The sequence below is a fragment of the Cnephaeus nilssonii genome (assembly GCF_951640355.1).
Source record: "Cnephaeus nilssonii genome assembly, chromosome: 3".
Taxonomy (NCBI): domain Eukaryota; kingdom Metazoa; phylum Chordata; class Mammalia; order Chiroptera; family Vespertilionidae; genus Cnephaeus; species Cnephaeus nilssonii.
In genome coordinates this window covers 31201422-31717128 of record NC_137074.1, presented here as the reverse complement: position 1 = coordinate 31717128, position 515707 = coordinate 31201422, and the positions used below count along the sequence as shown (strand labels likewise).

The following is a 515707-nucleotide window of genomic DNA, read 5'->3' as shown; positions in this document are numbered from 1 at the left end:
GGCATATGAGTTTGTGTTCAGAATGAGAATTATGAATGTAAGACACTCAGTTTTCCTGAATTTTTCTTCTGTGAAGCATTGGAAATGATACATATATCTATTCTCTGCTTCACAATTTACGCTTTCTACACCTGGTCCCTTAACTGCTTTTTTTTAAAAAAAGTAAATATACATTGATGAATTAAAAGTGTGAAATCAGCAGCGACCCTCTATTTGCAAACAAGATTCCTCATTCTGCACATGGGTTTTTAGAGCCTGCGAGCTCTATGTCTGAGCTAGAGACAGAAATGTGTGCCTACGGGGCCCTTCCCTGCATACTGCAAAGGCTGATTTCAAAGTCACAGCGAGCCACCCCTGCTCCCAGTCCTCTCTCTCTATGAGGTGCAAGATGCAGCTGATTTCTTTTAAAAGACCAGTATAGCGTTCAATGGCACAGAATGAGTAAGGTCCAGTGTGAGTGTGGGGGTGCATCACTGAACCAGTCAGACCAGTACCCCACCTTCATGGTGCTCACATTTTAATAAATGGAGAGTGCAAAGTAATTTCCATTCTCAAGATAGGAAAGTGCCTGAATTAAGAGGCATTTGAGGGACTACTACTCAGCCATAAGAAAAGAGGATATATATATATATATATATAATATGCAGAGTGTCCCCTTGGGAGTTAGACCAACTGGGAGTTCGATCACTCACTATGACGTGCACTGACTGCCAGGGGGTGGTGCAGAACGAAGGAAGGCCCTGGCTGGAAGCTGCTAGGGACCCTACCTGTGCACGAATTTTGTGCTCTGGGCCTCTAGTTTGAAATAACATGGGTGAATCTTGATAATATCATGCTAAGTAAAATAAGCCAGAAGGAAAAAGTCAAGAACCATATGACTTCACTCAAATGTGGGATATAAAACTGAGAGCAACAAATGAACAAACAAGACAAAACTCAAAGACATAGTCAGCAGTATAGTGGTTACCAGAGGGAAAGTGGGGAGGGAGGTGGTAGTAAAGGGTTAAGGGGATCAGTAACCTATTATCTCCATAATGCTACCTTACAGCTTCAAAATTCAGTGGCTTTCCCAGCTGGCGTAGCTCAGTGATTGAGCTTTGACATATGAACCAGGAGGTCATGGTTCGATTCCTGGTCAGGCACATGCCCAGGTTGCAGGCTCAATCCCCAGTGTGGGGTGTGCAGGAGGCAGCAAGTCAACAATTCTCTCTCATCATTGATGTTTCTCTCTCTCTCTCCCCCTCTCCCTTCCTCTCTGAAATCAATAAAAATGTATTTTTAAAAAATGCAGTGGCTTTGCACAGCAGTCACTTACTCTTGCTTATACGTCTGCTGGAAGCCAGCTGACCGAGGCTAAACATGGTCCAGACCTGCTTCCTGTGTCTATCCTGCTCCTCCTTGGGCAGCAACATTTTCTTCTCAAGACAATGGCAAAAGTACAAGAAAGCAACTGAAAACGCAAATGCCCCTTAAAGACTAAACTGTAACTGGGTACCTTGTCACACTGCCCACTTTCCATTGGCCACAGTAAGGCCCATGTTCAAACCCAACATCCATGCATCTAGTAGGAAGAATTGCCAAAGTCACATGGCAAAGGGTGCAGCTACAAGGCTACAAATTTGGAGCCAATAAGTCAATGTACCAAAACATCTAATAGGATTGAACTTACATCTCACCACATCAGTTCTGTGTGGTTTTCCCCTAAGTATACCTGTAGCACTCTAAAACATCTGTATTTCCTTTTGCCTCACTGAGCTGCGTTCTTCTGGTGACAAACAAGCGTATCTAATGACTTTTCCTCCTCAGATCCTGGCTTTCTCCAACAGAAATGTTAGGATTGTAGCTGTGTAGCCCTCCCCTTTGGATATCCCATCCCACATCCCTGTTCCCTAAATAAATTCAATTTTTCTTAAATCACCATCTGAGATGGCGACTTAGCCTACCTGAGCACACCATGCTAACCTACCATGTTCACCTTTCAAGACAAGTGTCTGGGACTCAAGGTCACGTCAGCCTCTTAAATTTACCACTTGGGTAAATATAAAGGCCTGAGAAACTCATGGAGTACTCATGTGCCTACCCCAAATTAAAGAATAGCCTTGAAATTTTATTGAGGAAAAGTCCCCTGATTTATATATATTTTAATATGTTGCTGTGTCATTTTAAAGATGATGGTTTTGTTGAGTGTTTGACATATTTTCCAGCGGCAAAATTTGTATTTCATTTCCTGTTCTCACAGAGACTTCATATGATCCGGGCCCTGTTTTCTTAACCACAGATCAGGTGCACGGCTGATAAGGAGAGAGACAGCAGGAAGGACTACTTAAAACTGGCAATTACTGCATCTGACATATTGCCTATTATTGAGTATTTGTATTCTTCATAATTCTCCTCACGGGGCATTAAGTTTTTATTAAACCCAAGGACCTCTGACTGTCTCCCATAGGGAAAACTCTGTAGAATCTTAGACAATGGTTTTAATATGCAAAATGAGTTGCAAACTCATCATGCTGGTGTTTATCCCCCCTAGGTCCAAATCAGTCCCTTCAGATTTGCACTAAATCTTCCTACCAGCCTATGGCAGTCTGCGTGATAACATTTTTCCTTATGAGGTTCCACTTCCACAAGCATTGTATCACCTCTAAAGGAAACTTATGTGCTTCTTCCACCAGACTTTGGGCCAGAAACATCCAATGAAAAACTGTAAAAGGTTCTCAGCAATAAACAGAGTCAATGTCACTGTTTCTGGGTATCTGGAGCACAATCCAATCCTAAAAAAATAGCATAAAACTCACGGTGCACCGTGGCCAGTGTGGCTCAGTTGGTTGGAGTGACGTCCCACGCACTGAAAGGTTGTGGGCTCATTTCCTGGTCAGGGCACATACCCGGGTTGTGGGTTCAAACCCTGGATGGGGCACATAGGAGAGGCAGCCGAGTGATGTTTCTCTCTCTCTCCCTTCTTCTCTCTAGAATCAATGACCATATCCTCCAGTGAGGAATAAAAAAAAAGAAAACCTCAGTGTGTGCTAGGCCCTAGGCTAAGTGCTCTGCATACACCATCTTCGTGAGTCCTCCCAACAGCCCATAAGGTAGGTGCCATTGCCTGCCAAGGTACCAATGAGAACAGTGACTGGCCAAGGCCCTGAACATATTGGCAGAAGCTGGATTTGGACTCAGATGCATCTGGCCCCACAGTTTATTTTAACTTTCAAAGGGCTCCTTAACCATCCTCTTGAGGACAAGGAGGAGTTATAAATGAACTCCCAACCTCAGGCACATTACTGAAGTCTGCAGCTGCTACATATTGTATTGATTCAACAAGGGGAAATTCCTTAAGAATTGCCTTTGAATTCTGCAAGTCCATCAAAGCAGATCCTGAATTATTTCCTCACACTTCCGTATTTCTGCACAAGCGTGGTTCCAAGAGCTCCCTGTTTCCTAAGCGTAAATACTGAACCCAGGAACCAGATGCCTTCTCTCTGGGCATCTCCAGATTGTCCTAATTTTTCTCCCTAATATAGACAATTCACATAATCACTCTTCTTCTACACATTTTATTCACTGCCTTTTTAGTAATGACATTTTCTTCCTTTAAAAGATGACTTGCATGCCAATATTCATAGCAGCATTATTCATAATAGCAAAAACAAACAAACAAAAAAAAAGGGAACAACCCAAATGTCTGACAGTGATAAATGGACCAATAAAATGTGGTCTACCAATATAATGGAGTATGACTCAACAGTAAAGAGGAATAAGATATTGGTTAATGCTGCGCCATGGATAAACCTCAGAAACATTATGCTACATGTAAGAAGCCAGCGGAAAAAGAGCACCTGTTGTATGATTCCATTCATTGGAGTACTCAGAAAAAGCAAACCTGTGGAGACAAAAAGCAGATTGGTGACTGCCTGGGGCTGGTGGTTGGAAGAGGGATTAAGAGGCAGCAGGGATCTCTCTGGGGTGATGAAAATGTTCTAAAACTGCATTATGATGATGGCTGCACAACTCAGTAAATTTACTAAAATTTATTAAGTTGTACATTTAAAATTAGTGAATTTTACAGCATAGAAATTATATCTGAATAAAGCCATTTAAAGAAGAATCAATTCATGGATAACATTTTCGGTCACATGAAAAATTGGTCAAATGTTTTGCACAGTAAGCCACGGAGGGATAAATTTCTTCATCAGCAGAGTGAATAGAAACTCTCACCTTAAAGACAATTACCTGAATATCAAATGAGTTATAAAAATAAAGGTGGTGCTTTAAAATTGAAAAATGGTTAGTAGAAATGAAAGATGCCTTTGACTCAGGGGTAGACATGAATTATTTTATTCTCTCCTCTAGGTGGTGCTAGAATCTAAAAATGAGCAGACCCCTGGTAAATGCATCAGCTTTGTAGCAAATTACCTTTCCCTATCAGGTTACATCCCTAAAGGGAGTTTTTAGTCTAATTGTCCTTGAGTACAGAGTCTTCTCCTGAATTAGTCTTAGGATAGCAGACATCCTAACAACCTCACTGCCGAACTTCTCACCACTCACAAATTGTCAATTTCACAATCAATGTGGTATATGGTTGCATGGAACACCATTCATCTTCCATTTCTTTCCAGTAGTTTCCATGAAAATATACTCAGTGCTTTAGTATTTCATTGGGAATGAGGGCTCCATTAGTCAAACCACTTGTAAAAGATCTCAAAAATAAACCCAAGGCTAGCAAAAAGTACCCCACCCATGAAGACACATAGCTGTAGGCCCTCTGCCTGCTTCCACCATAGATGATAGAAAGAACCATGGATGTGCTGTTACTGTGCTGTGTCACTCTATATATTAGCAAGTTCATGCTTCCAAAGCCGAAAGAGGAGCTTCTGTATCATGTTTATGTCTTCTATCTGAGCCAGCCTCTCTCTCTCTCTCTCTCTCTCTCTCTCTCCCTTCCTCCTTCCCTCAAAAAAAGAAGAAAAGGAAAAAAAAACAAAACGCAGATGGGTTTATAGACTACCTTTTTGCTCTTCATTTGATGGTTTCTAAGAGAATGTCATTCAAGTAGTAGAGCCAAGAGCCCAGACCCCAAGGCTCGTGAGCCCCACTGTGTGGCAAGGCACACAGAGCCTTTATCTGAGTCCCCAGGCTCCCACAGGACCCACCGCTGCACTCAGTTCCAGTGGGCGGCAGGGCTGGTCCTCTAAGGGAGTATGAAAGCCGAAGCTGATGCCTCGTGATGTCTTGCAAAAGGAAGAATACAGAAGCAACACAGAACATGCGCGCAGGAGTTGTGCAAACAGACAGCTCATTACCAAGAATTCCTCACCAGTGAAAATACCTTCCCGCAGGGGAAGGATTTGAAAAAGAGCTCTTGCCTCCTGGAGCCCTCTGTTCAGTGGAAACAAATGAGCTCTAACAATACAATTCCATAAAAGCTTTTAAAAAATGGTAGTTAAGCAGCATGGAAATAACCTATGATAAATTAATGCAGAATCAATTCGGGCACACAATTTACATCTGCTGCGTTACCCAAAATGGCTCTCTTCTCTAACTGGAACTCTAGGAGCTTAATTCTGGGAAGATTGGAAGGAGTGTTGTGTTTTCTGGAATGTGGCTGTGCAGTCAGCCACCAGGAGGTTAAATCCGTAACCCTTTACAGCCACCCGAAGCTGGTACCTTCAGAAAATGCACATTTCAAATTAATGCCCAACAAAATAAGTGTTCACGGGTCTAGGCCTTTAAGCCCAGCTCTCTCCCCAAACCTGCGTTCTTTCCACATCCAGCAGGCTTTGTCTTTCCTAAATAAAGTTTAGAGCAAACAACGAGCTGCTTCTGCTATGAAGGTTGACAGTGAATTCCTGGAAGAGACACAGTCAAGTTCATGGCTGTGAGAGAGCTGGGAACTAGACTTCTCACTGAATCGCTGCACTAACTCAAGGCCGGTGTGGGCCTCTCAGTTTTCTCATCCCCCGCACCCCCAGGTGGGTATAATGTTGATTTAGTTCATCAGGACCATCATGAATGCACCCCTATGTTCATAGCAGCACAATTCACCATAGCTAAGATTTGGAAACAGCCTAAGTGCCCATCAGAAGATGAGTGGATAAAAAAACTGTGGTACATTTACACAAAGGAACACTACACGGCAATAAAAAAAAAGAAAGAACTCTTACCATTTGCAACAGAGAGAATTATACTAAGCAAAATAAGCGTCAGAGAAATATAAGTATCACATGATCTCACTTGCATGTGGAATCCAATGAACCAAATAAACAGATGAACAAAAACAGACCCAGAGATATAGAAGCATGAACAAACTGTTGAACCTCAGAGGGAAGGCAGAGGAGGGTCGGTGGGAAGAGATCAACCAATGAACTTGTATGCATTATATACATAATCTATGGACACAGACAATGGGGTGGTGAGGGTTATGCATATATTCATACAAGTTCATTAGACACAGACAATGGGAGTGGGCTGGAAGAGGTTAATGGGGGGGGGGAAAAAGAGACCCATGTAATACTTTCAACAAGAAAGATTTTTTAAAAAGAGAAAGCTGGGGGGAAAAAAAACATACCCCACAAACCATTGTGAGCTAATTATGCACAAAGCACAGTTAAAGATCCACACCTTGAAATTAATTATAACAAAAGATGCTGAGAAGGAGCTTCGGAGGAGTGAGGGGTGGAAAGGGTGGATCACTAGAGTTTCAAGGGGAGGGAGTTTGAAGGAAGAGGAAGTTGGTAAGAGTGTCAAGTGCCACAGAGAAGACGCGTAAGGTAAGGACTGCATGCCCACGAGGCCTGGCCTTTAGGAGGGCAACGTTGGCCCTGGGGAACCTTTCATGGAGGAGGAGGGGAAGCCTGGATGAGTGGGTAAAGACGAACAAACAAGAAGTGTCGACTCTGGTGCCTTCCCTGGTGAAGGGAAAGGAAAGGAGAGGGGGCTTGCCAGGTGGAGGTGTTTAATAGGAGAGGTTTTTCATATCGCAAAGACTTTCTTATGACATCGCATGCCTCTATCCAGTGCTGAAACCACACACAAGGAATTCTCATCTTGCCGGAGACGCCAACCTTCTTTGAATGGCTTGTGGTAGGATTTCAGTAAATATTTGTGGAAAGAAGCAAGGCTGGTCTCAGAACTGCCTCAATACAGCTTGCCTGAAAGCAGAAATCCTTTTTAATCAGATTGAAATATTTCACTCCTTGGTCTTTTAAAGTTTTGAATTTTTTAGTCGGGTAGGTGACCTCAGACAAGTCCAGTCTCTGGACCTCATTTCCTCATATAAAAGTATAAAAGTGCATGGCTCATGTATAAAGTGCATGGCTCAGACTAAGCAGGTTATTCCATTTATTACTATTATTATCGTTATTATAACTATTTGTCATCCTGGGAGCGAGGGGAGGCATGCGACATCTGGGCTACACATCCAAATAACTCAGGATGTTCCACACAAGGGAAAAGGTTTGAAAAACTGCTCTTGTCTCCTGCAGCCCTCCCTTCAGTGGAAACAAAATGGCTTTTAAAATGAAATCTCAGAGAAGCTCTTTTTAAAAACACCAAATATAATTCCAAAAAAAAAAGTTCTTAAAAATTTAGAAAGTCAACAGCAAGAGTCAACCCTAATGTAAACCTATGGACCCTGTGTAATTATGATGTGTCAATGTCGGTTCGTCAAGTGGAACAAACGTACCCCTCCTTTAGGAGATGTTGGTAACGGGGGAGCTTAGGCATGTGTGGGGCAGGGCGTCTATGGGAAATCTCTGTACCTTCCGCTCACTTTTGCTGTGAATCTAAAATTGCTCTAAACAGAAGTCTTCCAAGGAAGTCTGATTGCGTTTGTGAAAGAAAGGAACCAAAGCATCATGCCAGGATCAGGACAGTCCAGCTGTGTCAGGGCAGCTGTGCTCTGGGGGCTGGGGCAGGGCAGGCAGGTCCTGATTTGTGATAAGCAGCCAGAGGAAGGGACTGAGATGGGTGCAAGCCCAGGCCCTGGACATCAACAGCACCTTGTAAGACATATTCTGTGGCTTTTCCTGCACGGCTGGGATGGAGGTGAACCTCAGGGGATCTCCCAGGATCTTGCCTCTGTCACAGGCAGTGCCCAGTTCTCCTGCATGTGTCCATGATGAGGTGAACTGTGGGGTTTCTTAGCAAACACCCTGCAATGAAACAGCAGCAGTCTTAGAAGTAGGTTGTCCATGGCCTTGAGGCAGGGATGCCAAGAGATAAATGGCCTTGAGAATCAGACAGGCCTGCTTTGAAATCTTGGCCTCCTCACTTAGCTGTATGACCTTGGACAAGCTACTTAGTTTCTGATCTTCAGCTCCCCATCTGTCCAATGGGCGTAATAACAGGGCTTGGGGTGATAGTGTGCATGAAAAACTTTAGTGTTTGGTGCACAAGGTCCATTAAAAAAAAAAAAAATCAGTACCACCCTCTGCTTTTGTCCTTCAAAAAAACATTTCTAAATGTCTCTTCCAAACCCTGATGTTTCATCAGCTTCTAGGAAGAGCAGAGATTTCCTTCCTGTTCTCACAAAGATTACAGGGGGAGGGCCTAGTGATAAATTTGTTTTTCTTCTTTCTAAAGGTCAGAGCCTAAACTCATGTTTCTCTCTGACTCATCCTAGTGCCTAAAGCAAATTCGGTGTTTCCGGTCTCATTTTCTTTATCTGACAAATGGGCTTTATTTAATCATTTCCCTCCCTGTCTTTCACCACAGACTTACACTGTTTTGGGACACTCTATAAATTGAGTTTGAACATTTTGCTTCCAATTTCCTCTTTCAGGAGATGTTTTAGATTTTTTTCCAGCAGTAAGGAATTGGGGGAGGGGAGGCGGGGAAATTATTTCTCCAGGGGAATCACTGGAGAACAATACCACAAGACAGTGGCTCTCAATTGGGGGTGATTTTGCCTCCCGGGAGATATTTGGCGATTGGGATTGTTTTTGGTTGTCACAGCTGGGAGGGAGGGGGTGCGACTGGCCTCTAGTGGGTAGAGGCCAAAGATGCTGATACACATCCTACAGTGCACAAGACAGCCACCCACAACAAAGAATTAACTGGCCCCAGATGCCCACTGTGTCAAGATTGAGACTCCCTGCCATAAAGGGTCTCATTGTTACCGGAAAGGGGACCTGACCCTGAGCAGGTCTGCCTAGGGCCAGCTGGTAGTGTGTGGGTTCTTGACTTTGTGCAGGGAAAATGTCACAGCAGGAGTCCAGGTGAATTTTAGAGGAAAGGCTGGGGAACTGAACCTAGGCTGGTCCACCTTGGCTCACTAAGAAGTCAGAGAAAAGGGGGCCCTGGGGACAGATTCAGGGGGTTTGTCCGGGACAAACTGCCACTGCCCATTGCTGCCTGGTTGCAGCCTCGTGGGGTCCGTTAGATTTAGGAGATGCATGCCTGTGAGGGAAGAGGAGGGTGGGAGAGACATGGTGTGCTCCAGGGAAGAAAAGCGAGACCTTTGTTTTGAGGGGTTTTCAAGGCTGGGGGGTTAGGGGAGGTCTTCAGGGGAGGATCAATAGAATATTCATCGGCTTTCTAGCTGTGCTCCTTCAGGATCATGGTCTTCACTGGTTGGCCTGTGTGGGGCAGGGGTTCATTAGTCATTGCAGCTGGTCTTGGTGTTACCCACCTGGTTTTGCTACTTTTCTGGGTCTGGAGCTAAAATGCAACTGAGGCTTAGATGTTATCTCTAGGGAGGGGAACTTCTGTATCTGCTGTAAATTGCTGTCAGTTTGTTCAGCTGTCTGTCTCAGTTTCCCTATTCCACTTGTCCTGGCTATTGGGCTGTCTCGTCAATATTTTAACTTTCCTCATTTTCTTTTTCCTTGTTTGCTTCACATTCTTGTCCTTGGTCTCAATTCTCTCCTTCCCCCGCCCCCCCCGCCCCCAACCAAACCTCCCTCCCCTCTCCTATCCATCTATCTGCTCCTTCCCCCTCTTACACTAAGTCTTTTTTCATTTTCTCTATCTTCTGTGCTATCATGGTTTACTGTTTATGATCCTCCAAAGTTCCAGGTCCTTGGCAAATACGAACAGAGTTGCTATGCCAGCTCCGTCACTAATTAACCCTGTGTTCTTCTGTCAGTCAGTTCACCTCTCTGGACCTCAGCTTCCTTCCTGTAAATGGACACAGGACTAAGTGAGCTCTAAGACTCGAATCTATGCTTGACAATTGTCTTGGCAATTCAAATGCCTAACAAGCTTATAAGAGTGAGAGAGGGACCCTATTTAAAAAAACATTATTTTTGGTATATAGTCAGAGAGAAAAAGATGTTTATGCCATTGTGTAAATGTTGAAATACTGAAATTCAATCTTGCCAAGGCAATCAGGGGTAAGATAAAATCTGTAGGTGGCTAATTTTCAAAGAAAGCTATCAGAAAATCAACGAGCTAAAAAGATATTACTTGTAGCATCATTTTCAATAATAAAAAGTTGGAAACAATATAAACAGCCAACAGTTTGGAAATGAGACAAGAATTATGATATATTTATATAATGAAATACCATGTAGCTGTTAAAAATATAATTATGATATTTTTAACAACATGGAAAATATTTAAATGCAGGAGACAAAATTGTATATAGTTTATACTCATATTTAGTAAAAGACTAACATTTTAAAAAATTATTAAATCATTCTTAAAATTAAATAATATTTTAAATTAAATAATTTTGCCTTTTCTTAATTTCAAGATAATGCATGCTTATCTGTAAATAATTTCAAAAACTGAGATAAGAAAAAGAAAGAAAAAAAGAGTTCCATAATTGAGCTCCAGAGTTAACGCCTGAGATATCTTTCCAGTCTTTCTATTTTTTAAATAACATACTCTTTCTGTGACCTGCATTTTCTTTCTTTGCCATTAAATAGCTTTCTGCAAGGGCATTTTTTTAGTCACATAATGTTCCTTGGTATCTGTACTAAACCTAATAACGGGGGGGGGGGGGGGGGTGGTGGTGGTGAAGGGGGGGATAGGGGGGAGGGGGAGAGGGAGAAAATAAACTTGTAAAAAAATGGAGAATGCCAGTTCACAGCCAGGGACCTGGTAGACCTGAATTATTGATGCTTCCTTGGGCAATGTAGGGCCTGTTAGGTCTCACCATGGAATCATGACATGGCAAGTTGGGTGAGGACCATGGAAGTCATACAATGCAACCCCTTCTCCTCCCTGGCCCCACCTCCCCACTCGATGCAACCCCTCCCTGCTAACCTGAGCTGGTGCCTTTGGTTTCATCAGCCTGGAGCAGGAGGACCACTTGTGTGAGGCCCATCTCCTGCAGCCTCCCTCCCCCACCCCACTTCATCCAGTTGAAATGATGCAGCTGCCTGTTCACCGGGGTGGGAGTGGGGTGGGGGGGACTTGGGGCTTTGTTTGTCATCAAGTTCTCATGACACAGGCTCCATCTGAGACACTCTTCCTTCTGTGATTCACTGCCAAGTCTGCATTCTGCTTTCCTGTCTGGGGCTGTTATGACATTCGGTTTTTCTGGTTAAAGAAAAAAATGCTTACCCGCTCATTTCTTTAACCCAAGCACTCTGAGAATCCCCTAAGGTTCACATGGACCTCACTACCACCATCAATCCTCAGGAGGCCCAAAATGGCACTGCTCTGGCCAAGGCCCTCCTGCCGGAACCAATTTGGAAAGGACACAAAACTTTCCTTTGTTCCCGTGACTCCTCTCTCTGGGTCCACGTCCCATGTCAGATCCCCCATCCCAGTCCTCTCCCAGCAGGCAAAGCCAAATGAATTTTCCCATATTCTCTAGGGATTCAACACGCTGGCATTTGCAAGGAGCGTGAGGTGATGCTTAATCCATAGACATGACTCATTAACTACGGGGCCTCAGGTGTCTCTGGAGGGCTGCCTGACCCAGAGGCGTTTGGGAGGCTTTCACCACAGGCTGCATCCACTTCGCTCACAACTGAAAGGCTGGAGTGGGGAGGAAACCAAAACCTGTGGAGCCCCACAGTGTGCCAGGCATGGTGCCAAGAGCTCTCTAGGAGTTTCCACAGTTATTCCTTACAACACCATACACTGGGCATTGTTATCCCAATTTTAATATAGAATAATGGAGATTTCAAGAAATTAAGTCATTGGCAGAGTCAGGATTTGAACTCAGGGCTGTTGATTCTAACATTGCATCATAGCACTGCCTCCCCATAACAGTAGAACCTATGTATTTTCAGAGAAAAACTAAATGCCTGAGCCCTAAATTAGTGTCTTCCTGTGCTCCTGCTTATCCTAATATATAAAGAGCCAAGGTCTGTAATGTCCAAAACAACCGAACAGACGACTGAACGCCAGGGCAGGGAATGGAAAGCGGGCTGAACTCCTGACCTCTTGGTCCCTCCTGGGTCGCGGGAGCCATGGTGACCCAGCACTGACTGCCGCCGCCAAGGCAGGTGCAATGAGATTGGTTGGGGGGCCCACCATCGCCCCAAAGAGGGAGGCCCAGGCTACCCAGCTGGTAGCGGTGGGCGAGGCCTCCCTCTGCGGGCGATCAATCACGGGGCTCCCAGACTGCAAGAGGGCGCAGGCTAGGCTGAAGGACCCCTACCCCCAAGTGCACGAATTTCATGCACCGGGCCTCTAGTATTTATTATAAATGTCTTTGTACACAGTAAACATCTATATCTGAGCCCTTTTGCTCCAGACATCTGGGACACTGTAAGTTCAAAGGACAAGAACAGTCTCCTCTAGTTCACTTGTACTGACTCTAATTATTGCCTCTGCTGCCTCCCTTGTGCCTTTGCTTCCCAGAGTTGCAGAGGTGAGCCACAGAGCACTGGAGCAGTGGTTCTCAAAGTGTGGTCCCTGGACCAGCAGCCTCAGCATCTCCTGGGAACTTAATAGAAATGCAATTATGGGGCCCCACTCTAGACCTGCATTAGAAAATTCTGAGGGTGGGGTCCACAATCTGTATTTTAATAAGCCCTACAGGTGATTCTGATTCACCGACCCAGAGTGTCATTGACATAAATCCTTGGCTCCATCCCCCCATCCAATTAATTGCTAAGCTCTGAATTCCACCCCAGCCTTCCAGTTTGTCTCTTTGTCCTGGTTGAGGCCGTGTTAATTTCCACCTGCACTGCTGCAGTAGCCTCCAGTAATCTCCTCTCCTCTCACCCCTCACTTTCTTTCAGCCTTTGTCAACCTCTGATACCACATAATCTTTCTGCTCTGATGATGTCATGCAGCTATTGGAATAAAATCCCAACTCCTTAGCTTGATATTCAAGATCCTCCAAAGTATGGCTCTAGCTTTCTTTCTTTCTTTTTTTAATCCTCACTCGCAGATTTTTTTTTTATTGATTTTTATAAAGTGAGGAAGGGAGAGTGGAAGAGAGAGAGAGAGAGAAAGAGAGAGAGAGAGAGAGAGAGAGAGAGAGAGAGAGATTGAGAGAGAGAGAGAGAAACCTCAATGTGAGAGAGAAACATTGATCAGTTGCCTTCTGTACACACCCCCACCAGGGATTGAACCCACAACCTAGGTATCTGCCCTGACCAGAATAGAACCAATCACCTTTTGGTGTAGGGAGGATGCTCTAACTGAGCTATCCAACCATGGATAGCTTTCATTTTTTAAATCTTATTTCCTCTTTGTCCCTCCCTTTATGCACTTTATCCCCAAGTCATACAAAACGTTTCATTGCTTGCTCCAGATTCATCCTTTCTCATCTCTGTGCCTTTGCTTATGCTGTTCCCTCTGCCTAGAATTACCTCTTACTCATCCCCACATATCTGCTAAGGTCCAGCTCAAATGTCATCTCCTCTATGAAGCCTTTTTCATTTTTCTAACTACTTCTGTCCCTTTTTTGAACGCACATAGAGTTTATCTTTACTTCTCTTATATTTAGTATAAATGTCTGTACACAGCAACATCTCTGTCTGAGCCCTTTTGCTCCAGACATTTGGGACACTCTAAGTTCAAAGGACAAGAACAGTCTCCTCTAGTTTATTGATTAAATTACACTATGTGCTTACTTATGAACATTTTTTATCTTCTTATTAGGTAGTAAGGGGGTAGAGCTGTGCCTTTTTTCATCTTTGCTTCCCCTAAAACACACAGCACTGTGGCAAAGCTTAATGTATGGTTATTGAATAAAGGAATAAATGAATGAATAAATGTTGGATTCACATAAATAAAATGGAAAGATTTTTCCAAAAATTATTCCTTATTTTTCAAAAAATGTCTATCAAAATCAATGATATTATTATGTTGTTTTTTGAACTAAGTAGTATCCATTTTAACTCCTCTCAAAACCAGGCCAATTAGAAAGCATAGATTATTTCACAGTTATCAGCGAAGCTAGTGCTGGTAGAACCGATCATTCCCACAGTATCTGGTTTGAGCAACAATATGGCAGAAGAAAATTACAAATTTTGTTGCTAACATTCACCTTGAACAACCTAATGGACAACTGAGCCCTAGCAATTTCTCTTGCTAAGCAAAGTGAGAACAAAGCAGAAATGACTCTCAAAGAAACAGTTGCCAGACCTTGGAAGTCCCCAGTTACAATTGCTGGCCTGGCTTGATTCCAAAGTTGGGAAAGAGAACTTCTGCTCAAACAGAATTAGTTATGCAGGCATTGCAATACCCAGCTCCACTGATGTCCCCACTCATAGAAGACCTTCTTCTACATGGGATGAAAAAGGATGACTAAGGGGAATTGTCATGCCCTCAGCCATGGAGCACCAGCTGAGCTTAACAGTGAGTTAAGCACTGAACAGAAACCAGAACAGAAAAGATAACCCTGATTCCTGGGTTTACCTTTCAGTGGAAGGTGGGTCGATGTGAAGAAGCAGAAGTGTCTGGTGTGCTTCAAGAGCTCATGATTTTGAAAGGTTTTTAATGTCCCTGAACATTCAAGCTTTGAGATAGATGCAATCTCTTCTGTGACAGGCTTTGGGCTGCTAACTCTATCTGCCCTGGACTTGCCACTTCTCTCTGACTCAACAATGATCTTTTCTTGGTAAAGACCGTAATCTTTCTAAGTCTCACTTCAAGAGCAAAGTGGACCCTTTCTCCTAGACCTCCACTTGGGTGGAAGGAAGAGTTAGGGAAATGGCCCAGCATCACAGAGTGGTGCCAGGCTAGCATGACTCCATCTGCAGGAAAGTGGCCGTTTCTTCTTCATCCTCACTGATCAGGTGACTCTTCGGCAATGAGCACCTCTTCAGCTGTAGCTCAGCCCTGGCACTGTCCTATCACGTGCAATGGCTTCGAGTGATGAGCCTCGGGGTGGTCTTCTGTCCTTGCCTCGTTTTCTGCTGCATTTCAGGTGCCAGGTTCTCCTAAGAAGCAGGCACATTTCTTAGGTCCCTATTCCTTTTGCATCTATCTGTAAAAGTCCTGTTTGAAATGTTTTGAGGTGCATGGACACCCCTTCTTAGCAGAACGCTCAATAGTCTTCCCTGTATCTCAAGATGAGTTTGTAGATGGGTGGTGTATTTCGTAGCTGATATCACTGTGAGGCAGCCTTCTGGAATGAATATTTGATGACATGGAAAGATGATCTTCACGTACTAAGTATAAATTACAAGTTACCAATAGTATATATGTATGTGTATATATATATAATATATAGACCCTCACACAAATATGTGTAAACAGGATAGATATTAAATATTAATATCTAAGTGGATAGAGCGCTGGCCTGCAGACTGAAGGGTCCCCGGTTTGATTCCAGTCAAGGGTACATGCTGGGTTGCGGGCTCGATCCTAGTGAGGGGCGTTCAGGAGGCAGCCAATCAATGATTCTGTCTCATCATTGATGTTTCTATCTTTCTCTCCCTCTTCCTTGTTCTCTGAAATCAATAAAGAGATATATTTTTTAAAAAGAATACTTCCTACATTAGAAAATCTTTTTTAAAAAATAGTAGTTATCTCTAGTAAGTGGATGAGTTTTTCTCTTTTCCTTTTTTCCCCTGGTATATATCGTTATTATCCAAAAAATTGTTTTTACAATGAACAGATTTTGTTTGGGTGATAAGAAAAGACAAGTAAAAATGTTTTCAATTTTCTTAATAAGTAAAGTTTTGGGGGGAAAGAAGTTGCCAAGAGAACCTCTGGATTAGTGCATCTAGGGGCTCAGGGATATAGCATGATGCTCTGTTCTTAGCAATATGGGCAGGTGAGCAGTGGCCACTGGGACTTTGCATAAGCCCCATTCCTGGTTCCATCTAATCCAGCCACGGTTGACTCCCAAGGAGCCCGTCAGGCAGCAGGCAGTCCTTGGGAGTCAGGGTGGGATGCTTCCTGCCTCAATCAGATTTGGCAACTAAAACTACAGGCAGGAGCAGCAGTGGCCCCGACTCTGAGGAAGGGGAGGTCCATTCAAGGAGCAGACAAGAGGTCCCCTACCTTCCCTTGGTTCTCTCCGAATTTCAGCAAAGCTCTTAAGCATTAATGCCCCAGAGCACTATGTCGCTCTAGTAAATGCCCAGTTTCAGACAAATCACTTGTTTTCCAATGCTTGAATGAATTAGGTGCGAGAATTTCGAAAAATGTCATTTACTGGGCTGTCTGGGAAGTTTTCATAATTGTGCTTAATGCTGCTTTCCTGATAGAACAGCTTTGCATTACATTTTCTCTGCCTCCTGATTTCACTCTAAACGGTGGAGGGGTCAGCCATGAGCGTCTCTGTATCTGCTCCATGGAAACGGAGTCGTCAGTGTGGTTCTAGTGCATATTTTAATCAAGGACCAAGAGCCCAGAATACCTTACACCCTTGAGAACTACCTTGTGTGGCAGTACCTGGGGTCTTTACACCCATAATCTGGGATTGGCCATGTTGGGGCAGCAATAGACCCATCGCTCCTGGTATTGCTGGTCTTCTGTCCTTGTAGAATTCCTCAACTACTACTGCTCAGCTTGTGAAGATGGAGCTAACAAGGGAAATGTGTTCACAGGGTACTGGCTCTCTTGCTGAAAACCATGGTGCTTTGCAATCTGTTTAAAGCTATGGCTGAACATATGGTTATTTAGCATAAATTTCATTTTCATTGATTTTTTTAACACTAAAAATACTTATTAACTTTTCCTTCTCCTATGTGTATCCTTTCCTCCTCTCCATAATACCACTTGTATATGGTCCCAGGATAAAATCCTTGGGATATGGGAGTACACTGGGACTTCGCCCAGGGTTGCTTTAAAATTGAGTGGTTTTAAGTAAAATCTCAGAGGTTTTTAGAAGATAATACTAGGAATAGAAAAGTTGAGGTATTTTCCCAAGCATTTTTATTAATGGTGAGTCTGAGCAGATGGCTAGAAATCATATCAAAGATGTATATGGGCAAGAATTTGAGATTTTGGCTCCGCAGTTTAAGTCCAGTAAAACTCTAACCCTTGGCATTTTTTTAGGAAGGATTGAATCTCCTCTCTCAATGGCCAAAACCCTATGGACAAATGTTCCCATCTCTCCTAAACCACTGGAAATCATATTACAAATAAATTAAATGACATAAGCCTTCTATCTTCCCTAAGAGAAATTTCATCATGTCCTGAAAAGGAAAGCGTGACATTAAGAGATGAGGCCAGTATGATCTCAACTACATTTAAAGAGATATTCCTATGCCCAGGAAAAAGTGTTCAGAAAATGTGCTAACATGGAAACTTGGGGTGGTGAGGTTAGAGGTGATGGCTGTTTATTCGCTGTTTATTCCCTTTGTTTTCCAATGACTCTGATTGACTTCTATTAGGAGGAAGACAATTACCACTTAAGAAAGGAAAGTTGACTGCTAAACCACAATCATTCGGTGGCTCATGGATTCAGCTTCTCGATTTGAGTCTGTGTTTGTGTCCTTTTCCATGCTTGTCTCCCTGATCTGTTTGGCCAACAGACCCCGAGGACACACAACTGCCTGAGTCATGTTTAAGAGAAATATGTGTTTTTTTTCAGCCACAAAAGAAAATTCCAGGTTGTCGGGGAGGGCAGGGAGGACAAGCTTATAAAAAGAAAGCTTTTGAGAAAGAAGTCATTTCCCCCACCCTTTGTGCATCCCACCCCATGACCAAGCCCGTGTTAATGACAGAACTCCTGTGTGCAGACATGTGTGGGGGAAGTTTGTACCACACAAGGCTGCATTGTACGGAGTGCCTGTGTCCCAGGGACCCGCAGCAGCTGTGGGCCCTCAGGTCAACAGGAACAAATTCCCCTGCAGACAGCAAGCCCTGCCAGGGAGCTTAGGGAAACCTACTCTATTTCAAAAGCAGTTGGGAAGGGCTAGAGCTGCTGAAAGAGTCAAAAGTTTGGGAATCTACAAAAAGAGAATGCTACAAATAACTAGCCTGCCTCTATGGGTCCTTTGTCACTTAAATTTTGGGGGAAACTCTCCAATAGTGTCTACCTTTTCCCCCCACCCCTTTCCTCTATCATTGCTTCCAGCCCTGGTCCCAGACAAGATCCTTTGCTTTGTGGGTTATTTCTCTTAGGGGGCCTCCAAGAGTCAACGGGAAAGGCTTAGAAAATAAATCAGGGATCTAAGCCACACAACATCACTTGCTGTGAACAAGAGATAGAAAAGGCTAGTTCTGTGACTGCAATGGAGAGCTTGGCTATCCAGATCTATAGGAAGAGGCCTAAGAGATTACATTATCAGCGCACAGATGGAAGAATCTGGAAAGTCTTAAACACACACACACACACACACACACACACACACACACACACACACAATCTAAAGCTTCCTAGTCCTGCAATTATTCTCTTACCTGATTGCTGAGGCTTAGGACCTAGACTCTCTGGGTATCAGAGTTGGAAGCAGCATCAGAGATCAGCTCAGGCAGGCTTTGCAACCTCACTGTCTACAGGGCCCAGGAAAGTGACAGAAATTAGTGAGGAAGACTGGGTCTAAGGTAATAAGGAATGGTGGGGACTGAAGCAAACCAGAAGTACATGGATTTTAAAAAACACTGTGCAGGCCAAAGAAAACAGGGCTATTAGCCAATGTTGTCATGCAGGCTGCCCATTTGTGACATGTGGCTCCAAATTAATCCAAACTAATTTGTGGATGAAGAAATAAAGGCTCAGAATTGTGACATGACTCACTCTAGATCACAAGCCAAGCAGAGGTGGAACCAGTACTGACAGTGCAGTCCCTGGACTTTTGTGCCAAGATTCTCCCACTGTCTTCCCCTGTACCTTGGGTGGAGTTGGGTCGCTGGAGAGAGCACCTCTCTCCCATTATAAAAGCTGATATTGAGCATTTTAGTGAACTTCTCCTATAAATCCACATGGGTTCCAGTTTACCCAACAGGTCATGCCAGAGGCAAATGCCACCACCATTTAGGGCCTTTCCCACACCCTGAATGTCTTCCTTTGACGGCATATGAAGAATTCACCTCTGTTGGGTTCCCCTCTGGGTATAGCTTGGAAACTGGTTGCTCCTCATTCCAAAGCTTCAGGCAACAAAACTAAAGTGTGGGTCTGAGTATGGGAAAAGTTTAGAAGAGTATAGGATTCTGAGCATCAGTGCTGGCTTTGCTAAAAGTTACCTTTAAATGTGTCCCTAGGATGTTGAAGGAGGATTAATGACTAGTTATAAAGTACTTTGAAAATGAGGGATGAAAGGATCCATGGACCCACAAAATATTATTGTAATTAATGAAAACCTACCAATCAATACACTATGATTAAGAATAATGGGCATTCATCAGAGTTATTATGCTGAGGCATCTTTCAACATGAGTGCTTTCAGCATTATCTATTTTGCCAGAAATGTTCCCTTTCTAATTTGTTCATGGGAGTTTTGTCCAATACAAAGAAAAGGTACATTTTGTACTTTTAAGAAAGTATCATTAATGTTTTGTACACTGTGAGCTAGAAACAATGGATGCTACACTTAATTTTTCTTAACAATTTTTTACTCTTGACAAACATTTTCAAATTTTCTCAAGCTTGGTTTCAAGGAGAATCTTGTCAGATAATATGTATTTTTAAGTTTCCTCCCATGGCTGACTGGTCCTCTATCCAAGAACTCTTCTGGTTTTCCAACTAGGAGAAACTCTTTTGATGTATAAACATCAAATACCACGCAGAGCTCAGGCTCTACACATAGAAAATGCTGAATTCACTTTGATGAGTGGGTGAGTGGCAGCCCACAGTTGCCCGAGTCCTTTTTTGGAGCACGAATGATGTTAGCCTAAGGCCTGCACCACCTGGGTTGCCTCGCCTTCTCGGATCTAGTTGGGTTTGGCCAATGGGAGATGAATGGGGAGTGTATGGGTTGGGGTATTTACTTTCTTCCTCCCCTGTGGTGAACTCTGTGGGTGCTATGCCCAGATGACTGTGTTCATTTCCCAGTTTCTGTGTCCTTTGCTTTTGTTGGCTGATAGCTGTAACTCTCTCCAGAAAACCACCATTGAGCTACCTGAGCTACTTGACCCAGTACAGGTAGAGAGCTGGGAGTGCCTGGGAGCTTGTGTCCCCGAGAAGTTAGCCAATGACTAGTACAAGAGGATGAAAGTCCAGCTCCTTTGATTTGAGGTGGGACAAACTCTGGAGTGTGACAGCCCTGGGGTATGATTTCATGCCAGAAAAGGCTGCAGGGTGGTGCTAAGGCTAGATGTTGCTTGAATCTGCACTCTTGCAAGACTTTCTCCCCTTCCCTCTCTTGGTTCCCCTATTCTCTTATGTGTGTCTCCAGAGAGCACTTCCTCAATCATCCACTTACATATGAGGCCTCACCTCAGGCTCTCCTTCTGAGAACCTCAACTAAGAGCTCCCTTGGCCCCATCTCAGTGGCCCCTCTTGCAAGACTCCAGGTGTCATGGAGGCTCTGGTTTCACCATTTCTTCTTCTTGTCCCTTCAGATCTACGGATGCTAAAATTACCCCCCATTACTGCTGGTCCTTGAGTTCTTGTTGGTCCTCATAACGGTGCCCACAAATATGTCAACAGTGTCTATCTTTACTCCTCTTCAATTATACCCTTGGAATGTATCATCTGTTTCTGATTGGGACCCCCAACTCTCCTACTCATTAGCTAAAGTTAAGAAACAAGTTCACCCACATAACAAGATATCACTTGCTACCCCAATTCTCTGTAAAGAATCTTTTCATATGAACTCAGGATCTCTCTCTCACACACACATACACACACACACCTCACATGACCTCATATAGTTATTTAACAGTTATGCTGAGGACACTAAAAAGTCACTTGAAGAAAAGCAGTAGAAGATGCCTTAAACATGTTAAGCAGATTTTTTGTTCTGCCCATGAAGTATTAACTGCAACAGGAATTGCCCCCTTGATATACACAACTAGAAAACAAATAAAACAAAAAGTGAAAACACTGTTTGCAGACTTTGGACAGAAGGCAAAGCAGAACTCTAGGAGAGAAGGAAAGCCCAGGAGGTGAGCGCTCCCTGCGATTACCCCAGTTACCACCTGGAGGCAGTTTCCAGACCGCAGTGCAGGAAAGGGGAGGCCGGACAGGGTGCAGCAGCCCCACTGCGGTGAGGACACGCAGATCACAGAGCAGATCGGATTGCAGGGAGGCCAAGGCAACCAGAATGGGCGGGCCGAGTACCAGAAATAAGGGAAATGCACAAAGAGAGAGCCCGGGAGAGCCAGACCGGCCCTTCTGAATCTTTCGTTGAATACTGACCAGTGAGTGTATGGAGTGAAAACCACAAGGCCGGAAAAAGGAAAGCAAGGAAAAAGCTGAGCCATTCTTGGAGTTCACACAGGGCTGAGAAATGATCACATTCCTATTAGTCAGAGCAGAATGGCCACATAATACACAGGGCATAAGATAGAGCCCTCTGAGGGTAACACTTCCTTAGTTGGGCCAGATTAGCCCTAAAACAAAGGCTTCTTTTTGGACCAGCCTAACAAAGCTTTTAAAAGGGCTTGAAAGAATCAAACTGTTTCCACATAACTTAACTGCATGTCAGAACAAAGTGCACAATTATTTAAAAGAATGCAACAAAATCCAGCACCCATAAATAAACAAAACAAAAAAAAATTTCACAGTGTCTGTGGTTCACAATGTTCAATGTGCTACAGAGTATAAAGGAAAACATGAATGTAATGATAAAAGGACTAGAAGATATAAAAAGAAGGCCCAAATAGAACTTCTGTACAATATTGTAACAAGCACACTGGGTCAAATTAATAGTAGATTAGTTACTACAAAATTTAAAAAAATTAGTGAATATGAATCCCTACGAATAGAAATTATTAAAAATGGAACACAGGGAGAAAACATTTTTACCACAATCAGACCTTTGAGAAAATATCAAGTGGTCTAGCATATGGTAAATGGAGTTCTAAGAGGAGAGGAGAGAGGGGAAACATAATATATTTGAAAAAATAATGGTTGAAAATCTCCAAAGGTAATTTACATGGAAAACCTATAGATCCAAGAATCTTAGACTTCAGACAGAAGAAACAGAAAGGAAACTACATAAGGCGCATTATCGTTAACTTGCTGAAACACAGTGATGAACAGCAGCCCAAGGAAAGAAACAAGATAGAATAAGAGCACGCCTTGTGAGAAGCTATGCAGCCAGGGGACAATGGAGTGACATCTTTAAAGCACTGGAAGAAAACACAACTTTTTCACACAAACAAAAGCCAGAGACCTTCACTGCAAAAAAATGTCAAAGAAGCTCTTCAGGCAGAAAGAACGTGATGCCAGGTGGGAATTTGGCATAACAAAGGACACTGGACATGGACTATATGTGGATAATATAAAACTTTTTTTTTCTCATTCTTTAATTCTCGTGTTTCTACCATATGTAAAATTACAATGAATGACATCAGCGACTAATGGGGAAATAGATGGAAGGTTCTATACTGTATATAAAGTCAAAGGTAGGCTATGCTAAGCTAAACTTGTATAATACATATCCTAGAGCACTCAGAGAAAATCAACAATAACAACAACAAAAAACTAAAGAAGTATAGCTAATAAACCAATAGTGAAGCTCAAATGAGACCATAAAACATAAAAATTTAAAAAGGAGAAAAAAAGAGGAAGAAGGAAACAAAGAACAGATGGGACAAGTGGAAAACAAACAGCAATATGCTCGACTTAAACCTAGTGATGGCCATTATTTCATCAAATATAAACAGTCTGAACATTCCAATTAGAAGAGAAATTGTCATCTTGGATAAAAAAACAAGACCAACTATATATCCTATATAATAAGAGAGGAATATGCTAATTATCCATTACACCGTGAGGTGTAACGACCGACAGCATAAAGATCGGATCACAGATCTGCAGGAGGGTGGGGCAGCGAACTACAAGCAAGTGGCAGAGAGCTACAGGAGGGGGCAGGGCAGCAAGCTATGAGGGGGGAGCGGGTAAGGGGGAAGGGGGGAGCTACAGGAGGGCGGCAGAGAGCTATTGGCACACGGATTTGTGCACAGGGCTACTAGTTGTCTATAAGAAACTTACTTTGAATAAAATAACCCAGATAGACTGAAGAAAAAATATGAGGAAAACCTAACTATGCAAACACTAATAAAAAGGAAACTAGAATGATGCTATTAATATCAAACAAAGTAGACTTCATAACAAGGGATGTTACTGGAGATGGAAAGAAATATCATGTATTTATAAATAGGTCAATTCATTAAGATGTCATAACAACCCTTAACATGTGTATATTCAATAATAGAGCTTCAAATACTTAAACACTGAAAGAACGAAAAAATAAATAGACATATTCACAATTATATGTTGAAATTTTAATACTCCTCCCTTAGGAATTGACTTCAGAACAAGTTGGCAAAAATCAGTAAGCACATAGAAGACTTGGCCAGCACTGTCGACCAACTTGACATAATTGAGTGGTTCTCAGAATCCTATTCTAATGATGGGATGCTGGGATTGGTTTCACTCACCAGCCAGATGACAATGAGGACCTCACTACCAGTGGCTGGTATTGTTCCTGGTATGCTGTAACTCACTTGTAGAGAATGGTGATGAAATACAGGGGAAGCGGGTGTACTCGCTTGTACAATGTCTCTGGCCTTTGAAAGTTACGAAGGAAATAACTTTTAGGGATTGGGGAATTAGGTGGCCATTTAAAGCGAACTCTAAGTGCTAAAGAGACTCCTGGACAGCATTTAAAGAGACCCTCGTGTCTTTCTCCCAGAGGGCTGAGTGAGCTGAATGCCAGACACAATAATTAATTTTAAGAGAGGGGGAATTTAAAAGAAGATAAATTCTCAGGTAGGCAAGTCCTACACCAAAGTCAGAATCTCTCTGTTTGCAAATTGTATCAATGCCCGCTTCAGCATCTTATATAAAATTCTTCCCAAATTAAATTGCTTTCAAGAATTGGCCCATAAAACAAATCCTGAGCCAGCCTCTGCCAAGGCCAGAGTGGACAGAGAAGTCTACCATTCCCCTTGAGACCACAGCTCTAATCACCTCACTCTGACCAGCAGCCAAGGGTTTGCCTTACAGTCAGGGAGTAACAAATGCTTGAAGCATCTCTTCCCAGTTTGTCTCACATCCCTACTCCTTCCATTAAAGAGAATAGCAGGTCTTCTGAACGCATTTAATTCTTTTTGGAGGATGCTTCTAGGCATAACAGGGTAGCTGCAGGCAATTTCTTCTATGCACTTATGGCTGACCTTCAGAAAGGAGAGGAGCAGTATTATTTCCCAAGAGGAAAACTCAAACATACTAGAGGGGGAAAATGGGACTTTCCAGGTATATGGATTTAGAAACATTTTGCTAATCTTGGTCAGTTCAGTAGAAAATTCTTTGTGATATAAGAGTGTGTGTGTGTGTGTGTGTGTGTGTGTGTGTGGCGGGGGGGGGGGGTGGAGGGGGTGGCGCCAGCGGGGAAGGAGTGTGATAGAGTGGGGAAATTCTCAGACCTAAAATGATTAGCTGTTAGGAAGGCCTTTTAAAATATTTGAGTTCCCACTTTATCGGAGCACATTTCAAACCATATTCAAGTTACCTAAGTTTCCTGTATTTTCTCCCAAACTTCAAATACAGCAAAACAGTTGGTCTGGTCTCACCTCTTGGAAGGAAGGGGAAATGGCTGGCAGGCAGGCAAGCAGGCAGACATATAGACAGGTAAAGACGGACCAACCACCGTCTACATTGATTACAAACCTCTACTCACATACAGTTGTTTGGAGCTAGTTATACCTAATAGGTGCTTTCAAACCACTTTTGTTGGTTTGCCTCATCTATTTCAAATGCTCTAGTCTTGTGAGATCCTCTCCCACTTGGAGGTATTTTGTAATGAGAATAACTTTATTAGTGGTGGTAGCAAAGCATGGTGACTCATTTCTTGAGTTGCTACATGTCGAGAGGGCCAAACACTATCACCGGAGGTGAGTGGCTGAGTCCCCAGCAAACAGATCAAGCCCAGTGGTAGGGGTGGGATGGGGTAAGGGTAGGGGTAGGGGTAGAATTGGAAGGGGGTCATGAGCAGAACCACACTGGGTCCTGATTGATCTTCTAGCCACAAGTCTGCATCCTGAAGTAGCTCTTCCGGCTGCAAACTCATGTCTGTTAGTTTTGTATTTAGAAATTTGTATGATTTTTATTTATTCTGCTTAACTACAATAACCCCATGATTTAACACCCTTGCTCTCTACCTTGTCTTTCTCCCCTGGAACTCATTCTGCACATTGATAGCAGAACCTTCCCAAACTCATACCACTGAGGTCCAAAAACTCACTAGGTCTCCTCACTAGACAACACTTCCAGGACATCATTTCCTTCAGGAGCCTTCAAGGCCCTCTACCATCACAACTAACTCCCCCCTCACCTCCCACCTAATCTCACACCTATTACATGTGTTGCAATACTACAATGAGATGTTAGAGTGACTATTTTTCAAACCCCAAATCAGCATACTTGCTTTGACAAATAAAAGAATAATTGTGAGGATATTAAGAGGGAATATTTTCAATCTATACAGTATTGGAAAAATCTAGGTCTTATTTTTAAATATATATTTTTTATTGATTTCAGAGAGGAAGGGAGAAGGAGAGAGAGATAGAAACATCAATGAAGTGAGAGTCATTGATTGGCTGCCTCCTGCATGCCCCCCACTGGGAATCAAGCCCGCAACCTGGGCATATGCCCTGACTAGGAATCTGAACCATGACCTCCTGGCTCATAGGTTGACACTCAACCACTGAGCCACACTGATTGGGCAAAATCTAGGTCTTATGGTATAATTCCTCTCTCCCCGTTCTTTTTCTGCCTCTGAGTCACTGTTTATTTCTGCCTAAAGCGTTATTCACTTTCTCAATCTCCTCTCTCTCATTCTCCAGCCTGTTGATATTCTATGTGTCTGCCCAGTCCCAGATCAAATGCACACCTTTTATTTCACAATTTAGATTAATTATCTTCTCTTTGTACCCAAGCCACTTAAAAAATCCTTTATATATTTTCCCGGCACTAAAGGAGTGTGTGTTTTATTGACCGTTATGTTCCCCTGGGCATCTCTTAGGTAGTAAGCACTTTTATCACCTTGTTTGATTCTCACAAACAAATTTCTCACGTGTTATTACCATTTTTACAACTAAGGAAACTGCATCTCGTAACAATCAAGTAACTTGTCCAGATTCACGCAGTTGGTGAGCAGTCGGCCTGGAATTCAAACCCGGTTATCTGTGGCATCAGAGTTCTGCAGGCTCAGGAAGTGCTCAAAAAACACTTTTTTTTTTTCTTCAAAAATTGAGTCGTCAGGTGCACCAAGAGATAAGGAATCACTCCGCAAAAGAAGTTAGCACTGAAGAGATTAGCAGTCCTGAAATTTCGTTTTCTTCATAACAAGGAAGGTATCAAATAATTGATTAAAGTTCGAAGATCTTTGTGGATGAAGTCTGAGATAAATAAATGTGAGCAGAAAGTTTGTTTTTTAGAAAAGGCTGCGTACATTAAAAAAGCTTTGTTCAAATGCATTTTCTCCCTCCTTCATCAGAGGTGGACCTTTTCCCTTTTGCTGGGCAGCTGCTCAAATACCCTGCCTTACCCGGGATCAGCAAAAAGAGCACCATCCTACTTTATCAATAGATGTCGCAGGCCACCCCCATACCATTCTCATACCCACCTCCTCCTCATCTACTCATCTCCAGTGACAAGTGTCACCTTGGACATCATGACTTTCAACCTCTGGGGTCCCCAGGAATGACCAGCCAGCAGAACTAACCTTGCTCCGTTTGAAGTACACAGAAGAGAAGACCAACTGGGAAAACACAGCAAGTCTAACGTGTCCTTGAAAAATGTTCTGTCTCCTCTTGGCACAGGAAAGGGGCCTAGCTTTGTCTCCCGGGGGGGGGGGGGGGCTGCGATGGGAGGTGGTCGCATAAGTATCGCTGCCGCTGATCGTAATGCTTGGATCCACCTCGATCAACCCATCTCGATGACCTCATCATGGGTTCATTGCAGGTCTGACTAGTAGTCTAAGGCGTCCAGAATGAAGTTGCTTCATCAAATTTGGACTTTTTAATGAGATGCCCCTGGCTTCATCGTGTGATCAGCTCTCATGGAGTTGAAAGCAGGCTGCTATTCCATTTTAATTTCTTTTTCTTTTCTCCTTTCACCCTTAGGGATTTTGGATAAAAGAGTTTATTAACTGAGTTCCCAGGCTGGTGTCCCCAAAGCCTAGAACTATGCTGCAAACTGAGCCCAGGCCCTTCCTTTGAGGGCATGCCAGCTACGGAAGACGGGCAAGCAGGTGCAAACTGTTTGTTCCAGTCAGCCTTCCCACAGCAAGCTGGAGAACAAGCCTGCTAGGCCAGCGAGGGGCGTTCCGACAGCAGAAAGCACCGAGAAATGATCGTTTTCATAGTCTAATTACAATTCCATAACATTTTTTTTCACCATCCCAAAGTCCAAAAAGCTCTGAAAAACAGAAAAGTGTTTTGTTTACAAATCTATAGCAAGCTCCTTTATGGTAAGATCGGACATGAACTGGCATGAAGCTATTTGTGATCTTTATCCCATTTAGGATGAATCTGTACACATGGTGCTGCAAAATATTAATAGGTTTAATTATAAGGTATTCCCTGTGTATGTGTGTGTGTGTGTGTGTGTGTGTGTGTGTGTGTGATTGTGTGTGTGTGTGTGTATATATATCTGAAGTCTAAATATCAAAGCACACATAATCTCAGAAATTGTAGATAAGGTATTGAAGAGCCATAGTGTGAAAACACTATAAAAGTTCCTGCTCAGCCCTAACCGGTTTGGTTCAGTGGATAGAGTGTCGGCCTGCTGACTGAAGGGTCCCAGGTTCGATTCTGGTCAAAGACATGTACCTTGGTTGTGGGCACATCCCCAGTAGGGGGTGTGCAGGAGGCAGCTGATCGATGTTTCTCTCTCATCAATGTTTCTAACTCTCTATCCCTCTCCCTTCCTCTCTGTAAAATATCAATAAAATATATATATTTTAAAAAGTTCCTACTCAATAACTTTATGAAAAGTTTTACCTCATCTCTATATTCACAGATTTCTCTTTCTTTTGCTGAATTGAAACTTGCTTGCTTGGCTAAGAAAATTTATTTTATTGTCATGGAACCAGTCTTGAACTGAGTTGGGAGGCCTGAAAAAATTGTTTAACCTCTCTGAGTCTCCATTTTCTCATCTGTGAAATGGGGATGAAAATTCTAGTCCTCATTTCTTCCAGGGTGATTTTGAGACTCACAAAGGAACACCCTTTGAAATGAGTGGAATCTAAGGAACAGAATAAGTGAACAAACAAAACTGAAACAGTCTCATAGACCACAGAGAGTGGACTGGTGGTGAGTGGGGTTGAAGGTGAAAGAGGTAAAGGAATTAAGAAGTACAAATTAGTAGTTACAAAATAGTCACAGGGATGTAGGTAAAGTATAGGGAATAATACTGTGATAACTATGTATAATGCCAGCTGGGTACTAAAAATATCAAGGGGAACACTAGAATGTGATTGTCTCACCACTAAGCTGTACATCTGAAACCATACAAAATAAAATTGAAAATAGACTGTAAAAAATATGTATTACCTCATGCAACCTTCTGTCAACATAAGAACATCCAAACCTGTAGAGACATTTTATAAGAAATTTATTTGAGCCAAACTGATGAAAATCACTTGAAAGCAAGAACTCAAATCCTTCAGATCAAAAGAATGGGAAAGAGAGGAGTTAAGAAAATTTGGAAAGAAGGAAAAAAATCATCCTAGGCTGAAAGTTGTTTTCTTGGGGTGGACGTGGTGCTGGGGATGACACAGGATGCCAGAGTGTGGTGTGGAAGACTTAGGGAAGGGTAATAAGAATAAATATGAAATGTGGCTGGGATAAAGTAGGTCCTCTTTGCTATTTTTCAGAAAAATTAAAGAAAATTAAAATCCCTTTTTAAAAAAGAGACTGGACCTCATGATCCAGGTTCATAAAGGTCCTGCAATATTGGACAGTGATGATGGTCAGCTCTCAGACTGTCAATCTGTTATTTCTTCACTCCTCTAAGTCCCTTTGAGTCTCTTATCTCCTAACCAAAATTTTCATAGGCAATACAGAAATTTTATCTGAATAAGAATGGTGCACATGTGCTATATAGAAATAAATTATTACCCTTTTCAGGTGCAGTCTTTATTGTAATGGCAGTCTTTATTCATTCCTCAATTCATTTATTTGCTCACTCATTAAGAAAAAAACACTTACTGAGTATCTCAAAAGTGAAAATATTTTACCTAAGGGCTGGCTAGCTAGCTAGATATACAGATAAAATTAATGTCTAGGCTTTGAATTAACAAATATTTGACCCTAGACATGTAGACAAAGGAAATTACAATAGTGCACAATAGCAATATTGCAAGGCACAGAGGTCAGGAGTGATCAACTCTATCTTCGGAAGGTGGGGCAGTGGGAGAGCTTAATGAAAACTTCCTGGAAGAGGTGACAACTGAGCCTAAGAAAGTAAATGGCAGCTTAACAGGCAGATGGACGAGGGTGGAGAGAACATTCCTGGAAGAGTGAACTATTTACAGTTAGACTATATAAGGTTCGAGTCTGGGAATGGTGCAAGATTAGGCTAGAGTGCAAGGGTCAGAGCATAAAGGTGGATTTGGGACTTAGTTATGGGGCTGACAGAAAGCCAATGAAAATATTTACTCAGAGAGGCATATTATGATTTGCATTCAAAAAGGTCTTGAGAAGGTTGTGGAGGAAGTAGATTCAAGGGCAGGCTAGACAGAGAGAGAACACACAGGTCTTGTAGCAGAGTCCAGGTGAGAGAACCAGGGGCGTGCTGTGATACAGGTAAGGTCCACTCAGGCTGGGAAAGGGAGAAATGAATTCTCACTGGGAAGGTCTGGGAAGACATCTGGGAGATGGGAATTTGACCGTCTTGAAACTTCAAAGACACAAACAGAAGGACATGGGAACTCCTTGGAGATAGTCTGTGTTCGCTCTAAATCCCCAGTGCCTCGCACAGATCAAGTCACATAGAAGACTTTCAGTGTATGTTTGTCATGTGAATGGAGAAGAAATTCCCAGGGTGTATTAGTTATCTCTTGCTATATATTAACCCATCCTCAAACTCAGTGACTTAAAACTCCGACCGTTTATTTTTGCTTGCCTGTCTACAGGTGAGATGACTCTCTCCTAGGCCGGGCTGGGTCAGGCGTGCTTGCTTTCAGTGTCAGCAATCACCACTCACTCAAGTATTTCCAGTCCTCTCCTGGGATCACGAGCGGCTGGATGGCTGTCAGGTTGAAACAGGCTGCCTGATCCTCATGTGTCTTCGCATTTAGGAGGCTAGCCTGGGTTTCTTTCCATGGTGACAGAAGGGTTCCACGGTGAGTGAACAAAGGCATGCAAAGCTTCTTACGGCTTAGACTCACTCAGAACATGCATTACATCACTCTGTTTCATCCTTCGGGTCCAAGCAAGTCACAAGTCCAGCTCAGATTCAAAAGGTGGAGAAAAACTTCAACTTTCCTTTTTAAAAATATATATATTTTTATACATTTCAGAGAGGAAGAGAAAGATGGAAACATCAATGATGAAAAAGAGTCATCAATAGGCTGCCTCCTGCACGCTGCCCACTGGGGATCCAGCCCAAAACCTGGACATGTGCCCAGACTGGGAATCAAACCATGACCTCCTGGTTCATAGGTTGATGCTCAACCACTTTCAACAACACCGGCCAGGCAAAAACATCACCTCTTCATGAAAGCAAATGAAAAGTCACATTTCAAAGGGCTGAGGAAACTAATTGCTTTCATTCTTACAGTTTATCACAGAAGCACAAGGAAAAGGCTGAGCAGGGTTGAAAGGTTGGACTGCCCTGAGCATAATCAGGGCAGATGGACTAACAGTGGTGACTCACAGGCAGGCTGGGTGGGAGGTGGGGCATGCAGAAGAAGACTGAGATGGATAAGAATGTAGAAGCTGGACCATGGAGGGCTTTTAAGATCAGGCTGAGGATGTTTGGACTGGATTCTCCACTCCCTGGGCAGCTCTCAAATGTTTCTGAGATACGATCACATGAAACCTCAACCTATATTAGGGTTGTCCTTCAGGAGTAGTCTGGGCACTCCAGCTATGAGGAAAAGACAGTGAGCAGGAGGCTCTCCTTCTGCATCTTCCCCACCATTTCTCCTCGCCCATTGCTCTCTAGAGTGGCAACTGGACCCATTCCAAACACTTTTAGCCAAGCCAGGAGCCAGCCCAGGTTTACTGAGACCAATAAATATTACAGCATTCTCAATGACGTACAACATGTTTGCCAGCCCAGGCTAATTTTTTGCTATATTTTTCTCTCCTTTGTAAGTATCTTGGTAGTAAATGAATGCAGTTAACAAACTCTTGTATTTGTGGGACATAAATACTAAACCTTGTGGTAGAGCCAAGTGGTTATTTTCATAACCCCATCACATTGTCTTTTATATATATATATATATATATATATATATATATATATATATATATATATTGTTCAGATTATTACAGGTGTTCCTCTCCCCCCCCCCCCCCATAGCTCTCCTCCACCTGATTCCCCACCCCATCCCATACCCTTACCCCCCCGCCACTGTCTTCATCCATAGGTGTAAGATTTTTGTCCAATCTCTTCCTGCACCCCTCAGACCCCCTTCCCCCTGAGAATTGTCTGTCGCCTCCCTTTCTATGTCCCTGATTCTATTATATTCACCAGTCCATTCTGTTCTTCAAATTTTTTTATTCACTTGATTTTTAGATTCACTTGTTGGTAGGTATGTATTTGATGTCTTTTTGTTGTTCATAATTTTTACTTTTACCTTTTTTTTCTTCTTCCTCTTCTTAAAGAATACCCTTCAGCATTTCATGTAATCCTGGTTTGGTGGTGATGAACTCCTTTAGCTTTTTCTTGTCTGTGAAGCTCTTCGTCTGACCTTCAATCCTGAATGATAGCTTTGCTGGGTAGAGTAATCTTGGTTGTAGGTTCTTGCTGTTCATCACTTTGAATATTTCTTGCCACTCCCGTCTCGCCTGCATAGTTTCTGTTGAGAAATCAGCTGACAGTCATATGGGTACTCCCTTGTAGGTAACTAACTGTTTTTCTCTTGCTGCTTTCAAGATTCTCTCTTTGTCTTTTGCCCTTGGCATTTTAATTATGATGTGTCTTGGTTTGGTCCTCTTTGGATTCCTCTTGTTTGGGGTTCTGTGCGCTTCCTGGACTTGTAAGTCTATTTCTTTCACCAGGTGGGGGAAGTTTTCTGTCATTATTTCTTCAAATAGGTTTTCAGTATCTTGCTCTCTCTCTTCTTCTGGCACCCCAAAAATTCGGATGTTGGTACGCTTAAAACCATCCCAGAGGCTCCTTACGCTATCCTCACACTTTTGGATTCTTCTTACTTTCCGCCTCTCTGGTTGGGTGTTTTTTGCTTCCTCATGTTCCAGATCTTTGGTTTGACTCTTGGGGTATGGTGATCTACAGTTGAGTTTCTGTATATTCTTTATTTCAGACAGTGTATGCATAATTTCTGACTGGTTCTTTTCCATTTTTTTGGTATTCTCATTAAGGTCCTTGAAGGTCTCTTCAAGTTTATCAGCAGTTTTTAGAAGATTCTTGAGTAACCTTATAAATGTGGTTCTGAACACTGTGTTGTCCATTAGTTTACTTTCCTCCATCTCTTCTATTCGTGACCTGCTTTGGTGTCTCCACATTTTGGCTGCCTCCCTGTGTTGATGGAGTGGCTTTGTGTGGTCAGTGACCTATAGGGGCCGGTAGCTCAGCTTCCCCAATCTCCCTAGTTGGTCGCTCTTGGTACCCCCCTTTGTGGGCTGAGTGCAAAGTCTTGGTGTTGTTAAGCCTTGATTGCTGTTGGTACACTGGGAGAATTTGACCTCCAGGCCAATTGGCTGTGAGGATCAGCTGTGTCTACACCAGGAGACAGCCTTATTCAACTAGACTTGCAAAATTGTAAAAGCCTCTGTGCTCAGCTTGGATGGGGTGGAGTTTCAGGGTGGAGCCTACAGCCTTGGCTTCCCGTCAGCCCCGCCCTATGAGGATCCTGGGTCTCAGTGTCCCTCAGTGTCCCTCTGTACTCCCTGCAAGCACCTCTGAGAGAAAAGCGCCCTGGAGTTTCGCCCGCTGCCAAACAGTCTAGTCTCTCCCCCAATGAATCTGGATTCCCAGATTCTCGCCCGGAACTGGGTTTCAATGCAGTCAGAACTAGGGCTCAGCGCAGTCCGGAGCTTTTGTCTCCTTCCCGCTAAGGCAATTCAATGGCAGAGTCAACAGTCCGTCCTCTGTGCACATTCACGTGCGTGCCTCCGGTGCTCTGCCTTTCACCGCTCCCCTGAGTTTCCGCCTTACAGCCCAGATTCCCCCAGAATGAGCCTGGGTCCCCAGGGTCTCGCCCGGAACTGGGTTTTAGTGCAGTTGGAACTGGGGCTCAGCGCGGTCCAGAGCTTTTGTCTCTTTCCCGCTAGGGCAATTCAGCGGCACAGTCAACAGTCTATCCTCTGCACGCATTCATGTGCGCACCTCCAGAGCTCAGCCTTTCACCGCTCCTCTGTGTTTCCACCTTACAGTCCAGATTCCCCCAGTATGAGCCTGGCTTCCCAGGGTCTCGCCCGGAACTAGGGTTCACTGCAGTCAGAGCTGGGGTTCAGCGCAATCTGGAGCTTTTATCTCCTTCTCACTAGAGAACGCCAGCCAGGCACTCAGCCGCCCCATCCTCTCCGGCTCCGTCCTCCCCGCACGCGCGCGCACCCGTGTCTCCGCCCGTGTCTCCATACCTCAGGCTTTTACGGCTCCTCTGATTTTCCTTGTGGTTTTCTCTTTCCTTCTAGTTGTGGGCGTTTCAGTCAGCCAGTTTTCCTGTGGTTCTGGATGATGTCCGTTTTGACTTTTAGTTGTATTTTTGAAATTGTTGTGCGAGGCTGCAGATTAAGTGTTTACCTATGCCGCCATCTTGGTTTCTCGAAAATCCACATTGTCTTTTAAGTGCACTTTCCTGCACCGCCATTGAACTAACAAGGGGTTTTGCTCTCTCCGATTTGTAGTCTTGGGAACTTAGCCAAAGAAAGCTAAGCAATAGAGTGGTAGATGCTGGGTCACTGGGATGTGAGCAGGCCTGAATCCTATAATCTTAACCTTTTGCACTCGGATGTCGAGTGTGACTCGACACGGTTAGCATTAGAATAAAGGAATTGAGAAAAAAGCAAGCGAGTGCAAAGGGTTAAATGATCAAGTCCTTGCCTTCTAAGGATAAACTCCTTCCATTGATCTCTAACGGGTCCAAAATGACAAAATAGGCCACACCACTCATGCTAAAAATGATAGCAGCCCTTCAGACAGGTTAGCTCTGCTGGGAGGAGTAAGGGTGGGATACTCCTCTCCCAAGTTCATGTGATCCATTCCTATGCATCCTCCAGAGTTCTGCCTCTACAGTGGAACCTGGGGCCACGGCCACCGGGCTCTCTGCTTTACCACTAGGCCTAACTCTTAGTGGCACTTAATGATTATCAGTCAAATGCATACATGAGTGAATGTTCAGACCAACGTGAATGAGTGGATTAGAGATGGACAACATTGAGTTGAGCTCTCAGCTATGCTGCTTGCCAGTTCATGGGCAAGTTACTTGCCTGACCTTCCTAAGCTTAAGGTGACCAGATTTTAACATTGGTAAAGTGGGACACCATTGACCGGGGTGGGGGGGAGGGAGGGGAAGGAAGGGGGTTCTTGATTAAAAATTTGGTCTATATTTTAATAGCTTTTGGTTTTTTTAGTAAAAGGAAATTCACTTCTTACTTAGATCATCGTTGAATTTGCATCCTTTTTTCTTACTCATTATATTAAAAATATAAAAAAATAATTTAAAATTATATTATAAATTATTATATACATATTGCTTAAAAACACAGTAAGTAGGTACATAATTACATGAACATATTTTATTGTTAGTTTATAAATTAAATTAATTTATAAACTATAAAGTAACTATATCTTAAAAGTTATTTTAATCCTATATTTCTTTCTAAATAATAACAATACTAACTTGTATTATTTTTCCTCTGAATTTGCCGTAACGTAAGTCGTAAGTGTCATTTTCAAGGCCGGCGCTAGACTTTTTGCCGCCACTATAAAATATAAATAATACGAGTACTGTCTGCTAAATTCAAGAAAATTTATGTATTTATGAAATAAATAAATAAATTACTTACCTAAATTATCTGAATAGCTAATTTGTAATGACATCACTTGTTTAACTAGCTTACTAGCAAGCAGTACGATGTGTATCGTCTGAGAGACAGTTACAAAATGTTTTCGTCGTTGCCAATCCCAAAAAATGCCATTGTTCATTAAGTCCAAACAATGGTGGTCGAATTCTAACAACTGATCAGCAATGTGAACTTTGATAAGCAGTTCTCGATAATCAGTTCTCAACAATTATTTGTTATTATTAAAGTTTAACATTATAAAATTAACAAAAATAATATAAAACTCATATCCTGGCTAAATAGCCACATGGCCGCTGAAAACCGTATATTCCCTTCCCATTCTCCCACCGTTCCCTAGCGTGTCGTGCATTTTTTCCAAAAACTGGGACTTTTTTAAAACGCCGCGGGACGCGTGACAAATTGTTAAAAATCGGGACTGTCCCGCCAAAAGCGGGACGTCTGGTCACCTTACCTAAGCTGCACATTCACTATATTTAAAGTGACAATAAGAGGCTCCACTTCAGAGCCTGGCTAAGTTCCCAATGAAATTGTACTCATACAGGGTCTGCTACATAGTGGGTGCTCAATAAATAAAGATGAGAATGGTCAAGTTGCAGAAGGAGACCACCCCAAATTCTGGCAAGGTGGGGTTCTATCTCTAATGTGCAGCTGAGGACATATGCCACAAGCCTATTCTTTTTATCTGCAGCTGACAGCAAGGTGTCCTGCGGCCAGTCTCATTCTTGGGGCTCCTGCCATCTCACCAAATCCATCCCCTTCCTCGTTTGGAGGTGGGCTTTTAAAATGCAGTCCATGTGTCAGACGGCAGCATAACGTGGACCACCTATGACCTTGCATTGCTAAATAAAGCTAATGCATAATGCATGGGGCTCAGTGTGTACCCCAAAAAATATATGTCCAAATCCTAACCCCTGACACCTGAGAATGTGACCGTACTTGGAAACAGCGTCATTGTAGATGTAATCAAGTTAGGACAAGATCATACGGCATCGGGGTGGGCCCTCAATCCAGTGACCGGAGTGTTGTAGGAGAAAGGAGAGGGGAATTGGGACACAGAGGCACACACAGGGAAAGAAGGACTTGTGATGCAGAAACAGAGATTGGACCAAGGCAGCTACAAGCCAAAGAATAACAAGGATTGCTGGCACCCAAGCAAGGATTCTCCCTTAGAGCTTTCGGAGGGAACAAGGCCCTGCCAAAACCTTGCTTGCAGACTCTGGCCTCCAGAACTTTGAGAGACTACATTTCTGTTGTTTGAAGCCGCCCAATTTGTGGCAATTTGTTATGGCAGCCCTGGGAAACAAATCCACAAACAAACAGTTTTGTGTGTTTTTTTCTAGTCTCCAGGATCGATTCCCAGCCTTTTGTGGAAAAAGTTTCATAACTAGAATGAAATACATTTAGGCGACAGCACATTTTAAATGTGAAAATTAGTAGTCATAGGAGTAAACAAGGGTAAACAAGGGGTAAGCAAGCGGAGGCCGCAAAGGAGATAAGGGCACAAGGAAAACCATTAAGGCGAATGTGGGCATCAGCAGGGTAACAGCGGGCAGTGCCAGGCAGAGCTGCCTTCCAGCTGAGTGGAGCCAGGTGCGGCAGGCTGGGACAGTTGCTGCCGAGGACAGGTGTTGTGAAGTCAGCCTGCCCAGGACAATGGCAAAGGTCGCACAAGGTCAGGCCAGAAGCCAGGACTAGAAATGCCCGTGTCAGGTTCTCACCAGCCATTCGATCATTTCCTTCCATCCTGCATCACGGGGGCTCTGGGTTTGCTTGCGCTTGCAAAGGGCTAGCTAGTTTGGCAGTCACATGGGCTTTCTACCTAAATTATTCCTGGAAAGCTGTATTTCCTGTGAGTTTGCAGTGTCAATCTGCAGCGGACCTTTAATCAGCCACTAATGTATCGCCCTATTTGTCTATTACCTGTGGGTTCAGTCCCTCCACCCCACTTTCTACATAACCTTAGGCTTAAGGTTGGAGTCAAACCCCCACCAGGCCCAGACCCAGGTAAAGGGAGCGGCAGTGTGGGAATGCCACTGACACTCACAGAGCCGCACAGTGGACTGTGCTGACCTGTTCTTGCAAATGACTGTGGTTCCTTCCCCATTGCCTCAGGTGAGGGAGAGAAAACTAGGGACCATGTGTAGTGTGAACTGAAATGTCAACTGATATGGCTATCCTTTTAAAAGACACCGGGCCAATGGCTGATTGCAAATGTTATTTAGAAATTATTCTTGAGGGCCCCCTCTGTGCACAACTTCGGACTAAGTCAGAGATCATGACCACATAATCGGATGTGGAAGGAGCTAAGTGAACACTCAGATATGAAGCCATATGCAGGGGCAAGCAAAGGCTGGGGGGAAAGCAGGTAAAGAGAGGGTCAATCAAATGGACTCACGTGGTTTTGAGAGCCTACTCTGTGCCAGGGGGTGGAGAGGCAAAAGAAATAAGCAAGGGCCTTGCCTTGGGGAAGACCACTGTCAAAACATGTTCCTGGCAACTTCTCTCCCCTGCCCCCATGCTCCACTACTTCCTTGTCCTTGGCATTCTGGCCTATTTTTTTTCCCACTGGCTTCATCACTTTCTGGAATGATCTTGCTTGTTCATTTGGTTGCTTGTTGATTGTCTTTCTCCCCCAGTGGTAGGTGAGCTCCAGGGAAGCTTATACTATCCTTAACTCCTAGAATGGTGCCTGGCAATTAATAGTTGCTCGATCGATAACTGTTTGTTGACCGAACAAAAGACAGCCCAACAGAAGTAAGAGAGGCTGATAATAAAAGGGATGAAGAGGATCTGTTTTGAATCCAGGCTACTGGGGTAAAAGCTCAGCTCCCCCATTTACTCACTGTTTGACCTTGACCTAATGACTTGACCTTTACATGCCTCAGTTTCCTCAACTACAATAGGATACTAATATAACCTACTTCATAGGATTGTTAGGAGGTTAAATGAGTTAGTATGTACAAAAAGCACTTAAAGCAGGAGTTAGCAAACACTTTCTTATAGAGCCACATAGAAATTATTCTAGGCTTTGCAGGCCATATGGTCTCTGCTGCAATGACCCAACTCTGCCCTTGTAGCACAAAAACGGCTGTAGACAATACATCAATGAATTGAGTGTGCCCGTATTCTAATTAGAACATTAAGAACTATAGCACAACATATAGCATATAAGAATCATAATACAATAATAATGTATTGGCAGGGAAATTAGAAGTCTTTCTTTTGCAACAAATTCACTGTGTGGTTTCATACCCTCGGAGTAGCACTTTAGTCATCTGTAAATAGACATAATAACTTCTCTTTCCTACCTCATGGTGTTATTTGGTGATCACATAAGATAAAAGATAAAATGAAAAGTACAAATGTACCGTGTACAAACAATGCAATACAAATATGATTCTAAGTACTGTTTGAATCCTAGGTTGCTACGCAGTAGGTAGGTCAGACACTAGAATACTCACTTTATGAAAAATGAGGAAACCAGAAATATTAAATGACTCATCTGAGGTCACACAGCTAATACACAGAAGACCTAAATTTAAATGTTTACTCTACAACACATCTCCCTATGCACTGAAGATAACCTACACACAGAGAACTTCCCTTACCTTTCTTACACAGAAGTATCCCATTCCCCTAGGCTCATCCCAGGCCAAGGGGTTCCATAAATACTGCAACAGTTGCTTCCTGTCCTTGTAGTTATCAAGAGATAATTATAGACTCAGCCCACACTTTGTCTTGTCAAATCAAAAAAGAAAGAAAAAGAAATTCAGTGACATGATGGTTCCTTAATTAACTTGAATGCAAAAGAGAAATTTTCACATCATTCCATCTCCATTGCCCCACTCCCCAAATACACATTTTCAAGAAGCACAAATACCTATTCCAGTCCGTGTGTGTGTGTGTGGGGGGGGGGGTGTTGAGTTGCATATGTGGTGTTACTGTAGGAACTTCCGCAGCCTAAGTCTTAGTGAGAAGGCGATGAGGCTTCTGGTAGCTGATGAAACTTGCTTACCTCTGATTAGAGTGCTGAAGCCCTGTGATCATGGAAACTCAAGACTCCAGTGTTCAGCTCAGCTGGTGTGGCTCAGTGGTTGAGTGTCCACCTATGAACCAGGAGGTCACGGTTCGATTCCCAGTCAGGGCACATGCCCTGGTTGTAGGCTCAATCCCCAGTGTGTGGTGTGCAGGAGGCAACCAATCAATGATTCTCTCTCATCATTGATGTTTCTATCTCTCTCTCCCTCTCCCTTCCTCTCTGAAATCAATAAAAACATATTTTAAAAATAGACTCCAGTTTTCAGCTACTGTGTGCATGGAGCTTATAACCATGCTAAATGTGAATCAGATGCCTGTGAGTGAACTGTCCAGTGCTATGAATTTTTAACCCACTAGAATAGCTAAGATTAAAAAGACTGACTCTTCCAATATTTACAAGAATGTGAAGAAACTAGAATCCTCTCACAATACTGATGGGAATGCAAAATGGTACAACCACATGGGGAAACAGGTTGGCAGTTTCTTAAAAAGTTCAACTTACACTACCCATATGACCCAGACATTCCACTCCTAAGAAACTAAAAGTATGTGCCCACATAAAGATTTTTATGCAAATGTTTATAGCAGCAATATTCATAATAGCTAAAATCTGGAAACAACTCAAATGTCCATCAACTGATGAAAAATGGGTATTTCCATACTGAAGAATGCTACTTGATAATAAAAAGGAATAAATTACTGATACACGTAACCATATGAATGGATCTCAAAACCATCAGGCTAAGTAAAAGACTGACAGACATAAAAAACTACATATTATATAGTTCCATTCATATGACACATTTAACAAAAGCAAAACTATACAGCAGCAGAAAGCCCGTTGGAGGGCTGAAGGTGGGGGTGGGGGAGAGCAGGGACATGAGAGAACTTTCTAGGGCATTGGAAGTTTTCTACCTTTTGAATGTGGCCATAGTTGCATGACTGTACATATTTGCTGAAACCCATATAACTGTACCATTTATACGGGTGAATGTTAAAGTATATAAATTACAATTCAACCAAAAACAGATGTGTTATATATATTTTTAAGTTCCATTATATTTTTCTTTAAAAATGTACATGTTTATTTTAGAAAATGTGCAAGCTATAAATATAAAAAACAAAAACCTTCATCACACCAGCCTAAGATAACTCTTATTAATACTTTTAATGAATTAATATTGAAAATAATATCATACTTTGTTTTTACTTAACATTACCACTTTAGCATTTGCCATGCCATTATAAAGTCTTCAAAAAATATAATTTTTGTTGGCTGCATAATAGTTCATTGTGTGTGCTACAGTGGACTTACTGACTGCCCTGTGTTAGATATTTAGGTGTTTCTAATTTTCACTCTTATAAAGTTAGATTCTGAAAGTGGTCTTGATAGATATTTAAAAATTGCTTTTCAGAAAAATTGCATAGTCATTGTAATAAAGTGACCATACCACTGCTACTTTGTAGCACTGAATATATTTATTTATTTATTCAAGTAAGACTACTTTGATTTCTAATGAGGTTGATTCTTTCTTAAATGCGGCAGTCACTGGAGCTGCTCACACATATTTCCATTTTTCTCTCACAGAGAACATAATAGGTTTGGACACACACACACACGCCTTTTTAAAAAATATGTTGTAATTGATTTCAGAGAGAGGAAGGGAGAGGGAGAGAGACATAGAAACATCAGTGATTAAAGAGAATCATTGATCAGGTGCCTCCTGCAGGCCCCCTACTGGGGATCGAGCCCACAATCCCTGGCCAGGCAACTAACCGTGACCTCCTGATTCATGGGTCAACGCTCAACCACTGAGCCACACCAGCCAAGCTGGACATCTCCGCTTTTAATTATGGTCTTGGCCATACTTGATTCCCAAAGTTTCTGAATAGTTTTTGAGGTTATGATAGATATTTTAAAATTGCTTGTCAGTGAAGTATGAGTGTAGTAATATGCCACTTCTGACGGGAGACTTTAAGAGCTTTCGGTACACAATCTGCCACATTTCCTCTTCCCTGCCCGAATGATCATGAATGTCTGAGTCAAGGTGAAGCCTCTGCCAGTCTGGGTCCTCAAGTGACCCTGAAGCCCAGAGGTCACCAGCTGACCCACAGTGGAAGGTAGCATGAGTGAGAAATAAACCTTACTCAATCACTAAAAACTGGGGCTATTTGTTACAGCAACATAATTGAGATTATCCTGACTCATATAATTCTATGTATTCTTTTATGAAAAGGTGGAAAATGTATCAATGCCCTTTGACTTTCAGAAAAAGCATACATTGGCACTAGGATTGTGTGATTCTGAAACAAGGGAAAACATATGTCTTCTTGGCCAGTGATTTTCCAATTTTGAAAAGAAGTTCCTAATGCATTTCTATAAATAGAGTAGCGAAGAAAGGAAGCTATTTGATTCACAGGAATAAAGTAAACCATGGATTTCTATGAAAGTGGCACCAATAATTCAATAAGAAAGGGAAAAGTCAATTCTGAGACTCTGAATGGATCCACATCTAATGTGTTTTGTGTCCTCCTGCTGTTGTTACCCAGCCAGCGCTGCTTGCTCTGTGATCTAACAGGAGCGCCACTGCGTGCTTTGATGAAAAGAGGTGCACAGAGGGGTTACACAGGACATGTTGTGACAATCAAGTTGCTGCCAATGGACGGAGCATTTTGTGTTTGGCTCCCAAACAGGAAGCTATTTTTCTTGTAAAAGGAAAGAGAATAAATTATTTTCCCCACAGCTACACAAGCAGAAACACACACAGGATGCAGGAGGTCAGGGAGAGCTACAGCGCCAGGGAAACAGGCTCACATGTACAGCAAAAAGATAACATGTCACAAATCGTGTCGGGGGACAGACCAGAAATGTCCTTGCCATAGCTATTAAGGGCCCCAAAGAAGTAGCCTCTCAATACAAATAGGCCCGAGAGTTGGGGCCAGAATCCACAGAGCTCACAAAATGCAAGAAGAAAAGAAATACCAAATGCCACTGCCTTAGTATTTTCACCCTCCAAAATGATAACAGAACTCTCCATAATTTTTTTTTTGTTATACATAAAATGTTGTGTGTGTATGCACACGAATATATTTGTATTCATAGTCTTAGTACTATCGTTCTCAAAAATTATTTTGCTATCTTTAAAAAACTCCTGTGTTTCAGAACTCTTATGGGCATTGTTATATAGAGATATCTGGGCTGGTGGGTTCTTTACATGACAGTCAAGATTCTGGTGACCAGATTAGGATAAACAATATATATGCCACCTCTACATTCCCATGTCTCTGCCCAACAATGCATTGCTTTGTGTGTTTTGGTGAAGGAGAAGAGCTATGATTAAAGCATGAGTGATTTTTTTTTTTTAATTATTGAAATGTTTATAGTGACCTTGCTATGACTCATATAGGGAAAAATATCAAATAACAAAGAAGTAGTAAGAGAGTTACAGTTAGAAATAAAGACATGAATTTTATGTTTGGAAAAATCACAGCAGGAACCTGGATGTTCAAATTTCTTATTTTGGTTTCAATGCCATTTTTAATGAGACTATGGGAGAATTTTTTACTTTTCCAAAATCAAAATATTAAACCACATCTTCTCTGGATTTTAATAATCACAGAACATCTATTATGCAGCACAATTGAGTGCAAATGAAAAAGGACTGTAGCTCTACTTCTGCCAGAGAATATACTGAAGAGACAAAGCAGGTTAATTGTCTTCCCCTGTACATTTATAAGTAAAATAGGAAATATGGGTCCATGGGATTAATTTGGAGGCCACTATATCTATCTTGTGTGGACCCTTAATTCGCCCACTTCTGATGGGACCCTGACTGCCGCCCCAAATGACGACCCCTTTGCCAGCAGGAAGCACCCAGGCAGACCCAGCGTCCCCTGTCCCCAACAGCAGTTGGGGTTTCCTAATTGCAGGGGGAGACTGAAATGAATTTTTAGGGGTGAAATAGGCAGGTTTAGGAAATTTTAGGAATTAAGGGGTCCATGGAAAAAACACAGGGCTACAGAATTACAAAAGGGTACATTTCCATAAGACAAGGGAGCTGGGAGCAGCAGAAGTTACATTTCCATATGATAAGGGAGCTGGAAGTAGCAAAAGTTGCACATTTACAGAATAAAGGGAGAAAGAAAGCCCAGAGGGAATATGAGAACAATAAGGGAGAAGAAGGAGGGAACCTCATGTACTTCAAGTAAGACTTGAGCTCAGGAGTTGCTATAGTGACCAAGTCAAAGGGGAATAGTGACCAATCAGAGGGGATATTGAGGCACAAAAAACTGCAGCCTTTATAAACCATAGGAAAAAGGGAATCAGTGGGACTCTTTCCCCCTACCCATGTGGGAGTCTGTGCTGTGAGATTCTTTTCCCCACCCCACATGGGAGTCTGTACTTGTTCTTCAATAAATATCCACCCTTACTATAAAAAAAAATAGGAAAGTTATATCCTGATAATAATATCTAATATTTTTCAAGTATCTTGCACAATAAAGACAATTTATTTAATCTTCACAAAAACCCAGTCAAGTCAACTGTGGTAGACTCTTACATGGTGGTCCCTGATTAGCCACATCTCCCAGTATGTACACACCTTTATGTATTTACTAGAGGCCTGGTGCACAAAATTAATGCTGGGGTGGGGGGAGAGGGTGTCACTCAGCCTAGCATGCACCCTCTCCAATCTGGGACCCCTTAAGGGAAGTCAGATATCCCTCTCACAATCCAGGACTGCTGGCTCCCAACTGCTCACTTGCCTGCCAGCCTGATCACCGCCTAACCACTCCCCTGCCAGCCTGATCAATGCCTAACTGCTTCCCTGCTGGCCTGCTCGCCCCTAACTGCTCTCCCCTGTGGCCTGATCGCCCACAACTGCCCTCCCCTGCTGGCCATCTTGTGGTGGCCATCTTGTGTCCACATGGGGGCGGCCATCTTGTGTGTTGGAATAATGGTCAATTTGCATATTACCTCTTTATTATATAGGAACAGAGGCCTGGTGCACGAAATTCGTGCATGGGCGTGGTGTCACTCAGCCCAGCCTGCACCCTCTCCAATTTGGGATCCCTCAAGGGAAGTCAGATAGCCCTCTCACAATCCAGGACTGCTGGCTCCCAACCGCTTGCCTGCATGTCTGCCTGATTGCCCCTAACTGCTTCTTCCTGCCAGCCTGATCACCCCCTAACCACTCTCCTGCCAACTTGATCGATGCCTAACTGCTCCCCTGCTGGCCTGATTGCCCCTAACTGCACTCCCCTGTAGACCTGGTCCCTCCCAACTGCCCTCCCCTGCTGGCCATCTTTGACCATATGGAGGAGGCCATCTTGTGTGTTGGAGTGACGGTCAATTTGCATATTACCTCTTTATTATATAGGATTCCTTTCCCATGCTGAAGCTGGTCTTGGCCATGTGACTTGCTTTGACTAATGGGACATTAGCAAGCATGATACAAGCAGAGGTTAGATAATTGCTTACATTTTGGATTTGTCCTCCTGAGATTTGGTTGCCAGTGAAAAGCTCAGGATAAATTACTAAGTGATGAGACACCACATGGAAAGAGGCTGTGGACGATGCTAGGCCATCTTATAGTATTCCAGCCCCAGCGGAGCTTCCTGCTAAATGCAGCTGCCTGAGATATCCAAGCAAAACCAGCAGAACCAGCCAGCTGAGCTTCACCCAACAAAATCATTTAACAGTAATAAATAATCATTGTTTTAAGCCCCTCTATTTGGGGGTGCTTTGTTACAAAGCAACAGCAATGGAAATATGGGTATTATAATACACAATTCACAAATACGGAAATTGGGACTCAGAGAGGTTCAATAATATTGTCAAAGTCTTACTGGATGATAGTAACTCCAAGTGTACCACATAAAATCCCATGTTCTTTATACTATACTCTCCCCTAAATTTCAAATTGCATATCCAAATTGCTTACTTGACCTCTCTCCTTAGCTCAGTGCCCCTTGCTTATCTTCAGGGAAATGAGGCCAGAATCTAGCAGGAAGAGGGATCTGGCATCTCTCTTTCCCTGCTGCCATGGAGGCTTGAGCTCATTCCTAGAAAAGCATGGGAGCTGGGTGTTTGTGCATCACACTCCCTGCAATAGGAATAAGGTTCTACATCTGACTTCAGGGAGATCACACCCGGAGGCGTGATCCCTTCCTCTCCTCACTAACATGCTGCTTTGGATTTTGATGGCTTATTCCTCAAGAGAGAACATCTAAACAGGGGAAGGTTAATTGACTAAGCAAGGCCAGGACTTCCAATAGAGAATGTTCTTTGAAAAAAAAAAAAAGAGAGAGAGAGAGAGAGTACCCAGATATGTGAGCCCAATAAATAATTCATCGGACTGCCTATTCACAGACCAACAGAAAAATATTGCAGAATGCCTGCAGGTCAATCAGTCTACAGTTAGTTAAGTAAACACGCCCTGCAGATGTCACTTATAAAACCCAGACTTATCCATTAACTGTATGTTTTACCCAGGCAAAAACATAATATCTAGTAACTTCACTGCTAAGTCTATTAAAATATCATGCCCTTGAAAAGGTTACCTGACATCTTGTAGGCCAGATTCGGGGCTGAATAGACATGTCCCTTGCCACCGAGTGTACAATAGCCAACACTCAAATGACACTTTATTACACTTGCTGCCCTTATAGAGAGACACTGCGGGCTGTGCTCCTGCTGGGCCTGCTGGAATTCTCCAGGCTTCAGGGGGCACAGCTGCAGCAGCAAATGCGAAGGCGGAATGTGTCTGCAGATGCCCCAAATCCAGCCCCATCGGCAGCTCCCATTTCTATCTAAACAATTTCCTAATTGTCAGATATGCTTTTAAAAGAAAAAGGATGATGATGCAATAAAAAGAATTTATATTCTTTGTATAATTTTAATATTTAAACATGAGATTTAAATAGTTATATATAAACTAGCATACTATTTTAAATATGAAATTTTGATATTTATATGATTATTGTTATAGTTAAGTCCTATTATGTCGCAGGAATTGAGTTAAGTGCTTTCTATGCCTTTATTTTCCATTTAATATTCACAGCAACCCTCTGAGGCAGGTACTATTATTAGCCTATTTTTCAGATGAAATGTCTAGAATTTGAAAAGAACACAGAGAGTAATCAAAGTTAGCTCATGGGTAATGCAACAATAAGCTGACACCATGTAGCTACGTACTGATAAGATTCACTCAAAAGGAAATAAAATCCCTTCAATGATATTCTTGCTGAAAGTGCATAGTCTGATTCAATCAAGATCAGACAAACCCAAATTGAGGGACATTCTAAAAAATTCCTGAGCAGTGCTCTTTAAATTCATCAATGTCCTAAGAGACAAAATCAGATTTAGAATTTGTTCCATATTAAGACAGACTAACAAAATAACTACAACATTACACATGAACCTGGATTAGATTCTAGATCAGAAAAAAACATTAGTAGGACAATTGGTGAATTTGAGGACTGTAGATCAGGTAACAGTATTTTGTTGATGTTTATGTTTGGATTTTGATCATTTTACTGTGGCATGAAAAACATTTGGGGAAACTAGGTAATGGGTACTCGGGAAATTTTTGTGCTACTTTTCTAACTTTTTTGCAAGTCAAAAATTATGTCAAAATTGCAAGTTGAAAAATGGGGGAACAAAGTGCAGCAGGGAATCTAGGGAGACAGAGGAGACCAAATGCAGAATGAAAAATGAAAATGTTTCTCTTCCCACAGCTCTGGATACCATTTAGAGTTTGTCCTTAGAGTGGTTTATCCAGAAGATTTTTTTTTTAATTTTATTTTAGTACAAAGTTCTTGTGAATGACAGGCTATTAGACTTGGAAGAGAAGGTAGAGTTATTCTTAGGGGCCTCATTTTGCAGGATAGACATCTGACGCTCAGTAAGGCCTGGGGGTGATGGGCCCAAGGTCACACAACAGGAGAACCAACTTAGCGCCCAGCTCCTCTGGGTCATGAGAGACTGTTTCTGCTACACCACTCATTTCTGAAAGGGGACACCCCTGTGCCAGGTGGAACTCAAGCTCAGAATCCATAGTGTAGGGACCTGATCTATTAGCTGTGTGGTTCTTCTACCCACCTGCTAGAGATTTGCTTCTGTAGCCAGATAGTCACTCATTTATTCACTCATTCAATAAGTATTTATGGTGTGTCTTCCAAGTGCTTGAAGGGCTTACGATACAGTGCTATCAAAAACAAAGTCCTGGAATGCTAGTGGACCAGCCTGAGTACTGTTCCAGGCTCCACAATTAATGACCGATATGACCTTGGGCACATTCCTTTACTTCTCTAAGCCTCGGGCTGATCATCTGTAACATAGAGAAGATAGAATTACTCAAAGGTTGCTCTAAGTATTAAATAAGATATGGCATCTAAGCTCTTTGCAGAATTGTCCGGTATTTAAGCACTCAATAAATATTAAGTATTACTATTATTCTTTTTCTCTCCAACCTGAAACTGTCAATTATATTACCTGATGGGGATATCTGGGAGTACTCGGAAATTCTATAGACTATTTCTAAATGCATTGAAAACTCACATTTAGGAAGGTGAGTTTTTCCAACAGAGTAATTTTCTATTTCTTTGTTACTTTCAACAGTGGGTAAATAATAAAAAGAAAGGGCAAGAAAGGCCAGCTGAGAAAATTGGTACTGAGCGAGGAATGCAAATGGGAGTTATAATATTCAGAATGTCTGATAGGTTTTATCGAGATTCAAATGAAACTGTTCTGCTAGTTGCGTCTAGCCTTCTTCATGGTCATAATTTAAATGCCATTTTAGCCAGTCCTTGATTATTTCCACAAATGGAAAGACTAATAGATTACATGGAACAAGATAAACAGAACCCTCCAGGGCTGCTTGGAGCAAGCTACTGGTGCCCCTCTATTTCTGTAACCTGAGAATGTGACCCTTGGTTCCCTGCCACATTCCTGTTGCCTGCTCCCCAGGACCAGGCCCATCTGCATCCCCACTTACTTCCTCTCTCCCCCAACTTCTCTTATAGTACCCATCAGAGGGCTTCAAATATAGGAGTGTGTTCAATAAACGTATGCTCAGTAAATAAATCTATTTGGGGAAGTGAAACCTAATAAAGCAATCAGAAACTAAAGTCTAATTATAGTGAAAGGTCCTTCAATTCATTCAAAATTCTGCCTGCCCACACACAGATGGTTGGAACGTAAGTGAACAGAAATGCCTCAGTTTCCCATGCTTCCTATGTAACATTTTTCAGTGAGAGGTGGGACATTTAAGGGTTTGGTCTCATATTCTCTAGTCACAAAGTCTTAGGAGAAATGACACTAAATAAATCCAATGAGGCCCTGACCGGTTTGGCTCAGTGGATAGAGCGTCGGCCTTCGGACTCAGGGGTCCCAGGTTCGATTCCAGTCAAGGGCATGTACCTTGGTTGCGGACACATCCCCAGTGGGGGGTGTGCAGGAGGCAGCTGATCGATGTTTCCCTCTCATCGATGTTTCTGACTCTCTATCCCTCTCCCTTCCTCTCTGTAAAAAATCAATAAAATATATTAAAAAAATAAATCCAATGAGTAGAACAATTTGACTATATATTCTATATATCTGGAAGCAGAATTCATGGGTCACATAGCGTATGTAAAGAACACTATAAACAAAGCCACTTTAAAATGTAGCTGGAGCTGCCAAGCCAAAGACACTTCCTTGCATGTCTTATGCTTCAACTCTTTGTAATGTTAAGAATAGGGCAAATGTGGATTCCTGCAACAGAGAGGAATTGACAGGAGTGCTCCAGCCATGAAGACAGAAGAGAAACAGTCCAGAGATGGAAGACGCTGACCATGCCTTGCCATACTAGCAGTCAGCAGATGTGCATCACTGCAGATTGCCCAGGACCAAACCAGAGAGGGTCGGACCTGCATTACCACCATTTGTCCACCATCCAGAACTGAAATATCATTGCTGTTATGTACACATAAACAACTGTTGGACATAGAAAATCGGGACTCAAAAGAACTGTTGGCCCAGAAAGAAACTCACTATAGACTGATTCATTTGCCTCTCAGCATAACCATTATTGCTTGTCTCATTTTCGGTTCCTATAAGTGTATTCCTAGTATCACATGAGCTCACTCATCTAGGGGAAATGATGAACAACATAGACTGAAGAACAAGAACAGCATTGATCAGACTGTCAGACCTCAGAGGGGAGGTAGGGGAGGGTGGGGACAAGGGAGATAGATCAACCAAAGGACTGTGTGCTTGCATATGAGCCTAACCAGTGATCACGGACAACAGGAGGATGGGGGCATGAGTGTGGGGGGTTTGGGATGGGAATGGGGGGGCGGTTGATGACAAATATGTGATACCTTAATCAATAAAGTAATTTTTAAAAAAAAGAATAGGGCACAATAGCCTTTAGACTGCACCTAGGGAAACATTGTGTCCCAATGAACTGTTTGCAAAGATAACGTGAAAGCACTTATTGTTACTACTGGACTGATGATTGCTGGACTGAAAATTGAAAACATTTTTTAGGATGAACCCTATTTTATGTTATCTGCACCAATGGAAATGCCTTCCTTCTATTGATGTCATTGTTGCCCTTCCCTTTCTAATAAATACCCATTGCTTCTGTCTCCTAATCCAAACACTATATGGGTTTCTGCCTGAATCAGGGCGTCCCCAAGAGCTATTCTTATTAATCTCCATAAAGGCTTGTTGCTTCTCACTTTGAAAGGCCTTTTGTTTTTGTAGCAAACACAAAGGAGAATAAAGGACACGATTCTCAGCATTCATAAGATAAAACATACCTCTCACCAGTAGAAGGGCAGGTTTTCCCAAACTGAGTGCTAGGAAGAATTTTGTTTGTGTGGTTTAGTGAGCCATATTCTCAATAATCTTTCTGCAGGAAATAAGGCAAATTATGACATCCTGGCATCACTCCCTGGAGGCCGATAGCCCAAGGCCAAGGCTGAAGGGCAAGGCACTTGTAGAGGCAGAGTGGTCAGTGTAGAGTGCTCGAGGATGGCTCACAGCTGGTGGAACAGGGAGTAACTTTAGTCAAGACTCTACTTACAATTTCCCCTCCAACCTCCGCCCTCACCCTAACCACAAACTCTCTGATATCAAAGTTGGGTTGTTTACTTAACAAGAACCTAGCAGGTAACTAGTCAGAAACCACATTAGGGCTGGTCCCCTTAAAAGAGCTCTAAGGAAGTTGTTTGAGGTTTTCTATGTCACTGACATTAGTCGGGTCATAGACCAGCGTTTGTGAGATGGCAACAAAAACGAAAAGGAAATAAAGCTCGATGACCAGGACTGCCATTTTGGGTTCACTTTTCAGGTAAACCCACCTCATCATTTATCCTCTCCATGAACCTGTTTCTGAAACAGACTGCATTCTGAGTTCCATTTTTTCTACTTTAAGTAGATTTTCTATCTCTATGAGTTGAGTAGGGTCCCTATATTAAAAAACAGAACACTGTGTATGGGGGAACTGGATAAAGGAAGGGGAAGAAATTAGCTAAAGAACATACATGCACATACAAGGACAGAGACAATAGTGTGGGTAGGGCCACGGGAAAGGAGGTGGGCAGGGGCTGGGGTGGAGGTGGGCAAAGGGGGAGAATGGGGAACATCTGCAATAGTGTCAACAATAAAAATTTTAAATTTTAAAATATTGAAAAAAATTGTGGCGGAGAATGTCTGTTCTGTGGGCAAATGACATGGGCGGTGGGGGGGGGGGGTGGTGTTCAGCCATGGGCCATGTGGAGATCATTTAGACAGCTCTCTGTGCCTGGGGTCCACCCAGACAGACTCCTAATCCAGTGCTCTTCCTTCCGCTTCAGAAGTCTACTGAATCCACTGAGAAGGGCTGGACCCATCACAGGGCGCAGAGGAGGAGGCGTGGCCTTAGAAGGGGCATGGGTCTTAGAGTCAGACAGGCCTGGGTTCTAATCCTGCTCTCTTCCTTTACTCAACCTCTCTCAGCCTCAGTGTTCCCGCCTCTGAAATGGGATATGAATGCTTCCTTTTGAGGTTAGAGATAATGTAACCATGAGGAGGAATAGAAATGATACAGAACAAATTAGGAGCAGGTAAGTAAATAGGTGCTCTATAAATGAAGGCAGTTAATCAATCCATCCATCTATCAATCTACTTAATATTTTTATTTCTCTTTCCTGCTTTTTGTTAGTTCTGAGTATCAGCTCCATAGTTAAGCTAAGAAGAAGGAATGGAGCAGCCATGAGAGATGTCCCAATAAATAATCAGCTTCCTTCCGAAAGCATCATTTCCAGAGGAGTATCCCAGGCCGCAGGGAAGTGAACTCAGGGGTTCATAGATGAGTATTTCCCAATCATTTAGATGTGAAGAGCAGTGGGAAGCAGGAAGTCAGCCTTTCCCCCTGTGAAAGAGGGGCTCTCACTGCTTCCTTCACCCTGGATGCTTGTCTCGTGGCCCAGGCATTGGCTCTTAGTATCTGTTTGTCCATCTGCCTGGCCATCCAGCAGCATGGCTGTGGTCAAATACTCCACTTGTCTCTGTGCTTCTGAAATATGCCTGCCTGGCCTTCCTAGGATGCTTTAAGTCCTTTGTTTATAACATTAATTTCCTTCTGATTATTAAAGTAATATTTATCTACTATAAGCATCTGAAAAATTAAAAAAGAAAACTAAAAGAGGAAAAGAGCAAGTGCTGCTAACTGCCCCACCTAGCATGTCAGGTCTGCAACATTTTCCCAGCCTTCTGTACCCAGCATGCATGCATTCTCCCTTTCCCCAATAATAGAATCACATGATTTATATTATGGTATGTGCTTTCTTTACACAGCAGTATGTTGTAAACATTTCCCCAGTACCGTTAAATAGTTTGCCTTATTCTTGTGTGAGTCTCTTTTATTTCTCAGAACCACAGTGAGAGCACCAATCAGGAAGTCAGGAAACCAGGGTCCACTTAGCTGGGGGACTCTGGGTAAATTATTCAGTCCTCACCTGAATGACATACACACTCCGTCTCAGCATCAAAGGTTTGTGATTCTAAGCGGAATAGTAATCTTTTCTTTAAAAACATATGGTTTTGGGTTTAAAAAACACATATCCTCTCTTACATCCAGGTTTTCATAAGCTCATATATGTATAACCTTTGTGAGGGGAAAATTGGTCACCACCAAGGGTCTTCCATGGGTGGCAGATGTCATTTGAGAAAGGAGGAAGAAATGCTTAAAATGCTCCAGTGAAATAAGTACCCCTCCCCCTTTTGCAGGCCTCGTCACCAGTATAAGTCGCTCCAGTTGCTGCTTGCTGAATTTGAACTCTGATCTCTACCCAATCTTGAGTTTATTGAGCAGATTATCATGACTATGGCTGGTCGAAGCCTCTCTTTTTACTTCAGTGTAGCATTCTGACTGCCCTCACAGAAAGCCTAAGTGGTTGTTTGTGGAAAATATTTCAAGAAGCTCCAGAACTTCATTTTCTAATTAAAAAGAAAAATCATGATAGATTCTGTGACCAACTAAATATTCTTTTTGCCAGGCAGAATTTTCACCATTAAACCTACATTTTTTTATCCATTCCATTTCATTTCATCAAATCACAAAATTCCTACTGTTTTATAACCCTAATATTTCAAAGATTATGTTCACAAAAAAATATCTTCTAATTTCTAAGACTAGATTATAGGTGGTTAAATGGAAACAAATAAAAACAAATATATATATTTTTAAAAAGAAGATGAAATAAACAAGTAGTGTTGCCAAGAGAAAATGAGGAAATAAAAACATATAAGATGTCAAATATTTGGTGATGGAAGAAGATTTGACTTTGGGTGGTGGGCATACAGTGCAATATTATAGATGATGAATCATAGAATTGTATACTTGAGACCTACATAATCTTATTAACCAATGTCACCCCAATAAATTTAATAAAAACATTCAATAAATATGTTTTAAAAGCACACGTATAAATATACTACCGAGGTGATCACCATGTTTGTTAAAAACGATTGGCACATGACACATTTATTTCACATCAATGTTTAGGTGGAGTTCAAGGCAAAAGATTTGGAATCCAAAGACCTGCTGGATGTGTCATCCTGAGCTAGTCATTGAACCATTTGTAAAACGGGACAGTGATACAGCCCATGAGAATTAATGAGAAAACGAAAGTAAAAGCAAAGCTAAACTGTACAGTGATATACAGATGTGAAGATTAAAAAAAGAAAGGTTTCTCATAATAGAAAAACTCAAAGGATGCCAATTCCCTAAAATATTTTACTTTCCTTCATGGAGGTTCCCAAGGATGAAGCTGCTGCACTCTCCTTTTGGGTGACTGAGCCAGCCTCAGGGCCTAGCTTCCCCTGTGAGAGACAGCCCTGAGCCTGTGCTTAGACCGGAAGTCTGGTGCAGTGAATGGAACAGCTCATTTATGAGCCTGACCATTTGACCTCAGCTTTACCTATTGCCCTGGGTCAACCGGTTAGATACTTAACTTCCCTGTGAGTCATTCTCTAAGGTTTCAAACTGAGACAATCAGTCTCCTCAACTACCTCACCCAGTGGATTGTGGTCCAGAGGAAGTCGGATGACTACTAGGAGAGGAGGGATTTTAGGACCCTGGGAAATGCTTACTCTGGACTGGAGTGGGAGGGAGGGACTGGGTGCATCGGACTGGCTGGAGTCAGGCTGGAAGCTTTGGCTGGTACCATCTCTGCCTTCCACACCTTAGTTCTGTTACCTGGAAAATGACAGCTCTAAATGAGTTTCTTTTCTTTTTTATAATTTTATTGAGGTATAATTGACAAATACAAACGAGTTGATTTAACAATTATTTCTGATATTGACACGGTGATCTAAATATGCATAATGCTGTCTGGCTTAATTCTCAAAAGAATGCTGAGAGATAGTTTGATGATTTGATAGTTGTTAGTGTCCTCTACTACAGATAAAGAACTATGGGGCTATGACGGTTAATTTTATGTGGAAACCTGACTAGGCTAAGGAACGCTCTTAGCTGGTAGAACATTATTTCTGGGTGTACCTATGAGTTGGTCTCCAGAAGAGATTAGCATTTGAATCAATGGATCGAGTAAAGAAGTTGGCCCTTCTCAGTGCAGGGGGGCATCCTCTAATCTGATGAGGGCCTGAATAGAGCAAAAAGGCAGAGGAAGGGCAAACTTGCTCTCTGCTTTAGCTGAGACATCCATCTACTTCTGCCCCTAGACATTGGTGTTGTTCTCAGGTGTTCAGATGCAATCGGGACATACGTCATGTCCCTGCCATCCCAGTTCTCAGGCCTTCAGACCTGCACAGAATTACCCTACCTGCTTGCCTGGTTCTCCAACTTACTGAGAGCAGATTGGGGCACACGGTCTCCGCCTTAATTGTCTGAGCCAATCCCCATAATAAATCTCCTCTTAGGTATCTATATATGTGTATCCTATTGGTTCTGTTTCTCTGCAGAGCCCTGACTAATACACGGACTAAGACAGATTATACATTAAAATGCTCTCGTGGTTAAAACACTTCAGTAGCTCCCTGTTCACTCCATAATTCAGTCCTAACTCCTTAGCTTGGTCACTGTTTTAAGCCCTGATCATATATTCAGCTCCAAGTATACTCAAAAGACCTGCAGGTTCTCTAAGGCAGTGGTTCTCCAAGTCTGGTTTCTGGACCAGCAGCAGCAGCATCAATCAAGCACTTGTTAGACACGCCAGTTCTTGAGCCACACCCAGATCCACTGAATCCAGTACTATAAGGATGGGGCCTGGCTATGTGTGGTTTAGCAAACCCTTCTGAAGCATGCTCAAGTTAGAGAACCTCTCTAAGGTCTCTCTCTCTCTCTCTCTCTCTCTCTCTCTCTCTCTCTCTCTCTCGTTGGTTGCCCAATTATGTGCCCTCAGAGAAACCTGTCCATTCCCCTAAGAAGGATCATTTTACATTGCTCAGTATGACATTTTCTGTTTCCCTCAACAGGCTGTAGGCTCCCTGAGGTCGTAGTGTCTAATAAAGGTTCCTTGAATGGAGAAATGAGTGAGTAAATGAATGAATCTAACTAGTTATTGTGTGATACAACTAAGACAAATCTTAGCTGATTCCAAGCCAGATGGGATTATGTACAAAAAGTGTCCAGTATGAACTACAAAGGTTCCACTTCTCTTCTCTCTTTTAAAATAACATTTTTCACAAAAACTCAAATACTGAATAAAGGCAATGTTCTACTTTGATTGATTGACTGAAGGAACATGAAGAATGTTTTTCAGCTGTCTACCTTATCTTCAATCACACGCAACAATACTCTACAGCTAACCACCAGCAAAAATGATTTATTGTTGACAACTGGGAAAAGGTTGATTTTCTTCTTCTCTTCTTATATTTTAGTTTTTATTTCAAATGTGCTTTAATAAAAATTTAAAAATATTTTGGACAGTTGAGAGACTAGCACTAGCATTGTGATCATCTGTACATCTACTACCTGGAACAGGATTTCTCAACCTTGGTGCTAGGGCACAGATGGTTTTTTATTGTGGTAGGGGCTGTCCCTGTGCATTGTAGGGTGTTTAATAGCATTTCCGGCTTCTACCCACTAGATGCCAATAATACTATCATCCTTAACCCCTGATGGCCAGAAATGTCTCCAAACATTGCCAAATATCTCCTAAGAAGTGAAATCATCCCCCCTTCATCATGGAGAACCATTTAGATCTAACAGTTAACATTTGTTGCATTTGCTTATCAATTTTTTTCCCGAAACCATTTTATTTATTAATTTATTATCTATATATTTATTGATTTCAGAGAGGAAGGGAGAGGAGAGAGAGCTAGAAACATCAATGATGAGAGAGAATCATTGATTGGCTGCCTCCCACATGCCCCCTACTGGGGATCAAGCCAGCAACCCGGGCATGTGCCCTTGACTGGAATTGAACCTGGGACCTTTCAGTGCACAGGCCGATGCTCTATCCACTGAGCCAAACCAGCTAGGGCTCCAAAACCATTTTAAAGCAAGTTGCAGATATACTGGCAATCCATCTCCATATTCTTTACTCTCCTAAAAATAAGATTATTGACCTATATAACTATAATACCATTATACATATGATAATATTTATAAAATTTCTGATATTATCTAAGTCCACAGACTTTACATGTGCAAAGTAATATTGGCCTTTAGTCTGGGAAAGGAAGATATATTTTACTGGCTAATTCTGGTCCTATGTCTCAAAGACAAGTGAATGATTATACAGCCATCTTTGCTGTTAGGTTGGGGCAAGGAATTTAATTTCAAATGGCTTCTCTTAGTTTCAGTGTTCTAGTCAAGTTTTCATGATCAAAATACAGCATAGTTGCATAGGACACTTGGTAATTTAAAAAAAATAACAAAAATGAAAATGAGAGTCATTTTAGAAAATGAACCACTGAACACGTAGACTGTCTGGTTGTACACTTTGGTGCTTTCAATCCCTAAATATTTTCATTTTCTTTTTCTATCATTTCCTTCCTGACTTCACATTTTTTTCTATAGAGCTTTGACTGGTACATCATGATAAGGTTAGTTCTTATTTGACTCATCTTTTGCTCCAATGTCCTTTACTTAATTCCTAGAAAATCTGTAGCCCTCAAAAATTGAACAATTGCCTTCTTCTCAATTGTACCATTTGCTGCAGAAAAAAAAAAAATCATCTAGATTGATGTCCCCATAAATGTCTGCTCTCCATATTTAGCTGGGCTTTCACAGCCTAGAAATCCTGTGAGGTCACTCTGATCATATCCCCTAATGTCCACAGTGACCATATCACTGACCTCTGACCATTCTCATTATAGATGACCTCACCTCTTACTCAAGAGTCCATAGAAGTCATTAGATAAGGAAGCCTTCAACTTGCAGGCAAGCAACCGACAAACTAACCTGCATTCTCTTCTAGTCTTTCTCCTTGTTTCTTGTTTTTAAAAAGCTGTCCCTACTTCTGTCTAACACCCATGCCTTTTGCAATGTTATGGAGCCTGTTTCTTTGTCCCTTCTCATGGATTGGTCTTCTGATTATTCCTTCTCTCTCCTGTTTGTTTACTTACTCCTCATTACTTGTTTACTTGAATATACTAGTCTCTTCCATCTGAAAAAACAAAATCAAAACTACCACCTCTTCCTTGATCCCATGACAACCCTCAACTAAGTCCTGATTTATTTTATCCCATTAACAGCCAAATGTTTTAAAGATATTTCTGGAGAAAAGGTTCATAGCATTCATCAATTCTAATTCCTTCACCCCCAAGAAAAACTTAAAAACCTCTTCTCTGCATCCTTTTCCTGGGAAGTCTTATCTATTCTTATGGCTTCACTTACCCTCCATGTGCTGCTGATTTCTGACTCCCCCTCTGAGTTTTCCAGTTCCCAGATTTCCAACTGCCCAGGTACCTCAAACTCAACAGACCCTAGGCCTACTCCCACCCTCAAACAAGCTTGTACTTGCTTCCTCTCTCGGCTGCCCAAGGCATCCTAGGTAGTCCTCACTCTTATTTTTCATATCCAATCAATATCAAGTGTTACAATAGTCCTGCTTTCTAAACACGTGTCAAGTCCACCCACTTTATATCCACTATGACCATCTCATCCAGATGACATGGGTGACTACAACAGACTCATCCCTAGATTCAATATTATAAGTTTGAAATGTGGGGTGACATATTTAAAAACTCCTGCCCTCATTTTCTTTGACTGTGCAATGGAAATAACAATGCCAATCACTAGGGAGATTAAATTGAGCAATGGTATTATTATTGCTATTATTATGGATAAAGAACACAAGGTGAAGACGAACACAGATACGTGATACCAAGGCTAAAATACATTAGAGACTGGGCACAGAGCCTTTGAGCACAGACTGTGTTAATTCATAATTTGGTTATTATAAGGCAGCAAGGATGGCTTTAATTGAATTCTAACTATCAATGTAGTAAGGATCCAAAATCAAAGGAGAAATCTACCCATTATTGCTGACCCACCTTATGGGAAGAAATAACCCCTTCCATAATTAAGATATACCTTTTACAGGTGGAAGTATGGAGAAAAGTAAGGAGACAAATTGAAATTAGCGTGGAGGATTGTAGGGAGCATAAAGATAATTTCCAAACAGTTTGAAAAGGGTCTCTGGACTTTGTGGGTGGGACTCAGCCTTAGAATTAAGAATTATATCAACAAGTGAGTTTTATTGAGCGTGCCCCTGGACCAGCACTCTTACTGACATTGTCTCATTTCGTCCACAAGATAACACTAGAGGTTAAGTGTTATCATCTCTTGTATTTCTAAATTAAAATAAAACAACAATACTTAGAAGGCTTAAGTAACTTTCCCAAGGTCATCACAGAGCTAGAAAGTGGCAGTGTCACCGCCCAAACCCAGCCTACCTAAATCCAAGGTGTGTAATTTACAAAGAAAGGAGGGTCCCAGGCGGGGGAGGAAATGGGGATCCTGAGGCGGACTGTAGGTAAGCTGCGGGCCTCCCCTGTGGATGGCTTCCTGCAGACACAGCTTTGCTTGTCTCCAGGCCTCACTCGCATTGTGTTCACTGTGCACAACCCCAGGGGCCTGAGTCTATGTACATAGAATAGCTGTGAGTGGTGGGCAGCGGGCTGCCTGCCTCCATCAGGTCAGTGTAGGAGGCAGCTAAGTCGCTGACAAAAAGATTGCCAGGTGAGTGTGCGTGGTGGGGGCTGGGAGGCAGGAAAACAGTGGGAAAAGATGCTGGGAATGTGATAAGGAGTGAACTACAGATAAATGAAAAGCAGGATTGCAGCGCCCATTTGAGGCCAGGAGCAGGGAACGATGGGGGTCGGTTTGTTAGAAAGGGAAGGCAAAGGTCATCTTGGTTCTAGATACTTTCAGGGCGAGTAGCCCTGGGGAACAAAGTATCCCATAAGTCCCTGGGCTCCGAGGAGTAGGGAGGGAGCCCAGAGTCCCATGAGGTGGGAGACCAAAGGGAGAGGAAGGGGGAAGGAAGCCACGGAAAACCTTGCCTACTGTGCAGTTTCACCGAGACTAGCTCTGAGTTGTTGTTTTTTTGCTGCAGATGGTGGGGTGGGTGGAACAGAAAAATAGGTTATGATTGGTCTTTTCACTTAAAAAATACTCAGGAAGTTTTGATGACTCAGTAATGAAAGTGATATTGTTTTGAAGTGTGAAGCATACGAGGGAAATTTTCTTTCTGTAATTGTTTCTTTCACTGTGTGATTTTTCAAAAAAATATATTTTAAAATGGCAACATTTTTCCACCTATGAAAGATATATCTTAATTAGGGAAGATGTTATTTCTACCCCTAAGTCGGCTCAGCAACAATAGGGTAGATTTCTCCTTTGATTTTGGATCCTTCTCTCTGAATACTTCAACAGATTTCTGCAGGCCATTCTCCTGTCACATCCATTATAGACACGCAGTCTGACACGGTTCCACCAAGTCACCCAGTAAATGACTGGTCGATAGGGCCAATCTTGAAATCCCAGATATTAAAGTTTAGTCCCCAACTAAAATTATAATAATACTTTAAAATTATGATAAACCCTAAAACATATCTGGAATTTCTCAGAACCTCTAAGTTAGTGTTTAAAAAGATTTTTAAATGGAAGGTGGATCAATTCCGTTACATGTGAGAAGATGTAGTCATAGTAGCTTAAAATCCAATGATGCATTTAATAGTGTATTAATAACTAAACTTTCAAAAATATATAGAGATTCCACCCTTTACAAATAGCTTCCAGTGCCCCCAAACCATCTGAAAGCCAACATGCTTTCACAGGTGCATGAAACATGCCACCAAGGTTGTGGGTTGATTTTAGTAAAGAGTTTTACAGAGGGAAATTCTCGATTTCATTGCCATCTAGTAATTACATGAATATTTCCCATCTGAATAATGCCTAGAAGTTTACACAGCTGTTTCACATGTGCCCAACACAATAAATTAGTTATTAGCATTATACCTCTTTTACAGATGTGGAGACGGAACAGCAAGTGAAATGCAGTGGTTTCCAAACATTTTTACAGCCTAGCAAATTCTAATTAAGAAGGCATATCTATAAAACCCATGGGCCAAAGGTACCTCTCACCTACCACACATTGCTGGGGCAACCACTCCCAGGAGGTTCTCTGATGCCCAGTTTGAGGACCATCAGAGCAATTTGAAAAACAAAACAAAACGTGAGTTTTAAATTTAGACAAGCCTAATGTTCAAACCTGACTATGGATATGCTGATGCATTATTTAATACCCCCCTCCCCCAATTCTCAGTTTACAATTTGTAAAATGGAAATGATACTATTGTAGTGTGCCTTGCACTATACTAGTAAATCACCAACCCTAACCTTGACCCTTTCTTTGTCTCCTTAAGTGATTATCTCAAAGTGTTGAAAAAGTAACCCTAAGAATCTAGGTTTTCTACCACCAGATCTTTGGCTTTTTCTCTTCTATTGTGTGACTACAGATTATATTCTCAAGCAAGTCCAGATGCCTTGCCAGTGGCACAATGTCTTCTCCTAAAGAAACAAAGTAATGTGCATGTTCTGTTGATAGTGGCCTCTTTGTGTAGGGAGAGCAACAGAGTGACAAATCGGGAAGAAACATTTAAAGCATGTCTTCTTAACCCAGGTCTGAGACTCCTTGGTAGAGCTCCAGAGGTCCATAAATTAATTTAATTATGGGTAAAATATTTCAGTGTGTTCAGATACACAATTTTTTTTTCCTTGGGAGCTGCTCCATAGCTTCAAAATTATCACAAGCGTCTATAAAGTAAGAAAAGTTCAGAACCCATGGACTAAAGTGTCCATGCTTTGACCATGGACTCTGATGTTCCTTTTACAAAGAAAGCCAGAGGTTGTTATCAGCTCTTCCAATCTGCCCAACAAAGGCTTGGGTTTTCCCAACATTAGTGAGCATAAGAATCATCTGAATGTAACAGCCAAATACAAATATGACAAGGTATTAGATTATATTAATATTAGGGAATGATCATTATTTTTGTTAGATGCAATTAAATAAAACTTTTCAGTTAATGTAATTCTGAACATGTGTGAACATTTCGTTACCATAACATGTTGCTATCATTTAAGAAAAAAGGTCTTAGCAAGTCCATTGAAAGATTCACTCTTATTTTATAGAAAGAGACTGGTAAGATGTTCAGTATAGAACATTAAAGAGAAGACTAAAGTTCACAGGACCCTTGATTGGCAGCCAGCGAGGTGGGTCAGTACTAGTTTCCAGAACAAGCCTGAACCTCATTAAAATTTATCAGAAAAGTGCTTAAGAATTTTATCATGAATGAAAATATCTTTGCAGAAGGTGGTTATGAAGTACATTATGCAAAAATGTTCTGTTTCCGACCTAATTTGGGACAAGTTTTCTTTTTAATATGATAGTGGCATTATCCTTCTGCCTCTCCCTCCTTACTTATTGGAAACAACAGATGTTTGTTCCCAACAGTTTATTCTAAATTGAAAACAAGAAAGAAAAAATAAGAGTTTAAAATGACATCTTCTATTTATTTATTTTGATTATTAATTTCTATTTTATATATTTTTCCAGTTTTATTGATATATAATTGATATATAACATTAAAGTATACAATGTAATGATTTGATACATATATATATTGTGTCATGACTAGCACAATAGTTGAGTTAAAACCCCCATTACGTCACATAATTACTATTTTTGTGTGTATAGTGAGAACATTTAAGATTTATTCTCTTAACAACTTTTAAGTATATAATACAATATTGTTAACTAGAGTCACCAAGTTGTACATTAGATCCCCAGAATTTATTCATCTTGTAACTGTTAAGTTTGTACCCTTTGACAAACATCACCCATTCCCCCCACCCCCAACCCCCAACCCCTTACAACCACCATTCTACTCTGTTTCTGAGTTCAGCTTTTTTTGTTCAGTACACAACTGATATTATACAGCATTTTTCTTTCTCTGTCTGACATTTCACTTAGCATAATGCTCTCAAGATCCATCCATGTTGTCACAAATGGCAGGACTTTCTTTCCTTCCTTCCTTCCTTCCTTCCTTCCTTCCTTCCTTCCTTCCTTCCTTCCTTCCTTCCTTCCTTCCTCCCTCCCTCCCTCCCTCCCTCCCTCCCTCCCTCCCTCCCTCCCTCTCTCTCTCTCTCTCTCTCTCTCTCTCTTTCTTTCTTTCTTTCTTTCTTTCTTTCTTTCTTTCTTTCTTTCTTTCTTTCTTTCTTTCTTTCATCTATCCATCCATCCTCCACATTTTCTTTATCCATTCATCCATAGATGGATACTTATGTTTTATCCACATTTTGGCTATTGTGAATAATGCTGCAATAAACACAGGAGTACAGATACCTCTTGAAGACCCTGATTTAATTTTCTTTAATCAGATATTTTATTTGCTTGTTTGGTTTTTGCTATTGAGTTGTATGAGTTCCTTATACATTTTGGAGATTAATCCGTTAACAGATAGTTTGCAAATATTCTCCCATTCTGTAGGTTGCCTTTTCATTGTGTTGATCATTTATTTGGCTGTCCAGAATCTTTTTAGTTTGATGTAGTTCTGTTTGTTTATTTTTTGCTTTTGTGCTTGTGCTTTTGATATCATATCAAAATATCATTGCCAAGAGCAATGTCAGGGGGATATTCCCTATGTTTTTTTTAATAGGAGCTTTACAGTTTCAGGTCTGTAGTAAGTCTTTAATCAGTTTTGAGTTAATTTTTGTGAATAGTATAAGATAGGATTCCAATTTCATTCCTTTGCATGTGATCATCCAGTTTCCCCAACACCATTTATTGAAAACACTATCCATTCCCATTGAGTATTCTTGACTCTCTTGCCAAATACTAGTTGATCAAGTATGCAAGGGTTTTATTTCTGGGCTATCAATTCTGTTTTATAGGTCTATGTGCCTATTTTATGACCACAGTGTACTATTTTGATTACTATAGCTTTGTAATATAGTTTGAAATCAGGAAGTGTGAAGACCCTGACTTTGTTCTTCTTTCTTAAGATTGCTGTGGCTATTCTATGAAAAATGTCATTGAAATTTTGATAGGGATTGGGTAGTATGGATGTTCTAACAATATTAATTATTCTGATCCATGAACATAGAATACCTTTGCATTTATGTGTCTTCTTCAATTCCTTTAATAAAAATCTTAATAGCTCTCATTGTACAGATCTTACACCTCCTTGGTTACATTTGTTCCTAATTATTTTATTGTTTTTGATACTGTTATATACTAGAGGCCTAGTGCACAAAATTCATGCACTTGTAAGGTTCCTAATGGCTCTGACTGCCGGCTGAGTACTCCTTCCCTTCCCCCGGCCAGCCCCGCCCCCTGGTCAAACTCCTGGATGAACTCCCAGTCGAGGGGACAATTTGCATACTATACTTTTATTATATAAGATGGGATTGTTTTCATTATTTCTTTTTCAGATATTTTGTTCTTTGTAGATATCTGTTAGAAACATGACTGATTTCTGTATGTTAGTTTTGTATCCTGCCGTTTTGCTGAACTTGTTGATTAGTTCTAACAGATCTTATGGTGAATTCTTTAGGATTTTCTATACATAAGATCATAGCAACTGCAGAGACAATTTTACTTCTTCCTTTCCTATTTGGATGTCTTTAATTCCTCTTCTTGTCTAATTGCTCTGTATTATGTGGAAAGTAGTGGTAAGAGTGAGCATACTTGTCTTGTTCCAGATCTTAGAGGAAACACTTTCAACTATTCACTGCTGAATATGATGTTAGCTGTGGGCCTGTCATATTTGCCCTGTGTTACGTTGAGTTATACTCAATTTGTAGAGAGTTTTTATCATGAAAGGATTTTGTTTTTGGTCAAATGCTTTTTCTGTATCAATTGAGATGATCATATGATTAAAAAATATATATTATTATTGACTAGAAGCCCGGTGCACGAAATTCGTGCACGGCGGGGGGTTGTCCCTCAACCCAGCCTGTACCCTCTCCAATCTGGGACTCCTGGAGGGATATCCGACTGCCCGTTTAGGCCCGATCCTGGTGGGATCGGGCCTAAACGGGCAGTCGGACATCCCTCTAACAATCCAGGACTGCTGGCTCCCAACTGCTTGCCTGCCTGCCTTCCTGATTGCCCCTAACCGCTTCTTCCTGCCAGCCTGATCACCCCCTAACCACTCCGCTGCCAGCCTGGTTGATGCTTAATTGCTCCCCTGCCAGCCTGTTTGCCCCCAACTTCCCTCCTCTGCCAGCCTGGTCACCGCTAACTACCCTCTCCTGTAGGGTTGATCACCTCCAATTGCCCTCCCTTGCAAGCCTGGTCCCTCTCAACTGCCCTCCCTTGCAGGCCGGGTGCCTCCCAACTGCCCTCCCCTGCTGGCCATCTTGTAGTGGCCATCTTGTGTCCACATGGGGGCAGGATCTTTGACCACATGGGGGCAGCTATATTGTGTGTTGCAGTGATGATCAATCTGTATATTACTCTTTTATTAGATAAGATAGAGGCCTGGTGCACGGGTGGGGGCCAGCTGGTTTGCCCTGAAGGGTGTCCCTGATCAGGGTGGGGTTCCCTTGGGGTGTCGGGCGGCCTGAGCGAGGGGCCTGTGGTGGTTTGCAGGCGGGCCACGCCCCCTGGCAACCTAAGTGGAGGCCCTGGTATCTGGGATTTATTTTCCTTCTACAATTGAAACTTTGTAGCCTGGAGCAGAGCCAAGCCTGCTGTTCCCTCCGGGGCGGCAGCCATCTCTGTGGCAGTTAATTCACCTTCTACAGTTGAAACTTTGTAGCCTTAAGCGGGTGAGCCCCGCCAGGGTGTGCGGAAAGCTTTGCTTCCCCTGTTGCCGCCGGCAACCCTGGCCTGCTCTCTCAAGCTCCATTCTGTTGCCATTTGTTTAAATTTGTTTACCTTCTACAATTGAAACTTTGTAGCTTGAGTGGAGGCTTAGGCCTGCAACGGCTATGGAAAGCTTGGCTTCCTCTGTTACCTAGGAAACCTTGCTCTCTGTGGCTGTAGCCATCTTGGTTTGGGTTAATTTGCATACTCGCCCTGATTGGCTGGTGGGCGTGGCTTGGCTGGTGGGTGTGGCTTATGTAGTGGAGTGATGGTTAATTTGCATATTACCATTTTATTAGAGAAGATTTCAGAGAGGAAGGGAGGGGGGAGAGAGATAAAACATCAATGATGAGAATCATTGATCGGCTACCTCCTGCACACCCCACACTGGGGATCGAGCCCGCAACCCAGGCCTGTGCCTTGACTAGGAATTGAACCTCCTGGTTCATACGTTGATGCTCAACCACTGAGCCATGCTGGCTGGGCTGATCCTATGATTTTAACCCTTCATTTTATTAATTTTTTGTTTATTTTTTGTTTTGTATATCACATTTTTTTATTTGGGTATGTTGAACCATCTTTGCATCCCTTGGTCATGGTGTATGATTCTTTTAGTGTGCTGTGGAAATTTTTTTTGCATTTATATGTATCAAGGATAGTGGTCTGATCTCCTTACTCATTATTGGTCTATTCAGATTTTCTTCATGATTCAATCTTGGTAGGTTATATGTTTCTAGGAATTTATCCTTGTGTCTACATTACCCAATTTGTTATACTCCTCCCTTTTAAAGTTAATAAACTTTAAAAAAATTGGAGCAGTTTTAGATTTGCCAAAAAGTTATAAAGGTAATATAGAGTTTTTATATACCCTATACCCAGTTTCCCCCACTGTGAACATCTTTCATTAATCTGGTACATTTGTCACAAATAAGGAACTGATATTGGCACATTACTACTAACTAAACTACACACTTTATTAGAATTTTGCTAGTACCTTTTTAATTATATTATATCATGGATAACTTTTATCAACATAAATTTTTACTGATGTTAGCCTTGACTACTTGGCAAGGTAATGTTTACTGTTTGCTAGACTTCTCCACTGTAGAGTTACTTTTGCCCCCTTTCATACCCTAAGCTTTGGAAGCACAGCCTACACTCAAATCCCTCACACTCACCCTTTTTTGAGATACACACTGAGGTGGCATGACATCAAAGATTTATTTGAAAATATTTTAGCAAAGAAAAAGAAAGCATGGGGAGGTGAGATAGATAAAAATAACTATGATGATATGCTGATGACTATAGAAGCTGGCGATCCTATCTAATAAAGATGGAATATGCAAATTGACTATCACTCTGTGACAAAAGATGGCGGAGCCCACAGCCAATAAGGAGGGTATATGCAAATTGACGTGACAGAGATGGCGGTGGATGGGCCGGGATGCAGGCGTTCCACCCCGCCCTGGCTGCTCCAGGCCTCTGGGCAGCATGCATGCACAGGAGCGGAGTGGTGGGGGCAGGGCAGAACGTCTTCTTGGGCCGGGGGGGGGGGGGGGGAGGAGGAAGGGAAGGAGCTACAGGAGGGCAGCAGGGCCGGAGCAAAGGCGGAAGGTGGTTCTGGCTGGAGCAAAGGCGGAATGCGGCGGCCAGAGCGAAGGCCTGGATCCCGGGTGCCGGAGGGAAGCGGGTGCCAGCAGCCGGGGAAGGAAGGCCTATTCTTGCACGAATCTTCGTGCATTGGGCCACTAGTATAATAACAGAAGACAAAGAATTTTAAGCAATTTTTTGGAGTCTCTATCACTGAGAGATCACCAACATTTATAAATGTCTAAACTGCTGTCTGACCAGCTCTAGGATCCTTTTTTATTTTTCTTAACAACTCTGTCCCTTAATTCCTTCCACTTCTACCAACTCTTCTGACTTGTGTGCATTTCAGCTGTTTGATTACATTTATATGATTAGATTTTGTCTCTTGTTGATATGGACTGAATGTGTTATCATCCTGTCCCCAACCCACCCTACCCCCCAATTTATATATTGAAGCCCTAACCCATAAGTTGATGATATTTGAAGGTGGGGACTTGGGGAGGTGATTAAGTCATTAGGGCAGAGACATTATGATTGAGATTAGTGGAGACCTCAGAGAGCTAGCTTGCCCTTTCTGCCATTTGAGGATACAGTGAGAAAGTAGCTATCTATGAGGAAGCAGGACTCAGTAGACAATGAATGTGCCAGTACCTTGATCTTGGACTTCTCTGCCTCTAGAACTGTGAGAAATAAGTTTCTGTTGCTTATAAACCTTTCAGTCTATTCTATTTTGTTATAGCAGCCCAAACAGACTAAGTTCATTGCAGAGCTATAATGAACTCACATTATTCCTTGTATTCAGTACATTTTTTGATGAATGGATATATTAATAAGTGAATTTATACTTTTTGTGAATGGATGAGAAATGTGGTTTTTATTAGCAGCTTTTGACAGTCGTAGCTATGGAACTATTCATCAGTTCTCAGAAGCAACTAATCATGAAAAATCATAACAAATATTAAAATGTAGACACTTAGAGGGTGCAAAAGACTTGTCCAGTATTTTCTGGCTGCAAAGTGGTTAGTTCTATCCACCTTTACCAGCTTCTTCACTGCACTGATTAGTTGATTAATTTTATAAGCACCATTTTATTGCGGGCATTGAGAAATAGAGCTGAACAGGGAAAGTTTCTTGTGTCCCATGGTAGAAAAGAAAACCAACAATACAGTATCTTAAGTGCTATACCAGAGATAATGCATTTTCCAGTGCAGGCCTCACCAGTCATCCATGTCATTAACATGTAGAGAATGTGTTAAATCTCTAGAGAGGTTTGGCCTCTGCCTTCTTGGGTCAACCAATAAAAACAACTCCCCATTTCTTGTTTGGTTGCCTGGGTTCTTTGGCTTAAAGAACCCACTCAGACAAGCTTCTTGGCTCCACTTTTTGCACTTCCTCTTACAGGAGAGCTGGTATCAGGCATGGCAAACCCACTCATTTAGCTTGGAGCTCTCAGACAGCCCACACATTAAGGGAAATACGATCAGTTGTGTACTTAAGATAAAAAGCACAAATGGATGATATCTGAGGTGCAATATTGTGTAGTAGAAGGAACAGTGGATCAGGAATCTGAGAGGAAGCATTAACAGTAAATACAACCTTGCTTTTTTTTTTTTTTTTTAAGTACAAAATCTTCAGTTCCCAAAGCTCTTTCCTGTGCTAACTCTGTGACATTGAATCAGTCACAGAAGTATCTCTGAACCTTGGTTTTCTTATGTGTAAAATGAAAGGGTTGAACTTGGTTATCTCTAAGGCTCCTGCCAGCTTTAAAAGTCTGGTAAAAAATTTCATCTATCCTCAGACTTTATGTAAAGATCCACATGGGCTACTTCTCCCTTCTCCCATGTCTGGGCTATTACTTCCCTCTCCCAGTTCTGAAATAAAACACTGAGAACTATTTTATGTATGGTGTGGTAGGGGCAGCTTAGAATGGGAAATAAACAGGATACAGTTCTATAGGAAAGTTACGTAGGAAAAGTAAAACTAATTGAGACAGCCAGCAGGGAGCAAAGCACCACAGGCTTTTGACATGGTCTAGACAGACATTAGTGGTCAGAATAGACGCCCTTTTACCATTTCTATTACAGTATGTTTTGTCATTGACCAGACATGTATGGAATGCTTACTGTTGCAAACACTAGGTTGGATTCTAAAAATATTGAGAGAAAAGCAAGCTGAAAACTCTATTATTCATCTAGAATATAATTAAGCTTAAAAGTGCATTAGGATTTAAGGAGATCAAGCAACTTCCAAAAGTAATTATAAATAATTAAACTTTTACAATCAACATTGAAGGATTATGGTTGCATATTAAAATTTCTGTACATATTTATTGTTAGGGATTTCTCAAAGAATGACAACAGAAAATGTTGTTTTGAAAGGGTGTGCCAAAATTTTTGGTTAAAATAGTTTTCTGTATTTGGGGAAAGTATAATACTGGCATTTACAATAAAGCGTTGTGCTTGTTTTGGGGCTTAAAAGGTGCTAGATAATTAGGAAAACTGCTCTGAACTCATTTTATACAAAAGATGTAGTCACCTGGCATTATTCTTCCAAGGGTAACTAAGTTAAACAAATCTATCTATCTATCTATCTATCTATCTATCTATCTATCTATCTATCTATCTAAAACAAGATATGAGAACTATAAAACAAGTGTTATTTTTCTTTTTCTATTTTGGGATTTGATCTCAGGCAGTTCAACTCCAGGGATCACACTCTTCAACTCAGATCATACTGCATGGAATACAATATATTACATTTCAGGCTCCTAACCACTTTGAGATCCAGCATGGAAAGGGAAGGAAGGAAGAGTAAGAGGGAAAATAAATTGGAAAAGAATTACGAATACTACCAATGGACAGAAATGGGGTCTCTGTGAGTCTGAAACCAGTGGTAATGTTAGCAAAGGCTACAAGGAAGTTAGAAGGCTAGGGAGTGTAATTGGACAATGGGAAATTGGAGTTTTACTTTCTAAGGCAGAGATGTTTAAGATGATAATAAATTTCTGGTTGGGTTCCTGGGAGTACATTTAAGTGCAGTAAGAGACCAAGGCCATACTAGTGAAGAAGTTCCAAGAATTGTGAATTACATATTTAAATAAATCTGTGACATGAATATTGAGCTCTCCTAGTAATGTGAATTGAGAATGTGGTATCTATGAGTGCTACCTTTTGGAAATTATCAAACTTTACCTTGTGGCCATTTCAAATTTGTCAGTTTCCAATGGCAGATTTGAAAAACACGTGTATTCCTAGTTTACTGGGGTTGTCCTGCTTTGCTTTTACACACTGAGAGTGTATGTCTTTTAAGCAGGGAACATATTCACAGGTTCTGGGGATTAGAACATGGGACATCTTTGAGGCAGGGGGAAGGCCTTAGTCTACCAATCACAGTCTACAAAAACGGAATGGATGAAAACATGTCTTTTATACTACACATTCTAGTTATTATTTTGTTCTCCGTTTTATTGAACTCAAGTTATTCTTGTTCTGTTTTTCTACTCAAGTATTTGTAATTGTAAACATCCAATTTATATTAACCTATATGGTGATCCTTAAGTATTTATCATGCATAATTGACTTCCATTGTTTTGTATGTGTTTAGAGATAGTATCTATATACATCTCCAAATAAGGCAAGACATTTTCTCCCCTTCCTTTCCCTTTAAGATCATTTAAATTTTAGGTTGTCTTTATATCTTTTTACTTTATGGATCAGCAATGGTAAAGACTTCATTAAAATTTTTAATTTTATTTTTTGGAACAGGAAGTATTTAGCAGCAGCAAATATCATAATATCCAAACAAAGGTGGCTTAAACAGAATGAGAAAAACTTATGTCACATAAAAAGAAGTTCAGGTCATTCTTAGATTAATTTAGTGCTCAATGACATCATTAAGAATCTAAATGCTTTTCATGTTCTGCTTTCTTTCTCAAGCTCATCCTGACCTGGTAGGAGGATGGCTCTTTAGCTCCAGCTATTATATGTGCACACAACCTTGTCTGAACACAGTGTATTAGATATCTATTGCTGCATAATACATCAAGTGGCTTGTAATAATAAAATTTATTAACTATCCTGGTTTCGGTGAGTCAGGGATCTGGAAGTAGCTTGGTTGGGTGGTTCTAGCTCAGGATCTCTCAGAAGGTTATAGTTAGAGCCAGGGAAAGCTTGACTGGCCTTGAGGATCCACTTCAAGACAACTCAATCATCTGGCTGGCACGATGTATGAATGTTCTTAGGACCTGGTGACTAGGCTCTCAACTGGGGGTGATTTTGCTCTCCCCAAATCAGATTTGGCAATGAAGATATTTTTTTGATTGTCACAACTGGGCATCTAGTGGGAAGGGGCCAGGGATGCTGCTAAACATCCTACACTGAACAGGACAATGCCCTACAACATGAATTCTTAGGCCCCAAATGCCTATAATGCTGAGGCTGGGACCCCTGCTTAGAGCAAGTGAACCAAGAGAACAAGGTTAACCCTATTTTGAAAGTCCTCTGTGTTGGAGGATCTACATGAGGATGTATAAATACCAGGAGGTGAGGCTCATTGGGAGCCATGTTGGCTACCACAGGCAAGAAGCTTTTCCTGGCCCTCTTCTCTTCTATTTACTTCCTTCTTTTCTTTTTTTCAGTTTTCAAGGCAGAAAACCATTCTTATAACGCCCATCAGCCTTCTCTTCACTTCTCTTTAGTCAGTGTTGCATGATATGCTTATGTCTAAACCAGTCATTAGGAGAGAGACCAGCATTACTCTGATGAGTTTAGACCAGTTGCTATTCACTCTCCCTCTGGGGTTTGGGAGAGCTCATGTTCTTTAAACACCTGGAGGATAAGTTCTCAAAATCAGAATTTGGTCAGTAAGGAAGAAAGAGAATGACTTTGAGTGAGAAACAGAGTGTGCTGCCTTTGCTTACTATTATCTCTTATATTACAAGTTTTCTTTTTTTATTCCGTTTTTTCTTTGGTGGAATACCTTTTCCAATAATAATTTAAGAAATGATCAACCATTTAAATCCTTATGTGTGTGAAAATATGTCATTATTTTGTACTTGCTCTTAAAAGTTAGTTTAGTTGGGTAGAGAATCCTAAGTTAAAGCAATTCCCTTAGAAAACTCTGCTCCATTGTCTACTAGCATCCATTGTTGCTCATGAGAAGTAGGTGACCTAGTAAGAATTTCTTTTTTTTCCTTGATGCCTTGATGCTCTGAAATTCCATCAGGATGTGTTCAAATGTGGTATTTTTTTTTACTTATGCACTGAATAGGAGCTTTTAGCCTAAGGAGACTAGAACATTTTCTGTAATTTCTTTGAGTATTTCCTTCCATCCATTCTCTAGATTTCCAATTAGATAAACATTAGAACTTCTGGATTTATTCTTCATATTACTTACATTTTTTGCTCATTGCTTTAATTCTTTTTTCTACAATCCAGGAGAAAACTGAGCCCAATAGTCTAGCTTACTAAGCCATCCTTCAATTCATCTTGAGTCAGTGGTGTAGCATGGTGATTAAGAGCCTGAGTTCAAAGCCTGGTTTAGCCATTTATTAATGTTTCTTTGAGTAAGTTAATGAACCTTTCAATTCTTCAGTTTACTCATCTGTACAATGAATATACTAATAATATTGCCTATTCTGGTATAAAGGTTAAATATTTCAGTAAATGAATGCATAGGATGCATAGGAGAGTGCAGCATACTAATACCTGTTATTGTTCAATCTATTCATTTCAAAATGTAATAAATATATTCTTATATAATCCTCTTATGAGTTTGTTGTCATAATAACCTAATTGTTTTATGAATACAAGATCCCATATTATCCCTCTGATGATAGAAATCCTATCTAATGAAAGGGTAATATGCAAATTAACCATCACTCCATCATAAAGATGGTGGTGCCCATAGCCACAAGATGGTGGCATCCAGTCCTCTCAGCCCCGCCGGAGTCCCCCAGTCCTGGGGCGGCGGCCGCTGAGAGCGGGCAGCGTAAGTGGCTGGGTGGAATGCTTGCTTCGTCACCACAGCGAGGAGGACGGATGGGCCTCTGGCCAGGCCAGGGCGCGAAATGCTTGTGTTGTCGTTGCTCCAGTGTTGAGGCAAGCATTCCTCGCCCAGCCGCGGATGGGCTCCTGTCAGCACTCACTCAATTTACCTGAGTGAATGCTGACAGGAGCATGCATTCCTGTGACTTACTCATTTTAATTGGAGGGAAAGAGGTGTGCAAGCTAGCAGTGCTGGAGGCCCAAGGAGATGCGCAGAACTCCACTTGGGGAAATCCGAAAGACACGGCTGATGGAGGCACAGCCACTCTGGGCACTTCACAAATGAATGGGGTGTTTTCTTCCCGTTCCTGCTACACCGAGCATGCAAATGCCAGAACCAAGACTGTATAACACAGACAAAACAGATGGGCCTCTGGGCCGCAGAGAGCCTCTGGGCAGCGGGCGCGGAGTGGCCAGGCCCCGCAGAGAGCTGCTGGCGCATGGATTCGTGCGCAGGGCTACTAGTAATATATATAGCTTAAAGCTCCTTCTTGCTCTGCTAAAAATAACAGTTATTTCATGATTGAACTTAGTGCCTCTCTTTCATAGTAATAGATTCCCACAAATGATTGGTGATTCTTGGTTGCCTGCTCATTTAGTGTTTGGAAGTCTCATTTGCCTATCTGCTGTGCCGAGTATTCTAATTCTGAGGCTTGTTTTGCTGATTGTGGTGGGAAGGGGAGAGACAGCACATGGTGCAGGGAAGGGGATGCAAGTAGTGTATCTTCTGCAAGTTTGAGTTTCGCCCCATCTCCTGGCAATTGGTGAGCAGCTCCCTGGGGTTATACTGTCTCCTTGGACCAAGCACCCATACTCGCAGAGAGTGGGTATGGCTGGAGGTGAACACAACCACCTGCTGATTCTCATTATCCTGCTTAATTTCCTGCATATCACCATCTAGAACAAGCTTATTTATTGATTATTTACAAGGTTATTATTTGCCTTGGTGAAGGCAAACCTTCAGGGCCTTGAATTGTGTCTTGCACAGAGTAAGTGTGAATATTAGTTGAATGAATGAATGAATGCCATTCTTTAGTTACTCACCATGTTGAAAGTGCTTGCTCCTTATAGCCATGGCTTTTGAACTTGAATTTGCCCTCTCACTCTGGTCCCACCTTACATAGTGTTGTGGTTCTACTGGTGATCCAATCCTGCCTGCTTTATATAATCTAGGAAGTCTCTGAATTGATGGACCACTGATGCTCTCTTTTTGTCTTCTAGAATGCTAATGAATTTTAAAAAATACATTTTGTGTTATATTTAGGGTTTTGTGGTGACAGAAGATGTACAGAATGTGCTTTTAGAAGCTCCATGAGCAGTGTTACTGATTTCCACAGTGTTTATTTTAGTTGGAGCATGGATTTGACATTAAATAACATTGAACTTAACATAGAGAACATAACCTATTTGGAATTCTCTTTCTTTTTTTTTTTTTTTTTAAAAAAAAACACATGCTTTTATTGATTTCAGAGAGGAAGGGAGAGGGAGAGATAGAAACATCAATGATGAGAGAGAATCATTGATTGGCTGCCTCCTGCATGTCCTCTACTGGGGATTGAGCCCGTCACCCAGGCATGTGCCTTGACTGGGAATGGAACAGAAACCTCCTGGTTCATAGATCAACTCTCACCGACTGAGCCACACTGGCCAGGCTCTCTTTTTTTATAAATATTTGTAAAATATAAAAAAAATTCAAATATACAAAAAGATACAGAAAACAATATAATGCAGAGCCATTAGGGTAAAGATTTAGCAATACCAAATATTTAGTAATATTTAGCTGAGGTCTTTAAAAAAAATAAATTAGACATCTTTGCTGGAGCCTCCTTTGTGCCTTCCCATTCAATTTTTCTTCTTCCTTTCTCAGTATCCTGAAGTTGATCTGTATCCTTCCTGCCTGTGTCCATGCTTTTTATAGTTAACTACATATTTAGACAGATATAAACAGAGTATAGTATTGTTCTGTAGGCCTTCAAACTGCACATAAATGATATCAATTGTTTCAATCCTTCAGAATACATCAAGAAGAAAAATCTCACTTTGGTCAAGTTCTGAAACTAAGAGCAGGCCTCAGGATAGAAGCCTGAGGCAGGCAGTGATAGCTAGCTAGAATTTAATGATGTTGCTTTATTTCCTCATTATATTTACCGTATTTTAATGGCTTCCTTCTATTTTTTTAGCAAGCATTGCTAGCTTTCCATCTTCAGTAGTCATTTATGTTCCCTTTTAAATTAAATGTAAAAAAAAAGAAGTGTTGATTTAAGGGAAATATTAAGTAAATGTTAACAGTACAGGAGGTACAAAGACATGGCCAAAAAAAACCCCATAAAACTTAGGAGTTTTTACTGAAATAGCTGAAATTTGATACACACTTGACCTAAAGAATTAAGTTCAAGTGCCTTAAGGGGGCATTCGAAGCTCTACCTGATCTGAACTCTGCTTTCTTCCCCAGTCCAGTCACCACTTCACCTCAGCACAAACTGCTTAGCATTTCTTCCTTCCCTTATCAATTGGAGGTGCATTGGCTGTGGTAACCTCTCCTTTTATGGTATTTCCTGCAGCCAGCACCCCTGCCTTCAACAGACTCTCTCACCCTCCTACCAGGAAGCCCTCCCCCTTGTAGTACCCTTCAGGTACTGGACTTACAGTTTCTAAGGTAATTCTAAATCCACGGGGAGAATTTAGTGCCAGGATCACGGCATCCTCCTGGCCTGAAACAGCTCCCTGTTTATATAACACCTGAAGGGAAGATCCATTTGTGATGTTTCAAATAAAGCCTGAGGTCTAAAATGCAGGTTCTCCAGGGGGGGAAAAATGTTTATCTAGTTTTAAATATTTGGAGTTTTAGAAATAATTCTGTTCATAGGTCTCAACGCTGGGTCTTAAATGAGCAATTTTCTTTCAACACGGAGCCAATACATTAACTTGTCATCTAGTTTAAAGGTAAAAAAGGGACAAAAAGAGGAAAAAATAAGGACACTGACAGGAAACGCTAGGTTTTTACGCCATTTCGACATTACGTGGTGGCTTACTGCACATCACTTATTACCCTGAGCTAGGTGATTTTATTAAAAAATGAGAAATCAAGTGGAGCGTTTTGCATATAACACGTTTAAACGTTTGATGTTTGAATGGCAAAAGCTCCTCAACTCTTGCGGCCATTGAGATGTTGGGAAATTTTTCAAGTATCATGCTCCACAGTGCATATAAATAAACACAATAATATTAACAAAAACAGCACAGCGCTTACGGAACGCTGTTGAAAAGTCTTCTAATGTCTGCAGGCGTGATGAACTAACTGCACTGGCATTCATTCATTCATTCATTCATTCATTCGCAAGCCTTATTCTGAAGCTAATATTCACTCCGCACGATTGAAAAACCCTCAGTGCTTTTGGCCAGGGGTACATTCTCTCAACAGAGGTGCAGGCAATGCTTCCAAAGCGGCTGCTGTGTTTGGGGGAAAGTTCAATCGTACCCTTTTCTTCCTTTGTATTTCCAGCGGCCGCGGCTGGAGAGGAAGAGCTGTGCGGGGCGACCGGGGGAAGTGACTTCACCCTCGTGATCACAGAATGTCATCTCTGCCACTGTAAACATCCAGCCTTTAAATGAAAAAAAAAAAAAAAAAAAAAAGCGGGCGGAGTGAAATCGCTCTCTGGCCGTACATCCCGCTTGCTCCATCTTACCCGCCAGCCAAACTTTCTCCATCCATCCGGGCAGGTCGGCCGCGGGAACGCCGCCTGAAAGGGAAATGTAGGGTCCTGAGGCGGCGTGTCCTGCCTTCCCCAGGGTTGCCTTTGGAGTTACCAGGAGCATTCGCGCTATTGCACTCAAGAGAACAAGCTTCTCGTTTCCATTCGGTCGTTTCCGTAGGGAATTGCGGCACCGGCAGGTCCTGGGTGTGGCGATGCCAAGAGGAAGCTCAGATTCCTAGCTTTCCTGCTTCTGGCAAACCTTCCCAGCCCCAAAGCGGCGAGTGACCCGCCGCCCGGGATCCCGGGGACCGCTGGCGGACCAAGACCGGGCGGCCGGGGCAGATTGCCCAGACGCGAGGCTGGGCGAACGGTGCGAGTGCGCTTCTCCCCCCTCCGTGCGCGGCTGGAGGCGGATCCCCTGCCCCGCACACAAGTCCTTATATGCACCGGTGGCAGCCGCCTGCGTGACTCCGGCCCCACCAATAATGAATGGGGGGGGGGGGGGGGAAGGGCGTCGCTTTTTGCCCCCTTGCATATTTTTTTTTTTTTTCTCTCAGTGCTGGAGCATTTGAACCCTTCCGAGAAACCGCCCAGATGCGATTGAATGGCCATATTTCTGTAGCGCACGACTTGGACACACAAAAATGTGTGTATCCAAATAGCCCCGCTTCCCCCACGATAAGCACGGGAGGGCTCAGAAACAGCCCTTCAGATACGGCCGGGTTAGCCCGCAAACGCCGGCGGAAGGGTGCCTGCCTTCCCCTCCCCCATCCACGCTGGTGCGGAGGGACCGGGTCAGGAAGCGTGGCCTCTCCCGAGTCGGAGACCACGCCTCCTCCGCCTTTCCACCGCCGCCCCCCCCTCCCCACCCCGCCAGCCCTTACTCCTCCCAGGAAGCGTTGATAGACAGCTCTGTGTGGTTCTCCACCCCCACCCCCAGCTGAGTGGAGGAGTTGATGTGTCTCATTATAACAGCCAATGCAGCCGCCATCCACGCACAAGCAAAGAAGCATGGCCCATTTAAATACACCCACGCAGCCCCAGCGCCCTTAGCTGATCGGGGCGCACAGCCCACACGCATCGCGGCTCCCGACTTGGAGATCCACGCAGGCTGGGCTCCCGGACCCGGCGGAAAGGCGCGCGGAGGATCGGGACCCGGCGCTGTGGATCCCGCGTGGGCGGGTGGGGGGCTGGGCCCTGGGGCCTTTGGCGCGACACCCGCATGAAGACGCGAGTGAACTAGACCAAGGTGGCATTTTCCAAGGGGGAACCTTCGGGGTGGTTTTGGTCCATTTCTCCGGCGAAGAAGTAGACATGGCGAGCGACTCCCCGGCTCGCAGCCTGGATGAAATCGATCTCTCGGCTCTGAGGGTGAGCAGAACAGGTTTTCTGATTTTTTCCCCGTGATTTGGGTCAGGGTGAATGGGCTCGGTGCGCGAACTGGGACTGGGGTTGGTGGGGGTAGAGGCGGGCAAATACGAGACGGAGGGGACCTCGCGTCTCGTTTGGGAGCAGCCGCGGTGCTCTCGGCTGAACCCCCATGGCAGGGGCTGTGCGGGGCGCGCACTCCTTTGGTTGTGGTCGAGAACCCCCTGGGAGCGCGGGGAGCTGATGCCCCTTTCGTCTCAGAGCGGTGTGAGCGCGTTAAAATGAAAGGCTCGCGTGTGTGTCTGTGTGTGTGTGTGTGTGTGTGTGTGTGTGTGTGTGTGTGCATACACAAGCCCTGGGCAGCCGTCTCGTGCCAAGGCGCGGAGACCTGCCTGTCTCTTTCTGCAAAAAGAGTAACAGCGGAGTGAATAAAGGCGCTGCCCCCCTTCCCCCCGCCCCCCCCCCCCCACGTTTTCCAGCTACCTGCAAGATGACATTGGGAGCCCGGCGGTCCCCACGGAGCGAACCTGCCTCTCCAAGGGGGCAGCTATTGCTAGGCTGGTCTTGTGGGTGGCAACTGCCTCCCCTTCCCCCTTTCTGCCTTCCGAGCCCGGACTCCTTCTCAGCGCTGTCGTCCAGACCAGCCTGCCGCTCACCTTTATTTACGGTTCCAACTCAGCCCTGCCTGTGCTTTCTGACTTCGTGGCTGTGACATTTCAGTTTTTATGCCTGAACTTAAGCAGGTGGAAGGGATGTGTTCTCTGCTTTCCCCCAGTCAGACCGGAACTCCCGGGGGAGTGTGTGTGTGTGTGTGTGTGTGTGTGTGTCTGTGTGTGTGGTTTCCCTGTGTCTGTGGCCAGTCCTTTGTGGAGCGCTTCCCAGCCCCCAGCCCCACTGAAGCTCTGCGTTTACCTTCACGTGAATAGCCTCAGACACCGTTTCATTGTATTGACTAAGACATCACCCATATAGAATCCATTTTGCTGTTGTTTTGAGACCAGAATACCGGGAATGGGAATCGGAGGGCAGCCTCGACGCCTCCCCACCCCCCATTCCCCAATCCCAATCCACTCCTTCGGGGAAGGGGGCAGAGCTTTCTTGCCATTTTAATTAGATGTTGCCTCCTGGGAAGGGGGTGAGGGGTGGGGGATGGCGACAGCAGCCGGGGGTCTGAGGAGGATTGGACGCCAATTGAAAGGCGGCTTCTTCCTCTCCTGAACCAAAAATAAAATAAATTAAAAAAACACACACACCTGCATTGTACATGACGCATGGAGGGTCGGTGAGACCAAATTGATGGTGGCTGTCAACACAGGAACAGGCAGGAGGATGGGTGAAGCTTGCAAGTTCTCACGCCCTCCGGAGGGAATACATTGTTAGATTGATGCTAAATCTTGGGGTTATATTCCTGAATCCTCAGTACTTCTCCCGACATTGCCTACTTCTCGACGGTTAGAGAGCTGCCTTTATGGTCAAAGTGTCACTTTTCCTGTAGTCTCATTAATCCTCTCTCCCTACCTCCCCCCCTCTTCTTAACTCCTCCTCCCCCTCTCCTTAATCCTGGCATCCAAGAGGTGAGGTTTCTGCAAGGCAGTTAAGGGGTTGAGAAGGAACAGAGATGCCATTTGTAACTGGCTTTTTTTGATAGTTGGGTAGCAAAAGCTCATTCATGCGTTATTACAGTAAGCTGTCTATTTCCCTGGCGCCGAAATGCCACATGCAGAGCGGGGTGGGGGTTGGTAACAGGGTGGGTGCTTTGGCTGAATCTGTGGCTTCCTGCTTTGCAGAGTGTGCATTTGCCCTACTTTCTGCGCTGGGAGTTGCTGCCAGCTGGTTAATCAGGTGAATGGATGGTCCAGACTTCAGGGAGGGGAAGGTGGCAAAGGCCAGGGAAGGCGCCTGAACAATGGGCCAGGCTTGTGATTCCCCTGAGCCGGAATCTCGGCGTAGCTCCTCTAATGGAAAGCGCCCTGATGTGATTTTAAGTCCTGCTTGGCGGGAGGTGTCTCTCCTGGTTTTTCCTGGGGAAGGTTTTCCTGAGATACGAAGCCCAGAGCCTGCAGGGCTTATGAGCAACCATGAGGGCTCACCGGCTGGCCTGGAGGGCGATTCACACACATGGGAAACCTGCACTCCAGAGAGCTGTATTTTGAAAATATATCTTTGCAGGATGCACTGAAATTGCTCTTTGTGGCTTGGGCTTAGTGCTCTGCCACTGTATTTCTGCTTTCGGGAGGTGTGGAAAGAGGGAGGGCCCTGGCTAGCCCAGGAGATTGGGGAACTTCTGGCTGGAGGATTTAAATGCAGATGTGGAGACAGTTTCGGGGCTGGGGTCTGCGACCAGTTTTGTTGTGAGTGAGGTGTGCGTGCCAGGAGTGGGCCCAAATAGGAAATCTCTACAAATCAGAGGGCAGATCATCTGTCTCTGTCTTCCCCAATTAGGAGAAGTGGGCTCACCTAGATGAGAGGTCTCATTTGTTCCTAAACTCTCAGTAGAGCCTGCCTGCTGAGAACCTCCTGGGAATGCCTGACCCCTGAAATGCAGCCAAGGTCAGTGGCTTCTAAGAGAATTTGCTGCAGCCTCACCAGTCCCTTGCTGTTTCGGTGGCTCTTTAATGTACACAATCAATGCTCTTTTTGTAAACCCTGTGCTCAGTGTATTAAAAGCGGATCCTGTCTGAAGCGGCCTTTTTCCTTCTCATTTTGGGGGCTCATTGTTCTCAGTCAGTGATCCCAGACTGGATCCCGTCTAAATTTTCCCCAAATAGCAACAATGCATAACTTAAACCAGAGCGACCAGTGACAGCACTGATCATTTAAATTATGCAAGATGTGGATGGTTTTTAAAAGTCCGATAAAACAGGATCTTTGGTTAGGACAGAGATGATTTTAATACAGTATTATTAGCCCTGATTTTTAGAGCTCTGGAGATAAACTAAGTTTTGGGGGGAAGGATGGTGAATTCAAAGATTTAGAGCTGGAAGAAAATTGTAGAACACTTAGCCACTCCTGTCATCTAATACTTGGTAAGCTGAAGCCCAGGGACGTGAAGTCTATCGCCCAAGGTCACACAGCCCACGCCCTCTTCCCTCTTAGGTGGCTTGGGGAGAGTATCTAGGTTTCCTGACTCCTCGTTCAATGCTCTTTTCTCTAAGTCGCATTGTCTGTGGTTGAATCAGAAATCAATTATACATTTTCTGTCTGATCACACACAAAAAATGGCAGAGGAATAATTTCACTATGGGTCATGGAATTTTATATCCAAGAATAAAGTGCTTTATGCAGGTAACCTCGTAATACATAAGCTTTGGAGCTTTAAGGTACCTTTGGAATTCATCTTGTCCAACCCTCCCTCAATTCCTCCTCTGCAGGGAAATGACTGTCTAAATTGTCTAGGACAGATGGTTGTCCTGTGTGGTACCCTCTCTCCGTAACCCATTTCCATCTGAACATGTCTCAGGGGTCATCTAGACATACACATTATTCATATGTCTCTGCATATGACATTTATAGCTTCTAGGTATGTTTTGTGTAATCTGTGTGGATACTTACATAAAATATTATGGATATAAACTATCCAGTGGGTGTGTGAAATGTGTGTATACATATAGGCTACAGAAAACATTCTACTCACTCTAACCCAGGGCTTGAGTCACTCTTCCTTCAAGACATCACTGTATTAAAACAAATGAAATTTGCCACCAGTATGCTTTATTTCATATGAGGTGAGATCAGCCCAGAAAGCTTTTTGGAGATTAGCATATATCTGAATCTGAGCACTTTGGCTGTCCTTAGCTTGGCCCAAAGAGTAAGGCATTCAAGGCCAAGCTTGGTCATTGCTGACTTCATACTCTTAAGTTTCTGCCAGGACTCGCACTCACTTTTCTATTTGAATAGAATTAAATGACCTCTGCTTGTCTTTTCCCCAACCCCTCACTCCCTTCTGGGCCTAGCTATTTCTTTCTCCATCAAAACCTAGAATTTAAGGGGTGGCGGGGAGGGGAGGTTGAAGAGAGTAAAGGGGGGTGGGTGGAATAAATGGTGATGGTAAGAGACTTGAATTGGGTTGGTGAACACAATACAATATACTAATTATGTATTGTAGAATTGTACACCTGAAACATTTATAATTTTATTAACCAATATTTTATTAACCCTAATAAATTAAATAAAAATCCCTAGATTTAAGAATTGACTTCTGGGAGACTTGCATACATCTTTCCCACTATACTTTTCATTGCTTGTGTTATAAATGGTGTGCAGTTTTCTTTTTGCCTGATTACTAGGCCCGAAGTTTGGTCTTGCTCATCTTTGAGTCCATAGTCCCAGTTAGTTGAATAAATGCATGAATGAGTGAGTGACTGAATGGAGTGAACTGAGCACTGAGTTCTACGTTCATGTCTTATTAGCTGTGGAATCATCACAATTGCTTGTCTTCCTCATACACTCGTTTCAGAAATCAACTTATTTACAGCAATGCTTTGAAAGCTATAATGCACTATACCAATATGCCAGTCCATGATTAAATAGAATTTTATGAGAAAGTTGATTCTATCAACATTTGATCCCCATGATTACACCTAATTGAAAGTGATCCAGAGGAAAAGATTCTACAGCTTTTTAATAGTATCTTTTCCTTTTTGTTTCAATATGACCCTATATGTTTCTTTGATGGGCTGGGTTAACCTTTGACCTAGTATCAGCATTTATTACATATGAGGTGAGCTCAGGCCAGAAGCTTTTGGGAGATTAGCACATTTCTAAGCCAGTATCAATATCAGCATTATTCATTAAATAAAACATTCTAACTTTTATTTTCTTTTTCTTAAACTTTTTATCCTCTTAATGGATTAACTATTATTCAACTAGAAACAGCTTTATTATGCCTGTACTTTTTCAAAGTTTGTGTTTAGAGAGGTTGAGATAGGGGGTGTGGTACACTATTAGTCCAGTGTTTAAAAGTTTAAAATATTCTGGTCATCGGTCTCAGGGGGCTTAAAGAAATCTTGAATCATTATTAATTTATTACCTACGATCACTTAAATTTGGTGTTAAATGAGAGTTTAGTAAAGATGCAGGAATCGATAACAGTATCTTAAAATTAAGTCATAATAACAGTTTTAAATTAGAAATATTTGTTGTATTTTAGCTTTATTAAACAGGTGTTTTCTTTGCCTTGGCATTGCCTCCTAATAAAATAGGGTGTAGTGGTAGTTATCAGAACATTAGAGAAATCTGCATAATCATTTTCAGTATTTATTATTAACTGGAGTAATCTTAGTACAAAAGCTAATATAAGTCATGGTGTGCTGTTTGCATAATTATCTACTTAGGAGGTCATGGACTATTTTGTTGATGAAAGAATATGCAGGGCTTTTCCTTCATGGAAATATCACATTTTCCCCGTTATCTTTAAGGCTCTTTGAAATCTTGTCATTTCGAGTCTTGCTGGTTGTCTCTTTCTTCTTTCTGTGTGTCTACCCTGCAGTTAACCTTCCATGCCCTTCTTGTTCCATGCCATTCCTTCTCTCAGTGATAGTGGTTCTAAAGTCCACACAGCTTTGAGCTACTGGGATTGAATCATGGCTGCCATGCCCAGCTGGGCATAGCTCATCTCTGAGTCTGTGTTTCTGATAGAATTTGGGATAATTTGTGCCCGAAAGATGCTTTGATGTCAAATGGGGTCTTCTGTTTCTGCGGGGGAAGTTGCTCTCTGAGAACAGGGCCTGAACTAGCAGTGTGCTGAGAATTTCAGAAAAATTTGGTGATACTTTTTTGAATGAAATGTTATTCTGCACATATGAATATAAGGTTCCTCGTGGAGAGAGAGGGAGGACTTAAATAGAAAATGTTGGATGAATTTCGTTTGCGACTTCTTTCATTCTGGTTGGAAGCTTACTTCCGTCTAGAGAAAGATGATTCTCTATACACTTTCCATTTGCCCAGGCTGTCTCTGGTTGTCTCAAGGGGGTGCCTTGAAATTCTCAAAATAACATTTTATTCCACACCAATCTTAAAAATCCTTTTTTAATAGCTATTGTCTCCATTCCTCCCCACCATCACTGCAGTCACTGTCATGACAAGACTTGGTTCCTAGGTTTGTATCACCAGCCTTCTCCTGACTGGTGTCCCTACACTTCAGTCTTCCTAAACCCTCTTCAGCAAAACCCCAAGACCAGCGCTCATGCATCTGGCTGGGCCTCCCACCACACGCTGCAGTTCTAGTGACCATCCCTTCACTCCTGCCACCAGGAACAACTTCTTTCTTCCCCTGGATGCTCTTTAGTGGGGAGCCTTACCTTATTCTCCTTTTCTGAATGTACCACCCTAACACTAAACACTCATATGCCACCTTTTCCACAGAATTGTCCCTGGTTTCTCTCAGCTACAAGTTATCCCTTCCACTTATAAACCCTCTCAGAACTGACCTCACAACTCCTTTAGGACATTCGGAACTTTCTATATTGGATTATCTTTCCTGCTAGAAAGTAAGCTTCATGAAAACAATGCATGTATTTGATCTTCTTAGGAAGACCCCTGGGGCTCCAGGGCCCAGAAGATATAGATTGTGAATGGGAGCACAAAGACTGATGAATTATTGCCTGACCAGTGTGGCTCAGTGGTTGCGTGTTGACCCTTGAACCAGGAGGTCAAGGTTTGATTCCCAGTCAGGGCACAGGTCCGGGTTTGTTTCTATCTTTCTCTTCCTCTCTGAAATAAATTAAAAAAAGATTATGTCTAAAAAAAAAAGACTGATGAATGGTTAAAAATTTGTTTAGAATTTTTTTAAAGCTTTTTCTAGTTCTCAGTATAAAAGCAACATAATATGGTCATTGCAGAAAATGTGGAAAATGGAGAAAAAGCAAAAAGAATTAATGATTCTCAATAACAAAGTATACGTTTTGTATATGGCTTAGTGATTTTTTTCTATGCATAGCTAAGTAGATAACTTTAAAAATTAAGATTATGTCACATATTTATCTGCTACCTGTTTTTTAAATGTAATAATCAGATTATTTGCATAAAATATTAATGTTTTTTATGGCACAATTTAAAAAACCGTATCATGGAGAATTTTAAACTTATGGAAAAGTAGAAAGAATATTAGAATGCTCATACATTGCTGCTGGGAATATACAGTTGTACAGCCACTTTGGGAGACAGGGTGTCATTTCCTCAAAATGTTAATCATAGAGTTACCATGTGACCCAACAAGTCCACTCCTAGGTATACACTTGGGAGAATTGAAAACACATACCACAAAAACTGGTACACAAATGCTTATGATAGCATTATTCATAATAGCCAAAAAAATGGCAACAGTCCAAATATCCATCAATTGCTAAATGAATAAATGAAATTGGAGTACATCCATACATTGGATATTATTGGCAATAAAAGGAAGTGCTGATACATACTATAACATGGATGAACCTTATGCTTAGTGAAAGAAGCCAGACACAAAAGACCACATATTATATGATCCCATTTATTTATTTTTCTTTTTTATTGAATTTATTGGGGTTATATGATTCCATTTATATGAAATGTCTAAAATAGACAAATCCATTGAGACAGAAAGTAAATTAGTAGTTGCTGGAGCTGGAGGAGAGAGGAGGAGTGGGAAGTGACTGCTAATGTCCTAAAATTAGTGGTGATGGTTGTCCAACTCTGTGAATATACTCAAAATTACTTACATACTTCAAAAGGGTGAATTTTATGGAGTGTGAGTTAAATCTAAATAAAACTGTTACTTAAAAAAGGACAGGAAGAGATTAACCAAAGAACATATATACATATATGAATAGTTGATGGACACAGACAATAGTGTGGTGAAGGCCTGGGATGGGATAGGGGGAAAAAGTGAGGTACAGATATAATACTGTCAACAATAAAAAATAAATTACTAAAAATGTAGAGACAGAATAGTATAATGAAACCCCGATTTAACAATTACCTACTTGTGCCCAATCTTGTTTCTACACCTCCACCTATTACCTCCCCTCATATTATTTTGAAGCCTCATATTATTTGTTTTGTATTTATTTTAGTACACATCTCTAAAATATAAACTCTTTTTTTAAAGTTCTTTTTTGTTTAAAGTATTACATATGTCTCCTTTTTCCCCCATTGACCTCTCCCCAGCCACTCCCACCCCCCAGCACATGCCCCCTAGTGTCTGTGTCGATTGGTTAGGCTTATATGCTTGCATACAAGTCCTTTGGTTGATCTCTTACCACCACTCCCGCGCGCCCCCCCCCCCCCCCCCGCCCCGCAACCTTCCCTGCCTTCCCTCTGAAGTTTGATGATCTGTTCAATGTTTCTCTGTCTCTGGATCTATTTTTGTTCATCATTTTATGTTGTTCATTATATTCCACAAATGAGTGAGATCATATGACATTTATCTTTCTTCAACTGGCTTATTTTGCTTAGCATAATGCTCTCCAGGTCCATCCATGCTATTGCAAATTGTAAGAGTTCTTTCTTTTTTACAGCAGAATAGTATTCCATTGTATAGATGTATCACAGTTTTTAAATCTACTCATCTGCTGATGGGCACTTAGGCTGTTTCCAAATCTTAGCTATTGTAAATTGTGCTGCTATGAACATAGGGGTGCATATATCCTTTCTGATTGGTGTTTCTGATTTCTTGGGATATAATCCTAGGAGTGGGATTATTGGGTCAAATGGGAGTTCCATATTTAATTTTTTGAGGAAACTCCATACTGTTTTCCACAGTGGCTGCACCAGTTTGCATTCCCACCAGCAGTGTATGAGGGTTCCTTTTTCTCCACATAAAAGATAAACTCTTAAAAATATATAACCACAATACTATTGTCATGCCCAAAAGCTTAGTATGTAATTTAAAATGTTTTTATGTATTCTGTCAGTGTTCAAATTTCTAATCATGTTTTTAATGATTAGCATTTTATTGAGGGCATATATTTAACCAATTTCTATCAATGAAGCTTTTGGGTATTTCCAGTTTTTCAATTGTCATAAATAGTGCTTCGATAAACATCCTTAAGTACAAGTCTTTGGATATATTCCTGTTTCCTTAGAATAACTTCTTAGAAGTGCTATTCACAATGAAAGTGTACAAATGATCTCTTGGGCTCTTGACATGGTCAAATTCCCTCCCAATTTCCTGTGAGATAGGTGTATATCATTTTCACATGAGGCTTAGAAAAATCAGTTAATTTACTAAAGGTCATAGGGTAACTAACTAAATGGCCAAGCTTACAACTGACCTGCCCCAAAGCCAGTGTCCATAGTAACTCAACACAACCCTTATTTGACTTACGGATCTTGTCAAAACATCAGACTTTCCCTGGGGTTCACAGATTTTTCAGAAACTTTGTGTTTGGGGCACAAGATTTCCTTGATGAGCATAGTGAGTGATGTTTTAAGAGTTATTTCTAAGGCATTTTTTCCTCGTGTTCTTGTTTTTTTTAATACCAAGGTCAGCTTAGAACATGTTAATTGTTCTTTTTATTGCCTAAAAACCTAAAAACATAAAATACAAACCATTGGGATTAACAGTGATTTTCTTGTACATTGTGTATAAGGGATGTTTACATTTAATCTGTTATTCTCTTTGAAAAAACACCCAACAACTGTGTATGGAAGACATGTGGAATCAGACTCAAAGGTTTCCATTTTTTAAGAATTAGACAACACTGAGTTTGTGATTACACAGAAGACAGCAAAAGCAAGGGCCATTCTCAAGCCGTTATCTATCTTGAGTTACTTTTTTGTTGTTAGATGGATATAGACATTTTAAAATTACAGTGGAGAAAATGGAAGATGGAGCTGGCAGACAAAAGAGTAAAGCACCCTGTGTTTTGAACCACCATCTACTTTCCTCCTAGTTTATAAGTAAGAAACTATTAAAACCAACACAACTTTGTGGTTGTCAGTTTGGCGGAGGTCAATTGCCTTGATTTACCAGATTTTATAATCTACATTTAAAATGCCTATAAATTATTTATTCCTAGGGTAAAAATCCGGACCTTCCCATAGACATGGCTTCATCATTTCTACTTCTAGGTGTTGTGTGTGTGTGTGTGTGTGTGTGTGTGTGTGTGTGTGTGTGTTAGCTGCCTGTAATAAAATTATAGCAGTTTGGTGGGTGGAATAGGTTGTAAGCAGTAATTGCAAACTGTATTTAAATAATAATAATAATATTTAGCATTTATAGAGCACTTTATATCTTCAAAGTACTTGCAAACATTATCTAATTAAATATTTTCTCTGATTATAAACTGGATATAAATGCACTTAAATACAGAACAGGGTCATGAGAAAGGTATGCATTGGAAAGTTAATGCCAGCTATGCCTTAGAAACCTATGCAATGATGGGAGAGTTAGAGTCTGGGATTCTGTTGGGTTGTTTTTGTACACCCTTTTGTTCAATCTTTTGGTGGATTTATATATATACAGGGTGTCCCAAAAAATGTATACACACTTTGAATAATTATTAATTTCATTGTTTCTTTCTTTTCAGATTTAACCCATTGGAATTAATAATTATTCCAAGTGTGTGTACAGTTTTTGGGACACCCTGTGTATTCACCTTATTAATACCTCTGCTTGATTTCTGATTATTAAGGACTGAGTGTTGATCATTGCCCTGGTCCTTACAAGCAGTGAACTATAGACAACATAGATAAACTTAATATGTGCTCTCTCACTACATTTTGTGTCCTGCCCTCAGATGAAACTCCCATTAGTAAGTGAAATGAAGTGGGGGTAGTACAAGGAAGAATGGCTATGCTTTGTGGTTTAGTAATTTCTGCGAAAAATAGATTAAACTGTACAGTAGGATACATCATAAAGAAATGCATTGGAGAAATGAAATGTCTTTAGTTTAACTGTACTAATGCCTTCTCGCTGTTTCAGGCATGTGTCTCTATGTGTTGTCCCTTTGCACAATAGTCCTGTGTTGGCAATTTCAATAGTGCTTGGAGCAAGGACCTGTGTGGCTTACCCAGTAGGTAATAGAGGATTCTGCAGCTGACAGGTTCTCAGTAAATGTTATCCTGTGCATTGGGATTTCCTAAGAGCTGGTTGACAGGCTAAACTGCTTAAAAGTGAGATCCTCGGGTCAGCAGCTTCCTGATCGTCTCTTAGGCCCTGCCTCTCGCTCTGACGCACTGAATCAGAAACTCACAGGTTGCTGGATGGGGCCCAGCAACCTGTGCTTGAAGAAGCCCCTCCAGGTAATTCTGATGTTAATTTTGAGTTTCAGAATCACTGGCCTCATGGTTTAAAAGACAGTTTTCTTTCTTCTTGTTTTTTCATGCCGGTTCATTTGTTCATGCAACATATATTTGTTGAGCATCTGTTGTGTGCCTCGTATTGTGAAAGATGCTAAGGATATGGTAATGAGACACGCTGTCCTCATGGATCTTAGTGTCTGGTGAATGAGAGAAATGCATGGTAAAGAAATACTCATAAAAATGGTTCACTAAATACGAGTTGCTTTGGAAAAACACAGAACATATCCAAAGAAGTTTGAGAATGCTTGAAAATGTTGCAGAGTAGGAAATAGTAATTCATATAAGGTCACTGCTTTTTTTCATAAGGGGTATGGCTTCAAATTGTGGAAGGCACATACTTTTAGGAATATGGAATTTAACAGTTTACATTAATATTATAGGGATTGGAATTGTTTGTAAGAAAGGGGGATACCTGAAATGGAAAAGTCTACAACTTTCGATGAATAATCCCGAACTGTTCTTTGCGTTGCCAATTTAAGACATTTTTTTTTTATTAGCAAGGTTATTCAGGGGGCAGAAAATGATGAAGTTGCATGGGTCTGGTGTTAATTTTCTGCTTTTCCCTATGGACCTGGAGGGATTTCAATGTAAAACCCCAGGAGGTGCTGACATTTGCCTAGAAGCTCTCAGCCCTACTTTTGTTTGAAGCCTGAAATCTTTGGGTTGTTTATTTTTTTGAGACTTGGAAAATGGAAGGGATATTTGCACTTTAGATAGCCGGTTAAAGGATTTTCTTACTGAGAAATCTCACAGAATTTCCTTGTAACAATAATCCATAAACATCTCTTACCCAGCCACAAAGGTCCCATGTCTATATTTATTTTTACTTTTATTTTTTAAAATATATATTTTTTATTGATTTCAGAGAGGAAGGGAGAGGGAGAGAGAGATAGAAACATCAATGATGAGAGAGAATCATTGTTTGACTGCCTCCTACACGTTTCCCACTGGGGATCGAGCCCTCAACCCGGACATGTGCCCTAACTGGAAATCAAACCATGACCTTTTGGTTCATAGGTTGACACTCAACTACTGAGACACACCAGCTGGGCTCATGTCGAAATTTAATCTATAGTTCTTAGGTGAATACTGCTTACACAAGTATTTTTATATGGGGGAAGGTCGATAATGATTATGATTGTTAAGGCAACTATGAACACAACTTGGTAATCCTATATAATGAAACCCTAATATGCTAAGTGTCCTGTTGATTGGTCGGCCGTTCAACCAATCAAAGCATAATATGCTAATGATATGCTAATGATATGCTAAGGCTGCTCAACCACTCGCTATGACGTGCACTGACCACCAGGGGGCAATTCTCCAACTGGTAGGTTAGCTTGCTGCTGGGGTCTGGCCTATTGGGACTGAGCGAGAGGGGCCGGACATACTCTGGAGCCCTCCTGTGGTCCCTCCTCAACTGGCCAACCTCCCGTGTCCCTCACCGGCCCCAATCGTGCACCGGTAGGGGTCCCCTGGCCTGGCCTGTGCCCTCTTGCAATCCGGGACCCCCTCAGGGGATGTTGGAGAGCCGGTTTTGGCCCAAGCCTGTAGGCCAGGCCGAGGGACCCCACTGGTGCACGAATTCATGTACCGGGCCTCTAGTGAGCATATATAAAAATTTATTTCATATTCACTGTCAGGGAAGATGCTTTTGAAAAATTAAATTCAAAGACCCATCTTGGAAGACCTATTTTAAAGGGAAAAGAGATTGTTAAATAATCATCATTAGACTGGATACAAAAATGTCTGGTTAAAGATGATTAAGTTTTTTGCAATATTGACAATTGGGGGACAGACTGAACTTTCTCAGAAGAGGTCTGAATATTATTAAAGTATCAGAGAATTGTGCAAGCATTGTAATCAGAATTGTTAATTACTCTCTAGATGGGGCAGTGAATTAATTACATTATTCAAAAAGTTCTCTCTGGGACAGTTTTCTTTCTAGTCAGTGGTGGTATCTTAGGCTCCAAGGCAAGAACCCGGAGCAGCCATTTATGTAGTTGAAAGGATTTTTTTTTTTCTTGAGTTTGGGAGTCCTGGGGTTTTCCAGTTGAAGTCCTTAGAGGCCAGAGACTGGGTAGCAATGGAGCCTGCATGGTTCTGGCTCTGGTGACCTACTCTGGAATGGTTCATAGGTCAAAGCCAAGTGTTTGTTGTTCCTAAAAGGCCACCCTGTCTTCTGTTTTTCCTTAAACTGGTGCCGCTAGCGCCAGTCAGAAATAACTCTGTTTTCTTGCCATGCAAACAAACAAAAGCAGGACCGCGCTCTCCTGGAGCTTCACGCCCAGATGCTACTTTGGGAAGGAACATTGCACACACTTTTTGGTCTGAACAATATGTATGTTCTCTCAGTGAGTATTTTAAAGTCATCACTTGCGCTGGTATTGTAGTCCTTGTTTCTTGAATATAAACCGTCTTTATTTTTGGAGAAGAACAGATGTAAAAGTGTGAAATACAGAAGTCTACACATTTTTGTGGGGGTCGGGGTGGGGAAGGGGAGGAGGAACAGTATTTCTTTAAAATCCTGGTAACACTATCTTAGTTACTCCTTTGTTTTCCTTGAGTGACTGGAAATTAGCAAAGGTAATCTCCTGGAACCTGCCCAGCTGGGTACCTAAACCTCCACTTCACTGATGGTCGCACCAGAAAAAGTGCTAGCGGATAATTAGCACAGGTCCTCATTGCTAGGAACAAAAAAAAAAAAACACGGTTCCTGCCAAGGAGGGAGCCTCCCAGTGAAGAGAGGAGGTTGTAAACATTCGGTGTCCCAGGTAGGACACTTAACGTAAAACGTGAGCGGCATTTTACCTAGCCACAAAGGTGTCCCATGTTGATATTTAATCTACAGTTCTTAGGTGAACACTGCTTATGCATGTCTTTTTACTTGGGGGAAGGTTGATGATGATTAAATTGTCAAGGCAACTTTGTACACAGCTTAGTAATTGTGCAAGGTCCGGATAGGGGTTTGTTTTCCAGATTGGAAGAATGTGAGCCAGGGGGAGGGGGTGGAAAGCGTGGTGTGCCTCTGGGTCAGTTCTCCCCGGGCCCACCCCTCCTTTATTGTGTGTGTATGTTTGTAAAAGGTACCTGGGGTCGTCAGAGCAGCCAGGGCATTACTGTGACTATTCTCTGCCCCCTTGAGACAAGGTCTGTTTCTTTTCTGAACGTGGGGTCTCTGCTTTGTCGCTCATCGCCTGACACAATGCAAGTTGCATCAGATTCAGAGAAATAGCTCCCCAACTTTCTTTCCTGGCTCCTGGCTGTGGTTGCTGCCTTCTGTGAATCGCTGCTGGTTTGCACGATTCACAATTAGGATTTTGTCCCCGTGGAGACTCTGTTTAGTGTTCTAGGCACAGTCTCATTTGTCACGCTCGGTTCCCTGATAACTCTCCTTTGAGAAATGTTTCAGTCCAATTTTCTATGACCATTCGGTCTACATGGTTGGTTGGCATTGCATTTTGATGCTGAATGATTTCAAATGAACATCTCCGATGATTTCTTTTCTAAATTTCAGTGAATTTTAAAATGTGAATAAATTCTGAGGGCATGTGGAACTCCATAGTTCACACAACTGACAGTTAAAACTTTGTTTAGGCTATGCTTCACGCCATAATAAATGTAAAACTGGATTTAAAACCATACCTGAGAATGTGGATAAACTGGAACTCCCATACATTGCTGGTGGGAATGTAAAATGGTTATGCCACTTTAGAGAACAGTTTGGCTTACTTCTGAAAAAGTTAAACATAAATTCACTGTAATAACCTAGTAATTCCACTTCTGAATATGACCCAAGAGAAATAAAAACATACATCCAGGCAAAATCTTGTATGTAGCAGCATTACTCACAGTAGCCAAAAAGTAGAATCCACCCAAATGTCTGTCAACTAATGAGAGGAACACAGAATGTGGTGGGATCCATTGGAATACTATTTGGCAATAAGAAGGAACGAAGTACTTGAGATAACATGGCTGTTATACTAAGTGAAAGAGACAGCACAGAAGATTTCATTTATGAATCCATTTATATAAAATGCCCAGAAAAGGCAAATCTGTAGAGATAGAAAGTGGATTAGTGGTTGGCTAGGGCTGGAGATGAAAGCAGGGAGTGCTTACCAATGGGCACGTGGGTCTTTTGAGGGTGATAGAATATGCTCTAAAATTGGGTAGTGGTAGCATGAGTGAATTTTATGGTATGTAAATTATACCTCAATAAAGCTGTTAAAATATAATATGCCTGAGACGTTGCTTCATAGTTGGACCAGGTCCAGACACTCTGAGGCAAGTTCCCCAGGCAGGTTACTCTGGTATTCCTGGGAAGGCCACCTCTTCAACATCTTGAGGGGTGGCCACTCTGGTCCTGTCTTCTGCTTTCTACTTACCTTCTTGTCACCCCTTACTCTGAAGGGCCTCTCATGTTTTAGAAATGTAATCATAATAATTTCCTTCAAGGGAAAGTGGCCCATATATAACTTATCTCCCCTTGCAGAGAAAGGAGGACTTTGAAGCCGGGACTAGAAGACCTATTCCTGTCTAATACCATTCCTTTCTGAACTACTTCCAGGTCTGTGTGTTTCACACTGTTACTCACCTGTGCTGTTAGGCCTGCTGTTCTCTGTGCCTAGAAGACTCCTCCAGTTCCTGTTGTTACCAGATGATTGATTTGTCTCCCCACCTCTTCCCCCAGAGGAGACTGCAGTTTCACAAAGGCAGAACTTAACGTTTTGTTTTTATGCTCATATCTAATCATTAATGAAGTGGATGGTTTCTCATGACTTAAAGCATAAGGCTAATAAACTCCTTAATTTCGCAAGGCCTTCTAGGATCTAACCAGTCCCTACTTCTTTACAATAGCAGCAACCACCATTCCACTCCCTCGCCATACACTAACCTAGTGCTTTTCAAACTCTAATGAGTTGTGGAGTGATTTAATGGGTCGCAATCAGCTTTTGGAAAAAATGGACTGGAATAGAATAGAAAAATGTTACTGTGCACGTATTGTATATGTGCGTGTATTAGGCCACAGTGGAGAATGTACTTCTTACAGGGTATGGAGACCAAAAGCTCAAAGTTCACTGCTCCAGCTCAGTCCATAGGACTCATAGGACTTAACTAGAGGGATTTTAATTTGCAAATTCTAGTTCAGTGAGTAAAGCCTGGGGCCCAATAATCTGAACCTCTGTGGCTTCGCATAATTTGGATGCATGTGGTCTGCATTTTAAGAAACTAGAACAAACCACAGTTCTGACATCTACCTGTCTGATTTGGGCCTCTTGTTCATTTATTAAACACCCCCTAAGTGCTGAGAAGCACGGGGCCCTGGACGCAGCGGTGAGCCCAAGAGATAGTCCAGCTACAAGACAGATAGTGCATGTGGCTGCTGCTTCTGCTTGGGACTCCCCACCCCCCATCTTTGCTCCACTAACTCTGAGAAACAGCTACTCACCTTTCAAGTTTAACTTGGAAGAATTAGACCTGTCTTCTGCTGCTTTTTATGAAGGTCAGTGACATTTAGGATCTGCGTAGACATTTAAGAAAGATGAGATGCTAAAAGGAGCTGTGGCCACTTGAGAGAGGGAGTCTCCAACTTTGTGGGGGCAAAGCAGCTGAGCTCTAGGGGTGACAGTGCAGGACTGAAAGGGTCAGTGGCCAAGGAGGAATGAGTTGCTGGAAATTGCAGGAATCACCATGGCCACAGAACACCCTCTGGGAAATGAGGGGAAGAGAAGAGACTGGAGAACATTCCAGAAGTAGCACAACTGGGTGGGGTCGCAGAGCCAACGACCAGTGTGGCCATCCCCCAGGCTCACATGGTCTTGGATGTCATAAGAGCAGAGACAGAGAAAAACCATGCATGCTGTCATACTACGCACAGAAAACTCTAAGGAGCAGCCTGAAGGCTTCTTCTGTCCTGTGTGCCCCTGTGAGGCTGGGGAGGCCCTTCCTTCCCAGCAGGTGGGAGACAGAGTAGAATGTTCATGAAACCAGTGGAGACTGAGCAGTGTTTAGCTTTTGGGGCTGCTTGTGCCAGATGCTGAGTGAGGGTCTGGCAGGCAGGTGGGGCACTCTAGTGGCCGGCCCGGGTTAGGTCAGAGCTTTGGTCCTCGGCTTCGCAGTTCCCAGAACTTGATGTGGTCAAGGTATAAAGTCTTAGGTCTTGCCAACATGTAGATGCACCCAACACTGATCTGAAGCATAAATTATCTATAGTAATAAAAGGGTAATATGCTAATTAGACCGGGTCGACCGGCCATCTTCTGGACGTCCGACTTCCTTCTGGACAAAGCCATGGTGATGGGGGCCAAGGCAGAGAGGGCAGTTGGGGGCGAGATCAGGCCAGCAGGGGAGGGCAGTTAGGGGCAATCAGGCAGGCAGAGGCAGTTAGGGGCGATCAGGCCTGCAGGGGAGAGCACTTAGGGGTGAGATCACACTGGCAGGGGAGGGCCGTTGAGGGCAAGATCAGGCCTGCAGAGGAGGGCCGTTGGGGGTGAGATCAGGCCTGCAGGGGAGGGCAGATGGGGGAGAGATCAGGCCAGCAGGGGAGGGCAGTTAGGGGTGATCAGGCAGGCAGAGGCAGTTGGGGGTGAAATCAGGCTGGCAGGGGAAGGCAGTTAGGGGCAATCAGACAGGCAGGCAGAGGCAGTTAGGGGCAATCAGGCAGGCAGGCAGGTGAGCGGTTAGGAGCCAGCGGTCCCAGATTGTGAGAGGGATGTCCAACTGCCAGTTTAGGCCCAATCCCTGTCAGACATCCCTCAACGGGTTGCCATTGAGAGGGTGCAGGCTGGGCTGAGGAAACCCTCCCCCCTGTGCATGAATTTTGTGCACCAGGCCACTAGTATAATTAATAATAATACCAATATTAATAGCTAATATTCTTTGTCACCACTTGTCACAAAAAATACTTTGAAAAGGTATTGGGCCAATTATTTTAAAAGTCTGGTCTTATTAATGCACTCATTTTATGATATATACAATTATTCTTCTAATTTTATGGATGTGGAAAATGAGAACTAGGTGAAGTGACTTGTTGCAAATGATGGAGCTGGTTTTGAACCCAGGTTGGTCTAGTTTTGAAAGGTGAAATGTAAGCATTGTGCTATTGCTCTTCCCATTCTCTAAATGTATGGTGGAACTACTATCTGCTCTCCAGGGCAGTGTATTCCTGACTTTGGAGAGACTTGTGAATTTGAATTTTTGATTGGAAATTTACTTGCTGGGCATGGAATGAGGCTGGAATTGAACCTGGAGCTCCAGCCCTGTACCCTTTCCAGGTTAGGATACTGAATTCACCATGAGTGCTTTTTGGACAGATGTGGATAAATCCACCCACTCTCCCTTTTATGGTCCTGAGCAATCCATAAAAACCCTGTTACCGCCCAGCTGGTGTAGCTCAGTGGTTGAGTGTTGACCTATGAACCAGGAGGTCACGTTTGATTCCTAGTCAGGGCACATACCCAGGTTGCGGGCTCAATCCCCAGTAGGGGGTGTGGAGGAGGCAGCTGATCAATGATTCTCTCTCGTCATTGATGTTTCTATCTCTCTCTCCCTCTCCCTTCCTCACTGAAATCAATAAAAATATATTAAAAAAAAAATCAAAAAAATCCCTGTCACTAAGATGTTTTCTTATGAAAAGCCTATCAGTCATAGTTAGTTCATCATCTAGGACCCCCCATGCCTACCCCTCATTAATATTAATCTCTGTTTTGTTCTTCTTGTTTGGTTCACATTATTTATATCACCTGCAGCTGTGTTGTTTTAGAATTATCTACCCATATAGCCATTAGTGTCTGTAAATTATAAGTTTATTAAAGACAGGAATAGTGGCTGGTTTACCTCTGTGTCCCGTTGTATGCCTAACACATAATTCAGTGTAAGGTACATTCTTAGAGTGACCCTGTTTGGATCCTGCAGCCCCAATTGCTCACTGAATGGATGGGGGACTGGTTTTAAATTTTGTGTTTTCAGATGGTTAGAGGGAGGCTTGTGATACTGGGAACTTACACCTGAAGAAAGTGCAATGACTCCTGAGAAATAAAAAAAAAACCCGTGCCCCAGGCAGCCATGGGACTTAATGTCAGCGTTATTCGAAACCTGCTAGGGTCCTATGAAGTTCAACGGGAAGAAGCAGAGAGGGGCTCTGAAATGGTGAAATGGCCTTTAATTATTGCTTTTCTATCTCCCCTCAGACTTTAACGTGGTTCATTAACACAACAGACCATAAACATCTTTATAATTATGCATGGGTTCGGTAAGTGAGACACAGGTGAATTTTTATTGGCAATAAGTCAGTGTGAATGTACAGCAGTTATATTCCCACTTCTGTTCCATGGACTCTAAAAGGCAATGTGTGTGGAGCAGCTTCACCAGTGACTGGTGGGAAGGCAGGACAAAGGGCGTTGTGTGACATCATGGTGTGGATAGCTAACTAATTAGCTAGTTATCAATCCCTTGGATTTCCTCAGTAACTATCATTCAGGGCACATTGTAGGCACCCAGATATCTGTTGAATGAAGTCATCTGGAACCTTCTAAGTTTACTTTTGAGAAGTATATGAAAGAGAAAGACTCTCTCTCCCTAACCCAGGGGCATCAGATGAAGTTCAAGGATCACCTCTTGGTGTGGCAGCAGATGACACATGGATTTCAGTTACCTAATAGGGGTTGGGAATGATGGGACCAATCTTGGCAGTAGACTCACTCTCGCGTCCCTGACTGCCATGGGTGAGAGTTATGTAAGTGGCCGGGCTGGTCTGGGACCGAAGGAAGGACTGAACTGTTCCTCAGAGGTGAAGGTGCTGGAGTATTTCATGCAGCTCTAAATCCCAGACTATCTCAGGAAAGGTCACAGGTATTAGCCTAGAACTAGGTCTTGGGGGCACAAGGAAAAAAATCCTTTTCCTCTGCCTTTGTGGACCTTAGTCTATTTTTTGTTTTATTTTTAGCTTCTAAATATTGATTAGCATTAGCAAGTGCTCACTAGCTCTCGTGGTCCTTTTCTTATAGCTGTAGGGGAATAAGGCCCATGGTGGGTCAGTGGCATTCTGGGAACTGAGCAAGGCAGATGGGGAACTTCTTTCATCAGGTCTGCAAAGTACAATTCAGCAACAAAGGCTGTCATCGCATCTCCATGTGCTCTGCTGAGTCCCGCCTGCTAAGTGTGGGCACTATTTTCTTTCACAAATGCAGACTGTTGCACTTTAAGTAATCAGCTGATATGATGGTAATGGACTCTGGCTTCATTGGGTAGAATCTTTGAAATCAAGTGTCTTAGATTGATTCTTCCTTTCTCAGGTAATAATAAGTAGAAACTTCTGCTATAAACATAGAATTAATAGATTTGAAGCTTTTACTGGTATAGGCTTTGGGGCAGTAATAAAGGAAGAGGGGAACTTGCATGGATACAGCTGCACTTGGTTTCCTTCTTTTTGAGGCGATTTGAGATTTGACATCCTGGCCAACTGACCCCGAGGGGACAGATCTGTGGGAGGAAGGGAAAGGATGCTCTGTGGGAGGATGGGAAAGGATGCTCTGTGGGAGGAAGGGAAAGGATGCCGAGATGAAGCAGATTTGTGCTGAAATGTTCAAATCTTCAGCCTGTTCTCAGCCTTTCTAAAATCAGACAGTGTAAATGAATGATGATCGCCTCTGGTGTCTGGTTAGGACTCTCCAGATGCCACCTTGGCAGTGAAAGCAGCCAGAACATTTTTGGCAATCCCTTGGAGAATAACCTGTATGAGAGGTGACCGTGACATAATTTGGGCTCATTTGTAAGCTTGTGGCTTATCTCATTTGTTTTCAGAGTCACAGGAAGCAGAATGGCTTAGAGGTTGCATCAGGAGTCAGACTGTGCATTTGAGTCCTGATGCTACAGCTTAAAGGCTGTGCAACTTGGGGCAAATTATATAAATTCTCTAGGCTTTTCCCACGCCTGTAAAAAGGAGATAATAATAATAGTAACACAGGTATATTGCAGGAATTAAGCACATTTTATATAAAATGTTCAGGACAGTGCCTGCCATAGTGCAAACACATGCTTCAATATTCAGCATTTTCAACACCAAACATTTGGAGAGCCCACAGTAAATCTGGGACAGTGCAAGTGACTAGGTATCTATATATTTACCAAGTATAGGTTCTGTTTTCAAGAAGCCCCAAGTGTAGTGGTAGAGACAGATGGAAAAATAGATATACACAGGTGTACCGATTTTTTTCAATAGATGGAGTTACACATATGTTGACATATATGCGATTTTATATGTATGCTATTTTGTTGTATTGACAACAAGCTTCAAAACTTCATATGTCAAATTTGTTGAAGGTGTTAACATCATGGATATTTTTACACTTAAAAATGTCGAATTTCGTGCCCCAAAAAAAGCATTTGTGGGAAGTTACAATTCATTACTTTATTTTGAAGAAAAGTGCTGCTGAATACTTCAGGAAGCTTATGTTGAACATGCTCCATCTCAAAATACTTGTGAACACTGGTCTAAACACTTTAAAAGTGATGATTTCGATATGAAAGACAAAGAACATCCAGGTCAACCGAAAAAGTTTGAAGACCAACAATTACAAACATTATTGGATGAAGATGCATGTCAAACTCAAAAACAACTTGCAGAAAGCTCAGCAAACAATTTCCGATAGTTTACAAGCAAAGGGAAAGATTTTAAAGGAAGGAAAATGGGTGCCACATCAACTGAACGAAAGACAAATGGAAAACCGAAAAGTTATCAGTAAAATGTTGCTTCAACAGCATGAAAGAAAGTCTTTTTGGCATCGAATTGTGACTGGTGATGAAAAGTGGATTTATTTTGAGAATCCCAAATGCACAAAATCATGGGTTGATCCAGGTCAACCATCAACATCGACTGCAAAGGCCAAATCGCTTCGGAAAGAAGACAATGCTCTGCGTTTGGTGGGATCAGGAAGGTGTGGTGTATTATGAGCTTCTAAAACCAGGTGAAACCATTAATACTGATTACTACTGACAGCAAATAATCAATTTGAACCACGCTTGGATTGTCAAATGACCAGAATGTGCCAGAAGACACGGCAAAGTAATTTTGCTTCATGATGACACACCATCACACACTTCAAAACCAGTTAAAGACATGTTAAGAGATCTAGCCTGGGAAGTATTAACTCACCCACCGTATTCACCAGACCTTGCTCCTTCACATTACCACTTGTTCCGATCGATGGCACACGTACTTTCTGAGCAGCACTTCAAAACATACGAAGAAGTGGAAAATTGGGTCTCTGAATGGTTTGCCTCAAAACAAGAAAAGTTCTATTGGGACGGTATCCACAAATTACCTGAAAGATGGGGAAATGTGTAGCTAGCGGTGGACATTACTTTGAATAAAGCACTTTTGATGTTTCTCTTGAAATTATTGTGTTTTCTTTGATTACAAAATCCGCCATTATTAACAGGTACACCTAGTATCCAGTAGGAGCACCAGAATGAATGGCTAGTTATAAAGGGGCCAGGGAGGTGGGGGAGGTGGACCAAGATGGGGAGTGGGATGTTTCAGGGAGCCGACATGCTTTAAAGCATTCTCAACCATTCTTTGGTTGAGTGCCATTGAAGCAAAAATGTTGATGTGGTTGAATCTGAGTTACTTCTTAAAAGTAGACTTTGTATCTCTCCCCTGCTCTCCTGCCCTGCTCTCCCTACCCCCGAACAAGTGTGTCACTTCATGTCTGGGTTGTTGTACTGTCTCTCCTGCCTGCCATCCTCTGATGCCAGTCTGTTCCTCTTCAATCTTTTTGATGTAGCATCTGGAAAAAGAAATATATTTATATAATTTAATAGGTACATAGTGTTGTTTATTAATACGCAGCAGTGTGTGTGTTCTGTTTTGTATGAGGAAGCCTAGAGGTTACTAATTAGTATGGAACTGAAAACACAGAAACCGCCTTTTAAGCACCTTTGTTTCTGTCTTAGCAAATCTGTTAACACATTGTCACACATTAGTAGACTAAAGGATATTAATTCTGGAATCATTTCAATAGATGTCAAAAGGCTTTGATAAAACTTAGCAGTCATTATTCATTAAAACCCCCAAATCAGTGATTCTTATTAAATTAGTAATAAGGGGATTCTTTCTTAACTTGATAGAAAATGTGTCTAAAACCAACAGCTCACCTCATTCCTACTCTAAAACCAACAGCTCACCTCATTCCTACTCTTTAAATGATACCTGGGGCGACACTGTTGATTACCTACCTATTAGCTATTGCATTCTCAGGAAAAGTGAACACCTCTCCCCATCTCCAGCATGGAGGAGATGGAATAGATTAAGCAAGTCATTTAGAGTTCAATTCCTTTTTTTTTTTTTTTTACAATTAGTTTAGGTAAGTCATGTGACACAACCCTGGCCAATGACATGTCCTCAGATGCCTTACTGGGGCATTCCTGGGAAAATTTTCCTCACCTTCACAAATGGGTTTTTAAAAAGGAGACCTTCCCTATCCTGGACTTGGATATATGCTTAGATTTCCTGCACCCATCTGGCAACCATGAGAGGAAATCCTGGAGAATCACAGAAAAGCCAACTCAGGTCCCTACATTGTTGAGCCGCCGAATTAATCAACCATGGAAGTGACCTGACTCCAGACTTCATATTCCATTAGTGAACAATTTCTTCATTGTTTAGGCCAGTTTAGTTGTGTATTCTTTTATGTGTATTTGCAACTATCCTAATTGACATATGCTCCTTTTAAAATCATGGACCATAAAAGGGTGTCATATATGTAATGTTCTGGAAATTTTAGCCATTGAAATAAGGCAAGACCTAGAAGAAACAAGAATTGTTAATATTAGATGACAAGGACAATGGTGTCATTATTTACAGATGATACATTGAAAACCTAGTCCTAGGAGAATCAACTGAAAAAATGATTAAATTATCTGGCAATGTGGCTGGATACAAAATAAGTATACCCAAATCAATAGCATTCTTATTAGCCAACCAAAATAATCAGTTAGAAAATATATTTGAAAAATGATACCTTCACAATAATATCAAAAAATGTAAAATAAATGTAACAAAAGCTCTGCAGGACCTGTATGAAGACAAATTTAAATCTAAACAAAGGATATATTGAAGATTTAATTAAATGCAAAGCTATTCCTTATTCTTGAATAGGAAAGCTTAGTAAGGTAAACATATCTATTATCTCCATGTTAATATGGGATACCAATGAAAATGTTAAGCAGGAATTTGTTTTAGGATTTGACGAAATGATTCTAAATTTCATCTGGGAGAATTATCAAACACAAATAGCTTCCTAGACTCCTGGTATAAGTTGTGTTTCTGTTATTTGTGTTTGCATGTGTGTGTATTTATTTGCTTTATAAAGTTTTAGCTGTTATAACTTCATCATTGATTATGATTTTTTATTACTATTAGAGCAGTCTGTTCCAGGTAATGGCTTTTCTTAGGAATTAATTTTTGGTTTCTTAAGACTATTTCTTTGTGTTTTCTTGATATATTTGATTTTCCTTTTACTTACAGGCTTTATCTTGGTTTATTTTGCTGTGTCTTTTGAAAGCAGCATATATAAGTATGATTTTTATTTCTTGTTTTTTTTGTTTTTATTAAATTATAATTGACATAACATTGTATTAGTTTTTGATGTACAACATAATTCTTTGATAAAAGTATATATTTCATATCAGGTTTTTTTTTGAACCTCATCTGAGATTTTTCTTTTAAAGGGAGAGTTTAAACCATTTCGCTTTATTGCCATAAATGATATGTTTGATCTTCTGTCATTTTTTATTTCACTTTCCTGAGTGTCTCCTTTGTTTTTCTATATAGATAGTTTTAAAAATTCAATTTAAATATAGACTTAAACTTGAAGTTCTCTAAAAAAAATATGAAATAATAATAAAATGGGACCCTTGAATGTCTCTGCTGCATAATAAAGAGTTGAGTGAAGCCTTATTTCTCCCTCCCTCATTCTATGCTTATCCTGAGCTAATAATACAGACTGAATATGTTATCTGATCTCAATTTAATATTATATACTTCTTATTTTTTAAAACATTAAATTTTAAATTAAAAATTGAATATATTAAAAATAATACATTGTTTTTTAAAGGTGCTTTTTGTGTTTTGCATGAAGTTGGTTATTAGGTGATTTTTTTTTGCTCTATTATAATTTTTGTGTTCTTTATTGTGATTTATCTTTTGATTAGTGGGAATGTTTGTTTTAATTTTTCTAGTAAAATTATGTATGTGTCACATATTTTTGTGTTCTTGCAAAGACTAATTTTTTTCTTTTGCCCTTTTTAGTGTATAGTAGTATGGAAATACAATTATTTTATCACACCCTTTCTCACTTAACTTTGTAGATGGTTCGTTGGCTTTTGGTGTTTAATATTGTGAAAGAGAGGTTGGATTAGTTTAATATTACTTTGTAGTTAACTGTTTCTACCTTGTTCTTTGGGTTTTAAAAAAACATTTGAAATTACTATTTTGGGCATAGGTGGGCTCTGGTCCCAGTTATTTGGCTTGTACTCAGTTTACTTTTGGTTCTGGAAACTGGTTTTGGTCCCCATATGAATATTTACCTTTTTATTGTTATTAATTCTGTTTCTTGCTATTGAATTTATACTTGCTTAGTTTGGATCTCTGTCTTCTATGATTCCTATATATCAACTTTCCTATCTTCATTTTTGGGTCTTTTAAAACTGCATCTAGTAAAGGGTTTCATGTTTGTGTCTCACAGCATGGATATTATTTTTCAAGTGTCAGTTCTATTCTTTACTGCCTCCACTTTTCCATTTGCATTTTAGGCATCTTTGTGCTCATTTTTCATTTCTGTCCTCATCTCTGTCTTTTCTAACCTGTTGGCTGTATGCTCCAGCTTTAGGGAGGCCATCTCTTCTTGCGGTTCTCCTTTTTGATGACACCATGAAGGTGTGTTCTAGCATTATTTTATATTATACTAGGGGCCCAGTGCACGAATTCGTGTACCTTGAAAGGAACTGTGGGCTGCGAGGCTGAAGTGGGTACAGGGGTGGGTCTCGGCCCATCCTCTGAACCCCTGCCCAGCCCCTCCTGCTGCGACCCTCAGTCCCCTCTCTACCAGCAGCCCTGCTCCCGCTGCCACCGTCCCCTCGCGCTGACGGCGCCAGCCCCACTCGCACCGCTGACAGCATGGAGTGAATGGGGCCGGCGCTGTCAGTGGGTACAAGCAGCAGCTGCTGCCCTGATTGCCCCTCTGGAGCAGGGGGAGGTGGAGAAGCCCTCAGGGGTGATCGGGGCCGGCAGCCACCGCTCACATCTGCTGACAGCGCCGAGTGATTGGGACTGGCACAGGGTGCCAGCAGTGGATGCATGCGGCGGCTCCAGCGCCTGCTGCAGGTGCGAGCAGGGCTGGCGCCGGCAGTGGGTGTGAGTGGTGGCTCTGGTGCCAGCAGCGGGTGTGAGCAGTGCCGGTGCTGGCAGCAGGTGCGAGCGCTGGGCGGGACCATGGCGCGGGGGAGCAAATAATTTTCAGTAACCACCAGAGGCTGGCCCCGATGACAGCGACCAGCTCCCCGCCTTGGTCTGGTGCCCCCCCTCACCTGTTCCACCATCCTGCCGTGGCCAACGCCCGCCATGCTCTGTGCACACCCCCTAGTGGTCAGCACATGTCATAGCGACCAGTTGTCCTGTTGTTCGGTTGTTCTGGTTGTTCTGCCGTTTGGTTTATTTGCATATTAGCCTTTTATTATATAGGATGTTTCTTGTTTTCTTAGAACATAATGCAGAATAAGAGAAATGGAATAATGTCCAAGTGGCACAGGTCTCTTGTTTTTGCTGTTGTGTTTCTATTTATAGATTCTCAAAAAGAGGTAATAAACAGTCTTGGGATTTGCCAGAAAGCAAGGTGGAAGTTGCCAGACTGGATGGCAACTTACAAATGCCAATTTGATTGTGTTTGAGTCCTGAATACAATGTACATAATTTCTCTGTGACTCAGTTTTCTTATCCATAAATTGGGAGTAATGATCTGCCTATCTCATAGGGCTATTGGGAAGCTTAAATGAGATGTTACGCATAAAACAAAACAAAACAAAACAACCTCCCCAAATTCTCCTAAATGTAGAAACAAGTTATTGTACTATTGAGTATTTTGCTTACATAAAACAAAAATAGTTTTTTAAAGTTTTTTTTTTTAATTTTTGAAAGTTGATATATGCTCATTGATTAAAAAATTGGGTATTACAAAAACAATAAAAGAGTAAAATAATTATGTGGTATCATTCTTACTATTTTGGAGTATTCTTTTTCAGTCTTACTGTTCATTAAACATAGGTAGGTCTAAAAAAATGTACAGGTATGGAACCCTGAACACTTTGGCAATAAAACTCCTAAGAACCTAGTATACAAAAATATGCTAAGACCTAGCATAGCTGTTACTGTTGTGTTCTCTTCACGTAGACATGGAAAAAAAGTTCATTGATTACCTTTTTAATCAATGGGACATATAATATTATTCCAAAAGTTTTAGTGTTAATCATTATTTTAATTTTCATACAGGAGACAAAAATTTTTATTTTTGATCCTATTAATTTTTTAAAATGATGGTTGTCTCAAGGCTAAAACAGATAGGGTGGACATATGAAATAAGTGTAACTCATTATTACTGAATTTTCTGAAAGCATAATATTAAACCTGGTTCTCCTGGGCGTGGTTCTTTTCATCTTCTGTAACACACAAATTGTTTAAAATTAACTTCTAATCTTGTTACAGGTATTTTTATTTAGCTATCTTCTTCATTATTCACCATTAAGGTACAATGTCACAAGATGGGAATTATATTTCTAAAGCTGAAATATAAAGGAAATATAAAAGAAGATTCTCTGTTTATTTACTTAATATTAAATTATTTAGTTTTGATAAAAAGAACTTACTTTTATGTTATTCATCTAATATTAAATTAAAAGGGTTAAGACAAACTCTTGATTAAAAAATATTAATTTATTTTCTTGGTTCATGTTAAAAACCAAAGTACTTGTGTTGTTTGGTGTAACTTTCTCCTCCAATATTAGAAGTTAGGGGCAAAATCCACTTGATGTTTCATGTGGTGCTACTGCTGAAAACAGTGTTGTAAAACTCAGGTTTCTTGATTGACAGCTATAAACTAGACTGCTCTTGTCATTTGCATATTGTTTAGTTGGCAAGATAAAACAATATAAGGCTGTATTTTATAAGTCAGTGGCTCTCAAATTTTAACATGCATTGGCCTTACCTGGAGAGCTTGGTCAATCATGGATTGCTGGATTCTGCCTCTGGAGGTGATGCTGACACTAATGGTCCCAGGACCACACTTTGAGAACCAGTGTTACAGGTGATATAGGAGTGGTAAGGACAGGAAGTTCTAGGGGAGAAATGCTACAAACCACGCTTGGTTGGGATGTGTGTGTACAGCTTCTGGGGCAGGGTAGGATTTGAGCAGGATCTCGATGGCCAGGGAGAACAGGGCACAGATGAGAAGGTGGAAGAGAGAACAGCCGGAGAGCGGACTGTTGAACAGTGGTGTGGAGCGGAGGATGTATGAAGCTTCTTTGAGGGCTGGAGAGACCATCTAAAAGGAGAAGATGGTTTTAGCCGGACATTTATAGGCATAAGATTGGAAATGTTGGTAGAGACTGGATTTTTGAGGCTCCTTAGTAACTATCAAAAGGGTTGTTATACTTTGGCCAGTGAAAGGGCTAGCTGGGCTACACCAGAATTTTTCAAAGGGAAAAATGTAACTAGTAGAAAGTCCATCTAAAAGCAAAATTAACCAATATTGGACCTTGCTAATATTTTTTGTTGTTGCTCTCTTCCCTCCATTTTTCTCTCCCCTCAACTTCTGAAGCCAGTGTGGATATTATGAGTGTTGTGATAAAAATCGTGTTTTAGAAAATTAAGCTGATGGCACTGTAAAATGAAGAGGGCAGAAGGGAGGCTCCTTTATTGAGGCTCCTTATAGGCGTGAGGAAATAAAAGTATTTGCATTGGATCGTTCTATCCTTAAAATAAATATGGAAGTTAGAATAAAGCAGCTTGCTCTATGCAGGGGTAGTTAAGATCGAGTGTTTGGTTTAAACTCAGGGCAGCATGACATTGTTGTGGATATAGAGCTGGAGCCTGGGGGGACAGGTGAAAACTAAATACTGTATAGGGATATGAGGACTGATGGATTCGTTCATTCATTCATTTGTTCAATCAGCAATGTTCCAGGCACTGAACTGGGTGCTAGGGACCCGATGAAGGAAACCGTTAGAATGGCTGTAAGTGTGAAGTCCTGCTAGCATAGCTTCAAGAGGCACGGAGGATTCAGAGTGTGGTATTTGAGAGAAGAAAAAAGTAGGAGATAGTAAGAGAGAAAGAGGAGACTGTAGAAGGAATGATCACAGCCATTACAGTAAATCAGGATACTAGATCTTCCTGCCAAGGAGAGGCTGAGGGAGGAGGTAGTTAGGCAGTGCCAAATGCTACAGCGGAGCAAGAAGAGTACAGCAGAGAATTCCAGTTGCTGCACTGGCTGCCTGAGATGTCCCGGGTGGCCCGCAGGAGTGTTGTTTGGAAGGGAAGAAGTGGAGGTGTCTTTTGTAAAGGGAGTGAGGGGAGAGTCCTTGAGGAAATGCAGGCAGTGGCTACAGTGCAATTGTGCAGGAAATTTAGTGTCAAACATTAGGGGAGATTAGGACACCAGAAAACCAGCCTGCTTTCTTTTCTTAACGTGAGGAAGACCTTTGGGCAGTTGACAATAGGGGGCAGGAAGCAATGGTGGAGAGAGATAAAGGCATTACCCTGCAGTCTTGCCCATCTCAGTAAAGGCCACTTCGTTCTTTTTTAGGACTCATCATTGGCTTCTCTCTTATTTTTCACTGCACATTGGACCCTTTAGAAAATCCTTTTGGTGTATAGTTCTTTCAAATATATATCCGGGCTCCAACTACTTCCTACCTCTACTAATGTCAACCAGCCACTATCATTTTTCTCCTGAATTATTGAAATGGTCTCTCAGCTGATCTCCCTCCTCCTTTGACCTTGAGTCTATCCTCAACACAGTGTCTGGCATGACCTCAATAATGGTTAAGTTGTGTTAGGCCACTGTACAAATTCCACCAGGGGCTCCTTTTCCTCTCTCAGAGGAAATGCTGAGTTCCTTACAAGGGCCTACATATTGGTCTGTCGTGTCTGATCTGTCACATCCCTTGTCGTCTGCCTTTACTTCCTATTCTTTCTTTAGTTCACCGACTTCAGCCACACTGGTCTCTTTGCTGTTCCTTCAACCATCCAGAATGTTCCTGCCTCAACTCTCTCAGCAGTGCTCTTCTCTAATTATCTGCTCGACCTGTTGTCCCATTTAGGTCTTTGCTCACACACATCCATCTTTTACATGAGGCCTCAGGACATATATTCATAAATTGTAACTCCATAGATCTTAGCATCTGCTAACACTTTATAATTCTATGTTTTATTTTTTCACTGTCTCTTTCTGCCTTATAGACTGTAAACTCTATGAAGGCAAGGATTTCCCCCTTAGTTTTGTCCATTCCTATATTCCCAGTGGATAGAATGCCTTTTAGAAAGTTGGCTTTCAATGGCTTTTTAATCAGTGTGAGAGAAAGTGTTTATGGTAATTAAAAGAGACAGGTCTTCAAGGGTAATAATGATAGCTACTGTCCGTTAAGCACCCTACTCTGTGGCAGGTGTTCTAAAACGTTATTGAATTTAAATCTTACAACTGCCTTGAACAGTGGACATGATACCATTTTAGAGCTAAGGAAGCTGAGTATTGGGTTGGTTAACAAACTTTTACAAGGTTAATGGACTTGTACAAGCTATTAGATTATGGAAACATTATAATATATCTGACCAAGAAATGGGGATCAAAGGCAGGGGGTTTAATCTTAGAAGTCAGGCAGCAGTTTTCTCAAATAGGAAGAAAGAAAGAGAAGACAGGTGAAGAAATGTAAGAGCTAAGTTTGAAAGGAGAAGGTATGAGGCATCTCTTTTCTAATGACCTTGGTTTTTCTTAGTAAAGAAAAAAGCCAGTAGCTATGTGACTGAGGATTTTAGGAGGGCCGGGAAGGTATGACATTAGATCTCTCCCGGCAGTCTGCTGAAGAATTTATAGGAGATGGACAGTAGGATTCTTAAGATGTCTTTAGGGTCCAGTTAGAGTAACCAGTCCACCAAGAAAAGGATGCTAGTATTGGATGTCATCGTTGAGATAATTTTATTTAGCTCCCAAATTTTACACTTTGTCACTCTATCTCTTTTACCTGCTATCTGTCAACATCATGGTCATTTCCACTCATCTTTGAAGATGTATCTGTTTTTCATTTGTTTGTTTGTTGTCTTTATCACTTTTGAGTGAATAATTTGTCTAGGTAGATGACCATTCGACACCTGGATCTCCCTCTTCATTGTCATCCTCAACTCCAATGACCCTAAACCCTCCCCTCCTCAATCATCTGGACTTGAGGAGTCTGTTGCCCTATAAGGAAGAGTGGGATGAGAAGGGGTTAAGGGACAGGTATCAAGGAGGGGACAGAGACTTGGAGTTTCTAAAATGGATGGAGCTCCAGTCAGAGTGGGAGAGATTTGAGACAAGGTAGACCTGAATAAAACTCATTCCCGTTTAAAATAGTTTTTTATATATTCCAAGATCATTTTGATGTTTTAAAAAATATGCAATTTTACATTTATAATGCTGTCCTTTCTTCCTTATTTTGATTAAGTAGAAACCATATTGCTCACATTAAAACTTTTTTAAAGATGGAAAATATTACCAATTGGATGCTTTTTGCATAGAATAGGGTAAATACTATGTAGGTATGGGTAATATAGCATGAATAATATATATAACTTCTTAAAATTAGATAATCAAATTATGCATACTTGTCTTTATATTTAGGCAAAGAGGTGCTAAAATGTTGGCATTTGTATTGGCATGAATTCGTGTTACTATTTATAACATTACTAACAGTTATCTGAGAATTGTTAGCTTGTATGCCCCTCTTTTGCTATTTGCGAGGTTGCTTAAATTGTGGTTTTTGAAATTAGCACATGCATATTAAAAACAAGTATTAACTTCATTGCTTTCTTCTAAGCACACAATCATACATAAATTGAATGGGAGTGTACATAAATACAATATACCAGTTTCTATGAGTTCAGATTATTTTTTAGTGTAAAGAGTTTGGTTTTAGTGATTAGGGTGATTATCACTATGCAGTAAGTGTCTGTTTACATATTGACACAGAATCACACAGTCACCCATTTGCTTCATTTAATTCTCACACCAACTATGATTTCAGTGCTCTTTCCATTGCATAGATTATGGGATGGGGGCTTAAGAGAATGGTCCAAGATCACACAGCTATTGAGTGGGAACATTGGGATTTGAACACAGGGCTTCCTTTAGAAGGTCTTTGTTCTCTCATCCTTAGGCAATAATCTGGGGCCTTGAGATACAATTCACATACCATGCATTTCACCCACTTGAAGTATGTAATTCAGTGGATTTTTGTATATTTACAGTTCTGCAACCATCCTCACTATTAATTTTGAACATTTTTATCATCTTGAAAAGAAACCTCATAACTCATTAGCAGTCACTTACCATTTCCCTCCTAATCCCTTTCCACCTCAGCTCCAGGTAACCATTCATCTACTTTCTGTATTTAGGGCTTTGCCTATTGACATTTCATACAAATACAATTATGCAATGCATGGTCTTTTGTGACTGGCTTCTTTCACTTAGTATAATAGTTTCAAGATTCATTCATGTTGTAGCATGTATCAATATTTCATTCCTTTTTATAAATGGTATATTTATAATATACCATGTATGGACATACCACATGTTGTTTATCCATTCATCGGTTGATGGACGTTTGTATTGCTTTCACTGTTTGGCTAGTGTGAATAATGCTGCTAGGAACATGCACACCAAGTTTGTGTGGACATACGCTTTCATTTCTCTTGGATATAGACCTAAAAGTGGAATTTCTGGGTCATATGGTGTGGGCCATGTTTTAGTCTCTGAAGTTTTGTAGTTTCTTTTGGAAGTTGCCAGAGTACCCCAAGTACATTGAGGTGGCAAAATACAGAAGAGCACACCAAATATTTATGTTGTAGTTTTGAAATTTGTTAATCATGTTCTGTCCTCTGTCCCAATAGGAACTCTCAGTGGGATTATAGAATTAGAAAGCAAGTGAGAAGTGACTCCTTATCTACCTGCTTTTTTTTTTTTTTTTTAAGATGAGAAAACTGAAGCTCAGAGACTCACTTCCTAGGATTGTGCATCTGGGTAGTGGCTGGATCTGGACCAGGTTCAAGACCAAGCATATGGTTTCCTTTTCTCCCAGGGGGTGATTTCCATTGGGCTAGTCTCTCAAAGAGGGAGTGGTTCCTAGAAATGAGGTTCAGTTGCTGAAGTAGAGATGCTTTGTATATTGTTTGCTGCAGGCTGAAATCTATTTGGAGTGACATTCCAGAACTAGGTCATGGTAGTTCTTTGGGATATGCTGTATGGCCTTAGAGAAAGCTTGCCTTTCAAAGCATTTTGATTATAGGTAGGGTGTATGAGACCCCAGTGGAGGTACTGGTCTTGGAGATTGTCACAAAAGGTTGTTATTAAGTGTAAAATAAACGTAATTGCTGAAGTTCAGTGAGCAGTCTGATTTCAGTAAAGTAGAAAGTAAGTGTCTCAGAGCCTGGTGATACGGGACATTTACAAATGTCAAAATTCACAAATGGAAATGGAAATTAAAAAAAGCAAGGCATGCGACGAAAAGCCAAAAGTTAAATTATTTTTAATTGTTATAACACCTCTCGCAATACCAAAATCAATTCAGTAAGTACTGAAGAAGTCAGTAACTGTAAAATTTCTCATTGAAGAGGTTGAGTGAAGATGCAATTGACATGGCTAGGAAAGCTGAATAAGTCAGGAGCAGAGGTGATTTGGTGAAACAAGCCTTGTTAGTTGAAATAAGAGTATTCCAAAGATCTCACTAACCGCTCTGATTGTCATCTCACTTTAAAATAGGTATGATACAGACTTATTGAATCAGTTATTTAATTTTATACATGGAAAGAATGTCTGCATTTTCCAATATCATAAAAAATTGTTTTTGAGCTGCAAAAAGATTATTGTTAAAATATTTCATGAAATGGAAAAGAGACTTTGGCAATTGAATGAAATTACAAAATCAGAAAGGTGAATTAATTATTTAGTACATTCTATAGCACAGAGAGGTTCAGAGTCATTTAAAAGTTTAAGTAAATAGCTAGTCATTACATGGTCTAAATTAAAGTACAGTAATTTGCAAAATTCAACATCTACTTATGAGCTATGTGCTCTGTGAGGAATTGTATTAGTCTCAAGGAATGCAAAGATTAACCAGGTACCATTTTTACTCTCAAGGAATTTACAATTTAGTGACTGAAATAGTATTTAATAAGAACGTTACTAAATGTTAATGCCCCCGTCCCCAAAATGGGGAGAGAAACACACACACACACACACACACACACACACACACACACACACACACAGAATAATAGAAGTATGAAAAGCAGGGTTAGGAAACACAGTTTTCATAATCATTTATGAATAAGGATTTGCAAACTGTCTCCTTCAGTTAGTATTAAAGATGTCCCGTGGAGGCTAAGCCTTATTGAACTCAGGATATAGGTCTTGTCACCAGATGTAACTGGAGAAGGACGTGATATATGTGGACAATGCATGATGATTACTTGTAGAGGTGACTAGTGATAAATTGAATCTAAAGTACAGTAAATGGGAGTAACTAGTGGAGATTTTGTAAACTATACATTCCCTATTCAACTTTCCTCTCTGTTTTTCCCAATTCAGGATCCAAACAAGCCTTTTTTTTTTTTTTAAATCTAGGAGTCTTCCCATCTTTTTTGTTCTTCCTGACATGAACTCCAGTTGTAGAATGTTTCACATTCTGGATATGTAATGATTTTCTCATAATTATATTTAGGTAAAATATTTTTAGCAAGAATACTTCATGGCTGATGTTGAGTAGTTCTTGTTGCATCAGATGGAAACACATAATGTCACATTGCTCTACTCTCACTTGATGATTGCCAATTTACTGTCATACATGCAAAATCCAAGAGATAATTTGGACCTCTCTTCAAAAGGATAGCCTCAGGAAGGAATTGCCTTAGGCAATGAGAGCCTGGTTGGTTGGGGGTGGGAGAGGAGTGTTGGTCATTAATCTGTTTTTATCAACTGACTGGCATTAACCCCTGTGATGTAACCTATTATAACAGTTGAAATCATAGTTGCTCTGGTCTCAGAGATGCTGCCCACTTAGTTTCATGTATTATAGAACTGCATTAGATACCATATGACTGTTTTTCTTTGCATTTATTTCTTCAAGTGATAATACAAGTACTCTAGTGAAAATATATATTATCCGTGGTTCCCACTCTTTCCAGCAGGGTATCTCTTTGTAAAGATGTGCAAATAGTTTTAAATCCTGTGGTGCTGTAAAAAGAGCCCCAAACTTGGAGTAGAAAGATTTGAACCACCCAACTGGCATGGGGAAAGCTCTTGAATATTCCTGAGCTTTCCCATTTATCACACTGAGATAAGTCCTCTGGTTATCTGATGGGGCTGCTGGGAGGACGAAATGAGATGATGGATATGAATGTGTTCTGTAAACTGTGATGCATGCTGCAAGTCTAAGGTATTATTATCATTTAGACCTTTATTATAGCTTCGCTAAACAGAGGCAGTCTATTATCTACCTCTCATTTGAAAGGGGAATGACAAATAGTTACTTCAAGGTAAAATGCTTCTCAAAGAGCAGAATCTGATCAATGCACTTTAAAGGACATAATGAATTATTCAACTGTTCTTCAAACCAGCATATCTGAACTAAGGAAATGATCGCTTTTCACTCCCCTCTTAGCCTTCTGGAAATCAGCATGCTTTGTATGAGACCCTATCTGGAGAATCTTGGCTTGAGTTTCAATGCTGGATTAATAAGCTAGAAACAGCTTTCTGAAGAAATGGAAATTTGAGAAGGATTGGTGCATCTAAATTAGGCAGTTGGCAAAGATTCACTGAATGTCTAACATGGATAGACGGATGGATGAATGATAGGTAGGTAGATTGATTAGAGAGTTGGCACTACGGGTGATAGAAAACTGTGTGAGAAATGAATATTGACAATAATTATAGCTGACATTATTAAGCACATATATATATGTATGTATGTGTGTGTGTGTGTATATATATATATATATTCTCCCCCAAACAGTAGGAAGTAACTAATATTGTCTCATTTTACAGAGGAGGAAAATACTACCTAGAGAGGTCAAGTAGCTTGCTCAGGGTCATACAGCTAAAAAATTGCAGAGCTGGCACTTGCTTCAGATTTGCCTGACTATAAAACCATACCCTTAACCATATATGCTCTCTCAAGTTACATATGGTGTCACTGGAGAGAGAAGGATTTTCTCTGAAGGAAGTTACATAGCAATACTGAACCATGTATATATACAGCGGAGAGGAGGAGGCCATTCATGTAGGAATTTAGAGGAAGAAGAGGGTAGATTATGGGGAACTGAGCTGGTCATGGGAGAGGTTTTAGTCTATTTGAGCTGCTAGAACCAAGTACCACTGGCTAGGTAGCTTATAAAAAACAAAATTTATTATTCACTGTTCTGAGGCTGGATGTCTGAGTTCAGGGTGCCAGCATGGATGGGTGGGGGCTCTCTCCAGGTCTTACAGATTTCTCCTTATATCTCCACATGGCAGAAAGGACAAGGGAGCTTTCTGGGCCCTCTTTTACAAAGGCACTAATCCCAATCCTGAGGGCTCCATTCTCAAGACCTAGTTACCTCCCAAAGGCCCACTTCCTAATACCATCACTTTGGGCTTAGGATTTCAACATATGAATTTTGGGGGGATTCAAACATTCAGACCATATCAAGATGTGTTTTGGAAGAGGGGGCCCTGTAGCAGGGCCTTAAAGGATTGAGAGAACTTGACCAGGAGAGAATGAACAGGAGCTGGTGCTCAGGGGGCCTGGCTAGTGCAGAGATACAGAGTTTGGAAAGAGCAAGGTATACACACCCAGGGTCAAGTGGGCTGAGAGGCCTTGTTCTTCCTAGGAGAGTTCCAGAAACATGTGGGATGATAGGGTTAGAATAGAAGCCTGAGTCTCTGCTGAAAGGTAGAGGAGGCCAGATCACAGAGACTGGATTTTATTCCATAGGCATTGAAGATCTGCAGATGGCTCTGCAGCCAGCTAGAGGTTTAATCAGAGCTGTCTTAATTGGGAATAAGATGTTAAGGACCCGCTGGAGTTGGAATAGATTGGCTATGAGTAAAAACATGTATTCTTGCATTGATACCATTGTAATTAGCTACTTATTAAACACAGGAAAGGAGCAAAGGGAAGGTCAGACATTATAGGCATGTCATTTGGCAGCTTCACCAGGAAGCTGCAATGTTGCACTTATGTGGTAGTTAAGAGTATGGATTTATTGTTGGTCAGTCTTGTTCCCTCACTTGTTAATTGCTCTTGGGCTGGTTATTAAATGTATTTGTGCCTCATTTTCTTCATTTGTAAAATGGGGATAGTCACAACAGTATCCACCTAGCATATAAGCTCAATTGTTATTTTATGATTAATTTTTTATTATTATTTTCTAACACCAAATCCTTCTGTTAGCTGTAACTGTCTGGTGCTCAAAAATAAAAATAAAAAAAGGCTTACATTCTAGCAGAAAGAAAAGAGGAACAGTTTTGAAAATTTATTCCAGCTTGTTCACATTAATTTGAAAACTGTAATTCGCTCTCCACTTTTCCCCTGGGATTTTTCTTAACCCAGTTTCCAAGTCTATGCTGTTCACCTTCCTCTCTGTACTCACCAGTGACCATAGCTGCTGCTCCCTGTTGGACTCTGGATACCTAATGTTGGTGAAGCAAGAGCTTGATGTTGCCTCACTGTCATTCTTGCCTTATACTCAACGGAGAAGACCTGCCTCCCCACAAAGTGAAAGAGAGCTGTTATAGCAGCCCTACCTTATTTTGACCTTGTGGGCAAGGACAAACCCAAGTGATGGATGGTTTGAGATTTCTGAAGGAAAATCACTCAGCAAATTTGAAATAGGCTATTATAAAACCAGACAATCAAGGCAAAAAAAAAAAAAGTCACTTACTTGGGTTGCAGTTATCAGGAAGGGGGAACACAAAGGATTCAGAGAGAACCAATTCCCGCAGGGCTTAATAGTCATCTAAAACTGAGAACTCCTGGCTTTTTCCATTGTGTGTTCTACTAAAGCCTAGCACGCCAGAGATATTCATTAAGAAGTCACTGGTAGGGATAATCTTTGGTGTAATTGCTAAGTTGGCCTTTCCAGGAGTTACTTCTTTCTCCTCGGCTTTAATGAGCAGTTTTACAGACAGCTATATTCTCCAGTATTAGGAGTATTGACTTCTGGGTCTAATTTAAAATAACCCAAAGTTTTCCCGTTCATCTGAATGACTATTCACAACAGGAATTTTTTAAAAAGTTTGCATTGCTAATGTTCTGAAAATCTGTTTGTCCAGTAACTGACTAATTATTCATTCATTCATTTCTATTTGGAAGACCAACACAAATGTGCAGTGGAGTTATTCAATGACTAAAACTTGAAATTAAACCTATTGTGCCTCCATGAAAATACTAACGGTATTTTTTTTTTACCCAGAATACATTAAAACACATGCAAAAAAGTTGATGATTATCAGTGATCAAAGCCAATTATTTGACTTCTTTTTCTTCCTAATAACTGCCCCAACCTCAGAGATTGACAGTAAAATGAAATCACTATGAAAAACAATCTAGCACAGTTGACCAGTGCCATTTTCTATCTCCCAACATTAAAATTATGATGTCCCAGGGGAGTGGTAGTCTACATGGGCACAAGCCTGATCCATTGCCATTAGCCTTTGGTGATGGAGAACAAACAAGGCTGAGTGTAGTGTGTTAACGCTGGCTTCAAATTCAAGTCTCCCATTGAGTGGTGGGGTCTATACCTCTTTTCCTTTGAACCAGGAAGGTTTGATGACTGCTTTGCTGTATAAAATAAGGCAGAAGAGACTCTTCTACTTCTTATGAATTGGGACACTTGCTCTCGGAGAAGCCAGCCATGCTCTGAGGAGGCTCAGGATGTTTGGAGAGGTTGCATGGACAGAGAGAAGCCAATCAACCATGTCATCAAGGTGACAGACATGTGAATGAAAAGCCTTCAGATGATTACAGCTTCAGGTGGGAAGCAAATGCTTCTAAAATCAATAAAATGTTATTTTGAACCACTAAAGTTTGGGATGGTTAGTTACCTAGCATTAGGTAACCAGAACAGGGGAGATATTTTATTCTTCTTTGTCAGAGGAGGGAAGATGCTTTTGACTCTCTATAATTGTCTGTTTCTGTTTTTATAGTCAGGTGCTAAGACCTAGACTAACATCAACAGGGTTCTTTTAAGATTTTGAGAGGACCCAAAAACCTTGTATAAATTGTGGCTCTTTATCTGGATTCGAATTTCTCTTTATTTCACTTGTTTGTACAAAATTGTGATGAATATACATTTTCATTTCCCTGGCATGATATCCATGCAAAGCTCATGCTGCACTGGCAAAAAGAAACACTGGGACAGGTATAAAGAACCTGGAAGTTGGCAGAAAGGAGAGAGTAAAAATGATTAGAAACAAAGAAAAAATGGTGCTTGCAGTAAAAATGGAGAGTGAGAGAGAAAACTCCAGAATTTTTGGTCTTAATTATTTAACATTTGGCATCCTGAATGAGAAGATAATTCGAAGTGCACTGGTGTTCTCTGAAACTCCATATTGGATGTTGTGTCGAGGACACATAGGATAAGGTCCCATCCCAGGCTTAGTCTGTTCATCAAGTTCATCTTCTCAACTACACAGGTAATGGGGATTATGGAGCCCTTTATCGGGTCTGTTTATTTTAAACAGCTTGGAGTTGAAGATGATATACATTTGTAATCTACATGTGGCCCTTCTATGAATCAATTAGTCAGTGGAAATAAATATCAGCAGAATAATGTTAGTGCCTTTCCTATTTAGTTTTTAGATTTTTCTTTTCATTAATGGATGATGGTAGATTGAAATTGTGTTATTTTTTCAGACAACACTTTGCAGGGTGTTGAGGATTCTAAGGCAAGTTTCAACCCCAAAGAACTCACAGTTCTTTTTGCCTTTGATGCTTGTTTATTTTGTTTTAATCCTACCTCCTGTTTTTCAGTTTTTCAGCTCCTTTTGGATCGTGGGTGCAAGGATAAGCACACAGCAAGTTGCTTGCTGCTAATTTTTGTCTTTCCCATTTCAAATACTGGTTTTCTCAAATTTTACCCCAGAGTATGAGCACAGAAATAAGAGCATTAATTAAATGCACAAAATGAAAATGAAAATAGCTGTAAAGCACAGTTTAGTCTTCCTCAGGGGATACTATTATACAAGAATGTCAACAAAGTTGAGAGAAACTGCCTGGAAGATGCTTCCTGTTCTTGTTCCATTGTGCGGGAGGAGTGCTGATGGTGAGGGAAGAGTAGTGATTGGTGCTAATCACAATATTTCCTAACATTTGTATGTTGATGTAAAGCTTTCACATACATCTGCCTTTGTCAGTTCGAAGTAGAGGAAAGTGAAGTTTACAGAGGTTTAGCTTGCCATTCTGTTGGCCTGGGATTTGGCCAGAGGTAAGGAGAGCTGGAAGATGGCTGATATGTGTTGTATGTCTGGTATGTGTGTATCAGAGTCTTTAACATGTTACTTCATCTAATCATCACAACAACTCACTGAGGTAAGGAACTGTTATTATCATTCTTAAAAGACCGTTGAAGGAACTGGGGCTCAGGGTGATTAGGTAATACAACTGAGGCAGCTCATGAGTGCCAAGCCAGGGTTTGATGCAAATCTGCCTGCTTTTTGGTGTGTTCTGTCCCAAAGAGCAGAGAATCTTGGTCTTCTGATGCTACACAAAGGTCCTTTGTGGCAGCCTGAGTCCAGATAGTTCTTTCCCCAAGCCACCTTATTCTAGGGCCCTCACCCTTGTCGATGCTTTCCTTCATGGCTAAATGAGCTTCTAAGGTTTTTTCCCTTCATCGGGCTAAAGCTTTCCTTATTAAATAAGATGAGAAAGTTAGTGCTTCCATAAATAAATGCTCTACTTTAGAAATATTTTCCAAATTTACTAGGTAAAAAAAAAACCCTAATGTCGGATTTTAGTTCTCTACGTAGACTCCCCCCCCCCCCCCCCGCTTCTATTCAGTGAAGAAATGGAATTTTAACATTATGTGAGAGATGTTATGTTTACTTTGTCCCTTTTTTTGAAGAAGCTGCCACCAAAATGAATCTTGTTATGATTTTTTTCTTTTATCTTTAGCTGTTTATGGACATATTGTTATATCAGAATGTGAGCTTCAGAATAGGTGTGTCATTCACTGCAGATTTGAAGGCTGACTCAGGCTGTACACACGGAAGGGACTGGAGACAGGAAGCAGCCATGAGGCACCTGAAGGCCTTTCTCTCCGGATGGTTGATGATACTGCAGATGCTCAGTTGAGCCTGATGAGATAGGTGGGCGCAGCTCTCAGCTCTGATTCTCGTGCGTGTTCCATTGTGGGACAGGCTGGTGTTTCTGTGTGGACCCAGGGAAGGCTAGAACCTTAAAGCATTTGTTAGATTAAGTTAAAAAACATTAAACCCTTAGATGCTCTGTTAACCTGGGAAATGGAGATAGAAGTTCTGCTATCCTGCTAAAGGGCATTAACCAAGTGCTGACTTGCAGAGTATAGGTGCCCATGTAGAACAGGGAGGGGGAGCATTTACCTCCCAGACTGTTGGAGGTGCTATGGACCCAGTGACAATAATGCTGTTTTAATAATGGTGGCCAACTGTCCTTCCAACCCCACTCCATGTAGAATTAGAGAAAATGGACCAAAGCAACGAGGCAATTTTCATTTAACAAAAGTTTCTAAATTTGGAACAGATAACTCTGGAAAATTAATAGAATCTTAGCATCCTTGAAGGTCATCTAGATGAATGCTTACATCCTTTTAATGATATTTCTTCCAAGATTGTCATCATACCTGAGCCCACCTTCTTCCCGTTCCACCACTGGCCGCTATAGAGAGCTGCCCTAGTTCTCTTTATCTTCTTTCTCACACTTTCTCCAAGGAGCTCAGCACCCCCTTCTACTTTCCTTCTCCCACTTTCACCCTAAATACCAGTGGAGACCGCCCCCCCCCCGACACACACAATTTGCCAGTAGCCAGTCCTCTTCAAACTCTTCCTGACCTTCCCTCCCCTGACCACCTCTGTCGGGGCCTCTTTCTGTTCTCTTCTACCTTTCTCACTTCCATTCCTCCATCAAGCATGACTGGAAGGGTCTTCTCTACTCCTATTCTGCCTCTCTTTCCCCCTTTCCTCTATCTAGGTAGAGTCTTGTGGGATCTACTGTGATTCTTGTCAGCAAATCCCTGTGCTTGCTGTTTTAGGTGTTCAATATCTACCCAGTGAATTGAGGAATATCATTATTCTGGATGCCTCTATTTGCCATCTGTAAAATGGGGACATGATCTCTTACTCGTCCCCGTCCCCCCGCCCCCAGCTCTTCTTTAGTCATTGACCACTGACCACCCAATTATTAACTGGATTGTGTGTTTTTGGTCCTGATATTATGAATCCAAATATACATGTCAATCTATATTGTAACATCAAACATAACTTATCACCAAGTTTAGGCCATGCAGAGTTTTACTAACTGCATTTTCTCCAGCCCTTTCCATTCTTACCTCTGTAAGCTGTAGTTCTTAGCAGTTAGATGAATGATTTCTTTGGCTATAACTCAGGCTCTCCCTTAAATTTTTACTTGCCTTCAAGGCCATTCTTACTGGCCTTGTTTTTCAGGCATAAGCGTGACCCTTTTGGTGTTCTATGAAAGTGGTGCTATTTGACAGCTGTAAAGGATATCATACTCTTACTGCTGGAGATTAAATTTGGACTAAAAAAATGGAATTTTGGGATGCCCTGTAGAAATTGTAGCGAAGAAAATGAATCAATCTTCTGCATTGGTTGTTGGTCACGGCCATCATGACCTGCTACATGGAGTAGAATAGAGTCAGCTTCTCCATTTTGATATTGAAGTTGTTTGAATTAAACGGATCTGTGTTTTCCAGACAGTTGTTTACTCAGTCAGAGTGTTGCGAAGTTTTTTTGTACATTTACTTCTTTTTTTTTATTATGATGAAAAACATATAACATACAGTTTTCCATCTTTTTTTTCCATTATAGTTCACATTCGATGTTATTCTGCACAACATAGTGGTTAGACAATCATATACTTTACAGAGTGGTCCCCCTAGTATTTCAGGTACCACCCCCCTGCCCATACATTTACTTCTTTAGTCTTTTCAATATATAAATTGGTCAACAAAGGGTAGAAAAATTGTAAGTCCTTGTCCTCCAAATAAGATGTCCAAGAATCTTATTTGATTATTTCCATAGACGTATTATTGGAATGGAAAATTGATGACATATTAAATGTTCACTACTTGAGTAAATAAAATACTGGCTAGTTTTACAAAGGACTACATACGTGATTGTTTCTGTATTGTGAGATCATTTTTACAAATCAACAGAAAGGTTATATGAGGTATGCTGCATTAAATATTATTTACAAAACTAAATATATTTCATTGTTTGTCTAAAGCACTATGCCTAGCAACTTTTCTTGTGATTTACATTTTAATTTAATCACTTCTAAGTTTTCCCCACCAAGTTAGACTACCTGCATTTAAATTCCCACTCTTACTAATTGTGACCTTTAGCACATTGCTTACCCCCTTACCATTTTCCCATCTGTAAGATGAAATAATGATTGTACCTACCTCTACCAACCTGTGTGGGCTTATAAAGCTGGCTTTATTGCTTTTCTAATGGTACCATTTGAGGACCATTTTATCTGACCTCATGATTAAAAAAAAAAAGATGCTCAGTTTCAAATTTATAATGATCGTGTTAAAACGGTTTGAATTGAGCTGATGTGTTGTAGGTCTGGCATAGAGGAAATCCTGTCTAGAGTGAGTATTTCAGCTGAGTGGAGAAACTGCCAGCCTGGCAACCCAAAGTTCTGGTTTCTACCCCAAATTCTGTCAATTATGAGCTTGGAAAAAATCACTTAATTGCTCCAGGCTTTAGACTCCCTGTCTGTGAAGATGGGAAAAATAATATTTTCTTTGCCAAGCTTACAGGACTCTTAAGAGAATCAATTAGCATAATTAATGCGAGAACATAGATGAATTTTTTTTAAAAAATAAATCTGCACACTGCAGTGGCGAAGCAGGTTTGACTGAAGGCTGGCAGGAATTCTAGATTACGCAGATTTTCTTGAGCTCAGTTTTTCTTTTCTTTCTTTTTTTTTTAAACTCAAGGCACCAACTATCTTGAGTAACAGCCAAACATTTGTGAGATCAGATTGCTCATGATTTCTTAACAACTGTGTTATGAAAATGCATTAAATTAATGAGCTGATGGAAATTAGTTACAGTGACAGGGAAAAAAGTTGGCAAGTTTTAATTTTTATTCTTTTTACTTATTTCTCACAGTGGTTCTCAGTCAGGGTTAGAGGCTTTTGTAAATGTGGGGTGGAGTATGTTTTTGGTTGTCACAATGGCAGGGGGGGGCGGTTAATAACAACATTTGGTGGACAGAGGCCAGGCATGCTAACTAACCTCCCTTTGTTGAGCAAATAATTGCCCTGCTCAGAATCCTAACAGTGCCCCCATGACAAACCACTTGTTCTCTGATTTCTTTTAAAAAATATATATATTTTATTGATATTTTACAAAGAGGAAGGGAGAGGAATAGAGAGTTAGAAACATCGATGAGAGAGAAACATCGATCAGCTGCCTCCTGCACACCTCCCACTGGGGATGTGCCTGCAACCAAGGTACATGCCCTTGACTGGAATCGAACCTGGGACCTTTCACCCTGCAGGCCAACGCTCTATCCACTGAGCCAAACCAGTTAGGGCTTGTTCTCTGATTTCTATACACCTTCATAGGTCAGGTACAGAGCTAGTACTACTTGTGCAGAAAACAAGTGGCATACTTCATATTTTGATAAATTGAAGATACTTCTCCCACTTTTCTCATCTTCATTGATTTCATTTTCAAGGCTGTAGACATGTCCCATGACCTTTTTGCCTCTGATTGTCTGTGTACAATATGAAAGTCAGGTGTAGTTCTACAGTTATTGCTGTGAAAATAAGAGCAAAAAAAGCCACTGGCCTATCAATGCCTGTTAATGGGAAATAATATACTTTAAAAATTTTTGCCTTCTTCTTATTTATTTTTGAATAGGTAATACATTCACATGGTTCAAAAATTAAAACAGCGGAAAAGGAATACTTTAAATAAAGTTTTCTCTGCGCTTGTCCTAATCTATTCATTGCCCTTGTCTTCCTCCTATAAGTAATCATTTTTTATTAGCTTCTTAGTATGTTCCCATTGTTTCTTTATGCAAGCAATGGGTAGTATATAGCATCCATCCCCTTTGTAACACAAAGCTCTTGTTTGTTTGTTTAGTTTCTTATGTACTCATCACTGGTGTACTTCTACAGTCTTGCCAGGGGAAGAACCGCCCTCTCACAATATATTTAACTACAGCAGGTACTCAGGTCTTTCATTGGCTTGGAGTCATTTCTTCTGGAGCCTCAGATGACCCGGTCTGGACCGCCTGTGCCCTAAGCCTGCCTTGCTGGGCTTGTTTTCACCATCATCCTTTGCCCTCCTTATGCTGGATCTCCTTTCCTGGATCCCGTGTCTACTCTTACTTAGTTTACTTCCTTACTTTCAAGGAGCACATCTTTCAATAGCTTTCAGAGAAAGGTTGGAAAATGTATAGACCCTACATGTCTGAGCTTGTCTATCATTTCCTCGTGATTTTGAATGGTTTTGCTTGATAAAGAATTCTAGGTTGGAAATTATATTTTACTTGTAGACCAGTATCATAGAGGTCATGTAGTAGAAGTATGGATATATTTCCTCAAAAGATGGGAACATTAATTGATTTGAACTAGATATGTTTCAAAGGAATTTTGCCTACTCTGGAACAAAAAGTACTAATAAACAATGTAGAAAAATTCTGAATTTTGGAGAGCCACCCTTAGATTCAAGGAGGCTATTGTAGATATTGTTCACTGTATTACTGCCAATTGATTAAGGAAAAAATTGTTCACGCTTCAGTAACAGCAATACTAGCATTTCCCCTTGGTTTTGGAAATCATCGGAGTTTGCTACTGATCCAGTTTCTTTCTTTGCATTTCCTGCCAGGAGACCCACTGCTAGCATCAATAAAAGGGACCAGTTTGCGTGTGCACTCATTTCCATTGGGCACCAAATACATTTTTTCCTATCCTTAAATTTTCTTTGGACTAATTGCTTCACTTTCTTTTCTTAATTTTGTTCTGCCTGTGTCTTTGCCAACCTCCACAAATCCTTTTTAAATGAGGTGGGGGCAGCAATAATGGAAAACACAGGCTCAGAATGTCTTACCCTAAAAAACATCCCATGGGTTTTCTAAAGACAGCATTATTTTCAATTAAACTTTTTAGTCTTTTGTACTGCTATATTTATGGTAAAAAATGGTACCAGCTATCTTTAGTCATTATCACAAGAATGCTCAACCATTAACTACACAATAGTATAAATGGAAACCTATAGAAATATGTGGTTATTAGCATCTCTTGTTTGAGGGGTTTAACACTGCACGTGCTTGGGAATTTTCCTGTTAACTGATGAGTAACTGCTGACTTATGTTACAAGTCCTTATGAGACAGGAATCACTTTGTTTGGTTTGGCAGCAATGACAATAACAGCTACCATTTATTGAGTTCTCATCCTGTGTGAGATGCTGGGTTATACTTAAATGTCTTATTCGATTCTTCCAACAACCCTCTGAGGTTGATATTAAATTGCTTCCTTGCTCTTTCATGCCAATCCCCCCTGAAATTCCCACATTTAGATTCATCTGATCATCTGCTTCTCACTTGGTCTCTGCATTGCTGAGGGGGAAAATGTTTTCATGGCGTCCACTGGTGCTCGTGGGCATCCCATAAAATGGATGCCACCACCTCCTGCCCGCAGATGCCTTGCTCTGAGCAATACCCAGAGACTATGCTCGGACTCCCCTGTTCCTTAGGCCCTCTGCTCCTGCCTTCTCTCTCAGTATGACCTTATCTCTTAGCTAAGATAACTCCAGTTTCCTGCCCTCACACCTATGAATGCATTTCCCTCTGTACTCATTCTCTCCTCCCAGCTAAACAGTGATTCTTAATCAACACTATGCATTGAATCACCTGGGAACTTAAAAACAAAAGCTCAGCTTGAAATTTTTGAAAATGATGGCTCAGCACGTTTGAAATTGCCTTAGGAGATTCTGATGTGCTCCCTGGGTGATATCAATCAATGGGTCGGGCTCCAGGAAATGGAGTGCCTCATGTTGAAGAGTAACCCCTCACCTGGGCTCTGCTTCCTAGCCCCTCCTTTTCTTTCTTCCAGGACTACACCTGCTCCATTATTGCTCCCTCTTGTCCTGAATTTTCATCGATGCCCCTTTCCTGGATCCTACCCTATGGCTTCAAACACAGATTGCGTTTCTTGACCACTGGCTTATGTTTCTCCTGCCATTCTCAGACAAGCTCCTTAAAGAATAGTTTATCATGTGTACCCTGTATTTAGTTCTTAGCCAAATCACTCTGGTCAAGATCATCAGTACTCGCTAGAAGCCAAATCCACAGGACGCTTTTGGGATCTGCCTCATCACGGCTTCCTTGCGGCACACGATGCTCAGGAGGCTCTTCCCTTGCCTTTGGGACACCATTCTCGTCTACTAGTCCTGCTCAGTCTCGTCCTCATTTTAAATGTTTCTTAAAAATATTTTTTTTCTGCAACAGTAAGAATAAAATAGAATTTTTATTTATAAAATGGGAGAATGGGAGAGTATCATTGGGGAGGAGACATCTTTCTGGCAGGAGTTTGGATCTAGCGTTTTCTATGAGATAAATGAGATCATCAGGGGATGCGTTTGGTGTGATTTAAAAAAAAAAAGCTCTGTAAGTCAAATTTAGAAAACTTACAGTTTTAGGTCTTTGGCTTAGTCCAAGGATGGCAAGAGAATTCAGTGTCTGGAGTGTGGTTTATGCCAATTTAAGAAAAAAACTGTCCATCCCTAGATTTGTTTTTGAGTCTGGTAAATTTACTAAGGCTAGGTCAGATCTAGGGCACCCTGTGTATACAGTTGACTTTTGACCAATACAGGATTGAACTGCACGGCTTCATTGACAATGCAGATTTTTTTTTCCAATAAATACTGTAAATGTGTTTTTCTTCCTATGATTTTCTTAACATTTTTTCCTCTAGCTTACTTTATTGTATGAATACAGTATATAACACACAAATATATTAATCGACTGTTTATGTTAACGGTAAGGCTTCCAGGCAACAGTAGCCTATTAGTAGTTAAGTTTTTGGGAAGTCAAAAGTTATACATGGATTTTCAAATGTATGTGGGCGTTGGTTCCCCTTTGTGTTGCCAAAAGGTCAATTGTATATTCCTGAGAGCACCTTAATATTTGGTGACCTGGGACATTGACAATGGACTTGATTTTCAGAACCTGGCTGGGCAATTTTGTGCAGTCCAGAGCCGGATAGCCCATCAGTTAGCATTCTTCACTTCCTTCTGCTTTGATATTTTTCATCGCATCCCCTCCCTCCCCTCTACACAAAAGTAAAGTAAGCTTAGTGTAGAAAACTTGGAAAATACTGAAAAAGAATGGAGAATAAAATAAAGTTTATTATTGCCCATAATTCCATTACTCAGATATAGACACCACAAGCGTTAGTATATTTCCTTCCAGTTTTCTTATTAATGCAAATACTCTATAAGTTAAATTTGCATCAAACTGTATATAATATAGTTTATTCTTTTTGTGTAACAATCTCTATTCTGTCATGAAAAATTCTTATCAGCATGATTTTTTTTAATGGCTACCTAGTGTTCTAGTATTGAGATGTTCATGATTTATTTAACTAATCCCCTGTTTGTTGAACATTTAGGCATTTTCCAATTTGTGCTCTTATAAATAATACTACATTTAATAACCTTGAACATAATGGCTTGTGCATTGCTGATTATTTCTTTAGGAAATATTTCTAGATGCTGAATGTTGCCGGGTCTCAGGGTGAGACCAGTACTCTTGTGATTGATTGGCTTCTAGCTAAACCAGCCTCCAAGAGGGAGGGAGGCTCTGGGGCCAAGGGAATTTGCCTGCTGCTAGTCACATCTGCTTGAGATCTTCTAGACTGCATGCTGGGGTTCAGAAGGAGGCGTTAAGGAATTTCTTTAGGAGTCCATAAATGAGAAGCCTCGCCACAGGTGAAATTGAACACATACACATCAGAATAAATCCCTATTTGCTGCAGATGGGGTTTGAGTCTTTTCTGTTCTCTGCATGCCTTGGATGAGTTCTAAATTATTTCAAAGATCAGCAGTGGAACACCTACTGTTTGTCAGGCATTGTGCTTACCTCTGGGGGTACAAAAATAAAGAAGCCCTCACGGGGCTTACTTGCAGTGTGGGAGACTGACAGGGAAAAGGCTAGTGTGGGAGAGAATCGCAGCGGGGGCAGAGAACTGGAGAAGAGAATCTCCAGTTCTTCGGGTAAAGGTCTGAGCTGGATCTTGAAAAACAAGAAGTATTTATTTTTGCAGAGAGAGGAAGTGGTTCCCAGGGGAGGAATGGCATGTGCAAAACCATGGCATTGTGATGATGATGTGACAAGTCCAGGGAACCATGAATACATTCCCATGGGTGACATCTAGGCAGAACTTCTCAACTTCTGTGCCACACACGGTGACAAGTCTGCATAGGCAATCACCCTATCAGTCCTAGGGCCCTGAGCCTCTAGGCCCTGGGAAGGTTCCTCCATTTACTGACGTGTGTCATGTGGACAAATATAGGTAACCCTGACTTGTGCATGGTGGAAAGATAATGGGTGATGAGCTGGAGAATCGGGTTGGGTCCAGATTGGGCTGGGCTGTGGGGGCCATGCAAGGAGGAGTTTGGCTTTGGATTCCCTTGTCAGCTGTTTAGGGACAGTCCATCAGGACAGCCACTGTGGCGGCCAAAGATAGGAGTCCTCAAACACATGCAGCCGGTGTCCGTGTTTGCTCTTACCAATGCCACAGTCTGCATTCTCCCCTCCTAAATAACAATTCCAGGCTGTGAGCTCTGCACACTGACCTGTTGTTTCACGCCTCTTGGGGGAAAATATTGCAGTGTCAGAATTAAACAGTAGAAACTTGCAGTTGTGAAGTATGTTTTGAGCTGGCAAAAGGTGACAGTCTAAGGAGGAGTGATTTGAAAAGTGTTAATAGTAAAACGTCAGTTATTTTTGGTATCTTTAAAAGTTCTGTGCTATTTACGGTGGCTGGTGTGAAAAGAATCAGTAAATGGGAAAATGGTGTTTTGGCCAACATAAATTAAATATCCACATGTCACCACTGTATTTTCCTTTTCCCAGCGTTTCCTCTTCATTACGTATCACTTCATATCCAAGGTCTAAGAATTCTTTAGCAGTGAAGTTAAGAAAAAGATAAAAATGATAAGATTTGAAAACTGATATTAGATAGCACTTTGCTTTGCTTTTTTGTTTTGTGTTGTAAATGTTGTTAATCTAGACCATAGAACTAAGCGGAAAAGAAAAACAAAAGGTGTTTAGATTGTATTAGAGACATAGTTTTGTTGATAAGCTCTGCTTATTAAGGCCTGGTGTATATGGATTGTCTAAATGTATTTGGATTTTAGAAAATTATGCAAGCCTTTGTCTGCATGTGTATTTTTTGAGATATAAATACCTAGTACATGACAGTTGTTTCAAACGTAAATACAATTTTCTTGTTAAGTTTGCATTTTGCAAGTCCTGTTGTCATTGTAAGGAGGGTTATATTTTTTCTTTCTGTTCTTAAATAATTGCACTTCAAGATTAGGAGGATATGGAGTTCAAATGTATGGCTGGACAGTCAGCATAGTTTCATGCCAGTCTGCATGGGGTATTTGGAATCCTTGCTTTCCAGGGCCTACCCTACATCTTTCTGAGCACTCGTGTAACATGGGTCAAAGACACTCAGAAATACCATATTAAAATTCAGAAGCATTTCTGTATTGGCCAACTTCGTAACCTCCTCAACATAGCTAACGTAACGGTAAGTGACGTACTCGGAGGTCTGTCACCTCTCTCTGTCTGTCAGTCGGCCGTGACTAACCGAAGAGGAGTGCAGCAGACCATGGAACAAGGCAGGCATTCACCAGGAAAACCAGAGACAGATGCCCTCCCCTCTTGTATGGAAGGCTTTGGAGACTGATACCTCAGGCCCGCAATGATTTGTGAGGGTGTGAATGGATTTCCCAGACACCGCATCTCCAAGGCTCTCAGAGGAAGCTTCTATTCCTTAATCTCTCTCCTGCCACCTCTGCCCACTTTCTGATCATCATATGACGGTATCATAATGATGTCAGCATATTCCGGGCAATTCACACTGTTGGTGGGAAGTAGATTTATCTTAATTTTTATAAACATAATGGCTGGAAAGTAAGTCTGAAAAAACAGACTGTGCCTAATTGGTTGATATTTCTGTAGGTCTGCGAAATTGGTCCACTTTTACAGTCCACCTTGAGTATTCTCGTCATTCAAATCACTAGCCACAGAAATAGTGGGACAGGGTCTAAAAGCAAAATGTTTTTAAAATGCTATTTTGAGAGTCAAAGGAATCAACCAAGAATGCCCAGGAAATGGGGATACTTTCTATTAAGTCCACTTCTATTCAATGCTACTGACAGTCTTTAACAGCTAGAAAACATCAGTTCTTATAGGATGGTATCTGTACAGTATGAATAACTGATGTGTAACTATTTATAAGGTTGATGAAGAGTTGCCACAGGCATTGAGGGTGTACCTTTGGCGGAATAGGCTGATTTAACACCATAAGTCATTAATGTACTTTTTTCTTTTTATCTTTTGGGAATCAGTGTAAAAGCTGGTGTGTCCAGTTCCTCAGAAAGTTCAACCATTTCCATATGACTGAGCAATTCCACTCCTCGGTATCATATGACAAAGAGAAATGAAAACATATGTCCACACCAAAAGTTGCTTGTAAATGATCATAGCAGCATTATTCATAACAGCCAAAAGGTGGAAACAACCCAAATGTCCATTGGTTGATGAATGAATAAACAAAATTTGGTATCCCCATACAGTGGAATCTTATTTGGCCATAAAAAGGAATGAACTACTGATACACGCTACAAAAGGGATGAACTTTGAAAACGTTATGGTAGGGGAAAGAAGCCAGTCATAAAAGGTCACAAATTGGATGATTTTATTTGTATGCAATGTCCAGAACAGGAAAATCTATGGATGTAGAAAGTCAGTTAGGAGTTGTTTAGGGCTGAGGATGGGGAAGGTAGCCAAAGGGTACGAAGTTTCTTTTTGAGGTGATGAAACTGTTCTAAAATTGACGATGGTGATGGTTGTGCATATCTGTGAGTAGACTAAAAAAATCCCACTGAATTATACATTTCAAATGGATAATTGTGTGGTTTATGAATTATATCTCATGAAAAATGTTTTTAACAAAATAAGGAATGATGCATGAGAAACAAAGTCGAGTAGCAGTTACCGTGGGAAGTGGGAGGTGGTTGCCTCAGGAGAGGGCATCCAGACGTTTTCAGTGAGACTAGTCATGCACTGTTTTCCTAAGCTGGGTGGCGAGTACGTGCATATTCACTGTGCTCAATTTATTATAATTTTTATTTAAACTGCATACATATGTCATAAGCACTTTTGGTATGTATGATATATTTTATAAATAAAATCTCCAGTCCTCCTCCTCCCTAAGCTGGTAAGTCATGGAAAAGATCTCTTTTAATACATAATTTTAAAAAATCAAATGTCATTCCATGGTACTCATTGTTTTGTTGTCACTGCCATCATTGTTATCATTATCACCACCATTTTCCAATATTTCTGGACTGCCTGTGTACATCTCCAGGGTCCTTTGCAATGTATTGGAGCATCTAATATGGTCTCTGTGTTTGACTTGGAGAAGTGGTAATAATTGCCACTATTAATAGGGGCCTGTTCAGTGCCAACCAGTGTTAGAGGAGCTTTATTTGTAAATTTTAACTTAATTCCTATAATGACTCTATGAGATATGTATGATATTCCCTATTTTACTGGTGACAAAACTAAGGTTTGCAGAGATTAAGTCAAGTGTTCGGAGTCACAGAGCTCATTAGTAAGGGATAGATTTGGAATTCCAACCCAGAGTAACATCAGAGTCTATACTCTTAATGACTATGCCATGTTGGCTTTCACTGTACCAGTGTTTCATGACCTTCTAAAACCCATGCCCCACTTTGATGAAGCCCATAAAAATATCATGCCCTCTCTTCAATTGAGAATAATTCTTTTTTTTTTTCCATATACCAAGATCATTTGGGCTTTATATTCTTTCGTTTGTAAAGAAGAGAGTATTTGTTTTCCAGATATAACATTATACTGAATATGCATTTTCAAATGACATGGTTCACCTGCAGTTTTAGACATGCTCTCCCATACCCCCCCCCCCCCCAAACACACACACACAATCTTGAGTATCTTGAACTCTAGGCTGTTTGTCATTCTGTGAATCCATGATCAAAAAGATACCTCACAGTGGAAAACAGCATTTATAAATGCTAGATAAGTAGAATAGCAGATAGTTTTTATTGGAGAATGAATAGCAGAATTGTAGAATGGAAGGGAAATAGAGACCATCAGTCTAGAATGGTCACATTTTAGACAAGGGGAACCTGAATCTTAATAGTAACCAAGAAGACTTGAAATCCTATCTGATTACTGGTGAACTTGGAAAGTCACGGACTTTGTGGACTTGTGCATCACCGTGTGAATGGAGGGAGAGAATGCCATGAAGTTTGTTCTTCCATCTTTTCAGTAATTATGATTTGATCTCCAGCTCCATGCTGGGCAGTGTCCCAAGGGCTTTACATCAGAAATGAGCAAGATGCCTTGCAGAAATCATAGGCCCACATTAGAGTGTGTTCTAATGTTATAATAAAACATAGGAGGCTTTGGTACCTCAGAAGATGAACATTTATTTAAACCTTGGAAAAGGGGAGGTGTCTGAGAAAGATTCCAAGTAATCCATGCTAGAAAGTTAGGTGGAGTTGAGAGAAATTTGGTATATGGAGGAAAATGCTCCTAATTTGATAGGAGGCGATGATGCTGAGAAAGTCATCCCGGGATATGTCACGAAGGGCCTCTTGCTCCATGTTTACTCCACAGGTAAAGGGAATTCATTGGCTCGTTCAAAACAGGGGGAAAGGTAATATGGCCAGATTTGCTCCAGAGAGATTACTCTGGTAACAGTGTCCAAGGAGCATTGGAGAGGGAAGGGCAAATACCAGGGGAAAGAAGACTGTTTTCCTCAGTTCAGGAGGATTAAGCAGTTCCTGTGTGGCACATATCATTGATTGTAAGATGCTACATTATTTTATGTATTAAAAGAAGAAAACCAGTAACCTAATTTTCAGATGCATTTCAATTTCAGAGACGTTAAATTGTGGGGAAAAAAATGTGTATTTTAGAATTGATAAAATGCAGTCCTAAGTACGTAATACACATCTGTCTAAAGAAAGAAAGAACAAATCTTGTCTGTCAGCGTCCAGTATAGACTTGGCATAGAAAAAATACCGGAGCTATGAGCATTGCATTTGATTTCAAAGTTGTATAGCTTCCCTTAGTTGACGTTAGAATGATGAAGGGAACAACTGATCGTTTTCCTTGAACATTGTTCTTTTGTGGGTGTAACAAACACTCTTGATAGAGTATTTGGGAAGAAAGATTTCAGAAGTGGCTGAAGGAGGAAGTTGCTCTGTGGGAGGTGACATGATACCATTTAGATTTCAGGTCAAGTTGGAGAAGCTGTTTTTCTGGACTTAAGGGATCATGGGTATGGTTCAGGAGGCGGGTTTTAAAAATCAGCCATCAGGCCATCACATGATTGAAAAGAAATACCCAGGAATGTGATTTACAGGTCTGCCCCTGGGGGCACTCCTGGAGGGAAATTGCTGTGTGTATGCTTAGCTTATGTTTTTGATGACTGCTCTCTTTTGCTGCAGCTGGGTATTTCCTGATCCCCTGGTCTGTCCTGTCTGTTCTTCCCCCACATTTGCTCAGTGGGATTCCAGCCAGGAATGTCTAAGAGACAAGGGCAGCTGGTCCTGCACTGACCTCCAGATTGCATTTTGCTTCTGCGGCTGTTTTGCTTCAGTTCGCACCATTTGGGGGCACTTGGACAGGCAGAGTGCAGCAAGCTCTGCCAAACTTGGATACATTCTTTGCATTCTCCATGTGTTTGTACTTGTGCAACCTGAGAAAGCGCACTGAGCTAGGAGAGAAGGGTCGAGGAAGGTGGCTGAAAGTGCTGACCGCCTTTAGATAGACTGATAAAGTGGCCCTTAGACAGGGTCCATAGAAACGTGACTTATAGGGGCATGCCACATTAATGTCCAAAGGACAAAGCCAGTTTTTATTAAAAAGGAAGACAGAAAGGTTGTGGAACCTTTTTCTTTGGGACAGAGTAGGATGGGTATTCCTGTGCCCAGTGAAATGGTTGGAAATGGTTGAAAATGGAGTCTCTTAGGAGACAAAAGGATGCATTTAAAAGATCCTTGTGTATGATAACTGTATTGTCTTAAGAAGCTAGATTCAGGTCTGATGGTCTTTGGATAGAGCAAGGATGTGCTGTTTCACATGCTGAAAATGCTGCGCGTTAATTTAATTGTGTCGATGTGCCTTTCCTTTAGAACAGGCGTCCTCAAACTACGGCCCGCGGGCCACATGCGGGTGTTTTTGCCGTTTTGTTTTTTTTACTTCAAAATAAGATATGTACAGTGTGCATAGGAATTTGTTCATAGTTTTTTTTTAAACTATAGTCCGGCCCTCCAACGGTCTGAGAGACAGTGAACTGGCCCCCTGTTTAAAACGTTTGAGGACCCCTGCTTTAGAAGGACCCTGGTTACCTTTTTTTGTAGGGATTTCTGTCATTACTGTTTGCCTGGTCTTGTAAGTCCAACCCTCTCCTTCCCTTTCTCACAGGCGCCAGTTTGGAGAATCTGATTAGAACTTGTTTGAAACACACGGTTCTCCACCACTTCCCTACATGTGTCCTTTGCCCTGCCCTGAACTTTCCCGCCCCAATTTTTGTCCTTTGGCTGGGTGACATCTACCATATGCACTTGTACAAATTCTGCCTTTCAACATCTGGGCTCAAACTCAAGCCGCTAAACAAAATATTCCTTACTTCTTGCTTATCGGAAATGATTTCAGCCTCCTCTGGACTGCCAAGGGTTCATTTGTACTTTTTGGGGGGCGCTCCTTGACAGTTTTCTATTTGTGTCATAGAAAACCAGAGGTTCTGCTTGAAAAACAACCTGGGACAGACCCCATTTTTTTTTTTTTTTTAATGAGAAAAATGACAGTATGTTACATGACAACTCCGAAGCCCCAACCAATTTCAGTGAAAATACCTGTAAGTAAACTCTTTTGTTAGCATATAATATGCTAGGACCTTAGCTTCCTGATCACTAAAGACTGTTCTGTGCTGCCAGCTGCATCCCAGGCCACATCCTCTTTGTTGACTGAATTTGGCACTTTCCAAAATCACCTACACATCATTCTGATGTCCCACCAACTGACTTTGAAGTGTAACTCGAAACTTTTCTCTCACATTATTTTCCTATATACACAGTGGCCAGATACTGTTTTATTAAGAGATGGGTACAGTTCCTGAGGCTTTGGATCTGAAGATGAGGAGGTGCCTGCGAAGCCGTTAAGGAGGGAGGTGGTCTGTGGATGTGTCTCTTGCTTATTGGCCTTCTTTTCCTCTGTGGTCCCTCAGCGCATGGAGGGCAGGAACCACATCCCATTGACCTTTGTGGTCTCTGTAAGACCCCTGGTAGTTGCTTAACATGTTTTGAAGTGAATTAGTTGATTTTGTGGTGTTTAAAAGGAGGTTTTGAGCTGTTACTTTGTGAGGACTTTAGTCGGTTAATCGGCAGCAGTTGTGGAGTATTGGGAACTTTTGGATCTTGACGCTCCTTCCGCTCAGTCATCTGGCAGGTTTTTCTTGGTATTTGCAATAGTTTTTTCAAAGCCTTGTACCCCCACTCTTAAGGCCTTATATTCAGTCACTAACATTTTTTTGGTCCCACAAGTGTCTTGAGACAAAACAGAAACAGATATTTCTTTTGGGGGAGAGTTAGTGGTGTCATCAAACCCTAGCATAGTCTTTAATTTTTTTTTTAAATTGCAGTTGAAATTCAATATTATATTAGTTTCAGATGTACAGCATAGTGGTTAGATATTTATATAACTTACGAGGTGACCTCCCTGATAAATCTAGTTCTCATGTGACATCATACATAGTTATTACAACATTATTCACTATATTCCTTATGTTTTACTTTACATCTCCTTGACTGTTTTGTAACTACCTTTTTATACGTAATCCCTTCACCTTTTTTACCCTTCCATCCCCTCTCCCATCTGGCAACTATTAGTTTGTTCTCTGTATCCATGAATTTGTTTCTGTTTTATTTGTTCGTTTACTTTGTTTAGATTCCACCTATACGTGAAATTAGATAGTATTTGTCTTTCTCTGACTGACTTATTTCACTTAGCATAATACCCTCTGGGTCCATCCATGCTGTTGCAAATGGTAAAGATTTCATTCTTTTTTATGGCCAAATAATATTCCATTGTATATAGGTACCACATCTTTTTTATCCACTTGTCTATCGATGGACACTTGGGTTGCCGCCATATCTTGGCTACTGTAAATAATGCTGCAATGAACATAGGGATGCATATATTTTTTCAAATTAGTGTTTGGGATTTGTTTGAGTAAATACCCAGACGTGAGATTGCTGGGTCATATGGTAGTTCTATTTTTTAATTTTTTGAGGAACCTCCATATTGCTTTCCACAGTGGCTGCATCAATCTGCACTCCTACCAATAGTGTACTGGTGTTTCCTTTTCTCCACATTCTTGCCAATCCTTGCTGTTTGGGGATTTATTGATGATAGTCATTCTGACAGGTGTGAGGCCATATCTCCTTGTGATTTTAATTTGCGTTTCTCTGATGATTAGTGACGATGAATATCTTTACATATGGCTATTGACCATCTGTATGTCCTCTTTGGAGAAATGTTTATTCAGGTCTTTTGCCCATTTTTAAAATTGATTTTTGGTGTTGTTTGAAAGATGAGACAGAGGGCCGGAGACCAGGGCACAGGCTTTATTAGAGGAGAAGGACCCTGCCGGGCTGCCTTGCAAAGGAAGAGAGCGCACGTGCAGGGGTGGAGACGCCTTTTGATGGGAGGAACGGGAAGGGATGGGGCTTAGGGTACTCAGCACGCGCTGATTGGTGGTTTCATATAAGGCACATGATTAGGCACTTAGGGACTTAGGAATCGGGGGCTTAGGGTATTTGGCAGGTGCTGATTGGTGGTTCGATGTACAGTCCATATAAGGTGCCTGGTTAGGTGCTCAGGAATGTCCGTGCTGCAGGTGCAGTTTATGTCATACTCGGACCATCAATTGGGGGGAGGAAGGATCTATCATTGTTAAGTTGTATGAGTTCTTCATAAATTTTGGGTATTAACCCCCTATTAGATGTATTGATGGTGAATATGTTCTCCCATTCAGTAGGGTGTATTTTCATTTTGTTGATGGTTTCCTTTGTTGTGCAAAAAGTTTTTAGTTTGTTGTAGTCTCATTTGTTTATTTTTGTTTGTTTGTTTCCCTTGGAGACATATACAAAAAATATTACTAAGAGCAATGTCAAAGTGTTTACTGCCTTTATTTTTTTTCTTGGAGTTTTATGGTTTCGAGTTTTATAGAAATAGATATATCTGAACGCCAAAGGTGCTTTCTCTTAATTGACTGATCATGGTTATTGTTATATACTAGTACTAACACCCCAACCCCTGTAAGAGAGAGAGACTTGAAACAGATGAGACAGGAAATACAAAAATAGTTTCTGTCCTTAGGACTTAGAGTCTAGATAAGAGATAAGTCATCTCAGCCAAGGAATCTGCATGGATAAGGAGAGACAGTGGATGCATCCCGTGGAAATCTGTGGATTAGGATCCTGAGGGTTCCCTGACTTATCCTTATGTGACTCAGGTGCCTAACAGCTCAGAATTGATTCTTCTCTTATGAAATGGGGGTGAGTGTTGAAGCGTGTGTTGACAGATTATTGAAGGGTCAACCGAGTTTCTGGATTAGAGTCCTTTCAGATGGTCAAAGATATGGCTTCTCTTCTCTAAAAAATGCAAATGTATAAAACCTGGAATCTACTTTCAGGAGGTTCCCAGTCCTTGATGGGTACAGGCTAAAAACTATTTGATAGAATTTAGTGTAGGAGAGGAAAACCCTTTTTTTTTTTAAAAAAAACACACCTATCTTACATTCATTTATTGAGACCCTGCTGATTAGACTGACAAAAGACAAATTTAAAAAGAAAAGGAGAGTTTGGGGGTTTTGTGTTTTTTTTAACACGTACATCATTTATACGTACAGGAGAACTCAGTGAGGAGTAACTCAAATTGGTGGTTAGCCTTGGACTTACATAGCATGTTAACAAAAAAGCAATAAATCTGTAGAGAAGTGAGAAGACAAAGGAAAAGGGCTTTATGCTTCCGGGACTGGCAGACTGGGAAGGTCAGGATATGAGGGAAACGAATGGAAGACAAGGGCCAGTTAGCAAGGTTTGTTATGCAAACTCATTCTCTGGTGCCTTCTCTGGGCCATAAGAGTCTAGAGTTGTTTCGAGGATTCATAAAAATCATCCTGCCCTTCCTGGGGGAGGAGGGAGAGAGAGAGAGAGAGAGAGAGTTTTCATTTGTCTTCTGCTCAAAATAATCCTTATGTCAAAGTGGCATATTTTGGGGTGACATATTCTGAACCCTTTCAATAGTTACAAGCCATAACACCCATATCATGAAGGGCAGGTGTTAGATTAACACACATCTACTCAGCCAGTCAGGGAAGCAGGTTGATATTCTCAGACTTTTACCTAAATGAGGTGGGATCCCCAACATCACCCAGCGTGAAGTTACTCCTTAGAGACCAATGCCAAGTGCAGTGTGGCAGCTTCTGTGAACGAAGGCCTTTAGTTCCATCAGCTGAGTGGCTGTGTGGGAGACACTGTGATACAGGGTCTGGCAGAGGGGTTTGTAAACAATACCTAGTTGCTCAGTCCACCTGGGAATGATGGTGAGCACTAAAGACCTAGAAAGAAGATCAGAGGTGGTTACTGTGATAAATGGCATAAAATGAGTCTGTGATCTTGCACCATTATTATTTATTACTCAGTTCCAGTCCCAGTTCTGTGTTTGTTTTTTTTTACTTTCAAAGATAGTGTGGCCATTATTAAGACGGGGTGGAAATCTGACAGGAGTATATTCAGTTGGGTGGCATTTTAATAGCTAAATTAAAGTGCCAAGAGTAATTACGGAGGGTCTGCTACATGTGGCTGATTGTGTTTCTGAGCTTTTGGGCAGAAAGAGGCACGTCGGTTATTAGGTTTCGTTTTACTGTGGTCAGTCAGGGCCAGAAAGGTGCAGCAGACTCCTCATATGATGCCTGAACGTTGGATTTGCTGATCATGGCTTGGCCACTGAAGGTGAGCGGGAACCTTAATCCCTTTGGTAGTCAGGACCACTCGTGTTGCACATCATTCCCAGTGTATTCCTATCTTGTGCTGTTCTCTAGGGTGCCATTCACATAGGCTGCTATGCAAATGATGCCTGTTGGGTTTATGAGCAGAGGCCACCACGATGCCAGTTTCAAATGGACATAACGGGTTGGTGAAAACAAGGCACTCCTCCAGGGAGCAGTTGGCAGGGCAATGATGAATGGCGTTCATGTCTCGATGCTCACGGCTTGGCTAGGTGGCAGCCATATTACCATTTCAGTGGAAATCCTGATCAGTTCCCTAAGGACTCACTTCATCACCCCAGGTGGTACGAGTCCACATATGGACTGCTCTTCAATTGTAACGCGGACATTATCTTCCTAAAAGAATCTTCTGTGGCCACATCAGTTGCACAGAGCAGTCTGCTCTGTGTTCCATTAAGTGATTCATAGATTCTCTAATGGCAGACTTAATAGGCATGCAACATCTGCCCATTAAGAATATGTGCTCTGAGGCACTCAGAAGTTCCCTTAGCAGGCGCTCCACAAATGCCCGTACCTCCCAGTGCCTGCTCCTGGAAGACTGGGATTGTGACATTTCATCCGTGGATTCCCAGGGCAAAGTGTAGAGCTGGCATGGAGCAGGCATTCAGAAGATATTTTGGGAATGATTAATGTTAGACTGAAAAAATCTGTGCACGAGTGCTGTTGCAGAGTTCGGTGAAATGAACTTTTGTTTTAAATTTCTGAAGTTACAGTGTTAACACCAGTGAGCTTAGTTTCTAGACACTTACATTACAAAAGTCACCCCCCATTATTGTTAGAGCAGAAGGAAGAAAGATGCCATTTTATGAGGCCCAGAAAGTGCCAAGTGTGCTAGATTCTTTGTAGGCAGATTGTAGGTTGGTATAGTTCTTCAATCACTTATAAGCAGTGTTTGTACCTCCGTTTTCTCATCTGCAAAATTTCAATGCTCATATCCATCTCATAGATTTTTTTTCCAGGATTATAGATCATGTATACAAATGCTTAGTACATAGTAAATAAAGAACACTATTATCTTCCCTCCCTCCCTCCCTCCCTCTCTCCCTCCTTCCCTCTCTCTCCTCTCCCCCTCCTCTCTTTCTCCTCCTCCTCCTCCTCCTCCTTCTTCTCTTTCTTTCTCTCTCTCTCTTCTTTCCTTTCACACTTATTGAGGACCCCCTGTGAATGTCAACACTGTTAGAAACTAGAGATACTACCAATAAGACTCAGAATTACTTCAAGTAGCTCACTCACAGTCTAGAGGGGGAGTCACACACTTAAACACATAATTACAATGCATGGCAGGTGCTATAGTCATTTTCTAGAACAAATACTGTGAGAACACAGAGGAGGAGCAACTAGCTCTGCTGGGATGAAGGAAGTGGGTTTTAGGAAGGGCTTGGAGGACATGATGCTTACTTTGATTTGAAGGTTGTAACCAACTTGAAAGGAAGTGGCTTGTGAACAGACTAATTGAAAGTAGTTAAAGTAGAACAGGTGTGTTTATGTATCTATATGTGTGTGCAGTGGTGGTTGAGTAAAATGTACCCTTTGTAGGAGATGCACTTCATTCACAAGAAATTCAGGGAATTCAACAAAGTAAAATAGCGTGCTCATTGCCACAGAGCTAGTCAGTAGCAGGGTTTGAAATCTGAACTGAAATTATTTCTACAATGCAAGTGTTCATTCTACCTTATGATACCTGATTTTTAAAATATGTAAATTACACTCTTTAGTGTGCTTCATATTACTTCTTAGAGCCCAAGCCTTTTAGGAGGGAGAGTATTTATAGTCAATAATGTATGCCATTGGCAAGTTTTATGTTATAAAATTAAAGTTGTAAGCCAGGCTTTTCAGTAGCGGTTGTTTTGGGTGAAGTGAGATCTACTGGCCTTGTCCAGCAAGCCAACAGGCAACTTGGTGAGAGGAAATCAGACCTGGCCTTCTGGTCGGGAGCAGAGAGATGATACTAAGAGGCAGAGGCTGAGGGCAGGCATGCCAGCTTCAACCCTGGCCAGTGACTCTATTGACTGTGTTAAGGTATATGGAAATCACCAAAACACATATAGGCTGTTTAACTGTGTGTTATTATTCCTGGAGAGGGTTACAGTAAATTAAACATATTCAATAGTCAAGTAGCTCACAGCCAGGAATCTGCCCCAGCATCGCCTCCTCAGCCAGTAATGTTATTGTATAGTCTTTGCTTTGGTTCTGCTGGAGTCCAGGTTCTGAATCACTAAGCCATTTTAACTGTACATTTCTCCTGTGGAGAACTCAGAATTACTCCACCTTGACCTCTAAAATGCTGCAGAGGCAAGAACTAGTCTCCTTATCAGTGCTGGATAGAGGTGCAGGCCTCGCTCTTAGGGCTTAGACTCTCATAGTGGCTGTGGTACACAACAAGTGGTTCCACTCAAGAGAGAAAGTTCCTTCTCATTACATGTAGATTTTTCAATTGCTGTCATTTTTAATCCATTATTTGACTTAATAATCAGCTATACAAAATCTCACTTCTTTCTAACAATATCTCTAGTCGTATATTCCTCAATTTTCTTGTCTTAAAAAAGCATTAGAATCTAATGGGCACCTAAGAGGATATTGGCAAGAACTATCCCCAGAGAGATTTGGAACAGTGTGGAAGATGTAGTAAGCTGATATCAGGTTTGGGGATGTGGCCACACGCTCTTTTTAGTTCCACATTCACTGTAAAATAGTGTATCAACGAAGTAGGTACTTTATCTACACATATTCTATACTTAGCATTGAGCTAAATGGTATGGTTAACTGTGGGATGGGATTCAATAATCAGGGTGAGATTTTCTGCATGGTAACCAAAGACGCTTACCTACTGGGTCTAAGTAAGCCTTAGTTACTAAGCTCTGAAGCACTCCCAGGACAGGAAACTGATATTTTAATTGTTGTGTGGCTGCTTATATCTAGTTCCTCATTCTTCTTACTTGAAGCAACTTTCTTCATGATTAAATTATTTTTCATCTTTTTTAATTGTGAAATATGTAATCGCACACAACAAAAATGTTCAATTCATTTCATTGCCACCAGTGTGACCGTCACTCTATTTGAGAACTACGATTCTATTTGCCCCACAGACAAACCTCACTAATCTGAAGACTTGGGGGAGGACCAGGGGGTGGTGAAAAGTTAGACTTAATAGTTATTTGTAAATACTCTTATTCCCCTTAAGGCTTAGACAACATCCAAGAGGTACTAGAGAGGCAGTGTTTGAAACAGAGGCCCTAGAGCACCGATGTTAGTAGAGATGTCTGTAATTAGCCAGTGATTGGATGTGAATGCCCCTGGACTGCTTGAAAAGTTAAAAAAAAAAAGTATTGTTTTTGTTATATCTTTACATTATTACTTTCCTTAAAACCTACTCTGTATGGACAACAGAAGAGTAAACTGCTATCCAGCTCCCTAAATAATAGCAAATTATGAATGAACTAGAGGCCCAGTGCACAAAATTCATGCACAGTGTGTGTGTGTGTGTGTGTGTGTGTGTGTGTGTGTGTGTGTGTCCCTCAGCCCAGCCTGCACCCTCTCCAATCTGGGACCCCTCGAGGGCAGTTGGACATCCCTCTCACAATCCAGAACTGCTGGCTCCCAATTGCTCGCCTGCCTGCCTGCCTGCCTGCCTGATTGCCCCTAACTGCTTCTGCCTGCCAGCCTGATCACCCCCTAACCACTCCCCTGCCAGCCTGATTGATGCCTAACTGCTCCCCTGCCGGCCTGGTCACCCCTAACTGCCCTCCTCTGCAGGCCTGGTTGCCCCCAACTGCCCTCCCTGCTGGCCCAGTCACCCCTAACTGCCCTCCATTGCCAGCCTGGTCCCCCCCAACAGCTCTGCCCTAAAGGCCTGGTCCCCCCCAACTGCCCTCCCCTGTAGGCCTGGTCCCCCCAATTGCCCTACCCTGCAGGCCTGGTCACTCCCAACTGCTCTCCTCTGCTAACCTGGTCACCCCTAACTGCCCCCCCCCCTTGCAGGCCTGATCACCCCCAACTGCCCTCCCTTGCAGGCCTGGTCCCTCCCAACTGCCCTCCCCTGCCAGCCATCTTGTGGTGGCCATCTTTGACCACATGGGGTGGCCATCTTGTGTGTTGGAGTGATGGTCAATTTGCATATCACCTCTTTATTATATAGGATAGGGGTGACATAAAGAGGATTTACTGTATTTGAAAATTAGGGATATAAGTGATATAGGTGAACAATATACTTCTGCATGTTTTTATGAAAATATCCATATTGGTGGAGAGTAAATTTGAACCCTTAGAGATAATGGTGAGCTGACTGGTGATTCCACTGGGAAACTTATCTATATTTAATTTAACATATTAAAACAAACAAATGCTTACATTCTTGTGGAAAATAGGCTTTCCAAGATGATGCACACCATATCTAAATGTGGCTTCATAGAGACTCTTGTACCCAGCTGTGTATTCCCAAGGTATGCACATTCTTATCTTCATGATGTATAAAGTCTTCCTTACTCATCTCTTTATTTCACCGAAGAAAAAGTAAATAACTAATCTATGTTATCTTATTGGTCTTGGTAAAAATTATTTGCTTACCAAACCCTCTGTGTCATGCTACTGTGCGAGTTGCTAAGGATATTAATGTGAAGCTAGCCCAGCCCCTGCCTTGTGTGGGGAGGGAGGTGAATGTTAACAAATTATTAAAGCTATGTAATTTGTATATTTGTTCCTTTGTTGCCTGGAACAAACATAACACTTGTAAAAATAATACTAATAATGGCTTTATAATTCTTTATCGCATGTGTGTCTCCTACTTTGTCATAGCCATGTGTGTTCAGTACTTGAAATCTATCTGCCTTTTGAAATGCTAATGGAACCATGAAGCTTCCTGAATGAAGGTGCTGGCCTATAAGTGACATGTTTCCATCATTTGTCATTTCTGACAGAAGTGAGTCGTGATTAACATGTATCTTTTTTAAACAATACCATTTTTAAAAAGCATTGTTTCCCCTCTCCTGTTCTCTCTCTTATACCAGTCCTGCGTGTATTCCACAGTCCAGCTGCCCACCTTTCCTTTCAGCCTCCCTTGGTTCTTCAGTCCATATTGATTTCCCATTCATCTGAGCTCTCTTCACAGTTACATTGTGTTCTGCCTGTCCGTCTGGTTAGAGCAGGGTTCTTGAATTCTATCTCTTCTCCTTTCCGAGCAGGGTTCTTGAGAAATGGATTACAGCATATTCTCCAGCAAGTGCTCCCTCCTTACACATCCGAGTGGCTGCCCCTCACCTCCATCCAGTTTCAGGCACTTGCCCTCCTAGTTCTGCCTGGAAACCTGGAATCCTCAGAACTCCCTTCATGGCTCTCTCCTGTGCTCTGCAGCAGAGAAGGTCCCAGATCTGCTGGGAGTTACTTGTCTCCTGGGACCCACCCTGGTGTCCCTCCCACTCCATTCCCCAGCATTTTCAAATCAGTGGATACTACCAAACCTTTATTTTTTAAAAAAGATTTTTATTGATTTCAGAGAGGAAGGGAGAGGGAGAGAGAGATAGAAACATCAATGATTAGAGAAAATCATCAATTGGCTGCCCCCTGCATGCCACACACTGGGGACCGAGCCCTCAACCCAGGCATGTGCCCTGATCAGGAAAAGAACCATGACCTCCTGGTTCATAGGTCAATAACGCTCAACCTTGTCAGTTGTGGAGAAGGCAGATCCAGCTGCCCTCCTCAGCTCTCTCTTTATTCCTTTCATTTCTCTATTCTCATCTGCTTTTCTAAACCACAGTCTTTCATTTCTCTTCATTTATATTTCACTTATTTTTCTCTATTACTAACTAGAGGCCTGGTGCATGAAATTCGTTCACTTGGGGAGGGGGGTCCTTCAGTCCAGCCTGTGCCCTCTCACAGTCAGGGAGCCCTCGGGGGATGTGGGCCTAAGTCATCAGTCAGACATCCTTAGTGCTGCCGTGGAGGCAGGAGAGGCTCTTGCCACTGCCACTGCGCTCGCCAGCCATGAGCCCGGCTTCTGGATGAGCGGTGCTCCCCCTGTGGGAGCACACTGACCACCAGGGGGCAGCTCCTGCATTGAGCATCTGTCTCCTGGTGGTCAGTGAGCATCATAGCAACATGTTGTTCTGCCATTCAGTCAATTTGCATATTAGCCTTTTATTATATAGGATTAAATATGCTCTTTCAGGGTAAGCTCATGCCATAATATCTGAATCCTCCATAACACCAAACAGTTAAACTTTCCATACATTTTTTTTAAAATATATATTTTATTGACTTTTTACAGAGAGGAAGAGAGAGGGATAGAGAGTTAGAAACATCGATGAGAGAGAAACATCGATCAGCTGCCTCTTGCACACCCCCTACTGGGGATGTGCCCGCAACCAAGGTACATGCCCTTGACCAGAATCGAACCTGGGACCCTTGAGTCCGCAGGCCGACGCTCTATCCCCTGAGCTAAACCGGTTTCGGCTAAACTTTCCATACATTTATTGGAACTAAATAGTAATAGTTTCCTCATTTAGTAAAGGTCTGTTATGTACTACCTCCTTGCTGGGTATTTTCCGTAAACGTTCCCTCATTCTTTTTTTTTTTTTTTCGTTCCCTCATTCTTTTTTTTTTTTTTTTTCGTTCCCTCATTCTTATACCTCTGCTAGGTAGGTTTTATTCGTACTTTTGGAACAGTAATATTTATTTGCATCATCTTGGGATCTTGTTAATTCTGATTCGGTAGGTCTGGGCAGGGTCCAAGATTCTGCTTTTCTAACAGGCTCCTGGGTGCTGGTCATGGACTGCATTTTCAGTAGCATCCTGTTGATAGGTAAAGAAAGTGGTTCAACGAGATTAAGTAATTTTTTCAGAGATTACACAACTGGAAGTAGAAAGCCCCAGTGACACTTGATAGTTCATACACAAATTGCTACTCATCTTCCCACGCCACGCTGCTGATGTGGAAGGCACTTCTGTTGAACATCTCAGAGGATTCAGAGAGAATGAAGATGCACACTTTGCTCTCTGGAGAGCTGCCTTCCAGGACAGTAAGACAGATGCATCCAAGGCAGTCTCTGGGATGCCCTTTAATGAGGAGTTTAATGGATGTAAGGGGATCATCCTTAGGTATGAAATATGATTTGAGTCGGGCCTCGAAAGACTGGTAAGACTTTGATAGAGGTGTGAGAACAAAGCACTTTCTGGGTAGCAAGCACAAGGACACAGCATATATAAGAGCATATAGGACATCTTCTGGGCATGGTGAGCAGTCTGCTGATACATGGAGAGGGCTATACTGTGGCTTTAAATATGTTGGCTGGGGGTGGATGGTGGAGTGGAGTAGGCAAGGGGAGCCACTGGAGGATTTGGAGGAGAGACTCACAATAGCACACGGTAGGTGCCCAGGAGATGACCACTGGTCAATGTAACGTGATCCAGTTGTTAGCCATCCATTGCCCATGCCATGCTGTTGACATCTCCATAGATTTCGTGGCCTGGTTATATGTCACCTGTGATGTCCTTTACTGTTGTTTGTAGAGAGCCTGTCTTAATAAAATCTCTTAGAGGATATCTTATTCCCCTCCCCCTTTCCAAATTTTTCTAGGCTAAGAAAATGTCGTTTTCCCATAGACCAGTAATAAACATTCTTCTTAAAAGAAGTATCCTTTTTTCAGTAGCAACTTGCAATCGGAAAAGTGGAATAGAGGCAAAACACAATCCTGGCCTGAATGGAGACCGGTTTTTCTTTGTGTGAATAACCAGCATTCCAGTCAGGTTGCCACGGTGATGCTGAGATTATAACTGTTCAAGCCAGCAGTCAGGGAATGCTGCCCAATTAGTTATTCTCGGCTGCTAGGTTACCTTGACAGTGGTTCAGAGAGCAGGTCTAAATTCAAAGGCCCTTAGATGAGCAGTCAGAGGACCTATGGGTCTGCTGTCCTCAGTGGGGTGCAGGGACTACAAGCCCCAGCATGCCCTGGTTGGGGCCATATAGGATGTGGTCAGCCATGTGAAAGGAAACTCCATTTTTAATTACTTTTTATTCTTTCCCTTTCCCCCTCCCCCCCCCCACCTTTGTAAGAAAGGGTTCCCAGAATTCCTGTGTCACTAGCCAGCTTCATAAGGGTTTTCATTGTTTTCAGGGCTACCTTCAGATGTTGCAGTTTGGAGACAGTGGGGAGAATGTGTGTTTGGCACTGGCTACTTTCTTAGCCTCAGTTTTCTCTTTTGTGAACAATCTGCCTCTCAGGATCAAAGCTGAGAATAAATAAAATAATGTTTTCAAAATGCCCTGTACAGTGTCTGAGGCACAGTAGGTACCCGGTAAAAAGTGGTTCTACTCAAATATTGTTGCAGAAATCATAGAGCATTAAACAGTGTGATGATCATTGTCACCATCTTTTGGTAGTTTCTATCCTGAGTCAGAATAGGCTAGCATATGCTGTGATGACTATCTTAGAGATAAAAGACAGCTGAAGTTTATTTTGTAACCGTGCCACATGTCCAGAACGAGTCAGGAGAGGGCTCTAGGCATCAGCTTCCCACGGACAGACTGATGGAGGCTTCATGCCCACATATGCTTCCACAGTCATCACAATCTCTCACATAGCAATTAAATATTCCACCTGAAAAGCACATTGCTTCCACTCACATTGCATTGGTCAAAGCAAATCATGTGGCTAAACTCAACTTAAAAGTGGGGTGTGGACGTGCCATCCTATAACATACCAGCAGGGAGAGAACAGGAATGTTTCTTTTTTAAAAAATATATTTTTTTGTTGATTTTTTACAGAGAGGAAGGGAGAGGGATAGAGAGTTAGAAACATCGATGAGAGAGAAACATCGATCAGCTGCCTCTTGCACACCCTCTACTGGGGATGTGCCCGGAACCAAGGTACATGCCCTTGACCGGAATTGAATCTGGGACCCTTCAGTCTGCAGGCCAACGCTCTATCCACTGAGCCAAACCGGTTAGGGCAGGAATGTTTCTTGAACAACTCTAGTGATAACCCCCCTCGAACCAAGGATCAAAAGGCTAATGGAGAAGAGTACTTTAAAGAAGGACTGTTCATTAAAAATAAATAAATAATAATTTCTAAACCGTAAACTTGAAAGCAAATCAGTTAGAACTCAATTGCATCAAACAGAAAGCCTCAAATGTTAGTGGGTTAAAAGATAGAAGTTTATTTCTCGCTCATGATAATTGACATAGGCAGTCCAGTGGTGGTATAGTAGTTCCATAGTCATCAGAGGCTTAGGATCATTTTATTGTTCTGTAGTTACAACTAGCATGAGGGCTTCCATTCTTAAATTCACTTCAGGGTCAGAAATGGCTGCAGTGTCCCAGCCATCACATCTGCATTCCAGGCAGCTGAGAGGATAAGGGTGGAGGACACAAGAGAACTTCTCTCAGCTAACTCAGCGTCATGTGAACAACTCTTCTGAATGTTCCACGTGATAATTCTGCTTACATGTTATTGGCCAGAAATTACTCACATATTCATCTCTAGCTTCAATGGGGCCAGAGCATGTTTTTTTTTGACCTGGGTGCATTGCCTTCCAAATAAAATTGAGATTTTCGTTGCTAAGGAACAGTGGAAGAATGTTTACTGGGTAGTATTGAGCAGTCCTTGCTACAGTAACCTAAGATTCAAGGTTTGGTTAATAAGGAATAAGAAAGGAAAGAATGCTCTATACACTATCATTTTCTAACCTATGCTGCACAGAACACCAGGGCTTAGAGAGATACAAAGATCCCTTAAAAAAAGTATTCTTCAGCCAGGTTTGGATATGAGATATGTGAAAAGCTTTTGCCCTCTCTTAGAGATTCACAGGGTACATTAATACATCAAAGGCTCTGAGAGGCCTGGCAGCAAAGAAAGAGCTACATTGCTAATCTTTTTAATCCAGTGTCCCCAACGTTGTTTGACAATGGAAATCCAACACCCTTGGAAACCTAGAGAATCACAGAGAAATTTCGCTTTAGCTGCTTGAATCTGCCAAAAAAATTTTTTAGGTCCTTGAACAGATGGTATAAAGTCCCCATTCCAAAAATTATCTGCCTTGTACGACAAACAAATAAATGAAAAAACGTATACATCCATGCTAGCCTCGCCATAGGGACAAAAGCCTTGAAGAAAAGAGATGAATCAGATGCCAAAGAATTCCTGTTATAAACAGTCTGTATGAGTTGGTATTAACCAGCCATCTGTACCATTAGTGGTGACACCAAGTGATGGGCTGGGCTGGGCTCCTACCACCATCTGCCAGATGACAAGCCTCTGCCCCAGGTAGCTGTTAGTGGACTCTTGACCATCCTGCCCCTCTCTGGAACTGAAAGAGGAATAGGGGACCTAACCAGCCAATATTAACCTCCTCACCCCATAGAAAGGCCCTTTTGTCAACTACATGGTTGCTTATAGGTGTGGGGAGAAATGCTGAAAAGCTTTCAAGCAAATATAATGTTGTTGCTCTGTTGTAAGCAGGTGGTAAATGAGTTCCTCTGGGGGAAGGGTTAAGGCTGTTCTTTCTAAAATAAAACCTTGGATGGTTTCCTAATCTTTCTTATTTAATTATTTAAGTAATCAGTTCTTGTCTTTAAAGTCCATCTGCTACAATTGCTATCTTTTTTCTTCATCTAAGCATCTTTGAAAAGGCAAAATGCCAACATCTTTGCTAGTCTGGTTCCCATCATTTCGACCTTGTGTTGCTGGAAATACTGGTAAGTTACCCTGTCCTGACAGGTCTAGAGAGATCCCCTGTTTGTATATCTCTGTAAACTGTTACATTTCCCCAAACAGCTGTATGATCTCTGCAACATCCTGATGGTGGGAGGGAAGGTACCAGGGTGGGGGACCTTTATGTACATATTGACCTTCAGAGCACCTTGCCATGTTTGAGCTTGAACAGACTGTGGGAGAGTTGAGGAAAGTTATGGAAGGTGGAGATCCCAATCCTTGTCCAAAATCTGCCTTGTGTCTTAGTATCCTGGAGAATATTCTCATTCTGCTTTATGGAGTGAAGAGTGCTTTTTCTCAGCTGGGGGTGTAGTGGAAAATAATCTCTGAACAGAGCAGTGGGCTTTGTGCATCCACATGTCCACAGGCAGGTTGTGGGCATGGCTCGGGGACGCCAGGTCAGAAAGCATGAGAAGGGCTGGCCCTTGAATCCCAACAGTTGACAAAGGATTAATGTACCTGTGTACCAAAATCAGAAAAAATATTCCAGTTAATGTTATAACTCCTTCTTGGATTATAATTTTAATTGGATGTTCCTAATTATATATGCCCCAGGTATGCCAGTGAACAACAGTCAATTTATATCGACTTCTTGGTTTTCTCCTATAAGGAAATAGTTTGGAGTGAGATAAATAGGAATATGAATATGCCAAGTCTTTGAACTGAGAAAAATATAGTTTGAAAAATTCCATTTATCTCCTGTGCAGATAGGTACATGTTGACTATCTCATTGACATCAACTATCCAGTAGACTGTCACATTGACATCAAATTGGAGATACGTTATAAATCTTATAACATCAGTTCTGGGCGTGAATTAATTCACTTCTTAACCCAAATACCTGGAAGTCAGGACTCAACACAAGTGCTTACCTTTTCTCTCCACCCTCCCCACTCTCCCTATTTCCTTCCCTTCCAGGCCGACTGTTCTTAAAGATAGTGAGTGATTCCTTTGGTTTATCAAATGATTTTACTGAACAGAGGGGAAAATTAAAAGTCAAAGGGTTTGGGGTCTTGACCTAACTCTGGCACTAACTAGGTGAGAACTTGGCCAAGTCTCCTAAACACTCTTGTTGGAAAAATTTGTGATTTTTATAGCACCTACCTGGGCCTTGCTTTGCTCTTGTGTAACATGAGGAGAGGAGTTTTAATGATAAGATCTTAGATATCCCTGCCTCCTCCATATCTCAGAGACCTTGCTACATTTTGGCTGTCAGCGGTAGAACTGGTGATATGGGGCCTTGATTCATCCAGAAAGTATTTACTACGTGCCTATAGTGTCCCAGTCAGTCACAGGAGTATTAGGGATACTGCAGCAAACAAAGTCATTCCTTCTTGGAGTTTGTATTCTAGAATAAAGGGTCATTAGCAGATATTTTTGCGCACTTAACAATATGCCAGGCATTGCTTCGAATGTTTTCTATGTATTAATTATTTTGTCAAATAATCTTATGTAGTAGGTACTACCATTACCCTATTTTATAGTTGAGGAAATGGAGACAGAATGGTAAAGGTCACATAGCTAGTAAACGGTGAAGCTGGGATGAGAGTCAGGCTTTTTGGCTGTAAGAGTCTGTGCTCTGAACTGCTATGGTGTACTTCTCTCCCTGTCAATTAAATGGTTAACTTAAGTAATCACTGTTCATCCGAGCTGATGGCACAGGAGGCATAAAAAGAAACTATAGCTTTGGATAGAAATTTAAAGCCCCACTTGGCTGGACTCCAGGCTCTGATGGGCAGGCACTGAGTATCCATGGCTCATTTGACTTCTGTGTTCCCGTGCACTTGGCTGGTTGTGTCTGCCTGGTTGGAGGCCACTGGTTCTTCTCTGTCTCCATTGTTAAACCACAAGGCCTTCCCCAGGCCCATAACTCCAAGTTAATTTTAGCTTTGGCCATTTATAGAGCAGTGAGTAATGACGGACTTGAAATAAAACAATCTGGATTGAAATCCTGGCTGTACTGTTGACCAATGTTGTCACCTTGGGGAACTTTTATTAATACCAGCAGCAGTAGCAGTAATAGCAGTAGTGTTATTTGTTAAGCACTGCCATACACTGGTGCTGAGTGCTTTATATATGCTGTTTTGGATCCTTGACACAATCCTTGAGCAAGGTATTTTTATCCTTATTTTATAATCTGGTCTTGGCTGCTGTTTCTATTCCATACTGTTTAACCTTGGGCAAGTTATTTAATTCCTTGAAGCTTTTGTTTCATCATGTGAAAATGGGGGGTTAGTAATATCTACTTCTCATGATTGCTCTGAGGATTAAATATGAAAATGTATATGAAGCATTTGGCTATTGTCTACCCCAGACATAGTGATCAGTGTAGTTTAAGGTCTGTAGTGGCTCATCTGAGGAGCCAGGTTTCAGATCTGCTGCTAAAGACTGTTTTTTGAGGACAGGCTAGAGCCGCAGAGTCCCGAGTGAGTAGGTGAGCAGCGGCAGGGGGCGTGGGAAGCTCTTTCACTACTGATGGCTGTTCAGTAGCAGATGGAACTTTAAACGGAACAGGAGGTGGGGAGGCTGCAGGCTTCCTGGCCCTAGGGCTGGAAGAAGCTACCAGCATCGAGGCTGGTGCTCCTTGAGGCTTGGCTGGGATCACGTCCTGATGTAGCTAAGAGTTAGGGTTGGTAAAAGGATGCCAGCACCATCTACCCGGGCTCAGCTGTACGAGGCAGATGGCATCCTGCACTCAAGACCACCTTCCTCAAGGGACAATGCTGGACACATGGAGCTGAGGGGTTGGGGGGAGGTGCCCAGCACATTCACATGCAGGATGCAACCTTGTGAAAAAGGCAGGCCAAGCAGATGATCTCACTTTGCAGATGGGACAACCAAAATAGGATAGTTTAAATGGCACGAGCCAGGAGTAGAGTCTGGACAGGAACCCTAATTTTTTTTGTTTTGTTAATCCTCACCTGAGGATATTTTTCCATTGATTTTTAGGAAGAGTGGAAGTGAGAGGGAAAGACAGAGAGCAACATTGATGTGAGAGAAACACATCAATTGGTTGCCTCCTGCAAGTGCCCCAACTAGGGGGCTGGGGAGGAGCCTGCAACCAAGGATGTGCCCTTGACTAGAATCGAACCCAGGACCCTAACTTTTTTTGTGCTGTACAGATGATTAAGTGAGAAAACGCAGCGTGCGCACACACACACACTTTTTTTTAACTTAAATTATTTGTTCCATTTGCTGTGCATAGGTTGGACAGTATGTTAACAAAGATCCATCTAGGCCGTATTCTAAATATCCCAGGTAGATATTCTTGGAGCACCTTATACTTTCCCTGCACGTTGCTTGTCATTGTAATTTAATGAGTTGCATACGTGCAGTTATTTGCTCACATACTGGTGTCTTTTCTTCACCAGGCTGGAAGTACCTTCTGCTTCTACCTCAGACAGTAGGTGGGTGGGAGATGTGGGTAGAGCTCAGGGCCTGAATAAACCCCATTGTGGAAGGCAAGAAAGACCGTTGGCTCCTCAGGCCCCCACTACATTAGGAGGAGGGAAGGTGGGTATGAAATGAGCTTTGAGGGACTGTGTTTGGCTGTGAGTGCAGCATGGATGGGAAAGGGGGTTGTTGCGTCAGCACAATTGTCCTAGCGCTGCTCTTACTTGGGAAGAACGTGGTGTTGAAAAGCCTGAAGGCTCAAGATAAATGTGGAGAGTTCTCCTGTTCCTGTTTTCTTTATTCTGTTTCGCTTTTGTAAGCATATACTTGTCAGTTAGGCTGAAACTGAACAAAACAGCTGCTAAATATGGTTCTAAGAGAAATAACATTTTGGTCTTTTTAAGGCCCCTGAGTTTAGAGTAAGCACAGTCACTTGGCAGATGTCAGTAGGGAATCCGGGGGTAGGCAGTCATTCTGGGAGCCCGATCAGCCATCCGTGTTCAGCTGGGGTCTGTTTCACCCTGCTTGAGGACGGTGAATCAAAGGAAAGGTCTGCCACAGAATGGCTATGTCTTTAAGAGGAATTTGGGGAAAACGGGGTCTAGAGTCTGTTTAAGCCATTGTTCATGATCCCTCCCAATGTCTCTCTCTTAATTTCATTTTCATTTGGGAGGAATATATGACATCTTTTATGAGGCTAAGGAATAGTCATCCTAGTTTGGGATTTAGTCTAGAGATGTTATTTAGGGTCATGATAAATCCAGTATCATTCGGGGGACCTGGAAGAATTAAAGCATAACTCAGTGACTATGCATATTAACCTCTAGAACTTAAATCTCTCCACCCAGCTGTGAAGTCAGGCTTAAGCTTGCCACTGTTGTCTGAATTCTTGAATTTCAACTGACAGAAGAGAAAATTTATTGTAACATCCCAGGAGCCCCAAAAGTTAACGTGTCTTCCCAAGAGTCTCACTTATTTCTAAAGAGACATCTGTATGCACATAAATATCTGACCCAGTTTACTAAGTAAGTATTGATGTTGATTAAAAAACAATAGGTTTTCTTTTCCTGGTTTTATTCGTTGAAAATATATGAAATACAGACTGAATTTTCTGGTGTCTTTTTTGTTTGTTTGTTTGTTTGTTTATATATTAAATGAACTCTTTTTTCAAAGAAAAAAAGGAAAGAAGGGGGTTAATATTTATGGACATCCTATTGTGTATCAGGCCCTGAGCTAGTCTACACACTTCCACACTCCTCAAAGTAGCCGTGTGAGGAAGGTAATTTTGTCCCCATTTTAGAGATGAAGAAACTATGACTCAGAGCAGATACGAAACTTGCCCAAGGCTGGAGAGCCAGCAAATGACAAGTCAAGGGTTGGGAATGTGGATTCCATGAAGCTGATGGAGCACTCAGTGGTTAAGTGCCAGGGTTTGGTACATGTTCTGGCTCATCTACTCATTGATGGTGTGACTTGGACCAAATGCTTAATCTCTCTGTGCCTCAGTTTCCTCATCTGTAAAGCAAAGACAACAGTAGTATCCACTTGATAGAGCAGTGGTAATGAAATGACCTAATTATGGAAAATGCTTAGAATAGTGCCTGGTACATAAATGCTCATGAGATGTTAGCTATCATTATAAATTTTATGATGATAACTAACTAAATTTGCCTTTATCAGTACTTGTTAGAAAGTTACATTTCTTTCATGGAATAGCTCGCCTTTTGAAATGTTGTAGTTACATTTCATTATGAAATAATGTAAACTACTCTACCTTGGAATTAAATTTTCTTTTCAGCCTCCCAGCAAAGGTTATGATCTGAATAAAGGCATGTGTAGCCAATAGGGATTCCCGACTTTGGTAAATGTCAACGGTTTGCTCTTTTCTCCTTGGTGTATGTAATCTTCTTTCCTGCTGCCCACCCTGGCTTTAGGAGCAGCTAAGCAAATACGGGAGGGAGAATTAAGCTGATTCTTGTCTCTTAGGTTTCCTGTCTTTGTAACATGATCATTAGGAACAGCATCTTCCCCGTGTTGCATTGCACCGGGCCGCATCCTGACAGCCCATCTTCGCAATGCACATGAGGCCCAGCTTGCACCAATGGGCTTTATGAATTTTCTTCAGAGCTGGGAATACCGTAGGAGCTTTGCATGGGACCATTTTGTGCAATGGAGAGCGGGGTAAAGGGGATCGAGGGGACAGTGGCTGGGACAGCTTGCCTAGATTGAAAAAGGAAGGACCTAGGTTTGCTAGACCTTTGGCTCCACGTTCTGATCCCATTTTTGGTGACTTTCTTTCTTTTTTTTAAAAAATATATTTTATTGATTTTTTACAGAGAGGAAGGAAGAGGGATAGAGTGTTAGAAACATCGATGAGAGAGAAACATCAATCAGCTGCCTCCTGCACACCTCTCACTGGGGATGTGCCCGAAACCCAGGTTACATGCCCTTGACCGGAATCAAACCTGGGACATTTCAGTCCACAGGCCGACGCTCTATCCACTGAGCCAAACCGGTTAGGGCTGGTATAGAGAATTGGGAATGAGACATCATATGTTGTAGAGAATTGGGAGTGAGACATCAACCTTATTCAGTAAATAGCTATTGCTAGCAGTTATGTGCGGGACACTGTGCTAAGTGCTGGGAAATACTAAGATAAATATGTTACAGTCCCCCACGCTCAGGGCATTTGTAATTCATCAGAGGAGAGAAATGGAAGAGGGTATAGTACTATGCAAAAGCGGTTATCATAGAGCTTACGCACAACATGCTTTAAGTGCAGAGAGGCGGTGGTACTAACCTGAGAAAGGCTTCCCAGAGGAGGTGGCAAACTGGGTTTTCCAGGATGGGCTTGCCTGTTAGAGAATGGCATAATCTTGGCAGACAGATGGTATGAACCAAGACACCGAGACATGACCGAGTGTGGTGTGTGAGGGAAATGGCAGGTGGTCTGAGGTGGTTGATTATAGGACAAAATAATGGAACACAAGGCTGAGAACGAAAGGTGGGCCCAAGAATGAAAGGATCTTGGTTTCAATTTGGACCACATCATGTAGAATTTTAAAGCATGGCGTGTTGTGTTTAGAAATGTTTATTTTAGAAAGATCGGCTTGAAGGATAGAGTGAAAGGAGGGAAGAACTGAGTGAAAGTAAATAGTCCCAGCAAGAGATGGTGAGTCCTGCTCATGTGAATGGAGTGGAGTAGATGGATACGGTGGGTATCTTATATAACAAAAGCCCAGGGACCTAGTGGGGGAACAACCAGAATGACCAGTTGACCAGTCGCTATGATGTGTACTGACCACCAGGGAGCAGACGCTCAACGCAGGAGCTTCCCCCTGAGGGTCAGTACGCTACCACAGTGGGAGCGCTGCTTGGCTGACCATGATGAGCAGCTGCTCCCGCTACAAACCCCTGGCCAACAGGCCGGAACCCGGGCTGCGTTCTTTGCCTCCTCGCCCCAGGCTCCTCCTCCTTGCTCCCTGCTGCCTCCTCCGGATGCCCACAGGCCATGCAGCACCACCACCAGGCTCACAGAGCTGACCCCGGAGGCTGGGAGGTGGATTCTTGGCCATCGCAGGATTGAGGCCTACTCCACTGCCTCTCAGTGCTATTGTCCCTGGGCTTGGCCCCTACTGGGTCCCCTGGAGAGGCGAGTGCTCCAGCTCCACGGAAGATGCTCCAGGGAGCAGCCACTCAGAGGGTGGGTCCACAGCTACTTGGCAGACTGGGATGAGCTGCGCTCCCACAGTGGGCCGATACCCACAGGCCATGTCCCCCACCAGTGCACGAATCCCGTGCACCGGGCCTCTAGTTTGGAGATAAAGTCATTAGCACATGAACAACCTACCTTTAAGGTATGGGCAGAAGAAACAGAATCTCTGAGAGAGACTGAGTGGTGTGTTGGAAGACAAAGGAGGGGATATGTTTTCAACAACCGTGTGGTACTCAGCAGTATAAATGCCTCAAAAGGGACAACTAGGACAGGACTGATTAAAAAACAACAACACACACACACTAAAAATAGGAGATTGAAGTCATTGGTGACCATTGGGAGAAATTATAGATGAGTCTTGAACAGCACGAGGCTTTGGGACACTGATTCTCCCATGCGGGTGAAAATCCATGTATATCTTTTGACTCCCCAAAAACTTAACTACTAGTAGCCTACCTTTGACTGGAAGCCTTACTGATAACATACACAAATGATTAACATGTATTCTGTATGTTATATGTACAGTATACCATATTCTTACAGTAAAGTAAGCTAGAGAATATAAAATGTTAAGAAAATCATAAGGAAGAAAAAATACATTTATAATATTTATTTAAAAAAATATGCATGTAAGTGGACTCATACAGTTCCAGCCTTTTTGTTCGAGGGTCAACTGTACATTTAGAGTCCTATAAGAGTGTAAAAAACAGCTGAATGCTTACCATGTTCAAGTTCTATCACTATTCCTCAAGAACATAACTAAAAATTACATGCATTTGTGTAAGGGAATATTCACAAACATCTAGCTCTCCTGGCACTTAGATTGGGGGTAGAGGAGAAGAAAGCTCATGGTCAGTGCTAAGTTCAAGTGTCCCTGAACAATACCTCTGCCTTCTGCTTTCTAGGGTCTCCAAGAGCCTCTTCCTTGCAAATACCATGACTCTATCATGCCATTTTGCCTTATTACTGCCAGCATGCTGTAAACATAGATGCTTATAGATTCTCTTCTAGTTCCAAACTGTTACTCATTTCTAGCTATGATGCTTGTAGTGGATGCTGCTGTATGTCACCCAGATGCCCTCTCCACAACTAAGGCCCTCATTGTCCACCTGCTGGGAACATAGGCAGGTAGGGATGGTTCTCACCTGGGAATTGTCCTCAGCTGAAGCATGTTGCTTCCCCCAATATTATAACCTCTGGGAGTGGGTTGGAGGACAGCCTACAATGATGAGTCAATGGAGGTAGGGTAAAGTCTCCCCTGCCTCAAGGTAGGATAGTTTTGAAGAGTCATCCCAGACTCATAGCTCCTGTGCATCCCAGTTGAACCCTTCCGTCTGCTCAGTCAAGTCCTTCTCCCTTCACTCCCCCACTGCGCACACACCAACAGACTCCCTCTGGGTAAATCTCAGAGATTTTCAGAGTCTATCTCCTGGGGAACCAACCTAAGTAGATGATTGTTTTCAGTTTGGTTGCTTACCCAAGAGGGGACGCCAATCAAAGTCTGCAGTCCCTCTGACCTTTGCTTCTGATCCCCGTGGACATGTCCAGTGGAGGAAGCCTCTCTCCCAGTAGCTGGAACGAAAGTCAGCATTGAGCCTCCTTGGCTCCGATTGGTTGGGCCATATGCTCAGTATGGACTATTCAAGGAAGGAAAGAGCCGAGAAGTCAGCTGCTCAGCTCCTCCAGAGACCTAACCATTAAACCCAGCCCTGAGGAGGGATCCATGAGGTGGGATGACCCCTGGGTGTAGAAGCTGGTCCCAGCTCTGCACCCTGTTTCTCTCCCCCCGCCCCTATGCTCTACACCTCTATTACTCTTCCCACACTCCTTAAGGCAGCTAGTAGTCATCGTCCTGCATCGCCTTTCTCTCGTTCATTTTTTTTTTTTTTTTTTTTTTTTTTAGTGAGAAAAATGAATGTTGAAAACACAATTGAGATATTTCAAGCAAATGTAGAACCTCCCTTGAAATTTGTTGCAGAAACAGCACTGAGCAAACAAACTACTGGGAAGCACAGCTTAGAAACAAACAGCAGCTGCCACCATTTGTGGGCTTCTTTTTTCCTTTTCCTCATTTGTTTCTAATTCGTTTTCAATAAAACCTGCTGCCTAGTAGTTGAACAATTTTTCTTTCCTATCCTGAGGCCTCACAGGTGGCCTTGATCATGTCTTTTAGTGATGGGGTCTCGGTAGACAGAGCTTTCGGCCCTTACGGTGTTCTCCTGTTCCCTGGTTCCATCTGGAAAGGTGTCCACACCTCCCTGACCAGATGGGGTTTAGCTGAAACTTCTGGACGGTTTGATCTGTCGGGACACGAGTCTGCAGTGTGGTTTCTTGCCCTTCTGGCTTTATAATAATGGATAACGCTAATTCCTATTTTCTCAGTGACTAAGTGCTTCAACTGTTGGGGTTTTTTGTTTTGCATTTATTTTCTATGTGGACTCTTTGAAGGCACATTGCAAAGGGCTTTTCTTGGGCCTGATTTACTTAAAAACTGTAACTTTAAAGAAGAATTGTAATGTGTCACATTCAACTCATTTGTTTCCTTCCTCACGAGTAGCAGCCCGAAGCAGCCCTTCTTCATTTCTGTGCTGCTAATGGTGTGAAATTCCTCATCTTAAATGTTATTATTGGATATTAATTGATGGCTGACTATGTTCAAGGCGTGGCGCTGGACCCTCACTGTTCTTCACCAGAGCTCTGCTAGGTAGATGCCATCCCGTTTTATCTGCTCACAGACTAAATTGCTCTCCGGGGTGTCCCAGGGTCCCAGCCAGTTGTGGCAAAGCTGGTGTTCAACCCAGATCTGTCTGAAGCCCCAGCTTAGGCTTCCCCGTTCCATCTCAGAGACCGTAATAATATGTGGCAGCATTCTCATAACAAAAGTGTTGACTAGCTATAGTCATGCTTTTAGGCCAGAGGTGGTAGTCTTTTATTTGTCTTTCAGAGTTTTTTTGGTGTTTTTTGTTTTTTTTTAAGTGAGTTGTTGCCTAACATTTAAAAATTAGGTGAAGGTCTGGGGTAGGGTGGGAACTGGTGGAGTGGAGCAATGGGGGGACATATGTAATACACTGAACAATAAAGATCAATTAAAAAAAGAGGCAATCTCAGATTAAACAAATTGTTCCGTTTTTCTTTAAAAAAAATCTTTAGACCTGGCAATACTGTGTTCATAGGTTTACAGTATAATTGTTCCAGCGACATAAAATTTACCCCCCAACCCCACCCAAAGGAGACCTGACTTCTTCAGTTTGCCACAGGCCTCAGCAACCCTACTTCCTGCTTAGGCCATTTTCTGGCCCCTGTGGATGTGTAAGTCTGTCATTCTTGAGTTAGGCTTTTCCAGAAACAATTTCTATCCAGTTAGCAATCGGTAGAGGTCAATGTCAATTTCTGTCTCTGAGTTGAATGTTACAGCCTTTGATTTTTCTTTTCAACATTTTGGGATAGTGATTCAGTAAGAAGAGCCTCAGTTGTTCAACATTTGGTGAGCATTCTAACATTTAGCTGACACTGAGGATAGGCAGACACATTTGGTGGTAAGAACCTGCATAATTTCCCCATTTAGTTTGCATTCTAATGCCTGCAGGTATTCCTCAGGTACTGCAGGAGCTGGAAGCCACCTGCAAAAGGGTATTTTGCAGAGGTGGCATCCTAGCGAGGGGAGATGAATCCAATACCACTTAAGGGGGGGCAGGGGTGTTACTTCCACAGTGACCACCTAGGTAAGGAGAGTACCACTTTCTTGACTGCCAGTGTTCAACACAATAAGCAGTGCAGAATTTTCAAAGAGGAAGATCTCAAAAATTAGAACCCCAAGATGATCAGTCTTTCATTTTATCTATTTTCTTTCAATTAAATCTTTATTACTGAAAGTATTTCATATCCCCCCCCCCCATTAACCCCTTCTAGCCTGACCCCATTGCCCATCCAAGGCCTTTATCACCCTCTTGTCTGTGTCCATGGGTTATGCATATATGCATGCAAGTTCTTTGATCTTTTCCCACCCACCTACTTTCCCCCACCTTCCCTCTGAGGTTCCACAGTCTGTTCTATGCTTCTATGTCTCTGGATCTATTTTGCTCATCAGTTTATCATGTTCATTAGATTACACATATGAGTGAGATGATGTGATACTTGTCTTTCTCTGACTAGCTTATTTTGCTTAGCATAATACTCTCCAGGTCCCTCCATGCTGTCTCTAAGGGTAAGAGATCCTTCTTTTTTATTGCTGCATGGTATAAATGTACAACAGCTTTTTTATCCACTCATCTACTGATGGGCACTTGGGCTGTTTCTAAATCTTACCTATTGCAAATTGTGTCTTGATGTACCTGCAAGTGTATTTCTATTTGGCAGTGAGAAATGTAAGTTGTTGTTGTTTAATTGTTTTAGTGGAAGTCATGTCTCTTTTTATCTGATTTTAGCACATCTCATAGAAATGTAAAATAGAAACAAAATATGGATTTTGACTAATTTCATAGCTGCAACTGAATTAAAGTTTAATAGTATTCAATATTAACACATCAGAGCCCCAAAGCTAAAGTTGTTATTTATTTGTGTATGTTAAATAACTATTTGCTTTTAATTAAGACAATGCCTGGAATATTGTTTGAATTTTTATGGTTTGTTTATTTTCTTTCAGGATCCTGCAGGGATCTTTGAATTGGTGGAACTTGTTGGAAATGGAACATATGGACAAGTGTATAAGGTAAGTTCAGTTGAGTTTGAACATGGCTTATGTGTTGTTTGGGTTCATGAATGCTGAGTTGCAGTGCTGTCTGTTCTTGCTCATATATGCCTCATAACAGATTGAAAATGAAATAATATACTGTACTTGTTAGTTGACTCTCCACCATTTTAAATATATGTGTAGTCCCATTGCCTAAACTGGATTCTGGGATTCAGGCCTTTCCAGTCATTATGTATTACAGTGTTTATATCTGACACATGTCTGCATATTTGAAGTTCTTCAGGTGGTTAGTTTCCTTTACTTTAATCATTGCCAGACTGGTTTTCAAAGGAGCAAAGGATGCCATTTACTTTAGAAATTTAAGCTATTAAAGTATCACAGCTGGAAAAGTAGATTTGTTATTGGCCTAGGGCATGAGTTAAATGAGTTTGGTGAACAGTGTTAGGAGAAAACTGGCTACCTCACAAAGGCAAAGGCCTAATGCAGCAATGACGTTTTACAAGATACGAAATAATTAAAAGTTAAGGTTGAGTTAAGATTGAGCTGAGGAATAAGAAGTCCTTCTTGCCCTTTTACTAATTTCTGCTTAAACATTCTCCCCCAAAATGCTTTTAAAAGCATTTTACTGTTCCCCCGTAAGCGATCTAAAAAATGGTTGTTTAAAATGTGGGTTGATTCCCTTTCTGATTATCAAAAGGAAATGGAAATGAACTGTTTTTAGACTAAAACTCAGGGGGTTTTAGTGAATAAGCTATTGAAATAACTGCCTTCAAAATAAACCAACTGTTTCCTTATGATTGTTTCTAGGGAAATATCCCATCATTTTCCTGAGTGGTAGTGATATCGGATGGCATTTCCATTACTAATTATCTCTTGTTTTATTTTTAAAAATACTTCTCTGAGGCCTAAACTTCAGTTAGCTGATTCAAATAATTGTAGAAGTCATCCGGATAATAAGATTTCTAATCATATAGAATGTCAAGTATATACATACAAATATGTAAACATATTTTGTATATGTATGTATGTACTTAATATAGTAATTTTGAGAATCTGGTTTTTAAAACACAATTATAAACAGAATCATATTTCAACCTTTATTTACTGGGAGGTAGTACCCTTTGGTGTTCACTCCAAGGGAAAATTTTCTCTTGTAAGAAACCATTATTTCTTAAAATGTCAACCCTCTGCAGTGAGACAGAATGTAGTCTACCCAAGATGTTCGATTGACGTTGATTCTGTCTGACACAAGAAAGAAATGTGTCTCAGCAAATGCTTTTAAATACTTTCAATGATGATAATTAGGTTGGAAGATTGTATTATTGCATTTTGGGAAATTGGATTGAACTTGTGAATTAAAGTGAACTAAGGAATTAAGCTCTGATTTAGGCAGAAAATTACTTCTGATTTGCTATCAGGATGGAGGAGCAACTCTGTAGCATGCTGTTGGTTTCATGGTGCCATTTCTTAGAGCGATTCCATTGTATTGTGCTTCCCACCTATAGAGTACACATTTGTGGGATGATCCACAGCTTTGTCCACGAATCCAAGGGGTAGACTGTACACTCTTGCAAGAGAAGATAACAAAGAGGTTCAATTTGGGGTGAGAAGGTTTGGAAAATCCAGAATTATCCCTAATACCTTGTACCTGAAAACAAAGAGAAAACAAATGGCAAGAGGTCTCAGATCTTTTTAGAGAAGCAAGGCTTTTCCCAATCATATTGTTAACATTATTATTCTAAAGGGTGCCATTCTCTTAGTGGTTGATACAAAACTCGGGCACCTCTCAAGCTGAGACTGCAAAGAATGGTCATGGTGAACCAATTGGACATTGTGACAGGAGACTTGGTCTCCTTCTCTAACCCTAGGTATTGTTTTGTAGCATCACAGCTTTTCTGTGCATTAGTCAAGTGAGAATGTAGTTAGAAATAACTCCCTACCCAGTTAAGGATTCAGTTTTTAGACAATCCAGATGATACTAGGTGGCACTCGCTCATGAACAGAGACACCTGGGTTTCCTGAGCCACTAATCCAGTTCTGCTGTTACCTTGAATTCTAAAGGATTAAAACTTAATAAAGTAGCAGAATTTGAACTCACGTGTGTGAACCTAAAGAAAAATAACTTAAGAAGTGATTGTTTACATTACTAGTTACATTTAACTTTTATGGACTAGGTATATTTCTAAAATACTGCTGGCATAAATAGCAATTGTATAGCTCTACGAAGAGATTCCTATACAAAAATACCTCTATGATAAATACTTCCTTTATATTAGGTATTAGACCTTTGATTTTAATTTTTTTGTAAATTGGCTTTCGGTGTCCCTGGATTTCACATAGTAAGGTATAATTTTATGAACAATTATATGGACGTAGTCTTTATTTTATAGAAAAAATCATTATAAGCTGTTCTAAGAGGGTAATAATTTAAGTCAATTTACAAGTAGTTTTTAAGAAACAAAACGTATATGTAGGTATTAAGAGACTATTTCCTAAGGTATATCTGTATGTAAGCCACATACATCAGGATGTGGAAATATAAGTATTTTATGTAAAGGTCATTTAGTAATGATTAGCTTTTCAAAGTAGCTTCTCCTCTTACTTCTAAGTCTAGCTTGGTCTGTCTGTTTGTGGAAGGCTAGATTTGTTTATCTTTAGCATTTTGGTCCCAGGTGGTCAAGTGGCAATTCAGTATCTGTTTTTTACTTTATTTATAGGATAGAATACAAAATTATAAAGAGTAGTGATTCTTCCTCAGGAGTTTTAATGAGGAAACCATCTTCCTGGGCTCGTGGCTCCCATTAAAAAACCAGCCAATGAAAGGACACCTATCTGTTTGTTCAATATTTTGGCTGTTTATTGGGATGCTACCTATTGGGAACTAATGAAATCCCAACATGTTTTTGTTAAAACAGTAATTATTTTAATAATTTGAAATAATGGTAAAGTGTTTGTTATTAAAACACCATTAAATCGTAGCTACAGATTTTAAAAATGAATGTTATCTATCCCATATCTTAATTTGCCCTTTAGTCCTGGGTGTCAGTATGAATCAGGAAGTTGGTATACTCCAGTATAGCTCAGGTTTCTCTTGAAATTTCCTTAAGGTTGTAAAAGAGGCCATCTTGATGGTTATAGTGTGTGTGAGAGAGAGCACTGTGTGTGTGTGTGTGTGTGTGTGTGTGTGTGTGTGTGTGTGTGTGTGTTTTCAAAGGATTGCAAAGGTCCTCTTAGATTACCTAGTCCCATGGTCGGCAAACTCATTAGTCAACAGAGCCAAATATCAACAGTACAACGATTGAAATTTCTTTCGAGAGCCAAATTTTTTCAACTTAAACTTCTTCTAACACCACTTCTTCAAAATAGACTCGCCCAGGCCATGGTATTTTGTGGAAGAGCCACACTCAAGGGGCCAAAGAACCGCATGTGGCTCGCGAGCTGCAGTTTGCCGATCACTGACCTAGTCCAATCATTATGATGTCAGCTGTTTATTCAACCCATCCTTGATCACCTCCAGTCATGTGGAGCTCACTATCTCACAGTCGGTCCATTTTCCTGCAACTCGTTTTGAATGTTCATTATCATACTGAATCAAGATTTAGGCTTCCAAAAATCTTTACCATACCCTCAGAGCTATCTAAAAAAATAAATCCTCTTCGCCAAGAACAGACTCCTTTGGGTATTTGAAGACTTCTCCCTACTTCCTCCAAACACATACTTGTGTCTCTTGCTTCCTAGACAATGTAACCTCAATTGCCTAATTAATTCCTCATATGCCACAGACCTGAGGCCCTTCATTATCTTGGCTTCTGTCTTGAAACTATTCTAATATATTAGTAAAAATAATGCTTTATACTTTTACATAGTTTTCTACTTCATAAAACATTTTATACCTATTATCTGACTTTTTATTTAATTCCTATAATAATTTGAAGAGAACCTTGTTCTCCCCTTAGACTCTTTATAGTTAGAGTTCCCTCTGCCTAGAACACTTTCCCCCAACCCTCTTATGACTGGGTATTTCTCCTTCAGGTCTCAGCTTGAAAGTTACCTTGTCAAGGAAACCACTTTTCATCCTTATATCTAATACAGCCAACCACCCCCTCTGCCTCCCTCCCTCACAGACTTTATCACATCAACCTGTTTTATTGCCACTCTCTGAAATTACTTTACTTCTTTGTTTATGTACATACATATATAAATAATTTCAATACATAAATAAAATAAAAATAAGGGTAGGGACCTAGACTGTCTAGCCATCACTGTATCCACAGTCTGGAATATAATAGATGTTAACCATTGTAGGTCCCAGAATTGATCTTTATTTTCCTTAATAATTATTTTGATACGAATTCCCAGTTTTTTCAGTATTTCCCATAAAACATCAGTCTGCTTACTTCAGAAAATGCATATTTGCACAAAAGTAATCAACAAAATGCTCTACTTGTTTTCTTATAGTGGGAGGTGGATATTGAGTTTATATTAAATGGATTGTCAAATAGTCTGTATAATCAAGATCCATGCTGGAATTTTACAAAATGTGGCAAATCCGTTTTCTGGGATTCAGTCTCCTGGCAGAGATTCTCAAATTTGAGTGTATAAAATGAATATTTGGGAACTTATTTAAAATGTGGATTTCCAGGCCCAACCTCTGAAATTTTGATTCAGTAGGTCTGGGATACGGTCCAGGAATCTGCACATTAATTAAATATTGTATGGGTTCATTCTGATGTTCAGGGCCCTGGGGCCACAACTCAAGAAACTCTGTAAAAATGATTGTAGATTATTCCGTTGTAGGGCTGCTTGAATGAATGCTCATTTTAACACGTTTTGTAATCATTTACTTTAGGATATCCACGATGCTTCCAACTGACATAAGCTGAGAAAAGTATAAAAGCATAAAGTCTTGACCTGAGATGTGATGTCCACCAGTTCTGACGTACTCATTCAGAGATTTGACTCCTGGTGGTTTTATTTGACGTGCTGTGATTACAGTTTAAGGTTGTTCCTGAATAATTGAACTCAAGATCTGAGAATTGATATGGTCAAAGCTGACCTGGTATATAGAGAAGAATCTGAAACTGTTGTATTAGATTTTCTCAAATCTGAATATTGTGATCTCGTAGTTAACTTTCTGTTAATGTAGGACAAAGCTTTTTAATTGTAAACTTATTAATAGTCCTGAAATGGAGGCGATTCTATGACATACTTGGAATGCAATGTAGCTTTTCATAGTCTGTTCTAATGAATCATGAATTATACCATTCACTTATTTGTTAAGGAATGAATATGGGAGAATGTTGTGTTTCTTAGATAATAGTGGCATTTGTTTTTTAATCAAGAATTTCCAATATAGAGAATACAGTATTTCACATTTGTTTAGAGCCAATGAAAAAGACTCTATGCTTTGTGTGGAAATAATGCAGAGCCAATTGAGATGGTTCCTACTCTACAGAAGTGTGCAGTCAGATTATCTAATTAGTACTCTGAGTGCCTACTGTGTGCTAAATGTTTCCATATGTATTGTCTTAGTTATTCCTTGAGATTTTTTAGGGGAGGAAATGAAAGGATTTATAAAACCATATTATTATTGCAAGGCAGAGTTTCTCAACCTTAGCACACTTGACATTTGGGTCAGGTAGCTCTTTGTGGTGGGAGCTGTCCTGTGCTTTGTAGAATGTTTAGCAGCATCCCTGGCCTCTACCTATGAGATGCCAGTTAACACCTCAAAGTCCAGACATTGCCAAATAGCTCCTGTGGGGCAAAATTGCCCCCAGTTGAGAACTGCTTCTCTAAGGATAAGACACACTAGCAAAACTCTTAAAATTAATGTGCAAACAGAGGCGGTGGGAGTGTAGAATATGGAGCAATTAATGTTGCCCAGACAGAGTGGGGACCTGAATGGATTGTGGGAGGGGGATTTGGAAAAAGCTTCGAGGCCTTGGCATTTGTACATCTTGGATTGTAATTTAGCATTTGCATAAGCGGAGAGGAGTGTAATAAAAAGGAGTCTGGAGCAGGGCTGAGCTGGATTGCCCATCTGGTTCTGCTTCATTCTAGTTGTGTGAAGACAGCCAATTTACTCTGAATCTGGACCTTTTCCTGTTAGTAAGAGTATAGTGGAGGGTTATGAAAACTGAAGTGTACTGTATGTGGAAACTCTCAGCCAGTGCCTGACACATAGTAGGCACTCAGTCAGCTTTTCTCCTTCCTAACACATGTGCCAGTGGGAACCTGGTTTACCAGTTCTTTCCAGGGTCTTGTTTTTGTAGAAGTTTATAGGATCTGAAAGAAGCATTCAGAGAAGATGAAGTCAGAACACACTTACCTTTGTGCTTCACCTTCCACCTTTGCATTCTTGGTATTTACGTAAGCTCAGAATTGCTTTATTTATATTAAATCCAATGCTCAATACTGCTAATATGGCATTTGATGATTTACTTGCCATTTAGGTATTATAGTTGGTCTTTAGTGTTAAAAAAGGCCAATTTCTCAAGAATTTGTAAAGAGAAAGTAGATTATTTGAGGAAATAAGAAGAAGAATTGATTGTAGCACATTAGAACTTAGCAGAGTGAGTGATTTTAAAATAATTATACATTTTACAAATTTGGCGGAGGGGGTGGGGAGAATCAACACTATTTCATTTTAAGGTAGTACAGGTTCCAAATAGAAAGCCTGTACTATGACATCTGGAAGGAGTGTGGCCTTATTTAGGGGGCTAAGACCTGTCTTTATGGCTTTGGCTCTACATCTAATTTCTGTAGCCTTGAGCTGGCCATATAGCCACTTAGAGCTTCAGTTTTTCTTATCTGTAGAATGAGAATAAAAATACTTTTTTTGATATATCCTGAGGTTGAAATGAATTAAGGACTATGGAAGTATTTTGTTAAATTTAAACTGCTTTGTACACTTAAGGTTTGATTATTGCTATTATCACTCATTACAGGGTAGGTGGCAGAGTCCTGTACAACAGGGTCTAATGAAGTCTATTCCTGTGCTGTTCTTTCTTGTCTTCGTCCTTATGCTCATGCTGTGTGTTACCCAATGAATGATATTTCCCTCTGCGTAGCCTGACTCCAGCTACAGATTCCTTCTTACACTCCTTCTGTTTCTGCTTTTTTATTTTCAGGCAAATGAGAGTCAGTGGACTGAGTGGAGATGCTTCTGGGTTTGCTTTTGCCTGACCTTGGCCTCACTGACATTTGTTAGCTGGTTAGTCACCTTTCCCAAAGTGTGTTTAGTGGAACCCCAAGGCCAGCTCTGTGAAAAAACAACAGTGACTTAAAGAAGTTTTATACCGTTACTAACCATCCCTTCCATTGGAACGTAGCATTTGTATTACTTTGTTTTACCCAGTATTTTCCCAATTTTACTGAACTGTGGACTCTTCCCTCTCCTCTTCCTACCCAAATAACACCGATTACTGCCTCTTGGAACTGTTTCACAGAACATAGAAAATCAGGGTGGCTTATGTCCCTATGCTGAAGCTGAGTGTGCATCCCCACGGCTGCAGCCTCCACCTCGTGCTGTTCCTTTGGATGAGGGATGTGGAACATGGGAGACGTGGATAAGGGATGTGGAATATGGAAGACATGGCTACAGGGCTGCCTTTCCTGTTCACATGTGAACCAGGCTCTTGGGCCAGGTATCATGTGTTGGTGGCCTTTAAAAAGAATTTTTTGTACTGTTTATAGTAACACATTTAATCTATTAAAATAAAGTAATGATATGGTCAAGGGTACTTGTTAGTTTCATTCAATTAAAAAAAAACAACATTTTTTTTTTTTTTTGTTAACTGACAAAATGCCCGAGCACTGTTCTTTTAGGAGTGCAGAAACTGTGATTTTCAACATCAAACAGACATTTTAAAAAATGTCTCTGAGGTGGGATAGCACATGTAAAGCATTGTTCTTAGTCATAGTTTCATTTGACTGTAGCTGAGACTTTAAGATTATTTAGTGACTAGAGGCCCAGTGCACGAAATTTGTGCACTGGGCGGGGGGGTGTTCCCTAAGCCCAGCCTGCGCCCTCTCGCACTCCAGGACCACCTGACATGGGCTCCGTCATAGGGACGCCCTGCCTACCCTGCCGGGGCTCTGGGATCAATCGCAGAGCAGAGGGAGGCCCTTCCCACCTGGGCTGGGCTCCGCCATTGATCCCCGCCCACAGGGAGGCCCTGCCCACCCTGCCGAGGCTCTGTGATAGAGGCCCTGCCCACCTGGCATGGCCTCTACCATTGATCCCTGCCCATAGGGAGGCCCTGCTCACCCTGCCCACCCTGCCAGGGCTCTGTGATCAATGCTGTGCAGAGGGAGGCCCTGCCCACCCGGCTGGGGCTCTGCGATGGGCCCTCCCAGCCATTGCAGCTTGCCTTGGCCCTCGAAGCCACAGCTTTGTCTGGAAGGACATCCGGAAGACGTCTGGTCTATCCCATCTAATTAGCATATTACCCTTTTATTAGTATAGATTAATATTTAGTCTCAGAGTATACTTCAATTGCAATTGACCAGAATGATATGTAACAGTTCTACTCTTGCTCCTCAATAAGTAGGAGATCCTTTACTCTTTTGTTATATATTTATTTTGTTCCTAATTAGATCAGTGGTATAACATTAAAAGAAATTTAAAGACTAGAGTAAAATGTGTAGGCATGCTGAGCTTTTCATGCTCAGAGCTCTCTGTGTCCTTTACATATAATTTGGCCCGAGACCATGCCACCTCATGCTATGATCTGTCGGGCGTCATGAATTCGGTGGTTGACATGTGAGCCCCAGGGGAACACCTTCATGAGCTTTGTGCCATGTGCCATTATGGAGGGGCCGCTTTCTCTGCTTGGTGGTGAGACCTCCAGAGTCGCTACCAACACTTGCCCCAGGGAACTGTGTATGACTTCTTTCTGCTACTGGTGGTTCTCAGCCCTCTAGGTATAGAAGTCATGTGGATAGCTTTGAAAAGCTGTACATATCTGGACCCTTCTATAGAACTTTGGTTTTAGTTGGTCTGGTGGAAGGCTGGTAAACTTGATTCCAGAACTTCCCAGGTGCTTCGAATGTATAGCCAGACTTGAGAGCCACTGGGCTCAGTTATTGCCTCTCAAGTTGTGTAATAGCTCTTTTGGTATCTTTGCCTTCAGGGAGCAATTTCTACCCCTCTTCTCTCTATCCTGGGGTTTTGTTTACCTCATTTACTCATTTATTTATATTAAGCCTTTATAATTAGCATCTATTATTGGCTTGGCACATGGGTGCCCACCTTTCATTTGAAGTGTTTAGATTGCTTCAGTTCAAAATACTTTCATTCCATTTCAAGCCAGTGAATTGCCAAATAACGTGATGCACAACACCCCGGTGACTGGTAGTTTTTAGCCCTCATAGCCCCCTTAATGACCTGGTGATTGTAAGCCAGTCTCCAGTAATTGAACCATCGATAGCTACTATGAGATTGCCATTATTTGGGGGCTCTTTGTAACCTGTAGAATGAAATCTGTGAAGATTATAGGCACAGACTTCAGACCTATCCACAGTTTTAACTGTTTTGTAATGGGGAACAGTTGAGACTCTTTAAAAAGCATAATCCATGAAACTGGGCCCTGAGAAATTTCTTATCTCTGTGGCTTAACCTTAAATGTAATTTTATGAAATCCACTGGATATCTTGCATGTGCCAAAATAAATATCTGCTGTTTGGCAAGGAAATGCATACTCCACCAAGTAGGAGCCTTGCTTGGTGGTGAAGGTCTAGCAGTATCGCCAGGGCCTCTAAATAGGGCTGAGTACAACCTCTTCTGCAGAGTGCGTGGCCTTGGGCACTCCCTCTTGCTCACTTTCCAAGGCACTGCATACCAGTAGAACTTCTGTGTCCCTTTTGTTCCCGCCTACAACAAAGGAAGCAAAGGATAGCAGCTGGCTCACTGAGAACTCTTAATAAATACAAAATAGCTGTCATCATAATAATGATAACAACAACACTATCATCTTTGTAGACTGCAGGAAAGAGTTATGAACTACACTAGATGAGGAACTCAGTCTCTTTAAGGGGGAAGGTGCTCTGTTTTAGAAAACATGCCCGTGGTTTTATAATAGAGCCTGTTGGGATGGACGCACCTCGGCGGGCCACTAGCATGTTCTAGGTCAGTGGTCGGCAAACTCATTAGTCAACAGAGCCAAATATCAACAGTACAACGATTGAAATTCCTTTTGAGAGCCAAATTTTTTAAACTTAAACTTCTTCTAACGCCACTTCTTCAAAATAGACGCGCCCAGGCTGGGTTATTTTGTGGAAGAGCCACGCTCAAGGGGCCAAACAGCCGCATGTGGCTCGTGAGCCGCGGTTTGCCGACCACTGTTCTAGGTGATGCTTTTCTCTAAAGTATTTATTGAGAAGTTCAGTTTTGGTCTGTGCATCCAATTCAGGAAGCAGTTTGAGGCTCATAGCAGACTGTACTAGCAATCTTACTGCTTTTTAGTCCTTGTGCGCGCTCTCTCTCTCTCTCTCTCTCTCTCTCTCTATCTCTCCCTCTCTCTAATTGTGGGGAAATTACATTCCATAAAATACTGTTCAGAGGCATTAAGTGCATTCACCTTGTTGTGCAGCCATCACCATCATCCACCTCTAGAATATATTTATTTTCCCAAACTGAAACTCTGTAACCATTAAACAATAATTCCTCATTCCTTCCTCCCCCTCCTCCCACCAGTCCCTGGTCTTGCTTAAAAAAAAAAAAAATTCCCAGTAAGCTTAATTGTGGAGGTTATGGTTTTCTGGATCATCTCTTGCAACACTGGCTCCCAGCAAGTCTGGAATGGTCCTGCCCATCTGTCTGTCAGTCCATGGGCTGGCATTCCTCAGCATGACTCACCGCAGCCCACTTTATCCTCCAGGTGACTGACCGCCAGCACCTGCCCGGCTGCATCTTGTTCTAAGAAGCTGAAAGTAGCTGAAGCTCTTGATTTTTCTGCCCCGTTTATACCTAAATAAAATTCTTCTCAGGTAGAGGTAGAGTCAATAAAAAATGTACAAGCATTTTTCATGAGTTCTAAAAGTGTTGTTAATGGGTTCTTTATTAAAATGTTTTGGACTGTGGGTATTTTTATTACAGTTTTATAAATGAAGTTCTCGTTTGCCTTTAAATGTATTAACTATTTTCTTTTGTAGCAGGAATTGTTTTTCCCATAGGAAGTGCCAATATTCCCTACAATAGCAGAATGTTCTTAGATGGAGAATAGTTGGGGTCTCCCTCGTGCAGCTATATCACTCCCCTGCCGGCATAGATCCCCAGGATATCCCTAGTCCCTGGTTCCTCATGAGGAGACCTCTGCCTGCCCCCACCCCCACCCTCCATCCCCCACCTCGTCTTTGTCCCATCCTGCTGGCCTTGGCTTCAGTGGCACCGCATTGCTCAGCATTCATGCACACAGCACACAGTTTCGGTTTATTCATGGCGCCCTCCCCAGACCCTTAGCACTCGGCTCAGCAGCAGCCCCTCCTCCTGCCCTGGGACACGTGCTGACCTCTTCTTGTTGCACTGGCCTCACTGGGTTGTAATGTTCGTTGGGCTGTTTTCACTCTAAACTCTGTGCTCCTTGCAGCCCAGAACATTACCTTGCAGTCTCACTAATGCCAATACAGAGTAAATGGTTAAAAATCAACTTAAAATAATAAGAGTACACCACTCCTATGTTTTGCTGAGTTTGGAATACTCTTAATGGAATATATGTAGCTTTTTGCTTAGTCTTAACTGTGTAAGCATATTAATCAAGGAGACTGATACTAAATGTAATATTTAATAGGCAACAGCAGTTAAATACTGATAATTTAAATAAAAACCTAACATCCAACATAGCAAAAAATAGGATAAAGAAAAGTGTTTTCCCTTCTTTCTAAAATTGTTTTCATGGACATGATTCTACAACTGTCCCTGTAGCTAAACAGCAGGGTCACGGCTCATTTGAACGTATAGAGACCCTGCTCACACTTTTAGGAACAGATGGGGGCTTTTTTTAGGTTTCTCTGCTTCCATGTCTTCAGGACTGTGTAGTTAAACATTGATATTTGTGATTATAACAATTTTCATAAAACCCTCATATTCATTATGTTATTTGACCTTCACAAGAACACCAGAATTAGAAGATGTATGATTATCTCTGTTTTAATGGTGAAGAACTTGCCCCGGCTGGCATTGTTCAGTGGTTAGAGCATCAGCCTGCTCACTGGAGGGTCTCGGGTTTGAATCCTGGTCAAGGGCACGTTACCCGGATTGCAGGTTCGATCCCTGATCTGGGTGCAGGTCCGGGTGCAGGCAGGAGGGAACCAATCGATGTGTCTCTCTCACAGTGATGGATGTTTCTCTCTCTCTCTCCCTCTCTCTCTAGAAATCAATGGAAAAAAATATTCTCACTCCTTGGGTGAGGATATAAATACATAAACAAACAAATAAATAAATAAATAAATAAATAAGAAGAACTTGAGGTCTCAGAGTTTATAAATGACTTTCCCGAGGTCACCAAGTAGGTGACAGAGCTTGACTCGGTGGTCAAGCAGCCTAAGTTCTCTTAGTTCCACTCAGAAGTTTCCCAGGAGGAAATCTGGGGGCAGGGGAAGGAGTGGGAAGGAAATCTCCTTAAATAGTTGGTAGGAATTGGTTTTGCCCTGCCCTTGTATTGCATGTTTAGAGTTCATTTTAAGTAGATCCCTCATGAGGCTGAATTTATAATATAAAGCAGTGATGCCATAACTTGTTTGAATATATAGTTCTCCTAATCTTTAAATATAAAATACTGACGGGTGATTGGTGGCTAGGCAATTAATCACTGATTTCCTATTATGTAGAGGTACTGTATTTTTTATACAACAAACAAAATTGCTATTTTCCCAGAAAGATAAGAAGGGAATTCGTTTTCATCTATAAAAAGGATCTGGCATGCCTTGGGCTAGTTACATTTTACAATATGAAATGCTGCTATACTGGTCAATTAGGGAGTTGGTTGCGTCTTATGATTTGCTTTTGATGGGAGAGGGGAGGGAGCAGGGTATCTCTAGACAGCTTCAAAAATCAGCTCTTCTAGTGGGGTGCATGGTCTCCCCTCCCCCAAAGACTCCACAGTCAGACTGGAGCTTGATAGATGTTTGTGGACTTGAATTGATTTATTTTCTCAGCTGCAGTGTGTACTTTTGTGAGCAAATGGATGAATCTTACTGCTCTGGAGACCATGCAAATATTTGCCGGGTGCTTAAGACGTACTTTATTCTGAGCAGAGGGAAGGCCAGTTACTTGTAACGTGGTGTGGCATTGTGGCAAATTGCTTACTCTTTGCTCTTATATTCCCCCCTCTAAAGGGGGCTAGGTTTGTATGTTTGGGGAGGAGGGCAGGGAGGGACAGTGAAACAGAGGATGAAAGAGAAGAATTTCTGGATAATGAAGTTGAGAATGACCTGGCTATAGTATCATAACATAAACTATTTACTGGGTAATTTATCATGCACGCAAGTAGGAATACCTGTGTAAAGACTCTCCATTTCTGTTTCAATTAAGGGCCACAGCATTCACTTTTTTTTCTATAGATTTTAGATATCTAGCACCCATAACCTAAGAACGTGCTAATACCTCTAAAGCAGCGATTTTCAACCCTTGTACCAAAAGAACTTTTAAAACATACAATACTTGACTATTGAGGGGCACTGACCTCTTTTCCCTTAGATTGTCAAATAAAAAAAAAGACAACAGCCAACATAACTAAAGCCATCCAGTGTGAATGAATCAATATTATACCTATTTTTTTTTTAGATTGGCAAAAAATATATTTTTTGGTGTGCCGCAGAATTTTAGTAATTAGCTTATGTGTGCCATGAGATGACAAAGGTTGAACATCGCTGCTCTGAAGGCTATTATGAGCTGCTTCACTGACATGTTTTACCTGCATTTATCTCAGTCTTTCTCTGTATGTGTCAGAGCAGTGAAAACACAGGACATTGTGTCCCCTTCTTTGGATGGAGGCAGAGTGGACTGTATATTCTTTTAAAAGGAATTTCAAATTAAATAGATTCTAATTTCTCAGCTAACCCTTCCTGTGATTTCAGCAGAAGAGGAATGTTCTACTACCTAAATGTTTAGTACATTTTGTTCTGTGGTTTTGTACCTACTTGTGCACTTTGAGAGATACTTCAGAACTTTCAAAATTTTCATTCCCTGAACAAACCTATCACTGAAGCTAATCACCAAAACCTCCCTCCTCCCCTGATGAGTAGCCCCCTCTGTGGGTGCTTGAATAAGGAGGTGCCCAGCGCCCAGCCCTCCAGTAATCCTGGCTTTTATGGTCTGCAGCAGGAGGGGGAGATGGAGTGGCATGAAGGGATGATTAATGAGGAACCACGCTGCCCTCTTTCTTGGGCCTCCAGCTTATCTGTTGCTCAGGACAAGACTTGCTTGAACAAGACTGATGCCTACAGTTTATCATCTGAGTAAATATGTTATACATTTAGGTGTGGCCAAACAAGCACACCTTATGCTGATATGGGGATGTGGGAAAATACAGAATAGAAGGAAAAAAAAAAAAAAAGCCTGCCAACAAAAACCCAAACAACATAGCAACCTCCAAAACAAAAAGCTCTTTATTTGAATATTGTTGTTCAGATGAACAACATAAGAGATTCATGAATACCTGGTTAAGTTGAGTAATACCTGGTCGATGTGTTCTTTGAAATTTGGCCTACCTACTATGCATCACGATGTTTGTTCTCATTCAAATTCATATATTTGAGAATCCCTAAAAGTCAGAGAGGTACCCATAGTGTTTCCCATCACAGCCCCCTCACCACGTACTAGTACATCACCCCCAGCGTTCTGTTGCCTGCCTTATCAGTGCTGGGAGGACTCCTTATCCCTCCACACATCAGTCCCCAGGGAGCACCTTGGCTTTCCCAAGTCTGTGGACATTAGGTTTCAACTCTAACAGTGGGATCTGGAGATTGGTTGGGATTATGATACACATTTGCTGACTGAGCACATGAACATCCAGAGGGTTCAATGTCTTACTCAGGATCCTGCTTCTCTGGAGGGTGTGACACACAGAACTCCTAGGCCTTTAGTGTTGTGCCCACGAAGCTCTGCTCAGAGCTTTCAGGTGTCCAGGGTCCTGGTGAAAGCTGAGAGGTTTTCTTTCCAAATTGCCTCAATGAACCCAGCTCAGGGAGCTGTACGGCCCAGATGCTGTGAGTTTGTGGGCATGTGAGGTCAACTGAATTCTCTGTGGCTGTCATCTAATTTCAAAATAAATATAAAGGGAAAATAATCCCGTTTTCACAGTCAGTGTTTTGGGTTAGAGAAGAAGCAATTAAGTACCTAATGCTGAGTATTAGTGTTTTTGGGTTTTTTTAAAGAGGAGGTATCTGAGGGTATCCATATTCACTTAGCATTGGTGCTGAGTTCTATGCTTTATTGGAGTTAGATTCCTCTCTAAGAAGAAGGAGCAGTTGAGGATAATTCTTGTCCTGGTGATGCATTGTCACTCTGATATAGAAATGTGGCCTGCAAAGCTGTTCATGTTAGAATAATGGCACTGTATACTAACGTACACTTTTTTGAGGATGGAGGATTATTTACAAAAAAAAAAATTATTCATAATAAAAGTATTGAAAAATAACTAATATCAGCTTTGCTCAAATGAAGGACTGGGTATCCCAATGAAATGCCCAAAGTCTATGAACTGATTTAGAGGCAAAACGTGGCCCAGGAGGTCTTGTGCCATGGAGGTCACCTTGAAAAAGAATGTTACTATCTTTCTGGACTTAAACCTTAGAGGTTGAGATGCATTCAGACTCTTGGTAGTTTGTTAAAGAGCAATATCTTTATATTGTCTGTCCTGGGTCCTCTCTTGTGGCCATGAGTTTCATAGATCTAGTGTGTGCTTTGAGTGGCTATTCTTGACTTTTCTTGTGGTTCATGAGTCTCCTTAAAGCTCAAGGACAGACCTTGTCCTGCTAGCAATAGAAGCAGTGCTGGCATGTAAACATATATGTATAGGGTATACATCTAGTACTTATGCCAATTACATGTAAGGCTGTTCCCCACAATGTGTTGAAGTAGTTACTTACCACTTATTATCCCTGCTCTACAGATGAAGAGTCTGAACGTTAGAAAATAGGACTTGCCCTAGGTCACCCTGACAGTAAGTGGTGCAACCTGGAGTTGAACCCACCTACAACCATTTGACACCAAAGACTTAAATAGATATAATTCATTGGAAGAATGAAAACACGGTGAGGCTGACTGCTCAACTCAAGTGTTCTATTTTAAAATTTCTAGATTAACTCAGAACTACCGTCTCTAGTTCTCAGGATCTCTTTTAAAGTGGTATTAGCAGGCTATTTTGTCTTCAGCAGTGTTTACATGCTTTGGCTCTCCTCTCTGGCCATTTAAAAAAAGGAAAAGAGTAATCCTGCTGCTCACAAGTGTCCTAGAAATTCTGCCAATACAGTATGTTGAAATAAATGTTCTTTAAAATTTCCCATAAATGACTTAAAGGTGGAAACCCAGCCAAAATATGTTGCTCTTCTAGAAAGTTCTTTGGCTTGGGTCAGTCAAGTAACTTTGATACAACTTCTCAATTTCTTAGTGCATTATAACCATATTAATTTTCAGAGGAGACCTGGGGTGAACTTGACCTTTGAAAGTGTGTTAGAAGAAAGAATTTATCAAGTGCTGTAAGAGTATAAATAGAGGTTTAAGAAGTTTGTGGAAAAACTTCTGTTTTTAATTAAGTACCCTCAGGTTTCTTAAAACGACTGTTTATTTATTCCCGTTGATATGATAATCGAAAGGTAATCTTCAATATTAATTCTTTCCTCCAAAGAGTTTGTATTGCATGTACTTGGTTCATTAAACTATACAGTAAAATAGTTCTTTGTTTACATAGTGGTACCAATTCTTTCATCCAAAGCAGTGTGAGTTAGAGAAGCTTACTGAGTGAATATTAAACACATTTATGTCAAGGATATACCATTTTGGAGAATTTGAAATCATTAGTTACTTATTCTTTGGATAAACAGACACAGAAGAACACATGGCTAAGTGACAGAGGGATGCTTTTAACTTTATGTTTGGAATAACATGAAGTGAAATAACCTTGCAGATTCCAAAGGCTTAACAAGTAAGTAGATATTTCTAAGGACTGACTAGAGTTTTAAATGCCACAGGAGGACAATGGTAAATTTTATAGATCAGTCTGGATTTAAACTCAGATGAACCTTTCAAAAAATTCAAACACCTAGTTTTAAAAAATATTTGTCTGTTAGCTAGATCCTTGCTGTTCCAGGTGCAGTCTGCTGCCCAGTAGCATGCTCTTCACCACCTGGGAGGCTGATAGAAATGCAGAATCTCGGGCCCTCCCGGACCTACTGAATCAGAATTTGCTTTTCAACAAGATTCCCCATGTGATTTATATATACATTTGAATTTGGGAAGCATGAAATTAAGGCATCTCATTGGCAAAACGCCTTTCCTAGATGAAGAGGAGGCATACATTCATATTTAGGATGGGCTGGGTGCCTGAATGGGCTAATTAACCTCTGTGTTGAACTGTACCTCTGGGATGTGAGAGGTCGAAGGCCAGACCTTGATGCCCAGTGCTGGTTGGCTTCATACCCCACGGGGATAAACCACACAGTTGGATAAGGGAAGAGGGGAAGTCAGATCTTTGCCCTGGCAGTAGCCAGGAAAGTACATACAGATTTGATACATTTGACTGCTATTATGCACAGGAAATTTTCCTCTGAACTTTTATAAATTTAGTGATAATCCTAAAGCTTTGTCCTTTGAGATATTGTAGAACCTTCTCTGATTCTGTTATATTTTATATTAAAATGAAGAAAAGAACATGAGAATAAATAAAATTTCTTCTCAAAATGAAGATTCAATCAGAATGCCAAATGGAAATATGAGAAGGCTGATACATAATGCAGTTTTTGTGTGAGTACTTCATATGATTAATCAGAGTATCTAAGTTGGCCTTTTCTCAAGGGTTGAAAGATTTGTCAAATGTTTTATAGCAATCAGATAGAAGATTAGAATTATTAACACATATATACACATGCCTACTTCTATATCTGCATGCATTCATATACACACATGTACATATAAATACTCTTTTATGGTTGTTGCGAATAGCAAATGAGATAATGTGCATAAAGGATATATGGTACATTATAAAAGTGTCCAGTAAATGGTAGTTATTATTATTGGAAGCAGAAGTGGTTAAGAGCATAGGATTTGGCATTAGATCCCTTGGTTCTGGAATCTTGGCCCTGGCACTAATTAGCTGTTTGACCTAAGGTTAATTACCTAACCTTTCTGTACCTTGGTTCTTCTACTGAAAAAAAAAAAAAAAAAAAAGGATTAATACGTATCTACCTCATAAGGATTAAATGGGATAATATATGAAATGCATTTAGACGAGTTTCAAGAATAAAATGAGAGCTCAAAAAATGTTAGCTAGTTTTTATATATGTAGTACACTCATATCTGGAATCTAGTTAAAGGATTGCGTTTCTTTATTTCACTTCATCTTGCTTTTAAAATTGAAATCGTTAATTTTTTCTCATCATAATTGAATTCTAAGGAGTAAAATTAATCTACAAGAATATTTGAATATGGCCTTATCAGATGCAGTCCTCTAATCTCTTCAGATGTTCTAAAAAACTTTTTCATTCTGTGAGTTAAGATTATCTATAAAGTAGCTTCAGAAGATGCCTCAGAATCCTGGGTCAAACAGTCCAGTTATTCATCTAGATTCTGATGAAAAAATATGTATTGACCACCAGCTTTGTTCCAGGCGCTTTTCCAATACTGGGGTTAAGAGCATGAGTTTGGATCTCAGAATACCTGACTTCAAATCCTGATTCTGCTTATCACGAGCTGCAATATTTTATGCAAATACTAGGTAAAGGGTGATGGTATAGCTGATATTGGCAGAGGTGAATGAGAATCTTATTAACCCTCCTCAAAAAATGTTTGCTGTAATGTTGTATTCTTTGTGTTACTTGTAGTTCTCCTAAATGTTCATGAGAAATACAGAGTATTTTTCCTTGGGCAACGCTTCTTCGGCTCCCTGGAAAAAATGTCATTGGCTGTTAAAGACAACATAAAGCCATCTTACTTTCTGAGTAGATAAGTCTCTTATTTTTGCGTTAACAACACTAAGAAATACAAATCGGGAAAAAGAAGCTCTAGAAGATTACATTTAGAAGGGCTTGGATGCCACCAGCTGCTTCTGATTCAACAACGAACCTGTGCTCTGGAGAACTAAAGCATGCAAGAATGTGTTGATTTCAAGTGTCAGTGGGAAAATCCCTTCTTTATATCCAAAACATGAACGCAATGGAGCGGATTATTGAAATGTTAGACATACTGGGTCCGAATATTTTTCTGACTTTCCATTATTGTGTTTTGACAGGACCCCTCTGACTTTCCATTATTGTGTTTTGAACAAGGGTGAACAATCTAATTGTGCGATGCTGCCTCTTGGGAACCAGGACCTGGCTTCCTCCAATCCCTGGAGTGATTAATTTATGCCCTGGGGTCATCTTACCCTTGTGAAATTATCCCAGCTGTAGGACTGGACTTGCTGATCTCATTTTTATATGAATGTCTTATTCTTGTGGGCGGTCTTTATCAATGATCTGCCTCCGCCCGTACCATGTGAGAGTTATATAGGATCATTTCATGTGTTAGTCAAGGGGATGCTTTGTCCCAACCAACAAAGGTTTCTTGCTCTCTTAACCGTGTGACCCCCTAATTCTGAAAAACATTATGATATATGATTTAAAATGGAATTAATCCATCAGACCAGTATCTTACCTTCTGATTAGATTGTTGGTGCAAAATCTGGTAATATTTTACTATTTTTCTTGAGAGATGAAGGTACCTGAAAATCTATATGGAAACCTTTTGGGATGGCCTTGCTGAACCTAGTATTTCCCAAGGTTCAGTCATTTGTGTACCAATCTCATGATTTTTTTTTTTTTTGCCTAATTTTTCTTGCACATCAAAGTATTTTTACTTAATGTTTTTCATTGAATCACTTTATTTACTTAATGAAAATTTTCAAAAAGGAAACTTTATTGGTACTGTAACTGGGAAACCCGTTATTTTCAATGTCACTTTAGAATATAGTACATATTTTTCAAATTAAAAAATGTTTGCTCTTGTTCCACCAAAGCACAGCGATATGTGGACTGCCACCCTTTAAGAACTATCATTGTCACCTGTGTTCTGAGGCTTACCTGCATGACATGGATGAGAGACAAACTACTCAAGGCACAGTATGACTCCTGTGGGCCCTTGGCACTTTTTTATTCGTGGCCCCCATACTCTATAAAAAACATTTAAAATTAGATGACACAACTGCTTTGATATAAAGACAAATAAATATGTTAATATTATATTTTAAGACATTTTTTTGACCTGAGAGTGAATTGTTTCCTTTTTATTTTAAAATTAAAGGACATTTTTGCCAGCTGTGAAAAGCATTTTGGGCCCTAAGTGCTGTGCCCACCATGCCAAATAACGGGAGTATGTAACTGCCCATCCCCATCAAGTGGTCTGGGGGCTTGCCTGGCCAGCGTGGCTGTGAACCTGAAGTTCAAGATTTGATTACTGGTCAAGGGCGCATGCCCGGGTTGTGGGCTTGGTCCCCAGTTGGGGCGTGTAGGAGGCAGCCGATCAATGATTCTCTCTCATCATTGATATTTCTATCTCCCTGTCCCTCCCTCTCTGAAATCAATAAAAATATATTTTAAAATATAAATAATTCTGTGGCTTCCTGCCTTTACTTAGCATAGGGCAGTATGTCCGTCCCTCCCCTCCCCCTCCCCCCAACCTGGTTTGGAAATACAGACAAGCAGACAAGGCATTTAAAGTTTAGGAAGGCTTCCCCACCCCCCTTTCTTTTTTTAACCTATGGTCAAGGAAAAAAGTTATGTTTACGTTAGATTTATGTAAAAAACAAATAAACTGCAGATAATATCCTCAACTTTTGTGACCATGAACAGTGACCATGATCTGAAGGTGAATAAAGTCCATTAGGATTCTTAGAAGAGCCTAGAACCGTGGTAGGCAAACTGCGGCTCTCGAGCCACATGCGGATCTTTGGCCCCTTGAGTGTGGAGCCCCACTATACCACGGCCTGGGCGAGTCTATTTTGAAGAAGTGGCGTTAGAAGAAGTTTAAGTTGAAAAAATTTGGCTCTCGAAAGAAATTTCAATCGTTGTACTGTTTATATTTGGCTCTGTTGACTAATGAGTTTGCCGACCACTGGCCTAGAAGAATCTATGCAGCACTATCTGGTTTCAAGCTCATTTATAAGCCCCTCCTTTCTTAGGGCCTCATGAGTGATTTAGACTCAGCTATTTCTAGCAAAGAGGAAGAGCAGTCACTCTTGATGACACTAAAATTCCTCTTTTCACCTGCTCCTCTTTAAGAAGTCACTTCCCCGAGTTTTCTTGGTAGGAAGAGGAGGACGGCTGTTCTGTTTGTCCTCTCATTACTGTTTCATCCAGGACAGGCTGTTATAAGAGCTTTTTGTTTGTGAGAACAGTTCTTTAGTTTCTAAATTCCTCTCTCAAACCCAAATGCCATACTTGAAGTTCTCCCAGGCTGCTGCTGCTCAGATGACTCCTTGGTATTGTATGCTAAATGCGAGGATCTTTATTTAGGTGCTTTGCTCTCTTGAAAAGAAAATCCTAATGATTCATCCAATTTGCCGATTTCTTAGTAGGTGTGACCTGTTAAATGCCACAACAGTGGAGTTGAAACAGAGTCTTGTGGAGCAGGAGCTCATTTATCTCGAGTCTAACATAGCCTGCTGGCTTCTCTTTAACATGTTTTGGGAGGATAGACCCATCTCAGTGGAGGACTAGCTCTGTGGGGCACTAAGAACTTGAACCCCAGGAATCCAGAGAAGACTTAGAACCAGCCTGGCTGCCAGAGACGAGAGAGAGACTGTGCTCTGTGTGCTTGGTGCCTGAGCTAGAATGTCTTTTCATTTTTTCCAGAAAATCGACGAATGAGTGAAAGGCATCATTATGACTCTAAAATCCAAGTAGGAGTCACCTAGGACAGTGGTCGGCAAACTCATTAGTCAACAGAGCCAAATATCAACAGTACAACGATTGAAATTTCTTTTGAGAGCCAGATTTTTTAAACTTAAACTTCTTCAAAAATAGACTCGCCCAGGCCGTGGTATTTTGTGGAAGAGCCACACTCAAGGGGCCAAAGAGCCGCATGTGGCTCGCGAGCCCAAGTTTGCTGACCTAGGACATCTTAGTGTCCTGAATTTGAATCCATCATCACGCCTGGCTGACTCTGTTTCCTTAATGCTTCTTGATTGCCTCCTCTGTTGTCTATCTCTCCTGCCACTGTCCTTGTCCAGGCAGGGAACATCTCTCATCTGAGCATCTGCAGTGGATTGTCCCCTGATGTTGTTCCCACAGCCCCTGCATTCCTTAAATGCAACCAGTGAGATATATGAAAATGCTTATTTGACTATGTCTCTTTCCTGCCTGAAACCTTTCAAATAGTTTTCCATTTTGATCATGACCAAACAGTCTAGAACACCCAGCAGGATGTGACTACAGACTCCTTCCCCAAACTCAGTTTTATTGCTGTTCTCCCTCACTCTCTGGGATCCAGACACATTACTTTCTTTTAATACAGCAAACCTAGTTTGTTCCTGCTTATCTCAGGGCCTTTGCACATGCTATTCCTGCTTCCTAGAATGCTCTTCTCTTATTAACTCCTTTATATCAATTGTTCAAAAACCCTTTGCTCATCCTCCAGAAGATTCCAGTCCCTGTTATGAACTCTCATGGCCCCCACACATTCAGGGCACTAAACTTAGATTATAGTGATACGTATTCGTTGAATAATGCCTTTCTCCCAAATCAGACAGTAAGCTCCATGAGGGCAAGGGCGTGCCTACTTTGCTCATCTCTAGTATTCCAAGTAACTAGCAGTGCAGATACATTGGGAGGTCTGATCATCCAATACTTCACTGAGACGAGGCCATCAGGAATCATAAAGACTAGATTTGAATAATGAGAAGAATAAGTAGAACGTGGTCCATAGGTTATGTGCTTAATATGTGCGCGAATAAAGGATGATACAATGGGAGTCATCAGAAAAGAGTTAATTATGGGCCATATCTCTAACAGGGCAGAGGACTACATAACATATTTTCAAGGATTTTTCTTTAAAAAAGGGTAAAATCAATGTTTTGAGACTTAAACACGTAGGTATTTTCTATAGTGACTCAATTCTTCATCGATTGTTAAGTTTGTAGAGTAATTAATGATTAGTCATGCCCAGCACAGACTGACTGCATTGTCTTTCTACCTGCTGTTTCATCTGCCTGGAATCCTCTCTTCCAGACACACCTGTTACTTGCTCCTTCGCTTCCTCCTGATCTCTGCTCAGATGTCTTTTTATTAGAGAACCTATTCCTTGTTCTCCCTACTGTGCTTACTTTTTTTCCATATCACTCTTCATCCATCCATCCATCCATCCATCCATCCATCCATCCATCCACCCACCCTTCCATCCATCCCAGTCTCTTCCCACTAGTCTGTTCCTTGAGCTTAAAGCATCTGTTTGATGAGTTCTCTGTCCTTAGTACCTATATCAATGCTAGAGAACTAGAAAAACTAAAAGCATATTTTTTGAATGCATAAATGATCACGGTGATCATTTATGCATTCAAAACCTCAAAATTTTTATCTTCTTGCTTCTAGGAAATATTAGAGTCCACATTCACCTTTTGACCTCTTTTTTACCCTTCACCCCAAACCAAGTCCCCTGTTATTGTCTCCTTACTGATGCAGGGAAATCAGCTTTGTGGTGGCAGGTGGGAGCAAAGGTTAAGTTCCTTCCCTGCCAGTCTGGGTGCTCCATTTCAGCTCTTTACAGTTCATTTGAAATCTGTGACTCTTACGTACTTCTGTTTCTGGTGCTTTCTTCCTGAACCTAAGATTTAATTACAAACACACACTTTTGCCATGTGGCAAATTAAAATAACGTCGGGTACTTTCACCTAAAAATAGCAGCTTGCTCTTCATTAACCAACAGCCTACTGCCTTCTATTGCGTTCAGTTCTTCTCCTAGCTATGTGTAATATCACAAAGGAAGAGGCTGGTGGTCACAAGCCAGGACATTGCAGGGTTCATTAATTACCTGGAAAATGGTGCCTGGGTTGCAGCCAGAATCCCAAACAAAGACAGGAAATAGCTCCTGTTCTCCAAATGACAAGTTGATGAGTGAGGTAAGAATGAAAATCATTTGGGTAAGTAAAAATGGAAGCAGTAGTTTTGTTCAAGAACAAGTATACAATTAAGACAAATTCCCAACTCCATGGCAATTAATTCATATCAGTTGATTCCATGGAAATCACTATCTGCTCCTAGCCATGAAATGAATTCTTTATCTCTAATAAAGGGATTGGAAACACTAATTTAGGAAAAGTGTTGATGATGGAGCCTGGGCCAAAGTACATGACAAATGTACGGATGAGTTATTAATCTCAGCAATTCCTAAATCGGTTTGGTCCTTTAGGCAGCTATGTTGTAAATATACAAAGAGTTAAATCCCCTCACTCCAGAAAATAGAATCCATAATTTTTGCAAAGCTAAGAATCCTAAACCATTTTAGCAAATTTGTCATAATTAAGTAGGGATAGTTTCAAGCAGGAAGAGTCAGTTAAGACAAATGAGAATTTCTTAATGTTGGTATGAAAAGAGATGATTTAAGAAAAATACAGCTAGCGGGTTAAACAGTGGGAATCTTGGTGTGATTTGATTTTGGGGCAATTAGGCTGTGCAAATACATTGCTAGGTCTGATCATCCAATAATTCGCTGAGACAAGGCCATCAGTAATTTCTTTCCTGGGTGTGATTTACACAGTTTTCAGCATTGAATGACCATACTGTGTTTCTGCCATAAAAACTGCTGTGTTTGGGCAGAGAGAACATGAAAACACACACACACACACACACACACACACACACACACACACACACTCTACCACTATCACCAGAAAACTCCTACACAGAAGCAAGACCTTCTTGTGGCTGTTTCATAGCCTGTAATGAATATAAAGAATACTTGTTTATTGAAAGAGATGGATAATTTTTGGAGTTTACAGATAATCTCAAGGTCAAGCCATGTCCTTTGGGAGGAGGTTACCAGAACTGGCCACTGAGAGTCATATGCTTAACTTCTCAAACTGCCAACAGTCAAGATTCAGGCATTAAAGGAAAATTGTTTGGTTAGAGGCTTTTTTGTTTGTATATTTTTTTTAGAGGGAAGGGTGTGGGGCAGATGAAAAATAAAATAGTACTATTTCCAGGAAAAGACAAAGACTAAGAATTGAGTGATGGGAGAGGAAGGAGAAAACACACTCAGTTTGAAATGTTGATTTCTGCTCAGATAAGGTATGTTGAAGGCTTGGTTTGTAAACTTGTTGTGCAGGTTCATGTAAAAAAAGGGGTTGCCATTTTCATTTTACTGAAACACGTGAGAGAGGCATTTAAACTCATTTGTGCCTTTCGAATAAGCCCCTAAACAACTCCTAGCTGACTTGGTTGTGATGCTACGCTGGGTTTGAGATAAAACGAAACAAATCATTGGAGGAAAGGCCTAGGAACTCCAATTATGATACACAGGAGAATTTAGAGGAGCAAGAAAAAATTAGATGCAGCATGAATAATTTCTGAATGGAAATCATGCAGCATGCTCAGTCATTGTGCCATCAATCTACAGGTTGACTCCAGAGAATCCACAGAATAAAGATTAAGTGAACCAAGTTTCCTTTTCAAAAAGATGAAAAGCAGGTGCCTTGGCAGTCATTATTACTGTTCATCCAGTAGTTCTGCTTCCCTCCACTCAGGACACAGGGTGGGGTCACATGTCCCCTTGTGGGTGGGGTGCAGGTCATGTGACTAGTTGCAGCCAATGAGTTGTGGGTGAAAGTGATGGAGTGGAGCGTTTAATCATTGATGCCAGTGCCTTCAGTCTTTTTCCTTTGGTCAAGCTGACCTACAAGGAAATGGTGGCTGCTCAGTGAGCCTCCATGTTTTTTGTTTTTCAATTAAGTGAAGATGTTACTTTATTTGGTCTTCACTAGTTTTCCCTTAATGTCCTTTTTTCTGTTCCAGGATCCCATCCAGGGCGCATTACATTTAGTTGTCATGTCTCTGAAGGCTTCTCTGGGCTATGACAGAGTCTCAGACTTTTCTTGCTCTTGATGACATTGGCATTTTTGAGGAGTACTGATTATGTATTTTTAGGATGTTTGTCAATAGTCTGATATTTTTCTCATGATTCTCATGATTAGACTAGGTTTTGGGGAGGAAGACCACAAAGGTAAGATACTATTTTCATCACATCATCTCAAAGTTTCCATGGTAACTTTGGAAGAAGCCAACTGCTTTGGAACCAATTTTGTACACTCTAAAAAATAATTTTCTCAGTATACATCTGAAGTATTCCAGGCCCATGTAGGTTCATTCCAGGAATATCCTTAGGGAGCCACAGCCTTTCAGGAGAAATGAGTGAATTGCAGGTAAGTGTAATTAACGAGGCTTGTAGTCTGGCACGGCACAAGACCTGAGCTGTGTGCTGTGCCATCAGGCTTTAATCGGTGGATACATTCACTAGCCTGAAATAAAATGGAAGTAGATTGCCATTTAAATTTTGCTCATCTTGTTTTATTGAATAAAGTTTACTGATAACCATAGGCTAGTAATTCAGATCCTAATGGCTGAGAAGCTTGAGTCAAGCCTTGTCGAGCCACAGTCATATCTGCTTTAGGACATGTTTGCAGCAAGGAATTACGTGTTTTTTTTCTCTATATAAAACTAATAAAAGCTTATTGTCCAAATTTAAAGATATGTGGAAAACTATTAATGAAAAACCTTAATCATTCATTATTACACCGGTCTTTAAAAAATGTTTTTCCCTAGGTAGGATAATACTACATGTAAAATCTGTAACTTTTAAAATATTTTTTTTTCATATCTCAGTATTCTTTATAATGTTTTGAAGGCAAAATTTAACCCCATTGTGTGTATCTGCCATACTTTACTTAATAATTTTATTTTTTACTTCAAATTATTGCTGTCACATCCTTGAACATAAGTCTCTGTAAATTTTACATGACTTCTGTACATAACTATATAAAATATTTCCAGATATAACTAGGCAAAGGACAATTAACACTGCCAAATGAGGCAGGCTGGGAGGGGCTGGAAATCAGCCCGTGAGCAGGTGTGTGCCAACAACACACCTTGCAGGTGCTGCCAGAAGGCCTGGTCTGGCAGCCAAGGCATACAGTCTGAAAATTACAGCAACAGACCACATTCTCGTAATCCCTTGGCATTAGAGGATGCAGGCAGCTTGTAGGGTTTCCCAAGAACTCTGCTTAGATGGTGCTAAGACTGGAACGAGGGAGTAAGTATCAGGAAGTCTGGAGGGAAGCCGTGTGGCTATTAGCCTGGGATTCAGCTAAAAGATCTCAGTCTCTTCAAAAGGAAACATTATCAAGGCCATTCTGTGTACCAGGCACTGTGCTAGGAGTTTGGGACACTTCAGTGAGCAGATGGGTACCAGTCTCTACCCTCATGGGACTTATGTCCTAGTGAGGAAAATCTTCCATGGATGGGGATGGGCAAAAACAAGACGGAGCACTGGTTCTTAGAGGAACTCAAATAATGAGTGTGTTCCCAGACGGACTCAGGAGTGGGGCAGGAGCAGAGCTGATTATTGGAATGCACAAGACTAGAGCCAAACTCATAGCAAGGGTGACTTGTCATTGAGTCACAGAGGAGAGGCCTGGAAGTGCACCGTTCTGATCTAAGGTCACATTTGTCCAAACATCGAGCACCTGCCTCAGCCTACAAATGGGGGTTCAGTGCTGGCACCTGGATACTGATACCTGGTTATAAGAGATGGGAGTTAACTTAGTGCAATCCAGGAGTGTTACAGCATCTAGCCTCCTACTTGGTGTATATTATAGTAGATTTTCAATTAAGTTTTGTTGTGAAAATTCATGAATTTAGGGGAAAAACGAGATAAGCATTATGAGAGAGGCATAGGAGAGAGGAAAACAAGACAAATAGATATGACATAGCCTTATGAGGTTGGGCTCTGGAGACAGACAATCCCAGATTCAAATCTTAGCTCTTCCAATCTCAAGGTTCTTGAGATCTTAGACAGATTACTTAACATCTCTGAGCCTCAGTTTCCTGACCTGTAAATTGGGCTAATAGTGCCTAGCAGTCTTTAGAGTTGTTAGGCATTTCTTATAAAGAGAAAAGAGCATTTCCTGGCACATAGTAAGCTTTCAGTTAACTGTTAGGAAATAACAATAATTTTTAATGAATGGTCTTTGGGGGGATATTATTAACATATTACATATTCTATGGTGAGGTCCAACATTTTTATTTATCAATATTGTCACCTTAGAAAATTGAGAAAAGTTATTACTTCAATAGATGAACTATGATGAAATTTTATTCTTACTGAAATTAGGCCTTCTCACAGCTTAGAGATGAGGCAAGGAAGCGTAGATGGATTAGCATATGTACTATTATTAAAAATTAATTGTGGGTTGATTGAATATAAAATACTTGAAGCGGGGGGAGCCACATGATGCAAATATCTTCCTTTAATCACATTACAAAAACAATTACAGAAAAATGGGTCCACATAGGAGAACCTGGCGAAATTAGAGACCCGGAAGTACAGGTTGAAGGGGCAGGTTAAGCTGCTAAATGGCTTTAAAATTCACTCTTTGTGAGAATAGCTTCTCTCCTTTATGCTCATGCTAATTTTGTATAAGGGAGAAAAAATACCCACACAAAACAAACTAAGGAGGTTGTTTTGCCTTCCCCTTGTTGAAACTGTTGATCTAGAGGCATTTTGAAGTTCTCACTCTGAGAAGAGTCTGGTAACCTTCTCACCTTCTAAAGGGTTGTTGCTAGCACAGAAGATCCTCAGAAGATATGCCTAGAAGTAAATCAAATGGCCAGGCACTTCCTTTGAGCAGATGATCTACTATCTTAGACTATTGAGGTACATGGGCTTAGGTAAAATTTCTATTAGGAAAGATGCTATCAGAAAAGATGCTGTAAACAGGTGAGAAGGATGTAATCCGCATCTCTTTTTATGAATAAGGAATACTGTACTGAAGTGGGGCTAAGGAAGCTGAAGTTACATGGAAAGGCTTGCCAACTCCAAACTCAAGATTGAAATAAGACACTGTAGCTGCCTCTGCCCCAATAAGATGCCCAGGTTTAAACTATATTTACACACACAAGTTTCCAACCATACCCAGTGTTACTGTTTCTTCATTTGTCCTTTGGACTTTATGTCTCTTCCTCACCCTTGCTTATCTGGAGTATCTTGCCTCCTCCCTGCTCGACACGTGTGGCTGTCCTCCTTCCTCTGGCTTCCAACATCCAGGCAGCACGCTGTGTCATTCCATTCTCACCGTGAGGCACTTGTCCTTTTCTCGGTCCAGTGAAAGGGGGGGTTGCGACTTTGCTGTTGTTTTTCCTCATAGGAACTTTCTGTCTTGGCGTGAGATTGCCATGGACTCCTGCTAAACCAGGCTTCCTTCTGAGCTGGTCTGCCCTGGTCATATTATTCTTTATGCAGCACGTCCTTACTCTCTTTCCTGTTTGATTGGCACAAAATGCTCTGAGGTGGGCAGTACATACTTTATTCTTCTCATTTGATAGAGGAGGAAACCGGCTCAGAGCATTGGGGCCACCAGTGTGGGAAGTAGTGGAGACTTTCAGACGAGAAGGGTGCCTGTGTTTCTTCTCCTACCAGCGTTTCAGTGAGCGTGAGCTTTCTACCAGAGGGAGGTGTGCTGTTAAAATGAACTGAAAGGAAAACGGGGGACTTAATGTAGGCCAGTGCGCTGGAGCATTCCTGTCCCCATTTGCTGGCCTCAAACATGATAATATTTATTTGTTATCATTTATGACTGCAGACTGTAGACCGGGGAAAACTGGCTCCTTCAGGGACGCATCAGAGTGGGTTGGCCAGTCCCCTCAAACTTTCTGTGTGTGTGGAAATTGTGATGGAGATTCTCTTCACTGATCCCAAAGCCATTTATTAACTGACTTTGTCTCTGCAGCAGAGCCCTGACCTGGAAATAAGTATATGTCATCAAGTGTATGTCATCAGGGCCCTTGGGCTTAATTCATGGAGATGCTGTCAGGTCTTTACTCAGAGCTATTTATGCTTATTTCTAAAATCATCACAGAAGCTTCTGGCTGGTTATACACAGCAGGCTACAGTGGCGGGTGGGGTGGGCCATATTAGGTAAGCACGGGTACAATAGCAAGTGGTAACCCCTGAGAGAGAGGAAGGAGATAGAAAAACTGAAAATAAAACACGGGCCTAATTTTTAAAAGAAAAGCTCACAGTTGATTGGTGTAGACAACATGCCTCTGTTGTCTCCTCCAGAAAATGGTTAAGAACTTGAAAGAGTCAAGGAAGTATGTAATCATCTTAGGAAATGGTCTGTGCAGAATAGCGGAAACTGAGAAACTATTTTGTCTGTTTTGAATATTAGTCAAAATGTACTGGAGAAATCTAAAGGAGTAATGTTGTTTTATTTCCATCAAGAGATACTTGGTCATCAAAGAAGCTACCTGTAGCCAGTAAGCACTTGTAAAGATACTCAACATCAGTCATCAGGCAGATATTAAAGTCACAGTGAGTATGACTGCAATGAAAAAGAATGGCAATATCAAGAACTGGCAAGGATGTAAAGCTACTGGAACTCCCATGTATTTCTGATACAATCCAAAATGATACAGCTACTTTGGAAAATACTTTAGCAGGTTCTTATAAGGTTTTTCACTTACTATATGACCAAGCAAATCCACTTGAAAGTATTTATTCAGGAGAAATAAGTAAAAGACATGCCAACACAAAGATCTACATATGAATGTTCATAGCAGCTTTAGTCAGTATAGCCAAATGCTGAAAACAATCCAAATATCAGTTGAAGAATGGAAAAACAATTTTTAGCACATTTATACAACAGGATACTATACAGCAATGAAAATTAATGAACTACTAATTCATGCAACAACATAGCTGACTCTCAAAATCATTATGCTAAGTGAAAGAAATGTGATTCCATTAATGTGACATTCTAGGAAAGGCAAAACTATAGGGATAGGGAACAAATCAATGGACTAGGATTATGGGGAGGGGATGTGACTACAAAGAGGCATGAAAGAACTTTTGGGGGCTGATGGTAGTGGTGGTGACATGACTGTATACATTTGTCAAAATTCATCAAACTATACACTTAGAGGTATGAATTTTATTGTATACTAGAGACCCGGTGCATGAATTCATGAATGGGGGGTAGCCTGCAGGGATCAGGCCAAAACCCATAGTCCAATGCTGCCTGCAGCTCCTATCTGCCAATCCGCTCATCCCGGCCCCACTGTGCCTGCAGTGGGCCCGCGCCCGATCAGGAGAGGCTTGCGCTGCCACAGCAGACCTCGCCAGCCATGAACCCTGCATCTGGCACCCTCCCAAGGGGAGTGGCCTGCGGGATCAGGCTGTAACTGGCTCTTCAACATCCCCCGAGGGGTCCCGGATTGCAAGAGGGTGCAGGCCAGGCTGAGGGACCCCACCCGTGCACGATCGGGCTGGGGAGGGATCGCGGGAGGGCTCCAAGATGTGTCTAGCCCAGTGGTCGGCAAACTCATTAGTCAACAGAGCGGCAAACCGTGGCTTGGGCTCGCAAGCCACAGTTTGCCGACCACTGGTCTAGCCCATCTCGCTCAGTCCCAATCTGCCAGACCCCACCAGCAAGTTAACCTACCGGTCAGAGCATCTGCCCTCTGGTGGTCAGTGCACATCATAGTGTCTGGTCAACCAGTTGACTGTCTTCCCCCTGGTGGCCAGTACACGTCATAGCGAGCGGTTGAGCAGCCTTAGCATATCATTAGCATATTACGCTTTGATTGGTTGTTTGGTTGTTCTGCCATTCGGTCTATTTGCATATTACCCTTTTATTATACAGAATAAATTATACCTCAATTTAAAAAAATCCCCCAAATTGGAAACTGTATTACTAAGTTAATAAACAATCTATAAATTATTTTATTGGTGTAGCCATTCAACAAAATTTTCCCCCAGTTTTACTGAGATATAACTGATACATAGCATTGTATTCATTTCAGGTGTACAACATAATGACTTGACGTATGTATATATTGTGATGTGATTACCACAATAAGTTTAGTTATTACTCATCACCTCAGATACTTAAAAATTTTATTTTCTTGTAAGACAGCTTTTAAGATCTACACTCTTAGCAACTTTTCAAATATACAGTTATTGTTAACTATAGTCACCATGCTGTACGTTATATCCCACAGCTTATTTATCTTTTAAGTGGAAGTTTATACCTTTTGACCACCTTCACCCATTTCTATCACTCCCCCCCACCTCTGACAACCACCAATCTGTACTGTTACTAGGTGTTAATTTTTTTTTCCAACAAAATTTTATTGTATGCCAACAGTATGCCAGGCACTATGCTTGTCCCTGGGAACAGACGTATAAATGCAATGTGACCCTGCCCTGGCCACTTTTAATTTCAGAACCTTTTGCATTAGAGAAATTCCCCAGGATTAACCAAGCTACTGGAAGGTACTAGTAACTGGCTCTTAGGAGAGCATTTCTGAGGAGACACGTTGTCAATCATCTCTATCTCTAAAAGTCACCTGAAGTGACGTGTCGTGAGCACTAGTAGAATAATAGATTCAGTCATCAAAGGGAATCGTAACAGTTTATGGTAAAAAGCAGCTCATAAAGATCAGGTATTCAGGACTCAGGTTTTTAAATTTAAACCAACTATCCTGTCTTCACATTTTATGGCTCCTTAAGGAGATGGCTGGTGTGTTTGAAGCCCAAAAACGTGCTTTTGTCATCCTAGAAACAATATGATGCTGTCAGGCTTGGTGAGGAAACAGCTGTACCTGCTAGCACTTGGAGCATCTGTCCCCACCTCTACCCCCCCCCCCCCCCCGCCCCGCCTGCTGCTACCCTCTCTACTAGTATTTTGGCACAGCCTTAGGTTAGTTAATTTTTAAAGGAAAGAAGGAAATGGTTGGAAGGTAGCTTGATTCTAAACAATTTTAAAGTGGCTCTTGCACACCTTACCTGAGTGTCATACTTTTTAGATTCTTGCAGGGTGAGGCCATTTTTGGATGCCCTAATGTGGCCATGAATCAGCTCTATGGCCTGAAAAGTCTCTGGTACCCACAGGTTCTGCCAAAAGCTAACTGCGTTCTGTCCACCCTCTCTTCTCCGTCATTCTCCTTCTTCACCTTCGCCAACATCCTATCCCATTCACCCATCTCCTCAGGGAGGGTCCCTGTGGTTCCTACAGTCACAGTGGAAGGGGGAGAAAGAGAGAGAGAGAGAGAGACAGAGAGAGAGAGAGAGCGCGCGCTAAAACAGCAAATGGCTGTTTTGGATAATCTTCTAAAGCCAAATTTGACACTGTCCTTTTGGTTCTTAAAATTCTTCCCATTTTAATCTGTTCATAGGACATGATCCAAGCTCTAGTGGGATGTATGGTCCTCATGACCAACCCCTGTCCACACCCTCACTAGCACCTGGTGCACTAGTTGTGCCAAACCCCTTGGATTTCCTCAAAAGCACCAGGACACTCTCTCCATGTTTTATGCAGGGAGGGCCTCTGTCTGAAACGCCTCTTCTTTTTGTGTTCTGGGTGAATTAGTTGGCCTTTAGGTGGAACTTAAACCTTCGTTTCTTCCCTGATCTTGTCACCCTTTTCCACGTGGAGGGAGTCAGTCCAGCTCCCTCCCCTGAGCTGTATTACCTGTCTCTGATATGGGATTTATTAGACGAGGCGCCAGTTACATGTTCATATGCTCATTTCTGTCTCTACACTTTGATTTTTCTTGAATGTTGGTTTTGTACTTTGTATGCCTGCCCCTAGCACATTTGAGGTGCTTAGTTCATGATTGTTCAAACCATCCGTGAACAAACAATGACAAAAGAAATGAACCCATTTGATACCAGATGTTACAGGAAGGAACTAATAGTCCCTCGTACCCAGGGGCAGATAAAGCAATAGCTATTTTATTTTCCCCGGTGCAGCTGTCCAGACAGGACATGTTACCAGGAGTGCAGAGGAAGTAAAAGCATCATTATAAACTAGCTTCACACTCACCCGGCATTTACTGAGCCTCTGCTGCGTGCCAGGCCCACGAAGGACACTTTCACACTTATGATCTCATTTATACCTCTCGCCAACCTTGTGACGGACGTCTTGTTATCTGCATTTTGCAGATGAGGAAACTGGGACTTAGAGGGAACTAAGTGACAAGGCCAAGGCCAAATGAGAGGTAAACACCGAGTCAGACCAGAGGTTGTGGATCAGGCAGAATCCACTTCCTTGGCAGGGACTTGAATGTTATTTGTGTCCTCTTTTTTCCTTGGCCCAGGCTCTGCTAAGGCTTTTTGATGTGGAGCGTCTAATGAACCTTGCCAAGTTCCTTTCTAGTTTGGGGTGGGGGCTCTTCTGTGGAGGAGGCACAGATGCTTGCGTGGCCTGGGGAGTGGTGATGGTGATAATGGTGGTGATGGCGTTGGGGAAGGAAGGAGACACCATCACTGGAAGAGCTCTTCTCTGGCTCCAGGAACAGGACTTGTGTGTTGTCCAGCTCACTTGGCCAGGGAAGGGAAGGAGATGGCGATTATAAGACAAACATAGTGGCCTGGCCCGTGTGGCTCAGTGGTTGAGTGTCAACCCATGAACCAGCAGGCCACGGTTCAATTCCCAGCCAGGGGGAGAGTGTGGGAGGCAGCCAATCCATGATTCTTTCTCATCATTGATGTTTCTGTCTCTCTCTCCCTCTCCTTTCCTCTCTCTGAAATCAACAAAAAACATGTTAAAAAAAATAAGACAGAGGAGCATGGAGTAAGACTTATCTTTGGCAGGAGTAGCTCCCTGTGCTACTGTTTCTCTCTGGTAATTGACATTGGGGTGGGGAGAGGAAAGAACACTACTTGGGGCCTTCCTAAAATACCCGCTCCTAGGAAATTGGGAAATCTTGCAAGCCCTTGCTTTAGGATGGGGGTTGCCAGGCAGGTAATTCTAATGAGTGAACTGGCCTGTCCTCTCAGTTCAAAGTGGCACTCATGACTCATTTCCCTCCAGTTGTTACCATGAGAATTTTGGTTTGGTATTGCCAGGTCTTGTGATTTTTTTTTTTTTTTGAGAGAAGTCAGATTTTATGTTAAATTTCCAAATGATTAAATTTGCATTTAAAATAAAAAAGAGCCGCCCCCCCCCCAACTATTCTGATTAAACAAAATATCTTTAAGAATGTCATTATGCTACTGGCATTTGGGGGAGAAAGATCTTTCCATGGAACTCACCTACATAGCAGAGATTTCTAGCCACACAACCCCTCCTATCCAATATTGCTTTCCTGTCAATGGGCCAAACAGACATGCCCTTAACTTAGCCAATAACCCCTAGGGAAACAATATTCCCACTGCCATTGGAAGTTTTTCCAATATCGTTATTGACAATATACAAGTACCTCTGTCTGTATTTCTTTTGCTGGGAATAATCTTGGGCCAAATATGACACTTCAGACTCTTGGTGACATCTTTTTTGGTAAAACCGTCCTTTGTCTCAGCCATCCTTCACTTTACTCCATTTTCAGTGGGTTTTTTAAGTAAGTGCACCTGGCTTTCGGGTATAGCTGAATCAGGAGGCGGCCGGCTGGCAGAAGGATTACCTGGAAACATTTGTGCCTCTCACACCTTTCTTTGGCTCTAGCAGCCCTGACTCACAGCGGTAGTCAGTCCTGAGGCTCTTCCCAGGAAGAGCCACCGTGTGCTAACTGGCGACGGTCCAGCCATCGTCGAAGGTTGTCGTGTGTGGCGGGGCTTGGAGCTGAGATTGGGTGGTGCATGCTCTTTACGAATAAGTTAATTTTCTGGAATGCAGTTTGGCCATGTCTAAAAACATGCACCCATCTCAAAAGAATGATCATAACTATGTCCGATTATAATGTTTGCAAAGCTAGTTGCAGTAGCTAAAAATAGCAAACAGCCTGGCTGGCATTGCTCAGTGGTTGAGCGTCAACTTATGAACCTGGAAGTCATGGTTCGATTCCCGGTTAGGGCACGTGCCCGGTTGTGGTATGCAGGAGGCAGCTGATCAATGATTCTCTCTCATCATTCATGTTTCTATTTCTCTCTCCCTTCCTCTCTGAAATCAATAAAAATACATTTAAAAAAATAAAAATAGAAAACAAGTTATATGTTTCATAATAGGGAATAATTAAACAAATTTTGGGCATAGCCATATGATAGAATGATAAGCAGACCTTGAAAACAATATTTATGAAGAATTTTTAATGCCATGGGGAAATGCCATATTAATGCAAAGGAAACAGGATATACAACCACATATATACACAGATATAGTTATGTATACCTATTTTTAATAGGTATTTTTCTTTTGTATACTATTCAGATATTTTTCCAAATATTCCACAATATTAAAAAACAGGTATTTTTTTTAAAACTAAGCTTTATATTTTAGAATATCTCTTAAAATTTTTGCAAAGATAGTACAGAGATCTAATATATCTTACCCAATGTCCTCTATACTCGTATTACTTTTAAAAATTAGAATAAAAGTTATTTTTAAAGTAATTAAAAATAGCTTTCTGTGGATTCCATGATTTTAAAACATAACTTTTCATAATTACTTAGATTTATTTTAAAAGAGGCTTTTGAAAAATTGTATGGTCTTCCTTAAAAGGCATGTGTGACTTGAACTACCATTTATTTATTTATTTGTAATGCTGCACAGAACTGAGATCTTAAGCATTTCACACCTACCAGATGGAACATTAGAACATTCAGGAACCCACTTTAACTTACTATCTGTCCTAAAATGATTTAAATGAATCCATTTATTATCATTGGCTTATTTTTGGATTTAATTCCAAAATAGACTGGTATTTAAAACAAAAGAAAATTTTCACCTTGCCTAGGTATTTATTTATTCTCAAACTTCCTTAGCCATATAAAATCCAGGTTTATATGAGTCTATAATTGATAAGAGTTTAAGAGGCAGTCATCTGAAATTGAATTTATCCCATAGATGCTATTTTAATACTTTGTTTTGACGGATCAACTCACTAAAGCTGAAAGCTAAAAATAATAAATCCTTCCATTTTTGCAAGTCAAGTCATCACAGAAATCATTAAGAAATGACAGCAGTTGGTATTCGGAAGGTTTTCGTTGCCATGCTGTTCCCGAGTGGAAGCTCCGTGGGAAAGGGCCAGATCGTGGCCATGGACCTGGTGGGGAAGGTGGCTCGTTTTTGATTTATGAAGTAAGGCACTGTCGTGGCCCCTTTCTTGACTCAAAAAGGAGAGGAGCTGGTTTGCCAGAGGGCTTAAGAAACTACTTTACAACCACCAGTGTCCCCCCTCTCCCTCCCCCCGCCCCCATCAAGGGATCAGAAAATGTACCGCTGTTTCGGAAGAACCCAAAATCTTGTCTTTATGTCACAGTTTCGAAGGCCTATATTGTTCAATTCGAAATTTAGTAAGAGACAAAATGGGCATCTTCACAGCTTGGGTTTTTCTGTTATTTTATGGGAGGACCATCTATGTCTTTTGTTGCTACATTTTGAAATGATGTGAACCAGACCAGTCCCATCTACTCACTTGCCATTTACTAGTCCTTGAGTAGGACCCCTGTGGGCTTTTTGTTTGTTTAAAATATTTTTTTATTAATTTCAGAGAGGAAGGGAGAGGGAGAGAGAGTTAGAAACATCAGTGATGAAAGAGAATCCTGCACGCCCCCTACTGGGGATCCAGCCTGCAACCCAGGCATGTGCCCTGACTGGGAATCAAACCCTGAGCTCCTGGTTCATAAGTCTTAGCTCAACCACTGAGCCATGCAGGCTGGGCCCTGTGGGTGTTTTAATTCAGGGGTCTGTTAGGATGGGCAGAGTGTCTTGCATCAATGAATCAGTTTGTTATTGTCGTTGGGATGGTAGATCTAAAGGACAGATCAATGGTTGTCTTTTGGGTTTGGATTGGAGACTATATAGTGGGAATATATGGATATTATATCAGATTTTCCCTAGAAGGTTTTATCCCCCACACATCCCATCTGCCTGATTAAAAAGACATTTTAATTATAAAATGTCTTTATCCCTTCCCCCATTTTATAAGGCAGAATTCCTGGGATATCAACACCCAAAACCCACTCTCTGTTATTAATATTCTTCCGCCTCCTGAGTTAACATTCTTAACTGAGGAAAAATCTATACCCTCTGTCTCTAGAAGGCCAGCCAGAGAGGGAGGAGAAAAGAAAATTAAGAGACAATTTGGTTGGCTATCATTAATCCTTGTTTAGCTCCCTGGAAAAATAAGCCTTCCTTCTCCCATCTTGATAGCTTGTAGATTAAATTGGCTAAAGAATACTGTAGGGCACGAAAGAAAAAACAGTGGCATTTTACAAAGATACTTCAAAGCAGCTGAAGATATTTTTCCCTTTAGCTGTTTTGCTGTCTAAGATTCAATGGCACTTAAGTGATTTGGGGTTAGTGTCTAATAAGCACATTTGTTTCCCAAATGGAAAACCAGCACGCTAGGCCTTCTCCACAGAGCGTAAGCCTAGGTGTATCTGCTGGTGCTTCTTAGAGGGGAGAAGATCATTTGGAATTTTATTTTTGCAAACCTGCAGATGCTAAGATCTGAACCATCTATTTAGGGCATTCAGAGCTGCCTAATGGAAGCTGCATAATTGAGTGGAATTAAAAGCCGCTTTTCTTCTGCTCCCCGCTCCCCTTCCCCACCTGCTACAACCTTTAACACTGCTTAGATTTTGAAAGTCACCCTCTAAGATTAGTGCCAGGTCTCTTTCAAAGGATGCTTGTAACTGAAAATCTGTTTTCTTATCCCTCAAACCTGAAAGCCTGCAAAGAAAAGAAAAGAAAATGCTTTTAATGAACAGTCTTTGCAGAATCAGCTCCTTGTAACTTGGGTCTTTCATGTGAATCAAAAATAGCTGCAAGTAGGTCATAGTGTAAAACTGAATTAGGCTTCACTTCACATTTTATTGACTTTACTAGCCTTTTTTTTTTTTTCATTCACAGTGGCTGATCGTTAGCCAATGACAGGCCTAAATAAGAAGGCATTGGTTCTCTTATTTTCCCATCTAGGCCTTCAGAATATCAGTGGGGCCCACTACATGCCAGGGATTTTTACTTTTTCCTTTCTCACCCTCACTACAACCCTGAAGGTTGTAATTTTTATCCTCATTTTATGTCTGAGGGAACTGAGGATCATAGAGTTCCAAATAAATGGCCCAAGGACACACAGCTCATCAATAAAAGATCTGAGATTGGGACATATTTCTGTCTGGAAGCCCTGACATGTTCTACTACATTCTCTTCATTTAAGATTTGTTAACATTTGAAATACATTAGTGAGAAATAATTAAACTGAAATAAAATGCCAATCTTAAAGCCTCCTAAGGCAATGAAAATATTTACTGTAATATTAAATAATTTTTCAAATGACAATAACACTTAAAATTTGAATTGAGCACTTACTATGGACCAAGCATTATTTAATTCTCACAAGGTTCCAGAGAGATGAGTTCCACTTTTTTTGTCATTTTACTGACGAGTCTCAAAAACCGTAAGGCCCTTGTCCAAGGTCACAAAGCCAGTAAATGTCAGAGTGGGGATTCAAACCCCGGGCCAGCTGTGTTTGTAGTCCAAATGCTTTATCTCAGGACAGCCACTCAAGTTTAGCATAAAAAGGTAATGATCTGTAAGTGATCAATGGAAATGGAAATGAAATATTAGTCCTTTGAGTTCATGTTTTTGTACTATTTCATTACAGAAAAATATTTTTTGGTTTAAATATCAATAATTTTAATGGCCAGATAATTATGGAGTGTGCTTTTCTTCTAACCCTCTTATCTTGAAGTGCACTTTAATGGTTACTCTTTCTCCTTCTGAAAGACTGGTTGTGCAATATGCCGGGTTCTTACAGGGTGGGGATGAGGTTCCCTGAAGAGGTTGAGACTATGGCCTCCTGAGCAAGTTAGAAAGGTCTGGGGAGGACACTGAGAGCAAACCTCGAGTTCTCTGCCATTTTGCCGACAGCCAGCCCTGCGTGGAGACAACAGGAGAAGGGGGCACTCTTCACCTCCTCCTCCTCTCCAGGACATGCTTTTCCATGTCACGTGATGACTGTGATGGGTGGCTGGCCTGGGCTTGCTCCAGTGGCTTGTGGACTGGCCACCTACGCCTTTGAGGGGAAGTGGGCCCCGAGTCACATGTCTTCAGAGCACAGCCCATCTGCAAGCTCCAGGCTTCCTTCGTGTGTGTGTGTGTGTGTGTGTGTGTGTGTGTGTGTGTGTGTACATAGTTAGTATTTTAATATATAAATTGACAAACAGAGAACAGGAAGTATTCACTTCAAATATATTTTTTCTGGACATGAACAATTAAATATTTTTTGGGGGGGAACTCTTTTAGAATATCTTTACTTCTGTGGCAAATTTGCCCAGAGTGAAGCAAAATACTAGAGAGTAGGGTTAAAACTGTCCAGTCTTGTCATAAGAAATCTTAATTGTATAACCAAGAAATCAGGACCCAGTCCATACTCATCTTTAATTTAAAACCCCCTAGCTACTCAGATAGTTTAAATCCACTAATCTTTGAGAGGATAAGGTTGCTCATTGATTCATTCAAAATAGTTACTAAACACCCACTTATGTGCCAGGTTCTAAACTCTAAACACATGGAACTCATGTGAGTGAAATAGACACTATATAAATAAGTAATATTTAACATGTCATATGGTGAAACTGCTATAGAGAAAAATAAAATAGAGCATTAGGGGTGTGTGTGTGTGTGTGTGTGTGTGTGTTTAGCAAGGGGTTCTTACTTTACTTGAAGGCCTCAAGAATAGTGTGTTACATTTGAGCACATACATAAAGGAAGTGTAGGAGCAAGTCTTTCAGATACCTGGGGGAAGACTGCAACAGAAATAGCAAGTGCAAAGGCCCTGGAGCAAACTGGTGATGTGTATTTGGGCATCAACAGGAAGTGGCATCACAGACAACTCACAAGGTTCCTCTGTTCTGAGTAGGAGAGGACCCTCAGGCTGGGCTTCCTCAGTGATTTCCTGTGACAGCCCAAGTCCATCCTGTAGACTGCATCCATCCTCAAGAGGCATAAAAAGTCCTCTAAAGGGAGTGGGGGAAAGGCAGGCAGAAGCTATGCCCAAGCTGTAGAGCATGGCGGCCAATCTAGTTTACATATTTAAATACTTCCTTCACAACCAATAAAACTCAAATTGTTTTAATTGAGCATTTAAATCCTTCTCACTGGTAGGTATTTCAGGCATTCAGTTTTATGCCAATTATTGCATCATCTTAAAAGAGAAGCTTTTAAATTAATTAAACCCATTACACTTGAATATTTGATTCCTGCCAATACATAATTTAAAATCCTCACTTCAAAATAATTTGGTAAAGATTAGTAAGCCTGACAAAATGTCCTAAACGATGCACCTGGATAAACAGTACCAGTCGTTGGAGAGGGACAAACTGGCCCTTGGAAAGGGGTTTTCAGTGTGCCACAGGCAGGTAAACCTGCAGTCTTGGTCTGAGAACTGGCCTGGCCTCAGCCTTGGATGTTCTGATTCAGTGCCTTTGGAGAGGACTCAGGATTCTTTATCCAAACCAGTGATTTTCTTAATGAGCCATGTTTGAGAGACATAGATCTGGGGTAAAAACAGGATAGATTCTTTGTAATACAGAAGAATGGAGTGAGGATTTGGTCTGGTCTGGCTCCGATGATGAAGAGGCAATCTTCCATTCTTTTAATGGAAGCCATTTTCGGGAAGGCGAGGCTCTGCGGCAGTAACAAATAACCCCCAAATCTCAGTGGCTTAGTGCTCTAAAGTCTGTTTCTTGCTCTTGCGAAGTCCAGGGCCAGTGTTCTGCATGGGCGACTCTCTTCCACGTGGTGTATACTGAACACTTCCATCCAGTCACACGGTGTCCCCTAGTGCCTCCTCAAAGACTTCTGCAGGGCCAGCTGAAGAGAGAGAGTGTCCATCTGTGGGGTCATTTTAGGGGCCAGGCCTGGGACTATCCAGTCCTTCAGCTCTTATTCTATTAGGCAGAACTGGTCACTTGAGCCCCTCCTAGATGCAAGGAGCCAGGAAAGGTAGCTTATGTGCACAGGTGTCAGAGCCATCGTTGGCCAACAACACACGTAGCATTGGGTCTGTGTTTGCCATCCATAGTCCTCTCATGGATGCCATCTTCTGTGGGTTCCCAGTGTTTTCCTACCTATGTTTGCTAGGTACTTCATCCCATGCTCATTACTGACCTCTCTAGTTCAATGTCGCAGGAGGAAGAACCCAATCTGGTTAAACCAAATCATGCAGAGGTATAATTGCATAACAGACACTTGCCCCTCAACCATTCCAGAAATAATTTTTGTCTTAAAGTAAGAGTCTCATCCCAGGGACAGCATAGTTTTCATCCTTTTTTTTTTTTTTTTTTTTTTTTTTTTTTGCCAGAGATTCTCTAAAAAGTCATCGTTTTTGTGATGCTTTTTGTGTTGTTGGCAGCAGGGGTGTTTAGGGGCTAGAGCAGACATCCTGCAGGAGTAGGTGATTCTAAGTATGGTGTTTGGGAGGTGGGGACTTTCTAGACAGTCTAAAAATACAAGCAGACAAGATAAGAAGCCTGGGAAGGGCACGTTCAAGGTCAGAGATGGTTTGCCTCTACGATATGACAAATCACGGGTACTCAATGGGAACGGATGAATTAAACAATAGCATTACCTATAATTTTACAGACCCAGGTTTCTCAAGCGAAGGCCCCTGAACCAGAAACATTAACATCATCCGGGAACTTTTAACAAATACACACGCTTAAGTCCTACCTCAGACCTACAGAATCCCTCTTTTTGGGGATGGAGCCCAGCAATCGGTTTGACAGCCCTCTGGGTGATTTTGTTGCACATCAATGTTTGAGAACCACTAGCATAGATTTTACCTGCTGATTGTAGTTTTATATAAATCTAAGTGGTTAGGGGGCCTGAGTAGATATTTTTTTCTTCCTGTGGACATATGCCTTTCAGGAAACTTGTTAGGGAAACTGCTGCTCTTTTAGATTAGATGCCTGCTTCTTTAGTATGTCTGCCTACAATACTTTGTAGTGAGAATCAATATCTAGAAAGGTAACTCGAGGCTGTTGAAGTGCCTACGATTACCAATTGTGTTTCACGTATACTACATAATAAATAAGAAGAAATGGGCTAACACATTTGAAAAGCATTTTAAAATAAAGATTGATTCAAAAATGCTTTTGTAGTTTTCCTCTTGATGTTATTGATTATGTGTGGCCACTCTCCTCTTTGTCCATCCAGAACTCTGGGCATGATAATTATTTAGGGGCCTGAGACGTGTAATCCTAACCTATTTGTTGGGAACATTTGCGACGCTCCTCCCTTCCTGCCCCATAACACGCCATCTTAGATGAACAGGACTAAACAAACACATGGGGACCTGAGGGGATCATTGTGGACCTCAAGCGTTGTGATGTACGGAGGATGGAGGAGAGGAGGGTGGAAACCTTCCTGGTCTCTGCCCAGTAAGGGCTCTGGCACTTGCTTTCTGGCACAAGTCCTGATGTCAGCTGGTTTGCCTCATATAAATGGTAGAAGCGGGTTCAAGATAAAAACCACACCTCGTGGCCCTTCTGCAAACCTCAATTAACGAACAAAATTCCAATTTGAAACCCCTTCCAAAGTGGTCTTCTGGCATGTTAGAGAACCATCATCTGCCCCCCCAAATCCTTAAAATGCCACTGACCTTGGCTGTTTGTGTTGGCCACAACTAAAGTTTCCAGATAAAAATGTAGACACTGAATAGAAATTTAAATTTCAGATAAATGGTGAATAACATTTTAGTGTAAGAACATCCCATAGCTATAAGTGTGGAACATTTGAATAACTCGAATACATGAATATAGAATAATTCTGAAATAGAATATGAAATTTGAATTTCAGATAAATAATTAATTATTTCTTGGTATAAGTATGTCCCACATTACATAGTTAGCTATGGGACATACTTATACGAAGAAGTTAGTTTAGCCATTAATTTATATTTCACTGGGCATCCCAAAGTTTTACTTGTTAAGTAATTTTTATTAATCATAACTCATGTGACTTACGTCAAAGTAATACTTGGAAGCCATGAAGCTCTCCAGAGCTTCTTACTAATCCCTAGATATAGCCCATAGTCAGCGGAGGCATTTTGCCTTTGGGCTCTTTGTTTATTAAGCCATTGTTACTTTATCATTGTCACTATGGTTTGGGGCAACCTCTCCTTCATCTTTCTTGGTGTTCATCTTCCTGGTCTCTGCCCTGTTTGCAGACAGAAAGGTTGACCAATCAGAAACAGCGCCAGCCAATCTCAGTTCTTCTCTTTAACAAACTGGCCTTACTCTGAAGATGAGGTCGGTGTTTCCATTTTGGAGCTAGGTGATACCTGGATATTTGCAGGTCTGAAAGTCTTGGTGTCTCTAAAAGCTTAGCTAACTGCAATTTTGTTGTACAATTTTTATCTTTGGCGAATGACAAAAATCTTTCTAACCCTCAAACTGAGTTCTTTGTGTAGGTAAGGGGGACCATCTAATTACCATCCATTAGATGAATAAGAACAGCTCACCCCCACCAACTCAGGCTCTAAGGAGAAAACCAGCATAGATAGTGTCAGATACAACTTGACTGAACAGGGCTGGCTCAGCCTTCTGTGAACTAACAGAGGCCCAGTAGCAGCCGTGTAAAGTCATTTTGTTCTTTCTGCCCTAGATTTCAGTTGCTACTTCTCTCCGGAGACCTTTTATGCTTGCTTAGTTCTCTATGAAGTCAACAGGAGCATAGGACACCAAGGAAGCCTGTGCGAGTGAGGGACTCTGACCCAATTTGAATGTCCCCATAGCTCAGTTACTCAAAAGAATTCAAGCCTTAAAGATGCAGAACCTTGAAGTTACTAGAGCTTCACTCAAACTCCAAACAGGGAAATCTTCTTTGCCTGTTCCTCTCCTCCCCTTCCCACTTTGTGTGTATGGGAATTTCAGGTGTATAAAAACCATCATATTGATTTATTTGGACATGGATCCTTTGTTACCAGGGTGGAGTTCTGTTTGGGAGTGGCCAGGTGTCACTGCCAGCGGCTACTGGGATTACATTGTGGAATGAGGCAGGGGGTGCTTTTTGCTTTTTGTTTTTTAAATCCTATTGGATGTTTCCTAAACGTACAATAGTTTCATTTCTGTTTTCCGTGGAGAGGTCCTGGGTTTAGTGGTTGGATTAGATCCACTTTAAAAAATTTAAACTCACAATCTGTTGATGGTGCAGCACACTCACTGTTGAACAGTCATAAACTGGATTGAGATCCCATCTTCATCAGAGTCTAAAATTCACATTTTGCTTTAAGTCATAGCCTATAAAGAACAGAGCGTAAGGACACGGAGACAGTGAGGTGGTGGCAGTTTCTCATTGCTACTTGGTTTCTTGTGCAGCAACTACACTCTGTTTTTAAAAGAGTTTTCCATCTGGTGTTAGTGAAATTACTGCACATCTTTCCCAATCCCGCCTTCAGACCGTGCTCAGTTCCCCATCTTTCCTTTAATAGCTTCTCACAGTTGTAAGGAACATGCTGGGCTGAGAGTCCCTGAGGGCAGAGATAATGTCTGTCTTGTTGACTTTGGAATGGTCACAGTAGGTGCTCAACAGAGACAAATGAATTAGACTGTAGAGCAATGTAATCAGTCCAGGGCACCCTTATCTCAATAGCTGATTGCAAATAATTTCATAGGAAGAATAGGGTTTTCTGTAACTCCAGAAAAAGGATCTGGACTTTGTCCAGATGTAAATGACCTATTTGTTGAATTAAGAGACTGGCCATTTTCTAGTCCTGCCTTCCAGCATACTTTTCTGGTCATCTTTATCCACTGGCATAGAAAGAAATGTTTTACCAGTGAGATATTAGAAAAATATAAAACAGGGGTTGGCAAACTTTTTCTGTAAAGAGCCAGATAGTAAATTTTTCAGGCTTTGTGGAAATAGGGTCTTCGTTGCAACTACTCAAAAGCAGCACAAAAGCAGCCCTAGACAACAGGCCAAGGAATGAGCGTGGCTATGATCCAGTCAGTCTTCGTTTATGGACACAGAAATGTGAATTACATATAACTTTCACATGTCTTAATATGTTATCCTTTTTTTTTAATTTGTTATTCTTCTTAAAAAAATTTTTCCCTGCAAATATTTAACCGTGTAAAACCATTTTTAATGCCCTAGCTGTGCAAAAACAGGTGGTGGACCAGATGTTCCTACTGGTCAAAGTTTGGTGACTCTTGCACTAAACAAATAAAACACAAAAACTACTAATACCAAAGTCAAAGCTTTGTTGGGGAAAAGGAGCATTTTTGCTGTATCTGCTTTATAGCTTCCCTAGGTAACTAAGAACTAAAATGAAGGACAAAGAAGCTTTTCCTCAGTGGCTTATTTTGTACCATTCTGTGCTGAAGTATATGTGCATACCTTGTGTATGGTAGACGTAGAAACAAGTTCCCAGGTTGAATTGGATATGTTTTCTTAGCCATTTGGGTAAGAAAACATATCCAATACATTTTTAAATACATTTTTTGTATAATGTATTTTTAAAAAAATGGGGTCATACTATATTTTCTACACTTAGAAAATATAGTATGACCCCATTTTTTAAAAAATACATTATACAAAAAATGATGTATTTTATATATGCTTGTATGAAGTTCTAGAAGCTATTTATTAAATAGTAACAATGGTTTACCTATGACCATTGGGAGTGGGATTGCTGAGAGGGGGAGTACTTGACCTTTTTCTGGATTATATACATATAATGAAACTGATTCTTGCATTATTTGTGGAATTAAAGTTAGTTAAGAATTTAATTTAAAAATGTTTTCATCAAAAAACACTGCCTGCTTCGGTGAATCTACAGATAAAATCCATTTGTGATTTTAATGACATTGTAGTCTTTTCAGGTTGACCCTTTCTGAAATACAACTTTGGGGAAATCCCTTTATCTACGGGGGAATGGGCAAATAGGAAGTGTTCAATTTTTGTAGGAGCCAGAATACCTTCTCAAGGAATGCTCATACTTAAAATAATGTAAAAGTACAAAAATAAATAAATAAAAATCCCACCATCTATAATACTATGGACCCAACCCTTAGAATGTTAGGACACATTTCTTACTAAAACATAAAAAGCCTTTAAAGCAGGCGGTGCCTTTGTGCCCAGATACCAATGTATTTTAGTAAGGTTTCACCAGATTTTCAAAGTCTTTGGTTAAATTAGACCTGACATTTATGCTAATTAGCTGGTTTGGGGAGCATGAAACAAGTAAAAATGCATTACAATAGGCTCCAAATTATGTTTATGTTCAAAATGATGGCTCTGAAGAATATTGTGTTCCATTTGTCAGTTATTTTATATCTTGCTCCTTTGATCATTCTTTGCCTGCCTGGTGTGTTCATCTGGTGATCTGAAATCTCTTTGTCTGCCTGTAACATGATAGGCTGTTTTCCGTTTGTCCATCTGTCTCCTACAGAAGGTGAAGGTACTTTTCAGAAATGGCTTGGGTTGATATTATTAATCTTTATAAACAGGGAAATTCCTTGAATAATTTAATAGCCAACTGGCATGAGGGGGACTTGGTATGAAAATGAAATTTTCCTGTCAGCTTTAAAAATCACAGCATGGCCCGGCTTTCATCCTTGCAACTCAAATATCAAAACGCTGGATGTTTATTCTCTTTTATGCAGGTTTTTCTATTTTGCACCACCTAAGGTGATGAGGAAACAGCTAGAAAATGTGTGTTTACGTTCTTTTCTGTTAAAAAAAAAAACACAAAAATAAACTACAACAAACTAACCAGCAAAAAGAAAGCTCTTCTTGTTCTCTGAAACAACAGATGCTGCCTTTGACCTTGGGATTTAAGGGCAAATCTATTCTTGTTTACATGTCTTGAATTTCTTGGATTTGCCAGTATGAAGGCAGCAGTTGGGAATGAGGGCTTTGAAAGATCTGAATGGTTGGGGGGGAAAAATCTGTCTGCACAGCTGTTGCTAAAGAAATGGTTGTTCTCTCCCCCGCCCCCTTCCAGTTTACTAACATACAGGGTTTAAAAATTATTATTATTATTGTTTTGGGCTTTTACTACTTTTAATTGGAATTATCTGTTGCAGATGTCATAGCCTCTGGGAATCTGACACCCTGATTCCTTGAGAAGGTGCCTATCGTTGGAGGATGGCACAGTTGATTTGCAGGATCCTATTGTTCCTCTGTGTTGGGATAAGGAAACAGCCAGTTCTGTGTTAGACAAGATAGCAGGAATGGGAATATTAATAACCAAATACGTTTTTTCTCTCTGACACAGCCTCTGTACAATGCTGTTCGCTTGGCCTATCTTTTAGAAAGTCATTTATGAAGGTGGCAAAAGCTTTTTAAGAAATGTGAGGGCCTGGTGAAATTGCTCTGGAGAAGTGTGCCCATGTAGAATTATTGTTAGAAGACCATTGGCAAGTTTATTATTGTTGTTGCTGTTGTTTGGAATCAAAACCAATAGATAGGCATTAAACATTTTTGTCTTTTGTGCATGAGTCATGTATTAAACAAGGAAATCTTGATGATGAGAAACTCTTACCTTTGAGCAACAAAGAATTAGGTAGAGACTTTATCCTTTCAGATAGTACTGAGACCAGGTTTACTTTTACCCTTTAAATGTCACAAAACTTAATTTCATCTCTTTCCATTTTATATTTAAACTAGAGGCCTGGAGCACGAAATTCCGCAAGGGGCTCGGTCCTCGCAGCCTGGGCTTCAAGGTCGTTCTGCTGTTGGGTCTAATTAGCATATTAGCTCTTTATTATATAGGATTGGCAGTGAGGTGGCCAAATCAGTTTCTTTGTTTCCCCTCATAAGATCATTTTACTTGAGTTTTTAATTCTTTTTATCTTCTGGATTTAACCTTTTATTTGTGGACTGTTATAATGAAATCCCCTATAGCAGTATATATAATTTTATTAGTCAATTTATAGGCAAAAGGCAAGACCTGTTAGAATGTCATCATGGATACTTATGTAGACAATTTAAACCAAAGCATCTTTGTTCTATTAGCTCTGCCTGCTGATTAAAGAATGGGTGGGGAAAAAAGAATAGCTGAGCCTCCTTTCCTCTAGTTTGATCAGTAATAAGGGAGCAAATAGATCAGGGAGGTCAACTTCCCTTTGGGGTGAGGTTCTTTTGCCAACACTGGCAATCAGGTATATCCTGAGCCGCCATAAGGTAGACTGTCCCCTTCCAATGCTTTTAGAGTCATTTTGATACTAATCTTCTCAGCATCTCTCCAAGACTAGGTGGGGGCAAAGGTTTCAAATTTCAGTACTTAAAAAACGGATCTTCCCTGTAAGGAGGTAGTTAGGACATCTTGCCTTCTCAAATTGATGCTTGTGTAGGCATCATTTGGAATATCCATTAGGGTAGCTGGGATCTGCAACAAGGTGGTGATAACCTTTTGTAGAATTTCTTAATGATCTTCTTAAGGGCATTTTTATTACTAACTTCTGGTACCTTCAAAAGGTCCCAGTATTTTCACTGAATACCTTGAGAAACTGAAAACTATAAAGGAGTTGTAATAGAATTTATTCTCTAATCAGCTACTCAGAAATCCATTTTATTGGTGAGGAATCCAAGATGGATGTGTAAAATTTGCTTGTCTAACCAACCAATTATCTAGTCAACCACCAGCCAACTGAATGTCTTATTCTGGAACTCTTTTCCTAAAACCTTCCCAAAACTTTTTAAGAATACAAAGGAAAGATGGTAAAGATGAGTTTTATGATCAGTAACAGTTAAACTTATTAATTTATCAGTAATGGGAAAAATCACTCCATCTATCCTTTTAACTTCATGCTAAATTCCTTGTAGACTATGGTTACAGCTCACCTGTGCAGAATTCTTGCTTGCCCAACAGTGGTAACATTTTATATGTTATAGAAAGCTGCCCATTTTGTAAAACTCTAGATACAAAAGGATAAAGCATTCCTCAAAATAGAGTTCCTTTTCTGATGTTTTTGTGTAATTTTTAACAGTATGAGTCTAATATAAATTTTGTTTACATTCATATTATTGGGATGTCTGTAGGTACAATGTTAATTTATGGAGTCCACTAGAATGAAATATATTGCGTAAGTGCTTTAACTAAATTTTCTTAATTCAAGAGTTTATAAGTAAAGGTTTAATTAAGCCTAGTGCATTTTATAAGTTGCTTTTTTCTATTAAAAATACATTTTTTGGTCTTTTAGCAAGAGGATAAAGTCCATAGGCCATGTGGGGAACTATAGTTTAAAAATAATTAGTTTTTGAAGATTTATTCCTCTCCATCTTTAAGTAAGAAGGTAGCTATAGGAGATTTAGGAGAATAGGTTTGAACAGGAAATTTACAGTATTTCCTAATGAGAGCAAGATTACACCTAAAATAGGAATTGACTTTTAAAAAAAATTGCTTTGGATTTCTCTAAAACTTTCTTTGTCCACCTAAGCTTGTCCTCTTTAAACAGAAATTTAGGACTATTAATAACTAAAAATGTATCTGTATTTAAACATTTGGAATATGTATGCTTTTGAGTGTGTTTAAATTGTATTACACCTGTATTTTGACCAGACATTAAGTAATTGAAATACTCCTAGTAAATAAGTACACTTGACCTTTAAACAACTCGGAGGTTAGGGGCTCTGATCCTCCAAGCACTCGAATATCCGCGTATAATATTTGACTCCCCAGAAATTGAACTACTGTTGGCCTTCCATATCTACAGGTTTCATATTCATGGATTCAACCAACTGTGGTTCGAAAACAGTATTTTTGATCTGCAGTGGGAATCCATGGATATGGAGGACTGACTGTACTAATAGCCCACTGTTGATCAGCAGCCTTACTGATAACATAAATGTTCAATTAACACCTATTGTGTATTTTGTATATTTAACACCTATATGTATTTTGTACTGTATTCTTACAATACGTAAGCTAGAGAAAATAAAACGTTATTTAAAAATCATAAGGAAGAAAAAATACACTTGCGGTATTTATTTTTAAAAATCCACATATAAGTGCACTTACACAGTTCAACCCGTGTTGTTCAAGGGTCAACAGCGTACAAATTGTCTTCGAGAGGCGGGAAGACAATGGTTCTTCTGTTTTCAAAGACATTTTAATCCTTTCACAAGGTCAGGTTCATGCCAAACTGTGTAGTAGATATATACCTTTCTACAGTGAGGTACATAGAAAAAGCATAGATTTTAGATGGAGACAGAATTAGCTCCAAACTAAGCTTCTTATTAATTAGCTATTTAACTTCATGTACATTATTTAAGCCCCTTGAGATTCAAGAATTACATGCTTTCTAAATGCCAGGTACTACCCTCTGAATAAGCAAACACTTTTCCTTTTCTTAGGGAGGCTACTGTCTAATGGGAGGGGTAGGCTCATAGGGCATAATTTTAATATATGTGCTGGGTGTGCGCAAGGTCAGAGAAATGTACTCCAAGGGCCAGGAACAGCAACCCTTCTGTGTGGCAGCTCACTTTTTTCAGCACATTCATTGGATATCTCCTGTGCACTAGGACTGGGATACCAGTGGGAAACAGATAAACACAGCCCTGATCCTTCCCATGTCTTGCAGTCTAAATAACAAAGAGATGATCATAAACTAGAAATTCTGGGGCCTGCCCTCTAGGGTTTGTGAGAATGAAATGAATTTTATTTTCCCTTCATGCCATCTCCGTTCTGTTCACTCAGGTCCTCTCCACCCACTCAGTGCCTATTTGTTGAAGCAGAACCTGTTGGCTGGATCAGGATCTCTTTGGGGTAGCTGTTTCTCTTGGTTAAGAGTCCCATATAATAAATCCTCCTCACAGGTGAATGGCTGAACACTTCTTCCTAAAAACCTTTACATTATTGCCAAAGACTTTTGGAGGCATCAAGACCATACTAAATCTCACTTTTTTTAGTGGCAGAGCTCAGCCACTGAAAAAAGCTCCCTGGGTAACTGGGGTGTCTCCTCAAGACCCACCATAGTGGTGCCTGCTGCTCTCCAGATACCGGTGGTAAGTGCTGAGGTCCCTGCTGCTTTATGGAGAGAACAGCAGATGGTAATCCTGTCGCCCCTCGAATGTAAATGTTCTTGGTCTGTGGGTTTGACAGGATTAAATTGAAAGTGGGAATCAGAAGTGGGAATGCTTTGTTTCAGGTGAAGTCCTTCTCAATATATTACTTTGGTAGAAAATCCATCTTCCCCTGGGCTTTAAATTCCAGGTCATTACCTCAAGGAGAGATTTAGGACCTGTGACATCATCCGACTTAAGCAGTTCTCCAGGTATAATCTTCTAGTTATAAAACATATATAATTAATTATATAATTTATACAATAGTGTAATACATATAACATACAAAACATAACTATTCAGTAATTATAAAATGTAATTGCTTGTGTATAGTTCGTAGTTCCTCAGGCAAATAAGTACATGGTAGATGTACAGATAAATAAAAAATACTCCTTGTAGTAATATAAGAACTATCACTCAGATAGGAGGATAAAGAAGGAACACATGAATGAATCATTTCTATATATTTTTTCCTTTTGAAGCACAGGTAGGATTGTGTCATTTTCCTTCTCAACAAAGTTCAGTGGCAACTAACTGCACTCAGAACAGCCTATGCTCAGAGGCCTCTGTGAGCTGCCTTTCATCCCCTTTTCATCCCAAGTATTTTCACATCCTTTAAGTACCCTTTGCTCCGGCTTATTTGGTCTACTAGCTGTTCCCCCAAGACTGTTCTTTGTATCTGTAGGCCTGTGCTTGTACTCTTTGGTCAACAGGGGATACATTTGACTTCTTATTCATTTATAAGGTCCTACTAACCCCACAAGACTGAGTTCAAATACCTTTTCTTTCATTAAACCTTTCATAGTCCTACTAATTAGGATTAATTATTTCTTCCTTTCTATTCCTCATTGTTGGCCTATTACGTGTACCACTATTACCTGTGTTAAGGTTTGGCCAGTGATATGAGGCTGTGAAAGAATTTACAACTAAAAGAAGATATGCAGAGAGGAAGTTTATTTTAGTTTCCCAGAGAGGAAAGGGCCAGTGCATCACTAATCAATACAGGGCAAGAAACTAATGGCAACCTATCTTTTAAGCAGAGGCTGTTGCTAGGTGACAAGGAAGGAAGGGTTTTGTGTTGTGTTGAAGTTGAGCAGATACCTGGGGCTGTCTTGAAAAGTTACACTTTTTTGTTTGTTTTCCAGGAGACAGTCTGGCAGATGTCCTAGGGAGGTGTCTTATCGGTATTTTGCTCAAGCCTATAAAACATGCTTAGAGCGAAAGTTATGAAGAGTTCAGAAGAGGCTTGTTCAAAGGGGAGGTGGAGAGGGAACTTTCTATTAACTAGAGACTCCTGGGTGCGAATTATCCCTGAGTTCTGAAAAGAGCAAGGAGGAGGGGCACGCAAGAATGAGTAGCCTTGAGAGTAGTTTATCTTGTCTTGCAGTTTGAACAGAGGGGCTGTTTGAATCAGAGGAGCTAACAATCTTAGGGTTTAATTACCAGGTGCTTCTCATAAATTGTGGAAGGCCACAGCAAAGAGAAAGAGAGGCCTTTTTCCTGTCCTTATAACCTGTATAGATTTATTTTCATTTTTGCATGTATCTAGTTCATTTGTTCATTTATTCATATATTTATTCAACAATTATTGCTTTTTAAAAAAAATTTCTAATCCTCACCTGAGGATATTCTTTCCATTGAGTTTTTAAAAGAGAATGGAGGGGATGGGGAAGAGAGAGAGAGAGAGAGAGAGAAATATTGATGTGAGAGAGAGACATCAATGAGTTGCCTCTGGTTCCCACCTGGACCAGGGCTGAGGATTTGAGCCTGCAACTGAGGTATGTGTCCTTGACTAGGAATCGAACCCATGACCATTCAGTCTGTGGGCCAACGCTCTAACCACTAAACCAAACCGGTAAGGGCAACAATTATTTCTTGAAAGCTTGCTCTATCCCTGTTACTGTGCAAGGAGATAGGAATGTAATGAGGAGCAGAAAATAGACATGGTGCCTGTGCTCCAGGAGCTTATAGTCTTAAGGTGGAGATGGTCTCTCTCTCTATCTCTCTCTCTCTCTCTGGACTGTAATCTCCTTAACATCAATCACAGCCTCTTACTTGGTGGAAAAGGCATTAGTATAAATTAACTATGGCCATGTAGTGGGGTGTGTGCTCTCTGTTGTGGGTTGAGTTGTGTCCCCAAAAAACGTATGTGGAAGTCCTAAGCCCCAGGACCTGTGCATATGACTTTATTTAGAATAGGATCTTTGCAGATGTGATCAAGTTAAGATGAGATCATACTCAATTAGGGTGGGCCCTAGTGCAAAATGACTAGTGTCTAATAAGAAGAGGAGAAAGGACACAGACACGGGGGAGAATATCCTGTGAAGGGAGAGTCAGAGACTGGAGTGATGAATTTACAAGCCACAGGGCACAAAGAGTGGCGGCAATCATTGGAAGCCAGAGGAGAGCCATGGAACAGATTCTACCTCAGAACCTCTATGAAACCAACTCTGCTGACACCTGTATTTTGGACTTGTAGCCTCCAGAACTGTGAGATAATAAATTTATATTGTTTTAGACCACCTAGTTTGTAGTAATTGATTAGGGCGGCTCAAAAAAAAAAAAATACTTTCCTACAGGAAAATGTATATGAACTATTGCATAACACTACAATGCACTAGTATTTGAGTAAATGAATGGATTTGGATGAATGATTGATTGAATGCAGTATTGTGTTTGCTCTCTTCAGTGTTAAGAGATGAGGGTTTTTTTTTGTGTGTTTTTTCTGTTGCAATTCTCTTTTAAGAGGAAAAAATATGGATTCACAGTTAACATCATCATCAGTTAAGGGAGCGGAACTTGAATTACTTAATTGCCCACGAGGCTCTGTCTTTAGAAATAAAGGTGTGTTTTTGTCTCTGTGGCTAGTGAGCAGGTATAAAAAAGGTAATTAACTATTGAAATAGTAACAACCCTTTCCCTTCTCCCTCCAGTGTAGAATCCTAGTCTTTACATCCCCACCCCTACTTCCTCAGGCAGTTTGTCCCTCCGGTTGAATGGTTCACTTCAAGATAAAACATCAATTATACTTATTTTGTTGTAGTTAATGATTGATAGAAGTTGGGTCTATTTCATATTTTCAGAACATTTTTATAGTTGTTGCTTGAGTTCCATAGTACTCAGGAATTCGTGATGTTTCGATGTGTTTTGTTTGTAACGGGAAAACAAAGAGCCAACATGTTCAGTGGCAATTGAAGGCTATCCTCATCAGATATTCACTAATGTGTGGTGCTGTCCCTCTTCTTCCTGGACGCCCTTTCCCTCTTTCTGCCTCCTGATTCCTTCTCGGCCCATCACAGTGCCACCTCTGTGATCTCCTCAAGTCTTACAAATATCCATTATCCCTTATTATATGCAGTTTTATTTGTGTGGGTTTTCTTAAGTAAACTATGAAACCCTGGAGGAAGGTCACCAAGCTCATCCCATGGGCATCAGGAACCATCTAGCTCTACTTTTCTGTGATTTCAGCGATGTGCAGTTCTACCTTTTTAGGTGTGTACGCTAGAAATGGATAAACAGCACCACAAATTATGACAAAGATAAAATTTTCAAAATTGGACAGGCTGAATCCTTAGAGGCTATATTCCTGGTTTCGAATTTATAAACTACCTGCTGGTGGAAATCTCCTGAGTAGTTTCTAAACATTTGTACTCTTACTTCCTTCATTTTTAAAACATTGCCTCTGTGATTGCAAAGCTATTCCCCTGAAACGTAATCTCTTACTCGGCATTACATGCTGGGAGCATGCGGGATTCACGCGGAGAAGTTAAGCATGCACCGATCTTGAAGGTCAGAAGTACATTTAATGGCACTCTGTGGTCCAATATTCTCATCTTTAAACATTAGTAATTGTCTCAAACACTCAAGGAAGTGCCCCACGTGGGAGCTGCTGGATTTCGGCCATAAACCAGAATTTGGGAATGTGCATCTTGTGGAAGCCAAAGTAGTTAGTGTTGTCAGAGACACATGGTGATGCTACTGAGTTAATGAACTGGGCTTTGTGCCATTTCTACTGAGAAATTTGTATTATGTTTCAGCACAATAGATGAAGGAAACTGATAAGCTGACTGGCTGTATTTTAGATATTTGAACATCGAGATGAAATAGGGAAGATACCCCAGTTAAAAGAAAAGTCCTGGCACCAATGGCTGAAATAGATCTTCTCTGACCCATTGGATGGCCACCAAGAACAGGGCAATTTGGACAAGCACAACTGAAGTGGTTTGTGTCAAAACCTCAGCATTACTTCAGTTTTCTGAGACCCATCAGAATGCAACTGTTCTGGATAGTCAAGCTACACCCTTCTAGTTACAACTTCTTTTAAAATTTGACAATGGAAATATTTAAAATGCTGTATACTACATGTAGCTACAAAGACTTTTCTTTCTTAGTATAAAAATAACGTTTTATGGTAATTTTGGAAGAGGTAGAAAATACAGGGAGAACTCACAATCAGTAATCCCATTATCCAGGTATAACTTTTATTAACTTTGTGATGCATTTCTAGTCTTTTTTTTTTAATTAACCCATATTTTAAATTTAGTGTATATACTGTTGTGCACACGTTGTAAAATTCAGATATACTAAGCATTATCTGGCCTTTTGGGGACTGGAGATGGTATTAGGGACAGTTGAGGACATGCAGTCCCTCAAAAAGTCTCTTCTTCTTCCTGTCCCCACAGCTCAGTGGTGGGTGAGCAGGCAGCTTCCCAAGGAAGGGCTGGGCTCTCAGAGACATCCTTTCCAAGTTGTGTGGGCACCTTCCCTTGACATCCCTTGGGGGAAGTCCCATGTACTCTTGGGGGTTTTGGGACTTCCTGGTCTTGCATGTATCTTAGTTCCTGAAACCCTTCCTACCTCTTTCAACCCAGCTATAGAAATCTAGGTGGCTAAGCTTCTGCTTATCTAAATTATGGCAAAGTTGATGATGATAAAGCAAAATATACATGATGGGTTTTGTTCTCTTAAATTACTTTGTAAAGAAAAGGTACTCATTGTTATATCATTTTACTTAACAGAACTTGTTAAAATCATGGAAAAGCCAGGGGGAAAATACTTGGAAATTTTTTATAATTAGTATTTCGGGGTCAGCTGGGGTCAGGCGAGACATGTTTGGCTCTGGGGAAGATTCTCAATACTAAGAGATTGCTTCCAGGAGACAGCCTTGTGTAGAGGAACCAGGACGAGTCCTAAAACCAGGCAGGCCTGGTATTAAATGCTGGTTTCCATTCAATCCTCTGCATGATCTTGAGCAAGTTATCTAACTTTTATGAGCATCCATTTCCTCATCTAGGGACCACAGCTGGTGATACATACTTTCTAGATGTTTAGGGAGCTTAACCCTTTGCACTCGCTTGCCTTTTTCTCAATTCCTGCTACCGATTCTAACCGTGTCGACATCCGAGTGCAAAAGGTTAAATGAAAATATATATGGAGTTCTTAGCATACAGTAGGTGCTTGCTAGTGCACTTGTTCCTTCTGTTTTCTCTAGTGGTTTCTAGGAGGTGTGCATAAAGAACACAATTCATCATTTATGCATTAAATGATGATAATGGTATGCTAATATTTATCCAGATAAATATTTTGCATGAAACTATCTGTGTTTATTAATCAAAAGGTTCTTATTATATACTAGAGGCCCGGTGCACGAAATTCGTGCACGGGGGTGGGGGTGTGTCCCTAAGCCCAGCCTGTACCCTCTCCAATCTGGGAACCCTCAAGGGATGTCTGACTGCCCGTTTAGGTCCGATCCTGCCAGGATTTGGCCTAAACGGGCAGTCAGACATCCCTCTCACAATCCAGGACTGCTGGCTCCCAAATGCTCGCCTGCCTGCCTTCCTGATTGCCCCTAACTGCTTCTGCCTGCCAGCCTGATCACCCCCTAACCACTCTCCTGCCAGCCTGATTGCCTCTAACTTCCCTCCCCTGCAGGCCTGGTCCCCCTGCAACTGCTCTCCCCTGCAGGCCTGGGTCCCCCACAACTACCCTTCTCTGCAGGCCCGGTCGCCCCCAACTTCCATCCTCTGCCAGCTTGGTCACCCCTAACTGCCCTCCCCTGCAAGTTTGATCGCCCCCAACTGCCCTCCCTTGCAGGCCTGGTCCCTCCCAACTGCCCTCCCCTCTGGCCATCTTTGGCAGCCATCATGTGTCCACATGGGGGCAGTCATCTTTGACCACATGGGAACAGCCATCTTGTGTGTTGGAGTGACGGTCAATTTGCATGTTATTCTTTTATTAGATAGGATTACTAGAGGCCCAGTGCATGAAATTCATGTACGGGGTATGTGTCCCTCAGCCCAGCCTGCACCCTCTCCAATCCAGGACTGCTGGCTCCCAACTGCTCACCTGCCTGCCTTCCTGATTGCCCCTAACCACTCCCCTGCCAGCCTGATTGATGCCTAACTGTCCCCTGCCAGCCTGTTTGCCCCTAACTGCCCTCCCCTACAGGCCTGGTCAACCCTAACTGCCCTCCCCTGCAAGCCTGGTCCCCCCCAACTGCTCTCCCCTGCAGGCCTGGGTCCCCCCCAACTGCCCTTCCCTGCAGGCCTGGTTGCTCCCAACTTCCCTCCTCTGCCAGCTTGGTCACCCCTAACCGCCCTCCCCTGCTGGCCTGATCGCCCCCAACTGCCCTCCCTTGCAGGCTTGGTCCCTCCCAACTGCCCTCTCCTGCTGGCCATCTTGTGGTGGCCATCTTGTGTCCACATGGGGCAGCCATCTTGTGTGTTGGAGTGATGGTCAATTTGCATATTACTCTTTTATTAGATAGGATGATTTGAGTTTTCCTTTTATCATATTAAAAATATTTGGGTGAGAGAGAAAGTCACTGAATGTAAAAAATTGTTCTCTGTGAATTAAAGTTTTCAGTGTATCATTTTATTACATTCTGATCAGCCCCAAGGCCTTTAATGAGTGTGTTGAGTGGAGATTGGAGTTTGGGGGTAACTTTGTGTTTGAGTTGGAAGATATACACATTTGGGGATACAAATCATGATCCTATATAATAAAAGGCTAATATGCAAATCACCTAAATGACAGAACGACCAGTTGCTATGATGCGCACTGTGCACTCTCATAGGGGGAGCGCCTCTCAGCTAGAAGCTGGGCTCACAGCTGGCAAGTGCAGCAGTGGCAGGAGCTTCTCCTGCCTCTGCAGTAGTTGGACATCCCCTGAGGGGCCCCTTTCTGCGATAGGGCGCAGGCTGGGCTGAGGGACCCCCCCCCCCGCCAGAGTGCACGAATTTTGTGCACCAAACCTCTAGTTTGAAATAACTGGATAGAACATGTGTTTTTTAAGTGCTTGATATATTCCTGGAAGAAAATTAAAAAGGAAATATTTTTCCCTTTTTGCTTGGGGCAGCCATTCTGAAGAGTATGGTATCAGCTTTTTAAACTGCTTATCAACATATAAAGTGAGGGACTAGCACACTTTATATTGTAACACTTGAAGACAAGCTTTACTAAAATATTAAATGTTAATGTACAACAAAAGATTGTTTAATAATAGTGTAGAACAGGAAAAGGAATTGAGAAAATTTTTCATTCGAAAAAGTGAAATTCCTTATTTTCAACTCCAGTTTTAAATCCCCCTCACTATGTACCCCACTTTTCAAAATTCCATGCATTTCCTCTCAATAAACTGAGTTCCCTTAAGTTTATCTCATTTTCCCTGGTGTAGTAACTTTGTTTTTATCAAACTCATCCTCAAGGGACTGGTAGAGGTTGCAATATGGGAAGTCCATAGCTCAATTTTGTCTTCAGGAATAGGTGATGGAGGTTCCTTCAGAAGTTGCACCTGCCTTGAGGTGCATCTTGAGTTATACCCAAAATGTCATTGGACAGAAAACTCAAACTTTGCCCCTTGGGGAGAGGCATTAGTTTACAAGGAGTATTTAATAAGCACCTATGTATGGTGCATAAATGGCTGCGAGGCACTGCTTTTTTGTTTGAGCCCAGTTAGCCACCAGGAGCCCGTTTTAGTAGGTATCCTTTTTTTTTTTTTTTTTTTTTTTTTTAGAGTTCACAAATGCAAGGAACAGTTTTTAAAGTACAAGACCAGACTGTACAAAACATTTCATTAGCTGAAGAATGATGGCATCATTTCATGGCCTGTAGCCTGTGGAAAACTCCACTGTACAACTGTGAAGGATGAGAGTGAAAAGGACAAATAGCATCATAGTACTATTGTAAACATAGTTCGAATTCATGGACCCCCTTGCCCCCCGAAAGGATCCCAGAGACCTTCAGAGGCCCCTAAACCACTTTGAGAACCACGCCACATCATTGACACAATAACTGTTTATACTCAAGATTTGGGGTGATTGCACTGATTCTTTTATTCACTAAGCTGTCACTCACTGTTTTCCAGGATGAATAATCGTATAAAGGGTCAAAAATAAGGAAGGTTGAATTATACAAATTGCTTTGTGGTCTAGAATTGGAATTGCTGATAGGAAAAAAAAAGGCAGAAAACTTAATAACAACAACAAAGGAGAAAATTCAATGGTCTAACTTTTCGATTGTTTTTAAATACGTTCAATTAAATTGATGAGTCAATCGGGTGAAGAGAATGTATATTGATTATACATCATAAGGAACTTCTTGGAGTAAGTGAACATGGAGTGTGTGTGTAGTTTCCAAAGCTGGAAATATTAGGAAAACAGTCTTCTCCTGAATTTCTGGTATACAGGGGTGCGCCTGGAGGCAAGGTTTGAATTTGGTATCAGTGGGCCTGCCATGACTTTCAGCTTTGGAGGATTTTTCCAGAATGATAGCACAGAATAGCAACCCAGCCTGTCCCCACGACCCCCGCTCCCCACCACCATGCAAAATATTCTGTCTGAGGAGTTCAAAGGCCAAAAGCATTAAGCAGGAAACAGGAGTTTGGGAAGCTTGTATAAAGGATGTTTTTGACACTAGCTGCCCTTTTGCTAGTCGACCTCTGACTGTGGCCATGAATTCCATAGTCAAGGCTTCTTCTGAAGATGTACAGATGAGCCTGTCTAAAACGTGAAGGATGCTGTTGATTTTTGTTCCCAGGGCTGGTGTCTGCCAATCTGCCCAGTCAGTTCCCATTGCTGCCGGCCGAGATTTTTCCCATCACCACCATGGCAGAGCACACAATGCCTTCTCTCTGTGGAGAGTTTGTTATTTCAAGAAAAGCTGAGCACAGAGCTGCTGGGAATCACTGCTGCTGGGTCTGACCACGGAGAGCAAATTTTCCCTACTGGCTGTTTTTCTTTCCAGCTTTGTGGGGCTTTGGTGGTATTGACATTTAGGCCTTGTCATTTTATTGTTTCATGGAAATCCATTTGAGTGAGACACTTGGCATCCAAATATCATTTTTGTTCAAAATGAGTCCAAATATCTAATTGTCTCACCATTGATCACTGAAATGGAAAGATTAGAAACTTTCATTTGCTTTTTTTTTTTCTGCTTTAAATCCAGTAACAAGTCATTTTCCACACCCTGCAGAGCACAGCTGGTAGCTATAACCTGTCTTCTTAGTTTATATAATGTTGCTCTCTGCCCCACACACTATCAGATCTGTGACTCAACGCCACCCGAAGAGCTCCAAATGAATTTCCAAATGAGCTCTTTTCTTTCATGGGTAAAGAATGCTTCAGAACTTCGACTCTGCTTGCACTCGGTGTGGCCTTTTCCTTCGTGGTCTGGTTGAAAAGAAAGAATGAAAACAAATAATATGTGCTGTGTAATGGCCACATTGAAACAGGATTATATTTAGTTCTCCAAGTTACTACTGGTGTTTTTTTATGTTCTTTTCTTTTTTGATTTCAGAGAGGAAGGGAGAGGGATAGAAAGATGGAAACATCAATGATGGGAGAGAATCATTGATCGGCTGCCTCCTGCACTCCCCTTACTGGGGATTGAGCCCGCAGCACGGGCATGTGCCCTTGACTGGAATTGAACCCAGGACCCTTCAGTCCACAGGCCTTCTCCACTCATTGTGGTGGCTACTCCTCTGTTTTCCCTTAAGACATTCATATTATTGGCACCTGAAGCAGGTATTTTTCTACCACTCCTTAACTCTCATCAAACTGGGGTTGCCCCATTTCCTTGCAGATATCCCATGCTGCATTCTTTCTGGCTTCTAGAGACTTGTGTGAATCTCTTACCTCCTCAGGGCCTCTTGCATATTAAAAAATGATGTTGTAAACTTATGCCATTTTAATCTTTTAACTCTCATTTTAATGGGGTTTATTGAGGGAGAAAAGGTCAACTGTGAGACCAATCAGAGGTCACAGTAATGTTTTCTACACCTGTGTTTTCAATTGTTATTAGACAATATTTTTTAATTAAGAATGCATATTGTTCTTTATTTTTAAAAATATATTTTAATTGATTTCAGAGAGGGAGAGAGAGATAGAAACATCAATGATGAGAGTGAATCATTGATCGGCTGCCTCCTGCATGCCCCACAGTGGGGATTGAGCCCACAACCCAGGCATTTGCCCAGACCAGGAATCGAACTGTGACCTCCTGGTTCATAGGTCAACGCTCACCACTGAGCAATGCTGGCTGAGCATTAGACAATATTTTATTACACTGTCCATTTTGTAGCCAAATATGGGTTGGCCTGCCAACCTAACCTTCCTCTGTGGGAGAATTAATTAAAATCCAGAATGTTGGGACCATATTTCTATTCTCTGTTATAGCATTACTCATTCTGCTTCTCTTTTCTTCTCTTATCTTGTGTGATACTTGGCAGAGACTCAGGGGCTAGAGGGAGTAGCTCCTTATTAATTTTTCAATCACTATCCATCAGCTGCTTCTGAGGCGATTTCCATTCCTTTTTTGGCCTCAGTTCCTATAAGCAACCTGAGAGATAGAACTAATTTATCCATAGCTTTGACAATAAATTGTATTTTGATAAATTAGAGTAGTCCACACACGATTGTGTCTTGCTTTTTGGACCTGAAAATTCCAAACATCCCAAATTAACTCTTGAGAATTACATACACTGAGTGGCCAGATTATTATGACCTCTGAACGCATAATAATCTGGCCACTCATTGTATATCCTATATAATAAAAGGCTAATATGCAAATTGTCCTCTCGACCAGCAGGAGGCCGGTCAACTGCTCATGTCCCCTCCACCTGGCCAGCCTGGCCGGACCCCACCCATGCAAGAATTTATGCACCGGGCCTCTAATATACATATATATACACTGAATGGCCAGATTAATATGCGTTCAGAGATCATAATAATCTGGCCACTCAGTGTAAAGTTAGATCGAGGGTGCTTATGTTTTTTGTGTACCTTTCCCTTTGCTAAGGCTTTTTCCTACATGCTAACAAATGCTCACTGGCTGGCCTCCCTCTGAGATATAGGGCCCTGGGGTGTTCATTTCACATTAACCACAGAACAAGACACTGTTGAGAACAGAGGCTGTTAACTCACTTTCTCTCTTGCAGTTTCTACCTGGGCCCTCATGAATGCAGTAGTCTCCCCTGTTACCTGTGGTTTCAGTTACAGTAAACTGCAGTTTGAAAATATTAAATGAAACATTCCAGAAATAAACAGTCCACACGTTTGAAATTTTGCACACATCTGAATAGTGTGCTGAAACCTCGCACCATCCCGCTTTGTCTCACCCAAGACGGGAACCATCCCTGTGTCTCACATGTCCACGCTGGGTTATCAGATGGACTGCTGTGGTATCGCATGCTTGTGTTCAAGCTGTGTCACTAAACCTACGTCATTCACCCCATCTCAGATCATCACATCGGCATTTTATCATCTCACAGTGTCATGAGAAGAAAGGTGAGTATAATACAATAAGGTATTTTGAGAGCGAGAGACCACATTCACATAACTTTGATTACAGCATCTGTTATAATAGTTCTATCTTACTAGCTATTGTTAATCTCCTTCTGTGTCTAATTTATAAATTAAACTTTATCATAGATGTATACATAGAGGAAGAAACAGTATACACAGGGTTCTGTACTATGCATGGTTTCAGGTATCCACTGGTAGTCTTGGAATGCGTCCCTGCAGATAAGCGGAAACTACTGTATATATTCTATGTTCTGCTAGGAAAGGGTGAGAAATTGGGTGTTTGGGGTATCTGTGCTCAGCTCCTTAGGAAGACTTATGTCTTATTGATGCTCCAGGCTTCTTCATGAAAGTTTAAAGTAAATCAAGCTGTTAATTCACAAATTTTCTCACTCTGATTTTTCTCCTGAATAAACAATAAGATAAATAGTTTCCGTGTTTCATTGTCAGTTGTCAGAAAGTCTATATCATTCTCTTTTTATTTTAAATATATTTTTATTGATTTCAGAGAGGAAGGGAGAGGGAGAGAGAGAGAGAAACATCAGTGATGAGAGAGAATCATTGATCAGTTGCCTCCTGCGCAACCCACACTGGGGATTGAGCCTAACTCCATCATATGCCCTGACTGGAAATTGAACTTTGACCTCCTGGTCCATAGGTCACCACTCAACCACTGAGCCATGCCAGCTGGGCTCTGTTATTCTTATGCCAATCTCCCTTGCCTAGACCATTTCAGTGGTCTGTCATGTAGGAAGTTCTGGAAGGACTCCAGCTGTGGCTGTGGTTTGTGGGGTGACTATTTCATAATAACAGAGTAATCACATTTTGAGACAGCCCCCCCGCCCCCAAATTTCTGTTGTAGCCATGATCTGTTTTAAGTGGTACCACTGAATCAAAATTTTCCAAGAAATGAAATATTGAGGCGGGGAGGGGGACATTTTGTGATGTATGTGAGTGAAAATACTAAACACTCCAATATAGCATCAATATATAATTTGTATGGTTACAAATATTATTGGCATAAATAATTCATGCCGTTGCTTTTTATTCACTTGATTAACGGCATCTTTGTCATTTTTATCTGTCATGATGCCATTGCAATCTTGTGCATTGTGTTTAAAGAATACTCGGGGAAATGTTTCAACTGTGTGTCTGGATGGCATAATGTATTTATTCATTTAGTCAGATGAAATGAAATAGAGAGTGTTTAATATGCATGTCTGCATTACACTAGATACTCTCTCAATAAATTACAGACTGCATTATTCTTTCAATGTGAGAAAAATTGTAGTTTGATTTTCTTCAAGTAAGCCAAAAGGTAGCCATTTTATACTTTTAATTATAATTTCTTTTTTCAGGCTTTTCAAATGAGCTTTGAATAATCTGTAAAATTTTTGTTGAGATGTCAATAGGAAAATGTTAGTAACTTGAGTGGGCTATATTAAATGTGATTTGTTTATTCTGTAAAGGAATGTAAAATAGGTCTTCTACTCATGGACTGAATATACTTCTGGAAAGTGTAAATTGTTGTGACATAGCCACAAGTTGGTACTCGTATCATTCCTTATAGCAGCCATTGTTTTGGCTTCTGAAGCACTTCTCACAGCTGCCAGCTCCCATGTTATTTGCACAGTCCATTTCGTCCCTTTTCCTGCTCTCCTCATCCAATCCTCTTTCCTACTTTCTGGAGCTTTCATCTTCAGCCTGTCCAATGCCTTCCCCTTCCCCTATGGCACACACCACCCAGGTTTTCTTGCTATAATTACCTTTCCCCTTATCTTCTCAGAAAACAAAAAAAACCCATTCCCTTCCAACTGCTGGTCTCTGCTTATGGTGTAATTGAAGTAATTTATGTTAAGATTTGGATGACTGATGTCAAAGAAAACCAGAACTGCACAGTAGTGAAAGCAGTAAAAACAGATTATATTCAGGACTATTGCAGTAGGGGAAAGAGGCCTTAGTATGGAATGGGGCTCAACTCCAAATGCAACAAGAACAAGTGGGGATTTATAGCCAAGGAGCGGGGTGAAGGGGTGTCATTGGATGAAAAGTTACTCAAAAGGTAGGGTAATTCTTGCTAACTGACCTAACGGGATTTTTGCTGAAGGCAGTCCAGGGTGATCTGATATTGCCCGGAGATGAGGAAGGTGATCAGATATGGAGGATGGAGGATTCTGGCTAAACCAACTTGACAGGATTCTTGCTAAATTTGGGTGATGTAAAGATAGACATGGAAGTCCAAAAGTTAAGGCCTCGTTGGGAAAAGGATACAGAGGAGCCCAACTACAGGTTGGTCAAGGAGAGACTCTTTGTCCCTGGTAAGCACACTATTCTGAGAGAGGTTGTATTTCAAATGAAAGGCAAACCAATTTCAGATCAGGCTCAAGTTTGAGACAGTCTCTGGGAGTCTAGTCCTCAGAGTGTAGTCCTGACTGCAATGCAGTGCAGGAAGCGCCGTGTAGATTTCTGTAGATGAAGAGGGAAAGGGGAGCTCAGGGTTCCGGGCCACCGTCAAGGTTTGGAATTGGGGGGGTGGATGTGAGGTCTGTGTCTATTTTGCCTACTGTTGAATCCTCAGTCCTAGTACAGAGCCTGACATAAGTAGTTAGGAGCTCAGTAAATTTGTTTGATGAATTAATTTCACCGATGAGGAAACTGACACATAGAGAGGTTGGAGACAGTGTTCTGTTCTCTTTCACGTATCACGTAAATGAAAAATTACCTTTATTCTTCCTGCCCTATCTGAAGGTCTTGGTCACTAGATAACTGTCAGTACTTTCCTTATGGATGGCACTATAATTTATCCATATGAGGCGATATTATTAGTAGGTTGATTGCTATATAAGTATTTAGTCTCTGGAATCCGAAGGATGAAGTCCAAGCATTTTACTGCTACACTAGTACATTGTAGTCCAGAGATTTGCCTTGAAAGGAATTATGTTTGAACTCATTACTACCTCCCAAGGCTGGCACATTGAGATTGTGACCATGAAGCCAATAGAGGAAGGAATACATTAGATCTGGGAGTATCTGACTTCTGATTTCAGCCTCCTTTTCTAAATTAAGTGTATTCCCTTTACTGAATCTTATTTTATTTTGGAAGAGACTGTCCCCACATTGCTGAGCCAGGAATTCTTTGGGACTATATTAAACCAAGCCAGGTCAAGAGAGGCCCCCACCCCAGCAGCGTTGGCTGCCTTTCTGAGAACCATTTGACCCCTCTTAGCAAGTTGTCAATTCTGTGTTTACTGACTCTTACCCAGTGAGTTACCCCTGCTACACAGAGTGAACAATACTATGTCACCAACCCAGTCTGATCACAAACTCTTCTTTAATTTACACCCCCAATACTATTTTTTTACTAATCTTTAAAAATGAAGAAAATATAGAAAGTTGCATCCCAAGAAATATAACATGGATTTATCTGTGCCAGCTTCTTATCTCTAGAAAAAGTCTAGTAAAGCTGAAAATGCCATTTGCTGTGTCTCGGCTTGTCATTATAGGAGAGGCATTTTAAACGGCAATCTGAGAGTGAAATGTTTTTGGATTTTACACTGGCCAGGCTGTTCTGAACAGACTCTGAGCGAGAATAGTCCAATATGATAATCATCTGCTTTGGAGAACAGAAGGAAACCAGTTTAACTTCAGCTACATTGATTTTTTCAACTTGGAAGACATTGGCTTCTGGTTTCTCAAAGGCCAGAGGAAGTGTTTTCTAGGCATTCTATCTTTTTTTTTCAAGTTGTCCCCCCCCCCCCCCACCCGCAAATATCTATTTGGTTCCCTTTGTGTAAAATATACTCTTTTCTTGCTAAGACCTAGGTTTTCCCATGTAAGCTTCCAGATTTCACAACTCGGTTGGATTAGATACTTGGCAAAACTCACCAAGTGCAGTAGAGCAGGGCTGCATTGTAAACCAGCAGGAGGAATCGTAATGAGAACGGAGAGCCCTAAATAGAAATGAAGAGGAGCCCAGCCCTGTCCTGTGTGTTTAGGTGAGAACCTTGAGCCAACCTCAGTAAAACTCATTCTTTCTTACTCTGGGAAAAGATGAGAGGAAATCCAGAGGGAAAGATGCTACCAGAAGCTTTTTTTTCTTAATGCTCCCAAATATTATATCTTAATGTGGGCTTTAAAAAAATTCAAAACATGTATGAATCCTTTATCTCCTGAGCAGTCACCCCTGGGAAGGATGGTGATATGACAATTCCTGGAAACTTTAGCAGCTTAGTTTATTTGTGTATTTCACTTTGTAAAATTTATGTCCATAGTTCGTTGTCAACAGTGATCTGATTTGTGGAATAGGAAACCGCCTTCATTTCCTCCCCTTCCCTGTTCGCCTTTCTCTTATCCTCCCTTGCTGTGTTCTTCCTCCTCCCCTTTTTCCTTCCTTTTCTCTTTCCCCCTTCTTCCCTTCTTCCCTTTTTTCTTTTCTTTTTCCCCTCTCAACCCTGACAGCTCTTTGGGCTTAGCCCCATTTGTATCAGCTGTCTCTGGATTCTGGACTGCATTTGGAGGTATGAGCAAATGCTTGCGTGGAAAACCTAGGTTTTAGCAGGAAATGAGTACATTTTACACAAAGGGAACCAAATAGAAAAGTGGAATAAACACCTTGAAAAAGAATTACCGAATGCCTCAAAAATACTTTCTTCCACTGGCCTTTGAGAAACTGGAAGCCAATGTCTTCCAAGTTGAAAAGTCAATCTGGCTGCATGTGGTGGTATGGTCAACGTGTGTCTAAATTCTCCAAAGGGCACCACAGGCTGGGTGCCTCTGGCGGCCCCCAGGAGCTGCAGGGTTACTGAGCAGGCACTGTTGATCCTTACCTGGTCATTTTTGCCCTCTTCGTGACTTTAAAGCAAACACTAGTGATTCAGGCCAGTCGTTCTTAGGACTTGACCACTGTCCATTCTCTTTTTAGAATGCACCTTTCCTCCTATGTTCCAATTCACTTTGATTACATTGACATTGGCATTCACAAAAGTGAGTCACCTTGTGAGGGTGATTTTAATTACCACTTTCTTGCAACCTTTAACCATTCTTGCATATGTATTGGTTGGGAGTATCTCCTCGAATTGCAAATGCAAAGAAATGAAACACTTGAAGAGTGGCATTCTTCCAACCCCCTCCCCCTCTCCATCAGACAGTTTTGAAATCTGTGTCTCCACCAGAGCGAATGCAGGTCTGAGACCTCACAGCTCTTGGAAATACCTGTTGTATCATTAAAGACAAAAGAACAAAGTTCAACTGAGGATGCTCTCGCGTGTGGCTTTTCTAAAAAGAAGTCAATGTAGGTTTTGAAAGTGAGCATCCACACATCTCTTTAAACTGGACATTGTGGTTATGTGCTTAGAAATCCTAACCGAATTCCTCCAGATTTTCTTCTATTATTTGAGATATTTTCAGTATTTGATTCTTCAAATGTCAAGCAGATGTGCCAATTTTCTTGGATTCTGTCATTTACCAGCCTTCTTTCCTCTCTCTCTCTCTCTCTCTCTCTCTCTCTCTCTCTCTCTCTCTCTCTTCCATACCCCTCATGCACCATATTGCACTTCTTGATGCCAATGTTTGCAGAGAACCATGCTTTACTTGCACATTCTCAAGTTGCATGAGGGATAGCAGCAGGATCCTCCCTGCTCTAGTGAATGCCACATCTTTGTGTGCCATGCCGTGCAAAGCACTTACAAGGCTGCTGTCCTCATGGAGCTTCTGGTCTAGGTGTTCAGTAAGATAACAGACTGTTCTCAGTAGTTTGCAGCCTACAGGGCCTCACCCAACAGCCTCTAAAGAGAACCCTACCACCACCACCACCCAAAAGTGTCTCCCCTCTTCTGAGTCAGATAGCTGAAGTATTGTGGATAAGTTTGGGGAACATTCCATTTCTTAGACTCTAAATTGAGTTGATGGAAATTTGTACCCAAGATCTCTTCTATCTCTAAAATGCTGGACTGTATGTAACTTTGTACCTGTGATAAGGGACTATATTCCTTCAAAACACACAATTGAACTCTAAGCAACAGTCACTCATTTATTCCACAGTGTGAGCTAGTTTGTGGGGTCTCTATAATTTGAGAGGCCCCTGAGGTGAGATTTGCACAGGGGATGGAAAGTGTGAGGGAACTGGAGATGAGTGCCTGGAGTAAGGGAGGAAAAACAGTACTGCAGGCAAACTTCCTTCTGCTTCACGTTTCTACCAACTGCTAATAAGAGCTCCCAAACTTCTTAGCATGTCTCATGTGACCTGGCCCCAGCTTTCCCCTCTCCAGCATCACAGCTCCCTGCCTCACACCTAACCTAGTCACCTAGCCTTATTGAAACACTTGTGTTCCCCCAGTGTGCCAGGCCTCCTCTCACCCCTCCTCTTCAAGTCTCAGTTTAAGGGATGCTTCCATCAAGAAGCCCTCCCTACACCCTCTTGCTCCAGGTCAAGGTGAGGGCCAATTATTCTGCCTCCCATAATCCCTTTCTTCTAGTAATTGCTCTTCTCAGAAATATTGTAATATCTTTTTACCTCTCGATGGCCTCCACTGTACGGTTCACTCCTTGAGCAAAGAAATTGTGCTTTATATACATCATTGCATATAAGCATTGCCCATTCAGTACTAGGTGCTCCGTAAATATTTTTGAATTGATAAATGAATAAGTAAAAGTTTGAAAAAAATTAGCATCATTGAAATTTAAAAGCCCTTCTCCCCTTGCCCTCCTTTCTCCCCCTCAGGAGTGTTCCTTTCTATTAGCTGAGTTGTAATCTGACACAGTCAGTGTAAACTTTATACTTCTCCTAACTAATGCCCTGATTCTAGAATCATTGAAAAAAACTTGAAAGCCTTTAGGCATACAAGTACCAATTCGTATCTCCCTACGAACCTCTTTAAGTCTCTGGTTACCCGGCACTCACTCTACTACCTAAAATTGTGCTTACATGTGCCTTTGTGAGAATCCCACACTTTTTTGAGCCATAAAGTACTTTAAAACTTAGGTAGCCAAACTCGCTTGTTTTGAAACCTGGGAATAGCATGGTGAGTTCTCAAGGTGCCAGAGGTTATGCATTGGAAGGCTTTCAGATTATTTTTAGGCTGGTTTACCTGGCTCATCAACATGGCTGTTAAAGTCACATGTGTCAGAGGAAGGTGTGATAATGTCCAGCAACATAAGAAGGGCTGTTTCTTCCTGTGGATGTTTCATCAACAAGGACACTTTCCCCAGAAGGCCTCCAGCTGATGTTGCTTCCCATCTCTTGGCCAGAAGGAATTATACCCACCCCAATCCAGGCACTTGGAAGAGAGCAAGATTATCAAGATAGGTCGGGATTTATACCTGAACTTGAAATAGTGTCATTTCATTGAGGGGTGGGTATGGGAACAAAATTGGTATTCCCTTTAACCGGGAGGAAAGAGAGAATAATAACTAATTCCACAGTGCTCCCATCACAGGGCTTTGCAAATTCTACTCACGTTGGAAAGCCGGGTGAAATCACTTCCAGTTTAGAAATGGGTGGCTTCATTTATCACTTGTTGATTCTGCTCTGAATGTCTAAGGAGTTGCTTCTGACACTGACCTGTCATCTTTCAGAGTATTTTTAGGAGTTGGGTTGGAATTTTTTGTTTTATTTATGGTCTCAGGGGGCCGAGCAAATAAATTGAGATGTGGAATGGCGGGTCTGTTCTTTCTGTCAATGTCCAGATGAAAGTGATAAAGAGTGGCATTCAGGCTCATTTCAGAGAGAAGGTGGGGTGGGGTGTGATGCGTTGGGGATATGAGGAAGACAGGCAGAAGCTAAATCTGGTTGTTTTATTAAAAGGTCAGTGAAATCAAACAGAGCAGACAGTTTTTACAAACAGAACTAAGGAAAGGCAAACCTAGGTCAGTCTATCCTCGCACTAAGATGGTTAGTTAATCAGCTCAGTCACAAGAAATCCCTTGGAGAGGTCTATGGTGAACAGAGATAGACCCTGGTCCTCGTCTTGCTCCAACTGCCCCCAGAATGGTCCACCATTGACCCCACACCTGGGTTAGGACTGAAGAGGTTTTAAACAAGAGTATTTTTATTTGTTGTAGGTTGTTCATATGACCTGACATGTTGTTATCCTAGAATTAGCTCAAATATTACCTCTTTGAAGAGACTTTTTCTGCCCGAACCAATGTAAAAGTTTGTGTCCACTACCCCCAAATTAGCCTGCTGTGGTGTTTTGACACTCGTTTTATTTTCTGAACACCACATACCTTGATCTGGAATGGTCTTCATTTATGTATTTACTTGTTTAACTTCATTAGAACAGGGATCTTGTCTGCCTTCCCTATTGTTGTAACTGGAACATCCAGAACAGTGATCAGTGGAATAGGTGCTCAATTGTTGAATGGATGAGTCATACCTTATACAAGGAAGTCATTCCTTACACAAGGAAGACAGGAAATTAAAACATATTACTTTACCCTTGGTATTATGACATGGCCATTTACTCTGATTTAAAAAAATGGTATTTATTTATCCATCTATCCACTCAACAAATAGTTTGTTGATTATTTACCAGGAACTATTATTGGTGCTAAGCTCCCTGTTTAAAAGTAGATTGTCATTTAATAGGAGAGACAGACATGTAAAAAAATTAATGTGCAGTTATCATGGCTGAGTAACTAATAGAGGGTGGATTTGAACCCAAAACTGTTACTTCAGAGCCTTTGTTTTTTCTGTTCTAATCAGGAAACCTTTAGGGGTACAACTAGGAAGATAAAGGCTTCAGCTGGACCTACTGGGAACTCTTGAAGTTTGCAATGTTAGTGAAAACACTCAGCAGGATTATATCCCAGAATTTTACCATTAGATGCCTAGCTTTCCTTTGAATTAACACCCTTTCAAAGAGATAACAAGATGAATAGATACAATGATAGACAGATGACACACAAATGGATGGATTTGTGTGGATGGACAGTTTGACAGAAACTTGTACTGTATTAGCAGTTATGGAACTTTAAGTCAAAGTTAAAATTATATATGCTAAGTTGCCAAGCTTACTGCTGTCATTGCTTCTCATCAGCATTGGATAGAAGGCAATTTGTGAAAATAATTTATAATCTTGCCCTGGCTGGTTTGGCTCAATGGATAGAGCGTCGGCCTGAAGACTGAATGGGTCCTGGGTTTGATTCTGGTTGAGGGCGCATGCCTGGTTTGCAGGCTTCATCCCTGGTGGGGGTCGTGCCGGAGGCAGCCGATCGTTGGTTCTCTCTCATCATTAATGTTTCTACTCTCTCTCCCTCTCCCTTCCTCTCTAAAATCAATACAAATATGTTTAAAAAATAATCTATAATCTTTTTTGTGTGTAGTATATGCATGTTTGTGAAACTGTGTTATAAAGATGTTTTTATTCAAATCTATCTGTCTCCTTTCTATTCCTTTGTGAAATTGGGAAGGTTAAAGGTCAGGCTGGTAATTTCCAAGCAATCGCACGGTTGAGGAAAATTATGGTAAATAGTATTGTTACTCCCACTCCCCCCATCACCCCCACATCCATATTAAAGAAAGGGCTTTCTATCCATTCTTATTTAAATCTCACAACCAGAAGTGGTCAGGTTTTGCTCTGGTTAACAAATATTAAACATGTTCTCCTGGCCTAGGAGACCCTGGATGTGGGTTTGAAGATGGGCCTTGCTTCCTCTTCTACAATATTAAAATGTATGGACTGTCTTCCTCACAGCTGAGTCTTCAGCACTTAACTTTGATGGAGAAAGATAGCAAAATAGACATCTCTATAAAATATGACTCATAAACTTTTAAATTATTTTTTAAATATATTTTTGTTTATTTCAGAGAGGAAGGGAGAGGGAGAGAGAGATAGAAACATCAATGACGAGAGAGAATAATTGATCTGCTGCCTTCTGCATGCCCCCCACTGGGGATCAAGCCCACAACCCCAGCATGTACCTTGACTGGAATCAAACCCGGGACCCTTGAGTCCGCAGGCCGACCGACGCTCTATCCACTGAGCAAAACCAGCTAGGGTGACTCATAAACTTTTAAAAACCATTATTAGTGGTTCTTGATTTTTATTAAATACCTAATGTAAAATAAACCCTTAGTCTAGGAAAAGATTGGAAAATAAAAATCTGCACTATTTCAGCAGTAACCCTAGTTATCTCGTCATAAGTTATTCAGTAATATCCTTAAAGCAGTTGGCTTTGAGAAAACGCCTCATTTGACCCAAAGGAATTTCATAGAGCATGTTCGCCTTTAAAGGGAAGGAAAGTTGTATTGAGTTTTTAAAATATTGTGTGAGCCCATTTGTTTAAACTAAACCCTGGAGTGTTTTAGATTTTTAACAAACCTAACTGAAAATTTAGCTAAAAACAACTCATCGGGAACCAGATGGTGCAGCCACCATTGTGAGCCGAACCCAACTCTCCTGTTTTCTGAAGTGCATGTCAGTTTAGCTCCCAGAATGCCTAGGACAAAGATGCCATTAATTCTGGAAGCCTCTGTACACTAGTTGCCCTGTCCATCCTATTGCTGCCAAATCAACTCATTCTTCTCCTCTTGGGAGTAAAAGGTTTGTGTGTCTTGGGGAGGAAGAGAGAGAGGGAAAGGATGCCACCTCCCCAGGTTTTCATCTGTTATAGGACAGGAGACAGCCCAGCCTGCTCTGCAGATGAACACCTCTAGAGCTTTAGTTAACGAGGGCAAGAAGAATGATGTAAAGTCCATTAGGACTGCAAAGCAAGTTATATCTTGACTGGATCTCTCAAAGAGCATTGGTTGAGAGGTGAGGACAGACTTCAGGGCTAGGCTTCTATGATATTACACAGAGTACCTGGCTTAAGAGGATACAAAAGGAAAGCTTTTTAGTTGTGAAAACCACTTTCTAGTGAATTTTTTACCTTTGGCCATATGGTTAGACAAGGTAAATTGTTTTTTCTCTGCGCTTTCTATATAGTAATCTACTGGGTTATTCCTTTCCATTTTGGGGTACTTGGGTGTTCCCAGCATGTCAGTGAAACAAACTGGAAGGCACAAGGATTCTTTCAGCCTTCTTTGTTCAAGGGCTTAAAGCTAGAGGCTGGTCTTGGTTGGACTCCTGTGAGGGTCAGCTTGTAGGCCACCAGGCAGAGTTTTCAGAGGTGATTGTCAACTACCAGCTGACAACTTGCCAATTCTTCCTTAATTCCAAAGCTTGAGGCCTAGTCCATCATCCATGAGATAGCCCTAATGGTAGCCCCTGGAAGACCAGTACGGCTGCCTCCTAGTTAAAGGTGATGTTTAAATGTTAGATCTGTGCTTACAACTTGGTGTCAGCACTCTGCCTGAAGGCAAGGCCTAGGTTTAAGATTTATTCCCTGAACATTTATTAAGCACACACTATGTGCCAGATATATGCAAACACACACACACACACACACACACACACACACACACGCACGCACGCACACACAAAATGCATGGTCATTGACATTGTGGGATATAAGCTATGCACATGAAAATCACAAACGTAAGTCATTACAACATACTTCAAGGCTGTCAGACACATGGACATTTACAGGGAGAAATCAAACAAGTGGTGTGTGTGTGTGTGTGTGTGTGTGTGTGTGTGTGTGTGTAAGTGAACTAAACAGACAAGGGTAATTGGTTATTGCATTTGTAATGAGACCACCATCACCCAATTGTCTTAGCTTATACTCCACAAGAAAGATGAGCACCACTCCCACACTTTCTGAGAGGGTCAGCTGAACAGAAGAAACCTCATGGGGATTAGGCTGCCTGGGCAGAAAGGGAGCAGGACAAGGCATGGCATCCCTGGAAGACCTGGGGGAAGCTCTAAATTTGCCTTGGCTTCCAAGAGATTCCCTTTTACGTCTTTTAAGTTGAAATTTGGCTGGCCCTCACCAAGAAGAGCCTGATCTTTGCTTTCCTTTCCCTGCTCCAAGGGCAGCTTGAGTAGCGGCCATAGGCCGTTATTTCCAAGGCTGGCTTTCTCTTGGCTCTTCTGTCTTTGACTGACAGGAGGCATGGGGAATGGGTGAGGGGAATTAGAAAGGAGATAAAAGGAGAAACACATGAGTCATCCTCTCATCTCCAAGGCCTGTGTGACTTGCATTTTCTCTCTGAAAGTTGATTTGGGCCAGCCGGGAAATCATTAGTGGGGTAGTGTGGCTTTTTAAGGTTCAGTGTTTATCGATGCCGAGGCCTCTTTAGATGTGCATTTCCTTTGTTCTGTGCCTCCACAGTGGTGGGAGCTCTATATAAAATATTAATCATGAAGTTTTTAAAAAAAATCATTTCCAGTGGCACAGAGATATTGAGAGTTATGGCTGTGAAGCTTTGGTACAGCTATATTTTCTGGCCCACGTGTCTTCCCAGAGATGACACATATGCTTTTCATTTTGCTGCCATTCTTCTTCATGAGATCGCAGGGCATCCATCATCACTGTGGTGGAGAAATGAAGGCGAGGGAACAAAGCCCCCGTCTGCAAGCACACGTAGATGTGCTTGTCTGCAGTGGAAAAGGACAGTCTCCCAATGCAGAGACCCAAAAGGGCTCCGTCGCTTGTACCTCTGGAATGAGACTCATCAGCAATGACACCAGAAGCCAGACCAGGAGTCGGTCTTGCAGCGGCGTTTCCAGAAGCTGTGTTGCTGTCAGCATATGTGGGATTCAGTCCCCATGGGCGGTGTAATCCAATCACAGGGTCTGGGTGTGGATGAAAGAGTAGGGATGCCTGCCCTTCAGAATGCCACTTCAAGTGTGGTGGATGTTTATACCCTGAGGCCTCCCCGGCTCTGAGTGAAAACCTACCTGGGCATTTCAAGTGGCATGGGTCCTCAGGTACAGCTTGCCTTTATTGTCATCAAGATGTTATTTTCCATTCTGAGAAGCCAGACCACAAGAGAGTGCTGTGATGAGCATAAATAAAATTAAATTGGGAACTACGATAATAAGGGTAGTTATCCTGGCCTGAGTATTGGCTGGGTGTTTCACATGGACTCTGAGATGGGAGGTCTTACTATCCCATCTCAGAGGCCTACACTGGTTAAAGTGCCAAGGTCACATAGCTAGTAGGGATATAGCTGGGAATGCTAAGTAAATGTGTGTGCTGTTATAATGAACAGGACTATGTAATTGCTTAAATATCTTTGTACATAGAGCATTTAGCAAATGAATTCCCAGTCCTAGAGCAGCACATGCCCTGGTCCTCCCAGCACAGTTCCTGGTTCTTCAGACACTCTAGGACCTCGGCAGAGGGCCACCCATGGTCAGTGGTATCTTCCTGTGAGCAGAAACATGCCTAAGTCTGCCTTCTTTATGACTTCATTTTTTTTAATTGACTGTATTGGGGTGACATTGATCAGGTGTACAATTTATAAGAACATCATCTGTATATTGCATTGTGTGTTCACTACCCCGAGTCAAGTTTCCATCCATTACCATTGTCCCCTTTTACCTTCTTCTACTTTCCCCCAACCCCTTTCCCTCTGGTAATCACCATGCTGTTGTCTGTGTCATGAGTTTTTTCTTTGTTTAATCCCTTTACCTTCTTCACCCAGCTCCCCTCTGACAGCTGTCAGTCTGTTCTCTGTATCTATGAGTGTGTTTCTACATATTTTGTGTGCTAGTTTATTTTGTTCATTAGATTCCACACATAAGTGAAATCATATGGTACTTGTCTTTCTCTGACTGGCTTATTTCCCTTAGTATAATACTCTCCATGTCCATCCATGCTATTGCAAAAGGTAAGCATTCCCTTTTTATGGCTGCATAGTATGCCATTGTGTAAATGTACCACAGTTTTTTGGGGTTTTTTATATCCGCTCAACTACTGGTAGGCACTTGGGCTATTTCCAAGTCCTGGCTATTAATAATGCTGCAGTGAACTCTCTCAGCCATTTCTACACAGCCACTCAGCCAGTCAACCCCACTTGAGAACTAGAATAAACAGTTCCTGGTGGGTACTTTCAAGTTTTAAAACAGATGGAAATGCTCTAGGGACCTGGGGAAGTAGAAGGATCTCTTAGCAGCAGAGCTATTTTTTTCCTGATTTTTCACACCAAACTGAAACACGCGGTCACACACCCATTCCCGGGGAAATGCGGGGGACTCCGTGTGATGGAGGCTAAAGTTTTTGTACTGTTCTGAATGAGCATTCAGTTCACTTTGATCTAAGTCCAGTTTTCAACTTATCTAGGCTGCCTCCACATGCCCTCCAGGCATCACACAGAATCCCAAGCACCAGAAGGGGGTGGTTCAGAATCCAGCCATCCCCTCTAGTGGTAGATAATTCACACAGAATCCCAAGCACCAGAAGGGGGTGGTTCAGAATCCAGCCATCCCCTCTAGTGGTAGATAATCAATGGCTTTTCAGTAGGGAGTGTATGTCAGATGAACCTTCATCTATTCACTCTCTTTGAAGTTCTAGCTGACCTTGAAGCTGAGAAGAAATTGGCTGGAGGAGAATAGAGTATTTCCTGAGGTGTTCCTGAACTAGCTCCTCATGATGCTTCATGGCTACTTTGTCCTTCATGTCTGTGGCTTTTGTTTTTGACCGTTTGTGAAGTGTTATTAAAAAGGAGTTCCCCAAGCATCTCACTTGGTTAAGGAGACAGTGTCTGTCCATTAGGACACCTTGGCTATTTCCCAGCAAAATGCTCTGCCTCGTTCAATTAAACCCCATCAGCTAATGAACCTCTTTATAGATGTTTCCTCCTTATTTTAATTCTCAGCTGGTATTTCTCCAGGCCTTGGGAATTGTAGAGTCATTGGTTGAATTTCTGACCGTGTGAGAATGTCTAAGAGTTTGCATTCATTTCTCATGCATAGTGAAGAAGTGTAGGCATAGGAAGCAGGGAAAGTAACTGAGGAAGAAACAAAACTTGGAAAAATCCTGGAACAGAGACAATGCTCCAAACAAGCAAGGGGATGAGGCAGTGGACAATTTTCCTTTTTGCCAGTGGGGATTTAGGTTTTCCTTTTTTTTTTTTTTTTGTCCTCTATGTGGCAAAGGAATAAAAATGTCTTATTGGCTGCTCAGAGTACTCTGTTGTATAATTCTACTCTTCTCTGTGGTTCTGTAGCACTACCTTCCTTCTAGTTCCAACGGGGGAATTGGTCCATTCCCTCCATCCTGTACCATCTGAACCCAAAGAGATGGGACAAATATCCAAACCATAGAGGACTTAGAAAGTACAGAACAAACCTTTGTCATGTTTATGACTTGTCCATGTCCTTAGGACATTTCTGAAACACTGAGCAGCAGCCACCTTTGCGTTCTTGAAAGGTACTCGGGGATATGCGTCAGTACCTGAGGATCAAAATCAGCATTGTTGCCCAGCTGGTGTGGCTCAATGGTTGAGCATTGACCTATGAACCAGGAGGTCACGGTTCAATTTGAGGTTCCATTCCTGGTTGGGACACATGCCCAGTTTGGGGGCTCAATCCCCAATAGGGGGTGTGCAGGAGGCAGCTAATAAATGATTCTCATCATTGATGTTTCTCTTTCTCTTCCTCTCCCTTCCTCTCTGAAATAAATTTAAAAATATATGTTTGTTTGTTTTTTAAAGAAATCAGCATTGTTCCTTTGGGCCTGTGACACAAACCATTCCTTAGCCCATGTTCAGGCACTTCAACTTGAATTCCTCTCATCCCCTGACTTATCAGAGTCCTCTGTATTTTGAGGGGGTGGTGGGCTGGCTAATTACTCAGGCTGCCTGTAAAGACCGGTTTTTTGGAAATTGGCCCCTGAAAGACATTTTAAAATCTGTTCATGAGCAGGTGATGTCTATGCAGTGAATAGAAAAATAGTTAAAGCTGTATCCAGAGTTTGCAAACCAGGGAACTTTCAAAATGATTTGCAGTTTGATTCTGAAACCGTCTTTGCTCTACCTAAGCCCCGGAACATTGCTTGTAACCAGACAGCATTTGTCACCCAGACAGCTTTAGAAAAGTCTCCTGTTTCCTCATGGAGACTGGGGGGATAAACTTGAGGAATCTTTTCAGTTTTTTGAACCTGGGATTTTCCCTAAATCAAAAGACTGATTAATGGTTTCTCTGCCCATATCAGGTGTTGTTGGCCAGATGTTTCTTTCAGGAACTTCAGTGCTTTATTTTCTAAATTCAATTGGCATAAAATAAAACACATTGCAACTTCAAAATCAGCTGCAACCTAGCAGGATAAGATGTAGTTATGAATCAAAATTAGGGGATGGGGCTGAGGTGGGTGGGCACTGCAAATTCAAAGTGCTTTTCAGATGTGTTAAAAATGGCTTTCTCATTTTGAATCTTTGGAAAAGCCATGTGATTAATCCACATACTAAATTCCTTTTTATTTTGCTTTTCAGAACACAATTCCCAAAGCCATTACCATACTGTAAATGAGAACATATTTATCTTGCTTATTGGAAAACAGTGAAAAATCAGATTATATTGTCTGCAAATTATTTTTCTGTGCTTATATTTTGCATATCACTTCTTTCTGATGATAAAACAGGATTAAAACAATGGGTCTCTGTTGTATTATTTACCCATGAACTTCGTCACAAAATGATGGATTGATGCTATGAAACTAAAATTTTCTTTAGCCCTAAGTCTTTTTTTGTAAATGGGTGGATAGAAATATGTGTCTGCATTAGTCAGCAGTTGAGAGTCGTCACCCAGTAATAGAAATTTGATTAGTAATGATATTGTTGTTTGTTTTACACCAAACAGAGAGGCTTATGGGATTATTGATTGCAACACAGTGCAAAACTTCTGGGTGATGTTTTTCTAACTTAGTTTATTTTGGTGATGTATACCAAAACTAGATACACATTATAGAAAATTTGGATTTTTATGTGGAACTCTGTGGTTTATACTGGGAGGATGAGCAAATATTAAAACGCTAAAAATTGAGTTATTCAGTAGTCTGGGTAAAACATAAAATTCTGTAAATTAGTTCATCATTCCTTCATCTTGTGGCAGCCTGATAGAGGAAGAGTATGGACGGGTGATCTTTGAGGTCAGAATATTTGGAGAATAGACTTTGAGAAAGTCAATTAATCTTGTAAAGACTTTTTTGGGTTTCTATGCTATAAAATATCTTCAATAATAGCCTGCATGAAGATCAATATAAACGAGCTATGGGATGTCTTTCATGTGTTCTACAATTGCTAGAGCTTATATTATTTTTTTCTGAAATGAATATATCTTTAAGAAAGAGGATACTTAATATCATTATTAGTCATTTGCATTTTTGGTATGAACTGAGGATTTAAGAGCAGATACATATATATATATCGTTGAAATGTAGAGAGATATTAAGAGGCCTGATTGGTTGAGCCATGTCCAGATCATGAAAGTTATGACAGGTTTTATAATTTTGCCAGTTGTGTGTTTTTATAAAGCAGTTATTTAAACAATGGCGGGCAGCTAGTTGCATTCTCTGTTCTGTTGAGTTCTCCAGAGGTATTGATTACAATAAAGACATGTCTTGCTTTTTTCCAATCCTCAGTAATGAGATTTTAACTTAATTTTGTGGGTTTTATTTTTGAAGAGAGAGGTTGGCTGAATTTTGTTGATCAGCGTTCCCTCTGGCTAAGGACAGTAGGAAAGGTTCTTCCCTCTCATTTACTCAAGGTAGTCCTTAGTCTAAACTTCTTCCTGGTTGTGACAATTCAGAGAATTAAAAAGCAAAACAAAACAATTGTCTTCTGATTTCTTATGTTCTTGAAATCAGATCTTTGAGAAAGGATTGAAACAGCCATTTGGTCCTAATTCAAGGTGAAGCTTGGCGTGACGTGGCAGCAAGTCAAGGCCTCATCACAGATTTTGGATTCACCAGATCAGTGGTCGGCAAACTTGGGCTCGCGAGCCACATGCGGCTCTTTGGCCCCTTGAGTGTGGCTCTTCCACAAAATAGCACGGCCTGGGCGAGTCTATTTTGAAGAAGTGGCGTTAGAAGAAGTTTAAGTTTAAAAAATTTGGCTCTCAAAAGAAATTTCAATCGTTGTACTGTTGATATTTGGTTCTGTTGACTAATGAGTTTGCCGACCACTGCACCAGATCAACAAAATCTTTGGGAGATGGAGTCAGAGTGAAGGCCCTGAAATCAGAGACCTTCCCAGCCTCCCTCAGGCTGCCAGAGGGACTTTCTTTCTGACGTCCTGGTTTTAATATTCACAGATACTCCAGTTATTTCACAAAGTTGAAGAAGAGCCGAAACCGGTTTGGCTCAGTGGATAGAGCGTCGGCCTGTGGACTCAAGGGTCCCAGGTTCGATTCCGGTCAAGGGCATGTACCTTGGTTGCGGGCACATCCCCAGTAGGGGGTGTGCAAGAGGCAGCTGATCGATGTTTCTCTCTCATCGATGTTTCTAACTCTCTATCCCTCTCTCTTCCTCTCTGTAAAAAATCAATAAAATATATTAAAAAAAAAAAAAAAAAGTTGAAGAAGAGTGCTTAATTCTGCCCAAGGAAAATGATGCAATCTAATATATGAAATACTTCTCCACATTCTCACTCCATTTACATTTTCTTTCAATGCCCATTTCTCTGTCTTACTTGTAGATTTTCATGTTCTTGGGGGATTGGATGATGTCACCAGCATTTACTACTCCTCCAACCCAAAATCTTACAAAATTCAGGTTATTTTTTTTTCTTTTTTCTTCTTAGAGAGATTAACTAACCAAACTGCTTTCTACATCAAAGTTACATTGTGACTGTCAAAGAACCAATTCTATACACAATGTATAATATTGCTCTAATTTAATGCAAACTGGCAGGCCACAACTTGCTTCTAAGTGAGGAGAGCAATGTAGCATTAGCATGGTTATGCTTTAATATACAGAATTGTCAGAAGATAAATAAAAATTTATGACACTTTTAGATGCAATATTGTATACAAGATGCCATTCTTTGCATGATTTTGTTTACATCTTCTCTCCTTCCCCACCCCCGATCTTTAATATCACCGGCCTGTATAAGTGAATGAATGTGTTTACTTTCCACCAGCTGCACAGATGTCTTTGATTTCCTGCTTGTGTTCAGAACACTATTTAGAGTGAAGATTTGAGGCCAAGTTAGTACCCAGCTCATGCCCAACGCTAGGCTGTAACCACTGGTAAGCACAGGGAAGGTGCAGAGGTATTCTTTGTCATACTCTGCTTGCAGTAAAAACACACTTATGAAAAGAAAAACCAGAAAGTAAAATAAGACTTTGTTTTTATGTGAGCTATTAAGTAAACAGAATACACACACACACACACACACACACACACACACACCTGAATTTATCTGTGTAAATGAATGTCCTTCCTTAAAATAGAGAATTCTACATCTTTCTTTAAAAAAGGAATGCAATTGCCCTACATACCTAGGGGTTGCCTTCTTTGGGTGATGAAATACACAATCCACGAACTTGATTTTGGGTCACTTTCCATTTTAGCTTTCCTGATGGTTTTATCCAGCATGACCCCCCTCTCCCTTCCTTACCTTTGGAAAGATATTAACCTCTTTCAAAAAAAAAAACACCAAATATACTTTCTAACCAATAAAGGTGGGTCATAATTCTTTTTTCAATATTCAGAGGAATGTGAGGAAGGCAATTCCAAGATGATTTAAGCATCAATGGTATTAGTGCCTAGAGACAAAATCCATTTTGAGTGCAACTCTTGGTAGTTTTGTTAAATAAAATTAGACACATTATTTATATTAAGTATCAAATAGTGTGTGCAGGAAATTCAACTTCTTGATAATTTAAGCCTGAACTAAGCATATATATTCTGTGGGTCTGAGTTAAATGAAGAATGTCTCATAGTAAAGAGCCTCTTGCAATGCCCTGGCAGCCTGCTCCCGCCTCCACCCTAGGTTGCTAACCTGCCCAGGCTGGGGGCAATGATCCAAGATAGTGGTGGGAAAGTTAATAATTAGCATGGCTTTTCCTGCTTCTCATTTCTGAGCCCAGCTATCAATGCATGTCATCAAAATTATTACCCAAGCATGTCCAGGCCTTATCTCAGGCCTCCAATAGCAGGAGTGACCAGCCTCAGGCTGGAACTGACCAGAGTGGAACTGGACACCCTTAAGCCATCATCTTTTAAAGGACTCATCACCTGGACGTTTTTACATCTGCGCTTTGGTCTGTGATATTTGTCTAAGTCTTCCCAGACTGTATGCAGATTCCATCATGTGCTGTGGGTTAGGCTCATCTCCAAGCAGCTGTTTGCCTACCTGTAAATTACCTGGCAGTAATGTACATGGAAAATACGTTTTGTAGGTTTTACTGGTTTTCCTGCTGCTCTTTACATGAGCTTCTGCCATTCTTCGGTCACACAAACACTTTCAGATGCACAGAACACGTTAGGTTCCTGGTCACTTGTCATTTGGTGCCTTAGAACAATATACACTGTATTTGACAGTGGTCTTGGACACCATCAACTAATGATTGCCACAACAGAGGATTATAAGAAAAAGAAAAAAAAATCGCCAGCATGAAAATCAGAAATCACACACATAAAGTAATAAGGGACATTTGTAGCATTTTTAGAGCATCATTCATTTTCCAGACTTTCACAGGTTAGCTCATTTAATTCTTACACCAGCCTTAGGTTTCATTACTCTTTATGGATGGAGACTGGAACCCAGAGAGATCGGAGTGAATTGCCCGGGGTCACACAGCTCGTGGGTGACAGTGCCTGGTGAAGAACCACGGGTCTCTGGCCACAGGAACAGCGTTCCTTCTCCTCCCACAGCACATGTTGGAATCTCAGACAGTCTGGGAAGGCTTAGACAAATAGCAGTCCTTGCTTTTCTCTGAGTTCACTGCGTGGACTTGAAGGAGTAGGCAGGAAAAGGTTAATAGCAGTGGGCAGGAATGTTTCTAAGAGCTCTAACATTCTTTTTTCTCTCTCTAGTCTTTCAAGTCTACCAGGTCTGAGCACCAGAGATGAAAGAAAATACATAATTCAGATTTCCAGAAATTCCTATCCCTGAACACATTGGGGAACCAAGGCTCAGGTTCCATCTGCCATTTTTCAAGTGCTGAAGCTATTTCACACAAATCTCTCCCAAACCCCACTTCTGTGAAGAAGCTGCCTCATGTGCCAATACCAGTTTCCCAGGCACCCCAAGGTCCTCCCCATGATTCAGTGCTGATGCTACCAGGAAGCAAACCTTCCATCCAGGCATGAATGAACTACCTCTGAGAAGGGAGAGCTTGGTCTGGGCTGAAGTAAATGGGAAGTCATCCTGAACACATGCCATCTGAGCTGTAGACTAGCAGAAGTTGGGTGCAATTTAGAGGGGGAAGTAGGAAAGGCAGAGTCATGGAGAGGAGAGATTAGGTGAGCATGGCTAAGTGCCTGGCCTTACCAGCTGTGTGGGCTTATGACCATGCCTCACTCTCCTCCTCTGTAGAATGGAGTGGTAACGGTACCTACTTCACATGGGTGATGTGGAAATTAAATAGTAATCCATGTAAGGTCCTACCCTGGCAACTAAATACTCAGGAAAAGCAAGCTGTTAGCTACTAGGTTAATGAGAAACAGAAAAACTAGGACAGTTGGAGGGTATTGGTAGGTTGGGTTGGATGGGCCATGGCTGACAGAGGAAAACCCTGCTTGCTTTAAGATTGGTTAAAATAATAGGATGGAATAATTATACATGAGAATGTGTGAAGAATATGCTTTCCTGCAGGCTACTCACTTTAATATACAGTAAAGGGCAGTAATAGCTAATGTCAGAGCGAGCAAATTTGACATTTTTTCATTAGTTTTTTGTAATGAATTGTTCAAGGATAAATTACGCTAACGTTTACCACCATAGCTCCATTTGCATATGTCTCTATATGTGTACAGACCTAGGTAAGGGGTGCCCAGGACGGGTTAGCAATACCTTACTGCAGGAGGCCTCTGACTTGCCATTTCTACCCCAGCCTCTGCATCCTCAGCCTCCTTAGATTGCCTAATGGTAACAGTGATGGTAACGAGAGCCCTGTCATTAAATGACAGTACCCTTTACATCTGAACAAATCGGATGTTCACATTTGGGTGCGGGCCTAGACCTACCTGAGTTGAAAATATGTGATGTAACATCTCCTTATCTCCCTAAATACTAAAGCAGTGTGGTGCTTGATAGCTGGTGGTGCGGGGGTGTGGAGTGAATAATGGCTGACATGCCACTTCGAGCTGGATTTATGTTTATGAGCTAAAATGGTTCCCAACTATTTCTGTTGCCATGTTAGATAGCTATTTACTTTTAACGCTTTCAAAATAAGAAAACACTATGCAAAGATGCATTTTAACAGAATTTCATGAGCTTCCACGCTAGAGGTAGTAACCAGAATCCTGAACATAAAACTATCACTCTCACTTGCATTTTAAGTCATATTTGTAGCTTTCTTTCATTTACAACTTGGCCTTAGACTGAAAGCAGAAATCACCATTCTTATTATTTCTTATTTAAAGATCGGAAGGAAAGATACCAAGTGCAATGATTTCTTTTGAAACGATCACAGGGTTTGGCAGCAAAGGTCTGGATCAAAACCTTGGCCTTGGTCATTAACTAGCTGTGATGGTGAATAAGTCACCTAATCTTCCATTAGTAGAAGGGGATTATATTGATACTGCAGCTGTATTACTACTTCCTGTAATGACACCCACTCTTGTGACTCACACCCTGGACGTAACAGAACCCAAGTCTGTCCTGCTTTTAGAATGTTAAATTTGCAGCATCCCAACCTCGGAACACAGCCTGGGAGACTCCTAGACTCAGAACACAACCTGCACACCTGTGCGCTGAGGCTGATTAAGCCCCCTAGTCTCTTCTGTAAGTCTCTCAGTCCCCATGAAACTTTAATAACCTGTCTGTCCAGCTGTGGGACCCATGATTCCTTAATGTAATCATTTTAAGCCAACATGTCCTATCTCCTTCACCCTTTGTTCCTCCAGAATATCCAACTTGCAGGCCCCTTTACTAAGATCAATCCAGCCATTTGCTCTTTTCTTGCATTCGGGCTGTACAAGAGAACTAACACAAGGAAAAGAGCAAAGCCCAACCCAACCCCAATGAGACACTCAGAGCTACTTAATAATCTAGGATTTCTACCTGCTCAGTTTCTTCTCCTGTGCCCTGGAGAATTTACTCCAGAACTTCACCTCTCTTTCCTTCCACTGCCCCTGCCTGCATTATACTCTGCAGGGGACCTCTGGCCTGCCTCTTAGAGACAGTGAAGCCATCAGACAGGAATCCCATAATGCCTCTCTCTCCCCAACCAGCTGATGGATGCTCATGTACATTATCTTCTTCCACTCTGTCTTGATTCAAGACTTTTCCCTCCTTCTGTTCAAGACTCTTCTTCCTGGTGGGTATGGGCTCCCCGCTCCTGCTGTTTCTGGTGTCTCCCACCTTTCCCCCTATATTCCCTCTTTCCTCTCAGCACACAGACATTTTCAACATCTCAGTATCAGTTTCCATCCATTTTCAGACTGAGCCAACCTTTTTCTACTTTCTTTGTTTCCACTTGGTCACCTCCCATTTTTTCCTTCCCTCTGTGCAATCTGGCATCTATCTCTGCCTCATAACCCCTGCTTCTGTCGCCAAGGGCCTCCTCATTGCCAGACTGAATGAGCACCTTTCAGTCCTCATGTCACTTGGTCTCCTGTAGCATCTGGTTCTGACCAACCTCCATTCTGAAACTCATCCCAACCTCCATTCTGAAATTTTCTCCTTTAATTTCCAGTGACATTACAACTTTCTCTTTCCCCACCATCTGCTCATTTTTTTCTTAGTGTCCTTTTAAAAAAGGATATATTTTTATTGATTTTTAGAGGGAAAGGAAGAGAGAGAATAGAGAGATAGAAGCATTGATGAGAGAGAAATATCAATCGGCTGCCTCCTGCACAACCCACTCTGGAGATCGAGCCCACAACTTGGGCATGTGCCCTGACCAGGAATCGAACTGGAGACCTTTTGGTTCATGGGTTGATGCTAAATCACTTAGCCACACCGGACGGGCTCTTAGTGTTTTCTATGAGTCCTTCTGTCTCCATGAGACCTGCTCGATGCCCTGAAGCTGAATCCCTCAACTGAGTGCCTAGTGGACACATGAGTCTGGATGTGCATCAGGCACCTAAAGTCACCTCTTCCCCTCTTCATGTTTTCTCCTGAGTCTTCTTTCTCAATGAATGGAACCCTTATCCACCCAGATGCACACACCAGACATGTCAGCTTCTTCCTAGAGTTCTTCTCCCTCAAAATTCCAACATCCCATATAAAAGTCCATTCTACTTCTTATTTATTCCTTGGATCCATCCTCTCCTCTCTGCTACATGACTATAAGATTCTGACTGATTTAATCGTCTACACATCTTGGTGGAAGATGGATGAACTGCAAATACCGCAGCTGGGTGGTGGTGAGTTGGGAGGTGGGGCAGATGGGAATAGCTGTCTTTTCAGGAATCTAGTCTGATCCTGCGACTCCCAGCTTAAACCCTTTAATGTCATATTCCTTAGCATGACATGGGAAGCTCTTCTTGATTGGGACCTTGTGTACTTTCCAACCTGATTTTCTGCTGTTTTTCATGCACATGTGATGTCACAGCCATACACAGATTCTGGCCCTTCATCATTCATGGACCAATACCTCTATGCTCAGTGCCTTCCATGTCCTCCTCTGTCTTTCTCCTGTTCCTTGGATCATTTGGGACTGAATTAAAATCTTACCTTTGCTTCTGTTCCTACCCAGCCCAGTCTGAGTTGGCTGCTCGAGCTCCGATTCTGTGCAATGTCTGGGCATCAATCCACCATAATATCAGTTTCTCAAGCTGAAAATTTCTGAAAATGCAAGTCTTGGGAGAGAGAAACTACTGCTAGAAAGACTAAGATTGCAAGTGAAATCCTGAAAGTCTTATGAAATATATTTTTTATTAAAATGAAACAATAAAAAAGTCAGTAAAGGAAATGAACATCAATGCTGCATATCTTAAATAATTTAAGTAGTAGTTAAGGTGCTACATGTTATAAATAATGGATATTTTGGACAAGTCATGTGACCTCTTTATGCCTTGGTTTCCTTGTCTGTAAAAGGAGGGTATTAATAATACTTACCTTATAGTTTGTTGTGATGAATTAATATATGTAAATTGCTTGAAACAGTGCCTGACATAGTAAGCACTAATAGGCCTTAGCTGTTGATAATAATTTTCACTTACCAACTACGATTGCTACAGTTTATTATTTCCAGCCCCTATATTTTTACTTAGGTGATTAGAATCTGTCTTGTTTTGAAGTATGAGTATAAAAGACACATTTTCTTTGACTGATCCTCTAACCAAGTGTTCAGTGGGGGTCTAATTTATTGCTGGTAGCTGTGGAGTCATCTTAGTTCCCACTGTTGTCTCAAAGATGTACCTTTTCATTTGACTTGGGTAGAATTTTATGGTGATGTTTATCTAAGCAAGTTCAGCTCAGGGCAGCCTAGTACATATTTCTCAACTCAATTCCCCAGAGCACAGGGTTGGCTATGTCTCTAATACTCAGAATATGGCAGAACAGTGGAACAGCCTGACCTGGCTTCAAACCCCTTCTGTAACATTCTTGCTCCCTCCCCAGCCCTCTCTCCATCTCTCTGTCACACACAGCTCTCTGCCTTCTATCTGAAATGCCACAATCCAGTTTTCCTTGCCTCTGTTTCCTTTATGTTTTCAAGATTGCCCTACACAAACAATGACTTGTGCTTTCTTTCTACTCCTCACCCCTAGTTCTCTTTTCCTTACTATTTCCAACAGGACTTGATTGATGTCCATTTACTTATATTTAAAAATTCACAATATTAAAAATGTTAATATAGAGGAAATCCATGATTGTAAGTTTCATAAGGATAAAAAATAGCATTTTATTCATGTTTGTGTTAAGTAGGCATTCAAAGGAAACTTATCAGAAGGACTGACATAATCAATAGAAAATGAACGTATAAACTGTAAAAATCACTACACTCATTTTTAAAATATTTTTTCATTTCCCCCTTTTCCATTGTGGAGTATTATAACACCTTTATCATACTAAAATTATGATAATCTAATTTTATTTTTGTAAAAGCATCTTAAAAAGATGTCCCAACCTTCCTAGGTAACTCTGACCCTTTAATTACCTTCATAAATCTCTAAGAAAATTATAAATTTTAAATTCAGGTTTTAATTTAATGTTTCTCTTATTTTTAATATGAAGAGGTTATCAACTGTCTCAGCAACATTCATATATTTAATGTCTGTCCACCCATCCAACCCCCAGCCTATTTCTTAGGCTGTGATATTTTAAATGTGTTTATACCTTTCCTCAATAGTTTTTGTTTACCAAATCAATCTCACAGGATCTGATAACTTCTCTAACTTCAATTTAGGTTGTAGAGTTTGTATTAATTGCATCTTGGCCTAAGTGCAGTTTTGAAAAGTACTCTTTTTTTAAATATATTTTTTTGTTGTTGTTGATTTCAGAGAGGAAGGGAGAGGGAGGAAGAGAGAGATAGAAACATCAATGATGAGAATCATTGATCGGCTGCTTCCTGCACACGCCCTACTGGGGATTGAGCCTAACACCCAGGCATGTGCTATGACTGGGAATCGAACCATAACCTCCTGGTTCATAGGTCGATGTTCAACCACTGAGCCACACAGCCGGGTGAAGAGTACAGTCTTTAAGAATCCAAATCCCTACTCAGCTGGCACCTTTATACATAATGGAGGTAGAAGTTCAACAGATTTGAACTACTGTGCTCTTATTCCAACTTCCTTTCCCAATCATATGCATTAATACTATATTTCTTAAGATTATCTGAGAATATTGGCAATCCAGAGAGAAACTGTTCATAAATAATTTTTGGTGTATTTAAATGCAAAACAGGAAGCTTATATAAATTTTCTGAGTAGCTTTCTTTCTCCTTTTTCATAACCTCATGGTAATTTCTGGCCTCTTTTTGAAATCTAGACAAGCTCCTATAATTTATAGAGAGAACCAGTAAGTCGTTGTTATCTTATTGCCATTGAATTATTTCTTTCTATTTAGTGAAGTATATCAAATATGGGTGTGTCAATTGATTAAATACAATCATAATGTTCATTTCCATATGCCCTTTGTAACACAGAGGCCAGTAGATTAGATTTCAGGTTGAAAAATGTGATATTTTTCTTAATAGTATATTCACCTAAAGCTGTGACTTCAAAGTATGTGACCCGACTAGAGAGTGATTTTTGTATTGGTAAATATAAATTAGGGTACAGGAAGCCCCTTTTTTGCCATCATTCATTAAACTCATCGAGAAAAGGTTTTCATTGTGTGTGTATGTTTTGTTGTTGTTGTTCTTTTAGGATAAGTGCATATATTTGAGAATGTATTAGAATGTTGATTATTTGAGTAAAAGAGTATCTTTGTGGAGAATAGTATAGCGCTAAACACAAAATTAAAATTGTATCATGGCTTAAAAAAAAATAGCCTTTCTAGAATCTCAACCCTCTTCAAATAGTTTTTCCTCAAATAGGGTTGTTCTTGAAGGACCTTGCAAAGTAAAATTAGGGAAGAATATTGTGGACCTAATAAAAATGGTCCTCTCAATGAAATAAGGTAGATTACTTTCTTCCTACTTTTCTTTAAGGTAATATCGTGTTTCATGGTGTCTTCCCCAAAATAAGATGCCATGACTTGGTGTTTATCATGGTTAATTTTGAAGAGGCCTCTGAAAATGGAACAGGGAAAAATAACATATTTTTATAAACCTTTTAAGAGTAAAATCTGTCAAAACAAAATTAAACTACTGAAAAAACATTAATGATTTTAATAAATATAATGAATTTTATAATTCATACCCCTCAGAGATGGACACAGTGCTTCATTTATAATAGATCCTTAGTAAGTAGTCTATAATTTTAAATTTTAATCAATGTTTCAACTCAGGAAACGTCATTTATGTAGAAAAGAATAGGAATGGTGTTTGTTGGAGTTGTGTAACCATGTGGCTTATGACTAAGGTAAGAAGGGTTCTATAACTTATTATAATTTTTGTGCTCATTTTATGTGAAATGTAGATTATCTTCATAAGACCTTTCTTTGTAAAAACTTGACCATATTCTAACTTGCACTGAAATCCATTTTAATGAATAGTAATGATGCCTTTTCAGAAAGCTTTCATTGACTGTCATTTTGCTTAATAGTGAAATATCACACTGATTATATTTATGATATACTGTGAGCCTCTAAACAGAAATTGTCATGGTTCGACAACTCTATTGGAAGTTACGATGAACAACACAAATGAAATGTTGACTCAATAAGGTGACTCAAGAACTCATTCTAGCTGGTTGCTCCTGTTTGCATTTTTGCCTATAAGGGGAAGCAGGCATAACAAGTATTTCTATTTTCCTTATTTATAAAACATATGAAAAGTTAAAGAGATTTGTCTAAAGCCTTCCTGAAAAATTGAAAACATATCAAGTTCTGAATAGAATATTTTTTACTCCTTCAGCTTTCCTGTATTTACTATCTTCCAAAGATTTTCCATGGCTTCAAAATTTGTTTTCTAAAATGTATTCTTCACAAAAGGATTTAAAAAGTTTTAAAAATGTAAAATTAGAATTATATACATGTTTAAAGTATAAACTGAGCAGCTTTATATGCATAATATGTATAATTTTATGTATTTGTCAATAGTTATATATATTCATAAACTGTTGAATGTTCATTAATGATTAATAAATTAAAAATTCTATTATTGGCATTAAATTACAATCATTTAATGGTTTATTAAATCTAAGACAGATTTTCTGTTTAGGAGTTCATGGGATAGCAAAAGGTTTATTTAAATAATTAAAAACACTCATTTCAGTTATTTGCTTGAATGAGCACCATTTTTATTTCCTTACTATACCTTCTGAAGACAGATGCCACCAATGAAATAGGTCATTAATGTTGCAAAGGCAAGATTAATGCCAAAGAAATGCCGATTGACACTGATATTCTGGATATTAGGCAAGTACCTAGGGCCCAAGGTAATACAAATCAGGGCCTGACAGCTAGGTTTAAATTAGACTTGATATTGAGTCTTTGGCCATGTGCCAAAAACTACTCCACAGCTGAAAATGAGGAAGAAAGGCAATTCTTCATTCTTTTGTGCAGGTGACCTTAGATCTGAAAGATTTAGGCCAGTGTTCGGCAAACTCATTAGTCAACAGAGCCAAATATCAACAGTACAACGATTGAAATTTCTTTTGAGAGCTGAAAACTGACTTCTGCACATGGGCCACGCAGTTTCAATCGCACTGTACGTGTGCGCCCGCACGTGGTATTTTGTGGAAGAGCCACACTCAAGGGGCCAAAGAGCCGCATGTGGCTCGCGAGCCGCGGTTTGCCGACCGCTGGTTTAGGCAAAGATGCTAGCTTCCTCTTTCCACATTTGTGTCAAGAAAAAGTTATCAAATGTTGTCTTTGGTTCAAAACACACAGCCTCATCCTTAATTGCTACCTGTAAGGTTGATCTGTTGGTTGTTGTTAGCAGCAGCTTTTCAATACTCTGTATTATATAACTTGTCAGTCCATGTGGCTAATATCTAAATAAAACACAATTATCTAACTACTAGTCACACACCTGAAACTAATATAAAATAATATTGAATGTCAATTGTAAAATAAAATAGCATAAAAACAATCATATATAGTTATGCAAATAAATCTTCCTAGTTAAAATATACTCTGATTGTCAGGCATTTAAATGTATAGCTCTTTGTCCTTTAGACTTTAGAAGAATTTTAAATAGAATAAAAAAGAGGGAGATGAGGCATTCTTGCCTAGTTTACTTATATGTAAGGTCAATCTGAAAGGAAAATACGACCTGCAAAATACTTGCTTCTCTGAACCCCAATTTCCTCATTTGATGACAGTACTTGTTGCCTTCAAATAAGAAATGCTGTGACTTTTATGAAATAGACAGGGACTTGAGAAGTGTTTCCACAAAGCAGTTGGGAACTCATTCTCACCACACAGATTGATTGAGTGCAGGCCCTGCTCTGCTCCTGCAGATAGAGGACTGAACAGAGCAAAGGGAAGTGCCTGCCTTCAGGACACCTCCATTCTGGAGCAAGAGACATCCAGTACATGTGATGAATAAATAAATAAATCCTGTAATGTGTTAGATGATACAGTCAAGCAAGGAAGGAAGAGAATAGTGAAAATAGAGCGGAGTTGAAATTTTAGATCAGGTGAGCCAGGAAAGGACTCCAGGAGAAAGTGACTTTTGAGTCAAGATCTGAAGGAAGCGAGTGAGCAAGAGGAGCAGAAGGAAGAGAAGTGTAAATGCATGTTGGAGGAAAGGGATAAAGAAGCAGTGCCTGAATATAGATAAATACGGACATGGACGTGGACATAGACATGGACATGGATAGATAAAGATAGATCTATGTATCTATAGTAGAGGCCTGGTGCACGAAATGTGTGTACGGGCAGGGTCCCTAGGCCTGGCCAGCCATGAGGGCTGATTGGAGCCTTCCTTACCCCCGCGGCCAGCTGCCGGCTGCTGGCCAGGGCCTTCCTTTGTTCAGTGCCGCCCCCTGGTGGTCAGCGCACATCATAGTGAGCGGTCAAACTCCCAGTTGGTCAAACTCCTGAGGAGACAATTTGCATATTAGCCTTTTATTATATAGGGGTGTGTGTGTGTGTGTGTGTGTGTGTGTGTGTGTGTGTATTTAATAAGGCATATATATATATATATATATATATATATATATATATATATTATTATATCAACCCCTGCTTGAGAAGAGAAGGTTGTCAGACAAGTCAGCAAGGTGCTCACCTTGCCCTTCTCACAGTCCCTCATCTATCAGGAAAATGTGGTGGGAGTGAAGAATTTCACTGGAGTCAGGGAAACCTAGCCCTCCTTGAGAGAAAGCTACCTGACAGGTCACAGTTGAATTGCAGCTAAATTTAGCTGCAAATCAATGCATTTGCTAACTAGTCAGCTACCCACCCGGTCTGGCCTGCCCAGAGCTCCGGGTATGTCATATTTACTTAAAAAGAGTTCTCACTTTTTTTCTCAGGGTGTCATCATATTTCTCCCACTTCCCCTCCCCCAAGATTTCAGACAAAAGTATTCTCAGCATTATTGTTGGGGGAGGTCACAGGTTTCTGAGAGGCACAGGAGTACTTACTCTCAGCCACTAGCTTCCCAGGGATGGATATGCTGCTGACACATTTCTGGAGTCCATGCTGGCCGCCCCTTTGAAAGATTATGAATATGGAAGAGCTGTTCTGCATTGACAAAACAAATGTCCTTTTTGTCCTCTCGCCCTCCTACCCAAAGAAGGATTTGCAGGCCTTCACTTGGAAAGCACAACTGCTGATGCAGCCTGTGCTGACACAGAGGATTTCTGTTGGGCGGAGGGAGATTCGTAGCCTGTGTGGAGATCTGGCCCTTCCGCTATTGTAGGTGGAACCATTACTGTGCCCTCATCATTCCTCTCGTACACTGTAGAGGATCCATATCTGGATGCTATTGTTGACCACCTTGAAGAAACTTGAGTTATTTAATCCTCAAAGACCTAAAAGACAGTGAATGGCTGTCACTAATATAATGTTGCTTATCTTAATTTTTCCAAAACAAAAACAAAAACACAACAACAAACTTGCATTCTACTTTCTTTAATTCTTGGAAAGAGATCAAGTACAGCAATAGAAAGATTCCCCTATCCCTTCATTTGAAGAACTTACGTTGGATCAAGAAAAACACCTTTATTCTTATATAAATTGACCTTTTTGTATTAAGGATAGTTTTATCATAATTTATATTTTATTCAAACATAATAATGTTTTCCTGAATGGAGCTGCCACTAGTTAAAAACTATAGTAAATTTTGAGAAGAGGGAAAGAATGTGCACTATGAAGAGTTGTGGAGAAGACCTGAAAATGGTTGAGAAATGAAAATAAGGTATCTTTCCAAAATTAATATAATTAGCAAAAATGATAGCTTGAGTCAACTATCAAAAACCAAATTCTATTTAACCCCAATACTACCTCATCAGCTTTTTTTTTTTTTAATGTAGAGAATGATGCTTCTTTGGGAGACAATGGAGATCTTGGAATTGGCCTTTACACTTACAAAAAACAGGTGGAAAGTGGATTTAGGGGCGATTGGTCCTACCTGTGTTCTAAAAGGTTATGGGAGTTGGAATTTGAGAAATATTGTAAATGCTGCTAAGCAAAGAAGGAACAATGTCATCTCCTTCTCCCTCACACTGATCATTGGGACATCCCTGAGGACCAGGCCTTATGTTTGATCTGTGTAACCTTAGTGCCTGTGAGGAATACGACACTTGTTAGAATCCAGCATTCACGGAGAACCTATTAAAAGTCAATTTTTTTTTTTAAATCAGGGTTTGTCAGTCTTGGCCCCATTGACATTTTGGGTCCAATAATGCCTTGTTGGGGGAGAGGAATGTCCTGTGCATTGCAGAAGGTTTAGTAGTATCTCTGGCCTCTACCCACTAGACATCAGTAGCAAGTTGTGAGATTCAACAAATGTCTTTGAATATCCCTAAATGTCTCCTGAGGGCAGGGCCAAAATTTCCTTTTAAGGATGTGAGCTAGAGAGTTTAACCACATTTTTTAAAGCTAAAACATACTGTATATAACTGTTTAAAATTCCACCCCCTAAATCTATATCTGCATCTATATGTATATCTATTGCTATATCTACATCTGTTGCTATATATCTACATACACACACACACAGACACACACACACACACACACACACACACACACGTCCTTACAGAGTTCTGACAGAGGAGGCATTTGGTTGGAGTGCTCCTTGTAGCCTTTTTTTATTTTTTTTATTTTCTGTGGGAATCATTACGACTCCAGTAAATTGCTCACTGAATTTCATCTGTCCTTTCTGTTCCTGCTCAGATACAACTAAAGCCTATTGAAATTGATTTTTGTGTCAGTAACAGAGCAGGGATTCAGTAAGAACATGAAAGCTTGCCTTTCATTTCTGTCTTTCAGCCCTTATTGCTTTAGATTTGGTGGGTCCTAATTATATCCCAGCGCTTCTCCTGCTGACATTTCCTTTGTTTTAATTAAAACTTCTGGAGGTTTGAGAACACTGGGAGAGGGTTTTATTGGTCCACAGCCCTGATACAGAGTCAGATGGGCCCCTGTTTGTGTTCCTGCCACCCCAAGAGTGAGAGCTGGGAACACTGCGGGCCTGTCCCTTTGTTTCCCCCACCGCACCGGCGCGGTCCTTTCTCCTCCCGCACAGCTCTGCACTTCCAGGCCTGCTCTTGCTGCTGCCACAGACGTTCTGTTATTAAGTGACTCGGACGGCGCTGTGGGTGGACTGGCTTCCTATTGAAGCAGTAAATTAGGTGAAATAAAATGCAGCACTGTCTTTTCATTATTATTATTTATCTCCGCGCCACCCCCATGATGCCTATGGTTCCTCCTGGTGCAAAGCCAGGCCCTCCCACTCTTGACCACGTGGCTGTAAATCTCCGGGGGGGGGGGGGGGGGGCAGTGTCAGTGTTAGTAATTGACAAACCTATGTGGCCTGGAGGGAAGACATAGTATATCTTTTTAATCTGCAGCTTGGAGGTGGGAGGGAGTGAGCAAAGGGTCTGCCAGAGGTCCCGAGGGGAAGACAGAGTTGCCTCATAAACTAGGCCTTAGAGAGGGAGCTATTGATTTGAAACCTAGAAAAATGAGCTGCCCTTTCCCAAGAACAGTGGGCTCTGTCCGGCCTTGGTTACTATTCTCTCAGGAAAAGGGGAGACCGAGATGGAGGAACTATAGCAGGGCAGTGTCTGGGCCTTGCTTTTCTCTTGTTGTGTCTTTCTCTTCCTGAACTTTTCCTCAGATAAACCGTGAAGTTATAAAACGCAGAATACCAGTGTCTGCTCTAGTCTCCAAGGCTCACTCCCATGGGCCAGTGTGTTAACACTAGGAAAACACACCAAAAACAAAGCATTCTTGAGCAAAAACACGCACCTCAGCCCACGTGGCTTCTTCCTCCCTTATGAAACTGGGAGCCTTTCTCATAGTCTCATTTTGCCTAAGAGAAAAGCTTTCTGCCACTTTTTAGCAGGTATTTCCCCCAATTCTCCCAGGCTTCTCCCAGGTTACGATGGATCGCTGGGGTCGTTCTGGGCACTGTGCTTGGAGGCAGCTCACAAGGTCCACGAGGCCTGGGAGCGTCCTGTTTCCCAGCGTGACTTAGCGCCTACGCGCTGCAAGATGCTGTTCTAGGCAACGTCAGAGGACTAAACAGACTCCCTGCCTTGGAGGGGCTTTGGGTCCTAGTGTTCCGAAGCCCTGTGAACATTTAATTCATGGACATTTTAATGCAAAAGAAAAAACAAACCCTAAGAAGTCTGCCTAAATTGAATACCTCTGGCTTTCTAAAAAAAATTCACCACATATAGTGACTCTTTTTCCTTTTACTAAAATTGTGAATGCACTTCATCCTGGACTGGTGTGGGGGATCGGGGCTTTTAAATGCCATTTAAATCCCCCAGGGGCCTCCCTGACTCCGGATAGGGAAGGCTGCTGTGGCAGCCAGGGAGAGGTGGAATATTGGGGACAGCTGAGGAGTTGGCTGGATGCACATATGCCATTCCCATTCTGTGAACCCCAACATTTTGAGGGCTTAGTCCTCCCAGAATTTAATGTACAAAAACCACCAATAATTGCAGTTATCCTGTGGCATAAACTAGCAGTAATAAGATCTTCGGTTTTGTGCCCATTTTAGGGGTTGGGAGAGAAGGTTACTGGGAAACGTGTTCTTGGCTCAAGGCCATGGCCAAGAGACTGATTCTGCTACTTTTTTTGAGCTCTCGTCACCCCACAGCCTGTCTGCCTTGTCACTGCTGTTGCTTCATCTGTGCATGCCTTTCCTGGGTACAGGCAGCAGGCTCCCTGCCACGGACTCCGCATACATTAACCATTGTCTGCTAAAAATTGTGGCTATTTGATTTTTTTCCCCCTGTAATCATCCATTTTGATTTATAAACGGAGCCAAACTGGCAGCCACGAAGATGGAGGAATCCTAGCTTCTAACAAAGAAAAATGAAGCGCCGTCTTTTCTTCCCCACCCTGTGTCTGCGAGAAGCCTCGGTTCTCAGAGGGGCCAGCTCTGAAGGATCTTGAAAACAATCCATTTTCTGCTCTCAGAGGTGCCAAGCAGAGGCATTCGCAGTGCGTGGCGTTGCGATGGAGAGCGGTTGCTTGGGAACTGCCCTGTGTAGATCCCTTACTTCATCTTTGCCACAGTTTGGGAGCAGTGGTGTCTGGGTCACAGCTCTGCCTCCGTGGAGAGGAGGATTTTTTTTTAGGCTACTGATGAATGGCACATGCAGGCCAAGGAAAAAAACCTGGGAAAACCCTAGGAGTAGACACTGTGCCAAATACAGTCTGTGAAATCCATGTTCTTCTATTGTAAGGATTTTTGGAGTCTTTTCATAACGTTGTCTGGACCACCTCTTTGCCTCAAGATAAGTTGTATCAAAGAAAGGCAGCATCCCTGAAAGTGTCCAAAGAGGTATCCTAACTATGCTTTAGTCTTCACTGTGAGTGGAAAACCAGAGTTCACCTCCATCATCATCACAGTTCAGAAGGAAAAAGCTAAAACCAATTTCTAGTTTCTCTGTGATCTGTGGAGAGGTAAATTAAAGTCTCTGTAAAATGTAAAGGACCTTCATCCACTAAATTCATCTTCCAACTTACTTTGGGTGAAATGACTGGAATTCCTGCTTACCACCCCACCTCATCTGCTGCTATACACTTTGCAGCTGGATAGAAATGTGGGAAGTGGGTAGGGATGGGAGAAACTGATGTAGACATATGGAAGGTGTTGACCAAGAACCTGAATACAACCTCAAATCTCACTACTTTATTCAATCTGTTATCTAGCAAGTATTTATTGGGTCCCTGCTGTGTCAGGCATTGTGGGAAGTGTGGGGTAAATATATATATGACTCACTCCCAAATCTTGTTGATTTGACCTCCTGAATATCTCTTTTTGACTCTGTCTACTACTCGCCTTCTTTGTAACTTCTATCCCAGTTCAAGTCGCCATCATATCTCAATTGAATTACTAAGTAGCATTATAATTGTTATTTTTCATCATCTTTTCTGGTTTCCTCTGTTTTATGCCTTGCCCCTAGGACTATCTTTGCAAAATGCAGACTTGAGTACTTTACACCCTTTCTTCAAACCTTTCAGTGGCTGCCCATTGGTCTTAGGATAAAGACAGACCTCCTCAAAATGGCCTGTGACACTTTGCTAGACACTTACTCTCTACTCCAGCCATACTGGCCTACTTTTAATTACCCAAATGCTCTAGTAACTACACAACAGGACCTTTAAACAAGCCTGTTTTTTTGTGTTTTTTTTTTTTTTTTTAATCTGGAGTATACTTCCCAATGCTTGACCTAGTTTATTATCTTCATCTTTTAGGTCAGAGCTTTTCTTAAAAATTTTACCCCAGATGCAGTAAGAAATACATTCTTTTACATTAATATTAAGAATACACATACTAATATATAGGTAGGTAGGTAGGTAGGTAGGTAGGTAAGTAGGTAGATGGGTAGATAGAGTCTTTGATTGAGTTCCCTAGGGAACAAATTCTGAGGACAGATATTTGCTTGTAGATGTCTTTTGGGGAGTGCTCTCTGTATCAACACCCGCGAGAGAGCAAAGACAGATTTGGGCAGTGGAAGGAGTTGAATGCAGCTACAAAGCCCCAAGCAAACCCAGAAAGGGAGCTCTGAAGCTGGTACGGCCCTTCAACATTATTCCACTTGGATATAAGGGGTGTAGGCTTTTATATTCCTACACCAACCAGTCATTGCCCGCTTGCTGCCTCCAGGCAAAGGGCATTAATTTAGGCAGGGAGCATGCCCTGGGGTCCACCTGCTGTGTTTGGCTAAAGAAAATTCCTGGAGAGAGACTCAGAGAACCTCATTCCTGAAGGAGGGATTGGGGGGGGGGGGGGGCACATTACAGTTGTATACTACAGTCAGTCTCTTGTGTTACTTGGGTCTTCTTGCTTGGTATAGTAAGTTCTGGAAACAGCTCCTCTAGGATTCTGGCTGAGCTCTTTTCCTAGGCAAAGTTATAAGCCCTCACCATTACATAATGTCTAATGGTTGCAACTGATGCTCATCATCTGCTTCCTCCCCCTCGTCTTGGTTCGCATCTTTGCTGATCTAGATGGTAGTCTTGTTGGAAGGACCCAGACCCACATTCCTGAGATGTCTGAGCTCAACATGACTTTCTCAGGCTTGACTGCTGCCTGGATAGATAACAAAAGACCTGTATCCTCTATAGCCAGAGAGTAGAAAAAGCTGAGGACCAGACCCAGGAATTAATTATCAGGGTAGAGTAAGAGATATAACCCTCAACTTCAGCCTGATTGGGAAGGAATGAGACTCTGAAACTTGGAATGAACACACTGAGCCTACAGGTGTGATGTTCCCATCTTGATTGAAGACAGTGCACAGATCTCAGGATTTAACCTCATCTCCCTTATGATTTTCACACATTGCCTTCAGTTGGTGACTAATCACTCTTAGCTTTTCATTGTCTTTCTCCAGTACATAAGTGTCTCTCAGTAAAAGCTATCTGATTCCTTTGTTTTAAAGTGCTATTTCCACTCTTAAAAGTATGAAACATTGGACTCATCAGTGTACTCTCTGGCACCTGTATCCTACTCCTGTTCCCCACTAGTGAGCATTTGACAGTGACACAGCTACAGTATGTCAGGAGCAGTCAATAAGCCACCTGCCACCAGTGATAAGGGTCATTCCTGGAACCAACTGTCTGAGGGAGGGTTCCTCTGGGACATATCCTGATTTAGCGATTCATATGTAGGAATTTTACTAGGGAGTGTTCTTAGGATCTACACCTGTGAAGAGAGTAGAATTGTGCAGAGGAAAGAGCTTAACTGTAATGCAGTCTCAACAAAGACCTCAGCCATCCCTTGGAGTGGCCAGGAGCTGAGATGGTCCTTCAAAATTGTCCTACTTTAAGACAAGAGGTCTGGGCCTTTATATTCCTGTCATTGGATTCTGTTATCTTTAGGAGGGAGCATGACTTTGAGCAGTGCTCTTTTGGCTGAGGCCAATGACCAAAAAGGGTCTTGGCTGACAGCTGTAGGGTACTTCAGTATTACATCTGAATGGTGTACTACAGCATCAGTTATAGATGGAAGGAAGGAAGGAAGGAAGGAAGGAAGGAAGGAAGGAAGGAAGGAAGGAAGGAAGGAAGGAAGGGTGAATGGATGGATGGATAGTAGATGACAGACAGACAGATGTACTGTAACATTCGATCCATGCAACAACTGCCACTGCTACATGTTCACATTGTGATTTTTTTTTTTTTAGTTTATTTTCGTGGTTCTTGAGATGCACATTTTGAAAATCACAGTATTGGATATGATCAGTTGTGTTCGTGTAGAATGCTGTGGAAACATGAAACTAAGCCCATCACCTGCAATTAGAAAATGGAAGAAATCTTCCTCAGTAAAGGCTAGATCTAATCTAAGCTAAGCACGAGGAACTCTCACATTCTACCGGATGTGAGTCCTTGGACAGGGGAAGGAGATAGTGGGTGGAATGTCTGCATTTTCCACAACCCCGCTTGCTCATGTGGTCAGCTGGAAACAGATGTACTTCAGTGACCTAGAAATGAAAATACTCTTTCTTCCAGGCTAGCCTCAGGCTAGCAGCTCTAAAGCCATCTTGCTGTTCCTTAGAAAATAAATAACAGCTATAACAAAGCCTAGGCTTACATGGCTATTTCATGACAAAACCATTGTTTTTCTCTTGCATTCATTTTAGGGAGGAGGTAGAGTGCTCTATCCTTGGGTGATTTAGATTTCACCTTGATACTGAGTTTTTCTGTAAGGAACAAGCATCAGCTCAGTTCTTTACCTCAAACACGAGGTAGAAGAAAGGAAGAAGGGCCGCAGAGGACCAGGCTGGCCTGCGCCCGCCAGCTCTGCTTTCGTCAGTTTGTGTGCTTTCTTCCTCTCTCCTTGTGGATGGGCCTTTTACTCTTGAGGAGAAGATTGACAAAAGGTTTTGGGTGCTACTGGAATTTCAGTTTTGTTTTTCTAGATTTAGTCTGTTATTTTTGTTATTGTTGTTATTTCAGAAGAAGAGAATCTTACTTCATTCTTTTATTAAGAAATGACTCAGCAATTGCAATCTGACAGGATTTTTTTTTTCTTCTACTTTTTTTTGGGGGAAAATGTAACCCTTTGTCTCCCTTTAAAGTATTCCACCCCCCTCAGAATTTAATTTTTAGTCCTGGGTTGAATGTGTATTTTTAGATCCAAACTGAGATATGGAGTCTAGGTTTATATTTTTCATTGCTCTCATAAATGGAAGTAACTTAAAATTAGGAGTAATATTACATTTTCACTTCAAATGTCTCCTTTAATAGCATCCTTTGTTGCTTTGTCCTCAAATTAAAAAATAAATAAATTTAACAAAATCCTACATGAGAGATGAATGTCTCGATGTTTATTTAACTCAAGTAAAATATGAAAAGCAAGTTTGCTTAAAAATCACTTTTACATTTTCATCATAAGAATTTTAAATTCAGGATCTGGAGGGCAGAAGCAGGACAAGTGCCCAGGGTTTTTAGGTCCTTATTAGTTGTGAGATTCGGCCTCTCTCTCTGAAAGAAGGGTATTGGATGAAGGGCTCTTCCTGTGCAATTTATTTGTGATTTTATGAAGTTGCTTCTCTAAACACTGTCTCAGCAATGGCTGTGCCTCCGGTTTCTAGTGATCTCTGGGTCAGCTAACTCCTGGCCAGTCCTTCACAGTCTTCCTCAATCTGGATCCTAATTAGGTTGACATTCTCCAGTGATGTAAAAGGCCACTCAAGCCGGGCAGCCTCCTTCGGGGCCCTCCCCCTTCAAAGGTTGACAGCTCAGCTGCCCTCCTGTTGCCAGGCGCTGGGGATGCCGTTGCCTGGGCCTGAGCTGAGCCTGCTGATTGTTCCATCTCCAGGATCTCAATTTAGCTGAAGCTGCCATCCCAGAGCTGTATTATTCAGTCATCTGTCAGACCCATCGGGAACTTTTATTTCAGCTTGGAAGTGAAATTTAAAATGGCGAACGAGGATATTGTCTTTTTCATTGTTACCGTCAATGACATTTTAGCAGTTACTAAAATGGGAGTACCAACAACCAATTGAGACCATTACAAGATACTTTAATCATCAAGGAAACTAAAGTCTCTTCACATAGTGAGTATTTGTGGCCAGAGGAAATACTGTGTCTCCTCCAGTTAGGTCTAGCTCCCCTTCCACATAAATCCACCTCTCACACAAGCCCTTATCGAACACTTTGGAGGGGAGGTAGAACCAAATTGTTCAGCATTGCCTTTTTTATTTAACTTGACAACCAGTGTGAAAACAAGCCCAAAAGACAAAGTGATGGAGATATTTTACAAAATAAACACTAAATAGAAATTGATCTCAAAGCATTTAAGGTGTGTGTGTGTGTGTGTGTGTGTGTGTGTGTGTGTGTCTGTCTGTCTTCCCCATTGGCATTCTGTAACATTAATCTAGGTAATATTGTTCTTCACAGTTGGAACTAAATGATAATATTGCTCATCAGAACTAAAATCCTTCTTATTTTATCTTTTTCATACAGGGTCGCCATGTCAAAACGGGCCAGCTTGCAGCCATTAAGGTTATGGATGTCACAGGGGTAATGTATCTTTATCTTGCCATCTCAATCATATATATTTATAATAAAAAAGTTAGGGATAGAAAAAAATTATTTTTTAGAAATAGAATCCTTTTAAACATCTAAAATGTTTCCCTACTTGTGCTTAACATAAAGAAGTAAGAGTATCCAACAGCTGATCGAGAAGACAATGAGTAAATCATTCTAAATTAGATATCTACACTCTGCCTTATGTTGTTAGAGTGAAGAATAAATAATGTGCACTGATAATTCACATAACCACAATGAAAGATATTTGCATATGAAGACAAAACACGGATTTGCAGGTATTAAAAGAATATTACGGAGATTACACAGAAGTGATGGGTCTTAATACTTTCCCAGAGGTCCACCTAACACAGGAATAGACAAGAGTTTGGGTAGCTCTAATCTCCTAGTGGGATATTTAACATAAATATTTTCCTCCCCCAAATATTATTGAACAAATAATCATAATAACCACAAATTCTTATCATTATTTAGAGCAAGACTGAAATGAAATTTCTGCCTGGATGATCAGAAACAATCTAAGGAATAGACTTTATTTGAAATACAATCTGTGCTTTCATTCCTTTTTGCTGAGTCCATTTAAAATATGTTAATGTCTTTTCAAGAGTACAGAGTGAAAATCAGACTTGAAAGGACTCACTGGACATCAAAAGCATGTTAATAATTTTCTATTGTCCTGGGGATTTTTCTAAGATGTTTGTCTGCTATACATAAAAGCTAAAAGACCAAAGTCATCCATTGGCCGAGAAGTGGATTATTTAACTACATATAGAATAAATTGGTCACATAAAGGTATCAAGAACCAATATACAAATTAAAAAAGGCACATGGATGTCTGCATGTCAGACTTCAATTTATACCTTTTCTGGCTTGTTACTTTTGATAGTATATATTATATGGTATGCTTTCTACCATAATACTAATTTTACTAATTTTCATTTATACCATACATTGTACTGATTTCTTTTCTTTACTTATTATTGATCTGAATTCCTCTTTAAAGTAAATACATTTATAACCAGTAAAAAGTTGTTTCCATATGCCTATTAGCACTTAGATAAAGTAGTACTTCCTTTTATTTGTCCTAAGTACATCATTCCAATTTCAGAGGTTGCAAACCAGTTCAAAAAATTAATCCAAATTAGTTTCTTAATTCACCTTGCTTTTGCTGAATAAGAAACTGCATGCAAGTTATACTAATTAGGTTTAGGTTCTGTTTGAAACAGAAAACTCAAGATAACAGAGGCCTGTGCATGATGGAAGTGTCTTGCTCTCTTATGTTAAAGGAGTCTGGAGTTGACAGCCCAGGGAGGTAGGGCAGCAATGTGGTGGAGTAGAAGGATGGTTTTATCTCTCTACTCCATCATTCTGCATGGCTTCCACACCTAAGGTCACGTCCATGGTTCAAGATGGTTGTCGGATTTCCATTGATCACATTCTTTGCCAGGCAGAAGAGGGGGAGGGGGGGTTGATAGCTGAAGGGTAAAGAAGAGAACCCCTTCCAGTGAAATATTTTCTGTTTACATACAACATTTCCACTTAGTTTTACATTCATTGGGTATACTTAGCTGCATGGAAGCTGGGAAATGTAGTCTTTCATTCTACCAATGTGTGCAGTTAAAAATCAGCGTTCTACTAGCCAGGAATGGAGGGAGAATGGATACTGGTACGGTCAGTTAGCAGGGTCTGACACAAAAATCAAGATCACATATGATCAGTCTCCACATAGAAACCCATTTATAAACGTGTGAACCTTTTACAAAGCTCCCAGCACAGAACAAATGAAAATTTATTTTGTTACTCTACTGAAGTCCTACTACTGTATTTTCCTTGGAGTGAATAGGATCTGCACATAATGCAATGCACGTGGCAGTTTAACAGCTCATGGTTGTGGATGGAGTCCAAGACATTTGTGCTGTAAAGTTTTATTGTGTGGTTCTGTGGAACTGCAGTTGAGTTCCGCTGACATCGTTAATCTCAGGGCACACGCGTGCACAGAGTTGAATATTGATGCGCAAAGTATGACCTGAGAGCACAGCACATTCCTTTTCTAGTTTCTGGTTCCATTTGTGAGACTTTAAATTGCTTGATGAACCACTTACTTTTACTAGACCGCTTTGCTTGGGATCAAAACAGTTACACAGCTATTTATCCCAGAGGATATTTTTTAGTTTTTAAGGAGTGGCAGTTAGCCTTTCTAAAGTGGGTTTCACAAGGCCACTAAGCCCTACAAGAAAATTATTTGAGAGACCATTTTCTCAGTTCTCCCAAGGATGGTACAAAGCTAATGCCATTTTCATGCATAGGAGAGTCGATCCATTGCATACAATGGATGCTTTATAGTATTTTGGCTTAATTCTCTTGGGGAACGCCTGTTGAAAGGGCTGGATAGTTGCCCTGATGTAGGCACATCATTGGCCATTATGTAACCACTGACCCTTAACAAAGACAAACATGGATACACATCTGGAAACGGTTTTCTTATTCCCATGGTATCTGATACAGCATCAAATGACTTTTGTATCACCCCCTTACGCATCACAGTCAACATAAGATTTCCTTTGTGAAACTCATGTGGTATCCTCAAAAAACAATCTATTTCATTTTGCCATGTTGTCTTTTGTGTATTATGGAATGTTGCAAAAGCTTCTTACCAATTATTATAATTGTGCTCATTATAGCTGCTCTGTTAAAAACTGAGATGAATTCTCAAAGGTCGTCTTTGTTAATTGTTTGCAATGATTTACTGCAGAGTTACTATAGTTTATTGTAATGAAATTGATAAAGCCATAAGCCTGAAATCAATTTCTAAATTATTGTTTTTATTCCATACCACTTCTTTTTATTTTATTTTATAGAAAATAGCCACAGAGATAACTGGATATAATGCTCACTTCCTTCCTGTTGTAGATCTGAGACAGTTCCAAATTTCTTAATACCTGGCTTCAGAATTAGTACTTAAACTCAGGCTGACTTTGAAGTTATTTTACTTTCTGAAATAATTATGGGAATTTCTGCATTTTGGCGCTTTCTGGGGATCCCTTCCCTGTGGGTTTGTGTACTCTAGATTTGCCTACAACCGTGGTCGGCAAACTGCGGCTCGCGAGCCACATGCGGCTCTTTGGCCCCTTGAGTGTGGCTCTTCCACAAAATACCACGGCCTGGGCAGTTAACAGCTCATGGTTGTGGATGGAGTCCAAGCATATTTTGAAGAAGTGGCGTTAGAAGAAGTTTAAGTTTAAAAAATTTGGCTCTCAAAAGAAATTTCAATCGTTGTACTGTTGATATTTGGCTCTGTTGACTAATGAGTTTGCCGACCACGGGCCTACAACATCTAAACAAAATTGGACCCTCCAGGGTGGTGTTTCTCAAAGTGGACAGCCAGCATCACTGAACCATCCGCACCTCTGGGGTGTGCATGAGAAATTCAGATTCCCGAGCCTGCTGCAGAATTTTTGGGTGGAGCCTCAGAGCCTGCCTTTTCTACAAGCTTCTTAAGCAGCTCCATGCACCCCCAAAGTCAGAGGAGCACTTTCTAGGGTCTTGTATTTACAGCTCTCTGGCCACCAAGTATGAAGATACTATGATTCTTTAATAAATCCCCATATTCATCTGGACAAAAATTCGTGGTGTAAACTAGTTTCTTTACAACGACACCTTGAAATCCATGTAGGACTCAATGAGATAATGAGTTAACATCAAGACATTCACCTTTACAATGACCCGGTGGTGATCACATGGCTCAGGACACTTTGGATTGTGGTACCAAAGCCCCACTAAACTGAGTGAGGCTGAAAACAGAATTTCCTGGCTATTGCATATTCAAACAAAGGAAAAACTCAGCAGGGTCCAGGAAGTCACATGCTGTGAGTAGGAATTGTGTCTCTCTCCATCTCTGGGCTCTGTTTTCTTCCCACCTGCAGATTCATGTTCTAATTAATTCCTTACCCTCAGTTACAGCAGAAGTGCCGGTCTGAGTATCAGTGGCCCAGCTTGGGTTATGTCCCAGCCCTGAACCAAACCCTGTTTCCCTTCAGCCACATCTGGGTTGGGTGGCTAAACCTGGAAACTACCACAGGGTTGGGAAACATGATTCCTCAAGAAAAACCTAAGAGTTTTTAGAGAAAAAGGTGGTAAGGATGCTGGGTAGGCAAAACCAAGAGAATTATGTTACTATGACATCAGATCATATTATAGTGGATGTGTTTAAAACTGAACTGGTCCTTAAGTAAAGTACCCCTCTACTTACATTTTTTTAATATATTTCAGCCCAAAATAATAATAATGGTAACTAACATTGATGGAATGGTTATTTGCCAGAACTCTTTTAAATATTTTCTATATATGTGTTCATTTAATCCCCTCAACAGCATACAAAATAGATTCTATTATTAGTCCCAATAGTAGATGAGAAAACCAAACATATTTTAAGATATCTTGCTCAATGTAACATGTAAATGGTGGAGTGAATCTGCCTGAGCGTTTTAACTCTATCTTTTAAATCCATCCTCTTAACCACATTGCTATAGGCCCTCAATCAAATATAGAAGGGTGTTTAGTGTTTAATTTAGTGTGATCTTTCATTAACTTATTCAATAAGCATTTACTAAATACCTCCTTTATGACAGCCACTAGAAATTCAAAGATGAAAAAGTGGTCTTTTCCCTGAAGGGGACGCTCACAATAACACAACCTTGCCCTAAATATTTGTAAGTAAAGCTAATCCACTTTACAATAAACTTATAAAATTTATAAACAAACTTATTAAGTTTGGTGTGGCAGTGAGGGGTAGTAATTAAGCCTAGGAGGACAATCAGACTAGGACATTCCTGGCCGAGGGCACAGCCTGTACCAAGGTGTGGGGCTTGAGAGAGCACAGAGCATGTTCTGGAAAGTACTACATAGTGTAAAGACTAAAGAGTGCTTAGGAGAGCGTGACACATGACGAATCTGGACAAGTTAGGGCCAGTTTGTGAAGACACTTAGTGCTGTGGCAAGGGCTTGACAAGGTTTTTAGTTTTTATTTTCCAAATTGAACACTTTGATCAAATAGTTTTAGGCAAAACTTTAATATGTAGACAAGATATAAGGGGAGGTTTTTTTGGTTTTGCCTTGTTTTGTTTGTTGTGGTGGTGGTGGTGGTTTTTTACAAGGGGTGGGAGGCTGTAACTCCTTCCCCCAACTACTGCTAGACCAATGTGGGGCCAGAAGTTAAATAGCAAAGTAACACCATGGGATTTGCCTACTAGAAGGATGCATTTGAAGCCCTGCTTCATTGATTTTCTATTTCTGTCTTATTTACTGAATTCCTGTAGGTTAAGTTAGTGGCCAGTCTGCATCTCTCTTTGAAGAATAAGGAGATGGCCTTCTCCCAGTAGCCTCTGGGATACTGTTTTGCCCATAGTTAGCAAACTCCATGAATGTTTGCTAAAACTGGACAAAAGAAAGAAAAAATCTTACCATCTGGGATTGTTTGGAAGAGTCAGGGTGTGAGAAAGATGCACATCAGACTTGGGTTATCGGCTTCTCCTAGGGACACCACCTCCATGTAAGAGAGAGCAGGGCATATGCTTGTTTTGACACTTCATGGCTTCCTTACCCTAGACATGTTGCTTAACCTTTCCTTCTTCCACATGTGTCATTGTGGATAATATCACTTCCCTCAGGAAGTTAGTGTGAAAAGTAAATACAGTTATTTATAAAGCATTTGAGAACAATATGTAGGACACAATGTTCAGTGCATGTTGTTATCACAGTGTCTCCTGCAGACATTTTTTTATTTTTCTCTCCATGGCACTAACGATTCCCATAGAAGACAACATGCCATACTCCCTCCAGCTGCAGGGCCTTGGCAACCACTGTTTCCCTGCCAGGAAAACGGTTCCCTCCTTAGTCACAACACTTTTTTCTTTTTTCCCAACTGGGTAACTTCCACAAGGGTTTTAGAATTCAGCTCAAACTTAGATTTCTTGGGGCTGTCTCCCCAATTAGATCAGCTACCCATCTCTGTCACTCTTTGATTTCCATCTGTGTTCCCCACTAGACTATAGTAAGTGTCATTGTGGCAGAGCTTGAATCTGTCATGCCCATTGTTGTATTATTACATTGTTAGCATTGAGCATTGTGCCTGGGATACAAGTAGGCACTTAAATATTTGTTGAATGAATTTATTTAGCTTACGGTTAATGCATACAGCAAATCCAGGAGCTGCCTGCAGAATGTCATGGTAAAGTCACTAGTTCAATCAATGCTGCAATGAAGAGATGTGGGCTTAGGCAACTCATTGACCTACTTTTGGGTCTGTTTCCTTAGATCTGTAAAAATATAATTTGCAGGTGCATAACCCCACCTTGAGATAATTTTAGGGGATCCACACATGCTTAATTCTCATTTATAATGTGAATATTTTAACATTTAAGAAACTGTGGTTTTAAAAGCAAACCTCCCTTAGGAATAGCCTAAGCCTCATCCATCCCTGATGAGACTGGGGAATTTGAGCTGATGAGCTTTTGGATTTTTGAGTTGATGCTATAATGGATTGACACTTTCGGAGATGTTGGGATGGGAGTGAATGTATTTTACATGGGGGAGGAAAGTAAATCTTTGGGAAACAAAATGTAGACTGTGGTAGAATAAGGGCCCCCAATAATGTCCACATATTAATCCCCAAAACGTGTGCATATGTTATTTTATATAGCCAAAATGAATATTCAGATATGACTATATTAAGGATCTTGAGATGTAGGGATGGTCTTGATGGATCTATTATAAGGGTTACAGCAGCAATAAAAACTAATACAAGTGACCACCAAGGACACTTTAAAAAATAATAAAAATAAAATAAATAAACACAAGCAGCAAACTGTACATTATATGCCAATTTTGAAGGCACTGGAAAATGGCAACTTCTCAATTTATACTGTCAGGTTATTCCTTTCATATGCAGAATGTCATTCAGGTTTCAAAACATGCTCTTTAAAAGTAATTGCTACCAAAATAAGTAAATAAAAAATGATTGTTACCATTTGAAGTTACTTGTCTTAGGAAATGTGGATTTTTCTCTATTCTTCAAAACCAAACAAAACCCCCAATTACTAATATATTGAAGCTGATATGTGACTTTAAATTCTCCTCAAAAAATTCTAGTTTTGTATTCATTAAAACAACCTCCTTGTTGTCATTGATTATAACTAGATCAAACTTATATAAACAAACTTATAAAAATAAGTATTTATTGATTTAAAAAGTCTAGTTTTGTTGATGCTATTTATTGGAATCTTGAATAAAATTTCTATTGGAAGAATTATTAAATTTCTCCAAATTATTTTTTAAAAATTAAAAATCATATCCTAGCCCTAGCTGGTTTGGCTTAATGAATAAAGTGTTGGCCTGTGGACTGAAGGGTCCCGGGTTCGATTCTGATCAAGGGCACATGCTAGGGTTGCAGGTTCGATCCCTAGTAGGGAGCGTGCAGGAGGCAGCCAATCAATGATTCCCTCTCATCATTGATGTTTCTATCTCTCTCTGCCTCTCCCTTCCTCTCTGAAATCGATAAAAATATATTTTTAAAAATCACATCCTAGAAAATGTTAACAGTCCCTTCAAATTCTAATAGTAAATAATTCTTTAACAAAAAATGTCTTCAACTTCTTGTCACATTTAGTCAACAATGAAGGTGAGAATGATCTACAAGTTGACACAAATGCCTACCTAATACCAAGGACTGCTGTGGAGAGCAGGACAAGTGAGCAGGAGCAGCAGGGGTTGTAGCCATGTCCACACATCTAGAAGGTAGTGGCATTTATGAGTCTGTACACCTCGTATTTCCTTCTCAAGTTCAAACTGACCAGTCCCTTGGACTGTTATAAGAATTACATAGTTTTATTCCCATTTCATGGATTGAGAACTAAATTTGGGGCAAACCATTTGTTAGAGAACACACTAATATTAAAATGTCTTATTAAATTCGGTTTTTAAATCTTAGCATATTTTAGGGGTTTATAATGTGTTCCCCTGTGTAATAAACATGCAACTTATCCCCATTCATAAGCAAATATTATAATTGTGTACTAACAAGCTCCTTTAATTGGAGAACCAAAGGCAGGTTTCTCTTCAGCCCTGGATTAAGATATCCCTGAACTGTTCTTTCATGATTAGCAGCTTTGGTTTTATCACCAGGGGTAATTACCCTTCTTCTTCCTAGGAGTTTTCAGTATAGAACGAAGAGCACTGGCTTTGGAGTCAGACAAATCTGGCTTTGAATCTTAGCTTTAACATTTAAACATATGAATGGACTCCCTGAAACTCGTTTTCCTATTTGTAAAGTGGGATCATTAAACACATCTACTTCATGGAGATGTTTTGAATATTAATTAAGATACTATGGCCACAGCCTCTAGTACATATTGAGTAATACATAAGTTTGGCTTTTGCTATATTTTGTCACCATGGTTGTGATTGTCATATCATCATCAGAGGTAGCTAGTGGCCTAGAAGCATCACCTGGAATCATCCAGTTCTTTCCATTTGAAAATCACCCTCTCTTCCCATGGTTTGCTATCCTCCAGGAGGCTGGGAGTATCCTCTGCAAGCAATTATGGAGGACCACTCCAACACACATACTTTTTAAGCCTCTAATGAATCAATTTGCTAATGTCCCATTGGCCAAAGCAAGTCACATGGCCAAACCCAGAGACAAGGAGAAGAAATGGACTTGACCTCTTCATGAGGGAAGTTGCTAAATATTATGGCCTTTTTTTTTTTTTAGTTTACTACACAAATACTAAGCAATAAATAGATTTCTATGATCTTGAAAAAAAATATTTATGTTGATAATAACGCTATGCTTAAATAAACAATCATTTCTAAGCCCTGAGAGGTGACTTAGATTATTATTCTTATTACCATTTACAGGTGAAAATATCTGACATTTGAAAAGTTTAAATGCCATGTCTGAATCAGCTTGGACTAGATTTTATAGCTTCTGATTGAAGTAATAGTTCTTCTGACAGTACTGGACTTGACTTATTAAAAGACTCTTTTTTTAAATTCGTGAGACTTTGGTAGCATTACTTTGTTTTTCCTTATGACCCAGTGGTCATTAGTTTCCCAGTGAGCTTGATCCTTGAGCTTAATTCTTAAGACATAAGAATAATCCATTTAAAAAAATAGAAGATATCCTTCTCTCAAAACCGTACAATCTAATTCTAGCCTCAGTTGTTGTGTTTGTCTTTTGAAAGCATCGTAACCCATCTCCTTCAATGAGCCATATTATGAGAGGGTGGATTGCTTGTGGAATGATTAAATGAGTTCTTAAAGTCATAATAAGTGCCTCCCTTTCAATTTCACTGAATGATTTACTGCCATCCTTGCCCTAGACTAGAAATCTGGATAAACAGTAGTCCTGAGGGCCTGACAAATTGCATGGTCACTTACAAGATTATGTAAGATCTAGATTAAGGTTCTATTTTAGGGCTACATAACCATGACCCACAGTGGTTCCATAATTGTATTTTGAAACAGTGCAATTTAAACCTAAAATTCAAGTTACTAACATTCCTGCCCTCCCATCCTTGATACTTATTTTTCAGTTGAGAAGATTAATAATGTCTATTTGTAGTACACTTTATAATTTTCACATACTTCATTTAATTATCACAAAAGGCTAGGACATATAGTCATACTATTATTATATTTGTATCTCATTGTAGATGAGAAAATTTGGCTCCAAAAGGATAGGTTACTTTTCTGAGATCACACAGCCAGAAATGAGTGGAGCCCAAACTGAACATGGCTCCCCCACTACCTGCCCACCCTCATTTTTCTGACTCAATGCATATACTTTCTTCATGGTCACATCACCTCAGTTTACCTTTGCAAAGTGATAGAGAATGTGTTGACTTCATTCTCATCTCCAATACTATTTATTTTTTATGTAATTATAAACTGAATTAACAGTTATTTAACTATTTCATAAGTCTTATTTTCTTAATGATAGGGTAAGCTTTTAGGCACTCCCTTTACCCCTCAACCCCCACCTCTGATTCTGCCACATCATTCACTATCCTGTTAAGAACCCAGAAGGCAGGCAGCAAATACTTGTCGGAGCAGACCGACTCCTCACTAGGAATGACTGAAGCTGTCAGGCTGCAGTTGGACCGTGATTGGTATTTTACTGCCTCATGTAGTTGCCTCTTTAATCCAAGCAGCTGTCAATGCCAGGCTGCCCACGGAAATTCTCAGGTATGTTTTCTCCCCTTCTATTTAGGCCTAAAGTACATCTGCTCACATCCTACCTTCACCCACGACTACTGGGCCCCACATGGCGAGTTTAAAATAGCTAATAGGCACCACGGTAGATATTTGAGGCACATTAAAGGGACCTTTCAACAAGCTGAAGGCCTGTGAAGGTCATCCTCTCATGAGGCCTGTGGTGAAGGTGTAGGCAGTTTCCAATAGCTGCAGGGAAGAATGCCATCGGTTGGTTAGCAAAATGCCATCTCCCCGCTCAGCCTCCATCCAAACCCCTCACTTCCTTCCACCATTAGGGCCATGTGCTGCTCCTTGGCTCAGCTTCCCAATCATACATTCTATTTGAGATTAGTCTTCAACTTAGTTAAAACATGTAATGTGTAGCCTGCTCAGTTCTCCTGGATTTTCACATCTCCATTGTTATTAAGCTTAGTTTTGTGTGGTTAGGAAATGTCAACGTGTTATCACACTCCTCATCTTATTCTTACTAGTTCCTTTCAAGCCTCACTAATGCTGCAGTGAGTGGTTGGACCCTTTCTAGATATTCATTCTTCCATTCTTCCTTTTATTCACAGGCATTTTGCTTGGTGCTGGGATTGTTATAAAAAGCAAAAGACTCCTGCATTTAGAGATATTATGGACTAATAGGGAAGAAATACTCAAATGATTAGACAGGTAAATGGGTATTGCAATTCTGGTAGGTGATATAAAGGAAGAGGCACATGAGTATCCACAGGGCTAGACTTAAATCAGGCAGATCAGAGAGCTTTGTGGGGGAAGGGACTCTAGAACTGAGATCTGGAGGCAGAAGAGAGCTTACAATTCATAGTGAAGAGAGTCAAGTAGAGGGAACTTATGACACAGACTGATCCATGCCTCAAATTGGTACCAGCAAATATGGTATATGCATCAAGAAGTGTAGGGGGCGGGGAAAGAAGTGTAGGGGTGGGCAAGATATATATAGTAGAGGAATTTGACATTGCCTGAGAGAATTAGGGAAGATGTCCTTGAGGAGTGTCAATTAAATTCAATCAAAAATGATGAGTAGAAATTGTGTGAAGAAAAGGAAGCGAAAGAAGACATCATTTGCAGAATGACTCAGCAATGTAGAGAGACTGTAGGGAGGCAGATAGAGGGGGCAAGGGAACAGATAGGGACACAGACAGTGGTCTTTCAGGTCATGGTAACATCTTACACTTAGGCATAATCATTCTACTGCTACATCTAAAACAGTTTTCCTGGGATAAATGTTTTTCCACCAACCTCAAAAATAAAATACTAATTGAAGGTCCAACCAATGTGCACATATCAAAATAAAATTATGAGAGAACACGCGTGGGGGGTGTCTAAAAATGACCCAAGTTGGTGGACTCCAAATTGAAGCTCAGAATGAATGAAACCCGAATGAGGACACTTACTCTGTAGGAGAGTTATCTCTTCTCGCATAACTGCCGCAGTTCCCCTTTCTTCTCATGTTTAGTTTCCTGAAGGTGAGATGGGTACTCCTGCTTTGTGAACTTCTCAGATCTAGGGAACTTACCCTCACTACCTTTCTCATCTGACTTTCATCATCTTCAGTCAGGTACTTCAATCAAAGTAAACTTCAAAGAAAATGAACTTAAATTTAAAATATGAGTCTGTATTTTTTTCTTTTCACTTTCCTAAATCTTTCCTATATAAGATCTGATCAGTAATAAGTATTCAATGGACATAGTTCTAAGAAATCTAGAGTGAATTTTATCTCAACAGTCTACTTTGATCTTTAGCAGGTAAAGGAATGAGGTGTTTTGTTTTATATCCCCCCTCATACTCCCTAGCTATGCCTATTTGCTATACAAACAGAATACCCCTTGGATAGTCAATGTGTTGTCTTGCAAATTTTTTCTTTGTAGTCAATCAAGAAAATCAAGTTATATAATAATTGTGTTTGTTTATCATTATAGAACAAACAATTTAAGAAAGAAATTTATTATGTAGTTGATATAGATGGTGATGGAAAATAATTCTAAGACATGGATTTTCATGACTAAATATTTATTATTCTAATGCAGGATGAAGAGGAAGAAATTAAACAAGAAATTAACATGTTGAAAAAATATTCTCACCACCGGAATATTGCTACATACTATGGTGCTTTTATCAAAAAGAACCCACCTGGCATGGATGACCAACTCTGGGTATGTAGTGCTTGCCAAAGTTACTTTTCTTACATGAAGAACAACCAGGACTAAATGGTCCATTTCTCTATCCTCATGACTAAATTTGATTAAGGAACTCTTTAGAAACCCTTAGCCCCATGATTTCCATAACATTGTGGTTTTAAGGTTTTCTCCCATTTCTTTGAATACCTCTCTGTCTTTTTAGTGTCTCTCTTCTATCTCTTAATGTAGACCATCCTTAAAGCCAGTTGTTAAGGTCTCTGTTGTTGTTTTTTCCCATTAATGACTACCTATATTCAGTTTTTATTATATTTCAAGCACTGTACTATTTTTTTCTGGGTTATATAATTTATTCTGGCTCTTTGAGTTAGACATTATTATTACCATATTCATGTTTTGGATAATGAAACTAAGGTTTATAGAGAAGATAAGCAAACTGTCTCAAGATCTAAATAGCTAGAAATGGTGGAGCTGGTATCTAAACAAGCTCTACAGGATAAGCTCTTCTTATCTATCACTGATGTGTGGATGACTGACATTTAAATTCTAACTCTATGAGTAAAACACTTATGACCGTGTCTCATACCATGTAGGTACTCTCAAAGGTTGCTTTCCTTTTCTTCTTCCCCTTGTCCGCTTAGATATGTGCCCTAGTCCTGTATCTTTGACAGTCTATAAGTCAGATCTAATTGACTGTCCCTTTATTAATAAATTCAGTAATCTGACACCAAAACCATTATTCCTATCCCTGCCCAGCCCAGATTGCTCTTCCTTACTTTCCTGATTTTTTCCATTGCAAGTTTTATTCATCTTGTCCTGTGGAAAAGCTTATACTGCTGCCTTGGTTTGACCATCCTATGCCAGTTCAGTGAAAGCCTAGATTTTGGAGTCTCTCTCTCTCTCTCTCTCTCTCTCTCTCTCTCTCTCTCTCACACACACACACACACACACACACACACACACACACACACCCCTCAGTTCATCTAATATATTATTCTTAGATTAATGGTTCCAAAAATACCTTTTAACTATTTATCATCTTGCTCATTTTCCAGAAGTCTTAATATGTGTCTAACACACAAAATTCACTGAATTATCCAGCGCTTAATATATATCAAATTATGTATTAAACTGTGTGTATCCAATTACCACTATTTCATAGATAATTGCCACAGAACTCAGTCTTGAATGGAAGATACTCTCTTAATGCATATGACAATTATAGTCCAGCTGAAAAGAAAAAATATATACAGTGACCACAAACAGTTATCAAAAAGAATATAATAATGTTGGCTCATAAAAATAAGATTTTTATGTCATTTGATATTGAATACTACAGTTGTTGAAAGTGAAAAGATCTTCTGGGAATATCACTCCTCCCCAATAAGACCCATCTCTAAATTTAAAATAAAATGTGTACTTTGAGTAAGTAAACCCACTTTGTATGACCATATTGATTTTATATATTTTATGTGAACTCTGAGCTATAGTAAGATTTAATTATGGCCTCTTAAATGTACGTTAGATGTAAATATGACAATTAAAAACATAAAAGTCATAAGAGAAAATAAATGTGACTATATAATACTAAAGAGAGATATATGAAGTTTCTTATTATAAAAACACAAGAAACAAAGTAAAAATGCAAATAGCTAATTTAGAGAAAATATTCATCTCATAAATGATGAGAAAGAATGTAATAGCTTTCCAAGGAAAGAGTTTTTATAAATCAACTAATGGTCCAGTACATGAAATTCGTGCATGGAGGGGAGGGGGTTCCCTCAGCCCAGCCTGCACCCTCTCCAGTAGGGGACCCCTTGGGGGATGTCCGACTGACAGTTTAGGCCCTATGTGATCGGGCCTAAACCGACAGTCGGACATCTCCTCTCGCAATCTGGGACTGCTGGCTTCTAAGCACTCACCTGCCTGCCTGCCTGATTGCCCCTAACTGCCCTACCCTGCTGGCCTGATCTCGCCCCCAACTGCCTCTGCCTGCCTGATCTCACCCCCAACTGCCCTCCCCTGCTGGCCTGATCTCGCCCCCAACTGCCTCTGCCTGCCTGATCTCACCCCCAACTGCCCTCCCCTGCTGGCCTGATCTCGCCCCCAACTGCCTCTGCCTGCCTGATCTCACCCCCAACTGCCCTCCCCTGCTGGCCTGGTCACCCCCAACTGACCTCCCCTGCAGTCCTGATCTCACCCCCAACTGCCCTCCTTTCCCTGCCAATTTGATTCTGATTGGTCAGTTTCTATGCCAGTCAGCCAGCATCAAAAGCTCCACCTCCTAGGCAGCCATTGGTTCCTCACACTTCACCCAGATTTAGTTCTGATTGGTCGGTTTCTATGCCAGTTAGCATCAAAAGCTCCATCTCCTAGGCAGCCATTGGCTCCTCACAACTGACCCAGATTTGGTTCTGATTGGTCATTTTCTATGCCAGTCAGCATCAAAAGCTCCGCCTCCTAGGCAGCCATTGGCACCTCACAGTTGACCCAGATTTGGTTCTGATTGGTTGGTTTCTATGCCAGTCAGCGTCTCTGGGCCTATCAATGGGGCCTGATCAGAAAGGCGGGGCTGATCAGCAGCCCCTGTGGAGGCCTAGTGAGAAATGGAGGTGTGGTTACTGGCCAGACTGGGAGAGAAAGAGAGAGGCAAGTGCTGATCAAAAGCTGCCACAGAGGCAACGGATCAGTCCCTGTTTCTCTCTTCAGGCCTCTCTCTGGCCCTGATTCTCAGCCCCTTCAGCAGTCAGTGCTAGGGCACCATGCCTGCAGCAGAAGCAGTCAGCCGCTGGGTTGCCATGGCGACTGCAGGACTGACTTCAGGTAGGTCAAGCCTTGGTCATTTCGACCCAGGGTTTTTGTATATTAGGATAGGAAAAATATGAAACTAGTAATAGATTGAGTTAAGAACAAGGCAGCAATTAACAAAGTAAGAATTAGCAATTACCAATAAAGATGTTTTTAAAATGTAACTAACTAAAAATATAAATGCAAAGATGAGAATTAGATATCATTTCTTACCTAGCAGATTGACAAAGATTTTTAAAATGAAATATCAAGAATAGACATGCACACCCCTGCTTGTGGTAATAAATATTGGTACAGCTTTATTCAGGAGCAATTGCAATATATAAGATACACACACACGTCTCCCAAAGAAAGTTCTTTACTTGAAAATAACCCAGTACGGTTGGAGATTTCCATGATGGCGGCTTCCATTTCGGGCTACACCTTCAGCGCTGTGTGTTTCCACGGTGCCAACAGCAATGCCGACCACGAAGGATTTTTGCTGGGAGAGGAGAGACAAGAGGAAACCTTTAGCATCAGTGACTCCCAAATCAGCAACAGAGAGTTTCTGCAAGTCATTGAAATCCATAACCATCAGCCTTGTTCAAAGTTTTTAGTTTTTATGACTACGCAAGCAAAGTTAACAAAGAGAGTTTGAACAGGATTCTTAAAGATCAGAGAAAGAAAGTGATCGGGTGGTACAGATTCCCGCAGAACACACAGCAGCAGATGTCATACAGGGAGCAGGTCCTTCACAAGCAGCTCACCCGCATCCTTGGGGTGCCTGACCGCATCTTCCTCCTCTTCAGCTTCATCTTCACCACCAGCAATTCCATGCATGCTCTAGAGTATGTCCTCTTCAGACCAAACCAAAGGTATAATCGAAGGATATCCCTTGCTATTCCCAACCGGGGCAACACCAGCCAGCAAGAGGATAAAGTGTCTTCGGTGCCAAACACGCCTCAGAGTTATGCCAAAGTCATTAAAGAACATGGCACTGTCTTCTTTGACAAGCATGGAGTCATGAAGGACATCAGGGCCATCCATCAGGTTTACAACGTGCTTCAGGGGAAGGTGCAGGCAGTGTGTGCAGATGTAGAAAAGAGTGAGCGAGTAGTTAGTTGAATCTTGTGAGGTGGAAGTGAACAAATTAAGAAGACAAATCACTCAGAGGAAAAATGAAAAGGAACAAGAAAGAAGGCTGCAGCAGGCAATGGTCAGCAGACAGGTGCCACCCGAGAGTCTGGAGCCGGCGCTCCGCCCTCAGATGCCATACCCTGGGCTTGCAGCTGATGGTGAAAGTACATTGGCAGATGCCAAGGTCTCTGACCCTCCACCCCCTTATTCAGATTTTCACCCAAACAATCAAGAAAGTACTTTGAGCCATTCTCGCGTAGAAACAAGTGTCTTTATGCCTCGACCTCAAGCCATGAGTTCCTCCAGCTTTGCCCCCAACAGTGCCGGACTGAAGTACCCCAGAGGTGAAGCGGGCCTTCCTCCTTCACAGAGAGCCACTGGGGACAGCGTGGAGGGGTCAGACGACAGTGATTATGAAAATCTGATTGACCCAACAGAGCCCTCCAGTAGCGAATACTCATACTCAAGGGATTCTCGGCCCATGACACATCCCCACAGGGAGCTCCAGGAATGCTCAGACCTCCCAGATTTAGCTACACAGAAGAAACTCCACTCAGCACTGTTTTATTAAGCACTATTGAGAGAGTTTTTTGAGGACTTAATCTAGTGGGAGAACTGCTTTCTCAGACCCCTGGGCTCCCAAGAGAATCCTGGGCACAGAACTGGCAGGGCCTCGCATCCCCAGGGCCTCACCCGCAGACTCTGTGGGCAGGTGTCAGGACAGAATCATTAAGATAATCAAGTTGTCCTAATTCTGGTGCGATTCATGGATATACTGGTAAATTTAGGCAGAGAAACTTGTCAACATAGTTTCTGTTCTTTAAAATAAATTGGAAATCAGAGACTAAGCACAATTAGTCTATAAATGTTCTGTAAATCAAAACTTACCTCTTGCACTATCATGTCTTGAAATTTACTTTTTCAAAGGGAAATGAGTTTAGCAGCAGCCTTCAAAGAACCTTCTTTCTATGATGAGCCAAATTCATCTTTACCAGAAAAGACATTTTAATAATTCCAAGAAGCCTGATTGGATCAGACCAGATGTACCTTGTCTTGTCTGCATGATTTTGTAAAATCAAAAGAGAGGGCTTTGTTTTAACTGTTTTCTACTAGCCTGATACATGTTGTCACTTAAAATGGTTGCCTTTAAAAATATATAGAAGTACTAATTACCAGTAAGTAATCATCCAAATAAGTATGTCATAAAATAAACTCCTTCTTTTTCTTTTGTGGGAAAAAAAAATAATAATAACCCAGTACTTCCACATGCTAGAATGTATCCTAAATAAATATTTGGGCAACTACCTAAAGATGTATATAAAAGTTAACCAATAGGGAATGACTTAAGTAAACTCATTAGGGGATGCTATTTAGCCAGTTCAAATGTGGTGGATCTATATTTACAAGTGAATGAGCACTAACAATTATAGTGGGATTTTTAAAGCTGTTTTTAGAAGCTTTGGTTAGATATAATGTTTTCATTTTTGTCAAAAAAAGAAAAAGAAAGAAATACACATGTGCATTGACGTGGTGGGGATGTCTACAATAGCAAGTACTAGTAGTGTTGAAGATATTTGTATCTCAGTAGTAATTGCAGTAATTTGATTTTTAAAACATTTTTCTTTTTCATGTCTGCTTTTTTAATCCCTTAAACTTAAATTCTAAAATCAGAGCCACTTCTGCTGTTCCTTCTTCTTTTTTATTGCTTTTCACTGAGCTGTCTTTGCTCCTCATATAGACAGTCAGCTCTCTGAGGACAGGATTTTGTCTTTTGCATCTCAGCATCCCTCTAGTGCTAGGGAGGTACTGGGCTTATGATGCTGAAAAAATAGGTGTTTTGAGAATGAACGTGACATTATTGGTACAACATTGGTTACTATTATTACTATTATTGGTATAAACCTGAGCGCTACAGATACTTTTGAGAGTTCAAAATATCATGCAGATTCAACAGAATCTGATAAGATGGCACACGTTGGATAAGCTGCAGAGACAGGTGGGGAATAATAGCGATTTAAATGCGTTCTGTAGAAAAGCTTTTTTGTTTTGTGAATGACCCACGTCCCACATGGTTCAGGGTTCGGGATCTGGAGAAGGGGCCGCACGCAAATGAAAGAGACAAGACAAGAAATAATAATTTGGGAATATTGGGGGCCAGGCGGGCAAGCCCAACTCAAGGGGAAGGACTTCCACTGGTGCTCAGGCCTCGCCAACCTTTTGTTCAATTTTGGATACACATCTAGCCCTTAGGCAGGTAATTGTGGTAACAGACAGACTATCCTAAAGGTCAGTAAATATGAGAAAGGTTTACTCTGAGGCTATTTGGTCAGGAAATAGCTTGATCCCCCATTGTCTGGACTAATCAGTCGGTGCATAGCTCTGGCCCTTGCCATGGGCTCAAGGGTCACCAGCTTTCCGGGATCCTTGTTTACACTTCTATGATAGTGAAGACAATGGGTGGCTTCCTGCATTGTTTGGTCAGGACTACAGTTCCAAATTAAAAGAAAGCATCAATGTAGCTTTGGAACCACATCCCAGCTTATTACCTGAGGTAGCACAAGTATTTCTAGGTGAGTCTCACCTAACTATGAATGATGATCATTTCTTTTGTGAGATGGTTTTCTTGTTAGGTTGAACTATTAAAATGTGGGTATTTATTTACAAACTAGAAGCCCACTGCACAAAATTCATGCATGGGCAGGGTCCCTCCTAGCAGCTGCTGGCTGCCACCCAGAGCCTTCCTTCCCCTGGCTGCCTGCTGCTGCCACCTGCCAGGCTGGCCGGGCCAGGGGGAGGGGCCGTGGGCGGTTGGCCAGCCGGGCTTCACTCCCCCTCCCATCCCCCCCCACCTCCATCGAACCCCAGTCGAACTCCCATTTGAGGGGACAATTTGCATATTAGGCTTTTATTATATAGGATTGTTGGTTGAGAGAAGAGGAGGGATGGTCAAGCAGGGCTTGACTGTTTTTTACCTTTTTCCAAATGCTGAGATTTTCTAAGCTGGAAAGAAAACTAGTTGTCATTTATTTTGCTGGGTCCCAGTCACGTTCATTGACTTTCCCAGGGTTTCAAAGCTCCTTAATGGATGGATGCAGCACCCGAATGAATGCAGGCATCCCGAAACGTGAAGATTCAGCTTGGCCTGAAGTTCTGTAAAAGGCACTGAACTTTTTTTTCTTTTTGTAATGAGCAAATTCTGCATTCCCTTTTCAGATTGGAACTGGGAGAAAGCAGGAAGCCTGTCTGCTTCCACATGACACAAATGGGAGGTTGTATACTCTGGAAATGAGTCGCCGCCCAATCGTTCTCACTTTAGCCAATTGCTCTCCCCCTGGATATGGCTGTGGTTATTGAGAACCAACAGCCTACAAGTGTATGTGTTCATTTATTCATTCACCATTCATAATTAATTAATCCATTAATCCACTCATGCATTTATTTTTTCAACAAATATATACATATCGAATACTTGCTAGCTGCAAGGCATACTTCTAGGGACTTTGGATATATCAGTGAACAAAATTGAAGAAAGACCCGACTTTCATACAGCTTACATTCTTGAAACAGACCACAAACAATAAATTGACTATGCAAGAGCACTATAGAGAATGCTGAAAGCTCAAAGTTTCTGGAAGAGCAGGGCAATGATAACAGGAACACAGGTAGGATTGCAGCGGGAAGTACAGTGGCCAGGTCGGCCCTGTGGAGTTAACCTGAGGAAAGGCATTCCATCCAGTCCTGGTGTTTCCCAGGAGTTGCAATGAGGCCAGTGTGACTGGAAGATGTGGGAGATGAGACCTGAGGCCAGATCATGCAGGGCCTTAAGGCCATTGGAAAGCCATCAGCTTTTCCTCTGAGAAGGGTGCGGGGGGGGGGGGGGGGGGGGGGGGTGTTGGGAGGGGGTGCTTTTGAAGGTGGAGGAATGTGATCTGATCTACATAGTGAAGGGGTCCCTCTGGTGGCTGGGTCCAGACTAGAATGAATGGGCACCCCCTCCACCTCCCCCCCCCCCCCCCCCCCCCGCTCCACCCCTGCCCCCCAGTAGAAGCAGGAAGACCAGTTAGGAGACTGTTTTAGCAATCCCCTTCCTGAAGTTGGCAAAAGGCCATCAGTGAGTTCTGATCACTTCCAAAACCAGGTCACATGGAGAGGAACCCTCCTTTCACATTTCACTTTCCTACCTGTAATTAAATGCAGGTGGCAAAATGTGGCAGTTATAGGCCCAACATTCTGCTTGGAAGACAGAGGATCCAGCATTTGTCAGATTTGTGCGTGTGCATAGGATTATTCTGACCATCCCCACTAGCTTTTGTGTCCCTGGGGATAAAAACACACAGGTATGAAATGCCTCACGAGGGCAAGAGCATCATTTCTTCTCTAATTATTCTTCTTCTGTTTGATGACAAACTAAGGAGACCCTTGGAAAAGTAAAGGCAAAACAGAAACATAATAATTGGGAAAGTTATACCAGATTACAATATTGGTGGGAACTTGGTTATAGAATATAATAGTGTGTATTTATTCCAAGGCCTCTGTCTCACTGCGTTTGGGCCATTTTGTGTTAATAATAACAATGGCAGGTCAAATTTGTCATCTGCTTATCGCGTGCGAAAGTGCTACATTTGTTTGCATTGTCCTATTATTTCATTAGATTTTTACAACCATTCAACAAATTAGATATTATCATTGTCCCTACTTTACAGATGAGGAAATTAGGCTCAGAGGAGTTGAGAAACTTGCCCAAATTCAGCTAGTGTGATAAAGCCAGTTTGCACCTGAACTCTACACTCTTCTTCTTTTCATTGTAAAAAAATAGTTTCCATCTCAAATGCTGGTGTTCCAAATAGGACTGAAGCTTTGTGTTTAAGTAAGTTCATTTCAACTTCACCTTTCATCTCCGTTTATCAGTTTCTCCAACTTTCAAAGCTGCTCCTAAGACTGGTAAGAAATACACTTTGAAAAGTACATTAAACCTTTTGGGAATGTTTTAGCAAATAATTGCAAAGGTCACAGATAGCTGACTCTTTAGGCTAATGGCTTCCTGTTAGAATTACATTTATATAAAATATTACTATGGATTATATAGAGACACAGCCTGTCACAACCAAAAGAGCAGCACTTTCTAAGATGTATCCCCAGTGGTCATTCCATAGAAAATATTTCCCAGCTAGTTTGTCTGCTGTGGCTGGAAGACAGAGGTTTGCACATAACCCACCAGCCAATACATGTACAGTTTCAGGTGTCTGATTGAATTATAATCGGTGCGAATTCTATCAGTCTTGTCGTAGAGATAAACTCTTGTTTGGTACCAGCTCTTTGTGGAAATACAACTGCTTCTGATAATGGCCAAGTAATTCTCCCTTATCAACTGCTTAGGGCCTGATCCGGAAATCAAAAAAGAGAGCTCTTTCAATAAAGATTCCCATCTCTGGGAAACAAGGCGAGCTCTGATACACGGCGCTGCCGGCTCATTCTCTGCGCTCACTCGGGGATGGGAGGCTCACCATGCTGCTGCAGGCCATTCAGACACTGGGAGTGAGTGGGAAAGTCAGTCTAGTAAACACAATTTCTAATTTCTGGAACATTAGAAAGTGAAATCACATGTGATTTGTTGTCTCTTTTGATAACCACCACAGGGCTAGAATATGTCGTAAAAGGAAATAAATTTCTGATTAGCTTTCCAAATGTAGTGTGGTCGAGTAAAATAGATTATTGTATTGAAATGACTGGATAAGTCATTCATTAGATTGTAACAGTGTCGGTTTGCAGAGCTAAAAGTTAAGACATTAGACTGTATGCATTTTAGGGACAAACTTTCTAGCAGGTGGCTGGAACCCTGCCTGGAATCAAGGACCTGGATTCAAACCTGACATTTGGGTCTCTGGCATTTATTTCCTTCCTTATGAAAGTGATAACTTTGGGCCTGGCTGGTGTTGCTCAGTGGTTGAGTGTCGACCCCTGAACCAGGAGCTCACAGTTCGATTCCTGGTCAGGGCACATGCCCAGATTGCAGGCTCGATCCCCAGTAGGGGGTGTGCAGGAGGCAGCCAATCGATGATTCTTTCTCATCATGGATGTGTCTATCTTTCTCTCCCTCTCCCTTCCTCTCTCTAAAATCAATAAAAACATATTTTTTTTAAAAGTGAAAACTTTGCACTAGATCTGAGTTTTAAAACTGGCAACCTGGAGGCTAAATGCTGTCCAGGTAAATATGTTTAGCTTGGTTCACATAAGGTGATGTTTGTGTAATTATGCCAACATTAGGAAAAAAATGAGCAGTTTCACACAAAAGTCTCTATTCCTTTAAAAGATCTTGAAAAATCAAATGATCTTTTTTAAAAAATTAAAAATATTGGGCCTGAGATCCCCAATAGCGGCAGTATGGGAGAGCCATTTGGCAGGTGTGCAGAGGGCACGTGCCCACTCTAGTTCACACCAGGGCCCCATCACTCCCTGTTGTCTGGCAGGCATGCTCAACTTCATGCATTTGCATTACTCATCCATGCCCTGTACAAGGTCAGATGGGAATGAGATACTGAAATGAACTAAGACATGATGTCATTCAACCACCAATGAGGGGAACTTTCTGGAATATGCAGTGATGTTGGCCACAGCCCCCAGACCTAAGTCTGTAATCGTTTGAGTTACATTGCTATAGCACCGTGGCTTGGCAAAAATCATGTCCACCAATATTTTGGTTGTTTTAAGATTTAAATGTAAAGTGTTGCAGATATGACAATTAAAAATTCAACCACCTGTTGCTGAGTCTTTTGAACAGCTAATTAAAATTTCTCTTTTCTATGCATCAGAAATGAGTCTTTCATCTGGGCGGGGGGGGGGGGGGGGGTGAGGGGCCGTTGTTTGAATCAGTATCCGTCACTTTTATAATGAAACACTAGAAGCCCGGTGCACGAAATTCGTGCACGGCAGGGGGTTGTCCCTCAGCCCAGCCTGTACCCTCTCCAATCTGGGACTGCTGGAGGGATGTCCGACTGCCCGTTTAGGCCCGATCCTGGTGGGATCGGGCCTAAATGGGAAGTCGGACATCCCTCTCACAATCCAGGACTGCTGGCTCCCAACTGCTTGCCTGCCTGCCTTCCTGATTGCCCCTAACCGCTTCTGCCTGCCAGCCTGATCACCCCCTATCCACTCTGCTGCCAGCCTGGTTGATGCTTAACTGCTCCCCTGCCAGCCTGTTTGCCCCCAACTTCCCTCCTCTGCCAGCCTGGTCACCCCTAACTGCCCTCTCCTGCAGGGTTGATCACCTCCAACTGCTCTCCATTGCAAGCCTGGTCCCTCTCAACTGCCCTCCCTTGCAGGCCTGGTCCCTCTCAACTGCCCTCCCTTGCAGGCCGGGTGCCTCCCAACTGCCCTCTCCTGCTGGCCATCTTGTGGTGGCCATCTTGTGTCCACATGGGGGCAGCTATATTGTGTGTTGCAGTGATGATCAATCTGTATATTACTCTTTTATGAGATAGGATAGAGGCCTGGTGCACAGGTGGGGGCCAGCTGGTTTGCCCTGAAGGGGGTCACAGATAAGGGTGGGGGTTCCCTTGGGGTGTGGGGCGGCCTGAGCGAGGGGCCTGTGGTGGTTTGCAGGCCGGCCACGCCTCCTGGCAACCCAAGGGGAGGCCCTGGTATTTGGAATTTATTTTCCTTCTACAATTGAAACTTTGTAGCCTGGAGCGGAGCCAAGCCTGGGGCTCCGGCAGCCATTTCTGTGGCAGTTAATTCACCTTCTACAATTGAAACTTTGTAGCCTGGAGCGGAGCCAAGCCTGGGGCTCCCTCCGTGGATACAGCCATTTCTGGGGCAGTTAATTCACCTTCTACAATTGAAACTTTGTAGCCTTAAGCGGGTGAGCCCGGCCAGGGTGTGCGGAAAGCTTTGCTTCCCCTGTTGCCGCTGGCAACCCTGGCCTGCTCTCTCAAGCTCCATTCTGCCGCCATTTGTTTGAATTTGTTTACCTTCTATAATTGAAACTTTGTAGCTTGAGTGGAGGCTTAGGCCTGCAACGGCTATGGAAAGCTTGGCTTCCTCTGTTACCTGGGAAACCTTGCTCACTGTGGCTGTAGCCATCTTGGATTGGGGTTAATTTGCATACTCGCCCTGATTGGCTGGAGGGCGTGGCTTGGCTGGTGGGCGTGGCTTATGTAGCGGAGTGATGGTTAATTTGCATATTACCATTTTATTAGAGAGGATGCCTTTCCTTCATGTGTAAAAGCTAGGTCACTTGCCTGGAGAAGTGATTGAATCTTACTATTGGTGAGCAGAACATTTTAGAAGGCTGAACTTGGTAAATATAGGATTTCCTAAATAACAGAAGGTTGAGTATAAACAGTCTCCCAGACTCAGAGCTGCCCCACTGCATGACCGGTAGAGACAAACTATGTTACTTGGATACAAACACAGAGCTAGAGCTATGCTTAATTTAATGCTTTGCCACTGGGCTTGAGTTCAGCTTTTATAGAGTCATTTTTTTATGAATTAATGGGTGATTCTGTGACAAGAATGTGAAAATGATTTCTTCTTTTATCCTAATGAATTTCATTTGAACTGTACTTAAACTGCTTTTCACCTAAAAGGAAGACCTTATGGATATCCAAAGTTATTCTGCTAATAGTCTATACAACCCTTTTCCTTTTCTAGATTAATTTTGAGTCCAAGTCTATGGCCTTATTTACTATATTGTGCTTTTCAAAATCCTCAACAACCAAGTTGCTTAGTCCTAAGTTCTCTAAGGCTAGCATATTTTCCCTTTTTCTATTTTTAACTCGTCTGAAAACTTGCTCCCTCATCCCCACCTCAAATTCTTCTATTTGAGTGTTAACACTTTGTGAGGCCAAGTTGTAAATTTCTTACAGTCTCTGGTTAGTTTCTATGATTGAGTTGGTGGCCCAGATGGACATGTAGTGATTTTCGCCAAACAGGAAAATTCTCTAGAATATCTTGCACGCCTACTGACAAATGTAGCACCAAATACCAAACACATGAAGTAGCGAACTTCCCTCATTCCTTGAATGCTGCCATGCGGACTCTGAGATGGATATCTCCTTAGACATGGGTGTCTCGAAAGCATTCCCAGGGACCTGTGCTTTGGGCTTTCTGGTTGCTAAAAATACCAGTTGGCTCAATATATTCAAAATGCCATTGTCATTCTCAAGATACAAATCTGTTCATTATCCAGAACATTTATTGACCAAGTTTGGGACTTCATATCCTTGGGACTCTTTTTTTTTTTTTTTTAATCTTTGGAAGATTTAGAATTTGTAGTTTAAGCTTTCTCTTTTCACGTCTAAAAATATAATCCAGGAGCCAAAGGAGTTTGGGTTGTTCCACACCCTGCCCCGCCCCAAGGCATGCTGGCTTAAAAATGAATGCAAAAAGCTGTTTAGGTTGCTTTTCCAAATGTGAAATTCCCAACAGTGTTACTTTGTTTATATTAGTTGATTGAAATGATAAATGTATACCTACCAATTTTGGTACTTTTTTATACACATATTTTATGTTGTTAGACTTAAACTACCTTTAGTGAATGAAGCTCATTGTTTAACAAAGTACTGAGTTTGGGTTTTGTTTACACCTTCATAAATCATGCGCATGAGCTCTGTGGCTATTTCCAGCCACACGTAATAAAAATATCCTATGCCTTGCTGATGTTTCTGGACCTTCAAGGTCAATAGGCTGATCCTTTGCAGAGTTGTGAATTCTTGGAAGTTTATCTTTCCTATCCTTTACTTGGGGTGCCTCTTCAATGTCTTGGTGCAAACTTCTCTCATTTTAGGCAGAGCCTCATCTTCCTGCTCCCTCCTCTTCCTCATCCCTGCCTCCTGCCCCTCCTTTTACTATAAAAGAGAAGGGGTCTGTTAGCAGTCATTTATTCTCCTGGGTGACATTTGGGAGGAATGGGTTCTTGTCAAGGTAATTCTGGGCTAGTGCCTGCAGTTTTAAAATAGCTTAAAACTTTATTTCTTGTTACAGGAACTTAAGAGCAATTAACTAGCAAGTGAGTGAATACCAGAGGGACCCTAGAAATCATCCAGAGCCTCTCAGGCTGGGTGAGGAGGTGAGCTCAGGGGCTCAGACAGTCCTTCTGAAACTCCATCTGGGATCAGCTAAGGCCAAAGACCCTTCCTTAAATATTTTCTGGGAGGGAAAAGCACAGGAAGGCACAGTAAGCTCCCCTCCCCCCACTACCTCTACAAGAAAAATCTTGCTCCTCAAAAATATAGGACAACTGACAAAAATATGTGAAAAGCAGCCATACAAATGGTGAAATCTATGTTAGAACTGTGTTTTTTTAAATAATCATTTTAATTTAGATAGAAATAACTACCCATGCCCAATAATTCAAGCAACCCTTTCCCTATTAATTGAGTTGCACTACACTATGCTGCTGTTTTAAATGCCTCCCCCATCTCACTGTTCCAGGCCCAAACCTAACCCCCATCGTCCCTGAACACAGTTCTGTCCTCACCTTCAACTTAACCTTCTTTCTCTCGTCCCAAGTGACACACACGTGTATTTCATTTTCTGATCCAGTAATGTAGGTGGTGTGGAGTGAGGATTTTAAGATCCCACCACCACTGCCTCCCAATCTTCTAAATAAAAAGATCCAGCCCAGCCGTGGTGGCTCAGTGGTTGAGCATTGACCTATGAGCCAGGAGGTCACGGTTCGATTCCCAGAACTTCTTACACTGGGAGAGGAGGCAGCCAATCAATGATTTTCTCTCATTTTTGATGTTTCTATCTCTCTTTCCCTCTCCCTTTCTCTCTGAAATCAATAAAAATATATAATTTTTTAAAAGATCCAATGTCCTGGAATGGACCATGGTGTCTTCTTGCTGTGTGGTACAAGCTTGAAAAACGACAGGTGTCCTTGGTACTCTTTCATTACCAGAGGTTTTAGAAACACAGATCCAATGCCCTTTATAAGCACCTTTCAGCCATTTCCTCACCATCCAAGGGAAGTGGATCTTGGGAAGCTATCAATGCTATCTTCTAAGTTGGAAACTTTAATACATACAAATGCCCCCCAAAAAAGTAGAAAAATGCTAAATATAATTTAAGATTTCTGGTTGCTAAGAAGTTTATATTCATAGACACAACTAATGTTCACATCAAACCATTGAGGTTGATGCTTTTATGTTGTGTTTTATAGTGATGGTGGTGGGGTGCTGAGCCCAGGTTGGTTAGAGAGCATGCCCAAGGTTAGTAGCTGTACTTGAGAGAGCACCATGCTTTCAACCCTGCTCTAATTATTTAATGAGTATACAGATAAGGCTGCAGACCATACCTAAGCTTTATTTCCAAATAAATCATGAAAAGGAAATTGAGAAGGAGAATTAATGAAATAACAGGTGAACATCACTTAGCCCAGTACCTAGCATATGGTAGATTCTCAGCAAATGTAAGCAAGTGTTGTTACTCCAGTGTCAACTGTTTGAGAACTTTCTTTCAGGAAGAATATTAATGATCCATTATTTCTTGCTTGTGACATATGAAGTTATTGACTTAGCGCTGCTGGGCTTGGCATGTTGAGTCCTGTGTCTCTTTATTAATGTGCTGAGGTTACTTGTGGTGAGGGAGTGTCCCCGCTGTGTGGTGGCAGTAATTATCAGTGTTGCTGTGTGGCTATAGGAACCGATTGCTAGCAAATGCTGGTTTCTTTCTTTTTTAAAAAAGAAATCCCATTACATAATTTAACAATCATTTTGTCCCATGGTGAGATGAAAAGAATTTAGCAGCCTTCAGCTGGAGCTGAATGGAAAGCAAATTATAGAAATCACTGACATTAGTGCCTGGCTAGAGCAGGATTGTTTCCTACAGAATATTTGAAAGTATTTGGTCCGATCTAATTTTAAGGGACCGGAGTCACTGGCTTTCCCCTGCTTTCCTTGGGAACTGTAATTACATGGCCTAATAGAGCTCAGTGGTAGGACATTTTCTCCAGCTGATACGGGAGCAATGGATGCATCACGGGAGGTCTGGTCACTGTGTTTTTCAAAATGGGATTTGGAAAAGAGGCACAAACATGTTTTGCTCACTTGAGAAAATATATTCTTTTCTTTCTACCCAAGGACTTTGCTTGGGTCCGTCTTGCTGCCATTCAACCATGGTATGCTACATAATGGGATTTCTAAAAACTTTGTGAAGAAAGAACCCTTAAAATACACAAAAGTATTCAGAACAGTATAATGTACACCCATGTGCCCGAAACTAACCCCAATAACCATTCATCAGTGCCCAATCTTGCCCCATCTTCCTCCTTTCTACTATTATTTTGAAACAGATCTTCTCAGTATATCTATTTTTTAAAATCTGGTAAAATACACACAGCATAAAATTCACCTTTTAACCATCTTAAAATGTATAACTCGGTAGCATTAAGTACACAATGTTGTGCAACCATCACCTCTGTCTAGTTCCAAGGAAATTGTACCCATTAAGTGGAAACTCCCTTTCTTCCCTCCCTCTAGTGACTGGCAACAACCACTAATCTGCTTTCTGCCTCTATGGATTTATTTATTCTAGACATTTCATATAAATGGATTTGTGCAATATATAGCCTGTTTTGGTTTGTCTTTATTTAATTAGCATAATATTTTCAAGATTCATCTGTGTTGTGTCATGCATTAGAATTTCATTTGTTTTCATAGCAGAATAATATTCTCTTGTATGAATATACCACATTTTGTTATTTTGTTTACTCACCTGATGATGGACATTTTGGTATTTCTACCTTTGGTCTGTTGTGAATAGTGCTGCTTTGAACATTTTGGTTTGAACAACTGTTTTCAATTCTTTTGGGTATATATCTAAAAGTGGAATTGCTAGATCATATGGTAATTCTATGTTTAATTTATTGAGGAATCATCAAACTGTGCTGTGACTGTACCATTTTAAATTTTCTCCAACAGTGTATGAGGCTTTAGTTTCTCCAGATCCTTGCCATCACTTGTTATATTCTACTTTTTTTTTAAGTACAGCCATACAAGTGTGAAGTGGTATGTCATTGTGGTTCTAACTTGCATTTTCCTAATAACTATCAATGTTGAACATCTTTTCATGTGATTGTTAGTCATTTATATATCTTCTTTGCAGAAATGTCCATTCAAGCCTTTTACCCATTTAAAAATTGTATTGTTGCCTGGCCAGTGTGGATCAGTGTTTGAGCGTCAACCTATGAACTAGGAGGTCAGAGATTCCTGGCCAGGGCACCCTGTGGTCTCTTTCCCTAGGGTGTGGTATGCAGGAGGCAGCTGATCAATGATTCTATCTCATCATTAATGTTTCTATCTCTCTCTCCCTCTCCCTTCATCTCCTTCCTCTCTGAAATCAATAAAAATATATCGTAAAAATAATAATAAAATAAAATTGTGATGTTTTTATTGTTGAGTTGTAAATTATTTATAGATCTGGATACTTGACCTTATTAGATATGATTTGCAAATATTTTTTTTTATTCTGTAGGCTGTCTTTTCATTCTTTTGATAGTGTCGTTTGATGCACAACATTTTTAATTTTGATGAAATCCAAATTATCTATATTTTGTTTTGTTGTTTGTGTCTTTGTTGTCATCACTAAGAAACCATTGCCAAATCCAGGGTCATGAAGATTTATCCCTATGTTCTCTCTAAGAGTTTTATAGTATTAGCTCTTATATTTAGGTCTTTGAACCATTTTGAGATAATTTTTTATGTGGTGTGAGGTAGGGGTTCAACATTATTCTTTTACATGTGTATATCCAATTGTCTTAGTATCATTTATAGAAGAGACTGTCATCATATTGTATCATTTTATCTGTAGAATGTTTCTCTAAAAGTAAGAACATTTTTTACATAAACAGTACCATTGTCACACTTACAAAATTATTAACCATATTTCTAATATCTAATCTGTAGATTGTCTACAAAATTTAATAACTTTAAAAAAATTAGTATCTAAGTAAGTTGCACCCATTGGTATATCTTTTGAAATGTTTCTAAATTTATAGATTTCCCCTCCATCCTTTTCTTTCCCTTCCTGCAGTTTATTTGTTGAATAAATGAGTCATTTTCCCTGTGGAGTTTCCTATTCTAGGTTTTGATGATTGTGTCCCCAGGATGTAACATGTTTCTCAGTCGTCTGAATTTCCTGTAAATTGGTAGTTGGAAATAGAAGCTTCATCAGATTCAGTTTTGGGGGATTTGTTTGTTTGTTTGGTTTGGTTTGGTTTTGGTTTGGACAAGACTACTCTTAGGTGATATATTATTCTAATCAAAAGGCAAATCAGACCTGGTTATTTCTTACTTTTTTATGTTAGCAGCCATTAATGATCAGCTCCTAAATCCATTAGCTTATTAGAGGTTGTGTAATAGTGATGTTCTACTTGTTTTCTTCATTTATTAGATGAAATACCTGATTTTTTTGAAGACAAGCTTTATCTCTTTTATTATTTAACTAGAGGCCTGGTGCATGAAATTCATGCATGGGTAAGGTTCCTAGGCCTGGCCGGCGATCAGGGCCGATCTGCAGGGCAACTGGCAGTGCGATCAGGGCCCCCCCACTGGCACCCGCCTTGGCTGGCCTGGGGCCTGCAGGCTGGAGGCAGCTCCTTCATTGAGCGTCTGCCCCCTGGTGGTCAGTGTACATCATAGCAACCAGTTGTTCCACCAGTCATTTGCTGTTCAGTCAATTTGCATATTAGGATTTTATTATATAGGATTACCCAGTGGTAAAACTTGTACTAGAAAGGCAGTGTAGAATTCTTAATTTTTACCTCTTTATTTACCAGTCCTCAAAATTAGAAGTTGCTTCTTCATTTCCTTGAAACAGTGCCAGTTGTATTCTTTTTGAGGGGTGTCTTGATTAATGCCTTTAGTTAAGCATATTCATTGTGTTTCAAGATATTGAAGTTATTCTTATTGATACTCAAATTATCCCATGTTTGGCCAATGAAAACTTCTTCAAATTGACTTCTGAGTTCTTTCTAATGTGATTTTCTGGCCTTTGATAACTTCCTGGCTAGCATATATGAAAACTTTACAACTCTTATTGGGTTGGAATGTGGTCTATCTTGGCAATTCTCAAATTTCCTTACAAAAGCTTTGAAGAACATGGAAATTCCTTCCCTGTGTGGAATCATAAGATGACATGTTAGAACAAGCATTGTTTAATGAGTTTTTTGTGAGTTTCAACTAGGCATACAGAAAAAAGGAAACATAATTTCTACCTGAATATTTTGCAGCCTAGTGGGGTATCTTTTAGGATCTGGTGACATGGTGCTGATGTTAGGAATGTACATTTGGACAAAGCTAAAATCATCAATGTGATTTCATTATGACCCCATATCAGTTCTGTTTCTAGAGTCAGGTCAAAGATTGATTGGTAGTTTTTCTGAATTGTTACTATGTAATTACAAAATTATATAAGTACCCGTAAGGAGACTTTTTATTGAAGACTTTTTGAAAAAGAGAAAGTATGGAAATGGATATGTTTCTCTAATCCAAGAAAATGGATACAAAAGCAGATAGATGGTTTTTTTCTCTTCTAGTCTCTACTTATCTGTTAAGAGAGGTGTTTATTTTCTGCCTAATTTACAAAGCTGCTGAGTGCTGTTATGAATTCATATTTATTGGGAAGTTGGAGCTTTTTGGATGAAAGGTGCTAAATTAGAGCTTATTGTTTATTGAATTTATTTGATGTGTCCAGCCTCCTGGGAACATTTGCTGAGTTTAATTAATAACAGATAGTCCTCACTCTGACAGCTTACAATGCCATTTACAAACCAATAAAGTAAATAGCATGCACTTGTATTGTCCTAATGTGGGATTGCCTAGATCACCATAGCTCTTTTGGACAGGGGAATGACTCTACTTGTGTAGGAAGGATGAATTCAACTGCTAAATAAGCACAGTTATTCTCAACAACATCTGAACCGTCTACTTGCCCTCATTTTATAAAATACATAGAATATGGAGATTTTTCTCAATTTGAAACTAATTTTCAGGTTATGAAACTAAAAATAATCTTTCCTTCCTATCATTTTGGGAATAAATGAAGATAAATATTTATGTTTCATATATTGTTTTATGATCACTTTTTCTTTGCAGGAAAGACATTCCAAAGCATTCAACTAGAGTATTGTATGCTTTCATAACTCAGCCCAGTGGAAGCTGAGAAGTGTAATTATAATAATGGCATGTGTGCTTCCTTTGCCAGTTGGTGATGGAGTTTTGTGGAGCTGGCTCTGTCACTGACCTGATCAAGAACACGAAAGGTAACACCTTGAAGGAGGAGTGGATTGCATACATCTGCAGGGAGATCTTACGAGTAAGTAGCAATACAGGATATCGTGGGAGTTGTTGAACTTTGTACTGACCTTCCACTGAAATTTATAAGCATGTTGGAAACCTTTAAAGCTTTATTCTAACAGTGATAAGAGCAATGGTAGTTTCTTGTGGTCTGCTCTAGTGGAAGTGAGTACCATTCTGAATGGGCAATGTGCACTCTCATTTGAGTTAGCACTGGGTGAGTTCTTTTAACAAGGAATTCATTTCCAGTGGTGTTTCCAATTGGAAATCTGATTTTAGGCCATATACATGGTGTCCCACTTAGGAAATGGATTGTTTTAGAGTTATTTTGATCACTCATTGAAGTTTTCTATTTGTGGAAGTTTATAACTAATTTAAGGATTGTGTGACTTTAGCCATTTCAGTACATACATAGAACCTAGTTTACTGGATTTTACCCTTTTAAATAAAATTCTTTTAGTGTTAATTACTTAAATTAATGAAAATAGCTAGACAAGACTGTGCCTATTTGCCCAGTTTTGCCAACAATCAGGCAGTCTGAGCAATATTGTCATATTTGCCGAGCTCAATTCAAGGAGAAGAAGGTAGTTGGTCCTTCAGATTAGTTTAACCCTTTGCACTCGCTTGCTTTTTTCTCAATTCCTTTATTCTACTCGGGATTTAATTTTTTAAATACCCCAGATTTTACAAAGTGCGGCAGTAGAATAAAAAACTGGAGTTTCTTTTCATACAAACTTATTTATTTGGATTTTTTATATTTCAAATTATTGATACATTCAAAGAGTAATTTTAATCTCGACATCCGAGTGCAAAAGGTTAATTATCTTTTGCTACTAATATGGAGGCTATTACATGTCCACTGAGTATTCTTACTAGATCTGCTTGGCAATCATTATCTATTTATAACCTCTGCCTTCTTAATTTAAGGAAACAAAGTTAAAAATGTTTTTACAATGTGTCCAAGATACACCTTTGAAAGATAGATTATGTGTTGTGAATGGATGCACAGATGGATAGATAGATGGATGGAAGTTAAGAAGAATGAAGGGCATTAAAATAATGTTTATTGATTAAATTCAAACCACATTAGGCAAAAGAAAATAGAAAATATTTTAAATGACTACATTTATAATGGCATAAAAATCAAATACTTAGAAATAAATTTACAGAAAGATGTGAACAACTTCTACATCGTAAACTACAAAATATTATTGAGAGAAATTAAAGAAGACCTTAATAAATAGAGGTATATACTATTTCAAAGATTAGGATGCTCCGTATTCTAAAAATGTTATTTCTCCCCAATTTGACCCATGACTTCAACTGAATTCCCTACCAAAATCATTTTAGGTATATCTGTGGTTATTGACAAACTGATTTTTAAAATGTTATATGAAAATGCAAAGGGCTAAGAATACTCAAGGCAGTCCTGAGAGGAACAAAGCTGGAGGATGTACTAGTATGTTGCTAGTTACTGGGGCTTATAAAGCTGCTCTAAGTAATTAGAACAGAGTAGTATTGTCACAAGAATAGACAAATGGCCAAGGAAACAAAATCGAGAGCCCAGGGACAGACCTGCTTCACAGCTCACCTGAGTTATGACAAAGGAACTGCTTCAGTGCCTGGGGAAAGGGTGCCCTTATCAGTCAGTAAGGTCAATTGAATATCCATGTGAGAACATGAAGCTTGACACCTACTTATTCCGTATTAAAAAATTAATTCGAGCTGGATTATAGACATAAATGTGAATGATATATATATAAAAAAATAAAGCTCCTAAGAGAAAATATAGGATAATACCACCATGGCTTTGCAGTAGACAAAAATATTTCTCAAACAGAACGCAAAACAAAATTTGAGGAGAAACAAGGAGCTACAACTGCTGATCTTCAAATCTGACATTTATCTCCAAGTATTGATGTGCCATCGTGTAAACTTAATTTGAATTTCTGACTTCACATTTTACTCATTCAGAGAAAGCATGATGAATGTTTTTAGTCATCCAGACTACCCAGTGGGTACCAAGCATCTATTGGGTCTTCAGGGTGGTTTCTGCATAATACACCTTTTTGCTCTGCTGGGTAACCCTGTAGGGGCTCAGTCCTGTGATCTTCAGGGTTCTAAAAGCAGAAGGGAGGTTTCATCGCATGAGTATCTCTCAATACCTAGTTTAAAAATGCTTGAAAACCACTGTTTTCTTCCTTCTTCCAATGCAATCATTCTTCCAAATGATACTGGCATTTGAGATAAGGTGACTCATTGGAAGGAACATTTGATCATAAGGAGTTTCAGAGATGACCCTCCTTCCATCATATGAACCTTTGGCTCACTTATATGCCCTGGTACCTGCTTTGAACCACTTTGGTGGTGAAGCAGGGAATGGAATTTTAAGGATTCGTGGTGTGTTAATATGCTATTAAAACCATACATTTTAATCTGTGTGATGCCTACCTTGAGCCAAACTAACTCAATACTAAAGGTAATTTTTAAAGGCCCAAACCACTGCAACTGTCCTGTTGCATGGTTTATATTTACTGATATTCCTAAACATACACATGGACCTTTTTGGTCACCCATATTCTCATGCTGAATTTTTTCAACAAGGGAATTTAGACATTTAGTGTGTTTTTTTCTTTTTGTGTCAACCTCATCTTTCATATCATGATTTTGTTGTTATGGAGAAAAAATAAAAGTACAGAAAATCATAACTAATAAAATGGCAATAGTTAGGTGTACAATACTTTGAGTTATCAATTGTTAGCATAACAAAATTTGCTTCAAGATTCCAATTTTAGAATCTTTTAGATTATATTTTTTTATTAAAAAACATGTGACTTAGAGCACATCTGTAGGTTTTAGAACTAACTCCCCAAAGAAGCCAAAATCAGAATAATTCATGGAGACCTGGAATAAGATCAGTTTTGGATGTCACTGAGTAATAATCCTACCTAATAATAGACAAATATGCAAATTGACCGCACCTTCGCTACGCCCAAGCCACGCCCACCAGCCAATCAGGACGAGTATGCAAATTATCCCAACAAAGATGGCGGCTAATTTGCATATCAAGACAGCTTAGAAAGAAGCCAAGAGATGCTGAAGGGAGCAAAGCTGCGGAGAAGCAAGCAAGCCGGGGGGGAGGAGAAGGGAGGAGCGGAGGCGGGGCCGGGGGAGAAGGAAGGAGAGCGGGGCGGGCTGGCGGAGAAGGCGGGCCGGGGGAGAAGGGAGGAGCATAGGCGGGGCCGGGGGAGAAGGAAGAGAGCGGGGCGGGCTGGCGGAGAAGGCGGGCGGGGGGACAAGGGAGGAGCGGAGGCGGGGCGGGGTAGAGTGCAGCAGGAAACCCTATTGCAGGATTCTTCCTGCAACGGGAACACTAGTTTCATATAATGAACACAAAGTCACACATGTCATAAAGCACTCAAAATGACAGTGATAAATGCCAACAAAGGAAACAGAAATTGTTGCTTTCCTTTTTAATGTGGGCCACGTTGGCTAAAGCCAATGGGAAACGTCTTGGCTGTTCTGAGAAATATTTTATTGTGCTTAATTAAATCTGTGTAATAGGAAGTAACTTTTAAATTCAAATATTGCCCCCAAAAGTGGAGGATTCTGTTGAATCAGTTTAGTTTTTTGTATGTAGACTTTATAGGTGTTCCCGTCACAAACTAGCAAAGACAGGCAGTCCTCACTTTTCACGGTACTATTAGCTGAACTCATGTATGCTGAACCACATCATCTCTTAGGTGGTTCCTGAGGTCAAAGCAGGTATGAAAGCATTTCCTTTAGCACAGCACCATGCATCGCAAGGGCCACCTCTATAGTTCAGTTTATATTGATCCATTGCCTATGGCTTAGTACAGCACTGTGAGCACATGAAAGATATGAGTATAATAATGAAAGTATCTCTGGATGAGTCTATTACTTTTTTGGATCATTAATATCTGAAATAGTTTATTTGCATCTTGGCTTATGTTCCTATTAATCCTTTTCAACTCTCCGTCACTCCAGGGGCTGAGTCACCTGCACCAGCATAAAGTGATTCATCGAGATATTAAAGGGCAAAATGTCTTGCTGACTGAAAATGCAGAAGTTAAACTAGGTAAGAACAGAATCCAGTGAGCCTAGGAATTGCAGGAATTGATAAGATTATTTCAACAGCTGGCTTTTTGGGGGTTTTTTTTGTAATGAATGTAAATTTGTCACTGTGGATTTGGAGGTCTTTGTGCTAAGAATGCAGAGGAAAATGTTTCTTTGTTTATTTCAAAAACATTTTCTAAAAGCACTTTGAGGAGTGAATTGGTCTGTGCTAAACAGAACCATGTGTTTAATTAATGTATAGAAATAATTGATTTTTTTAAAGCGAAGACCCTTTAAATGAGAAGTGAGTGACCTTGAAATGTTTTCCTATATCTTTCTGTTTGTTTACATTATTGCTATAACAGAACAATGGTGACCCATTTTTTATTAAAAATATCCACAGTTAAACATATTTAAAATAATGAATTCCTGCTGTATTCCCATATGTTTTAGGTTAAATTTACATTGATTTCATTATTACCTGTGCAAAATGGATGCCCAATATTCTACTTGGCACGCATACCAGTTATCCCACTTCCATCTGCCAGAGTTGTACGTGAGGGAATCCTTTTCTCTGGTGCTGTCCATTAGAGCCCTTCCCATAACAAATCCGAGGTTGTCCAGATATGGATATATAAACTATAAGCAAACAGAATCCCCACATGCATTTGTCAGCTTGATGTCTATGAGTAAGAGTATAAATTGACAGATATCTCATAGGCTACACAATTTGTCTCCTAGAAAAGAATCACTGTCAGTATAATTGGTTATTTTCAGAGATTTAAATATCTCCCATGTTTATATCCCAAACATTTGTTCTTACCTTTTTTGGTTATAATATATAATTTTCATATTTAGCATTTAGAGCCAAACTTTCATCTCATGAATATTCCTTGTAAAACCAAAGCATACATTATATAGGGAACGCAGTTATATATGTGGTGACTAGATAAGCTATTCTCAGAATATTTGCTCTCCACTAATTAAGTTATTGCTGAGATACTATAATACCACAGGCCCTGTATATGGCACGTTTACAAAGATTATCTCACATAAACATCATAGCAACTCTACGTAGCTATCACCCTCATTTTATGGATAGGAAACAAGCTCAAAGAGGTTGATCTACTAGCCTTAAGTCACATCACTAGGAAGTGGCTGAAATGGGGTGGAAACTACGCAGTCTGACTCCAGAAACTTAGTTCATAATCACTTTCTTTGAATCCCTTAAATATTACCCTTTATGGTGGCGACCAAGTTTGCTTTTTATTTAACAGCTATTTTTGGTCCCCAGGAAGCCTTGGTATAAACACATGTAACACTTAGTGATTTTGTTCTTGGTTCACTTCATCCATTTATACATGCAATTTAAAAATACACATTCACAATAGCAAAAAGGAAGAAGCAACCCAAGTGTCCATTAACAAATGAATGGAAAAACAAAATGTGGCACCTGCATACAATACAATATTATCCAGCTTTCAAAAGGAAGAACATTTCCCGGGAGCACCCCCACACCTTTCCCTTTCCCTTCCCATTTCCCTTCACCTCCCCCCTAAAGAAAGAAAACAAAAAGGAAGGACAATTTGACACGTGCTGCAACATGGATTAATCTTGAAAACCGTTATGCTAAGTGATGTAAGCCAGTCACGAAAAGACAAATACTATATGATTCCACTTAGATGAGGTACCTGTAATAGTCAGATTCACAGAGACAGCAAGTAGAATGGGGTTTACCAGGGGCTGGGAGGAGGGGAGAGGGGCTAGTTATTGTTTGATGGCTACAGAGTTTCAGCTGGGGAAGAGGAAAAAGTTCTTGAATTGAATGGTAGTGATGGTTGCACAACAATGTGAATGTACTTAATGTTACAGAACTATAACACATTAAAATGGTAAATTTTATGTTATGTATATCTTAACAAAAATGCATATTCATTTTAGCATCATATAAAAACCATAAACTTGATTCATTTTGCCTTCTCTTAAATAGTGGACTTTGGAGTCAGTGCCCAGCTGGATCGAACAGTGGGCAGGAGGAATACTTTCATCGGTACTCCCTACTGGATGGCACCGGAAGTTATCGCCTGTGATGAAAACCCGGATGCCACATATGATTTCAAGGTATGACTTCTTACTTCTTCATTATGTTTCAAAGTGATGACCAAAATATCACCCTTGAATCTTTTAGAGAATTCTCACATGGCTTTAGGTAATGCAAAGGGAAAGCAAAACAACAACAACAACATTATTTGAATTTAAAATGATAAGACATTCTAGTGAGAATCTTTTTAATGAAGTCACCCATCATATCTGATTGCCTATTTGTAAAAAAAAAAAAAAAAAGTTTAAACCATTTTCTATATTCTCATGAATTTACTCTCACATCTAATTAGGGCACATATTTCTGTTTTGCTTATAGTTTAGATGTTTTGCAAAGTATATGTACAAAAAATGTTTTATGTTAAAAGAAACCAAGATATGAATTTGTTGTCTTGGGTCATCTTTCTCTGATTAAAAATAATCAGACTTACTTATTCCACATTGCTTCAAGTTTAATTATTGGAGTTTTGTTTGGGTGTTTTTTTTTCAGTAAGAGAGAGAACCAAATGGGATGTTGGTAGCTACTTTATGGCGTTTCTGTAGCCTGTGGTGGTGTTTCATAGAAATTTGATTTGTGGCTTGTAATTTTGTATCATAAACTGGTAATTTGTTAATAAATTCCAAGCAGTGTTTAAACAGAGAGGTGAAAGTTGTCCCTTTCTCCAAGAAACCCTCCTCTTTTCTATTCTGCTAGCCAGTAACCAAAAATAATTTTGTGTTCCTAGTCCATTAATAGTTGCAATGTCAGGTAACATTGTTGTCATGAATTATGCTTGAAAGTGGAGACATTAAAATTGGGGTCAGATGGGATAGAGGCACTGTGAGTTTTTAGACTGTACAGTAGATCTTGGTTGCCACCATAAAGGGTAATATTTAAGGAATTCAAAGAAAGTAATTTTGAACTAAGACTGTGTAGTTTCCATCCCATTTCAGCCACTTCCTGGTGATGCGACTTAAGGCTAGTAGATCATCCTCTTTGAGCTTCTTTCCTGATCCATAAAATGCGGGTGAGGATATCTACATAGAGTTGCTATGATGTTTATGTGAGATAATCCTTGTAAACATGCCATATACAGGGCCTGGTGAATAATAGTCTCTCAGTAATAACTTAATTAGTGGTGAGCAAATATTCTGAGAATAGCTTATCTAGTCACTACATATATAACTGTGTTCCCTATATAATGTATGCTTTGGTTTTATAAGGAATAAGGGATATTCATGAGATGAAAGTTTGGCTCTAAATGCTGAATATGATCTGTCATCTTTGTGCGGATCCCAGGACAACCTTGGGCAAAACCTAGGCTGGTTTCATGATGCGTGGACTTTTTGCCAAAGGACTATAGTGATCATCTTGAAATACCCTCGTCTTCCAGATGAGAAACTGAGGCCGAGGCATTTGCAAGTGCACACTCAGTTAGTGATCTTCTTAGAGTTGGGACTTGAACCCAGATCCCCAGTGCTCTGTTCAGAGTTCTTCCCAATATTCAGGGTGGAACAAAAGTAGTTTTTCAGTGTTTATATGGAAAATAATACAATAGTTAAGAAATAATACTAGAATAAACTGTGTTTTGCATACTCACAACTGTGAATCTACTTGTGCCCCACCCTGTATTACCCTGCTCCTGGAAGATGTTCTCCTATATAAATCTCTAGTTTACCAACAAAACAGCCTCTGAAGAGTATATGTGAAAAATTCCTTCTTTAAAGAACATTTTTAGTTCTCCAGATATGGGGTTATTATTGAAAGCAGGTCAGAAAGATGCAAACATTGCAGTGTTTTGGGGATCCAGTGTCCCTGAGCATTGACAAAATTATTGGCCTCTCTGAAGAAATGCAAGCTCAAAGGTCTGAAAACAAAATAATCCCCTGTAAATTCCTCCTTCTTCCAAGGTTAGTTCACTGTCATAACCTGACAATAATCTGTCTGGAAGCAGCAGCCAAGTTAAAAATCAATCTCCTGCCAAAATAAATGTCGCTTATTTAAACTGCTAATGGTAAGCACATCTAAATGAATTAATTTGCAGATCCCTTGAGAGGAGCCACTACAAAATATATATCCCAGACCAGATATGTGTATCATAATTGGCTATAAGCAAATCTTCAAACTATAGTCATACTAAACAAGTACTGATTAGTCTACATTTGGGCCACAGATATTTTGGACTACTTTATAATATACCAGGGAGATTCAGAGTGTTTCAAACCTCTACCCTTAGCTTAGCCGTTTAGCTGGCTGTGTTATGACTGGCTATCATGCATGTGAACTTTTGTTTTGTGATGTAAAATAGATTCCTGTGATTTAGTTGTTTTCAGTAGCATGAGTAGAAGAGGACTTCCTTCCAGCCAAGCCAAAGCTTGGAATTAAACTGGTATCTTGGTCCTCTTTCCTCAGATTATGGCTAAGGAATGTAATTTGGGACCAGTGAACATTTTGGAGCCCATGCAATAACTCTCAGTGTAGACAAAGCCCAGTGTATGAGTAACCCCAGGGCACGTCATGCTGCACAGGGCGACTTCAGAGGAACTGGAAGGTTCATGTGACTGTACAAGTATCCTGAGACATTAAAGAAGTGAAGGTTCATTTCTGTGTCTTTTGTTAAAAACTAAAGAATCCTGATGAGAGACAAGATTCAACTGTATCAGCCATTTAGACGTTAGTGTAAGTTAGTTTGTCAGGATTGTCATGAGTGTAGTCTGTACAGAGGAGGAAGAAGTCATGGCAAGACTGTAAGCTTCAATGGTCACTTGTCACGGGTAAAAGAAGGAACTTGACAAAAGGGTGACAATAAGGAAGATTGGGCAGAAAGGAAGGTTTGGGGACCCTTAGAAGATGCATTTCAACCACTTCACAGTTTTATCGTGGACCAGAGTGGAAAGCTATCTTTAAATAATTTTTCTACTTCTTTTTTGGCACCAGGTCTTATCCTTCCTTCTGTTCACTATTCTTAGGAATATGGTTTATCACCAGGAGACAACTGGACAATCCTTTGACCTTTAAAACCATTTATTCATTCACCCAATGAATATCCACTGTGTGTAAGGAATTAGTCAACTTGTATTGGTATGTGGAGTGTTTGACTAAAAAGCTCACTTGTAAACTCATCAAAGTTCAAGGGTTTGGTGCTGTGTGCTTGGTAGCCCAATTAACCAAGCTGTGTATCCCAGCCTCAGAAAGGGATGTTATTGCTTTGGGTCCTCATGGACTACAGATACTTTCAGCCCAGAGGGCATGTTTAGAATAAAAGAGGGCTTAAAGGCCACTGGGCTTGGTTAGATTCCCTACCACAAAACCCTTCCTTTAAAATACAGGCAGAACATAAGTAGATGAGTGGATTAAAAAGCTGTGGTACATGTATACCATGGAATACTATGCAGCAGTAAAAACGAAGTATCTCTTACCTTTTGAGACATCATGGAGGGACCTGGAGAGTATTATGCTCAGCAAAATAAGCCACTCAGAGAAAGATAGGATCACGTGATCTCACTCATATGTGGAATCTAAAGAACAAAAATAAAGTGATAAACAAAATAGATCCAGAGACACAGAAGCATGGAACAGACTGTCGAACCTCCCAGGGAAGGTGGGGGTGGATGGGTGGGTGGGAAAGAGGTCAACCAAAGGACTTGTATGCATATATACATAACCCATGGACACAGACAATGGGGTGATGAAGGCCTAGGAGGGATGGGTGCTGGGTGGAGGGCATCAATGGGGGGGAAAAGCAGGAAATCTGTAATACTTTCAACAATAAAGACAAATTTACAAAAATAAAGGTAGAATGCAAAAGAGAAGAGTGTAGTTTGGTTTTATTATTTGACTTGTTTTATGGTTTATTATTATGTACTAGAGGCCCGGTGCACGAAATTATGTACTAGGGTCCCTAGGCCTGGCCAGCGATCAGGGCCAATTTGTGGGGCGACCGGTGAGGCAGTCAGGATGGCCCCCCCTACTGGCCTGGGTCCTTCAGGCTGGGGGCAGCTCCTACATTGAGCATCTGCCCCCTGGTGGTCAGTGTAGATCATAGCGACCCGTGGTTCCACTGGTAGTTCCTCCGTTCGGTCGATTTGCATATTAGGCTTTTATTATATAGGATTCTTTGAGTTGTCTAAGATATCTTTAAAGACTGCTATAATTTTTTCTAAAAACTACAATAATTCATTAAAATATGGGCCTGTGTAGGAAAGTAGTCTGAAGAGCTCATGCTTTTTATTGCAGCCTGGTTTTGTCTGATCTCTCCCGGGCGCAGTAAGTGCTGCCTGAAAATAGCCCCTCTCGGAGGAGGAGCACCAGAATCTCATTGCCTGGTGTGCTCACTTTCCCCCAGAGGCCCTCCTTTCTTGTTTTCAGAAATTCTGTCAAAACACTTCAAGCAAAAGGAAAGGTTTCATTTCCCTGATAAGTGTGTGGGGCAATAATGAAAGCTTTCTCATTTCATAATAAGCATTCAAGAGATTTGAAATTAATAAAACTGCAAAATTCCTAGGCTGTTTAAATTGTTACATTTTCAATTTGAATTTCATTGGGTTGGATGGGATTTGTCAAGTAATTTATAGCCCTATACTTACTGCTTTAACACAACCACTCACTAAAGAAACTTCTCGGCAGCCAAAAGCCCATTAGTAGGGAACTGGTTGAATAGACTAGCACATCTGTCCAGCGGAATACGATGGAGCCATTTAAGCAACAAGGCAGTGTCCATATTGAAGCTGGGCAGATCTCAAGATAGCATGTTCAGTGCAAAGGGCAACTCACAGTATAGTACACATAATGGAGTCTTATTCTTCCCCAGTCCATTGCTCTATGACGTGTAGGTGGAGAACTTAAAATGTTTATTTTATACTAAAGGCCTGGTGCACGAAATTCATGCACGGGGGGCTGGGGGGGGGAGGGGTCCCTTCAGCCCAGCCTGCACCCTCTACAATCTGGGATCGGGCCTAAACTGGCAGTTGGACATCCCAGGACCACTGGCTCCTAACTGCTCATCTGCCTACCTGTCTGATCACCCCTAACTGCCCCCCCCCTGCCAGCTTGATCACCCCTAACTGCTTCTGCTGGTCTGATTGCCCCTAACTGCCCCCCTGCCGGCCTGGTCGCCCCCAAGTCCCCCCTCCCCGGCCAGCCTAGTCACCCCCAACTGCCCCTTCCCGCTGGCCTGGTCGCCCCTAACTGCCCCCCTCTGCCGGCCTGGTCGCCCCTAACTGCCCTCCCCCACCGGCCTGGTAACCCAAAACTGCCCCCCCACTGGCCTAGTCGCCCCTCACTGCCCCCCCTGCCAGTCTGGTCACCCCCAACTGGCCCCCTGCCAGCCTGGTTGCCCCACGCAGCCTGCTGTTCAGTTGTTTGGTCTTCCCTCACTAACCCCCCCTGCCAGCCTGGTTGCCCCACACAGCCTGCTATTCGGTGGTTACTGTGACGACGTCCTGGATAATTTGCATATTCGTCTATTATTAGTATAGATCTTTTTCTCCTGTACCCCCCACATGCACACAAACTGGCCTTCCTTTTATTTGTTTATTTTTTAAATATATTTTTATTGATTTCAGAGAGAGGAAGGGAGAGGGAAAGAGATAGAAACATCAATGATGAGAGATTTGTTGATTGGCTGCCTCTTAAATGTCCCACACTGCGGATCAAGCCCACAACACAAGCATGTGTTCTGACAGGGAATTGAACCATGACCTCCTGGTTCATAGATCAGTGTTCAACCACTGAGCCATGCTGGCCGGGCTGGCCTTGCTTTTCTTTAAGTCAGTAAAGTAAGAGATGTATAGTGTGCCCAGCCAGCATTGTTGCCACTTTACCTGACTCAGGTGTGCTGGTTGAACTGCCAGTCAATGATAACTGGTCCTCAGGGTCTGTCTGCACCAGTATTTTTCAAATACTCACTATGTGCACAGCATTGTGTTAGTGTTCTCTTCACATTACTGGTGTGGAAATGGGCACAGAGGAATTAAGTGGCTTGCCCAAGTCACCAAGCTAGGCTGTCCAGTGTGGGCTCTCTCTGCCTCTCAGGGCATGCTGGGCTCTTTTCCTGTGCCACACTGCCTCTTTTTTGTGTGTTTGGTTCAGCTATCTGAAAGTATTCTTTTCTGCACATGTTGGGCAGCCCAACCCCCAAGGCCTGCTATCTTGTGCTCCAGTTGCCTGCATGCCAGATGGCCCCCCACCCGCCGGAAGTGTTGTGCTTGCCTCCGCCTCCTCAGAGGCACTAGAATTTGTCTCTGTTTTGTTTGTAATGCGCACAAGACTGGGCTATTAATCATGCCACAGGGCAGGCGGCACCGTACCTCTGAAATAATGAATTACCGAGCTCCTGCCAAAATGAGTCACACCATGGCCATGAAGGAAACTTATCTCTCCCGGACTCTCCTCATCTTGTTCCTCCCTCTTCCCTTTCTCGTCTCCTGTGATCTGTCTTGCCAGTTGTAATTGGAACATTTTCTCCCGTATTTAAGTTCTGAAGTGTCTTGGGGACTTGCTAATGCACCCAAAGGCTTGAACAAGGCCCGTGAAGGACATTTATTGCTCTCTAGCATGGACAGTTAAGCATAGCTTACAAGCAGCTCTGGGTATATATATATGGCAAGGAATATAAATGTTCTTTTTGTAAAACAAGAGAACCCCAGCCCAAAAAAAAGAAAGAAAAAAACAAGATCCTAATGATGCCGTCAAAAAAGGGCTTAAAAAAGAAGCCGTTTCTGGCCTGGTCATGTGACAGGATGCTCAGGAGTCGGGATGGTGTGACCTTTGGTTTGAAGGAGTTGTTTGGGGGCTTGGGGAAAGCCACCTTAGAGGGGATCTGAGCTGTTGTGAACTGAATAAAGGCAGCATCTCTTTTCACAGACCCTTTCTGCTTCTTATGGCATAAATCCAAGCTCACCTAACAACTGGGCCCTCTCTCCATTTCCCTACTGTCAAAATGTGCTTCTTCAAATCATTGCTGTGTGCATATTATCAGTAAGGAATGCTTTGGGCTGTACTTACTTACATTTCAGAAGTTTAAAGGCAGGCAGTTCAGAGTTGGTGTAGGGCCTCATTGATGTCTTTAAAAACCCAGGCTGCTACCTTTCTGTCCTGTCATTTTTAGTTTGTTGACTTATTGCCACATGTTTGCAAGAAGGATGCTGTAGCTCAAAGAGCATGCTTTCCTTCAAGGCACGAAGAAGTAGGGAAGAATTGTCAAGACATTGGCTGTATTTGTCACTTATTTCAGGAAAAGCAAAAGCTTTCTCAGAAGCTCCCAGAAGATGTTTGCCTGTGTCTCATTGGCCACAACTGTGTCACATTCTTAATTGTCATCCTTAGCTGTAGGGAAGTCTGGACAAACACACTTAGATTTCCTGCACTCATAAATGAAGGCCACAAAGGAAATGGGGGTTGAAAATGTCTGTTGGGTTAGCCAACAAACAGTGTCTGCTAAAACCAAGTAGAGGGAAATTAGAGAAGGTTAAACTGAACAGGCAAAGGCAGTCTCACCTAATAGTAGAGGAGAAGGAAATTAATATTCTGGAGGCCACTGTGTGCCAGATTTTGGGCTAGGTAGTATGGACGTATACCATTCCACACGTGGGTATTTTCTTAAAAAAAAAAAAAAAAGCGTATGTCCACACAAAGACTTGTGATGGATGTAGCAGCTTTATTTGTAACTAGAGGCCCAGTGCATGAAATTCATCCACAGGTAGGGTCCCTAGGCCTGGCCAGCCATCAGGGCCAATCGGGGCCTTCCAGCTGCCAGCTGGGGCCTTCCTTCATTCTGCGCCGCCCCCTTGTGGTCAGCACCCGTCATAGTGAGCGATCGAATTCCTGGTCTCCCGGTCGAACTCTTGAGGGGACATTTTGCATATTAGCCTTTTATATATAGAGATAGCTTAGAATGAAAACCCCCCAAATATCCACCTTCATATTTGCACCCCATTTCACAGTACAAAACCACTTGATTCCTGCTCCTCTTGATTATAGTGATGGTTTCACAGGCGTATACATATGTCAAACCTTGCAAATGATACACTTTAAACATGTGCAGTTAATTATAGGACAGTGTAGAAAACAGTCGAATAGCAGCGATTTCATATGGTTTAAGCCAGAGACACATTTGAGTGATAAATTAATTTTTATTGAATTTATTGGGGTGACATTGGTTAGTAAAATTATATAGGTTTCAGGTGTACAGTTCTCTCTACATCATCTGTATATTGTAGTATGGCTCTACCACCCCAAGTAATGACAGATTAATTTTTTAAACCATGAAAGGCATTGTCAATGAAAGTGAATGAGGCTCTGACTACTTTGAAGCTTCGCAGCTGTAATAGGTTTGTAAAGAGATGACTGAATGGTTTCCCCACGGGCAGTTTTGAAGCAATTACCAAGTGTAACCAAGTTCTCCTTTGGCGACTGCATTCATGCTTATGTCTGTGCTTCCTTCTCTTCCAGAGTGACTTGTGGTCTCTGGGAATCACCGCTATCGAGATGGCAGAAGGTGCTCCCCGTAAGTATCTTCCTCCGGGTGAAATCGGTTGCTGTCCGCTCTGCAGGTACTGAAGCTTCTGTGCCAGGAGCCGAGGTAGCTTTACTTCTGCTACACCGAGCCCAGCATGGATTCTCGCTGGCGTATTTAGAAAGCAGTCATCTTAAATCAACCAGAAGTCCATTCATTTCCGAGTGGTGTGAGGATCTTGAATCTATGAGGGAAAAGGAAAAAGAAAGGGGAAAACTTATTTGTTTTACAGATTCAGTGTGTAGTTGATTCTTGAACTATTCTTCACTTACCATAAAACTGGGACCAACCCACAAATGAGAGTTTACACAGACTGTAAACTCTCACAAACATCAATGCTGATTCCCAGTGTATGCATTCCACAAACACTAATACCCGACTGCTTTCACTCCTATTAAAATACTGATGTTTAGATTTTTAGCTTTCCCTACTTATTTCAGGCAGAGTGGCCAGGATCTGGAATGTTCCTTGAGCTCTGGAATATGGCACTGCAGAGAGCCTCTGCCAGGCCATGAGCAATGCCTCACAGATTCCCATGCAGCAGGCACAAGTGACCAAGGGCCTCGCTGCTGCCATGCCCTGAGGCTGTGCCTCCCAAGGGCCACTCCCCATCAGTGACGAGCATGGCAGGGAGCTAAGGCAGACCCTTTGTAGGTAACTTTCACTCCTCAGTTTTATTCCTTAGTTTCCTTAGACTGTAGCACACTTCTGCCTACTTTTCTCCCTCTCACCTTCAGCCAATCAGATTTGCACAGAAATCTGATAATTCCCTCAGCCTTCCCCGGCTCCTTCCCTATTTCCTTTGAGGCAGAAATTGCCCCCTCTCACATTAAATAACACCTTGGTGGCTGCTTCTCAAAGGCTCCTCATTGCATGACAGGTTGTTATGTGCATGTGGTTCTTTTTACCTTCAAGTCATCATGCTAGAGTTGATAGATTTATCTGTAGCTTGATTGATTTGGAGTCTTTGTTGACAACTTCCCCTCATCCACTATGCTAAAAGGCATTTATGAATCATAAAAATAATACATTACCGTCTCAAAACCATATTGTCACTCTTGATAAGTAGTTGAAAGGGCTAAAAATAAGCTTCAACCCACAGAATTCTTTAGCTTTGGGGGAGAATATATTCTTATTCTAGGCACAAAGGAAAAGATACTCCCAGATGTTTGAAAAGTAAACTAGTGAAATATTGTGCTTAAAATAAGAATGTTTGAGTGCTTTCACAATAAACGATAATGTCATGTTTACATGTTGAGATATTTTTATAATTTTCCTGCCAGACTTCATTTGCCTTAATCCTGTGGGCTTCCTGGGGCCAGGGAATGAAATGAAACATAAAAACCATCATAAACCCTGAAAAGCCATTCAGGATATTTGGAAATACAGAGGCGAAGGTGTCTGGTCTAGTGTTTTATATTCCAAAAATCTATGTAGATAACATTGTATTTGGATGAGCCTTCAGTGTATAAGAAAAAGACCATGGATTATCAAAAATCCTTTGTTTTGACACTTAAGATTTTAATCATTAAATAACTTTATTTCCCTTAATGTTGTTTACTTTGAATCTTAGATGGTTATTTATAGTAAAGGGAAGGTTGTGGACCCTTTAACTTTGTACTCTTAAATATAAAGTCAAAGTAGAAATGTTACTCTCTAGCTGAAACGTGTTGTGTTTTATGAGGCTTGTAGTTGGCCATCAGCTCTGCTAAGTGCTCACCAGATGGAGGCTTTGTGATCTCTTCCCTCTACTCACTGGTCATTCGAGCACTTGGGAGCCGTGTGGTGACATTGGCTGCACAGCCAGGATGGGCTTGGCGTGAGCGTGGCCTCCTGGCTGGAGCTGGCCCTTGTTTGGTCTCTTGCAGCTCTCTGTGACATGCACCCGATGCGAGCTCTCTTCCTCATCCCCCGGAACCCTGCGCCGAGGCTGAAGTCTAAGAAATGGTGAGTTTGGTCTTCAGTGTTTTACAGATCCAACGGCAGGGCTTTCCTGTGATAATGTTTGCGGGGGGGGGGGGGTTAATTCAAATACTTATGTTCTGCTGACAGGATCAGACTATACACACTAAGACTTGGTGAGTGATTTTACATATGGATCATTCATCTTAAAATACATTTTGAGTAGTAGCTCCCCCCGCCCCCTTTTCTATGGATTTACTTTCTGAGGTTTCAGTTACCCACAGTCAAATGCTATCCAAAATATTTTATTTCCCCAACCATGGACATCATCATGACTCCATGATCCATGATCACCCGGAGCAGGTGATCCTCCATAGTCTAACGCTGCATCACAATGCCTAGTCATTCACCCCACTTCATCTCATCACATAGGCATCGGGTCATCTGACATCATCACAGGAAGAAAAGTGACTGCATTACAATAAAATATTTAAAAAGAAAGAGACACACAGTCACATAACTTTCATTGCAGTTATTATTGTAATTGTTCTATTTCATTTTTAGTTATTGTTATTAATCTTTTACTGTACCTAATTTATAAGTTAAACTTTATCATAGGTATGTATGTATGTATGCATGTATGCATGTATAAGTAAGAACATAGTATATATAGTGTTCTGTACTAACCATAGTTTCAGGCATCTGCTGGGGGTCTCAGAATGCATACCCGTGGGAAAGGGTGTACTATTGATTTGCACAGCAGGTCTTTATCCCCACACCTTTAAGGTAAAAGAGCTCTTAGCTAAAATGGGTAGTCAAGCCCAGCCAGCGTGGCTCAGTGGTTGAGCATCGACCTATGAACCTGGAGGTCACACTTCAATTCCAGGTCAGGGCACGTACCCAGGTTGCGGGTTCGATCCCCAGTGTGGGGCATGCAGGAGGCAACCCATCAATGATTCTCTCTCATCATTGATGTTTGTGTCTCTCTCTCCCTCTCTCTTCCTCTTTGAAATCAATAAAAATATATTTTAAAATAAAAATTAAAAAAATACATGTAAAATGAGTAGTCAAACCCAAGTAATATCTCTTCTGGCAGCACAGCCCAGAGAGGGTGATAGTTCAGAGAGTCTGCCTGTTAGATTGGCTGACTGTTCCTCTACATTTTAAGAGAATAATTCTCTTAAGTGCATACACACGCCTGGTGGTATGTGAGATGATTTCATAGGTCTGTCCATGAACATTTATAATTTTGGGTTTTTCTATTGCTTTCTCTTATGACAGGTGATACCAGCTTCTTATTTTGGGTAGTAATATAACCTTTAATAAACTTATTCACATAAAAAAGTGACTTAAAGTAAAATACTAAGTGAATTCTAGTATGGGGGTATAAAGGTATGGTGCGAGTTATTAGTAGTGAAGTTTGGGAAACAGTTTCACAGGTTGGTTGGACTTCTGACATGTGCTTATATGAGGGTCTTTGTGCTTTATTAGTCTGTAACAAAAATGCATCACTCCCTCCGTTATCCCTGTGGCTATGGTATCCTCCCTGTTGTGGTGTATCCTTGAACCTCTGATTCCCCTTGCACAGGGGTCAATTCCTGGACCACCTATGACCTCCTGTCCTTTTTTTAGAGCATGAAGGACAGACTCTCTGCCCCCCTCTCATGCCACTTCATGATCAGGCCCTTGCCCGGAGCCCCTCCCGTTTCTCACCCACCCACAGTTCCACCCTCCACTATTCAGAGAGCAGTCTTGATCAATATCAGTCACTCAGAAATGGCACAGCCACCCGGGTGGAGCAGAGACAGGCACATTGCACCAAGGAAGGGAAGGAGGCTGCCAGAAGGGCCGGCAGCCCTGGAGTTGCCAAGGCTGCAGGAAGAGAGAGGGAGAGTTGCTATTGGTAACGAGGAGGCAGAGCATCCTCCGCTCCTGCTTCTCTCTCCAAGGGTCACTGTGATGTGAGACCATTCTCTCCCCAGCAACAGCCTTCCATTGGGCACCGGCACAGCGTGTGATCGCCCGGTGCTCAGGCCCTGCTTCCTCCTTTCTCCCTGGAACAGACTGCCCCAGGGAGGAGGCAACTCTGTTCTGTCCTCTGGAAGCGGCAGTGGCACTATGGAGCCTTCTGCCAGGTTTCTGCTTGGCCTTCACACCCAGCCTGCTGTATACAGTGGGCTCCACTCACCCTGTTCCCTCTTCTCTCCCTGCCCTGCCCCTGGACAGCGGTTTCCAGCTTCTCACAGCCGACAAGTGGGTTTTCTTTGAGCAGCTGCACACCATATTTCAGAAATATTAGCAAACGTATCTACAGCATTTATGTGTGTTGACACATGTACTTACATGTAATAGGCACTGTTTTAAGTATTTTGTACAAATTAACTCATTTAGTTATCACAGCAGTCTTTTGAGATAAGTACTTAATCTCCCTATTTGCAGCCAGGGAAACTGAGGCACGGAGAAGTTGTATAATTTGCCCAAAGTCACATAGTAAGTGATGGAACCCAAAGGAGAAAAAAAAAAGAAAGGATAGTTCTGGGAAATACAAATTTTAAAGGTCAAATTGCATGTAGGGAGTCAGTCCTATGATTACCAACAACTTTTAGCCTGGCTGGTTATAATGATTAATGTAATAATCTTTCAGGCATTTTTAATTCCTTTAACACAATTTAATATATAAACAGGAAAAATCTGGTAGGATAAAGTGTTCAGCCAGCGACACTGGTATTATAAGAACTAGTGTCTCAGACTATAAGCACCAATCACTAACATTTATCTCTCCATGCCAACCCTTGGGAAATTAGTATTACTAATCTTAGGCATTAAAAAAAAGACAGAACTAAATTACTGGCAGCAGAGATTCTAACAATAAAGTTATATAAATGTACTTTAAACCCTTAAGACCGCTCAGCAAATAGCCAGGTAGTGTTCAACATAGGTGGTGTTTTTAGTTTTAATTAAATGTGTAATTAAGTATATTGATTCTTTGGTCACACTAACTTAAATAAGAGACGATGAAGCTTTCTTTGAAGACTTGTAAGTCAGCATTATGTTCTCTTCAAACACAGTACTGTTTGAAGAAGATGCGGGACACATTGCCAGCTTTGTGGTTCTGCATCTTGGCCCACCCCTTGGACCCAAAGCTGTCCTCTTGAATATCTCTTGAGGTTCTTTCCCACTGGGAGAGAGTCTGGAGAAGTGACCCTGAGATAGGCTGGTTCCATCAAACATCTTCACCACATTCTCATCCTGGAGTTTCTCTGAGTTTGTGAGGTGTCAGTACTGGGGAATGGCATGGACAGTCTATTAAGTCTGGATATCTCATTTTTAAATTGGGTGTGATTTCTTTTATTTATCATCCTCTAATTAATAGCTGATCACTTTATGAAAAATAAGCACTTCCTTCTAGTTGGAAGCAGGAAAAAGAGAACTGCCATTTGCATTCTTTGTGAATATTTCATAGCTTTCTGTCTGTTTTGTTTTCATCTTCCTAATATTGATTTTCTACCTAGAAAAGCACCATGTGGAGTTTGTTTATTTTTTTATGCAGGTTAACCTCATTCTCTTCAGTTGATTCCTTAGGAGAGTCCATTAATTCATTATGGGGTGTTGTTGTGTGTTTTTTTTACAAGGTCTCTCCTTAGGTGATAATCACATTTGTGCCTCCACAGATTTACCTGATGGATCTGAGGAAAACAACATAATAAAACAATATCTACTCTCCAAGCCCCCCTTTCTGTCCCTCACGAACACAGATTTGAAGGTAGCCCTAGGACAGCTCTTGTCCGATAACCACTCATGCATCATTTGTTTATCAAACATGTCAGAGCAGGTAGTGTGCTCATGATACAAATATGACTCAAGCACATCCAAGCACAGGATTTCCAGTGTGGAGGAAGCAGGTATGGGCTGGAGGACATACAGGGTGCATAGACTGTCCATCCTCTTACATGATTTATAGTCCAATCCTGATTCATCCCGAATGGACCCCAAGCATAGCAGGTTACCTTTACTTTTGTAAAATGTTTTAAATGCTTGGGCATAGTTTAGAAATTTAGAAAGGAAAAGTGTCAAAAATTCAGTACTTTAAAAACATGGGAAAAGGTGAGAAACTGCTTTGACCTGGGCAGAACTGAAGTGGTGCATATGCGAATGTCCTCTCACATTTGAATCTTGAGGAGCACGCTCACCATTATATTCTGTGTGGCGTCAAGGCCTTAAGTAAATACACCACACACACACACACACACACACACACACACAGGGCCTGCTGGGAAACTTAGGAAAGGCTCCCTCCTGGAATGCGCTCCTGTAAGGCTACAGTGCTTCACAAGAGGGCGACAGAGAGCACAAAATGGATTCCCTCCAGCTCTGAGCAGGGTGGGGACTGTGAATAGGGTGACCAGGGTTCTGCTGAGGTCTCTGAGTGTAAAGTGCCATATTAGCAATGGAACACCTTGGACAGGCATGCTATAGAGTCATGAGCTTAATTATTTATCATGCTGGAAATTCTTGGAACTTTCAGCAGGAACATGCATGCTCCACTCGTGAATCATAGCTAAAGTCCATTAATTTTGCCTGCTGCCCTAATCATTGGTGTGGTATCTCTCACCAGCGCTCCCCTGCCTCTGTGTGTCTGTGGCAAAGGGTTTATCTTTGAGGAAATATTGCCTTCCTAGAGGGAGATAATTTGCTTCTGGGTATGAACTTAGTCCCTTAAAGTTAAATTTCTAAGTCCGTGGGTTGATAACAAGCATATGCATACATCCTGATTTAGTTCATTGGAAAGCAGAGTTCAAAAGTGACTCTGAAATTACCAGTTAAAAAATTTGCCAGGTCAAGTTCACTGTCCCATAGAAGAATCTTGTTCATTTTTACAAAATGGACTCCTCTATCCAACCTTGGTTTTACTTTTTTCACATTGCATTTTCTGTCTCATTTAGATATCTCACCTCAGTGTCCCCTGAAATACAGTGTGCTCACTCCAAACTGGAGTTTTTCACTGATTTTATACCTCCCTGAACTGTCCTTTCCCCAGAGTGATTTCTTCCTAATTCTTTAAGACCCAACTGTGGTTCTCTCATTCCCATAGAACTTCCAGGATGATTCCCAATGGGCTCTTTCTTTCTCTGATTCCTTTTGGTTTCCTGTGAGACATTATGTATGAATTGTGCAACAACAACAAAAAATTACTTTCACATATAATCACTGCCATAGATGGCATGAATTGTGTGTTGATGGTGATGATGCCTTTATACCCCATTGTACCTAATAAAGGGCTAGACCCACTTGGTGATGGGTCGTTCTCTACATTGGCTGATTGGACCTATTTTCCTTTTTCTAATTTTTTATTCTAGCATTTCAAAAAATATGTCTGCCTTTCTTTGGATTGTCTTTTAACCTGTGGTTCATCTCTTTTGTCTGGCAGGTCAAAAAAATTTCAGTCATTTATTGAGAGCTGCTTGGTGAAGAATCACAGCCAGCGACCAGCAACAGAGCAACTGATGAAGCATCCATTTATACGAGACCAACCTAATGAACGACAGGTCCGCATTCAACTCAAGGACCATATCGATAGAACAAAGAAGAAGCGAGGCGAGAAAGGTTAGAAGCACATTTGTATTTCAGCAAGGGAAACAAAAGATGGAGTGAGTCCTGAGCTCTTGATGTATTTGGAGGTGACTGTGGGGATTTCTAATGGGCCTGCATTATTCTTTCGTGTGAGGGGCTGCCTCTGAGATCACAGCCTGTGGGCATCAATGGAGTGAGACTGCTGAATGGAATCTTTCATGAGAGAATAGAACTGAGAGAAATATCACCTTTTCCAGGCACTGAACAAAGAGTCATGTTGAGTGATACTATGAAGTGGTTTAATATGACAAGTGGTTTTCTTAATTCAAATGAATATTCATGTTTTGAAGACTAAAGATCTACAGAAGACAGACAACCTAAAAAATCTAGTTGACATTTTTCGGTACTGGCAGTCTTCAACCATTTAAAGAATTTGTGCACTGAGGCTCATTTCTAATTTAGTTATTTGGAAGTCAGAATAAATGTTCTTATCGTCTCAGTGATATAAACGAGATTGCCAGGCTTTTTTTCTTTTGAAGCTGGAAGATCATTTAATGCACTTCTTTATTTATAGATTCAAAAACTTATCTCTCATGGCTCTGGCTGTTATACCACACTGTTTTTTCACTACATTATTGGAAAGGACATCAGTCCAAACTTGAGGTCCTAGGACTGTTTGAATAGAGACTCAAAAATTCCTTAATTAGCATCCTGACCAATGTAAACATGCATGTGGTCTGGGGAAGGTTTTATGACTTCTTGGGTTGGGAGGTAGGGAAGGTTGAGGTAGAGAATGAAAGGGAGAGGTGCAGAGGATAGACAGGTGAGTTCTCCCTGAGAGGGAAAAGGAGGGGGAGGCTGGCAGTGAAGTCGCAGTAAGGAGGCCGTATAGACCTGGCAAGGTGAACACTGAGTGTGCAGGGAGTGGAGAACAGAGAGGAAGGCCCGGGATGGGGATGGGAGGAACTTGGTGATATGCTTTTCCTTGCCTCAATCCTCTCCACCTCTCTCCTTTGTTCTTCACAATCCAGAAGGAGTAGTGGAAGGTGATGGGCAGCATAGGACAGGGTTGCTCTCTTTTTATTTGGTTTTCCTTCTTCTTTGCCTCTGAAGTTAATATCTAATGTGGCAAGGTATGAGCAGGGATCTAGGGGGTAGGGTACTGAGCAGTGTAGAAGTCAAGATTAGGCAGAGAGATCAGATCAGCAGAAGACTTGGAGAGGAGGAGAAATCCTCGTGAAGGTTCAAGAGAAGAGATCCTCCTTTGTTGCCAGTCTGGAGACTCAGGAAAATGTGTGATCAGGTTAGGTTCAGGAGCAGGAGGTTAGGAGGCTCAGCCAAAAGGAAGGTCCCCCTCCCGTTGTTTGTGATGGAAAAGGACAAGATGTCAATCAGAACCAAGGAGCTGGGGGCGGGGCAGCCCAAGCTGGAGGAACTAGGCATGAAAAGAAATAGGTACGTGATAGTCAAAAAGGACTGATTTTTTTTTTTCAACTGTTTATTTATTAATAGTGGTCTTGGGCCACTCTGTGAAGTCAAAATTTTAAAGGAAATATTTTAGGGTGGTATGTCAGACATGCAACCATTCAAGGCCACCTTCTCTAAAAAAGGAAATTTCTTTTACTGTGGGTATATAAAGTAGGTTAAGTGCTCAGAATTTTGTTTTCAGACTCAGATTTTAAGTTCAGATTCTAGTCTACTCTTTGAGAGTTATGTGAACTTCCCCCAGTTTTCTAATCTTTAAAATAGAACTGGGTTTATTATAATAATTAGTGTTGCCTGGCATTGTTGCAAAGATTAAATGTGATAGTACATGTAAATCGCTTCATACAATGCCTGGCACATAGACATACTTGATAAATATTGGCTATTCCTATTTAGATGACTCTTCATTGACCTATAATTTTTCAGTACCATCCAGGATTACTTTCTGAGAACTCTCTGCCTCTGACCCGTAAGGATGAATAAAGTATGTGCCTTGGGTCGTCTTCACATTTTGTTGATATAAACTGGAATGTGAGTCAGAACTCTATCCCATGAAAACAGACTATTTTTAATGTGTTCCTTCTTTGCAAAGTAGAAGAGAGGAGTTCTGGTAGTAGGTATACTCAAGTCTCCTTCTATTATCATATATTTGACCCCTTCACCCTCTTCTACCTTCCCTGACGCCCCTTCCCCTTTGGTAACCACCATAGAATCTAACAATTTTATTTTATTTTATTTATTATTAGAGAGAAAGAGAAAAAGAGAGAGAGAGAGAGAGAGAGAGAGATCTATGTGAGAGAGAAACATCAATAGGTTGCCTTCTGTACGTGCCCCAACCAGCGATCAAACTCACAACCCAGGCATGTGCCCTGACTGAGAATTGAACTGGCAACCTTTTGGTGCACAGAATGATGCTCAACTAACTGAGCCTCTCCAGCCGGGTGAATCAAACAATTTTAATGTTCATTGCTTTATGATATTTTTGCCTGATATTATTTTTTCTTTAAAATATGTTGACACATGCAAATTTAAGCCAGTGTTATAAAAGCAATCAAACCAGATTCTGGAGAAGTATTACAGTTAAGAAGCCTAATAAATGAAGGTTTTACCCTAGAGAGTACAAATAATTGGATTAATTGGGTGCTTTTTTCCTTGCTATAATTACCTTTAATAGATAAATTTTTTGTATTTTACTTTGATCTCTGTTTATTGAAAGTTGGGAATATTAAACTTTTAATGTGGAATATTGAAACACTTTATGAAGGTTCTCTATGTAAGTAGCCTAAATACATGAAGCTAACTTGTGATTTTAGAAAATATGCTTGAAGTCATCACACTTTCAGCTTCATTTAATTATCCCTTTAATGGCTAAATAGTATGGAAAGCAAAGGTGTGTTCAAGTTTATGATGAAACTAGAGGCCCAGTGCACAAAAATTCATGCATTGTGCGGGGGAGAGGGGTTCCCCTCAGCCCGGCCTGAGCCCTCTGGCAGCCCGGGTGCCCTCAAGGAATGTCCAACTTACAGCTTAGGCCAGTGGTCAGCAAAGTCATTAGTCAACAGAGCCAAATATCAACAGTACAACGATTGAAATTTCTTTTGAGAGCCCAAATTTTTTAAACTTAAACTTCTTCTAATGCCACTTCTTCAAAATAGACTCACCCAGGCCATGGTATTTTGTGGAAGAGCCACATTCAAGGGGCCAAAGAGCCGCATGTGGCTCGCAAGCTGCAGTTTGCCGACCACGGGCTTAGGCCCACCACCGCCACTGCGCTGGCCAGCCATGAGCAGGCTACTGGCTGAGTGGCGCTCCCCCTGTGGAAGTGCACTGACCACCAGGGGGCAGCTCCTGCATTGAGCGTCTGCCCCCTGGTGGTCAGTGCACATCATAGCAACTGGTTGTTCTGCTGTTAGGGTCAATTTGCATATTACCCTTTTATTATATAGGATGCTATAGTCCTCAGCATGCCACTGGTGGTAACATAACCAAATTGCTTTTTTAGCTCCTTTAGGGGTACACAAATATTTTCCAAGTGGTAATTACTAACCCACAGCTATGAAAGGATAACAGTAATGTGACACTACCCTTCCTTGTTTAAAATCAAAAGCTACACACAGAAGAGTTCTCAGCATGGTTTATATAAGGAACAGCAAGCCTTATATATATCAGACCTGCTGGCCTTTCTCACTCTATCTGCTTTTCTCACACTCAGACATCTCGCCACTCATGTCATTGTTTCCTGAATATGCCATGCACTGTAATACTGTCAGCCACTGTCAGTTGGTTATCTTGCTTAGAATGCCCTTTTTCACCACTTTTCAGCTACCACCTGCCTGGAAAAGGGCCACTGACCTTCCAAGGCCCACCTCATTTCCTCCTCAAAGATTTCATGTCCTGCCCTAACTGGTTTGGCTCAGTGGATAGAGCGTCGGCCTGTGGATTGAAGGGTCCCAGGTTCGATTCCGGTCAAGGGCATGTATCTTGGTTGTGGGCACATCCCCAGTAGGGGGTGTGCAGGAGGCAGCTAATTGATGATTCTCTCTCATCAATGTTTCTAACTCTCTATCCCTCTCCCTTCCTCTCTGTAAAAAAATCAATAAAATATATTAACGAACACAAAAAACAAAAAAAAAAGCTTTCACGTCCCCCTTCCCCATCATGACCGTATTGCTATTTTTGTGTACTTCTATTTAGCATATAATATGTTGGAAAGAATACTAGTTTTAAAATTGGAAAAAGTTTGTATTGAATTCTAAATCCAATTCCCAGATTTATTAATGAGATGACATTGGTCATATTTCTTAACCTCCTATAATCTCAATGTCTTCACTTGAAAAGTGGGTATTATGTTAAAGGATTGTTATGAGAAATAAATAGAACATCAGTAAAGTATCAAGTATGATGACTGGCATGGGAGATACCCAACAAAGATTAGTTCCCTTTCTTTATAATTACAGGGACTCTAATTACTTATTTATCCATCTTTCCCATTAAATTTTGATCTCCTGCAAAGCAAAGACTCAGTCTTAATCATTATTGCGTGTTAACTTGCTTAACATATTATTGAATTAAATGGATGTCCCCAGAGGGTCAATCAAAACACATTTAACTGTATTTTTAATAGCACATACTGCCAAAAGTTTCTTTCTGGTATTTATCATGATATGAGAAGGCAATTTGTGAGCCCATATAAGTCATATTAAAATTCCTACTTGAAAAATTATTAAAACTCACAATAAGTTAACTGGGCCAATGAAAGATTCATTTAGCTGGTTCTATATTGTGAGTCAACACAAACGGAAAGGTGATTTTTCAATTCCTTGACTTCACCTTTGTATGAGCACTGGGCATTGGGAACAGAGATCTTGAGTCAGGTGGGACAGGCTTGGATGTGGTTAATTCCATGGACCTGGATGCAGCTAATGGGAACTTTCAGAGCTCAAGTCAGGGTGCCTGGAGCCTGTCCCAGCTCAGCATTAATGACAACTCTTTGGACCTCAGTTTATTTATATATGAAATGAGGGGGTTGGGCTTCACAGGGCTGTAGTTTCCTTTTTATGCACTAACCTTCTATGAGTCTCTCTTTAGATGAGACAGAATACGAGTACAGCGGAAGTGAGGAAGAAGAGGAGGAGAATGACTCGGGAGAGCCCAGGTAGGAGCACACAGGCTACGTCTTCTCATTTCCACATTCTGAATTGTGCTTGTGACTCACTTCCTATTGATTTATAGGTTCTTTTTTGTTTTTAAGAATCCCAGCATGATGGTCTTATTTAATTTATTGCCTACAAACATGCTCGTTCATTTGGGAAAATTTCCCTAGGCAGACTCATGAAAATGTGGAAATCAGCATATTCTTTACCTTGTTCCCTAAGATTTATGGTCTCTATTCTAAGGCCTTGTTTCTTCACATCTGTAATGTGTGGAATGGGCAGCAGGCGATCATCTGGGTGATACAGGACAAAAAGTACCTAAAACTACATCTTTCTGGAGACCTAAGTGGTATTTTTGGACGTGAGTCATTCAATTCATACCTCTGAGAAGCCCATTTGGGCAGCCACTGTTCTTGTCACAGGCCTTGGTATTTTCACCCGCAGCCTAATCCAAGAGGAAACAATTTCCAGAAAATCAAATTACACTCTAGAGGTGAACCCTAAATAGAGACTTTCATGCCCACTCCTGTTGTCATGTGTCAGATCCCAGAATCAAGTGCTGCTTAATTATTATCATCTCTACATTTTGAATTTCACTTGACTTTGATTCCAACTTTCTTCTGGTCTGTGTTTATAAATAATTAATGCCAGTGTGCTCACGCTGCCAGGATCTCTCTTTCGTGAGAGAATTCAGCTGGCGGCAGTTCAGAGAGCCCAGGGCACAGTCACACACATCATGGTGGGCACGCTGTTCATGTGAAGTGAGATTAACTGGGGGAAATGCACAAGTAGAAACATCACTGGGATATATGGGTCTTCATTCATTAGCCATCCCAGGAGGGAAACCCAGTGCTCCTGAAAAAGGAGGAGTTCCCATACTGTGGAGGCGGAGTTTCTTGACCAAGGAAGGGGCCAGCTCATTCACTGCTAGGATGAGCTGGTGGGTTCCTTTTTGGAGCTAACTCAGACCTACCAAGCTGGATTATTGCCAAAATACCCGGGACAGGGCAGGCGGGACTGAGCTTGCTGGGCCACCCGGTTTTTCTCTGTTTCACGCCACAGGACTTCTCAAGGTCAAAGACTGAGAGATAATTCTTTCCCTCCAGCTGATACTTAACATCCTGGCCACCCCTGGCTTAGCAGCATTGAGATGATGACTGTCAAGTTGTGACATGGCAAATGATCATTCTTGTCAAGCCAAGGACCAAATGCCCTGCTTTCAGAGAAGTTGTACACTGTTTTCCAAAGCTCACCCAGGCAACCGTGTCAGTCATTCTGATCACTCTCTAGAGATCTGAAAAAGCCCTTTTTTAACTAATGCTTGCTAAACTGCATGTTAGCAGTCACTTAGTGAGCCAATCTAGCCATGCCTTGACATTTCTATAATTGTAACATGTCATTATATCACATTGAAGACTATGTTCCAAGTCCTGTTTTATGGACACATCTAATTAATAATCTTCATGAAATCCTGAAAAGTAGAAAGAGACAGTAGTTATTTCATTTTAGAAATGAGGTAACAGTCCAAGGGTGGCAACCTGGTCACACACCGAGTTAATGATGGAGTCAGTAATACCGCTCAGATCACCTGACATTGATCCAGCCTCCTTGTGTGCACGTGAGGGTCGAGAAGCCCCCCTCCCCGCCCCCCCCCCCCCCCCCCCGCCTTTGCACAGAGCAGGTGGCCTGTGTAGATAAGCGTTGTCATTTGGGGTTTGCTTTAGAGTTCTACACAAAGGCTGTGCATTTTAGGGGAGGATTGTTAGTAGAATCCAAGCACTGTCTCTGTCTGGAATGTTACAAATGAAGGCTTTTTATGTCATTTTCTGGCAGCATCTCACATAGCACGCTATCCAATCTCCAGAACAGAATGATCACCTCATCAGCTGCCACCAAAGCGGCTCCTCCCACCAGCATTCTCCGTCTCAGTTGTTGTCACCACCATTGCCCAGATGCCAAGACCAAACCTGCAAGTCATCCTTCAATCCACACATGAGATCCACCAACAGATTTCATGAATTCCGTCCCAAATGATTCTTCCAACTTCCATCCCTGCCACTCCCGCCCCGAAGTCTCCACCCCAGAGCCACTTCAGTAGCAGCCCAGCTGGTGGCCTTGCTTGTCCTCCTACCCCCTGCAGACTGTCATCCATTCAGCAGCCAAACAAATCAGATCATGTTACTCTCCTGCTTAACCTTTCCTTGTGTGGCTCTGCCCTCACTTCCCTGTCTCTGTGACCTCCTCTACCACGCTCCCTGTCATTCCCTCTGTTCTAGGAAAGACCAGCTGGAGCTCAGTTACTGGAAGAGGCCACACCTGTCCCCACCACAGGCCTCTATACAGCTGACCCTTAACATGGTTTGGAACTGCCCAGGCCCTCAGATACATAAGGCTGACTATGTGCATTGATATATGCCATTTATACAGGGGTCTTGACCATCCTTGGATTTTGGTATCTGCAAGGGGATCGGGGTGGGGGTGGCCTAGAACCAATCCCTGATGGATATTGAATAATAACTAAGTTTTGGGGGAGTCCAAAGTTATACACAGATTTTCTACTGCACAAGGAAGTGGTGAGCACCCCTAACCCCCTTGTTATTCAGGGCTCAGCTGTACTTGCTTTTCCTTCTGCCTGAAGGATTCTTCCCTACCTCTTCTTATGACTGACTCTTTATCATTTGAGTCTTAGCTCAACTGTCACCTTCTCGGAGAGGTCTTCCCTGATCACCCCATTCAAAGCAGAACCCTAATCTTTACCCCAGCACCCTTGCCATTGTCACTTATAAACTATTACACTTTATCTTCTGTAGAGCCGATCAATACCTGAAATTATGCTATTTGTAATTATTGGTCTGTCCGCCTAATTATTTTTCAGTCTTTCCCACAAGAAGATAACTCTAGAGAAAAAATTTGGTTATCTCCTACTATATACACTAAAGCCTGCTATGTAGTTATTTCAAGTGAGAGCTGCCAGAAAGATCAAAAGGGCTAGGTTTGTATGAACAAATAGGATCCATTTTCTACCTGTCTGTTAGGCTGTTGTGCCCGTGACTTTGAGTTATACACATGCAGTTGGATGATGAGTAGGACAGCTGTGTTTTTGGTGTTCCTCTGCCCTCCTTGTTCTCTCTGCCACATGCACATACAAACACATACATGCACACGCACGTGCCTAATGGCCATTTCGCAGGTGAGGTAGAATTGAGGCTCACAGTTCTTAAAGAGAATCTAGGATCAGTGAGCTGGTTGAAGTCCCAGTTGCATGCACCCTCTGTGACCAGAACCAAACCACTTAACTTCACTTGTCACAAAACAAGTCCTGAACCCTGGGACTTGGCAAACTTGGGTTCAAGTCCTGCTCTGTTGACTTTGACCTCGCACTTTCCCTCCCTGGCTCATCACATCTTCACGTGATCAGCCTGACTTTTGCCTCCTGTGGTTTGGTACAGAAGTCAAGGAGGTGATGTGAGTGAGGGTTAACTGTACTCCTCTAAGGAGAGTAGGATCCCTCAGCTCCCGATTAATTTTTATTTTCTGGCTTTGTTCTTGCCTTTCTTAAATGTGAAAATAAGCTGGCTTGGGGCTCAGGGCTTGCACCCACACTAAAGACTTTAGAAAGAGATCTTTGCCATGTCACAAGGGTGAGAGCGATGTGGCCTCTGGAATGTGACATCCCTCTAGGGAGGGTGACAGCATGTGTATGCAGTAGTCAACTGAAAGGGAGTCTGGACACTAGTCTCTTTACTTTAACTCTGTTTCTTTTGGGGGTGAGTAATATACTTAATGGAGGACCTAAGAGCCTGTGCTTGAGCGAGTGGTTCCTTTAGATGGGCGATTTATTTGCCCTGATCCCCTCCCCCAAGATCCACGGTAGCAGTTGCTCTTGCCCCATGTGGGATCCTGATTTCTCTGTCCTGCCCACAGCTCCATTCTGAACCTGCCAGGAGAGTCAACCCTGCGGCGGGACTTCCTGCGGCTGCAGCTGGCCAACAAGGAGCGGTCCGAGGCCCTGCGGAGGCAGCAGCTGGAGCAGCAGCAGCGGGAGAACGAGGAGCACAAGCGGCAGCTGCTGGCCGAGCGCCAGAAGCGCATAGAGGAGCAGAAGGAGCAGCGGCGGCGGCTGGAGGAGGTGAGCATGCCCCGCTGCCTTTGCACTTCACCTCTCTTGGCTGGGGTCACTCCCTGGGTATCCATTGTGGGCCCAGATCCCACCCTGAGGTTAGGCCTAGCCTGCTTGGAGCACACACACCTTAAATGCCACAGAGGATGAGGCCAAATGCTCTTACAAGTAAAGGGCTCCCCTTGCTTGGCATGGTGTGACCTTGATGTAGTCACTTCAGAAAGCTGGGATGCCCTCAACCCCTCAAGCCTAGCTCAAATATCACCTTCGTGTCTGGCCGGTGTTGCTCAGTGGTTGAGCTCAACCTATGAACCAAGAGGTCACTGGTTCGATTCCCAGTCAGGGCACGTCCCCAAGTTGTTCGTTCAATCCCCAGTAGAGGGCATGCAGGAGGCAGCCAATCAATGATTCTCTCTCATCATTGATGTCTCTCTCTCTCTCCCTCTTCCTTCCTCTCTGAAATCAATAAAAATAAATTTAAAAATAAAAGATGACCTTCTCATGAGGCCTCCTTGACCACCTTGCTTAAAATCACACTCCTCTCTCTGGCACGTCCTTGTCTTCCCTGCTTTCATGTTTTTACATAGCTCCTATCACCTTTACACATTCTCCGTATGTATTTTCACCTGTCGTCTCTCTCCCCTGGGATTTAAGCCCCTGAGGACAGGGGATTGTGTCCCTTTTATCCCTGATATATCTTCAATGCCCCAAACAGTGCCTAGCACACAGATGCCTCATAAACATTTGTGGAATGAATGAACTAATGACGAATGAATGAGTCAATGACTAAGAAGAGAAATATAGGTGTTAACTAGACCACAGTGAATAAGCAGGTAAGTGAACTGTCAAGTGTGGAGAAGCAGGGCCTGCTTTTATTGACAACTCCTTTGTTATTCCTCTGCACACTGGGGAAAGCATCTGCAAGGCCTTCCAGACACCGTTGTGACCCCCGGGCCTTGTCTTCCAGCTTGTGGGCGAGACTTGCCTTCACCTGCAGGCATTGCTCTCATTTTTGTGGGGAACCATACCTCCGGCATGGCTGGTCCTGGCCGAGGCTCTTTCCTTTGTGGTCTTACAGACCAGATGCTTATTAAAGCCTCCTTCCCAGAACCTTGCTCTGAGGCCTCCTTCCTGTGCCAGATACATCAAATACTCTAGACAATTAGGAAACTGGCGGAGCAGAGGAAGTCGGGTGGCAGATGAAAGGTTTACTAACTGCGCAATAATGGGGCAGGAATTTTACAGTTTTCCCAAACACTGTCATGCTCCCCGTTAACTCTTCACAGCATTCACTTGCACTGTCCAGTGGCCTTTGCAGTTAAAGGGGGCGAATTGCAGACAGCAGGAGCAGATTGCTTTTGAAATGGCTCATCCAGGGCCTCAGTTTCAGTTTGCAGTGAATCCCATAAACCTCATTAGGTCTCTGGAATATTAATATGCAGACCAGCAGCAATACTATCCAACAGTTGCAATTACTAGTATTGAATGACTTCTGTGGATCAGGGGCCGGGTGGGGTACTTTGCTTATATCCAAGATCTTATCTCCTACCATTATCTCTTTGCATTTATTCATCATTTCTCATGCAAAGTGCATATAATCTCCATTTAGCCAGAGGAAACTGAGCTTCAGGGAGGGGAAGTAATTAGTTCCATGTGGCAGGGCAGGTAAGTGCAAAGCCGGGATTCACACCAGGTCTCCCTGATCCCATTGTTCACCAAGGGCCCTGAAATGGTAAATGTACATAAGTATCAGAGCCTTGAACTGTGATCCTCAAAATTGGAACTTGTAGGCTTCTGCAGGTAGCAGTAGGCAAGTGAAGCTCTTTCCCATCTAAGTATATAATTCTGTAATATTGTCTGTGTGAAGAACGCTCAGCACACTGCCCCGCCAATTTGGCTCAGTGGTTGAGCGTCGACCTGTGAACCAGAAGGTCATGGTTCCATTCCCGGTTCGGGCACATGCCAGGGTTGTGGGCTCCATCCCCAGTGGGGAGCTTGCAGGAGGCAGCCAATAGATGATTCTCTCATCATTGATGTTTCTATCTCTCTCTCCCTCTCCTTTCCTCTCTGAAATCAATACATACATATTTTTTAAAGAAAAGAGCACTCAGTACATGAGAAGTTTAAAGCTCACCATCTTCTGTCGTAGAAAGAGGCACTGCAGTGCTGAGGGGCAGAGACCTTCAGAGGAGCAGGCAGAGGCAGCGGGGAGGCAGAGTGGGTGTGGTCAGGCAGCTTTCAAAAGTGAAGTGTGTGGTGCAACAGGGGAGCTGCCTGCACCTGTGGTTACCCTCCTGGGTACATGGTGAAAGTCTGACACGTCCTTGTAGCTGTGCCCTGGTGTCACCTCCTTCAGCCCACCCAGGCCAGTGTTGGCCTCTCCTACTGGCCTCCAGCCGAGGGCCACACCGTTTCCTCCAGGCTCTCTGGTCTCTGAGGACCAAGGGCCGCTGCTCTTTGGATTAAAGGTTTACTCCCTAGACTCTTGGTCACACCCTAGCTAAGCACTGCCCCCAAATCCTGCCTTTCCTGCTTTTTTCCCTGGCTTGTGGTTTATTCCTTCCACGAGCATTTCCCAAGAGGCTGCCTCGTCATTGGAGCATCACACCATGAAAACCTTAGCTGTTTGCCTCTGTGAGCTCCTTGTGCAGTGATTGGTTACACTGCATTTGAGGCTAAAAGTACTTACCGTGTAACCCTAGAAAATCCCCCATCAGCCCATTTGAAATGCTGAAGAATGCAAACATGTGCATGGACAGACACACACACACACACACACACACACACACACACACACACACACACATTTCCTTCTTTTATTTTAATTTAAACGTAAGGACTAAAAGACCTTTGGCTCTTGGACCTAGATCCTTAATTAATGCAACACCTTTCCGAGGATGCATTGTATTATTTTGTTGTTTTGATGTTTTAGATTTTGTTCCCTCTTACCTGGTTTGATGTATTTGAGCTTTAAATGTTTTTTTATTAAGTTGCTGGAATCCTCATTCCTAACAGTTATGAAGCACTTACCATACGACAGGTACTCTGTTCAGCACTTTATGCGAATTGGCCCATTTAATCCTCAGAGTAACCCCAGTCTAAAGATAATGCAGCCAAGCCTCACAGAGATTAATAGCTTGTTCAAGGTCACACGGCTTCAAAAGAAACCAGATTTCAAAGCCAAGGGTTCGGACTTTGGAGCCCAAGTGCTGTCGCTGCACCCGTCCTGCCTCGCTGCTGATAAGCCATCGTCAGCGTGCTTTTCCCTAGTCTTCACCGGGCCTCCCCTTCGGTGGCCTTTTACCCTGATAATTCAAGGATGTCTGAGCCAGGGCAGGGAAGCTGCCCCCAGCGGTGCTTGTCTTTGAGCCGGCTTCTGGCTCTCCTGCTCCCAGTCAGAGCCCCTGCCGAGGCTTCCTCACAACTCTTCTTTGGTGGCATTTCCAGAGCCTCTCCCTTGGATGCAGGTCAGCGTTCAGACTCAGTGGGGCACACGTATCCACGGGAACACACCCTGTCAGTCCCCACCTGCACAGAAGGCGACTGCATGCGTGAGGACACTTGGCTCTGTGCACCAGTGTGCATGAGCCCTGGCTTCTCACCAGAAGCAGGAGTGCTTGTGACTGAAGGACATCAAGAGATTATACCTGCTTTATCTTTTGATCCTATATCTTGCCCCTATTGTTCAATAGAGAAGAAGAAGAAATATGAAGACTCAGACGGCTGTAAATTCTGAACCCCTGAGTAAGGACTGTCTCTGCCACCAGGGACGCCCCTCCTGTGTCCTTCTTCTGCTGGATCCCCATCCACGTCTGCTGCCCTGGCCTGGGGTGGTTACTTGAGTTTCTGGTGTCCTGAGTAGGAACTTGAACTACAACATCACATGGAAGCAGTTAAAGTCCATAGATAGACTTGCAAATGTTGCATTGCTGTGGTCAGGTAGGCTTGTGTAGGCATGCTGGGAAATACATTCCTATTTCCAAATAAAGGCCCTTCAGATGTCCTTTAAGTCACATGAGGCTGTGTAGGTTACAGCCATTGTCTTCCTCGGTGATCTCAGATGTCACCTCCTACCAGAGCTTTCTAAGGAAGCCCTGCATGTCCTCTGCTATTTATGGGTCACCACGTGGATTTGGTGTGGTTCTAAATCAGTAACCGCATATTCTTGGAAGGACTTTGTACAGTGAAGGTAGTCATTTCAGCTTGTGAAAAGATGTGGCTTCAAGCCAATTAAATGGTGAATGCAAGACTCTCAGCTGTGTCCAGCGACAAAGTACAATTTATAACTAGGAACTTGATTAAACCCCAGCTCAGGGGAATGAGCCCAGCCATAATGAGACGGCGCATATAGAGGGCTTCTTCTATTTTACTCAGTCCAATAAACTTTTTCATTGCTTGGCCTAGGCAAAGCACAACTTATTTTATCCTCTACTACAGAGTTAGGAGCCAGGAGGTGTTGGGACACCCACTCTGGTCATCTTTGCAGACACTGACCTTGGGCAGAAGGTTATGGTGATGCCTGATTCTGCTCAAGGGTTTGAGATGATACTAGTGATATATATATATATATATATATATATATATATATATATATATATAGATATAGATATATAGATATATAGATATATAGATATATAGATATATAGATATATTTTAACTTGCAGAAGACCTTTTATACTTAGTTTTGGAAAGAGTATATTTAAGTCACAGGAATGAATCAAATTGACCCCAGGAGTGTGTCAACTTGCTCCATGGTAGAAACTTTTATCCTTCAGAGAATTGTGTTAAGTTTTTTAAGCCACCTGGGTCTCAGAGTGCCCTTCAAGACCATATGACATCGTCCAGTGATAAAACAACCATTTCTACCTAAAAGATAGCATCCTGCTTTGGTTCTATCACCTGAAATTTTGTGTGTGTGTTTTTTAAAGAAATACCACCGATATCTTATTGGCTAGTAGTAGTGGAGCCCTACTGTACGAAATGACAGACTGGCAGTCTCAGCAATGAGTTCCCTCTAAGCCTCTAGCGTCTTATGGTGACTGAGGCATTCAAGGACATTGAGCCCGACTATTGTTGTTGTTGTTGTTGTTGTTGTTGTTGTTGAAGTGTACAGTAGAATTAAAAGCTTTCCCCTATTTCCGAAGGCAGTCATTTAACAAATTTAGTGAATGCCTACTTTCACTATGCAGGACACTGGGAATACAGTCTGCCCTTGTGAAGACTAGATCTGTGAGGGAAACAGACATTAGGCAAATATTCACCCAAGTAATCATTCATCATCATTGCCAGAGTGATGTGGTGGAGAAGGATGCGCACTATGAGCATGTACCATGGGGACGGGAGCCTAGCCTGGCTGGGAGGCAAGTTGGTTGGAGCCCAGCTGAAGGAGAGCAGGAGAGGATGTAGGCAGGGAAGCAGGGCTTCTTCGGCCAAGCTAAGGAGTTTTGAATTTTACTTTAAGAATAGTGGGGAAATATTCACATGTTAATCAAGAGAATGTGATCAGATCTGCAGTTTTATTTTTATTTACTTTTTTAAAAGTTTTATTAAAATGTATTTTTATTTATTTCAGAGAGGAAGGGGGAGAGAGAGATAAAAACATCAATGATGAGAATCATCAACCTCCTGCACGCCCCCTACTGGGGATCGAGTGCAACCTGGGCATGTGCCCTTGACGAGAATCAATCCCAGGACCCTTCAGTCCACAGGCTGATGCTCTACCCAATGAGCCAAACCAGTTAGGGCAGATCTGCAGTTTTTAAATGGAACTTTGGCTGTTGTAAGGAGAGGGATTGGAAGGAGCACAAGTGTGAGAGACAAGGTAGTCCAAGCCTGAGAGGGGAGTGCTTTAGATGGATTGAGAAAAGTGGACACATTTGAGAGAGATGTTGCCTGTAGAGCATGCAGAACCTGGTGGTTGATTAGACGTCAGAGGTGAAGCAGAGTGGGAAGTCCCAGAAGGTTCCCGACATCAGACTGGACCATCCAGGTGGAGGACCAGGTTTGGGAGGAGGAGAATAAGATCAGTTTGGAACATAGTGAGTTTAAGATGCCTATGAGGCAGCCAATGGTGATGCCAAGGATGCAGTTGGATTATAGATACAGCTGTAGAAGAGGGGTGAAAGATGGAAAAGGTGGGAATTGCTGGTTTCTGGTAATGGAAGTCTACACTGAGGAGAGAGGAAGTCTGGGCCTGAACTCTGAAAAGTCAGAGCAGGAGAGGAGAAGCCAGCAAAGACTGATAAGGACACAGAAGGAACGTCAGGAGACCTTGATGTTGAGCATAGGGTTAAAGGGACCAGCTCTGTGAATGTTGCCCGAAGGTCAAATGTGATAGCAGGATCCTTTAGTTTCAAAAACAAAAAAATATATATTAAAAAAAAAGTTTTTGCCCTGGTCGAGTGGCTCAATTGGTTGAAGCATCGTCCCGTACACCAAAAAGTTGCAGGTAAATCTATGGAAAGAACATATCCTCAGGTGAGGATGTAAAAAAAAAGGGAGGGGGGATTGGTTTGTGGTACTCTTTAGAAATACATTCATTTCCTCTTTGTTTTGGAAGAAGATACTTACTTGCTCAGGAAGTCAGATCTGATTTTTAAGTGGAAAGTTGTTGATTTGAATTTGAGGGCCACTGTGTACTACCTGCATGCTCTGGGGGTCCTCAGAGTCTCCCCGTATCCCACTTCCTGAACATCCCACTGACAAGTCCAGTTTAACTGACAAGTCCAGTTTAACTATTACTAGCAAGACCCACCTCAGACTTCTATTTAGAGAACTTTGTATAATTACATGCTCATCTATTTGTGGTCAGCTTTTGCTTACATTCCCGCTTAGCATTTGTTTTCACTCAGGGTAACCAGGCCAACCTCACAGGAGCTGTGCCAGCTGGAGCCCAAACCCAGAGAAGCCAGTGTTTGTAAGCTTATTCTTTGAAACCTAAGTAGTTTTTCCCAGTTGCTCTTATACCAAAAAAAGTGCCAGCGGTGGCGGGGGGGTGGGGGGAGGGGAGAGAGAAGGGGGGCAGAATTAAGGGGCAGGGGAAAGCTGCATATCTCTTTAAGAGTTGGTATGTACAGGACAATATATCGAAGCTCTTAAAAGTCTCATGAGTGCAGAGCATTTGGGGAAATTCTCTTGAGAGTCATATCTTGGCTAATGGTTATTTTCCTTAATAGATAGAAGTTTTTTAACTTTCTGGTGCCTGGGTTTCTTCATCAGTACCACTAGAAATGACAATAGCATTTATGCCCAAGGCTATTGTGAGGATTAAATTAGTTAATTCATAGAAAGCTTAGAATAGGACCAATACTTACAAGACACTTAACCACTATTAGTTATTATTATTGATATTGGGTCCCTTTGGCTGAAGTCAAGGATATAACTTCCAACAATTTGAATTCTTTCATGTGCAGCAGTAAAACCCTCTTGAATTTATTAAAATAAAATGTACCAACAGGTAAGATTTTTTTATGCCTTGGGAAGAATATTTGTAATATAATACTAGTAGGAATTCAGTTAAGTCATTAAGAGTAAAATGTGTCATTAGTTTTTTAAATGGCAGGATAACAGATTATGAGGCAAAGTACACCAGCTTTGAAGGTGTGGCTACCAAGGTGTACTTCTAGCTATGTGATCTTTGGGCAAAGTACTTACCTTCTCTGAACCTCAGCTTCCTTATAGATACAAGTAAGATACTATTTACTTTGTTGTGAGAAATGGTATCATATATACAGAAATCTTGGCACCATGCCTGACACAGGCATGGATTGATATCCTTGGGTGAATATTTTATTGTCATTGTGCAACTCATGATTTCAAAGTTGTTACTTTTCATTTGTTGGTTTTAAGGGTTTTCTGAATAGATAGCATTTCTATTTCCCTGCCTTTCTTAGTTCTCTAATGTACCTTCCCTGTTTACTATAAAACCTGGACTTTTCCATCCCTTTTTGAGGGTCCTTCCCTGAGAGCACCCCTCTTCCTGTGTCTTGCTGGGATGTCCATCTGCTGTTACCTTGGCCTAGCCAGCACGGGAGGCAGCCCATCTTCATCCTCCTGGATGTACCTCGTTTAGGAGAATCAAATGCCACCTTGGAAGGTCTCTTCTTCCCAGTCAAGCCTCAGAAGACCTTCCCCTGGCCACCTCTACTCTTCAGTGGATTCTCTTATCAGTATTTCTTGCTGTTGTTTCCAACACTGTCTAATTATCATCCCATTATTGCCAAGTGGCTGCATCGAGTCCTGAATTAAACCCATATGAAGATAGGGTCCTTTTGATGCCTGAATAGTAAGTTCTGGGCATCAGGGACCCAGCACTAGCAGTGACCCCTTCACCAAGAAGGTAGAAGCAAGGTATTCCAGAGTGTATACAGTAAGAGACTGCCTGGGTTTGAATCCGGCGCCGCCACACCTTTGTGATCTTAGACAAGACCTCTCTGCCTCAGTTTGCCCATTTATAAAATGGGATAGAGATAGTTTCAAGGAGTAAATGAGTTAGTACATACAAAGCACTTAGAATAATACCTGACACCCAGTAAGTACGTGAATTAATTCCAGAACTCAGCTGTACAGGAAGGGAAAAATCTTGGTTTCTCATTATCTGCCTCGTTGTTGCTCCTCTAAGTCAACCTCTTTTCAGGGCAAGGGCTCAGAGTTGCATGCAGCTAAGCAGGCTGAGTGGGCGGGCAGAAGCAGGAGCCGGGGACCTGAGTGTGGCTTTGCACCAGTGTGGCATTCCCACTGGACCACATCCTCAGGCCTTCCGAAGAGAGAGGCACCGTGAGCAAGAATAACTCCCCCCTTTTAAGGCCTGGAGTGTTCATTCATCGGCACTGCTGAGAAATGGCATTCAATTCATTTAATCATTAACTGTGGGCATCCCGATGTGTGCTGTAAGTGGGGACTCCAGCGGGAGGCAGAGGGGGCCTTTATTCCTGAATGTCGCCAGCATTGGCACGAAGACTGAATGCTTCCTACCTGGACTTGAGCTGCATTACTTCAATAACTGAACAGAAGTTATGAAACAGCTGGGTGCCAGGCTGACAAACTGGATGCTCTTTGTCCCACGCTCGTGCTTCAGAGCCATGTGGTGTGCATGGGTGTGTGGATCCCAGAAGGACAACTAACTCTAACTTACCTGCCGTGATGCAGGAGGTGGGGCTTTGTCTGTGCAGTCACCTGGATCCTTATGGGAGGGGTTTCCTGCCAACGTGAGGAAGTTGGGCTGAAATTCCTATGCTGCATCTTAAAATGCTACTGATATTGTAAATCCTTTTGCCCAGACCCCTTCCCATGCTTTCCAGGAATGGGAAAGATATGCTGGTTTATATAAATACAGCATTTCATACTGGAAAGAGACGTTAGACAGTTGCTGACCGTAGGTGGACGGCAGGTATGGCCTCTCAGGGATTGTAGGCAACGGGCATTACAGACCTGCCTTCCATTGTCTGGGCTCTTCATGGAACCTCTGTTATCACATCTCGTCTGCATTTCTTGTGTTTCATAATCATTATTCTTAGTTGTTCCTGACCATAAAACTATTGTGACATCAAAATAGCTTCACCGAAAGTATTATTTCACATGACATTTAAATCGAATTGTTTTCATTTCACTTTTATTTTCTTCAGTGAGTAGTTTTATAGACTCATAGAGGTTGGGGAAGATAAGGGACCTCAAAAGTGATCTAAGCCACTTCTCTCAAAGCAATATCTTGATGATATTCCTCAAACAGAGTCATTTAGCCTGTTTAATGTATAATCTCTGCTTATACTTTTAGAGGCTTAATGCAGCCTATTCTATTTTTGAGCAACTTAGCCTGTTATTGATTTGTGCATTACAGACCTGCCTTCCATTAATACATAGTACACCAAGGAAAACTAAAATGCCTTCCACATCAGCCCAAAAGTGTTGGGAGGCAATGATAATGCTCTTCCCCAAATGGCACCTGTTCCTGCAACCTTTCCACATCCTACCTTATAATAGACAAATATGCAAATTGACCGCACCTTCGCTACGCCCAAGCCACGCCCACCAACCAATCAGGATGAGTATGCAAATTACCCCAACAAAGATGGCGGCTAATTTGCATATCAAGACAGTGTAGAAAGAAGCCAAGAGATGCTGAAGGGAGCAAAGCTGTGGAGAAGCAAGCAAGCCAGGGGGAGGAGAAGGGAGGAGCAGAGGCGGGGCCGGGGGAGAAGGAAGGAGAGCGGGGCGGGCTGGCGGGCGGGCTGGCGGAGAAGGCGGGCTGGGGGACAAGGGAGGAGCGGAGGCGGGGCGGGGTAGAGTGCAGCAGGAAACCCTATTGCAGGATTTTTCCTGCAACGGGAACGCTAGTATGATATAATTTAGCATCTTTAGTAACACCCAGATGTGCAGGACTGCCCTCTCTGTAGACATTGTATTAATAAACTGGTTTATAATGGGCTTGTTTTCAAAGGACTCAATCTAGAGTTTCATCTTAAGCTTCCAAATAATGGCAGAGGGAACTTAGGAGTTACATAAGCACTTGACTTTTATGCTAACCTGCAGGGTCATAGGTACTCAGCATGTCCATCAGGCCATTCTTGCTCCTCTATGCAAATCCCAGGAAAACCCAGGTAGCCATTCTCCCTGGGGAAACTGTTGTGGCTCAGAGATAATAAGAGCTTGTGAGTAATCACATTGACTGGCATCAATAGAAGAGACAGGACCAGACTTCATTAAAGCCTCCTTGCAGCTCAGCCTCTGCTTAGCCATGGGGCTGCCTACTGTTCAAAGGTTAGCCAGGGAGTCCTGGCCAGTTTGGCTTAGTAGATAGAGTGTCGGCCTGAGGCCTGAAGGCTCCCAGGTTTGATTCGGGTGAAAGGCACATACCTTAGTTGCAGGCTTGATCCCTGGCCTTGGTCGGAGTGTGTGTGAGAGGCAACCGATTGATGTGTCTCTTTCACATCAGTGTTTCTCTCTCTCTCTGTCTCTCCCCTTCCCTTCTACTCTCTCTAAAAATCAATGGAAAAATATCCATGGGTGAGGATTAACAAAAACAACAACAATAAAGAGTTGACCAGGGAGTTCAAAGGAAGAGTTTAGGCAATTAATTTCCAGGAAAGGTCTGAATGAGTAGGTTGGATGGTTTATCTTTAGTAGTATAAAGAGTATAAAATAAAAGAATGAGGTCTGTGTAGCATGTCTAGCTTCTCTAATGGTTCTCTGATTACTGTTTCTGTGAAGAAAAGATAGATAACAAAGTGACGATAGAAAGAGAAAAAAATGGGCACCTGAAAAAGCATAAGACGTCATCCTTCACATGGTATACGTAAATGTCTCAACCAGCTTCTTTCAACCCAGAGAGCAAGCTTGCCAAGAGCCAGACACAGAATGAGGTCCTGGTGTTGCACTTACCAATGGAGTGAACTTGGGCAAGCTATTGGCCTGTGTGTGCCTCAGTTTCCTGAGCTGTCAAATTGGGACAATGACAATAGTCTGTGCCTAAAAGTGTTGTGGTGAGAATTGAATGAGTATAGGGCTTAGAGTATTGTTCCTCCTCTATAAGCATCCCACGAATTCTGTCTTGCATCAGAAGAGGCACAACATAAGTGTTTGTTCATATTATCAATGATTATTATTATTTTTTTGTTATCCTGATTACTCCGTTGTGTAGTGAATTCAGAGGTGCCAGACTGCTTCACCATCACTCTTAATGTCCTTTCTATTTTTTTTAAAAAAAAGTTTGGAATCCCAGTTTTAGTAACAAGAAATCATGCCCTTGCCCTGCTGTGGTCTTTCCAAAAGGAAACCTTAGCAAATGTTAAATTGTGCAAATGAAATGCCCAGAGCTTCTGTGAAGCTTATACTGAGCAGTCCTACTTCACTGTGTGATCGATTTAAAAGACCACGCTGCATTCTTTCATTCTGAGTGTCTGAGCAGAGAGCCCCTGAGTCAAGGGGATGGTTTGAGGTACTTCCCAAGGAACCCAACTGGATCCTGTGCCAGCAGCTTGCTCTTCCTCTGGAGGCTGACTCGGGTCCTCCACCGTGGGCCCCTCTCACCATTTCCAGGAGGTCACCAGGATGAAAACCAAGAGGAGCTCTCTCAGAGCAAATTCTAAGAGAATTTCTGCTTCGTTTCACTTCTCATTCTGAATTGTTAGTAGATTTTTGCTTTGCGATGAGGCATATCCTTTTTCAGACTGAACAGACCTGTGAGATGACCTCATCTGCCCCCTTGTTGAAGGTCAGATTAAGGTGATTTATTCAAGGTCATAAAACACTTCACTCATGTGTTAAACAAATATTTATTGAGACTGTGTGGTCTGCAGTGTTTGTTTTGGTGGCAGAGCAAGATTAGAATCTAGTGTTCTTATTTCTTACCCAGTGTTCTTTTCTCTATGTCCTTTGCCTCTCCTACCTCCCCTGTCCCCAATGACATGTTATATTACAGCTATGGGGCGTTAATTCTCAAGTGTGATGTTACCTGTGTGTCTATGTAATGGATGTGTTGTATCTAAAAGATAGACTCAGGGCCCAAAATCTTTACACAATGGTATCTAGCCTTGTTTTCTCAGAATCTACCAAATGTCATGAGAACAAGACTCAAATTCAACCTGAATGTTTGTAAGTAGATAAAAACAACTGAGTATCTGGAATTTCTTAAGGACATTGAAGGAAGTGCTGATGGTGCCAAGTGAGATGAGGTGCCTTTAGCTCAGCTCCTCCCCACACTCTCACTGTCCTTCCTACTAATCTCCAGCTGATAGAACACTCTCCTGAGCACTAGGGGCCGGGAGGTAGGAGGGCATAGCATGGAAAGAGCATAGAATCAGACCGACCTGGGCTTGATTCCAGGCTCCACCATTTCCAGTTGTGAGACATGAAACAATTTTCTTAACTTCTCTGAGCCTCAATTTGCTTATCTATAAAATGGGAATAATAATAACAAACTCTGTCATCGCTCTGTGGGATTAAATGGGCTGAAGCATGTCAATCAACCTGCCCAGCAAATACCTGGCACTCACAGACAGTGCCCAACATCATGGTTTGTATTCATTCCATGATTTTCTCCTAACTTATCATGTGGCCACTGACAAGGCATTAAATCTTCCTGAAAGGTTATAAAAGAAGGAAATTTAAAAATGATATTTGCCCCACTTATTTCACAGCCTTATATCATAAGGCTCTAATTAGAATAATCTATGATGGAGTACATGTTTAGGTTAAAAAAACAACAAAAAACGAACACCCATACACAGAGATTACAATTTTTACTGTCTTGATGAGTAGAAAGGAGGTTGAGTTACATTCCCCTTTAGGCCCCACCAGCTCTGTGTATGTCTGGGTAGCTCACTTTAACCAGCTCTCTTCTGTCCAGATCAGAGCAGATTGGTCCCCACTGCTGTGAAAAAACTTTCACCACATGCTCAGGCGACATAAACAGAGGTGGCTTCTTCATTGACAAAGAACCAAATTACAAGTCAACAATTTCTTGCTTATTTTCATTTTGATCTTCCCAAGGAAGATGTTGAGTTTTCAAAAGATATGGGAGACCAAGACTCGGTTTTCATCTGTTTATTAGTGTGGATCCTTCTTTATGACCTTTCTACATTCCAAAAAGAGGACTAAGGTCGCTTACAAAGATTAATATATCAACTGAAAATAAAATAAAGCCGAATGGACTGTAAAGTAGAAGAGAAAAACAAGAGGAAGCCAGGCAGGATCCATTCCCAGGACCTGGCACAGCATGGCGACCAAGTGCAGGTGCCCGGGGGCCACCAGCCTGATTCTGAGATGCTGGCAGCTCAGAGAAGAGGCAAACTCCAGAGTTTGAGATTCATGTTGTCCATCAGATAAGAGTAAACTTGTTACTCAGGCGAGCTTTCTGAGATTGTTGAAAACCTACACATTTTCGCCTAGTCATGGCGAGTAGTGCTGTGAATAATGTCTGAGGTGATATTCCTACAACAGGCACAGTGATTAGCTTCATTCGGCTGTTCTGATAACATTGTAAAATGCAATTTATGGCCTACCCATTCATCAAAGTGACTTCCATAAGGGCCAGAGCACCCTGTGCAGTTCACACATTGCTGTTGGTTAAATGCCATCTGAAAAGAACATTTAACGAAACAAAAGGAAAGGAAGGCAAACTCCATAGTCTTTGTCATGAGCACCCATGAGGATTATTTCTTATAACTTTAATATGAATTGAATATTTAAGGATTAAGGGGATATTCTTTTGCAAAAATTTAAAGACCTGAAATTCTACATAGTCAACTTGGGATCAATGTATAACTTCTGAGGGTCCCCTGAGCAGGGTGCAGGATTATCTTTCTCATTAAAATAAATTTACGTATTCATTTACTTGAACGTGCAGCCACACAGCCTCCTCCAGAAGGTGGCTGGAGGGGGAACACCCATGGAGAGGATCAGACTGTTATTAAAGAAAAATCATTCTTTGGGAACCTCCACAGAGTACAAGGAAAACAAGAAGCCCCTGGTGACCTATTCTATCAAGCAAGGCTACAATGATTTTAACCTGGAGTGAGTATTATCAGTCATCCCCCAACCAAGAACAAAACAAACAAACTAGGAAACTTATAAGAACCCACTGAACATCTAATTTTAAGTGATATAACTGTTGTAGGTGCCTCTAACAAGAGGTGGATGAAAATATACTTGCAGGCAGGTCCTTCTAGCTGGGGCATCTGCCCCAAATGTTAGAGGAGTTGGTTTAAGCCCTTGGTCGGCAAACTGCGGCTCACGAGCCACATGCGGCTCTTTGGCCCCTTGAGTGTGACTCTTCCACAAAATACCACGGCCTGGGCGAGTCTATTTTGAAGAAGTGGCGTTAGAAGAAGTTTAAGTTTAAAAAATTTGGCTCTCAAAAGAAATTTCAATCGTTGTACTGTTGATATTTGGCTCTGTTGACTAATGAGTTTGCCGACTACTGGTTTAAGCCATTTTTTCTTTTGACAGCAGAACCACTGACATCTTTATGCATAATCTGAACGAAATTCAGAAGACTATTTTCCCTCTTTCCACTCCTTCTAGCTACATGCTTATTCCCTTATTTTATTTTTCTTCTGCCTTTCTCTAAAATAGCCAATAGATACTATGCCAGTGCAAACCATAGGTAGGTCTCTGTTTTAAAAAAAACACACATTCTTAGGTCTTGTCTGTGCTCCGCATAAAAGGCCTGGAGGTCTTAGGAGGGTGGCTCTGCATGGCTTTCTCTCCTTTTCCTGCTGCCCAATCAACAGCATTCAATGCAACAAGTATCAGGGGTATGAGGCCCTATATCGGATATAGTGGGAGATAAAAACTGGAGTGGAGCAGAGACCCTGTCCACAAAGAGCTTTTAACCTAGATTGAGAGCAGGTAAGGCATACTCAGATAACCATCATATGAGGTACAATGTGATGTAACCTGTAAGTACTAATAGGAAGGGACATACTGCCACAGAAATACTGGAGGATCCTGTGTTGCCTTCTTTTGCCCCAAACTTTTTACTCAGTTCAGTTCAACAAAACCCTCTGTGCACCTTCTAGGTGCCAGGCCCTATGGGAGGGGCTGGGGGTCCACGAGGATCAAGCCTCTAGAGCCGCTTCTAGAAGTCATCAGAGCTTTGATAAGGTGTCTGCTTGAGGCCCAGGACTTGGTCTTTCTCTTACACGTTTTGGTATGTCCCCTCCAACAGCCCAACGCCCAGGAGGAGAGAGAGTAAACATTTTTTTCCTGGAAAGGCATTAACATGGAGACACAGCGGCTAGAAATTGGCAAGGTGCCCTCAGAAGGTTGGGGAAGTGATTTATTTTTCCAGACTCGCCACAGGAACCAAAGCCTTGGCAGATGCCTCCCTGAGTTAGCAGCAGCTGATCTGAGTGAGATCAGTATTAATTATTAGCCACTTTTGAGTGTCTTTCTCAGAAACTACAGAGTACTTGGGAAGCCCACACCCTCTTCAATTGCAATCAATACTGTGTACACCTTGTGCAGAGACCTGAGTGGCGTGTAATTATAAAAGAGTATTGATTCCTAGCAAAAAGGTTAAAAATGTACAAATCCTTCACATAAAAATCAGCTCAATCTTCCCAAAGCTTGATTAATTTTTTCCTCATGAAAGAGGCCAATGGTCAAAAACTTAAAATGTTAGCCAGATCAGAGCTATTTCCTGCCAAGAGCCAGATCTGTACACATAATTATTTTTATTCTCTGGGCTGGCATTGATTTGCTTTGGTTGTGTTTTGGAAATACCTCTGTTTTGGGTCCGTAATCCAAGTTATTCAGTCAGTTCCCGGGATGATGTTTTCTACTCACATCTCCCTGTATTATTTTTTCTGTAAGACAATAATCGCATGTCTGGAACCTGACTCATCCCTGTGCCCCGCATTCCCTTCCCTAAACCCGCTTTTTCTTCACTATCCCACCATCTGCCACACTCCTTGGCGAGAACATCACTCACCCTCACACACCTCATAGTCACCCAACTGCCTATTTTATTTTGGCCCAGTTCCAATTTCTACTTCTAAGTTGGCATCCACTCCTTTCCTGTTAAAATAACTGAAAATCTGGGTAGGTTTTCATCTCTCTTCCTTTTGGCTGCATCTCCCCCCTCAGCAGGGGTTATGAACATGGACTCTCCCACTGCCTTTGCTTTGCTCATCAATGCCCTATCATTTTCTGCCTGGATCCGTTGAATGGCTCACACTGCATTCTAGCTTCTAGTCTTGCACCCTCCCCTGGCTGTTAAGAAGCCCCTTGAAAATGCAAATCTGATCATGGCATTGGACTGCATATAGTTCTCCAGTGGCTCCCCATCGCCTTCCATCTAAGGTGGACAAGTAATTGTTGATCTGGACATGATAGACGTTGAGCCTCAAAAGATGCAGCTTATCTCCCGAGCCTCCAAGGTGATGGGAAGACAGCAGCCCAGAGGACCGCCGGCGGGAGCCACATCACAAAGGCCTCCTCACTCTGAGCTTCTTTGGAGTTTTGAGGGTCTGTGGGCACTGGGGCTGTGACAGAGCTTTTGTACTAAAACCTGTTTCCCTGGCTGTGCTGAGCTAGCTTGTCAGTGGGATACAGTCACAATCCATTCTGTTATGAGTAACTCATGTTTCCTCAGCTGGGCAGTGAATTGTTGTTGAGAATATTACAAGGGAATGGACCCCCTGAGATGTCCGCTCCAAACCGAGTATTGGAGGAAGAAGAGATCCTAATGCCATTACTGGGCTCTGACACAAAGGGAAGGGCCTGCCTGTGGCATGTCTCAAAAAAGACACGAGTGGCAGGGGCATGGAAAGTACTGTGTAATGCAGTGGTCGGCAAACTCATTAGTCAACAGAGCCAAATATCAACACTACAACGACTGCAATTTCTTTTGAGAGCCAAATTTTTTAAACTTAAACTTCTTCTAACACCACGTCTTCAAAATAGACTCGCCCAGGCCATGGTATTTTGTGGAAGAGCCACACTCAAGGGACCAAAGAGCCGCATGTGGCTCGCGAGCAGCAGTTTGCCGACCACTGGTGTAATGTGTGACTATCCTGTGTATTGCGGATGTTCAGCATCCCTGGCCTCTCATGATAAATGGCAGGCATGTCCCTCAGTCATTGGGACAACTAGAAACCTCCCACATTCCCCACACATTCCAAATGCTCCCGTGGCTGGGAACAGTACTATCCCTAGTTGAGAAACATTGGCTCCTGTGACTACTCCTAAGATGTTCCTCTTTCCTGAGAGTGTAACGAAGAGCTTGATTAATCTGTGATCTTTCTATCACTCCTGTTGCCTCTTCACCTTTTGTATATGCTTGAGCTCAGATTGGAGTTACAGTTCTAGGCTTTGAAATCAAGCTCCATCACTTGATTTCTTGGTTTGACCTTGAATGTGGGCATGACCTTAAGCAATTATTTAATCTCTCTGTGTCTCGGTTTTGTCATATAGAATGGAGGATAATAATCATGTCTGCCTCAGAAGATTTTTGTGAATATTAAATAAGATAAAGCATGAGAAGTGCTTACCACACTGTCCCCTGTCAGAAGTATAGTAATTAGATGAGATGATTGTGGTTCCTGAGCTAAAGCGTCTTACTTGAGTGAGAACTTGAAATTGATACTTAAAAGTGAGTACTCCAGGAAATAAAGAAGGGCAGCATGGTGTGCCAAGAAAGGGTGGGAGCCAATACATTCTATTGTACCCTCAGCCATTAATCAATGTGTAGCCTTAAATGTGTCGCTTTACCTCTCTGGTATTTGCTTTCTGTAGTATGAAGTATTTGCACTACATGGTGTCCAAAAGACTGAATGAGCCCAGCTGGCATGGCTCTGTGGTTGAGCATCAACCTATGAAGCAGGAGGTCATGGTTCGATTCCCACACATGCCCAGGTTGCAGGTTTGATCCCCAATTGGGGGCATGCAAGAGGCAGCTGATCAATGGTTCTCTCTCATCATTGATGTTTCTCTCTTTCTCTCTCTCTCTCTCCCTTTCTCTCTGAAATCAATAAAAATATATATTACTTTAAAAAGACCAAATGACATGAGGGTTGTGAATGTGCTTGAAAACCTAGATAGTCTCATAAACAATTTGATAAGATATAGTGAGTAACTTGTTATACCTTAGTGTTTCTACCCCTGATTCAAAACCCCCATCAATCCATTGGGAGAATGCACTTCTCAGAAGAAATGCATCAACCTAGAAAGTCCACTTACATGGTAAATAGCAGGTGTCTGCGTGACACTGAATTGCTCTCTGTGTGACACCGAATTGCTCTCTGTCACCTCATTTTTCTTTTTTCTTTTTTTTCTTTCAATATTTTGTATTGGTGTCAGGTGTACAGCATAGTGGTTAGACCAAGCATGTCAAACTTGCGGCCCACAATGAATACACATTAACGATGACTCATTTATGTCAGCCCTTTGTATTCAGCTGTCTCTCTCGAAATAAACCTACCTTTCTATGAAAATTGAAGCCTTTGTTTTTTTTTTGCAGCCCCCATAAACTTAAACCTTGTTTATTTGGCCTGTGTTAGCCTTTGAGTTTGGCATGCTTGGGTTAGACAATCATATACTTTACAAAGTGTTTTTCTCAATATGTTAGTACCTGTGGTTATCGTACTATTACTGACGACGTTCCCTATGCTGTGCTGTACATGCGTGAGACTACTTTATCGCTGCCAAGGGTACTTCTTCCTTCATTCTTGCCAACGTGTCCCCCAATAACACAGGAGAGAAAGAGCCTTCGGCCATGCAGACATCTCTCGTTAAGAGCTCACACGTGCGGTTCCGCAGCTTTCCCTGCCGGTTTCCGACACCCCCCAATGTGTTCGGTTCCTTCATGGTTGTCTGCTTGTTGCCCCACAGCAACAAAGGCGCGAGAAGGAGCTGCGGAAGCAGCAGGAGCGGGAGCAGCGCCGGCACTACGAGGAGCAGATGCGCCGGGAGGAGGAGCGGAGGCGCGCGGAGCACGAGCAGGTCAGCTGGGGTGGCCCCGGTGTGACCTCCAGCACCAGCTGCCTCTGGGGTGTGGGTCACCTTCTCCTAGGACTGCTCAGTGTAAGCAGGTGTTTGTTCTTTCTCAAGCAGCTATTCTCACCTATTCAAGAAGTCAAAGGCACAACCCTGGCAATGTCCACTCATTCCACCTTGCTTCCTACCCAGGCCAGAGCCACCTGCCACGCCTTGATCTTCTGACTCTCCCAGCCCTGGGTTTCTGCTTTGAAGGTGGCACTGAAGCGTGATCCACGAGCCACGTGCTACTCTTTCATTGCTTCAGAAGCGCTTTTCTATGCAGGCAATCTCTGGTCTCCAGGACTTTGAGCCATTGATGCAGGCCCCTGTGTCTTTGTTAGAATCCCATTCTGAGAGCACAGCAACACCCTGCAGGGTGGTTCCGGTACAAAGACAGCGCACAATGGCCTTCAACAATTACTGTACCCCTGCTGCCTGCCCAGGAGCCTCCACACTTCCTTGCCTTGTTCATTCCAGGTAGCCCGTAAAGAGGGAAACGGTCATGAAAAGCTTTACAATGTAGCTGGGTTTATTCAAACCAAATAGTCCCAGCCATGTCAGTCAGCGGTTGCAGGTAGCCGGCTTGTGCTTTTGACTGCATTGAAATGCTTCTGCTTGGGTGCAGCGTACTTTTCCTGTTTGGTGAGGAGGTGGCCGGGTATTTTTTCCCCCTCCTTCCTTTCCCACTTTACTTGGCAGCTCTTGTCAACCTTTGAAATTACCTGTTCCTTTTTTTTTTTCTCTCTCTCTCCCTCTCTCTCTCTCTTGGTGTTCCTCTGAATTCTCTGCTGCCTACCTCTCCAGGAGTACATCAGGCGACAGTTAGAGGAGGAGCAGAGACAGTTAGAGATCTTGCAGCAGCAGCTACTGCATGAACAAGCTCTACTTCTGGTAATGGGAAAGCCGAGAGCCAGCTGACCTGCTCTGTGTTCATCGTATGTGTGTGCACGTGTGTATGTGTGTGTGTGTGTCCTCCTAATGTGCCAATCCTGAAGAGGAGAGCCTTCGAGCCTGTGGACCTCGAAAATCTCATAGAAACTTCATACATTTCCTGACCCAGTTTTCCGAGTCTCAGAACATTTAATACATTTGTTATGTATTCTTTAGTAATTCCATCTATCTGTGAAACTTTAGCATGAATACAGCCTTAGTATAAGTTTAGACTATTTTTGAGACTGTGTTTATTGCAGAGTGATTTTTAAGGTCATTGGCAACATGTTAGAATACAATCCCGCAAAATGCACCTCTTCCAGCCCGGCAGTCATATTTCATTTGCAGACTATTAGTTTTACCCTCATGATGGGAACATTTTGCAGCTTCCACTTGAAGTACTTTTTATTATTATTGCAGTGCTCCCCAAATGAGTTTCTTGATGTCTTTTTTTTTTTTTTAGCTGAATTTTTATTTGGTGGCACTATATTTTTTAGCCTGTACATATGTTTGCTGATGGCTTTTGTTGATCCAAGTTCTGCTAAACAAATGATGGTTTAGGCAATGTCTTTAGCCACTCTTTCAGTTTTGTACTTGGTTGTACGTGCTTGACTGGCTTAATTACTAAATTAGGAAGTGGATGGTTCTTTACAGGGATTGTGTACTGACCATCCACATGTCCTCATTATTGCCACTTTCTTGGTGGTAACTCATCAAGGATAAGTTGCTTTGCAATGGCTAGTGTTCTGTAGGGATTGCCATTAAAGCAATCATGTTTTCATTAAATGCCACATTCTGTGTAGATGTTAAGCCAAAGCTGTAGCTTTTCTCTGTGGCACATCCTGATATCCTCCCTGTGGTTCTGTTATTATTGAGGTCCTTTGTTACTTAGCATCACTTTTGACTCCATTGCATGCTTAGCTGGTACTGGCCAATGGTTTCTGTATGGTGATTTGGCCTTTCTTTGCTGCTCTTTCCTGGCCTGGACAGGAATATAAGCGCAAACAATTGGAAGAACAGAGACAAGCAGAAAGACTGCAGAGACAGCTAAAGCAAGAGAGAGACTACTTGGTTTCCCTTCAGCATCAACGGCAGGAGCAGAGGCCTGTGGAGAAGAAGCCGCTGTACCATTACAAAGAGGGAATGAGTCCTAGTGAGAAACCAGCATGGGCCAAGGAGGTAAGTGAGCAAGCAAGTGTAACAGCGCCCTGTTGGCAGGCTATTGGCCGTAATGAATTCATCCAGCAAAAGTGGAGAGTCAGACTAGTGCTATGAATCTAGAAAACGATTCATTGTAATGTGTGCACACAGCTTCTGGAAGGTCCAGAACATTATTTCTGTAGAGAAATGGCAAGTCGCCTTAATTTTTTTGTATCTTTTCGAATACAGTGAATTTTCGTAAGCAAAAACAGGAAGTAGAAAAATCATTTTCCTTAGAGGAGTCCAACTGAGTTTGAAGAATGAGGAATTTTAGTGAGTTTTCCATAGAATTATATGACCCAGGATGCAATGAATTCTAGGTAAAATCATCTGTTTTGCAAATACTTCCAAAGTAGTGGTCCTTTCTTTGCTCAACTATGAAAAAAAAATTTAGGAACTTGGCTTTGTGATGAGCTATTTTTAAAAATCTCATTAATAACAGTTGGGATGGTAGAAAAATAAGGTGACAACCAAATAGATAAAGCAAACAAAATAATAACTCCAGCCAGCCAAGATCAACAACTCTTCTAGGGAGTCACAGTATCACCTTGTTTGCGTAATACCCTGGTTTTCAGTTCTGTCCTTATTTGTGGCACCTAGTGATTTCCTTTATTTTCTTCTGAGTGTTGCTCATCATTTAAAAGGATGTTGGCATTATTTTGTGTTTTTTCTAGTATCTTCAGGTGTTTATAGTTAGAGCTTATTTCAAGTTATCTAGACTACAATATTACCAGAACCACATTTCTTACTTAAGATCCTATTTTTTTTTAATTTTCTTTTTATTGTTCTATTCTCTTACATATGTATAGAAAATGCTTGAAATGGTATTGTCCTAATGTTAATGACAGTTGTTTATGGGAGGAAGAAACTACAGGATTTTTTTTCTTTAAATTTTTTGTAATGATTATGCACTGTTTTTACAAAAATAACTTTTTTCTTTTCAAACTTAAACAACTATATTTGTTGAGAAAATAATTTGATTTGCTATAAAGAACGTGTTCAATCATTTTCCCTTTGAGTCTGTAAATATGATTTGCATTTGCCTATGTCTGTAACAGCTGCCTCTTTCTCTTAGATCAATAATTTAACTCTGTGATCCTACTCCCACAGATAGTGCCAACTCCTTAATAACCTACCTCTTCTTCCAGCTAAGCAGAATCATTATGCTATTAAACAACAGGTGATGTGCATTCTTGCTGGCAGAGATGTGCCACTTCCTTCCACTTTTAAACCATTTTCTGGCATGCCAAGTTGAAACCTTCAGCTAAGCCAGACTTACAGCTCCTGATTATGGCAGGTCTTCTGAAGACTAAAAAACTAGCCTCTACTAAACTAATGCCAGTAGCACCTGCAGAAATTAATGATTCCAGATCAAGACACCTGTTTGAGCATCACTCATGGAAGAAAAATGGACCAGCTTGTCCTATTACACTTGGTCTTGAAGAACATCTGAAGCCCCAGGAAGCTTCAAGGACCATCGTGAGATCTCCAAAGTGATCTTGCTCACAAGGATGTAGCCTAACAACAGAGTTAGGATCTAAGGTCATTTGTGCGTCCTCTCCCAACATCTCCAAAGTGATAAGTCCCCAGTTGTCCATTGCTGCAATTAAGGAGGGCCTTAGAGACGCATGTGGACCTCCGTACAAGAGGGCCATGAATTTATACATTCTTACAGGTACCTTACCTCCTCTAAGAAGTGCTGCATCACTAAAGGACTTCTCCTGGATGCATGCACCTGGCCTTCAGTGTTCCCAGCCACAAGCACAAGATTAAGACAGGGACACCTGCAGATCCCATTGGAGAAGACCGTGATACCTTGCTTAGCACCCCAGAATTCCTTCTTTCCCCTGTGCCAAAAAAGGGGGGAAAGCCTGAAACAGTTTCCACTTCCTTCCTTCTGCCTCCACCCAGCATGTTCTGATTTGAACTTAACCATTTTGACTTCATTGTTTTCTAGTTACTATTCGTCCTCATCTTTAAATGTCCTGGCCTATCCTCTCTATTCAGAAGTAGTTCACAGTTCCTGAGCTTTCAGAAGCCAAGGCATTCCTGGAGACAAATCTTTGCAGATGTCACCAAGGCAGTTTTCTAGGACTCCTGATTCCCCTGTGCTTGCTGGCCAGGCTCCTGGCAGCAAGGAACATAGCAGTTGGGTATGCAAACAACATGGCCGTGTCATCAAGCACTCCAGATGTGCGGTTCCCTGGCCATCAAAAGTCTGGGCCACCTCTGGGGGTGACATCTTCCAAGGTCCCTGGCTGCCCTAGCAGCTGATGCTCTTCCTTTGGGCTTCATGCACTTCTAGCCATGTGAGAGCATTCTTTGGGGATTGCATATTTAGTCCTATCCTCCTGTGTGTGATTAACATAATCCAGCTTTCAACTAACCATCAATCTATTCATGAAACAGCTCCCAAGTTTTAAAGTGGGTGTTCATATTTTAGAAGAAAGATGAAGCATTTAGATGATAAAATGAGTGACAAGTGCTAAATTTGAGATTGGAGCAACTGGTGTAAAAATAATAACAAATGATTGTCTGTGTCGGTTTGATTCATCATTATTTTAGCACTTATTTCTTAAAATAGGAATAAAAATGAGTGAGGATCCTTACCATCTTAACCTTTAATGTTTCTCATGAGCAATGTACGAACTTTTCTTTTAGAGCATCATTTACAGATCTCTTTTCTTATAGTAGGAAGATAGGTGGGGCTCAAAGTAGCTAAACAGTAACATACATTTCAATACTTTAGATATGGACAGAATCTCAAGCTCAGCGCTATATACATTATCAACTGATAAAAAGAACCTGGGTTAAACTCTCTTTTTTTTTTTTAAATATATATTTTATTGATTTTTTACAGAGAGGAAGAAAGAGGGATAGAGAGCTAGAAACATCGATGAGAGAGAAACATCGATCAGCTGCCTCTTGCACACCCCCCACTGGGGGTGTGCCCGCAACCAAGGTACATGCCCTTGACCGGAATCGAACCCGGGACCCTTGAGTCCGCAGGCCGACGCTCTATCCACTGAGCCAAACCGGTTTCGGCTAAACTCTCTTTTGAAGGTAGAATAAAAGGTACCATTTTCTTTTTCAAATACATCCTCTGCCAGGATATACATTTTAAAATATCCTCACCAGGAAGGAGTGGGTAGCTGTACCCATGCCATGGTCTCCTATGATACTGGATCTGGGCTTTTTGCCCCATGGGCCATTGAAGATGCCACCCAGTCGTCTTCTACCCATGGCAGCCTCCTCTATGATCTGTTCCAGTGTTAGTTTTCTAGCTCAACTACATTCCTATCGAGATGGTTTTTCCTTCTTTGATTACTTTTCCACCCACTTACTTCTCTTCCTTGTTCCAAATCCACATTTTGTCCTTGAAATGTAATGTTGTGATAATGCTTCTTCATCTGTGTTTTTGTTGTTCATCTTGTGAAACATAGTCATCATCACATTTCTCATTACCTTTCTCATCAGTTTGATGGATGCAGTAAGAACAAATGAAAATACTTGATCATTTGCAAATCTTGTTGAGCTCTTTCCTCTCTCCTTTTGCTGAATATCAATCTGTCCTGAATGTCACATTCACTTAGATTCTCAGATCTCAGCCAGAAAGAAATATTAATATCTCTATTAAAAGGAGGGGGATTATTTTCACCCCTTTAAAGTTCTTTGCTATTTCTGGATTGGGATGGAAATCAGAGTTGTTCTGTGAAAACATCAATGAGATATCCTGTTAAACATCAGCAAAATTTGAAAGTCTTTCTTTTTCTCACTGTCACTTTTTGAATGATGAAGTTTCCTTTTTCTTATAATGAAACAGATTCCTTTCCTTAAAATTGTATATGATTGTCTGGACCTGGCAGTAACTGTGTGTGCCTTTCTACCCCACCCCACGCTTTTTCTCTTTCTCTCTCTCTCTCTCTCTCTCTCTCTCTCTCTCTCTCTCTCTCTCTTTTTTTTTTTGTACCAACACACAGCAGTGACAGAATGCTCTACCAACATGAGATTGTATTTTAATTTTTTTTAACACTCTTTCATGTTCTCTCTCTGTGATGTATGCCAGTCATCTGTCCATGGTTTTACTTGGCAAATAATTGGCCAGAATGTCTCTTTTTTAAAAAGAAATATGTTTTTATTGATTTTTAGAGAGAGGAAGGGAGATGGATAGAGAGATAGAAGCATAAATGAGAGAGAAACATCGATTGACTGCCTCCTGCATGCCCCCCCACCAGGGATTGAGCCCGCAACCTGGGCATGTGCCCTGACCAAAATTCGAACCGTGATCTCCTGGGTCGACACTCAACCACTGAGCAACACTGGTCTGGAACCAGAATATCTCTTTATGTCCCATCAGCTCATTAGACTTTGAAATCCTGTTCATAAGAACTCCATTCTCCATTTGGTTTTCTCTGTTCCACATTGATGTGTTGTTTTCTTTATATGAGTTATTTTATATATGAGGTTCCTAAATTGCCATTTCAAGAGTTTACAACTCTGCTCCCACCTTTCCTCAGTCTCTGCTTATCTTTCTTACGATTTCACTTGAGAGAGACCTAGAAGGAAGCAGTAAGGAGTTTGAGTTCAAGTTCTTCTACTTCCTTGTTGAGTGAACGGGGACAGGTCTTGTAGCCTTCTTGAGTCCCAGCGCCCCATCTAGACTGCCTGCCTCTGGGCAATCATGTGAATGTGCCATTGAAAGTACAGGCACTGTACAGATGCAAACTAAATATAATATTGAATATATTTATATTTTGTTTCCAAGGCCATTGTCATCCACAAGGAATATGTGTTTGCCTTTGTTGTATCTGGTTGAGGTTTCACAAGAGCAGTTTACACATCTCTCTCATATCTAGTCCCCACCTTCCTCAGTGATAGATGCATTTCCTGTCTCTGCTTAAGATTTGCCTCACTTTTTTAAAGTTATGTGCTTATTCATATGTGGATCAATATTTTTCTCTGGCATGATTGGTTAAGACCTCTTAGAAAAGTAGGTCAGGCCCTTATCTTTAGACAAGACTGACTGCAATTTTAGCATTTCATATGAATGACTCTTCGCTGTCCTCAAACGTACCTCACAAGAGATATCCCCAGTCTACTCAGTAACCCTCTGCCCATGTGGTTTTGCCACAGGACAAGATGGCTCAATTCTTTATGTGACCAGCAAGCGCAGGGTCAAAGTATCTAGTGAGCACTTAAAAATTATTTCTTGACTTGTCTCTTTCTCCAGCATTGCCTGTAAAGATGAAAAATTCAAACTGTTTTGTTCAGTTGGAATAAATAGGAATTTCCATAAGATTGTGTTCAGTTCACCACATATCAGCTCTTAAGTAAGGTCTTCTAAAACCTTCATAGATCCCACAGCCCTACATCATATAAAATATTATTAAAATGCACCCATATGACATAATAAATATATATTTGCTGTCAACATTTTTAAAATTACTTCTATAATTTTGTTTTGAAATTCTCTCAGCAAATATTCATTATTGCTAAGTGAGAGATTGTAACCTATAAATTGTTTTCAAGTATTACAGAGCAATTTAACAATTGACATTGATATAATGTGTTTCTTAGTATATTTTTATTTCTTTTGAAAAAAGTTTGGAAATCATGTAATCAATGAATTTATTTGCAGGTCTTCTGTATTTGTGAGCTTTTATACATCTCAGAGGCCTTAGACATCACTCCTATAGTACCCAATGGACAACATGGCCCTGCCTGGAACAAAATTTTATTTCTGAGACCACAGTTATTCTTTCTTTTTCCCTATAATGCTATAAGTAGTATAGCATTTCTGCAGAGGTGATTCAAGTCTCTCCAGAGTTATTAGTTTTTATGTTAAAATGATTCTTTTAATAAGAAAAAAAATGCTTTTATAGTATAATGGATAAGTTTCTCCTAATCTTGTTTTCCATATTCATAGATAAGCCCTTCAACTATAAAATTTTTTGAAATAGATTTCTTTTTTTGGTATGGTCTGGCACCTTGACACTGGCTGATGCTACTAAAAGACTTTTTTTTTTTTTTTTTTGGTGGTACTTTTGGTACTTATGTCTTCTTGGCAACATGAGATTGGAGCAGAGTTTCAGCTAATAGATTTTTTTTTATTATTGTGTAAGGCAAATTGAAACATATCTTTATTGTACCCCAATTTCCAATCACATATGTCCTTATTTGGGGGGAAGACACTTTCTTCTTTTGTTTCACATATTTCTCTCTCATTCAGGTAGTAGACATGAGATATAATGAATCAGGAGACAGGTGTTGACTGGCCTAGTATCAAAATAATCAGAAGGGTCTGCTCCTGGACACACTGCTCAGCTTCTCCTCTGTCCATCTGAAGCTGGTATTAGGATGTTTGATTTAACCTTTCTTTTAATATTTATGTCGTCTCTTTGGTGCAATGGGCAGCATCATTTTCTTAAATGTCTTAGGACAAGGTTTTCTTCAAAGTGAGTAGCCAGATGCCTCCTGTTACACCCCTCTCACAGATTCTCAAATTTCTTTGGACAAACTACAACCCAGGGAAATTTTATCACACTGGATCCATTCTGGCATCATTTGCAAAGTGTATTAAGTGATTATTTATGCCATATATTTCAGGATGGCACAGACTAAGACACACTAATGGTAGGTTTTAGTATGTAAACTAATTTTTTTTCTATCTAGTTCCAAAACATTTCCATCTCCCAAAAAGGAAACCCTATATGATTAAGCAGTCACTCCCCTTTCCACTCCCGACAGCTTCTGGCATCCATTAATCTGTGTTCTGGCTCTCTGGATTTACTTGGTCTTGATATTTCATTTAAATGGAATTCTTTACCTTTTGTGTCTGACTTCTTTCAGTTAGCATAATGTTTTCGAGACTCATCTAGGTTGTAGCCGGTATCAGCACTTCTTTCTTTTTTATGGCGATAATATTACATTTTGTTTATCCATTCACCAACCCATGAACACTTGGGTTGTTTCCACCTTTTGGTGATTGTGAATATTGGTGTACAAGTATCTGAGTTCCCATTTTCAAGTATTTGGGGCATATACCTAGCAGTGGCAACGCTCAGTCATAGAGTCATTCTGTTTTAATTTTTTGAGGAGCCACCAAACTGTTTTCAACAGCAGCTGCACCCTTTTATATTCCCACAAGCAACGTATAAGAGTTTTGATACTCAGCATTCTCTTCAATATTTTTTGTTTGTTTGTTTGTTCATAGAACCTTAATCCTTTTATTTACTTTATTGAATTTCTTTTTATGTAAACTAATTGATACAAGGCATAGGAAATATTACTGGAAGCACATTAGTAATATCTACACGTGACTAATCACACCCATTAGCTACCTATGAAAACCAGCAACCCACTCTGCTCTGTTCATTTCTAATGACAGCCTTACGGCCTGTGTGGCCTGTGGTCTTGTTAGAGGCAAAGATGCTTTTTTTTATTAAGCCTTGTTGCTGGCAGTTACCAAAAGAATTCTTTGCCTCAAAAATGGTTTCTTTGCTCAAGATGGAATCTTTGGGGGCAGACTCTTTAACTGTTGTATTTAATGTGTTGTCTCTAAATGTGTGCTTAAAACTGAGGATATTTTAGTTAAAAAATAATAATGATAAATATTCTTCACTCCCTGATTATATTTGGTTCCTGAATTTCAGGTGACACGCGCCTATAATGTGGATAGCCAGGTATTTATTTGAAAGGGTGTCTGAATCTCTTGGATTCCTGACTTCAGACAGCAATGGTTTGGATGGTGGGAGTTTGGATAGTAAGGGTTCCTTAGACATGAGATTCATCTAATAACAATCTTCCCTAGATATAATATTTGACTGGTTCTAATGGTCTGGAAATAGTCACCTTCTTTTCAAAGAGTCCAGGATTCAGAAAAGCAATGCATTCCATCCCTTGGTCTCAGTTTACCTATTGATGACTTTGCAGACTTTCTCTCTTTGGTGGTCTTATCTCAAAGCTGGCTATGTTCTTTGCTGCACTCTGTGCAATAGCCAAATAATGATTGCTGTTATACTTTGCACACACACATACACAAAGTATATCTGTTCTGGTTTATATGCCTGGCTCTTTCCAGCTAATTCTATTTGGTATGTGGTAAGTTTCTGAAACATGGAATTTCAAAACCAAAGTCAACTGATGCCAATTGTATGTACCCTGCATAGCCATGGTGGGGGAAGAGATATTCAAATTACCCCTAAGGAGAGGCAGAAGGGTGGTTTTCTATTCTGTAGCATGTCTTATGTTAAAATGTTTGCAGTTAATATGAAAGTTTAAAAGAAGAGTTATCTATAATAATAAAAGCATAATATGCTAATTATACCGGACAGCCAAATGACCTTTCGGATGTCCTTCCGGATGACCTTCCCAACAAAGCCAGGGCTGCAAGGGCTGAGGCAAGCCTCCATGGCTGCGAGGGCCGAGCCCCTTGCATGAATTTCATGCATCGGGCCTCTAGTTCTATATATGAGACTAAGTCTGCCTCTAGGAAGATTCAATGGAGGATGAGAAAGAATAACTTTTTTAAAAATTTATTTTAAACCAGGCAGCGAAATGAATAAGGACTCTTAGCTGCTACATACAAACGCATCTTGAAGACCTGCATGTGGGCTTCATGATAGGCCTTTGTGATACTCAGTGAGTCAGCAGAAGAAAGATACCTGACGTGTTTGAGAAGTATAACTATCAAATTGATCCTTAAGAAATAAAGGAGAAACGTCTGGAATATGAAACTTCCGTGGAACTTTCAGAGCAGGAGACTGTGGGGGTTCAGAACAAGCCATCCCAAGATGTGCCTCTGTGATATACAGATTACTTTGAGCTAAAGGCAATTTTAGCTTCAGGCTCAAGTGAAACTTCTGTCCTTCCCTCCACTACCTAGAAGAACTTAACTCAAGGGCCTTGCCCACAATAAGAGATTATCAGAGATGACCTTTTTTGACCTATCTATAGGGCAGAAAAAAACTTCTATTTACTAAATGTCTGTTCTTATCATCCTGCAATGGCCCTTTGAAACCCTCAAGGTACATTATCTCTACCCTAGCTCAGGATGTCTTATACACCTCAACCCCCTTTCTAACTCGGAACCTCTTGTGCATGTGTGATCTCTCTCTCTCTCTCTTGTATGCAGGGTTCCCATACATATTGCATGTTTTAAATTTGGTTAAATTAAATTAAATTTCTCCTTCTTGCAAAGAAGAAGGAAGGAAGGAAGGAAGGAAGGAAGGAAGGAAGGAAGGAAGGAAGGAAGGAAGGAAGGAAGGGAGGGAAGGAGGGAGGGGGAGAAAGGGGGAGGGAGGGAGGGAGGGAGGGAGGGAGGGAGGGAGGGAGGGAGGGAGGGAAAGAGAAAGAAGATAAGATGGATCTGAAAGGAAAGTCGTAGACCTCTTAAAGTTTGAAGATCTTAAATCATGTCTTGCAATGTACCTCTTGTTTATCTAAATTTTCCTTTAACGTCATCCTCTGAGACAGTCTGCTGCAAATAAGTACGAAGGCTAACTTTTGCCCGTAAGAAGGGCATTCCTGGTACTGTGAGCCTTCCCTGTGAAACACATGATCAGTTACCTGCTTTGGACTGAGAGAGACCCTGCAAGAATGAAAATAACAAGGACACAGCCAGAGACGAGAGAGGGTGGGAAGGGAGAGAAAAGAGGAGGAGAAGCAAGAATGAAGGCCGTGTGTGGAGAAATGGGGAGGAGGCAGGGAGAGTGAAACAGCAGAGTCCAAGCTGGAAATGGGAAAAAAATGAGGGGGAGTAATGTGTTTCAGGGAGCAAGGAAAGACAACTGAAAAGGACCTTAAAGAGAGAAAAGGAGCCCAGCCAGTATGGCTCAGTGGTTGAGCATTAACCTATGAACCAGGAGGTCACAGTTCAATTCCAATCAGGGCACATGCTTGGGTTGTGAGCTCAATCCCTAGTGGGGAACATACAAGAGGCAGCTGATCAGCTCATCATTGATGTTTTTATCTCTCTCTCCCTCTCCCTTCCTCTCTGAAATCAATAAAAATATATATTTTTTTTAAAAAGAGAGAAAAGAAAAATGATAGAAGTAGTCTCATTAGGACAGGCCATGCTCTTTATCGAGCCTCCTGGAACACCTCTTGCCTCTCAGCAGGGAACGGGAAGACATGGAGGCTGAGTGTGCTCCACGTGATCCCGTTCTTCCCCTCCCTGTCCCAGGAGTCAACTCAGAGCTATTTTCTGTTTTCCCAAGCAATCTTAATGTCTGTCATAGTTCCCTTCCTCTCCCTCCCTGACCTCTCAGCTTTGTGACCAATCCGCAAGATAATATCTCAGTCAATGCAAGGTGAACTCTTAAGCAGGTCCCAAATTCCCAGCTAACTAAAATAGCACAAGATAACGAATAAGGGAAAGGTGATGGCTTAAGTGTTCTATGTCTTTTGTGATGGTGTTTATTCTAACAGAAAAGAGCTTTTTCATAAATTCTTGGTGCAGAACAGACATGGAGAGTGTGGCTCCTTGAAAATGAATTGATCAGAAGGACAGAAAAATGGCTATTCGAGTGACTACAGCAAATCCTTCATAGGAAGTAATTCCATCTGTCCATTGAATCTCTCTCGCTCTCTCTTTTTTTGTTTGTTTGTTCGTTTGTTTCTAGGTAGAAGAACGGACCAGGCTTAACCGGCAAAGTTCACCTGCCATGCCTCACAAGGTTGCCAACAGGATATCTGACCCCAATCTGCCCCCAAGGTCGGAGTCCTTCAGTATCAGTGGGGTTCAGCCTGCTCGGACCCCCCCTATGCTCAGACCAGTTGATCCACAGGTACATCCTCTCCTTTGTTCCATTGGACATTTCAATAGGGAGACAGGTAAATCTACTAAAAGCCCAGGGGATTGTAACATGGATTCAGGCATCGGACCAGTGAAATGTTGGCCCTTAATATACAATCTATAGCAATTTAAGAGGCCCCACTAAATTTGAAGGGTAGATGGAGGGGTGAGAAAGAGAAAAGCACCTCCTTAACTTTGAGCCCACCACAAAGTAAGTCACGTGGTACATTGGCCTCTCTGGAGAACCGTAGAAGTTTCTGTGAGGTGGGAACGAACATCTTTTTTAGTTTTAATTACCAGAATAAAAATTCAAATGGACCTTTGATATGTAAACTATTATATTATCTCTTGTTCCTTGGGATTTGGGTGTGATTCGGAAACTGGAAAAATTAGATGGGCCAGGATAGCCGTGTGTCTCCTAAAAGTGTGGTCACGGGACCAGCAGCATCAGCATTACCCCAGAGCTTGGTAGAAATGCAGATTCTCAGGTCCATCGCAGACCTGCTGGGCAACACCTGGCATGGCTGTGGCAGCCTGTGGTTTAACAAGCCCGCAGGTGATCTGATGCACTGTAGTGTTTGAGAACCACTGTTTCAAGCTAGCTGGAAAAGGAAAAAGGTTACGCCACTTTTAGAAACAGAGGAAGTTTCTGGACATTTTAGAGGACTTTTAAAATTATATATTGCAAAATAAAATAAAATATGAAGTGAAATAAAGTATACAATTTCATGAAAAATGAAGGTAATGCAGCTGCTTTCACCCAAATGTCTTCACTTCCTTCCAGGCATCCACCTGTACTAACACTTGCATAAATATTTTGAGGTCACCTTTGAAATATGTAATGCTATTTGAACTACAGTTTAAAAGAGTAGTGCTAAAATCAAGGATTCTTGTTTTTAAGTTTGCCTTTTGCATACGAGGTCCAAGATTTTTTTGGTACCAGCCAGCTGAGCATATCTTGCCCTTGGTTGTTTTAATTTGCATATGATTCTTCCATGCCTGACCTTTCATAGGATGCATTTTTTATAGGAACTTCTCTTTTAGCGTACTGACCCTCTTTTAAAACCCCAAACTTTACGTTTTAGGGTACTTTTGCTCTGTAAAGGGGAGAGTAGAGGAAAATTTTATGAAACTTCATGTAAGTGACTAGGAAATGAAAATATAGATAATCTCCCAGCCGGCACAGCTCAACAGGAGGTTGCAGGCTCGATCCCCAGTGTGGGGCATGCAGGAGGCAGCCAATCAATGAGTCTCTCCCATCATTAATGTTTCTATCTCTCTCTCTCTGTCTCCTTTCCTCTCTGAAATCAACAAAAATATATTAAAAATATATATAGATACCCCATGACAGCTAATTGGATTAGCATTTTTCAGAAATTTTGATTATTGTTATTTATTCGATGCTTTTAAGTAGGTTTGTGTTTTGTGCTACATATCTTTAAAACATACTTTGTTGTAATATTATTACTTAATGAAATTTAATATTAATATAAATTTGGTTACAGCTTTATTCTGGTGGAAGCAGAACATTCAGCTGAGCTAGACTTTGAGGATTTTCTCTGAACTATAATAACATTCCAAATTCCAGCTTAAAGAGGGTCTGAAGAGGCTGGGGCATAACTGCTCCAGGATAAGACCTCCAGAGCAATAAGAACGGGGCTAGGCTTATGGAGGGGGCTGGAGAAATGCCCCCCAGCAGTCCAGGCACTGAGATTTCAGACTAAAGATGTGATAGGTCCCTTGTCCAAACCAGATATGCAATTTAATTTAGAAAACATTCTAGGTGTTTCCCCAACCAAGATTTTATTGAACTTTCACATGCCAGGCATAGTGCTAGACTCCGAGTTATAATGTTGATGTGGCTCCTTTCTCCGGGGAGCTTGCCTTCATGTGGGAGGGGGAGATAAGCTTACATGGCATTAACAAAGAAGTTGTGAGCAGTGCTAACAGCAAAGGATGCTCTTAAATCTAGATTTTAATGATTTGTCTTAAAGAGCCAGATTAATACCCAAAGACTGAATGTCTTTCCTGCATGAAAAATATCACCACATGCCCAATTGTGAGACAACTCTAAAAGGAATGTCCTGGAGTTGAGATGTATATAATATCATAGGTGGGAAGAGCCAGTTCATCACAAAGCAGGAGAGCCTAGCAGTCGGGTGTACCATGGGGGGCTGTATGGGTTACAGTCCAGGCTCTGGTACCCATTAGCTGTGAAATCTAGGCTGTTACTTAACCTGCCTGTGCCTTTCATTCTCACATGTCAAATGGGGAAAATAACTGTGTCAACCGCATGGTGGACTTAGTGAGTTCCCAAGAAGTAAGCTCTCCAGGGCAGTTCTTGTTTTACAGCACAAGAGCACTCTCTAAAGTCAAGGTCAGGGGTTTTAAAGAATGCTGTTTCCAATATTAGAAGAGGAGTACTTATAAATGTATTGTTGGTCAATATATATTCACTTAAAATTGTTAATGTTAGTATCATCCCACTTATTTCACTGACTTCTTAGCAAGTAAATCACTTAACTTTTGGCCGGGAACCATGGTTCAGCCCTACACAGAGCTCTAAGTGGAAAATTTTGAAGAGCTTTTAAAAGTGTGCTGTAGATAGCTGTGATGGGCTTTATGTACACCAGTCCTTGTGCCCTACAACTTTATTTTCTCTTTCACTAAGGGAGATACTTACTAGCTGATCTGTTCTTTCTCCTAATAATCATGCTCTGATGTTGGTTTGATGCTTAGATCCCACATCTGGTAGCTGTAAAATCCCAGGGACCTGCCTTGACCGCCTCCCAGTCAGTGCACGAGCAGCCCACCAAGGGCCTCTCCGGGTTTCAGGAGGCTCTGAATGTGACCTCGCACCGCGTGGAGATGCCGCGCCAGAACTCGGATCCCACCTCGGAAAACCCTCCTCTCCCCACTCGCATTGAGAAGTTTGACCGAAGCTCTTGGTTACGACAGGAAGAAGACATTCCACCAAAGGTAACATCACTGGGTGTTCTCATTGCCATCACCATCATTGTCATCATCGTTGATGGTGATGATTACCCCTATTCCAGACCTTTCATAGTAATGGACATTATGCCAAAGCACTGTCCCTTGTCATATCTGTTTTGGTCCCTCCTGATTCCCAAGCTATGAATTGGATTGTCGTTTATCATTTCTGACCTCTTTTTTCCCCAAAGAGACAAAGGCTCAGGTTGATCGGATGACTTGGAAGTATAAATCCTCTATCCAGAATTAGAACTTTCAACCCCAAACATTTCAAACTACTGTTTTACTATCCACATTAAGAAAATAATAATGGATATTTTTATTGGTGACCAAATCTATATTTAGACAAATTAAAAATTTACAGATAAAAAGTAGAAAATTCATTTATTCCTATTTTTAACAATACAAAGTGAAACCAGATTTCAGGTGTTCAGAAAATATTATTGCTCCTATAATATTTCCGTTAGTTGTATTTATGGAAAGCTTCTTGTAGGCCAGGTCATCATTTAATTCCAAGTTTAACTTATTACTGAGGATAAAACTCTAGGGTAAAATGACCATCACCCCACACTGCATAGTCCTGGGTTTGGTTTCTTTTGTTTTGTTTTTGCCTACAAAAGTTATTACTCATTCCAAAAATTGCCCATGTGACCATGCATCTCACTGCAGAGAACCTGGAAGTATTTAAAAATAATGGATAAATTTTTGCATCAGATTCTCTCTGGTTCAGGATTCCCCTTTCTTCTGAACTCAGCATAAGAGCTATGACAAATGGGATGTTGCACAATTTCCAGTGACCAGTGCCATTACTGATTCCAGAAAAAAAAAATAAAACAATAATAAAAATAGATAATACCACATGATTTCCAAACATTTTTCCTCAAAAGGGTATTATAAGAGGATATCCATTGTTTTGAAAATGAATAATGGTGTTCTCCTCTTGTGGGAGCAGAGGTGCTATAAAAAAAGGTTCTTGTGAGAGCCAAGTTCAGTATGGAAAACAGATGGATGGAGGAGCAGACACAAGATCTGGGGAAACTGAGAATGGAGGTTATCAGTCCACTCTCTAAAAGCATGCAGGCACATGTTTGTAAACTCTGGGAGAAAAATTTAGATCAATACAAACATTTCAGGTTTTAATTGTTCATTAGACTCTTCCTTCTCTACAACTATTGAAGCTTACAAAACAATAAAGGAAGACAGTAGAAGTCTTCCTTTTTCATTTGAGCAGATGGGGGCACTGATTTGGTCATTTTGCTTCATGTCACTGACTCGTCTTTTTAGGTCTTTATCTTAAAATATATTTTAATAACCAACAAAATTTCTATTAATGTCAATATCACTTAATTTATTGATAATCTCAAAATAGGGCACATTTTTAAAATATCTAGTACAAAACACTAAAAGAGACCCTCTCCTCCTCCAAAAAAAATGAAGAAAAACTGAAGTACCTGATGAATGTTTAACCCAATTAGCTGTCACGGGACATCAACATTTTCATTCCTGGTCACTTTCATAAAGTAAGTTTTCTCTCTACTCTCCCCTCAGGTTGGACTCCTTAAATACAGTTACCATATTTGATTTCATTAAGAAATGTTTCATAAAAGAAGGCACACTTGAATTCTACCTTAGCTCCTTGCCAGGTTAACTAATGATACATACATTTTCCTAATGTACCTCACAGTGTGATTGGTACGCAGTCTTTTTGAAGACCCTTCCAGTATTTTCAGTGTTAATCCTGTTTTCTATTATATTTGCAGATTGACCTTTTAAAGCTGTGTTTGGGGTGTTTAATTAGTAATTGCAAGTTGATAAGGAACTGGAAACATGCAAGATCTATTGCAATAGTTTCTCTGAGCTCACTGACATGTGGCTTATGTCCCAAGTTCTAGCCTGATACCCTAGTTTCTCAACAGATTTCATAATTACCTTACTGTTTATTAGTTGTGATGTGAGCCTAAAATGAAACTCAATTTATCTGGATGGCTCTCAACTGATGCAATTTCCAGTGATCAGGTGAGTTCATGGTACCCTAAAGAAATTTCTGGCATCCACCACTCTTTCACACAGAAAAGGGAGCTCAATGAATGAAAATAATGAGCATGATCTGTTTTTAAATTTGGTTTTAAAATTCAGGACCATATTCCTTAATGGTTGCTGAATATGCCTCAGTGCCTTTTGTTTGATTTTATTTAGGAAGTTCAATCATTCTTTCAGAAATGAAAGATGTTTCTTCCCTGTTTCTGATCATTGCTGTAACTCCTGGCAAATCTTTTTTCAGGCAATCACTTATGGAAGCTATTTTATGGAAAATATTTCTGAATTCTGCTTTTCTTTCAGGTGCCTCAAAGAACAACTTCTATATCCCCAGCGTTAGCCAGAAAGAACTCTCCTGGAAATGGTAGTGCTCTTGGACCCAGACTAGGATCTCAGCCCATCAGAGCAAGGTAAAGGGGGAAAGACAGTTCAGGTGAAGGAAGAAGCCCCCACCGCTGTCGTCATTATTGCTCTTTTAAAAAACGTCTTTGTCCTTTTTCATGTCAGAGGCATATTGACTGGCCGTCTGGACTGTTCTCTTTGGTGGGACAGAGCACAGGCCTTCTATTTCTTCAGTAGCTTTTCCCAGACATCAGTGTGCAGTGGGGGCTCATGAATGAATGAGTGAATGAATCAATGAATGAATGAGGCAACCCAGAAGCCAATCAGGTGTACCTTCCCTGACAGTTTTAAAAATTGTGGAGTAAAATTGCAAGAATAGGCCTGGTTGTAGTATCATAAACCATCCCTTGAGAGACCATTTTATGGAATCAACAGAAGAAACTGGACTGGTTTGAGGGGATTCTTAGCATCAGGTCCAGAAGTGTGCCCTGAGGACCATGGAGACATTAGAAAGTAATTGCCAAAGAAATGCATTGGTGACCAGCTGCAGAGCTTCCCTCGCTTGGCAAATTACACAGGGACCAGCCAGCCCATAGGAGGAACTCCCCTCTTGATTAGGGAGGGTCACTGAAATGCAGTCAGGCTTCCACTGAGGCTCTGTACTCTCCGAGAATTTTCCATCAACCATGTACAATCCTGCAGACAGGAAGTTGCATCCACCTACCGGTTGGTGCAGAGATCTTGAGAGAAGCTGGAAAGTAAACAGCATCTTTACAGGATGGGAGCAGATTTTATGTGGGAACAGATGCTGTTGGCTGCTACAGCTCCTCAAGCTTCCCTCAGAGTTTTCATCATGAAAACTCCCCTTTTTAGAACCAACTGAAATAGCAAAAGGCCTCTGCTGAGACTATAAAAAGGATGAGCTTGGACAGCCTGTTTTACCCTTCTTTATTGTGCTCATAATAAGAGAAGGACTCTCTCCCTTGCTAGTGAGAGAGACTAGGCATGAAGGTTATGATTATTTGCATAGATCTTTAAAATATGGAATGCTTTTGATCATAAAGCTTTAATCTTCCTCTTCACATGAAGAGCCTTAGGAAGGGGTTAGTCCAAAATAAGATGGAACTGTACTAAGAACATGAATCCCTTTAGGGCAAAGAAGCTAATCCACTCTGAGTGGTTACCAATAGCAGGAAGCTCTCAATGAGCCATTTTTGTCCAGTGATTTGTCAGATCCACGCTGAGCGAGTGTTGCTGTAAGCAGAGCTGAGGAACACTGGGCTGCCCTGTGACCAAAGAGCCGCCTGAACTTCCTCAGTCACCCCCTTCAAGCAGCTTGAAGCCCCACTTGTCACTGCTACTTCTCCTTTGAACTCTGCCCTGAGGCTCTGTTCACTGATCAGTTGCTTAGAATTTTAGTTGCTGTAAATCAAGCATTATTTCAACTTTAAGTATTTTTCCTTTTATCAGCCAAAAAAGAAAGGGAACTATTGTCATCTAGTCAAATTAAAAGCAGCTCTTTGTTCCCCCTGAAGTGTTATTTTATTAATGTCAGGGCCTAAGACGGTTGACATTTGATGGTCAGTGGCTTGCAAAACATGCGCTTTTCCCTCGGAACCACTTAAATATTGTACTTTGTGCAAAGAATGCAGGCTTTGTGAGGAGGTAGGAAAGGAGTGAACTAAGAGGTAAAAATCACTTACCTACATTGAAAGTCAGAGGGTTTGTGGAGGACAGGGAGGATGGAAAATCCCCATCTTTGCCACCTGGAACAGTCCTACAACGCACCTTCTTCTAGCTATCACATGTCTCCAAGTGGCCAACATTTAAGGTCTGAATCAGGCTTTGCAACTCTAGCTTACATTGCGTTTTTAAAAACGTGAGGATATGTTTTCTTTATTGTGATAGAGATAGCATTAGTTCATCTTTGCTGCATAACAAAGCACCCTAAGACTTGGTGGCCTGAAATAATAACAATTTATTATTTCTCACGATTCTATGGGTTTGCAAAGAAGTTCTGTTGGTCTCACTTGAGCTCACTCATGCAGCAGCACTGAGCTGTTGGGTTGTCAGCTGCACCTCCATGTGGTCCTTCATCCTGGGCTTCTTTACTGTGTCCAGTGCACAAGTGCTTTTCAAGACTTTTCTTGCATCATCTTGCGGATGGCCTCCACAGGTCACATGGTCAAGCCTTGAGTTAATGCATAAAGGAGTACACATGCATGGACATTGGCAGATGTGATTCACTGAGGGCCATTACTGTAATACAGAGACTCTCCTGCTTTCTGATGGCCTGAATGAGGTCTTCAGAGTTCTTTTTGTAGCATTTGTCAGACAGCTGCCCACCCACAAAGCCATTAAAAAGGTAGCTTTTAAATAATTCATCTTTTACCATGCTGCTAAGCTACACTTCTTGTACTTGGTCAATATTCCTTTATGTCCTCCTAACCTTTTCCTTGAAATGGCTCTTAAGGGAGACTAGAAAATTAGCACATTTAGAATGGGTCCCCAAGAAAGATTACGCATGTAATAAGGGACAGGTTCAGGATGTTTTGTTATCAATATTTTTATTTCATTGGCTAAATTTAGCAAATGTTTATTGAGGATCCGCTGTATGCAAGGCTGTGTGTTGCCTTGGGACCCAGTGACTCAACCAAGGCTGCCTGACTCACGGGCCCATGGGTCAGAGGATATAATATACCTGCTGCTCTTTCATGCTGCAGGTATTATTAGGGGCAAAATTCTATTTCTGAGTCCCCAAGTCACCAGTTGGAGAAGAACCAAAAGGAGAGCAGTCCTACCTATGTATATTGTAAAGTGATTGAGAAATAAGCCACTCTTGTGCTAAACGGTGAAGAAAAAAAGGCAGAGCCTAATGCTTAAGAAGTACAGTTTTCCCTTCCTAAATCCAGTACTAATGAACTCCAGTTACTGGGTGCAAGACACTATATAGTCATATGTTTTAATCTATAAACTACTTAGCATCCCGAATAGAAGACTCTTGAGTTAAATTGGCATATGCAAGCATGTACCTGTAACATGAGGGGAAAATCAGAACTTTACTGTTTCAATAGCCTTCCTTATCTCTGAAAAACCTTCCTGTTATTGTCAGTCTCCCACCGTCTGCACATGCCACTCCAAATCAAAGGGCCCTATTGAATACATGTTTTTAAATAGATACCGTATGGAGGAGGTACCTCTGTGCTGGTGTCAGTCAAGAAAATGTTATTGGGCCACCCCTGTGGATCCCTGCCTTCTGCTTGGTTTGGGGCAATTTAATATTTATTTCCTTACTCATTAAGCACTCTGGAACACCTATCAATGCGGAGTTCTGTTCAGTGTCCATGTGCATTAGAGATGTTAACTAATTTAAGCCATATGACAGACAGCTCTTCGAAGTAGTGACTATAATCAACTCCATTTTATAGATGCAGAAACTGACATGAACACAACTCAATTACCCAAGGTGACAAAATTAGTAAGTGATAGAGCCAACATTTGAAAGCTGGTAGTGTTGCACCCAAGTCCTCACTCAAGCACCACGCAACGCTAATCTTCCAGTAGTGAACGCAACTGTCATTGCTGCCTCGTTTTCCCAAGAGAAGGGGTCTCATGACCTGTGGACCGACAGGGCACTGTTTTGCCTCCACCTTTCTCGCTGTATGATTTAGTGAGTCTGTTAACAGCTCATCTTCATCTTATGGTTATTGATCCTCATCTTGTGATATTCACTACCATTTAAAAGCTTTGTCCCATGGGACAAAATTTCTCTACTCAAGCTGGAACTAGTATCATCATGTGCTTTTAACTATTTCCTTCCTGGATTGTTAAAGTCTGGGTGAGAACACCATGACCCCTCCACTATTCCCTGCCCTTCCTTCTTCAGTGTGTGCAGCTGGGCCTTGTGCAGGCTGCTAGTTCAAAGGGACGTTCTCAGATGCCCTGTGGACTCTCAAACACCTTATGTTGTCAAGGTGATACGTTAAGTTTAAATCAAGATTTGATTTGCTCATTTAAAAAAATATATTTTTAAAAAATTCCAGGGACTTGAATAGTTAACTTTGATTCATGTGTTCTCTTAAAGCAAATTAAAATTTGATCAGATAAGTACATTCTGAATATGAAAAGATTTAAATGAAGCCTGAAACTCCCAGTCAAAACCCAATAACTAAATGCTTAATTTCAAAAAATAATTCTCTGTCCCATCCCAAACCTGTCTTCTTATGACTCCTTTATCCGCGTTGGCTGTGTCATCAAAGAACACAGTAAAGTGAATTTTGGCAGCCAGCCAGTTAATTATAGACTTGGCCCAAGTGTTTGGGCCAAGAAATCACTTTGTAATCCTAATTTTATGTTTTGACTTTTTATATGATTTAAGTGGAAAAATTGCCACATTTTTCATTTTATTGTATGTTTCATAGACAAAGCAGCATTGTCCGTGGGATGGCAAATATCTGAACTAAAAGTTAGCATTTAAAGAAAGCTATATGAATGTTGTCAAGTTTTTACACATTTGAATCTGAGTAGGTTCAGTTAATATGTGGACAAGCGAAATCTATTATCTCATGGAATTCTTCTGAAATTGATCTCCTCTAAGAGCATTTATCTCAGACCTCTTGGCCCCAAGGCCAGACCATTTATTTCTACATAATAAGGAAGAGAAAAATCTGAACAGTATGAGTTTTGTTTTGTTTTTCTCAAAATACTCATAGTTCACACAAAACTAAGATAGAAAAGGCATTTTAAAGTTTTTCCTATTTCTATGTGTGGTTACATAGAAACGAAATACTTTTTTCAGACTTCAATGGCAAAAATAGCAACCCTGTTAAGATCAGCACCCATGCAGGCTAGCTGCCATGGGGAGGACTTGTGCTAATGAGGCCCAGGTCATGGATTTAATGCCCATGGGAACCAATTAGCTTCACAAAGAAAAAGGCTGAGTCCCATCGGAGATGCACGCTCATCCCAGCTGGTTCTGCTAATATCCATGTCCCTCTTTTATCCTAGGACAGTGGTCGGCAAACTCATTAGTCAACAGAGCCAAATATCAACAGTACAACGATTGAAATTTCTTTTGAGAGCCAACTTTTTTAAACTTAAACTTTTTCTAACGCCACTTCTTCAAAATAGACTCGCCCAGGCCGTGGTATTTTGTGGAAGAGCCACACTCAAGGGGCCAAAGAGCCCACATGTGGCTCGGGAGCCGCGGTTTGCCGACCACTGTCCTAGGACAGCCCCGGCTCATGCCTTATTTTCACCTGTGACAGCAGCATTCTACCTGGTCAGCCTGCCTCTCTCTCCTGGCCACTCATTCATAAGCCTACCCTGAGAGACACATGTTCTCTGCCAGGCTCTGTAGGCCATTGCTTTACTGTCCCAGGGTTTCTTTCCTAACACAGGCTTTGGGCCTCCACCAAAGTTGTGTCCTCTTTACACCAATAAGCCCTAGGGAAACCCCAGCCCCTGTGTCTTTGTTCAGGCTGTTCCCCCAGCCTTCTTGCCCGCCCCTCCATGGCCCAAAGCCTTTCTCTTCCTTGACATCACTTTGCCTGCTCTAGACTGCATTCATTGTTCTCCAAACTCCAGTCCTATTTACAGACTTTTACACACAGTGTGCAGAGTTTTGCCTTGTTTTATTATTTCCAGGGCTCACGCTCATGCGTAGGATTGGGTTGTAACTTGACTGCCCTGTGACCTGTGCTCTCTTGCATCTCTCATACCAGGCTAATGAGTCTCACAAAGTAGGTGCTTCATAGAGAGGTTTTGGTTACATGATCAAAGGAGTGCTACACGAGAGCTAATAGCTGGATCCTACTACCACACCACAGCCACCAGGGGAAAAGTCAGAGCTCATAGCCACACTTCTCTCAGTAGATTTTCTTTTAATACAAAGAACACTGCCTTACCGTTCCACAAAATGAGAGCAACTACCAAGACGCCTTCGTATGCCCATCACCTTCAATCTGCAATACAGTTGGTTAGCCACACGATTTTTAGAAAAAATACTTTGGGAATTTATTAATAATACATAAATAATTCCTGATCACTACTGTTTAGTAAAAGAGGACAATGGGAAGAATTCATTGTTTTGGAATTAAAGAACATGAGATTGTATTCCTTATGAAAAATTTGAAATACAGAATATTTCAGAAATATTATACATTTATCATTGCAGGTATTCTCTTTGTCGAGGGTATTTCCAGTGTGGATCCAAATCTATTTTAGTTAATTAGATGCTAACAATTTTCACAAAAATAGTTACCATACCAAGGAGTGTCATAAAAATATCGAGAAATTTTAAAGTTTTCCTGAAGTTTACCAACAATCCCTTCGGTAGTTGATATTACTGTTATGTCAATTTAGCAACCCCTTTGCTATAATAACCTAAAATAACTTTGTCATATATTTTACATTTATATAATCAAAATTAATAAATTATGATGATATATTTATTTTTACATATAATGTTTTCTAAGGCCACCAGCAATGTTTTCCAATAACCCAAATTTTAAGAATTTTTATAACTCAATCAAAATGTTTTTGGCAGATACATTACCACAAAGTAAGGTTCTTGTGTTTTCAAAAAGATATCTGGGTTAGTTGCTGCTATATAGATGTTATTCCGTGGCCAGGTTTTTGGTAGACTAATCCGCAAGTGTGTCAAAGGGAGGGCACGTATTCTTTTCATACTTATGGGTGAAACATCTGAAGAGCAACACGGGACAGAGTTCCTGGTATGCAATTGATATTCTTGAAATGGGCAGAGCAAAATGAGAGCATAAAATTACATCTTCATATGATATCTCACTGCACTAAAATCAGCACTGTGGTGACTCCATTAGCAAAGGTGTAAAAAGTTGTTTGGGGAACTGAAGACATTGGAAACATGAAGGGGGCCAATGTGACTCCTCTTAGCAGTGGGATGGCAAACACTGGAGCTTTGAGTCACAAGTCACTGTATTATCTGTGCCCAGCATTACATTAAGAAAAAATGAAAACTCTGTGATGTAAAAATTACAAAAGAAGAGCTGTGTAGAAACCTTGAAAATACTGTTATTTTTATAACAAAGTCATAAAAATCTCAGCAGTTGCCTCCCACCACCACTGCTGAGATGTCTCTTTTCCTGGCATAGTTTCCATGATCACCAGAAGTGGCCTAGGAGGCCCTGCTCTGTGCTCCCATGTTGCCCTGTGCTCACTATAGGCAACACACGGATGAAATTGTGTCCGTGTGTCTGGCTAAGTTGCACAAGACATGGCTGTGTCTTGTTCACTATGTATCACAAACGCCTGGCCCAGTACCTGGTGTAGACCAACGGAGTGAGTGCATAAATACTACAATTTGGGAAGCAGGAAAGATAAGAAGACAAGTAATACAGAAAGATTTTATAAAAGGTAGAGCTAAGTAGTCTGCCAACAAACTAATTTGTTCTTGAATTAGCATTTAATTATTTTGAAAACACACCTCCCTTTGATAACAGCCAATGTATATAAAGACTTCCTCCAAGAAGTTAAAAAATATAAATACACCACTATCGATACAAGCAAAGAACTTGATTAAGTGATTTGCTGAAGAGGAATTATAAATGGCAAACAAATGTGAGTAAAAATTAATGTATCTCGTAGTAGTATCTTAAACTGCATTAAAACAACAAGGTACAAAATGTTTTACTAATTACCAAACTGCTCATAATAACATGTGGTAAGAATTCGGGGCGATGGACCATCCCATACACTGCAGCGAAAACTTCTAATACCTTTCCATTAATACTGCATTGTGAGTAGCTTCACAATGAAATGCTATCACTTACCAGTCACTGAATTTCCATTAGTATGTTTATGTACATTCCCATACAAATGTGCATACACACATACACTTGGATATTTTTATGCATGTAGATAGCCATTTTAGTGTTATGTGTCACAGCAATGTGATGGAAGCATGATAATGTCTAACAATAGAGGAATGGTTAAACTAATGCATCTGTTTACTGGACCATTATGCAGCCATTATTGAAGCATAAGAAGCTACTCATAAGTGTTAAGAGGGGAAAAGGCAAGCTGCAAAACTGAATATACAGTATGCTTCTATATATAAAAAAGAAAAAAGACTGGAAGATGATATACCAAATAGTAAAATATAGCTGAGTATCTCTTGGTTCGAAATTGCATGTGCTGCTTCCTTATTTTTATCTTTTAATATTTTTCAAGTTTTTTACAATGAGCACAGGGTAAGTGGTTTAAAAGAAAACCTCCTTTGAAGATTCATCATTTCACAGCTAATACTCAAAGTGTGATGACCCAAAAGTTGGGTCAAGAGTTCAACTCCCCTCCCCCTGCCTAAAAAAAAAGTTACATTTTTACACGCTCAAAAAAAAAAAAAAAAAAAGAAAAGAGTTTATCCCATCCAGGTAGTGATCTGGCCAGAAGTTCCACAGAGGATGGTGTGACTATCATTGACCCCTTTAGTTCAAGGTCACCTAAGCACTCTCTTTATCCCTCTGCACTGAGATGGGACTGGTCTATGCTTGTGTCTACCAAGGGCAAGGTCTTGAGAGGGTAATCACTGTGCTCTGCCATCCGTGCAGCAACCCTGACCTGAGGAGAACTGAGCCCATCTTGGAGAGCCCCTTGCAGAGGACCAGCAGTGGCAGTTCGTCCAGCTCCAGCACCCCCAGCTCCCAGCCCAGCTCCCAAGGCGGCTCACAGCCCGGATCGCAAGCAGGGTCCAGTGAACGGACCAGGGTTCGAGGTAAAGCTTTCCCTTGCCTCTCCCTGACAACATGGCCTGGACAGGAGAGCCATGGGCGGGGAGTCGGGCTACTTCCTGACTTCTGTGACATATGCTCCTGGTGTGGCCACCACTGTGTGGTTCTGAAGAGCCACTTAACTGCTCTCAGCCTCAATATCCTCAGAGGAGCGGGCCACCATCCCCAATTACGTGATGTCTGGTGTAGACTAAACCCTTTCTAATCACAGGTACCAGTGTTTTGCAGGGAGATCGCAGAATATTGGTATTATTTGAAAATATAATCACTTAACAAGTCACTGAATTTTCATTTCCATTTGATTTCCTGCTTTGAGTTTCCTGTACCCCCAAGTATCCTCTTTCCATTGTGCCAATAGTCCCTTTTTGTATTCTGAACATAGTTCATTATACTAGTTATTTTTCTTTTTTAAAAAATATATTTTATTGATTTTTTACAGAGAGGAAGGGAGAAGGATAGAGAGTTAGAAACATCGATGAGAGAGAAATATCGATCAGCTGCCTCTTGCACACCCCCTACTGGGGATGTGCCCACAACCAAGGTACATGCCCTTAACCGGAATTGAACCTGGGACCCTTCAGCCCACAGGCCGACGCTCTATCCACTGAGCCAAACCAGTTAGGGCAATACTAGTTATTTTTCAAAGTGAAACAAGACTAATTTAGAACATATCTATAATAATAAAAGCATAATATGCTAATTAGACTGGACAGCCAAACGACCTTCCAGACATCCTTCTGGATGTCCTTCCGGGCAACCTTCTGGACAAAGCCAGGGCTGTGAAGGCCAAGCCCCTTGCATGAATTTCATGCATCGGGCCTCTAGTATATATATATATATATTTTTTTTTTTTTTTGAGAAGAAATAAAATTTTAACTTAAAATAGATATTTAACTCTTCTGGTTATTCCTGTTGGAGAGGTAAAAATTAGCCTCTGGCCATTTAATTCAAGTCATTCATCATTGTTCAGTTTTCATTAATGTGGAAGCTTGTGAAAGACATTAGTATGTCCAGCTAATTATACACAACAGCACATTGTTTCTAGCTAATCTAAATTTACTCTTTCTGAATAACCTTCTTCAGAAGATAATTTTGTTTCCAAGTAAGAAAGACCAAGACTTTTTAAAGTGCAATTTGATAAATATTAGCACGCTTTTCTTAGCCTTTTCACTAGACACAATCATTATTTACCTTCTAAATCTTTTCAAGGTTTTAAATAAATAAAGTCACTACATGTCCATTTTGAAATGAGATAATCCTGTCTCTGAACTGGGTTATAGACTGGCCTATGGCTGCACTTGTATGCATTCTTCTAACGCCAGTGGCACAGCCCACAGCTGTGTATACTTGTGTTGCCTTGATCCAAATATAAATTTACTTAATTGAGAATTCCCTTACCTTTTTCTGTTGATAACTTAATATCCGTAGTAAGAGTAAATGCTAAAGAAAATTCTCTGATCTGGTTCAGGTTTAATTCTTACCTTCTTTCCTTTGGCTCCTAGTTTTTCTGGATCAAAAGCACTCTTGTATCCCTGTCCCTGCCCTAGAAAAACCCTAGATTACTTCTTCTCCACCTATAAGCTCATAAACGGAAGGGATGCTCTTTACTCTGTAGCTGTCAGGGAGCCCTTCCCCACCCATGCTCCGCATCTCTATTCTAGGTTCCCTCTCCTTTATCATCAACACTCTCCTTCCTGCCCCCACCTCACTCTTTCTTCCCTAAAGGACCCAGACTACTCTCTCCACACACCCATTTAAAAACTATTCCACCAAATAAAATGGGTTTCTAATTTTTTTTCCCACAAAATTCCATCAAAATAACTTGTCCTGGTAGGTAAGTGGTAAAAGAAGAAACCAAACATTGAATCTTAAGATTAGGACTTTGAAAAATCAGACAGAATCTCAGCTCTGTCCAAAATTTCAATGGGACCTTAGGCCCGTGTGTTGTCTCTCTAAGTCTGTGTTCAATTGTAAAATAGGAAAATGTGCCACATCATAGGGTTGGAACAAGCATTGTCATAGAAAGCATTTAGCACTAGGCTTGACACACAATTAATGCTCAGTAAATGGTAGCGATGGTCATGCATGCTAGTTCCTCTTATTATTACTCGTGAACTTCCACTAGTGTGTTTGCTTGATTTAGTTTGCCTAAACATTTACTGTTTTTTCATGGATTTGCTTGAGGATGTGCCTTAGCAAATGGGTCAGCTGAGTAATCCTAAAGGATGACTCACACAGAACTCCTGAACTTGAGCCAGCACTTTCTGACGGTCATTATCTTTCTTGGCCCTCTGTGTTTTCCTCTAGCCAACAGCAAGTCGGAAGGATCACCTGTGCTCCCCCATGAGCCTTCCAAGGTGAAGCCAGAAGAATCCAGGGACATTACCCGATCTGGTCGACCAGCTGTGAGTGCTTTTCTCTCAAAGAGTTCTAAGCTTTTAATTCACCAGAAACCCCACAGGATAAAGTAATTGGGGATACACTCATGACTATGAAACAAAAAATCTTGAGATTAATAAGCAGAAGCAGCCAGAAGGAAGACATACCTGATGAGGAAAAAACTGAACAGATATTGGATTGCTTATCTACCTTTATGGATTTGGTGATCACTAGCAAATAATTCATATCATTTGTTCCATAATTTCTTCTCAAATTTGGCCAAAAAGTGTTGAAACTAGCAGTTAAGAAGATTTGGGCACTTTCTATGGATTTCCCTTGTCAACCTTGCCTTTTCTCCATATTATTTTCCATATGAGTTAATATTACAATTTTTCTGCTGTTTCATGCCTCTAGGACTATATTTTTGGGACCAAAACCTGATAAGCATGGTTTGCCAGGCGGCCTGATAACATGAATTCTAGCTGCGTTGCTGTGAGACCACAGATCCCAAGTGGCCTTAAAGAAAGAAATAAGAGCATGGAGGCTGGAATTTGAAAGTTAGAAATTAATTTGGGATGAGTTACTCTCCACCTAAATTTTCTGAGCATCTATATATATAAAAGCCTAAGCGACCAAACCACTGGTCACTATGATGTGCACTGACCACCAGGGGGCAGACGTTCAATGCAGGAGCTGCCCCCTGGTGGTCAGTGCACTCCCACAGCCAACCTTCCACGGCTCCTCCCCTCGCCAACCTCCCACCACCCCAATTGCTGGCCAGACCAAGGGACCCCACCCGTGCACAAATTCGTGCACTGGGCCTCTAGTCTTTTCTATGGGCTAAGGCCCATCTATCGCCTTTTTTGTTTACTCTGTTAATAATGTTTTAAAGTAAGGGAGCGTAGTGAGAGTAATAATAAGAGGAATCTTCACTCTTCTGGGTTGAGATTCTCTTTGCCCTTTTGCATTTATCGGTTGTGTACTAACAATTCCTGTTTTGTGTCTAACCTGCTGCCTTTCTTCTGGCTTTTTCCTTTCCTGTGGATTCTTCTGGATTGGGTTCCTCTTATCTCAGAGCTATAAGAAAGCTATAGATGAGGTTAGTATTATATTTCCTTGGTCGTGCTTTCACAAACATATCAATATGAAACTGATTTTCTAATGCTGACATCCGGAAAAGTGGCCCACTGGGTCACAGATTGAAAGCTCACTCTTTGGAGTGATCTGTTGGGAGAAGAACCCCTTCGACAGAAGCCAGGCTAAGGCCCTCACACACCACTATGAAGTTCCAGACCCCTTCCTCCTAAGTCACAATGTCACTTTTCCAATGTTGCAGTCTGGCTAAAGATAAGCATCAGTGATTTGTTATTGACAGAGTTTCTTATTCTAGTACCGTCCAATAGCAAACCTGAGCTTTTAGTCTTTGCTCACCAGCCTTGCTAGGGGATGGTGGTTTTACGAACAAAGAAAAAAAGACATCATTCTAGGGCACTCAGAATTTATAGTGTGTGATTTGTGAACAAGGAATTACTGGGTATTGTTAGATTAATTTTGTGGAACATTAACTACAGCATCAACAGCAACTTTAGTTAATGAATACTGGCGAGTTAAGTGACTTTATTTCCTTATTCATGGAGACATTTTTCCATTAGAAAAATATATGGCTTTGTCGATCTTAGCTTGCTAAGAAGGATGACCGCCTTACTGCTGTTTGTCAGACCTGCATGAATACAGCCTACTGGAGGGTTGTTTTTTTGGATTTTTTTTTTTTTTGGTATGTTTTTTGTTTTTTAAGAGACAAGCCTTGCAAAGAGTCCTAACTGCATGGAATCTGAAGACTACCATTGTGGCTTTAAGGCTGTGGCTCTGCTGAGCACCATTTTTGTGAAATAATATGAAAAAGGCACTGGCTCTAGAGACAACAAGCTGTATTCAAATTCTAGCTCCCCCAATATATAACTGGCTGGGACCAACCAGTCTTATAATCTCTCTGGGCCACAGTTTTCTCATCTGTAAAATGGGGATAAAAATACCTGCACTACCTTGCTCACATGATTGTGTGCGAGAGCGTTTTATGAAGTATGAAACAATATGTAAAGCCAAGAGGATATCCTCATTTTAAAGTTTGGGCCAGAGGTATGGGCTATTTTGGCAGGTGGAAGAAGCATGTTTCTATGCATCTGATCTTTACTAAAAAGCCTCACTTTTTCAGCATTCTGACTGCTTCATCACTCAGAGTGATTTAGAAAGTAATTTTTATGGTTAAAGGATAATTGCTTATAAAAGAATGAGGCTCTACATGTCTACAATGTGTAGATGGCACTTATAGAATGGAAAAAGGGAAAGATTTTAAATTGCTCTGTGCCACGGCCTTGCTCCTTTCCCTCATAATAGTGAGAAGGAGATGGATTATCACTAGTTTTCTCTCAAAGAATTAAAGAAAGAGAACCATGTTCTGATGTTCTGGCTACCAATAGAATGCGTGTGTGTGTGCACAATCCAAGGGAAATCTCCTGAGTCCAGAAATTGGCGTGGAGGTGGCTGTCATAAGGTTTCTCATGGATTTTTATCTAGTTAACCCAGGATATTTTAGTCTTTTAAAAATTGCTTCATTTTGGTATATTCTAGCACACTGGACAGAGATGAGAGGGGACAGCAGTGGTATAAGTAATTATAAGCAATTGGGTGGGGGTTGGGAGCTATTTACTAAAATCTCTAAGGCCATGTGTAGTTTAAAAAAAAAAATCCCTCCAGGTAACTCTGATAACCCTTCCCCCTGAGTATCACTGATCCAAACCACTAAAAACACAGGATTACTTGGTTCTGCCTGACTCAGTGGTTCTCAATCAAGGGTGACTTCCTTCCTTCCCTCTACTTCAGTGACATTTGGCAAAGTCTGGAGACAGTTTTGGCTGTCACAGCGTGGAAATGGGAGAAGTGCTTTGGGCATCTGTGGGCAGAGCAGAGATGCTACTAAACATCCCACAGTGCCCAGGAGAACAACCCGCACTAGGGAATCCTCCAACCCCAAATGTCAGTAGTGCCACAGTTAAGAAACCTTGAATTAAACCTTCCCCCCATCTCCATGCCTAGATTTTTATATGGCTTCTCTCTAGTGACTGAATTGACATTTAGATAACCCAGAATTGAAATGAAAAGTCTTAAAGATCTTTCGAAAACTTGTTGCTAATTTAATGGTGTGATTTTTTCCCCAAAAAAAAAAAAATTCACCTGGGGCAGTTTCCATTAATTTAGCATTACACTCTAATGCAATATGAGATTGTGCAGCATAGTCTGTAATTGTTTCACACAACCTTTGAAAATGAATATTCGCTTTACTTTAGCCCCATGGTCGGCAAACTGCGGTTCGCGAGCCACATGCGGCTCTTTGGCCCCTCGAGTGTGGCTCTTCTACAAAATACCACGGCCTGAGCGAGTATATTTTGAAGAAGTGGCTTTAGAAGAAGTTTAAGTTTAAAATATTTGGCTCTCAAAAGAAATTTCAATCGTTGTACTGTTGATATTTGGCTCTGTTGACTAATGAGTTTGCCGACCACTGCTTTAGCCTAATGAAATATATGGCATGAGGATTATGGTGCAAGCAAACCCCGGCTTTATCACTAGTTTTTTCTTTAGAATGTAGGAATCTGAAAAATTCCAGAGCACATCCAATTTGGACAAAACTTGAGCAATAAAAAATTATTTAATATTTAAAGAAAAGACCAGCTTTAAAACTTTAACTATTATTTTAATCGTTCAAAATTTGAACTAAAATAAGAATAAACTATATTATTTCTTAAAAGAGCTTCGTTTTAGGTAAAGTATAATTATCAGATTAATTATGATTTTTGGAATAAATTATATCAAGTTGATTCTAAAAAGTATTACATCAAGGAAACTGTTAGGTAAGAGTCTCTTAACCAGGCGTCCTCAAACTACGGCCCGCGGGCCACATGCGGATGTTTTTGCCGTTTTGTTTTTTTACTTCAAAATAAGATATGTGCAGTGTGCATAGGAATTTGTTCATAGTTTTTTTTTAAACTATAGTCCGGCCCTCCAACGGTCTGAGGGACAGTAAACTGGCTCCCTGTTTAAAAAGTTTGAGGACCCCTACACTATCTTCACATTTACTCTGTAATCAAAAAAACTTACAATTTTGCCATATTTCTTTTATAGTTATACATTCTCAGATATTTCCAAGCTAAATAGCACTTCCCCCCCTTTTTTTTTAATACTTTTTAGCTCCAGGCTTGAGACAGCCAAGCAATAAATTACCACAAAAACTCATTATGTGGAGAAAATTGGTATTGTCAGAAAATAAAATGTATGAAAATGGTTCTGAACCCAATGGTGTCAGTGTTAGATCATGTCTGTTTCTTACAACTTTGCTACTGTAAGTTCTTCCAGAATGGATAAGAAACAAAACTTCAGCTAAACACATAGACTATTGGCAATAGAAGATTAAATTTTTTTTTGACCTGAGTTATTACTTTTGAGTTACTCATTGTTACCTACAGCTTTTCATATATGCCTCACCCTTCAGGCTGTTACTAATTAAACTTAAAAGGAATTTGCAATTATTTTTAATGTTTCAGTAAAGATAGGTTTTTAATAATGCAGAATCAAAAAATATCTAATTAAAAGCAAAATTATAAAGTAGCTCAGAACTTTAAAGTGTTCCTAAATACAGTGTTTGTAAAAGTTTAGGTCATTTTAACAAGTGAGGGTTTCTTTAAATCAATGGACTTCGGGCCAGCTAAATACTTCTAATATTTTCTTAATCTCCTTTGTCTTGTTTTGAAATGTCAGAGATGGGAAAATCAACCCATGGGAAAAGTTTATTATTTATTTAAGTAAATCATAGTTAATATTATATTTTACTCAGAATTATTAACATTAGAAACAAACTATTTTAAACCATATTCTCTCTTTAAATCATAATAAAATGTATTTTTAACAACCAGTAACATTTTAAATGCCAGTTATGTTGTTTGATGAGACTTAACATGTTCCTAACATGCTGAAGACAAAATACAAAATAAATTTATCCAATTTGTTATTATTTTAGTGGTTTGGAGGATAATAATATCCTTTTTCATTCATTGCCTTAACAAATATCTAATTGATATTTCCCCACTGCGCTTAAGTATAGCATACCCTTCATTTTGTTCTTAATTTGATTAAGATAAACAGTTGTCAAGAGGAAATAAGAGAGAAAAAAAAGAGGAAATAAGAAGTAAAAAGGTGAAATTCGAATATTAGTTTTTTTTATTTTGGCCCATTGCCAAAGAAACCAGAAATAAATTTGCATAAAATTCTGTGTGATAATTTTTCTCTTCTTTAATGGTATACATTACATTTAAATACCTTTTAATATGTACCAATTCTATTTTCATTTTCATTAATGGGGCAAAGATACTGAGACCGAGGCCATGTGTGTATGCACCTAATCTGTGCACATGTGTGAAAACTCAGAGAGCATGTTTAGGTGAAAAATGCACAATTTGAATTTTCAAAAGCTTCTCTTTTCCAAGGACTTCAATTCAAGCAATTTTAGGACAAAATTAAAGTCATTATTGCTTTCCCTTTGGTTTCTATGAAATTAGAAAGAAACAACTCCACTTAACACCTTGAACTTCCTAAATTCTAGACCAAATAAAATGCCTAGGATTTCCTTTCCTGGTCTTAACCAAAGCTTGACATATAGGCGACAATAAGGAAACATGACATTCTGTTGTCTTCTTTTTAAAAAAGGTATTTTAAATTATAACTTAATTATACACATTAATCACATTTTTTCTAACCAATTAGAAAAGATTATCAAAATGCCATTTAGATCATTTACATTGCCATAATCCTACATCAGGTGAATCAGACAAATACATTTCTGGATTGAAATAAAGAGAGAATATGGCCAAAAGAAAACTGGGATTTAGTATCTTTCAATGAGTTTCTTTCTCCCTAATGCCCTGTCTCTCACTGAATGTTCTGATTCCCACATGGGTCACTAATATAGGGAGAAATGGTAAGACTGATGTCAAATTGCTTTTTCCTCATTTGCATGCTGTATGCCATGGGCAGTTTAACCCATGCAAATTAGAGCCGCCATGCTTTTGCAGAACTGCTTCCCTCTGCATTGCTCGGAAAGCATGTAAAATAAAAGGTGGTCAGATATTCAGCACACTGCCTGCAGTATGCCTGGTGATTAAATACCGCCTCATCACATCCATCAGGCTAGAGGTTTCATCATACTCATGGAAAACTGAAAAACGATCTCTTCCTTTTGGTGTTTGCACATTCATTTCCGTAGTCCTTGCCAGGGTTTCTGCCAGGTGACTGCAACTTAAACCAAAAGATAATTCTGGAAGAGAAATCCTCTTTTTGTGTGTCGTTCTTCTTGATTAATTCAGCTCCGTGGCTATAAATGTCAGTGGCACTGGGCTTTGGGTTGGTTGGGCCATTACTTGATGTGTGCCTCTGCTCTCCAGGGAATGATGACACACCAGATGAGTCATTGTTGTAGCTGGAATCTTGGGAATTGCTCTGTTCTGTGACTGATGCTAGATTTTGGTACCGTAGCAATCATAGGAGGGGGAAGGCCATGACCGTGGCTTGGGCAGGAGTCCCACCACACCGGGGAACAATTTCTAATCCCATGCATTTTCCCATTAACCTGAGGGTGACCAACGTCACCTTCCCAAAATAAAACGAGGGCCCAATGTTTGTATATATGTGTACACACACAATACATATACACATATATACACCATTGTATTCAGATTTGAAAAATCTCAGTCTAGCAATTGGTTTTGAACAAAGTTTAAATTAATTTCATCTTTTCTAGTTTCTACATGCTACAAACATCGTTTTCTTAGTTCCATGCAGTAACTATGTTTGTAACAATTCTATAGAGAGCTTTTAGAGAGCTTTTTTTCTTATGGCTTATGCTGGATCACTGACTTATTGAGAAATGTCACTTTGGTCGTATCTAAAATTCATATATGCTGAACAAACTTTTCTCTTGTAGGACCTGACGGCGTTAGCCAAAGAATTACGAGAACTCCGGATTGAAGAAACAAACCGCCCGCTGAAGAAAGTGACTGATTACTCCTCCTCCAGTGAGGAGTCGGAAAGTAGTGATGAAGAGGAGGAAGATGGAGAGAGCGAGACCCATGACGGGACGGTGGCTGTCAGCGACATACCCAGACTGATGTAAGAGGACACTTTTTTAAATGTGGACCAGGGAGGGCTAGGTCTCCAAAATGAAAGGATGAGAAATACGAATTAAATGTAAGATTGTTTATGAGTCTCTGGCAGGATCAATCGACTTTGGGGATTCGTCTTTTTATTACAGCGTAGATCTATGACTATCTCTCTTCATAGACACAGTCACTTACTAGTAGAATACATGGCGTTTCTGCGACAGCATGTTCTCTATCCAGGTACTGTTGCTGGGTTGTCTCTTTGGTGATGCTTTCTTGGTTCTTGTCATTTCCAGGGCAAATGATATTACCAGGCAGACTGTTGACACGTCCTTGTTCCCCTGGAACTGGAAGAGTGAAATTATGGGCAATGGCATTTCAGGGTTAAAATGAACAACCTGAGACATATTCCATCACCACTATATAAGGAGGAATGCATGTGGTAGTGTGGGGTAGCATCCCAAAAAAAGAATCGGGAATCAGATAATCCTGCAGGAAACTTCTGAGTGTCTGACTTAAATCTGTCCATCAAGCTTCTCTATTTCATCGTCTTCATTCTCTCATTTATGTGATCCTTTTTTCTGTGACCTGTGACTTCACCACATACGTTCTGACAGCCTCTTTGCAGTCTTCTTTTTGGATATTTGTATCTATATTTATACCTACCTATAATTCCCTTAGTATGTATACCCCCTTTACTCTTTTCTCTTTTTCAGTGAAGTGGAGGCTCACTTCTTTTTCTCTTGGGACTAGATATGATGAAAGAATCCCTCCTCCTCCCCATTTGCTTCCCCAATTCAAACAAACGCATTCGTACAGTCCCACTCACATGCACCTCTCATTTCCTCCCCCAAAGAAACAGGAGCTGTTGCTCTTGTTTGCTGTAACTTTGATAGAGTGGTGCTGACTTTCCAACTTGACTCCTCATTCACCTCCATTTCTTTGGCTCAGCTACTAGGATTAGTCATCACACCACACTCACTCCCTATAGAGAAGATACCATTTCAGGCTATAAATTACTGTCCTCTCCAGCAGGGATTGGAGACACAGGGCTGGCCAGTCCACAGGGAATGTCTTCCACTGATTAATGATCACCACATATAAGCAATTCTGAGAGGCAAATCCAATTACCATCACGGAAAAATCCATTCTTGTTATTTTACTGTTGATTACCCAGTTATTAACAACTATAAATATGCAAAAAAGATGACATTTTGAAACAAATTTCATTAAAGTGTTTTTTAACAGCAAATAAAATTGTTGTAAGAGGCAAAATCACTAATCCAGAACATTTCTGCAAAATATGCTGGTCTTCTCAGTTTTTGTCTCAACTCAGCATTGGTTAGTTCTTCTCACAGATGTTTCAAATTCCCTTTAAGCACTGAGTGTACAACTATCAGGATGAGGGCAGGTAAAGAATTTGAAAGGTTGGTAAAACTTTCGCTGTGTATTAGACACCATACTGAGGGCTTTGAGAGACATTCAAGAAGTGCATACCTGAATTCTGCCTTCCATACGTTTAGATTCTAGTTAGAAAGAGACGAAATTATACATGGAAAATTTCAGGGTAAAATCAATATTTGGTGGAATAACTAAAGGCAGCCTTGGAAGGGATGTTAAATTGCATTTGGTTTTTAAACCTCCTGTCCTATTTTGCAAGGCTATTAATCCACCTCTTCCCCTGCTACAGAAACACCCACCTTCCTAAAATTGCCCAAAGAGACCATGCTATACTTCCACTTTGCCGTCTAGCAATCTCCAGTCCTTTAGAAATCACCTACGCACAGCCCAGCCTACACTAGTGAAGCCTGCCCCCTCTGTGCTGCCACTGTCCCTCGAGTGTATTCCTGTAGTTTCATGTAGTGTTTCAAATTGGGATATTTAGTACATGCTGGGTCCCTGTGAGGTCCTGAGGATGAAAACTGTGCCTTATTCCTCTCTCTACTCTTAACACCTCGCATGGCATCTGGAATGAAGTTGGTCTTCAGTGACTTTGGTTTACATTTACTTTTGTTAAACTGAAATTGCAAGTCCAGGCTTCAAAGGGTTTACAGCCTAGTCCAGAGGAAAGACATGTACACATATCACTGTCATCGAGATAGAAAAGAACATGGGGTAATATTAGAATTGGGGAGGGACGGTTGAAGTAAAGGCTCAGAAGGTTGAGTTTACTAATGGGAATGTGGGGTGTGTGAGGAGGGAAGTCTGGACTGGTGAGACAAGAACAAGAATGTGCACTTGACCATGTAGCCATTGGGGAACCGTCAAAGGTGTCTTGAGCCGGGGAGTGACGTGATGGCTGCTATGTTTGAGAGAAATCGTTTCAGAAAGATGATTTGGAAAGGAAACAGACTCCAGTCTGCTAAAACAATCCAGAGGCTCTATTACTATAATCCTGAGAAATAATAAACAGACCATCCTTGAATGGTTAGAGTGGAGGCAAAACCTGCCATGGCTCTTGGAGAATTGGTAAATTTTAGACAGATTGAAATGATCACCCATTAAAGAATATTTAAAGTATTTCATTATAAACGAGTCGTGTTCAGAGAAAAAAGCAGGATACAAACATGTTGTATGTATTCCAATTTGGTAAGTATATGCAATTTTTGTGAGTATAAAATATATACAGTCTATTCTACTACAGCAGGATAGTTGCATGCCTTAAAAACTTCTCATATTAAAAAATCCATTATAAAACAATTGCTTCTTTAGGAAAATGGCATTTTAGAGTTCGAGTGCTTCTTATATATATTCTTATCACTTTCATTTTCTATTGTTAAGGTAAACCTTTACCTTTTGTGCTATATATTTTTAGAGCAGAAATAAAAATATATTGCAACATAGGTCACTACCATGAAGTGGATAGCTTCTCAGAAATGTAGCCCAGCCATTGAGACAAGCAGCTGCAGATCCTGATGTGCAGAAGGCTTAAAAACCAAACACCTTTTTCTGTGTGCAGTGCTGGTTTCATATTTATAGCACAAAGTATAACCTATAAGAGTATACATAACTAAGACTATCTTCCCTAACTAACGGATTACACTATTTCCCAGTGACTCAAGCATAGAAAAATGAATGGAGGGAAATAGAGCAAAACTATGACAGTGATCACCTGTGGATTATACAACTCTAAGGGCTTTTTATTTTATGCACTAGAGGCCCAGTGCACGATATTCGTGCAGGAAAGGGGTGGTCCCCTCAGCCCAGCCTGCACCCTCCCCAACCCGAGACCCCTCAGGGGATGTCCAACTGCCAGTTTAGGCCCAATCCTGCAGTTGGACATCACTCTCACAATCCGGTTCCACTGGCTCCTAACTGCTCACCTGCCTGCCTGCCTGCCTGGTCACCCCTAACTGCCCTCCCTGCCAGCCTGATCACCCCTAATCGCCTCTGAACTGCCCCCCCCCCTGCCGATATGGTTGCCCCCAACTACCCCACTCTGCCAGCCTAGTCACCCCTAACTGCCCTCCCTGCCGGCCTGGATGCCCTTTGCTACCCCCTCCCCCCGCCGACCTGGTCACCCCTTACTGCCCCCCCTGCCAGCCTGGTTGCCCCAAACTGCCCCCCCTCCCAGCCTGGTCGCCCCCAATTGCCCCCTCCACTGGCCTGGTCACTCCCAACTGTCCCCCCACACCGGCCTGGTCACCCCAACTGCCCCCCCCTGGCCTGGTCACCCCACACAGCCTGCTGTTCAGTCGTTTGGTCGTCCCTCACTAACCCCCCCCCCCCCGCCAGCCTTATCGCCCCATGCAGCCTGCTGTTTGGTCATCCATCCAGTTGTTTCAGTCTTGACAGCCCCTGGCTTTTTATATATTATGATATCCCCAAATTTATGATGAGCATGTGCTATTCTTATTATCGAGAAACACTAAAAGCTTTATAGAATAGGAGGATGGAAGGAAAGGCCTGTAGGTTGGCTTGCATCATATCAAGCAAGTCAGAGAGACATCCTTCTGTATCAGAACAGTACATGTGAGGCAGGGGCTGGGTCAGTAGGGACATCTGCTGCTCCCATAGTCATTGAAGTTTGTACAGTGTCACAAAATGCATTCTGGACAATGAAAGTCACATACTTTTGTGCTCCCTCCTTTCTATTCTCACTAGAAAGCCATGGTCCTCACCCCATCGTCCACCTGGACCTGCAGTCCCCTCTGCCTTCCCATCCATTGTTCCAGCTCTGTCCTGTTAGTGTGTGGTAGCTGGGCTTCGGTCATGCTGTATCCCTACTGCCCTCAACCCTTTCAGTCCCTGGGGCCATGATTGCCCCAGCATATGCTCCAGCCAAACTAACCTCCTCGGTCCTTACAAATGCCTTGCATGCTCCCAGTGTTGTTTCTCTTCTCAAAATGACCTCTCTCTTTGATTTCATTCTCACACACATCCTGCCTTTTATTTGAATATTTGTGTTATGTGTTAAATCTCTTCTGGATGCTAACCTCTTTAGTTTCAGAAACCATGTTTTCTTCAGCTTTTATATTTACCAAGGGCTTTTCATATAGCAGGTGTTCAATAAATGTGTATTGAATTGAATTAAATCAATCCCTGCAGGAACACTTTGACAAATCCAATTAGAGGAAATTATTGTTCCAAACCTGTGGCCTCATTACAGTAAATTTCCTATAATTTTCTCCTAATCAGTGAGGTGTTTTGTTTTTTACAGTTTATAGGAATCTGGACAATTAGTTTTTCCTGCCCAGACTCTATATCAGAAAAATAATTTTTGCAACAAAGGATTATTTAATTATAAAATGTTATAGTTGTTTTAGCCTTAGTTTTTTAATCATTGCCTTTTAAAAATTCTTTTATTGTTAATAAGTTTTTTAAGTTTTAGATTTACAGAAAAATTGTGCAGATAATACAGAGAGTTCCCATGTTACTCCCCCCAACCCCTGCACAGTTTTCCCTATTATTATCATAAAACATTACTATGGAGCATATGTTACAATTAATGAGCCAATATTGATACAATAACTGGAGTCCATAGTTTATTCAGATTTTTTTACTTTTTACCAAATGACTCTTTTCTGCTCCAGAATTCCATCTAGGATACATTTCCCTTAGTTATTTAGTTGTCATGTCTCCTTCGACTGCTCTTGGCAGTGACAGTTTCTCAGACTTCCCTTGTTTGTGATGAACTTGGCAATTTTGAGGAGTACTAATTAGGTATATGATAGAATGCCCCTCTATTGGAATTAGTCAGATGTTGTTCTCATGATTCGACTAAGGCTGTGGTTTGGGGGAGGAAGATAGCAGAGGTAACGTGTCATTTTTATCACATCCCATTAAGGGTACATATTTCAACATGACTTGTGAACTTATATGTTGTTAGAGCTAGAAATGGAGGGCATGTTTTCGTGAAAAATTAAGGCTACAGTGGTAAGTGAGGAACAGGTCATGGAGAGCTTATAAGCCACCGGAAGAAATTTTAAGTTTATCCTGTAGTCGATGGGGAGCTGCTAAAGGTTGAAAGCAGAAGAATGACACGGTCAGATTTGTAGTTTAGAGAGCTCACTTTGGCAGCTGTGAGGAGTGGACATGAGGGGACAGGACTAGAGAGTGACCATCAAGAAGACTATTGTTCAGGTAAAGAGGAAGCAGACCTAAAAGGAACAGCGACAGAATGGATAGCGAATATTTGAGGCATGCTTAGGAGGTAGAATTGGCAGGTTCTAGATTGAAGGTGAGGGGTAGATGAGAGAAAGCATTCTAGTAGGACTGCGGAGTTTCCATGTCTATCTTGGATAACTAGATGGCTTGTGGTGCCACTAACTGAGGTGAGTTACCCAGGAGGAAGCACCAGTTTAGGAGGGAAGATGACAGTTTTAGTTTGGAGCATGTTGAGTTGGAGAAACCTGTGGACACCTAGGGGGAAATATCCAACAGGAAGTTGAAGAAATGAGTTTCTGAGTAACAAGATTGGATACATTAGTTTAGGATTATTCCACACACAGGTGATGGCTATAAGTGGTTGTGATGGGAGCACTCCCAAAGGTTATGTAGAGTGAAGCAGAATCCTGGGTACCAGCAGCATTTAAGAAGAGCACATGAAGGAAGCAGACAGGGAACAAAAAGCAAAAGGAAAACCAGGGAAAAGTTGCCTCCCGAGAGTTAGAGAGAGAAGGATGAAGTGGGGTGATTAGTAACCACTGGCAAGAGGCCAAACACCATAAGCATCAGTAGAGTTTTAAAATTGAGAGGATAAAAAGATTTGGGAGCCCTCAACAGATCAAAAATGTGTGGAGAAATCCTAGGTTTGAGAACTAGTCTGATTTACTACTGATCTAGCAATAAGTCAGGAATTCCCAAGGATATTTTTCCATTGATTTTTGTTTTTTAGGGAGAGTGGAAGAGAGAGGGAAAGACAGAGAAACAGGATGTGAGAGAAACACATTGATTGGTTGCCTCCTGCAAGAGCCCCAACCAGGGGCCCAGGCCAGGGAGGAGCCTACAGTCAAGGTAGGTGCCCTTCGGTCCATAGGCTGATGCTGTATCCACTGAGCCAAACCAGTTAGGGCAATTGCAGCAATTTCTTTTTCTATGTCTCTGTAATGCTATGAATAGCTCCTTGCTGGGGATGAAATATTAAAAATGCTTCTTTGGAATTTCTTCCCAAACTTGTCAGTTCTAGCCCATATTTAGATCATTTCATTCACTGCTCCAGTGTAGTCCTTTTGAAATAAGTGTCTTGCTATACATTGTTTTTGTTTGTTTTGTGTGTGTGTGTGTTGTGTTTTTTTTGGGGGGGGGGTCTGGACTTGTCTTTTCCCCTCTATTTTAGATGAAAATCCTTGACAGATGTCTCCTCTGTGCCAGGATGTCCTAAGTCTGTAGTGTTTCTTGCGTCTTGGATTGAATATTTCATCAAATGCTTGCACTGGACTTTGATAGGATCCAAGAAACCAGAGATGTTTTTAAAATTTTTAAGAAACAGTTGAAAGAACAAAATGGTAAAAGGTGTGGTTAATACACCTAATGAGAGAAACAAACGTTGATAATTTTCCTGTTTTTCAAAAACCCACTTTCAAAGAGAGGCAGCTGCTAGGATAGCAATCGATAGATACAGTGTTGAAAACAGAAGCCCCGCAGATGAGCCGCGCCCCTGCTGATGCTGCTTCCTTGTGCTGTTTCCTTGGTGCTGTGGTCTGCGCCGCAGAACACACAGAAAGCATCGGCCTCCGCTCTCAGGGCCAGCGTGAGGTCCTACTACCTTCTGCATTATATCTAAACTCTAGAGCAAGAAGCAAACTGGAAACAAATATGCCACAGCGTGGGGTGATTACACAGGTTTAAAAAAGTACTGACTACTGCCCAGCCGGTGTGCTCAGTGGTTGAGTCGACCCATGAACCAGGAGGTCCCTGGTTCAATTCCCAGTCAGGGCACATGCCCAGGTTGCGACCTCGATCCGCAGGACAGGGCATGCAGGAGGCAGCCAATCAATGATTCTCTCTCATCGTTGATGTTTCTATCTATCTCTCCCTCTCTCTTCCTCTCTCTGAAATCAATAAAAATATTTTTAATTAAAAAGTACTGAATACTGTTTGAGTTCAACAGCCTCGTTAACTGATGCCCTTAATTGAAATGTCTGCTTTATAACTAGTGTAAAACCCGTTTTTCAAACAATTGATTTTTGCACTTCCATTCTGTGCTAAACTCTGTGCTGGGTATACAATGATGAGCAAAGAGACAAAGATTCTGTCGTCATAAGCATATGTTCCAATGAGAGACAAGGAGAAAGTTAAAAGAGAGTCAAAAAGAAAGAATGACCAATTGGGGTAAGAATGGAGGGAAAAGGGTAAAGAGAAAGAAGAGGGTCTGGTTGGATAAGACAGGTAGGTGGTGAGAAAAGGTTTCTCAGCCAAAGTATCATTTAAGATGAAATCAGACCAATGAGAGGCAACCAGCCACGAGCCAGGGTGCGAGAAAGCTTTGCAGGCAGAGGGAACAGCCTGTGCAAACACGCAGGTCAGGGTGTCTGGTCCGTCCCTCTGGCTGCTGGGTGGAAATCAGGTCGAGGGGGGAAGCTGCTGAGTGGGACACCAGTCCAGACATCAGTGCAGCGTTAAAGATGAATATGGAATGTACCGAAGGCCAGTGGACCGGATACTTAAAAATGGTTAGAATGGTAAAGCTTAGGTTGTGTAAATCTTACCATAATTTTTAAAAAATGAACATGGAGGAAACAGGCATTCCTGAAGCATGCATCATCGTGAATAGTGTTCTTTTCCATCTCAGACCAACAGGAGCTCCCGGGGGCACGGAGCAGTACAATGTGGGAATGGTCGGCTCGCACGGGCTGGAGACCTCTCACGCGGACACTTTCAGCAGCAGTATTTCAAGAGAAGGAACCTTGATGATAAGAGAGGTAAGTTGGTATGAAACCTGTGCAGGGGAAGTGCATACCTTAAGTGGTGTTTATATTAGCACTTTCACAGAGAATGCTCACGGCATGTGTTTTAAGTATGGGGGGTGAAGGGGGGACGGGGGGGGGGAGCTTGTACTTCTAAATGGTTGGGTGATTTTAATTGTCCACCGCCTTCTTTTCTGTATCCTTCTAAGCTTTCGTAGTGTGACTTAATTACATGAGTCCAAATTATTTGGTAGGATGTATGAAAATTGGAATATCAAATTTAAGCCCGAGGATATAAAACTGGCAAACCTAGGTATTTCCTACCTCAGGAAAATAGGAAAGAATGGTCTCTCTGAATAGCATCCATGCCTGGTTTTGCCTCCTCCTCCCATGGTTTTATCCTTCTGGATTTTATGTAGAAAATGCTCAGTAGATCCAAGAAATGGTGATATTATCTTATCTGGTTAAATTAACATTAAAAAGACTATTAAGCTATATTGGTGAAAGAACAAAGAAATATGCAGTGTACCTTAAAAAATGCACCTTAGTGCCCTGGCCTGGTGGCTAAGTTGATTGGAGTATCATCCCAGACAACAAAAGATTGTGGGTTTGATTTCTGGTCAAGGCACATACCTAGGTTGCAGGTACGATCCCCAGTCAGGGCGCATACTGGATGCAATTGATCTATGTTTCTCTCTGCATCGATGTTTCTCTCTCCCTTCCCCTCTCTCTGAAAATCAATAAAAACCTATCCTCGGATAAGGATTTTTTTTTTCAATGCATCTTAGCACTTTGAGTGACTTTTTTTTTTAACTCTGGAAACATCATTTTGTTTGGCGGCGGGGGGGCAGGGGGGGCGGGGGTGAACCTGTTCCCTTTCACCTGTCCCTCCACCATGCAGAACCTCCCCACATCACCATGCAAGCTTGACAGCAGGTCTTTACTTGAAAGGGAAGTAATGGCTGATGACATTGGGCAAAAGCTACTTGACCTCTCCCCTGCATCTGTTTTATCATCTGTTAATTTTCATAAGTAATAGTCTATGACTCATAACATGATTGGGAGGATTAAACGAGTTAAGACATAATAAGCATTTATTACATATTAGCTATTTTATTTTATTTCATTCTCTCCATAGAGTTGAGCTTTCCTGTTATATGTTATTACTCCCAACTCCTTCCTCTGAAACATAAATATTCACCACCTGTCCTTGCTCAGCCAGAACAGATGGGGAAGCCCTCCCAGCAGGCGCTGCTCTCCAGAGGCAGGGGGGGTCTCACTTTTGTAAGAGAGAAAGGAACTCTAGTGTTGAGATGAACGAAGCCTTTGAAGGAATAATTGGCAGTAGGGCTAAAACTGGGAGAGTAGTGCACAATGCAGCTTGTTAGAATTTTATTTCCCGGCGTTGACAAATCTTTAAAGTAGGCTAAAGAGTTCCCTCCGGTCAGCCTGAAATGAAAAGTGAACGTGGCTGCGGAAGCTGACCTTGGACAGTGCTGGCGTATACCATAAACCTCCCAGGGTGGTGAACGGGTCATTTCCACAGGCGTGTGGAGGGGTTCTATCACGATGGCTTGTCACCTGGGAAAACGTGAGAAAAAATGTTCTGGAGTGAGTTACTCCCTGACTCCAAATAAAAGGAACCCGATTTCTAATGTGGTTTAAAATTTGCTTGAATCTTTACAACAGAGTCAGTACCTTGAAGCGGGTATCTGGAGCCGCATTTTCAGTTCAGCTGGCAGCCACATCCGAATGGCTGCATATTATTGAAGGCACTCCAATATGCTCTGGCCACAGTCAATCACTTTGAAAATAGCATTCACCAGTATCTTATAAGAATTTGATCTGTTGAGGGCTCCCAAATCTTTTTATCCTCTCAGTTTTTAAACTCTAGGGTTCCCAAATGTGGACTTTTAGAATAGCAAACCTTGAGTTGAAATCCATTAAAAAGTGCACATATTTTTTAAAAATAAATGTAAATTAAAGTGTGTTCTGACAATAAATAAGAAAAGGAAAGGAAAAAGGAAACAAGAACTTAGTTTATAGGGTGCTATTAGTTCAGTCCCTAAGATGAACATCAAGGAGGACTTGCTCAGTTCGTCATACTTATAGGAGTGGACCTTCTGGAACATGCTCTCTCTGCTACCCATGATCTTGTGATGCACAAATTTGCCTTGTAGTGCATGCCCCACCTCGGTGCTTCTACTTTCCCTACCCTCCGGCCCCACCAGACCTTTCTTTACTCTTGTCCTGGAACATACCACCCCAGCTGTCATCTGCCACTTTGTCTATGGGGTCCATCTGCTGGAAGAGCTGTTCTCCCTTCCCTACTGCCGCCCATTCTTCACCAGCAGCCCTGTGTGGGTCTGGCTCAACCTTCCCTTTCTCCTTGAAGCCTCTCCTGGGACTCCATGGGCCTCTGTTCATAGCACCTTCCTTCCTGACCAGCTGGTGTCTCTCCAGGGTCTGTCCACCGCACTGAACCAGAACACTAGCTTATCTTCATGAAGCCTCTGTTGGTTTCAAGTAATAGGAAAAAGAACCCACATAAAACAGCTTGAGAAAAAGCAGTGGGGTAGGTATCAGAGGTGAGGAATAAAGAGTCAGAGTATTTCATAGAAGGACACCAAAGGCAGAGAGTGAGTTGGGATCCTGTGCAGGGTTTTGCAGATGCTAAGACGTGATCAGGAGCTCGGGCACCTTCCCATGTACACATCTCTGGCTCTGTCACTGTTTCCGCCACATTTCTCCTTTGTTCTCCCTCTCTCTCTAGACCAGCTTTCTCCTCCTCCGCATGCACCTGTTCTCATCCCCCCACCATCCCCCACTGCAAGATATTCACCACATCCCAGTCCAGCTGGATCTCTCAGGCCCAGTGGTACATTCCAGTGGCAAGCTGCTTGGCTCAGGTGTACGATCCTGGTCCATTCAGCTATGGCTGAGAGCAGAGCCACCTAGTACAGCAGCCTCCCAGGGCACCTGGGCTCTGTCAACAGACAGGCTTGGCTCAAACTCTGATTTCACCACTTACAAACCTGTGTCACTTGGGGCAAATTAATTGAATTTTTTTACACTGAAGTTTTGCTCCTGTCAAATGGGAAGCTAATGCATGGTGTTCATGTGAGGATATAAACACTAAGTGTTTAGCATGATCCCAGGCTCATGTTGGAACCTCATAGTGTCCACCCATGGGAATGGTGAGGTCATGAAGATTATAGAGATTGGGGGGGGGGTCTGTTAATAACATCCTAGAGGGCAAGGATGTTGTTTACTTATTTTTGTGTTCCCAGCAGAATGCCTGGCACACAGAAGGTATTTCATTCTAAGAAGGTGCTGGTTGAATGAACAAAAGTGGAGAGAGATTCGTGGGTCATTGCTGGATTCTTTCAACTTTTCACTGTCTGGGCCATTTCCCCTCATGAACCTTTCAGGTCTTTGAGAACCAGTTTGTCTGCACATGTTTTTGGCTTGAGGTAGAATGCTGCTGAGAGAAGAGACTACAAAACTCTAAAGAGATCACGTGTGATTTATGCTACTGGAAAGTTGGGGAAAATGTTAAAAAGCTTTTCAGTATTTGAACAGAAATTAGGAAAATGGAAAAGCTGCCCAGTACACATAAGAGAGACGACAATAAGAGAAATTAGTACGAAATCCCCAAAATGTCGTTTAGAAGATGAAATGTGCAGATTAGCTCTGTGGCAAAATGAATCCAGAAAATGCCTCTCTCTGGGACACTTTACAGGTCAGGAGCATGTTGCCAAGAAACATAGAGGGCACTGAAGTTTTCAGTTACTTCTCAAGCTTCCTGGTTACATGCACCCCTTCAGGAACTTGGGAGTATGTTTTATCTTGCAAAAAAAAAATGCCTCCTTTCCCTTCCAGCCAGAGGCAGGTGCAGAGCTATAATTGCAAAAACAGGACAGGGGCTGGCTGGCATGGCTCAGTGGTTGAGCTTCAATCTATGAGCCAGAAGGTCATGGTTCAATTCTCGGTCAGGGCACATGCCCAAGTTGTGGGCTCGATCCCCAATGTGGGGCATGCAGGAGGCAGCCGATTCTCTGATCATCATTGATGTTTCTATCTCTCTCCCCTTCTCCTTCCCTGTCTGAAATCAATAAATATATTTTTACAAAACAACAACAAAAAGAAAAAAACAACAGGACATGTTCTGGAAAGAAGAAACCTGGCTGGTGAGGTGGTCAAAGAAACAGCATGAACCCTTGTCCATGGCAGCCAGCCCAAACAGGGCAGGGAAGGCATCGGCCTAGCTCCTGACTGATTCCTGCATGTTCAGCAAAATGCCTCACATTTAGTAGGCACTCAGAAATGTTGGGTAAATGAATGAAAGAAAGAAAAAACAAGGAAGGGAATCGTAACTTAATCAGATCTGCTTTAAGAGCCCTCGATGAGTTAGTTGCATAATGTTAAATTAAATAGCGCAGTACTAGTGAGGCCTACAATGGGGTGGGCACTGGCTTTTAGGGAGCAGAGCTGTCTTTCAATTCTGTATTTTGTCCCTGAGATTTTGGGGAGGAGACTTTGCTTTCCTGGGCAGTGATTTACAATTTGTTAGGTCAAGCAACTCTCGGTAAAAATTTTAGAGCACACCACAGAATACAGTGTATTTATTTACAGATTATACATCTGTCTTACTGTACTATATACACTCTAAAATACCTTTAAAGGGCATTAATAAGGGGTACCATAAACGGTATTTCAAATACTTTACTAGTCATGCTGGCTTTTTTTTTTTTTTACTGGATGCTATCACAGGGCACCATGGTTGCTCATTGAGAGATTCGACATTAGTGATAATGGATGTAAATCTGTATTTTCAAATAATCTTTGGATCATCACCATGGCTTCTTGTTATTTATTTATTTATTTATTTATTTACTTCCTCTCAGATCTGGTTAGTTAATCATTCGGGTGTATTTTTCTTTGTGGGTTTTTTTAAAATATATTTTTAATTGATTTTCAGAGAGAGGGAAAAGGAGATAGAGAAAGAGAAAAACATCCCTGTGCGAGTAAAACATTAATCAGCTGCCTCTTGCACAGCCCCCACCTGGGCTCAAGCCCACAACCTGGGCATGTGCCCTGACCAGGAATCGAACCTACAACCTTTCAGTGCTTTGATGACTCCCAACCAGCTGAGCCATACCAGCCAGGATTAATCATTCGTCGTCTTTGTGACTGACAAAGAACCCTGAGTTGAGTATCAGCTCTGCATTTTCTTGGAGTACACATGTACATGGATTATTAGTGTGATCTCATCCCGCTGGTTCTTTTCAGCGATATTTTAGGGCATGTTATCTGTTTTGTGGGTTTGTGTCGTTATAATCTAGTAATATGATCCACAGATTCAGTTACCTGATGTGTATGCACAAGAACACACCCAAATATTTTCAAGTGCAGGCCCCACTTAGCCCCTCTATCTGCAGCATTCCTGCCTTTCCACAGGGAACCCCTACATCCCATGTGACCCCTGACTGCCCCTCATGCAGCAGCATAAGGCCTCAGGGTCAAACTACACACTAAATATTAACAAAGCATAACCTCTTTCTTATTTCCTTAGGTATAATAGAAATTTGAGTGGTATCTTCCACACGCCAGTGGGTCAATTTGGAGACCACTACACCTGTGCTATGTGAGGGGTGATGTCACTCAGTGACCTTTGCCTCCCCCTCTAATTCCCACCCCCCATGTGTTGTGCCCCCTCAGACATCTGGAGAGAAGAAGCGATCTGGCCACAGTGACAGCAATGGCTTTGCCGGCCACATCAACCTCCCGGACCTGGTGCAGCAAAGTCATTCCCCGGCCGGAACCCCCACCGAGGGCCTGGGACGTGTCTCTACCCATTCCCAGGAAATGGACTCTGGGACTGAAGTAGGTGCTGGGCAACAGCCACAACAGCTCTGTTCTCCTTCAGGGGTTCTGAAACCCGTCTGTCTTTTAAGAATAGGTCTTTGACAGGCTCCCAGAAATGTGTTTGGTTGGTTCCTACTCTATAGCTACTTATACATATACTCAAATAGAGGAAATCATAGAAGCAGAGCAGTGAAAGTTCTCAGGAATCATCGGGACCAATACCTGATTTTACAGATGAGGCTCATAGAGGGGAAGATCCTTGCCCGAGGCCCATAACTGACTTGAGACAGCGCTGGGCCCAGTATCGGGACCTCCTATCTGCCAGGCCAGTGAGAGCAGCTTCAGCCGATAGAGAATCCAAGGTCAATAGTTGAGGTTCATATTTACATTAATTTGGTCAAACTAAGTTTGACTTAAATGAGATGAGGTCGAAATGATTTTATTTATGAAACATAAAAATCAATAAATAGACAACATTCTCTATGTGTTCATCTTTCTAAACTCCAAATTGCATAAGAAAGGGAGGGATGGGATATTATCTTTCCCAGATGGAAAAAGTCCAGGAAAAAAGCCTCAATAAACACAGTGTTTTAGGGAGTACTCACAGATGTCATTGACCAAATTGACCAGTAGGATGAGTTCATAGTGCTTGGTCATATTTCATGAGTAATCCTGTTAGGCCCTTTCCTACTTGTGATTATCAAGCATGTGCACTGTTGGTTTTATGTCGTCCACACACTAATTGCTTATGATGCACCTTTTGGGTTCTAAAGTTATAGAGTAAATAGGCTTTGTTTGCCTTTAGGAAAAGAACTCAGAAGTATACAGGAAAGTGCAGCAGCCTATTATAGCATGCAGTGTGGGCAGATTTTTTTCTGCCAGAACACCTCTGTGGGTACCAAGGAAGACTCCATGGGGTTGGACCCTGGTTCAAATTCTGTCACCATTCTAGCTCTAAATGAGAATATTAGTACCTGCCCCCACCTCCTTCAAAGACTTCTTCTAAAGGCCAAAGGAGAGAATGTGTGTGAAAGTACTCTATTTGAGAGGGGGAGTCCAACCTTGTATAGGATGAAGTGATTTTGATTTTATAAAGTGGAGGGGAAATCTTGAATTATCATGAAGTCCCCAAATAAGATATATGACTATAATTACCCTTTTGAGGGAAAACTGTCATAGGAAGGAAAAATCTTCAATTCCTGGATGACATTGTCTCTGCATTAAAGATTTTAAGGCTTCTTGAGCCAACACCAATCCACCTGCATCAGGAGGCCAGTGCGGAAGGGCCCTAAGTCCCTAAGAGAGAGCCTTTGGGTAACTGTGCTGCTGTGGGAACATGCTTACCTAGTGTATTGCCAACTGTGTTAGCCTTTAAGAATAGTTGGTCAATATGAGATTGCTTTTACTTCAAGGGAGAGATAAGCTCTGGCACCAGTTATTTTACCAGATATTAAGGTGCCACATAGGGTCCAAAATGTAATTTGTTCACTGTAACTCTTGAAGTCTGATACTTAACAAAGGTACAATGGCTAGTGAGTAACCAATACCAGAAGAAGCTAGAGAGAGAGGCATACACTGTGACTAGGGGGTTAGAGTGTGAACAGCTGGATAGATAAGAATCTATAATTATTTTGAAGCCCAAGCAAAGTATTGTTAGCATTATTTGTTGCAGCAGTATTTATTTATCTGCTCTTTTTCATCTTCTTGCTTATTGTTTAGTATGGTATGGGGAGCAGCACTAAAGCATCCTTCACCCCCTTTGTGGACCCCCGAGTATATCAGACATCTCCCACCGATGAAGACGAAGAAGATGAAGAATCATCAGCCGCGGGTAAGCTAGAAAGCCCCGATGCTTTAGGCTTTCTGCTCTTGCCTGATTTAAAAAAAATAATAATAATCATTAGTTCAATAGTTAAGCCATGTATTCTTTAGGCCCTATCTTAAAGGGAAGACTTTTGTTTTAAGTCATTTTTTTTTAGGATTCCTAAAACAAATTTCGTTCTTTCTTTGCATTTGTCTTTGATTTCTTCTATGTCACTTCTGGTAGGAACCCAGAGGTATCCAGGGGCCCTAGGAAAAGCTGTTCCTCAGAGATCTCCAAACTTACCACATGTTTCTCAAAAGCAGTTTCTGGGTACAATGCTGTGCACGCAGTAGACACTTGATAAGTGCGTGTGGAGTTGTGTTGAGCTCTAGGTGTGTGCTTCCCACTGCAAAAGCCTGGCTGCTTTCCACAGAGTCTTGCTTTCTAGTCTTCTGCGACTCACTAATCATCAGACTCAACTTAGGCCAATTCGTCAGCTGACAATGTGGAATTTCAAAAAGCAAGTTTTCCCTGCATATATGGCAGGGCATGAGGGTGATGTATTTAATTTTATGAGTAATCCCTGAAACTACTCAAGTGGTGTCCATAAGCCTGTTTGACTAATGGATAAAAGACTGCTTCTATGAATGACATACTTTCTTCTACTAAAAAAAATGTAAAATATGCATATTTCAGAGTTTCTTTGCCTTTGCTACAATGCACACTAAACAAGAAGAAATCATTGTGTTTTGAAACCCCTTCTCCATAACTCCATGGGTTACTTTTCAAGAAGCCACTGACTTCTCTGATTCTTTTTCTCAAAGCTCTATTTACTAGCGAACTTCTTAGGCAAGAACAGGCCAAACTCAATGAAGCCAGAAAGATTTCAGTGGTCAACGTAAACCCAACCAACATCCGGCCCCATAGCGACACACCAGAAATCAGAAAATACAAGAAACGCTTCAACTCAGAAATACTTTGTGCAGCGCTGTGGGGTAAGTTGGTACTCTCTGCAATTCAGTAATGAGTTGACCCTCAAGCATTTAAAGCCGGGGGATCTTACCATCAGAAGAGCACTGCTGGAATCATGGGTGTTAGAGACCTGACCTGGGTCTATCTTGGCCTCAGGAGAGATCAAGAGCAATTTTATATGTAGCACAAACAGATACCCAGGATAACGACATGAGATTCAGAACCACCTGACATAAGTGATGGACTAGAGCCAACAGTAGATCTAGCTACCACTTAATACAACACCCACTACGTGCCCAGCACTGTGTGATGTGCCCCACATTCTGTGATCCCTACCACATCTCACAAGGGGAATAAAGGCATTATCTCTCTTTCGCAGCTGAAAAACTAGCCCAGCATATTTCAGTGAATTGCTAAAGGCCACACTAGTAATTACAGGATAAAATTTGAAAAGGAAAATAGATAATGAACCTTCCCCTTTAGTTCAAAACATCAACCTGCAGTTCCTGTGAAAAAGATCTGCAGGTTTTAGCTGACCTCAACCTCAGTGTAAGTGTGATAGTCTGTGTTACTATAAATGTCATGTTCAGATCAAGGAAAGACATGCCCCACCTGTCTGTACCCATCTAAAGTACCAGACCGGGTTTGGGCGCCACAATTTTATAAGGACAAAGGCATTTGAGATGTTAGTGGAGAAGAGCGTGAAGCCCAAAAACCATTTCCTAGGGAGGTGTGATGGAGAGAAGTAAGGCTCTGTCCTCTGGAGAAGAGACAGAAAACAACAAGATAGACATGTTAATATTGACCGTGTACATGAAAGAGCGGACATTGATGTTCCTCAGAAGATAGACATACGACAAGCAAGAGAAGTTAGAAAGTTACCTGTTCATGAATATAGTCCATTGTGCACTGGACCCCAGTGTTTATGTGTGTGTTGTGTGTTGGGGGTGGGAGGGGCGGTGATTTGCCGAGGGATGAATTTTTAGTATTGTAGCTATCCAGACAAGCTTTCTAATAGGGATTATTGTATGAGAGGTGGGCTGGACTAGATTTAGATGCCTGAGAAGTTCCTTACAGTCGTTATCCCTGTGACTCTCAAGCTGTTCACACCTTCGCTTGAATTATTTTATCATTTCCTAACAGGGAGCAGAACCTTAGAACATAAGTTAAGCTGTGGTGTGAGGGGGAGGAAGGGGTTTTCTCCCGGTGGGATATAGAAATGGGGCACTCTGTTCTTTGTTGAAGGTGGATAGGCTAGAAATCACTGCATGAACAAGGGTGGGAGTGAACCTTGGGGAAGTCTAGAGGTGGGATTTAAAGAGCCAAGAAAGGGGTGGGTATTACAGGAAAGGAACAAAGGCAAATTGTGGTAGTGTCACAGCTGTGCCTTAGGCTCCTCTTGAGAAGGACTCTTTATACTAGGTAGTAAATGCCCAGATGTAATAAATGTTGCTACAACTTCATAAATTAAAACTAATTTCATTACCAAAGAGACAGTGATTTAATTACTATGTCAGAGCTTTTACTTCTGCACTCCCGACTATAGTGCCTACTTGCCCATTAGTTTATATTTACAAAGCACCATTTCTTAGCTTTTACAGGGACCCCAGATGCAGAAGGTTAAAGCCTGTAAAAAGTCAGTCTTGGGGTGCTTCTTAAATTTGCAGGTGTGAACCTCCTGGTGGGAACTGAAAATGGCCTGATGCTTTTGGACCGAAGCGGGCAAGGCAAAGTCTATAATCTGATCAACCGGAGGCGATTTCAGCAGATGGATGTGCTAGAGGGACTGAATGTCCTCGTGACAATATCAGGTATGTTACTAGGATAACCGAGTCTGCACAGGTGGGAAAGTGATCACCTCGTTCCTGAAGAAACAGTAATTTCTGCCCTTTCCAGCTAACAAGGGACACAATTAAGCAGTATAGTCAGAGTGAGATCACCTGCATTTTGTAGCTCTGGACAGTCTGACCTCCAAAGGTAAGTCTCTCTCACCTCTGCTGGAAATCTGAATTAGGCAGGGACATACCACGAAGGCTGTATCGTTATGGGCCTTTAACCACTGCCAGGACTCAGCAAGGATGCTTTTAATATGTCTGCACTCCAGTCATTGCTGTCCACTCTCAGAGGGAGAAGATCAAAACGTAGGCTTCTGGGAGTAAGAAATTTTACAAGCAGGAATCTCTGTGCTCTCTCTTCTCACAAGAACTGCTCCAGCTTATAGTCTACTGATGTTTTAGCAAGCACAGCTGGCCCACTGGGTGACGGAGTCTGCAAAGAAATTTGAATGTGGGATCATTCCTGCTATGCTCTGCAGCTTCCTGGTCCCAAAAAGAGCTTTAATAAAAAGATGGAGACAGTCCTAGCCTATTTGCTCAGTGGATAGAGCATTGACCTGCGGACTGAAGCGTCCCGGGTTCAATTCCCGGTCAAAGGCACATACCTTAGTTGCAGGCTTGATTCCCAACACTGGTTGGGGCATGTGCAGGAGGCAGCCAGTTGACATGTCTCTCTCACATCAGTGTTTCTCTCTGCCTCTCTCCCTCCCTTTCACTCTCTAAAAATCAATGGAAAAATATCCTTGGGCAAGGGTTAACAAACAAACAAAAAAAGATTAAGACAAAGGTGAGGAGATAAGGAAAGTCTAGCCTGCACCCCAGACCAGTGGGTCAGAATCCCTTGGAGTGGGCTCAGACATCCATTGCTTTCATAGCTGCTGAGGTGTTTCCAGTGTACAGCCAAGTTTGAAAACCATGGCTCTACACTCAGCCACCGTTTTTGCAGAGACAATGCAGCGCTACTGGGTTGAATCTTGAATAACGTTGAACTCTTCAACTGTACTTCTATTTTGAATAAAATGTCTTTACTTTTAAATGTCTTTCTTTTACCTTTCCACTGAATACTCAGAGTTTCGTTTCTTTTTATTCTGCCCACATAAGAGTTAACCAAGTAAATTATTCTTCTATTATCATTTGAGTTAAATTCCGTGTAGTCCTTTGTTCTGGTTAATTGCTTTTTTGATTGCTCTACTACCAAATCACATTTAAAACCACACATCTGCCAGTCACCTACCAAAAGTGGAAATGATACCAGAAAAGTCACAGTCAGGCTTCATTATGTTGTGAGTGACACATTCCCATTTTTTAAAGTGGAAGCATTTCCTCTTCTCAGGAGGCATAGATGTGGAAAGAAAAAGATGAATATAGGAGCAAAGGATGCTTGAACTGCCTTTGGGTCTGTGCTGGCAGAAAGAGGGAAGAGCTGGCTCTCCCACTCATCCTGGTCAATACATATTCTAGGCTTTTGGCTACAGAAAGGAGCAGTCACTTCACTATGATTCCCTTAACTTAAGTTACAAATGCATTCTCCTGTCAAATCCAGTGTGCGATGCTGTAATGAATTGTTTTCTGGTAATTATTACATCTGTAAAATGCAAAACATCTTTTGATACCTAAGAGAAATCAAAGGAAAATAAGTACCCAAGAAGGAAAACCCACAGGCCTAACTTTATCATACTAAACAGTCTTTACTCCGGGATCATTTTACCAAAGGGACCTTCCAAGTTTGTTTGTTGTTGTTTTTAAAGTACTCTTCTTTTTTTTCCTTTTCCATTTTTGTGTGGTATTTCTTTCTATGATCTCAGTACCGTAAGTGTGTCTAGTGTTATAGCTCAGACTGCCCTCGTTGAACTTATTTCTCTTGTTTCTTTATAAAATTCCTCTATTTGTTAATCAGATAAAATAAAACTACCACCAGCTGTCATCTTTAAAGTAATAGAGGAGGTAAATAAGAGGCTCTCCATTCACATATGCTGTTAGGTTAGCTGGTGAGGGAATGGCAATCACACATAAGTAGGATAAAATGTCCAGTTGTCAGAATTCCTTCATATAATTAGATCTAGAATATTCTGGAACTTGGATCAACCATTCTGTTACACAATTAGGTCTTACTGCGATCAGCAGACACTACCCTTTGCATCAAGAAGAGAGGGTGTAAGAGCAGCATGCTCAAATAAAAAAAAAACGACCTGAAAGCAAAGACAAATTATAAAATGGTTATTTGTTCAAAACCATTGGGGTTGTTTCAATCATAAGTTTTGGCAGAGACACACACACAAACACACACAATTGTAAATGAAAATAAATGAATAAACTAAAATGGAGATGGGAAGGGTTAAGAGAAAAAGCTATCACCGGGGTTTGAAATTAAAGCTCCATTATTTCAACAGGAAAGAAGAATAAGCTACGAGTTTACTATCTTTCATGGCTAAGAAACAGAATACTACACAATGACCCGGAAGTGGAAAAGAAACAAGGCTGGATCACTGTTGGGGACTTGGAAGGCTGTATACATTACAAAGTTGGTAAGTCTCAAAGCATGGAACTGTTTTGTGCTCAATCTGAATTATTCTGTTAAGTTTCATTTCGTTTTTTTTCTATCAGAAATTGATGATGCATTTATGACCAAGTTAAGATGTTGCTGAAACCTTAAGTATACTTGCATTATTTCCCAACAAAAAAAGCCAACTGGGTGAGGTTTAAAGAGTGCATTCAGAATAAAGCCCCAGGCTCCAGTTTAAGCATTTATAGCCACTCCTGCCTATTAAAATGACAGTGAAGGAATACAAATGTCATAAACCCACAAGGGCAAATGGACCAGGAGGAGAGAAACCAACAAATGAGATGTCAACAAAATTGAACAAGAGTAGCTGGATGATTAAAAACAAACTTAGCCGAACAGGAAATGATGAATTTTAAGTTTTCAGGGAATAAATTTATCAAAATTAATCTAGTCACTTAACAGAACCCAGGCAGATACAGGACCTGAGGCCCCAGGTGGAAGCATAAAGTCAAATTGAAAACAGGATTGTTGAAAAGTTGATGAGTAGCACGTCCTCATAGTAGAAGTCAGTCAGTTGCCTGACTCCCAATTAAAATACAAGTGTGGGTGGGTGGGTGGGTGGGTGGGAAGAAATCAACCAGAGAACTTGTATGCATATATGCATAACCAATGAACTCATACAATAGGGTAGTGGAGGTCTTGGGTGGGTGGTGGGGGCAGGTTATAAGGGGTCAGTAGGAGAAAATGGGGGACATATGTAATACTTACAACAATAAAGATTTTAAAAAAAAGAAATAAAAGATGAAAGGTTGGCACAGCCGATCTGATGATGGGAAATACTGAATTGTAAGGACACACATACCTCCATCCCCTGTTTAGCTCCCAAAATGTCAGTCCCAAGCAAAAGATTCAGAGATTCATCTTTGGATAAACTAAATGGCCAGAAAGAAAAGCTGTTCAGGCATTAGTATTTGAAATGCGATGAACAAAGCTTGCTGCCTAACATCTTAAAGTGAAGCCCAGCGGTCGATAAGCCCACATATCAGAAATGGGGAAATCCACTGATAGGCAGGAAATTTAGAAAGGGGTTTAGAAGGAACAGGATAATAAGGAGTAGAAGAAAATTTTAAAGAAAGAAATGATAACTTCAGAAAGATTATAAAAACTTTTTCATAAAAGCAGAATAAAGGCTATTTATTCTGCTTTTATGAAAAAAGAGCAGGGTTGGGGAAAGTCATTCAGAAAACTAGAAAAAAATATTAGAAATTAAAATGTATTGGCAGGAATAAAAAATGTAATAGAAATGTTGGAAGATAAAAATGAGAAATCTCCTAGAAAATAGAACAAAAAAAGGAGGGATGGAGAGGGGGAAGTTGAGAAATAAAAAGTGGTTCAAAATCTCAGTAACATGAGTTTTAGAAAAAAAGAGAAAATAAGAAATAGAAGAGGAAAGTATGAAAGAAAGAATACAAGAAACATTTTTTATAACTAAAGACTTGAAATCACAAATTAAAAGGTTTCATTGAGTACCCAGAAGCGTAGGTTAAAAAAAAAAAAAAAAAAGATTCACCTCAAGATGTATCAACATGATATTTTAGTATCCAGGATGTGAAGCTCCTTAAAGTTTCCAGATCAAAAGTAAGTAAACAAACAGTTTACATATAATAGACCCAGAGTCAGGTGGCCTGGGACTTATCAGCAATACTAGAAAATTGGAAGACAATGGATCTAGGCTTCATAATTCTGAGGGAAAGGTTATTTTCACCTCATATTTATAATCCATCTGAATCCACCAGAGCTCTTCAGAGAAACAGAACCAATAGGGTACATGTATGTGTGTGTCTGTCAGTCCAAGCAAAGGGTTCCAGAAGAGGTGAGTTCAAGAAAAAATAAAATTTTACTGATGGATTACCTGTCACGTTTGACTGTTGAAGGCAGTTACAGTTATAGCAGAAGGTTTACACATGCTTAGTGATACATAGAAAATAAAGACATGAAAAAATGAGGGAAAACAAGAAAGGAAACATAATTGTGGTATACTGTGCACTCATCTGTGAACAATAATAATTTGAACACAGAATATTGATTTAACCCAAAATTACAAATGTAACTATATTGAATGGAGAAGAAGGAATGTGTATGTTTAAGAGCGAGACTAGAGAGGAGATAGAAGAAACTAAATCCTTTCCATACTACAAAGTCAGTAGATAACATGTACAACTGAAAAACAAATCAAGAAATAACATTGTAAGTATTTTATTTAGAAATAAATTGCTAAAGAAATAGGTGAAAGTATATTAAAGTCAGAATATGTAAACAGAAGGGACATGCTTCAAAAAAAGAGCTCAAGAAAATAAAAAGAGCTCAAAGAGCAAGAATTTGGTGTTATTCTGGGATGTCCAATTTCTTTAGAACACAGAATATTCTGTTCAAATATTGCATTGAAAAAAAATGACTGCCGTATGTACTATTTTAGTCTATTCAGGCTGCTATAAACGAATACCACAGACTGGATGGCTTATAAGCAACTAGAGGCCCTATGTACAAAATTCGTGCAAGAATAGGTCTCCTTTCCCTGCTGCCAGCACCAGCTTCCCTCTGGCAACGGGACCCGGGCTTCCCTTCAGCCCCTCGGACCCAGGCTTCCCTCCGGCCACCAGCAGGCACCTGGGACCCAGACTTCCCTCGCAGCCCCGGCTTTGTCCGAAAGGTCGTCCGGAAGGACGTCCAGAATGTCATTTTGCTGTCCTGTCTAATTAGCATATTATGCTTTTATTATTACAGACTAGAGGCCCGGTGCACAAAATTCATGAACAGGGGGGCGGAGGCGGAAGGGGTTCCCCTCAGCCCAGACTGTACCTCTCCAATCCAGGATCCCTCTCACAATCCAGGACCACTGGCTCCCAACTGCCCCCCGCCCCCGCCAGCCTGGTCACCCCTAACTGCCCTCCTCTGCCGGCCTGGTCGCCCCCAACTGCCCTCTCTGCGGACCTCATCACCCCACGCAGCCTGCTGTTCGGTCACTAGGTCAACCCTCACTAACCCCCCTGCCGGCCTGGTTGCCCCACGCAGCCCGCTGCTCAGTCGTTTGGTTGCCCCTTACTAACCCCCCTGCCAGCCTGGTCACCCCACGCAGCCTGCTGCTCAGTCATTTGGTTGCCACTTACTAACCCCCCTGACAGCCTGGTTGCCCCACGCAGCCTGTTCGGTCATCCGTTTGGTTGTGATGGTCGCTTAGGCTTTTATTATTATAGATTATTATAGATAGGAATTTATTTCTCACAGTTCTAGAGGCTGGGAAGTCCAACCAAGACCAAGGTACTGGCAGATGCACTGTCTGCTGAGGACTCGCTTCCTGCTTCAGAGACAGCTGTCTTGATGCTACAACCTCACATACCAGAAGGGCAGAGGGATCATTCTAGGGTCTCTTTTATAAGAGCACTAATTCCTTATACATTTCTAGTAATTGGAATTCAAATGTGGATAATAAGCAAATGGAAACCTTTATGTCTCTACCCATTTGCTAATTTTTTACCAGCTCTCCCCTGCTTGCTTACATGTGGATGAACATAAAAGCCAGGCAAGGAAACATCAAGGGATAGTATGTATATTCTTATTTCAATGTATAGTTTACATCTAGACCTAGTGGTTAAAGACAGTCCTAAGCCAGTTGCATCTTTAGATGAAGAAAAGAGTGTTCAGTACAAAGCAGAAGGCCCCAAGTACGCAAACCAAATACACAAAAGGAAGTTAAATCTGTCTCTAAGAAAATCCTACACCAATATCATCACCCTCAATTGTCGTTTTATATATACAGGGTGAGGCAAAAGTAGGTGTACAGTTGTTAATATGTGAAACATAGTTTATTCTTGTATTATTACTTATTGATTATTGTATTATTTTCCATACAGACAACTATAAGCCTACTTTTGCCCCACCCTTTAAATTTGCATATTATGCTTACACATTCATTAATACAAAAACTTGAATAAATTGATATGTTTTTTTAATTTATAATTTTCTATTACAGTTAAATATGAAAGGATCAAATTCTTGGTGATTGCCTTAAAGAATGCCGTGGAGATATATGCTTGGGCTCCCAAACCATATCATAAGTTCATGGCATTTAAGGTAAGCAAGCATGTGATTACCTAAAAAGTGCTTGTTTTGTTTTGTTTTTTATTTTAGGTTCCTACCAGTTAACAAAGTGCTCTGTTTTGCACCTAGACTAATATAATATTCCTATATGTAATACACCTCTTTTAAAAGTCTAGGAACTTTTAGATTTATTATCCTGAAAGTAAAGACTAAGGAGTAATAAATGCTATAAAATTAGTCAAATTAAAATTTGGGTACACACTCCTCCATTCAGGTCTATGAATCACCATCTCCAAGTGGCATTTAGTATGGAATGGTTCCCGGGTGAATCCTTAATTGTGGTATTAGGCAAGGAGATTCTTTATATAGCCACCTAACTAGGGCACTCTGATATTTCATCTCAAAAAGTAGACCAACAGCAGCCCTGAATTTTAAGGTTGAACTGAGTCTCTAAATATTACAATCTTCATAAGCCTTGTGGGGTAAAGTCCCTAAAACTCACTTGATGCTCCATATCCCCAATTTCTCTAAAATGAAGACCGAATTTAGTCACATCTGAAAATGACCTAGCTTCTTTACATTCTTCAATTTCAATGGCTTTTTTTTTTTTTCACCTTGTCTGAGTCTCTACCCACCATGGTTAGACTAATCAACAAGAGCGAATAGGGATATGCTGGTCCCATTGCCCCTGATCATGAAAACTGACCCCCAAATGCCAGAAGGACTGGTACTTGTGGACACTCCAATGTTTTCAGAGCTGCATAGTCTGTCCACAGACAATGTAAATTTCTTTTCTGTTCATTCTCTCTCTCTCTCTCTTGCTGCCTTTGTCTCTCTCTTTATATCTCAGTGGTTCTCACATTTTCCCCACCTTTTGACGATTATTCCCTTTGACCCTTTCTGTATTCTTACTTCCCACATATGCCATGTGATGGCAGAAGCTGCCTTGGGAACACTATGAGCCCTTCTTCAGGGCGGAATCACCCACTTTTTTCTTGTTCCCTTAGCGCTAGGGGCTCATTTGCGATGTGCACAAGAAGATAGATGCATCAATGGAAATGGGCACCCCTCCATAACCCCACTTTTATACAGAGAAATTTTTGGAATGCATTAGGTTAATAATAACACTTAAGGGATCACTCCTAAACGCTAAAGTGGTACTACTGTTCTGCCAAAATCTCTCTCTGCAAAAGCTTTTCAATCAAGATCCCATTCCAGTTCTGAAGTTGCTGCCATCGGTTTACTAGCCAAAGTGCATGAGAGAGTGTGAAATGCTTTGTTCAGCAGATCACACCAGGCCTGGAAAGAGGGAAGAGCAAAGGCAAGGAAGGACTTGGAAAAAAAGATTGGAGATGACAGGAGGCTGAGCCCTCCCACTGGACAAGGATACCAGGCTAAGGTCTCCCATCCTGTGAGGATGTTAGCAGTGGATGAGGAGAGGAGTCTGTTAGGGGGCAGTGGCATTATAGCAAGGCACTTGAGGTTTCACAAATTCTCTCCCAGACTTCAAGACCCAATAAAGGTAAAAGGTGGCAAAGGAAAACAGAAGCACACTTGATTGATAGCTAGTTGAGGTGTTAAGCTGTGGATTCAAACAAGTAGAACCTAGATTAACTTAGCTGGAGCTCTCCTTTTTCCTTTATAGTTAAACTCAACTAGCCAACTAAGCATAGTTCTCTGAAGATTCATCCAGGTTGTTTTATGTGTCAGTAGTTTATTCCTTACTAGAGGCCCAGTGCACAAAATTTGTGCACTGGGGAGGGGTGGTCCCCCAGCCTGGCCTGTGCCCTCTCACAGTGAAGGAGCCCTGCAATCGATCACCCCAAAGAGGTAGGCCCTGCCCACCCATCCGGGGCTCCTCTATGGATTGCCCCAAAGAGGTAGGCTGGAGCCTTGGGACCCACCTCCATGCCGCACATGCAGCATCAAGCCCCCACTCATCCACGCATGCCCACTGCACACGCAGTCTCCTGGTGATCACTCGTTATGGCATGAGAGCGTCACGACCACATAGGCTTTTATTAATAGGACTAGTGGCCCGATGCACGAAATTCATGCACTAGGGGGGGTGTCCCTTAGCCCAGCCTGCACCCTGTCCAATCTGGGATATCGCTCTCGCAATCCGGGACCACTGGCTCCTAACCACTCTGCCTGCCAGCCTGCTCGCCCCCACTGCCCCCCTGCCAGCCTTCTTGCCCCCAACTGCCTCCCCTTGCTGGCCTGATTGCCCCCAACTGGCCCCCTGCCGGCCTGATCACCCCCAACTGCCCTCCCCTCCTGGCCTGATCACCCTTAACCACTCTGCCTGCTGCCTGCTCGCCCCCACTGCTCCCCTGCCAGCCTTCTTGCCTCCAACTGCCCCCCCCCACACTGGCCTGATCACCCCCAACTGCCCTCCCCTCCTGGCCTGACCACCCCTAACCTCCTCTGCCTCGGTCCCGCCACCATGGCTTTGTCCAGAAGGTCTCTGGAAGGTCTCCTGGTCTAATTAGCATATTACCCTTTTATTAGTATAGAATAGAGGCCTGGTGCATGGGTGGGGGCTGGCTGGTCTGCCCTGAGGGGGTCCTGGATCAGGGTGGGGGTCCTCTTGGGGGACAGGGCCAGCCTGGGTGAGGGGCCTGGGGTGGTTTGCAGGCTGGCCATGCCCCCATCAGGGTGGGGGGCCCACTGGGGGCAGTGCTGGTCTGGGCAAGGGGCTGGGGCAGTTTGCAGGCCGGCTACACCCCCATCGGGATGGGGGTCTCTCCTGGGGGGGCATGGCCAGCCTGGGTGAGGGGCTGAGGGCCATTTTCAGGCTGGCCACACCCCCACCAGGATGAGGGTCCCTGCAGTGGGCGTGGCCAGCCTGGGCGAGGGGCTGATGGCCGTTTGCAGGCTGGCCATGCCCCCATCGGGGTGAGGGTCCCCATTGGGGGGTGTGGCCAGCCTGGGTGAGGGGCTGAGGGCCATTTGGGGACAGTTTGCAGGCTGGTCAAGCCCCCGGCTTTGTCTGGAAGGACGTCTGGAAGGTCTCCAGAAGGTCTCCCGGTCTAATTAGCATATTACTCTTTTATTAGTATAGATTATTGCTGAGATATATCACAATTTGTTTAACCATTTTTCCTGCCAAAGGATGACAAGTGAATTTTCTTTCTAGTTTGGGGGATTTATTCATATAAAGCTGCTATAAACATTCATGTGAAAAAAAATGAGTCTTGAGTTTTGTGATGTTCTACCCCCACCTTTCCATTAATCCTGAGTCGGCTTAGCATAGAGCTGACCTGGTGGCCCTCCCCAGAACGTCTCTGAAAAGGTAGCAGCCAATGTAGACCTGTCTGTCCCATTGGAAGGAGAGGGGCCAGAGAGGTGATTGGACCTTCTCCTGAGGGAAAAGACCAGAAATAAACAGGAAAGAACAGCAGTTTTAACATATGATGATGGTATCAAAAATTGACAACTGTAAACTACTTCTCTTCCCTAGAGGACAAGGGGTAGAGAAAGGGTCACAAATGGATGCTAGATCCTTCTTCCTAGATCCAGAATATAAATAGACTTAAAATTGAAAGAGAAATTTCCTGGTGTTTCTGTTTAAGAAAGTTAGATATTAAATTCCACCAGGCAATGGCTAAAGGAAAAAAAATTGTTATTATTCTGTTTGGATGACGGGTACACTCATGGGGTGATTTTTAAAGTCTTTTGCAGATCTCCAGCACAAGCCACTGCTTGTGGATCTCACGGTAGAAGAAGGTCAAAGATTAAAGGTTATTTTTGGTTCACACACTGGTTTCCATGTAATTGATGTTGATTCAGGAAACTCTTATGATATCTACATACCATCTCATGTAAGTTTCTGGAAGCCTACTGTCCTGGCTTTCTGTGCAACAACCTGTGTGTAGAAACATTGTGCATTTTTAATAGAAGTTATGCCTTTACTGGTCAATAAAGCGGATGGACTTTTGACCTTCACTAAATAGACAATGCTCTTAATAAGTAAAACATGTAAATTTAATGTTTATGACTGCTTAAAACTGAGTAACACATAATAGCGGTTCTTTGCCATTTACTGGATATGTTGTCTCATTGAACTTCAGATTAAAATACATATGGTATTTTTCCTTCAAGGGCATAAATTCTGTTCTTTAAGCAGGAGTACAATAGATGAGTTCCTATTTTCAGGTTTTGAAGAGAGATTGGTTCATTTCATGCAAGAGAAGGCCAATGGCCCTTTTTCTGCCATTTTTGTTTCTCTTTTCAATTCCACAGTTCATGTAGTGGAATCTGACACCCTGGTTTAACCTGTATTTACTTTGCAATTATGGACACATTAGGCAGTCCCTCCAGCCCTCAGCTTTCACAGCTCTAAAATGGGGATAAAATATCCTATCTCGTATGGTTTTCATCACATTAAATGAGGTAATATATTTAAAGTAGCTGATACAGGGCCCTGCAAATTATAGTATTAACATTACTATGCTGACACATTGCCTAAAAGACGACTTTTAATTTTATTTTTAAGTTATTTTTTATTTTCCAATTACATTGACATTCAATATTATGTTGGTTTCAGGTGTACAGCATAGTGGTTAGACATTGAAATAACTTATGAAGTGATCCCCTAGAAAGTCAGTACCCACCTGGCACCACACAAAGTTATTACAGTATTATTGACTATATTCTCTATGCTGAACTTGACATTTCCATGACTATTTTATAACTGCCAATTTGTACTTCGTAATCCTTTCACCTTTTTCACCCAAATGCTGCACATGGTTTTGCTTAGTAGTATTGGTTTAGTGTAAATTGCGTTTTCTTCATGTAATTCCAAGGCTAACATACAGTAGAAACTATTAGGAAAGTCTGAGGCCTAATCTGTTGCTGGTTTGTATTTGGAGAGTATAAAGACTTTGGGGGGGGGGGGGAGTTGTTTTAGTACATCACACACACACATACACACACACACACACACACACATTCACGTCATTCATTGCTGCATTACAGCTTCACCTCATGTGTGTGCGTGTGCACACAGGATCAGAGTTCTGGGGCATCACCATGGTCATTTTTGATCCTCCCATTCCTACCCACTAAGCAGCTATTGGACTACATAACATCCCCAACCTGGGGATCACAGCAGCACCACATCTCTTCTCCTAGAACAAGTCAATCTACACTTATTTCAATAGTGATATTTATGTAATGAGTGATAGTTTTACGTTTTTTCTAAGCAAACCATTAATTTTTATTATTCAGGTATTTAAGCATCCAGATTAACAACCCGTGTTATCAGCCCATAGCCTATTTGGTAGGAATCTGTTTTGGTCCCACCTTTTGGCCCCAATTAGGTTCTTCTCCATCAAATGCAGCTTCTCCTCGTCTTTTTTGGAAGTAGATGGAAAACGCGATTTTCAATATCGATGAGACATGTGCTCAAATCCCAATTCCACCACCACATATCAGTGCAGCTTTGGTTCAGTTACATAATCCCCCTGACATGCAGTTGCCTCATTTATAGACAAAGATATCTCCCATGGGGAGTTGTTCTGAGGAGTAGAAATTGTATAGGTCAAGGGCCCAGTGTTTGGCACACAGTAGGTGCTCCAGAGTTGTTATTTCAGGATCAGGTAAATTGGATTCTCAACCAAGGGCCTAAGTGTGTGTTTACCAGAGTATGTGACAGGTTGGTGGTTCAATTAAGCAACTCAGAATGTCAGTCTCTAGAATGAAAATGGCGGGGGGGGGGGGGAACCCTCATTTTTGCAATTCTTAATGATTAGTAGTCAAGATGTTGCCTTATTTTTAAAAAGAATAATGCCTGACCTTTCTTTGTCTTCTAGATTCAGGGCAATATCACTCCTCATGCCATTGTCATCTTGCCTAAAACAGATGGGATGGAAATGCTTGTTTGCTATGAGGATGAGGGGGTGTATGTGAACACCTATGGCCGGATAACTAAGGATGTGGTGCTCCAATGGGGAGAAATGCCCACATCTGTGGGTAGGTTAACCATTCCTTATCTCCTTCAGCAGTTACACCCCCCAAATGAAACGAAAATCAAGAAATGTGAAACAACCATTTGATTCCACAAAAAAAAAAAAAAAAAGTCTGTGAATAACACTTGTAAGACTTTGCTTTGTCTGTTTATCTCAAGTCGTTTGTCATTTTTTGTGGTTAAGATGTGAACAGATGCTGTGAGTTATTGCCCATCTAATGTTTTTAATGCAGTTTTGGAAATTCCTTTTGACAGCCTACATTCATTCCAATCAGATAATGGGCTGGGGCGAGAAAGCTATTGAGATCCGGTCAGTGGAAACAGGACATTTGGATGGAGTATTTATGCATAAGCGAGCTCAAAGGTTAAAGTTTCTATGTGAAAGAAATGATAAGGTAAATCCGTTTCAACATTTGCATTAGTGTTTGCATTTTAAGAGACCACCAGGTACCTGTGAAACCTTCATTTTCCTTTATACTGATTTGAATCACATCTGTGTTAAACAATCAATATTATCTTGAAATGGCATTATTTGGTTTGATTTATGTGAACCCTCAAAATATATTCTTTATATATCAGAAAAGACAGAAACACATTTAAAAATTGCTTGTACACTGATAGTAACTTCTGTGGCCTGCAGGCCCTGTGGTGATTCAGCAGATACCCGAAATTCTCCTAAGCATTTATAAGAGTTGGCCCAGCGTTCATCATCTCACAGTGGGTCAACTTTAAATTCCACTTGGAGACTTTTCACAAAGTCACTATCGGGACCTAACTCATCCCATTATATTCACTTTTTCATGTGTAACATTTGACGTGTAGAAATATAAACTTGTAAAAAATGTCGCCCATTCCTTAAGAAATGCACAATCGCAAACTCAACTAGTGCCATGTCCTGTGTCATTCCAGCCATGTTTCTTCTGCAATGTCCTAGGGGGCCTGTCTCCCCGTGAAGGTGGCGGTGTCCGTCTGGCATGCTCAGTCCTCGGAAGGGTATTCTGCAGCACTGCTGCTTCTCCCTCACCCTCCCTATAGACTAATGCCAAGTTTCAGTAGCTAAGTTGTACTCCATTTGTGAATTTATCCTTTGTGACCTTGACCAACTTAGAAATGCTGTCCCCAAAACAGCTTTTTTTATAGAAAAGAATGTGATGGGTTAAACAGATGTGCATGTCTTGACCCACCCAGAGGCCAGACGGGTCTTAGTCCGACCCTGGTGATATGGGTCTAGACTAGATTCAACCCTGGCCAACTACTCTGACCTGGTGTGGTCTAGTGTGGTCTGGGTGAACAACAGCTATGGGTGGCAAGGATGGTTCTAGGGCCTGACCAGAGTATGTCAGAAAACAGACCCATCCCCTAGTAAAACTCCAGTGTCTTGGGAATTATAAGACTAAGAGTGATCTGGGCATGGACTCCCACACTCTTAATTCATTGAAGACCCTACCCCAACAAGCTGTTCCATGCCATGCATGCCCTCAGGAGCAGGCTGGGACCACATCCGTATTGGGGGCCAGAGGTTTAGAGCCCAGAGCGCACACAACCTGGAGAGGACAGCAGCTCTTTCTTTTTTTTCATTGTTTTTCCATGGGCCCTCTGTGCTTAATACATTTTGATTCATTGACCCTAACAGTAGCTTTACTTACATTAAGTGAATGACAAGCATTTCCACAGAACTTCTTAAGAAGTTGTTGTTGGGAGAGACAGCATTCTCCTGAAGAAGTTGTGGAAATGAAGTAGCAGAGACTTTATACTAGTGACAAAAGTAAATGCCTTGGACCAGAGTTTGGTATTGGCGGACTCAAGGGCTAGGCCACAGCCCAGGATGTTATTTTCCTAGGGCAGTGGTTCACTGACATTCAGCTCAGGCGAGCAGTAACCCAAATTTTGCTCACTTCTCTCAGTTGTTTGATAAAATGATTTAGCAGACCCAGACCTAATGGACTGTGGTTCTCCTTGCTAATGCCATTATCTCCTTTGGCCTGGGATATGCCTGCATCAGCAGAGAAGCCAAGCGTTAAGTCTTGAAATGCCAAAGTGAATAGGCATTGATACCTGACCCTATCTGACCACAACCATTTAATTTTTTTTTTAATTTTAAAAATTGAGAATTAAAGTCAGTAGGCCCAAAATTTCCCCCTTGACTTTGAGAGTTTGAAAGGATTCTCTTCAGTCCTAAAGTCTGCCCTCTTGTCCTTATAAGGGAGAGAAGGGGAGCCTCTCTGGCTTTCCAAAAATTAACAAAGGACTTGTTGTGTCCTCGACCAGAAACCCAGCATATTATCTCCTAGCTCAAAACTCCCTTTTAAAATGTGAGCACCCAAAGGGAAGTTAACAAATCAAGATATAGCCCCTTGTGTGGCCCTGAAGGTCAATACCACAATAATCGATCATAAATAGCAATCATAGTAATAAAGGCAGGCAGGAGTGTTTACAGAGGATGCACTATGTTAAAAGACACTTGATAAACACCAGCCATTGAGTCTTAAGAGCTGACGCATGGCCAGGATAGGACATGTGAGAGAAAATGGATGGACAGTTGAAGAAAAGAGGGGAAGAAACCATGCAGTTGAACTAACTTCTTTTTAATTTCAAACAGGTATTTTTTGCATCCGTGCGATCTGGAGGAAGTAGCCAAGTGTTTTTCATGACCCTCAACAGAAATTCCATGATGAACTGGTAACGGAAGAGCACTTGGCACTTATCTTCATGGCGTTATTTCTAATTTAAAAAGAACATAACTCATGTGGACTTATGCCAGTCTAGAGGCAGAATCCGAAGGCTTGGTTGAACATACCGCTTTCCCCTTTTCCTCTCCCTCCACCCGTCCCAATACAGTCCATCTTTCAATGTTGCAGCCTGGTTGAGAAGGAGAGAAAAAGGTGGCAGGATTTTCCAGGAGATCCCCAAGAATGCTGCATTGTCTGTGGACAAAGATGGACCATGTGCCCTTCGGAGTTAGGGATAGAAACAAATATTGTGTGCTCTTATGATTAAGCTGTGTTATGGTGGATTCTGAGTTTTGTTTTGTTTTTAACCTTTTTTCTTTACCCCCTTACTTTGTAAGAATGGGGAGAGAATGCATACTGAGAAAATTAGTCTGTTTTTAATTCTGTCTGCCTGCTAGATTTAAATATACATATGTTGTAAAATTTCCAATTTCAAATGGTGAGAGACAGCACAATAAATGTACCTTATCTCCTCACACTGAAGGCCATAACTGCATAGTGGGGTGATTTTAGAACTCTTTTGCCTTCACCAACCCAAAAAGGTTGCTTTTTGGTAGCAACTGGCTAATGAATTTTTAAGAGAAGAAAAATACTGTGCTAGTTTTCCCCTCTTTGGGGAAATAGATTTTAAATGGCTAAACTACTAGCCTTACACTAATAAAATCAACTGCCATTTTTGTGAGTCTGACAGGCCCTATTTTTATATGGCCCTGTACAGCATGGAGTGTGTTGAATGGGATAGTAGTGTCATTGAGTTGAGTTGGCTCTAGTGATTGGGGGATCCCATAACACAATTTTCCCTCAACTATTATGCAACAAGTCAGGGCAAAAGATGGGGTGACAGATGAGGTCAAACAGAAAGAGCTTCTGGGAAACAAGCTAAAAAAAAAATACACACACACACACACACACACACACACAATCTTTTTTTAAATGTACAAGGCCTCCCGGCTAAGAGATCACTCGGTTTGAGCTTCATTAGGAATGAGACTTTGTTGAGTTCTGATTGGGGAGTGAATGACATCCAGGCTCCGGTCATGCCCAGCTTTCTCCTGACAATGCCACTTTCTCAAGATGAAAACTGTGACTGAAAAAAAGAATAAATGTTTCTGAGCTGCCTGTGTTCTCTTGGGTTGGTGAGAGAAGGGACGAGACTACTATGCCTGCCTGAGGCAGTAGGCAGCCTTGGTTCAGATTTTATCGAACGTGAAAGCAAGGCTTTGGCCAAAACTCTGAGACCCTAATCATTTTACCTTCCTCCAAATTACCCAACGTATGGTAAGCAACATTTGTGCAGAGATATGTGTATATTTAGTTCAGGTTGACTTGTGTCCTTATAAACTCTTACTCAGATGATTTGAACTTTTGCGTGACTGTCTGGGATTTTTTTTTTTTTTCCAAAGCTACAAGCATGGCCACCTGTGGTATCGAGGTGTTGCAAAACGATATCTGTGTTGCGCTTCCTGTTTTAACCTACCTCGTTTTGTTCGTTTTGTTTCACTGTTCATCACAGCAGTGTTATCTCCAGGAGACATATAGAGAGCTCAACTGGCAATCTCAGGTGTATTTAATATTTTTTCAACAAAACAGTAGTTGACCAAATTGTTATTCTTGAAAATTTAAAAAAAAAAATCAACAACAGAAATGAATGTGGCTTGTTTCTGGAGAAAATAGCTACTATTAACAGATTTTAAAAATCTGTGATCCTACTGATTTTGTCTAATTACATGAGCAGCTGATGTACTATTAATGAGAACGAAATACACATTAGGAAAATGGAGCCATTTCAATCTGATGTTTGGGGAAGGGGGGAGGGAGGGGGAGTTATTCTCATTCCTGAAGTAGGTGATTGTGCCCCCCCTCCCGTAAAGGTGGTTGTCATTTGCATTTATTTTAAGTAGGTAATACACAGGAATGGAATTGAGGATTATCTTTAGACGATCACCGAGATGTCCTCATCATGGTCTCTTTAGCTCTCAAAAGCAATGAAATCCTCCCGTTCTCATTTTTACTGCTGTGATTCTGCTGCTGAATGATACTGTCTTTTCAAATTCCATGCAAAAAATTCAGCAATAACTTTTTTGATTGAATTTAGCAACCATTATAATTGGATGCTGATGTGGACAAAATATATTGATTTGGGTCTCATCTCCGAATGTGATTGCCACCAGCTCTTTATATTGCTGCTGTGGTATTTTAAACCAGAAGCTTCTTTAAATTATGTTGCAAACTGATCTCTGTTTTTATGTTATGTTCTGTTTTTATTTCTAAGTGATAAGTTTGAAACACACAGCTTTAAATGATTTTTTTATTGTGGGATTTGGGGTACAGTTAAGAAATAAAAGGGAATCATTGTGTTTAAACATAAGGTAGTTTGTGAATGTATTTTTTAAAATCTAGATTCATTGAAACAAAAACTCATAAGAAAACAATATTAATGCAGTCTTGTTTACAGTATGTACAGTGACATAACATAGAACATGAGCTTTTTCTGGTGCCAACAACAATAAAACACAGACGTTAAACATCAAGCCATGCCTTTATATTTTTGTGCAAGTAGTTTACACTGAGTACAAGGCAAAACCAAATTTCAAAGTGCCCCACCACATCCACAAATCTGTGCTCCTTAAAAGATATCTAAAAATTTCCCTGAGGCTTTTATCTTCAAAAACACATTCTCCTCCCCCAGGACAGACCCTATCCCTGATATACTGGTGCTGAGGCCATGCAGAATATTTCAGAATGCTGTTCTTGTGGCTCATAACAAATGCCAACTTTTTGGTTTGCTTTCAATTTTTTTTTTGACAGAGATCATTGTGCTTTTTATTATCTTAATAGCATCCTATTAATAAATGTCTTTAGTTTCGAAACTAGTTTTTGAAACCAGTTTCACTTGTTAGCTTTAGTTCTTTCCTGTAGAGGACTTTTGTCTCTAGAATTGGCTCATTTTGTTTTTATTTTTCTACAGAGAGAAACTGGACCCTCCTTCCAAAGTAGTTTCACTAGGTCTTTTCAGTCCTTGCTACTCTAAATTGATAACTCGGCATCAAAACCCACTGAGTCTGCCCAACCACGGTCTTGGACCGGGGACAACAGGTTACCATCATTCCTGGGCACCAGTCAGGGACATTGTAGCATGGATTCCTGTATCCAGTGGGTGGTAGGAATGGATGTCCTAGAAGATCCCATCAAATGGCAAAGTCCTCCCCAGGCCATTTACATTCAGACCACTGTCATTGCACACAATGTAAACGAAGACATCTTGCACTGAGTTCCACATTATTTTTCTTGAAGACTTTTAGATGAGGCTTCAAGAAGACCTAGTGCTATTCCGACAGTCTAGATCAAGGTGCAGATGACAAGGACTCCATTTGTCTAACACGCTGACATTGCTTGCTCAGCTACACTCCTGACATGTGTTGCATCAAGTACACATTTTAAAAAGCACCTTAACTCCTGGTTATCAAGATCTACTAACAGTTTTCTGTCTGTTCTTGTGGCTCATTGGTAACTGGTGTGTCTGGTCCCTCCTGTGCATTTGATTATTCAGGCTGGAGCCCTTTTGGTGTTGTTCATTGCCAGACAAGGAAGCGGCTGCAGTCTGAGCTCACATTCTGTGAAGTTTAAAAAAAAAAAAAAAAGTTTGCCCTACTCTCATGTGTACCAGTTCCCATCACTGTATTCTTGACATGTGGAAGAGCTGTGTGTGTTACTAGTGTATGCTGTCTCTGAAAGTCTGCTTGAACAGGCATCACTGGACTTTGTGCTGATTGCTTAAAGATACATAATGTGCTACATTCGTTTTAAGAAAGAAGAGCAAACTCTCTTAATCCATGGAGGAAAATAGGAGAATATCACAACACACTGATGATGATCATTCTGAACTCCCTATCTACCACGCTCCCGATGTTCCCAAATTCCTCTGATACTACGTTCTGGCCATCTCAACAGTTTCCGTGAATGTTAGTTGCATTTTGGTTCATTCCTCAAAAATTTAAATCGGACCAAAGCCAACAGCATAACTAACAAAACCGAAACTGGCCTCCCTAGAGCCTACCTAGTTGCAACACAAAACCCAAGAGTCTAAATTTGATTTCAGGTACCTGCCAGTATTTCTCATAAAAGCCACTACATTTTGGCCTTGATCAGTAGAGCAACATCAGGCACCCTGAAGTGTGCTGGCCGTTCCTGGGTCTCAAAACGGGTATACACGGATCTTTTTTCAGAAGCCCCAACAAAGAAAACCTCTGGAGAACTTGCAAGTTCAAAACTGACCATCTGTACATTTCTACCAAACATATCAAGTGTCGTTTTATTTCTGTACTGTGTTATTGTTCTGGGAATTTTTCCACAGACACCTAGAATATTCAAAAATTTGCATAGCGTTCAACAGTGTGAGGCCATAACCCTCTGCTTTTTTAACTTGACTCTTCTAGGTCTGCCATTCCAGAAAGAACCAGAATGCACCCAAACTAAATTCCCATAAAGGGATTTTAAAAAAAAACCTCTGGATACATTTTCAGATATTTTCATTCCTGATCAAAATCTTGGACTCTGTGTCCATGATGTCAAACATTTGCATGAAGAATAGGAAATACAGTTAAAAATAGAAATGGCCTGAAGTGTCCAGGTTTATGACTTTGTGTAGACGTCCCCAAACTAACTCAACACTTTGCATAACAGGGTTTGGTTTTGATGGTTTGTTTTATCAGCACTGAGTTATGTTGCACGATTGAGGCTGAGCAAATGCTGGTGGCAAGGTGAGTTGTCATTTCCCCCAGTGGATCAGTGTTTGTGCATAGCAAGTATCCAGGCCCCAGTTGCCCCTTCCTCTTATCTCCTGTTCTGGAGTGGGTGTTTCGGAATAGTAATGCTGTATTATGGTTTATTTAAAAACGTCAGACATTACCCTGAGCCAGAGTTTCACATGTTAACTGACAGCAAGAAATACATCTGCACCAGGGGGAAAAAAAGGATGACAGCGTGGATGAATTTTAAAATTGGATGTTGTGAAACTACTTTTGTGCGGTTGAGCTGTCTTATTTACAATGCCAACTTTATATTGGAAAGGGAAACTATCATTTTGCTATGCCTACAAGTGTTTACATTGTTTAAATCTCCAGTTTTCTAAAGTGTTTTCGGTTGTCAAAAATGTGTGGAAACTGGATAAGTCTCACCTGTGTCAGGATATAAAAGAAGAAAATATTCTTGGCATATTGTCTAGTCTGCACCATTTCGTTACTTTCAAGTATTTTTTCCCCCTGCACAAAAAGCCTTCAGTTGTCTACAGTTGTTCTAAGCAGTGGTTAGAAATGATTTGGTAGGTTTTAAGCCAAGGTTTCCCCATATAGTCACTGCCATGCCCTGATTATGTTATTTTATCTCTGTCAAAATGTGAATAATAAAACGTTAATAGTATCAGGATGCCTGCTTGTTCCTCATTGCCACGTACAGACTATTATCCATCCCTTCTCCTAAACATCCAGTGCTTTGATGCTCTTGCCATCAGTCTACAGTCTCTAGTTACCTTTCATCACTCCCCCTCATTGCTTAAGTATTCGAGCTCTTGGCTCACTGTCTCTAGCACTATCCTTTCTTAATTCTTGGTCATTTTAATATTCGCTGGGACAATTCTATAAATATCCTGGCTTCTCAGTTTCTTAGTCTTGCCCAGTGAAACTTATTATCAATTACTTACACCGCCTCCTTCATTCATATCAATCAATAATCAATCAATTCTTCCCATTTACTCTGGTTAGATTCCCATCCAACTTCGTCAACTAAAGGCCATTGACCCAGTCTCTCTACCTCTCTCTATCTCTATCTCTCTATCCTGCATCACCAATGTTTCCTGTTCCATTGGAGCGTTTCACTACATGGTGCTATCTCTGGTCTTATAAACACTCACCTTAGCCCCCTACCCACTCTCACTACTCTTTTTATCTGCTCCCCTTCACAGAAAAGCTCAGAGGGAATTTTGTATACCTGTACTTACTATCTTCAATTCCTCTCCTCCCTTCGTCTCTTGAGCCAACTCAAATCAGGCTTTCATCCTCGCCATGGTAGCTCTTGCTAAGGACACCGGTGATCTCCATGCTGCCAAATGCAATGTCTGGTCTCTGACTTCATGCTGTTTGACTTATCTACAGTCTTTGACACAGTTAACCTCTTCTTCCGCATTGGAATACTTTCTGTCTTGGCTTTGGGACATCCCTCTCATTCTCTCATGTCTCTGGCCACTTCTCTTTCCTTTTCCAAGTTCCTGGGAGTGCCCAGCATGGAACATTTCCTCTCTAAGTGAGCTTTTCCAGTCTTGGGGCTTTAAAAACATCTATATACTGACAATACCTACTTTTTTTTTTTAATACCTACATTTTTATCTCCATCCCTAACCTCTCTCCTTTACCAGATTTATGTGTCTAACTTCCTACTTGACATCTTCATTTGGATATGTAATTGGCATGTCAAACTCTACATGTCCAAAACTAAACTAATTTGCACTCCACCCACCAATCTATTTCCATGACAGTCTCCCCTGTTTCAATAAATGACAATTCCACTTAATTACCCTTAGTTTTTCTTTCACATACCACATCTAATCCACTAAAAAAAAAAAAAAAAAAAAAAAAAAAAATCCTGTTTTTCCTACCTTGAGAATATATCCACAATCTAATTGAGTCCACAATACTTCTTTCCTGAGATGACACTTTTAAAACATACCAGCTTATGCAAATTTTCTGCTCAAGTCTTCAATGCCTTCCCTTCTCACTCAGAATGTCAATGCCCTTACAAAGGTCCCTGAGGCCTTAATAGATCTGACCTACCTTCTGCCCTACCACTTCTCTTGCCTCATCTGTTTCCCTAGATCACCTTGCTCCAGCCACACACTGAGCTTTACCCAGAATGCCGTCAGCATGCTCTACTCTCAGGGTCTTTGCTCTGGCTATTTCCTCTGAATAGAAATCTCTCCCCCCACATCAGAGATCTTTATAAAATAACCTCCAACCCCCGACTTATTCTCTGCTGTATTGTTCTTCATAGCACTTATCAACATTTACTTGTTCACTGGCCTATCTCTTGTACTTAGAAGAATTCCTGGCAAATACTAGTCACTCAGTAAGGATTTATTGGATGAATGAATAAATAGAACAGTTGGGGAATTTTTTAAAAAAGGTAAATAGAACTATAAGATCATTTCCATTTCAATATCAAAACAAAAAGCTGTGTCCAAAGTCTGTGTCATAGAAGCAGAAAATAAAAAACCCTATGGATTTTCTGTCCTGGAAGGTTATTGTGGCTGGAAAACACCTGGCTATGATGCTAGCTGTACTTTCTTGTTCTATGAATCATCCTTACAGGCCAAGTTGTAAGGTTGGAGGAGAGGCTATCATATAGATCCTTGAGAAAAGCAGCATTTTAAAACTCTTACATTTGTAGACATAATAGTCCGTTCTAAGCTACTGGTGTTGCAATAAGTACAGAGTTATTAGAAGTATAAAAAGAATTCTGAATTTTGTTTTCCGGCCTAAATTTTTAGAAATGGCTTTTCCCCCCTAAAACAAGAAATTAACAACAGTATCCTCCTGCCAAACACGATTTCAAGGAAGTTTAGTGATATTTGGGTCTTATCATTCTTCCGGGTGACAATAGTTCGGAGGTTTCCCTGGTCAGCCTCCACCTTCTGTATATATTCAGCTCCACTGAATGTTGTTGCATGAAGTTTTGTTGTAGGAACTTGACACACACCTTCTGATAAATTTATTGTTTCAGTCAGTCTTGTAAAGGGCACACACTTTGTAGTTTCAATATGTTCAATCATGTATTTTCCTGCTCACTTAATAAAACATATTTTAAAAAATAAAGGAAGAAGATAATGAAATGATGTCATGTGAAGCAATATAATAGTGAAAGAATTTCTTGGTTCCTCTATGATTTTCTGTGTCTTTCCACAAATCTTTTGAGGTGAAGGATAATGCGTATTTCATGCTAAATAGCCACATTCAAGGTTTTAATCATTTCCAGCACCAAAGCCATTTTGGGATTTCATGGTGCTTTGTTGCAGATTCCTAAAATCCTTGACAAAAGATACAGGCATTGGGTTCCGTTACAGATGGAAAATATAAAACAAACTCTAAGAAACACCCAAGGTGTCGCAGTCATTGTGAACAATCTAGATATCACAAGCCACACTTGTGAAGACACAATAAATGATTTCAAAATGAGTTCGCAGTAATTTAGGTGAAAAAAATTAATGTTGATTTTCTTTAAAATTGAATATCACCAGTTTGAATACATGTTTTTATATTCTATAAACAACTAAGTCTAGCCTCTGTGACAATAACAATTTGATCGAGGATCACCTCCCCCCCAAAAATAGTCATCTTGGTTTTAAAAGTTCGAAGTGAAATACCAGATGCTGCTATGAGGACACAGATTAGCAGCATCGTGGTCTGATCAAATTTTCCATTCTTAAACCCAATACTCCGCAATCTCAGATTCCATTGTATTACTGCACTTGTTGGAAGATTGAGGAATTTAGAGCTGGAAGGCATCACTGGAGCAGAAAGAAGCACAGCCTTCAGGTCAACCTGATGCTTTCCCCATCTCATCATTGCTCCTCACCATGACAACCATTCATTACTCTGGCCCACCAACCAAGGCAAGCCCAAGTTATCACCAGTTCAAGGCAAAATAAACAAGAAGGGCAACATAGTGAGTTTCCCATAAAGCTCACTTAAACACAGACTTATTTGGAGATGGCATGCTCTCCAAATAAGTAATAAGATGCTATATTTGAGAGTTGACACTGGTAATATATAGCCTATGAAATGTTCCAGTTTTTTGTTTTGTTTTTGTTTCATCCATTATTCTAGTTCGGAAAATTAAAAGTTGGCAACCATTTTGTTGGTCCTCAGGAGATTTTCAGTTCAGTGGGGAAAGCTTTGGTTTTAGTTTTGAAATTTTCAAGCTTAGTCAAATACCCAAAAATGTGGTAATAAGTGCTCTAGAGTATTTATAAAAGTCCAAATCTATTTTCAGTATAAAAATGTACTGCCCATCTCAAAAATTGATGGGGTAAATATAGAAAACACACAGACACACACACACACACACACACCAGCATTAGGCACCATTGGGAACAAAGCAGATGTCCCACCTTGTGTCCATGAATTAGATTTATGTTGCTGCCTTTATTGGGGTACTTGGTAGTTAACTCGGGTAGAATTCAAGCAACTTCTACAGGCCTCAGTGCCATCACAGAGCATACATACCTTGAGGTGGAAGACATTGTAAAACACAGAATTCATCAGATAACTGCAGCCCAGCCACCTTATCAGCTTGTGGTTCCCAATTTTCTCAAATATGATGACTTATCATAACCATCTAAGAAACTGAAAAGCAGCCAAAAGTTCACTAACATCCTATCTAATAAAAGAGTAATATGAAAATTGACCGTCACTCCAACACACAAGATGGCTGCCCCCATGTGGTCAAAGATGGCTGCCCCCATGTGGACACAAGATGGCCAGCAGGGGAAGGCAGTTGGGAGGGATCAGGCCAGCAGGGGAGGGCAGTTGTGGGCAATCAGGCCAGCAGGGAAGGGCAGTTGGGAGGGACCAGGCCTGCAAGGGAGGGCAGTTGGGGACACTCAAGCCTGCAGGGGAGGGCAGTTAAGGGGGACCAGGCCGGCAGAGGAGGGAAGTTGGGGGGGACCAGCCCTGCAGGAGAGGGCAGGTAGGGGCAGGTCAGGCTGGCAGGGGAGCAGTTAGGCATCAATCAAGCTAGCAGGGGAGTGGTTAGGGGATGATCAGGCTGGCAGGCAGAAGTGGTTAGGGGCAATCAGGAAGGCAGGCAGGCAAACAGTTGGGAGCCAGCAGTCCTGGATGGTGAGAGGGATGTCCGATTGCCTGTTTAGACCTGAGCAAAGGCACAGAGGACTGAAGAGCATGCAGGCACAGAATACCTCAGCAGAACTAGAGAAAGTGCAGGTAAGGCAGGAAAAACAATCTTCTGACTAGGTGAATGTATGGCACACACTTTACCCTATGCCCGTCCTCTGACATAAGGCCTACCGGCATCGGGCCTAAAAGGACAGTCGGACATCCCTTGAGGGGTCCCAGATTGGAAAGGGTGCAGGCTGGGCTGAGGGACACCCCCCATGCACAAATTTCATGCACTGGGCCTCTAGTTTTTAAATAAAACTGCATTTTACAAGTCACATTCGTTTGGGGGGAAAAAATGTATTTATACCTGTGAGTCATTTATTTAGTCTACAGACAATGCACACCGGTTACTGGACCTCTTGTAGCTCCACAAACCCCAACCCAGTGGAGGTCCCTGGTCTATAATTTGGAAAAAGGAACTGTAAACATTTTCCCTGAGAACCCCCATTTGTGTCTTGTGTTTTGGGCAATGTTTAATGTGGATATGTTAAGGATTGGCTCAGTTCATTTCAATAAGACTGCCCGTATCACCTTCAGGCACCAGAGAAGTAAAAAATGTGTAATTGTAGTATTTTTACTTTTTGCCAGTTTGTATACCATCTGATTTTCTTAAATATTTGAGGCAGTTCTGATCTGACATTTGACAAGCCACTAAAGCAAACCCGGTGTGAAGAAAAGCGAAGTAGTCATTTATTTATCAGCTGCTTATTATGTAGCAGGCCCCACACTGGGTGCTGAGGCAGAAACAGCTGATGAAGAAAAGCTGCAGTCTCCTTTTGCTTCAGGGGTGATGGGAAAGGCAGGGGAAGAATACAAACAGGCACAGAGACAGGGAAGGGGCTGCTGCCTGGAGAAAGGGTTATGGAGGGCTCCCAGGAGGAAGTGGTCTTTATCAGACTATGGGACAGGAAAAAGTGAGGGATATGTTCCAGCAAGAAGTAGCTTGAGCAAAGGCACAGAGGACTGAAGAGCATGCAGGCACAGAATACCTCAGCAGAACTAGAGAAAGTGCGGGTGGGGCAGGGAAAACAATCTTCTGACTAGGTGAATGTATGGCACACACTTTACCCTATGCCCGTCCTCTGACATTCAAATCCTGATTCAGCCCACTGCCTGGCCCCCTGGGCAATGTTGGCTAAGTGAATGACACCATCAGTTAGGAATGTCAGTGATTCCTGGGTGTTGGTGAAAGTCTTGTGAATGGATCACTTCCTGAATGTAATGCTGTGGGTAGGACCAAGGCCCCACATTTTAGCCCAGCTTTGAAGCATGAAGCTGTCCTTCGGCCCTACTAGCCCAAACTCTTCTGATCATAAGAGTCCCAGGCGTGCTTTTACTAAGGCAGACTTCTGGAACATCCCAGCCTGCTGCAAGCAGGAATCTGAACTTCTGCCCCTTTCCCACACTGAGAAACACCACACTTCTGGAGTTTTTCCTTCTTCCCCTTTGAACAATTCTGCATGTTTCTAGCATGTCTAGACACCAAAAGTGTATCCAAACAGCCACCCCCTTTTTATGTTATGCGGGCATCTTGGCACCATCTTTTGAGAAGAGAGAGTTGCCTAGTGGCTGCTGTGACCAGCCAGTTGGGATGAGCTGTCTGGGCCACCAACCTCACTCCTCATCTGCAGTTAGACCTCCCAGATGGTCCTTCATCTCTGGGGCCCACTCCTCCTGACAACCCAGAGCTTGCTGCCCACAGGGGCTTGGGCTCCCCACTTGGAGCTTTGATGCTACGGCACGTGACCTCAGCTCAGAGACACCTACCTTCTCCTGTAAAGAGGTCATTTTCTTCTTCTTTTTTCTTGAAGTTAATTTAAAAACACCTTTTATTTTTAAAATATGCCCTTTTAAAAGTACATTTATTGCTATTATTTTCACCTTGCTATTCTTATATTGCTTTAAACTGTTTTTTGTTTTGCTTTTTCATGCTTACCCTCTTTCTATTTCAAATTTTCAAAACTCCATTTTATGTTTACCATCTTTTAAATTGTCTCTTAGATTTAGGTTGAGATAAAAAAATGTTATTACTACTTATTTATTTTGGTGTTTTTACCTTTTTATTTGGCAACTATCTTGACTTCTACTTTTTTGTGACTTTAAATTCTTCTTACTTTGATTTTCTCCTTTGAATATTTTTATGCTTAAATTTCTGCATTTATCTTTATTTGTTTTCAATTTTTTCCTCTTTTCTTTTACATTTTATCTATATGCTTTAAACTGCACTTACATATTTTACTCTTAATTTTTTGTTTCTTGGTTTGTTTTATTGGTTTGTCTACTTCTAATTATTTTTAATTATGCATTCTAATTATTTCCCCATGTATTTTAAGTTTTTTCTCCTTAGTTTTAATTTGAGCTCATTCTTTTTAATCTCTTCATTTTATGAATGGGGTGCTGAGATGCAATGAGTTATAAATAACTTGCTGTAAGATCTTAGATGGGCAGTGGTGGCTCTTTTAGTTACTAGACTCGTGTTCTTTCTACCAAACCACTCCAATAGCAGTGACTGTGTAAAGAGCACCCTTCTTTAAAATAAAGAACACCTGAGCAGCATCTCATCAAAGAGCATTTACTTCCTGAGCATTAGAGTTAAGACTGATTCAATGTCAATGTTCTCCCAGTAAAGAGGTCATTCTTCCCCAGAAGAAGGTTGTTCCTTGGCCTTTATCTTAAAAATAAAAATAAAATGTGAAAAGGGGGAAGCTGCAAAGTGGAACTTTATTCCTAAAATACCTGGAAGAACAGACTCTGAAGTCAGAATACAATGTGTGAGTTGGGTGACCCTACGCAAACCATGACTCCAAGCAGCTCTTTTCTTATTTCTAAAACAGGATGAGACCATTCCTGCTCAACTCACAGTTGTGTTATGTTGATCAAATCAGAGCACAGATGGAAAAGTTCTCACATTTTTTTAAATTGAGTTCAGAGAGGAAGGGAGAGGGAGAGAGAGATAGAAACATCAATGATAAGAGAGAATCATGGATCGGATGCCTACTGCATGCCCCACACTGGGGATCGAGCCCACAACCAGGCATGTGCTCTGACAGGGAATTGAACCATGACCTCCTGGTACATAGGTCAATGCTCAACCACTGTGCCATGCTGACCAGGTTGGAAAAGTTCTTTGTAAACTTTGTGCATAGTTGTTCTTATAACACCGATAATATTCAAGAGAAAGATTAGAGGAATAACTACATAAAAGAATACTATTGTTATATTTTAAGTGTGTATATTTATCTAAAGAGAGAAACTTATTCTGTGCCACTCTCAATACCTAAAATCACATTTTTCCCTTTTTGAAAAAACCAAATGACATTTTATTGACTTTCTGTTGTTTGATGTGCATTTCCATCTGGTGCTCTTTGGTTTATATCCCCATGTTATATGCATACATTGGCCTGCTTCATTCCTTAAGCTTTGATGGTTAAAAAACAAAAATAAAAAGAGTATAACTCTACCTTAATGGAAGATAGTTTATTAGAATGTCTGTCTTTAAACTCAAAATTAGCCTTACCAATGAAGCAGTGACTTCTGTGGAAAACCATAGTTCCTTCCCTGATCTATTTCTTGGCCCCGCATTCCTACTAACATTCCAGCTACAGTCTTTATGGGAGTTAACAATGACAATCAGAAAAAGCATTACCTTATGCTTCTGGTATTTGAAATGTTTTTTATTGTATTACCCAATAAACTTTTCAGACAGCAATCTTTCAGTGCCTTGGCATCTGGAGCTAGGCATCTCCTAGGCAGAGCTGGCTCTGCAGCAGCAAATTAGTGGATTAAAATGCTAAGTGAGTTCTCACTGGCAAGAAATCTGTAAGGACAATGGATGAGTCAAATTGGCTGCTCTGTGATGAGGCTAAAAGGATGAGGGGTGTTCTAGTGTTGAGGCAGCCTCTTGGCCTGGGCTGTAATCACCAGAAATGAACTAGATTAGAATTTGTCACTCAGGACACACCTGTGGGAACACTCAGACCATCTCTTTGCCCTTTAGTGTGAAAACATCAGCAAGAAACGTATCCTTAGCCTGGCTGTGATCTTACATGTCTTGAAAGGACAAAATTGCATATATATACAAGGAACTTAGAGCTTAACCCCTCAGAGGCCACAGCCTGAGTCCTTGAGTGACTCAAGGTGGCCTGGAGGGCTGCAGCAGCAGTGGAACAAGAAGGCTTATCTCCAGACTCCTAGGACAGCACTCTGCCTTCTCCACCAAGCCACTTTCATGACCCTCTTCATCCTGCTCCCATCAGTGGCAAAACAAAGGCAATGGCTTTGTGGTATGGCAACAGAGTCCATAGGGCTTGGCTCGAATTTTGCAGTTGGGTCTAAGTATGAAACATGGGCACCTGTGTTCTTGCTGCAGCAAACAAAGCAATTTCCCCTTTCAATTCAGCATAGACCTCCTGAGGAGAATTTGGAAAAAGAGAAGAAAAAGGGAGTGAGGAGAAGTGAGAAAATGCAGGGATGCAGCCCTGGGGCGGGCTCTACCTCAGAGCACAGACCATTGCTACCACAAAGAGGGCTGCATGTGCGGCTGCCTTGAACATCCTCAGCGACCCATAGGACTGCCCCGAGGACTATGGATAATGTGTTACTTACTGCACAGAGGCACTGAGGCACTGACCTTCAATGGTTGAAATGCTCATTTAAATCACTGAAGTAAAATAAAAACTGCTTCTTCTTCCCACCAACAACCACAAAGTACTTCATCAAACCCACTGGCACTGCTCAGAGAGGAAGTAGTTCAAGTTGTAAGGGAGTGAAGAATTCTATTTGGGCTTCCTTTTACAAGCCTCGTCACTAACTCTCAGTGTCTCTGAAGAGATGTCAGAAGCCCACATATGGTGTTTGTAAGCATTGAGATAGTTTTAGGAGAATGGGGCTAATCAATCGAAGCTGGTTGTGACTCTTACTCTTAGAGATCTACAGGACAAAGGCACCTACGTCAACAACATGCCTACCACCGAGTTGCACCATCTGCCTGTGACAGTACATTCCTGGAACTCTGGTCTGGTAAACAGCTGTCACGAGAACCAGTTCTCCCTGACACTGCTCCTTTCACAAGTATTGGTGACCTCTTGGTCAGCAACACCAAGCAACATTGTTTGTTGAGCCTCACTGTTGGCCTTACGATCTTTGCTCCCACTTTTTTATATCAACCTCATAAGCCTCCTTTAGTACATTGCAAAAAGCAAAAAGCATTGAAGGCAATGATAGAAATAACACAAACACTGTCTGAAAATGATTAACTCGCAGACATTAACCAGACATAAACTCAACAGAAAGATGCCCTGCAGAGTATTGTGGCCATTTAGGCACACTTGATTGAAAAATGGTTAGGAACAGAGAATTTTAATAGGCTTAATTTAAACTGAGATGACTCAAGAATTGCAAACAAAAATTTTCTGCATGCAGCAGCACCATTCAATTTAGACTGAATTGCCTGGTGATTAATTAATTTGGGACAGTGCTCAATGAAAAAATTGCCATAGATGTGCATCTGTCAAATGAATTTGCCACAGATTGTCAAACCTCCGTGATATGAATGAAAAAAATCCAGGGGACAGTAGATGGCCCCTTGCTCCTTAAATGAAAACTACCTCATTGCCAAATATCATAAGTTTCAGGCTAAAAGAGGCAGAGTTCACCTAGTTAGTCAACTCAGAGGGTCACAGTACCAACCCCATGTAACTTTTGAAAAGGATGTTAAATTGAAAAACAAGAATTATGGAAGCTGAGAGAAAAAAAAATGGTAACAGCTGACATCTACTGAGCGTTTACTATGTGCTGGGCTTTGTTCTAAGCACTGTATCCATATCAACTTAGGTAATCCTCACAACAATCCCATGAGTCAGATCTGATCACTATCTTACATGTGAAGAAGTCTCTTTTGATCTACAGATGAAATAATCTATTTTGATCTACAGACGAAATCCGAAGAGATTAAATAAGACTTGACCATGGCTAAGTAGCCAAACCCTTACAGAAAGAGGATCCAAATAACATCTCTTCATCCCAGTCAGTGCTCCAAGCCCTTGTGAGTGGGTGGCATAAATTATTTTTATAAGGTGTCTTGGGTTCAGAAGAAACATAAGACTATTCCAGAAAGAGGACACTCTTCTTCCTTTCCAAAGCCATGGCCAGCACACTAAGGGGATTAGCTAGGTGTCATTTGGCCTGGTGGAAGTGGTGGCATGGCTGGTCTTCCTCTCATATTCTCTCTTAAACAAGCAGAGGCCTGGGATGCTGGGAAAGGGTATCTGGGCACTGGAGCCTGGACTTAGGAGTTGGGCATCACTTGTCTGCAGGCTTCTATGTCATATCAAGGATGTCAAAATAACAGGAAGCTTCTTGGGGAGTAATTAAATTAAAACCTCAGCCTAACATGACAGAGAGGACAAATTTGGGGAGGAGTCAAAGTGACAGAAACTAGGAAAACAAATTAGAGTAGAAGGTTCAAGAGGGGATGGTAGATTGGAAGACATCTACCAAAATAAAAACATAGACACCTCTGAGAAGTTGTCTTGGTCAAAGACAGTGATAGAAAGTCATTTAAGCTTTATCTGTATTCTATTAAATTTCTCAATGACAACGGTCTCATGTATTTATGTTTAATTTGCTATTAAAATGAAGTAAATATTTTTGAAAGGAGAAGAGATAAAAGAAAGGTGGGGACAGTGCCTAGACTTGTACCAGCTATGGGTAAATTTGGGTCTCCCAGCATCATCCAAACAGGAACAACAAGCCAGCCTCAGAAGACCTTCCTGGAGACCTGGACTCCATTCTTTTTAGTGTCCTCCCTTTTTCTTCTTCTACCCATTGCCCCCCCACCCCCAAACCTACATTCACACTACTGTCTGTCAGAGAAATATCTATTCCACCAAGCCCTCTTCCTCAAGTCTATTACATCAAAGCTCAGGCTTTAGTGCTCATTAGCTTACTTATTCCTAAAATCCTTGAATTCAAGTGTTCAGGTTGTCATGCAGCCAAGAGAATAAAATGTTTCAAGAAAGAGGGGAGTGTTCCAATGGACAGATAATTGTCCGTTAGCTTTGGGGAGATGTAGGTTGTTAAAAAAAAAACACTCATAAAGAGCTATTTCAGAGGTGTAGTGAGGGACAAAAACCCACTTAAAATGGATTGAGTAGAACAGGATGATGAATAGTAAAGATAACATAGACTATTTTTTTTCAGAAGTTTACCATAAAGGGAAACAGAGAAATGTAGCAACATCTAGGAAGTTAAGGGAGATTCCCCCCACCCCCACCCCCAGATGGGCAAGATTAATGCATTTTACACAATGAAGTGAAAGATTCCGTAGAAATGGGGAAATTGGTGATTTATCTTGACTCCCAGGAGAGAAAGTAGATAATTACAGGAATGAAGTCATGGAGAAGGTATGAGGGGCTGTAACAGAAGTATAGACCTTGGCTTTGGAAAGAAACAGGAATATATAGTCTTCTACTGTAACAGGGAGGACAAAGTAATCAGGTGTCTATTGTTGGAAGTGGTAGTATGGGAAATGAAAAAGTGCATGATGAAAATTTACTTGAAAAGACAGATTCATATGCATCTATAATAACAATAATAATCACTATCACCATTGACCAACCAGTATTTGTCATGTTCACATTTTTATATACATATTTTCAAAAGGTTATGACTAACCCAAGAAGTAAGCATTATCATGCCAGTTTTACAGATGTGGATACTGAGGCCCAAAGCTACATAAGCAGTAAGTTACATATTTGAGGGTAGGAAGAGGAAAACCTAGACTTGTTTAATTATGATAAAATTGAGATTGCATCTGTTAGAATTTTGCATGAGGTTATTGAGTAGGCAGTTGATATCCAATTATCTGGAGCTTGAAGAGATCATTTTGAACCTACATTTAACAACCACCTTAACTCATTTTCTTCCCCCTACATCTCACTGCTACATATGATGAACCAAGGTACAGAGGATAAAAAAAATAACTTTTCAACTCTTGTGTAGATGAGATAAGCAAAAACAAAAAGAGTTGGGAGACCTAAAATTGATGGTAGAAATGTAAAATGAAATTTTCCTAAACACTAGACATGTAACTACCATATGACCCAGCAGTTGCAATCCTGGGCATTTATTCTAGAGAAAAGAAGACTTATGTTCACATAAAAAGGGCCCCCCCACACACACACACACATAAACACACAAATGTTTATAACAGTGTTATTTAGAATGGCCCAAAACTGGAAACAACCTAGATGTCCTTCAAAGGTAAATGATTAAACAAACTGTGGTACATCCATACCAAAAAATATTACCCAGTAATAAAAACCAACAAACTATTGATACATGCAACAACTTGTATGCATCCTGAGGGAATTAAGACTGAGCAAAAAGAGCTAAACTCAAAGGTTACATGCTGTCATGATTAGTTTGATGTGTCAACTTGGCAGGGCCATTGTATCCAGACATTTGGCCAAACATTATTCTGGATGTTACTGTGAGTGTGTTTTAGATGAGATTTACATTTAAATGGGTGGACTTTGCCTTCCCAGAATGTTGGTGGATCTCATCCAATCAGCTAACAGTCTGCTAGAAAAAAGGCTGACCTCCCCCAGCAAGATGGAATTCTCCAGCTGACTGCCCTGAGTCCCCAGCTTGCAGGGCTCCCCCATCAGATTTTGGCCTCTCCACGTACTCCACAGTCATATGAGGCAATCCCTTACAATAAGTTAATCTCTAGGTAGATAGGGAGGTAGGTAGGTAGATAGATAGATAGATAGATAGATAGATAGATAGATAGATGATAGATACATACATACATTCTATTGATTCTGTTTCTCTGGAGAACCCTTACATGCTATCTAATTCTATTTTTATAATAGTCTTAAAATGACAAAATTAAGGAACTGGAGAACAGATCTGTGGTTGGCACAGTTTAGGAGTCAGTAAGGTTAGAAGGCTATAAAAGTGCAACATGAGGTTATTCTGTATCTTGACTGTATTGATGTCCATATCCTAGCTGTGATTATAGTCTTACAAGATGTTACATTGAAGGGAACTGGGTAAAGGATACATGGAATCTGTATTATTTCTTATAACTACCTGTGAATCTAGAATTACCTCAAAAAGTTTAATTTTTAAAAAGTGGAACAAAATATATTTGTTTTGATTATTTTATTGTGGCCCTCCCTGAGGTCTGGGAGATGAACTTGGATTATCACTAAGATGAATAAACAATCTTGCACCTGTAATATTCAGTGGGACCACAGTTACCTTTGTTTAATAAGCCAGAAATCTACCTGCCATTCTGAGTTCTTCATTTTCCTCCTCTTTCAAAAGCAATTAGGAAAAAGTCCTGTCTGCTCTACCACCAAAATGTATCTTGAATTTGTTACTTCTCTTCCCCTCCTATTGCCATTATTTCCGGTGGGCAATAGCAAGTATGAACTATTGCAAGAACCTTGCAATTGTGTCTCTCCTCTTTCACAGATGCCCCCATTCAATCCACCCCTCACTCAAAGCATGAGTAACCTTAAAACATACATTGGGTCATATCATTCCCATGCTTAATCCCCTCCAGTGATTCCCCTTTGCCCTTCAAATGAATCCCAGCTCATTCCCATGACCTACAAGGCCCTGTATGACCCTGGCTGCTATCTACCTCCCCAGTAGCATGCCTTTCCACTTCCTCTTGCTCCCCTGCTTTACCCACACTTCTCTTATTTTTCAACCTAAGATCTTTCCTCCCTCAAGCTTTGCACATACGTCCCTCTCTATTCCCCTGGTATCAGTTAAAAAGACATTTCTTCAGAGAACATTTTTTCTGAGCACCTTCTCTAAAGTGGCAGCCCCCTTATTGTTCTCTTCCTCAGCACTCGTTTAGTTTCTATCGTAGAATGTAAGCCCCACAAGAGCAGAGTCCCTGTCCGTTTTGTTCCCTGTTGTAACTGGTGCCTGGTAAAATGTTCAGTAAGTACTGCATTTTGTGAATATTAAATCAATAAATGTCCCAATGTCAGCCTCAGACCTTCTTGAACTTCCTTCATTTATTAAACAAACATTTATTCAGCATCTACTGTGTACTATGCACTCTCACAGGCACTGGGAATAACAAGATGGGCAAGGTCTCTGCATTCATGGACCTTAGAAAGGGGGACAAAACAATAAGTAGGCAAGTTAATAATAAAATAATAGCAAGTAATAAAATCTAATACTTGTAATATTTAATAAATAAACATTACTATATTTGAATTTATTATTTAATAATTAACATTTACCATTTTAATACTAGAACCATAGTGAATAATGACATGTCAAGTATAAGGGGTATGAAGACAATAAAGCAGAGCATCAGGCCTGAGAAGGAGTTGCAGGGGGTAGGTGGTATCTACCTTAAGAAGCCTGCTTGGAGAGCCTCTTAGTCATCTGCATGTAGCAGAGCCAGCCACATACAAATCTGGGTGGAGCGCTCAAGGCAGAAGCCCATCCAGTCCAAAGGTGCAGAGCCCCGGCACACACTAAGCAAGTCTGAGTCCCGTGTGGCTGATCCCAAAGGAGGAGGAGGCGAGTGGAGGGAGAGGTCTCAGAGTCAGGGAAGACTACCTCAGATTGGCCCCTCAGGCCGCGGTGATGCATGTGTATTCCCTCCTAAGGGTGTCTGGGAAGCCTTTGGAGACTTTTCAGCAAGGGGTGCTATGGTCTGGTTTAATTTTTAAATCGATGTTGGCTGCTCCGTCAAAAAGGGACTGTAGGACAAGAAGGGGGGCAGGGAGGCCAGGTCACTCAGGAAATGCTGGTGGCTGAAACCAGAGAGGTGCCTGTGGAGAAGGTGAGAAGAGGAAGGCTATAATGGGGACAAATTTGACCCGAGAATCTTAACATACACTGGCCTTCTTCAGGGACTAGGACTCTCCAACACTCCTGCACTCCTGGCTTGGCCCAGAGTGAACTCAATTTCTTGGGTGTCTCATACCTGCCCCCATCAGAGAGGAATGCAGCATGCTGAGGGAGCTGCTTTTCTTTCTGCCCAGCTATAGAAATACATAAACTCTCATTTTGCTAAAGGAAAGAATAACGAAAACGTGAGGGGGCGCTCTTTTCTTCCCTTGCAAACTCTCACCTAGAGCTGTTGGTACCCACTATGAAGATTGCACTAATGCAGAAGTAATCAGAAAGTGACTTGAAAGGAAAGAGCAATCCCACAGAGCCCAGCGGGGATCTCTGGGCGATTCTGGGCACTGGGGGTCCCCACCCAATAGCAAAGCCAGACCTCCCTTTATCTCGCAGGCAGGGAAAGACGCCTGGCTGCAATGGGGTCACAGGTCCTCGGGTGGGCGCTAAAGCACACTCTGCTGAGAGGCCGAATGGAATTACCAGTTCTCCGCGGGCCAGACCATCCCTGTAACCGGATCCCCCCGTTTCCACCCCGCAGATGAGATTTCAGCCCATCCCTTCAGGGTACAGAGATTATTCATTTCTGAGCAAGGGCAGAACAAGAGAGGCCTTGCTCCTCCGCTAACTCAGAGGAAGCTGGCTGGGAGGCTCAAGATCCCGCCTCCCGGGCTGGCAAGAGCCAGGACGCGCCTCCAACCGGAGAACAGCTCCCCGCGCGGCCGAGCGTCTCCGACCCACACACCCAGTTAAAAGCTAACCGGCCTCGCGCTGCACTCAAGGCCAACTCTCTCTCTTAAAAGGAGATTCAAGGAGCAAAGGTTAGTAAACCCAAGAATGCAGCTGTCATTTTTTGACAGCCGCACACCATCTCCTGCGGTGTCCTGTCGCTGGAAAATAATTGCTAAGGCATTCTCTCCTGACGGTCAAGCCTTGGACGAGAGCGCGTGAGCATCACCAGCCCAGACTGGTCTGGGAAGCCAGGAGCTGGCTAGGCACCACCGTCAGAGCCACTACCTGGGCCTCTTAAGGTCTGGTTTCAGAGCTGCCTTCCCAAAGCTTGGCTCTGCCACGGAGAGCAGAGAGCAGAGAGCAGAGAGCAGAGAGCAGAGGGCGCCTCAGGGGATGATTGAATGAGTTGATTCAGGTGAAGTGCTGAGAGCAGCACCTGGCTCCGAACAAGAACTCAATCAAAATTAACTATCGTCGCTAATGATGTTTGTCCATGCTTTTCCACTAAGAAATTGCTGCATTGTGTGTTTGCTTTTACGTTCATTTCTCCTTAGACATTAGGAGCTCCTAAGTGTCTTATTTATCTCATGCATCTCTGAGCCTAGAACTGTGCCAGGCTCAATAAAAGTTTCTAGGGATCTTTTTTTCCCTTTTATCCTCACCCAGGGTTATAGTCACTGATTTTAGAGAGAAAGAAAGGGGCAGGGGGGTGGAGAGAGAGAGATGAGATCTTACATCGATCCATTGCCTCCCATATGAACCCCAACTGGGGATCGAACCTGCAACCTAGGTAAGAGCCCTGATTAGGAATTGAACCCACAAACTTTTGGTGTCCAGAACGATGCTCTCACCAACTGAGCCACCCAGCCAGGCAAGTTTGTGGTTTTAATTAAAATATTTACTCAAGTGTGTTACCTTGCAGGGGTGATAGAAATGCAAAGAGGGTAGTGAAATAAAAACAGGTGAAATCCGAGTCTCCTTTTCCTCTTCATTATATTATCTTTTGTTTCTCCATAACAACCCCTCAATTTTGCTGCTGTCCATAAAAGTCCCTCTGCTGGGAAATGGTTCCAGCTGAGCCTCAGTGGAACCAGCGATACTAGTCGCCACACACAGTTCAAGCTCAGTGTTGATATCGCCTGGGCCCCCACCGGACCTAGGTATCACAGAGGGTACACAGAAGGCCATAAGCGCAAGCAAGGTGAGCAGCTTTATTTGAGAACTCTACAGTATGGCCTCCAACAAGTGCCTCTTGACATACACAGAACCAATAATCATAACAGTAAAAACAATGACACTACCATTTACTGAGCACCTAGTATACACTATGCTAAACACTTTCCTATATTACCACATTTAGCCACCCAAAAAAACAAAGTGTGTGTTCTGTTATTCTCATTTTATCAGGTGAAAAAAACAAAAGCACAGAAAAGTCATGATGAGCCCCTTGGCTTAAGATCATACCACCAGTAGTAAAATGTTGAAATTCAAACCCAAGTACATAACTCTCCAAAGCTCACTCAGGTAACCACTCAAGCCTACTATGGCCTCTGGCCACACAGCCCGGATCGGAAGCACAAACACCACAGTACTAGTTTTCCGCAGGGCAGAGTGCTATCTGTGTACCTCCCGTGCCCCTGTCTTTGTCCACCGTCCCCAAAATATGGCATGGCAGCCCGGCATACCACATCTGCTTTTTACCTGTCCCCAGTGACTGCCACACTTAACTCATGCTTTAAAATGTGTCAGCCTCTGGTTTGTAACTTATGCCCGAGGACATACTCTTATATTATTTCCTGGTGGAACAAAGGTATTAAAGCCACAGGTCTCTGCAGCAAAGCATGTATTGATTCAATTCTCATCAATAGCCTTGGCAAGATTAGACTTGGACTTTTAGGCCCACTCCTTCCTTGCCCTCCCCCTTCTCCTGTAATGTATAACTAGTTGGAAAGCTGGAAAAAAGACAGAGAGGAGCTGGCCAGCTGCATGTGCCTCACTCACCACAGGACCTGGAATTAAGAGGAGGAATCCCAGGCAAATAAAATGACAGATCAGGTAAAGCAGCATCCTGTTCATTTTTGAATCAGCTTTGAGAAAATGAATAGGTAAAGCCGTTCAAGTCAGTGAGCGTATGGAGGATTTTGGGGATGTTGGATACAGCTACCACAGATCAAAGCTACTTCTCTTGGTCAATGATAGTTCATTTGGCTGCTAGAATCCTAATTTCTTGTTCAGTAATTAGGCTTTTAAGGATATTTGCTCTGTTTTCTGACTAATCTATGTAACTTCTTCTCAAGTGATTCTGCATAACCATACTACTAAAGGCATATGCAAGAAAAAAAAAGGGGGCAGATTAACCTGAATCTAACTAATAATGAAAATTGGAATGAAATCTTCAGAAATGTCAATGTATAAAAAACAAGAGGTAGAAGGATTGTTCTAGATTAAAGAAAACTAGGAACTAACAACCAAATGCAGCAAGTGCTCTTAGATCGTGGAAGGAGAAAGAAAACAGTCCTAAGGGACATTATGGGGGCATGTGGGAAATTTTGAAAATGGGTTGCATATTACATAACATTTGTATATCTAGTATATTCTTGGATATGATAATGGCATTGTAATTATGCCAGAGAATGTCTTTATTCTTAGTGAGTACATGCTGGAGTGTTTAGAAGTGAAGTGACACAAATATCTTCCACCTAGTTTGAAATGATTTGGCCACAACAACAACAATACACACAAACACACATGCACAGTGAGAGTTAACCAGATGTGGTGTTAACCATTGGCCAACACAGGTGAAGGTTACAGAGTCTTTCAACTTCTCCATAAATATAATACCTTTTGCCCTAGCTGGTTTGGCTCAGTGGATAGAGTGTCAGTCTGTGGACTGAAGTGTCCCGGGTTCAATTCTGGTCAAGGGCACATGTTGGAGTTGCAGGCTCTATCCCCAGTAGGGGGCGTGCAGGAGGCAGCTGATCAATTATTCTCTCTCATCATTGATGTTTCTATTTCTCTCTCCCTCTCCCTTCCTCTCTGAAATCAATAAAAAATAACTAAAACATAATACTTTTCAAAATAAAAACCTGAAAATAAAGAGGGTATAGTACTATTGCTCCCTTGTTAGTTCACCCCGCCCCCCATCAAATGCCCTCACCCCTACACACAATCATGCAAGTAGGTAAATCGGTGCCCCTCTCAGAGTAGGACCTCTAAATTCTGATCTGGTGTAAGTTATTTTGCTGGGCATTTCTTCATGTCGGAAAGTGCAAAACTAGATGCACGGGCTTTGTGGTCAGCCGGGCTAGGGTTTGGGATGTGGTGAAGCTACTTATCTGCTCTGAGGCCAGGGTTGTTATTTACCTGAGCTTGGGTTTTCTATATTGTGATAAAATAAGAACATATTGGGATATAACATAAGGATGTAATATAGGATATTCAGGATTATAATAGTTCTTTATGATCAGGGAGTAATTGAGATAATATTAGAGATACTCAGGTGACAAACATTTTAGTATTAATAGTTGTGCATTTATATAATGTATATTTAAAGAATAATTAGGGCATTGGGATTCCCTATTATAGCCCAAGATAAAGCTAAAGCAGTTAGAACTTTGAAGAAAATATAAAGGCAAATATTAAGTAAATAACAGATGGTATGTAGCTTTGGCAAAAATCACGAAGTTGGTGTTCAAATAACTGAAGTTTGGAAGATTCTGTGAAAGGGAAGATAATGTGCTTACCACCCTGCCTGGCACCTAGCAGATGCTCAAGCTTTGTTTATAACTACCACTGAATTCCGGTAGGGGAATTCAGAAATTATGGTGTAGGACTTTTCTTGAGAACCAAGAAATTGCCTAATAATGGAACCCAGAAGGAACGAGAATTTATGTAAAGCACGATGTTTCAGCTTTGTAAATCCACCCAGACTAGGAAAGAGGAGGGGTGAGCACGCGAGGAAGGGTCAGAAGACCTGCACCCTCTCTCTGAATGTGCCCAGGAATCACTGTGCGACTCAGACAAAGGATTTGGACTCAGCTTCTCACCTGGAAAATGAAGGGCTTATACATTAAATAGTTTTCTTGTAAAATGTCTAATAATATAAATAAAAGATACTTTTACCCCTTTTCTCCGATCTCACATTCCCCCTCAAAAGATCATCCTTTTATGTTTTTCAAGAACATATTCTATGAATTACATACAACATGCATAAATCAAAAAATACTCAGATTTAAGCCTTTGAAAAACATTAATGAGAGTACACAACTTCCTTTGTCACTTTAACAATGTCAATGCATGACCACATTGTTCATTTTAACTGCTGCATAGCAGCTTGTATGTATCTGATGTATATATCATGATGCATTTGAACCTATTCGGCTATTTCCCATTGAATGACATTAGGTTCTTTCCATAATTTTTGCTATCACACTCATACAAAATATCCTTATATATGGCTCTCTATATGCCTGATAAGGTTTCTCTAAGGTGGTTAGATATGTAATTATAAGTTGTAAAGGATGAATGCTCTGCCCCTTTCTATGTTTTTGTTTGTTTGTTTGTTTGTTTGTTTGTTTGTTTTTATAGCTACAGGGAGTGAGGGGTGAATAACCCACAACTCTAGGTTCAACTAGAAGTATTACCTGGATATTAGTGTGGATTATGATAAAGACTGGTTGATGCCCCTTGTATAAGTTTTGAAGTATTTTTGTACCATAGCAATGTCCAGGAGCTCCCCAACTCTTTGTTATTGCTGTCTGATATTACTTCTCTCAATAGCATAAATGATTGTGTTTATCTCTTTTTTTTGTAATATATGTTTATTGATTTCAGAGAGAGAAAGGGAGAGGGAGAGAGAGAGAGAAACATCAATGATGAGAGAGAATCATTGATAGGCTGCCTCCTGCACACAGCACAGTGGGGATCAAGCCTGCAACCCAGGCACATGTCCTGACTGGGAATTCAGTTGTGACGTCCTGATTCATAGGTCAATGCTCAACCACTGAGCTGCGCTGGCCAGATTTTTGGTTCTTCTCCTGAAAAAGCTATCCCCAACTCTTTTCACCATCAGCAGTGTAAGGGAAACCATGAATGACTCTCACAATCTGGTATGAATGACCCTGCTGGGAGCATAGGGCTCACTGTGAGTATCAAGGGACAAGAACCAGCCTGCGGAGCCTGCCAGAAGTCCAAACTGTAGAGAGATAGTCGATGGGTAGCTGACCTTGCCTCGTGTTTCCCAGCCCTGTGTCTCATTCCCCACAGATCACCGGGACCTTGGTTTTCACTGTCTTCACTGCCGTGCTGGGTTCCTTCCAGTTTGGATATGACATTGGTGTGATCAATGCCCCTCAACAGGCAAGTGAAACATTCACAATTCAAATCTCCGTTTGGCAATTTCTGTCAATGACAGAAAGATATCTGTTCCTCGTACAGGGAAATGAAGTGTGTCCACGTGGGGAGAACATGGGGTGATCCCAGCCTTCTGTCAGGTATCGTGTGTGGTTCCAGAGCTCAGAACTTGGCTTTGATGCCTCATCACTTGATAACCCTCGGAAGAAAGTAAACAGCAATAATTCTTGATCTTTGACTCTGACATTTGCTGAGCTCACAGAAAACTTTAGTCAGAATACCATGTGCCTTAGGTTATCTTTTTTAAAGTTTGAAAGCTTATTTATTGCAGCATTCATTCAGACCTCTCAGCCATACACAAATGAAAATATCAGGGAATAGGAGAAAGCCATAGCAGGATATGTTTCATTCTGTGCACAAGCATATTGAGCACCAACTCACTGTGCATCAGGAACTTTAACATGTTCTGCCCGTTTCAGCCTCCCAATAGTCTACTCACACCCATTTCCTGGCCAGATTAAAACCATTAGAACAGGGGTCCTCAAACTACGGCCCGCGGGCCACATGCGGCCCGCCGAGGACATTTATCCGGCCCGCCAGGTGTTTTTGCCGCCGCTGCCTGTCCTGCTTAGCAGCCGACTTAGCAGTGTGCATAGGAATTTGTTCATAGTTGTTTTATTTTAAACTATAGTCCGGCCCTCCAACGGTCTGAGGGACAGTGAACTGGCCCCCTGTTTAAAAAGTTTGAGGACCCCTGCATTAGAAGCACTAACATTAAAAAGATTCTAGTTCTTCCCTGTACTCCTGTCTCATATAGATGCTTCCAAGTAAAATAATACAAAACATTTAAATAATAGTCAAGAAGTCTAACAACATTTGGATTTTCTCTGTGATGATCATTTGGATGAGTTTGGTTTTTTTTAAATATCAAACAATTTCTATCTTTTTTTTTTCCTCATTGATTTTGTGCATCTCTACTCTGATATCCAGTGAATGGACAGGAGAGGGATGCCATTTTTCTCAGTTCCCACAACCTGTAACGAACTGGGGGAGAGGGGGGTCCAGAACTTGACTCGCTCTACCCTAGTTCAGACTGTCAGGTCCCTTAATGTGGAATTGATGTCTTGTATCACCAGTGCCAAGCACAATGATTGGTGTAAAGAGGGTGTTCAATAAAGTGTTTAGTGAAGCGGGGAGAGTCAAAGAAAGAGAAAGGGAGGGAGAATGGACGCTGCGGGGAAGGCTGGCATAAGGTGCAAGTACAAATATTTGTTAGGTGACTTCTACAAATCGATCATATTTCATCTGCTTCTTTTACAACATTAGACTCCAAGAAAAATGCAAGATCGCTGTAGGGTGTGAATGTGTGAAATGTGTGCTGGCCAGTCAGTCCATCATCTGAAATGAGTCGCTCCTTAGACCAAAAGATGTGCTCTGGTTAGGTGCCACACATCTTCATGAGTGTGGCAGGCCTTGCTGAGGTTGAAAGATTTAGGATACAACACTGTGTGGAGTGGGGTGAGGATGGGAGGGGGCTATCTATTTTCTGTGGGTGATGACATGTGCCAATTTAGCAGGTTTCCTGAAATTTGGCTCAATATCACCATAATTGGTAGAGCCTCTTTTCCTGGAAGACTATTTCAAATTCTTATTTAAACCATCCATTTCCGTCTTAGAGGGGAAATTAATCCAAGGTTTCCCTCCTTCAATCACAGACCTGAAGACCAGGATTTCCCACTGGCATCTGGCTTAGTGCCCTCTTTATAGCCACTTCCTTCTGTGTTTAAACAGTGTTACATTAGAAGAGTCATTCGGGCCCATTAGTTTTTATTAGCAGAAGGACATTTGGAATTATTTTAGGGTATTTGTAAATCACACCTTTTATGATTATGAAGACTATACATGCCCATTGCAGAAAGAATTAGGAAAAAAATCACCGTAATTATTCTACCACATAGAGCAAACTGCTGAGAACATTTTGGGTATTTCCTTACAGCTGTTTTTCTGTGTAGGTTATCCATATAGCATGAACTTCTAATGAGGCAAATGTCTTGGTCAGACTTCTTGTATAACATGTCAATTGCTTCCCTTACTTAGCTGATTTTTTGCAACCTAGGACTTTGTCCTTGACTAATCAACCTAGGGCCGCTGCACTCCAGGTCCTTGTCAGAGATCCTTGCAGCTCAAAGTTGCTGAATAGTGACCAAAAAGTCATCGGGAGGAATGGCATGGAAGGAAGATAGCCTGAAAGTATAATTTACTCAATTATACTTTCCTATGATTATTGCCTCTACTGGGCCACATTATAAAGTATGGCTCTGTGAAATTTAGTTTTGAACATTGTTCATTCTGTTACCCACTGAACTCTGTGAGGTTCTATAGGTCTCAATGCCTTCTCAAGGGCCACTGAGGTTTTCTTAATCTTTGGAATTTATCAGTATACACAACTAGAGGCCAGGTGCACGAAATTCGTGCACGGGGGGGTGGGGTGTCCCTCAGACCAGCCTGCACCCTCTCCAATCTGGGACCCCTCGAGGGATGTCCGACTGTCCCACTGGGATCGGGCCTAAACGGGCAGTCGGACATCCCTCTCACAATCCGGGACTGCTCACCTGCCTGCCTTCCTGATTGCCCCTAACCGTTTCTCCCTGCCAGCCTGATCACCCCCTAACCACTCCCCTGCCAGCCTGATTGATGCCTAACTGCTCCCCTGCCAGCCTGTTTGCCCCTAACTGCCGTCCCCTGCAGGCCTGGTCACCCCTAACTGCCCTCCCCTGCAGGCCTGGTCCCCCCCAACTGCTCTTCACTGCAGGCCTGGGTCCCCCCCATCTGCCCTTCCCTGCATGCCCGGTCACCCCCAACTTCCCTCCTCTGCTGGCCTGGTCCCTCCCAACTGCCCTCCCCTGCTGGCCATCTTGTGGTGGTCATCTTGTGTCCACATGGGGGCAGGATCTTTGACCACATGGGGGCAGCTATATTGTGTGTTGGAGTGATGGTCAATCTGCATATTACTCTTTTATTAGATAGGATAGAGGCCTGGTGCATGGGTGGGGGCCAGCTGGTTTGCCCTGAAGGATGTCCTGGATCGCGGGGGGGGGGGGGCGGGGGAGGGATTCCCTTGGGGTGTGGGGTGGCCTGTGGTGGTTTGCAGGCCAGCCACGCCCCCTGGTGACCCAAGCAGAGGCCCTGGTATCTGGGGTTTATTTATCTTCTTCAATTGAAACTTTGTAGCCTGGAGTGGAGCCAAGCCTTCTGCTTGCTCCGTGGCAGCAGCCATTTCTGTTGGGACTTATGTATCTTCTATAATTGAAACATTGTAGCCTTAAGCAGAGGCCTGGGCAGGCCAGGGTGTGGGGAAAGCTTGGCTTCCTCCATTGCTGGAGGCAACCCTAGCCTCCCGCTCTTTCCAGCTCCATGCTGCCGCCATTTCTGTTTGGATTTGTTTACCTTCTATAATTGAAACTCTGTAGCCTTGAGTGGAGGCCTAGGCCGGCAAGGGCAGGCGGAAAGCTTGGCTTCCTCCATTGCCTTGGAAACCCAAGCCTCCCTCCTGCTCTCTGTGGCTGTAGCCATCTTGGTTGGGTTTATTTGCATATTTTCTCCTCATTGGCTGGTGGGCATGTCTTATGGGCATGGCTTATAGGTGTAGTGGAGTGGTGGTTAATTTGCATATTACTCTTTTATTAGATAGGATTGTTTTCTTCTATATGCTTTGGCTGCTAGGAAGTTTATTGCTCACTTCTAGCAAGGATATAGCACTGAGTGTTTGAATTTTGTATACTAAATTTATTTTGGGCCTCATCTTATCTTTCCCAATTTTTTCCTTATATCTACTTTTGTGTTTCCATTAAAATATTTACATAAGTCCACTTAAATCCTCTTGTGCAGGGGTAACACTGGTGCAGATTTGTATCTTTTTAGCATGCAGAATATTTTCAATTTGAATAGTAGAATAAAAATATATAGATTGTTTGAAATGTTTTTGTTTTCGCAGATAATAATAACCCATTATAGACATGTTTTGGATGTTCCACTTGCTGACCGAAAAGCTCTCAACAGCGATGCTATCGACAGTACAGAAGAAATGCCCAGAACCCCCTACCCAATGTATTCAATGCCAACCCCTCCACCTGAGGAAGAGTTTGTGGAAGATTCCGGCCTCATCACCATGCTATGGTCCCTGTCTGTGTCCAGCTTTGCAATTGGTGGAATGATTGCATCATTCTTCGGTGGTTGGCTTGGGGACCGGCTTGGAAGGTAGGCAAATTGCATAAGCAAGCAGAAACACAGAAACTTTCGTATTTGTGGTTTATTAGAATTAGTTTAGAAAGAAATCACCTTTTTTTTTGTGGAATAGTTTTTTATTGTTTTTTTACCACGTGATCCTATGAGTTAGATCAGTGTTGAACCAAATAATGGAAAAAGCTATTGCAGCAACCTGCTTAATTGTGGAGGTATTTACAGCAAAAGTGAATTTGGTGTGTATTTTTAGACAACTGCTTTGATTCTCTGGCTTTCTAAGTTATAAAACATATTAAGAACCCACTGCACAAATGATTAACTCTAGAGCTCAATGGAAGAGCCAAGAGTGGAATTTTTAACCTGGGAGTCTATTGTTCGCTTCACCAAATTGCTCCATTTCTCAGACATCCAGTTTTTCATCTTCAAATTAGAATTTGGCATTTGGTTCAGTCAAGTTCTAAGATCAAGTCAATATTCCCCAGCCCTCAATTGCTCAGTATACTTGGCAAGAGATTTATAGCTGCTGCTACTGCTATATCAAAGCCCCAACCAAAGATGAAGCCAGTGGTGTCTTCATTTCTCTACTCTGGTTTCTATTAGGTGTTCTGCACTGAAAACATCAGTGGAACTCCTTTACACTCACATTTTACTTAGTCATGTGACATGCTAAAGCTCTCTGGGTGCCCCCATCCCTCTAAAAAAAAATAATAATAAAATTAGAAAATCGGCTGATTATTTCTTTAAATTTGTTTTCTACTCTTTAAGTCCATCTTTTGTTTATTAATTACCTTTTTCTAGTGATAAAAATAATTATACAAATATGAAAAATTTAGAAAATTCAAAACCTTTAAAATGTAAATGATATAGGCTGATATAACTGTCTTAGTAATTCTGAATTACAGTTTGTTTAGTTTATAAAATTCCTACTTTAAATTATAATTTTATCTCTGGTTATTAAAATTCTGATAACTTCTTTCTCTTGTACTGGAGCTTTTATATAATAAGACTATAAGAAATTTCCTTAAGTAATGAGTAGCATGGGAACCCAAGTTTTATTTTTGTCCTTATTTGAAAGGGACTTTCCTCTACAATAAAAGAAAATGGTCAGTTCCTCCCATTTTAATCAACCTACTGGTGTTTAGATTAATTATTTCTAAAATAAATAAAATTAAGCAAAATTAAGTTAAAATTTAAAATATGGATAAACTAACTCTTTTAGCAGCTACTGATGTTTTATACTTCTTCCCATCCTTGAAGAAAAAATGTAAGCCCTGCTGTTCCTCATTTAGAGACAAGATTCTGAGAGGTCCAGTGACTTACTTTATATATATATGTATATATAATTTTATTATATATATATATATATATATATATATATATATATATATATATATATATATATAATTTATATGTATTTTATACATATATATATAATTTTGTTTTATACATATATATAATTTTATTTTATACATTTTCTTTTTTAAATAAATCTTTATTGTTCAGATTATTACAGATGTTCCTCTTTTTCCCCCATAGCTCCCCTCCACCTGATTCCCCACATACACACACCCCATTCCCTTACCCCCCGCCACTGTCCTCATCCATAGGTGTAAGATTTTTGTCCAATCTCTTCCCGCACCCCTCACACCCCCTTCCCCCCGAAGATTGTCAGTCCACTCCCTTTCTATGCCCCTGATTCTATTATATTCACCAGTTTATTCTGTTCATCAGATTTTTTATTCACTTGATTCTTAGATTCACTTGTTGATAGATATGAATTTGTTGTCACTTTGTTGTTCATAATTTTTATCTTTACCTTTTTCTTCTTCTTCCTCTTCTTAAAGAATACCCTTCAGCATTTCATATAATCCTGGTTTGGTGGTGATGAACTCCTTTAGCTTTTTCTTGTCTGTGAAGTTCTTTGTCTTACCTTCAATTCTAAATGATAGCTTTGCTGGGTAGAGTAATCTTGGTTGTAGGTTCTTGCTATTCATCACTTTGAATATTTCTTGCCACTCCCGTCTCGCCTGCATAGTTTCTGTTGAGAAATCAGCTGACAGTCATATGGGTACTCCCTTGTAGGTAACTAACTGTTTTTCTCTTGCTGCTTTTAATATTCTCTCTTTGTCTTTTTGCCCTTGGCATTTTAATTATGATATGTCTTGGTGTGGTCCTATTTGGATTCCTTTTGTTTGGGGTTCTCTGCGCTTCCTGAACTTGTAAGTCTATTTCTTTCACCAGGTAGGGAAAGTTTTCTGTCATTATTTCTTCTAATAGGTTTTCAATATTTTGCTCTCTCTCTTCTTCTGGCACCCCCATAATTCAGATGTTGGTGTGCTTAAAGTTGTCCCAGAGGCTCCTTACACTATCTTCATATTTTTGGATTCTTTTTTCTTTTTGTTTTTCTGGTTGGGTATTTTTTGTTTCCTCGTGTTTCAAATCTTTGGTTTGATTCTTGGGGTCCTCTAGTCTTCTGTTGGATTTATGTATATTATTCTTTATTTCAGACAGTGTATGCTTAATTTCTGACTGGTCCTTTTCCATTTTTTTGACATTCTTATTAAGATCCTTGAAGGTCTCACTAAGTTTTTCGGAGGTCTCACTAAGTTTCTCAGTGGTTTCTAGAAGATTCTTGAGTAGCCTTATAACTGTGGTTTTGAACTCTATATCCAGTAGTTTGCTTTCCTCCATTTCTTTTATTTGTGACATGTTTCTTTGTCTCCGCATTTTGGCTGCTTCCCTGTGTTGATGGAGTGGCTTTGTGTGGTAGGTGAACTATAGGGCCAGGGCTCAGCCTCCCCAATCACCTGAGGTGGACACTCTTGGTGAACCCCTTTGTGGGCTGGGTGCACAGTCTTGTTGTAGTTAAACCTTGATTGAGGCAAATTGGCTGTGAGGATCATCTGTGTCTATAATAGAAGAACTGCTGTGTTGCAGACACCCTTATTGGGCAGGACTTGCTTCAGTGAGGCTTTGGTGCTCACTGAGTCTGCCTCTTGAGTGTGTCACTTATGTATGTGAGGAGTTGAAATCTGGTGTCATCTCACACTGACCACGAGGTACACTAGCTCCTGGATCTCCAAGGAGGTGCAAGTCAGCTACTGTCTGAGGCCACCCAGCAGGAGCTACAGCGAGATCTGCAGGTTTCTCCTCTTTGTTTGGGGTTTGAAAGTTTTGGAGCTCTCTGACCCAGCTGCAATTTGTTAGGTTAAGCTGTGAAAGGGCAGGCCATTCATATGCAAAAGCCACTGCGCACAGCTAGGGTGGGTTTATAAATTAGGTGGGGCGGGGTCTCAGGGACTCACCAGGGCATAGCAAACAGCAATGGCTGCCAGTCAGCCGTCTCTGCGTTTCCGCGTTTCTGCGTCCCCGCGTCCCGCACCCCAGAGCAGTAAACAATGATTCCTGTGAGCACCTCTGCAAGAAAGCCACCTCACTTACGACCCGATGCCAGATAGTCCAGTTTCTCCCCATAGGACTCTGGGTCCCCAAAGACTCGCCAAAAACTGGAGTTCAGAGCAGTCGGGAGCTTGTATCTCCCTTTCAATTGAAAAAAAACAGCGCACCCAGTTGCCAGCCCGATTTGCGCGCACCTCCGTACCTCTGCTTTTCTGTGCCTCTGCACTTCCTACCCAGTCTCAATGAGCTTTTTTCTTTCCTTCTAGTTGTAGAACTTCTACTCAGCCAGCTTTCCCATGGTTCTGGGTGATAGTCCTTTTGTCTTTTAGTTGTAGTTTTGGTGTGGTTGTTAGAGGCAGCATGTACAGGTGTATACCTTATGCTGCCATCTTGGTTTCTCCTCCAGTGACTTACTTTAAAACATTTAATCAGTGTCCTAGTGATGGAACTAGAATGCATGTCCTCTCAACTCTTCGGATTTAACAGCAGCATCAGTCATCCCCAAAACAATGTCAAATAACCATTTATCAAATAACTTATGGTAACGAAAAGTGAGGTTTCCTCCAGCTCTTGGAGAAAAAAAAAATGATTCTCCATGAAGAACAGCCATAAAATTAAAATTTTAACTGAAAAATAAGACTAGAGAGTTCAGTCTCTTCCACATAGCTATTTTTCTGAGGTGATTCATTGAGAAATGGCATGATTTTCCTTATTGCCAGGGTTATTACTTCACCAGTTAAAAGTAAGTAAATAAAAATGTATTTTCCATTACTGCCTTTTTAAAAAGTCTTTCTTTGACATTGTATAAAGCCAATATATATGTGACCATTATTTTTCAATTTGGATTCTCAAGGTCAATTTTTCCAGAGACTCTGGGCTTACAATTTAATTACAAGGCTATGATGGGGGCGACCATGGTCTGTGCAATCCACACCAGTGTGAATCAAAGAAAGCAAACATCCCTGGTCTTGGAATGCTTTCTTTCTTTTGTATGGAAAATGGAACTCACTAAAATGAAACCTTAACCCCTGGTTTCACCCAGATCACGTCGCAGCTCTGTCACTTAATAGTTGTGTGAAAATGTGTAAGTTACCTAAGTTCTCTAAGACGTTTTCTTCCCATCTGCAATGCGGAAAAAATATATAATAATACCTACCTCGTAGCATTATTGTGCCTATGGAGTGAGAAGGAGTATAAAGGGTTTAGCACAATGTCTCTGCAGAGTGAGCAGGCAGTGAATGCAGTCTTCCTTTGTTGATGAGGACAAGGGCGACAACGATGAAAATGATGAAGCCTATGCTAACAGGAGTATTTAGAGGGAGATTTAAAGAAATACACTTAGAAATATATTTCCTTCTCCCTGATTCAACCACTTCAAGTATTTTTAAATTATTTATTCTTGGCCATTTCTTGCATCTGAGCAGAAGTTATTTTTTTCTTTCTTTCTTTTTCTTGTTGACACTATTTCAGATGTCCCCACTTTGCCTCCCTTTGTCCCCCTTCACCCAGTCCATACTCCTCCTCCCCTCAGACCATCACCACACTGTTGTCTGTGTCAGAAGTTGAAATCTAAGTTATGTAAAGTGCTCCAGCATCCATTGGTAGTAAGGAAAAAGGACTTTAGAGCAATCTGGCATCAAACATACTATCTCTTTTAAGACTTTATCTCCCTTCCCCTTGCTTTCCCCCTTCCCGCCCAATAGAATATACTATAGCTAGTAACCATTTTTAAAGGTAATTTATTGGGTTCCCCTGCCCTCTGTCCTTGAAGAGAAAAAGCACTTCACAGAGCAACACCCTGTCTTTTTCTCCACAGCTCTGACGTTGATCATCTCTAAATCACTGTTTCCCTGCCTTTAGATACTTAATAATGTCTAAATATTACTACTCTAATGAATTGCCACAAACTTAGTGCCTCAAAACTATGCCAATTTATTTTCTTGCCGTTTTGGAGGTCAGAAGCCCGAATGCAGTTTCACCTGGCTGAAGTCCAGGTCTCAGCAGGGCTGGTTCCTTCTGCAGGTTCCGAGGGAAGGATCCCTTTCCTTGCCCTTTTCCAGCTTCCATGTGCCTGGGCTTGTGGTCCTTCCTCCATTTTCAAAGCGCATCACTCCGATCTCTACTTTATCATCCCTCACCTTCTCTTCTGCCTTCCTGTTATAAGGATACTTGTGATTACATTGTTGGGCCAGGATAACCTCTTCAACTCAAAATCTTTCATTAATCACCTCTGAAAAATCTCTTTTGTCATAAAAGGTAGCATGTTCCCAGGGTCTGAGGATTAGGATGTAGACTCTTGGGGGTTATTATTCAGCCCATCGCATGGCTGCTGGGCAACCACTGCAGTATGAGATTACATAGTTTCACTTTTTAAAAAAAAATCTGTTCGGTATTAAAGATACTTGCTTAGAAAAAAGCTCACTTTTTAAAGTTTGAAACATTGAAGTAGAACAGAACAAAGTGCTTACATTCTTTGTGGCACAGGCATTTCCATACCTGTCCACTCAGATAATTTCATTGGCCTTATCATCATCGACTTTGAAGAAGGTTTCTAGTGTACCTCACTTTCCCACTTAAAAGGAATAAATATCTTAAAATGTCAAATTTCATAAGATTAATTTTGAAAATGTTTTTGTTGCTATTGTCAGCTTTTTTACATATTTTACATGTTAACATTAATGCATAGATTCTGAAAATGTGCTGACATACAATGTTAAAATAAAAATAATTATAATTCTCTATGATAAAGTTCAAAGTAAAAGTATGCTTTAATTTATGTCAAAATAATTCTTAATAAAGGAAATTTAATTTTTAAAGTTCCTTTCATTATCTACATCAACTAAAAACCTGTACCACTGAAAGAATGGAGGGGGGGTGTAAAGTAAGGTGTCATAGATTACAAGTACAGAATTGAGTTTAGCCATCACCCGGCAATTGTGTTTAAAACAATCAACTTGTAGAAAATTTAATTCATTAAGTGTTTGAAAAAGTGTGAGTCATCATCAAAATTGATTCATCTCCACCAAAATGTGGAGATCGTGAGCGTAAAATCTAGATTCTTTCATTATAAAGATTACTTATTGTTAATGCATCAGTTTGTAGATAAATCAAAGTATCAATCGTGGTTTAAGATTCCCTCAACTAGTCTTTCCAGCAAAAATAATCTCCTAGGTAAAAATATCACCATGCTCTAAACACATGTAATTTTATCAAGCTTTGATGCTAAATTTATAATCCCTGCTTTTTAAAATTTCAGAATCAAAGCCATGTTGCTAGCAAACATTCTTTCATTAGCTGGAGCTCTCTTGATGGGATTTTCGAAACTGGGACCATCTCACATTCTTATCATTTCAGGAAGAGCTGTATCAGGACTCTACTGTGGTAAGTCTCTCTCTCTCTCTCTCTCTCTCTCTCTCTCTCTCTCATACACACACACACACATTCAGGGAATATTTTGAGTCTGAGGTGGCACCACAAAAGGAATAGGCAATAGCATGAAGTTCAAGTCCTGAGTTGGGGAGGTTTGGGACCAGTAAATGGGAGATGTGAAGCTGTCTTCTTTCCCATGGCAATGACATCATTTCTAGTCATGTGACCACAGACAAATTATTCTCAGTTTCCTTCTCTTCAATAAAGAGAATATCTACCTTGTAGGGTGCTTGTGAGAATCCATGTAAAATGCTCAGCATAGAATCTGACTACAGTAAACTACCAAGAAATGCTAGCTATTATTATTATTACTCCAAAGGTGCTGTAGACAGTGGAAGATCGATACATCCAGAATCTCTAACTCGGCCGTTGTAGTCTACCTGGCCTCCTATGTATCTGTCTCTTCTATCTGGAGAGACATTGATACTGGGCCCATCTTTCAGACTATACAGCCTAGCTCTGTCAGATTTCAGTCCTGCTGGGTGAAGGGTTAAAGCAGCAGTGACCACAGGGAGAGGGAATCAGGAAGAAGCAATTCCTAGAGGAGTTCAGAATGAAGGATGGATGCCCCTCCCATGAACTTCCCATCTAAATTACTGGGATCATTAGTTCTTGGGAACAACTTTTCGAACTTTCAGAGGCAATTAATCAGCAGAGGCCTGAACAAATGGAGGATCTCTCGCTCTCTAAGACAGCCAGATCTTTAGCTTCTCAATACCAGTGATGCCCTAATAGTTCTGAGCCAAGGTTTTAACCCATTGTCCCAAACTGTAGCAATTTCAAATCACTAATTTCCATCAGGGGTAGGAGAGATGGGGCAAGGGAACAAAATGTGTATCAAACACTTTTACCTGCAAAGAGGAAAAACTATAATTCCATGCATCTTCAATGACCAGTTGAAACAAAAGTCTAAAATTACTTAATTAAATTTATCTTTTCATTATTTTCAATGTTAAAACAAAGAACTGAAAGTCAGGATAGCTTTATTAAAGTGAAAAGTCAACCCACATGTGGAAAGAGCTTTGGGTTCATACTGAATCAATTCTAGCACTGTTTCTGTCTGGTCTTAGAAATGTTAATTGAATATGAGCTTCAGTTTCCTCTTCTGAAAAACGCAAATAATAACACTATCTAAAAGTTCCAAATCATGATTTTTCTTTCTCTTTTCTCCATTTTTAAAAATAGAATGAGCCCTAAATTGTTTGGCTCAGTGGATAGAGTGTCAGCCTGTGTAATGAAGGGTCCCAGGTTCGATTCCGGTCAAGGGAATGTACCTTGGTTGTGGGCACATCCCCAGTAGGGGGTGTGCAGGAAGCAGCTGATCAATGTTTCTCTCTCATCAATGTTTCTAACTCTCTATCCCTCTCCCTTTCTCTCTGTAAAAAACTCAATAAAATATATATATTTTTAAATAGAATGAAAGCAATAACAAAATAGAACTGCCTTATGACCCAGTGATTTCACTCCTGGGTATTTATCCAAAGAAATCTAAAACACTAATTCATAAAAATATGTGCACCCCTATGTTTATGGCAGAATTATTTACAATAGCCAAGATATGGAAGCAACCCAAGTGCCCATCAACAGATAATTGGATAAAAAAGATGTGGTACATATATACAATGGAATATTACTGGGCCATAAAAAATAATGAAATCTTGCCATTTGCCACAACATGGATGGACCTAGAGTATTGTGATGAGTGAAATAAGTCAGTCAGGCAAAGACAAATACCATGTGATATCACTTACATGTTGAATCTAAAGAACAAAATAAGGGAACAAACCAAACAGAAACAGACTCAGAGATATTGAGAACAGATTGATGGTTGCCAGAGGGGACTGGGTGAAAAAGTTATAAAGAGATTAAGTACAAATTGGTAGCTACAAAATAGTCACCAGGATGTAAAGTACAGCATAGGGAATATAATCAATAATATTGTAATAACTATGTATGGTGCCACATGAGTACTAGAATTATCCTGGGTATCACTTTGTAAATTATATAATTGTTTGGCAACTATGCTAATATAAATTAATAATGAATGTCAAAAAAAATCAAATGTTATCTTTGCAAATGCAGTGTAAAATCTTTAAGAAATTTTAGTTTATTAAGTTATAAATAAAACTGATTAATAAAATAAAATTTGTAAGTAAAAATGAAAACTTCAAGAAAAATCTATGTTTTAAATTTTCTAGCTCTAATAAATTAAAATTAAAGAAAAGTTAAAAAGTACAGTAACAAATAAAATATTTTTGGTAAAATTGAAAAGAAATTATATAAATATATAGTGAAGCATATCACAAGCAGAGCCCCCTTCCACCTCTCTATACCACCCACCACTCTAACAGTGATCTTGAAGCACCTCCACATTGTGGAAACTCAGATAGAGCTTGTAGCTCTCGTACTAACACTCTATTGCACTGTGATCTTAGCTAAGTCATTTCTCACCTTGATCAATAATGATGTTGGCATAGATACGTTCTAATTCCCTTTAATCCCATGAGTCTAGATTAAGAATATTATTATTTTTTAAGAATATTATCACATTATTCATTCTCTTTTCTTAAGACATCTAAAGGCATTATAATGTAAGCTACATACTAACAAAATAGATTTTTTTAATTGAATAAGACAATAAATAATTGCCAAATACTTGACTAACCATTTCTTTCTCTTCTTATATCCAACTACAACTTTATTTGGCATCTATCAACAAATATCTTTGCATAACCACTGTCTATGTTGAGAACAAGGGTTCTTCCTTTCAACAGACTCAGAAGAGACTTCCAATCAGAGTATTGACTATACGTAAGCCAAATTACTGTTATTGAGATAGTCCTGGCTTTATTTTAACATTTATGTTCATGTCTCATGCAGGGCTAATTTCAGGCCTGGTTCCAATGTACATTGGTGAAATTGCTCCAACCACACTCAGGGGTGCTATTGGCGCTCTTCACCAGCTGGCCATTGTCACGGGCATTCTTATTAGTCAGGTAAAAACTCTCATCCCTTACTTCATCCATCCTCTACTTTACCCAACTTTTCCCTCCATGACTGTCCACTCTCACTGTAGACAAACACAGAAAAACAAACAAACAAATAAAACAGTTCCACCAATGGTAGTGTAGGTCATATAGAGGCATAGACATTTTAGCTCAAAGCTAAATTATTACTACTCCAGTCCTCACTTTTCATCTTGGAGTTGCAGTTGGGATGGCCCTTGAGGTGACCTGGAAGCCAGATCTTGAACTTCTGGAGCTATTCTAGAATTAACTTATTCCATTTAGATTTAAAGGAATAGGGAACTTCACATTTTTGGCTTTCTGAGTTTCCTTTGAGTGCCTTACTTGGAAATTTAGTATGTAAGTGATGACCAGTTCTGGTCAAGCTGGCTCTATCTTTCTCTTCTACCCTGTGGTCTCAGAAGGAACCCCAAACCTATAACTATCCAGAGGGTAAACTACTGCAAGAGGAATCACAAAGCTGTTCTCATTAGAGTCATTGCTCTATCTGTATAACCCCATTCTACTTAAGTTCTGGGAAATTTAAGAATAAATTTTTAACAAAGGTCTGAAGTCATACACAATTTTTTATGTTGTTTTAGATATCAAATATGTTGTTAAAAGTTTGGTTGATTCCCATCCTAAATGTCCCATAGGAGTTCATGAAAACAAACCTAGGTGGATTCTTTGTAAAATAAATAGTCCCTAATTTAGATAAGGTGAGATACACTAGCATTTTGATGCATACTTGAATCAAAATTGTCAGGGATTACTATTAAGTAGTCAATATGGTTATTCAACAGATTATTGCAGAAGACAGATCCAAAGTGTCCTGTGGTTGATACACTTCCCCTACCTTTTCAGATAGTTGGCCTTGACTTCATCCTGGGCAATCGTGAGCTGTGGCACATCCTGCTTGGTCTGTCGGCCGTGCCAGCTATCCTCCAGTCTGTGCTGCTCTTCTTCTGTCCAGAAAGTCCCAGATACCTTTACATCAAGTTGGATGAGGAAAACAAAGCAAAGAAAAGTAAGTCTATGGGTGGTTTTGCCTCCTACCCATTGTTTTGGAACTATCAGCTAATGAGAAACAGTGGGCGTGAATGGTTACTCATCAAACTGGTCCTAGTGCTTTCCAAATGAAGTCAGTGATTACATGGAAGAAGAGCGTGCAAGATTGCTTTAATATCACTGGTACATGCCATTTTTCACCCAAAGACAGTCACTCAAACCCAAGTCAGAAGCCTACCTGCAGTGTACTAGACTCAACCACGGGCTTCTAAAAGACCTTTCCAGCATTATGTTTCAGGGATAATGAGGACCGTAGTTCTCTTTGTCATCAGATGAAGCCAAATGTTCTGCTTTTTTGAAATAAAAAAGTAGGATTTAATTTAACAAAAAAGAATTCCCAAAGAGCATGTTATTAAGTAATAGAGAGGCTATGCAGAACTGTAGCTCTTTTGTTTACATACTAAATATATATTTTTTATCTGAGCTGTATAAATGTAATCATTTTGGGGGACAGGTTTGAAAAGACTCAGAGGAGGTGTTGATGTCACCAAAGACATCGCTGAGATGAGAAAAGAAAGGGAAGAAGCATCAAGTGAACAGAAAGTCTCCATAATTCAGCTCTTCACCAATTCCAGCTACCGACAGCCTATTTTTGTGGCGTTGATGCTGCACATGGCTCAGCAGTTTTCTGGAATCAATGGGGTAAGTTTAAGATCACCCCCAACTCTTAAGAGCAAAGTGAATTCAGATAGAGCAGGAAAGGGGTATAAGTTTAAATAGCTAAAAGACATTTTAAAATCTTAACAGCACATCTTACTCCAAGAAAATATTGAGTGAGCAATAATTTTCTGTTTTGCCTCATCTGCTTTCTAAAATTAGCTTACAATTATTAAAAATGTCAATAACCAATGTTATGGTATGTCTATTAAAATGAAGGTAAAAAGGCAAAAGTCATAATAAATACAAAAGAGGGGAAAAGAGAATAATTATACCAAAGAAAACTAAATTACAAAAGGCTTCTAGAGTTGAGTATCAAATTTGGGATTTATAATAGCCTAGGCCACAAGAGTCCATGGTTCCCTCTATTGAAATGAAGTATACCAGATATCCAGGTGCCAAAAAGTTTCCTGCCATCCAATAAACTTTTACTCTATTTGGGGAGACAGCACATACACACAAAATAAACAATAAAATGAAATGATATGATATGGTGAGTGAGGGTGGTAGAAAAGACATGATTGAAAAACATACTGAGTATTAAACTTGCTGGCTTTGGGTTTTTGAATTGAAATCCTTGCATTACGCAGACTAAAATTGTTTTACTGGCAATTAGTTACTGGAAGAAAATAATTAAGCATTTGTGAAGAAACTAAACAAAGGAAATAACAAAGCTGATTCCGTTGCTGTTAAAAATGTGCTTTGGGCTTCCTCTATAGTGAGCCAATCTCAGATCCACAAAGGACACCTTGGGAGTGACTGAGTGGTGGGCAGAGACTTGGAGGAGGCAAAGAAAGTAATACCTGTGACGTGAACCTCACTCCACAGGCTGAATATTGCTCTGTTGTGGTCTTCGTCCTCCTTTAAGGGTCCTTGATGTTTCTTTTTATCTAATACTCTTTATAACTTCGGGGCTCAGAGACCAAATTACTATCCCCTATCTCAGCTCTGCCTGTACATTCAATGGCACCATACTTAATCTCCCTGAGCCTCTCTGTGTTAGCTTCCATCCCAGTGCCTGACTTAGAAGCATCCAGGAAACACTGGACTTGAGGCTGTTGGGCGGCCTAAAAATAGTGGGCCAGTGTGCAGTGTGCTGTAAGCAACTCCTCAATGAGTCCAGCCTGCACAAGCCTCCTGAAGCAGCCCTGTCTGCAGAAAGAGGGCATGTTGTATGGGGAAAGAATGACAGGGGATGGTAGGACATCAAAAATGAACTAAAAGACTATTATAAAAGTAAAAATGTAACAAAATAATAAAGGCTGTTAGAGAGGTTGTGAACCAGTTCTCTCCATCTCCACTGAAATTAATAGAACATTTTGGATTAAATGCAATGCAACCAGAACGCTCATACACACTGGAGAGAGTGTGAACTGACACAACTTCTTTGAAAAACTGTTTGACAGTATCCATCAGCTAAGCATATGCATACTCTAATGTCCAGCAAGCCTATTCCTAAGTGTAAATGTATGCATATTTCACTGAAAGGATTGACCTAGAATGTTCATAGCAGCACTATTCATAATCACCCTAAATGGCAACTACCTGAATACCCATCAGTAGTAGAATGAGTAACTACATTGTTGTATATTAATATGAAAAATACTATATAGAAAAGATAATGAATAGTCTACAAATACAGCTATAAATTATCCTCACAAAGGTAATGTTGCAGCCAGATATTAAATAATACACACTATGTGGTTTCATTGATACCAGTACAAGACTAAGCAAAATGCATCTGTGATGATAGAAGTTGGAAGAGTTTCCTTGAGAAAATAAGGTGATATTTAGGGTGCTTTAGGAAAGCAAGGAAGAATTTATTTCCTAATCTGGGCATTGGTTATACAGGTGTGTTCACTTTGTGAAAACTATTTGAGCTACAACTTATGACATGTGTACTTTTGTGTATGTATTTTATACTTTAACAAAAGGGTTAAAAATTTTTAAAAAGAAGGAAATGCATACGCAGTTTTCAGCTAAATATAAAAGGACTTTTAAGCAATCAGAAGTTTTAAACACTGAAGGATAATTGTGGTTGCTTCTTCCCTAGCAGGAGAGGACAGATAAAATCTTTAGGAATGTCTTCTAGGGACCATGGTTACATAGAAGCACCTAAAGACAAACAACTTAAAATATATCTTGCTTTAAAGCCATCAGTGCTAAGCTTCTTAATTAAGGCTAAACTGTTATCACTTTGCAGATATTTTACTACTCAACCAGCATTTTTCAGACAGCTGGACTCAGCCAACCTGTTTATGCAACCATTGGAGTTGGTGCCATCAACACAGTTTTTACTGCTCTTTCTGTAAGTAAAATACCCTAAACTATTCTGCTTATTTCTCAGTCTAGAAGTGGGAGTTTTAAAAAAAAACAAAACACCCTTGTGATCTAAAAGTGGTCAATGACATTGTCCTCATGCTCTGGGTATGTAAAACCAAGGAGATCATGGGAAGAGTCCTATATGTAAATAACAGCCACTGTATTGAGATGAGGCATCACTGAGCAGATTATCTGGTTCTCTCTGGTGAGAACTGGTTTTCTTTATTGGAAGGGATGCCATTAGTCACTCATTCATGAATTAATACCTCACTTGGGGGCACAGGACTTACTCCTTGGGTTCCTTCTCCTTTGCTCTATACTTAAGCCCCTTGGGTTTAGCCAACGGCTTGTCATTCCCCTCAATACTGGGTCTCATACCTAGATTCCTCTCCTTTCATGGTTGAAATTCTTTTTTAAAAAAATAAATGTGGTCCTCTGAATTAAAAAGCAAGCCTCTAGTAAAATTAAACAAACTCAACAAAGTCTTATGATAGGCCATTGGGTGGAGCTTCCAAGTAGCTCACAAGGCCATAGCTTGTGGTGATGCACCTGTTGTGTGGTATTATGAGAGGATGGAATAGAAGTGGTGTATAAGTTGAAATGTTATTGTTATTTTTGAAATTTTATTTTTTAGAAGTGTCAAATGTTATTTATTTTTTGGGGGGGAAATCCAACAAGGGGAAGAGGTTGTGTACTCTTCATAATGCCAAATACCTTATATAAAGAATTATTTAGTATCTTGATAATAATAATATTTAACATAGCAATCTAAGAATTAAAGCACACAGATAACAACAACAACAAAACTTCACAGCTAATGTAACTCACTCTAAAATGGGGGTAATTGGGCTTATTTTTATCTTGGAATGCAGGATGTTCAAAAAGCTTGTGCTTTTCACAATACTATACTCAATATACTTTAGCCTCTTGTTTTTCATTCTCTGCACAGGGACTTTTAACTATTAACTTAGGGTGGTCAATAAATTATAGCCTGGCCACCTAGATCAAAAGGCAGCTTTGTCCAGACCTTGGAAAAGCGGGGGAAGAGCAAATAACATGGGAACACCAGTGGGTATGGAGACTTGCCTTTAGAGATAATGCATTTTCAAGCCAACGGGCTACTCTGAACCAATGAAGGCCTGGTACTGGGATGCCATCCAAGGGACTATTTGCATTCTTTTGTCTCCTGGGATAATATTTTTTTACAAACCCCGCTTCAACATATTTTTCTAATATAGGGATTATGATTAAAACATTTTATGTGTAACAGGATTTACTATGTAAAGCTTCAAGTTGTCAAGACTAGGTAACCCAAACTCTAAGAGTGCCTTAAAGGAAACTACTGCAGAATTTAATTTTTTGTCTCCCACCCTGCCAACTCCTTTGGAGTGGGAACAATGACTTGATTATTTTGAATATGTATACCTCTATAAACTTTATCCATTTATTCTGTGAAAGTTTTTGAGCAAGTGACAACTTTTTAAAAATCATCTCTAATCAGAAGTCTAATTACAAATCACCCTCCAAGACTACAAATAACATTTTAAATTTTTAATTTTATATATATATATATATCTTTGAAATTTCGTTTTAAAGTACAAAATGATAGCCCCTCAATCACCCAGTTGCTCTCCCCCAAATTAACCAATGTTAACAAATCCATGTATCAAAATAAAGATATGCAAATAGGAATATCCTATATAATAAAATCCTAATATGCAAATCGACTGAACAGCAGAATGACTGGTCGCTATAACACACACTGACCACCAGGGGGCAGACACTTAATGAAGGAGCTGCCCCCTGGTGGTCAGTGCACTCCCACAGGGGGAGCACTGCTCAGCCAGAAGCTGGGCTCACCACTGGTGAGCGCAGCGGCAGTGTCGGGAGCCTCTTCTGCCTCCCCAGCAGCATTAAGGACCCTCAGGGTCCTGGACTGCATGAGGGCACAGGCCGGGCTGAGGGACTCCCCCTAGTGCACGAATGTTATGCACCGGGCCTCTGTATTATAATACACTAGAGGCCCGGTGTATGAAATTTGTGCACGGGGCGGGGGTCCTCTCAACCCGCCTGCACCCTCTCCAATCCAGGACCCCTTGGGGGGTATCCAGCAGCTAAACATCCTTCTCACAATCCTGGACTGCTGGCTCCTAATCGCTCACCTGCCTGCCTGCCTGGTCGCCCCTAACTGCCCCCCCCCCCCCCCCGCTGGCCTGATTCCCCCTCACTGCCTCAGCATGCTGGCCTAATCACCCCTAACTGCCACCACTGCCGGTCTGGTCGCCCGCACCTGCCCCCCCGCCAACCTAGTCGCCCCTCACTGCCTCCCTGCCAGCCTAATCGCCCCCAACTGCCCCCCCTGCTGACTTGGTCACCCCCAACTGCACCCCTCCCACAAGCCTGGTCGCCCCTAACTGCCCCCCACTGGCCTGGTTGCCTCTTACTGCCTCCCCTGCCGGCCTGGTTGCCCCCAACTGCCCCCTTCTGCTTACTTGGTCACCCCTAACTGCCCCCATCTGCCAGCCTGGTCACCCTCAACTGCCCCCCCCCCCCCCGCTGGCCTGGTCACCCCACGCAGCCTGCTTGTTCAGTCATTTGGTCATCCATCACTAACCCCCCTGCCAGCCTGGTCGTAGGCAGCCATCTTGTGAGGGCATGAGGGTCAATTTGCATATTACCTCTTTATTATATAGGATTAATGTTTCAACAACTTGGAAGGAACATAATCAGTCTTTTTTTTTTTTTTCTGAATGAGTATTTTGGAAAAGAGAGAGACTTTCCTGACTCCATTTTGAATTATGTTCCTCATTCCATGTTTTCTTCCACAGTAATGGGCTGGGAGAAGAGAGCCTATAATCTTGAGAAAGAAAAACAAAACAGGAAGAAATATGGAAGGAACAGGAAGGCATGCTGGGTCTGGGGGAGAAGTAGTGCCTACTAAGCTCTAAGTAGGCTTCCAGGATCTGAGTGACACACATTGTCTGGGACAAAAGGGAGAGTTAAGGTCAGCATACCTCTCCAGCCGCTGACCAAGTCTTACCCTGTGTCACATTCCTCCCTGCACGCTCACCTGACCTCAAAAAGGGAGTCTGACTCAATTTTCAAGAGAGTTTATTATGCCGTTGGTAATAATTGTTCAAAATCAGGGGAACAAAAGACAGAATAAAAGCCCTTGTTCCTAAATAAATCCTTCTATTTTCTTGATAGTCTGACATGGTGTCATCAAGTCAGCTTAAAAAGTCAAATAAAGAGAGAGAAATTTTATGAACCTGTATTTTTTTCTCTCTCACTTCCTTCTCAACAACTAAATGTGGGCTCTGTGCTTATCATCCTAAAATGATTTGAAACTCTGATTACAAAATGCCTCAGATGAAAGGGCCTTTCATTGTAGGTGAAATGAAATATCTCTCAGATATTTTCAGAGCCAGAGCTCATTGTGCTAAGGGTATTTGATTGCTATGGATATGCATGATGGATTTATGAACCTAGCCAATTTACTCACCAAAGTGAGAAAATATGACAGGTAGTTTTGTGTGTGTGTGTGTGTGTGTGTGTGTGACTCACCAACCTTGCCAGTCTTCTAAAGATCAAGCAAGACTCTATCCAGCAAACTCCGGTCTAGGCTAATCATAAATCTTAACATTAATGCAAAGGTCCCCAAGCCCAAAGGAATCAGTGACGTATCTCCAGACTTAGAATAAGAAAGCACTTTTACCTTTTGCTTTAAAGTCTTACCTTTTTCCAATGAACAGTTCATTCCCAGCACCAGGTACATTTGGGCACACCAGAAAAATGAAGACCTGGCTATTTTGGTAAAGTTATCAAATCCCATATGTTGCCAGGTGCGTGGTCATAATTTTACTTCATTCGCAGTGAGAAAGTTGGATGAGAATAGTTGACACCTCAACCGTTGTCTGCAGTGCACAAACCCCCAGGAGAGAAACTAATGTCATTTTAAACATATAGGAAAGCCATTGGAAGCTATCTAAGATATATGGCCTCTTAATACCCAAAGTGAGAACCATAGAGCGGTGGTAACACTGTGGTTCTTTCTCTAGAACGCCGTGTTCAAATCACTGTCACTAAATGAAGCAAGTGTTGGTTAATAACCTCTGGTCACTGAGACCAGCTCTGCTACCCCTTTCTCAGTTCCACATCTGTAAAATGGGATAATAAAACTGCCACTTTCCAGCTTTATGAGTTAAAATGACCTCTTTGGCCCTAGCCGGTTTGGCATCGGCCTGCGAACTGGAAGGTCCCGGGTTCGATTCCGGGCAAGGGTACATGCCCGGGTTGCAGGCTCGGGGCGTGCAGGAGGCAGCCGATCAATGATTCCCTCTCATCATTGATGTTTCTATCTCTCTCTCCCTCTTCCTTCTTCTCTGAAATCAATAAAAATATATTTAAAAATAAATATTTTTTTTTAAATGACCCCTTTGTCAGTAAAAACTCTTTAAGCATCAAGCCTACATGTTTTAAAACTTTCCCAGGTGTTCCTCGTGGAGAAGGCAGGTCGACGCTCTCTGTTTCTGATTGGAATGAGCGGGATGTTTGTCTGTGCCATCTTCATGTCTGTGGGACTTGTGCTACTGGTGAGTTTGGCTTTTTGGTTACCAGACGATAGCAATCCTGTGCTCCATGTTAAAGTGCTTTGGATGTCAAAAACAAACAAACACCTTGAGAATAATTTATGAAGTAAAGCCAGAGAAACATCATATAATACAAAGGAGAAATGTAAAGAAGAGATAACTAGTTTGGGAAGGGGGTGGAGGGGTTAAAGACTGAACATTAGCAAGTAAGTTGCCCCCATTACCCAGGGAGGCAGCGTAGCAAATGCTCAGAGGGTAGGCTCTGGGGTCAGCCCCAAACTGGCTCCAATGCTGGCTCTGCTATGCAGCTGCCCGTGCGACCTTGGGCAAGGATCTGGCCCTCTCCAGCCCAGCACCCTCAAGCACTACGTCACATGCACCCTACCAGCGCCCTAGGTATTAGAAGGAGCAAAGGTCATTGGATCCTTACCCTGCCCCTTTCACAGGAAAAAGGTGACTAAGAATCATATAAAATCCTAATCAGGATTTCCCTGTAATGGAGCTCAAAAGACTTAAGGATGACTCAGACTAGAACAAACTTGTCTCCAACTAGAATAACTTGTACTTCATTGCACATCATCACCAAGGAGAGAGCCATGTTACCATTAGACTCAAGGGAGGGTCCACTTAGCTAAAGGAAGCAGCAGCCAACGATCCCAGTGCTACTCTTGTCTTGTTTTTCTCAGAACAAATTCGCTTGGATGAGTTACGTGAGCATGGTAGCCATCTTCCTCTTTGTCAGCTTCTTTGAAATTGGGCCCGGCCCCATCCCCTGGTTCATGGTGGCTGAATTTTTCAGCCAAGGACCACGCCCTGCGGCTTTAGCGATAGCGGCATTCAGCAACTGGACCTGCAATTTCATCGTCGCTCTGTGCTTCCCCTACATCGCGGTAAGCAGCCCAAGACCGTGCAGACTCCCTTTGCAGAATTCAGGGCCCAAAGACTGCTAACGGGGACTCTGTTTCTTCTCCACGCAGGACCTCTGCGGACCTTATGTGTTCTTCCTCTTCGCGGGAGTGGTCTTGGCCTTTACTCTGTTTACGTATTTCAAGGTTCCAGAAACCAAAGGAAAGTCCTTCGAGGAAATCGCGGCAGAATTCCGAAAGAGGGGGGGCGCAGCCCGCCCACCGAAGGCTGCCACAGAAATGAAATTCCTTGGAGCTGCGGAGACTGCGTAGAGATAACCTGCTTTTGTATGAACAGAAACAGGAAGGAGGCTATGTGTTTTTACAAGACAATTCTTTGAGACTTTTATATCTCTATCTTGAAGTGTTGTTTTATTTTTTTAAAAAAGAGCTTTTATGGGCGCTGATCAGAAAGCTCATCTAATATTACCAAAGAAAGTATTTTTTTTAAGTTACAGAACTATTTTTGATAGTAAGACTCTGTAATTAAGTAAACCTAAAAGTCTAGCTCATTTCCCTACACTGAAGGGCAAGGACATTCTAATGTTCCTAGTTCTATTCTTTATAAGGAGGTCCTCCTGAAATGGAAGCCGCTTCAATGTATCATATTATTGCTTCCTTAAGCACGTGACTAGAAACCTGGAGATACCTGGTACAACTGATATTTGCATATTGGAACCTGATTAAGGTGGAATTTTCTCATCCACAGACCTCATACTAAAGGAGATAATGGCTAGTGGCAGTAAAGTCCGTTGTGAAATTGATAACTTTTCCATTTCTCTCACTCAGTTGTTTTCTTCCTGTGCATTGGAATTTACATTTCATTTAAATTTTTTATTTTTTTCTATATATCCATGTGGGATGATATATTCAGTATATTAAAATAGGTTTGTAAAGAAAAACTTTTATTTTTAGTAAGCTTACCAAACCCTTTCCGTACTTGGAAAAACAAACAACATTTTAGTTCGTTTGGTGACCAAATCGTTTTTTTAAGATTAAACAGTAAAAAAAGTTTTACCTGGTAATGTAGCATGGGTTATCAGTTAATGTTAACATCTATTATAAACCCATGTTAAATCACTTCCTTGTTGGTCCCACCCTTTGGGCTATGTTTTGTTTTGCTTTTTAATTGAGCACAGCCTGGTTTTCAGAGCTGCGTTATAAAATATACTCAGTGAGAAAAGTCAGGCATTTTGTATATCTCCTCAAACGCCAATAAACTAAAGCAGGCTAACTTGGGGAATTTGAAGTAAATGATTGCTGTTTGTCCAAAGAAAATATTTTCTGAATCAATATGTTGCTAAACAGGTTGAAAAGGCGGGGTTGGAGAATTCATGAAACTTCATGACTGTTCAATTTCAGACTTGATCAAAATCCCTTTTTAATTTTCCTGGAAAACTGAATTCGCTAACACAAAACAAACCCCTATCGTTTCCCTCTTTGTCTCAGCAGTATTCGGATGCTATCTAAGCTGTTCTGTGGCAATTGCCAGCCTTTATTGTGCACTGCCTATGTGCCAGGCACTGTTCTAAGTGCTTTCACTTATGTAGGCATATTGAAAATACACTGATGATGAAATACAGTTCTGATGGATACCAAAGGCTTAGCAGGGCTGTTTTCCTCACAAAGTGGAGCACCAAATCCATCCTTATTACGTTTGCTTTAATGTGCATAATATCACTCAATACTTGCTTTTTTATTGTTGTCGCTTACCTTTATGTAATTAGGCAGTCCAAATAATGAAATGATTTCTTTTCACTTTAACTGATTTTTATTTCCTTTGTGCCAACTTGGGTTAAACTATTTTCACTTAGGACTTGAAGACTGTCCAAGTGAGCTTAAATTGTTCAGGACTCCTTTGGGCTAGACTGTGAACTCTGGTGGGGAAACATAGGGACTCTGACCAGGGCACAGCAGGAAAATGGCACTTGTGTGGCTCTTGTCTTTTGGATGCTGATGGCCTTTGAGAAGTCCAAAGTCGCAATGATGAAGAAACTTAACATTTTTATAGGTGATGAATGTGATTTAATCAAATCACTATCTCATCTCATTTACTAAGGGAATAAAGTGATAAAGGTTTAATAAAGAACCCCAAAGACTTGCATTTAAATTCTAATTAATTATTTGGATTGATCCACAAATACCAGAAATTCAGATCCTGAAATTTTTTGCCTCAGAAAAGTTTAAGTAACTTTATATTGTTTTCCCTCCATATTTTCTTTTTTGCAGACACACAAGTGAGGTGAAGGCGAAATAAGAAGCTTTTAAGACTTCATATTAGGACAAAGGAACTAGCTAAACAATAAAAACCCCTAGGTCTTTAATGGTATACATCATCCTATATAATAAAAGCCTAATGTGCTAAGTGTCCAGTTGTCGGTCAGCCATTCAACCAATCAAAGCTAATGATATGCTAAGGCCGCTCAACCACTTGCTGTGACGCGCACTGACCACCAGGGGTCAGACGCTCCCACTGGTGGGTTAGCTTGCTGCTGGGGTCCAGCCAATGGGGACTGAGCGAGACCGGCCAGACACGCCCTGGAGCCCTCCCATGGTCCCTCCCCGGCTGGCCAACCTCCCACATCTCTCCCCAGCCCCGATTGTGCACCGATGGGGTCCCTTGGCCTGGCCTGTGCCCTCTCGCAATCCAGGCTGAGGCGCCCCACCCCCACCCCCCACCAAATGCACAAATTTCATGCACCGAGCCTCTAGTAATAAATAATAAAATTAGCACTAATTAATTAGATTTAATCCCAGGGAAATTACTAGTAGATGTGAGCTTGAACACATTTTTTGTAGTACTCTTATCATTTTTGTGGAAGTGTTTTCATACTCTAATGTCCTTATAAATGTGATTTTTCTCTTGGCTTGTGGGAAGCATGATGACACTTCTTGGTCTGGTCACTCATCTACCCAATCTAGCTGGTACCCACTGTCATGACATTGATGCCCGGGTCTTCTCTGCTTAAACACAGTGAGAGAATGTCTCCTCCTCAAGGAGCTCACAATCTAATCACAGTTCAGGAAGACCAGGATATAAATGTTCCTATCTGCATCTTTTGCCTTCCGTGAATCTCAATTTAGAGGCCTCTCTTGTAAAATGTTACCTACCTTGGAGAGTTGTTGTGAGGATAAAATGTCAAGTGTCTTGTACAAAGGAGGTGCTTGGTAAGTGTTACCTAGAAGTAGTATTAATGACGATACTATTAAGATACAGGATTATCTCATATATAAGATAGTCCCAAATTTATAATTCAAGATAATATTTTCTTGCTTCAAGAAAAAAAAAAAAAAACTCACAAAGGCAAGGGAAGGTAAAAATCAGGGCAGATATTAGGCTAATTCCTAAAGTCATACTTGATATTTCTAAGTAGGTTATAAGAGTGTTTACTTTATTTTTAATTTTTGCTTCTGCCCAAGTTGTTATTTTTTAAGAGGTCTACATGTAATATTATTTCTTTGAGTAGTACTAAGTACAAAATAGAATGCTGTATATTATATTTAAATGTAATTTAACAGGATTATCACCATAGGACAAGACCAAACTTTCTTGATAATCCTCAAAAATTACAAAAGTGTATAAACCAAAGTACATGCATAAGCTACTTATTGCTAGCTTATTGTTGGATCGGAAGCAAATAAAGCAACGTTAGGCAATATCTTCGGCTTATGGTGTTGTAAGCAGAGGTGCTGAGTAAAGTGTAAAAACTATAATTTTTCATTACAATTCTATATCAGTGACCGGGGAAGAAAAGGTCTGAGCCATCTGTTGGTGTTTTTACTGCCTTCTAATTTAGTGCACATCAGAAAGAATCATGATGAGAAGAAACTGGTTTTAGTTAAGAGTATACTGTATATGCACTATAGTTTTATGTCAATAAATATATTTCCAAATGCTTAGTGTTGTTTTATTTTATATAGAAAACATATTTAAGAAACCTGATATTGGTTTACTGTATATACTCATTTCCTTTTCAAGTATTTTTCCTGTTCTCATTTTAAAGATATGTGAGTTACTTTTTAAACCTAAAATTTACTTCCTCAGGCAGTTATTTTGATTATCAGTAGTAGGAAAATTAGCCTGAAGGTGAGATAAGAACAATGGGAGAGGAAAGAATCACTTCCTTTGAAAAAAATAATTTAATTTAGTAAATATTTAATTGAGCTCCTATTCTGAATAAGACATTTCATTAAAGTTTGGTGAAAAAGGTGAACGGGTTAAGAAAAAAACACACACACCTCATAGACAGACAACAGAGAGAAAGGAGGTGGGGGGCGGTAGAAGAGGGTAAAGGGGGATCAATAGAGATGGAAAGACACACGATATGATACACAGATGATGTATTATAGAGTTGTACCCCTGACACCTATATAATTTTATTAACCAACTAGAGGCCTGGTGCATGGATTCATGCACCAGTGGGGTCCCTCAGCCTGGCCTGTGCCCTCTCACAATCCCGGACCCCTGAGGGGATGTTGGACTGCCGGTTTTGGCCTGATCCTGGCAGGCCAGCCAACATCCCCCATGGGATGTAGTAGTGCCCTAAGCAGCAGGTGGCCAGGGAGGAGCTCGAACCTGGGGCTGGCGCCATGCTGCTCCCGCTCATCCTGGCCCTGCTGCACCTGCCACTGCCAACACTTGGTAGTGAGCCCAGCATCTGGTGCCCATTGGTCAGCTGAGCAGCGCTCCCACTGTGGGAGCGCACTGACCACCAGGGGGCAGCTCCCACGTTGAGCGTCTGCCCCCTGGTGGTCAGTGCACATCATAGCGACCAGTCGTTTGGTCGCTTAGGCGTTTATATATATATATAGATGTCCCCCCAATAAATTCACTAGTAAAATAAAATAAAGGTTTTATAAAAGACACAAATCTTAGAAAACACGACCCCTATCCTCAATCAGGTGCATTCTCATAAAGGAAATAAAATTTGAAAACAAATTGTTACAGTACCAAAGAGAGAACAGAAAAAAAAAAAATGTTAGTGGTTATCAAAGTTTTAAGTTAACATCTAAAATTTTTATCATATGTTTAAATAGCTGCAAAAGTTGTAATTTTTCAAAATATACTATATTTTGATATTTAAAATTTGCTCTGCCCTATTTATCCAATGGAATTTAAATACCACAGTAATATGTTATTCATCATAACCATTAAAAATATATATATGTTTAACTGTTAGAAATTTTATTACATTCTTTTCTATTCTCACTAGAGGCCTGGTGCATGAATTCATGCACAGGTGGGGTCCCTCGGCCTGGCCAGCAATCGGGGCCGATCAGGGCCATCTCGCCCAGTCCTGATTGGGGCGATGGGGGCCGACCAGCAGGGGAGGGACCATGGGAGGTTGGCTGGCCAGCCCCAATTGGGGCCCATCGGGGTCGTCCAGCCAGGGAGGGACTGCAGGAAAGCTCCAGGGCATGTTTGGCCCTCTCACCCAGTCCCAATCGTCCAGACCCCAGCAGCAAGCTAACCTACCAGTTGGAGCATCTGCCCCCTGGTGGTCAGTGCTTCGACCATTGGTCGGACACTTAGCATATTACACTTTTATTATATAGGATATTTCCATTCCATTTCCTTCAAAGAATTTTATCCCAAAGTAATAAATGTATATGTCTTAAAATATTTTTGATTACTCTATTATAAGTTTCTGCAACAAAAGTATCTATAATTTGAATTTAAAATTTTTTAAATGTCGCGTGTCTACAAAGGTCAAGATGTTTAACCTTTTTTTCTGGATTGAGTCAGCATTTATGATCATTAATGAAAAAAATCTGGAATTCAAATTTTGATAAAAATTACTCACTTTTAAAGCAGTTATTTTGGAAATTCATCTCAATGAGATTTAAATATTAGTGGATGGATGTTTCTTATTAATAAAATAAAACAATGTTCAGCATAAATTTGATTATTACTTTGTGGTATTATAAACTTTCTGAAAGTCTTGTTTTCATAGGTAAGTAAGTAGGAATGGAAGGACCAGTGTTACTCAATCCATGAATTATTTCTAAATTAAGCCAAAATGCACATAAAAATTACTCAGCAAATTAATTTTTAATAATTTATCAGCTAATAACTCAATTGGGCCCCTTAATTTTGTTGAAATAAAAAACTTATATTGTGAAAGGATTTGTTATGCAGTTGTTACAGTCATTCCCTCTTAGTTTCTGGGCAGCATACCAAAAAGGCTTTACCAAGACTTAATAAAAGACTCTTAGTTATATTGTTCAATCTTTCACTTAAAGGCAACTTGCTTAACCTAATATACCCAGAAAGAATTGAGAAAATTAAGCCCTGGCTGATTTTGCTCAGTGGATAGAGCGCCGGCCTGCAGACTGAATGGATCCTGGGTTCGATTCTGGTCAAGGGCATGTGCCTGAGTTGGATGCACTCAATCCCCAGTAGGGGGCATACAGGAGGCAACTGATAGATGATTATCTCTCATCACTGATGTTACTCTCTCTCTCTCCCTCTCCTTTCCCCTCTGAAATAAATAATAATATATATTTTTAAAAGAATTAGGAAAATTAAAATATTATTAATTTTATATGTTTTCACATATCTATATATATAAAAGCCTAAGCGGCTGTCTGACTGGTAGCTATAATGCACAATGACCACCAGGCGGCAGACGCTCAACATAGGAGCTGCTGAGCGACAGCAACTTTGTAAAGTACCCTCTCACACTCCGGGACCCTTCCAGGGATGTCAGATTATCAGTTTCAGCCCAGTCCCCACAGGCCAGGCCAAGGGACCCCATCTGCCAAAGGGATCCTGCTCACTCTGCAAACAGCCTTCGAGCCCCGGCGCCACCCCAGGTGTGGCCGGCTGGGGAGGGACCATGGGAGGTTGGCACCAGGGAGTGTCCAACCCATCTCATCCAGTCCTGCCCCACCGGCCACTTTCTAATTAATTTCCTTTCAATGTGCACGAATCCGTGCACCGGGCCTCTAGTAAGTAAAAAAATTCTTCTATTTTATCACATGCTCTATTTATATCAAACCATAAGAGCTCAGATTTAGCTTGTTAGCTTATTCAAATTCATTGTCATAACCTAATGGGCCAATTCCATCCTCAGTGTCAAATTAATTGTGCAAATCAGACTTATTTTCTCTCTGAGTTAATTTTGTGCTTCCAATAATGTTCATTCCGATGACAGCCACCTCATGTCTGGATAGCAGTGCTTCACAGGTAAACGTAGGTATGAGGTATGGATACCTGCTGTAAGTCTGTCTTCTGCATTTCTTACAGTTGCTTTATTTTCTTTACTTTTGCTAGTCTTGCCCTCAGGAGAAATGCACTTTGAAAACAATTGGATAAGGTCTGCTAAACAAAAAGAAAGATCATTCTCCTGTTTTATAATGTCTGAATTCGAAATGTACTATATCTTATAAGCCACCTAATTTAGGTAAGATTCATAGGTAAAATTATTTCCAAGCATCCCTTTGTTTGGCACCTCTAAAGCTTTAACACACTAAGGCAGTGGTCGGCAAACTCATTAGTCAACAGAGCCAAATATCAACAGTACAACGATTGAAATTTCTTTTGAGAGCCGAAAACCGACTTCTGCACATGGGCCACGAAGTTTCAATCGCACTGTACGTGCGCACCCGCACGTGGTATTTTGTGGAAGAGCCACACTCAAGGGGCCAAAGAGCCGCATGTGGCTCGCGAGCCGCAGTTTGCCAACCACTGCACTAAGGCATGGTAGCATGGTGAGAGTCAGGATCCAATGAGGATTATACCTGACTTTTACAAAGTGGGAGAAGGATGATTATGAAAGATATGTTGGAGAGAAGATCTGGCCTAACACTCAACTACAGGTATGATTTTTGTCCATAAATAAGAGATAACATGCCCAATTTTGAAAACAGTTATTGTAAGTTATTCACGAACCATGCCCCTTTTAATCCTAGAATTGGTAATGGTATACTACTGTTGTTAGTTTCACTATTACTAGTCCCAGGTGCTTTACCATCCCTTGTTGGTTCCTTAACTTGGCCTACTCCTTTGTAAATTGCTTCATCTTTAATCACTCCTCTCAGCAGACCATCTGTTTCTGCTGAGGCCTTGAACAATACGGCATATAAATTAGAACATCGAAATTAAAGCTTTAAGCAATCATTTAAAACTTTGCAAGTGTTCATCTGTAAGTGTATTCATGGGTGGGGAGGGATGGGGCAGAAAACTATCGAGTTCTTTTACAGCAAGCATGTCAAACTCGCAGCCTGTGGGCTGCATTAGGCCCACAACGAATATTTTTGCCACCCAGCCAATATAACGGTATGTAAGAAACATTTTAATAAAAATTTCTTAACTTAATTTTTACAATATCCTGTTATACATGATAATTGGTAACGAACTACAAGTTCGATAATGACTGATTACTATAATCATGTTGCATTCATTTCCCTTAAGTGCCTTACACGCAGGCGCACCATTTCTCTCCACTAATACTAGCAGCGAATATTTTAGCAGCTGATTGCCACCTCATTAGTCTTGGACTGACTTGTTTGGTGTGTGCAACAGAAAATATTTTGCTTTCAGAGAACAAGAAAAGTAAGTTTATTTGCGTTATGCTTATTAATTTGTGCAGTTATTCAGTGTCTGGTAAGTTAATGTTTAAGAAAAAATATTAATTTTTATTAAAATGTTCTATTATTTTATGTTAACGATTACTCATTTGTTTCAGCCCTTTGTATTCAGCATGTCTCTATCGAAATAAACCTACGTTTCTATGAAAATTGAAGCTTTTTTTTATTTTTGCGGCCCACATAAACTTAAACCTTGTATATTTGGCCCTGTTAGCCTTTGAGTTTGACATGCTTGTTTTACAGATATTTAATATAGGCCTTGTACTGTTATTTGATCACTAAACGGTAGACATGCATTATTTTATAAAAGTAAGAAAGTGTTAAATTACAATAAAATGTTTAACTTAAAATATTAAAGCAACTGAAAAAATGCTATGTATATCACAAAAGTGGATAAGATTATGTATATACAATATATTTTAGAGAGGTGGAGAGTGTAAAGAGGGGGCTGAGAGGGAGAGAGAACAATGTTAACGGTGGTTAATGATTATCTGTAGGTGGTAGGATTTCAGCTAGTGTATGTGTGTGAGTGTGTAGTCCAAGTTTTATTCATTGTGAGTGTGTAGTCCAAGTTTTATTCATTGTGCATGTACATTATTTTTATAATAGGATAAAAATAAATGTGGGGGAAATTAACTTTTAGAAATAGATTGTGAAAAGAAAAGGAAACTAGGTCTGTTGATGAGTAGATAGCCAAACTATAGAATACTACTCAGCAATAATATATATATATATATATATACACGTGTGTGTGTGTGTGTGTGTGTGTGTAGTAAACAACTGAGATATGTATTAAAAGGTATATTGAGGCATAAAATTTTTAAGAGTGTATTTGAGGAAAAATCAATTCAAATCAGGCAGTGCCAAATTGGAAGTTGTTAAGCGTGCCCCACCAACAGGAGCTAGGAACAAGACGTTTATGGAGACTGTTTGATTGGCTAAGGTTGATTTATGTGGGAAAGCCTACTTGGCTGTCTGTGCGTGGCTGTCCTTAGGTTTCCATTACCCTTGATGCATTTATAGGTTTAGGTTTTGTTTTGCTTACATAGGCTGTCAAGCCACCTCAGTCTAGTACCTCCTTGTTTAATTGATTTAAAATGTAGTAACGTGGATGAATGTATTAGAGTAAATAAACAAAAACAGTCTCAAAAGGCTACATAATCTATGATTCTATTGATATGGTATTTAGAAGGTGAAAATGTAAATGTTACCATCATTAGCTAGTTAATGAAAGGAAGAGAGCAAGAAAAGTCAGATTGTTGAGCTTGGTCAGCTGGGGACACAGAGCCTGTTTGCTTCACCAGGAAGCTACAGCTTCACACTCTAAGGAATCTCAGCATTGTCCCTCCAAGAGGATTAACACCCCTCCCCCCCTACCCCTAGGGGACCAGACTGTGTGTGTGTGGGAGGGGAGAGCAGGGGGAGATAAGGACATGTGCAATAAGCTCAAAATGGCAGAGGGGAGGTACTGAACCATAGAGTACTATCAGTCTAACCTGGGGAAAAGGTCATTGACACCAATGTAAGCCCACAAAAGTTTGGAAAATCTGGTTCCTCCCAAGCCTGCACTGGCCCCATGCATTCACTCGTTCTCTCTCCATAGCCATGTGGCCTTAGCAGCAGTGTGGCCCAAGATGGGGGGACTGTGCACACAGGTTCCAGGTGGGAGCCTGAATTCTGCACACAGCTCAGCAATGGGTTGCAGCCAGGAACACAAGCTAAACTAGCCAGATGCTGGACTAGGACTAAGATTTAATATGGCACAGGCTCTCTGGACATTGACTCGATCTCTGGCCCTGATTTTCCATGGTGAGACAGAGATGGGACATTGGGGAATTCCTTTAATTTTGCTTCCCAGATAAATCTTAACACAGACCTCATCCCCTCTTGTGGGTCCCTGGAAATGCTTTTCCTCATGACACTCCAGGAACCCCACATTCACCAGGAACAGAAAAATTAGAAAGCAGAGTAGAGTTTGCAGGGTTTGGAGTTGATTTACAGAGGGTCTGCATAAACTATCTTGATTGCATTATTACTTTTGCCAACCCCTGTATATTGTATACCAAAACGAGTGAATTTTGCTCTATGCGAAATTGTAAAACTGAATCTTATGTTTTTAAAAGTTTTGGACAAAATCAAAGGCAATGAACATCTTACCTTCTCAGGTTTCTATAGAGATCCCCCCCCCCTCCCGCCATATTTTCTTCCTACGGTGAAATCATTAATCAAAACCAAACTAATTAAGCTTTGTTTATTCTGTTAACTCTGGGTGATTTGCAGCAGAAAAGGAATATGCCAATCATTAAAATCCAGAGATAACTGCATAGCACAAGTTGAGCTTCTCTTCACAGTCTCTGAGCTAACACTCAAAGCCTCTCTCCAGAATTGCCAAGGAGGCTTGATTGAGTTTCAGCATCATTGCCAGACCTCTCCGGGTGGAGCCATTAATAATCAGTGAAATGGCCCAAAAAGAGAGCACTGAAAGGAACATGAGTTTCAAATATCTGCTAACTGCATCGTCGATTTCAGGGTGATGGGGAACTGAATATAAAAGCCATGGTACCCTTTTCCCGGCCACACTCTGACAAAGATCTCCATCTCATGGCATTCTCTATCCCCAAGTAGGCAGGGATGAGGCTGGCTCAGGCTGGAGCTGTGCTGACTGTCACGCATCAATCTGCACAGTCAGGAATATCGGTACTCAGAGTCTCTGACAACCAGTTCCAGGTTCCATTCGTTCCCAAGTGACACTGGTGATTATTTTTATCTCCTAACGTTATAGTTTAACTAATTCACTAATGATTAAGACAATTTTAAAGACCAAGCAAGCCCCACTAGCTAAATGGCTGTTGCACTTTAGTTAACATGCAAAAGGTGTCCGCTGCCTGCAGTTAGCTAATAATGCATTATAATAAATGGTACTTGGGAAAAGTGTCTTGTCAGCGGGCCCCCTGTGGTTGTTTTCCTAATGCGCCGAGATGACCTCCATCAGGCCTTTTCTGTTTCACCAGATAAGTTATTGGGGCTGCCCCTACCCTGATTCTTTTAATTCTAAAAGTAAGTGGGGTTCTGATTCCAAAATGTCACTGAATGTTCATTAGCATTTTCTTGAACAGACATGTGGGGTGCTGGGATGGTATAAGTGAGTAACTACCTTCTTATTTACTCAGCTCCCATGCTGCCTGCCAAAGACACATCCATCTCTATGTCAGCAGGAGGGCTTACGCAAGCAAACCCAGGGAAGTCAGGAAAATGATTCACCAGCCCCAGGAAAGATTTCTTAATTTGCTTGCTGTATCTCATACTCTTCTCATTGATTGTTTTGTTTTTAAATTTTAATTTCCCTGTGTGTAGAATCTGTTTCGTCCCATTATTCTTAATTGGTGCTAAAAAGCATATTTTGTATGTAGAGAAAGCAATCTTGGATATCCTATACAATTAACTATTACATCACCTAATACCACTTTGGTGGAATAAGAAACAGATGATGATAGTTTCTGAAACCACAGTAGTTCCATGAAAGCCAAGCAAAATAACAGCAAACAATAGCATTGAGAATATGGCCAAGGATCCATCCTCATCTCCCACATCATTATCACTGTCAAATAAGAACATACGTAGAAATACTTTTGGAAATTCGTCCCCATCTCCAGATTCTCCTTCCTATCTCTGTCACCCTCCACTGCCCACCCACATTCATCCAGGAAAGGATGAATAAGGTACGTGTCCTGCACACCACATTTTCCAAAAGTAGAAGGTGACTAAGTCATGTACATATTATAGAATTACCAGAATGGGGAAAAAATGCAAGATGATATATAAATATAGATATAGATATGTGTGTGTATATATATATATATATATATATATATATATATATATATATGCAAGAATCATTGTTTCACTGGTTCTGCAATTATATAATTAGGGGCACAGTGCACGAATTTGTGCACTTTGAAAGGAACTGTGGGGCCCTGACTGGTTTGGCTCAGTGGATAGAGTGTCGGCCTGCAGACTGAAGCATCCCAGGTTCAATTCCAGTCAAGGGAATGTACCTTGGTTGCGGGCACATCCACAGTAGGGGGTGTGCAGGAGGCAGCTGATCAATGTTTCTCTCTCATCGATGTTTCTAACTCTCTATCCCTCTCCCTTCCTCTCTGTAAAAAATCAATAAAATATTTTTTTAAAAAAGAAAGGAACTGTGGGCTGCAAGGTTATGGTGGGCACAGGTCTCAGCCCATCCTCCGCACTGTCGCCCAGCCCCTCCTGTGGCAGCCACTGGTCCCCTATCTGCCAGCTCCCATCGCTGCTGCTTCCACATGCTGATGGCACCAGCCCCACTTGTACCCACTAACAGTGTGGAGCAATTGGGGCGGGCACCAGCAGTGGGTACGAGCAGCGGCTGCTGCCCTGATCGCCTCTCAGGACCAGGGGGAGGTAGAGAAGCCCTCAGGGGTGATTGGGGCTGGCAGCCGACGCCCGCCATGTTCCACGCTCACACCCTGATGGTCAGTGCCCGTCATAGCAACCGGTTGTTCAGTTGTTTGGTTGTTCCACCATTTGGTCTATTTGCATATTATGGTTTTATACATATAGACTAGAGGCCCAGGGCAAAAAATTCGTGCACAGGGAAGAGGGAGTCCCCTCAGCCCAGCCTGCACCCTCTCCAATCTGGGATCTCTCAGGGGATGTCTGACTTCCAGTTTAGGCACAATCCCAGGGATCGGGCCTAAACCAGCAGTTGGACATCCCTCTCACAATCCAGGACCACTGGCTCCTAACTGCTCACTGCCTGTCTACCTGATCGCCCTTAACTACCCCCCCCCCCCACCAGCCTGATCACTCCTAACTGCCACTGCCTTCCAGCCTGATTGCCCCCAATAGCCTGCCCGCTGGCCTGGTCGCCCCTAACTGCCCCCCTCACTGACCTGGTCACCCCACTCAGCCTGCTGGTCAGTCATTTGGTCGTCCCTCACTAACCCCCCTGCCGGCCTGGTTGCCCCACACAGCCTACTGGTCAGTCCTTTTGTCATCCCTCACTAACCCCCCTGCCGGCCTGGTTGCCCCACACAGCCTACTGGTCAGTCCTTTTGTCATCCCTCACTAACCCCCCTGCCGGCCTGGTTGCCCCACGCAGCCTGCTGGTCAGTCCTTTGGTCATCCCTCACTAACCCCCTGCCAACCTGGTCACCCCACACAGCTGCTGTGTGGTTGTTACTATTACTGTTCAGTTGTCCCGTGTGGTCATGAGGGCCCTGGCTTTTTATATATATTAGGATTATGTTTTTATCAAGTTGGAAATTAGATACAAAGATAACCTCTAATAACTTTGGATTGGATCACATGTTGTGAGTCTAGTTGTGTGTATATGTTGTGGGGTAGAGTGTTCTATCCATGCCAATCAGGTAAATTTGGGTTTTTTTAGTGTTGTTCAGGTCTCCTGTTTCTTTACTGAATATATATCCCTTTACTTGTTCTCTGATTATTAAGAGAGAAGTATTGAAATCCCCAATTGTACCTGTATTTGCATCATTGTTAACCTGTGCCACCATCAACATAACCCTCCCCAACATTTAGGCCACTCTAAACTCTATTATGAAGATGATTACCATTTTAAAAATGAAAAAACTGAGTCATGGGGAGGTTAAATAACTTGCACAAGGCCACTCAATTAGTAATGGCAGAGCATGCAGAGTCCCTTCTCTTCACCCACATGATATGCTGCATCTTATCTGTGAATTTCAAAAATACATAAGATGAGGCCATGACTTTATTCTCCCTTTACAAGGTGTTTGCAGCACAAGCCAATGTCTAGAAAAGCTCAAGTGCCATTCTGCCCTCCACCCTCTCCCACCTCCATCCCAACTCAACACAATCTCATCTTCCACTCAAGGAACATTGGAGGGAACTCTCCGGGGGCATGTGGTTAGGCATTGGAGCTCCCAGTGGGTCAGAAGAAGGTAAAACCTGCTTTTGCAAGACTGGTTCTTTGGGATTCTTTCTTTCCAGCTTCTCTCAGTTCCTAGCCTCCTTAGCTTTGTTCTCTTCCAGGATGCTGGGTGAGCAGGTCTGAGCCCTGCTTTGAGAGGGGTCCATTGCCTGGAGAGGCCTGGAGGTGAGGAGATAAAGCCAGGCCTGGCTGCTGAGTGGTTTAGCAATTCACTTATCCTTGCTTTTTTTGTCATTAGTGTGATAAGACCTCAAAGATCAAGTATGGAGTGTGGGCTTTGAGAAAGGAGTAGCAAAAACCTGTTTTCAAATTTGGCCTTAAACTAGAAAGGCAAAAAGGAGTCCTCCTGGTTCACTCACAGTTCACCTAGTTTAGCAAGACCAGGATGTCTCACAGGAGTGGGGTGAAAGTTATACAGGAATGGGCAATGTGTATTCTCCTGGAATATAGCTTCTGTGTAAGAGATAACCCCCACTCTCTTTAGTTAGTTCAGGAAGGACTGTGAGGTCTAAATACCAATATAAGGCTGATACCAAGGCACTTCAGAAGATCAGCTCCCAAAGGCATCCAGACAAACCCGGCAAAGTAGTGTTTATCTTGCTGCAGTTACTATGTCAGGGTCTGACCTTGGTCCTGTGGGCATAGCAAGTCAGTTTCATAGGGTCTCAGGGCTGCCTGGCTTCAGGGGTGCAGTGCACACAGAGGTAAAAAAAAAAAAAAAAAAACAGGGACTCTGAAGCCAAACTAACTCAGTTTGAATCTGGGCTCTACCCTTTACTAGCTGCAAGTCACTTGAACTCCCTGTGCCTCAGTTTCTACACTTAAAAATGTCTAATAATAATAGTAGCTACCTTCTATGGCTGTTATAAGAATTAAATGAGTTACTGTTTGAATAGTGTTAGGATCAGTGTCTGGCTATGGTGAGGTTTATACAAAACTAGTAAGAGACTGATCATAATACCAGAATAGTAAATTATTTTACAATGAGGAAATAGAGTGTTGAACAATCTGGAGACTCATGTTGGCATCACCTGGCCCCAAGGAAAGCCAAAGCAACATGGTTCTTAAAGAAATGAAATGTTATCAAGCAAGGAGAATTGTGATGACTTAAGTATCTAGTAGCATTAAGCTCTGAGATTGTTGAAGAGTGGAATATTCCTACTATAGATATGTTAGTATATTTATCAGGCAAGAATTGTGGCCTCAAGGGTCATCTAGCTGCTACATGGTTATTTTGCTTATCTCTGTGCTGATCTATTGAGGCAGTTGTAATAATCCTGTATAATAAAAACATAGTATGCAAATTGTCCCCTCAACCAGAAGTTCAACCAGGGGGTGGGGCCAGCCAGGGGAAGGGAGGGAGGCCCTAGCCAGTGGCAGGCAGCCAGGGGAAGGGAGGGAGTACCTGGCCGGCTGCCGCCAGATGCTAGGGACCCTGCCAATGCACGAATTTTGTGCACTGGGCCTCTAGTCCTATATAATAGAAGGCTAATATGCAAATCGACCGACTAGTCGCTATGACGCACACTGACCACCAGGCTCAGCGAGAGGGCGCAGGCCAGGCTGAGGGACCCCCTCTCCAGTGCACGAATTTTATGCACTGGGCCTCTAGTAATAATAATATGATGATGATGATAATGATGTTACAATAATAATTTGGTAATCACTTACTATGTCATTTATTCCTCACAACACTCCTGTAAGGTAACACTGTTATAGATAAGGAAACCAAGATTTAGAGAGATACATGGTCTCTCTGGAATTTTGCCCTTGTAGTTTCCTGGCCTGGAGCACACATTTGCCAGTTACTTGGATTATTCCTATTTGTCCTTCAAAACTAGGTTCTCCTGTTCCCTAGGCTAGAAAGTAGGTGCAACTCCCCTTCCTAGAGCCTCCTCTGGGCTATTCTCACTTCCTCTCTTTCCCCAGTCCTCTGCACAACCTCTTCAAAGCACTTGCTATGTCATATTAAAATGTCCTTAGCTGTCTCTTTTACTAGGGCAGAGTAATGTCTTGTTATGACTATACTAGAGGCCCAGTGCACGAAATTCATGCACGGGTAGAGTCCCTAGCGGCTGCTGGCTGCTGGCCGGGGCCTCCCTTCCCCTGGCCGCCTGCCACCTCTGCTACCACCGCTGACCAAGGGCCTTCCTTCCTGTTGGCCGGCCCCACCCCCTGGTTGAACCCCCAGTTGAACTCCCAGTCGATGGGACAATTTGCATATTATGCTTTTATTACATAGGATTTTTCTTCTTTTCAGAGGTGTTCAGTATCTGGCAGAAATGATTATTCAGTAGAATACGGTGTGAATATAGATGATAGGAAAGACTTTATGTATCAAATGGATGATTGGATGAAGGACCCTTTAAGGTCCAATCATGAGACACTACAGTTTTGAGATTCAGAGTTGAGCCTGGCTGGCTTAAATAGTTAATGCTGAACTTCACTGAGAAATGAGAAGTTGTTACAAAAGGAAGATAAGAAGTCAATTCTGAGTTCAAATGAACCAAAGAAATGGCCCCTTCAAAGGTGAGAAACCCATCTAAAAGTAGAGAATCCAAACATTGTTTAAAGGAATAAAAACCCCACAATATATATTATAATTTTATTCTGTACTACACTATGTCGAATTAGCAAATGTAAATTAGTTCCTAGGAATTATAGTAGTTTGACCCTAGAAATAATCCAACTTGAGTAATATCCTCAAAGAATAAACTAAGTTTATATCTAGAAGAACTCAAAAATACCATAGAAAGGGAGGGGTCGGCCCCTCCCTGTTACCAAATGGCCACAGCAGCTATAGCAGTGAGCTCCTGCAAGGCTCTATTCCCAGCCTTGATTGACTGTTGACCTCTATTGCCTATCCCTGTGGCCTTCACCAAGGGGCCCCAGGCGGTACTGTCTTTTCTGCCATCTAAGGACTTCAAGAACTGTAAATCAATTTAGAACTGATAAACACACCTCAACTATCACTTAAACTCTGTTCCAAAGAACAGTTGTTTTCATTGGTCCAAAATCTGTCATAAACCTTTCATGCTAGGAAACCCATGATGAGAATCTCTCCATAGCAAGCATATTTATTTCACTTAGGCCTCAGAAACTAGCTTAACAAAATGTATATTGGTCTTTTTGTCTTGTTTTCCATGTATCTTCATTGCAGGAAAAATATGTTGAGGGGGTCTCTGGTAGAAGGCTGGTTTTGATTGCCAATGTCATAATCTACATTTCATCACAAATATTGATTGATTTAAGAGTGACAAAGGAGAATGGTCCTCAATTCTTTGTTACAGAGCCAAGTTTAATCTGAGGGTTGTGGGAATACTAATTTTTTTAATGAAATTCATTGTAAGAAAATGTGCTCATGTTCTGACGCAAATCAGTAATTTCAAGGTGGGTTTGCCAATAACAGTGTCACTATAGCACAAAATCAAAGTTTAATGTGCCTGTGTCCATGTGCTTTCCAAATGCATTCCAGAGTCCACTTGTAGTACAGATAAGGTCTGAAATCTGCTGTTTTGGATTTTATCCAAGAAACTCTGTAACCAAGAAGGTGTGTGGTTATTTTAACTTGTGAAAATCACCCCTCCTGAGGCAGTCCATTTTTTTCAGACAGCTCTAAATGTTGGAAGCTACTTCATTAAAATAAGCCAACATCTACTTCCCTGATATGTCTTCCATTTTTTAGGTGGGAGCATCTACCAGGTAAAAACTACAATGTCAGCTTATCATAAAAAATAACTTTCTAATAATCCAAATACTTTGTTGAACAGCGAGTTCCCTATCAATTGGACCATTGTATCAATTGAGTATACCAATTGCATGTATACTATGTGCCAGACACTTTACTAAGTGCTTTACCTATAATAAATTTTCTAGCACAAGAACACCTTTAAGTGAATACAATTATAATCCCATTTTAAAGATGAAACTGGCACAGGATTTTTAAGCAACTTGGCCCAAATCACATATGCAGGTAGCAAAGAGTAGAGCCAGGACTCTACTCTTAGAGTAGATTGCATCACCACTTGACACAGAAAATTCCAGTAGCCAAAAAGGTTTGAACTAAATGACATCTGAAGTCTTTCTCCACCATGAAGATATATGGTGCACAGAATTTTCATACAATGTGGACGTTTCCCCCTAACCATCTCTCCCCCAGAGTCTAGACTAGAAGCCTCTCTTCTGTGCTGCCTTAGATACTTGTACTTCCTCCATAATGGCAGCTATTTTATAATTACTTATTGTGTTTCTCCCACATAAAACTCTATGTCTTCAGAAAGAAGACCACTTCTACCTTCTTCATACTTGTACCCTGAGTACTAACACAGTTTCTGGCAAAAAGTAAGCGGTCAATAAGAATTTGTTAAATAAAGGAATGAAAGAATGAACCAATGGTAACATCCCATTGTTCTGCAAATGAAATTTCAGCAAGTCTTACTGCAGCACTAGATTCTAGAAGAAAGCCTAGAAGGAAGCAGCTATACACACACACTAAAGTTAAGGGTCTTTAAAACATGTAACCTTTTATGCAAATTATATATTATTTACTAATAAAAGAATATAAATATTCAACAAGATTTGTTAACTAAATTGATTTGTTCACCCAGTGGAATATTAAAAATGATATTGAAACATAATAATTAATGACATGAAAACACATCCTCAATACATAAGTGAAGAATATTAACCAATAAGCCCATTTTTTGTGTATGTGAGAACAAAAAAGACAAACAAATAAAGTAGTATATACACATAAAAATTACTGAAAAGATATGTTATAGCCCTAAATAACAATAATGTTTTTCTCTGCTGTAGAATCAGAGATGAATTTTTATTTTTTACAGGATAGTTTTCTTTCTATATCATTAATCTCTGTTTTGTAAATTTCTACAAGTGAACATGTATTACACATTTAAAGAAAGGGTCTTTTTTTGTTTGGCTAAATAGAAATGAATTACTTGTATAAAATTATTAGAAAGGAATGGGTACACCTTCTACCCATGCACTCAATTATCTCTTTTCCCAATTCTTTAGTTGAAATACTGTATATAGGAATGTATAAAGGAAAGGGGTGGCTCTTGGGAAATATTTTATTGAGGTGGTACAAAAACATAGTAGAGCATCATCACCCAAACTGGACTAAAGTATTAAGAAGCCACTGTGCTAGCATGAATCTCTTCATGGTTTTGTCTTTCTCCACTGGTTGTAACAAATGCACTAACTCTCATGAAGTGATGAAAACCAACCAACCAGACAAGCAAGCAATAATAAATCCTTCATAATAACAAGTTCTGACTAGACAAATGAAAAATAAATAAACAGGTGAAAGACAGTGACCTAGAACTGTATAAGTTATGGGAAAAAATATAGATAAAAATTCCAGGCAAAATTAGTTTTTCAAAATGTTTTCTTGAGGTCTTACTATTTTTTTCCCTCTGATAACATTGGATTTGGAAAAATGTTATGCCATGATTTCAACTTCTTAATTTTTCTCCCTGCTATAGCAACAAAAAAGAAGGGATGGGGGCAGGTAGAATAAGAGACAAGGGAAAAGGTGGTGAGCAATACTGGTGCTGGAGCTTATAAAATAAATCATTTGTCAACTGATACAGGTAATGGAATATATATATGAAAATGAGTAGGGGAGAGGGTGTGCCTGTGAGTCACTGAAAATTGGTCCTCCTTCCATTTATTTGTGGGAAGAATTAGAGTTTGATGCCCAAGATTGGGAGAAGGAACAGTAAGGGGAGTGACATTTCAGATGAGAGCATGGGGTAATCAGAGGATAAATAGCACCATCTCTTTATACCTTGGAGTCATCTAAACAATTACCTTGGGAACCACTTACCATATTATAAGACCCCCCTACATGCCACAGCAACTCTTTGCATGAGAAAAACACAACATTTAGTAAAATCTCACTCTCAACGAAATTCTTTCTATTGAGAGATGGCCATGCATTCACAAGAAACAAAAAACACCCAAACCTTTAATTTTTTTTTAAGAGAAAGCTACTGAAGGTAAAAGACAATAACTTGGAGAAAATAAAAATCACTATGGAGAGTGATATCATTAAAAATGAGCACCTCATGGGTGAGTTAAACATCTGAAGATATGGTCCACCCTAAGAAATGGTGTTAGATAGCTTATGTGGCTATGAGATATACTTCGAGTGCCATCTGGGCAAGCAGGGACTGTCTGGGGGAACTGTGCTGTAAGTACAGATAAAACTAATTCAATCATGCCGAAACTGGTTTGGCTCAGTGGATAGAGCATCGGCCTGTGGACTGAAAGGTCCCAGGTTCGATTCCGGTCAAGGGCATGTACCTTGGTTGCGGGCACATCCCCAGTAGGGGGTGTGCAGGAGGCAGCTGATCGATGTTTCTCTCTCATTGGTGTTTCTAGCTCTCTATCCCTCTCTCTTCCTCTCTGTAAAAAATCAATAAAATATATTTTTAAAAAAACTAATTCAATCAAACATCTCGAGGTGGGCATGTGGCTAGGAGTAATTTCCTCAGAGCATGTGAAAAGAATATATTAAGAACTATATACAGCGACATAGATGAATCCCACAGGTTAGTGTAAGGTAAAAAAAAAAAAAGTCCATGCTGTATGATGCTCTAAAATATGTAAAACAAACTTATGTGCCACTTCAGAGTAGTGGGCTTTGTGGGAGTGGGGATGGGTGAGGTTTTGACTAGGCGGAGAAGAGAAAAGCTACTTACTGCATTGCTAATAATGTTCTATTTTAATCTGGGTTATAGCAACATGAAGTATATATATGCTTATAAAAGTTCATTGAGCCTTAAGTATGCACTTAAAATGGGTTCACTTTTCTGTATGTGAGACTAGGCAGTTAAGGGAAGAGAGAAAGATATTTTAAGTATTATACAGCACTTCCCAAAAGAGATACACTGCATTTGGCAACCGAAATAGTTAGAGTCACGAGAGAAGCCCACCCCGTTAGGAGGCATTTCATGGCATTTGTGTCAGAATCATTCCTTTCTCTTTTCTCGATCTCCTGGGAAGGTTAGTGAAACTCTGGAGCCAGCGAGACCTGGTTTAAACCTTGCCCTCATCACACTGACCAGCTTTGGGAACTTGGGCACGTTCTCCAAGCCTTGGTTTCTTATCTGTAATTGAAATACTAAAATGTAAAGTACCTGACACATCAACATTTTAGTAAATAGTCGCTCATTATCTCCAGTTTCCCTTCCTAGGAAGGAGGGAATCTTTGGGGTAATAATGAATTGCTCTGATGAGTAGTATGTAAGTACTTTCCTCCTCTGAGTAATAAATACTGCAGCATTGCTGTGAGTAACTGTCCTAAGTCTGTCCCCCCACTTGAAAGGCTGGGGAGATCCCATCTCTGGGCTACACAAAGTTGAAGCCAGACCCCACCGTGGAAAAGGCAGCTTGTGCAGCCCCAACAGAGCCACCTTCCATCGACTCCTCTTTCCACAGGTGACAGCTGATGGACAAGCACTTGTATGAGTGAGTCTACTTTCAATCTGATTTACAGTGTGTTTCTCCCATGCCACCTCCCAGGCCCTTCATACAAATAGTTCCCCAGAACCCATAGGAGCCCGCCACACTGGGCCAGAGCAAAGCAATTTGCACCCTCCACACATTCTCACCACTTAGCTCATTAGGCCATTTGAATCTGTGTATTCAAAGATGACATTCTGGTGGTAAATTCTGACTTTTTTTTGTTGTTGTTGTTATATGAAACTAGAGGCCCAGTGCATGAAATCGTGCACTTGAGGGGGGTGTCCATCAGCCCAGCCTGCACCCTCTCGCAGTCCAGGAGCCCTTGGGGGATGTAAGCTGGCAGTAAGATATCCTTAGCACTGCCGAGAGGCTCCTGCCACCGCCACTGCACTCGCCAGCCATGAGCCCGGCTCAGGGCTTCTGGCTGAGCGGCGCTCTCCCTGTGGGAGTGTACTGACCACCAGGGGGCAGCTCCTGCGTTGAGTGTCTGGCCCCTGGTGGTCAGTGCACGTCATAGAGACCAGTCGTTCCGCAGTTCAGTTGATTTGCATATTAGCCTTTTATTATATAGGATAAGAATAGAGTAACTGGCAGTAACCGTGGATGTGGTTCAGAGCCTGCTGTTTGCAAAATATCTCCAGCTACTTCTGCCCAGATTACTGATTACTGCTTACCACAGACAGTGGTAGTGTGGCTTGGACAGTGCCAGGCCACTGAGGGTTGCTGCATGCCAGGTGGCCTCTCAACCACTCTCATTTCCTGGTTGACTACAATGCCAACTGCAGCCAGTACACTGCTTAGCTGTAGGCGGCAGCATATTTTATTTTGGCTTAGTGTGTCCTAGATGCTTCAGCTGGAGATTATAGCATCAACATGTCATTCATTTAAGACAGTGGTTCTCAACCCTGTCTGCACATAAAAATCACTTATGAAGCTTAAAAAACAATGACCTATGCCTGGCTCTATGCCCTTCACCCCCAGGCTTCTGCTTTAGTTGTTCTTGGGTGAGACTGGTCATGGCTACATTTTAAAAGTTATTCAGGTAAATCTAATGTGTAGGCTGGGGTCAGAGCTACTGATTGAAGAACCCTGAAAAATATATACCAAAATATGAATACTGGGTCTATCTGGGTGGCGAAGTTAAGTATAAATTCTATTCTCTTTATTGTTGTTTTTGTTTGCTGTTTTCTAATCTTTAAAATATGAAAATGCTTGTTTTGGGGCTCAGTGAGAGCACTTTTTATACCTAGGGTTCAGCACAGCCATGAAGCCATTCCAAATAATTCTCTGGCTGCATTAATCAGAGCATGGTGTATGGAAAGAGGAAGGTGATGGTCCTGCTTCTCAATGGTCAAGCTTAGAGGGCTGTAATGGCCATTAATTAAAATTATAAATGGAAAAAAATATATAAAATATAAAAATGTTTAAATTACATATTAAAATCTTTTTCAAAAATGAAATCCATGAGTTAAGTTAAACATGAAGTTAAATTTTTATTCTCATTTTTATTAGATCCAAATCCCTACTTTGGAATACATTTGAGGTGAATTGTGGAAGTAACAATCAATAACTATTCTCTTAAAAAAATAAATGGAATTAAAATAAACAACACCCATTCTGAATTTGGAGGAATTTAACATGGAATCATGATTTGAAGAGTTATTTTGGAGTCTCCCCTGCCCACAAACAGCTCCACCAGAACCCCTTTACATATCCTTTTCTTTTGCTCCTTCTCCAATCTGGACCCCTCCAGCCCACCATCCTGAGGCCCCATCCCTGCATAGACAGGAAGGATACGAGACCCCTTTCTGACAAAGACCTGGCTTAAAATCACTCCCGGGAGGGGCTCTATACTGTATGTCAGTGGCTTGACCTGACTTGCATAACTTTGGGGCATATGCCCACCAACTACAGATACTGAAGTTCTCCAGACTCCCCGAAGGCAGTGTGGGGGGGGGGGGGCACTCCTTGGTGAGATATATTTAGGGACATTTTATGTAAAATGACACATCATTCCTAGTTTCTCAATTAACTACAAATTCCTCTCGCATGCTTTCCTTCTTACTGGGCAACTCTCTGTGTCTTTATTAAAATCGACATCATCACTCCACAATGAATATGTATCTAGTCCAAAATGCCAGGAGTACTAGTATGTATATAACTTCACTTATATTTTCTGAGCACTACTGTACTCACTTGTAAAATGGGAATAAAAATACCTTCGAAGTGTTTTGGGATCCTCAAAAATAGAAATGATTTACTCAAGACCATCACCTGCCTAGTGAACAATAACACTAAACATAGGACCTAGGTTTCTAAGTGCAGTTATCTTTCTACTACATTACAATTGGGCACCTGCTTGATTCCTATGCTTCTTCTAATTGTACTCTGTTTCTGAGCATAGTAACTGTACTCTTCAACCCTCATTTTTTTCTACTTGGGTTCCTCTCCTTTTCTGACCTCTTGAGTCATCCTTTGGCCTTCTCTTGAGTCATCCTTTGGTCTTTCCTGTCTCCTGGTTCTACTTGAGGCCCAAGGACTAGTGTCAGAGGCTGACATTCCTTTCTGCATTAATGAATCTTATGGATACAATAGAATAACTTTGGGGATATAGTTTTTTCTTAAAAATAATTTTTCTTATTGTTTTCTTAATTCTAGCTGCTCATTGTTATAAGTTTAAAAAAGATAGCATCAGAGAAAATCAAAAGCACTCAATCTCCAAACCTAGGAATATCTCTGCTATTACTTGGGGTTTTTTCTATGCGTATATTTTTTTCTTTCATTAAAAGGCATTATAATGTCAACACTATTCTGTAAACTTTTTTGTACTTAACAATACATTGAGGGCCTCTTTCTATCTTTAATGGCTCCATTGTAATCCACTGTATGGATGTATTAAAATTTGTTTAACCAACCCTGTATTGTTGGGTAATTAGGCTGCTTCCAACTTTTATTTGTAAACATGTCCTTCCAAATATTTTAAAGCAAATCTTTGAGCATTCTTATCCCATTTTTACCTAGAAGTGGAATATGAGTCAAATGACATGCAAAAGTTTAAGAGTTTTGACATATAGTTTCAAATTGGATGATAATTTTACTTCAAATTGATTAATTTTTTAGTTAGTGGATGTTGATAAGCCATGGACATTTTTTATCCATGTTTGTTTCTCGCTATAGTGGCCCATCATTGCATACCTGTGAAATGAAAAGCCAGAATAAGGCTGGAAACTGGTGGCGATTGGTCAGCACTTTCACCACGACTGTAAACTAGTTTTGAATGATCCTGAAATTGAATTCCACTGAACTTTAGTGAATGCCACATTGTACTAAACACAATATGGGACTATAAAGATAAACTACTCACCTTGAAAGTGTTTATAATTTAGTGTTTGCACATAATTATTACAGCATGCAAAATGTGATACATTCATAAGAAAATTACAAAGTGCTGTGTGGTAAGAGGATTATTTCTGAATCGGGTGTTTGGGAAGGAAATTATATTCAAACTAGGCTTTGATGAGGTTAAGATTTTGGCAGTGGGCAGAAGGCCAACTTGGGTGTGGAGACATAGGAAGTGAAATATTCAAGATCAAGAAAGTGATTGACATTCATTTTAAAAAGAAGTGTCTCATAGGTAGGATTAATGCAAGGTAACAATGGGAGATACACCGGGGAAGCAAACTGGTATCAAACTTTTTAACACTTTGCTGAGGAGTAGAAACTACAGGGGGGTCCCAAAAATTGTATACACACTTTAAAGCTCAGTGTTGAAAATGAAAAGCACTTGAATAAACACTGCCTTTATAATTATTCAGAGTGTGTGTATACATTTGGGGGGGGCACACCCTATATTTGGGGGGGGGGGGATGGATAGCTGATGAAGGGGAAGGAAATGCTGCAGGAAGGTTACTGTGCCAGCAGTAGCCCTGTGAGAAGAAAATAGGCCTGCAAAAGGAAAGGGGCGGGAGCAGAGGCTGACCTTGAGAGAAAGGAAACGTACAGCTGAAACTCTTCAAGTTACGTGGAACATCATAATGCAAGCGAGTAAACATTGGCAAAATTCAAGAGCTGGATGGATCCTCTGTGTTTCCTTCCCCAGACATCGAATTATTTCCTAAATAAATATGAAGCGGTCAGCGTACACTGCGCCTGCGTATTTAGTTTTGTTTGAAAAGCACCAGTGCCACCTGGTGACAGTAACTCAGAATGTCCCTCCAGGGCTCCTGAATTCCACCTTTTTTTTCCTTTCAAATATTTTTTTGAAAAAAATTCATACAGACATAAAAGTTGGAAGAATACTAAAATAAATACCCCTATGCCATCACTGATATTTCCCAGTTGTGAATGTTTTGCTACAATGGATTTGGCTCTTTCTATATGTGTCTATATGCTGCACCCTTCAAAAGTGAATTGTAGACACCAGGACACTCCCAAATGTTCTGCCTGCATTTCCTAAGAAAAAGGTATCCTTTAGTTTACATAAACACAGTACCATTGCCGTAGCTGAAAAATTAACAATGATTTTACATCATCAGATAATGTTCTTTATATATTCAAATTTCCCAAATTGTCACAAAAAAAATGTTTTTATGATTATAGTTTTTAATCCAAGATCTAATCAATACTTATGCTTTGCACTTGGTAGTTATGTTTCTAAGGTTTCTTCTAATCTAGAACAATTTTCACTACCTTTTTTTGTTTTTGTTTTGTTTTTTACTTCCCGTGACATTGCCATTATTTAAGCATCCAGGCCAGTTAACTTACAGAATGTCTCAAATTCTATACTTGTCCGGTTATTACCCCCATAAGTGGATTCATAGTAAACATTTGGGCAAGAATACTTCATAGGTGATTTTGTGTATTCTTTATTGCATCATTTCAGGTTACTCAATGTCAGGTTGTCCTAATACTGTTGCTACTAAATTTGATCATATGGGTAAGGTCGTGACCACAAAATTTATCCTATGTAATTAATGTCATGAGTGGGATGCAACTTTGAGACTATATGAATATCTTAACACTAACAAATTTTTACCCAAAGGTTTTAACATGCATTGACAATCCTTACTTGAATCAGTTATTACACTGAGAATTACTAACTGATGATTTTCTATCTCTGTCATTCTTTTGATATTTATTATTAAACAGAAACAAAAATAAAATCGGGTATGAAAAATACTATAATGCCTTTCTGATCAGGCCCTGTTGATAGGCCCAGAGACACTGACTGGCATAGAAACTGACCAATCAGAACCAAATCTGGGACAACTGTGAGGAGCCAATGACTGCCTAGGAGGTGGGGCTTTTGACACTGACTGGCATAGAAACTGACCAGTTAGAACCAAATTGGCCAGCAGAGGAGGGCAGTTGGGGGTGAGATCAGGCCGGCAGGGGAGGGCAGTTGGGGGCAACCAGGCTGGCAAGGGGAGGGCAGTTAGGGGCGATCAGGCAGGCAGGCAGGTGAGTGGTTAAGAGCCAACGGTCCCAGATTGCGAGAGGGGTCCCCGATTGGAGAGGGTGCAGGCTGGGCTGAGGGAACCGCCCCCCTCCATGCACAAATTTTGTGCACCGGGCCACTAGTATATATATATATAAAGCTCTCGCTGGCGCCAATCACACACGTGTGTTTCATTGTTGATAATGAATTTGGTTGAAACTTCTATTATAGAAAAAGAGTGAATAGCGATATTAAAATATTTTTTCTAATAAATTACCTTTCAATGTGCATGAATCCATGCACCAGGCCTCTAGTGTAAATATATGCGCATGGCTGTATTCCAAAATTTTTCTCCTTTTCTGAAAATAACATTTAAAGCTATTTTAGCTATAGTAAACCAAATTTGATATATTGTATTTTTGTTATTCAGTTTAATATATTTTCTCATTTTTTTCTCTTTTGACTTACAGATTATTTACAAATGTGTCTTAATTTCTAAATATTTGCAGTTTTTAAATAAAAATTATTGATCTTCAATTTACTTTCATTGATTGCAAATGTTAATTACAAATCTTTTCTGAAAATTGACCTAGCATATTTTGAATGATGAACAATGTGTATTTGAAATCAATGTTTTCTGCAGTTTTTGGATTCAGTGCACTCTGAAAATATCCATTAAATCAAGGTGGTTTATGATCTTAAGATTCTAGTATACCACATTATTGATATTGTGTCTATTTTTTTTTATAAATCACTGACAGAGGTATTTTAAAATACTCAGCTATGATTGTGGACTTGTCTATATCTCTATTTAGTTCTGTCAGTTTTTGCTTCATGTATTTTTAAGCTCTATTTTTTGGCATATACACGTACAAATTAGATTTTCCTAATAATTCGATCTTTTTTTCATTATGAAATGTTTCTTTTCTTTTGGTGATACTCTGTCTTATTGTCTACTTTATCTGACAATAAAATATCACTATATAGTGGATATCACTATAGCCACTCCTACATCTTAATGCTTACAAAATGAATGGCATTCATTTTTTATTCCCCTAATTTCAACATATATGTGTCTTTATTTTAAAGTGTTTCTTGTAGATGGCATATAGTTGGGCATTGTGAGATTCTCCAGTCTGACAATCTCTGCCTTTTGATTGAAATGTTTAATCCATTTACATTTGATGTATTATTGGTTTGGTTAAATTTACATCTACCATTTTGCTATTTGTTTTCTATTTGCCTCCTCTGATTCTTTTGAAATTAATAATATATTTTCAATTTAACATATCCAAAATACCATTTCCACATGTAATCAATATTTAAAAATATTAATGAGATATTTTACATTCATTCAACTTTATTGAGATATAATTGGTAAGTAAAATTGTAAGAAAATTAAGTGTACATTATGACAATTTGATATATGTATACATTATGAAAAGAATTTCTACCATCTAGTTAATTAACACATTCATTATATTGCATATTCATCTTTTTTGGTGAAAAGTTACACTCCATTATACAATACAGGTATCAATTACAGACACCATGTTATACAGTAGATCCTTAGACCTTATTCATCTTATATCTGAGAGTTTGTATGCTTTTATGAACCTCTTTCTATTTTCCCCACCCACCAGGCCCTGGCAACAATTTTCTATTCTTTACTTCTATAACTTTGACCTTTATTTTAAATTTCACATATAATGCACTCTAAATGGAGCATTTGTCTCTTACTCTGTCTGGATTATTTCACTTGGCATGATGCCCTCGAGGTCCATCTATGTGTCACAAATGGCAGGATTTCCTTCTTTCCTATGGCTTAATAATGTTCCATTGTACGAATATTCCACACTTTCTTTTATCCATTAACTCGCTGATGAAAACTTAGGTTATTTCCATATCTTGACTATGTGAATAATACTGCAATGAACATGGAGGTACAGATATCTCTTTGATAGCCTGCTTTCATTTCCTTTGGATATATACCCAAAAGTAGTATTGCTGGATCATAGGATTGTTTATTTGTTTGTTAATCCTCACCCAAAGATATTTTTCCATTGGTTCTTAGAGATAGTGGAAAGGAGGGGGAGAAACAACAATGTGAGAGTGACACATCAATTGGTTGCCTCCCACACATGCCCCAATCAGGGCCAGGGATCTAGCCTGCAACCAAGGCATGTGCCCTTGATCAGAATCGAACCCGGGACCCTTCAGTCTACAAGCTGACACTCTATCCACTGAGCCAAACCAGCAAGGGCTGGTAGTTCTATATTTAATTTTTTGAGGAACCTCCATGCTGTTTCTACAGCAGCTGTATGTACTACTTTACAATCCTCAAAAAAGAGCACCTTTTCTCCAAATTCTTGCCAATATTTGTTATCTCTCATCTTTTGGATGATAACCATTCTAACAGGTGTGATGTGATATCGCACTGTAATTTTTTAAATATATTTTTATTAATTTCAGAGCGGAAGGGAGAGGGAGAGAGAGAGAGAAACATCAATGACGAGAGAGAATCATTGATTGGCTGCCTCCTGTCTGTCCCCTACTATAGATTGAGCCCCCAACCCAGTCATGTGCCCTGACCAGGAATCAAGCCATGACCTCCTGGTACATAGGTTGATACTCAACCACATAGCCACACGGGTTGGCTATCTCACTGTAATTTTAATTTGCATTTCCCTGATGATTAGTGATGTTGAGCACTTTTTCATGTTCCTATTGGCCATTTGTAAGTCTTCTTTGGAAAAAAGTTTATCCAGTCCTTTGCCCATTTTTAAATCAAATTGGTGTTTTGTTGTTTGTTTTTTGTTATTGAATTGTGAGTTCTTTATATATTTAGGATATTAACCCCTTCTTAGATATATGGCTTGCAAATATTTTTTCTCATTCCATAGGTTGCTTTTTCATTTTCTTGATTGTTTTCTTTGTTGTAAAGAAGCTTCTTAGTTGTGATGTAGTCTTACTTGTTTATTTTTGCTTTTGTTACCTTTTTTATTAGTGAAAATTCCAAAAAATGATGGCCAAAATCAACTAAGCCTTATATTTTTATTCTAAGAGTTTTACAGGCCCTGACCGGTTTGGCTCAGTGGATAGAGCATCGGCCTTCGGACTGAAGGGCCCCAGGTTCGATTCCGGTCAGGGGCATGTACCTTGGTTGCGGGCACATCCCCAGTGGGGGTGTGTGCAAGAGGCAGCTGATCGATGTTTCTAATTCTCTATCCCTCTCCCTTCCTCTCTGTAAAAAATCAATGAAATACATTATTTTTTTAAAAAGAGTTTTACAGTTTGTGTTCTAAGGTCTTATGTTCAAGTCTTTAATCCATTTTGAGTTTATTTTTGTGAATGGTATAAGTTTCATTATTTTGCATGTGGCTAGTGTTTCCAACACCATTCATTTTTTCCCCATAGTATATTCCTGGCTCCTTTTTTTATAAATTAATTGGCAATATAGGTATGGGTTTATTTCTGAGTTTCTTTTCTAGTCCATTGATCTATGTGTCTCTTTTTATGTCAGTACCACACTGTTATGATTACTATAGCTTTTTAATATAGTATGAAATCAGGAAGTGTGATGCCTCCAGTTTTGTTCTTCTTTCTCAAGATTACTTGACTATTCAGTCTTTTGTAGTTCCATATGAATTTTAGATTTTTCTATTTATGTGAGAAAATACCATTAGAATTTTAATAGGGATTACAATGAATTTGTAGATTGCTTTGGGTAGTATGAACATTTTAATGATATTAATTCTTCCAAACCATGAGTATAAAAAATTTTTCCATTTACTTGTGTCTTCTGCAATTTCTTTCATCAATATCATATAATTTTCAGTGTATAGATCTTTCACCACCCTGGTTAAATTTATTCCTAAGTATTTTATTCTGTTTGATGCAATTTTAAGTGGAAGTTTTTTAAAATTTCTCTTTCTGATAGATCAATGTTAATGTATAGAAACACAACTGCTTTTTGTATATTGATTTCTTTTACCCTAAAACTTTATTAAATTCAATTATTGGTTCTAACAACTTTTTGGTGGAGTCTTTAGGGTTTTCTATATGTAATATAGAAATGTTATCTGTGAATAGAGACAATTTTACTCCTTTCTTTCCAATTTGGGTGTCTTTTATTTGCTTTTTCTGCCTAATTTCTCTGGTTAGAACTTCCAGGATTATGTTGAATAAAAGTGGTGAGAGTGGGCATCCTTATCTTATTCCTGATTTAGAGGAAAAATAGATTTTCACCATTGAATATGATGTTAATTGTGGGCTTGTAATATATGGCCTTTATTATATTGAGCTACAGTCGCTCTATACACAATTTGTTGAGAGTTTTTATCATGGATGGATATTGAATTTTTTCAAATGCTTTGTCTGCTTCTATTGAGGTAATCATACAGTTTTTATACTTTATATTGTTGATGTGATGTATCTCATTGATTGATTTGCAGATGTTGAACCATCCCTGCATTCCTGGAATAAATTTCACTCCATCATGCTGTATGATATTTTTCATGTACTATTGAATTTGGTTTGCTAATATTTTCTTGAAAGCTTTTACATCTAGGCTCACCAGAGATATTAACCTGTAATTTTCTTTTCTCATAGTGTCCTTTTCTGATATTTGGTATCAGGGTAATGCTGGCCTTGTAAAATGAGTTTATAAGTGATTCTTCCTCTCCGATTTCTGGAAAAACTTCAGAAGAATTGCAATTAATCCTTCTTTAAATGTTTGGTAGAATTCACCAGTGAAGTCATCTGGTCCTGGACTTTTTTTTTTTTTTTTTTGGCGGGGGGGGGGGGGGGGAGAAGGGGGAGGTTTTGATTACTAATTTAGTCTCCTTAGTAGTAATTGGTCTGCTCAGATTTCTTATTCTTTATGATTCAATCTTAGTAGATTAAATGTTTCTACAAATGTATCCATTTCTTCTAGGTTGTCCAATTATTTGGTATGTAATTGTTCATAGATTACCTTCTGATTCTTTGTATTTCTGTGCCATCAATTGAGATCTGCTTTATATATTTAGGTGCTTCTATGTTGGGTGCATAAACATTTACAAATGTTATATTCTCTTATTGTATTGACCCCTATATCATTATATGACCTTCTTTGTTTCTTATTACATTCTTTGTCTTGAAGTCTATTTTGGCTGATATAACTAACTACCTTAGCTTTCTTTTGGTTTCCATTTGCATGGACTATCTTTTTCCATCCTGTTACTTTCAGTCTCTGTGCATCCTTAAAGCTGAAGAGAGTCTCTTGCTTTAGCTTTAACAATCATCTATTTACGGATGATTCACAAATATCTATTTAAGATACACCTCTTTCCCACAGAAAGCTTAAACTCAAAAATGACCCAAAATGAACTCAGTTTGCCCTGGAAACTTGCCTTTTCTCTTATATTTTCTATCTCAATCAATGGTACCAACATCCTCCCAGTTTTTTATTTGATGCTTTCCTCTTCTTCATACCCAGTGTCTCCCATCCCATTTTGACCCCCAACATTAAATTATCTTTCCTTTTAATTCTCTTGAATATGTCTTCTCTGTGTTCTCATAATCGCCACCTTTATTCACCAACATTAACTATTTCTTCCTAATTGGTCTCCCATTTCCAATATTTTTCCTTCCTAAAAAAACATTATCCATATCATAAACTGCAATGGGCTTTCTAAATTTTAAAAAAATGCCATTGTTATTTTCCATCTATGTACTGTTTCAATGTGCATTGCCCTTGGGAGAAAATCCAAATTCACCCATCTGTTTTTACAATATGTACCAGTCACATTAAACATTTTGTGGTCCAGAATGATGCCACATTTCTGTCACCTATAGGTCTTTGTACCCTCAATCTTTTTGCCCAAAATGCGTTTTCCAAACCCATCTTTATTGATAACTTCTATTGGTTTTTCAGATGTCAAAGTAAGATATCACTGCCAGAGAAGTTTTAAAATCTTGTAGACCTGTGATATTCAATATGATAGCCATCACTCAAACACAGCTATTGAGCACTTAAAATGTGGCTAATCTGAATTGAGATATACTCTACACCAGACTTTAAAACTTAGTATTTTAAAATGTAAAATTATCTTATGTACTGGTTACATGTGAAATAATATTTTGGATGTACTGGATTAAAGAAAATATATTATTGAAATTAATTTTATGGTTTTTTTTAAATTTCTTTACTGATTAAGGTATTACATGTGTCCTTATCCCCCCCATTGCCCCCCACACCCCCACTCATGCCCTCACCCCCCTGTTGTCTGTGTCCATTGGTTAGGCTTATATGCATGCATACAAATCCTTTGGTTGATCTCTCCCCCTTATCCCCACCCTCCCCTACCTTCCCTCTGAGGTTTGACGGTCTGATCAATGCTTCTCTATCTCTGGATCTATTTTTATTCATCAGTTTATGTTGTTCATTATATTCCATAAATGAGTGAGATCATGTGATATTTGTCTTTCTCTGACTGGTTTATTTCACTTAGCATAATCATCTCCAGTTTCATCCATGCTGTTGCAAATGGTAAGAATTCCTTCTATTTTACTGCAGCGTAGTATTCCATTGTGTAGATGTACCATAGTTTTTTAATCCACTCATCTGCTGATGGACACTTAGGCTGTTTCCAAATCTTAGCTATGGTGAATTGTGTCGCTATGAACATAGGGATGCATATATCCTTACTGATTGGTGTTTCCAGATTTTTTGGGATATATTCCTAGAAGTGGGATTACTGGGTCAAATGGGAGTTCCATTTTTAGTGTTTTGAGGAAACTCCATACTGTTCTCCACAGTGGCTGCACCAGTCTGCATTCCCACCAGCAGTGCACGAGGGTTCCTTTTTCTCTGCATCCTTGCCAGCACTTGTCCTTTGTTGATTTGTTGATGATAGCCATTCTGACAGGTGAGAGATGGTAGTGCATTGTCGTTTTGATTTGCATCTCTCGGATAATTAGTGACTTTGAGCATGTTTTCATATGTCTCTTGGCCTTCCTTCTGTCTTCTTTCGAAAAGTATCTATTTAGGTCCGTTGACCATTTTTTGATGGGATTGTTTATCTTCCTTTTGTTAAGTTGTATGAGTTCCCTGTAAATGTTGGAGATTAAACCCTTATCGGTGATAACATTGGCAAATATGTTCTCCCATGCAGTTGGCTTTCTTGTTGTTTTGTTGATGGTTTCTTTTGCTGTGCAAAAGCTTTTTATTTTGATGTAGTCCCATTTGTTTATTTTCTCTTTATAAGTTTCCATTGCCCTAGGAGCAGTTCATGGTGGTTTTTAATGTGGTTACAATAAATCTCAAAATTACACGTGGCTTGAATTATATTTCAGTTGGACAACACCTAGATTAGATGAGGATCCCCCTTTTTTTCAGTATCCTATAGTTATTTCATTAGTAGCATTTATTACATCAGTTAAAACTGCTATATTGTATTCTGCACTAGACTGCAGGGACCTAATAAACAAGAGTCTGTCTTATACTAATAAACAAGAGGATATCTTAGTATAAATATGGCCATTTCAGTATTAAAATACAGTCAATCCTTATCCTGGCTTAGTTGGATGGAGCATCATACAGTACACCAAAAGGATTGCAGGTTTGACTTTGATCCCCTGTTGGGGAGCACATACAGGAGGCAATCGATCCATGTTTCTCACATCAATGTTTGCCTCTCTTTCTCTCTCTTCCTCTCTCTCTAAAATCAATAAACATGTGCTCAGTGAGGATTACAAAAAAAGGTCAATTCTCATTATTCACTGATTCCATATTTGTGTATTTTCCTACTCGCTAAAGTTATTTGCAACCTCAAAATCAATACTCTAGCTGCTTTGGCCGTCATTCATGGTCATGCACAGAGCAGTGAAAGATTTGCGTCATACAACACACGTTTTCCCGGCTGAGGTCAAACAAGGCGATGCTCTGCTTTCTTGTTTCCGTGGTCAAACAGTAAAGTATTTTTCAATGCCACTTTTTCATATATATATTTTTTTACTATTGTTGGTGACTTGACTGTTTAAAATGGCTCCCATGGCCTGGCTGTCATGACTTAGAGGTTGAGCATCACCCCATGAACCAGGAGGTCACGGTTTGATTCTGGGTCAAGGCACATGCCTGGGTTTGATCCCCAGTGTGGCGCATGCAGGACGCAGCCGATCAATGATTCTTTCTCATTACTGATGTTTCTATCTCTCTCTCACTCCCCTTTCCTCTCTGAAATCAATAAAAATATATTTTTAAAAATATAAGTAAATAAATAAAATGGCCCCCCCATAGTGCTGTAGTGTTGTCCAGTGTTTATAAGCACAAGAAGGCTGTGATGTGCCTTACAGAGAAAATGCATATAATTAGATAAGCCTCCTTTGGGCAGGAAATATAGTGCTGTTGGTTATGAGTTAAATGTTAATGAATTAATATATATTAAATAAGGTTTTTAGACAGAAACACACATAAAACAAGATTATATATTGGTCAGTTGATGAAAATGTTGTTACCAGACGCTCACAAGAACCTAAATCTATATTTCCCCTAGGAGCAATGGTTCAGTATTTATTGATTTAGCGTCCCAGTGACTTCACTAAAATTGACTATATTGCCAGATCATTTGATTCCATATCCAAATCTTACGTGAATGCAGTATATGGTGGTATTTAAAGCAGTGATTGCAGAGCCAAAGAGCCAATCTTGGCTTTCTGACTTGCTAGCTGTGTGATTTGGGGAAATTAACTTTTCTCTGCTATTTTCCACACCTAAAAATGTAGATCAAAGAATAGTTGTGAATGATTACCAGGGGCTGGATTTGGGGGAGGGGACTGACCAAAAAAGGCAGGAGGAAACTTTTAGAATGAGGTAAATATTCTGTATCTTGATTATAGTGGTAATAACGCCTATGTTCTTTGAAGAATGCCTATGTTCTTCAAAACTCATAATTAAAAAAGGTACATTTTACTTTAAGTTACAACTTAAAAAATCTGAGGTTTAAAACAGTTACAATCAAGGTCAAGATTAAAGGAATAATACACAGAAAACATTTACTGTATCTCCTGCTTACATACTCTTTAAACTTTAGCAATCATTCTAGTAACAATAGACAAGAAAAGGTTAGGTGGTGTAAGGAAAAGCATGAACTAGGATTACTAATCTGGCTCTTTCTATATTAGCTCAAGGCTGAGCTCTGTACAGGAGTTCACTTGCTCATTGTAAAGGTTAAGTTAGACGATATGTGTGAAATACCTGTGAAAACTGTAGAGCCACAGAGGAAGTGTGAGAAATGGGACAATTCCTGAGAGCAAAGCAGTATCACAGGGCTACATAAACTGGGGTGTGGAGGTCACCCTTTCCAAGGTAAGAAAATGTGGTGCGTTGTGAAAAGGGGAGCACATCTCCTTTAACAGCTGTTGGTCCTTAAGCCTATATATGTCCCTATTGGCTCCAGGTCGATTTTGAAGGCAACCCAGCTGCCCTAAAGAGGTATGGACGTGCCTCTCCATGGAATGCCGACGCCAGGAAGAAGAGATGAGCGTGGCAGAACCCCTTTCTGGACTGGACAACGTGGTAGGAGTCAGGGAGCATCCACTTCTACAACTTCCCGACAGCCTCTGGAGGAAGGAGGGAGTGAGGCCATCTCACCGCCGCATTTTACTTCAAGGACGTCTTAGGAGTTCCCACCCCTGCGTGCGCGGCTGCCTCCAGCGGGGCACCCAGGGGCGGTCGCTGCCACAAACTCATCAGGGGAGGCTGAGGTCCCAGGAGGAGCCCGCAGTGCTGAGCTGGGCAATAAAATACTGCATTTCGGCTCTTCTTCGAGGAACAGCATGGGCTTGACTAGCAAGCAGGGCCAACGTTTGAATCCAACTTTGAAATCCCAATCCCGCGGGACCCCGTGGAATTTGCTCAGCCTCTAGAGGTCGGACAGCCGTCACGCGACAACAGACACGCCCCGGAGGGCTGGGTCCACCCGGCACGTGGTTTGGCTCCCGTTAACTTCGACTGAAACCCCAACGCAACGAACCTAAAAGTTTGGGGGAGCAAGTTTCCTTGCCGGCGGAGTTTCCTCTCAGCAACCAGCCTCCAGAAAGTGCTCGGCACGCCGGAAGTGCACTAATCCGCAGCACGTGGGGTTGCCAGGGCGCTCTTCACGTGACTGGGCGGGGCCTCGGGAAGCTTGTAGCCAATGGGAGCCCGAGGGGGGCCGTGCCTGTGACGCGCCGGACCTATCCCGGAAGTGGGGCTGGGGTGGGGGCGGGAAAGGGCGGGAGGCCGGGGTGTGGAAAGTGTGGCGGCCCCGCCCCGTGTCTTGGAACTGCCGCGGCCGCCACCGCTGCCTCCGCTGCAGCTTGTAGGGGACCCGCGCCGGTGCGCAGAGGAAAGGCGCTCATTCTTTGCTGAAAGGTGAAAACGGGGAAAAACCGGTAGGGCTGGGACCGGAGCCAGGCAGGGGAAGGCGGCCGGAGCCGAGTCCTAACGAGCGAAGGAGGAAGGATATCGATGGGGGGGAACCGAGGCGAGCGCGGGACCCGCCGGAGCGAAGGCCCCTGTGGGGCTGGGCCGGACTGGGGATGCCCCCCGGACAAGGGGGCGCCTGAGAGACGGGGGCTACCGCGCCGGGGCCCGGAGGCGGAGTGCAATGCTGGAGGGTTGGGCGCTGCTGGTCGGGTCCTGTTCTCCCCATTCTCCGCGGGGGCGTGCGGCCTGGGCTGGGTCCCCGCAGCGGAGATCAGGGCGGCGGCGGCGGAGGGCCGGGTGGTGGTGCGGCGCGGTGCGGAAAGGTCGCCGGGTTCTCCCGCGGTGGGACGACCGACCGGGCTGGGCTTGGCTGCTCCCTGCGCGAGGGAGCGCCCAGGGGGGCATTCCCCACGCCCGCGAGCTCCTCTGCGACTTCCCACCCACCTCCCGACCGGTGGGTGGAAAAGTTTGCAGAGGCCGGAGTTAGAAAGTGTCCCCTGTTCTTGGGTGGGTATTCCAGGAATGCAAACAATGACACATCTGCGATGCTTGGCACGGAACGCGTCCTAACTGAGATGTTTCCTCACCTGGGTGCCCGTTGTTAAAAAGCAAACACAAACTTTTTGCGCAGTTCCTTGGAAAAGCGACCATCTCCCCCAGCCCACCCATGGCGGATGAAATTGATTTCACGACCGGCGATGCTGGGGCTTCCAGCACATACCCTATGCAGTGCTCGGCCCTGCGCAAAAACGGCTTCGTGGTGCTCAAGGGACGACCATGCAAAATAGTCGAGATGTCAACTTCCAAAACTGGAAAGCACGGTCATGCCAAGGTGGGTGCCCTTGCAGGTCTGTTTTCGCGTTGAGATTTTTTATCATCTATTACAGCACATGAGGCTTCTATACTTACAACTTTGTAATAAGCACTTTTTTTTTCCTTCCCACAATTCCTGGGAGATCTGCTATTACTTTGAATACTGAAAAGTAGCATTTCCTTCTTGGGCCCTTATAACGTTTCATTGATTGGGAATTGAAACTTTCCCAGTGACTTAGAAGATCTGTTCAGTTTACAAATGAGAAAACCCGTTCCAACATAATTCTAAAACCTGACTTCATATGCCCTCTATTAATTTAATGACTGGGCTGCATATGATTCGGGTCTTGATATATCATGATACCGTTCAGTTGCTCACTGCTTCTCAATTTTATGGCTACTATCTTTTTTTTTAAAGACAGTAAAATTAGATGACCTTGGAAGGAGAAAGAATCTGTCATCATCAGCGCTGATATTGTGCTCTTGTGTATGTAATGAGTGATATACTTGGCAAAGTTTAAACAGGTTTTCTGTTCTCCCTTCTCTGTCAGGTCCACCTTGTTGGAATTGATATTTTCACGGGCAAAAAATATGAAGATATTTGCCCTTCTACTCACAATATGGATGTTCCAAATATTAAGAGAAATGACTACCAAGTAAGTCCCAATTGCCTTTAGAATGCTGCTTGTTTCTCACAGGTGTAAATATCAATTGTAATTTATCAAAAACCAGGAATAGTTTTGGAGGTTTTTCACATGAATTATTAGGCACCATTTATACTAGAAATTGGAGAGATAATGCCATTTAACAGTTATACCTTATCTAGAATTATTGCTAGTTTGCTATTTTAACTTTCTTGCATTTTTAAAAAGTTGAAAACTTCTTATTTCTCAGACTAAGTGATTGTATATTGTGACTGAATAGGTTTAATTTTTAGTAAAATCACTGTTCTGTTTGTAAAATATTTCAAATTTATGTAACTCCCTCCCAGATGCCTTATTTCTTTTCACTTATCAGACCTAATATTTTCAAGAAATTACTGGAATTCATGTTTCACCAACCAACTTTGTGTATTAATGAAATATGAGTCAGAAGTTGGTATTCTTAAAAAGGGAAATAAGTTGACATCCTTAAATATAAAGGATAAAATACATAATCACTGAATATGGTGAAGAAAATACAAAAATATATAGTTGTTTTATTTATATTCAGTGACCATGCTGTGACCTTTTGTTAAATTACAGGTATAAACTTCAAGCTTTAGTTCCAATTATACATTTGGATAGGTCAAGTTTAATGATAGCATTTGTTGTTTGGAGTATTGCTAGTAACCAAACCACTGACCTCATAGGATGTGGAAGCTCAGATTAATCATAACTAAAGTCTTTCTTGGAAGTCTTCAATTTCTGTTATCAAGCATACCATATATAGAACTCTCTTCTGTTCATTTTATATAGTGAGAAATAAAAGTTCACACTGTGACACTTAGATTTGTTTTATCCAGTTTAAACTGCTTTCTTTCTATACCTTTTATTGTATTGCATAATTTTTGCTGTTGTTAATCCTCACCCGAGGATATTTTTCCATTGATATTTAAAGAGAGTGGAAGGGAGGAAGAGAGACACAGAGAGAAACATCAATGTGAGAGAGATACATCGATTGGTTGCCTCCGGCCAACCGGGCCTGGGATTGAGCCTGCAACCGAGGTTTGTGCCCTAGACTAGAATTGAACCGGAGACCCTTTAGTCCTCGAGCTGATGCTCTATCCACTGAGCCAAACTGGCTAGGGCATTGTATTATACAATTTTTTAAAAATGTCACCATCAACTGCAATTAACCAGTGATTTCCTTTTACTCTTTGTCCACATGTCAACATATTTTTACATAGTTTGAATCTAGTAAGCAGTCTTATATTTACATTTCCCCACTTATCATAAGTGTTTTATAGGTAGCTTCAGATGCTTTGTAAAATTTTGAATTGTCTTAGTATAATAATAGTAAATTTTTTTTATGTTGTTTCTTTATTTTTTTAGTCAGGTAGGTCTGGATATGGATCCAGTACTGCTTTCTAACTGGATGATGTTGGATAAATTATGAAACCTCTCTGAACTTTAGTCTTCCCATCTACAAAAGAGGGATAATGTGAAGGTTAAATTAGACATTGTATTCCATAATTACCTAAGAGATATACACCCAAAAGTAGTTCTTTTCTGCTCTCCCTTTTTCTATATAAAAATTTCATGTAACCATTCCATTATTCTTAAAGCACCTAATTTAGACATATAATAGGTACTCAATAAACATTTGTTAAATGCATATCTAATTATTCATTGAGATGAGGATAGTGCCATCTAAGGCTAAGCTTAGAATTTTGCCAACAGTGGATTTCAGTTATTTGATATTCATTATATTTATTACTATGCATTCAACATAGAAGGCTTTTGCCTTTGAGTAGTTCAGAAAGATGGCATCAGTAGTTCACATAATTTCTATTGTGATGAAAAGAGCCAGTCATAGATTGGAACTCAAGATTTAACATCAAGGAAAAATTTGGTGTGGGTCTTATTTTGGGCTATAGCAGGACCCATACTAGGATGAGGGGAATGAGGTGAGTGAATCCCTTCCCTAGAGCACAAAATTTAAATAAAGATAGGATAAGCAACAATGTCAAGCCACACTGGAGCCTAAGGCAAAAGGTAAAATCACTAATTCTGATTCTTTTATTTTTTTTTTTTGATATTTTGTTCATCATGGAATTTTTTGCATTAATTCTAATTTATAAAAACACCGCATTGCCCAACCGGCATGGCTCAGTGGTTGAGCATCGGTCATGGTTCATTCCTGGTCAGGGCACATGCCCACGTTGCAGGCTGGATCCCCAGTGTGGGGCATGCAGGAAGCTGTCGATCAATGATACTCTGATCATTGGTGTAGCTATCTCTCTTCCTCTCCTTTCCTCTCTGAAATCAATAAAAATATATTTCAAAAAACACCACATTAGCCCAGCCAGTGTAGCTCAGTGGTTGAGCATCGACCTATGAACCAGGAGGTTACGGTTCAATTCCCACTCAAGGCACATGCCCTGGTTTGCAGGCTTAACCCCACTGGAGGTCGTGCAGGAGGCAGCCAATCAATGTTTCTCTTTCATCATTGATGTTTCTATCTCTATCTCTCCCTTCCTCTCTGAAATGAATAAAAATATATTTAAAAAACAAAAAAGCCACTACATTAAAATATTTATTTGATCACTGATGTTTCTTTTTGGCACCACCTTAAATTTTGCACCCAAGACAAGTGCCTCACTTGCCTCACTCTAGTCCTAGCCTTTGGTATGTAGCTTGGAAAAGAGAATGACTCAAGCCAGACAAATCCTTGCTTTGGCACTTACTGTGTGACATTGGTTGGCAAGTTACTTAACCTCTTGCCTTCCTTTATTTATAAAATGGGGATAAGAATAATGAACACCTCATGGGATTGCTGTGAAGTTTAATTAGTCAATACTTAGAATAGTGCCTTGCAGAATATGTACTCAGTGATCACATCTTTCTTTATCAAGTCACTGTAGAATATTTATTTCTTTTCATTTTAAAAAATTAACTCTGTAAGCCTTCCCAATTATAGTTATTGTGCTATTCAAGTGCCTTGATTAAATGTCTACTTTTATTATTTGGCTACATGTATTCCTTTATATTTGCTTTATTTGGTATTTCAAGCGGAATTTGGCAGTCAGCTAAAGTGAAATATGTATGTGTGTATATATATTCGTTATAATAAGTAAAAAGTAAACCTTTGTTTAGGAAAAGAAATGTATTAATATTTACAATTTTAACTTTATATATTTTAAAATAAGTTCAGAATGAAAGAATAATTGTTTCCTGACTTTTCTGTCTTTTTTTTTTTTTTTTTTTTGCCATAGCACTCTATAAAGAGAAACTTTCCTTAATCAACTTTGGTTGTTTGTTTACCCTATGGTACCGTATATAATAGGAAAGGCAATATAAATGCTTGGTTCTTTTCCTTTAATTACCGGTTTTCAAAATGAGTTGGTTCCATAGTATTCACTGAATATAATCAATCAAATGTGTTTTTCACTATGAACTTTAAACATATTTGTATTTCAATTCATTGTAGTTATTATCCTTATCAGTTCTCAAACTATTCTCTCTTTGGCCAGGGGGCTCTTATTCAGGAAAGCTTCAGCGAGTCTCTTTAATATAGGGCTAGTGGTCCTTGGTAGCACCATGCTTTCTAGTGTAAATGGTGGCTCCAGATTCATCTTGTAGACTTCCTGCTCTGGACCTGGAATTATTCATTTTTCCAAGGAACCCTATGGAGAGAAATAGCACCATACATTAGATTCTTTTAGTAAGAAAAATAAACACAAATACTGGTACCAGTATTTTGAGGACATAATATTTCATTTGTTAGCAGCTTGATACACCACTATTACAAGTTTTCCGACCCTATTCTCTCCCATCTGCCTGCTTGCTAATAACAAATAATTATATACTCTTTCTACCCCACTCCAAAAAAATGGTTCAAAACATTTTAAATTTATCACATGAGTAGATTAAAGATGGAAGGAAATATTTAGAATTGACTTATAACTGCCTCCTCACTATCCTTCCTTCTAACTCTATAGCATCAAAGAGGACTTTGAGAGAAGATGGGGAAAAATTGCACCAAAATATGCTTAAAACTCAACATGGACACCCTTATCTTTTTGTTGTTGTTATTGCAAATTTTTTTAAAAAGGGAAAATTCTATCTTTAGAGTGGAAAAATCTGGCAGCTACTCCTTTAGCCAAGTGATCAAAGTTAATCTCACAAGTAATAACACAAATTGAAATCATCTGCCTTCTGATGTGATCTTCTGAGGACACATCACTTATGTAGTATTCCTTCCAAAAATGCATTATCTGAATCATGAGGAACCTTCTATAATACAGTCAATCTGTGCTCTCCAAAATCATCAATGTCAGAAAAGACAAGGGTAAGGAATTGTTGAATTTCAAGGAGACTGAGCTGATATGATCCTAGAGTTGGGAGGAAAAATGTCTATCAAAGGCAATATTGGGACAATTGGCAAATTTGACTGTGGACTATATATTGAATAATATTTTAGCAATGTTGACTTTCCGGATTTTGAAGATTAAACTGGTTATATAAGAGTATGTCCTTGTTCTTAGGAGAAACATAGTGAAGTATTTATTGCTAAAGAGTCCTGTGTGAAACATATTCTCAGATGGTTCAGTAAAAGTAAGAAAAGAATAGGAATGTATAATATTTATTTTATATACTCTATATATACA

The 515707-nt window shown here is 41.1% G+C and overlaps 3 protein-coding genes across 4 annotated transcripts in view; all 3 read left to right on the top strand.

The window, feature by feature from the left end:
* Positions 1-77770: 77770 nt before the first annotated feature.
* TNIK (TRAF2 and NCK interacting kinase) lies at positions 77771-422531 on the top strand. 2 transcript variants are annotated; one of them, XM_079766831.1, is made up of 32 exons: positions 77771-78196; positions 161863-161928; positions 266772-266828; positions 279158-279283; positions 299393-299503; positions 303493-303583; positions 305552-305682; positions 314093-314147; positions 316025-316103; positions 321487-321662; positions 326703-326769; positions 330692-330896; positions 350217-350327; positions 351168-351254; positions 352284-352472; positions 363116-363280; positions 366028-366267; positions 368620-368726; positions 377247-377410; positions 379734-379831; positions 386833-387017; positions 395241-395370; positions 401077-401241; positions 402943-403054; positions 403852-404022; positions 405667-405810; positions 408225-408359; positions 412368-412468; positions 416110-416259; positions 418252-418411; positions 418662-418801; positions 421006-422531. In XM_079766831.1, exons 1-32 carry the CDS (start codon positions 78140-78142, stop codon positions 421087-421089), a joined length of 4059 nt encoding a protein of 1352 aa, XP_079622957.1. In that variant the 5' UTR covers positions 77771-78139; the 3' UTR covers positions 421090-422531. The 2 variants fall into 2 exon arrangements, with proteins under 2 accessions (XP_079622957.1, XP_079622956.1); XM_079766830.1 differs by lacking the exon at positions 351168-351254.
* A 25251-nt stretch (positions 422532-447782) lies between these two features.
* On the top strand, positions 447783-471936 carry SLC2A2 (solute carrier family 2 member 2; the record flags this gene model as incomplete). Its single annotated transcript, XM_079767269.1, has 11 exons — positions 447783-447803; positions 447961-448053; positions 452042-452304; positions 458945-459069; positions 461998-462113; positions 462987-463149; positions 463645-463832; positions 466051-466155; positions 470660-470761; positions 471445-471648; positions 471736-471936. The coding sequence occupies 11 exons, from the start codon at positions 447783-447785 to the stop codon at positions 471934-471936; spliced, it is 1581 nt and encodes a 526-aa protein (XP_079623395.1).
* Positions 471937-509396: 37460 nt separating this feature from the next.
* The window catches only part of EIF5A2 (eukaryotic translation initiation factor 5A2), a 14434-nt gene continuing 8123 nt past the window's right edge, over positions 509397-515707 (top strand). Inside the window, exons 1-3 of the mRNA XM_079762893.1 lie at positions 509397-509529; positions 510215-510415; positions 510948-511052. Of these exons, the coding sequence (XP_079619019.1) occupies positions 510251-510415; positions 510948-511052 (270 nt within the window). The 5' untranslated portion in view covers positions 509397-509529; positions 510215-510250. The remainder of the gene's footprint in view (positions 509530-510214; positions 510416-510947; positions 511053-515707) is intronic.

Excerpts from the sequence above, each read along its gene's own strand:
- TNIK (XM_079766831.1), top strand. The coding sequence starts at position 78,140 with ATGGCGAGCGACTCCCCGGCTCGCAGCCTGGATGAAATCGATCTCTCG. Across the intron at positions 279,284-299,392 it reads GCATGGATGACCAACTCTGG|TTGGTGATGGAGTTTTGTGG; the intron begins GTATGTAGTGCT and ends TTCCTTTGCCAG. Across the intron at positions 352,473-363,115 it reads AACCAGCATGGGCCAAGGAG|GTAGAAGAACGGACCAGGCT; the intron begins GTAAGTGAGCAA and ends GTTTGTTTCTAG.